The sequence below is a fragment of the Oncorhynchus masou genome, chromosome 30, assembly GCF_036934945.1.
Source record: "Oncorhynchus masou masou isolate Uvic2021 chromosome 30, UVic_Omas_1.1, whole genome shotgun sequence".
NCBI classification, from domain to species: Eukaryota; Metazoa; Chordata; class Actinopteri; order Salmoniformes; family Salmonidae; genus Oncorhynchus; species Oncorhynchus masou.
The window spans coordinates 36,122,251-36,698,966 of NC_088241.1; the positions used below are offsets into that span (position 1 = coordinate 36,122,251).

The following is a 576,716-nucleotide window of genomic DNA, read 5'->3' on the forward strand; positions in this document are numbered from 1 at the left end:
CTTGAAGGTAACAGTGCTCACTTTTGCACCCTAGGGGCAGGTTTCCACGTCATCTCCCGACGTCCTCAGACACGGATGGACGTCGAATACTGACTTGTATCGCAGGTAACCTGGTTGCAGCTATATGTTGAGCAAACTCACAATCCTATTGCAGCTGATTTCCATGGGGTGGGAAAACCTGATGGTTGGTTTACTGGTAAAAACGAAGACTGCGTGGAACATAATGGAAATCAATCAATAATATGCTAGTATAATGTATGAAAAAAAATATTGGAGGAGATGCGCACACACACACACACTCACACATTCACATACACACACACACACACGCACAGATGCGGCATAGTATTCGGTCACCATGCGATTTGTAATAATAACTCCCCCATCCCAACCGCCACCCCAGCCCTCCATTACAGGACTTCTAGGCCATCTGGACCTGACAGACCAATCAACTTAGAGATATGAAATAATCACATCAACACATATGAGTGGAATGGGTTTAGAATGGAAGGAAAGCAGATTGACCTATATAATGTTCAGGTCCCTAAAGCTCATGGCTAAGAACCTCTCGGATTCCCTTTGTGTGCCTTGGTGTGTGTTTCCCAAATAGCACACTATTCCCTAATGAGTGTACTACTTTTGACCAGGGGCCATAGGGAAACCTATAGGGCTATTGTTGAAAAGCAGCTCACTAAATAGGGACTAGGGTGCTGTTTGGGATGCAAGCCTAACCTTCCATATGCAAATGTGAGGAGAAAAACTGACATTTCACTTTGAATAAAGGGGAGTAATCGCAGAAACGTCAGATTATATTGTAGAATTCAAGTGTTATGAAGGAAATGATGTATACAAAAGCAGTATCATGCCTTTGGCTAAGACGTAGTACACAAACTCTGACTCACACTCTGATACACACACCGTACTGTAAATATAGGAACAAACATAAACACAGATTCACTTATATGAGCTGCAGTGAACCAATGCCCAAAGCAGTAATAGTGCATTCAGAAGGTATCCACACCTATTTACTTTTTCCATTTTGGTGTGTTACAGCCTGAATTTAAAATGGATTAAATTAAGATTTTAAGACCTTACAGATAATTATATTTGTGGGGCAGATGCAACTTATTATGTGAGTTGTTAAGCACATTTTTTACTCCTGAACCTATTTAGGCTTGCCATAAAAAAAAGAGGTTGAACGCTTTCATTTTGTATTATTTTGTAAAAATGGCAAAAAACATCATTCCACTCTGACATTATGGGGTATTGTGTGCCCATAGGGAATAGGGTGCCATTTGGGACACTGCCTTGGATACAGAATGGCTATGCAGAATGGGGTCACATTCACAACACTAGAGATGTCAATGTCTCTCACCTTGGCTTGTATACAAGCCCCACCATATGTCTGCCTGTATGTGTGATCAACTGTGGGAGTCATTTCTTGACAGGAACAGGAAAGAAGGCCTACAGGGTTGGAGCAAGGGATATAGGGGATAGAAAGTAGAGAACAAGGGGGGTGGGGGGGGGCTACAGAGGTACGCAAAGGTCCAAATCACTCATGTGAGGAGGGAGTATGAGGTTACTCAGAGGTTTTAGTAAGAGAGGAGGTGGCGGGAGGGAGGGGGGGGGGGGTGTTAAGGAGGGTCTGAGTGCTTCTGTGGTATTTGTGTAATTAAGTAGTAATTCCCTCCCTAGAGTGTTATTAGGAGCAGGACAGGGGCACCTGAATAATAACTGGCTCTATATGGGATGGGCTCAATGCCAGACTGGGCTCTTTTACTGTTATACTCAGAGATGGGCAGGAACATTTCATCAGTTCTAAGTGGAATCCAGTTCTTTGAGGGAGTATTGATACAAAGGCCTACGATTGTATTATTTTAAAGTTCAGAAATATGTGAAAAATCTGAATGTTGAATATTTTAAATATCACTAGGCTATACAGCATACCACAACAAAAATCAGACTACACAACCCTCCCATCACACACATATTGAAGTTGTCTTTAAGCCAGGTGAAATGAACTCATCAAGCAAGTCATTTATTAACTTGGTCTAAGTGGTCAGTGAAGATTATGGCTGCTTTGTGAGGCATTTCCAGTCAGATCCATCATGAAATCTAAATGGGGGATTTCCAAAATACACAAAGGTGTACTTAAACCTTTACATTGCACTTTTAAAATATCATTCCTGACCATTTCCCAAGAGAGGCATAACAGGATGAACCAGAGAAAGACTGGAGGACATTGCCCTTCCAAGCGATCTGGTTTAAGGCACTGGGGGGAGGACAGGGGGTTTGTGTGTGTGTGTGTGTGTGTGTGTGTGTGTGTGTGTGTGTGTGTGTGTGTGTGTGTGTGTGTGTGTGTGTGTGTGTGTGTGTGTGTGTGTGTGTGTGTGTGTGTGTGTGTGTGTGTGTGTGTGTGTGTGTGTGTGTGTGTGTGTGTGTGCATGCGTGCATAAGTATGTGTGTAAGTGTGTGTGTGGGTAAGTGTGTGTGTAAATGTGTGTGTGTGTGTAAATATGTTTGTGTAAGGGGCAGAGAGATAAAGCTCGGCAGGCAGGGTCTTGTGTGTATTCACTTGCCTGACGACTCAAACTGAATTCTTCAGCTGCTCCATGTTCTCTACAAACCTCCGTCTGAGACTGTAATCATTGAAGTGGTTTGTGGTGATGTCAAAAAGAGGGGTGTTATACATAACAAAGTCATCAGTGATTGGATCATCTCTAACCAATCAGAGTATCAAAGCCAATGACGAATTTTCAAAACGCAGCATTACCCACGTGGCTCGGCCCCAACCCATCGGATTCTGGCAACAATCAGAACGGTTAGAATGTGTTTGTGTTCTGAACAAACGTCTGTGGGCGTGGCGTAGCGTTTGGCAGGAGCAAGGAGTTTGGGTAGCCCTAGAGGGTACTTTCTCACACATTCAAGCCCAGACTGACAAAACTTTGAGTCATGATGGATGACAACACAGTTCCTTCAGGCACAAAGAAAACATACGCAGACAAACAAACATGTTTCCTAGGTTTTGACTGGATTATAAAGATTTCTGTCATTTAGAATAGATTCGTTTTTTTCAGTTGCTCAGCTTTCTACAGTTGAAGTCGGAAGTTTACATACACCTTGGCCAAATACATTTAAACTCAGTTTTTCACAATTCCTGACATTTAATCCTAGTAAAGATTCCCTGTCTTAGGTCAGATAGGATCACCACTTTATTTTAAGAATGTGAAATGTCAGAATAATAGTAGAGAGAACTTTTTATTTCTTTCATCACATTCCCAGTGGGTCAGAAGTTTACATACACTCAATTAGAATTTGGAAGCATTGCCTTTAAATTGTTTAACTTGGGTCAAACGTTTCGGGAAGCCTTCCACTAGCTTCCCACAATAAGTTGGGTGAATTCTGGCCCATTCCTCCTGACAGAGCTGGAAAAGCACACGCTTTTTCAGTTCTGCCCACACATTTTCTATAGGATTGAGGTCAGGGCTTTGTGATGGCCACTCAAATACATTGACTTTGTTGACCTTAAGCCATTTTGCCACAACTTTGGAAGTATGCTTGGGGTCATTGTCCATTTGGAAGATGCATTTGCGACCAAGCTTAATCTTCCTTGAGATGTTGCTTTCTATCCTCATGATGCCAGCCTATTTTGTAAAGGGCACCAGTCCCACCTGCAGCAAAGCACTCACACAACATGATTCTGTCACCCACGTGCTTAAAGGTTTGGATGGTGCTCTTCGGCTTGGAAGCCTCCCCTTTTTCCAAACATAACGATGGCCATTATGGTCAAACAGTTATATTTTTGTTTCATCAGACCAGAGTGCATTTCTCCAAAAAGTACAATCTTTTTTTCCCCATGTGCAGTTGCAAACCGTAGTCTGGCTATATTATGGCGGTTTTGGAGCAGTGGCTTCTTCCTTACTGATCGGCTTTTCAGGTTATATCGATATAGGACTCGTTTTACTGTGGAGATAGATACTTTTGTATCTGTTTCCTCCAGCATCTTCACAAAGTCCTTAGCTGCTGAGAGGTATGATGGCTGCGTGGTACCATACTGTTTATACTTGTGTACCATTGTTTGTACAGATGAACGTGGTACCTTCAGGTGTTTGGAAATTACTCCCAAGGATGAAACAGACTTGTGGAGGTCTACAATTTTTTCGGAGGGATTTGCTGATTTATTTTGATTTTCCCATGATGTCAAGCAAAGAGGCACCTCCAATTGACTCAAATTATGTCAATTGGCCTATCAGAAGCTTCTAAAGCCATGACATAATTTTCTGGAATTTTCCAAGTTGTTTGAAGGCACAGTCAAATAAGTGTATGTAAACTTCTGACCCACTAGCATTGTGATACAGTGAATTATAAGTGAAATAATCTGTCTGTAAACAATTGTTGAAAAAACTACTTGTGTCATGCACAAAGTAGATGTCCTAACCGACTTGCCAAAACTATAGTTTGTTAACAAGAAATGTGTGGAGTGGTTGAAAAACAAGTTTGAATGACTTCAACCTAAGTGTATGTAAACTTCCAACTTCAACTGTATGTGGCTGCTGCATGCCCTGGGGCTATAGTACAAGTTTCATCTTCATCGCAACAGTCATACTACCCAGAAAATAATCAATATTTCATTACAGACTTCATAAGAGTACACAATATAAACATTAACATTATGTTGCAAGTAATATTTGCAAATAAAAACAGAATCTACACAACTTGTAGATGGCAAAACCAAAAAAATATGTTTATCCCCTTATGCGAGGGGAAGCTATCCATCGGATTGATAAATATGATTTAAGAAATGTGCTACTGTAGCTAGCTAGATTGAAACCGCTGGGGGAAAGCTAGCTAACATTACCTAATTTACACGACCAGTCTCTGAGTTTACCTTAGCTACCTAGAGTACAGTAGAAGAGCATGGATTGCAGCAAGGTTCCTAGAAAATAACAACTACAGTAAATTGCTACCCTTACAGAAAAACTACATGAATTTCACATGTGAACACACGTGAACACTTGTGTGATCTCATATGATCACACGATCTTATGTGAAATAAATGTGACAACCTGGGGATGCAAACGCTCCATGCCATGACACTCACTACACATGTGACAACATTTGAGCACATCAAATCAAATCAAAATCAAATCAAATTGTATTTGCCACATACATACACATGGTTAGCAGATGTTAATGCGAGTTTAACAACATGTGCTTCTAGTTCCGACAGAGCAGTAATATCTAACAAATAATCTAACAATTCCCCAAAAACTACCTAATACACACAAATCTAAAAGGGTGAATGAGAATATGTACATGTAAGTATATGGATGAGCTATGGCCGAGCGGCATAGGCAAGATGCAATAGATGGTATAAAATACAGTATATACATGTGATATGAGTAATGTAAGATATGTAAACATTATTAAAGGGAATTATCTAGAGTGCATTGTATAAAGTGACTAGTGATCAATTTATTAAAGTGGCCAGTGATTGGGTCTCAATGTAGGCCGCAACGTCTCTGAGTTAGTGATTGCTGTTTAAAAAAATGTATTGATCTCATTTTGCTCTTTATTCATTTGTCAACACTCATCATCAGTTTGCTGTCACGACTGAAGAAGACAGAATGTGAAAGACACAGCAGATGAACTACAGAAGATTTGAACTGAAGCTTGGTCAACAGATTGGAAGAGTGTTATGCTCACAAGTATAACACAAAACACACATGATGTTCAATCGTTCCATGCACCGTGGACACGTCAATCAATATCTTCACTGTCATTGCTGCAGAAAGCAAAAAATATACTTTTGATATAAGGCTCGTTGGTCTAGGGGTATGAATCTCACTTAGGGTGCAAAAGGTCCTGGGTTCAAATCCCAGATGAGCCCTATTGCAGATCCTTTAACAGTCTGATGGCTTTGAGAAAGAAGCTGTTTTTCAGTCTCTTGGTCCCAGCTTTGATGCATCTGTACTGACCTCGCCCCCTGGATGGTAGTGAAGTGAACAGGCAGTGGCTCGGGTGGTTGATGATCTTTTTGGCCTTCCTGTGACATCGGGTGCTGTAGGTGTCAGGGAGGGCAGGTAGTTTGCCCCCAGTGATGCGTTGTGCAGAACGCACCACCCTCTGGAGAGCCTTGTGGTTGAGAGCAGTGCAGTTGCCATACCAGACTGTGAAACAGCCCGACAGGATGCTCTCGATTGTGCATCTGTAAAAGTCTGTCAGGGTTTTGGGTGACAAGCCACATTTCTTCAGCCTCCTGAGGTTGAAGAGGCACTGTTGCACCTTCTTCACCACACTGTCTGTGTGAGTGGACCATTGCAGCTTGTCTGTGATGTGTATGCCGAGGAATGTAAAACCTTCTGTCTTATCCACTGCTGTCCCTTCTATGTGGATAGGGGGGAGCTCCCTCTGCTGCTTTCTGAAGTCCAAGATCATCTCCTTTGTTTTGTTAACGTTGAGTGAGAGATTATCTTCCTGACACCACACTCTGAGTGCCCTCACCTCCTCCATGTAGGCTGTCTCGTCGTTGTTGGTAATCAAGCACTACTGTTGTGTCGTGTTTGATTGACTTGCGCAGAGAATAGCTACACGGTTAATATTCAGACATATTCCCAGATCTCTTTCCATGGTTAAATGCGGTGGATTACGCTTTCAGTTTTGAGTGAATTCCGCCCTCCATCCACAGTTTCTGGTTAGGGTAGGTTTTAATAGTCACTGTGGGTACAACATCTCCAAATCACTTCTTTATAAACGCACTCACCGAGTCAGCGCATAGGTCGATGTTGTTCTCTGAGGCTGACAGGAACATTTTCCAGTTCCCGTGATCAAAACAATCTTGAAGCGTGGCTTACGATTGTTCGGACCAGCGTTAAATGGTTCTCGTCACTGGTACATCCTTTTTGAGTTTCTGCCTATAAGACGGGAGGAACAAGATGGCATCGTGGTCGGAATTGCTGAAGGGAGGGCGGGGGAGGGCTTTGTATGCATCGCGGAAGTTAGAGTAGCAGTGGTCGATGGTACTGCGCATGCGCATAGCGCAATCATTATGCTGGTAGAATTTAGGTAGACTTGTTCTCAAATTTGCTTTGTTAAAATGAGAAAACCCAGGTGCCAAATGTGAAAACCCAGGTGCCAAATGTTATTTAGAATATTTTACTTTGAAAATCATAATTAACTGTATTTCCATCCAAACGTTTTATGTGAATAAGGTACATGACAAACCTGATGGAGACAGAATATTTGTCAGAAACCTTTCCAAATGTTGACCAAACAAAATATGCTAGAAAAGGTGAGATATTTTTATGTCGGTAAAATGTATTAAATCAAATCAAATTGGATTAATTGGTCACATACACATATTTAGTAGATGTTATTGAGGGTGTAGCAACATGCTTGTGTTCCAGTAGTATCTAACAGTGCAGTAGTATCTAAAACAATTCACAACAATACACACAAATCTAAAAATAAAAGAATGGGATTAAGAAATATAGAAATATTAGATTGAGCAATGTCGGAAAGGCATTGACTAAAACACAGTAGAATAGAACACAGTATATACATATTAGATGAGTAAATCAGTATGTAAACATAATTTAAACATGACTAGTGTTTCATTATTAAAGTGGCCAGTGAATCCAAGTCCATGTATATAGGGCATCAGCCTCTAAGGTACTGGGTTGCATAACCGGGTGGCTAGTTAACAGTCTGATGGCCTTGAGATACATTTTTGATAGCAGGGTGAACAGGCCATGGCTAGTGTGGTTGATGTCCTTGATTATCTTTTTGGCCTTGCTGTGACATAATGTAGGTGTCCTGGAGGGCAGGTAGTTTGCCCCCGGTGATGCGTTGGGCAGACCGCACCACCCTCTGGAGAGCACTGCGGTAGCGGCCCGTGCAGTTGCAATACAAGACAGTAATACAGCCCGGCATGATAGTAATCAAGCACACTACCGTTGTGTCGTCTGCAAACTTGATGATTGAGTTGGAGGCGTACATGGCCACACAGTCATGGTTGAACACAGAGTGTTGAGGATCAGCGAAGTGGAGGTGTTGTTTCCTATTTTGACCACCTGGGGGACATCCCGTCAGGAAGTCCTGGACCCAGTTGCACAGGGCAGGGTTCAGACCCAGGTCCCCGATTTTAATGATGAGCTTGGGGGGTTCTATGGTGCTGAATGCTGAGCTATAGTGAATGAACAATATTATTACATAGGTATTCCTCTTGTCCAGATAGGATAAGGCAGTGTGCAGTAAGATGGCGATTGCATCGTCTGTGGATTTAATGGGGCGGGAGGCAAATTGAAGAGGGTATAGGGTGTCAGGTAAGGTAGAGGTGATATGATTCTTAACTAGCTTCTCAAAGCACTTCATGATGACAGAAGTGAGTGCTACAGGGCGATAGTGATTTAGTTCAGTTACCTTTTCTTTTTTTGGGGTACAGGAACAATGGTGGACATCTTGAAACATGTGGGGACAGCAGACTGGGATAGGGAGAGATTGAATATGTCCGTAAACACTCCAGCCAGCTGGTCTGCGCATGCTCTGAAGACGTGGCTAGGGTGCCATCTGGGCTGGCAGCCTTGCGATGGTTAACACGCTTAAATGTCTTACTCACATCGGCCACGGAGAAGGAGAGCCCACTGTCCTTGGTAGTGGGCCGCGTCAGTGGCACTGTTTTATTCTCAAAGCTGACGAAGAAGGTGTTTAGCTTGTCCGGAAACAAGACGTCAGTGTCCGCGACGTGGCTGGTTTTCCCTTTGTAATCAGTGATTGTTTGTAGACCCTGCCACATACGTCTTGTGTCTGAGCCATTGAATTGTGACTCCACTTTGTCTCTGCACTGACATTTTGCCTGTTTGATTACCTACAGTTTCTATTTGCCATATTCCCAGTCACCTTGCCATGGTTAAATTCTGTGATTCGTGCTTTCAGTTATGCGCGAATGCTGCCATCTATCCACGGTTTCTGGTTTACAACACCACAGGGAGGGAAAAAGGAAAATTCGATTCCATCTACGAGGACACTGTGAGTGAGACCAGAGTTCCAAGGGGGCGCAGGACACATATGCAAGAAGACGTTTGCAGTCAGTACCAACAGCTGCACAGTGTGATCACCGTCAACATTGTCACTCAGCTAAGAAACAGGTTCAATGACCATGAAAGGCTCATGTTCCTTGCCCTCCTTGACCCGCAAAGGTTCCCAATGTATAGGGAAATGCAAAACTTTTAAAACGCTGCGTACTCAAGTCTCGAGGAAAGCTATGGCCCTAATTTTGAGTTGCCGCGGCTTAAAATAGAACTCACCGTTATGTACTCAATGTCTGACTTCGAGGGTAAGAGCACGGCTGATCTGCTCCACTTTCCCCAGCAGAAGAGACTAATTGATAGTATGCACAACTTGTGTCTAGTTTTGACCGTTCCAGTGTCCACTGCATCAGTAGAAAGAACATTTTCTGCACTAAAAAGCATCAAGACATATTCCAAGAACACCACTGGACAGGCCCGACTGTCAGCTCTGGCTTTGATCTCAATTGAAAAATAACTTCTTTAGGATTTAAAATCAAAAGACAAGCTATATTGCCCACTTCATAAAGCGGGACAGGAGAATGGACTTTTAAATGATAATCATCATGGTGAGTGAACTTTTTTGTTTTCATCTACAGCTTGCTTTTTGTTGTTATCTCGTTCATATCATTTGAATACAATGTGTAAAATATTATTTCAACTTTAGATCACTGGTTGTGTGGTAAAAAGAAAGGTAATGACGTTGCAATTGGAAGTACTGCGTACATGACATTTTGTGTTGTGGTGCATTTATATTATTCTTGCATGCTGGAGATAGAATACAGCGCAACTTTTTTCTCTCTGACAGCATATACTGTCCGTGGTCTTGAAACAATGTGAGTAGTTGTGTGGTTGAATTTATCCCGCCACTATTTGAGTGACTGTTTTGGCAAATGTTTCTTTGAAACAACGCAACCATATTTTCTTCTAACGTGGTTCCTGCTATCGATATTTGCAACCGTTGTGTACGTGTGCTGCTTCTGTGAGCCACAGCCGTTGTGTACGTGTGCTGCTTCTGTGAGCCACAGCCGTTGTGTACGTGTGCTGCTTCTGTGAGCCACAGCCGTTGTGTACGTGTGCTGCTTCTGTGAGCCACAGCCGAGGCGTGGCTTAAGACCGTTTGACTCTTTCATCAAATAATTGCTTCTCCTACATAGGTTTGCAAAAGTAAGGTCTCAAGTCATGATCTGTATACACAGGCATCCGAGTTCTCCGTCTATATGTATGATGTCAAATCTTTTTTCCGCAACTGAGGGCCTCCAATAGTCACGGTTCGTCACTGACAACAACTATGAGGTGTTATTTCTATATTATTTCTATGACAGTATGCTACTGTATTCTGATTTCAACTGCTGTAAAAAAGAAAATGTACACAAATGGGACTTAAATTGGATTCGAACGTATAACCTCTTAGTCACCAACAACCTGAAATGTCCTGTTATAGTGCAGCTACACCACCAGATCCGTGAGCATGAAAGAGACACGGCCGCATGTGAAATATCATCACATGTGAAGTGTTCCAAAAACACATGGTTTCACATGTGCAAAACATGGAAATGTCACGTGAAATCATGTGAATTTCCACATGTGAAGTCATGTGTTGTTCCCAGAAGGGTAGCTATACTTTAAAGATTAGACTTTTGAACACGTTTTGCCTAACTACTTCTCTCCCCTGCCTATTTAATGATGTGTTTGGTGGCTGAAAAAGTGGTCAAGATAGATTCCCCTCTAGATTTCACGACAGATTTTTGTTCTGGTATAATTTGGCAGAATAGGCCTGTGTACATTTACATGACTGTTTCATTTGTTAGCTAAAATGACTGACTGACTATTTTTCGTGTTTTTCGTCACATTTCAGGTGGTGGGCCCGTATTCACAAAGCATCTCAGAGTAGAAGTACAGATTCAGGATCAGTTTGACCTTTTACATCAAAATGAATGATTACATTGACAAAGGGGAGCTGGTCCTAGATCACTATTCTTACTCTGATTACGCTTTGTGAATATGGGCTCGGGAAGAAAGCTGTTGCCTAATACCTTGCACAGCAGTCGTTTCACCACAGGTCCCTGGATGTATTACAGTCAATGCTTATGAACCGAATATTGTATGTGAATTTCTAAATATCAGTGACACGAACAAAAGGGTTGAATTGTTCAGCAACATGTGCAGTGAACGCTAACGTGGCTTTGGGGATGAAAGGTACATCAGGAATGTATTGTCATCTCCCAGTCAGACCACTACATGCTGTGACATGGGCCTGGGTGGTGACACATCTTCTTCTGCCTGACTGAATACTGGGGTCTTTAGTGTTGCTGACCTGTAATCACTTTGTCCTGTCTCGTCGGGGAGTATACAAAACATTAAGAACACCTGCTCTTTCCATGACATACACTGACCAGGTGAATTCAAGTGAAAGCTATGATCCCTTATTGATGTCACTTGTGTAGATGAAGGGGAGGAGAAAGGTTAAAGAAGGATTTTCAAGCCTTGAGAAAATTGAGACGTGGATTGTGTATGTGTGCCATTCAGAGGGTGAATGGGAAAGACAAAAACTGATGACAAAAACTGATGCAGACATTTGGAATATCTACATTTTAAAAAGTCTTAGAAATCCATTTAATATAGCCTACACCCTCAAAATAAATCCATAAATTATTTTAGACAGGTCAAAAGAGACATACTATACATGAACAAAATGTATATTTCAGAAAAACAGAATAGCATACTCTGAGTCATTATGTTTGTCACGTGACTAAGGGGTTTTTCTAGTTATTGTGTTTCTATGTTGGTGTGTTTGTATGGTTCCCAATTGGAGGCAGCTGATGATCGTTGCCTCTAATTGGGGATCATACTTAGGCTGTCATTTTTCCCACCTGCGAGGTGGGATATTGTTTTGTTTAGTACCCATGTGCTGCACGTTCGTTAATTCTTTGTTGTTTTGAAGTTTCACTGTAATAAATATGTGGAATTCTATTCATGCTGCGCTTTGGTCCACTCATTCTTATGACGAACGTGACAAAATATCCCACCACGACAGGACCAAGCAGTGTGCCATGGAGGAAAAGGAGATCTGGACATGGGAGGAAATAATGGGTGGATGCGAGACCCTTCCTTGGCGGAAGTCGCCAAGGAGTATAGGAGGACAGCGACGACGCCAGGGTCTGCGGCCACAGAAACCCCAAGATTTTTTTTAGGGAGGAGGCACAAGAGGTGGTGGGTCAAGCCGAGGAGAGAGCCAGAGATGGTCTGGGAGTCGATGGAGCAGTGTGAGGAGGGAGATCAGAGAGAGATGTTGGTTAGGTGCAACTCCTGTGCAACTCCCCAGCCCGGTACGTCCTGTGTCGGCTCCCCACACTTGCCGTGAAGAGCATGTCATCAGTCCAGTGAAACCTGTGCCTGCTCCACGCACTAGGCTTCCAGCGCGCCTCCCCAATCCGGTACGTCCTGTGCCGGCTCCCCGCACTTGCCCTGAAGAGCATGTCATCAGTCCGGTGAAACCTGTGCCGGCTCCAAGCACCAGGCCTACAGTGCGCCTTCTCAACCTAGAACGTCCTGTGCCGGCTCCCTGCACTCACCCAGAAGAGTGTGTCACCAGCCCTGAGTCTCCAGCGATGAACTACAGCCCGGAACATCCAGCAACGGTTCACAATCCAGAGATTCCAGCGATGGTCCATGGCCCAGATGTTACAGCAGCGGTCCACGGCCCTTCGCTTCCTGCGCCGGTGTCCAGTCCAGGCACGGCGTCCAGTCCTGCTCCAAGGCCGGAGCCTTCCTCTGCGCCGGTGCCCAGTCCAGGCGTCCAGTCCCGCTCCATGGCCGTAGCCTTCCTCTGCCCCGGTGCTCAGTCCAGGCACAGTGTCCAGTCCCGCTCCATGGCTGGAGCCTTCTTCTGCGCCGGTGACCAGTCCAGACACGGCGTTCAGCCCGGCTCCATGGCCGGATCCGCGTCTGAGCGGGTGCTACGACCCGCACCAAAGCCGCCACCGACGCTAGTTGCCCACCCTAACCCTCCCCATCTAGGTTCAGGTTTTGCAGTCGGAGTGGGGGTACTGTCACGCCCTGACCATAGATAGCCCTCGGTGTTCTCTATGGTGTTGTAGGTCAGGGCATGACTAGGGGGATTTTCTAGTTATTGTGTTTCTATGTTGGTGTGTTTGTATGGTTCCCAATTGGAGGCAGCTGATGATCATTGCCTCTAATTGGGGATTATACTTAGGTTGTCATTTTTCCCACCTGCGGGGTGGGATATTGTTTTGTTTAGTGCCTATGTGCGCTACAGACTGCACATTCGTTAATTATTTGTTGTTTTGAAGTTTCACTGTCATAAATATGTGGAACTCTACTCATGCTGCGCTTTGGTCCACTCATTCTTACAATGAACGTGACAATGTTAGAACCTGATCTGGCTTTGCCAATGGCTGTGGGCTACACTAGTTCATTTAGCAGACAAGATTTGCTTAGAATTATGTGGCATTATTTGATATTATTTTATAGTATGAAGAAAACAATTGAACATAGCAATTTGAGGGAGTCCGGACATGCGGCTATTCTGTGTTGAGCGGATAACAAAGAAACAGGTCCTCCAATAATTATTTATACAATTTTAGTTGTAATACAAACGTTGGGCTATACGTTTTGATTTTGAATACATTCTGTGGCTGCCTGATGCAACTTTAATGATGGTTTGAAAAAAGTTGCATGAAAGGCATGAGCTCTGCTTTGTCTTTTGCACAGGCTGCACACACTTCATCAGTCTCTCATTCACAATTTGACAAGCACTTCATAATGCCTCAAATTTCCTCTCGGTATCCCCTTTGTGTGACCGTAATGCCCCCTAAAAAATCCATGCCTTTTGCGTCCAGTGGCCGCTGTGCCCTTTGGATGAATATAATAATTGTAATTCCCATCTCCTGGCTGTGTGCTCTGAAGCAACTCTCACTCACATGACTCTCTCAGATATCTCAAGTCTTATTAGCCAATGCCCATCACATGATCGCGTCCTACTCACAGGCTAAAAGTGAAGACAGACACATCGGGGACGCAACTGCACACATCCTTATCGAATTCCGAGGTGAAGATGTTGGAAGAACTGGCCACATTTACTTTTCGTCAGCCAACAAGATGAGTAGGCCTAACGAACAGCAAAAGCACTAGCCAATGTCAATCTACTATCCCCATAGTACAAAAGTTGACCTATTCTATTGTCCTCTTGTGCGAGAAAAAAATATTCCAAACATAGTCTGGGTCAGTTGTGGGATGTGATAAATACCAAATTAAAACAACCACTAGCAAAAAGGAAAGTTTAGCTAAAATGTCGATAAACTATTAGGCTATTTCTTCACATTACAACTGCAGCAATATACATGGCAGCTATAAGCACAAATGTTCAAAATCCAATAAATTAGCGGGAAAACACCATTCTCAAAAGTGACCGCAAATGCGATTATGCATGTAATGTTTTATTATAAAGGTGGATTTTTATGATGAAAATTATCTTCCCCAAACCGCCCATGCATGCCAATTAGGCTCTACCCCAGTTGTGAAGAAGATTAATGTGCTTAACTTATTTGGCCACTTTAGTTGTGATACAAACCTCATCAAAACATTAGGCCTATGGGCTAGGCTACATGAGGTTTGTGACTATGATTTGAAAAAGTCCATGCTCTGTTTCTTGCCTTACTGCACAAACTGGGCATCATTCATAAGTGATATATCATTCACAAGTGATAGGCTAATATTGTCACCCATCAGACTATTCTTAATTTAATCTTGTCGTTACATATACTAAATACTATACATGTCAAATGTTTTTTATTTAGAATAGATCATTATCATGCACCTGTCTTGAAACAGGGCAGGGGGAAAAAATACATGTCATTTATGCACTGAAATAGCGAATGGAGGATGCTTTTCCCGTGGTTAATTTCCAAGCCAGCCAGGTAGGCTACACTCCTGTTGTAAATAGAAGCAATGTGCTTAATATTAGGAAAGTTGAGAAATAAATATAGTAGGCCTAGCCTATAAAAAGCTGATGGGATCCTCCTCTTTTTAATAGAGGCCATCAAAACTCTGCTGCAATTGCACAGCCTATAGAAATGTTATGCAACACGAGGTCATGGGCTCTCATGAAGTGTTTGATTAGATTCCCAATTACATTTGCATTGATGTCAAGAGTGATTAAAGGGACAATAGAGTGCTGAGTACCAGGCAGTTTGTCACACCCTGATCTGTTTCGTCTGTATTGTGCTTGTCTCCACCCCCTCCAGGTGTAGCCCATTGTCCCCATTAACCCCTGTGCATTTATACCTGTGTTTTCTGTTTGTCTGTTGCCAGTTCGTCTTGTCTCGTCAAGCATTTTTCCCGTATTCCTGTTTCTCGTTAGTTCCTGTTTTGTAGTTCTCCTGATTTTTGACCATTCTGCCTGCCCTGACCCTGAGCCTGCCTGCCATTCTGTACCTCTTGTCACTGCCCTGGATTGCTGACCCTGCCTGCTCTGAGCCAGAGCCTGCTTGCTGCTCTGTACCTTATGGACTCTGCCCTAGATTACTAACCTCTGCCTGCCCTTGATCTGTCATTTGCCTGCCCCGTTTTGTAATAAACTTTAGTTATTACGAACTGTCTGCATCTGGGTCTTATCCTGAAGTCTGATACAGTTAGAAAGTTTGGTAGGCTACTAATGACCATAAGCAGCATCCGAGCTTGGAAAAACTGAGTTACTGTGACTAAATCATCTCGTAGACTTTGACTGCGGTCATGACTCGTGACCGCCGGTGTGGAAGTAATATGGTCACTGTAACAGCCCTAACAGTGGGAAGCATTGGCGTCGACATGAGCCAGCATCCCTGTGAAATGCTTTTGATGCTTTGTATAGTCCATGCCCCAAGGGATTGAGGCTGTTCTGAGGGTAAAAAAGAAGGTGTTCCTAATGTTCTGAGTACTCAGTGTATATTTTAGCTGACCCATCTGTGTGATGTGTCTGACATGTCCGACACTCGTCTATGGGCATTTCTCTTTGCCTGGATATTGTACATAAACAGAGAACAATGTTAAGCTATTTGGTTATTTATATTGTATGTTCCATAGGCATATTGTCTATATCAAAACATGATGGCAGACACTAGATCCCTATTCCCTATTTAATGCACTACTTTTGAACAGGCTCTGGTCATTTGAGATGCAAAGTTGAGGATGAATCGAGCCTCCAGACGACCCCTAAGACAGTCAGAGGCTATTCATCTTTATAGTCTTTCCATGTCATTTTAGCAAGCCATGACACCCTCCATCTCAGAATGTTCTGAAATTCTTTCTGTCGTTAGAAACAGATACGATTGGCATTCCTGAAACATATACTGTATATTTTTTGCTCCCACTTGTCCTGGGGCCCTTGAATGGTCTAAGATCCGTCCAATGTGTTCTCCAATCTCATAAAACGTTTTAGAAAAAGGCCGGAGTATTGAAAACAGGGGTGTCAATCAACTTTTCTCTTATTTTTGTACTACTTGTTCAACAAAATCTATATCTCTGAGTTTTAGAATAAAGTTTTAGAATTGTTTTAGAATAAAATAACATAATAATACTTTTTTTTTTTAAATGTGCATACAGTATAGCTCAGTATTTGTATTATTTATTTTACACAGTCTTTTTTGCTCATCTTTATCAAGGGATCCAATAATGTTGTACCCCACTGTATATAGAGCCAGAATAGAGCCCTGAGGGACCCCTTGTGTGATTGGATTTGATTCATAATTGCAAAGTGTTACAAATGATCACCTGACCTCATTCCGACGATGCTGACCAGAACTAGACAGATAATGGTCTCCAAATAATCACTCTTACACTTAAAGATTAATTTTAAAACTCTTTTCAAAAATGCATTTCTGTGAATTATAATTGTTTTACTGCAAGGGTTGCCAAACTTTATTGGCCGGCGACCACATTTTGTTATCCCAAAAGTGTGGCAAACCGATCATGTAAAAAAAGAAAGAAAAAAGGATGTAACCAACCAATGTTTACTATTTTAATTGGGGCTATGACAGTCTAACACAAATCAGTCGGACAGTACTTTAGACAGTATTTCAATCTGAAGGAAGTATGGTTTGAAGTGACTGAAATGCATCAGAAAGTTATTTTGAAGTTCAAAATATCAGTCCCCCCCCCAGTCTGATTTAGTGCCTGGTCTTGTCAACTCTGTTTCTAATTAATCCTGTGCTGCTTGTGGGAAACAGACACGTACCTGTTCAGGAGAGTCCTGTCTTTCAGTGATGGGGTCATAATATTTTGTAGCTTAAACCGCTCAAAAGACAGAGACACATTTACAAGAAGAAGCCAATCTGTTTATTACAACCACATCTAGCGGCTAACAGAGGTTACTGACGTAACCTTTTTTCAGTTTCTCTCCAGCCCATTTTCAAAATTTTGGGTCACGACCCCTAGTTTGGATGTGCAGATTAATTGTAATCAGCCTCTTAAATCTAAACTGGAAGATGCGGACACTAAAGGCTGTTGCTAGTTGTAGTGAATGATCAGGTTCATTCAGAGGACAGTAAAATACCACAGCGCTCCAGGAATAAAGTCATAGGCTTAGGTCCCAAATGGCACCCTATTCTCTACATAGTGCACTGAGGGCCCAAAGTCATTTAGGATGCAAGCATAGCCTTGATTTGAGTTCAAGGATGAAATGTTGCTTCTGTCAAGAAGGTTCCGATATAATTTGCAAAAGGGAAAACAATATAAACAGAATGTCTCTCTTCAAATTAACAACGAACAAATCATTCATAACATAGCCCAAATTGAGAAAGTTCCTTCACAATCAAAGCCACTAAACAGTCCAAATGCATCAAGATATTTGTCACATTATAAGCAGAAAGGCAGCCTTGACAGATGGTTGAGCTTACCTGGCTTTATTGACCAAAATAATATTCCGGACCTGGAGGGTGGCACTCCAGACATGCAAAAGAAAACACAAAGTATTTGCAAGATTTCAAATAGTATTTGAACTATGCCAAGTGACAGACTCTGCATAACATTCTGTTTATTGGAGGCAGTCCAGAAGACTCTACCCATGGCCTGTCTCTGAGGCCCCCCAGTGGCCTTATGGCTTACTTCTCCTATGTAGGCTCCTCTAGGCTTAGAGACACGTCTATGGAGATCAAGCACAAACAGGAAAGTGTCGACAATGTTCTACAATACAAGCATTTGGATTGGCCTATTTCCCCTGACGTTTAGTACAAAAGGAGTACATGCGTATATAGCATACCTATCTTTCAAAGAGTCAGTCCCTGTAAATTCAGTGGCAAACCAAATAATTTATTCTCTTCAGTGGCTCAGGATTAAAAGAGAGTCTTGTCTAATACTTTGTCTGCCAGCGGAACAGATTGCCTGCATGTTTTATCGCTGAGTATTTGTCTTGTCCATCTTTAATGGACAACTGCTTATCAGACAGAAGAACATAGCCCTTGGCCCTGTAAACTGTGAGGGGGGAGAGAGAGTGAGAGAGAGAGAGAGAGAGCGAGCGACAGACAGAGAACTATAGAGCGACAGACAGAGAAAGAGAGAACTATAGAGCGACATACAGAGAAAGAGAGAACTATAGAGCGACAGACAGAGAAGGGGAGAGGGGAAGAGAGTGAATCACGTTCTCAGACGATGTAAATAAGAGTCTGTCAGTCTATGGGTTATTGACTTTCCGTTCACTGCCTGGCTGCCTAGAGAGAGAGAGGGAGAGAGAGAGACATAAAGAGAGAAAGAGAAGTGAAGAGAGATATATGGGGGCGAGAGAGATGAGAGAGATGCCTCTTGGCCAAGCCTGAAAGCAACAGCATATTGGTGGGAATAGCAGCCAGAAGACAGCATAACCACAAACTAAGGAAGAGAGGAAGGGCAGGCTCACGCTATTTCCCAGTAGACCACAACTCATGACACACACACACACACACACACTGTGTGACTTCCACTGGGACTAACAAAGCCTGTCCATCAAAACTGTTAGTATTGTAAGTTAACAGTAAGTTTGTCAGTTTAATTACAATGGCATAATAGAACTGCTAACCTGGTCAAGGTGATAATAACTGGCATATTACCTTGTCAAGTGATGATTGTTATTGTCTTGACGCTTTGATCAGATTTGCATGAAATATAGCTTACATGTATAATTATCCCCACTCTCTCTCCTTGACATATAGCTCTGTTGTTCAGGCAGGACAACTAAAGGAGTGAACGGAGTGACCGTCTGAAAAGGAATCAGTCAATCAGGACCTGGAGTGTCCCAAATGGTACCCTCGTCACTATATATACACTCTTCTAAAAAAAAGTAGCTAAGTTGAACCATACTGGGTTCTTTGGTTTTGTCCACCCTTTTTGGTGCTAGGTAGAACCCTTTTCAGAGGGTTATATATAGAACCCTCTATGGAGGTTTCTACCACAAACCATTGTATCATCTAAAGGTTCTTCCTAGAACCATCTATGAAGGGTTCTACCGAGAATCCTTTTTATCTTTGGAGAGTTTTTCCTAGAACCCCTCTACGAAGGGTTCTACCACAAACCATTTTATCATCTAAAGGTTCTTCCTAGAACCGTCCATGAAGGGTTCTACCGAGAATCCTTTTATCTTTGGAGAGTTCTTCCTAGAACCCTCTATGAAAGATTCCACCAGCCTTATAAACCTTTAAAATGATATTATTTATGACAATACACACAGTACCAGTAAAAAGTGTGGACACACCTACTCATTCAAGGGTTTTTCTAAATGTTCTACATTGTAGAACAATAGTGAAGACATCACAACTATGAAAGTAAACATGGGATCATTGAGAGAATGCCAAGAGTGTGAAAAGCTGTCATCAAAGCAAAGGGTGGCTACCCTGAAGAATCTCAAATATAAAATATATTTTGATTTGTTTAACACTTTTTTTGGTTACGACATGATTCTGTATATTTATTTCATAATTTTTTGATGTCTTCACTATTATTCTACAATGTAGAAAATAGTGATAGTAAAGAAAACCCCTTGAATGAGTTGGTGTGTCTAAACTTTTGACTGGTACTGTGTAGCTTAAGGTCTTTCACTGAGGGCCTAGTTATACCCTAACACAGTGGTGTTAGGAATCTCCTGGTTTACAGGACACATCAGGCCTGCAAATCATATTATGCTGGCTGCAAAGTAATGTGTAATTCCTATTGGAATCCATCCAGAGTTACCAGGGTAGTGAATAATTAATACTGAGACTAACTCAATCATCTAAACTGGAACAACCATCTTACTAATGGGTGCAATTAGTCCAACAGATTGGATTAGTTTAGAGAACTGTATGTTATTTATCTTTGTGTAACATCAAATGAATCAACCAATCAAAGTTCTTGTAAAAACACAGATATTATAGTAAAACAAACAATTCTGAAAATCAATAGAGCATGCTGGGAAATATTATATATGGTTCTATGTAGAACCCTTCTTGCCTTCCAAAGAATCCTTCACACAGTCCAAAGAATCATCAGAGGACCCTTTCTACCACAAACAGATCATAGGACGTTGAAGGTTCTAGGTAGAACTCTTTGCGTTACAAAGAACTTTACAAAGGACTCTTGTCTTCTGATCAACATGGTTCTTGGTAGAACCCTATCCCTCCGCAAAGAACCCTTTTGAACCCTTTTTTTTCTAAGTGTGCATACACAGGGCTCTGCTCAAAAGTAGTGCACTATGTAGGGAATATGGTTCCATTTGGTATGCCATTTGGGATGCACTCTAGGATTTAGAAATGGGTTTAGTAGACACAAAGGTATTCAGCTGCTCAGTGAACACTTTTCTATTACTCTGCCACATCAAGGAGATGATGTTTCTGAAGAATCAGCTCTGGTAGGTTTGTGGGTGTACTGTATGTGTATTTGTACAGTGACCTCCTCTTCAGCTTGAGGGAAAACTAAAAGTCAGGAGAAAGAAACAGAACAGCCAGCATGCATTCCAAATGTTTATCGAAGATATTCAGCAAATAACTGTTACGGCTTTCTAGGTGTGAAGGAGAGTCGGACCAAAATGCGTTGTGTATATTGCGATCCATGTTTAATAAACAAACGTGAACACAAATCAATTACAAAACAACAAACACAACGAAAACAGCCTATACTGGTGTAAATAAACACAGAACATGTACATCAGGACATCAGGACACTAAGGACAATCACCCACGAAACACTCAAAGAATATGGCTGCCTAAATATGGTTCCCAATCAGAGACAGCGATAAACACCTGCCTCTGATTGAGAACCACTTCAGACAGCCATAGACTTAACTAGAATACCCCACTAAGCTACAATCCCAATACAAACACACCACATACAAAAACCCATGCCACTCCCTGGCCTGACCAAATAAATGAAGACAAACACAAAATACTTCGACCAGGGCGTGACAATAACTTTTGAAAGTCAACCTTATCTCCTACATATTCAGTAGCTACAAACCTGGCAAGAGGGCTAAAGTGAAATACTTAATTTGTAAAAAAATAAATACAAAAAATAAAGGAGTTTTCCTCAATAGCAGGAAACAAAAATGGACACAAAACGACACCAGAATGGAAATACGACTGAAACACAAGGCTGGATAAGACATGAAGGATACAGTCATTCTGAAAGTGGAGTCCCATCCAACTCCTAGGTTATTTGGACAAGCCTCACCCTGGTGTAAGGAGACAAGGCAGTAACTGTGTTTGGCCATGTAGAGCCAGAGTTCCCTAGAGTTCTTCCTGACCTGATGACCTGAGCAGGGAAAACCCAAAGTCCAGGTAATTTAGGACAAACACTTGAAAAAATTGAGAGGGAACACACACACACAAAATGTCCCCATAATAAAGACTATTATCTACATCTCTAGTGGGTGCCGGGTGTTTCATTAGAGTTAGTCTCCCCCCCAACCATTCCCGGTGCCTGTTGGCTCCATGCTGGGAGAATCATGTAAACAGCTCGAGGGAGCTAAAACACAGTCCTTTTCATCCCACACTCATACATTATGGAGAGAAAATGCTCCTTTTACACTGAGACAGCTGCAGTCTCGAGGCACTTCTGTCAGTACTAGGGTTGCAGAATTCTGGTAATTTTCCTTACACCTCCAGGCCGTGTAAGGGATATTTGACCAGGAAGGAGAGTGATGGTGCCGCATCAGATGACCAGGCCTCCACAATCACCAAACCGCAATGATTTGAGATAAATTGGACCGCAGAGTGAAGGAAAAGCAGCCAACAAGTGCTCAGCATATGTGGGAACTCCTTCAAGACTGTTGGAAAATCAATCTAGGTGAAGCTGGTTGAGAGAATGCCAAAAGTTTGCAAAGCTGTCATCAAGGCAATGGGTGCCTACTTTGAAGAATCTAATATCTAAAATATATTTTGATTTGGTTAACACTTTTTAGGTTACTACATGATTCCATATGAGTTATTTCATAGTTTTGATGTCTTCACTATTATTTTACAATGTAGAAGATAGTAAAATAAAGAAAAACCTTTGAATGAGAAAAGGTGTCCAAACTTTTGACTGATACAGTACGTGAAATGTGAAATCATGTGATATGGAGCTTTTGATGTAGGCTATGAATCCACAGACATGAACTACCATAAAATTACATATGCGCATGAAGTATAGGATCTCTGTGTGAACTACAGGTAACTGCCAAAATAAAGGAAACACGAGGAAATTAGGAATGCAAAGTATATTGAAAGCAGATGCTTCCACACAGGTGTGGACCCTTAGTTAATTAAGCAATTAACATCCCATCATGCTTAGACTTTGAAAGAGGGGTCTCAAAGGAGCATGGGGGGGGTTTAAAGTGCATGTGTGTGTGTGTGTGTGTGTGTGTGTGTGTGTGTGTGTGTGTGTGTGTGTGTGTGTGTGTGTGTGTGTGTGTGTGTGTGTGTGTGTGTGTGTGTGTGTGTGTGTGTGCGCGCGCGCGTGTCAATCAGTCACCAGATCTCAACCCAATTTAGCACTTGTGTGAGAAGAACGGTGTTGCATCCCTCCAATAGAGTTCCAGACAGTTGTAGAATCTATGCCAAGGCGCATTGAAGCTGTTCTGGAAGCTCGTGGTGACCCAATGCCATATTAAGACACTATGTTGGTGTTTCCTTCATTTTGGCAGTTACTGTACATCTTCCATCTTCTCAAACAATGGTACCTGGGATGTAGCGTTTCATAAACCCATTTAGCATCTATAACTTACGGCTCGTGCTTTTACCTGCCATTTTCCACTTATGACCTTTAACATGAGAAAAGGCTGCTAGCTTAACAAGTCTCATGAGAGATGGGAGGAATCTGTGTGTCCAGTATGTGTGTGTGTGTGTGTGTGTGTGTGTGTGTGTGTGTGTGTGTGTGTGTGTGTGTGTGTGTGTGTGTGTGTGTGTGTGTGTGTGTGTGTGTGTGTGTGTGTGTGTGTGTGTGTGTGTGTGTGTGTGTGTGTGTGTGTGTGTGTGTGTGTGTGTGTGTCTGTGCGTGCGCACATTCCCTCTCCTCATCATAACTTCAAAAGTTATAGTAACGTAATCGCTACACCATATAACAGTAATGCTATCTCCCTAAACTGGCATTGCCAAATGGTCTGCATTGAGTGGAATAAGTGTCCTGAACTAGGATCAGGTCCTCCCTGTCATCATCTTATTCATTGCGATCTAAAATACCAAATTGATCTTAGGATTCCTGCTTGATATTCTTTGTGAATACGGGCTTAAAAAAGCACCTTTAATTAATTCTGCTAATGAGTGTAATCTGCATAATTTAAGAGAAGGTCTGTACAGGGAAGACAGATATTCAAACACACACACACACACACACACACACACACACACACACACCATAGATATCCGTTGATCTTCATAATGTGGACCCAGGGAAGCTGCTGTGTGTTCATGCCTAGGTGAACATTTCTGCCCCCTTCTGTTTCATGTTTATTCAACACTTACATGAATGTTAATATGAATACGTGTTTCATGCCAATAGGGGAAACATAAATTGTTCTGATGAGTTGAAAACGTGTGTTTCAGTGTGGTGGCAGAAGTATATAACAAAGCGAGAGATTAGGGAGTCAGGGATAAGAAAGTGAGAGATCACCAAATCATGCAGGAAAAACATTGGACCACTGATACTCAACTTTTCTAAAAGTCTACAAGGCCCTCCCCACCCTTCCTTCAGCAAATCTGATGATGACTCCATTTTGCTCCTGTCTTCCTATAGGCAGAAACTCAAACAGAAAGTACCCGTGCAAAGGTCTATTCAACGCTGGTCTGACCAATCAGAATCCATGCTTCAAGATTGTTTTGATCACATGGACTGGGATATATTCCAGGAATAGAGAGAGAGAGAGAGAGAGAGAGAGAGAGAGAGAGAGAGAGAGAGAGAGAGAGAGAGAGAGAGAGAGAGAGAGAGAGGATAGAGAGACCAACCAGAGTAATAACATTGCTACCTATGTCTTTCTCACTATTTCATTATTGTCCTCTTAATTAATTTCTCCTAGTACATTTTTAAAAATGTTATTACACACAGACGGAAATAACTTTTGGATATCAGAGCGGCGGTAACTCAGCAGTATTACGACCATGAATATGACTTCCTGAATTGGATCCCATGTTTGTACCCCCCGGGGCAATTGTGCGCCGCCCTATTGAACTCCCAATCACGGCTGGCTGTGATACAGCCTAGAACCTAACCAGGGTCTGTAGTGATATCTCTTGCACTGAGAAGCAGTGCCTTAGACCGGTGCGCCACTTGGAAGCCCGTACGTGGCAGGGTCTACAGACGATCACAGACTACAAGCCACCAGCCACGTCGTGGACACCAACGTCTTGCGTTCGGACAAGCTAAAAACCTTCTTCGACCGCTTTGAGGATAACACAGTGCCACAGACATGGTCCGCTACCAAGGACATTGGGCTCTCCTTCTCTGTGGCCGACATTTAAGCGTGTTAACCCTCACAAAGCTGACAACCCAGACGGCATCCCTAGTCACGTCCTCAGAGCATGCGCAGACCAGCTGGCTGGAGTGTTTACGGATATATTCAATCTCTCCCTATTCCAGTCTGCTGTCCACACTTGCTTTAAGATGTCCATCATTGTTCCTGTACCCAAAACGCAACGGTAACTGAACTAAATGAATATCACTTCTGTCATCATGAAGTGCTATGACAGGCTAGCTAAGGAGAAAGATTAATTACATGGGGATGATCTCTGAACATTCTCTGCGTGGACCGTTCAGGGGACCGTTCAGCTGCTCGATGACGCACTTCTCCTGCGCACCTCTCTGATCATCCTCCCGATGTCAGTGTCCTTTTGGCTTAGGAGTCTGTCCCCCCCCCCCCCTTGCTATGGAAGGGGTCTTCTGAGGACAGACAGCTCTGTAGCTCAGAGCTCACAGCATAGGAATGAAACCCTTTAGATACCACGATTCTCTGGGATTGGATGCTAAGGGGGTCCAGCTTGAATTCACCCGCTTAGACACAGCTACTCATCAGTAGCTTGGATAGAAAATGATTTCTTTGTCTTCAAACTTGTGTTGCGTTCTGGGTTCGTTGACTTTTTATACCTTGGCTGTAGCTTGGGTCATGTAGTCATCTCTGTGAATTCTTTACTCACAGGTTTTATACTCTTGGGTCAGAAGTGGGCGTAACCGCCTTTAGGGCAATTCTCTGGGCGTACCAAGTTATTGAGGGCAAGGTCTAGATTTCACTCAAATCCAATTTTAGACAACTAACTTAACATTTCATCTTTACCAAAACATTCCCTTTGATTTGGACATATTCCACACAACGTACAATGTATAAACATCAAACATATACTAGGAAAACTCTTCACGTGACAATGTTTTCGTAATAACGTCATCTATTAACCTTTAATAACAAAACAAAAATGACATACATTTTCATATTCCATCTATCTTCATGACCACCATTGTGGCTGATGGAAACCATTGTTCCAAAGTCCCTTTATTTCATGTTTAATGTTCTGAGACTGGTTCTCCATAGCAACAGTGCAAAGGAATTTGTCTGTGGCCTGAGATTTACCGGGGTCGTGAGGGTTTATAAAACCCCCATATCTTCAGACCCCTAGATCTCTCCTCCTCTGATGGGGTTGAGAGATAATCTGTAGGGTTGTGGTCTCCTGTAACCTGACCTGGTTAGGACAGTCATGACATGTGTCTATGTGTTTGCTTTGGCAATGTATGTGATGCCAATAAAGCCATTTGAATTTGAGAGAGAGAGAGAAGCAACAGAGATAGAGTGATAGAGAGGGTGACAGAGAGATAGAGAGATAGAGGGAGAGAGAGATAAAGGGAGACAGAGAGATAGAGGGAGACAGAGAGATAGAGAGATAGAGGGAGAGAGAGATAAAGGGAGACAGAGAGATAGAGGGAGACAGGGAGAAAGATGGAGGAGAGAGAGATAGAGACAGAGAAAAAGAAAGAAAGAAAGAAAGAAAGAAAGAAAGAAAGAAAGAAAGAAAGAGACCAGTAATGGGTTGTGGCATACATTCCAGCGAGCTGTAATGACAGCAGGGTCGTAGTCAGTGCACACCTTAGCAAAACACTTCACAACATGAAGCAAATGTTTCAGGTAGTCATTCCCTCTTTCAGTTTGTTTGTTTCCATTTGGTGCCAAGTTAGCCGACTAAACTCAACTCCATGATTTACGATGGAGTTAAGCGGTGACTAGTGTGGGTAGACTGGAGCTCCGACGTCATATAAAATTACGTTTTTATTCAAATCTCCACAGAATAGCCTAAATGCGGGCTATTCTTTGGGTGCTGAAATCCAGCATCCTCAATACAGTCAGAATCAGGAAGTTACCTCTCTCTCCCACAAAACATTTCACGGGAAACAGCAGCATAGCCTCCAGTCCTCAACAAGCCTGCAATCAGCATCCCAGATTTCCAGATCTCTAACGCGCACAGAGGAACCAAAGCATGGAGCACGCTGAGTACACACATCCCAGCTAACATATCACACACATGCGAACCCACAAACACAGAAACGTTGGAAAAGCATGCGAACCCACAAACACAGAAACGCTGGAAAAGCACATACACACACATCCACACACACGTGCTGTAGCGTATAGCCTTATAGATTTCTGGGTTAAATGATAGAGAGGAGGATGAGAGGGTGCACTGGAGAAAGAACGAAGGCAGAGGGCAGTAAAGCAAAGATGAAGCTCTCATCTAGAAATAGGTTTGGTGGAAAATCAAATCAGAGCATTAGCCAGAAAGCCATTAAAGCTTTCTGAGTGTGGCACAGTCATTAGCAAAGTAGAGAGAGAGAGGGAGAGAGAGAGAGAGAGAGAGAGGAGATAAAGAGAGCAAATGTACTACAGGCTTGGCTAGACTCAGGCCCAGGCCCAGCAATGGGGAACATATTTGGGTTGAGTTGATACATTCCCTCCTTTAAGTAATGGAACAATAAACTGCAGGTTCTGACAGGGGCAATGAGCTCACATATCTTTGGAGATCTTATTAGGGATGGTCTGTCCAGACTCGTCACAAAGCTCAGAATAAAACCGAGCTGCATTACTGAAAATTACATGAGCATGTCTACGTTTGCTAAGCTGCTAAGCTTCCCAGTAAAGCAATGAAAACAATCAAGCATCCCAGAAAATAGGCCACATTAACATACAGTTGAAGTGGGAAGTTTACATACACTTAGGTTGGAGTCACTCCACACATTTCTTGATTACAAACTATAGTTTTGGCAAGTCAGTTAGGACATCTAACTTGTGCATGGCACAAGTCATTTTTCCAACAATTGTTTACAGACATATTATTTCACATATAATTCACTGTATCACAATTCCAGTGGGTCAGAAGTTTACATACATTAAGTTGACTGTGCCTTTAAACAGCTTGGAAAATTCCAGAAAATGATGTCATGGTTTTAGAAGCTTCTGATAGGCTAATTGACATCATTTGAGTCAATTGGATGTGTACCTGTGGATGTATTTCAAGGCCTACCTTCAAACTCAGTGCCTCTTTCCTTGACATCATGGGAAAATCAATCTGGTTCATCCTTGGGAGCAATTTCCAAACGCTCAGGAAGGTGATGCATTCTGTCTCTTAGAGATGAACGTACTTTGGTGCGAAAAGTGCAAATCAATCCCAGAACAACTGCAAAGGACCTTGTGACGTATGTATAGTAAAATGAGTCCTATATCAACGTAACCTGAAATGCCGCTCAGCAAGGAAGAAGCCACTGCTCCAAAACTGTAATAAAAAAAGCCAGACTACGGTTTCTAACCGCACATGGGGACAAAGATTGTACTTTTTGGAGAAATGTCCTCTGGTTTGATGAAACAAAAATAGAACTGTTCGGCCATAATGAACATCGTTATGTTTGGAGGAAAAAGGGGGAGGCCAAAGAACACCATCCCAACCGTGAAGCACGGGGGTGGCAGCATCATGTTGTGGGGGTGCTTTGCTGCAGGAGGGACTGGTGCATTTCACAAAATAGATAGCATCATGAGGAAGGAAAATTATGTGAATATATTGTAGCAACATCTCATGACATCAGCCACGAAGTTAAAGCTTTGTCTCAAATGGGTCTTCCAAATGGACAATGACCCCAAGCATACTTCCAAAGTTGTGGCAAAATGGCTTAAGGATAATTAAGTAAAGGTATTGGAGTGGCCATGACAAAGCCTATAGAAAATGTGTGGGCAGACCTGTAAAAGTGTGTTCAAGCAAGGAGGCCTACAAACCTGACTCAGTTACACCAGCTCTGTCAAGAGGAATGGGCCAAAATTCACCCAACTTATTGTGGGAAGTTTGTGGAAGGCTACCTAAAATGTTTGACCCAAGTTAAACAATTTAAAGGCAATGCTGCCAAATGCTAATTGAGTGTATGTAGACTTCTGGCCCACTGGGAATGTGATGAAAAAAATCAAAGCTGAAAGAAGTTATTATCTCTACTATTATTCTGACATTTCACATTCTTAAAATAAATTGGTGATCCTAACTGACCTAAGACAGTGAATCTATACTAGGATTAAATGTCAGGAATTGTGAAAAACTTAGTTTAAATGTATGTTGTATGTAAACTTCCGACTTCAAATGTATGTAGCTTAAGCAACAAGGCTCATGAAATCAATAATTTTATAGTAACAGATGACATTCATACTCTGACAATCTCACTTAGATAATGCATTGGATGATACAGTGGTAGCAGTACATGGTTATAATATATACAGAAAAACAGAAGTGTTGTCGTTCATATTCAGAACCACATTCCTGTAAAGCTTAGAGACAATCTCATGTTAAATACTGTTGAAGTAATATGGCTACAGGTTACTCTGCCTCACCTAAAGCCCATTCTTGTGGGAAGCTGCTATAGACCACCATCTGCTAACAGTCAGTATCTGGTTAACATGTGTGAAATGCTTGATAATGTATGTGATATCAACAGAGAGGTATATTTTCTGGGTGATTTAAATATTGACTGGCTTTCATCAAGCTGACCACTCAAGAAAAAGCTAGTGCCTGCAAACGGGTTTAGGTTATCAGTCAACCTACAACGGTAGTTACAAACAGCTAAACAGCTTCTTCGCCCGCTTTGAGGATAACACAGTGCCACAGACGCGGCCCGCTACCAAGGACAGTGGGCTCTCCTTCTCCGTGGCCGACGTGAGTAAGACATTTAAGCGTGTTAACCCTCACAAAGCTGACAACCCAGATGGCATCCCTAGTCACGTCCGCAGAGCATGCGCAGACCAGCTAGCTGGAGTGTTTAAGGACATATTCAATCTCTCCCTATCCCAGTCTGCTGTCAACACTTGCTTCAAGATTTCCACCATTGTTCCTGTACCCAAAAAAGCAAAGGTAACTGAACTAAATGGCTATCGCTCCGTAGGACTCACTTATGTAATCATGAAGTGCTATGACAGGCTAGTTAACCTCTTACATCTGTGGGGGCGCTATTTCATTATTGGATAAAAAAGGTGCCCGTTTTAAGCGCAATATTTTGTCACAAAAAGATGCTCGACTATGCATATAATTGACAGCTTTGGAAAGAAAACACTCGGACGTTTCCAAAACTGCAAAGATATTGTCTGTGAGTGCCCCAGAACAGATGCTACAGGCGAAACCAAGATGAAACTTCAGACAGGAAATGAGCAAGATTTTTGAGGCTCTGTTTTTCATTGTCTCCTTATATGGCTGTGAATGCGCAAGGAATGAGCCTGCCCTATCTATCGTTTCCCCAAGGTGTCTGCAGCATTGTTACGTATTTTTAGGCATTTTATTGGAAGATTGACCATAAGAGACTACATTTGCCAGGTGTCCGCCCGGTGTCCTCCGTCAAAATTGGTGCGTCATCATCGCTGCACGTCTTTTTCCAAGCAATTCAGAGGAGAAAGTAGACATCTACGAATGATATATCAATGAAGAGATATGTGAAAAACACCTTGAGGATTGATTCTAAACAGCGTTTGCCGTGTTTCAGTCGATATTATGGAGTTAATTTGGAAAACAGTTCGCCGTTTTGATGACTGAATTTTCGGGTTTTTTTGGTACCCAAACGTGATGTACAAAACGGAGCGATTTCTTCTACACAAAGAATCTTTCAGGAAAAACTGAACATTTGCTATGTAACTGAGAGTCTCCTCATTGAAAACATCCGAAGTTCTTCAAAGGTAAATGATTTTATTTGAATCCTTTTCTGGTTTTTGTGCAAATGTTGCCCGCTAAATGCTACACTAAATGCTACGCTAGCTATCAATACTCTTACACAAATGCTTGTTTTGCTATGGTTCAAAAGCATATTTTGAAAATCTGAGATGACAGTGTTGTTAAGAAAAGGCTAAGATTGAGAGCTAGCACATTCATTTCATTTCATTTGCGATTTTCATAAATAGTTAACGTTACGTTATGCTAATGAGCTTGAGGCTATAACTGGATACAGGTTTTTTTCATAGCCAAACGTGAACAAAACGGAGCGATTTGTCCTACACAATATTTTTTGAAAAACTGAACATTTGCTATCTAACTGAGAGTCTCCTCATTGAAAACACCTGAAGTTCTTCAAAGGTAAATGATTTTATTTGAATCCTTTTCTGGTTTTTGTGCAAATGTTGCCCGCTAAATGCTACACTAAATGCTACGCTAGCTATCAATACTCTTACACAAATGCTTGTTTTGCTATGGTTCAAAAGCATATTTTGAAAATCTGAGATGACAGTGTTGTTAAGAAAAGGCTAAGATTGAGAGCTAGCACATTCATTTCATTTCATTTGCGATTTTCATAAATAGTTAACGTTACGTTATGCTAATGAGCTTGAGGCTATAACTGGATACAGGTTTTTTTCATAGCCAAACGTGAACAAAACGGAGCGATTTGTCCTACACAATATTTTTTGAAAAACTGAACATTTGCTATCTAACTGAGAGTCTCCTCATTGAAAACACCTGAAGTTCTTCAAAGGTAAATGATTTTATTTGAATGGTTTTCTTGTTTTTGTGAAAATGTTGCTGGCTGAATTCTAGGCTTATAGCTATGCTAGCTGTCAATACTCTTACACAAATGCTTGTTTAGCTATGGTTGAAAAGCATATTTTGAAAATCTGAGATGACAGTGTTGTTAACAAAAGTTTAAAGCTTGAGAGCAAATATATTTATTTCATTTCATTTGCGATTTTTATGAATAGTTAACGTTGCGTTATGCTAATGAGCTTGAGGCTATAAATAGGATCCCGGATCCGGGATTGCTCGACGCAAGAAGTTAAGGATCATATCATTTCTACCTTACCTGACACCCTAGACCCACTTCAATTTGCTTACCGCACCAATAGATCCACAGATGATGCAATCGTCATCGCACTGCACACTCCCTTATCCCATCTGGACAAGAGGAACCCTATGTAAGAATGCTGTTCATTGACTATAGCTAAGCTTTCAACATCATAGGAGACTGAAGAAATTTGGATTGGCACCTAAAACCCTCACAATCTTTTACAGATAACAATTGAGAGCATCCTGTCGGGCTGTTTCATCCCCCTGTATGGCAACGGCACTGCCCGCAACCGCAGGGCTCTCCAGAGGGTGATGTCACAGGAAGGCAAAAAAAGATCACCAAGGACATCAAGCACCCGAGCCATTGCCTGTTCACCCTGTTATTATCCAGAAGGCAGGGTAAATACAGGTGCATCAAAGCTGGGACCGAGAGACTGAGAATCAGATCTTCTATCTGCTAAATAGCCATCACTAGCCGGCTTCCACCCAGTTACACAATCCTGCACCTTAGAGGTTGCTGTCCTATATACCTGTACATAGACTTGGAATTACTGGCCACTTTAATAATGGAACACTAGTCACTTTAATAATGTTTCAATTCTGTTTAGATACTGCTTTACTCATCTGATATGTATCTACTGTATTCTATTCTACTGTACAGTGGCTTGTGAAAGTATTCACCCCCTTGGTATTTTTTCCTATTTTGTTGTCTTATAACCTGGAATTAAAATGGATTTTGGGGAGTTTGTATCATTTGATTTACACAACATGCCTACCACATTGAAGATGCAAAATATTTTATATTGCGAAACAAACAATAAATAAGACAAAAAAAACAGAATACTTGAGCGTGCATAACTATTCACCCCCAAAGTCAATACATTGTAGAGCCACCTTTTGCAGAAATTACAGCTGTAAGTATCTTGGGGTATGTCTCTATAAGCTTGGCATATCTAGCCACTGGGATTTTTGCCCATTTTCCAAGGCAAAACTGCTCCAGCTCCTTCAAGTTGGATGGGTTCTGCTGGTGTAAAGCAATCTTTAAGTCATACCACAGATTCTCAATTGGATTGAGGTCTGGGCTTTGAATAGGCCATTACAAGACATTTAAATGTTTCCCCTTAAACCACTTGAGTGTTGCTTTAGCAGTATGCTTAGCGTTATTGTCCTGCTGGAAGGTGAACCTCTGTCCCAGTATCAAATCTCTGGAAGACTGAAACAGGTTTCCCTCAAGAATTTCCCTGTATTTAGTGCCATCCATCATTCCTTCAATTCTGACCAGTTTCCCAGTCCCTGCCAATGAAAAACATCCCCACAGCATGATGCTGCCACCATCATGCTTCACTGTGGGGATGGTGTTCTTGGGGTGTTGAGAGGTGTTGGGTTTGCGCCAGACATAGCATTTTCCTTGATGGCCCAAAAGATAATATTTTAGTCTCATATTACCAGAGTACCTTCTTCCATATGTTTGGGGAGTTTCCCACATGCCTTTTGGTGAACACCAAACATATTTGCTTATTTTTTTCTTTAAGCAATGGCTTTTTTCAGGCCACTCTTCTGCAAAGCCCAGTTCTGTGGAGTGTACGGCTTAAAGTGGTCCTATGGACAGATACTTCGATTTCCACTGTGGAGCTTTGCAGCACCTTCAGGGTTATCTTTGGTCTCGTTGTTGCCTCTCTGAGCAACACCCTCCTTGCCTGGCTGTGGTGCCATATTCTTTCAATTGTTTAATAATGGATTTATTGGTGCTCCGTGGGATGTTCAAATTTCCAGATATTAAAATAACCCAACCCTGATCTATACTTCTCCACAACTTTTGTCCCTGACCTGTTTGGAGAGCTCCTTGGTCTTTATGGTTCCACTTGATGGTTCCGCTTGCTTAGTGGTGTTGCAGACTCTGAGGCCTTTCAGAACAGGTGTATATATACTGAGATCTTGTGACACTTAGATTGCACATGAGGTGGACTTAATTTAACTAATTATGTGACTTCTGAAGGTAATTGGTTGCACCAGATCTTGAAATTTTTGAAACAAGTCTTCTTTTTTTCACTTCACCAATTTGGACTAATTTGTGTGTATGTCCATTACTTGAAATCCAAATAAAAATCAATTTAAATTACAGGTTGTAATGCAACAAAATAGGAAAAACGCCAAGGGGGATGAATACTTTTGCAAGGCACTCTATTTTAGTCAATGCCACTCCGACATTGCTCGATCTAATATTTATATATTTCTTGTATTATTTTTGTGTTTGTATTTTTTAAGGATCCCCATTAGCTGCTGCTAATGGGGATCCTTAAAAAATACAAATACAAAAATAATACAAATGACCCCCAAAATAACTTGGAAAAATCTTTCTTTTGAGATAAATATGGGAATCTTTGAGTTGGACAGAACTAATAACCTTGTATAGCCTATCCTGCTTGTCCGTTATTGGCTTATGGTGACATTGGGTGCACCCCAAATGGCACCCTATTCCCTATATAGTGCACTACTTCTGACCAAAGCCTTATAGGCCCTGTTTAAAAGTAGTGCACTACAAACATCAGGGTTTCTATCACAACTGGCTCGGACAGGAAGTGATTGTCAGTAACTGAAAGGTTGCTGGATTGAATCCCTAAGCTGACAAGGTAAGAATCTGTCGTTCTGTCCCTGAGCAAGGCATTTAACCCACTGTTCCCTGGGCGCTGAAGACGTGGATGTCGATTATGGCAACCCCCTGCCCCTCTCTGATTCAGAGGGGTTGGGTTAAATGAGGAACACACATTTCAGTTGAAGGCTTTCAGTTGTACAACTGACTAGGTCTGTATCCCCCTTTCCTTTCAACAAAAATACTCTATGATTTTGTAAAAAATGCACGAGGGTTCAGAAATGTTCATTTAGGCCTACCATAGCCACGGCATCACACTTGTTTTTGATTGGCCTTATATTTCAAATGTAGGGTCAGAGTTCAGACTGGCTCGTCCCTCTCCCCGAAGTCCCCAACGTGTGTACACATGTGTTTCTGGGCTCTCCTGGAGCACGCACCCCCGCTCAGTGTGCTTCCTGGGTCATACATCCCTCTCAGTCACCTCCACCACCCCCACACCCCTCTGACTCATCCTATCCCCCTCCACCCCCATTCCCAAAGGTGCTTGTGAAAACTTCGGACTTCAGAGAGAGTCGTCCTTCACAAGGCTAATTCATCTGGGCTAAGTCCTCCTTAATGAACTGATGAACTCACCAGTGAGGAGGAGGGGTGTTGAGGCTACTGTGATTAAAGAGAAGAGTGGGAGAAGAAAGAAAGAGAGGGAGATAGGGTGAGAGAGCAGTAGAGAGGAGGGGAAATAAAAAAATAAAAAAATGATGGTGGCTGATGGGACCCCCTCCCCCTCTGCTGTATCCGAGCCATCCCCGTAGTGGGGTTCGGCCAAACACCCCTGAGTCTGATCCTTATTAAAAGCACACAGGAACATCAAAGAGCAGACAGCCTAGAAAGTTTTATCACGAAGCATCCCCTGGAATCCTCCTGATATTAAAAGTCTGAATCGTTACCATTCACCGTGGAGCTCTGGGGCTAACTCAGTAACTCAGGGAGCGGCGGGATTTAAGGTCCTGAAGGTCGTGGAAGGTTTGACAAAGATTCTCTTCGCTTAGTTATAAGCAGGTGGGCTGGGAAGACAGAAATGTGGAAAAGGGGGTCATCCATGTTTCTGTTCCATTTATTACCAATGAGTGAGTAACAGAGAAAGGCCCAGACCTGCAGCCATCACACCACTCACTCACATAATTACCCTGCATTTGAATGGAACAAGGAAATATGAACCAGGAAGAAACAGAGCACAGGACACCCTCCACGCACACACCATGCATACACACACACACACACACACACACACACACACACACACACACACACACACACACACACACACACACACACACACACACACACACACACACACACACACACACACACACACACACACACACACACACACACACAGCCAACTGTTCAGGGTAGATTACTCAGGTCACCGTAGCAGAGCGAGATAGAGCTTCCTTCATAGAGGGAGCCACTTCTATTACTAGACATCGCAAGCAAGAAGTACACACACACACACACACACACACACACACACACACACACACACACACACACACACACACACACAAGCAAGCATATACGCACACACACACACACACATGCACACATACTGTCAACTCCTTCTCTTGGTATTGTAGAAACTTGACCCAAAAGAGAGCTCCAAGCCTCCTAAAGCAAAACACAGAGACCTCCTTCCATCTGGTTATCATTGTCTCCGTCCTCAGACACTGGCAACACATGTGACTCAAAACAGAATTCCAAATCCATATAAATGTCAATACATAAAGAATACCTAACAAAGGCTCATGAAATGTATCACTCCGAAGGCTTTGACACCACTATCTTCAATGATCAACAGTGTCTAGGATTGCAAAGGGATGGCTGTACAGTAAACTTTCTAAGTTTACCAGTAAACTACCAGAATTTTGGTATATCTCAAGGATTTTATGTAATCTATCACAAGATGTCTAGCGGCCCTTTTTGTGTACTTCAGATTATCACAGGTGTCTGTAATTATCTGTGTGGCCTTATCACATGTAAAATACATGAGATAATGAAATAAGATGATTTTAAACCAAAAAAAATAATGACAAAGCTGTAAAACATGATCCTAAATATAAACCATTAACTTAGTGAAAATCATTGGTGTTTGATATGAGGGTTTCAGCATACTATTTTTTATATTAATTTTGACACAGATATTTATTTTACGATGTCAGTGTCATGACTCTCCAGTGGAGATCTGAAGGATCAGGTTGCAGTGGGTCCGCTCAACAGCGCCCCTCTCTCTCTCTTCCGCAGAGGAATAGAATGGGGGGGGGGGGCTTAATGGCGGTCGTAAAATACACCGCCTCTATGGTCTGTAGTGTTCGAGGTTGGAATGTAAAACTGTGGAACACAGAGAGACACTTGGGCATCAAAAGTTTGAATAATCGAACAGTATTTATGTATTTCAAGCAGTTGAAATGGTCCGTGGACACTTAAGGAACAGTCATGTCGAGTTTGTTTCATTTGGTGAACTCATGAAGGACAGGGGACACACATGACTGTTTCTTTGATTGTATACACTTCCCAGTTTTGGGGTCTGCATCTGAATGTTGTATAAAATAAATTATTGAGTATAGAAGTACTTTTGAAAAGATGAGAGTATGGGTTTTCATATAAAGTCAGTGACCAAATCTTGTGAGTAGATACATCGGCGTCATGGAACGCCCCCTTTATTACTATAGTATAATAGCCACTTCCAACCAAATTTACATTAGACCAGAAAATATAGGGCTGTCGCTACATGTTGAAATGGTTGGCAATTTAAAGACTATAGTCAAGATAATGCCGGGCCGAGGTCCCCCCATTGGAATGGCTATCACTCAAGAGACCAAAACATGCCGGGTGAAGCTGGTTTGTGAAGTGGTACAAACTACAACTCTTCCAAAGGACAAGACCAGAGAACATGGAGATAATTCCCACGCTGAAATGGTGAAGAAATCTACAAACTAAAGACCAATTATTCAGGTTGCAGCTGTTGAAATACTTTAGTCTGGTAAACGCATCCGATCCAAGAATATTTCTGAATGGTACTTTGAAGTATCCATATTAACAACTACGACGGATTTGATCTCTGGTGAACAAACCAGAGGCTTTCTGTTGACTGAATATCCAGCAGACGGACCAGTGATCAGAGAGGGAAAACGAAGGCATACACTCGTAAATATGTAACTTGCGATTGATTTTCGAATGAGCAGGTGTTCATGTTAAAAGTATTAGCATTTCATGAGTGTAGTTATCAACTGTATTACAGTGAATCCTCTCTGAGTTTCTCGCTTTTGAACCCCTTTCCTTTGTCTACAAAGCTGTCATATAGGCTTAGCCCACTAGGGACTTTTCAATCATGTCAGTAACCAATATATGACCTATTGGGTGTGTGTGTTTCTGCAATTATGTGATTGATTTAAGTTAGTTATTAAATAAATAATTAAGCCAATTTGTATATCGCTGATTCATGATTTATGTTAGGGTTCATGCAGATATCCAAGGGTTTGCGATGTTCAGGAATGAGAAGGATGAGGTAATAATACATTAATAGAAGACTGTAGTCCATAAGGAAATAAAATATCTGAAGAGTTATATTCAGTAAATAGAAACTCTATAAACAACATGTTACCATGGTGCCCCGACTTCCTAGTTAATTAAAGTTGCATGATTAGTTTAATTGCGTAATTAGATTACACATAGAGGATTGATTTGATAAAACACAGTCTTCACATTCAATAAATAGTCAATGCTACTTCATCAGTATGCATTTGTTGTAAATATTTTGGTGTCAAAACTGGTAGAAGTTGGGAAGAAAAGTTGGAAGATTTGCAGAGTTAATTGAAAATAACAACATTGTTGATAGGATGCTGTTTTCATTAATTAGGCAATTTTCTATGGAACCATATGGTTATCTACTAGAAACTCATGGACAATATGGACAAATATATAAAAAAGGAATACTATATATGAATACAGTTTGAAATATATATTTTGTATTTTAAAAAACAGAAACACATTTGCAAGTAGCCGGCCCGAACAACAACAACAACTTTCTCAGTAACGATTCGAATAATACTCAGCATGCTTTGCAATTGTCCATTTTTATATGCACATTTATATTTAGTTAATTTAGTAGACTCTCTTATCACACTGTAGTGCCATTAGACTTCTGATACCAATGAAGGTTGACAGGAGGCCACAAAATGGTGAATAGCTATAAAACCAACTGTATAGAAAAGCATTTTCTATTTTGCAAATACAAATTACAGCTCTCGTAAGTATCTTGTTAAAGAATGCATAATAGTTCAGCCCAGTGTAATACAAATGGCAAAAATACTCAGAAGTAATTCAAATACATATTTCAAATACATGCAACAGAAATTTTGCCCATCTCTGATCACAGTGCTATTACTGGGAGTCATTTAGCTCAAGAACAAACACGTGAATTTGAGCTGTACTGAGCCCTTCATAGATGAGAAATAAATCAAATGTTGTTTGTTAGACATCGTTAAATCTGTCTCGCTAGTTCTGAATGACTCTACCACAGCAAACATCAAGGGCGAAGGTTTACACTGAAAAAGGAGGCATTTATGAAATAAACGTGTTACGTTGCATAACGAATAAATTCACACCTCACTTGGCAAAACGGGATGATGACTTTCCGGTGCTGTGTTCAGTGACATTTCACCCAATCCCTTGGCTGTCTGCCCAGCATTTGTCTGTAAATAACGCTGCTGATCTTTTCAATTCCCTCTGTTGTTCAAGTCCATCATGACCTGCAAAATGTTTTTTTATGTAAATATTTACTCATTGTTTATTGATGTGTTGTTCATTGATGTTTTTGACAGATCGTCATTGTAAATAAGAATTTGCTCTTAATTGACTTACCTGTATAAATAAACGGTAAGAAAACTAAAGCCCATTCTCAGAACTCTAGTCATTCATAATAATAACTCAATCACACCAACCAAAGCGCAGACACTGACAATGCACACTGGATCTAGGGCCCCATTCCATTCGACATGAGAACCTTTGCGACAAGCATTCGATCTTGTGACTATCGTAGATCCTTGAGTTACTCCCCGACCTTCTCAAGTGATCTGGACAAACTCAGGACCCTGATCAGGAGGGATTATTTTCATAAAGTGCCACTTGATTAAAGTTCTCTTTGTCTTCAGATCAGGTTCTTGAGTAGGATCAAAGGCTTGGCCGGAAAGCCTCACTTAGCCACTTGGCATGCTGGTACTTTATGGATAGTTGTGGAGTTAACGGGATTAGACAAGTGACAGCTCTGCACTGGAAAGTCACAGAGAGAGCCCAGGGGCACCCAAAACCCAAATACTGAGATTAACAGCACATCCTCTTTTTCCCACAAAGTTTTTGATGATAGCAATGGCTGTACCAAAGACTTTAGTGCCTTGCAAAAATATTCATCCCTCCTGGCATTTTTGGTTTTTTTGTTGCATTACAAGCTGTAATTTTAATGGATTTTTATTTGGATTTCATGTAATGGACATACATAAAATAGTCCAAATTGGTGAAGTGAAATGAGAAAAATAACTTGATTTAAAAAATGTAAAAATAAAAAATAAAAATAAAAGTGGTGCTTGCATATGTATTCACACTCTTTGCTATGAAACCCCTAAATAAGATCTGATGCAACCAATTACCTTCAGAAGTCGGATAATTAGTTAACTAAAGTCCACCTGTGTGCAATCTAAGTGTCACATGATCTGTCACATGATCTCAATATATATACACCTGTTTTGAAAGGCCCCAGAGTCTGTAACACCACTAAGTAAGGGGGAGGGACAAGGCTGTGGAGAAATACAGATCAGGGTTGGTTTATTAAAATAAAAAAGTTTGAACATCCCACAGAGCACCATTAAATCCATTATTAAAAAAATGAAAGAATATGGTTCCAGAACAAACCTGCCATGAGAGCACCGCCCACCAAAACTCATGGACCAGGCAAGGAGGGCATTAATCAGAGAGGCAACAAAGAGACCAAAGATAACCCTGAAGGAGCTGCAAAGCTCCACAGTGAAGATTGGAGTATCTGTCCATAGGACAACTTTAAGTACACTGCACAGAGCTGGGCTTTACAGCAGAGTGGCCTGAAAAAAGCCATTGCTTAAAAAAAAAAATAAGCAAACACGTTTGGTGTTGGCCAAAATGCTTGTGGGAGGCTCCCCAAACATATGGAAGAAGGTACTCTGGTCAGATGAGACTAAAATTTAGCTTTTTGGCCATCAAGGAAAATGCTATGTCTGGCGCAAACTCAACACCTCTCATCACCCCGAAAAAACCATCCTCACAGTGAAGCATGGTGGTGGCAGCATCATGCTGTGGGGATGCTTTTCATCGGCAGGGTGTCAGGACCCGGTTTCGAACCTGGGTCTCCGGAGTGAGAAACAGTCACTTAACCAACTGAGCCACGAATAGACAGCAGAACCCAGAAGATGAGGCAGACACAGCAGTACTTAAGACGGTGTATTTAATAAAGAAAAAATCCTAAAATACAAAAAATGGCAAATCCAAAAGGTGGTAGGAAAAACACAAAAAGACCTCAAAAGAAACTCACCAAAAATAAACAAAAACAAAAAACAGAATACCACAAGAACTTCACCCGGAAACGACAAGAGCACACAGAACACTAGGGCAGGGTGCTAACATACAAACACAGAGCACAGAACTGAGGGAAACAAAGGGTTTAAATACAATCAGGGGAAACGAGACACAGGTGCAAATAATAATGGGGATCAAGGGAAAAACATAGGGACAAAAAGCACAATGGGGACATCTACTGACCAAAACCCGGAACAACCCTGGCCAAATCCTGACACAGGGACTGAGAAATGACCCTAAGCATACTGCTAAAGCAACACTCGAGTTGTTGAAGGGAAAACACTTAAATGTTTTGCAATGGCTTAGTCAAAGCCCAGACTTCAATCCGATTGAGAATCTGTGGTATGACTTAAATATTGCTTTACACCAGCAGAACCCATTCAACTTTAAGGAGCTGGAGCAGTTTTGCCTTGAAGAATGGACAAAAATCCCAGTGGCTAGATGTGCCAAGCTTATAGAGACATACCCCAAGAGACTTGTAGCTGTAATTGCGTATACAACGTATTGAATTTGGGGGGGTGAATAGTTATGCACACTCAAATTTTCTTGTTTTCACAATAAAAAATATTTTGCATCTTCAAAGTGTGTTGTGTAAAGCAAATGATACAAACCTCCCAAAAATCTATTATAATTCCAGGTTGTACGAAAACAAAATAGGAAAAATGCCAAGGGGTATGAATACTTTCGCAAGGCACTGTATTTAATGATAGAAAATAGATGTGTGTTTTTATGCAAAAACCATGAAATTGGAAATAACTTTTGAAGTGTGGGTGTGGGTGACAGGGTGTGTTTTTGTGGGATAAAGTTTGGAACTATACTTTCAAATGTGCTTCTCAGTAGATCCTGAAAATCCTTCCCTCCATCTCTCCCTCAAACTACTGTCATAATGACCCCAACCAATCAGTGGTGTACATTCCTGCAGTGCAAGCCCACTTGTATCCCAGCTCCAAACCTCAAATGAATTACAATGAGATGAACAACTTGTGGTTATTGACTGGGAGTGGATTCCTCTTCATCCATGCTACAATATATATAACAGAACACACCCTAAACATTCCACATCTAGTGCTTCTACAGAGCAAAACTTGCTTTGTCGTTTAGTTAAATGTTTGTTAATGTTTAGTAAAGTCAAGTAATTTCCCCTTGGGGATGAATCAATTTTTACAAATGTAATTTAATTGTTTATCCAGTGATCATAATAGTGTAATTTCATTATTTCATTGTTATAAACATTTTTATTTATTTTCCAACAACCACAACACACACATATTGGAGGATCAAGTCACAGATATTACACTACAGCACAAGCAAAATAAACTTTTATACAAAGAAACAGAACTAATTACATGCTGTTGAGAATCATAATTACAAGTTTATTAACCTCATATCTTACTAAGGGAGGCCACAGGGCTGAAAATGAATGAATGCAACAATCATGTCTCTGTCACTAGCACACACAGTCCTGGGTGGTATTGGTAACTCTAAAATTCACTCAATAGGCACCCTGGGAAACATGCAAATAAGCGTTAAAATCCTACAGCAGGACTATTAATTTCTGGAGGGCCAAAACATTTCAGATTTTTGGATGTTTGTATGGCCTCAAGAACCTTATTTGGCACCAACGTGTACATTTGACTTTAAGAGTGTAGAGTCAAGAGTTGTTAAAGGGACATTTTTTAAATGTTAAACTTCATATTAATCATCTCTGGCACCACCCCAACATCAACATATATGAAAATAGGGCCTTTCTATGTTTTGTAGTAAAAAATATAGAGGAACATAAGTGTTTCCAATGACATCATCAACAAATTAGTAGACAATTTTTAGACAATGCACATCGATAATACACAGCATTGATATCACTGGAAACACTTATCTTCAATGGCTATGTGAAGTTGCTGGATATTGGCAGGAACTGGAACACCCTGTCTTAAATGTCAAACCAGAACATCCCAAAACAGGCTCAATGGGTGACTTGTCTGGTGAGTATGCAGGACATGGAAGAACTGGGACATTGTCAGCTTCCAGGAATTGTGTACAGATCCTTGCGAGATGAGGCGGTGCATTATCATGCTGAAACATGAGATGATGACGGCGGATGTACAGCACGACAATGGGCCTCAGTATGCCATCACGGTATCTCTGTGCATTCAAATTGCAATCGATAAAATACAATTGTGTTTCGCAGACCAAGCGTTCATTTATTTCCAATGTAAATTCATGGCTCTTGCAGTTCACAAGCGACTATCGGCAGGAACTATTTGCAGTGCACACATTTATACCGTACATGTAAACTTAAATGCCCACGCCAGTAAAAATCTACTTTTTTTGAGCTGAAAGACAATAGCCAGAGCTTACCCCATGATGTTGCACAACGATGTAAGTCAATAAGTCATCATTTTGGTCAAAGTATGATATTTTTGGACTCTCGAGGAGCGCGGCGGTCTACGGCACTGCATCACAGTGCAAGAGGTGTCACAACAGCCCTTGGTTCAAATCCGGCTATGATTGGGAGTCCCATAGGGCGGTGCACAATTGGCCCGGCATGGACGGGGTAGGCCGTCATTGTAAATAAGAATTTGTTCTTAACTGACTTGCTTAGTTAAATAAAGGTTTTTAAAATATTATAATAATTTGGACTTGAAGTGACAAATCCCGAAAAGACCGCTTTTGTGCAGATTCATGCCATTGATGTGTCTTTTCCTATGAAATGATATGTAAATATGTTTTTGCCTGTGGTTGGTTCAGGGCTGGGTTTTATTTGAAAGGTACTGTACCACCCACCAGCATTGCATTGTCAAATAATCAAAAACACCTGTAAAGTCTGCAAGTCACGACTGAGATGAACAACATAATAGATTATCTTTGTCTACAGTAAAGATGGTGGATAAATGAAGATAGTTCACTCAGGCTGTTTACCCCCAAAACAATTGTCAGGAGGAGTCTCCCATAGACACCAATGCAATTGCAGCTGGGTTTGGTCTACTTAGTTCATTGACTTTCATTGAACCAGAAAAAAAACTGCTTTTCATTCTAGCCAACACCTGGCTGCCTAAGCCAAACTTTTTTCTATACCAGCAAATGATCATAATCCAAGTTTCAAAAAATGTTGTGCTAGTCTGTCTAACAAAATAGGACCCTTTCCTTACATGCTTATGAGGAATCCAGCTCGAGGACCAGCTATAGCCTAGCTGGCTAATCTTTTGACAAAGCAGTGGTGGAAAAAGTACCCAATTGTCATGCTTAAGTAAAAGTATAGATACTTTAATAGAAAATTACTCAAGTAAAAGTGAAAGTCACCCCATAAATACTACTTGAGTGAAAGACAAAAAATATTTGGTTTTTAATATATTTCGGTATCAAAAGGATGGCTCATTGTCAGGCTCAATAAGACTCAAATTTGCCCAGATGGCCACAAATTTGTATTGGTCAGGCTGTTGCGCACTTATGTGTGTGTGTGTGTTCCCAAACAAGAACCAGTTGCACTCTGAGGCGGCTGATGTTGGTGGGATTTGGAGGATGGTGGAGGCAACAGGAGGATCTCAGATCCACAATGTCCCTTCTACCAGGTGGCTGATGAGATATGTTGGTACGACTGCCATATTGCAACTCCATCCCAAAGCCCTTGCTTGGAAGTGTACTTCGCCAGACTGCCAAGAACCTTGACCTCATCCAGGCCAAGATGGTGAGACATGGTAGTGATGACACCATAGGCCTTGTTGATCTCTGAACAAGACAGGGTGCTCTTGCCAGCATAATTGGGGACCAACATGTACGCTGCGGCATGTATGGGCTTCAGGCAGAAGTCTTCACACTTTTTGATGTATTTCAGAACTGCAGATTACTCTGCTTGGAGCAACAGTGAAGTGGGCAGGGCAGTATGTATTTCTTCTCTTACATCTGCAAGCAGAGTCTGAACATCAGACACGATGGAATTGTCTCCCTCAATCTGTGCAATGGCTACTGCTATAGGTTTCAGGAGTTTCAGGCTGCTTACCACTCTCTCCCAAAATACATCATCCAGGAGGATCCTCTTGATGGGGCTGTCCATATCGTCAAACAGTGATATGGCCATGTCTTGGAGAGACTCCTTCCGTTCCAGGAGACTGCCCAACATGATGACAACACCACCGCAACGGGTGTTGCTGGGCAGCTTCAATGTGGTGCTCTTATTCTTCTCACAGTGCTTGGTGAGGTAGATTGGTGCTATAACTTGATGACCTTTCACATACCTAACCATTTCCTTGGCTCTCTTTTAGAGTGTATCCATTGTTTTCAGTGCCATGATGTCCTTGAGCAGATTCAATGCATGAGCAGCATAGCCAATGGGTGTGATGTGAGGGTAGGACTCCTCCACTGTAGGCCAAGCAGCCTTCATGTTCGCAGCATTGTCTGTCACCAGTGCAAATACCTTCTGTGGTCCAAGGTCATTGATGACTGCCTTCAGCTCATCTGCAATGTACAGACCGGTGTGTCTGTTGTCTCTTGTGTCTGTGCTCTTGTAAAATACTGGTTGGGGGGTGGAGATGATGCAGTTGATTATTCCTTGCCCACAACCATTCAACTACCCATCAGAGATGATTCTAATATAGTCTGCTTTCTCAATGATTTGCTTGACCTTCACTTGAACTGCCTCCAGCAAATGAGTAGATAAAGCATGTCTAGTTGGATGGGTGTATGCTGGGCAAAGAACATTCAGAAATCTCTTCCAACACTGCCTGTGAGCATCAGAGGTGAACCAGTTGCATACACAGCTCAAGCAAGACATTCATCAGCATTTCTCTGACTATGTTCCTCCATTGAGGAACTACTACAGCATGGTCTTCAACCCATCACTGCCTGCACCTGTCCAACATCACTACTCTGGACGGTTCTGACTTAGAATATGTGGACAACTACAAATACCTAGGTTTCTGGTTAGACTGTAAACTCTGCTTCCAAACTCACATCAAACATCTCCAATCCAAAGTTAAATCTAGAATTGGCTTCCTATTTCGCAACAAAGCATCCTTCACTCATGCTGCCAAACATACCCTTGTAAAACTGACTATCCTACCGATCCTCGACTTTCGCGATGTCATTTAGAAAATAGCCTCCAACACTCTACTCAATAAATTGGATGCATCCTATCACAGTGCCATCCGTTTTGTCACCAAAGCCCCAAACACTACCCACCACTGCGATCTGTACGCTCTCTTTGGCTGGCCCTCGCTTCATACTCGTCGCCAACCCCACTGGCTCCAGGTCATCTACAAGACCCTGCTAGGTAAAGTCCCCCCTTATCTCAGCTCGCTGGTCACCATAGCAGCACCCATCTGTAGCACACGCTCCAGCAGGTATATCTCTCTGGCCATCCCCAAAACCAATTCCTTCCAGTTCTCTGCTGCCAATGACTGGAACGAACTACAAAAATCTCTGAAACTGGAAACACTTATCTCCCTCACTAGCTTTAAGCACCAGCTGTCAGAACAGCTCACAGATTACTGCACCTGTACATAGCCCATCTATAATTTAGCCCAAACAACTACCTCTCCCCCTACTGTATTCATTTATTTATTTTTGTTCCTTTGCACCCCATTATTTCTATCTCTACTTTGCACATTCTTCCACTGCAAATCTACCATTCAGTTTTTTACTTGCTATATTGTATTTACTTCGCCACCATGGCCTTTTTTTGCCATTGCCTCCCTTATCTTACCTAATTTGCTCACATTGTATATAGACATTTTCCTACTGTATTATTGACTGTATGTTTGTTTTACTCCATGTTTAACTCTGTGTTGTTGTATGTGTCGAACTGCTTTGCTTTATCTTGGCCAGTTCGCAATTGTAAATGAGAACTTGTTCTCAACTTGCCTACCTGGTTAAATAAAGGTGAAATAAAATAAATAAAATTTAGTCAAAAAAACGTCTGATTCCAGGAGGACCATGAGCTGCTGCTATCAATAAGGTGTCTGATTCATAATTGACACCTTGAATAGAAGTAGAGGGACTTTTGTCAGAGGTTGCTTGTTGTGAGCACTGAGGGAACTTTATGCACATGTCCAGATGATTCTGCATTTTTGCTGCATTCTTCACATATGATTTGGCACAGTATTTGCAAATGTACATAGCTTTTCCTTCTATATTAGCTGCAATGAAATGTCTCCACACATTTTCCCGTAAAGATGAGAAAAATATGAGTAAAAAAAATATACTATTAAAAGTACATATACATAGTTAAGCAGTTAGATTAACTGAGGAGTGAATTAACACTCCTCAGCAGTCTCAATCAAGCTAAAAACCCACATGGTAGCAAAATCAACTATCTGAAATTGTTAGAAATGATTTAAACACACTTTGCTTTAGGCTACTATTTACTAGTTAACAAAAAATAATGTATGTCATAAAATATATTCACCTCACCCAGTATTATAATACAAACTTACCAGAAAGCATGTAGTCCTTGGCTCAGACAGTGTAGTAGTGTGGGCTCAATAGTATCTCATTAGTGTGCAAGATCTTGGGAATCAGCTGTACATGTGACGGAAGAGTCCACTGTGCATGTAGAGGGTTGCAATTTCCATTGAATTGGGGGTAGTTTAACCCCAAAAATGCCACAAGACCTAGAATTGCCTTATGTGTATCCCACAAAAAAGGTTCACTGTTATAAGCTAGCTTTTTTGATGAATTTATGCAAAATTACCAAAATTCCCAGGCTTAACTTCCCATGGATAATTTCTGGAAAAGTGGTGACCGGTTTGCTCCTGATCCCCGGGTTTGTCCCTTTGGTTGGCGTCCTGTGGCTGGAGCCAAAATTTACCAGAAAGTTTCAGACCCTTTGCAACCCTAATTATATCACTGCACTGTAAAGGGTTTGCCATAAATTTGACAGTATCATATAGGCAGCTCGGTGGCGAGGAAAATGTGTATTTCATATTACAGTAAACCTACTGTAATATAAATACTGTACCAAATCATGTACTTTGTAAAGACACACAGTACAATACCATAACATGGATTGTATTATACTGTAAAAAACTCCCTCTTCGGCCTCTAGGTCACCAGGCTGCTCGTTATGGAGCTCACCTGTCACCATCGTTACGTGCACCTGCGCATCGCATGGGCTCCTCACTTTGGTTCCTTCCCCAGGCGTTATTGTTTCTGTTTAATGTCTGTGTGCTGTTAGTGTTTCTTGTTTTGTATTATGTTCCGTTTATTTTATTAAAACACTCACTTCCTGTACTTGCTTCCCAACTCTCAGCGCACTCGTTACATAATGACGCCTAACCAAAGGGAAGCATCAGGGAGTTTTTTTTGTTTTCGTGTTGGAGGTGGTGTCGGATCCGGGTGTCAGAACGAGAGCTACCGGAGAGGCCTCAGCCGGTTTGTCGGATTCCCATGCCTCGGTGGGTTCGACGGGTTCCCCTACCTTAGCTGGCTGGACGGGTTTCCATACCTCAGCGGGATCGACAGGCTCCCTTGCCTCAGCGGGATCGACAGGCTCCCTTGCCTCAGCTGGGTGAACAGGTTCCTGTGCCTTGACCGAGCTAACCGGGGAGGTCTCAGCCGGCTCATCAGGCTCTCACGTCTCAGCCGGTTCGTCAGGTTTCCGGATCCCCGGGTTTGTCCCTATGGTTGGCGTCCTGTGGCTGGAGCCGAATGCGCAGGGGATGGAGTACGTCACGAATGCTCTCTCCGGCGCTCTAGGTCGCCATGCACCGCGTCTCAGCCGGACTTACAGGTTTCCCACCAGGCTGCTCGTTATGGCGCATACCTGTCACCATCAATACGCGTACCTGTGAGTCATTAGACTCACCTGGACTCCATCACTTCGCTGATTACCTTCCCTATATATGTCACTTCCTTGGGTTCCTTCCCCAGGCGTCATTGTTTCTGTTGCAGTTTCATATCTGTGTGTTGTTCGTGTTTCTTGTTTTGTGTTATGTTTTCATTTATTTCTTAAATGATGCACTCCCAGAACTTGCTTCCTGACTCCCAGCACACACATTACAGAATGACGCCTCACCGAAGGGAAGCATCAGGGAGTGTTTATTCCTTTTTGTTTTGGTGGGAATGACGAATGATGAGCCACTACAGGCTCTCATGCCTCAGACAGATTGCCAGGCTCCCCTGCCTCAGCTGGACTGTCAGGTTTCCCTCGCCTCAACAGAGGTCACCGGTACTCTCCTGATCCCCAGGATCGTCATTTTGGTCGGCATCCTGCGGCTGGAGCCACGCGTCGGGAGGGGGTACTGTCACGTGTTCTCCCTCTCCGGTCCTCTAGGTCACCAGACTGCTCGTTATGGCGCACACCTGTCACCATCGTTACCCGCACCTGCGTGTCGTCAGACTCTCCTGGTCTTCATCACTTCCCTGATTACCTGCCCTATATATGTCACTCCCTTTGTTTCCTTCCCCAGGAGTCATTGTTTCTGTTTCTTGTCTGTGTGCTGTTAGTGTTCCTTGTTTTGTATTATGTTCTGTTTATTTTATTAAAACACTCACTCCCTGAACTTGCTTCCCGACTCTCAGGGCACTCATTACAAACGCTACCATAATCAGAATGAATGAATGAATGGATGAATGAATGAAATTCATTGCAGGGAGGGATTTGTATTTTACTGTAATTACAAGGGATTGGTGCGAGCAGGTTGGCTGCTCGGTAAAGTGTTTTACAGATTCCAACATATTAATGAATATTTGGTGTTTTATATTACTTGCGCTTCTAAAGGCACTTCAAAATGCTCAAACATTTTAAACTTGCCCCCACTCAAATCTGTCCCCTACACCTTTTACATTTCATGGAACTGTTACGGCTTCCTCCGTCGAAGGAGAGGCGGACCAAAATGCAGCGTGGTTATTTCGATACATGTTTAATAAAAGATAAACATGAACAATACAAAAACAATAAACGTAATGTGAAAACCTAAACAGCCTTATTTGGGGCAAACAAACACTGAGACAGGAACAATCAACCACAAAACCCAACACAAAACAGGCTACCTAAATATAACTCCCAATCAGAGACAATGACTAACACCTGCCTCTGATTGAGAACCATATCAGCCCCAAACACAGAAACAGACAAACAAGACATCCAACATAGAATGCCCACTCAGATCACACCCTGACCAAACCAAACATAGAACATACAAAGCAAACTATGGTCAGGGTGTGACAGTACCCCCCTCCCCAACCCCCAAGGTGGAGGACTCTGGCCGCAAAACCTGAACCTATTGGGGAGGGTCTGGGTGGGCATCTGTCCGCAGTGGTGGCTCTGGTGCTGGACATGGCCCCCACTTTACCATAATCTTAGTCCGCCCCATTGTCCGCTTCCGTGGCCTCCTAACCACGGCGACCCTTCTAAATGAACCCACTGGACTGAGGGGCAGCTCGGGACAGAGGGGCAGCTCGGGACAGAGGGGCGGAAGCTCTGGCACCTCTGGGCTGAGGGGCACTGGCGCCTCTGGGCTGAGGGGCTCTGGCGCCTCAGACTCCGCCAGCGCCGGACAGGCGGGAGACTCCGGCCGCGCCGGACTGGCAGGAGACCCCGGCAGCGCCGGAGAGGAGGAAGGCTCCGGCAGCGCCGGAGAGGAGGAAGGCTCTGGCAGCGCTGGAGAGGAGGAAGGCTCTGGCAGCACTGGACAGGCGGGAGCACCTGTAGGGATGAGACGGAGAGACAGCCTGGTGCGGGGGGCTGCCACCGGAGGGCTGGTGCGTGGAGGGGGTACCGGATAGACCGGACCATGCAGGCGCACTGGAGCTCTTGAGCACCGAGCCTGCCCAACCTTACCTGGTTGAATGCTCCCGGTCGCCCTGCCAGTGCGGCGAGGTGGAATAGCCCGCACTGGGCTATGCAGGCGAACCGGGGACACCATGCGCAAAGCTGGTGCCATGTAAGCCGGCCCAAGGAGACGCACTGGAGACCAGATGCGTAGAGCCGGCTTCATGGCACTTGGCTCGATGCCCACTCTAGCCACTCTATGTACCGCACTGGGCTATGCACCCGCACTGGGGACACCGTGCGCTCCACAGCATAACACGGTGCCTGCCCGGTCTCTCTCGGCCCCCGGTAAGCACAGGAAGTTGGCGCAGGTCTCCTACCTGGCTTCGCCACACTTCCTGTGTGCCACCCCCCAATAAATATTTGGGGCTGACTCTCGGGCTTCCATCCGCTCTGCCGTACTAGCGCCTCATAATGCCGCCTCTCTGCTTTCGCTGCCTCCAGCTCGGCTGGGTCCTTTCCCATCTAGGATCTCCTCCCAAGTCCATTTCTCCAAATAGTGCAGCCTCTCCCACTACTGCTGCTCCTGCTGCTGCTGCCTCTGTTGCTTCTCCTGCTTCCGCTGCCTGTCACCACGCCGCTTGGTCCTGTTGTGGTGGGTGATTCTGTTACGGCTTTCTTCCGTCGATGGAGAGGCGGAACAAAATGCAGCGTGGTTATTTCGATACATGTTTAATAAAAGATAAACATGAACAATACAAAAACAATAAACGTAACGTGAAAACCTAAACAGCCTTATCTGGGGCAAACAAACACTGAGACAAGAACAATCACCCACAAAACCCAACACAATACAGGCTACCTAAATATGGCTCCCAATCAGAGACAATGACTAACACCTGCCTCTGATTGAGAACCATATCAGGCCCAAACACAGAAACAGACAAACAAGACATCCAACATAGAATGCCCACTCAGATCACACCCTGACCAAACCAAACATAGAACATACAAAGCAAACTATGGTCAGGGTGTGACAGGAACACTATAACCACAGACAAGTTACATTCTCATTCACAGGTACAACAAATATAGGCTCTTACAAGGCATGCCTCAAAATAAGTTAACCTCGTAGCATAACGCAACGTTAACTATTCATGACAATCAGAAATGAAATGAAATAAATATATTGGCTCACAAGCTTAGCCTTTTGTTAACAACACTGTCATCACAGATTTTCAAAATATGCTACACAAGCATTTGTGTAAGAGTATTGATAGCTAGCATAGCATTAAGCCTAGCATTCAACAGGCAACATTTTCACAAAAACAAGAAAAGCATTCAAATAAAATCATTTACCTTTGAAGAACTTCTGAGGTTTTCAATGAGGAGACTCTCAGTTAGATAGCAAATAGCAAGATTTTTTTAATTTAGAAATCTGATAGCAAGTTTTTCCAAAAAGATTATTTGTGTAGGAGAAATCGCTCCGTTTTGTTCATCACGTTTGGCTAAGAAAACCCCCCGAAAATTCAGTCATTACAACGCCAAACTTTTTTTCCAAATTAACTCCATAATATCGACAGAAACATGGCAAACATTGTTTAGAATCAATCCTCAAGGTGTTTTTCACATATCTATTCGATGATAAATCATTCGTGGCAGTTGCCTTTCTCCTCTGAACCTAATGGAAAAGTGGACGCAGCTGGAGATTGCGCAATAATTTCGACGGAGGACACCAAGCTGACACCTGGTAAATGTGGTCTCTTATGGTCAATCTTCCAATGATATGCCTACAAATATGTCACAATGCTGCAGACACCTTGGGGAAACGACAGAAATTGTAGGCTCATTCCTGGCGCATTCACAGCCATATAAGGAGACATTGGAACACAGCGCATTCAAAATCTGGGGCATTTCCTGTATGACATTTCATCTTGGTTTCGCCTGTAGCATTAGTTCTGTGGCACTTACAGATAATATCTTTGCAGTTTTGGAAACGTCAGAGTGTTTTCTTTCCATCGCTGTCAATTATATGCATAGTTGAGCATCTTTTCGTGACAAAATATCTTGTTTGAAACGGGAACGTTTTTTTATCCAAAAAATAAAAGAGCGCCCCCTATATCGAAGAAGTTAAAGAGCAGGAAACAACAATACTATGTGGTCCGATACTAGTGGTCTAAATAATTGTGGCACTCCAAAGATATGGTTCGAGGGCATTATGTCACGATCGTAAAGATGGTCGGAGCAAAGTGCAGCGTGGTATGGTTCCATCATCTTTTATTAGAAGTGAAACACTCAGAAAACAATAAAGCGCAAAACGAAACGTGAAGCCAATGTAGTGCTCGCAGGCAACTATACATAGATAAGATCCCACAACAAACAGGTGGGAAAAGGCTGCCTCAATATGATCCCCAATCAGAGACAATGATAGACAGCAGCCTCTGATTGGGAACCATACCAAGCCAACCTAGAAATAAAGAAACTAGAATGCCCACCCTCGTCACACCCCGACCTAACGAGAATAAAGGATCTCTAAGGTCAAAACCTGACTCTATAGAGGAGGGTCCGGGTGGGCATCTAGCCTCAGTGGTGGCTCCGGTGCGGGACGTAGACCCCGCCCTGCTCGCGGATCCGCCCGCTTCGGTGGCGACTCTGGTGTGGGAATCGTCGCCTGAAGCTTTGGACCATGGATCGTCGCCGGAGGATCCGGACCGTGGATCATCGCCGGGGACTCCGTACAACGGATCATCGCCGGAGGAACCGGGCCGTGGATCATCGCTGGAAGCTCCGGTCCGTGGATCGTTGCTGGAGGAACAGGCCCGTGGATCTCCGCCGGAGGAACCGGACCATGGATTGTCGCTGGAGGCTCCGGACTATGGATAGTCGCCGGAAGCTCCAGACCGTGGCTCATCGCCGGGGAATCCGGACCGTGGATCGTCGCCGGGGACACCGGACTGGGAACCCTCGCTGAAGGCTCTGGACTGGGAATCTTCGCAGGAGGCTCTGGACTGGGAACCCTCGCAGGAGGCTCCGGACTGGGAACCCTCGATGGAGGCTCCGGACTGGGAACCCTCGCAGGAGGCTCCGGACCATGGATCATCAATGGAGGCTCCGGGCCATGGATCATCACTGGAGGCTCCGGGCAATTTAAAAAAAATATATATTTCACCTTTATTTAACCAGGTAGGCAAGTTGAGAACAAGTTCTCATTTACAATTGCAACCTGGCCAAGATAAAGCAAAGCAGTTCGACACATACAACAACACAGAGTTACACATGGAGTAAAACAAAAATACAGTTAATAATACAGTAGAAAAATAAATCTATATACAATGTGAGCAAATGAGGTGAGATAAGGGAGGTAAAGGCCATGGTGGCAAAGTACAGTGCCTTGCGAAAGTATTCGGCCCCCTTGAACTTTGCGACCTTTTGCCACATTTCAGGCTTCAAACATAAAGATATAAAACTGTATTGTTTTGTGAAGAATCAACAACAAGTGGGACATAATCATGAAGTGGAACGACATTTATTGGATATTTCAAACTTTTTTAACAAATCAAAAACTGAAAAATTGGGCGTGCAAAATTATTCAGCCCCCTTAAGTTAATACTTTGTAGCGCCACCTTTTGCTGCGATTACAGCTGTAAGTCACTTGGGGTATGTCTCTATCAGTTTTGCACATCGAGAGACTGAAATTTCTTCCCATTCCTCCTTGCAAAACAGCTCGAGCTCAGTGAGGTTGGATGGAGAACATTTGTGAACAGCAGTTTTCAGTTCTTTCGACAGATTCTCGATTGGATTCAGGTCTGGACTTTGACTTGGCCATTCTAACACCTGGATATGTTTATTTTTGAACCATTCCATTGTAGATTTTGCTTTATGTTTTGGATCATTGTCTTGTTGGAAGACAAATCTCTGTCCCAGTCTCAGGTCTTTTGCAGACTCCATCAGGTTTTCTTCCAGAATGGTCCTGTATTTGGCTCCATCGATCTTCCCGTCAAATTTAACCATCTTCCCTGTCCCTGCTGAAGAAAAGCAGGCCCAAACCATGATGCTGCCACCACCATGTTTGACAGTGGGTATGGTGTGTTCAGGGTGATGAGCTGTGTTGCTTTTACGCCAAACATAACATTTTGCATTGTTGCCAAAAAGTTCAATTTTGGTTTCATCTGACCAGAGCACCTTCTTCCACATGTTTGGTGTGTCTCCCAGGTGGCTTGTGGCAAACTTTAAATGACACTTTTTATGGCTTTCTTCTTGCCACTCTTCCATAAAGGCCAGATTTGTGCAATATACGACTGATTGTTGTCCTATGGACAGAGTCTCCGACCTCAGGTGTAGATCTCTGCAGTTCATCCAGAGTGATCATGGGCCTCTTGGCTGCATCTCTGATCAGTCTTCTCCTTGTATGAGCTGAAAGTTTAGAAGGATGGCCAGGTCTTGGTAGATTTGCAGTGGTCTGATACTCCTTCCATTTCAATATTATCGCTTGCACAGTGCTCCTTGGGATGTTAAAAGCTTGGGAAATCTTTTTGTATCCAAATCCGGCTTTAAACTTCTTCACAACAGTATCTCGGACCTGCCTGGTGTGTTCCTTGTTCTTCATGATGCTCTCTGCGCTTTTAACGGACCTCTGAGACTATCACAGTGCAGGTGCATTTATACGGAGACTTGATTACACACAGGTGGATTGTATGTATCATCATTAGTCATTTAGGTCAACATTGGATCATTCAGAGATCCTCACTGAACCTCTGGAGAGAGTTTGTGCACTGAAAGTAAAGGGGCTGAATAATTTTGCACGCCCAATTTTTCAGTTTTTGATTTGTTAAAAAAGTTTGAAATATCCAATAAATGTCGTTCCACTTCATGATTGTGTCCCACTTGTTGTTGATTCTTTACAAAAAATACAGTTTTATATCTCTATGTTTGAAGCCTGATATGTGGCAAAAGGTCGCAAAGTTCAAGGGGGCCGAATACTTTCGCAAGGCACTGTAAATACAATATAGCAAGTAAAACACTGGAATGGTAGATTTGCAGTGGAAGAATGTACAAAGTAGAGAGAGAAATAATGGGGTGCAAAGGAGCAAAATAAAAATAAAAATACAGTAGGGGAAGAGGTAGTTGTTTGGGCTAAATTATAGATGGGCTATGTACAGGTGCAGGAATCTGTGAGCTGCTCTGACAGCTGGTGCTTAAAGCTAGTGAGGGAGATAAGTGTTTCCAGTTTCAGAGATTTTTGTAGTTCGTTCCAGTCATTGGCAGCAGAGAACTGTTAGGAGAGGTGGCCAAAGGAAGAATTGGTTTTGGGGGTGACCAGAGAGATACACCTGCTGGAGCGTGTGCTACAGGTGGGTGCTGCTATGGTGACCAGCAAGCTGAGATAAGGGGGGACTTTACCTAGCAGGGTCTTGTAGATGACCTTGTGCCAGAGGGCCAGCCAACGAGAGCGTACAGGTCACAGTGGTGGGTAGTATATGGGGCTTTGGTGACAAAACAGATGGCACTGTGATAGACTTGCATCCAATTTATTGAGTAGGGTATTGGAGGCTATTTTGTAAATTACATCGCCGAAGTCGAGGATCGGTAGAATGGTCAGTTTTACGAGGGTATGTTTGGCAGCATGAGTGAAGGATGCTTTGATGCGAAATAGGAAGCCAATTCTAGATTTAACTTTGGATAGGAGATGTTTGATGTGAGTCTGGAAGGAGAGTTTACAGTCTAACCAGACACCTAGGTATTTGTAGTTGTCCACATATTCTAAGTGAGAACCATCCAGAGTAGTGATGTTGGACGGGTAGGCAGGTGCAGGCAGCGATCGTTTGAAAAGCATGCATTTCGTTTTACTTGTATTTAAGAGCAGTTGGAGGCCACGGAAGGAGAGTTGAATGGCATTGAAGCTTGTCTGGGGGGTTGTTAATACAGTGTCCAAAGAAGGGCCAGAAGTATACAGAATGGTGTCATCTGCGTAGAGGTGGATCAGAGACTCACCAGCAGCAAGAGCGACCTCATTGATGTATACAGAGAAGAGAGTTGTCCCAATAATTGAACCCTGTGGCACCCCCATAGAGACTGCCAGAGGCCCAGACAACAGGCCCTCCGATTTGACACACTGCACTCTATCAGAGAAGTAGTTGGTGAACCAGAAGAGGCAATCATTTGAGAAACCAAGGCTATCGAGTCTGCCGATGAGGATGTGGTGATCAAAGTCGAAAGCCTTGGCCGGGTCAATGAATACGGCTGCACAATATTGTTTCTTACCGATGGCCGTTCAGGACCTTGAGCATGGCTGAAATGCACCCATGACCAGCTCTGGACTGTGGACTGCAGACCATCGCTGGACTGCAGACCGTCGCTGGAGGCCTGGTGCGTGGAGCTGGCACAGGGCGTACTAGGCTGGGGAGATGCACTGGAGGCCTGGTGCGTGGAGCCGGCACAGGACGTACTGGGCTGTGGAGGCGCACTGGAGGTCTGGAGCGTAGAGCTGGCATAACGTGTCCTGGACAGATGACAACCTACGCACGGCAAGTGCAGGGGGCTGGCACAGAACACACTGGGCTGTGGAGGCGCGGTGCGTAGAACCGGCACACATTGTACCGGAACACTGACACTCTCCTGAAAGCGAGTGCGGAGAGCTGTCACAGGTGGCATCGAACGACTAACACGCTCCTCAGGGCGACTGTCTTGCCTCTCCAGCCAAAACAACAGCTCTCTCTCATCACTCTCCTCAACTTTCGCATACCACTCCTCGCTCAATCTACCCCAATATTCCTCCTTGGTCTCTGAATCACCCCTAAGCATCGCCGACCACCCCGTGTGCCCCCCTAAAAAAAAAACATTTTTGAGGCTGCTTCTTGGTCCTACGTCGTGGCCGCGAACCCCAGTGTCGGCGCTGTCCCTCCTTCGCTGCTTCCGCCTGCTCCCATGGAAGGTGATCCTTTCCGGACAGGATTTCCTCCCACGTCCAGGATCCCTTCCCGTCCAATATATCCTCCCACGTCCAGGATGTCTGCTCCTCCTTGTTGTAAGAATTGGACCAAAATGCTACGTGGTTTGGGTTCATCATCTTTATTACGTGAACCGGCAAAAAACAATAAAGAACAAAACAAACGTGAAGCTATATAGTGCTCAAGGCAACTATACATAGACAAGATCCCACAACAAACAGGTGGGAAAAGGCTGCCTAAATATGATCCCCAATCAGAGACAACGGTAGACAGCTGCCTCTGATTGGTAACCATACCAAGCCAACCTAGAAATGAAGAAACTAGAATGTCCACCATCGTCACACCCCGAACAAAATAGAGAATAAAGGATCTCTAAGGTCAGGGCGTGACACATTATGACTTTTATACAATGGGTTACCAACATATTCAAATAATGATTGACATATTTTAATTAAGAATGTTATTTTGATGAATTTATTAATACTATTTCATCCTTCCACAAGATATGGTCCCGACACAAATCTAGGGTTGCTACCCAAGCCGGCTGGTCGTTCGTACTATAGGTTCGGTTGCCAGAGACGAGACGTTCAGACTTTTTGTTCTGTATCTACTGGCTGGCAACGTTCTTATCCCTTGCTTGCTAGCTAGCCAACTATGGCTAACTCACATTAAACAGCACAGCCAGAATCACAACAGTAGCTGCACTTGTTTAAGCTGTTTTCTAGTGACAATTATTTGGATGCATCCATTTTTATTTTACCTTTATTTTACTAGGCAAGTCAGTTAAGAACAAATTCTTATTTTCAATGACGGCCTAGGAACAGTGGGTTAACTGCCTGTTCAGGGGCAGAACAACAGATTTTGTACCTTGTCAGCTCGGGGATTTGAATTTGCAACCTTTTGGTTACTAGTCCAATGCTCTAACCACTAGGCTACCCTGCCGCCCCTCCATAACAATGAGCTATTGAGGTGCGATTTATCCTGGCATAGAAATTGCGCTGTCTGGTCAAGAAACTGTTGTTCAGAGGAACTAGCCAACAACACAGCTAACACAATCACTTCAAATTGAAGGTGGAAAGACTGAAAACTAGCTGCACTTTGTTTCGTTTTTTACCTTTTTCAATTGACATTTCTTTGTATATATCCAAAAGAATGATGCCAGGTGATTCATGATTTCAACTGGCGGAGAACAGCTGCCTGCCTGTCTGTCTCGTCCCAACATGCTCATTACTATGGGACAGTTTGAGATCGAATTTGAATAATGAAACAATGTTGCAAATGTTGCAAAAGTTTTAGTCTCAAAGAAATGTGAGATAATTTCTAGATGCATTTTATAGTGGAGATCAAGTTGATAAATTCCCTGGCTGGGCTGATGAGACAGTGGTTTGTGCAGTCAGATTGAACAGAGTAAATCGTCATTTTAACATCATATATTTTGTTGGTGGTAACTTGTTGGTGGTAACTTGTTGAATAGACACCGGCTGGAATGAGGTTTTAACCAATCAGCATTCAGGATTAGACCCACCTCTTGTATAAATAGCCATAGCACAGTGACATAATTGTGTAATAAATCTGTAATATATCAATTTAATACACCATCACAAAGAAAAGAGTGCGTAGGCAGGTCTATGATAGAGGAAATTTCTATTTATTTCAAATCAACAGAATAGCACATTTTGAGTTTACTGTTTCAAAGGCCGAAATGAGGCCCAGCAATCTGGATGCCAGTCAGATCAGATTTATTTACATTAGATTAGGCCTACACGCTCTTACACCAAACAAAGGTTATGTAAATAATAACAGTAGGCTATAATGTAGAGCACAGTAAAGCAGTACAAGCAATAAGTCACCTCGGGGGTTTGTGGTATATAGCCAATATACCACGGGTAAGGGCTGTTCTTGACCAAACAAGGAGTACCTGGACACAGCCCATAGCTGTGGTATACTGGCCATATACCACAAACCCCCAAGGTGACATATTGCTATTATAAACTAGTTACCCAGGTAATTAGAGCAGCAAAAATACATGTCTTGTCATACTCGTGTTATACGGTCTGATATACCACGGCTGACAGCCTAGCAGCATTCAGGGTGTCGGACACCTCAGTTTATAATAGCAGTTATTGTCACACCCTGGCCTTAGTATTTCGTGTTTTCTTTATTATTTTGGTCAGGCCAGGGTGTGACATGGGTATTTAGGTGGTGTGTTTTTGTCTCTGGTTTTTTGTAGGTTATGGGATTGTGGTTTAGTGAAGTAGTCTAGGTAAGTCTATGGTTGCCTAGAGTGGTTCTCAATCAGAGGCAGGTGTTTATCGTTGTCTCTGATTGGGAACCATATTTAGGCAGCCATATTCTTTGAGTGTTTCGTGGGTGATTGTTCCTGTCTCTGTGTTTGTTTGCACCAGATAGGGCTGTTTCGGTTTTTCACGGTTCTTGTGTTTGTTCATTTAAAAAATATATATATTTTATTAAAGATGTATAAAGATAACCACGCTGCGTTTTGGTCTGCCTCTCCTTCGATGGAAGAAAACCGTAACAGTTATACAGTGCAGCTGTTGATAGGCAGAGTGATGATGGCTCGAAGAAGCCTGTTCATGGTCGGAAAAATGTCTTTGGGACAGGTGTCAAGCTCCTTGATGAGTGATGGATAGGACAGACCCTGTTGTACCTTTCGTTTAAACTGCTGTACAAAAACAGTTCTGTGTCCTCCACAGAAATGCCACAATGGGTACTGGGTGGCTATATCATTAGACCAAATGAGTCTGATCAGGCAGACAGCTGCGGCCTTCATTGTCCCATATGAATCGTTCTGAAAAACGACTGTTGAGTTCAGTAATTGTCTGTCCAATATCTCATTCCATAATGCTTTTCCCCACTCTAGATGTAACAAGCGAGTCTCCAAACCTTGTTGGCAGTTCTCTGTTTCGGGAACTGGTAGCTGACATCCCAGTTGTGGATTTCAATTTTGGCCATCATTTGTAAGGTTAATGATTTGATTGAATTCACCTTTAGAATTGTCTCTGAATGTACTGAAATTGTATTTAAGGCCCTCAATTAGATTGATGCAATCAGTGATTGATATAGATTGGGACTGGAGGCCCTTCGCAGCGAAATCACTGATATAAAAATAACTTAGCAAATGCTCCAACATCCTCTTCTATATGAGGTCTCTTGAAAAAAACTTAACAGTAAGCTTTGTTTGGCCATTTACTTGTTTTTGCTAGCTAACGGTGAGTAGCCTACACAGTGTAGCCTAGCTTACACAGCGCTAGCTGTTTACTGCACATGCGTATCAGTGCGAAGTGACGCGTGCCAGAACCCGTCCATTATTTAGAAATTGACAAGCTGGTAGTTCCTTTTTTCTCTCATTTTGTTTTTATTGTTTTTCCTGGTAAATAATCAAGTCTACTTCAATTTCATTAAACAGGCCTACATAAAATAGATTTTATGTACAGCACTAGATTTTATGTGGGCCTACCTTTAATTAATGAAAGAGTTCCTTGAGTGTCCTGAAAGGCATCTGCCAAATATAATGTATTTTTATCATGGTTTTCAATATACTGTATAGCGCTTTTCCCTTCCCACCCCTCTCGACTGTATTCTATTAATTATATCAGCTGGTGTATCTTTAGGCCAGTGCATGACTTTGACCGTTTAGGTGCAGGAACTCCTCAATACCTTTGTGCTAATATTCTATAGGAGGTTCCAGTGAGCTCCTGCCCAAGTCAAGCACTGTCTTCAGGCAAAAATGTAAATATTGCCCCATTTGGAACACTGACAACTTATTGCTCAATCTGATTGGTTGGGCCTGACTCACCAGTGGGTGGCCCACTCGTGCATACACAGCTGCTTCGCAATCATCTGTGTCAGAAAGCAATTTCCATTCCCAGAGCCCCCTTCAAAAACACTGTCATCATCATGACTGGCATATCATGGATATTAGAGCTTTGGGGCGACACACAGAGAATGTTATTACACATAGCACATCCTAGAGAAACTCCCGAATAAGGCAGATCAGCACTAATCACCAAACGAGCAAAGTGAACATTCTCAAAGCACAGCTCAGAGGGTCTAAGGAACACAACACATTTTGTGGTCAATTGAGACCTCCGTGGGAGTTATGGGTGCATACCAAATAGCACATGGGTCCTGGTCGAAAGAAGTGCACTATATAGGGAACTAGGGTTCCATTTGGGACGTAGCCTAGCTCTTTATACTATTTTACAGAGGAGTGGTTTAGATCAAGTTCTCTAATCACTACAATGATTGGGGAGATGTTTGTTTAATCGCCAGTATCCACAGGCTAAACAGGGCTGTGAGATGGTTGTTGTGTCTGTAGGAGCACTGTGTGTTCTTGCCTAGTGAAACAGCCAGTAGGAGTCATTAAGTGCCAAGTGTTGAGTGTTGACAGATACATGTGGCATCTGTTTCTGAGCAGATGGCCAGCATTACTTCCAAGACCTCAATCTGCTTCTTCATTTGTGCATTTGACGCTGATTAAAGTCAAAGCATGTCTAGACCTCATAAACTCTATGTAAACAGGCCAGGGATCACATGTATCAAGAGTCTTAGAGTAGGAGTGCTGATGTAGGATCAGTTTAGCCACTTAGAGCACAATGAAAAAGGTTACATGGACAGGGAAGACCGGGGCCCATATCCACAAAGCATCTCAGAAAAGGTCCTAGGAACCCTGTTAGAAACCTGTTTTAAGACCAAAAGAAAACCTAGCTCAGAGTAGGATTTAGGATGATGTTAAGACATTGTCCATACAAACTCTGAGCCAGGAGTAAAATCGTCTGATAAAAGTTTATCTCAGCTGGTAATCACGACAGTTTGAGGTACCACAATGGAACGATAGCGATGACGCTCATTGCCATTGTTGCAGATGATGGGGAATACCTTGGCCTCCCGAGTGGTGCAGAGGTCTAAGGCGCTGCATCTCAGTGCTTGAGGCGTCACCACAGACACCCTGGTTCTATTCCAGGCTGGATCTCAACGGGCCATGTTTGTAGGCCGTTATTGTAAATATGAATTTGTTAACTGGCATGCCTAGTTAAAAAAAATATATAATAATGAACGATTGTGATGAGGCATTGCCAACTGTGAACTCTACAGCACGCTTCAGACAACCACGGTGAATGAGACTGTACATCAAATGTCGCAATGGTAAAGTGTTTCATATCATTTTCGCCTGACACGATCACTTAGCCTACTACTAATTCTTGCCTATTATGTTGCCATGGCATAACCATTTTTAAGAAATTCTGATATTTGGGATAATGTGATGTGTGCATATTGCAATGTTCTATCATTAATCACAAACACATACGCCATAGATGCTGTCAATTGGCAAATTTATAATTTGCACAAAAAAAATTGAACAATGTGATATTGTGCACCAAACGGATGAACTTCAAATAACCAGTTGGGTTGGAAATAACATGACGTAGGTTAATGAAATAATCAAACAAAAGATATGTGATTATTTTCTTGCCTAGTGGTTATAATTATGAAGGCATATCTTGTGAATTAGGCCTCATGTAAAATCATTGTCAAAAGCGCAAGTAGGCCTAGATTATTTATGGGTTGATCATAGAAATGTCAAAACGTTCTTTCAACTCCAAAGCACTTGCCTGTCTGTGGCGCAGGAACCACTGACTCGCTGCCTTTTTCTGTCATCAAGAATCCTGCTGGTAGCTCTTAACTCGCTAGGACAGCTCACAAGGTCTCCTTAATATCTGTCAAATAGGTGGGACTCTTACGACTAAAGAGGCTTCATTGCATAGCTTTTATCTTTACCCAGAAGAGTAGGAGTAAAATGACTCTATTCTCAGCACTTTGTGGATACGGCCCCTGATCCCAGATCAGCAATCCTAATCTCAGATACTTTCAGAATATCGGCCCTGGTACAGACCTGAGAAACCACCCTTACAGAAAAACCACAGGAATTTCACGTGATAACATGTTTCACATTTGACTCTGATTGAGAACCGCCTCAGGCAGCCAAGCCTATACAACACCGCTACTCAGCCGCAATCCCAAATACTACAAAACCCCACTATGAAATACAACAACATAAACCCATGTCACACCCTGGCCTGACCAACTAATTAACGAAAACACAAAATACTAAGACCAAGGCGTGACACTTTGTTAAAAATCCCAGTAGCTTTGCAACACAACCCAGAACACAGCAGAAGAGAGAATGGAGAACACAAGAGAGAGTGGATGGAGAATTCATCAGACAAGCAAAGCAGTCTGATCCAATAAGAATCACCCAGACATGAGTGGCGTGTCAAAGATCCAATCCGATTCCTTCAGACATGATTGGCTTTTCATAGAGGGAACACCAGTGGTGTAAAGTACAAAATTACTTTAAAGTACTACTTTTGTTTTATTATTATTTATTTTTTAACAAGAACGCTGCCTTCTGGTTTTCTTAAAGTAAGGAATATGATATTTTTATTTTGATACTTAAGTAAATTTTAGCAATTACATTTACTTTTGATACTTAAGTATATTTAAAACCAAATACTTTTAGACTTTTGCGCAAGTATTATTTCACTGGGTGACTTTCACTTTTACTTTTACTCAAGTATGACAATTGGGTACTTTTTCCACCTACTGGAGAACACCCCCAATCCACCAGACATTCCGTCCGGATATACCAGACACACCTCTGTGTGTGTGTGTGTGTGTGTGTGTGTGTGTGTGTGTGTGTGTGTGTGTGTGTGTGTGTGTGTGTGTGTGTGTGTGTGTGTGGGGGGGGGGTGGGTGCTTGAATACTGTCCGTGTGTTTATGTGCATGTGCTTCAACCACTCTCATTCAGGCTTGATTTTGTAAGAATGGCCTGAATGTTTAGTCTCACTTTTAAAAGTTCTTATTCTGGTAACTCATACCCAAATAATGTTGTTGATTCGTCCTATACTCGTATTTGTTGCCAAAGCATAATTTGGAGGGGGAAAAAAACACCTCAAAACCACACCTGAAACTTGATGTCATGTTGGGTCATTGGCTGAGCTGGCCAATCAGCGGTGTACTTTCATGAATATTGTTAATGACCGGTATACGCCCACACCATTCTATTGTTGGGGTACGCCCACACCGTTCAAAGTTGCTTTTTAACATGCGTGTTTCAAAAATTGTAAGGACAACTATTTCACTCATATTGTCTTTAATTACAGGTAATATTTCATAAACATCTGGAAACACTGAACAGTTGGTTTAATGCTTCAAATTGGGTTGAAATGTAATGAGGCAAGAAAAAACACAACATAGTGCATTTGTCAGCGGTCAGTAAAAGGCAAAGCCTGGGAGAATAGATGTCCTTTGTTGAAGGGGTAACTGAAGAGGTTGATCTCAGTAAATCATGACGCAGATATGGAGAGGTCAGCAGAAACATGAGAAATTCAATAGACCAGAAGAGAGTGAACATGGAACCATTGATTTTCTCAGAATTCTCAGGGATAGTTCAAACTAATTACAAAATGACACCTTAGTTTCCTTACGCCGTAAGCAGTCTATGGACAAGGTATGACAGCAATTCATGTTTTGGTTTAGTTTCCCTGGCACTGTTTCCACATGTTAATGTTTTAGCATTTGTGCCACAAATCCCATTCAAGTCATGGGACCGATATTAGCATTTTTCGCTCATCATGTCCAAATCATCCAAAAGTATCTCAAATTAACCGTGAAGCTCAACAGAGTCACTTTTAGATAAGTTGAACATGATGTGCGAAAAATGCTAATATCTGTTTAATAACTTTAATTTGTGCATCAAATGCTAAAAAACTAGCATATGGAAACAGTGCCAGGTAAACTAAACCAAAGCATGGATTGCTGTCATACCTTGTCCATAGACTCTACAGGGTAAGGAAACCAATGTGTCATTTTGTAATTTGGGTAAAGTATCTCTGCAGCAGGTAGTTCAAAAAAAGTGGAAAAGCGGTGTGTCTGTCTACAGCAGTTTGTTCGGAACATCGTGAAGCTGGAATGGGACAAAAGCAGGCAAACAGGTGCTTGCAAGTCCTTGTGCTTCGGCACACTTGACATTAACTCAAGGGTACAGTAGCTTTTATCTGAAAGCCGTGGCCCGAGTTAAAGTTAACAAAACGTGACCCTATGTTAGTGTAGTGTTACTCTCAGGGTGAGGCTATGGGCTGCCCCTTAAATCTTACGGTTTCAGACACAGTAACTGAAGAGCCCTTGAAGGACTGCTTTAAAAACAACTTGAAAACAGCTGTTTAGCATCTCTGGAGAGGCTATTTCTAGCAGGGAGGGAAGTGTGGATCAGCCCAAGTGCCCGACCAATGTAATCAGCCTCCTCCCCAGACAGGAAGACAGACAGACAGACAGACAGACAGACAGACAGACAGACAGACAGACAGACAGACAAACAGGCGGACGGGGGGGGGTTGGCGGAAGGACAGTAAGCAGACATATAGACAAAAGGACAGACAGATGGACAGAGATACAGCTGGACAGATGGAAGGACAGCCAAACAGACGGGCGGACAGCTGGCCAATGAAGTCAGGACATTTGACTCGTCCCTTCGCACCAATAGGAGAGAGGGACCGCAGTGACTAGTGCCCGGTTGTATTTAACGGAATTAAATGTTTAGAGAAGGAAGGACCTGGGAATCTCTGTGAGGTCACTGTGTATTTAAGATGTTCCGCTGTACCTACCGTAACCTTTACGCCCATGAGTTGTATTTTCACAGGTGCATTCCTGTGTGAAGAAGCACAGTGTGATCTTCATGCCAGCACTGCACTTATCAACTCCCTATCATTAAGCTAGCATGCTACAATGTCTAATGTTAACACTGGACATTGTGACAAATGAAAAGTGATAAGTGATTATGTGTAAGAGATTTGACCTGGCAGCCTGTATATTAATAAAAAATATAGAATATGTGTGTGTGCATGTGTGTATTTGTATTGCATTTGACCTCGCCACAAGGAGAATACTATGTGTAAACCAACACCCAAGCTCACGCAATTCCCTGGTGATAGAGCCCTGCTTTGGTCATGCCTCCCCTCGGCCCTAGCTATCGTTCTATAACCGTTTAATACAAACTTGTGGGATTCTGACTAACCCCTATAATCCACAATAACAATCTCCCAATGGCATTGGGAACATAAGGTGATAACTGCACTGAGAAAAACAACGTGTTCCTCACAGCAAATGTCTGGTAGCTTTCTCAAAATTCCCAGGTTTTCCAGGAAACCAGGGGATTTCGTGGAAATTATCTGAATTTTGCAACCATAATCATTTTGGCGCCCTTCTTCAATCCAGCTGCCATTTGTACCTACATAAACAACATGGTCCTCCTGTATGTAACTGGTGAAATTATATGAGATACCACACACAGCCCTGTGGTATCCCATAGAGACAGGCCTGCCTTGGATGCTAAACCCAGCAGCTGTCTTTTAATCCTGGGATATAGAGAGAGAGAGAGAGAGAGCGAGAGAGAGTATGGATGGATGTTTGGGAGGGAAACATGACACTCTCGTCACCTGGCTCTGGACCACAGGATGGGGGATGGGGGTGGTGGAGGGGGACTGCTGCTGAAGAGGCCATTTTGTGTTTCCCTCCCAAGCCATTCTGCATACAATCTGAGTCCTGCCCTACATACAACCTCCTGACGACTTTTCAACCCTGGCGCTGCCCTGATGCAGATCCCTCTCACTCTCCGCACATGACTCACACACACACACACATGCATACAGTCGGAGACACAAATAGACACGCCCGAAAACTGGTGCATGTGCCAAAAGGAGTAGGTATCGTCCTCTACAGCTGACGCACACACACACCGGTTCGATGACCTGACAGGGCTGTGTGTAGAGGGGATTTGCAGAGACTGGCAGTATTCCATTGTGTCTGTGCTCACGTGGCCTGTCAATCACCGTGTCACTGTGGAGATGATGTCCCAGAGTGGGTGCCTGCACTGCACCAGCGAAAGGAGAGACGAGAGGCACAACTGCAACTATCATATATGCCTCACATGCAATAAGCATCATCAGGCGTCATCATCCCATCATTGCATTCACCACATTAAAAACACATTGGCCCGTATTCATAAATGCATTTTCATGAAGCGTCTCAGAGTAGGAGTGCTGACCTAGGATCAGGTCCCCCTGTCTATGTATCCTTATTTCCTTATTCATCCTAGATCAGCACTCCTACACAAAGACACTTGATGAATATTGTGCATTTTACTAGAGAAATAGTGGCTGCTTATAACCATGTGTCTGTCCTCTGTGACTGTGTGATGTTGTGGTGCACGTGAGGCCGAGGTGCCACTGGAGAAATAAGTGGATCAAGGTGAGCATCACCTCGACGCGACAGAGAGCGCACAGTGATCACCAAACCCCTGTATGCACAGACTGCATCTATCTAGCGATGACATCAGGTCAGCACGGGCAAGATGGAGAGCATTGCATCAACACACTGAGCATACAAAACATTAAGAACACCTGCTCTTTCCATGATATAGGCTGACCAGGTGAATCCAGGTGAAAACTGGGATCACTTATTTGTCACTTGTTAAATCCATTTCAATCAGTGTGGATGAAGGGGAGGAGACAGGTTAAAGAAGGATTTTTAAGCCATGAGACAATTGAGATATGGATTGTGTGTGTGTGCAATTCAGAGGGTGAATGGGCAAGGCAGAAAAATGAAGTGCCTTTGATCGGGGCATGGTAGTAGGTGCCAGTGCACGGTTTGCGTCAAGAACTACAACGCTGCTGGGCTCTTCACACTCAACAGTTTCCTGTGGGTATCAGGAATGGTCCACCACCCAAAGAACATCCAGCGAATTTGACACAACTGTGGGAAGCATTGGAGTCAACATTGGCCATCATCCCTGTGGAACGCTTTCGACATCTTGTAGAATCCATGCCCCGGCTAATTGTTCGTAATGTTTGGTATACTGAGTGTATATCGCAAGGGCAACTGTCACCTAAAGTAAGATATATCTGAAGACATTCATTATGTGAGCGTAGAATAGAGTGACCCTTGACATTGACGTCTTTGTTAGGCTGGTGTCCCACTGATGTGCCCTACAGTGTAGATCACAGGTTAGGGGCAATACAAAACGTCTTACTAATCTAGCATCAGACATGTCATGCATATGGATGATGGTGTACAGTACATGTGCCGCTCCGTTGCAGGCATAATAAGTCTCTCTCTTCTGAGTTGAGGCAGATCAGGCCTGGGTTCAAGTATTATGTGAAATCATTTCAAATACTGTGTTTGATTGAGCTTGCCTGGCGAAATGTAACCAGTAGAAAAGTCCAAACAGTCTTAACTCCATCCATCTGGCACTCTAGGCAGGGTAAAGCAAATGCTGAAAGTATTTGAACGATTTCAAATAGTATTTGAACCCAGGTCTGAGGCATTCAGTTGCTTTCACGGGACAAATTCCTCAAAGAGAAGAGTAAAAAAAAAAACACTTACAGTATACAGTGGGGCAAAAAAGTATTTAGTCAGCCACCAATTGTGCAAGTTCTCCCACTTAAAAAGATGAGAGGTCTGTAATTTTCATCATAGGTACACTTCAACTATGACAGACAAAATTATTTTTAAAAATCCAGAAAATCACATTGTAGGATTTTTAATGAATTTATTTGCAAATTATGGTGGAAAATAAGTATTTGGTCAATAACAAAAGTTTATCTCAATACTTTGTTATATACCCTTTGTTGGCAATGACAGAGGTCAAACGTTTTCTGTAAGTCTTCACAAGTTTTTCACACACTGTTGCTGGTATTTTGGCCCATTCCTCCATGCAGATCTCCTCTAGAGCAGTGATGTTTTGGGGTTGTTGCTGGGCAACACGGACTTTCAATGGGGTTGAGATCTGGAGACTGGCTAGGCCACTCCAGGAACTGCACATGGGGACAAAGATCGTACTTTTTGGAGAAATGTCCTCTGCTCTGATGAAACAAAAATAGAACTGTTTGGTCATTATGTTTGGAGGAAAAATGGGGAGGCTTGCAAGCCGAAGAACACCTTCCCAGCGCGGGGTGGCAGCATCATGTTGTGGGGATGCATTGCTGCAGGAGGTACTGGTGTACTTCACAAAATAGATGGCATCATGAGGCTGGAAAATTATGTGGAGATTTTGAAGGAACATCTCAATACATCATTAAGGAACTTAAAGCTTGGTCGCAAATGGGTCTTCCAAATGGACAATGACCCCAAGCATACTTCCAAATTTGTGGCTTAAGGACAACAAAGTCAAGCTATTGGAGTGGCCATCACAAAGCCCTGACCTCAATCCTATAGAAAACTTGTGGTCAGAACTGAAAAGGCGTGTGCGAGCAATGAGGCCAACAATCCTGACTCTGTTACACCAGCTCTGTCAGGAGGAATGGGCCAAAATTCACCCAACTTATTGTGGGAAGCTTGTGGAAGGCTACCCAAAACGTTTGACCCAAGTCAGACCATTTAAAGGCAATGCTACCAAATACTAATTGAGTGTATGTAAACTTCTGACCCACTGGGAACGTGATGAAAGAAATAAAAGCTGAATAAATCATTCTCTCTACTATCACTCTGACATTTTACATTCTTAAATTAAAATAAAATGGTGATTATAACTGACCTAAGAAAGGGAGTTTTTTACTAGGATTAAATGTCAGGAATTGTGAAAAAACTGAGTTTAAAAGTAGTTGGCTAAGGTGTATGTAAACTTCTGCCTACAACTGTAAATAAGGTATTTCTGTTTTTTATTTTTAATACATTTGTTAAAATTTCTAAAAACCTGTTTTAGCTTGCACATTATGGGGTATTGTGTGTAGATTGCTGAATAAATATTTAATCAATTTTAGAATAAGGCTGTAACGTAACAAAAAGGGGTCTGAATACTTTCCGAAGGTAGTGAGCTTGATGTGGTCTACAAACTAAAAACAAATGGTTTTATATAGTACCAAATAGGGTTATTTGGCTTGTAACCGGAACCCTTTTAGTGCTAAATGGAACAATTTTTTAAAGGTTCAATAAAAAACCATGCCCATAAGGTTATAGTTGGAACCTGTCTGGTGCTACAGTATAAAGAACCCTTTCCTAAGGTTCTATAAAAACCATTAAAAAAAGGTTATCTATAGCACCAAAAAAAGGGTTCCGCTATTGTTACAACCCTTTTTGGGGCTCCATAGGATCCTCTTTATCCCTTTTTCTCCCCAATTGGTAGTTACAGTCTTGTCCCATCGCTGCAACTCCTGTACATACTCAGGAGAGGCAAAGGTTGAGAGCATGCATCCTCCAAAACACGACTTCGCCAAGCCGCACTGCTTCTTGACTCGCTGCTCGCTTAACCTGGAAGCCAGCCGCACCAATGTGTTGGAGTAAACACCGTACCGCTGGCGACCGAAGTCGCCCATACACCACAAGGAGTCACTAAAGCGCGGTGGGAAAAGGAAATCCCAGCCGGCGAAACCCTCCCCTAATCCGGACGACACCGGACCAATTGCGTGCCGCCTCATGGGTCTCCCGGGCGCGACACAGCCCGGGATGGAACCCGGATCTGTAGTGACACCTCTAGCACTGCAATGCTGTGCCTTAGACCTCTGTGCCACTCGGAAGGCTACATAGGACCCTTTTAATGGTTATTTATAGAACCTTTATGGAGAATGGTTGAGCAGTGAAATTGTTTTGTGATGTATATATGATCCTCAGATGTTGCAGAGCTAGCACACCAGATTCAACGTATCAATAAAAAAACAAAATTACAACCAATGGAATTGTAGACATATAATAAGGCAATTAAACCAGAATAAAAAACCCTGTATGGTTCTACAAAGAACCTTTGGGGTTGAAAAGGTTCTTTGGGTCAGTATGGTTCTACATAGAACCATCATCACCCTTCCCAACCTCATGTTTTGGTGTGTAGCCAGCCTTGATACCAACCCAGGCACCCTGCCAGGTTAAGTGCCATAAGGCATCAGTGTGGCCCGTGTCACTGTCAGGGGCCCCTGCCAGTGGCCCTATCATTGACTCCAGGTAACAAATGAGCATTATGACAGATGATGCTACTTGCGGTGACACACAGCAACTAAACCACACTCTCATGGGAATCCTGTAAAATCATAAGCAATGAATGGTCCTTGACATGATTTTATGGATTTAATGACTTTGAATCCATGACTGAATGCATGAATATCCTAACTGCTTGTAATGCCTTTATAACACAACATAGCGGTATGTAAAGGAAAATATAATTTTACAATCCCAAAATAGAGGGTTAGATAGGTAGAAATGCTATTGAGGAGGTTTTGGAGCTTGGCCAAATGAATAAGCACATGGGGGAAATATGGGTGCAGGGACTGTGACTACTAAAAAAATATTGTAAATGTATAAATGTAGCTCTAGCCTTATTGTATCATCAAATATGTCTAAACAAGATCATTAAAAGCCAGTCATTTACTAAATATATAGACTGCTATATCAGCATTATTTTCCCAAATATTAATTATCCAAGCCAAGGTCAGTGTGGACACAAGCTCGAAACTTGAAAGCAACAAACCAAGAAGCAATCAAGAGTAGTGCTTACTGTGTAATTTGGGGCTGGCTTCGCGGTCACTGGGATGAAGCTGGTCCGCGAACTGCACCCGATGTCCCGACATGTTCGATAGGCTATCTCTCAAGTCAAGGGGCACGTTGCACCACCACCGTCGCAGCTTGTTTCAAAGTATCCAACAACTTCCACTGATATGGTTATGTCGCATGGGTGACCGTATCTTGCAACTCTTACTCCTTGGACGTGCATACAGCTCAAATATAAAATATCGTTCAGATTGTCATTCAGTTTCACCTTTCGTCTCTCTATGCCATTTGCTGGCAACAGATGCCAATACTGCAGCAGAAGCGGTCGAGGCAGCTTGTGATCCGGATCTGCTTTTACTACCGCGCTCACCTGACTTACTAACTGACAGCTGGTTGTGTGTGTGGAGCACTGGTTCATTATAGCAAATAGAGCGGGAGAGGGAGAGGCAAAGGCTAGTATATAGGCAGAGCAGAAAGGCAATGGCTGGTATATACGCAGAGAGGAAAAGGCACAGGCTGGTATATAGGCAGTGAGGAAAAGGCACAGGCTGGTATATAGGCAGTGAGGAAAAGGTACAGGCTGGTATATAGGCAGAGAGGAAAAGGCACAGGCTGGTATATACGCAGAGAGGAAAAGGCACCGGCTGGTATATAGGCAGAGAGGAAAAGGCACCGGCTGGTATATAGGCAGAGAGGAAAAGGCACAGGCTGGAATATAGGCAGAGAGGAAAAGGCACCGGCTGGTATATAGGCAGTGAGGAAAAGGCACCGGCTGGTATATAGGCAGTGAGGAAAAGGCACCGGCTGGTATATAGGCAGTGAGGAAAAGGCACAGGCTGGTATATAGGCAGTGAGGAAAAGGCACCGGCTGGTATATACGCAGAGAGGAAAAGACACCGGCTGGTATATAGGCAGTGAGGAAAAGGTACAGGCTGGTATATAGGAAGTGAGGAAAAGGCACAGGCTGGTATATAGGCAGAGAGGAAAAGGCACAGGCTGGTATATAGGCAGTGAGGAAAAGGCACCGGCTGGTATATAGGCAGTGAGGAAAAGGTACAGGCTGGTATATAGGCAGTGAGGAAAAGGCACAGGCTGGTATATAGGCAGTGAGGAAAAGGCACAGGCTGGTATATAGGCAGTGAGGAAAAGGCACCGGCTGGTATATAGGCAGTGAGGAAAAGGCACCGGCTGGTATATAGGCAGTGAGGAAAAGGCACCGGCTGGTATATAGGCAGTGAGGAAAAGGTACAGGCTGGTATATAGGCAGTGAGGAAAAGGCACAGGCTGGAATATAGGCAGTGAGGAAAAGGCACAGGCTGGTATATAGGCAGTGAGGAAAAGGCACAGGCTGGTATATAGGCAGTGAGGAAAAGGCACCGGCTGGTATATAGGCGGAGAGGAAAAGGTACAGGCTGGTATATAGGCAGTGAGGAAAAGGCACAGGCTGGTATATAGGCAGTGAGGAAAAGGCACAGGCTGGTATATAGGCAGTGAGGAAAAGGCACCGGCTGGTAAATAGGCAGAGAGGAAAAGGTACAGGCTGGTATATAGGCAGAGCAGAAAGGCAGCGGCTGGTATATAGGCAGTGAGGAAAAGGTACAGGCTGGTATATAGGCAGTGAGGAAAAGGCACAGGCTGGTATATAGGCAGTGAGGAAAAGGCACAGGCTGGTATATAGGCAGTGAGGAAAAGGCACCGGCTGGTATATAGGCAGAGAGGAAAAGGTACAGGCTGGTATATAGGCAGTGAGGAAAAGGCACAGGCTGGTATATAAGCAGTGAGGAAAAGGCACAGGCTGGTATATAGGCAGTGAGGAAAAGGCACCGGCTGGTATATAGGCAGAGAGGAAAAGGTACAGGCTGGTATATAGGCAGAGCAGAAAGGCACCGGCTGGTATATAGGCAGTGAGGAAAAGGTACAGGCTGGTATATAGGCAGTGAGGAAAAGGCACAGGCTGGTATATAGGCAGTGAGGAAAAGGCACAGGCTGGTATATAGGCAGTGAGGAAAAGGCACCGGCTGGTATATAGGCAGAGAGGAAAAGGTACAGGCTGGTATATAGGCAGAGCAGAAAGGCACCGGCTGGTATATATGCAGTGAGGAAAAGGTACAGGCTGGTATATAGGCAGTGAGGAAAAGGCACAGGCTGGTATATAGGCAGTGAGGAAAAGACACAGGCTGGTATATAGGCAGTGAGGAAAAGGCACCGGCTGGTATATAGGCAGAGAGGAAAAGGTACAGGCTGGTATATAGGCAGTGCGGAAAAGGCACCGGCTGGTATATAGGCAGAGAGGAAAAGGTACAGGCTGGTATATAGGCAGTGAGGAAAAGGCACAGGCTGGTATATAGGCAGTGAGGAAAAGGCACCGGCTGGTATATAGGCAGTGAGGAAAAGGCACCGGCTGGTATATAGGCAGTGAGGAAAAGGTACAGGCTGGTATATAGGCAGTGAGGAAAAGGCCCCCGGCTGGTATATAGGCAGAGAGGAAAAGATACCTGCTGGTATATAGGCAGTGAGGAAAAGGCACCGGCTGGTATATACGCAGAGAGGAAAAGGCACCGGCTGGTATATAGGCAGTGAGGAAAAGACACAGGCTGGTATATAGGCATAGCAGAAAGGCACCGGCTGGTATATACGCAGAGAGGAAAAGATACCTGCTGGTATATAGGCAGTGAGGAAAAGGCACCGGCTGGTATATAGGCAGAGAGGAAAAGATACCTGCTGGTATAAACACAGAGAGGAAAAGATACCTGCTGGTATATAGGCAGTGAGGAAAAGATACCTGCTGGTATATAGGCAGTGAGGAAAAGGTACAGGCTGGTATATAGGAAGTGAGGAAAAGGCACAGGCTGGTATATAGGCAGAGAGGAAAAGGCACAGGCTGGTATATAGGCAGTGAGGAAAAGGCACCGGCTGGTATATAGGCAGTGAGGAAAAGGTACAGGCTGGTATATAGGCAGTGAGGAAAAGGCACAGGCTGGTATATAGGCAGTGAGGAAAAGGCACAGGCTGGTATATAGGCAGTGAGGAAAAGGCACCGGCTGGTATATAGGCAGTGAGGAAAAGGCACCGGCTGGTATATAGGCAGTGAGGAAAAGGCACCGGCTGGTATATAGGCAGTGAGGAAAAGGTACAGGCTGGTATATAGGCAGTGAGGAAAAGGCACAGGCTGGAATATAGGCAGTGAGGAAAAGGCACAGGCTGGTATATAGGCAGTGAGGAAAAGGCACAGGCTGGTATATAGGCAGTGAGGAAAAGGCACCGGCTGGTATATAGGCGGAGAGGAAAAGGTACAGGCTGGTATATAGGCAGTGAGGAAAAGGCACAGGCTGGTATATAGGCAGTGAGGAAAAGGCACAGGCTGGTATATAGGCAGTGAGGAAAAGGCACCGGCTGGTAAATAGGCAGAGAGGAAAAGGTACAGGCTGGTATATAGGCAGAGCAGAAAGGCAGCGGCTGGTATATAGGCAGTGAGGAAAAGGTACAGGCTGGTATATAGGCAGTGAGGAAAAGGCACAGGCTGGTATATAGGCAGTGAGGAAAAGGCACAGGCTGGTATATAGGCAGTGAGGAAAAGGCACCGGCTGGTATATAGGCAGAGAGGAAAAGGTACAGGCTGGTATATAGGCAGTGAGGAAAAGGCACAGGCTGGTATATAAGCAGTGAGGAAAAGGCACAGGCTGGTATATAGGCAGTGAGGAAAAGGCACCGGCTGGTATATAGGCAGAGAGGAAAAGGTACAGGCTGGTATATAGGCAGAGCAGAAAGGCACCGGCTGGTATATAGGCAGTGAGGAAAAGGTACAGGCTGGTATATAGGCAGTGAGGAAAAGGCACAGGCTGGTATATAGACAGTGAGGAAAAGGCACAGGCTGGTATATAGGCAGTGAGGAAAAGGCACCGGCTGGTATATAGGCAGAGAGGAAAAGGTACAGGCTGGTATATAGGCAGAGCAGAAAGGCACCGGCTGGTATATAGGCAGTGAGGAAAAGGTACAGGCTGGTATATAGGCAGTGAGGAAAAGGCACAGGCTGGTATATAGGCAGTGAGGAAAAGACACAGGCTGGTATATAGGCAGTGAGGAAAAGGCACCGGCTGGTATATAGGCAGAGAGGAAAAGGTACAGGCTGGTATATAGGCAGTGCGGAAAAGGCACCGGCTGGTATATAGGCAGAGAGGAAAAGGTACAGGCTGGTATATAGGCAGTGAGGAAAAGGCACAGGCTGGTATATAGGCAGTGAGGAAAAGGCACCGGCTGGTATATAGGCAGTGAGGAAAAGGCACCGGCTGGTATATAGGCAGTGAGGAAAAGGTACAGGCTGGTATATAGGCAGTGAGGAAAAGGCACCGGCTGGTATATAGGCAGAGAGGAAAAGATACCTGCTGGTATATAGGCAGTGAGGAAAAGGCACCGGCTGGTATATACGCAGAGAGGAAAAGGCACCGGCTGGTATATAGGCAGTGAGGAAAAGACACAGGCTGGTATATAGGCAGAGCAGAAAGGCACCGGCTGGTATATACGCAGAGAGGAAAAGATACCTGCTGGTATATAGGCAGTGAGGAAAAGGCACCGGCTGGTATATAGGCAGAGAGGAAAAGATACCTGCTGGTATAAACACAGAGAGGAAAAGATACCTGCTGGTATATAGGCAGTGAGGAAAAGATACCTGCTGGTATATAGGCAGTGAGGAAAAGATACCTTCTGGTATATAGGCAGTGAGGAAAAGATACCTTCTGGTATATACGCCGAGAGGAAAAGATACCTGCTGGTATATACGCCGAGAGGAAAAGATACCTGCTGGTATATAGGCAGTGAGGAAAAGATACCTTCTGGTATATACGCCGAGAGGAAAAGATACCTGCTGGTATATACGCAGAGAGGAAAAGATACCTGCTGGTATATAGGCAGTGAGGAAAAGGAACCGGCTGGTATATACGCAGAGAGGAAAAGATACCTGCTGGTATATAGGCAGTGAGGAAAAGGCACCGGCTGGTATATAGGCAGTGAGGAAAAGGCACCGGCTGGTATAAACACAGAGAGGAAAAGATACCTAATGGTATATAGGCAGTGAGGAAAAGATACCTTCTGGTATATAGGCAGTGAGGAAAAGGCACCGGCTGGTATATAGGCAGTGAGGAAAAGATACCTGTTGGTATATAGGCAGTGAGGAAAAGGCACCGGCTGCTATAAACACAGAGAGGAAAAGATACCTGTTGGTATATAGGCAGTGAGGAAAAGACACCTGCTGGTATATACGCAGAGAGGAAAAGATACCTGCTGGTATATACGCAGAGAGGAAAAGATACCTGCTGTTATATAGGCAGTGAGGAAAAGGCCTCGGCTGGTATATACGCAGAGAGGAAAAGATACCTGCTGGTATATAGGCAGAGAGGAAAAGATACCTGCTGGTATATAGGCAGTGAGGAAAAGGCACCGGCTGGTATATACGCAGAGAGGAAAAGATACCTGCTGGTATATAGGCAGTGAGGAAAAGGCACCGGCTGGTATATACGCAGAGAGGAAAAGATACCTGCTGGTATATAGGCAGTGAGGAAAAGGCACCGGCTGGTATATACGCAGAGAGGAAAAGATACCTGCTGGTATATAGGCAGTGAGGAAAAGGCACCGGCTGGTATATAGGTAGTGAGGAAAAGGCACAGGCTGGTATATACGCAGAGAGGAAAAGATACCTGCTGGTATATAGGCAGTGAGGAAAAGGCACCGGCTGGTATATACGCAGAGAGGAAAAGATACCTGCTGGTATATAGGCAGTGAGGAAAAGGCACCGGCTGGTATATACGCAGAGAGGAAAAGATACCTGCTGGTATATAGGCAGTGAGGAAAAGGCACCGGCTGGTATATAGGTAGTGAGGAAAATGCACCGGCTGGTATATAGGTAGTGAGGAAAAGGCACCGGCTGGTATACAGGTAGTGAGGAAAAGGCACCGGGTGGTATATACGCAGAGAAGAAAACATACCTGCCGGTATATTGGTAGACAGGAAAAGGCACCTGCTGGTACATAGGCAGTGAGGAAAATGCACCGGCTGGAAGATAGGAAGAGAGGAAAACATACCTGCTGGTATATATATAGAGAGGAAAAGCTAGTGTTTTTTGTGCATAAAAAAAATTGTATCCACATGACTGCAGAATTACATCATAACAGTTTACAGCCGCTGTTCGTATTATTTTGGAGTCAGGGGAAATAAAACATGCGGCCATAAAATAGCCAAAGATACACAAGTCAAACCAGACTGTACATGTTCAAAATAATACGTATATATATAAATATATATAAATATAAAAAGTATTACAATAGTAAAAGAAGCCAACAAACGATTTGGGAAAAAGTAGACACAAGGTAACTTATCCAAGGCGTGCCTCAAGGGGACGACTGTGACCGTTATGTGTCGGGGTGTCCTGACTTTGGGGTTAAGGCTACCTAAAGCAAACATTCCTTTGGACATAACAGTTAGGCCTACTGTTTGTGCATTGATGCTACGTGAAGGCAAAAGTATCTAAGGATAATTTGATTCTATACTGTGCAACGTTTCAATCAACCCTGTGAAACAAGTCAATTGAGGGGTCTATAACGCCATCTAATGGTTATGCACGGGAATAAAGCAAACTATAAAACCAGAACTTTTATTGTCACTTCTGGAGATAGAAAAAGCCGAGGTCACCCAGATTCCATGTCTAGTGTGTGTGTGAACTTGCACGGGGATTAAAATAACGTCAGCAAAACAGAGTAAAATGTGTAAATAGAACACCAAATGTGTTATTTCAATTGTTCAGTTTGCGCTCCAACACCTTACAAAGGCCCAAAGCTGAACAACACACTAACTTTAACACTTATAACTTAAAACCCAATAAATCATCTCCAGAAGAGTAGACCTAAGTGCACACTGTAAAAAAGGGGGACGGCACTGTTGTTCATCTGAAAGTGCCTTTTCTAATCGTTATGATCCAAAATTAGGCTTTGGTTCGTTCAACCTGTTCTATTAAATTTGTCTGAAATTAAATAACGAATTCAACAGATCAATGTGATTTTTTTTTTTTTTATTGAATGAAAGCTTCTAAATTGCTTTCAACACCTCATGTGAATTCGCCTTGCATGGCAGTGGGTGTAATGTAGTGGTCGCAGAAGAGTTGGAGTCGTGGCGTATTTGGGTGCGTGGCTTTCAGTTGTTGTTTTTTGGGCCACCTGTGAGAGTTAATGTCATTCTAGGTAATGTGTTGATTTTTTATATATCATTATTGTCATTATTGGTTGTGTTTCTTATTTTGTATTATGTTGTTTATATATTGAAACACTCACACTCTGAACTTGCTTCCCGCACGTCTCAGTGCACACCGTTACAATTATATGTTCACTGCCAGCACTGAATCTTAAATGATATTTGCGTAAGTACTATGATATTAAAGGGGCTGGCAAGGTTTCCATTGACGAGATGGTCACCACTTGGTTACAATATTGTAAACAGTACATGTGAAAGTCTTCTGAAAATAAAGTGTTTGGAGTCCAGCTTGGTTAAGAGGACATTTATTTAATTGTTTGTATCCAATTGAAGAAATTTGGATAGCTAATCCCAATGTGAAAATTAAACTTGGTACAACATTAAAAATGGGTTGTATATAAACTCTGAAGAAAAGTGTCCTCTCATTGTCAACTGTGTTTATTTTCAACAAACTTAACATGTGTAAATATTTGTATGACCATAACAAGATTCAACAACTGAGACATACAGTAAACTGAACAAGTTCCACAGACATGTGACTAACAAAAATGGAATAAAGTGTCCCTGAACAAAGGGGGGTCAAAATCAAAAGGAATAGTCAGTATCTGGTGTGGCCACCAGCTGCATTAAGTACTGCAGTGCATCTCCTCCTCATGGACTGCACCAGATTTGCCAGTTCTTGCTGTGAGATGTTAACCCACTCTTCCACCAAAAAAACCTGCAAGTTCCCAGACATTTCTGGGGGGAATGGCCCTAGCCCTCACCCTCCGATCCAACAGGTCCCAGACATGCTCAATTGGATTGAGATCTGGGCTCTTCGATGGCCATGGCAGAACACGGACATTCCTGTCTTGCAGGAACTCATGCACAGAACGAGCAGTATGGCTGGTGGCAGTGTCATGCTGGAGGGTCATGTCAGGATGAGCCTGCAGGAAGGGTACCACATGAGAGAGGAAAATGTCTTCCCTGTAACGCACGTGTTGAGATTGCCTGCAATGACAACAAGCTCAGTCCGATGATGCTGTGACATACCGCCCCAGACCATGACGGACCCTCCACCTCCAAATCGATCCTGCTCCAGAGTACAGGCCTGTGTAACGCTCATTCCTTCAACGATAAATGCAAATCCGAACATCACCCTGGTGAGACAAAAGTGCGACACGTCAGTGAAGAGCGCTTTTTGCCAGACCTGTCTGGTCCAGCAACGGTGGGTTTGTGCCCATAGGTGACATTGTTGACAGAGATGTCTGGTGAGAACCTGCCTTGCAACAGGCCTACAAGCCCTCAGTCCAGCGTTTCTCAGCCTATTGCGGACAGTCTGAGCACTGATGGAGGGATTGTGCATTCCTGGTGTAACTCGGGCAGTTGTTGTTGCCATCCTGTACCTGCCCCGCAGGTGTGATGTTCGGATGTACTGGTCCTGTGCAGGTGTTGTTACACGTAGTCTGCCACTGCGAGGATGATCAGCTGTCCGTCCCGTCTCCCTGTAGCGCTGTCTTAGGCGTCTCACAGTACGGACATTGTAATTTATTGCCCTGGCCACATCTGCAGTCCTCATGCCTCCTTGCAGCATGCCTAAGGCATGTTCATGCAGATGAGCAGGGACCCTGGGCATCTTTCTTTTGGTGTTTTTCAGAGTCAGTGGAAAGGCCTCTTTAGTGTCCTAAGTTTGCTCATTAATTGTTTATGGTTCATTGAACAAGCATGGGAAACAACCCTTTACAATGATCTGTGAAGTTATTTGGATATTTACGAATTATCTTGAAAAGACAGGATCCTGAAGAAGGGACATTTATTTTTTGCTGAGTTTAGTTTGAATTAATGGTATTTATTAGGTTTAACTAAAGGGGAAAGTTAAGTTGAGTGTTGAATGAAATAGGTTACAACTTGAAATATTGGTTTGTTAATAATCAAATAAAACTGTTGGCATTGAATCATAAACTGAACAAAAATATTAACGCAACATGCAACAATTTCAAAGATTTTACTGAGTTTACAGTTCATAGAAGGAAATCAGTCAATTTAAATGAATTAATTAGGCCCTAATCTATGGATCTCATATGACTGGGCAGGCGGGCAGCCATGGGTGGGCCTGGGACGGCATAGGCCCACCCACTTGGGAGCCAGGTCCACCCACTGGGGAGCCAGGCCCAGCCAATCAGAAAGAGTTTGTCCACACGAAAGGGCAGACAGAAATACTCAGCAGCAATGCGTTTGCATTGCAGCATTGCGTTGCAGAGGCAGTTGCAGAGTGTTCTGTGTGGGGGAAACGTTGGATTTATCGAACGTATGCATCAAACTGTATATGTAGACGGCCTGACAGAAACGGTAGCAGAAGGTGAATGTTGAACTTTTGTTGCACACCTATCCAGGTGATGTTGAGTAACATTTTGCGGAATGACGCTGTCGGTGTGATCAAGGCGTTATTGTCCCCAGCACAAAGTGCACCTGTGTAATGATCATGCTGTTTAATCAGCTTCTTGATATGCCATATCTGTCAGGTGGATAGATTATTTTGGCAAAGGAGAAATGCTCACTAACAGGGATGTAAACACATTTTTGCACAAAACTGGAGAGAAATAAGCTTTTTGTCCATATGGAACATTTCTGGGATCTTTTATTTCAGCTCATGAAACATGGGACCAACACTTTATGTGTAGCTTTTATAATTTTGTTCAGTATAGATGTCTATTTAACCAGTTGACACCATTTTTCTTTAGGTTGATACAGAGTAATTCCAACCCATTCACTTCAAACAAAATACATCAATGTATGGGAAATAATACAAGCTCCTTCAAGCATCACTTGGAACTAACATTTTGTTGTTTAGTCTATTTACAACACAACATTTTGAAATATAACATGTGCGTGCACTGCACTTCAATTCGGGTACAATACAAAACTTAGAAAATGTCATTAAGGCAATGTTGAAGTCACAGATACACAGAATCAAAGTGCAATCGGTTTAAAGAGAAAGAGAGAGTGAGAGAGAGAGAGAGAGAGAGAGGCTGATTAACATTTGAATGCAGCAGTTGAATAACTATTGGTTTCAAATGTGACCGTTTTGCTCAATGTACATCTTAGACAGTGATGCTGCCATCGACTTGGCCAGCTCTTCGTCCCGTTTCCTTTGCATCTGAGAGTGATGAAACCACTCATCATACTCTGGGTTGGCCACACACCTGTCCAGCAAGACATCATAGTGTCCGTTGCTGAGCCAACTCAACCAGACAGCGGGTTTGGACGAATCATCTTCCCCCAGGTAGTGCACCATGGTTGAAACCGTGGGACTCTCCAAGCTACCTCCTGTGGTTAGGTAAATGTTCACATTCAACATCTGACTCATCGCCAGAAGCTCCGGATAGCCCGCCCAGGCGCCGTCCTGAGCTGCATTGATCAAGAACTCCCCGACATCTCCCTCAATGATGGGGTTAAACTCATCCAGGTGGTCGGCGATATGGTGCATTGTCTGCTCTCTCAGCTCGCTGTGCATAGACTGCTCTCCATAGGCGGCTTTGCACACCGCCCTGTACAGACAGTTGCCGTCAGGGATGATGTGGAATCTGTACTTGTGTGCACTCTCCTCAAGGTACTTGTTCTGTTTCTCCACCTCCGCTATGTAGCACGTCACCTTGTCGTTGATGTCGCCCCTTTTTGCATCTCTCCGCGGAGACGGCTCCTGTAGGACACGGAGCTCAAAGAGCTGCGCCTCGCCTGATGGAGAGTCCAGGTCTGAGTATTCACTGTCATTTTTACTTTCACGGGAGTTTCCGATATTCTGGCCTAAATGGGTCGACTGCGCCTCTAAGTTCTGATGGCGTTTTGGGTTCACAATGTCACTTGTAACGGGTTTTCCCTTCCCATTTGCCATGTTCATTCTCTCTCCACACTTTCTGTAACTTGGTCCATCGTTCTTGTCAACGTTTATCAGGTTATTTTCACATTCCACGTTTTGACTATCACTGAGTAGATCCCCTCTACCTCTCAAGTGATCAATGAAGTCCACAATCAAGTCTGTGTCCAAATGATCATCTCGGTCACGCGCCTGAATCACAACATCTTGCGAATATGAGTCCGACGGAGGCCGTTTTGTCTGGGTCTCCTTTATGATGTGCACTGGTACGTATCTCTCAACTCCGTCAGGCCGACGAATGATTATCTCTGCGGTAGAAGTGTAGTAGACTGGCTTCATGGAAGCAGCCTCGTAACATGAAAAAGCAGCGGGCATGTTTGCGGTAGATTGAGTCTCTCCTACCGGATTCCCGTTGGTCACTGTTGGAGTAAGCCCACTCGGTTTATTATTTGCAGAGTTCGTTGTTGTCCTGGGCAAATGGTCAGTAATGGTACCACTTGTGATAGTTATCGGAACTTTGCGAGAGGATCCGGGATAGTGTGTCAACGCACTGCTGTACAACTGCATTTTGGAAGACTCGCCTTTATACAAAACGCTAGAGCCCCAAGTGTTACGGAAAGATGACAACAAAGGCCCAAAATACACCCTGTCATCAATAACAGCTAAGTTGTAGGATACGTTTCCATGGATCCAGTGTCTTGTACCCGTTGTCACTCATAGGACCGATTTTAGCCATCTTGCGTCAGCGTAGTCTCCCTAAATTTAGACCTGAAAAGTGTAACCGGACACTCTCCGCTTCGTCTCCCCTCATAGCCAACTGTTGAAGTAGTTGTACATAGAGCAGTAATGACCACAGCGAGGGAATTAAAATGTTTTGATGTGTCACAGTACACTCTCGGAAGTTCTCTAGTTCCAGTCGGCCGAGTCAGGGCGGCGTCGCCAATCTGGAATGCGCAAAGCGTGCCAAAAGCTACATCAATATTAAGCGCACGGATATGCGGAAAAATGACTCACAACCCTCATTACTTCCTGAGAGTGAAGCGAGGTCCCGTCCTTGAAAGGATTGTAATGCCATGTATGTTTTATATCCCGATTGTTGTAATTCTATTCAATACAGCCTAATACATGTTATATTCATTAGCTTTTAAGTGGTTATTTGCCAATGTAGACTACTGTGCTTAAAAACTTCAGTCATTATTTGTTTTTGTCCGTTTACAGTACGGAAAACACAGTATGGGAAAATATATGTTAGACAATCTGTTATGACACTATTATTGGGGGCGGCGGGTAGTTTACTGGTTCGTGGGTTGGGCTAGGAACTGAAAGGTTGCTAGATTGAATCCCTGAGCTGACAAGGTGAAAATATGTCGTTCTGCCCCTGAACAAGGTAGTTATAACCCACTGTTCCTAGGCCGTCACTGTAAATAATAATTTGTTCTTAACTGACTTGCCTAGTTTAAAAAAAAGAAAAACATGTTGTGCACAATCTTTCATCAATATGTTATAGATCCCTATTAGGCCTACCTGACCTGTATTGTATAACCTGAATTAAACCACGTTACGCATGGTCTTGAAATAGACATTACTCATCTCCATTTCAACCAGCTAACATGTGTCATTGCATGTCAACTCAAGGGAAAGCTTGTGAACGAGCTATTTGATATGTATAAATAGGTTAATCAAACTGTTACCCCTAAACTTTCCTGTTAGGTAAATGGCAAATGGCAGGTATAGTTTTGAGGCTACCTGTTTTTATGCTCTTTCCAGCGCCATTGTTGTCGTTGTCAAGTGAACATTTTTTGGGGGGCATAACAAGGAGTTGACATGATAGCGCAAACATACTGCCAGTATTTTTTTAATTACAATGTACAATTGTTTTAAACATCGAAAGCAGAGCTATGCAAACTACACAATATGAATGTATTTTCTGTAGGCCTTTTTGTCTATGGGGCAGAAAAGCTAATTAGCATGCATCAAATTGCATCCAATTTTAGCATTTGGTATGTTGTTCATTTAGAAAAACACTTCATATTATGAATTCACTGAGATGTAATCATATTCGAAATTAACATTATACCAAATGAAATTGTCACTTTTAATATTATCAGATACTGTATATAATGACGATATGGTCTTGTCTCCAAATTAACAATGTGAGTAGTTTTCCCAAAGGAGGGAAGGCCGTAAACATACCGATATTCCAGCGTGGACAGATTTTGACGGGAGTGGACCCTCTCCCTTCGCCTCTTAATTTCTGATAGTATTCTTACGAAAAGTGCAATGTGTAGTTATCGCCAGCAGAGAGCAGCCCTGTACTTTGTCTGTGCTTTTCACGATGACGTCATCGTGTGCACAGTATTCTGGTAAGGTACCGATTTTAATACCATAGGGGGTGGCGGCACGGGCCCTTTAAACATTGTGCCGTCCTCACATGGCCAGTGGACACGATTTAGCACTTTCTGACCCCTAGTTACAGAAAGAAAAGCAACAAAGTAACAGATTGTGTTGAATAGGAATAGGGGTGATCCCTTTTCACTGTGTTGCTTTCCATGGCCCCTCCCCAAGAGCCTAATATGCCTACAGAGTATATTGTTTCCTGGATAATCAATTATTATCAAATGTAGGCTACCTATATGCTATAACATATCCACACTGGAGGTAGAATTGGGTCATATTTGTTGTGAGATGTTGATCAATGACATTTCAACCGTTTTTATCACTGTCACCACTGATAAATCCACCATAATTGAGAATTTCAATAAGCATTTTTCTATGGCTGGCCATGCTTTCCACCTGGCTACTCCTACCCCGGTCAACAGCACTGCACCCCCCACAGCAACTCGCCCAAGCCTTCCCCATTTCTCCTTCTCCCAAATCCGTTCAGCTGATGTTCTGAAAGAGCTGCAAAATCTGGACCCCTACAAATTAGCCGGGCTAGACAATCTGGACCCTTTCTAAAATTATCTGCCGAAATTGTTGCCACCCCTATTACTAGCCTGTTCAACCTCTCTTTCGTGTCGTCTGAGATCCCCAAAGATTGGAAAGCAGCTGCGGTCATCCCCCTCTTCAAAGGGGGGGGGACACTCTTGACCCAAACTGCTACAGACCTATATCTATCCTACCATGCCTTTCTAAGGTCTTCGAAAGCCAAGTCAACAAACAGATTACCGACCATTTCGAATCTCACCATACCTTCTCTGCTATGCAATCTGGTTTCAGAGCTGGTCATGGGTGCACCTCAGCCACGCTCAAGGTCCTAAACGATATCTTAACCGCCATCGATAAGAAACATTACTGTGCAGCCGTGTTCATTGATCTGGCCAAGGATTTCGACTCTGTCAATCACCACATCCTCATTGGCAGACTCGACAGCCTTGGTTTCTCAAATGATTGCCTCGCCTGGTTCACCAACTACTTCTCTGAGTTCAGTGTGTCAAATCGGAGGGTCTGCTGTCCGGACCTCTGGCGGTCTCTATGGGGGTGCCACAGGGTTCAATTCTTGGACCGACTCTCTTCTCTGTATACATCAATGAGGTTGCTCTTGCTGCTGGTGAGTCTCTGATCCACCTCTACGCAGACGACACCATTCTGTATACCTCTGGCCCTTCTTTGAACACTGTGTTAACAACCCTCCAGGCAAGCTTCAATACCATACAACTCTCCTTCCATGGCCTCCAATTGCTCTTAAATACAAGTAAAACTAAATGCATGCTCTTCAACCGATCGCTACCCGCACCTGCCCGCCTGTCCAACATCACTACTCTGGATTGCTCTGATTTGGAATACGTGGACAACTACAAATACTTAGGTGTCTGGTTAGACTGTAAACTCTCCTTCCAGCCCCATATCAAATATCTCCAATCCAAAGTTAAATCTAGAATTGGCTTCCTATTTCGCAACAAAGCATCCTTCATTCATGCTGCCAAACATACCCTTGTAAAACTGACCATCCTACCAATCCTCGACTTTGGCGATGTCATTTACAAAATAGCCTCCAATACCCTACTCAACAAATTGGATGCAGTCTATCACAGTGCAATCCGTTTTGTCACCAAAGCCCCATATACTACCCACCATTGCGACCTGTACGCTCTCGTTGGCTGGCCCTCGTTTCATACTCGTCAACATACCCACTGGCTCCATGTTATCTACAAGACCCTGCTAGGTAAAGTCCCCCCTTATCTCAGCTCGCTGGTCACCATAGCATCTCCCACCTGTAGCACACGCTCCAGCAGGTATATCTCTCTAGTCACCCCCAAAACCAATTCTTTCTTTGGCCGCCTCTCCTTCCAGTTCTCTGCTGCCAATGACTGGAACAAACTACAAAAAGCACTGAAACTGGAAACACTTATCTCCCTCACTAGCTTTAAGCACCAACTGTCAGAGCAGCTCACAGATTACTGCACCTGTACATAGCCCACCTATATTTTAGCCAAAACAACTACCTCTTTCCCTACTGTATTTAATTTATTTATTTATTTATTTAGCTCCTTTGCACCCTATTATTTTTATTTCTACTTTGCACATTCTTCCATTGCAAATCTACCATTCCAGTGTTTTACTTGCTATATTGTATTTACTTTGCCACCATGGCCTTTTTTTGCCTTTACCTCCCTTATCTCACCTCATTTGCTCACATCGTATATAGACTTGTTTATACTGTATTATTGACTGTATGTTTGTTTTACTCCATGTTTAACTCTGTGTTGTTGTATGTGTCGAACTGCTTTGCTTTATCCTGGCCAGGTTGCAATTGTAAATGAGAACTTGTTCTCAACTTGCCTACCTGGTTAAATAAAGGTGAAATAAAAATAAATAAATAAAAATTTACCCATTCAAAAAGAGAGCCTGAAGTTTGCTGAATTCCCAATGTGTTATCACTGACTTCAACCATCTAAAAGCACAAATTCCAATGGAAAACCATGTCTGATTTTTGGTTTAGTTGTCATCTAAATGTGTTATCACTGCACTTTCAATCATTTAAAGCACAGCAAGTTAAAATGGGAATATAATGTCAGATATTTAGTATTTTTTTTATAACAACTTAAAGCGACAATATGTAACTTTTTTGGGCAACCTAACCAAATTTACATAGAAATATGAGTTATAGATCTGTCATTTTTAATTGAAAGAAAGTTTTAGAAGCGGTATATATGTTCTATGTGCAGTAATTCTATGCGTCCCATTCATTTAATGTTGTTTAAGCGTCTTTTACTTTTGGTTTTGTACACAGCTTCAAACAGCTGACAATACAATATGTTGGGAAAATGAAAAGATATTTCACAGCAATATAGAAGGTACAATGATTCTCTACATATTGTTTTTTTTGCCACCAAGCAATGGAGGAGCGATATCTGCACATTGCACATTTATGTGTTATCACTGTGTTTTATCTATTAGCGCAACCAAATGACCAGGATTGCAGTTGAGATTACATTAAAAGTACTTAGTGAATGTGATCAATCCTGTTTGAGAATCTGTGCAGATTATTACAGCATTTGTGAAGATCTCCACAGGCCTGCGACCTTGCATGCTATCTTGAACATGCAGGCTTTCTATGATTACATAAGAAGATATTTATAGTTACAGTAACCTCAAAATGTGGCCATGGATACATTGATACAGCACCTTCAACTATTTATATTTGGTTGCGTTGACAACCAAACATAATTCAATATCCAGTTGGGCTACAAATGAATAATTGAGAAGTTGGATTCACGTCTGCATCTCAACCAAAACTCATAGTTAAAGAATAGGACTAAATCAAATCTAACTTTTAAATGCACTTTAAATACAGTTGATTTAGTCCTATTCTTTAACTTAGATTTTTGGTTGAGATGGAGACGTGAACCCAACATATTAATGATTTAGTTGTAGATTAAATTTGAAATCAACCAAAGCTTGAAACCTTAGTCCTATATGTACTGTCTAGTTTTAGTTGAACCCTGGGTTGAATTGAAACAATGGCTGTTGATGACTTTGCAAATGCTATAATAGGACAAAATAGTATAATTAATAACTGTATGACTTATAAAGAATGGTTACATTTCATTTGCTTTCTTAAACCAACCTTTTGGAATGACTTCAAACGCAACAGTGAATTTATTTCGTTTTTATGTGGAGATCTCTCAATAATCATTCTCGCGATAGCGCATTGGTAGTCGTCAGTGACACATGTCAAAGCTTGGTCAAAACCCTGGATAGGAGACCAAAGGGAGAGCTGTAGATAGATCAACTCTCCAGTAGGAGGTGATGCCCAGCCTATAGTTTTTTTCTGATAGTGGATATAATGTTGAAACGCTGATGTTGTTTAAAAGGTGCAAATTCAACATATTTTAGGTTTGTCTATGTTGAAAATTGGTTACCATGATGACATAATCCTGTGGTTGAACTCTCCCCCTCAAAACAGTTGAAGTTGATGTCTTTTTAAAAATCCAGACTATTTTCCACGTAAATTCCATGTCACACAAAATATGTTGACAAATTACGTTGAAACAACGTTGATTCAACCAGTTTGGAAATGATGCAAAATATGTATTGATTTATTTAGGCAATCACTCTCAAATGGTATTGAATAGATCAATCCTTAAGGCTGACATTGGATATTAGCCTATCCCTGTTGACAAATTGACAACCATCACATTTGTTTCATAATGCATTAGCTAATGAAATAATTAATATGCTAATGAGGCTCGGCTATTTATGAAAACATGGACACAGAAATTGATACAGGAATAGACTAGCCAATTAGAGAAGCCGTGTATGAAATACTGATGAGAAGTAGCCCTGCCATGCTGCGGTTGTGTTCAACATTGTTCCCTAAAACTGCTGCAAGATCTTCAATGCCCTTAGCTTCCATACCTACAGCTACGCATTTCAATTATAGCCCTACATTTGTAACATAAAAGTAGAATATATTCTAGCGGATGTTCGGCGAGATTGTGTTCACGTCAATGCAGAAGTAGATTTATGCAACCACTCCCAAATGCTATTTGAATTGATCAATGCAGGCATAAAATCGCTGACAGTCCTTACGGCTGACATTGGATATTAGCCTATCCCCGTTGACAAATTGACAACCATCCCATTTGTTGCATAATGCATTAGCTAATGAAATAATGCATATGCTAATAGGGTTCTGCTATTTATATAAACATGGGCATAGAAATTGATACAATGAATAGACTAGCCAATCAGTCCGAAATACTGATGAGAAGTAGCCCTGCCATGCTGCGGTTGTTTGTTTTCAACATTGTGCACGAAAACTGCTGCAAGATCTCCAATGCCCTTAGCTTCCACGCCTACAGCTACGCATTTCAAGTATAGCCCTACGTATGTTAACATAAAGAGTAGAATATATTCGAGCGGTTGTTCGGTCAAATTGTGTATATGCCATTGCAAAAGCCATGCTGATGTCAAGAGATATTTTTTTTTTAGCTCTTCCCTTCTAAAGTGGGAGGATCTTTGTGCGTTCGAGTCACGCAGCTGTCAAAGATAGCTGTCACCCAGTTTCATGATCAAACACACATTGAATGAGAACGGCTTCGCCAAGTCGAGCAGCGGACTTCAGGTAGCCTACCCCTGGCATAAGTAGCCCATTGCACCTCAAACAATTGAAGAAGCCGAGGAACGGTTCTATGACTTGATTTATTTTCAATGAACGAAGCCGTTTAACCATTTGGAGTATAGGTGTGGAATATCCCGAGAAAAAGGATCTGCCAATTAAACGAATACAATTCGAGAAGAAGGGAAAAAAATTCTGCGCTCCTCTCGTGACCAACGTGAAAAGGGGATTTCTAACGGATATGAAGACAAAAAAGGGTAGGTCGCCTTTTTCCATTGGCGTGTCGATTTCGATAACACGCGTGTATCCAAAGATATATTGAGGGAGATCGCGCATAAGGCATTTCTCAATGCAAGCAACGCAGCCTATTGTTTGCTCCAGTCAAAACAGGGTCCCCCCTGTGTGCAGGCGGGCTGTCAAAATTGTTTTGCGTATATGCCTTTTGATTTAAACCGTTTCAAATGCAAGGAATTGTTATCTTTCAAGATTGACTAGTTAAAGGCATCGAGTAAATAACCATAACCATTTTGTTATACAATAGTGTTAGATCCTTTAACTTAATAGCTTACTCTGAAAACTTAGTTCATGATGAACAAGTTTCCAATTCCTAGCTAATTCCTTTAGGGTACATCTGGGTGGATTGGCTAAATTAGAGGGCATCTCTAAACCCTTACGTCACCGCGCATTTAGTTCATTAAAATGTATCAAATGTGTAGCCCCGACGATGCAGAGTAAGTTCCCTGTGCTAGTTTAGCTGCAACATGGTTTCATTATCTCGGTATACGTTGTATTATGTGCCACACTGTTGAATGAAATTAGATTGTGCGAAATTTGCAGCAGACTTCCAGAGCCCTGATTAAAAAAAATCGATTGGCACAGCGTTCAAATCCTGACCTCCTTTGTGAAGTTGCTGTTGGCTTTCATTCTGCGACGCTGCTCTCGCATTCTTCGACCTCGTGTTAGACTACACGAACTTCTACACATTGTTTTAAACTTAGAAATTCCTTAGGAGTAGAGCTTATAAAACAATCTCCCCCGGATGAGTAATAGACTACATTTTAAGTAAGAAATGAGTAACTCTTTCAAACATGTTCAAATTGTAGTGAAATAATGGTTCGACGAACAAGATTCTTTTGTTTAGTCTTGAGACGTTGACTTGCAACAAGTACCCCCTCCCCCTTCCTCATACAATCCTACATAATTACCTCATTCCAACTTCAATGTTTTTTAGTTAAAAAAAAAAATCGATTTCCCACCCCTATGCCAAGGACAAATATAGTGATATCCGGTACAGTATTTTGTTGACATGGAATGATGGACAACAGATGATGCCATGTTTTAGTTTTTACAATTTAAAACTTAAATAAGTCCATCTAAATGATTAAAGTTGCAACATTCAAAAATCAAACTTTTTTTTGTGTTATTTTCCAGATAAAATATCTATTTCAGGTTTTTGTCAAGGCTTGTGGTAAATAAACAATTTTGTATTAACTGCTTGATTAGGCTATTTAAAAAAAAAAAAAAAGAAACAAAGAAACAAATGGACTACAGATGTTTTTACAGCCTTGGGAATTGTCCCCCTGGAATAACTATTTCAGCTGTCTTGGGCCCTGCTGTAGCTTCCTGCACTGTGTCAGTGTCAACATGAAGAGGTGTTTGCTCAGTACAGTAGGCCTGCAGTATTTGTCGAGGCAGGTTTTATAACTGACACAGCATTGGAGCAGCCTGCCTTTGTGATGTCCCTCCTCTTCGCCCTCTCCACCCCCCCCTTCCTCCCTCTCTGTTCCACGAATCACATGGCTGAACATGACAGCTTGCTTCTGACACATCAGCTGCCTCAGCTAGAGAGCTAGCTTTTGGCACTGGGCTGTTGGAAGGTGGGTGGCTGACAGACCAGACAGACATACAGACAAGGGTGTGTTTGGGGGGGGGGGGGGGGATTCTGGGGAAATTCTGACTGACATTCTTTCACACATCCGTTCTTCTCTTCACACACAGGCATGATGACGTTGTCGGCCAGTGAGACGGACGAGGAGGACAGCATGGACGCCCCCCTGGACCTGTCATCCAGTACGGGAGGGAGCAGTGGGAAAAGGAAGCGGCGCGGGAACCTACCCAAGGAGTCAGTGCAGATCCTCAGGGACTGGCTATATGAGCATCGCTACAATGCCTACCCCTCTGAACAGGAGAAATCCCTGCTCTCCAAGCAGACACAGCTCTCCACACTACAGGTATGCTAACACCTTTTTTTGTTACATTTAACTAGGCAAGTCAGTTATGAACAAATTCTTATTTACAATGACAGCCTACCGGGGAACAGTGGGTTAACTGCCTTGTTCAAGGGGCAGAATGACAGATTTTTACCTTGTCAGCTCGGAGATTCAATCCAGCAACCTTTCAGTTACTAGGCCAACGCTCTAAACACTAGGCTACCTGCCGGCTACTCTGAACTCTCTAATGATCCTCATCGATTACATAAGGGGCCCTGTTCAAATACTTCAGCAATGCATCCTTCCTTCTTACCTTCCTTGAATTGCTTGCTTTCACTTACAGATCTCAAGGAAATGAGGAAGGAAGGATAGAATCAGAGGGCCAGAGTGACAGGCCTCAGTGTTCATAGGTTTACCACCAGATGACTAGTAGGTCTGTGGCATGCAAAACAAATGATTTGCCGGAAACGCAATGCACAAGGACCTTGTGTTGTAAAGTCCTATCGCGATTTTATGACACGTACGTAAACAAAGAGAGCATGATTGACACGTGGACAATGAACAGCTAGCAACCTTTCAAGGAAGCTTGATATTGCGACATTGTCCTGTGTCCCAAATGGCTCCCTGATTCCCTATGTCGTGCACTACTTTTGACAAGTGCCCACATGGTTTTTCCCTTAGGGTTCTGGTCAAATGTAATGCACATTGTAGGTAATAATAGGGTGCCATTTGGGGGACACACGGTGACTAGGAGGAACTAAGAACTCTGACTCGGCTCACTCACTCTGCTGGGTGGTTGGCGTGGGCTTGGCTGTAACGATCACACAGGAATTTCCCTCCCCCCCCCAGCCCTCTTCAAGCCCAGCTGTCTGAGAACAATACAGAGTCCTTTACATACTGAGAGCTCTAGGCTTTGAGCCATCCGTGGCTGATAATTGGCTGGGACAGAGAGGGAGAAGAGGGGGTGGGGGGAGGAGAGGGCAATAGAATTGGGGAGGGCAACAAGACCTTACAGCATACTTGTGTTACCTGCCATGATGGCTTTTCAAAGGCCTAGTTTGAGCTTCTTGATGAGCACAGAAGTAGAACCTTATATTTTCTTGTCTGTCGTACTGTGCTTTATAAGACATTAACGCAAGTAACAAAATAACATTAGTTGATGTGTAATTAGGTTGTCATAACAAGAGCTTTTAAAAATTGTCTATAGGTATGCCAGAATATATATGATCAAGAGGAAGTTGTGCATATCACATATGCTCGTAGATGTTTCAGATATGAGGCATGTTTTGCATACAACAGAAAAACAGCCATCTCACAATGTCATGCAAATATGTAAACGGTATGTAACCTGTTTTTATGTCATCGTGTGATATAAAGTATACTTTTGTGCTCTCCTTTTTTCCCCCTTGGCTTTTTTAAAAGTTTAAACTTGAAACTATACTATATACTTAAATAAATGTTGCAATTTGCTCTCCTTCAGGTTTGCAACTGGTTCATCAACGCACGTCGGCGGCTCCTCCCGGAGATGCTGCGTAAAGACGGTAAAGACCCTAACCGGTTCACCTTCTCCCGGAAAGGCAGCAAGGGAGGCGACGGGGGCTTCTCTGATTCCAGCTCTCAGTCACCAAAGCACGCCACGGGCCCCGAAGACAGCTACGACCAGCGGGCGCTGCACCCCTCCAGCTTCGAGGCAGGTCTCCCCAGCTCCGGCATCCTGCTGAAGGCCGTATCGTCCCCTAAGATGTCCCCCTCCTCCTCCCTGGGACCCGACACCACCGTGGCTCCCCGGCCCTCTGTCATCTGTCACACCACTGTTACCACCATGGCCATGCAGAAACAGGGCTCGAGCCCCCCCTCCTACCTCTCCTGCTTCCTCTCCAGCATTAACACAGATGGCAGTAGGGCCGCAGAGCTGCTGCATTCCACCACAGAGGCTCTGGGGCTCTTCAGATGCCGGGAGGAAGGGTTGGGCCTGGGCGCCCCGCCAGTGACCACCACCCACACCACCATGGAGTGTAACCTAAGCCCCCAGAGTGGACTCTTCAACACCCCTCCCCCCACCCCCAGACATCACACAGGACTTCAGTGGCTTCCAGCTCCTAGTGGATGTGGCCCTCAAGCGGGCGGCAGAGATGGAGCTGCAGGCTAAACAACTGGTGTCTTAAAGGGGAGGGGAAGAGAGATGACAACCCAGTTGTTGTTGTTGTCTCTAAATGAACTCCTCACATGAGTTCAGTGACTGTGCAACAAAGAACAAACACAACTCAACAAGCCTGATAACTTATATTTTTGGTATACATTGGTGTACAAAACTATATCAAGGTGCCTTGGCTGTTAGTTCTTTTTTTATTTTGTCATATGCGTGTATGTATGTATCTATGTGCATCTTTTTTGCACACAGGACCAAAAAGATTTACGGACAAAAAAAGCGCTGCCTGTCTTAAAACATTTCCTATGTATTTTACTAGAGCAAGGCATGAGGGCATACAAGTGTTCTGCAGGTGAGGGAGGGTGGTTCTCCTCACCTCCATTATGGGGTATGTAGTTTCACAAACCTATCCCCCATGGGATATGTAGTTTCCAGATGTGTTTCACGTTTTACATTTCAGAGATCAGTTTGCGATGGTTTCCACTCGGCCTTTCGCACAATAGGGCCGAGTTAGGGTCCCCATCCCTCATCTCAGTGTCTTAAAACGTACTTTGCTCTTGGGATCTATGAACTTTATCACTACTGTAGAAAGGGTTCTGTGTTTTTTTTTCATAAGAGTATAGTTTTTGTTTTCTTCTGACTTTTTTGTTTTTATACCTTTTGATATTTTATAAGAAAGTAAACCTCTCGTCTTTGTTTTGATTAAGTGTTTTCCTATACGAAGGGATCAGTCAGATGAACAATGTAGCAAGTTCCTAGTCTGAGCCTTCCTCCCCTCCTCACATAGTGTCTGCAGCCAAATTGGCACCCTATTCCCTATATAGTGCTCAAAAGTAGTGTACTATATAGGGAATAGGGTGCCAATTTGGGACACAACCTGTGTAGCGATGGCCAGTTAACTGGAAGAACAACACTAAATAAGATGTTTTTCATTTGTGAAGTCACCAGCAGCGGAAAAAAATAGAGCATTTTCTAAATCACCAAAAAGCATTTTATGTACAAAAAAAGGACCATGTTTGTGTACAGCGATTGTGACATGACGCCCAATGATGTGATTTCCTTTCATACTGTGCAATGTTTGTGGCAAATAAGGGGTCACATATGGGATTTAAATAAATAGTTGTTTTCTACTACGCTTGCCGTTTCACTGTTGTAGTCAATGTGATCGAGTGCTCCATCTAAGGATCAAGAATCTTTTCAGGCGATTGCCCACTAGAATCACGTAACAGCAGTAGCACAGAATGTAGAGCGATATGAGTTTCATCAATCATACATTAGTTCTACATGAAGAAAAAAGGCAGGGAGAGGACAGAAATAGCACTTTGATGTGTGTGCATGTGCCTGTGTTTCTACATGCGCTCTGTCTCGGTCTCATGAGTCATTCTATCCTGAGACATTCCTACGTGTGTGTGTTTGTGTGATAGGTTCACCAGAGCTCCGAGTTATTAGCATAATCCTGTATAAATTAGTACGAGAGAACAGCAGACGTTTAATCTGACAATTTAATCTTGGTTGTACAATCGTCTCAAATCAAACCGTGAAGGACCTCGGCGTTACTCTGGACCCTGATCTCTCTTTTGACGAACATATCAAGACTGTTTCAAGGACAGCTTTTTTTCCCATCTACGTAACATTGCAAAAATCAGAAACTTTCTGTCCAAAAATGATGCAGAAAAATTAATCCATGCTTACTTGTTACTTCTAGGTTAGACTACTGCAATGCTCTACTTTCCGGCTACCCGGATAAAGCACTAAATAAACTTCAGTTAGTGCTAAATGTTGCTGCTAGAATCCTGACTAGAACCCCAAAATGTGATCATATTACTCCATTGCTTGCCTCCCTAAACGTGGTTCCTGTTAAGGCAAGGGCTGATTTCAAGGTTTTACTGCTAACCTACAAAGCATTACATGGGCTTGCTCCTACCTATCTTTCTGATTTGGTCCTGCCGTACATACCTACACGTACGCTAAGGTCACAAGACGCAAGCCTCCTAATTGTCCCTAAAATTTCTTCGCAAACAGCTGGAGGCAGGGCTTTCTCCTATAGCGCTCCATTTTTATGTGAGACGCAGACTCGGTCGGTCTCAACCTTTATGTCTTTACTGAAGACTCCATCTCTTCAGTGGGTCATATGATTGAGTGTAGTCTGGCCCAGGAGTGTGAAGGTGAACGGAAAGGCTCTGGAGCACCCTTGCTGTCTCCGCCTGCCCGGTTCCCCTCTCTCCACTGGGATTCTCTGCCTCTAACCCTATTACAGGGGCTGAGTCACTGGCTTACTGGTGCTCTTTCATGCCATCCCTAGGAGGGTTGAGTCACTGACATGATCTTCCTGTCTGGGTTGCCCCCCCCCCCCCCTTGGGTTGTGCCGTGGCGGAGATCTTTGTGGGCTATACTCTGCCTTGTCTCAGGATGGTAAGTTGGTGGTTGAAGAAAACCCTCTAGTTGTGTGGGGACTGTGCTTTGGCAAAGTGGGTGGGGTTATAGCCTTCCTGTTTGGCCCTGTCCGGGGGTATCATCGGATGGGGCCACAGTCCCTCCTGACCCCTCCTGTCTCAGCCTCCAGTATTTATACTGCAGTAGTTTGTGTCGGGAGGGCTCGGGTCAGTTTGTTATATCTGAAGTACTTCTCCTGTCTTATCCGGTGTCCTGTGTGAATTTAAGTATGCTCTCACTAATTCTCCCTTTCTCTTGGAGGACCTGAGCCCTAGGACCATGCCTCAGGACTACCTGGCATGATGACTCCTTGCTGTCCCCAGTCCACCTGGCCATGCTGTTGCTCCAGTGTCAACTGTCCTGCCTGCGGCTATGGAATCCTGACCTCTTCACCGGACGTGCTACCTGTCCCAGACCCGCTGTTTTCAACTCTCTATTTACAGCAGGAGTGGTAGAGATACTCTTAAAGATCGGCTATGAATATCCAAATTACATTTACTCTTGAGGTGCTGACTTGCTGCACCCTCGACAGCTACTGTGATTATTATTATTTGACCATGCTGGTCATTTTATGAACATTAGAACATCTTGGCCATGTTCTGTTATAATCTCCCCCCGGCACAGCCAGAAGAGGATAGGCCACCCACTCTCTAGGTTTCTTTCTAGGTTTTGGCCTTTTTCGGGAGTTTTTCCTAGCCACCGTGCTTCTACACCTGCATTGCTTGCTGTTTTGGGTTTTAGGCTGGGTTTCTGTACAGCACTTTGAGATACAGTGGGGAGAACCAAGTATTTGGTACACTGCTGATTTTGCAGGTTTTTGGGTATGCACAAAAACACAAGAAAGGGAGAGCTCAACATTACATTTAAACAACCCAATCAGTGTGAGGAGTGAAGTCTGATGGGCATTGACTAGAGCAGTGAAGTCAGGTATAGTTTCTGACGTCGCTATGCTCATGATTGCTGAGAGGTGAGAGTCAGTAAGAGATGATCTGTGCCTTGACTTGTTATATTTCATCACTGAAAATGTCTGTTCACATACATAGGTTGGTGCAAACATCTCCTGAGCATGACTCATATTCTTTGGAAAGTTTTGTTCATCAGATGCATAGAACCTCGTCAGTGACATTGTTTTGAATACTTCTCCAATCACTGCATCAGACTGAAGACTGATAAGCTCAAGTTGCAGGTCAGTGGGAGCGTTATCCACATTGGAGGTGAAAGGAGAAGAAACCAACAGCATGTCATTTTCACACCCTTTTAAGCACCTTCCCCAAACTCAGCCATCTCACGTTCGTGTGGGAGGGGAGATCTGCATGACCCGACTGTCTCTTCCAACAATGAGACAAACTGCCTGTGGTTTAAAGATTTTTCTCTTATGAAGTTAACCACTTTAGTGACTGTATCCACAACGTGGCTCATTTTCAGAACACATTTGCAGAGCACCTCTAGATGAATAATTGTCTGATCTGGTTTCAGCTCAGCTACTTGATCTTGTATCCTTTTCAAAAGGCTTTTTCAAAATGTTTTTTTCCTGCAAGTTTGGGCACCCGTCAGTGATCAGACTGGATAACTTTTCTAAACTCAGTATCAGCTTGGCCACACACTTATGATCTTCCTCCAATAAATCTTTCCCTGTGGTTGTGCTCTTCATTGACTGCACTGAAGCGAGCTCCTCTGTCATTTCAAAGTCTGGGGTTACGCCTCGTAAGAATATCAACAACAGCCCTGTGCCACGTGCATCACTGCTCTCATCCAGGGCCAAGGAGAAATGAAATCCTTTACCTTGTCTTTCAACTGTTGTTCCACATTCTCTGCGATGCCCTCAACACGCCATGTCAACTGTTCATCTTGACAGGGAAACATTTTCAAACAGCTCTTTCTTGTCGAGCCAAAGTATTGCTGCAGAGTCAATTAAACATTATTTAATTAATTAGCCCTCAGCGAATGGCTTACTATGGTTAGCAATTTTTGTGGGACAGTACATTGCTAGCTCTTGCAATTCCGTCGTTTGCTGAATGCAGTTTTGTGAAAAGTCCTAGCTGCTTTTGCAACTGAGAAAGCAACTCTTTCGATGCACTTGCCCTCTGCTCAGAAGACATTCCTATATTTCCTTGCATGCTTCGTCTGGAAGTGTCGGGACAAGTTGTAGTCTTTCAAGACAGCGATGCTCACTTTGCACACTAAGCACACAGCTTTCCCTGAAACCTCAATAAAGAAATATTTCCATGTCCACTCTTACTGGAACACCCTACATTCATTGTCTGCTTTCCTTTTCTTTGAAATCTTTGGATAACTCCATGTCTAGCTAGCTACTATTTGTAACTGTGACGTGTGTGTCAGCCTGTCAGTCACTGTCTGTTCTCGTGCAGCTGTCATTTATACGTGCCTTCAAAATAAATGTCCCACAAGCGGCGGGAGTTAAATTAAATCATTACACAATGGTGAGTAGTCATTGGGCTTATAATTTGAATAACAAATACGTTTTTCAAAACTTTACTATTGCGAATTCTTTATGTGATCTGAGCATGATTCCGTGGGCCGCATTGAATCAGGTCGAGGGCCCCGGGGGGCCGGCCTTTGCCCAGGCCTGGTGTAATGGAATGTTTAGCCTTTTTGACAATCTTATGTAGGTGTCACAACCAGCCATAAAATAACACAATATATGTCACAACATGTCTAAATATCTGTCATGACAGTATTATGACCATATTTTCACATGGTTATGATGCTGGGTGTCAGGGTAAAGCTTTACCAAGGTTTCTTATTGGATAAATTCAGGTAGTCCATTCTCTTTTGTTTTGGTGGCTAGTCAATATGACCCAAAGTAAGACCATGTGGATCCTGGGTATTTGTGTTCTTTCGAGGATACATGCATACGAGAAAAATCTTTAACCACTAGACAGGGAAACCTAGTGGTTAGAGGGTTGGACTAGTAACCGAAAGGTTTCAAGTTCATTTCCCCGAGCTGACAAGGTACAAATCTGGGGTTCTGCCCCTGGACAGGCAGTTCACCCACTGTTCCTAGGCCATCATTGAAAATAAGAATTTGTTCTTAAACTGACTTGCCTAGTTAAATAAAGGTAAAATAAAAAAATGTGTTGCCTGCACAATCCAAAAGGCATGGAATCAAATGACCCTTCCAAGATTGACTTTGTCAAAGTAGTGAACCGATCACCATTGCATGCATACCTTTGTTCTGGTGGTTTTGGAAATGCTGCACCAGCCTTTTATAGTATAGATGGGTTGGTTGTTTAGCAACAACGGACGTTTGCGCAACTATGGGGTGAAACAGACAGGGTTGGCTTAAACTGTTGACCGTATGTAAACTATATTTAGTCTCCAAATGTTTACTGAAAACACAATACACACTGACCACCTGTCTCTGAAATACATCGTTACAGTTGTTGGTTTGCTAGCTACTGAATTTGAGTGATATTAGCATAGAAATGACATCAATCAAGACAAGACATGGTATTTTACCAGGTAAGTTGACTGAGAACACATTCTCATTTACAGCAACAGCCCGGGGAATAGTTACAGGGGCGAGGAGATGAATGAGCCAATTGTAAACTGGGGATGATTAGGTGGCATAAAGGCCAGATTGGGAATTTAGCCAGAACACAGGGCTAAACATCCCTCATCTTATAATAAGTGCCATGGAATCTTTAGTGACCAGAGAGAGACAGCTCACCCGTTTAACATTGCATCCGAAAGACGGCAACCTGCACAGGGCAATGTCCCTAATCACTGCCCTGGGGCATTGGGATATATGTTTTTAGACCAGAGAAAAGGGTGACTCCTACTGGCCCTTCTGATTAAAAAGCATGATCATTACACAGGTGCACCTTGTGCTGGGGACAATAAAAAGCAACTCTAATATGTGCATTTTTGCCACACAACTCAATGACACAGATTTGAGGGAGCGTGCAATTGGCATGCTGACTGCAGGAATGTCCACCAGAGCTGTTGCCAGAGAATGAATGTTATTTCTCTGTCATAAGCCACCTCCAAACGTTGTATTAGAGAATTTTGCAGTACGTCCAACCGGCCTCACAACCACAGACCACCTGTAACCACGCCAGACCAGGACCTCCAAATCCGGCTTCTTCACATGCAGGGGGTGCTGAGAAGTATTTCTGATACTGATTGGCTGGGTCTGGCTACCCAGTGGGTCAGCCTGGCTCCCAAGTGGGTGGGCCTATGCCCTTTCAGGCACACCCATGGCTGCGCCCCTGCCCAGTCATGTGAAATCCATAGATTAGGGCCTTTGACTGATTTCCTTATATGAACTGTAACTCAGCAGAATCTTTGCAATTGTTGCATGTTACATTTATATTTTTGTTCATTATTTGTAAATCTGCCTCATTATATTATAAGTGAAAACATGTGCAGCCTGCATTTCAATAAACACATATAGGATAGCGTATGATGATGGCATTAAGTTTTTTAATGCTGATACATTTCCGTACACGTGACATAACATCAACAGTGCAATAATATTAATTACAAAATGTATATCTGCTTAATATGTTATTTGATTGTTATTACATTTACATAGGGAAACATTCATTTATGTACAGATGTTCATTTGAATTGTTTTATACTTATGTATGGACTATTGCTGCGATCACGTGCTAGTTGGAACTCGGAAACTCTGAATTTTCTGACTTGTTAACTGATTGTAGCTATACACTTGTCGTGTTCAACCAGTTAGCATGTCAGAAATATTATAGTTTTCTAGTTCCGACTAGCACGTGAACACAGCATACATCACAAGCCTCCGCCTCTCAGAATTGCCAGGATTGGTTGAAAGTCTTTAGTTTGGCAATTACCCACAATCCAACATTCTTTACCACTTCCCGTAATCTCCCTGTAATGTCAGGGTTTTGATATGTTAATATAATAATCATAAATAACTTAATCATTTGACCGATATTTGAATGAATTCTAATAAAAAGGTGAAATAAAATATAAAGAGCAACACAACTTATATTAAATTACCTTAAAACATAATGGGCAAAAAAGGTACAGTGGGGCAAAAAAAGTATTTAGTAAGCCACTAATTGTGCAAGGTCTCCCACTTACAAAGATGAGAGAGGCCTGTAATTTTCATCATAGGTACACTTCAACTATGACAGACAAAATTACATTGTAGGATTTTTAATGAATTTATTTGCAAATTATGATGGAAAATAAGTATTTGGTCAATAACAAAAGTTTATCTCAATACTTTATTATATACCCTTTGTTGGCAATGACAGAGGTCAAACATTTTCTGTAAATCTTCACGAGGTTTTCACACACTGTTGCTGGCCCATTCCTCCATGCAGATCTCCTCTAGAGCAGTGATGTTTTGGGGCTGTTGCTGGGCTGTTGCTGGTCAACACGGACTTTCAACTCCCTCTAAAGATTTTCTATGGGGTTGAGATCTGGAGACTGGCTAGGCCACTCCAGGACCTTGAAATGCATCTTACGAAGCCACTCCTTCGTTGCCCGGGCGGTGTGTTCGGGATCATTGTCATGCTGAAAGACCCAGCCACGTTTCATCTTCAATGCCCTTGCTGATGGAAGGAGGTTTTCACTCAAAATCTCACGAAACATGGCCCCATTCATTCTTTCCTTTACATGGATCAGTCGTCCTGGTCCCTTTGCAGAAAAACAGCCCCAAAGCATGATGTTTCCACCCCCATGCTTCACAGTAGGTATGGTGTTCTTTGGATGCAATTCAGCATTCTTTGTCCTCCAAACACGACGAGTTGAGTTTTTACCAAAAAGTTCTATTTTGGTTTCATCTGACCAAATGACATTCTCGCAATCTTCTTCTGGATCATCCAAATGCTCTTTAGCAAACTTTAGGCTTTGTTACTTTGGTCCCTGCTCTCTGCAGGTCATTCACTTGGTCCCCCCGTGTGGTTCTGGGATTTTTGCTCACCGTTCTTGTGATCATTTTGACCCCGCGGGGTGAGATCTTGCGTGGAACCCCAGATCGAGGGAGATTATCAGTGGTCTTGTATGTCTTCCATTTCCTAATAATTGCTCCCACAGTTGATTTCTTCAAACCAAGCTGCTTACCTATTGCAGATTCAGTCTTCCCAGCCTGGTGCAGGTCTACAATTTTGTTTCTGGTGTCCTTTGACAGCTCTTCGGTCTTGGCCATAGTGGAGTTTGGAGTGTGAGTGTTTGAGGTTGTGGACAGGTGTCTTTTATACTGATAACAAGTTCAAACAGGTGCCATTAATACAGGTAACGAGTGGAGGACAGAGGAGCCTCTTAAAGAAGAAGTTACAGGTCTGTGAGAGCCAGAAATCTTGCTTGTTTGTAGGTGACCAAATACTTATTTTCCACCATAATTTGCAAATAAATTCATTAAAAATCCTACAATGTGATTTTCTGGATTTGTTTTCTCATTTTGTCTGTCATAGTTGAAGTGTACCTATGATGAAAATTACAGGCCTCTCTCATCTTTTTAAGTGGGAGAACTTGCACAATTGGTGGCTGACTAAATACTTTTTTGCCCCACTGTATAGACTTATTGTAACCTTTTGAATATTGTCTAATTAATTGAAAATCATACCGAACAGTTAATTCATCACGATTTCCATCACAAACAAATGAGACTTTTCAGTCATGAACATGTTTCTCTTATACATTTACCAGTTTATTAGGTACACCACCCAGTTCACGAAAATGGATCGCTCCTACAGACAGGGAGAAACGTGGCCGTGGCTTGTTATATAATCCAGGCAGACAGCCATTGAGGCATTCCGCTACTGTTGGATTGAACGTTAGAATGGGCAAAACGAGTGACCTCAGCAATTTTGAGTGTGGTGTGATCGTCGGTGCCAGGCGCCGACGATCACACATCTCAGAAATGGCCACTCTCCTGGGCTTTTCACGCATGACAGTGTATATGGTTCACTGAGAATGGTGCAACACACCGAAAACATCCAGTCGGCGGCAGTCCTGTGGGCGAACAGGTGGTTGATGAGAGAGATGGAGGGAGAATGCCAAGAATCGAGCAAGCTTACAGGCGTGCCACAAACAGACAAATAACGACACAATACAACAGTGGTGTGGACAACTCGTCAATCCTTGTCACGGATGAGCTATTGCAGCAGACTACCACACCGGGTTCCACTCCTATCAGCTAAAAACAAGAAGAGGTGGCTCTAGTGAGCACATGATCACCAACACTGGACAATTGAGGAGTGGAAAAACCTTGCCTGGAACAATACAGGGAGTTCAGTTTACATGAGTGGCCTGCGTAGTCCCCAGACCTCAACCCAATAAAGCATCTTTGGGAAGAGATGGAATGGGCTGTTCGCGGCATGAATATATTGCCGTGATGCCATCGAATCAGCAGGGACCAACATCCCGTTTCCGATGCCTTGAAGAATGCAGGCTGGTCTGGAGGCAAAGGGGGGTTCCGACCCACTAGTAGATGGGTGTACCTAATAAACTGTTCCGGTGAGTGTATATGGCTAGCAGGGACTTTCCCTCATGTCAAAGCAGTTTCAATAGAGTTTACAAACACCCACAAACAGTCTTTGAAAGCAAATTTGTTCAAGATTGTCTCACTCATACAAGTAATTGATAAAAAAAATACTTCATATAAAGAAATTGCAAAGTGATTGGGTTTGCAGAGAGTTTGTAATGGTGTATTTTGACAAGTGAAGTTGATCTAAACCATTAAACCACAGAACTCTTGTAATGTTCAAGGGATTGTTTCCCAAAAGGCACCCTATTCCCTATTAAGTGCACTACTTTTGACCAGAGCCTTATGGGCCCTGGTCAAAAGTAGTGCACTTAATGTACTATATTGGGAATCGGGTGCCATTTTGGGACGTATACCTGTTGACTGGGTTTATTTACAGTATGAGACAAAGCCTTTTCATGGATTACACACAATCCCACACACACACACACAATCCCACGCACGCACGCACACGCACACACACACACACACACACACACACACACACACACACACACACACACACACACACACACACACACACACACACACACACACACACACACACACACACACGTGCTTTATTCTTCTTCCCCTGAGGCTGATTTGTGCTTGACTATCACAATATAAATTAAGGCTGATTACTGACACAGAATAAAAGGTGTCTTTCATCCCAAAAAGAAAACCATATAAGAAGGAGAATCAGAAACACAGCATAAGGGCCTTGTCAGTGCATAATAATAATGATAACAAACGTGAATACTTTTTTTCTGGGGATTAATAAATAAACAGTGGACATAAAACACCATTAAACACTTTGTATTATTTTTATATTACTTTCAAGTGGTTGCGTGTCAGTTTGGATGCAGAGAAAATAATTCCCACTGTCGTTTGATAGAATAACAAAATAGCTTGTCATGTAGAACATTGGTAACACTTTACATTTAAAGATACCCGTAAAGTAAAGGAACATCGGCAGTAGGCGACTCTTTTTTAAACTTAAGGACAAATTGTATTATCAGCACAATATGATAAACAGAATGAAATAAGTTCAAAACGAAAAGAATGACATGAAGACATTTCAATTAGCTCATGTCGGCATGCGTATTATGTAGTCAGTCGTATGTTCTTCATACGTGCAGGCATATATCGTTCCGTTGAAAATGATAGGCAGGGCTTGTTTAGGTACGGACTAACAGTATGTCGATTCCGCTACGTTAATCAGAGGCTCCGTCCCAAATGGTACCCCATTCCCTACATAGTGCACTACTTTTGACCAGAGCTCTATAGGCCAAGGGTCAAAAGTATTGCATTATATAGGGAATGGGGTACCATTTAGGACACATCCATAGTGAAAAGAAAGGCCCGTTTGGACCTTGAAAAATAGGAAGCACTTCAGAAACAAGCAGGTAAACCCCATATACTCACATACACATTAGATACACACATACACCTGCACTCAAAGACACAGGCACGCACACTCACACGCACGCACACACTCGCACACTAAATGGGGCAGCAGGTAGCCTAGCGGTTAATAATGCTTGGCCAGTAACTGAATGGTTGCTGGTTTGAATCCCCAAGCTGACTACGTGGAAAATCTGTTTATCTGCCCTTGAGCAAGGCACCTAACCCTACATCCTCCTGTAAGTCGCTCTGGATAAGAGAGTCTGCTAAACTGTCAATCACCATTTTTATTCTGGCAGACCCTGATTTCAATGCACTGACCTCTCTCTGAGAGCTTGCCATGAGCCCATCTAACTCCATACCTGACTACCTGGCAGGATTAGCGTTGTCAACCCTAGAATCCTACCACATCTGAGGGTAGACAGACGGACGTGACCCTGTGACCTATAACCCCTAAAGTTCAGAATCATGCCACTGCTCCTGTAACTGGAAAGGCTGCATTTGGAGAAAAGGAAGAATAGTGTCATTGTCCGACACAGAGTTGATTTATTTATTCGATTTTTTTCCTCTACAAAGACCTGTATTGATTATTGGTAAATACTATGAATCCCAAGCTACAACTCTCATCCAAATCCCATTTTATAAAAGTTTTGGATTTTACAAATGAAAGTCATTTTTGCACATTGATATTATTGTCTACGTTGAACACCTTCGGACTGTGTTGATTCAGCTACTGCGCAAAGTCTCTCAGAGTACTCTGAAAGTACAATAACAAAATAGTGTGTGATAAATGTATGTTGCTCTAATAGAACATCTAGGTGTTCATAGGTGTTGGACTAAAATCATTGTATCAAACCATTAGTGTATACCCTTTTTCTTTGCATTTCATTGTTTTTTAAATATGGTGACTCACTAAAATGCTTATGTGTGTGATTTCATTGCCAAGTCATGTAGAGCCGCTGTTCCCTGGATTTCAATAATAAGGGGCGAAGTGACTAAGTGAAAATATTACTTAAATCGAAGTTAGGATTGAATCCTAATTGAAACATTTAAAACAGTTGTCTCGTATGTCTCCAGAAGGTTTTGGACATGTCTCAGGTGTTCTCCCTAACAATTCAAACAGGTTTAGGCAAGTTACCTCAAATGAGTGTACATCCATGCGTATGTGTGTGTGTGTGTGTGTGTGTGCGTGTGCGTGTGCATGTGTGTGTGTGTGTGTGTGTGTTGTGAACCCCGTGACAGTAGTATCCCACAGGGGGAAAGAGACTGAGTTTCCCTATTGTCTGCTGTTATTGTGCTGTGAGTCACAGTAGCAGCCTCACCCAGGGTCACCAGAGTAGAGAGGCTGGCTATGTCTCAAATAACTCCCTAGGTAGTTATTGTTTTTGTGCACGAGGTAGTGCACAAAAACAGTGCTCTATTTAAGAAGTAGGGTGTCATGTGGGACACAGTTGCTGTCTCAGGCTTTCTGACACCCAACAGGATTAGCTAGTGTGCCCTGACAGCACTCCGTCTAGACCCACTAGTACACTACCCCTCCCTCCGTAACTTTCCTTCTGTTCCAATGAATCAGAAACATTATACATTATGCCTCAATGCTGTGGTACTGGTATACCTGTTGTTTGGGTGACAACAGGTCACTTGGTTGGTGGAATATTGGTAAGAAGAGTTGACATCACAAGAAGAAACATCGCTGGGAGTGAGGAGTGGGGGGGGGCTACGTCAAAGCTGAAAGTTCAACGGAGAGGATCAAATGGAGAGGATAAAAATTCATAAATATACAGTATCCTCACTCAACTATAGAGCTGTGACCGTCCCCCCTCTTTTGTTGAAGTAAATAAAGATGTGATCATATTACAAGCACTCTACCCTCGCCATTCAGTGCTGAGTGTGCCTGTGTGGGTGTTTGCGTGCACCATTGTAGGTGCGTGTGTGTGTGTGTGTGTGTGTGTGTGTGTGTGTGTGTGTGTGTGTGTGTGTGTGTGTGTGTGTGTGTGTGTGTGTGTGTGTGTGTGTGTGTGTGTGTGTGTGTGTGTGTGTGTGGGAGGGTCTCTGTCTCTATCTGTGTGTGTCTCATAGTCTGGTCTGGGCCTCGGGGATGTAGATCTCAATACTGTCTGCTGTGCTCTCGGTGACAGAGCTCTGTCGGACCGCGAGGGCCCGCTTGGCAGCCAGCAGACGTTTGCGAGCCTCCAGCCGCTGTCTAACGGAGCTCTCCAGAGAACGGTCCCTGGCCAGGGGAGGGTGGCCCCTGTGGGGCTTCTTTGGCACTGGAGGGGCGAACCGTCTCTCCTGGATGGACGGGGGAGGACAAACAACTACAGTTAGAGGCCATCTTCTGTGCCTCTGCCAGTAGGGGCACAACGGCGGCCATTTTGTGTGGAGGTTAAAGAATGCATGACTGACATGACATCAGCAGTTTGTTGTAGCTTGCATGGTGTGAGAGCATGCAACAGGGTTCACGAGAGTGAGGTTACGGTTGGTGCCCACACAAAAATACTATAGCATACTATAAATACCATTGTATTTGTTGTAGTGTTTTTGCTGACTTTACTGTAGTATACTGTAGTATTTACTACAGCAGGAAAATAAAAGAGTAATTCATGTAGCATTTTTGCAGATTGTAGTATACTGTAGTATTTACTGTAGTGTTTTTGCAGACATTTCTGTAGTATTTAGTATAGTTTTCTTTAATTTAGAAGTGGAGACTTTCTCCTTCAGGAAATCTCCTTGAGAATTACAAAAAGAGCAAATTCCCATAACTTCTAGGTAGGTAGGACTGGGATCTGAATGGATAATTCAGAACCTCTGCTCTTTTCTATAACTTGTAGGGAATACAATATATGGTCTTTTCTTGGTATGTAGGTTTCTCACTTGTGGGTGGCATAAATTGCAATATTAGGGGAGGCGAATGGGCAGTGTATATGTAAATTAAATACCGTAGTATTTACTATATTTTAAAAAGATTACAGTTTTTGAGGAATGTAGAGTTTTTGCGTATATTATGGTAGTATTTACTACAGTGTTTTTTTTGTGTGGATAATACTGTCGTATTTACTCTAGTATTATACAGTATACTACAGCATTCTATAGTAAGTACTACACATTATCAAGGGATACTACAGTGTGTAATATTGTATTCTACAGTATACTACAGTTTACTACAGATTTCTACAGTAAGTACTGTGGTATTCTATAGTAAACTGTTGTATTTTTTCATGTGGGCGGTGATGGCTGAGGCCATTTTGTGAGAGTACGCAGGCAGAAGGTAGGCGTGGGGTGTGCGTGGGGTAAGAGTGGCCAGCAAGGTCAGCGAGGCCCGACGGTGCATGGCAGGAAGAGTGACTTCTCAACAATCCAGCTCACTGTCAACAACAAAAACAAAAAAATAAAAAAATAAAAACACACAGCAGACATGCAGTCACGTCAGGCAGGTTATCACACAACATTCCAACAATCCTTTTACATGCATTACAACACCTTATGCTACATTGAACTAAAATCTACGTACGTTAATCATATTCAGCAACAATGAAAGTAGAAGCATCCAGGACAAAAACACCATTCCATTGTATTGGATTACGTCCAGACTTAAAGGGATAGGTCACCCAATTACAACATTGCTTACATTATAAACAATATTGCATTTTGTAACTTGAGGGAACTATCCCTTTAAGGTGGATCTGGCCTATAGGGTCTACTACATTGAGTGGTACCTTTATCACAGGGGGGTCCAGGGGTCTCCAGTTGTTGGCTTTGAGTTGGTGCAGCTCATCAAACTTTAGGCTGATGTTTTCGATGGACAGCTGCAGCATGTCCCAGAAACCAGCCAGATCCTGGGAGATGGGCCTGGGGTTGGCATTGGGGTTCTGACAGACACACACACACGCACGCGCACCCACACAGACACAAACACACACACACACACGCATGTACGCACCCACACACACCCACACACACACACACGCATGTACGCACCCACACACACACACACACACACACACGCACCCACACAGACACACGCACACACACACACACACACACACACACACACACACACACACACACACACACACACACACACACACACACACACACACACACACACACACACACACACACACACAAACTCAGTCAGGACAGGGTTGTAACCACTCTCATTTCCCCATCCGTATGTCATCAGCATACTGGTCTGGGACTATTTCACCTTGTATCTCCACACTTCAAGGTCAGTATGCTTTGAGCGGTGCTCGACTAGAATCCTATTTAGAATTTGCAACCATAGCGGTGTTTTGTTTGACACTCAGGGTCAATTATAAGCTTGTATAGATCATCTCATTATGTGACAGTTGGCAATGAAGGGCCTGCTGACGCAGTAGAGTGATTTAAGATTGGTGTGTATGTGTATTACATACCAGGTTCTCCTCACACAGCTCCCGAAACTGCTGGAACTTCTGAGACATGAGCAGCTGGGCGCTGCCTACTGCACTGCGGATCTTCCCCAGGACTGCGGAAAGTCACACACACACACGCACACACACACACACACACACACACACACACACACACACACACACACACACACACACACACACACACACACACACACACACACACACACACACACACACACACACACACACACACACACACACACACACACACACACACACACACACACACACACACACACACACACACACACACACACACACACACACACAGACATCAATCTTAAGTGAAATAACCTTGGAGTCTCACAGACTTTGCCTTTGATGAGTGCAAGGCTATAAATATGTGGAGAGTGGGAACTGGGGACCTAAGCTGTGAGTTTAGATGAAAGGGGGAGTGTTTATCCTACACATCAAATAAACAACGCCCCCTCCATGCTTTGAGAGTGGGGGACTTCTGAACCAGCCGTCTCAATACACAACCTCGACTTACATGTCAGTGGGAGGAAATTCACTGCAGAATCCCTACACAAGGGCTGATCAGCAGACGTGTCAAAGTTCACCACCCTCACATAACGCTGTGTTCTCCCCATCAGAAATAATGCATTAGCCTTTCCTGCAGTCAAATTACCAAAGCGCCCTCTAATGGCCTCATGGGTGGAATGTTATTATTATTTCTCGTAATTTCGTAATTAATCCACATTTTTCATTATTTTCTGTACTTTTTTGTTATATTTCAGTCTTCTGTGGTGCACACTGAACAAAAATATAAACGCAACATACAACAATTTCAAAGATTTTGCTGAGTTACAGATATAAGGAAATCAGTCAATTTAAATACATGTTACGCCCTAATCTATGGATTCCACATGACTGGGAATACAGATATCCATATGTTGGTCACAGATATCTTACAAAAAAAAGGTAGGGGTGTAACGGGTGTGAAACGGCTAGCTTAGTTAGCGGTGGTGCGCACTCAATAGCGTTTCAATCGGTGACGTCACTTGCTCTGAGACCTTGAAGTAGTTGTTCCCCTTGCTCTGCAATGGCCATGGCTTTTGTGGAACGATGGGTAAGGATGCTTCGTGGGTAAGGTTTTTTTATTTTTATTTAAAAAATGTTACCCCCTTTTTCTCCCCAATTTCATGGTGTCCAATTGTTGTAGTAGCTACTATCTTGTCTCATCGCTACAACTCCCATACGGGCTAGGGAGAGACGAAGGTTGAAAGTCATGCGTCCTCCGATACACAACCCAACCTAGCCGCACTGCTTCTTAACCCAGCGCGCATCCAACCCGGAAGCCAGCCGCACCAATGTGTTGGAGGAAACACCGTGCACCTGGCAACCTTGGTTAGCGCGCACTGCGCCCGGCCCGCCACAGGGGTCGCTGGTGCGCGATGAGACAAAGACATACCTACCGACCGACCAAGCCCTCCCTAACACGGACGATGCTAGGACAATTGTGCGTCGCCCCATGGACCTCCCGTTCACGGCCGGTTACGACAGAGCCTGGGCGTGAACCCAGAGTCTCTGATGGCACAGCTGGCGCTGCAGTACAGCGCCCTTAACCACTGCGCCGACTGTTGTTGATGTGTGCAGAGGGTCCCTGTTTCACGCCGGGTATGGAGGGTGTGATCTGGTGTGACCACTATATGCTTCTAGGCGGCACAACACGATCTCCTTCACATAGTTGATCAGGCTGATCAGGCTGTTGATGTTAGCCTGTGGAATGTTGTCCCACTCCTCTTCAATGGATGTGCAAAGTTGCTGGATATTGGTGGGAAGTGGAAGACATTGTCTTACACGTTGATCCAGAGCATCCCAAACATGCTCAATGGGTGACATGTCTGGTGAGTATGCAGGCCAGAACTGGGACATTTTCAGTTTCCAGGAATTGTGTACAGATTCTTGCAAAATGGGGCTGTGGATTATCATGCTGAAACATGAGTTGATGGCGGAAGATGAATGGCACGACAATGGGCCTCAGGATCTCTGTATCTCTGTGCATTCAAATTGCCATTGATAATATGCAATTGTGTTCGTTATGCTTAGCTTATGCCTGTCCATACCCTAACCCCACCGCTACCATGGGGCACTCTGTTCACAACGTTGTGATGAAATACACGCTATCTGCTATCTGCCCGGTAAAGTTGAAACCCGGGATTCATCTGTGGAGATCACAATTCTCCAGTTTGCCAATGGCCATCGAACGTGAACATTTGCCCACTGAAGTCGGTTACGTCAAGGTCAAGACCCTGGTGAGGACGATAAATACAGATGAGCTTTCCTTAGATGGTTTCTGGCAGTTTGTGCAGAAATTCTTTGGTTGTGCAAACCCACAGTTTCATCAGCTGTCTGGTGGCTGGCCTCAGACAATCCCGCAGGTGAAGAAGCCGGATGTGGCTTGTAGAATTGTATTGCAGAGGCAGTTGCAGTGCGTTCTGTGTGATTTATTGCCCCAGCACAATGTGCAATTTTGTAATGATCATGCTGTTTAATCAGCTCTTGACATGCCACACCTGTCAGGTGGATGGACTATATTGTCAAAGGAGAAATGCTCACTCGAGACGGATGTAAAGAAATTTGTGCACAAAACTTTAGAAAACTGCGCATTTCTGGGATCTTTTATTTCAACTAATAAACGCAACATGGTATCAACACCTTACATGTTGCATTTACATTTTTGTTCAGTATATACATATACTATTGGGATGCAAACTCAAAATGTAATGCATTTCAACTGAAATGTCTGAATGTCTGAAATATCTGAAATGGTTCAAAGAGTCTCATTTTTTTTAAAGCCCATAACTATGTGTGTAGTGTGTACTTGCTTTTGTTTCAAAGTAGATTTGTTTAATTAAGACTACCAAGAAACACTGTGTGTGACCCTGATTTAGCCCAATGCAGTACAAGTCTAAATGAAGAAAACATTTATGTCACTAGGGACAAATCTAAGGAGTAGTATTCTAGTTGTACAAAGGCTACCACATTGGGCTATTCTGAGAATGCACCCCAAATGGCACCCTATTCCCTATTAGAGTATTAATTTTAACCAGAACCCTACAGTACCCTATTCCCCCTGGTCAAAAGAAAGTAAACAGGGTGTTCTTTTTTGATGCAGACAGTGTCAGTGTAGGGCTGCCAATCTGGAGCTATGGTGCTGGCAGTAGCCTTGAACGATGTCATTAAGTGAGTTTGAGAATGAAAACCCCTATTGAGCGTGGCTGTGAAAGGCCATTTTACTGTACAGCACAGATGTGTGGCGGGACCCAGCTGGCTCCCTATTGATAACTATGCCTGGTAAGTCGGCAGAGGAGATAGCAGGCAACAAGCAGGTAGTGTGGCCAGCTGCCATGAATACCCAGCGTGTTCCAAATGGCACCCTATTCCCTATGTAGTGCACTACGTTTGAACTGAGCCCTATTGGGCCTCGGTCAAAAGTAGTGCATTATCTTGGGAATAGGGTGCCATTTGGTACTCAGGCAACTTCACTCCGTCTACTAAGTCTGTTGGGTCATTTGGAGGACACAGACATAGAGAGGGAAGGAGGGAAAAAACGTAGGGATACAGAGAGAGGGAAAACAATGGATATAACCAGTGGTGGAAAAAATACTCAATTATCAGACTTGAGTAAAAGTAAAGATAACTTAATAGAAAATGACTCAAGTAAAAGTGAATCACCCAGTAAAATGCTACTTGAGTAAAAGTCTAAAAGTATTTGGTTTTAAATATACTTAAGTATCAAAAGTAAATGGAATTACTAAAATGTACATAAGTATCAAAAGTAAAAGTATAAACCATTTCAAATTCCTTACATCAAGCAAAGGAGACGGCACAATTTTCTTCTTTTTTTGACGGATCGTCAGAGGCACGCTCCAACACTTAAGACATATTTATAAACTAAGCATTTGTGTTTAGTGAGTCCATCAGATCAGAGGCAGAAGAAATGACCAGGGATGTTCTCTTGATAAGTATGTGAATTGGACCATTTTCCTGTCAAAACGTAACAAGTCATTTTGGGTGTCAGGGAAATGTATGGAGTAAAAAGTACATTATTTTCATTAGAAATGTAGTGACATAAAAGTAAAAGTTGGCAAAAATATAAATAGTAAATTAAAGTACAGATACCACAAAAACTACTTAAGTAGTACTTTAAAGTATTTTTACTTAAGTACTTTACACCACTGGATATAACCTTCACACACCATGCACCAACATCACCAAAAAGCACAAATGCAGAGAAGTGTTAGTGATCCTACTGAACCCCAACCTAACTTCTGCACCAGTTTCCACATATTCAGCGGAATGTTCTCGAGTTGAAGTTGTTTTGTATGTACATCTGTACGTGCAGGTGTGTAGCCACCACTCACTCTCGTCCGGCAGCTCGTTCTCCATCTCTTCCTGCTCCATCTGTCTGCACCAGCCCTCCATGCGCTCCATCTCAGCCTGCAGCAGCTTGAGGAACCAGCGCCCATCCCTGGGACACAACGACCCCCTCCCCTCCACCACCTCCATTGGGCCCTCCACTTGGTCCATCCAGGGGTCGGGTGGGGGCAGGATGGATGGGTCGACACCCACCTCGCCGTACTCCTCCACAGTCAGGGCGTGGTAGTGGTTGCCCGAGCCCTGGATGGAGACGGTGGAGGTGGCGGAGTCCCGGGAGTACTGGCGGGGCATGGTGGCCGAGTGGCGCATCGCCATCTCTGGAGCGTCGATGGGATAGTAGTCAGGGTCGTCTAGGTCGGCCTGGACCGCCGTGGTCACACTGTTGGACCTGGTCATCCTGCGGTAACTGGAGAGAGAACCACAGATCTGAGGTCAGATGTTAGAAAATGTGGGGCTAGTAGAAGACATGCAGGTGTAGTATATTAACACAGATCCCAGATCAGATCAGCCAGGTGTGGGGTGTTTGGGAGGAATGTCATGGGAGCGTTTGGTCACTTGGCTGATTCAGAGGCAATGGAGCGTGGTCTCATCAGTCCCCCTGTCCTGCTGCAGGGCTGAGTCTCATAGATAACACACATACTCACCCTCTGGGCCACACTGTACAGCTTGGGGTGAAGCTTTTGAATTGGTTCGGGAGGCTTTGTGCCCCTGTAAAACTCCCATTGCCATGTCTCTCGGAGCAACGTGCCAACACACTAGCACAAAGTCACACACTTGTACGCAAATAACATATTTTCAAAACACGCACACACACACACACACACACACACACACACACACACACACACACACACACACACACACACACACACACACACACACACACACACACACACACACACACACACACACACACACACACACACACTTGGCTGGTTCTATACAGCATCCCACCACCATCAGAGTGATGAATGAGAGGCCAGAGGCATGGTGAGTGATAGAGAGAGAGAGGTGCCAACTGAATGCACAATGAGTGGACAGTCAGCAAGCAGAGACACCAGCGGACTACAGCAGGACACACACACCAACACCCACACCCTCACTCACACACACACACACACACACACACACACACACACACACACACACACACACACACACACACACACACACACACACAGTACAGCACGGACACACCGGAATGACCTGCCCACAGGGTGACACACATACAGACCCAGAAGTCGCTCCATCCATCTGCCTCACATCTCCGGTCAGTCTCTGTTCCTTCACCCATTCATCTATTCCACCTCTGCACCATTCATCACGCTCTTCCGCGAACAGAGAACTAGAGGGGGAGGGGACCCCGGAGAGATCAAAGACACTCACAGTGGAGTTGTACCAGCCCTGGATATGTGTGTGTGTGTGTGTGTGTGTGTGTGTGTGTGTGTGTGTGTGTGTGTGTGTGTGTGTGTGTGTGTGTGTGTGTGTGTGTGTGCTTGCAGCAGTTAAAGAGTAGCTGTCCTCTGAGCAGGTGTGCAGTCATAATGATCTCATCCTGCTTTATAGCAGCTCCCTCCTAACAACTTCCTGTCTGTGTCAGGGCAGTGAGGGGTAAGGCCAAACACAACCCATATTGACTGACTGAGGAGAGGGAGGGAGCGAGAGATGTAGTGTTCACAGTCAGTCTCTCTGAGTGTTCACAGTCAGCCCACTGACACCCCTATCAGATCACAACAATATCACAGTCTACTTGAACAGAGCAATACTCAATCATGAGGCATCAAAGCCAAAGGAACTGAGTAATATTTAGAAATGCTATAGATGGAAGGAATGTAGTGTGGAAACCTACCAAAAAAAGATTTAAGCAACAACAAATTCAATCCCTTTTAGACAACTTCCTGGACAAAACGTTCCACTGTAATAGTGAAGGTCTAAACTTGGCAGTAAAAAATCTGAAAGGTATATTTGACCTCAGCTTCCCTATCAAATCTAAAAATGTCAAACAGAAAACCGCAGAAAATTAACAACAATGTCAATGGTTTGATGAAGAATGCAAAAACCTAAGAAAGAAATTGAGAAACCTGTCTAACCAAAGACATAGAGACCCAGAAAACCTCAGCCTACGACTTCACGATGGTGAATCACTAAAACAATATATAAATACACTATGGAAAAAGAAGGAACAGCACATAAGAAATCAGCTCAATGTAATTGAAGAATCAATAGACTCTAACCAAACATCAAATGAAGAGTTATCTATCCAAAACAGAGATGTATGGGTGTATGGGTAAACCACCTTCTCCAATCTTTTTGGCTCTATATTTTTAATTATTTAACTACGTAAGACAGTTAACTTCTTGGTAACAGGGGGGAGGTGTTGAGTAGCTTAGATGAATAAGGTGCCCAGAGTAAACTTACTGCTACCCTGTCACAGATGCTAATATATGCATATTATTAGTAGTATTGGCTAGAAAACACTCTGACGTTTCTAAAATTGCTTGAATAATGTCTGTGAGTATAACAGAACTCATATGGCAGGCGAAAACCTGAGAAAAATCCAACCAGGAAGTGGGAAATCTAAGGTTTGTAGTTTTTCAACTCTTTGCCATTCCAATATACAGTGTAAATGGGGTCATATTGCACTTTCTAAAGCTTCCACTAAATGTCAACAGTCTTTAGAACTTTGTTTGAGGCTTCTACTATGAAGGGGGGCTGAATGAGAGGGGATTGAGCCAGGTGTCTGGCAGAGTGCCACAGGCTCGTGACGTGCGGGGACGAGAGAGTTAGCTCTCGTTCCATTGCTTTTCTACAGACATAGGAATTCTCCGGTTGGAACATTATTGAAGATTTATGATAAAAACATCCTAAAGATTGATTCTATACTTAGTTTGACAAGTTTCTACGGGCTGTTACGGAACTTTTTGAACTTTTCGTCCGACGTTCGGCTGGACTTGAACGCGCGCTTTTGGCTTTGTTTACCAAACGCCCTAACAAAAGAAGATATTTGGACATAAATGATGAACTGTATCGAATAAAACAAACATTTATTGTGGAACTGGGATTCCTGGGAGTGCATTCTGAGGAAGATCATCAAAGGTAAGTGAATATTTATAATGTTATTTCTGACTAATGTTGACTACACAATATGACAGATATCATTTTGGCTGCTTTGTTGTCTGAATGTGGTACTCAGATTATTGCATGGTTTGCTTTTTCCATAAAGTTGTTTTGAAATCTGACACAGCGGTTGCATTAAGAACAAATTCTTATTTACAATGACGGCCTACCCCGACGCTGGGCCAATTGTGCGCCACCCTATGGGACTCCCAATCCCGGCCGGATGTGATGCAGCCTGGATTTGAACCAGGTACTGCAGTGACGCCTCTTGCACTGAGATGCAGTGTCTTAGACCACAAAGAATAAACTGCAAAAAACATATACATGATCAAATACACATCTTAGAATCAACTATTAAAGACTACCAGAAACCACTGGATTCTCCTATTACCTTGAATGAACTACAGGACAAAATAAAAACCCTCCAACCCAAAAAGGCCTATGGTGTTGATGGTATCCTCAATGAAATTACAAAATATATAGACAACCAATTTCAATTGTAACGGCGTTCTTTTGTTGTTGAAGGAGAGTCGGACCGAAATGCAGCGTGTAAGTTACTCATGTTTATTATGTGAAGACAAAACGAACGAACTATACACGAATAACTATAAATACAAAAAAACAACAAACCGAACGAAACCTAATACAGCCTGACTGGTGCAACCTACACAGAGACAGGAACAATCACCCACGAAATGCAAAGCAAAATCAGGCTACCTAAATACGGTTCCCAATCAGCGACAACGAGAAGCACCTGACTCCGATTGAGAACCGCCTCAGGCAGCCAACCTAATTAACACACACACACACCCCTAATCAACTACAATCCCAACTACTACAAACCCCAATATGAAACTACAATACATAATAAACCCATGTCACACCCTGGTCTGACTAACTAATAAACTAAAACACACAATACTAAGACCAAGGCGTGACATCAATTGGCTATATTTAAACTCGTTAACATCATCCTTAGCTCTGGCATCATTTGGAGACAAATTTGACCCCAATAACTACCGAGGAATATGCGTCAACAGCAACCTTGGGAAAATCCTTTGCATTATCATTAACAGCAGACTTGTACATTTCCTCAATGAAAACAATGTACTGAGAAAACGTCAAATTGGCTTCTTACCAAATTATCGTACCACAGACCACATATTCACCCAGCACACCCTAATTGAGAAACAAACAAACAAAACAAAGGCAAAGTCTTCTCATGCATCGTTGATTTAAAACAAATCAATTTGGCATGAGGGTCTGTTATGCAAATTGATGGAAAGTGGTGTTGGGGGAAAAACATACGACATTATAAAATCCATGTACACAAACAACAAGTCTGCGGTTAAAATTGGGAAAAACCACACACATTTTTTCCACAGGGCCGTTGGGTGAGACAGGGATGCAGCCCACCCTCTTCAACATATATATCAACGAATTGGCGAGGGCACTAGAACAGTCTGCAGCACCCAACTTCACCCTACTTCAATCTGAAGTCAAATGTCTACTGTTTGCTGATGATCTGGTGCTTCTGTCACCAACCAAGGAGGGCCTACAGCAACACCTAGATATTCTGCACAGATTCTGCCAGACCTGGGCCCTGACAGTAAATCTCAGTAAGACCAAAATAATGGTGTTCCAAAAAGGTCCAGTTGCCAGGACCACAAATACAAATTCCATCTAGACACCGTTACCCTAGAGCACACAAAAAACGATACATACCTTGGCCTAAACATCAGCTCCACAGGTAACTTCCACAAAGCTGTGAACGATCTGAGAGACAAGGCAAGAAGGGCATTCTATGCCATCAAAAGGAACAAATAAAATTCAACATACCAATTAGGATCTGGCTAAAAATACTTGAATCAGTCATAGAACCCATTGCCCTTTATGGCTGTGAGCTCTGGGGCCTGCTCACCAACCAAGAATTCACAAAATGGGACAAACACCAAATTGAGACTCTGCATGCAGAATTCTGCAAAAATATCCTATGTTTACAACGTAGAACACCAAATAATGCATGCAGAGCGGAATTAAGCCGATACCCACTAATTATCGAATCCAGAAAAGAGCTGTTAAATTCTACAACCACCTAAAAGGAAGCAAACCTTCCATAACAAAGCCATCACTTGGAGAAGAGTCCCCTAAGCAAGCTGGTCCTGGGGCTCTGTTCACAAACACACCCCACAGAGCCCCAGGACAGCAGCACAATTAGACCCAACCAAATCATGAGAAAACAAAAAGATAATTACTTGACACATTGGAAATAATTAACAAAAAAACAGAGCAAACTAGAATGCTATTTGGCCCTAAACAGAGAGTAAACTTAAGGAAAGCGTTGACTATGTACAGACTCAGTGAGCATAGCCTTGCTATTAAGAAAGGCCGCCGTAGGCAGACATGGCTCTCAAGAGAAGACAGGCTATATGCACACTGCCCACAAAATTAGGTGTAAACTGAGCTGCACTTCCTAACCTCCTGCCCAATGTATGACCATATTAGAGACACATATTTCCCTCAGTTTACATAGATCCACAAATGATTAGAAAACAACCATCATTTTGATGAACTCCCATATCTACTGGGTGAAATACCACAGTGTGCCATCACAGCAGCAAGACTTGTGACCTGTTGCCACAAGAAAAGGGCAACAAGTGAAGAACAAACGGCATTGTAAATACATCCCATATTTATGCTTTTTTATTTTCCCTTGTGTACTTTAACCGTTTGTACATTGTTACAACACTGTATATATACATAATATGACATTTGTAACGTCTTTATTCTTTTGAAACTTCTGTATGTGTAATGTTTACTGTTAATTTGTAATGTTTATTTCACTTTTGTATAATATCTACCACACTTGCTTTGGCAATGTTAACACATGTTTCCCATGCCAATGATGCCCCTTGAATTGAGAGAGGGAGAGAGAGAGAGAGGTGGGGCGGGGTGTGAAGGAGGGAAAGAGAGGGAGGTACTGAGACAGAGAGAGCAATAGAAAGAGAGAGGGAGATGGAGAAGGGGAGAAAGAGATAGGGGGAGAAGATAAAAGACCAAAGCAAAAGAGGGTCTTGTTACAGTGCAGTCTGGTGGAGTCCTTCACGGGGCCCTTGTTACAGTGCAGTCTGGTGGAGGTCTTCACGGGGCCCTTGTTACAGTGCAGTCTGGTGGAGACCTTCACGGGGCTTTGTTACAGTGCAGTCTGGTGGAGTCCTTCACGGGGCCCTTGTTACAGTGCAGTCTGGTGGAGTCCTTCACGGGGCCTTGTTACAGTGCAGTCTGGTGGAGTCCTTCACGGGGCCCTTGTTACAGTGCAGTCTGGTGGAGTCCTTCACGGGGCCTTGTTACAGTACAGTCTGGTGGAGTCCTTCACGGGGCCCTTGTTACAGTGCAGTCTGGTGGAGTCCTTCACGGGGCCTTGTTACAGTGCAGTCTGGTGGAGTCCTTCACGGGGCTTTGTTACAGTGCAGTCTGGTGGAGTCCTTCACAGGGCCTTGTTACAGTGCAGTCTGGTGGAGTCCTTCACGGGGCCCTTGTTACAGTGCAGTCTGGTGGAGTCCTTCACGGGGCTTTGTTACAGTGCAGTCTGGTGGAGTCCTTTACAGGTCCTTGTAAATCACTTCAGTGATTAAGTGAGGCCTGCTCTGCTCTCCAACTGGGAGAAAAGCTGCTCCAAGACCGTATGACTTTGTCAGTCTGGATTGTGGCCACAGTAGAACTCCTTAATTATAAGATATAGTTTTCTTGTTTTAGTCTGTTCAGGCTAAGTCTAGATAAGCTGTATCCCAGTTTGGGTCACAAAGTTGTCCCAGTTTTATTAAACACTTTGGGAGCAGTGTGGGGATTTACTTTTTGTTCTACGTTATCCACTCAGGTCCAGAACCTGGGGAAAGTTTTTATGAATGTGCGCATACCACCCCTCTAAACATGGAAAAGCTGAATTAACACAATTTGGGAAAGCTTCCTCAGAGCCTAAGTCTAGAACGATGCTAATAGCTAAAAACCTATTAGTAAAAGTTATCACTACACTCTTAGTGGGGTTTTTAGGACTCTCAAGTGGAGGAGTGGTCTAAGGCACTACATCTCAGTGCTAGAGGCATCACTACAGACACCCTGGTTCAAGTCCAGGCTGTATCACAACCAGCTGTGATTGGGAGTATCATAGGGCAGAGCACAATTGACCCAGTGTCGTACAGGTTTGGCTGGTGTAGGCTGTCATTGTAACTATGAATTTCTTCTTAACTGAATTGCCTAGTTAAATAAAGGTTCCATTTAAAAAAACAATAATAATTTGCTGTTTCTACCCAGAACCATTTTGTTCAGAAGAACCCTTTCGGAAGACAAGGCAAAAGGTTCTACGAAGAACCTTTAACATCCTAAGAACTGGCTGTTTTATGAGTATTTGGAAGGCAAGAAGGGTTCTTTGGAAGGCAATAAGGGTTCTACATAGAACCATATACTGTATTTACAGTTCTGTGAAAGGGTATTTGCCCCCTTCCTGATTTCTTATTTCTTTGCACATTTGTCACACAAAGATAACCCAAGTAAACACAAAACGCAGTTTTTAAGTGATGATTTTATTTATTAAGGGAAAAAAGCTATCCGAACCTTCACGGCACAATGTGAAAAAGGAATTGGCTCCTAAACCTAATAACTGGTTGTGCCACACTCAGCAGCAACAACTGCAATCAAGCATTTGCGATAACTGGCAATGAGTCTTTCACATCGCTGTGGAGGAATTTTGGCCCACTCTTCATTGCAGAATTGTTTTAATTCAGCCACATTGGAGATGTTTCGAGCATGAACCGCCTTTCTAAGGTCACGCCACAGACTAGGCCACTCCAAAACCATATATTTAAAAAAAAAATCCATTCAGGGGTGGACTTGCTGGTGTATTTTTGATCATTGATCATCATCGTCCAAATGCAGAACCCAAGTGCGCTTTCAGTTTGAGGTCCCCAACTAATGGCCGGACATTCTCCTTTGATTTGATTTGATTTGACATTCTCCTTCATGATTATTTGGTAGAGAGCAGAATTCATGGTTCCGTCAATCACAGCAAGTTGTCCAGGTCCTGAAGCTGCAAGGCAGCCCCAGAGCATCACACTACCACCACCATAAGAAATCAGGAGGGGGCAAAGCAAATGCTTTTTCACAGCATATATAAGGCTGGTGGAACTGCTCATAATAGAGGGTTCTAGGAAGAATCATCCAAAGATTAAAGGGTTATTGGTAGGATCCTTCATAGAGGGTTCTAGGAAGAACCATCCAAAGATAAAAGGGTTGTTGGTAGGATCCTTCATAGACGGTCCTAGGAACCGAAGAACCCAGTATGGTTCTACTTAGCACCTTTTTTTCTAAAAGTGTAGGACTAGGGATACAAGGCATCTTAATGGAGCTTACATGTCATGGTTGTATTCCAATTGGCACCCTAATTCTCTTTACAGGGCACTACTTTTTGGCTCCTGGTAGGGAATAGGGAGCCATTAGGGATTCAGCCTGTGTCTTTGTCCCTTTGTCCTCCTTAACATGAGCATAAAGCAGTAGGTCTGATCGTCTCTGACTGACTTTTCAAGACGGTCAATGTGGATTGAGGACCGGATGGTTTAAGACCACCATAGACCATACACACACCCACATTCCATGTTACCAGTTACTGCAAAGCCAGCTGTGGAAACAAACTCCAACCTTCACCTAACCCATATGCCGCCATCTTGGAATGAGTTCACCATATGGAATGTACGGGCCCCAGGACATAAGTTGGAACACCTTCGCAGAGTATCTGTCATTTAAATGAGGATTATAAATGAGATTGGAATCGGTATACTTGTCGTCCAGGCGGTATGTAAAACAAATCATTCACTTTATCATAAAAGTATGAAACACTTGGTACACTTGTACAGTTAAGGAACCTGAACATTGTCTAAACTTATAATATTATGTTATTACAGAATTATTTTTAAGAACATTTTTCAATTCATACAGGATATGTTAATGATATAATCATAGAGTGAGATTATTGATAATAACTTACATTAGGCAACGTAAACTTGTCTTAGCAGGCGGTTGACAGATGTCTTTAAAAGGCAGCCAGGTTGTTTGTAGTGTTCTTATCTTTTACTGCTCCCCTCCACTCCCTCTCAGTTTGGCAGGCTTAAGCCCAGTTCAAACACTGAGGTAAGGTTATGACCCCACACACACACGCGCGCGCACACACACACACAGATTTATTGTGAGTGGGGCAGGGCCACAGGAGAAATGCACTCTCACCGTCTGGGAATCTAGTGTATAGGGGCAATCAGCCCAGATCCAGACCTCCCAGGACCAACCCAGCCTTGCTGGGACATGCACACACACATACACACACACGCACACACACGCAACACACACACACGCACACACACACACATGCGCACGCACGCACACAAATAGAAAGATGCACTATACCACGCGCACACAGAACACACAAACATAGACATGCACACAATCAAACATGCACAAACAAAAACACACTCAAAAATACACCAAGGGAAGGCACATGTGTGACATTAAACCCCTGTGCCACTGGACTAGTGGAAGTGTCTACCGGAGTTAATATTTGTCTTGGCTGCTTGGAGGTGTGCCTCCTTTTCTATACTTGGCTAGGCAGCTGAGGAAAGCTCTTTAATTAAGGAAAAACCATTCCAGAAACCTGCATCCCAAATGGCACCCTATTCCCTATGTAGTGCACTACATTTGACACAGGGCCCATAGGCCTAGCCATAGGGCTCTGGTCAAAAGTAGCAATATAGGGAATAGGAGGCTATTTGGGATGAAACACAGATTCCTGCCTCTGACTCTGAAACTGCAGTCCTGTGCATGACCTTGGTAGGTTGAGACTGGGCTCTTTGATTCCTGACCATGTTCTGTTTACATTATGAAATCAGATTACTGCATCCAGTGCAGTCTCTAAAATTGGTCATCTCCCCTCAGCTCTGACTAACAGAGGGGTTACTGTGTAGAGTGAATGGGAGTTACGTTACGCAGGCAGAAACACTGACACAACTGCCTGCTGCGTGACATATTTTTACACAAATCCAGGAACCAGGAATGTTCCCATAACTTCGAGCCCATGCAAATGCTCCGTGTAAATTAGTCAGGGCAGTTGCCCAATGAAGTGGCATATTGGCATGCTATAGGCCAGCCCTATAGGAGTACAGAGGTTCCTAAGGTGTCCACCTGCTTCCTCATCCGAAATAGTTCGGAAACAGTTTGTGCATATATTATGACAATCTTTTTATTTGTTTTGGTCTTTGGCAAGGGTTTTTCCGGCTGTTCGTGCACACAACATTTTTTCTCTAGGCAGGCTGAAGTCTACACCTCTTCGTCTGTGATTGGTCAACAGTAGGGATCCTTCAATTGAGTGTTTTGTTTTCTTCATTCAATGAGAGACTAATCGTTTTCATCCTAGTTAGATGTACAATTGTGCTACTGTACAAAAACGACAAAATCAATGACAGATTTCTTGAGATATCTTAGATGAATTCTGAATATTTTGAGGAAGTGTATACTGGCTACGGCATCTGAAGATAGACAAGCAGTACTATTTGCTTTTTTTCTCATTTTCCAAGCAATGTTCTTTTAAGGGAGCATCCGAGCACACTCGTTCGGTTCGCTTAGCATTGTTTGGCTAGTCACCAGACGAACCGAACCATGCGGAAGGCTTTAGGGAGAGCTATAGGGAAGGTAGGGAAGCTATAGGAACTGTTACGTGTCGGGCAGGCAAAGGAGAGAGTTGGGGGAGGGGGGGTTGACCACGTACTGAAAAGAACAGAACATTGACACAAATCTCCCCGCCCCCCCATCCCTCTCCACCCAAAGTGGCCTGGCTACATCACAATGACTGGTGCAACAGATGGCTGTCAACTAACTGCCCACTCTCCCTCTCCCCCTTCTTCATCCCCTGCAACACATCCTCTACTCCCCCAGCTGTCACTGCATCCATGGGCCCCCTAGTTGAGGGGCTCTAATGTCAAAACTCCTCAGAGCTGGGGACAGCTGTTGTGGGGTGATGTGGGGGGGGGGGATGAGGGATCCGGTAGCCTACGGTCAATGGGCCCAACTCCAAGGCACACATTTGTATACATGCTGATCTCAGGCCAGAGAGGGGAGTGTTAGAAAAAGAGGTGCCAACTGAATGCACAATGAGTGGACAGTCAGCAAGCAGAGACACCAGCGGACTACAATATGACACAAGAAAAACACTAACATGAATGACAGAAAATCGTTCACATCCTGATCTCTCTCTCTCTGCTCACCATCTCTCCTCTTCCACCTGGATACCCACTGACTGGAACTTGGAGTGCTCCTCTGTCGCCCTAACCTCCTCGGGTCCATCCACCTGCAACAGAAAACAGATTAGATGTTTATTTAAACGTTATTTACACAGGCACGTCAACTAGTAATCTCTCGTGGACAGACTACGCAAACATAAATGGTTGCATCTGACCAAATGGCACAAGATTCTGGGTCAACCCGAGATGAGTCAATTAAGAGCAGACCACAGGGATAGGTCGACAGGGAACACCAAAAGAGTCACCATCGTTCTCTGATAAGGCTTACAGTTTATGGATGATATTTTGTACTCCAACACTCTGTGATGTATCTGTGTATGATCACATTCCAACATGTGTGGTCAGCATGTGGTCAATGTGTCATGAACACCTTCGGCGTGTCTGCACCTGTATCCCTATGGAGAGGCACTTCCGGAGCGCGTCCCTCTTGCTGTCGCTGGAGGCAGTGGTGGTGGCGGTGGCGGTGACGGTGATGGTGCTGTTGGTGACGTGCTGGCTGGCCGGGCCGTGGACCTGGGCGTTAGCTGCCTCGATAGCTGCAGTCAGGGCCTTCATAATAATAACATTAAAATAGAATATTATTCATATATATATTTTGGGGGTTAATATCTTTAAAACATTATTTTTTTTTTTTTTACAAAAACACTGTTAAAATCATAAGCACAAAATGACACTGACAAATTCAAAACAGATTGTACCTATATAATATTTTCAGAATATACGATAAACGTTATTACATGATGCACCTTCATACTGTCGATGCTCTCGGTGGAGTTGGACAGGTGGGGCTGGGATGTGCTGATCCGGGTCCGGAGGCCTGACCCCTCGTCCATGTATGCGTCCTGGGCCGACTCGGTGCTGCTTTGGGCCGTGATGGAGATGACAGGTTTGGGTGGGGTGGTGCGCGGCGGCACCGGCGGAGGCGTCTTCTTGTACGCGGTAATGCATGACGACACTGCAGAGTGGGGCAGGAAGTGGACAAACGGGTTAGAAAAACGACAAGAAATGAAGGAGAAAACAGCATTAATGTCGTTCACAGGAGGATGAGCTAGGTTTGCTCTGAGAGTTTCGATTCATCTAGGTTAGGAGCATCTTTAACAAAGCTCAGCCAACCTACTAAAAGGATTTGTCTGTTGGTCACTTCACTTGACCTACTAATCTAGTCTAGCGTGGCTGAAAGCTGCTGTCCAGACCTCCTCTGTTGCTTGGCCTCCTTTACGTAATCATAACAGATCAACTGTATGGGAGTGTGGATGAGCAGTGTGTGTGTGTGTGTGTGTGTGTGTGCGTGCGTGCGTGCGTGCATGTGTGTGTGTGTGTGGTTAAGAGAGAGAGTAGATGAACAAGGGTAGTGTACTGTGTAATCAGGTAGGATGTCACAGCAAACAAGCCCTAACGCAAAGATCAATGCTCAAACAAACAAGATCCACAAATTTACTCATGCTAACACACACATCAATTCTGTCTCCACCACTCTCTCTCTCTCTCTCTCTCTCTCTCTCTCTCTCTCTGTCAGTGAATGCCATTTCCGATTACAGCGACAGGTCAGCAGGTAAGAAAGCCCTGGTGTGCAAGGAGTCCACACAGAGCACACCAGATTGCACCCCCGTTCCCTATAAAGTGCAATACTTTCTACCAGGCCCTGGTCCAAATCGTGCAAGTGTTTCAAAAGTATCACATGGGGATAGGGTTCCACGCCATCAGACCCAAAGCAACCTTTTCCGAAGCCCCAAACACAGAACATAACACAACAAAACAGAACGGCGTTATGCCTTTTGATTTCCCTCTTCCCTCCGTGTCATCCCCATCAGAATTGGGTCACGGGCTGACTCCCGTTGACTCCCGTCCCAGAAACTAGGACAGTGAGTTAATTTCCTGAATCCCTTTTAATCCCTGAAAAAGACAAACATCCTAAAGGGGACGGTGGCAGCGGCATACCACGGCCCGTTCTCTTCCACACCCTCAGTACGGAGCATAGTGTGTGTGTGTGTGTGTGTGTGTGTGTGTGTGTGTGTGTGTGTGTGTGTGTGTGTGTGTGTGTGTGTGTGTGTGTGTGTGTGTGTGTGTGTGTGTGTGTGTGTGTGTGTGTGTGTGTGTGTGTGCGTGCGTGCGTGCGTGCGTGTGTGTGTGTGACAGTTACAAAGCCTTACCACAGTGGGGGTGAAAGAGCTGCCTGCCTAGCTGGCTGCCTTGATGCCCCTTGTCATGATCACGATTGAATGACTGAATCCTCCAAGGCAACCCAGAGTCTGTATGGTCAAGTTTTGACAAGTTTGGAGAGGGAGGCTTACATAGAAAAGATTGTATTGAGATTAGATCATTATAGCAAACCAGGTGTTAGCTAATGTGCTACTTGTTCAAAAAAAATAACATTTCAAGAAAAAGACAAGTACATATGTTTTTTGTTAACAATTTCTATGAAGCATGTATAATCCTTTATCATGCCTTATAGTGCACTTATACTATGCTATGCTGCTGACTATAAGCACCCATATATCACTTCTTTAATATCATCATGATAGAAGAAAATAGATTGTGAAGTAACTTCAGGCCACCCTGTGAGAAAGCATCCTAAACATGACCTAAACATGGGCCCCATGTTCTGATGCTTTGCAGATGTCTGCATGGGAAACTATGATTGACACACACTGCTGATCTCGCCAAAGGTCACTGAGTACAGACCATTAGGCAATCTACAGAGCACGGAACCACAAACACACCCTCTCACACACCCACCCACACACTGGCAGCGTCACAAATGGCCTCCTATTCCCTTTACAGTGCACCACTGTTGACCAGGGCCCGTAGGGCCAGCTATTGGGGCTCTGGTCAAATGTAGTGCACTACATAGGGAAATAGGGTGCTATTTGGGACACAGATACGGACCGACACAGATAGATAGAGAGGGAGGCTTAGGTCTTGGTCCTACCAGCCGATCACGGAGCAGAAGTTCAGGGGATTCAAACACACACACACACACACACACACACACACACACACACACACACACACACACACACACACACACACACACACACACACACACACACACACACACACACACACACACACACACACACACACACACACACACAGTGGAGAAAGCTTTGGAGAACAGAGCATTTTCGTGTTTCTCCACAAATAGGGATATGAAACTGGAGATGAGTCCTTCCCCCACATGTCTTTCACTGCTCTGCTCTGCTGTGGTCAGACAGAAAGGAGGAGAAGACTGGGCTGTGTGTGTTGAGACAGGTTAGGTAAACACACTAAAGAAACTGGAACATGCCCACACACACCCACATGCACGCAGGCACGTGCACACACACACACACACACACGCATGCACACGCGCATACGCACACACGCACACCCAGGACTGTTGACACAGTGCAGCCAAAAAGTTAAACTTCTCATGACCACATCAAAGCACACTGCAGACTTCCTGGCCTGGGACTGATATGCTTGTCATCCATCTGAATCTGTTGTCAGCGGTATCCTGCGCAGCAGTGTGTGTGTATGTGTGTGTGTGTGTGTTTCTGTGCACGTGTGCATATGTGAATTGATATGTGCCTAGCAACTTCATGAACACAGTTAACTTCTTCCAGATCTGAGCATCCCGCCACTTGATCCCTTGCATAACACAACAAAACCTCAGAAATATTCCACATCAAAGAGTCCCAGTCCAATTTGGCTGTCCATATGACACAATGCCATTACAGTGATATGGGGGGAGGGGGGGGGGGGATTACAGAACAAACACCATGATAAGACTACTGCCAAGTTTCCAGAGAGATGGAGGAGTTTGAGTAGTTTGATGTTTAAGCCAGCCATGACAGTAAGATAGCTCCTGGACCTCCCGCACACGCGCACACACACACACACACACTCACCAGACCGATTGTCTCAAGGATGCAGTGTTTGTCTGAAGGAACAGCGAGGGAGGAATGAGACATTGGTTGCCAAACCTCCATTAGAAGGGAATGGATGTGGAAAACTTTTTCCTTCTCTTCTTTCTTTCTTTCCCTTTCCTTTTTTCCTTTTTCTTTCTTTCTTTCTTTCTTTCTTTTTTTTATATCACTCGAATTAAATGTCTTACGCTTTTAAACTAGGATTTCATTTCAATTTGATCTTAGATTTGCATGTTATTCAGAATCAAATGAAGCTCTTCTGCTGTGTAAAATAGACCTGCAATAACACGCTTTCTTAATTAAAGTGGTGCTTTGATGGCCATTTTATTCCCACTTCTTTCTTGAGCTGAGACCTGCTGTGTGTATTGTCATTCCAAATAAGAGGGTAGAGGAGTTTGTGAATGACAAAACCCTTCTTGGCACTTGCCCAAATCCCTCTTTGACAAATGCTTCAAAACCCCATGCCGACAGGCTTGTGTGAATAGCTGTTCTCCATGGGGTGAATCCCCTCCCCCCAGAGCTAGATACTACCAGACACCCCACCCCCACCCCCACAACCATCACACACCCCTTCACAAAAAAAGCCTCCATTCACTTCTTCATGCCCTGAGAAAAAAAACAAAAACACAAGACTATCTCTGGTTCCGTTGATCACATTTTCCCTTTCGAGGACTATAACCGATTTCTGAGTGTGTGTATTGTGTGCAATGTGTCCTTGGGAACTTGTGATTTTTCAAACGCCTGCAGTGGATTGCTATGAGCGGTAACAGAAGCAGAGAACTAACTACCTCTCCTTCAAGTGTCTGAGGCTGCATTGAAGCGGGACTATGCTAACGCTGGGCTATTGGGCTAACAGTGTTGAGCTCCCCCACGTGGGGGCCAAGGGCATAGCACCAGCACCACCGCCATGCAAACACAAAGACAGGAGGGCGGGCGGGCAGGGGAACACTGACAGCTGAGTACAGCCGCATGGCGCTTGGGGGAGGGACTACAGAAGAGGTCCAGACAGCCGAAAAAGAGAGGGGTGAGGACAGAGGGGAAGAGACTAGAGGAGTGAAGGGTGGGCCTCCATAGCTTCCTCCCACCCTCCCTCCCCACGTCGCAGTCAGCGCGCTGTTTGCTCGCGCTTACACACCATGCCACCAGCTGGAGTCCTTTGTGATAGTGTCTCCATGGAGACAAGCCGACTGCTGGTGGCTGTTTACCTTCCACTGTGTACACTCTGGCTGCAGCACAGGCACACAGCTAAATGCTAGTTAGCTAGCAGGTTGACAAATTCAAAGCTGAAATCATGCACAGTCACCAAAAAATGAGCACAAACAGTCTCATGTTAGACATGCTAGGCAAACTCACGAAGAGAAAAACAGTGAACTGCTACTGTGTTACTATAACAGGGAGCGTGTTAGCTAGCATTTAGCATTGAGCCTGCAGGCTAAGTCATGGCGTAGCTACTGTTTCTGCCTCAATACTAACAAATACAGCTTTTCTTCAGTTTCTGCTCTATGCTATCTGGGACACTGTAATGTGATGAAAAAGAGGCACAAAATGAAAAGGTCAGACATACGAAATTACACTAGTCTCATAAACAGCACTTTAAAGCACTGCAATATGCCAATTACAGGCTCCAACAAAGCCTAACTTGAGTATGTGATTAAGTAGGGTCTATCTGGTATTGAACCTAGACATCAGGGTCCTCATTTATAACCATTGCTTAAATTTCACCCAAAATGTCTGCATTTCCATTTCTGAAAATTCTGCACACATACAAAAACATATTGAGATGCATCAACTTTGAGCATGCCAGACATATGCATGTTTCCTGGTGTTAATCCTGTACAAATGTAAACTCCACCTGGAAACACCATTTACGTATTGTTTGGAACTATTAGCATTAGGCCACGGCAAGCAAAAGACAAATTGCTGTTCAATATTGTGTTTATCAATAGATTGTTGTGTTTATATGTCCAGCCTTGGTATAGGCTCTGAGACTAAATAGGCAACAATGTCGTGTTCTTATCGCACAGCAATACTGCAGCCTCCCCATACTGTCAAATATTTTTTTTACATAAGCTACTGTGTTGGCAGAATGTTTTTCATCTTTAGCAGTAATTTATTCTGTATCTGGAAAAGGACTGTCCGTTTTTGAACGAGAAAACAATTAGCAAGTTGTCGTGGACCTGCCAGCAGAACATTTGAAATCAAACAATGTTTTAATTGGACCCCCCCCCCCCCCAACCCTTACATTGTAGGGTGGGCTACTAAAAAACAAGCAATTGTGGTAGTTACACTTTTATTTCACATGTGTTTTTGTTCTACTTGACTTTTTTGTTTTGTTTTTTTGATGGTACTACTGATATTCAAATCTGCATTGTTGAGAAGAGCAAGCAGGAAAAGCATTTCACTTTACTGGTGAGCATGACAATAATAACGTGACACTTTCCACCTGATACATAGGCCCACTTCCATGTAAAAAGATCCGCTGTTAAATTTGACTGTATAGCGGTAGTTATAAACCGCACTGCCTATGATATCGCAAACCATGAAAGACATTTAGCCTATCTATTTGCAGGCTACGAGGTCCAATGAAATGAGTGATGCGCATGGTGATTTGTTGTATGGCTCCTACGGGACTATGAACCCAACACGGCCAGAAAAGGGTGAGGAATGTAATTCTGCAATGGTTATGAAAGTAAAACAGGAAAAAGATTGCTGTCTAATTATTTTAGATTCTAAAAAATAAAACCCATACATTTTTGCTCTTCTCACTAATGGCAAATGGTTTCAGTCTTGTTAATATGTTTTCCTGTTTTTACTTTTTTAAGAACAAGCTTTTTATCTTTTGTACAAAATACTTCCTTGCCAGCATGCAAAACAATATTTCAACCACTAGCAGATGTGCACGCGCATGGTCTCTAGAGTTTGTGGGGAGGTAGGCACATTCTCACGTCAAGTTAGATTATTTTTATAAATGCCAACTTTCGCGGTATATTTTGTTCGTACGCATAGTTTAGAAAGGAGGCCCCAGAACTGTAAATCGTAAACGCAACAGGGTTTCAGGTTACTTTGTGCGACTGTGTGTGAACAGTGAAGGCTTTCATAGTGGATGCAGCATGTTACCTTTCTCTTCAAACCTCACTCCACTCCACACACTCCTCTACACAGAGCCATTGTGTCTGTGAGGGGGCTGGGAGGTCAGGTATCTGGGGAGCAGAAATCTCCTCGCGACCCTTGACCTTTGAGGGTGAGTGGTGCAGGCTGACATGAAGGCTTCTGGGATTCCTTCAGGTGACTCACAACAGCACTTTGAGAGCAGCTCTTTGTGTGTCAACCATTGTGTGTCTGTGAGTATGCCATGTGTGAAGCAGTCTAACAAATATCTACACAATGAGTCTAAGTCAGAGATATTGTATTTAGTCTAGTAGCGCCATGTAGCCAAAACAGCAATATCCGCATAACAGCATATTCCCTACTGTGAAAAAATTACAACAACAAAACTTAACTTTGCTTCAGGCTTGTCTTGTGTCTCCTATGCTACCTGATATAGACTGTGTTTACAACTGATAACTGTACATTTATCTGAACGCTGCTTGGTGAGAGGTTTCAACCTACTTAACCCACTTTCCCACCAGGCGGCATGTACCAAGTTCAAATAGAAACCCTCGTTACCTGCATTCCAGTATTATGAGCCAGAGCTGTCATCTGCTCTATCAATCAGTGACAGACTGAGACAGACACATACTGCATGCTGCAATACAAATTAGACGAGAGCGGGAATTGTGCACAGTACAAAAGATACAGGGACAGTACATAGCGACATACTTTTCATTTACCAATGTCTGAAAGCTACTATTTCAGTTAAGTGGTCCTGTAATCGACAACAGAATATGACCATCTGTCAGGTCAGATGTTGTACACACCAAAGTATACAATACAGGCAATACTGTATGTACTATATTATACTATATTAGTTTTACATGTACACTATTAAAAACTGGGTGGTTCGAGCCCTGAATGCTGATTGGTTGACAGCCGTGGTATATCAGACCGTATACCACGGGTATGACAAAACATTTATTTTTACTGCTGTAATTACAGTGGTAACCAGTTTATAATAACAGTAAGGCACCTCGGGAGTGTTTGGTATATGGACAATATACCACAGCTAAGGGCTGTAATCCAGGCACTCCGCATTGTGTCGTGCTTTAGAACAGCTCTTCGCCGTGGTATATTGGCCATATACCACACCCCCTTGTGCCTTATTGCTTAAATATAACATGTACAGATAATAAAGGTACAAATACAATAACATGGTCGACAACTGAAGAGAACTGAGCAGAGTGAGATAATCCTAGGATGAAAGAGTTTAGGTGTGGGTTTTAAAACGGTTTCTCATTAGACCTGCCTAGAGGGCTAGATGGCCCTTATTGTTCCCCAGTGCTCCGCAACGAGGGCCTAAGCCTCACAAGTACTTCACCACATGAAGCAACACATCACTCCATTGTCCCAGCCCTAAAAGAAAGGCATGCCCTGAGGTAGGAGAAAGAGAGAACAGGATATCTTTAGGGAGTGACTCAACAGTAACCTCATGGGTAGGAAGGGAGGAAGAGAGAGCGAGAGAGAGAGAGAGAGAGTGAGCGAGAGGTTCAGTTACAGATACATTTGTCAGTCCGTTTTGTTGGGTTCCTGTATTAACATTCCTGCTGCCACGCCGGGCAGCAACTCCAGCGCTAGCCTCCTAATGCTAAAGCTAACACGCCCACACATCTCACGCATGATTCCACTCCCCTCATTTCACACTCCCAGGCCCATATCTCACGGACTGTGTCCTAAATATCACCCTATTCCCTATTTAGGGCTCTGGTCAAAAGTAGTGCACTGTATAGGGAATAGGATGTCATTTGGGATGCAGGCCATGTCTTTCTGAGTGAGTAGGCTATGTGCTTGAATGACACACTGCATGTGTCTGGGATGTCAGTGGGAGCGAGTTATAGCACTCAGGCGAAAGTGCAAAACTCGTATCCATGTTGTCAGTGGGTGGATACGGAATATTCAACATCAACTATAGTAGGTTGTTGTAATCCAGGGAAGCATTGATACTGGCCTTTAGATAAATGATGTGAGCTATCGATACTATAACCTATGCTCATTTCCTCCGATTAGATACACACTCTCGTATCTCCACAGGTGCAAAGATATGAGTCATTCATCAGAACACGGTCACACACACACACTTTGGCGGGTAAGCTAGTTAATGATTATGAGATCTGGGACAGCTACTGTATGTGTCTTTCAGTGTGTTTCTCTTTGACATGATGCTGCTGCAGCCACTGCTGCTAGGAGACAGTGTACTAAGTGGATAATTCAGGCCACTTAGACCTCTGTGTATGTGCTGACTATAAATACACACACCAGCATGGCTTTGGACACACCACCGCACACACCACCACACACAAACCACCACACACACACACACACACACACAGCCTGTACTAGACCACAGACAAGACACATACAATACCAATGTCATATCATTACATCAAGGATCACTGCTCACTGCAGCTAAACCTATTAGCATAAAAATGCACTGGTATGTGGTCAAACGTTCACACTTCTGGTGCAACCTTTTTCTCCCCACAAAATAAACATAGCTTCACTCCAAAATGTAAACTTTTTTTTATGGAAGTTGGGCTCTGAAGACAATAAAAGACAAACAAAAATGTCTAATGTACTTACAGTGCAACAAAGAAATCGAACGTATTTAATAAAAATGTTGAACAAAAAAGAAAATCCTAATTTTTCCAAATTCTTCAACTGTTGTTTGTTCTTATAGGAAATGAAGAATGTCATGAAATGTCAGTGTGTGTAGAGAGTATTATTTCATGATTTAGAGGCTTACATTCTTTTCTCCCTACTTGACGTTCTTTGTCCTGACTACTCACACATGGAGGAAAAGGAGACTGCTGATCTAATCCTCAGTTAGAGGCTACATCCCAAACGGCACCCTATTCCCTATATAGGTAAAGTATTACATGCAATAGGAAATAGGGTGCCATTTGAGAAGCAAAGAGGGGCATGCTACAGCCATCTGGGCCTCAAACCAAACGTCAGGCCAGGCTTGGCGGGCACGGAGAGGGGGAGGGAGGAACAGAGGGAGGAGGGAGGGCTAGAACAAGAATCCAGGCAGCCACACTGACGCAGAACCCTCTTTGTGGTCTCCAGTTCTGACCCATGACCCTGCACATCCGGTTGGGAAAGGAAAGACGAGAGGGCATGCAGCCCTGTGTGTGTGTGTGTGTGTGTGTGTGTGTGTGTGTGTGTGTGTGTGTGTGTGTGTGTGTGTGTGTGTGTGTGTGTGTGTGTGTGTGTGTGTGTGTGTGTGTGTGTGTGAGAATAGAATTACATCGAAGAGCACGTGTGTGGGAGGACAAGAGTGCCTCACCGAGTGTGACAGAGCTGTTTGTCAGTCCACCAGCACACATGCGTTCCCTTGCAGTGTGTGTGTGTGTGTGTGTGTGTTCCCCTGTTCCCTATTAATGTGTGTTTACATCCCAGGCAGCAGACTCTGAAGGACACAATGGCTCACTCATATTCCCGCTCTCCTGCTGAGAGTGCTCATTTGTCTCCTGCATTCCTTCCCCCATTCAGGTCTCCTTCTCGCCCCTCCTGGCCAGCGTAAACAGCCCGCCAGTCTTTACAGGAGGTGGGGGAAGGACGGGGCTGAGGGGGTAGCAGTGGGGTCTTAAAAACCCAGGAGGGCGATTTAGTTCCCTCAAGCAACAAATCCACCATCCCCCTGTGCTGTATGAGGCTTGGCTAGTGACGCAAACTTGAGAAGAGAAGGAGGGTGAAGACAGTGGAACATTATCTCCACAAGGGAAAGGAATGGTGGCTTATTAATAAAGGTCCAATGCAGCCATTTTTATCTCAATATCAAATATTTTCTGGGTAACAATGAAGTACCTTACTGTGATTGTTTTCGATAAAACATTTCTAGCAAAGAGCAGCTTCTCAAGCAAGAATTTTGCTAGGAATGTCTGGGAATGGTCTGAGTTGGGAAAACTGAAAACTAGCTGTTCTTTCTTATTGGGCTATTAACTCATTTCCTGTCTGGTGTTGTCAAAAGGCAGGCTAAAACTCCACCCCACCACAACAGGGTAACATTTCAGGCGGTCTTTTCAAACAGCTGTTACACTAAAAGGGCATTATCATAATTTTCTAAATTCCATAGCATTATTCCAACCTCATAGTGTGGAAATATTTATAAAACACATTTTTGATTGCACTGGGCCTTTGATGACTGGGTTTTGATGGCTTCTCTCCTCAGCAGCTACACACACACACACACACACACACACACACACACACACACACACACACACACACACACACACACACACACACACACACACACACACACACACACACACACACACACACACACACACACACACACACACACACACACACACACACACACACACACACACACACACACACACACACACACACACACACACACAAAGTTATCCCTGCCCCTTCACGGAGGCTGAGACATTTCACAGAGGACTCTATAATTAAGACTAGGGCCCGCCCTCCCATGGAACAGCCAAACCACCCACTTCCATCTACCACCGGGAAGACACACCACACAACATTCACTTCTAGGCCTAACCCCATGTCTCTACTTGTCATTCCCATCTGCTGGTGACGGGAGGAGGAGATGGAGGAAAAAGGGCCCAGGCCTGCTGTCTCTCTGTTGGAGGAGCCAGAAGGAAGCCAGAGGGATGAACCCTAGCCCCTACTCAACACACAGGAAATCCTGCAGGGGCTTTGCTCTCTGATGACAAAACACTGAGAGGTAGACGAGTGGGAAGACAAAGGGCAGAGCAATAGCACTAGCTAGCCGACATTCAGGACTACCTGACAGGAAATACTGATGCACTGCACGATCGGAGAGGACTGCTCCACAAGCGCTGGGTAGAACGGCGAGTTATGACACAGCATATCTGGAGACTGACTGAGGACTATTTTGGAAATAAGTGTATCAAATAATGCTTTTAAGTGTCATCCTCTGGTATCAAAGCACATCTTGTTTAATGTATGTATTATTTTCTACTGTAAAATGTAATTCAATAAAATGCAAATAGTCTACATGGTGGCAGGGTAGCCTAGTGGTTAGAGCTTTGGACTAGTGACCAGAAGGTTGCAAGTTCAAACCCCTGAGCTGACAAGGTACAAATCTGTCGTTCTGCCCCTGAACAGGCAGTTAACCCACTGTTCCTAGGCCGTCATTGTAAATAAGAATTTGTTCTTAACTGACTTGCCTAGTAAAATAAAGGTAAAAAAAAAATTGTGGGCTAATATGGTAACTTCTTGACATGTCTGTGGAAAAGCAGTCCTCAGGATCAGTAGTTTCATCTAAAATATGAAGAGGATGCTGGAAGGGAACATGTGGTTTGGCTCAGAGTGTGTGTGGAAGAGAGCGGGGGTGGTCTGCACTGCAGTATGCATGCTCTGTGTCAGCACTGACTTTTAACATGTTCCTGTCATCTCCTCCCTGTGTCGCAATTGACCCCCCCTTCCCCACTCTACCTCTCTCCATCTCTGTCTGTTGTTGACTGAGAAAGTAGAGGAGAGGGGTGCATGACGTTCTCTAATCCTCACTTCCTGTGCCAGGAGATGTCCAAAAACCTTGAGTGGGCCAAATCAAAGCATTCTAAACACACACACACACACACACAAAGACGAATCGTTAAGTCGTAAGTAAACAGAAACACCTAACAGCCACTATTTTGGGAAGCACTTGGAACACTGTCAGTTCCTTTAAAATAGATAATAGAACACATGCCATTTAGCAGATGCTTTCATCCGAAGCAACTTGTAGATATGCGTGCATACATGCTATATATGAGTAGCCCCAGGAATCTAAGACTACAATCCTTGTGTTGCAAGCTCCGTTCTCTGCCAAGTGAGCCATGCCTGACCACTTTATCTGACGTTTCTGAACGGAATCAGGAACTACCGTTGGTCAGATGTATTTTCGTATCTGACGCCCCCTACTGACAGAAGTGAGTAACACAATATGCTGTGGTTTCTTGTATGTACAGTACTAGCTGCTGGCTTTGTGATGCCCTCCTTGTATGCGGTGGCGTCTAGTGCCGCCGCCTACAGTACAAATATATGTGTCGGCATGGGATAGAATCCGGACCGCTGCCTTTGTGACTGTCTGTCTATTTGCCCCACTGTCTCTCCACTATCCAATAAAACGTAGAAAATGCTATAAATATACAGTGAAAAAAGTATTTCCCTTCATCATATGAGGTGACTGGTGTACAGGATGCTGTGTGCCGTGTGTGCAGATTGCCTAGTTACGCACAATTGAATGTCTTCCATGTACCACTATACCAAGTCCCAATGGTTAATCCAAGTAAAATGAACACGAGAAACAGTGTCATGACAGAGCTGTCCCGTAGATGGCAAACGAGAAGAACACGGGAAAAATAGCACTATGAATTCTACAAACCTAAAATAGTGGTTTCTAAAAGCCAACTTGTGATGAGTTGAGAGTGATGTTTTTACACAGTTCACTGAGGGTGAATATCCAAGAGACACAGAGCGAAGGTTTCTCATCATGCCAACTGAGAGGGACAGTGCAAGTTCCCACTGGCTCACATTCTCAGACAGTCGTGAGGGTCGAAGTAATTACTGAGTGTTTGACACACAAGCATGAGCAAGATTTATCTCTCCCAGTACAGGAATAGAGATAGATAAATCACAGTTTACCCCCCAAAAAAAGAGTGTGGAGTTACAGCATGATCCAACAGCTGCAATAAGAAAAGTTATACACCACACACACACGCACACGCACGCACGCACGCACACACGCACACACGCACACACGCACACACACACACACACACACACACACACACACACACACACACACACACACACACACACACACACACACACACACACACACACACACACACACACACACACACACACACACAGACCCAGAGTGGTTTTGCGTATACACGTGTGAACACACAGATGAGTCAGAGACACACACGCGTGCTCATAAACAAACATTCTTTTTCAAAAACAAATGAAGAGTAACCAGGTTTTGGCCTAAAATGTCTTGGTACTTCACTATAAAGCCCAACGCATTTGTATCTAAAATACGTCTTGTAAGTTGAACTAAAAGTCAATGAAAAGTCATTACTACTTCGAATGTTTATGTGGTACTGACTCAAAACGAAATGGGAAGTCATATCAACTAAATTCTTTGAAGTTAGGATATCAAATGAACTGTTTCCCCAGCTTATTTTAATACAGGTAGATATTTTTGGAATAGTTTTTATTTTCCATGTTGTTGCATGTACAGTACATTGAACAAAATCTCTTTCTCTGAGCAATTGTATTAGTATAAAATAATATATTACCCCAAAAATGTGAGCATACAATATAGCTCAGTATTTGAATTCTTTATTTTATAGTATTTTTTGCACGTCTTTATCAAGGGATCCAATAATTCCGGACCCCACTGCTAGGTCTTTCTACTCCCCGACAGTAACCACATCAAAGGAGTGTGTGCGCGTGTGTGTGTGTGTGGAGTTAAGCAGTGTGTTTTCACATGCCTGGGACCTGCCCAGTCCTAATTTCCTGTCAGACACGCCCTCCCCCACCATCAAAGCTAAAGGCTCACAGGTGTGTGTGCACAAAAAGAGAGTGAACTTTTTTGAGCAAGTGTTCTTGTCTATGTACGTAGGTGTGCGTGTGTGTGTGTTTAACTATTCTTGTGTGGACCATTTCTAGGGGGTGTGGGTTTAAGGTTAGAATTAGTGTTATATTTATGTTAAGCATTAGGGTTGGGAGCTAGGGTTAGGTTTAGGGTTATGGTAAAAGTATGGGTTAGGGTTAGGGAAAATAGGGTTTTGAATGGGACTGATATTTGTGTGTCCCCACAAGGTTTGTGTGTGTGTGTGTGTGTGTGTGAGAGAGAGAGAGAGAACAAGCGAAAGAGAGACAGCACAGTCTTGAGCAGCAGTGCTGTAAGTTTAATTTATGTCTGTCTCTGAATGATGCCGTGTAGACGGATTCCACTTAGCTTTGATCCAAAGGCACAGGTATATTTCACATTCAGGGAGGGCATACCTACCTACCGCCACCGGTAAAACTCTGCTTTATCTGCCCCTGTAATTAGCCTAGAATCACAGGAAACATCGAGGCGGTAGGTAGGTAGGTAGGTGGATGGAGGCTGTGTGTGGGTTGCTAGCGGTAGCGGTTAGCGCCAAGCCGAGCCACAAGGGATGCGGTTTCAAAATTAGTGCACTATATAGGGAATAAGGTGCCATTTGGGATGCTGATAAGGTGTGAGGCATTAACGGGCATCCCAGAAACAGCTCATTATTGACTTGTTGCTTGATATCTCTCTCTCTCTCTCTCTCTCTCTCTCTCTCTCTCTCTCTCTCTCTCTCTCTCTCTCTCTCACACACACAAGGCAGGTAACCCACTTTTCCCCCTGGTGCCGTGGATGTCGATAAGGCAGCCCCCCGCACCTCTCTAATTCAGAGGGGTTGGGTTAAATGCGAAAGATGCATTCAGTTGTACAACTGACTAGGTTTCCACCTAGTAAGATAACTCTTGTTCCCACCAGTAACAGTTCTGTGCTTCAGAATGAGAAGAGTGAGTCCCATCTAGTGGTGAAACATGCTAACGATAGGGCTGCAGCAAAAGTTAAATTTCGCCATCTGCGTTCACATCTGCATCTGAACTGAATGATCTGTATTCATTTATTTGTGTATTTGTTATGTTAGGTATGGACTGCACACCCCAATTCAGCTCTTAGCTGCCAATGTTGTACACACCATGACAATAAGCAAAATGTTGCTCTGAAATCCCATGTCATCATCCTAATTCCTTCAGATTTCTTTCACAAAAGCATGTCTCTAGAGCGCAAATGCATTCATGAAGTCTCTTTAGACCTGCAATCTCAGTCAGGACTTTGCCTTAAAGCAGAGGTGATATACAATATTTATGTATATGACACAAATCCTTGAGCAATGCAGTCATAACTTATGCCGGATTCCATTTAAGAAGCTCTGCATAACTAAACGCCTCATAAGAGTTGTCTGTGACAAAAAAGGCTGCAGTCATATAAATATTTCCAAAGGCGGGGGAGATATTACATCAAATCCTCAGTATTCAAGACATTTATTTCTCCTAATCATGAATACCGTGCCATTGCATAATTGTACACAATGTTTGACTATGGTTCTGTCCCAAATGGCACCCTATTCCCGATATAGTGCACTACTTTTCACCAGAGCCCTGTGGCCGGTTGGGCCCTGGTCACAAGTAGTGCACTATGTAGGGAATAGGGTGCCATTTGGGATGCAAGCTATTACTCAGTCTCAGGAGGAAGTCACCAATGAGTAATTTTGTCGGCTGCAAATAACAGGTGAGAATACCAATGTTAGGTTAAATACAGGAGGATTCCCCATGGTTTAGATAGAGGGCTAACCCTACTCGGCAACCTGCCGTCAATGTTTGCGCTTAATGTAACTTCAAATCCATTGCAGTTGTTAAAGGCTCCCACCAGAGGGCAATGTTGCGCCTATTTTGAATGTTCCTATGTGATATGTGACAAGACCCTGAGTGCATCGGACACAAAACAATACAAATATAGCAACAGCACAAACAGCAACAGGGCAAAATAGATAAACAAGTTTGTGAAATCTTCTTTCGTGAGTGCCTTTTCATTATAGATTAGAGACTTGGTGATTTCTAGCTGCATCAATCAAAGCAGTGGAGAGTTGTCACGTTCGTGTGGAGAGGTGGACCAAGGAGCAGCGTGTGTAGAGTTCCACATCTTTACTTAACGTGAAACTTCTTCAACCAAAACAATGAACAAGCACCAACTCAAACAAACAATTGTAACGGTATTCGTCATCTGAAGAAGAGGAATCATCGGACCAAAGCGCAGCGTTGTAAGCGTTTATGCTTTCTTTATTAAAACTGAACACTATAACAAAATAACAACGAGAATAACCGAAACATGAAAGGTGCAAAACACTAAACAGAAATTAAGTACCCACAAAAACCCTGTGGGAAAAAGCTACCTTAATATGGTTCCCAATCAGAGACAACGATAGACAGCTGTCCCTGATTGAGAACCATACCTGGCCAAAACAAAGAAATACAAAAACATAGAAAAGGGAACATAGAATGCCCACCCAAATCACACCCTGATCAAACCAAAATAGAGACATGAAAAGCTCTAAGGTCAGGGCGTGACAGCAATGGTGAAAAGCTGATTGGCTAATCCAAAGATGATCTATTGTAGTGCTCAGCTCGGCCGCGACTCGCGTATAGGAAGAACTTTGCTAGGTGTTTCTGATTAATAAACAATGGCATGCTGTTGGGCGTTCACATTTAAATAAGACCCAGCCCTGAAAAAAAAAACGTTGTCGGAAAAGCATTCTCATATTTCACATTTATTTAACTAGGCAAGTCAGTTAATTAAGAACAAATTCGTATTGTCAATGACGTGGGTTATAATTGCCTTGTTCAGGGGCAGAACGACAGATTTTTACCTTATCAGCTCAGGGATTCGATCTTGCAAGCTTCCGGTTACCACTTTTGGATATCCCACTTCAACCCCAAATATATCATAGTTTGACTAAAATGATGACTTATTGACTTAAATAATTAAGCAACATCGTGGGTAAGCTAATTTCCCGCGATTAAATGATCCATGTGATATTCTTAGAGAGGATCTGATGTGTCAGGTTATGGTTCATTGCTCCTATGCATAAACGTGTCTCAGAGCAGTAGTGCTGATCTATAGGATCAGGCCCATTATGATCTAAAAGGCTAAACTGATCTGAGATGAGCAGTCCTACTCCGAGAAGCTTTATGAAAACGGACTTAGCACCTTATATCCCGACCTCTCTCAACCTCTCTCATCTCCTTTCTGCTCAGTGATCAAGGCTGTATGGCAATAGTTTTGGAAAGGCTTCAAAAATCGATGCTGGAAATCAGTCTATCAACATGACTCGACCTTGGAATGCGTCCAGAGTGTTTTATTTCCCCCTTGCAGGTCACATGGTCACAAAGAAGTGTTGAGAATAATTGGAATGTCTGTTTACTTCCTATATTGACTGAAATGAAAAGAAACTGACCCCAACCCTGCTATGTACCTCCAGTCTTTCAAGCTTGCAATGATATTGGTGGTGGCTAGACAGATCTCAGTACACACACTCAGACTTTAGTCCATTAGACCCCAGGGACCACTGGAACTGTGTATACAGAGATACGTTCTGTACACAAGGAAACATGGGAAAGAGGAAATCAATAAGACATGAAGATGATTGATGCGCCATAAAACACTACAGCAAACACAGATGTTCACTACCATTGAATGTGACAATACTTAACACGTATGCTAATTATAATATATATATTTTTTAAATGTTTGTAGGCATGGTCAACGCGAGATAGAGAGAGACAGAAAGACATGTACAATGAGAGAGAGAGAGAGAGAGAGAGAGAGAGAGAGAGAGAGAGAGAGAGAGAGAGATGTGTATTATAGGGAGGTCAAGCCCACTCCACCCAGAGGAAGTCATTCCAGGCTAAACACATTAATCTCCATGGAGACTGATGGACCAGACCAGGCAGTGGCTTCGGCTGAATTTCCTGTATATACTCCACTACAAGACCCTTTATTCACACGGACAGACATATGGCGACTTCCTGTTTACGTAATGTAAGGCCTCAGTACCTAAACAACACAATGAGAGCAGCATAACTTCCTCAGAATATCAACAAACAGCAATCACCCATAGGCCAATCTAATGGCTTTTTAATACCAGGCTACACAATCCTAAAAAATATTTGTCTACCCACACTGCACTAAACTGACTGTAGACAATACTCAATCTACCTGTCATATAAAATGCATCCAGACTTAGTGTCAAGAAAAAGTATGTGAACCCTTTGGAATTAACTGGATTTGTGCATAAAATGGTCATCACATTTGATCTGACCTTCATCTAAGTCGCCACAACAGACAAACATAGTGTGCTTAAACTAATAACACACAAATCATTGTATTTTTCTTGTCTATATTGAATACATAGTTTAAACATTCACAGTGTAGGTTGGAAAAAGTATGTGAACCCCTAGGCTAAGTCAGGAATCAGGAGTCAGCTAACATGGATCCAATCAATGAGACGATATTAGAGATGTTGGTAAGAGCTGCCTTGCCCTAAAGAAAACACTCGCAAAATTTGAGTTTGATATTCACAAGAAGCATTGCCTGATGGAAACCATGCCTCGAACAAAAGAGATCTCGGAATACCTAAGATTAAGAATTGCTGACTTGCATAAAACTGGTAAGGGTTACAAAATGACAAATTGTCTATATGTGGAGAAAGTTCAGCACTTTTGCTACTCTCCCTAGGTGTGGCCGTCCTGAGAAGATGACTGCAAGAGCACAATGCAGAATGATCAACGAGGTTAAGAAGAATCCTAGAGTGTCAGCTGAAGACTTACAGAAATCTCAGGAACGTACTAACATCTCTTTTGACGAGTCTACGATATGTAAAAGACTAAACAAGAATTGTGTTGATGGGAGGACACCACGGAAGAAGCCAATACTGTCCAAAAAAACCCCATTGCTGCACGTCTGAAGTTTGCAAAAGTGCACCTGGATGTTCCACAGCGCTACTGGCTAAATATTCTGTGGACAGATGAAACTACAGTTGAGTTGTTTGGAAGGAACACACAACACTATGTCAGAAGAAAGAAAGGCACATCACACAACATCAAAACCTCATGTATGGTGGAGGGAGCATCATGGTTTGGAGCTGCTTTGCTGCCTCAGGGCCTGGACAGCTTGCTATCATCGGCGGAAAAATGAATTCCCAAGTTTCTCAAGACATTTTGCAGGAGAATGTCAGGCTATTTGTCCGTCAACTGAAGTTCAATAGAGGTTGGGTGATGCAACAGGACAACGACCCAAAACACAGAAATAAATCAACAACAGAATGGCTTCAACAGAAGAAAATACGCCTTCTGAAGTGACCCAGTCAGAACCCTGACCTCAACCCGATTGAGATGCTGTGGCATGACCTCAAGAGAGCAGTTCACACCAGACATCCCAAGAATATTGCTGAACTGAAACGGTTTTGTGAAGAGGAATGGTCCAAAAATCCTCCTGACCGCTGTGCAGGTCTGATCCGCAACTACAGAACATGTTTGGTTGTAACGGCGTTCTTCGTTTGTCGAAAGAGAGTCGGACTGAAATGCAGCGTGTTGGTTACTCATGTTTTTAATAGACAAATGACGATACATGAAAATAACAGAAACAACAAACGGAACGTGAAAAACCTATACAGCCTATCTGGTGAATACTAACACAGAGACAGGAACAATCACCCACGAAATACAAAGCGAAACCCAGGCTACCTAAATACAGTTCCCAATCAGAGACAACGAGAATCACCTGACTCTGAGAACCGCCTCAGGCAGCCAAACCTATGCAACACACACCCCTAATCAGCCACAATCCCAATAACTAAAAAACCCCACTAAGAATTACAACAAACAATAAACCCATGTCACACCCTGGCCTGACCAACTAATTAACTAAAACACAAAATACTAAGACCAAGGCGTGATATTGGTTGAGGTTATTGCTGCCAAAGGAGGGTCAACCAGTTATTAAATCCAGGGGTTCACATACTTTTTCCACCCTGCACTGTGAATGTTTACACGGTGTGTTCAATAAAGACATGAAAACGAATAATTGTTTGTGTGTTATCAGCTTAAGCAGACTGTGTTCGTCTATTGTTGTGACCTAGATGAAGATCAGATCAAATTTTATGACCAATTTATGCAGAAATCCAGGTATTTCCAAAGGGTTCACATACTTTTTCTTGCCACTGTAGCTAACACTTTCTGTGAAGTATACGTTCGTATCATGCTTTATAACATCCTTTATAATGCCTTATATTAAACTCAGCGGCGTTGGGCAGAAAGCGGATGTTGCCGGGCTTTCAAGGGTACAGTATTTTCAAACCTACCTTCCGTTTCCCCTGAAAGTGGGGACTCCGCTCAGGTGCATTTTCCTACGTCTGTTGCATTAGTTTGTTACGACACAGACCTACTGCACGTCGCGTATGCTCGTCATAGAAAAGGTTACACAGTCTTATTCATAGTGGACTTGTGTGACTGGAACATGCTCTGTTGCCTCCTATAGAAGCAGGTTCGATCAGCCTGCATGAGGTATGCGTGTCTATGAGAGGATGACCCAGGCATGTGGAGCTGGGTGTAGTGGGTCTGTCCCGAAATAGAGATAGAGGGAGTGGGTTAGTGGGCTGGCCCTGGCAGCATAGCTGGCATCGCTGCCGTGACTAGGCTGAATGACGTGCATGCTGGCGACCCGAATGCCACCCTATCCTCTAAATAGTGCATTACTTTTGACCAGATCCCCCATTGGCCCTGGTCAAGCCGAGGGCGTTAAATAGGAAATAGAGTGACATTTAGGACACAACCTATGACTCATTCACAGATGGCCCAGGGAGGGGACTGGGGAGGGGCTGCTGGGTGTGGGGTGGCAGACGACATGTCTGTCACATGGATGTGACCCTTGACCCATCCTCTATCTGACGCCGGGCTGGCTGACCTGGTTTCCCATAAGGTCTTGCTCTGTAAGCGCAATGCCGGAAAGTCCCCTCTCCTTTGCTGTCCATGTCACTTTCCATGCATGTCGGAGCCAAAAGGGATCCCATAGGCTACGTGTCCTATGTGTTCATATGCTATGTCAGGGCTTGTCTCTGTGTACATGGTTCTATAGTAAAGACGGGGGAGAAATGTGTGAAATGGTGCCAGGCAGTGTGTTGTACACCGGCTATCCCACGTCAAAGATATAAGTTACTCAAATAAAAAGTCACAGTAGGAGACTGAAGGCTGGAAACAGTTCAACATATCCTGGCCTGACCAGAATCACTATGGAAGGTTCTTACACTGAGCCCATAACATATTTGCATATATTATCAACAATTAATTTGTTGACCAACACACAGCACACCTACAGGCAAACTTACAACTGTATAATAACAGTCCATTGACACATATCAAGGATAATATATGAACATGATTATTATAATTATTATTATTATGTTATAATTGTATAGTCGTGTTGTTGTCATGTGAAAGGTCCACATGGTACACACATATCAACATTACTCATATCAATGTCATATCACAAGTTTGTTAATGCTCTTCCCATCAAGCATGAGTAAGCCACTGTAGGACGGGCGCGAGGCCATCTCCGGCTGGCGAAATCACATAAGCGCAGCAGAAGAAACGCAACTCATTCATAGGCAGAAAGGAAGGAAGAAGAGACGTTCGTCTACTCACAGACTCGTATCCAGTGGTCACACATACGGAACAAGTTACAGAGGCACGGTAAAGGGAAAGGGAAGGGCATCAGGTATAGGGCGTCTCTCGCACACTACAGCTTCTTTGATATGGTGGCGGTGCTTGCTTGCTCTCTCTTCCTCGTGTAGCCTATGATTCGATTTCAGGATGGGCGTGGAGCAGTGAGCAGTGCCGACGCTGCACCCCTCTGCCATCTTCGCACTGACTGACCAGCCTTGACCTCAAATACCTAGTGATGTTTTGGTTGATACCGGAGCTCTATTTTAAATTTAAATGTAGTATAGTCTAAGCTTCTGTCTTAAGCATCCTAAATATTGCCATAGATTCCATTTGGACAAATAGCAAACATGAAGTAAAAAAAAGGGAAGTATTATGTAAACCTGGTATTCCAACTGATTATGGGCTACTAAAGTCAACGACTTACAGATGTTCCAGAGTTTTGATGAAAACAGTGGGGGAAAATGCACGTACAGTTGAAGTCGGAAGTTTACATACACTTAGGCTGGAGTCATTGAAACTCGTTTTTTCAACCACTCCACAGATTTCTTGTTAACAAACTATAGTTTTGGCAAGTCGGTTAGGACATCTACTTTGTGCATGACACAAGTCATTTCTCCAACAATTGTTTACGGACAGATTATTTAATTTATAATTCACTGTATCGCAATTCCAGTGGGTCAGAAGTTTACATGCACGAAGTTGACTGAACCTTTAAACAGCTTGGAAAATTTCAGAAAATGATGTCATGGCTTTAGAAGCTTCTGATAGGCCAATTGACATAATTTGAGTCAATTGGAGGTGTAGCTGTGGATGTATTTCAAGGTCTGCCTTCAATCTCAGTGCCTCTTTGCTTGACATCATGGGAAAATCAAAAGAAATCAGCCAAGACCTCAAAAAAAAACTGTAGACCTCCACAAGTCTGGTTCATCCTTGGGAGCAATTTCCAAACGCCTGAAGGTACCACGTTCATCTGTACAAACAATAGTATGCAAGTATAAACACCATGGGACCACGCATCTGTCATACCGCTCAGGAAGGAGATGCGTTCTGTCTCCTAGAGATGAACGTACTTTGGTGCGAAAAGTGCAAATCAATCCCAGAACAACAGCAAAGGACCTTGTGAAGATGCTGGAGGAAACAGGTACACAAGTATCTATATCCACAGTAAAATGAGTCCTATATGGACATAACCTGAAAGGCTGCTCAAAAAGGCAGAAACCATTGCCCCAAAAAAACGCCATAAAAATGCAAGACTACGGTTTGCAACTGCACATGGGGACAAAAATCGTACTTTTTGGAAAAATGTCCTCTGGTCTGATGAAACAAAAATATAATTGTTTGGCCATAATGACCATTGTTATGTTTGGAGGGAAAAGGGGGAGGCTTGCAAGCCAAAGAACACCATCCCAACCGTGAAGCACGGGGGAGGCAGCATCATGTTGTGGGGGTCCTTTGCTGCAGGATGGACTGGTGCACTTCACAAAATAGATGGCATCATGAGGAAGGAAAATTATGTGGATATATTAAAGCAACATCTCATGACATCAGCCAGGAAGTTAAAGCTTGGTTGCAAATGGGTCTTCCAAATGGACAATGACCCCAAGCATACTTCCAAAGTTGTGGCATAATGGCTTAAGGACAACAAAGTTAAGGTATTGGGGTGGCCATCACAAAGCCCTGACCTTAATCCTATAGACAATTTGTGAGCAGAACTGAAAAAGTGTGTGCGGGCAAGGAGGCCTACAGTCCTGACTCAGTTACACCAGCTCTGTCAGGAGGAATGGGCCAAAATTCACCCAACTTATTGTGGGATGCTTGTGGAAGGCTACCCGGAACGTTTGACCCAAGTTAAACAATTTAAAGGAAATGCTACCAATAAAAATGGAGTGTATGTAAACTTCTGACCCACTGGGAATGTGATGAAAGAAATAAAAGCTGAATAAATCATTCTCTCTGCTACTATTCTGAAATTTCACATTCTTAAAATCAAGTGGTGATCCTAACTGACCTAAAACAGGGAATTTTTACTAGGATTAAATGTCAGGAATTGTGAATAACTGAGTTTAAATGTATTTGGCTAAGGTGTCTGTAAACTTCCGACTTCAACTGCACATATGATAATCACACGCTGCTATTTATTGCTGAACAGCTGATGTCAGTCATTTGCATTGTGAACCAATAATGAATCATTTTTTTTTGTACAACAGCCAATAAGTATTTTTTTTTTTTACCTTTATTTTACTAGGCAAGTCAGTGGGTTAACTACCTGTTCAGGGGCAGAACGACAGATTTGTACCTTGTCAGTACAGGGATTTGAACTTGCAACCTTTCGGTTACTAGTTCAACGCTTGAACCACTAGGCTACCCTGCCGCTGAGTTTGCAGGTCAAGTGGATACTATGTAAATTTGCGTTTTTTTTCTCTCCAGTTTGAAGTGGGCCTGCATGCACAGTGTTAATTATTTCCATGCTTCAGATATAAAGCTCAAAGTAAGTAGTACTTCAGTCTCCATTGTCAAGTTAATTCTACCATGCCATCTAGAGCACGACATGTTGTCAAAAGTGGCAGAAGAGGAAACAAAACAATTGCGGAAAAGATTCCAGTGCTGGCTACATGAGTGAGAAAGTAGGCTACTAAAATGAGTGGCTGGTTAGCAGGCTAATGCTAAGGTGAGTGAAGCAACTGATGATCTAATGCTGAAGGACAAAATGGTGTTCAACGTCACAGATAGTGGACTAAGAGAGAAACTACTCTCCATTTCAGATTTAACCCTAGCTAAGGTCATAGATGTTTACCGTGCATAATAAGTTACATCAGCTCAAGCTAAAGCTTGGGCTCTTGAGGGGCGCAGCGGTCTAAGGCACTGCATCTCAGTGCTAAAGGCTTCACTACAGACCCTGGTTCGATTCCAGGCTGTATCGCAACTGGCTGTGATTGGGTGTCCAATCGGGCGGTGCCCAATTGGCCCAGCGTCGACCAGCTTGGCCGGGGTAGGCTGCCACTGTAAATAAGAATTCTGACTTGCCTATATAAATAAATAAATACAAATAAATAAAGCTATGTCTTGTAGCAATAGCACAGAACAGTTTGTGCATGCTATGGGGAAAAAGGGCATCCATGTTAAGCAATCACAAGCACAGTCAGAACAAAGCAAGCAGCAAATGTGAAAAAACACATTCAATGTTGAGTGTAAAATTGTGGCAAGAGAAATCACTTTGCAGCCGTGTGTAGGCCAGGGACAGATGTTGCTCCTGTTGAAACAGAGGTCAAGAAAGTGGACACACAGTTCATAGGTGCAGTGACAAAATATGCTGGCTGGTACACGAACTCGCGTATAGGGGGACAGACGGTCAACTTTAAGTTAGACACAGGAGCTGAAGCCAATGTGCTACCACAAGCAATAGCAGGCAAATTGCCAAGCCATTCAAAGTGAAAGAGACTGTACTCATAGCCTATGGAGGCACCCGCATTAAACCGAAGGGCATCATGACATTGCATGTTACAGATGCATCATTCTATGTTACAGATGCATCTGACACACCAATGCTAGGCAGAGTGGCCGGTGTGCACCTTGACCTCATCAGAAAAGTAGCGACAGTTGCATGCCATGCTCTGCCATGCTCCAAGGAAGAGCTACTCAACCCGCTATGCATCTGTGTTTAAAGGACTTGGTGAGTTTGCAGGCCAGCACCACAATCAACATTGATCCAAAAGTCCCTCCTGTTGTTCATGGATGTAGGACAATCCCATATGCCGTTCTTGACAGGCTGAAAGCAGCGGTGTAAAGTCTTTAAGTAAAAAATACTTTCAAGTACTACTTATGTAGTCTTTTGTAGATTTCTGTACTTTACTATTTATATTTATAGCAACTTTTACTTTTAATTCACTACATTCCTTAGGAAAATGATGTACTTTTTACTCCATACCCTTTCCCTGATACCCAAAAGTACTCATTACATTTTGCCAGGAAAATGGTCCAATTCACACACTTATCAAGAGGACATCCCTGGTCATTCCTTCATTCCATCTGGCGGACTCACTAAACACAAACGCTTAATTTGTAAATTATATCTGAGTGTTGGAGTGTGCCCCTGGCTATTGGTAAAACATATAAATAAAATAATATATATATATATATGGAAGTTAAAATTATTTATATTTTTACTTTTGATACTTAAGTACATTTAAGCAATTCCATTTACTTTTGACACTGAAATATACATAAAACCAAATACTTTTCGATTTTTACTCAAGTAGTATTTTACTGGGTGACTTTCAATTTTGAGTCATTTTCTATTAAGGAATCTTTACTTTAACTCAAGTAAAGATGGAAAGCCATCTCCACTACGCCTCTGCTGAAACTCTTCAATCCACAGAAAGAGACTGAATTACAAGCTGACGCATCCAAAGATGGACTTGGAGCTGTTCTGAAGCAAGGTAAACAGCCTATAGCCTTTGCATCCAGCGCTTTGTCTGGGGCAGAACAAAATTATGCCCAGAAAGAAAAAGAACTCCTGGCGATCGTGTTCGCACTGAAGAGGTTTCACCAGTATGGCTATGGTGTCCCGGTCAGTGTTCAATCTGACCACAAACCACTTGAGGCTATAATCACCAAGCCTATTGGAAAGGCACCTGCCTGTCTTTCAACGGATGCTGCTTCAAATACAGAAATATGACATTGACATTGTCTACACCCCAGGTAAAAACATGTTAACAGCAGACACGCTATCAAGGGCTGTAACCCCAGACTGCCACACTTGAAGTGTCACCTCAGTGACGAGAAAGTCATTTATGTAGTCTCCACACATCAGCCACTGGAGGGTGCTGTTATGCAACATCTGAGAGCAGTCACAGACGCAGACAGTGAGACAGGCCGTTCTGAGGAACCTACACGGAGATGGAAACCTAGTCAGTTGTCCAACTGAATGTATTCAACTGAAATGTGTCTTCCGCATTTAACCCAACCCCTCTGCCAGAGAGGTGGATCGCTGGATCAAATTCCCGAGCTGACAAGGTAAAAAAAAAACTGTCGTTCTGCCCCTGAACAATGCAGTTAACCCACGGTTCCCTGGTAGGCTGTCATTTTAAATAAGATTTTGTTCTTAACTGACTTGCCTAGTTAAATAACGGTTAAATAAAACATTTAAATAAATAAAGGGGTGGGGGTCTAATCAACATCCACGTCTTCGGCGCCAGGGGAACAGTGGGTTAGCTGCCTTGCTCAGGGGCAGAACGACAGATGTTTTACCTTGTCAGATGGATGGCCAGACACGAAGATAAGCGCACCACAGAAAGAGCAACCCTACTGGCACATCAGAGACTCTCTTTACATTGAAGATGGACTACTCATTGTAAACAAACGTATTATCATTCATCAAAGACTTCCAAGCCGAGGTACTTAAGAGGCTCCACATTGCACATCAGGGCATTCAATGCTCCTTAGCGCATGCCCGAGCTCTCATGTATTCGCCAGGCCTCACTGACGATGCACAAATGATGGCTGAATCGTGCACTTCCTGTCAAGAAAAACTGCCCAGCAACCAAAAGGAACCACACCTACCACACACACTCCATGGCACAAAAAAAACGGCGCTGATATCTATGAGTTCCAAGGACGCTCATTATTTCTGATAGTGGGCCACTACTCCAAATATCCAGAGGTGCTGAGGCTGTCGGACAGGACATCAGGAACCGTCAGAGCAAAGTTTAGAGCTGTGCTTGCTAGACGTGGTTTTGCAGCTGAACTGATGGCAGATCATTTACCCTTGACAAGTGCTGAGACGGCTCAGTTTGCAAAAGAGTGGGGTTTCTAAATCATTCATTCCAGTCCAGGGTTTCCTCAGTCAAACGGAATGGCTGAGAGGACCATTCAGTCAGTGATGAACATGCTCCAAGTCGACAGAACAGACAGGTGTTGACCCTCACGCCGCTCCCCTGAACCTGAGAAGCACACCTGTCAAAGGACGTGTCCTACACTCCAACCTACCTACAATGTAAAGCAGGTGACTCCCAAAAATGTCCAGCATGGCTTGAAACGCAGACAGGTGCAGCGGAAGACAAGCAATGACAAAGAGTTGTCACCTTTTCTTTCATTTCGGGAGGGAAAGAGAAATGGAGAGGATGGCAGCTAGCAACAGTGGTGAGAATCAGAGATGAACCAAGATTGTACGATATCATCACACCCTCAGGAGCTCGCTACCACAGAAACAGAAAGCATCTCAGACCTGACAACTGCCAGGTACAGGGACAATGAAGAGGTCACAATCACTGACTCTGATTCAGACCAGGAGGTCGAAGAGGCGACACAAATGAACACAGACAGAACATGACAAATGACAGAGGACCAAAACCCTCTGTTATAGAGACTCACACCAGTCAGTGCACCAGAGTAGGTAGGTGTACTAAACTACCAGCGAGGCTACAGGACTATGTGCTAGAGTGAGTCAGAGGTGAAGCCTGGTATTGTAAGTGAAACTAGAGCACCAGCAGCTACCTTTGACTCTACAGCAGTATTAAAAATACTATGTTCTTGTTGAAAAAAAATACATGTATTGTTAAAAAGTTATGTCTACTTGTAAGCTCTAGCTAAGAGGGGGGTATGTAATATATGGAGCTAATGATGGTCCATAACTCCCCTGTGTTTAACAGCCAATCACTATCACTCTTGGGCTCTTGAGGAGCGCAGCGGTCTAAGGCACTGCATCTCAGTGCTAAAGGCTTCACTACAGACCCTGGTTCGATTCCAGGCTGTATCACAACTGGCTGTGATTGGGAGTCCAATAGGGCGGTGTCCAATTGGCCCAGCGTCGACCGGTTTGGCCGGGGTAGGCTGCAACTGTAAATAAGAATTCCCCTTGAAGTTCAAGGGGATATGTAAATGAGCGGTCTTGCAGTTTGAAGTGTGCCTGCATGCACAGTGTTAATTCTTACCATGATTCAGATATAAACCTCAAAGTAATAGTACTTCAGTCTCCATTGTCAAGTTAATTCTACCGTGCCATCTAGAGCACGACAGTTATCAATCCAAACAAACAGAAGACAGAATGTCCCTAGCAACATGACCACATTGGCCCAATGTGGCACTAGCCTGCAGCAGCCCAACATGGGCTAGCCCGCAGCAGCCCAACACGGGCTAGCCCACACCAATCCCACATCAGCTTAACATGGGCTAGCCTACACCAGACCAACACAGCCTGGCCCACACCAGACCAACACGGACCAGCCCACACCAGCCCAACATGGGCCAGCCCACACCTTGCCCACGCCAGCCCAACACAGACCAGCCCACACCAAGCCCAACATGGCTGGCCCACACCAAGCCCAACATGAGCTAGCCCACACCAAGCCCTGCATGGGCTAGCCCACACCAAGCCCAACACAGGCTAACCTACACCAAGCCCAGAATGGGCTAGCCCACACCAATCACAGCTACATCACAATGTAGAAGCAAGGGCTTATTCAACATTTTGGGGACGTGGTTTGCAATTTTGCAGTTAATGTTGTTAAGTTAAAAAAGAATACAAGACAGCAATTGCTGAAACGATTCAGGCCAATGAAGGTTCAGAACTATTAAGCAAATTATTTCGGAATAATATTCTTTCAGACAGAACATGCACTCCAAAAGGATATTTTGAAGCTTTAAATGCCTAGCTCCATGTTCATACAGCATATCAGATTAAAAGCGTTTTTTTTCTAAACTCTATTGGCAAAAAAGTCTCAGTTATATCAACTGATCTTACACATGACTCATCATAATGTTCACTCTAAAAGGATATTACAGTTTTTCTCAATTGCTAAAACACAATTTCTGAAACCTTGCTCCATTTCCTGAAAACATTAAACACAAAACCTCATCTTCAAGCACTATTTACATAACCTCTGACTCCTCTTGCAAAATGAAACATTCGCCTCAAAACAGTTTTACCTGTGTTCAAAATCAAACTCTGCTCTCAAATCATAAACAAAGTGATCAAAATGATATACACTCTCAAACAGTCAGTAAATAATACACCGAGAAATAGAAAACACATTGTTCAAAACATACAATTCCGTCATTGTCTTTTGATTAACGAAAACACGTTCTATCATAGTAGCTCAAAATTGATCAGAAATTACTACTCTGCTTTGCTCTTTGCAATTTTGTTTTTTGTTCTTCCTCCTCCTTGTACCCTTATTTTTACAGTACTGTACCCTGCATCTCACAAACTTGTCCTTTGTCGCTGTGATACTGTAATTCTTGTTCTTTGTTGATATGAACCTGCAACCAGTCAAAATCTAATGAGCAGTCAGTACTGTTACAGTTTTTCTCAACTGCTAAAACAATAAAACCCATTGGCTGAACAAAGTTCTCAGTTGCCTGAACTCATTTAGCTAATTATGCAGTCTGTTGTCAATACCTTAAACCATTTCACATGATAAAACACCATTTGCAGATCTCACTTAGATTTTTCAGCAAAACTTTAAACACATTCTCATTCTCAAAACACATTCTGCACTCTAATGCACATCCATACTGGTAAACACAAGTGGCAACAATCAAATACAAATAGAGAACATGTGTCATTGATTGAACACTGATTGAACACAACCACTCAAAATTGATTTAACCTGTTTCAAATGATGCGACACAACAAATATAAGCCAGTTCAGAGAGCAAACAGGTTGTTGAAGGTGGGAAGGAGAAAGTCTGAGAATGGATACTGTAGTCCAGTGTATTGTAGGCTGTATACTGTACAATGTATGAATTGTATGGCCCTGAACATTTTGCTTAAAAATAGTAAATGTATGTCCAAAAAAGTATTTAGTCAGCCACCAATTGTGCAAGTTCTCCCACTTAAAAAGATGAGAGACCTGTAATTTTCATCATAGGTACACTTCAACTATGACAGACAAAATAGATTTTTTTTCTTCTCATTTTGTCTGTCATAGTTGAAGTGTACCTATAATGAAAATTACAGGCCTCTCTCATCTTTTTAAGTGGGAGAACTTGCACAATTGGTGGCAGACTAAATACTTTTTTGCCCCACTGTGTGTGTGTGTATGTATGTATATACTGCTAAAAAAATAAAGGGAACACTTAACCTCTTGAAACTCTGTGGGCGCAATTTCATTTTTGGATGAAAAACGTTCCTGTTTTAAACAAGATATTTTGTCACAAAAAGATGCTCGACTATGCATATAATTGACAGCTTTGGAAAGAAAACACTCTGAATTTTACAGAACTGCAAAGATATTGTCTGTGGGTGCCGTAGAACAGGAGCTACAGGCAAAACCAAGATGAAACAGCAACCAGGAAATGAGCAGGATTTTTGAGGCTCTGTTTTCCATTGTCTCCTTATATGGCTGTGAATGCGAAAGGAATGAGCCTGCCCTATCTATCGTTTCCCCAAGGTGTCTGCAGCATTGTGACGTATTTGTAGGCATATCATTGGAAGATTGACCATAAGAGACTACATTTTCCAGGTGTCCGCCCGGTGTCCTCCGTCGAAATTGGTGCGTCATTTTCAGCTGCTGGTATTTTTCCATGGGATTCTGAGGGGAAAGCAGGCTTCCACGAACGGCATATCAATGAAGAGATATGTGAAAAAACACCTTGAGGATTGATTCTAAACAACGTTTGCCATGTTTCGGTCGATATTATGGAGTTAATTCGGAAAAAGTTTGACGTTTTGGTGACTGAATTTTCGGTTCGTTTCGGTAGCCAAATGTGATGTACAAAACGGAGCGATTTCTCCTACACAAAGATTCTTTCAGGAAAAACTGAACATTTGCTATGTAACTGAGAGTCTCCTTATTGAAAACATCCGAAGCTCTTCAAAGGTAAATAATTTTATTTATTTGGTTATCTGGTTTTTGTGAAAATGTTGCGTGCTAAATGCTACGCAAAATGCTAAGCTAGCTTGCAATACTCTTACACAAATGCTTGATTTGCTATGGTTCAAAAGCATATTTTGAAAATCTGAGATGACAGTGTTGTTAAGAAAAGGTTAAGCTTGAGAGCAGGCATATTATTTTCATTTCATTTGCGATTTTCAGAAATCGTTAATGTTGCGTTATGCTAATGAGCCTGAGGCTTTATTCACGATCCCGGATCCCGGGATGGGTAGTATCAAGAGTTAAACAACACAATGTAACTCCAAGTCAATCACACTACTGGGAACTCAAACTGTCCACTTAGGAAGCAACACTGATTGACAATACATTTCACATGTTGTTGTGCAAATGGAATAGACAACAGGTGGAAATTATAGGTAATTAGCAAGACACCCCCGATAAAGGAGTGGTTCTGCAGGTGGTGACCACTTCTCAGTTCCTATGCTTACTGGTCACTTTTGAATGCTGGCAGTGCTTTCACTCTAGTGGTAGCATGAGATGGAGTCTACAACCCACACAAGTGGCTCAGGTAGTGCAGCTCATCCAGGATGGCACATCAATGCGAGCTGTGGCAAGAAGGTTTGCTGTGTCTCAGCGTAGTGTCCAGAGCATGAAGGCGCTACCAGGAAACAGGCCAGTACATTAGGAGACGTGGAGGAGGCCGTAGGAGGGCAACAACCCAGCAGCAGGACCGCTACCTCCACCTTTGTGCAAGGAGGAGCAGGAGGAGCACTGCCAGAGCCCTACAAAATTACCTCCAGCAGGCCACAAATATGCATGTGTCTGCTCAAACGGTCAGAAACAGACTCAATGAGGGTGGTATGAGGGCCCGACGTCCACAGGTGGGGGTTGTGCTTACAGCCCAACACCGTGCAGGACGTTTGGCATTTGCCAGAGAACACAAATATCGGCAAATTCTTCACTGGCGCCCTGTGCTCTTCACAGATGAAAGCCAGAGGTAGCCTGACTGCCATTAGGTACCGAGATGAGATCCTCAGACCCCCTTGTGAGACCATATGCTGGTGCGGTTGGCCCTGGGTTCCTCCTAATGCAAGACAATACTAGACCTCATGTGGCTGGAGTTTGTCAGCAGTTCCTGCAAGAGAAAGGTATTGATGCTATGGACTGGCCCGCCCGTTCCCCGTTCCCCTCTGGACACGTTCCCCAGACCTGAATCCAATTGAGCACATCTGGGACATCATGTCTCGCTCCATCCACCAACGCCACATTGCACCACAGACTGTCCAGGGGTTGGCGGATGCTTTAGTCCAGGTCTGGGAGGAGATCCCTCAGGAGACCATCCATCACCTCATCAGGAGCATGCCAAGGCGTTGTAGGGAGGTCATACAGGCACGTGGAGGCCACACACACTACTGAGCCTCATTTTGACTTGTTTTAAGGACATTACATCAACGTTGGATCAGCCTGTAGTGTGGTTTTCCACTTTAATTTTGAGTGTGACTCCAAATCCAGACCTTCATAGGTTGATACATTTGATTTCCATTGATAATTTTTGTGTGTCAGCATATTCAACTATGTAAAGAAAAAAGTATTTCGTAAGAATATTTTATTCATTCAGATCTAGGATGTGTTATTTTAGTGTTCCCTTTATTTTTTTGAGCAGTGTATATATATTTATCAGCTGATCCAGAATGGTGGGCTTATTTCAGTTGATGTGAGGCATGCCTTGGGGCCAATGTGGGCAGCCTACATGTCTTCACCTGCATTGGGCCCACATCGTGCCAATGTGGACATGTTAGAACATAAGCAGGCCCACATGCACGGCACACACAGGACACATGCACACAGGACACATGCACACAGGACACATGCACACTGGTACATGCACACTGGTACATGCACACTGGTACATGCACACTGGTACATGCACACCGGTACATGCACACAGGTACATGCACACCGGTACATGCACACCGGTACATGCACACCGGTACATGCAACGCCTGCTTGCTTTTAGACCTACTGGCTGAAATTATACAAAATCTACCTACCATTTATTTAAAAGTTCTGAACATTGTCCGGCTATGAAATGTCACAAACTAGCTCTCTTTCAGTTGTTCACCATTTTCTACAGCATAGAGCCCCTGACTAATTCAAGGCCACAGGAATCCCATAGTAGTTCAATAAAAAGAATCAGCAAGACGTTTCTCTTATTGAACCAGTGGAGGAAAACAGTGTGAATGAGTCACAGGCTGTGTGTCCCAAATAGCACCCTATTTCACATATAGTGCACTGCTTTTGAGCACGGCCCTGTTGAAAAGTAGTGCACATAACAGGGAATAGGGTGCCATTTGAGATGAAACCGAGGCCTACAGCTCGTTCCACACAATCTCACAGTATCAGCCTGGAAAACAGAGGTTGCTGAGAAAACGAGAGGCGATAATTAACGGTGGAAAGCAGAGGATTAGAGGAGAGGATTAAACAGCAGTGAGAGAGAGAGGGGTAGAGGTAAACAGTAGAGAGAGTAGGGAGGGGGACAGTGAGATACAGAAAGAGATACAGACGGATGGATACACCGTGGCACATTTCCTTAACTTTAGACCTGTATGCAAAAGTAGCTTTGATTGAAGGTCACCTCTCAGTAAAAGAATGGGCAATTTTACGCTTCAAATTACTGTTGTGGCTCCGTAACAAAGTAGAAAAACAAAGTAGGAAAACCACCAGATTACACAGAAGAACAGGACTGTGTCCCAAACAACACCCAATACCTTATACAGTGCCCTACTTTTGAAGAAGGTTAATAGGGCTCTGGTCAAAAGTAGTGCACTATGTAGGGTATAGGGTGCCATTTGGGACTCAGAGGATCAGTGGAGATGGATGTAGGATGTACATGGTGTAAGATTTGACTGGAGGCAACCCAGTGTAGAAGGAGACGGGGGTTTAATGCGGTTTAGATCATCCTCACATTACCCGATTGGTATGGATTTTCCGCAGCTTAAGGAGAAGATTCACCACAGCTTTATTAAGGAGCTGATGTCAGGACCAACATTCTTATCCCGGGCCAGGTTTGCATCCCAAATGGCACCCTATTCACATTTTTGACCAGAGCTCTATGGGCCCTGGTCAAAAGCAGTGCACGACATAGGAAATATGCTGGTATTTGTGAGGCAGGAAACTATACCTGCTATTACTGACCGGCCCTGGTCAAAAGTAGTGCACTATAAAAGGAATAGGACGCAATTTGGTATGCATCCTCGGTATGCCTCCCGGCAGCTTATGAAATGTCAAAGCTTTGTGTTCCATATTTCTGTGAGTCTGTGTGTTTCGTGTATGTCATTGTGTCTGTGTGTTTGAGAGGTTTCCATCACGTCTGCTTCTCTTCCTTCTCCTGGATGGTTTTCCTCTGGAATCATTCTCAGAGGAGGAAGAGGGTATTAAAAAGAGTGAATGGTCCATTACTTCTGTTATGATGACAGAGATTTTGTGTGAGCCAACGGTTTTTCAAATGGGGGTCATCGGTTGACAGGCGCATGGATTTTCCGTGTACGAATTGTCCGTCTTTGTACCCAGTTAGTTCGAAAATAGCTGACTTGAGTTTAGTCGACTTGACTATCGACGGACAAAAAGCAAAAAAGTTTGACTGCATATACAATTTGAGTCTCTGTGTGGCTGAGCCTTAGTGTGTGCAAACTATGTGCATGTGTGTTATGGTCATCATGTCACGGTCAAATTAACTGACTGCTCAGGGATGTTGTATTAACTGATATTTACTGAAAATAACATGTGTGGGTGCTCTTTTCCTTCTATAACCTTCCAAAAATAACATTATTCCCACATAAGCATTGGACATGTTTTTTTCTGGTGTGGTCCGGACCCGTCTAGATTTCTACGTCCACAGACGTTGGTTTTTGGTCCAATCCAAATCTGAACCAATCATATACATCTATGTTAACAGCACAGTACAGTACACTGGATCACATCAGAGTACAGTACATTACAGTACACAGTACAGTAAAGAAAAGTAAAGTATAGTGTACTGTATTGTACCTAACTTTCATGTAATGTTCTGTACTCTACTGAACAGTACTGTACTTTATTTTACTGAATTAAACTCTACTGTACTCTACTGCAGTGGTTCTCAACTAGTTTTGAACCAAATTGAACCAGGTCGTCTCTGCATCGTGAAAAATAGTTTGCAAAATAAAATCTGGATACAATTTTTAATGCTATACTGATAGTAAATGTAGCAATTATATGACAAGGGAACAACATTCACACCTCTTTCATTGTCAATAATACATTTTTTCGCCTATTATTTACAAATGTAAGTTCATTATAATTTCTACACACTTTCAACCTGGTTTAAGTTGTTTAAATTCAGACTGGAGTATTTCTTTATAATTATATATATTTTTATTCAGACACCCGAGACACATTCAAAACCTCCCGCTACCCAAATTTGGGTAGCAACCCACCAGTTGAGAATCGCTGTTCTACTGTACTCTCCTCTACTGAAAGAAACTCTACTTCATTGTGGTCTGCTGAATTAAACTATACTGTACTGTACTCTTCTGAATAAAACTATGTCCCGTACCACACCGTATTGTACTGTAGTCTTCTGTGTTCCACAGTACAAACTGTGCCATAATGCACTGTGATGTTCAAACTTGTGAAACATAGCCTGGATGTCTATGATTCGTTCAGATGTGGAGCTGAACCTTTCGCCGGCCACATTTGTACTTGTTTGGGGGCGGAGCTCATTAGAACAATACCCAAATGTTTGTTTTTAACATTTACATTTTGGTCATTCAGCAGACACTCTTATCCAGAGTGACTTACAGTCAATTAATTCAAGGCAGATAAACAACAACATATCACAGTCATAGCAAGAAAACAAAAACCTGTAACTGTTACTCGGAACGTTGCTGTAGTTGAAGTGGTTTGCTGGTTTATTCAGCGTGTTATGCAAGTTTGTACATAATTGCTGCCCGTTTGAAAGGTTCTGACGTAGTTAAATAAGTGCATGTGATAGATAGGAGAATGTATACATATTTTGTTGGCCCCTCTTTCCTATTAAGAGGTGTCAAAAACGACTTAATTGAACATGTATAGCAGTTGAAATTGGGCCATAAAATCAATGACCCAAAAAATGTGTATTTTAAATGTCTGTAAATTACATTTTCAACGTCTGGAAAATACGTATTTTTACCTTTTCGTTCAGCACCTAAAATGCATCTGATTTCAAATTCCAGAAGAAACATTTGACAATAATCCAGCAAATATGTATTTTCAACGTTCGTATAAGATGGATTTTATATGTCCGGAAAATAATTATTCAAACCTGTCATTCAGCACCTGAAAGGCACGTGATGTCAATGTGATGTTTGCTTACTGTCTGCTCACAGCACTCAGGATGAGAGGAAGAGAGCGAGAGAGAGAGAGGGAGCATGAGATAAATAAATTGTATTTTGCCTCTACGTGAGTGTCTGTGTGCTTCTGTCTAAAAGACTGAATGAGGGAGAAAGACTGTCCTGCTACCTAATCCTGTAATTTAACAGAATGACATTGAGAGACACCTCTGCATCCCAAATGGCACCCATAGGGCTCTGAAACAGTGCACTCTATATAGGGAATAGGGTGCCATTTGTGACACAACATGTGATATAACCTAGGCTGCTGCCCTTCTAACTGACATATTTTGTTGGAAATAGAACAGACTCCTTGTGTTGGAATACAGTTTTAATTTTATGTCAAATTTGGCCTCATTCATTAGTTTTACTCAACATACTGTAGGGACTTATTCTAAAATGGATTACATTTAAAAGAAAATCCTCATCAATCTTGACACAATACCTAATGATGACAAAGCGAAAACAGTTTATTTTATTTTGGTCAATGTATTAAAAATGAAAAATAGAAATACATTGAGGTGCATCCTGTTTCCATTGATCATCCTTAAGATGTTTATACAACTTGATTGGAGTCCACCTGCGATAAATTCAGTTGATTGGACATGATTTGGAAAGGCACACACCTGTCTATATAAGGTCCCACAGTTTACCGTGCCAGTCAGAGAAAAAAACCAAGCCATGAGGTCGAAGGCACAGATCTGGGGAAGGGTACAAAAAATGTCTGCAGCATTGATGGTCCCCAAGTACACAGTGGCCTCCATCATTCTTAAATGGAAGATGTTTGGAACCACCAAGACTCTTCCTAGAGCTGGCCGCCCAGCTAAACTGAGCAATCAGGAGAGAATTGCCTTGGTCAGGGAGGTGACCAAGAGCCCGATGGTCACTCTGACAGAGCTCCAGAGTTTCTCTGTGGAGATGGGAGAACCTTCCAGGACAAATATCTCTGCAGCACTCGGAAGCCACAGGAGGAAACCTGGCACTGTCTCTACGGTGAAGCATGATGGTGGCAGCACCATATGTGGGGATGTTTTTCAGCGTCGGGGACAGGGAGACTAGTCAGGATCAAGGGAAAGATGAACAGAGCAAAGTACAGAGATATCCTTGATGAAAACTCGCTAAAGAGTGCTCAGGACCTCAGATTGGGGCGAAGGTTCACCGTCCAACAGGACAACAACCCTAAGCACACAGCCAAAATAATACAGGAGAGGTTTCGGGACAAGTCTCTGAATGTCCTTGAGTGGCCCAGCCAGAGCCTGGACTTGAATCCGATCGAACATCTCTGGAAAGACGTGAAAATAGCTGTGCAGCAACTCTCCCCTTCCAACCTGACAGAGCTTGAGAGGATCTGCAGAGAACAATGGGAGAATCTCCCCAAATATAGGTGTGCCAAGCTTGTAGTGTCATACCCAAAAATACTTGAGGCTGTAATCTCTGCCAAAGGTGCTTCAACATAGTACTGAGTAAAGGGTATGAATACTTATGTAAATGTGATATTTCCGTTTATAATTTTTCATACATTTGCTAAAATAAAATAAAAACTGTATTTGCTTTGCCATTATGTGGCATGGTGTGTTAATTGATGAAAAGCAACATCATTGTAATCAATTTTGGACTAAAGCTGTAATGTGGAAAAAGTCAAGGGGTCTGAAAACGTTCACGAATGCACTATAATTGGTGACCTGTATTTTATACTCTACGGCCTGAAGGTGTTCTGACAACAGCATGGTGTGAACATGGGTCAGCTTATTTTTGAACACCTTTTACTATTCTTCTAATTCAGTAGGGAGTGAAGTCTACACATGCAGTACCGGTGAAAAGTTTGGACACCTACTCATTCAAGGGTTTTTCTTTATTTTGACTATTTTCTACATCGTAGAATGATAGTGAAGACATCAAAACTATGAAATAACACATATGGAATCATGTAGTAACCAAAAAAGTGTTAAACAAATCTAAATATATTTTATATTTGAGATTATTCAAAGTAGCCACCCTTTGCCTTGATGATGACAGCTTTGTACACTCTTGGCATTCTCTCAACCAGCTTCATGAGGTAGTCACCTGGAATGCATTTCAATTAACAGGTGTGCCTTGTTTAAAGTTAATTTGTGGAATTTATTTCCTCCTAAATGCGTTTGAGCAAATCAGTTGTGTTGTGACAAGGTAGGGGTGGTATAGAAGATAGCCCTATTTGTTAAAATACCAAGTCCATGATATGGCAAGAGCAGCTCAAATAAGCAAAGAGAAACAACAGTCCATCATTACTTTAAGACATGAAGTCAGTCAATGAGGAACATTTCAAGAACTTTGAAAGTTTCTTCAAGTGCAGTTGCAAAAACCATCAAGCATTATGATGAAACTGGCTCGCACGAGGACTGTCACAGGAAAGGAAGACCCAGAGTTACTTCTGCTGCAGAGGATAAATTCATTAGAGTTACCAGCCTCAGAAATTGCAGCCCAAATAAATGCTTCACTGAGTTCAAGTAACAGACGCATCTCAACATCAACTGTTCAGAGGAGACTGCGTGAATCAGGCCTTTGTGGTTGAATTGCTGCAAAGAAACCACTACTAAAGGACATCAATAATAAGAAGAGACTTGCTTGGGCCAAGAAACACGAGCAATGGACATCAGACCGGTGGAAAGATTTGTGGTTCCAACAGCAGTGTCTTTGTGAGACAGTGTAGGTGAGCAGATGATCTCTGCATGTGTGGTTCCCACCGTGCAGCATGGGGGAGGAGGTGATTTAGTTTGAATTCAAGACATACTTAACCAGCATGGCTACCACAGCACTCTTTAGCGATACGCCATCCCATCTGGTTTGCGCTTAGTGGGACTATCATTTCTTTTTCATTAGGACAATGACCCAACAAACCTCCAGACTGTGTGAGGGCTATTTGACCAAGGAGAGTGATGGGGTGCTACATCAGATGACCTTGGTTTGGGATGAGTTGGACCACAGAGTGAAGGAAAAGCAGCCACCAAGTGCTCAGCATATGTGGGAACTCTTTCAAGACAGTTGGAGAAGCATTCCAGGTGAAGCTGGTTGAGAGAATGCCAAGAGTGTGCAAAGCTGTCATCAAGGCAAAGTGTGGCTTCTTAGAAGAATCTAAAATATGAAATATATTTTGATTTGTTGAAGACTTTTTTGGTTACTACATCCCTATATGTTATTTCATAGTTTTGATGTCTTCACTATTATTCTACAATGTAGAACATAGTCAAAATAAATCTGTCCAAACTTTTGACTGGTACTATATGTGTCATATCTGAACCTGCAAGGGGCTGCCTCACACCATGGCACCCTCTGCAACCTGTGTGTGTATGTGCACGTGTGTGTGCGTGCGTGCCATTGAATTCATTAGCGTTAGCGAGGACTCAGGAGGAGAGATGTGAGGATGTGATGAATTACAAAGTGCCAGCACCATGACAGTAATCTGGGCCAATCCCGTACTCTGCCTGGCTTTTTAGTGCTTAATAATGTTATGACTGACATCTCTCTCTCTCTCTCGATATAATCATCACCTGAGATCGACCAAGTATTCCCTGCAGTGAATTAAGGTCAGGGGTCACCCAGACTGAGACACGCAGCCAATCAAAGTTGACGATCACAGAACCAATCAAACACACTTCAAAGCACCGAGCACAGCTAAAACCAATGGCTCTTGTCGATAACAAACTACGCCTCTTTTTCATTAAGCTCTGCAGACTCACTCTGCTTCAGATTTCCAGTTATCACATGATCACATGTCTCAATCTGACTCCCCTAAATTGATGTGAATGAAATGGCTAACAGCTGTTGCTGCTGACAATAGCCATCCCTCCGCCCCCAGCTACCAACCATATGTGGACGGCTGTCTAGGGCAGGACCTATTACCTTTAGATCCCCAGCAAATTAATATTGATCGACTCCCAGGCTGCTCCTAAGATATGGGTCAGAGGCGTGTGGGTGTGGGTGCGGTGTGGAGTAGGGTGTGTGTGTGTATGCTCACTCTATCTGTGTGTGTGTGTGTGTGTGTGTGCACGTAAGCGTGCGTCTTAAGAGGACATCTCCGCTTGATCATGTTTTATCTGTCTCCTGCTCCCAGACCAGCCCAGACATCTGGCCCACCAGCAGTAGGGTTCTTGCCAATAGCACTTGATGTGATGAATTCTCTTTTCCCCTCGCTTCCTCTTCCTCTGTGACGAGAGTTGTATGTCCCAAATGGCACATCTAATATTTAGTGCACTACTTTTGGCCATGGCCCATAGGGCTCTGGTCAGAAGTAATGCACTATGTGGGTAACAGGGTGCAATTTGGGATATAACCTAGAGGCTAGGGTGTGCCGACAGAGATCAATATTAGCCAAACAAGAAACACACACATGAAATGCCTCTTCCTCCTCGCCGGCTATATTATTGTCTGTTTGTTTTATACAAACTTGATGGTGGCGAATCTCTGGATGCCCTTACATCGTACTCTTCCCACTGGCTTCAATAGAACGGAGGGTCAAATAAATCCTTATCCTCCGCAGCCTTGGTAGCGTAACTCCGGGAATCAACGGAGCAGAATTGTTAATGGCACTAAATGAATGTTTGTTCTGAACCACGAGGAGCACCTTCAACTTGACTGAACACGCTTTGCCATACAATTTGCACTAAATATTTTAATTAGCTGACTGTAACCTTGTTGGCTGTGTGGAAGAAAGAAAGAACTGCCTTTTAATCGGGATAATTAAACAGGGGGAGAGGGAGTGAGGGGGGGGGGCACTGAGGAACATGAAAAAAGGAATGCCCCCGGGCTCTGACTCACTGCATGGCTACAATGTAAGTCAGAGAAGATGGGGAATTTATAGAGGCGCAAAAATAGAAAGTTAACTCGGAATGCCAACACCACTCAACATCAATACTGCATGCAGTCCATGCACTAATGTTCTAGTTCAATGCTTTACTGGACGAGAGGCAGAGAGCTCAAATAAGGGCCGGCCAGGAGTCCACATACAGACCCTGATCAGCAGGAATGAGCTCTTAAAGGTAGTCCCAGCAGAGATACAGACAGACTCCGTTCTGCACAGAGGGGATCTAATATTTATCACATTGTAACGCCAAAGAAAAATAGGCCATACGTATTATAATACTTATAAAGAGATGTTCTGAGGCTCTGGGTACTGTGTGTGTGTGTGTGTCCTTTGCAATCACAACTCCTCTGCCTGCCGTTGACATGTCTACAGTATTAAACATGTACTGTACTCTACACGCTTAGAAAAAAGGGTTCCAAAAGGGTTCTTTGGCTGTCCCCATAGCAGAACCCAAAAGAGTTCTACCTGGATCCAAAAAGGGTTCCTCCTGGAACCAAAAATGGTTCCACAAAGGGTTCTCCTATGAGGAAATCCAAAGAACCATTTTAGGTTCTGGATAGCACTCTAAAAGTGCGTGGACAAAGCTGTCAGTGTAATAACACATGCAATGCTCATCCAATTACTGTCCCTTTACATTAGTAGTCAGTAGCAGTGCACACTGTACATAATGCATTACATACATATATAATACATCGTAGACATTACATATGCGCATATGGACAATGTGGCGTCTAAACTAGGCCCTAAAAAGAAGGACGTGATCACTTAGGAACTCACTTGGTGAAGGGCATTCGGCTGAAAATGAATAAATGCAACAGCCATATCACTGTTGCTGGCAAATACAGTCATGGGGGGAAAGAACCATCCCATTTGTGGTTCTTGAGAGACCCTAAAATGGTTCCCCTATGGCATCGCACTCATGAACCTTATTTGGTTCCAACTTGCATCTGTATTTTAAGAGTTTAGAGTCAGGGTAAAGTCAAGGTAAAAACAGGGTAGCTGAAGTTGTAGTTTTATTGCGTGTGTGTGCGTGCGTGTGTGTGACTGACCTGTGCTGCTCTGGATGGTCCTGACGGTGGTGGTGGCCCGGGGGGCTGAGATAGCCCTCATGTTTCCCCCCACCATGGTGACCCTGTCCTCCTCATCTTGGGAGCAGCCCTTCTCGATGGCCCGGACATAGCTGTGACTGCGCATGCGGAAGCAGCCTGACATGGGGAGGTCCAGAGCATCCACCGCTTGAGACTCCATCTCACTGAAAACAGACTCACACACTGCCTCGATCTGTCCGTTCACCTCCACCTCGCTCACCTGCAGGGGGCGACATCGCACGCACGGGGAGGGGGCAAAGGTCAAACAGGTTAGAAAAACCTAGGTCAACATCACCGGACTGGAGCCATGTACACAAGGGTTTAAAGTATATCCAGTGGTTTTGAGGAATCAAAAAGGCACAAAGACACTTGAAATCAATCCAAAAGGAAAGTATGCAGTGCAGAGGGGAGGGAAGTTGTGGGGTAAAAGTTCACGGGCCGTCCGAGTGCAGTGCTACAGGGGTGTGTTGGCAATACAGATGTCTACAGGAGGGAAGACTCACGACTAGTTGAAATGAGTACCACAACATTGTAGAACTGAGCTAATGGCAAGGGTGTGTAGTGGTTGTATTGGGACCAGGCCCGTGTCTTCATAGTCCCCAACAGAAACACAAAGTGTCTAAGGTGGACTGCTATTCTAGCCTAATATACTTGCATGGAAAGAGGAGCAAAGAGGGTTATGTGTCGTCAAGCCAAATCTGTTTTCATGGTTTCTGATATGGGCGGCAGGTAGCCTAGTGGTTAGTGTTGGGCCAGTAACTGAAAGGTTGCTAGATCAAATCCCTGAGCTGACAAGGTAAAAATGCTGTCGTTCTGTCCTTGAACAAGGCAGTTAACCCACTGTTTCTAGGCTGTCATAGTAAACACAAATTTGTTATCAACTGACTTTCCTAGTTAAATTTTTAAAAATCATGTTATCAATCACAGCATGTTTTTGGACTGATTCAGCAGTTTTTACCTAATAAAGTAGAATACTATTAGAAATTAATGTTGAAAGTTCCATTTATATTTCTAAAATATAAGTTGACATTTATGCTGTCCCTGCTTCCTAACTTTTAGTAGCCCAATGTCAAAATGCGGTTTGGAGTGTCCAATTCAATAGTCAATATGTAGAAACAGTTTGTGATATACAGTATTAAAAATATAAAATGTGCTACCTACACATACAGTGCCTGCAGAAAGTATTCATACCCCTTGACTGATTCCACATTCTGTTGTGTTACAGCCTAAATTCTAACTGTATTAAATATATATTGTTCTCACCAATCTACACACAATACACCCATAATGACAAAGTGAAACATGTTTTTAGATTCTTTGGCAAATGTATTGAAAATGAAACACAGAAATATCTCCTTCACTTAAGTATTCACTAGTTGGTAGAAGCACCTTTTGGCAGTGATTACAGCTGTAATCCTGGGGAAGTCTCTAAGAGCTTTCCACACCTGGATTGTGCAACATTTCCCCATTTATTATTTTCAAAATTCTTTAAGTTCTGTCAATATGGTTGATCATTCTTAAACAAGCATTTTCAGGTCTTGTCATAGATTTAAGTCAAAGTAGATTTAAGTACAGTCTGTAACTTGACCACTCAGGAACATTCACTGTTTTCTTGGTAAGCAACTCCAGGGTAGATTTGGCCTTGTGTTTTAGGTTATTGTCCTGCTGAAAGGTCAGTGTGTCTTCCAGTGTCTGTTGGAAAGCAGACTGAACCAGGTATTTCTCTAGGACTCTGCCTGTGCTTAACTATATTTCATTTATTTGTATTTAAAAGAAATCCATAGTCCTTGTCTGTGACAAGCATACCCATAACATGATGCAGCCACCACTATGCTTGAAAATATGGAGAGTGGTACTCAGTAATGTGATGTACTGGATTTGCCCCAAACAAAATACTTTTTATTCAGCACAAAAAGTGAATTGCTTTGCCACATTCTTTGCAGTATGACTTTACTGCTTTGATGCAAACAGGTTGATGTTTTGGAATATATTTTTTATTTTATATGCGCTATGAAGGCGCACTGGAGGCATAGTACGTAGAGCCGGCGCAGGATATGCTGGGCCGTGGAGGCGCACTGGAGGTCTGGAGCGCAGAGCTGGCACAACGCGTCCTGGCTGAATCCCCCTGTAGCACGGCAACTGAGGGGAGCTGGAACAGGCTGCACTGGGCTGTGCTGGCGAACTGGAGATACTGTGCATAGAGCTGGCGCAGGATATCCTGGACCGAAGAGACGCACCGGAGGCCAGGAGCGCTGAGCCAGCACAATCGGTCCTGGATGAAAGCCCACTCTAGCACGGCAACTGCGGGGAACTTGTACAGAGCGCACCGGGCTGTGGATGCGCACTGAAGGCATGGTGCACAGAACCGGATGACACGGTGCTTGACCGGTCACCCACGGTAAGCACGGGGAGTTGGCTCAGGTCTGAACCCTGACTCCGCCAATCTTCCAGTGTGCCTCCCCCCAAAAAAGCTTTCGCTGCCTCTATCTCCTCCTTCGGAAGGCGATACTCCCTGGCCCTTTTCCAGGGTCCTGCTCCCTCTAGAATTTCCTCCCAGGTCCAGTCCTCCTGACCACGCTGCTTGGTCCGTGGTGGTGGGATCTTCTGTAACGTTCATCGTTAAGGGTAGACCAAGGCGCAGCGTGATTTGAAGTTCATCATATTTTATTAATATGTGAACCAGCAAAAAAAAAAAAACACTACAAGAAGGAAAAGCTTCATCGTGCAAAAATACATGCAACCAAACAAGACAAGATCCCACAACTGAAGGTGGGATAAAGGGCTGCCTAAGTATGATCCCCAATCAGAGACAACGATAGGCAGCTGCCTCTGATTGGGAACCATACTAGGTCAACAAAGAAAGAAAACATAGCTATACAAAAACTAGAGTACCCACCCTAGTCACACTCTGACCTAACCAAAATATAGAGAATAAACAGGGATCTCTAAGGTCATAGCCTGAAAACAGGGCTATCTTCTGTGTACCAAATTCCACAAATGAACTTTTAACAAGGCAACCTGTTAATTGAAATGCGTTCCAGGATACTACCTCATGAAGCTGGTTGAGAGAATGCCAGTGTGCAAAGCTGTCATCAAGGCAAAGGGTGGCTACTTTGAAGAATCTAAAATCTAAAATCTACTTCGATTTAACAGTTTTTTGGTTACACATATGATCCCATTTCATACTTTTGATGTCTTCACTATTATTCTACAATGTAGAAAGTAGTCAAAAATCTATGTTATTTATATTATTTCAAGGCTATAGCCTACAAAGGAATACATTGTGAAGCATTTGTGAGTGTGACACAATAGGCTGGTAGGGACATAAAGCGCTCAGCATTTAAACACCATTTAGTTGTATTAAATCATTATAGTCTATAAATTGTGCATATAGGCTGTGACTTACTTAGAATTTAATACATATATATTTTTTAATGCCTTATTAAGCTCAGTGGTGAATTCATTTTTGAAAACACAAGTTTGGCCAGTCTGTGGATTCCGGCTCATGCGATGGTGCCTGGAGAGCAGGCCAACAGCAGAGAATATCATCTCCACACTTGCAGAGCCACTGGGGAAGCTAAACACCCCTTTGGCTACTATTGCCAGGCAAATTTTCTACAGGTAGGCCTAAAAGTTTTTAGGCAAAATAACCAATAACCTATCAAAACAGAAAGCTCCTTCAATGTGGGAACACTCCAAGCCTATTGGTGCGAAAGTATTGGACTATTGTATAGATTAACGAAACATAGATTTTTTGTTTCTAAATATTTTTCTACAATGACACACTTATCTATCTGCATGTAATAAGTACACTATCATGCTTTCGTGATATGTGTCTTTTCAGATTCCACAATGATTCTTTATTTTTGTAGACACAACATCACCGCATTCCCTCTCTTGCTCTTGGTCCTCATCTTTGTAAGTCACCTTGATTTTGCACCTTTTGCACCACAGCATTCTGCAGTGATACTCCATCCCATTTGGTTTGCACTTAGTGGGACTGTCATTTGTTTTTCAACAGGGCAATGAACCAAAACACATCTCCAGGCTGTGGTAGGACTATTTGACCAAGAAGGAGAGTGATGGAGTGCTGCATCAGCTGACCTGGCCTCCACAATCCAATAAGATAGTTTGGCAAGAGTTGGAACTCAGAGTGAAGGAAAAGCAGCCAACAAGTGCTCAGCATATGTGGGAACTCCTTCAAGAGCATGTGCAGACCAGCTGGCTGGTGTGTTTACGGACATATTCAATCAATCCCTATCCCAGTCTGTTGTTCCCACATGATTCAAGAGGGCCAGCATTGTTCCTGTTCCCAAGAAAGCTAAGGTAACTGAGCTAAACGACTACCGCCCCGTAGCACTCACTTCCGTCATCTTGAAGTGCTTTGAGAGACTAGTCAAAGACCATATCACCTCCACCCTACCTGACACCCTAGACCCACTCCAATTTGCTTAACGCCCAAATAGGTACACAGACGATGCAATCTCAACCACACTGCACACTGCCCTAACCCATCTGGACAAGAGGAATACCTACGTGAGAATGCTGTTCATCGACTACAGCTCGGCATTTAACACCATAGTACCCTCCAAGCTCGTCATCAAGCTCGAGACCCTGGGTCTCGACCCCGCCCTGTGCAACTGGGTACTGGACTTCCTGACGGGCCGCCCCTAGGTGGTGAGGGTAGGCAACAACATCTCCACCCCGCTGATCCTCAACACTGGGGCCCCACAAGGGTGCGTTCTGAGCCCTCTCCTGTACTCCCTGTTCACCCAAGACTGCGTGGCCACGCACACCTCCAACTCAATCATCAAGTTTGCGGTCGACACAACAGTGGTAGGCTTGATTATCAACAACGAGGAGACGGCCTACAGGGAGGATGTGAGGGCCCTCGGAGTGTGGTGTCAGGAAAATAAACTCACACTCAACGTCAACAAAACTAAGGAGATGATTGTGGACTTCAGGAAACAGCAGAGGGAACACCCCCCTATCCACATCGATGGAACAGTAGTGGAGAGGGTAGTAAGTTTTAAGTTCCTCGGTTTACACATCACAGACCAACTGAATTGGTCCACCCACAAAGACAGCATCGTGAAGAAGGCGCAGCAGCGCCTCTTCAACCTCAGGAGGCTGAAGAAATTCGGCTTGTCACCAAAAGCACTCACAAACTTCTACAGATGCACAATCGAGAGCATCCTGGTACGGCAACTGCTCCGCCCACAACTGTAAGGCTCTCCAGAGGGTAGTGAGGTCTGCATAACGCATCACCGGCGGCAAACTACCTGCCCTCCAGGACACCTACACCACCCGATGTTACAGGAAGGCCATAAAGATCATCAAGGACAACAACCACCCGAGCTACTGCCTGTTCACCCCGCTATCATCCAGAAGGCGAGGTCAGTACATGTGCATCAAAGCTGGGACCGAGAGACTGAAAAACAGCTTCTATCTCAAGGCCATCAGGCTGTTAAACAGCAACCACTAACATTGATTGGCTGCTGCCAACACACTGACTCAACTCCAGCCACTTTAATAATGGGAATTGATGGGAAATGATGGGAAATATATCACTAGCCACTTTAAACAATGCTACCTAATATAATGTTTACATACCCTACATTATTCATCTCATATGTATACGTATATACTGTACTCTATATCATCTACTGCATCTTTATGGAATACATGTATCACTAGCCACTTTAACTATGCCACTTTGTTTACATACTCCTCTCATATGTATATACTGTACTCGATACCATCTACTGTATCTTGCCTATGCCGCTCTGTACCATCACTCATTCATATATCTTTATGTACATATTCTTTATCCCCTTACACTTGTGTGTATAAGACAGTAGTTTTGGAATTGTTAGTTAGATTACTTGTTGGTTATTACTGCATTGTCGGAACTAGAAGCACAAGCATTTCGCTACACTCGCATTAACATCTGCTAACCATGTGTATGTGACAAATAAAATGGATTTGAAGACGGTTGGAAAATTATTCCTCATGAAGCTGGTTGAGAGAATGCCAAATTCCACAAATGAACTTTTAACAAGGCACACCTGTTAATTGAAATGCATTTCTCTCGACCCTGAAGTTGGTTGAGAGAACGCCAAGAGTGTGCAAAGCTGTTATGAAGGCAAAAGGGTGGCTACTTTCAAGAATCTAAAATCTATTTTGATTTGTTTAACACTTTTTTGGTTACTATATGATTCCGTATGTGTTATTTCATAGTGTTGATGTTTTCACTATTATTCTACAATGTAGAAAATAGTAAAAATAAAGCAAAACCTGTGAATGAGAAGGTGTGTCCAAACATTTGACTGGCACTGTATGTAATGTAATTCATTAGTCCAAAGATGGATGTAGAAACTACAGATTGTCCCTTTTGTATCAGCATGAATTGAGCAATAAAAGGCAAACTTTTTATTCCATAGGCTGGGATCTGCACTATGCAGCTGCTGCAAGAGCACATTTTTCACTGACTGTCCACTGGTTTCAAAAACAATGATTGATAGGCAGCTTAAACGTCTTGAATTCGACCGTTATTGGGTTCAAATACACATTTATATTTGTGAACTGCCATCCACAACAACCACAATCCGTAAAGCGCAAATAGCTAAATGAGAGTGCAGTAGTGTGATTCACATCAATGTGCTGTAGATATCAATAATAAGTGATATCCGTATCACTGTAAACTACACCACTGCTGTCGTCCTCACCTCCAAGCGTTTATTCAAGTTGGATAATCTTTGGATGACGACAGCAGTCACACCATTGGAAGACATAGCTTGGACAGTAGCCTACAAAAGCCTATTCCTGCTCTTTACCCGGGATCCATCAAACCCATTTGGTGTGTCAACATATTGGTCTCTGACTTGTGGTCAGACTCGCTCAGGTGGTACAAACTTGTGCCTTTTTTCAATGCTGATTTGAATGTCATTGAGAAAACAGAGAAGTGTCGAATATTTTTTTTTGCAAACATCCTTTCTGTTTTTAAACGACAACCTCAACGTAATCATATAGTTTTTCAAACGTATCTGTAATCTGATTACAATATATTTGCTGGTAACGTAACGGATTACAGTTACCGCTTTTGTAATCCCTTACATGTAACGGATGACATGTAATCCATTACTCCCCAACCCTGCCTGTACATTATTGGCAAATAAAGGTGCGGTTCAGGCATGAATGTCTGTGAAACATTATTTTTCAGTCAAACCCAATACCAGGAGTATCAAACTCCATTCTTTGAATGATGCTGTGTCTGCATGTATGTTTTTATCATGATACACTTTAACAGTGTTGACCAGTCCTGGTCCTGGGACAGCAATGGTTACGCATTATAATTATGCAATAGACTAGAAACATGATTTAAATAGATACAGGCTGATTTGTAATTCATTTATATACAGAAACAGAATTTTAAAAACAGTTCACTACACTTCCTACAGTGCAGCATCATGTAAATAATCTACAACCGGTTCATCTCAATATCTAACTCCCTTCATCTGCATTGATCTGTGGACATAGGATATGTGTAGTATTTTATCAAATGACAGACTTAATTTTAACAAGTGGATCATGTGAAACGCTTTATTGAAAGAAGTTCATAATCCAGGTGTTGTAAATACATAATACATGCATTATAAATATTATAATTGTAATATTATACATTCAAGTTCAATCTGTACTTCAATGCACATATGCCGTGCATTATAAAAACAGAGGAAGAACGAGGAGGTGGGTAGAGAGGCGTGAGAGAGTTTAAAAGACAGAAAGGGAAATAGGTAAGAACAGAGGAGCAGGGAAGACAGCATATAAATAATGAATCACAGTGCTGCCCTAATATTCACTCAGATCATCACAATTACATAGTGTCTCTAGCATGTGTCTCTTAACCAGCCTTGGGCCCCCAGTTGGCTCGAAGGTTATCTTAAGAGCGGGTGAAGTGGCGATGACGGGACTGGCTTCCTCTCTCACATCAAAAAAATATCTGCAGACGAGAGACAGATGGATTGAGAGCATGATTAAGCATTTTTTTCTTATTTTATTCTTACGCTGTCCGTCATTAATCATCAGGAGGTGAAATGCAAAACTGACCTTGGATCATTAACTCTGGTACTACTACATCTCTATCTGTATTTCAACGTGAAGGATCTCCTTAATAATACTTCCTATTGACCCGACCAAGTGACCTCTCACCTCTGATCATGCTGTGCCCTCTATGATCAGATGCGGGAGGAGTTCACCGACAAAGCTGATATAACCGAGAGGATTTAGGTAGAAGGGGGAGAGAGGGATGAAGTGAAGGAGAGAGACTGTTGAGAAAATAAGGTAGTTAAAGAGAAAATGTTCAACAGGAAACTATGTGTGTGGTCTCACCTGGTGTCCACACTAAGTAGTGGCTGCAAATTACTTTATACTGAAAAACATGCACAGACACTTGAGGACATAAGTTTACATACACTTAGGTTCGAGTGATTAAAACTCGTTTTTCAACCACTCCACACATTTCTTGTTAACAAACTATAGCTTTGACACGTCGGTTAGGACATCTACTTAGTAATTTTTCCCAAACTTGTTTACAGACAGATTATTTCACTTATAATTTACTGTATCACAATTCCAGTGGATCAGAAATTTACATACACTAAGTTGACTGTGCCTTTAAACAGCTTGGACAATTTCAGAAAATTATATCATGGCTTTAGAAGCTTCTGATAGGCTAATTGACATAATTTGAGTCAATTGGAAGTGTAGCTGTGGATGTATTTCAAGGCCTACCTTCAAACTTAGTGCCTCTTTGCTTGACATCATGGGAAAATCAAAAGAAATCAGCCAAGACTTCAGAAAAAAATTGTAGACCTCCACAAGTCTGGTTCATCCTTAAGGGAAATTTCCAAACGCCTGAAGGTACCACGTTCATCTGTACAAACAATAGTTCGCAAGTATAAACATCAGGAAGGAGACGCATTCTGTCTCCTAGAGATGTACGTACTTTGGTGCGAAAAGTGCAAATCAAACCCAGAACAACAGCAAAAGGACCTTGTGAAAATGCTGGAGGAAACAGGTACAAGAGTATCTATTACACAATAAAATGAGTCCTATATCGACATAACCTGAAAGGCCACTCAGCAAGGAAGAAGCCACTGCTCCAAAACCGCCATAAAAAAATCCAGACTATGGTTTGCAACTCCACATGGGGACAAAGATTGTACTTTTTGGAGAAATGTCCTCTGGTCTGATGAAACAAAAATAGAACTGTTTGGCCATAATGTCCATCGTTATGTTTGGAGGAAAAAGGGGGAGGCTTGCAAGCCGAAGAACACCATCTTAACCGTGAAGCACAGGGGTGGTAGCATCATGTTGTGGGGGTGCTTTTGCACTTCACAAAATAGATGGCATCATGAGGCAAGAAAATTATGTGGATATAGTGAAGCAATATCTCAAGACATCAGTCAGGCTGTTAAAGCTTGGTTACAAATGGGTCTTCCAAATGGACAATGACCCCAAGCATACTTCCAAAATTGTGTCAAAATGGCTTAAGGACAACAAAGTCAAGGTATTGGAGTGGCCATCACAAAGCCCTGACCTCAATCCCATAGAAAATTTGTGGGCAGAACTGAAAAAGCGTGTGCGAGCAAGGATGCCTTACAAACCTGACTCAGTTACACCAGCTCTGTCAGGAGGAATGGGCCAAAATTCACCTAACTTATTATGGGAAGCTTGTGGAATGATACCTGGAACATTTGACCCAAGTTAAACAATTTAAAGGCAATGCTACAAATACAAATTGAGTGTATGTAAACTTCTGACCCACTGGGAATGTGACGAAATAAATAAAATCGGAATAAATCATTCTTTCTGCTATTATTCTGCCATTTCACATTCTTTAAATAAAGTGATGATCCTAACTGACCGAAGATTGGGAATTTTTAATAGGATTAGGAATGTCAGGAATTGTGAAAAACTGAGTTTAAATATATTTGGCTAAGGTGCCTGTAAACTTCTGACTTCAACTGTAACGTAATTATATAAATAATGGAGTGTCTTACTATTCTCAATGGTTGGTCCTCTTGCCTATTTAATTGAAGGTGGAAGGAGCCACAGTAAAACACCTGAGCCTGCTTACTGCACAACACAATCCAATGGGTCTAACCTGCTGACCAGACCGGACACGTCACGTGCGCGAGAGTCGCAAAATAAATGTAGAAATTCATGTTATTCAATTATTGCACCCACACTGCTCGCGCGCGCCATCGAACGTCTGTGATGCTAAAATAGAACTCATTCCTATTTCTGACGCAGATCGAGCAGAAAGGTCTGCCTCTCCCATCTCCTCATTGGTTTATAGAAGCAGGTACCCACGTGCCATCTCCTCATTGGTTATACCCACATGGGTGACTGAAAGTGGTAATGGTAATACAATGAAAGTTTAGATGCGATCACCATATAAGTTAAACGATGAAAAAGCCTGGAAGGAGGAGAGATGACTAGAAACGATTCGGTTGGCCGTTTAATGTGTGGATTAATTGTCGGAGTATAGGTCCTTGTGCATTTCAGGTAAAATAACAACTCAATGTTTATATCCCAGGACAAATTAACGTTAGCTAGCAAGTGCAAGCTAACTAGCTAAATTGCCATACATGTTTAATGATTTTTGACCTGTCCCCAAATTAATGTCATTGGTTCAGAATTTGTTTTGATATTTTAACCTGCGTGTCGTGATCGCGTTTGATGGGGGGGGGTGAAATAAAATTATGTTGAATAGCGCACGATGGCGCACGCGCGCAGCCGGTTTGAGTTCCGTGTAATTGTTATGAATTTGTTCAATATGAGTGACTTAAAAGAGACGGTTTTATTTTTGTACAGACATCAACCTTACCTGAACAGCACCCTCACCCGAGAAGAAGAAATCAAAAGGAGAGAAACTGGGAATGTTATAACTGCAGTAGACATAGCTTAGTAAATAGAAGAATACTCTTATTACAACAACTTATTACAATGGATCGATCTTATTGTAGCATTTTGTTGTGCATTATGTAGTCTATGGTGTTGCCAGGGAACAGCACCCTTTTTGAAGAAGTAGGAGGGGAAGATCTCCCGCACATGGATTGCCTCCCGTGCTACATTGTTGGCCCCCATCTTTGAAGCATCCTGCAGAGCAGCAGATCTCTCCTCTGGCACATGGTGGCGAGCTGCAGATTCCTTCCTGGACTGTGTGTCCATCCTCATGAAGTTATGAAGGACACAGGTAGCCTTCACACACCAGAATTCTCCCAGGAGTTAGTTCCAGATGGCCCTGGTCACCCAACCTTGCAGTGCTCTACACGGTAACTGTAGGCAATAGGGAATCTCCAGTTACAAGGTATCTGTAGGAATATAGAAGATAATGTCATTATTGATTACTAAAGTATAATATCCCTTATAACAAATCATGCTAACTTTGGATAGATAGATATGTGTGCATGTGTAGCATGTGACAAGAGCAGGATCTAATTAAGGATAGCGTCACAAATGAATGCATAAATACCACTTGAAGCTTGATGATGACTTGATCATTTGAACCAGCTGTGTAGTGCGAAGGCAAAGCCAAAAATGTGAACCCCTTTGAAACCCTAGGACCAGGACTGAGAGGTAAAATATAATTCACTTCGCTAGCTATCTATACAGTATGAAAAGTTGGCTAGACAGCTAGTTAGCTATGTTAGCAACTCATTTGAGTTAGCCTGCACTGTAGCTAGCTAGTAAATAATGCATATCGGGTTTTTTTACATTTTCTAAATGTATTTACTTACTTGAGTAGGTTCTCCCAGCCATGTGGACATTTGGAAACAGGGCAACAAACAAACTGGGCACGCTCCGCTCCAGCTCCGCTCACATACTGGTCCAGGGTGAGTAGGTCGAGGCCAGTAGAAAGTGATAGGAATGACACGTGCTTCATTAAAGTTATTTTTTTTGGCGTTCATGGCCAAGGTTGTCACCACCTGTGGTGGCGGTAGCTGCAGAGAAGTACTTGGGCATGAGAACGTGTTTCCACTGCTCCAGAGTTCAACTGCTCCAACAACACTCCAGCCGACGCTTGGCATTGCGCCTGGTGATCTTAGGCATGTGTGCGGCTAACGGAGGTTATGGTGCTAACGAAGATTATGGTGCTGATGTTGCTTCAGAGGCCGTTTGGAACTCGGTATTGAGTGTTGCAGCCAAGGACAGACGATGTTTACGCGCAACGGGCTTCAGCACTCAGTGATCCAGTTCTGTGAGCTTGTGTAGCCTATCACATGTGGCTGAGCTGCTGTCAGTCCTAGAGTTTCCACTTCACAATAGCAGCATTTACAGTTGATCGGGGCAGCTCTAGCAGGGCAGGAACTTGACGGAGCCACGTTGAAATTCACAGAGCTCTTCAGTAAGGCCATTCTACTGCCAATCTTTGTCAATGGTGATTGCATGGCTGTGTGCTCGATTTTCTAAACCTGTAGGCAACGGGCGTGGCTGAAATAGCCAAATCCATTCATATGAAGTGATGTCGAAATACTTTTATATATATATAGGGTATATATTTATACATTACCAAAGCAAAAGTTTGGACACACCTACTTATTCAAGGGTTTTTCTTTATTTTGACTATGTTCTACATTGTAAAATAATAGTGAAGACATCACAAACAAATATCTAGAAACATATAGATTATATAGAGTATGGGGAACACAATTACTATAAAGAAATATGTAGACCAATAGGCAATAAGACAATCAAAAACATTGTAGAATAATTGGTGATGACATCAAAACTATTAAATAATACATATGGAATCATGTAGTAGCCAAAAAAGTGTTAAACAAATCAAAATATATTTTTTATATGAGATTCTTCAAAGTAGCCACCCTTTGCCTTGATGACAGCTTTGCACACTTTTGGCATTCTCTCAACCAGCTTCATGAGGTATTCACATGGAATGCATTTCAATTAACAGGTGTGCCTTGTTAAAAGGTAATTTGTGGAATTTATTTTCTTCCTAATGCATTTGAGCCAATCAGTTGTGTTGTGACAAGGTAGGGTTAGTATTTTGAAGACAGCCCTATTTGGTAAAAGACCAAGTCCATATTATGGCAAGAAAGCTCAAATAAGCAAAGAGAAATGACAGTCCATCATTACTTAAAGACATGAAGGTCAGTCAATACGCAAAAACTATCAAGTGCTATGATGAAACTGGCTCTCATGAGGACTGCCACAGGAAAACAAGACCCAGAGTTACCTCTGCTGCAGAGGATAAGTTCATTAGAGTTTACTGCACCTCAGATTGCAGCCCAAATAAATGCTTCATGGAGTTCAAGTAACAGATACTGTACATCTCCATATCAACTGTTCAGCGTCAATCAGGCCTTCATGGTTGAATTGCTGCAAAGAGACCACTACTAAAGGACACCAATAATAAGAAGAGACTTGCTTGGGCCAAGAAACACGAGCAATGGACATTAGACCAGTGGAAATCTGTCCTTTGGTGTTGATGAGTCCAAATTGGAGATTTTTGGTTCCAACCGCCATGTCTTTGTGAGACGCAGAGTAGGTGAGTGGATGATCTCCGCATGTGTGGTTCCCACCGTGATGCATGGAGGAGAAGGAGGTGTGATGGTGTTGGGGTGCTTTTCTGGTGACACTGTCAGTGATTTATTTAGAACTAGCATGGCTACCACAGCATTCTGCAGCGATACCACATCCCATCTGGTTTGCGCTTAGTGGGACTATCATTTGTTTTTCAACAGGACAATGACCCAAAACACACCTCCAGACTGTGTAAGGGCTATTTGACCAAGAATTAGAGTGATGGAGTGCTGCATCAATTGACCTGGCCTCCACAATCATCCGACCTCAACCCAGTTGAGATGGTTTGGAATGAGTTGGACTGCAGAGTGAAGGAAAAGCTGCCAACAAGTGCTCAGCATATATTTTTAAAACGTTTTATTTTTATTTAACTAGGCAAGTCAGTTAAGAACAAATTCTTATTTATAATGACGGCTTACACCGGCCAAACCCGGACGAAGCTAGGCCAATTGTGCTCCGCCCCATGTGACTCCCAATCAAGCCCAGTTGAGATACAGCCTGGATATGCATATGTGGGAACTCCTTCAAAACTGTTGGGAAAGCATTCCAGATGAAGCTGGTTGAGAGAATGCAAAAAGTGTGCGAAGCTGTCATCAAGGCAAAGGGTGGCTACTTTGAAGAATCTCATATATAAAATATATTTTGATTTGTTTAACACTTTTGATTCCATATGTGTTATTTCATAGTTTGATGTCTTCACTATTATTCTACAATGTAGAAAATAGTAAAAATAAAGACAAACCCTTCCAAGAGTAGGTCTGTCCAAACTTTTGACTGGTACTGTATATATATTCATCGATGACATAAGTAGTATTGTGCACAATTTAACCAATTTAACCAGAAAGAGGTCCCATAGTGACTGTACAGCATCCCGTTCATTCGACTCCTCTAGTATGGTAGATGATGGTTAGCTAGGAGAATTGTGACTGTAGGTTGGGCAGGATTTGAAGGAGAGGAGGGAGTAAGACATTGAGACTGTGTGCTTGAGACAACATGTTGGATTGGGGGCAGGTGATTGGAGAGAGAGGGCTGCAGAACATGTGTGGTAGATACAGTATGCAATGTGATAGGAAGACAGATTGTGTGGTAGATATATAAATGTATAGATTGGACGGGGCCACAGATCCTCAGTCCCCCCCCCGTGCCTCAGACCCCCCCTTTCTATAGATCCCCCACCCTCCCTGCTTCAGTCTCCAGTATCCATGGTGCAATAGGGGGGCGGGGGCTAGGGTCAGTCTGTCATATCTGGTGTAATTGACCTATTTTATGTGATGTCCTGTGTGATATTAGGTGTGCTCCTAATTCTCCCATCTCTCTCTCACCCGCTTGTATCGACCTCTGAAGTGTGCCAGTGTACATGGCAGTAAATGCTTATAAACAATGGCTGTGAAGCATCACTGGTGGCGTAAGACATACATCACACTCGTTTTCTAAGGTGTGCTGTGAGAATTAAGCATCTGTTGTGCTGTTGTATTGTAAAGTATGCCAGCAGAAGGCTATGTGTGCTATATTACATGATGCAGAGCATTGGGAATTAGCTGATCTGTTAAGGACAGGTGTTAGCTGGTGTGGAGGGTAAGTGAATGGAACTGTATTAAACACATCAAACACATTCCATTGATTCCATTCCAGACATTACAATGAGTTGTCCTCCCTTTACCGGACTTCAGTGATAAATACATGTACATTCCTGCAGTGTAGTCCATGTGTGTTTCCTGGCTGTTGAAAATGAAAACATTGTTTCAGCTCTAATGAGAAAGACCTAACTTGAGTATTTCTCTATACGTCATTGGAGTCTACAGAGGAGGAATTAACAGACAGATAGGATGATGGAGGGATCAGGGAAAAGGAGGGCTGCATTTCTTGTAGTCTAATTAGCACTGTGAATTTGACTCTGATCATTAGAACTGAAGGAAACAACACCTGCATGTTTGGAGATGGTTTGGTTTAAATAGCCGCTGAGATGGGATGGTTGCTGGACGGTTGTTTGATAGTTGATTAGGGGTTGGATAGGGTTTGATTTGGTGTTGGTATGAGGTTGGTTTGGAGTTGTTAGCTTTTTCGATGGATTGATTTGGGGTTTGTTTTTCCTCCCCCTTGCATGGCCTTTGGGTGTAAGAAAAGACAGGAGCCGGTTAGGGGATGGAGCAGGGGGAGGTATGCACCCCCAGGGCCACCAACCTGGCTAATGGTGCGCATGGCTCTCATGTAGCTCTCGTTTCGCGAGCGGAATTTGGGCGAGGCCAGCAGCCCTGCCGGGTCCAAGCTGTCCAGGCTTCTATTGATGGAAACCTCACTCACCGCACGCAGGTAGCTGTGGCTCCGGATCTGCAGCTTGGGAGAGTGCGACTCGGTGGAGATCCTGCAGAGAAAGAGGGAGAGAAGTTGGGGGAGAAAATACGCTCATGAGAGAGAGCCAGAGGAAGAACAACTGAAGACAGACAGACAGACAGACAGACAGACAGACAGACAGACAGACAGACAGACAGACAGACAGACAGACAGACAGACAGACAGACAGACAGACAGACAGACAGAGAGAGAGCCTTCACAACTCATCCCCCAGGAAAGAGTGTATGTTTATTGAAAGTGTGTATGTTTATGTATGCATGAGAGAAAGAATGAGGAGAGAGACAACAGGAGAGGGTGTGTGTGTGTGTGTGTGTGTGTGTGTGTGTGTGTGTGTGTGTGTGTGTGTGTGTGTGTGTGTGTGTGTGTGTGTGTGTGTGTGTGTGTGTGTGTGTGTGTGTGTGTGTGTGTGTGTGTGTGTGTCAGAGAAGGCTGGTGGGATGAGATGTAGATGGGCTGGAATGGAATAAATGGAAGTGAGTCAGACCTATTGTTTCCATGTGTTTGATTCCATTCTAGTCATTATGATGAGCACATCCTCCTATACCCCTTCCTCCAGCCTCCTCTGGTGTGTGTGTGCGTGTGTGTGTATAGAAAGAGTAGAGAGAAGTAGAGCACTCTTTCTGAATATTCAATCGCTTCAGGACCATCCCATATCTAATCAACGAGCACATTGTTTAATACTCACATAAGCTTTGAGTGTCCTTGGAATATCTTTTGATTCGCTTGACAGAGTGGAGAAAAAAAAGGACTTGGGCAAGCTCTGATGCATTTAAGTAGTGGGGAGATGAAAAGCAGTGTGTGCGAAGAAGGTGGAATAGAGGTTCAAACACACACACACACACACACACACACACACACACACACACACACACACACACACACACACACACACACAGCTCTCCCTCAGAGGAATCTGAAGGGTGAGCTCATTAGCCCTAACCTGCAGTCACCAAGCAGGAGAGAAATCACTCAGCACTTTCACACCTGTGTGTGTGTGTGTGTGTGTGTGTGTGTGTGTGTGTTGTTGTGTGTGTGTGTGTGTGTGTTGTTGTGTGTGTGTGTAGCAAATTCCATATACACACTGGAACCAGTGTTAAATTAACACATCGCTTAGTGTAAAACCTTATTCGAATATTTCCCATTGTACCTTACCTTTCAAGTAAATTGTGTAGTTAGCACCCATGAGTGTATTTGTTAGTGACAGAGACATGGTTGTCGCATTCATCCACTTCCTTTATCTTGGCTCAACCAAGTGAGATCCTAAGTGAATATGTTACAAATAAAAACAAGTTTTTTAAATGTCATTAACAGTCAAAACCATGTTTTTCATGAAGTTGGATGATATTTGAAGGAACTCAGATCAAAGTATAAAAAATGACTTTTGCTTGTACATTGACAAAATTTGATCATAAATGTAATTTTCCTCTCCCCATGTCAAACACTTGAATTCATTATTAAGGGGATAAGATGACATCCCCTTAACTCATTATAATACACAAATGGTAACATGTTTACTTCATTTAAAGAAGTACCGCCTTGTAAACAACATGTGTTGTGTGCAGAGTAGTGTGGTTTATATAACTAGATAGCTACCCTACTGGTGCCAAAATTTGACCGTAAGGTGTCAGCAAATAAAATTAAAAGTTAACCCTATCCATCAATGGCGAAGATCAGGGGCGCAACTTTCAATGGGGAGACTGTTAACTGCATTACAAGAGACATGCCATATGGGAGATGTACAGTATATACAGTGCATTTGGAAAGTATTCAGAATCTTTTGAGTTTTTCAACATTTTGTTACATTACAGGCTTATTCTAAAATGTATTAAAATAATGTTTTTCCTCATCCCGCTACACACAAAACCCCAAAAGGACGAAGTGAAAACAGTTTTTTTATCTTTGCAAATGTATATAAAAAAAGAAGAAATACCTTATTTACATAAGTTTTCAGACCCTTTGACATGAGACTCGAAATTGAGCTCATCCTGTTTTCATTGATCTTTCTTGAGATGTTTCTACAACCTGATTGGAGTCCACCCGTGGTAAATTCAATTGATTGGACATGATTTGGAAAGACACACCTGTCTATATAAGGTCCCACAGTTGACTGTGCATGTCAGAACAAAAATCAAGCAATGAGGTTGAAGGAATTGTTCGTAGAGCTCCGAGACAGGGTTGTGTCAAGAAACAGATCTGGGGAATGCCCCCAAAACATTTCTGCATCATTGAATGTCCCCAAGAACACAATGGCCTCCATCATCCGCTACAGGTCTTCAGTCAAACAACCACCCCTCATCTCTGTCAAACGCTCCCTAAAACACTTCTGCGAGCAGGCCTTTCTAATCGACCTGGCCCGGGTATTCTGGAAGGATATTGACCTCATCCCGTCAGTTGAGGATGCCTGGTCATTCTTTAAATAAAAGTAACTTCCTCACCATCTTAGATAAGCATGCTCCGTTCAAAAAATGCAGAACTAAGAACAGATATAGCCCTTGGTTCACTCCAGACCTGACTGCCCTCAACCAGCACAAAAACATCCTGTGGCGGACTGCAATAGCACCGAATAGTCCCTGCGATACGCAAATGTCAGGAACCAATACACGCAGTCAGTCAGGAAATCAAAGGCCAGCTTTTTCAAGCAGGAATTTGCATCCTGTAGCTCTAACTCCAAAAAGTTCTGGGACACTGTGAAGCCCATGGAGAACTAGAGCACCGCCTCCCACCTGCCCACTGCACTGAGGCTAAGTAACACGGTCACCACCGATAAATCCGCAATAATCGAAAACTTCAACAAGCATTTCTCAATGGCTGGCCTTGCCTTCATCCTGGCTACTCCAACCTCGGCCAACAACTCTGCCCCCCGCAGCTACTCGCCCAAGCCTCCCCAGCTTCTCCTTTACCCAAATCCAGATAGCAGATGTTCTGAAAGAGCTACAAAACATGGACCCGTAAAAATCAGCTGGGCTTGACATTCTGGACCCTCTATTTCTGAAACTATCCGCCACCATTGTCGCAACCCCTATTACCAGCCTGTTCAACCTCTCTTTCATATCGTCTGAGATCCCCAAGGACTGGAAAGCTGCCGTGATCATCCCCCTCTTCAAAGGGGGAGACACCCTGGACCCAAACTGTTACATACCTATATCCATCCTGCACTGCCTATCTAAGGTCTTCATCAACCTGGCCAAGGCTTTCGACTCTGTCAATCACCATATTCTTATCGGCAGACTCAGTAGCCTCTGTTTTTCTAATGACTGCCTTGTCTGGTTCACCAACTACTTTGCAGACAAAGTTCAGTGTGTCAAATCGGAGGGCATGTTGTCCGGTCCTCTGGCAGTCTCTATGGTGGTGCCACAGGGTTAATCTACAAAATAGCTTCCAATACTCTACTCAGCAAACTGGATGCAGTTTATCACAGTGCCATCTGTTTTGTTACTTAAGCACCTTATACCATCCACCACTGCGACCTGTATGCTCTAGGCGGCTGGTCCTCACTATATATTCGTCGCCAGACCCACTTGCTCCAGGTCATCTACAAGTCCATGCTAGGTAAAGCTCCGCCTTATCTCAGTTCACTGGTCACGATGGCAACACCCACCCGTAGCACGCGCTCCAGCAGGTGTATCTCACTGATCATCCCTAAAGCCAACACCTAATTTGGCCGCCTTTCCTTCCAGTTCTCTGCTGCCTGTGACTGGAACGAATTGCAAAAATCGCTGAAGTTGGAGACTTATCTCCCTCACCAACTTTAAACATCTGTTATCTGAGCAGCTAATCGATCGCTGCAGCTGTACATAGTCCATCGGTAAATAGCCCACCCGATTTTACCTACCTCATCCCCATACTGTTTTTATTTATTTACTTTTCTGCTCTTTTGCACACCAGAATCTCTACCTGCACATGACCATCTGTTAATTTATCACTCCAGTGTTATTCTGCTAAATTGTAATTATTTGCCTATGCCTTTTGCACACAATGTATATAGACTCTTTTTTTCTTTACTGTGTTATTGACTTGTTTATTGTTTACTTCATGTGTAACTCTGTGTTGTCTGTTCACACTGCTAAGCTTTATCTTGGCCAGGTCGCAGTTGTGAATGAGAACTTGTTCTCAACTAGCCTACCTGGTTAAATAAAGGTGAAATAAAAAATAAAATCATACTTAAATGAAAGAATATCGAATTACCAAGACTCTTCCTAGAGCTGGCTGCCCGGCCAAACTGAGCAAACGTGGGAGAACAACAAGAACCCGATGGTCACTCTGACAGAGCTCCAGAGTTCCTCTATGGAGATGGGAGAACCTTACAGAAGGACAACCATTTCTGCACCAATCTGGCCTTTATGGTGGAGTGGCCAGATGGAAGCTACGCCTCAGTAGAAGGCACATGACAGCCCGCTTGGAGTTTGCCAAAAGGCACCAAAGACTCTCAGACCATGAGAAACAAGATTCTCTGGTCTGATGAAACCAAGATTGAACTCTTTGGCCTGAATGCCAAGCTTCACGTCTGGAAGAAACCTGGCACCATCCCTATGGTGAAGCATGGTGGTGGCAGCATCATGCTGCGGGGATGTTTTTCAGCAGCGGGGACTGGGTGACTAGTCAGGATCAAGGGAAAGATAAATGAAGCAAAGTACAGAGTGATCCTTGATGAAACGCAGGAGTGGCTTTGGGACAAGTCTCTGAATGTCCCTGAGTGGCCCAGCGAGAGCCAGGAATTGAACCCTATCGAACATCTCTGGAGAGACCTGAAAATAGCTATGCAGCGACGCTTCCCATCCAACCGGATCTGCAGAGAAGAATGGGAGAAACTCCCCAAATACAGGTGAGTTGAGGAACAATGGGAAGGTAATCGGCTTTGATAGTTGATTAACTTGTAACCCCACTTTTTGGAAAATGGTTCATGAGAATTTTGGTACACCTACTGGAGAGCTCTTCTTTGTCTGCACCCATTCACATGGTTCACACCCTCTTAAGCCTTAGCCCCACCCATCTCTTTAAGGATTCACATATTAGGCCATGTGCCAAACAGAGTGAATAAGGTAATGTCGTAAACAACCAAAGATTCAAGGCTAAAAGTGGTGAAAGTAGTAGCAAAAATACACTTGATGTAGTCCTTGGCCTATGTCCTAATGATTTTGGTGCAGGTCATGGTGTTCTTCACATTAACGTCTCTGGTAAACACACACTATAATACAAAAAAGTGTATTTGTCAGATGCACAGAATACAAAAGGTGTAAACGGTACAGTGAAATGGGTTCTTGCAGTCGAATGTTTAGATGTTTAGCTAGATATACAATTAACCATAATCCCAACTCATACTACCATGCACCATGCATGAATCTGCAGGAGCTAAAGTTAACCAACTAGTTTCAATGTTAGCTAGCTAGCTAACATTAGGGTATAACTAGCAATGTGAATGTCTTTCTAAGATACAAAAAAATATTACTACACAGATCATACACAACGTTAGCTCGTGAGCCAGCCAGCTAATGTTAGCTAGCTAGCTAGCTAGCTAATAGTATGCTTTAACTTGCAATGAAATCAACTTTGACCCATATACATGGATGAACGCTTCTCCCTCTCTGTCATGGACGCCATGGCTGCCCTTAGTTTGAAGAAGTGTTCCGGAGGCTGTTGTTTTATACCACAGCCTTCTGTGTTCTCTTTTAGACTCTCTCTGCATTTGGCAGTCTGCTTACACCGGGCATTCCACTGATTTAAAAACTCTGTCAACGTCTTCCGCGATCACACTGTTGATCGGCGTTTCTTCCCCATCCCTGTCATCAGAAGACTCTACAATGTCTGATTCAATGAAAACGTTTCTACCAAAATCAGGGATTTCACCATCGTCTGATTTACTTTCAGTCAGAGTGAGTCAGCATGCCATGGTCGTCCTCCAGAAAGTAGTCCATCACATCTTTTCCCCACTGATCTTTGTCGATAGCGCTATTAACTTCAGGGCAGCAATGTTGAGAGCAGTAGCAACACTTTTTCAAAAAATTATGTGGTGAAAATGATTATCCACACATACTGAGCAGCTTATGTTATAGACAGAACCATGCTACATGGCAGACCAATCCAAACTCATCTCTCGGCATTTCCAGTCCATCCAATATCTCAGCCAATCCTGGCTAGCAGGAAGGTTCCTGTATTTTTCCGTGGCTAAACCAACTAGGCTCGTAATTGAACAATTATATTCGTATGTACATATGGTATAGAGCCCCACAGTGGCGGTATCATAGTACTCATAAATAGGAAATGTTAGAAGGACTTCAAATAATGGCTGTGTTTTGTATAGGCTTTTCCTGGTGTGATGTTTTGGTAACCATGTAAATCTATCTCGGACAAGACTTTCATCACTATATTCTGATCTATTAACTCTCAGATTCAAAAATGCTAATTACAGTCAAAGTATACATAGTGCAAAACTACAAATCCCTGCAAGCTCCTGCACATCATCTCTAGCTGACACCTATGCTAACAGGTATTGTGTCAATTTAAAACTTCCACCAGACAGTTCACAGCCATTTTATTCATCACTACTAAATTTACTGGACTTAACTTGCAGGCCTGACGTGGCCTGTACCAAGACTGGCAGGGTACTGTATTAGGGTTACACTTAGCCTCAGAATAAGAGCTTGTGAGGTATGTCATTTATTGTCATAAATATAATTTGAATGATAACATTCATATAGGAACTAACTTGGTGAAGGCAACAGGACAGAAATGAATGAATTCAAGATTCATGTTTCTGTCACTAACAAATACAGTCATTGGTGGTAACTCTACATTTGACTTTAAAAGGCAAGGCACACTGGATAATTATACTAGAGACATGGCTTAGTGGGGGTGTGGCTTTCAGTTAGTTATTTTTGGCCACCTGTGAGTGGAAGCATTGAACCTGTTTATTAAGTGGTCTATGGTAGAGGTATGATATTGCCACATAACTGGGTGTGTCACTGTGATGGTACCTTATGCATTATGGAACAATAACTAAAGGCACAAAGCAACTGTTTCAACCCATTTATGAACAAGTATAAGCCTTTTTTGTAATTGCGTAATAATCTTACAATAATGGCATGAAACCTAGTTTTAAACTAATATGGTAACCTGAATATCATAATTAACAGTCCACAAGTCACATTGTGCTGGCTTGTAAAGTGATGATAAACTCTTATTGTAATCCAGCCACAGTTGGGAAATCTGCCATATCGAATTTAAAGATCCCTGCAATCTGCATTCAGAATGACAGCCAGGATCAGAAAAACTATTATGAGACTACCTGAAGTATGTAAACTGGAACCATTTCAGTAATGGTTGCATTAAATCCAAGTAACATATTGGATTAGTTTAGAAAATGTATGTCATTTTTATTTGCATAGCGTTGATATTGAAACAATTAAAATACATCTACCTGCAATAGAGCAGGCTGGGAAATATGATAATGATGGGTGTGTTTTTGGTTCACAGTGATATGTATGAGTTTCAGGCCCCTGTAGGGTTAAATATGTTGTGTTAAATATATACTGAACAAAAATATCAATGCAACATGCAACAATTTCATTGATTTTTACTGATTTACAGTTCATTACAGTTCATCAATTTCACATGACTGGGAATGCAGATATGTATGTGTTGGCCACAGATACTGAAACTTAAAAACAATGGGCCTCAGGATCTCATCATGGTATGTTTGTGCTTTCCAATTGCAATCGATAAAATGCAATTGTGTTCATTGTCATAGCTTATGCCTGCCCATATACCATAACCTTACTGCCACCATGGGACACTCTGTTCACAACGCTGACATCAGCAAACTGCTCAACCACACAATGGCATACATGTGGTCTGCAGTTATGAGGCCGGTTGGACGTACTGCCAAATTCTCTAAAATGACGATGGAGGCAGCTTATGGTAGAGAAATGAACATTAAATTCTCTGGCAACAGTCCTGGTGGACATTCCTGTAGTCAGCATGCCAATTGAATGCTCCCTCAAAAGTTGAGATATTTGTGGCATTGTGTTGTGTGACAAAACTGCACATTTTAGAGTGGGCTTTTATTGTCCCCAGTACAAGGTGCACCTGTGTAATGATCATGCTGTTTAACCAGCTTCATGATATGCCACACCTGTCGCGTGGATGGATTATCTTGGCAAAGGATAAATGCTCACTAACAGGGATGTAAACAAATTTGTACACAACATTTGAGAGATGTTTTTTTTTGCGCATTGGAAAATGTCAGCTTTTATTTCAGCTCATGGAACATGGGACCAACGCTTTACACTGGTTCTAGTGTGTATATGGTCCCCACTCTTTCAGTGTAGATTTAACACCCGTAGAATTTGGTGTGGTGTGTAGGTCCAGAAATACAACTCCACCATTCATACGTATTGGTGTTATACAACATATGAAAAGTAAATAGCGTACTGTCTTGATATGATACATTATATAAGTTCAACAGCATACAATCATTGCACAAGCAACACACGCACACGCACATGTACACACACATCCTCCTCCTCTCCTGTGACTCTCTCCCTACAGGTCCAGTCTTCCTTAATTATGTATGCCCTCCTTAATAAAACAGAGTGTGGTTACCACAGTGAATCCAACGTGGTTACTGATTCTTGGATGGATGGAACGTGGGGCAAAAGAGTGGCACACAGGGACTGGTGCACTGAGTTCTGGAGACAGAGGAAGGGAGGAACAGGAGAGGAGAGAAGATAAAGGGGGTGAGACAAGGGATGAGAGAGTGGGGCAAGAGGAATAAGCGTTGACATAAAGGCAGTGGGAAAGAAGGAAATAGAGAGGGGACTAAAAAACTCTAAATGGACGTATGGAGGACCTCTATCCCTCTACAGTCTCCGTCCATTCACCGACTGATCACCCCCTGTGAGACTGATTACGATCAGGAACATATGTATTGTGTCCAATCAAATGCCAGAGTCCGCCTGCCTGCAATCAACATGACTTCAAAGGGGATTGCGTTATCCTGGAGAGGCCCATTGGAACAGGTATTTTTTAATGAACACATGCTACACAGTAGGCCTCTGTGTGTGTGTGTGTGTGTGTGTGTGTGTGTGTGTGTGTGTGTGTGTGTGTGTGTGTGTGTGTGTGTGTGTGTGTGTCCGTCTCATCCTCCAGAACAGAGTTACAAGCTGTGTTATGTACGTCACTCTCTCCTCTGTCTGCCTCACTTACTCGCTCGCTCTCTTTTTCTCTTTCTGTCATTTTTTGAATTGAATTTGAATTAATTTTGGGTAACATATGCTACAACAAAATGTACAATGTGGAGCAGAGGATATTACTTAAAAGTATTAATTGAAACGCTTGTTTGCAAAGTGGTCCTCGATGGTAAAAACAATAACACATATAATGATTAAAAGGCAAGACAAACTTACAAACAACCATAAATACATTCATTTATATTGACATCCTAAAAAAGTGGCACTATTCGCTGCACTTTTCCCTAACCTTAAAAATCAACCATATTCATTTCACATTTCAACGTTAAAAAACAATCCCTTCATCTCAATATCCGCATAAAATGACATACCCAGATCTCACTGCCTGTGGCTCAGGCCCTGAAGCAAGGATATGGATATTCTTGATATTATTTGAAATGGAACACTTGGAAGTTTGTGGAGTTGTGAAATGAATGTCGGAGAATATAACAATAGATCTGGTAAAAGGTCAAACAAACAACAACAAAAACATACCTTTTCTATTTTTTATTTTGCATCATCTTTCAAATGTAGATGTGGTCCAGAACAGGGCAACAGTGTGTATGCAAAGTTTCCGAATGATATGTTCAAGAATGAGAGAGCTACATAATATTTAATATGAAGTCTCCCAGGTGTCCCTCACGAGTTCGCCCAAATGTACCCAAGTAGCCTCCAAGTGTCCGAATTGGTCAATTGATACATACTCAAGAACATAACTATAGAGAGAACATACCAACATGCTATGGTAATAAAAAAAATGTTGACAAACTCCCAGGAATGTCATACATGATGGATCATAAGCTTCCCTACATCAAAGGTACTAACAGGAAACGTGGCGAGAACGCTGATCCAATGCCTCCCAACACAGAAATTAACTATTTAAGATAAGGGCCAAATTAGAGGACATGGAGGACTTGAATGTGGTCTCTTTGGAGTTGGCTCCCAGAGGTCATCTGAGTCAGTCTCTACCACTATTGAGAATTTTTCAAATTAAATTAGAACTCAAGTATACTGTTACTTATTTTATTTAACCTTTATTTTAACAGGGGGTGAGACCCGAATCAATACTTTTACAGGTGAGCCCTACATCAACAAATCAAATACACAAAACATATCTAGAAACATATAGATTAATAGAGTATGGGGAACACAATCACTATAATGAAATATGTAGACCAACAGGCAATAAGACAATCAAAAACATTATAGAATAATGGTGAAGACATCAAAACTATCAAATAATACATATGGAATCATGAAGTAACCAAAAAAGTGTTAAACAAATCTAAATATATTTTATATTTGAGATTCTTCAAAGTCGCTACCCTTTGCCTTGATGACAGCTTTGCACACTCTTGGCATTCTCTTAACCAGCTTCATGAAGTAGTCACCTGGAATGCATTTCAATTAACAGGTGTGCCTTGTTAAAAGGTCATTTGTTCAATGTCTTTCCTTCTTTATGCATTTGAGCCAATCAGTTGTGTGGTGACGAGGTAGGGGTCGTATACAGTGACTTGCCTAGTTAAATAAAGTTTCAATTAAAATAATAGCCCTATTTGGTAAATGTCGCAAAAACCATCAAGCGCTATGATGAAACGAGCTCTCATGAGGACCGTCACAGGAAAGGAAGACCCAGAGTTACCTATGCTGCAGAGGATAAGTTCATTAGAGTTAACTGCAGCCCCAAAAAATGCTTCACAGAGTTCAAGTAACAGACGCATCTCAACATCAACTGTTCAGAGGAGACTGTATGAATCCGGCCTTCATGGTCGAATTGCTGCAAAGAGACCACTACTAAAGGACACCAATAATAAGAGACTTGCTTGGGCTAAGAAACACGAGCAATGGACACAAGCAATGGACATTAACGTTATCTGGCTGGCTCTCTAGCCAACGTTACGTGTATGATCTTAGAATTTGTCTCTCTGAGCCATTTGCTTGGCTAGCTATTGCCTAATGTTAGATAGCTAACATTGAACCTGGTTGGTCATGAATTGGGATTACTGTAATGTCATGAGTTTGGATTATGGTTCATTGTTTACCTAGCTAGCTAGCTACCTACAAGTCTTAACAAAAGACTCCACTATGCAAGTAACCATTTCGGGTGTGTTCGTAAATTCAGCCTGGCCATCTTCTCCGATTTCAGAGCACTCTCGTCTGAGAGTACCAGAGCACAGAATAACTGAGGAATTTACGAACGCTCAACACCTGTTGAATATGGCCGGTAAACGTTGGCAAAAAAGCATAATTAAATTGTTGCCAGAAGCACAGTTACAGTCACCAATGCTCTGGATAACATAAAAATAGCCTAACCAGCTCTGGTAGGGCGAGTAAATGGTTAGTGGGTTGTTCTCTCATTATGTATCTGGAAGTAGCTAGCAAGCTAGCCAATGTTAGCCAGTTAGATTGGGTGCTTGACTGCCGTTGTGAGGTCAGAACGTTCGGATCAACCCTACTCCTCGACCAGAGAGTCCAGTGTGCGCTCTGAACGCTCTGAATTTACAATTGGACAATCTGACAGCACATTTGCAGTCAACAACGCTCTGGATAACATAACAGACTAACCAGCTCTGCTAGGGTCAGTAATGTTCAGTGAGCTGTTCTCTCATTTGTGTCTGGAAGTAGCTAGCAAGTTAACTTGGTTGCTTGACTGCTGTTAGTACAGACCGCTCTGCTCAACCCTTAAAGAGTTGTGTGGGGCTAAAGCTTAAGAGGGTGTGAACGATGCTGAATGGGTGTAGACAAAGTAGGGCTCTCCAGTAGTAGTACCAAAACAGGCCATTTTCTCAAAAGTGAGTTTACAAGTTTATTAACTTTCAAAGCAGAATTACTTTCAAAGTACTTCTACAAAACGTTCCTTTGAGTATTCTTTCATAGACCACACCTTCATGTAGTTATTACCTGCCTCTAGTAGTATTTTGGATTTCTTACAGGTACAATAGGTTACCATATGATCCCTAAAACCAACATTTAAGACTCCTGACTGAAAGACGTTCTCTTGGTCTGATACAATAATCAAATCCAAAGTTGATTTACTGTCAATACAGACCCGGGTTGGGTCAACAATCAGTTGCTTCAGTCCAAATAACATATTCGAGTTATACAGGACATTTACTAGTGTACTTTTCTTGGTTGATAACTGCACATTTGTATTAAAATTGCCAAGCAGAATATATTCCTTATCAGCAAATACATTGTGATCTCAGCAATCGATTCAAGTAAATCGTATAAATTATTCTGCTTAGGAGACCAATAGCACACACCAACAAGTATAGGATGACATTTAGGAATTAGTATGTCTACCCATGCAACCTCAAGACCATCCATTATCAGATTTGAACGAGGGTTAAAATACACATCATTCCTAGTAAAAACACACACACTGCCAGTGTTTCGGTTTCGGTCAACTCTATGAATGCCATAATCCGGTAGCTCAACCTCATTGTCCTCAAATGACCCATCGAGCCAAGTCTCACTCCCAGCAACTGCTGCAGCCCGTGTGTTAGAAGCGTGGACTTTTAATTCCTCTAATTTCGGCAGCAGTGCGTTCATATGGATGAAGTGAAGTCCTCTCCGATTGAATCAGTCAAACACGTCATTTTCTGTGCCCACTGCTGATACATCGACTATCTCATCTTGATTGCACTCATCATGCCTGCTTGTGTCCAGCATCCCAAAGTTTTTAAACAGCATACAAACAGCATCATTTTAAACAGCATACGTTGCAAAGAAGCAAAATGATGCTTTGAGACTTTACAGCATCATATGTTTGGATGTCTCCACACTTTGTGTGGAAAAAATAAATCCTTCTCTCTGTGATTAGTTTGTTGTTATTATAACGCATTCATTTAGTCTGTTTCTGTCAAAATAGAATTGATGAAGAAATTTTAAATCTAGGCCAGGAACAAATTAGTTTGACTCAAACAATACAGACAGTGGGAGTTTTTTGTTGTTGTCAAAATGGATGTCATTATTTTTCACTAAACATCTGTTTTCTCTCTTTGGCTATAAAATAATAATCCTCACAATTTAGACTGGCTTTATTTATGGGTTTGAATAAACGGAGACACTGACATTGTGTTCTGGTTGGAAGTAAACATATCAACTGAATAAAGAGGCTGTGTCGCAAATGGCACCATATTCCCTATTTAGTGCACTCCTTTTGACCAGGATCCGTAGGGCTCTGATCAAAAGTAGTGCACTAGATTATGGTTGCATTCCAGGCTGACTACATTGCAGACCTATACCAGATATCAGAGTGCCTGGACAGATGTTTCAAATATCAGCCAACTACATTCTGTGATATATCAATCTGATGACGTGGCACACAACCGTTGAGTGATGCAATGTTGTCGGCTTGCAACACAAACATTATATTAGATATTCTGAAAGGAGCTTTTACCATCACCCAATAGGCTGGAGTGTTACTGAGACAACAGCCAATCCCGGTGTCCCTCTTTACAGCTAATCCCTGTGTCCCTCTATTCTCCACCCAACAGCAATAGCTAGCTACCTTTCTGTTTGTATTGTGATGTCCTATCAGGAGTTGATGGAAGTCCCCAAGACTACTAATGCTAAAATCCATAGTTGCCACATCCATTTTTTGGACTTATATATAAATACCTTGTGAGCTTAGTTTAACTTTCATACCTTATCAGAACCCAAAATATAAGATTGTTTGACTCCAATGTTTGTAAACAAAGTAAATGTAAACATATACTGTATATCCTCAAAACATGATTAAAACTCTATTTTTTATATAATGGATGGTCAGTCTTTGCCTTTCATAGCTCTGTCTATGAATTTAAGTGGTTACATTTCTCCAGCATTTCTACAGGTCCATTCCACAGCTTTTTACCGAAACAGAGGTGGGGTGTCGTTTTGTTATTGTTTCAATTAAGGATTCTAGCTTTAAAGTAATTTGGTGTGTGTGTGTGCATGTGTATGGGCCTATTACAGTCATTAACCTGCCCCTGTGCTGCACCACCATTACATAATTGGCATCGCACAGTGCTCAGCTCTCTCCGTAATGATGACTGAGCATCCAGAGAGAGATTCATTGATATTCACCTCATAGAAACTTGTTTATTACAGACTTCATTATTCACTGACTTCAGTGGGAGAGATAACAAACACTGTTTTTCTTCTATAGGCTATACGTGTGTATCACTGTGGTGGTTTTATAGCGAGTGAACACACACACAAGCATGTATACGTCCGTAGTAGTAGTAAGCTCACCAGACTGTTACATGGGAGATAATGGACAGACACCATTACCTCCCATAGTAATGATTGAAATGGACTGGTACCAAACAAATGGACTGGTACCAAGCATGATACTGTTCCATTCAATATGAGCCCGTCCTCCGATTTAGTGCCACCAGCCACCACTGACAGACGTGTTGCTTCTGTGCCGAGACTACACACTAGGGGATCTTGTGATGTCAGAATATGTGCCCTCATGTAGGCAGTGTTGGGAAAGATACGAGACATGAAATGCATGAAAATGAAGTACATAATCAAGATGACATCATTGTGATATGCAGTAAAATGCTTTCATTGACAATCTCTTGTCTACTTAATAGGATGGGTGGTCCTGTATCTGTGTGAGCAACTTTTCTGTGTTTATCTTGTAAATGCAGCAGCTACATGATTCCTTTCAGATGTTTCTCTATACTGTTGAATTGTTCATGAACACGTACAGTGAAACAGTGGTGTAAAAGTACTTAAGTAAAAATACTTGAAAGTACTACTGAAGTTGTTTTTTGGGGTATCTGTAATTTACTATACTATTTATATTTGACTTATTTTACTTCACTACATTCATGAAGAAAATAATGTACTTTTTACTCCATATATTTTTCTGTGAAATCTAGAAGTACTTGTTACATTTTCAATGCTTAACAGGACAGGAAAATAGTCAAATTCATGCACTTAACAACCGAACATCCCTGGTCATCCGTACTGCCTCTAATCTCTAATCTCTAATCACTAAACTCACATGCTTCAATTGTAAATTATATCTGAGTGTTGGAGTGTGCCCCTGGCTTTCCGTAAATTTAAAAAAACCAAGAAAATGGTGCCATCTGGTTTGCCATCTGCCATCAATTTTAAAATGACATACCCAAATCTAACTGTGTCATGCCCTGACCTTAGAGATCCCTATTATTCTCTATGTTTGGTTTAAGTCAGGGTGTGACTCGGTGGAAAAGTCTATGTTTTCTATTTCTTTGTTTTTGGCCAAGTGTGGTTCCCAATCAGAGGCAGCTGTCTATCGTTGTCTCTGATTGGGGATCATATATAAGTTGTCATTTTCCTTTTGGGTTTTGTTGGGATCTTGTTTCTGTTTAGTGTCAGTACCTGGCAAAACTGTGCGAGTTCACTTTGGTTATTTTTGTTTGAGTGTTTTTGAAAATAAAATCATGAATACTTTCCACGCTCCGCTTTGGTCCACTCTTCCTACCACCAACGAGAGCCGTTACAGAAGATCCTACCAAAAACAAGCAGCGTGGCCAGGATGAATGGACATGGGAGGAAATCCTGAATGGAGAAGGACCCTGGACGCGGGTTGGAGAGTTTCGCCGCTCATGTGAGCAGATGGAGGCAGCAAGAGAGGAATGGCGCGATACGGGGAATTAGAACAACGAAAGCCCGAGAGGCAACTCAAAAAAAAAAAAAAATGTGGGGGGGGGGGGCATGGGGAGATTGGCGGAGTCAGGGTTTAGACCTGAGCCAACTCCCCGTGCTTACGGTGTGACTGGTCAGGCACCGTGTTATGCACTGGAGACAGTGCGCATTCACAGGTCGGTGCGCTCACCGGCTCCTTGCATTTGCGGTGCTAGAGTGGGCATTCAGCCAGGACGGATTGTGCCGGCTCAGCGCTCCTGGTCACGCCCTGACCTTAGAGATCCCTATTATTCTCTGTTTGGTTAGGTCAGGGTGTGACTCTATTTTCTATTTCTTTGCTTTTAGCCGAGGGTGGTTCCCAATCAGAGGCAGCTGTCTATCGTTGTCTCTGATTGGGGATCATATATAAGTTGTAATTTTCCTTTTGGGTTTTGTGGGATCTTGTTTTCTGTTTAGTGTTTTTTTTTTGCCTGACAGAACTGTTCGCTTTCACGTTTGTTATTTTGTTTGAGTGTTTTTGAATATTAAAATCATGAATACTTTCCACGTTGCGTCTTGGTCCACTCTACATTCAACAAACGAGAGCCGTTACAAACTGCCTGTAGCTCAGTACCTCTAAAGTAAGAATGTGCGTATTCGTAATACCATTTGAAAGAACACTTTGAAGTTTGTGGAAATGTGAAATAAACGTAGGAGAATATTGCACATTAGATCTGGTAAAAGATCATAGAAAACACATGTTTTTTTTGTATCATCTTTGAAATGCAAGAGAAAGACTATACCTTGAGATGATTCTGGGTGTAATTTAGATGTTTGCAAAGTTTGACTGATCCAGTGAAGGTTTACTTTTAATAGCTACTGTAAATTGAAGTTGCAGTTAGATTAACAAGAATGTAAGCCTTCTGCCCATAAAACATGTCTATTTCCTGGAATTGGCTGTTGTCATTCTCGTCACATTATCGCATATTGAGCAACAACTTTAAGGATACTGATCCTGTAGAGGCTTAATATAAGGAATTTGAAATGATTTATACTTTTACTTTGATACTTAAGTGTTTTAGCAATTACATTTACTTTTTATACTAAGTATATTTTAAACCAAATGCTAATACTCAAGTAGAATTTTACTGCGTGATTTTTACTTTTAGTCATTTTTCTATTACGGTATTGCTATTTTACTCAATTATGATAGTTGGGTACTTTTTTTCCACCACTGAAAGGGATTTGCTGTTACGCCAGGAATGAGATTCGACACAGGACAACTGTGTGAAAATTATGAAAGTCAACTTTTAAACCTTGGAAGTTAACACATCTCTTGTAGGGAAGGTTAATTAATTGACTTGTAATACACATCACCTGACAGCAGAAACAAACTGGCCATGGGTTGGCCTGTCTAAATAGGAGGGGGTTTGCACATTATCATTATTTGGCAAATAATGGGGGGCTTCACAGAACAAAATGGGCCAGTGTGAGGGTCTTGATGGGAAGAAAAGGCTGACTTCTGGTCCCAGTCGATCCCTGCCTGACAGACTATCAGACATAGGAGGGTCTGAATCTGTAAACCTGTCATTTCAATCATATTGCTTTCCATGAAGAAGAATCCAACCATACACATTAATATGCATACTGAGCATAAACATGAACCATGGAATTAGAGCTCAGGTCAGTGAGGGTCATGGATACTAACAAACATATTCCATATACTGGTTGTGTCCCAAATGACACCCTATTCCATATTTAGTGCCCATGGGGCTCTGGTCAGAGGGAATGTGCCACTTAGGACGTAGGCACCATGCTGTATGAGGCAACCGCTTTGAATCACCTGCTCCAACCACAAAGTATATATACACACACACACACACACACACACACACACACACACACACACACACACACACACACACACACACACACACACACACACACACACACACACACACACACACACACACACACACACACACACAACATGCTGTGTCATTGCAAATAATGTAAACTTAATGTATAATGTTAACAGATACACAACCATGAATGCATTTGCATGGACTGTAAACACGCATACGCATGTTCACACGCAAACAAATGTACACGCGTACACACACACAACGTTATTTCCCTTGTACACTATAAAACATTTGCTGTCAAATTTACAGTAACTTACTGGCAGCATTTGGCCAGTAAGTTACTGTAATTCATTCCACAGTAGCAAATATTTTACTGTGATCGAATTTACAGTATAAATTACAATTACAGCATATTATTGTAATTACCCAGTAACATACCCTATGTTCTTTGCAAGTTTTAATTTTCACATTTACATTTGTCATCTAGTGGGCCCTCTTGTAGTTGGCAACTTACAGTTTATAAACCAAGGTTTATAAAAAAACACAAATCACCGTCATAGCAAGTAAAAAAGATTTGCTAACCATTACTGAAAATGTTGTTCTAGTTAAGGACAAACTGGTCTTCAAAAATTATTGTAATTACAGCAAGATATCTTATGATATGTCTGACCATCCCTGGATAGTGCCAATGCATTACTGAGAAATTCATAGTAACGAAGTGATGAAAGTGTCCTGTAAATTGCTATAATGTCAAAGCAATAAAACACAGTACGATATTGTAAAAGTAACTAACAAACTGTAAGAAAGTTATTTTAACAATATTTTACTGTAATTACAAGGGATTGGCGCAAGCAGGTTGGCTGCTAGGCAATTGTACTGTATATTACAGCATATCAATGAATACTTGGTGTTTTATATGACTTGCACTTATGGAGGCCTAAATAAAAGCTTCCAAACTGGCCATAATCACACAACAAAACAGATCAAATGGACATAGATGTCTGAAGTTTTGTTTTGTCGAACAACCACCTGATTGATTTAACATTGGTTTTGATAGAACACAAAAAGCCTACTCTGTACAAGTGCTATAGCGGGTGGGACGTCATCTATAATAATGTGTCTGTTCTACATTCCTTTGACCAGCAGGTGCCACTAGTGTGCAATGTGTTGATCAAAGCCTTGAGTAATTAAAACATTTATTTGATACAATTGTCTGGAAAGCCTCAATGCTTCAGGAAGCTTAGTTTCCACATCACTACAATACACCATCATTTACAGTATGCTGCATTAATCATTTAAATACACAAAACAGCAATGCAATTGTTAAATTGTATTGAAATATTAATCAATTGCTAATAATGAATATGTAATTATGTATTACAGCATACCAACTGTAATGTGGTGTTTTATATCAGTTGCACTTTAGGTCTTAACAAAGGCTTCTAAACTAACTGGGACTACAGATTTTCCTATTTCGCAACAAAGCCTCCTTCACTCATACTGCCAAATATACCCTCAATAAACTGACTATCCTACCAATCCTTGACTTCGGCAATGTAATTTACGAAATAGCCTCCAACACTCTACAAATTGGATGTAGTCTATCACAGTGCGGTCCGTTTTGTAACCAAAGCCCCATATACTACCCACCACTTCGACCTGTATGCTCTCGTTGGCTGGTCATCACTACATATTCATTGCCAAATTTGTGGCTCCAGGTCATCTATGTCTTTGCTAGGTAAAGGTACGCCTTATCCCTGCTCACTGGTCACCATAGCAACACCAACTCGTAGCACGTGCTCCAGCAGGTTTAATTCACTGGTCATCCAGTGGCCTGCTTTGGCCTCCTTTCCTTCTAGTTCTCTGCTGCCAATGACTGGAACGAATTGCAAAAATCACTGAAGTTGGAGACATATATCACTCACTAACTTTAAGCGTCAGCTTGTCAGAGCACCTCACCGATCGCTGCAGCTGTACACAGCCCATCTGTAAATAGCCCATCCAACCAACTACCTACCTCAAACCCATATTTGTTTTTGTTTTTCTGCTGTTTTGCACACCAGTATTTCCACTTGCACATCCTCATTTGCACATATATCACTCCAATGTAAATTTCTAAATTGTAATTACTTTGCCACTATTGGCCTATTTATTGCCTTACCTCCTTACTTCATTTGCACATACAGTATACAGATTTTTCTATTGTGTTATTGACTGTACGTTTGTTTATCCCATGTGTTGTTGTTTTTGTCGCACTTGGCCAGGTCGCAGTTGTAAATGAAAACTTGTTCTCAACTGGCCTACCTGGTTAAATAAAGGTGAAATAAATCAAATAAAAAGGATATGGCTAGCCACTCGACCATTAAAGGTTTGAGACTTGCTGCCACTCTGATCTGTCACCTATGTGAGAGTGCCTTCGGAAAATATTTAGACCCCTTGACTTTTTCCAAATTTTGTTAGGTTACAGCCTTATTCTAAAATGGATTAAATTGTTGTTTGTCCGCTCATCAATCTACACACAGTACCCCATAATGACAAAGCAAAAACATAATTCGTTTTTTTGCTAATTTATAAAAAATGTAAAACTGAAATATCAGAAGTATTCAGACTCTTTACTCAGTATTTTGTTGAAGCACTTTTGGCAGCGATTACAGCCTCGGTGTTCTTAAGTATGACATACAAGCTTGGCACATCTGTATTCAGGAGTTTCTCCCATTCTTCTCTGCAGATCCTCTCAAGCTGTCAGGTTTGATGGGGAGCGCCTCTGCACAGCTATTTACAGGTCTCTCCAGAGATGTTTGATCGGGTTCATGTCCAGACTCTGGCTGGGCCACTCAAGGACATTCAGAGACTTGTTTTCGTCAAGGTTCTCTCTGTACTTTGCTCAGTTCATCTTTCCCTCAATCCTGACTAGTCTCCCAGTCCCTGCCGTGGAAAAACATCCCCACAGCATGATGCTGTCACCACCATAGGGATGGTGCCAGGTTTCCTTCAGAAGTGACCATTGGCATTCAGTTCAATCTTGGTTTCATCAGACAATAGTATCTTTTTTCTCATGATCTGAGAGGAGAGGTACCGTTTGGCAAACTCCAAGCGGGCTGTCATGTGCCTTTTACTGAGGAGTGTTTTCCGTCTGGCCACACTACCATAAATGCCTGATTGGTGGAGTGCTGCAGAGATGGTTGTCCTTCTGGAAGTTTGTTCCATCTCCACAGAGGAACTCCTGAGCTTTGTCAAAGTGACCATTGGGTTCTTGGTCACCTCCCTGAACAAGGCCCTTCTCCTCTGATTGCTCAGTTTGGCTGGACAGCCAGCTCTAGAAAGAGTCTTGCTGGTTCCAATATTCCAATATTACATTTAAGAATGATTTTTTTATTTTTTATTTTACCTTTATTCTACTAGGCAAGTCAGTTAAGAACAAATTCTTATTTTCAATGACGGCCTAGGAACAGTGGGTTAACTGCCTGTTCAGGGGCAGAACGACAGATTTGTACCTTGTCAGCTCAGGGATTCGAACTTGCAACCTTTCGGTTACTAGTCCAACGCTCTAACCACTAGGTTACCCTGCCGCGACCTTCAATGCTGCAGACATTTTTTGGTAGCCTTCCCTAGATCTGTGCCTCGTCACAATCCTGTCTCGGAGCTCTAAGGACAATTCCTTCGACCTCAGGGCTTGGTTTTTGCTCTGACATGCATTGTCAACTGTGGGACCTTATAGTATCAGGTGTGTGCCTTTTCAAATCATGTTCAATTGAATATACCACAGGTGTACTCCAATCAAGTTGTAGAAACATCTCAATGATGATCAACGGAAACAGGAAGAAGTTCAGCAGGATGAGTTCAATTTCGAGTCTAAGTCGGGGCTCTGACTGGGCCACTCAAGGACATTCAGAAACGTGTCCCGAAGCCACTCCTGCATTGTCTTGGCTGTGTGCTTTGGGTCGTTGTCCTGTTGGAAGGTGAACCTTCACCCCAGTCTGAGGTCCAGAGCTCTCTGGAGCAGGTTTTCATCAAGGATCTTTCTGTACTTTGCCCTCTTCATCTTCCCTCGATCCTGACTAGTCTCCCAGTCCCTGCTACTGAAAAACATCGCCACAGCATGATGCTGCCACCACCATGCTTCACCATAGGGATGGTGCCAGGTTTCCTCTAGAAGTGATGCTTGTCAAAGAGTCAAAGAGTTCAATCTTGGTTTCATCAGACCAGAGAATCTTGTTTCTCATGGTCTGAGAATTTTTAGGTGCCTTTTGGCAAATTGCAAGTGAGCTGTCATGTGCCTTTTACTGAGGATTGGCTTCCGTCTGGCCACAGAGGAATTCTAGAGCTCTTTCAGACTGACCATTGGGTTCTTGGTCACCTCCCTGACCAAGGCCCTTTTCCCCCGATTGCTCATTTTGGCCAGGCGGCCAGCTCTAGAAAAAGTCTTGGTGCTTCCAAACTTCTTCCATTTAAGAATGAAGGAGGCCACTGTGTTCTGGAGGACTTTCAATGCTGCATACATGTTTTGGTACCCTTCCTCACTGTGCCTTTTTACAATCCTGTCTCAGATCTCTACGGACAATTCCTTCGACCTCATGGCTTGGTTTAAGCTCTGACATGCACTGTAAACTGTGGGATCTCCAATCACTTCAATTTACCACATGTGGACTCCAATCAAGTTATAGAAACATCTCAAGGATGATCAATGGAAACAGGATGCACCTGAGCTCAATTTCAAGTTTCATAGCAAAGGGTCTGAATACTTGTGTAAATAAGGCATTTCTATTGTAATTACTTTAATAAATTTGCAAAAATTCTAACAGTTTTTGCTTTGTCATTATAGGGTATTGTTTGTCGATTTCTGAGGATTTTTTTAGTTGTTAATTTTCGAATAAGGCTGTAAGGTATCAAAATGTGGAAAAAGTCAAGGGGTCTGAATACTCTCCGAAGGCACTGTAAATGTAATTATCCGGGAGCCACTACCACATATCAGTGAAATTTGCATAGCATTTTCACTAACAGGTGCAACAAATTTAGCCTCTTATAAGACACATCTTGTCACGACTTCCGCCAAAGTCGGCCCCCCTCCTTGCGTTCGGCGTCACCGGCTTTCTAGCCATCGCCGCTCCATTTTTCTATTATCCATTTGTTTTGTCTTGTTCCATTCACACCTGGTTTGCATTCCCCAATCACACTACATGTATTTATTCCTCTGTTCCCCCTCATGTCTTTGCGTGAAATTATTTGTGTGTTAAGTGTTGTCCACACTAGACTAAGCGTTTGTTATTTTCCATGTATTTTCACTAAGATTATTTGTATTGTTAAACATTTATGTTGTGTGACTATTGTGCGCCCTATACACTTTGCCTTGTTGGCTGGAGGAGGTTTTTGACTCTATATATCTCTCCTGCCGTAATAAAATGTGCTCTTCTGCACCGGAATTATTCTGCACCACACATGCCTGACACACCTAAAAATATGTTAATGATTCCAATGCTCAAACATACACCCAATAATGCTTGTTAAGTGTGCCACAAAATTTATTATGACACTGGAATCAAATGTCCAGTAAATTACTATAGATTTTCAGGACAAGGTTTGTAAAATTCACAAAATTGAGTGTAGTGTTTTCTGTGGGGGTGCAGCATTCTCACTCAGGGGTGCGACAAACGAAGCCTTTTACAAGGCATACCTTAAAAGATGTTAATGAGCCAGAGGCTCTTTCCACATCCACAACATTTCCCCACAATGCACCATAATTAATTCTGTAAAACACATTTAAGGTATTTTATGTGCATTCCACTGTGTTTTATTGTTGAATTTACAGAAGCATCTATCTTTCAGTCTACATATCTACTCACTTGAGGGTGGTCATCTCGGTGAGCGATGGCTGTGTGGCCTTCAGATAGCTCGCCCGGCGCGCCTGCACCTTGGGCGAGGGCTTGGGGCTGCAGTCTGAGTCGCCGCTGTCTTCCTCCGCCATGGCCTTGATGTAGCTGCCACTGCGCATACGCCTGCATGGGATCTCCTCGTCTTTCCCCACGGACAAGAACCCCCTACTCCACTCGTCCTGGGGTACCTGTGGGGCGGAGACCGTGAGAACAGGGCGGTAACTTATGTCAGAGCGATGAAACACCCGACTAGACACTATGATCGCTCTCTGACCCCTGGCTGCCCGCTAGCCCAACCTCAGGTCACCATCCAAACCAGGCTCTATATACACCAAGCTGCTAAAGCCACACCACTAAGTGCTAATGTTCACCTGAATATGGTGCATTAGAACCATACCATCAGGGTGTAGAGACGAGAGGCCCTCCGTTGTGCTGCTCCCTCCAAGTGACGCATATCAAACTGTGGAGTGAATTGTTTGGTCTGAAACTTCTGAATTCTCCAACCCTGTCTGTCTGTGCAGTGGTTGTGTTGAGCTTTTCACACACTAATGAACGTGTAAAAAAAAAAAAAAAAGAGGCAAGCAAAGAAGCCATCTCCCTCCCTCTGCTGCCACAAGAAAGAGAGAGAGGAAAACAAAGGAGGTTTTTGTTCCGCCCCAACACTGCGCTGGTCTCCAATATGAGTGGCTTTTAGGGGAGGTGAAATACGGAGGTGAAAGGGAGAGAGGAGACATACAGAGAGAAATATGCATCCCAAACTCTACCATATTCGCTCTATAGTGCACTACTATCGACCAAGGCCCATAATGCGCTCGTCTCAAAGTAGTGCACTATGGAATAGGGTGCCATTTGGGATGGCGACAAAGAGTCTGAATAATCAAAGGTAGGAGAATCGCTCAACAGGCCGGTAGCTAGGGAGACAACTCATCCTTGACGTCAGGGGCACACAAGCAAAGACTGCGAAGGCAGAGAACATCTAGGGTCTGTTGAGGACTTGAATGACGCCAGTGTTACACCAACGTCTCTCATCATCTGTAACAGAAACTAAAACAGAACCTAAAAGAACACCCTGCCAAATAAAGCCGAGACACATTAGGAGGTGTTTGGCTGGCTGAGAGTCAGTGTGTGTGTGTGTGTGTGTGTGTGTGTGTGTGTGTGTGTGTGTGTGTGTGTGTGTGTGTGTGTGTGTGTGTGTGTGTGTGTGTGTAGCCTGGTCTCATAGACTAGATGTAACATAGTAAACGTCAATCCGGGACACTGAAATTAGTATGATATAAACGTTTCCTATGGTTACATATGACAGAAGATTACTGAAGGCAAAAAATGAAAGTAGAGTGGTTGGTAGGGGTGGATGGGCCACCGTGTATAATGCAAATGTCTAGCAACCCAAAGGTTGCGTATTCAAATCTCTTCACGGATAACTTTAGCTAATTATCTACTTTGCAGCTACTTAGCAGGTTAACTAACCCTTGCCCTAAACCCTAACATTAACCTAACTCCTAACCATAACCTAAACCCCTATAACTAGCCTAGCTAATGTTAGCAATAGCCACCTACCTAACGTTAGTCACAGCAAATTGGAATTCTTCACATATCAGACTTGGGCTCCCAAGTGGCACAGGGGTCTTTGGCACTGCATCTCAAGGTAGGAGGCATCACTGCAGTCCCTGGTTTGAATACAGGCTGCATCACATCCGGCCATGATTGGAGTCCCATATGGCAGTGCACAATTGGCCCAGTGACGGCCAGGTTTGGCTGTGATTGTAAATAAGAATTCGTTCTTAACTGACTTGCCTAGTTAAATAAAAACATTTTTTTTTTGCCAATTTGTAACATATCATATGGATTGTAATTCATAACGTATCCTACAAGATGGACACATACATACCATACGAAACGAATCCTAATAATTGAGTGCCCAGGATTTACATTTACTATGTAACTATGAGTCCAGGTTGGTGCGTGCATGCGTGTGTGTGTTTGTGTGAACGGGAACAACAGGAAGTGTGAGTGAATGGCGAGGGGCAGAAAACAAGATTACATCCCAGCACGGGAATAAAACAACACGTCACTCCTCCAAATTGAAAGAAGTTTGGCTTCTTTTTCGCCGGCTAAAAGTATCATGTCCTCCTCTTTTGACAGTGACCCATTTTTTTGTTCTCTGTAGAAGAAAGAGGAACGCAGCTCTTTTCAGGTTGGGACAGGAGGAATGTTTCTACTTGGCTGCAAAGATCTCTCTCTTAGTCTCTCTTACTTTCTCTCTCCCCCAGTCTCTCTCTCACTTTCACTCTCTTTCCCTCTCAGTCCGTCTCTCTCTCTCCCTTTCAATACAATTTCAATTTAATGGGCTTTATTGGCACGGGAGACATACAGCATGTTTACATTAACATATGTTTACATTTACATTCTTCCTAACTTGCTCTCTCTCGCTCAGTCCCCATTCTCCTGCTATCTCTCAGTCCCTCTCTTTCTTTCTCTCCCCCCGGGCTTCTGTTTGCAGCTCACCAAGTCAGATGAGGTGGTGTAACCAAGTTGAATCACTTCCTCTTCCATCTTCACCCAAACAAACAGAGAGAGAGCACAGTGGAGCCACCAGGTTCGGGGATATGTGGCTTTTCTCCTCTTTTCAATAGTTCTGTTTTTCCCTCTCTCATCTCACGTCAGGAGCCCTTCTAACGCTCCAGCTCTTCCACGCTATGCTCGTGTTCCATATGGCACCTGATTCCAATAGGTATCTAGTCAAGAATAGTGCACTATATAGAGAATAAGGTGACATTTAAGACACACCATTATGTGAATATGGCAGCTACTGTGTAAGAGAGGCTACAGGTACTGTGTATGCATTGGATAATGCTGATTTCCATGTAAATATACTGCATGCAGTAACTGTAAAAGATCACCTTATATGCTAATCTAGTAGGTATACATAAGTAATGATTCCACAAGTAATCATTATACATGGAAATCTACAAGCACAAACACACTCATTCATTTTTTTGATCAACCTTTATTTAACTAGGCAAGTCAGTTATGAACAAATAATTATTTTACAATGACGGCCAAACCATCCCCTAACCCGGACGACGCTGGGCCAATTGTGCGCCGCCTTATGGGATTCCCGATCACGACCGGTTGTGATACAGCCCAAGACCGAATCAGGGTCTGTAGTGACTCCTCTAGCACTGCGATGGAGTGCCTGAGACCACTGCGCCACTCGGGAGCCAGAACCAAATCAGCTGTCACAAGACATTACAAACACACAGACAGGTAACAATTTAAAGGACCTGAGACAAATAGAATGGGGTCCACAACCAGGGACGATATGGAATAGGATGAAGGATGTTAACAGGAGAGGAAGATGACGTCTCACGCTTGACACAAATGAGGACGTCTCACGTTTGACACAAATGAGGACGTCTCACGTTTGACACAACTGAGGACGTCTCACGTTTGACACAAATGTAATAAAATGAACAATGTTTATTGTTTTAAAATAGTTTCTGTAGTTAGGAACAGATAGGATTAGCATTCCTGCAACATTATTCTGATGAAATGCAATTTGATCTCTGAAAAATGTATCTCACTGATTTACTCACTTTATATGTGCATACTGTATTCTCGTCACAGATAATGCATATAAAAAAACTGAAATATCACATTTACATAAGTATTCAGACCCTTTAATCAGTATTTTGTTGAAGCACCTTTGTCAGTGATTATAGCCTCGAGTCTTCATGGGTATGACACAATAAGCTTGGCACACCTGTATTTGGGCAGTTTCTCCCATTCTTCACTGCAGATCCTCTCAAACTCTGTCAAGTTGGATGGGGAGTGCCGCTGCTCAGCTATTTTCAGGTCTCTCCAGAGATGTTCGATAGGGTTCATGTCCAGGCTCTGGCTGGGCCACTCAAGGACATTCAGAGACTTGTCCCAAAGCCACTCCTGCATTGTCTTGGCTGTGTGCTTAGGGTCGTGGTCCTGTTGGAAGGTGAACCTTTCACCCCAGTCTGAGGTCTTGAGCACTCTGGAGCAGGTTTTTATCAAGGATCTCTTTGCTCTGTTCATCTTTCCCTCGATCCTGACTAGTCTCCCAGTACCTGCTGCTGAAAAACATCCCCACTGCATGATACTGCCACCACCATGCTTCACCGTAGGGATGGTGCCAGTTTTCCTCCAGACGTGACGCTTGGCATTCAGGCAGTCAATCATACCAGAGAATCTGGTTTCTCATGGTCTGAGAATCTTTCGGTGCCTTTTGGCAAACTCCAAGTGTGCTGTCATGTGCCTTTTACTGAGCAGTGGCTTCCGTCTGGTCAGTCTACCATAATGGCCTTAATTAGAATTCCCATAATAATTGGTGGAGTGCTGCTGAGATGGTTGTCCTTCGGGAAGGTACACCAAACTCCACAGAGGAACTCTGGAGCTCTGTCAGAGTGACCATTCAGTTCTTGGTCACATTCCTGACCAAGGCCCTTATCCCACAATTTCTCAGTTTTGCCAGGCGGCCAGCCGTGGAAGACTATTTGTGGTTCCAAACGTCTTTTGAATTTATCACAGGTGGAGTTCAATCAAGTTGTAGAAACTTCTCAAGGATGATCAATGGAAACAGGATCATAGCAAAGATTATGAATACTTACGTAAATAAAGTATTACTGTTTTGATTTGGAATCATTTTTGCTTTGTCATTATGGGGTATTGTGTATAGATTGACAAAGATTTCTTTTATTTCATCCAATTTAGAATAAGGCTGCAACGTAACAAAATCTGGAAAAAGTCATGGGGTCTGAATACTTTCCGAATGCACTGTATATCCTGGACTCTGTTTTGATATGCCTTACAGTTTTTGACCATTGCTTACACATGATTTCTGAAACTATGGCTCCTTTTCTCTAGACTCACACACAACGCCAAAACACACACACACACACACACACACACACACACACACACACACACACACACACACACACACACACACACACACACACACACACACACACACACACACACACACACACACACACAACATGAAAAACGTCACACATCTCTTGAAAAACCAAACACTTCATCCAAAACTATTATAACTCTTCTCAAAATGGTGTTTTTGCATCAAAACTCTACACACAATCCATCAAATGATTAGCTCTTATACACGAATGTGTCTTTTGCATGTTCAGTGTGCAGTGGAGTCCACAGCAGTTTGTCATAGCACTCACACGTACATGTATGTGCACAAATATATACAGTATGTATGCATATTCAGTGTACATTTACACTATAAACAAAAATGAAAGGGGGGGAATAAAATGCGTTTCTTTCTCAAGACATTGCATTTTCATCCAGATTTCGGGATGAACAGTAACAGACAAAACAAATACATGTAGAAGATAAACAAATATGCTTGTCCTTGTCCTCCTCCTCATCTTTGTCCTCTTCCTCCTCCACCTCTTACTCTCATTCCTCTTCCTCTATCTCTCTCTCCAAAATTGGCCTCCATTGTTGTCCAAGAAAGCCAACCTGAAGCTTATTTATACTGCTCAAGCTCTGATGTCTAAGTGAAGAAATTAGTTTTCACACGTTAGCACTGGGTATAAGTACTTGGTAAATGCGTGTGGCATTTGGAATGGCAGTGTTTTCCAAGCGAAACACAAGACCTGTTCGTTTTGAAAGATGTGTCTAATGTAGAGAACTGTGTTTAGTGTTTAGCAAAAGTTTCACTATTGCAAACTGAGTGTAAAGCAGATGGGCTTGCAGTTTTGCAGACTTGGTCTGAAGATGAGGTACATGAGTTAATGGTTTCACTGAGTGTGCCTCAAGTACCACTTTTAGTGTGTAAAAGATTGTTAAAAACTGTAATCTCTGTTTATATATTTTTTTTCTTGGGATTGTTTGTGTATTAGTATTGTACTGTTAGACATTTACTGACCTACTGGAGCTAGGAACAAAAGCATTTTGCTGCACCTGCTTTATTAAGATCTGCAATAAATATTTGCCTCACATTTGATTTGTCTCACATTCAACACTTATTAGGACGTCTTACATGTCCCCAAAGAGTGGCCGATAGAGAGAGAAAGTAAGTCTGCTCCTTGTCTCCTCCTCTCTCTCTCTGCCATAAGGGACAGTGGACATTGAGGGGCCTCCAGATATCAGTCTGCGTGGACATCGATAGAGATAGAGAGTACGTCTGCCCCTCCTCTACCCTTCTCTCTCTGCCTCAAGGGACAGTGGACATGCAGTGGGCCAGGTGTCTCCACACAGGCATATGACTCTCTGGTAGGACATGGGATGGAGGTGTGAAGATGGAGGTTTGGAGGTGAAGAAGGGTTGTTGTCATACCTGGAGGAATTGACAGATCTGGCGCCCCCCCCGCTGGCAGGTATCAGCCTTGACCGGGACTTTGTCCAGGTTGACCGATGCTTTCTGGTACACTTCCCTGGCCCTACTGACCGTCAGCGTTGATGACCACGAGCTCTTCTTCAGCAGTTGGCCAGTCCCGTCCATCCCCGTGCCCAGTCCCGGCAACCCGGCGCATGTAGAACACTTGACGTCGTTGTTGCTTCGTGACGTCTTCAGCGAGTGGGCACTGATGGTGTTGTACTGCTCCATGAAGTACTGTGACTGGGACTTGCCTGGGTGGCGGCCCATGGTCATCACCCCCGAGGGCATGCCTCCTGGGATGGGGCTGTGGTGGTGGTACAGGCACACCTCGCGGTCCAGGGTATCGTCCGAGCTCCAGTAGCCTGAGATGGCTGAGCGCATCTTGGGCTCCGACCTGCTGCGGTCTTTGCTCTTGCTGCGCTTGCTGCTGTGCTTCAGGGTGCCCGAGTGGGAGGGCGGGTCGTCAGAGCTGGCCTTGCCCCCGTTCATCCTATCCCCGGATGGGCCTTCCAGGGAGTGGGACTTGGTGAAGAGCTTTTGGACCGAGTGGACAAGATGCCGGATCCTCCCTGGACTGTCACTACGCTGGTGCGCCACCGCTGTGCATTTGTACTGCAGTGTGTGGTAGCCGTCATGGCGTGCCGGCGCCTGCCGTTCAAACTGCTCCAGAAGGTTGGGGGGGATGCGGTTGTTTTTAATTCCTCCCCCCTGGCCTCCGGTGTAAGGCACCACAGCACACTCATCCTTCAATTCATGGTGTGAGCTGTAGTGTCTTCGGGGGAAGGTGCTGCTAGCCGGGTCAGGGTAGGGCCCGCACTCAGACTGGAAGGAGCTTCGCTGGGCATAGTAAGGGTGGTCCGCCGGGTGGGCATTGCCCGGGTTCAGCGGGTAGGGCCGGGCTTGGCGCCCCAGGGTCATGGAGTCATAGGAGGGGTCACAGGTCACCATGTGATGGTGTCTCCGGCTACTCGACAAGCCCTTCATCGTCATCGTCACGGACGAGGGGACAGACGCATCTAACTGCTACTGACGCTAAATAAGCTCTGTGGACACACAAACCCAGAACAGACAAACAGAGAGACAAACAGAGAGACGTAAAGAGAGAGAGGGAGAGAAGAGAGAGGGAGATAATTACTTATGCACTCATAGGCATTGTCTTAAGCTGATTAGAATGACTTTTGGCACCTCTAAGCAGACGAGAACAGACAGTGATGTTGACACAGGTAGGCCTATTCAACTCTTTCTTCTGTCCTTCAAGGTCATCTAAATATAGCAGTCAGTTTATTTGGCATGCATTTCAGTACTTTCCAATCGCTCCACAAGCTTGTCTTCCGACATTTATGTTTGCTCTAGTGAATTTGATTACATGAGAGAAAAAGAGATGGGGGAGAAACCGGGGGTTGAGTTTGAAAGAATTGAATACTGTTTAAGGGTTTATTTCCGCTAAGAAGAAAGAGAGGGAGCAAGCTCCAATAAACAGTCAGGAATAGTCACCTGACCACAGATAGATATATTCCTCACAAAATGTCTTAGAGTAGAAGTGCTGATCTAGGATCAGGTCCTCCCTATCCATATAATCTAATTCATTACCACCTAAAAGGGAAAACTTGTCTTAGAGCAGAACTCCTATTCTGAAACACATTCTGAATAAGAGCCCTGATCCTAGTACTGCCAGTCATTTGAGCTGATCTAAGTGATCTAGGTGGCTGTTGACAAGACTCTGGTGGCTCTACCTCTCCACTCCCTCTAAAACAAGCTGACAGCTCCTGGGCCACTGCAGCCAGCAGCCAATAAAAGCCTTGCCTCACATGGTGACATGAAAACAATGGCATCCAACAGGGCCAATGACCCTTAACACATCAAAGCCTTATACGGGTTGAAAAATGGCAGATTTGAGCACGGATAATCTCCTAAATTGTAATGCAGTGGTTTTCCAGTAACATGCTGTATATGACGTCAGAGCTCTGCCTCTGCTCTTCACAGCACTTTATGGGTTTTGACTGACAGGCGTTGTGCTAATTGGGCAACATTTGATCATTTTTTGGGGGTCTGAGTGAGGGAAATGTAATTGAAATGGACCGCTTTGATATCATACAAGCGAACCAAACACTTGCACTTCACATTTCATAATCTCCTATACAGGGTCAACATTGATGATCACTATGTTTGATGCAGAGTTATAATATGATATGCCTGATTGTTCTGAACAGAATGAGCATATTTTATCTATACAGGCAAGTCAGTTAAGAAACAAATTCTTATTTTAAAGGATGGTCTAGGAACAGTGGGATAACTGCCTTGTTCAGGGGCAGAAGACCAAATTTGTACTTTGTCAGCTCGGGGATTTGAACTTGCAACCTGTCGGTTACTAGTCCTACACCCTAACCACTAGGCCACGCTGCCACCGTTCACCTATTGTGAAGATAAAGAACTGGTGCACAGGCACCTGAATATACTCATTACCGCTGTCTTTCACGGACTGGCAAAATTAGTATCTGTTTCCCTGAATTGCATTGTGAAAGCCTAACACTGTAGTATTTGATTTTATGACGTAGTTCGTCATGCCGGCAATAGAACAATCTTTCAAATGATGCCCACCTGACCCAGATTGTGATGTATAATTGGACCGTCTGTTGCGTGAACAACATCAGTAATTGTGGGACGGCGAGGACGCATGGGCTGTGGTCCCAAACGAAATAACGACACGTGTGCCTGCTGTCGTTACTCAATGGCACAGCTAGGTGAGCTCAACAAAAGCCCCTTATAGTTGAAGACTAAGGAACTGTGCAGACATTGGAGAGGTGTCTGTCCACATGGAGACACCAGTTAGAGCCTCTCACTCAGACCCTTGTCATGTTCTTGTCCTGTGTGGCACCTACCCCACATTTTCCAGGAACGATGGGTTCTGACTTCTAAATGTGAACTTCTAAACGTATTCATGTCACTGAGGGAGAGAGGGGAAGGCAGAACGTTTTTGTTGTTAAGAACATGTTGTTGTTAGATATCTGGAATCCTATGGAAAGGAGAAGGGCCACAGTCTGGTTCAAGTCAACAGGACAACCATGAGTTGGGGAGGAATAAGGAATTTGGGCTGAGGTCAGGTTCAGATGGAGTGAGAAAGAACAGGAATCACTAAAATCCGCTCTTCTTAGTTGTCCGTTAGTTTTTACTTTGTTTGTCAAAACCTAGCAATTATTAACAAATGCAGTGAAAAGTACAGTAAATGTGAAAAGTGCATAAAATCCACAGTTTAATGTTTGGTGAACCGTTGTGTACTTTAGACTGACACACACACACACACACACACACACACACACACACACACACACACACACACACACACACACACACACACACACACACACACACACACACACACACACACACACACACACACACACACACACACACAAACTCCAAATATTCAGCAGAATGCTGAATCTGCACCTGTCACCTAGTCCAATAGGCGGGGAGGTGAGGATAACGAGACAATAACAAGGGTCCAAGCACCCAAAGCAGAGCTCTGAACACTGAGGCTTAGCCAGCAGAGGGAATTCATTGCAGCAATTTATAACACACAACCAAAGGCCACTGTGGTAAATAAAAGCAAGTAAAAGGAGGAAGGTAAAGGAGGAAGGTAAAGGAGGAAGGAAAAGGAGGAAGGAAAAGGAGGAAGGTAAAGGAGGAAGGAAAAGGAGGAAGGAAAAGGAGGAAGGTAAAGGAGGAAGGTAAAGGAGGAAGGAAAAGGAGGAAGGAAAATGAGGAAGGAAAAGGAGGAAGGTAAAGGAGGAAGGAAAAGGAGGAAGGAAAAGGAGGAAGGAAAAGGAGGAAGGTAAAGGAGGAAGGTAAGGGAGGAAGGTAAAGGAGGAAGGAAAAGGAGGAAGGAAAAGGAGGAAGGAAAAGGAGGAAGGAAAAGGAGGAAGGAAAAGGAGGAAGGTAAAGGAGGAAGGTAAAGGAGGAAGGTAAAGGAGGAAGGAAAAGGAGGAAGGTAAATGAGGAAGGAAAAGGAGGAAGGAAAAGGAGGAAGGAAAAGGAGGAAGGAAAAGGAGGAAGGTAAAGGAGGAAGGAAAAGGAGGAAGGTAAAGGGTACTGGACCAAACAAATTAAATGACCCCAGATAAACCTGAAACACAGAGAACTGAGGAATGGAATTCTATCAAATAAATGTATTAGTGTATGTGTACAGTACATACATTATGCACAGGCTTGCGTCCCAAATAGCACCCTGTGCCCTACATAGAAAACTACTTTTGACGAAGACCCACATGGGGGCCCTTTGCACTATGTAGGGAACAGAATGGCATTTGGGACAAAGACAGGGTGTATATTGTTTTGCATGAGGAATGTGTGGAGGCTACAGTAATTGAAGATGGACTGAACTGTTTGTGAAAATGCGGATGACATTTCCATTTCTGCATAAGGCAGAGGGATCAAATATCGCTGGGAGTCACAAAGGCCTACATCACCATATTCTACATTTGTATTGAAAACACAATATGAATATCTCAACCCAACCAATCCCAAACACCACCCCTGTATTTGCAAGGGATTGAACACACAAACGTAAATGAGAACACACACGTGCGCACGCACACAGCAGCCGCCACAGCTCAGAGAGCACTTTATACACTGGACCGTGGCCAACTGAAGGTATTCATTGCAGTCGATTGACAGAGACTCCTTTTTTTCCCGCCTTTGGAGCACAGAATGTGACCTAAATAAGAGCTAGAGAGGGTCTCGCGGCTGTAGCCAGTCAGTTTCTGATACAGTGTCTAACAGTTACAAGCTTGCTCAGGATAGTGTGGATCTGAAGTTGAGTCATGTTTGCCTTCCCTTCCCGCCTGTCATCTGACTGGAGTGGTGGAGCTCCATCCTGATGCACATTTTTTTGCTGCCACTAGCTTGTCTCCAACGGCAAGACTGCCATCGCAGGAGAAGTCTCCGGTGTGTGTGTGTCTGTGTCAAATCAATATCATATTCTATTTGGCACATGCTTTGTTAACAACCGGTGAAGATTAACAGTGAAATGTTTACCTTCCCAACAATGCCAAGAGAAAAATAATAGAACGATAGTAACAAGGAATAAGCACAACACGAATAACGATAACTTAGCCATATAGATGGGGTAACAGTACCGAGTCCATGTGCAAGTGTGCGAAGTAATTGAGGTAGATGTGTACATACAGGTAGAGGTAAAGTGACTCGGTAACAGGATACATTCTTGGAAAAAAAATAATACATTCAGAATGAAGAAGTTCAATTGATGGATTCAATGACTCAATTTGTTTCTTGCAAAATCAATAATATTAAAAACAAATTCAATATCCTAGAACAAACAAAACATGTAAATACAATGTCTGTTGGCACTGAAATCACTCCATAAAGGATAGTCTGGTTAGCCATTTGGTTAACTATTTAGCAGTCTTATGGTTTGGGGGGTCCTGTTGGTTCCAGACTTGATGCATCTGTACCACTTGCCGTGCGATAGCAGAGAGAACAGTCTATGATTTGGGTGGTTGTCCTTGACAATTTTTAGGGACTTCCTCTGATACCGCCTGGTATAGAGGTCCTGGATGGCAGGGAGCTTGGCCCCATTGATGGATATGTATGTGAACCTTTCAGTGTTGGAAAGTTGTGTAGTTACTTGTTGTCACGACTTCCGCCGAAGTCGGTCCCTCTCCTTGTTCGGGCGGCGTTCGGCGGTCGACGTCACCGGCCTTCTAGCCATCGCCGATCCACTTTTCATTTTCCATTTGTTTTGTCTTGTTCCCTTCACACCTGGTTTCAATCCCCCAAGTACTTGTTCATTATTTAACCCTCTGTTCCCCCATGTTTGTTTGTGAGTAATTGTTTGTATGTAATGCGGTCCGTTATGTGGGCTCGCTTTATTGTATTGTATTTTGTCTAATTTTGAGTAAATTATGGGGGCGTGCTCGGTCATCCTTTTCGTGTAGTCCATAATCATCTCCTTTGTCTTGATAATGTTGAGGGAGTTGTCCTTGCACCACACGGTCAGGTCTCTGACCTCCTCAATATAGGCTGTCTCATCGTAGTCGGTGATCAGTTGTTGTGTCATTGTGTCATCAGGAAACTTAATGATGGTGTTGGAGTCATACCTGGCCGTGCAGTCATGAGTGAACAGGGAGGACAGGATGGGACTGAGCATGCACCCCTGAGGGGCCCCTGTGTTGAGCATCAGCGTGGCAGATGTGTTGTTATCTACCCTTACCACCTGGGTGCGGCCTGTCAGGAAGTCCAGGATCCAGTTGCAGAGGGAGGTGTTTAGTCCCAGGGTCCTTAGCTTAGTGTGAGTTTTGAGGGCACTATGGTATTGAACGCTGCGCTGTAGTGAATTAAAAGAATTCTCACATAGGTGTTCCGTTTGTCCAGGTGGGAAAGGGCAGTGAGGAGTGCAATAGAGATTGCATCATCTGTGGATCTGTTGGTTCGGTATGCAAATTGGAGTGGGTCTAGGGTTTCTGGGATAATGGTGTTGATGTGAGCCATGACCAGCCTTTCAAAGCATTTCATGGCTACTGATGTGAGTGCTACGGGTCGGTAGTCATTTAGGCAGGTTACCTTGAAACATGTTGGTATGGTGCACTGAGTAGTACTGATGGACAGTTATGTTGCGTCCAATAAGACATTTGCCTTTTCCAACCGAGGATATGATGAGACACTCTTGGAAATATATATACATTTTTTTACAAAAAAATTCAAATGCACATAATATACTGTCAGAGGTACAGATAATGATCTCACATGGTACTGTTTAATAACTTTTAGGGTATTTGTGTAGTTAAAGACTATAATGGTAAATGTTTGTACCCAATATTTTGAATATAAAAAGGTACAATCACTACACTCTCACTCTCAAAAAAGGGGTACAATGTGAAGGCACATTTCTTTTCCCTACTTTACACATCTATTTTGTGTACCCTCAATACCCACCACTGGGGTGGTAGCTTAAAAAGGCAAATTTGCACCAAAGTTATTATCATTGTCATATTTCCCAGCATGCTAAACATTTAAGAATTGTTTTTCATGTGTGTTTATGTATGCACATTTTTTTAATTTAACAAATATTTTACTTGGCAAGTCAGTTAAGAACAAACTCTTATTTTCAATGATGGCCTAGGAACAGTGGGTTAACTGCCTGTTCAGGGGCAGAACGACAGATTTGTACCTTGTCAGCTCAGGGATTTGAACTTGCAACCTTTCAATTACTAGTCCAACGCTCTAACCACTAGGCTACCCTGCTGCCCTAAATTGAAAGATTGATTAATCTTATGCTACACAAAAATAAATAATATGCAACTAATCTAATCAGTTAGTTCGATTTTTTTGCACACGTTACTGAAATGGCTTAGGTAGTCTACTTAAAATGTCCCTAACCCTGCAAGTCACTCTACATGCAGGTTGGGTGAGTATCTGTTGGATATTTTAATGCTGGATGGATTGCAATAGGAATTACAAATCACTTTGCAAAACAGCATAATATGACTTCTAATAACTTTCCCGGGTTTTTCAGAAATCCTGGTTTGAAGATTCTTGGAAGTGGGAGGAAATTAACAAGGATTCCATATTAAGACATGTTTGGGTAATTTGGGTAAAGTTACTGAACAAGCCTACTTGAAGTCCTGGTGTGACCTAATAAACCATGCGTTACAGGCCACTGTATTAGTGTAAATCTTGTCCTCAAAATAAGGCTTCATGGATAGACACTGAGTGTACAAAACATTAGGAACACCTTCCTACTATCCGGTTGCAACCCGTTTTGCCCTCAATACAGCCTCAATTGACAGGGCAAGGACTCTACAAGGTGTCAAAAGCATTCCACAGGGATGCTGGCCCATGTTGAATCCAATGCTTCCCACAGTTGTGTCAATTTGGGTGGTGGACCATTCTTGATAGACACGGGAAACTGTTGAGCGTGAAAAACCAAGCAGCATTGCAGCAATCAAATTGGTGCTACTGCCATACCCCATTCATAGGAGCTTAAATATTTTGTCTTGCCCATTGACTCTCTGAATGGCAAACATACACAATCCATGTCTCAATTGTCTCTGAAGGCAGAAAAATATTTCTTGTTTTACCTTTATTTAACTAGGTAAGTCAGTTAAGAACAAATTCTTATTTACAATGGCGGCCCACACCGGACGCCCTGTGGGACTCCCAATCATGGCCGGTCATGATACAGCCTGGATTCAAACCAGGGTGTCTGTAGTGATGCCTGAAGCACTGAGATGCAGTACCTTAGACCGCTGCACTGATTGAAGTGGATTTAACAAGTGACATCAATAACAGATCATAGCATTCACCTGATCAGTAGGTAACGGAAAAAGCAGTTGGTCGTAATGTTTTCTCCATTCTGGGTAGAATTTATTATCATAAAGACTATAATTAAATTGATAATACATGCCTAGGAAATCACTTAATGAAGGCCACAAGAGGAATGAATTCAACAACCATGTCTCTAACACTAATAAATACAGTCATGGGTGTACACTCTACAATTCCCTAGAAAAGGCAAGGCACACTGGGAAATTATACTGGTGCGTGGCTTAGTTGGGGCATGGATTTCAGCTAGTTACTTAGCTAAATGGTTGTACCAGTTTAACTGGTGTATGGTAAACGTACATGTGTGCTACTTACTGTACAAGGAACAAATGGATTTGACACTGTGATTTTAATATAAGCAAAGGTACAAAGGATGATTTTGTGTATGTAGAGAAAGGTACTATCTGAGGTATGAACTAGGCTACAGTTATGTACCTATAACTAAAAGCACATAATGGGACCTTACAGGGTATCACCCTAGTGACAAGCAGTTGTACCCCTTTAAGGACAAATCTAAACATTTACTTTTGAGAGGTTACTTTGTCTGCTTCCATCAAAATTGTCTTTGCACCTCCAATACTGCACAAAACAAACATGTATTTGTGTTATAGTACTTTGACCTTGTTTTATTTGAGTCAGAAATCTGTATGAGGGCAAGGCAGGCACATAGGCACAGACATTACCTCGGATTACATGCAAGCCAAATAATCTAAAGTGAGCAAAAAGGCAGGAATTACTGTAAGTGGGTCTAGGCGCTTTGAACTTTGCTGAGCAGTGAACAGACACAAATTCTAATTTTGCACGCCCAATTTTTCAGTTTTTGATTTGTTAAAAAAGTTTGAAATATCCAATAAATGTCGTTCCACTTCATGATTGTGTCCCACTTGTTGATTCTTCACAAAAAATACAGTTTTATATCTTTATGTTTGAAGCCTGAAATGTGGCAAAAGGTCGCAAAGTTCAAGGGGGCCGAACACTTTCGCAAGATACTGTAACTATTGACACAATGAGAATATTTTTTGAACCCGTTAGTGAGAGTGCTGTACTTAAGTGACATGTGGTTGTAGTTCCCTGTCAATTAAATGTATATAGGGGACAGAACAGAGTGGTAGTGGGTCTTTACTAAGCAGGGCTTTACTTTGAAGTCTAAAGAGTAGGAATATAGGTGAAATCTGTTATTTGCTTTTATTTGCTAGCACAGACTGGAATATGTTCTGGGATTCATCCAATAGCATTGAGGAATATACCACCTCAGTCATTGGCAAAATCAAGAAGTGAATCGACGATGTCGTCCCCACAGTGACCGTACGTACATGTCCCAACCAGAAGCCATAGATTACAGGCAACATCCGCATCGAGCTAAAGGCTAGAGCTGCCGCTTTCAAGGAGCGGGACACTAATCCCGGACGTCTATAAGAAATCATGCTATGCCCTCAGACGAACCATCAAACAAGCAAAGCATTAATACAGTAATAAGATTGAATCCTACTACACCAGCTCTGATACTCGTCGGATGTGGCAGGGCTTGAAAACCATTACGGACCACAAAGGGAAACCCACATGCGAGCTGCCCAGTGATGCAAGCCTACCAGACAGGCTGAAGGCCTTTTATGCTCACTTCGAGGCAAGCAACACAGAGCATGCACAAGAGCACCAGCTGTTCCTGATGACTGTATGATCATGCTCTCCGTAGCTGACATGAACAAGACCTTTAAACAGGTCAACATTCACAAAGCCGCGGGGCCAGATGGATTACCAGGACGTGTACTCAAAGCATGCGCGGAGTGTCTTCACTGACATTTTTAATCTCTCCCTGGCTGAGTCTGTAATACCTACTTGTTTCAAGCTGACCCTGTGCCCAAGGAAGCGAAGATAACCTAACTAAATGATTACCGCCCTGTAGCACTCACATTGGTAGACATGAAGTGCTTTGAAAGGCTGGTCATGGCTCACATCAACAGCATCCTCCTGGATACCCTGGACCGACTTCAATTCACATACCGCACCAACAGATCCACAGATGACACAATCTCAATCGCACTCCACACTGCCCTTTCCTTACCTGGATAAAAGGAACACCTATGTGAGAATGCTGTTAATTGACTACAGCTCAGCGTTCAACACCATAGTGCCCACAAAGCTCATCACTAAGCTAAGGACCACGGGACTAAACACTTCCCTCTGCAGGTGTGGAGGGTAGGCAACAATATCTCTGCCACGCTGATCCTCAACACTGGGGCCCCTAGGGGTGTGTATTTAGTCCCCTCCTGTACTCCCTGTTCACCCACGACTGCGTGGCCAAACACGACTCCAACACCATCATTAAGTTTGCTGACGACACAACAGTGGTAGGCTGGATCACAGACAACGATGAGACAACCTATAGGGAGGAGGTCAGAGAACTGACAGTGTGTTGCCAAGACAACAATCTCTCCCTCAATGTTGACAAGACGAAGGAGCTGATCGTTGACTACAGGACAAGGCAGGCTGAACAGGCCCCCATTAACATCCACGGGGCTGTAGTGTTAAGAATTTGTTCTTAACTGACTTGCCTAGTTAAATAAAGGTTAAATAAAATAAATTAATAGTGGATTGGGTTGAGAGTTTCAAGTTCCTTGGTGTCCACATCACCAATGATCTATCACAGTCCAAACACTGTCCACCAAGACAGTCATGAAGAGGGCACGACAAAACCTTTCCCCCTCAGGAAACTGAAAAGATTTGGCATGGGTCCCCAGATCCTCAAGAAAATCCACAGCTGCACCATTGAGAGCATCCTGACCAGTTACATAACCTCCTGGTAGGGCAACTGCTCGGCATCTGACCATAAGGCGCTACAGCGGGTAGTGCATACGGCCCAGTACATCACCGGGGCCAAGCTTCCTGCAATCCAGGACCTATATAATAGGCGGTGTCAGAGGAAAGCCCTTAAAATTGTCAGAGACTCCAGTCACCCAAGCCATAGACTGTTCTCTCTGCTAATGCACGGCAAGCGGTACTGGAGCACCAAGTCTAGAAGCAAAAGACTCCTTAACAGCTTCTACCCCCAATCCATAAGACTGCTGAACAATTAGTCAAATGGACACCAGACTATAACATTGACCCCCCCTCCATTTGTTTTGTACACTGCTGCTACTCGCTGTTTATTATCTATGCATAGTCACTTCACCCCTACCTCCCATGTACAAATTAAATCTAACCTGTACCCTCGCACACTGACTTGGTACCGGTACCCCCTGTATTTAGTCTCGTTATGTTATTGTGTTACTTTTTATAATTTTTTACTTTTTACTTTAGTTCATTTGGTAAATATTTTCTTAACTCTTCTTGAACTGCACTGTTGGTTAAGAGCTTGTAAGTAAGCATTTCACGGTAAGGTCTAAACTTGTTGTATTCGGCGCATGTGAGAAATAAAGTTTGATTTAATTTGACACAGACATGGTGGTGTTGCAGGAAGATCTGAATTCTGTGAATCAAGAGATTGTGAGGTTAAATCCCAGAAGCCTCATAACCATTGTGTGAATTTCACACAAAATGTCTGTGTGCGCCATTTATGAAAAGTCTGTGCACGTACAAAAATATAGATATTTATAAGCTTGGTGCACGCCATACATACAGTTGAAGTTGGAAGTTTCATACACTTAGGTTGGAGTCATTAAAACTTGTTTTTCAACCACCACAAATGTCTTGTTAACTTCTTATGGCTGCAGAGGCAGTATTGAAAAGCTTGAATGAAAGGTGACCAGAGTCAACGGCCTGCTCCTCAGTCCCAGTTGCTAATATGCATATTATTATTCGTATTGGATAGAAAACACTCTGAAGTTTCTAAAACTGTTTGAATGATGTCTATGACTATAACAGAACTCATATGGCAGTTCCAAAATCAAATGTGAAATCATGTGGTTTTTCCATAAGGGTGCCATTTGGGACATGGAATAAAAGTCATTCTTCCATATTGAATTCCATCTTTTCCTAACTCACAAATGACAAGGTCATGTTATACATGACTTACTATGACAGTTCTCTGATTGGGACATGAATGACAAGGACAAATTGTGGACAAATTGTGGCGTCCAATTCTTAGCGTCTTTATAAACATGCCTGCCCCTAATTTTACATTATTAATAATTTATCAGCAAAATCTTGAAACATTGATGTTCCAAATAAAGTAAGCTGAGGAATATGCCCACGACAGCAAGAGAAAGTGCGTGGGAATACAGGCCAAATGGAACCCGATTCATTCCGTAGTGCACTACTTTTGACCAGAGATCTATTGGCCCTGGTCAAAAGTAGTTCATTATGTAGGGAATATGGTACCATTTGGAATGTAACCAGAGTAGAGGTGGCTTTAAAAGAGGCTCACTGAGAATTAGATTACATGACATTTTCAGCCTGACATGGTCAGAGAGTCTGTAGGGCTGGTGGGATTAGTTTGAGTGAGCTGAGGTGGTTGTGGCTGTTGGGGCCCTCCAAAGACAGGCTTTATCTTTATGGGCTAAACGCCATCAAATGTTGATGTCTGCCTGTTAAAACACTCATGAAAGACAGATTACTACAATATATGTCTGACTCCCAAATAGAACCCTATTCCCTAGATTGTGTACCACCTTTGACCAAAGTGCACTTCTTTTGACAGCTCCTGAGTAGTGCAGCGGTACAAGGCACTGCATCTCAGTGCAAGAGGTGTCACTACAGTCCCTGGTTCAAATCCAGGATGAATCACGTCATGCTGTGATTGCGAGTCCCATAGGGCAGCACACAATTGGCCCTGTTTTTTTTTTTTTTTTTTTTTTTTACTAGGCAAGTCAGTTAAGAACAAATTCTTATTTTCAATGACGGCCTAGGAACAGTGGGTTAACTGCCTAACCCCTGTGTTGCCGGGGTAGGCTGTCATTGTAAATAAGAGTTTGTTCATAACTGACTTACCTTATTACAGTTGTTTCTGAATGCTTAAACACTAACAGTGATTCCTGAAGCACTCTCTCTGAAACCATTAACACTTGTAGCCAATGCATTTATCAAGTGCGTGAAACTGAATGTGTGTTCTCAGCTTGTAATTTGAAAACACACTCCTAGCAGAACTTACACTCTTTCTCCAATTGTCTTTCCACATTGACACATGTGAAAACACTTTTAGATAATGAGTTCACTTACAAATCAGAGCTTGAGCATTATAAACAGTCCACAGGTAAACATTTGGTTTGGACAACAATGGAGGCCAATATTGGACAGAGAGTAAGAGGGGCTTGAGCTAGAGGAGGAAGAGGAGGAGGAAGAGGAGGAGGAGGAGGTGAAGAAGTAAGAGGAGGAGGAGAAGGAAGAGGTGAAGTTGGACGGAGAGAAGGAGAGGACGGGGAAGAGGGAGAGGAAGGGGAGTCAGGAACACAATAAATAAGAGTGACTGTGGTTGACCATGTTGTCAACCATGGGATGAGAATGAAGGAGGCTGGGCAAAGGGTTCAGCCAAATCTGAGCCGCTATCATCTGGATATTTTGAAATGAGAACTGGTAAGTAACTGTAAGTGCTGTAGTCTTACTGGTACTGTACTTTCATAATGAGAAAGATCTATCACTAAAACCATTCAAATGTTTTTACAGAACTGCAAGAAAACCAGTATCTGGTGGAAGAGGTCGACTGTTCACCCCAGAACAACTGAGATATGAATATGTGCAGGTAAGCTTTACTCTCCTATCATTGGTATTGGATCTGGAAGTGTATGGTGCTACATAATATCGTTTTTATCAACAAGTAACAAGTCCGTTTGGTGGAAACATACCACTGGTGGAATTATTAGGTCTTTTTTCGTACTGTGCTACATTGTTATGTCTTGTCTCTTTCAGAGAGTCATGGAGCTAGAAGCAGATGCAGTGCATCATGAGCTAATATATGTGGACGAGGCAGGTTTCAACCTTGCAAAAACAAGGGGCCGCGGCAGAAATATCATTGGACACCGTGCCATCATCAACGTCCCTGGACAATGTGGTGGCAACATAACAATGTGTGTGGCTATTAGTCAAAACAGCGTCCTTCACCATCATGCAATCCTAGGCCCATACAACACTGCAAACATTATCACATTTCTGGACACCCTCCACAACAGACTAACCCCTAATGACCAGGGACCAGAGCAGCCCAGGTACGTTATCATCTGGGACAATATTAGTTTCCACTGGACTGCTGTGGTCCGCAATTGGTTCACAGGTCACCCACTTTTCATCGCACTCAATCTCCCCCATACTCTCCGTTCTTGAATCGTATTGAAGAATTCTTCTCTGCATGGCTTTGGAAGGTGTATGATCGCCAGCCCCACCAACACATACCCCTCTGCAGGCTTGTGGAGACATCGATCAGGGGTCATGCCAGGCATGGATACGGCACTCCAGGCAATACTTTCCACACTGCCTCGCTCAAGACAACATCACATGTGATGTGGATGAAGTCTTAGGGGCAGACCCACAAAGAAGGCCGAGATGTAGCCTAATTTTCTTCTGTTTTTTTTTTTAGCACAAATGTTTTTGTTTTCTTCTACTGCACTTTTGTTGTTTGAGGAGTTTTAGAACATTTTGAGGAAAAAACAAAGACTTTTCCCCCTTATTTGTATTGGTAGTGTGTTATGTTTGGCATACACATCCAAACTTTACACATTTTGTATACCTGTTTGAACGAGTGTTTACTACATGTACGACAAAACTTTATTGCAAACTGCTATGCCCTGCACAACAGAAAAAGTGTTTTTAATTTAAAGTATCAGTGCGTAGTTGGCGCTTCGTGTGCTTATTCAAATTCTGTGTACTGTATTGACGCAAAATCACAATTAAAAAAAAAAAGTTTGAAGAGGTTTACAAGAATTGTTTGCTTTTGCAAGAAGTGTATACTGCTTTGCTGGTTTGGTGTGAGGTTTTGTGGTTTGTGTGTAGATTTTTGCAAAAAAATAGCTTATAGTTTCAAAGATAGTGCCTAAGCAATCAGAAAGAAATGTAAATAAAGGTTAAAAAAAGATTTACTAAAATGATAGAGAATAGGATGCCATTTGCCATGAAACTTGTCTCTAATCCCTTCACTGAGTACTCTGGAAACACGTTTTTTTCAAGACCATGCCGATTACTGCTGTTATGAATAACAGTGTTGATGATATTCATAAAATGTAGATCCCTCAAAAGTGATATATGGTATAAAAATGACACATAAAAGGGAACAATTGAAGAAATCTTCCGCCAGCTCCATCCATTTTTATAGAGGTCCCACTTCATCTCTAAGAGATCTGTGGGTTTACAACGGGCTCATTTATGAATCTGAACTCAAACAGATAAGAGACTAAGCAATATATTATTTTCTCCATATTACAAAATGACAGGGTGTCCGGGACAATGCATTGTGCACAGAACTGTATGAAGTTATTCCTGACAAAGCTGATGAATGATATGTAAGCTGGTTTTTATTTGATCAAAGCCAAGTCAAAAATCCTACATGAACAGGCACACATTTCCAACAAAGCTTAAAGGGACAATCTGGCATTTGAAGCTGTGAATCAAGGAGTCACCCCACCAAAACTGCATGTACTCATTCCAGATCGCCCCTTTAATGCATTCATCCTCCCTGTTTGAATACACAGTCAGTTTGTACCTCAACTCAATTTTGCAATTTAAGGTCCCGAACACTGAAAATACTGTTTTTCATAAAATTGGATGATATTTAGATGAACCAAGTTCAAAGTAGGGTGACCCAAGTATGAAAAAGATAAAAAATAAAAGTCAAAAATTAAGACAAAATAAAACATAATAAAAGGTATGCTTGAATGACACTAAGTGGCATAGTTTTTACAACTAATGCCGTGCAGGTGTTTGTGCACATGCGTATACACACACTCCCATTCAAATAAACACATACAAGAACATACACATACATGTAAGAGTGCCCGACATGCACACAAACATATACAGTTGGCATTGCTGTTATTATTTTAGTTGTCCTTGATGTCCTTAATTTATTTTTAATTAATACATTTTTTTTTGCGTTGTTGTTTGCTGTTTTCTTCTGTCTTTTACTTTTTTCTCTTTAGTTCATTCTCTTGGTTGTTGGTGCATTGGGGGGGTTCTTGGGGGTGGGGAAGGGCATTATTGTATTTATTTATTTTTCTTCTTGGGGGGGGTCTTTCGGAAGGGTGTCAAATGGTTGAGGGACCTCTATTGGGGAACTGTAGGGGGGCGATCTTTGAGGGTTTGGGTTCACGTTTTTTGGCCTGGTGGGAGATCTGTCAACGTGCCCTTGAGCAAGGCATTGCCACTGGATGCTTCTGTGTGTCGCTCTGAACGGGAGTCTGTTGGATGACTGCCATGGTGTAGTTGTTGAGCGGCTTCACTGCAAGTATATTGTATGTTTAGGATATTCCCCCCAAAATTGTTATTAACATTTTTTATAAATATATATTTTTTTTAAGTGTGAAAATGACTGTACATTGATAAAGTTTGATCATAAAGTTACTTGTCCCCTCCCCCCGTGTCAAACACTTGGATTCAGGAGGCAGGAATTTATCAAGGATTTTCTTCAGGCTTTATGCAATAAAGCAGTAAAATGAATACATCAACAATAGCATCTTATCATCTTAGCTCATTTAAATATGCACTACCATAAAACTGACAAATCATAGGCGCTTTTGCCTTGTGGTCAGCATGTAAGCTTTAAGGGAGACTAATTCTTGTGAAGAAGTATATCAGTGAACTGTATTCTGTAATTAGCTACAAACAATAGAAATGCAAATGTATATTGCTGCTGTCTGATATCCAACAGTCCATGATCAGCTCTGTTGACTATGAGAACATTTTGCTGAGAAAATGGGTTGAGGCATATGATTTAGGCTCGGAATGACATGTGGCCCATTGTTTACCTTGTCAAATGACCACAAGGGCCTTTCAAAAACCTTTCAGTTAACGCGAGCTCATGAATATCAGCTCCCCGCCCACTAATTTTGTTATTTCAAGCTTCCTGATAGTTAGAAATGAGAGAAAAGGTCATATTTATTCAATTCTGAGCATTTCAATAGTGTAAAAATATCATGAGTGACATTTTGGTCATTCAAACGTTATTTTTACTTGGGAAATAGGATGACTGTGCTTGACCGTTAACAGGCATGTTTCCAATCTGCCTCTAGTTCATTGTGTTATATAAAAACATTGATCTCCCCATTTCCCAGGTAACAGCTCTGTTGTCACCCACCAACCTAATTAGTGCGACTGTCATCGCTTCCCCAGACAAATGGAGTGACTGGGAGTGAGTTATGGTGGGTTGAGACAAATTCCTTCTGTGAAGGAACTATTTGAACAAGGTAAACAAATTAGCAAGTGCATTAAGTCTGGAGAAAGAGGCAGTCGTCTGTCTTGAGCAGGAGAGCTGTCACTGCTCATGCTGTGAAATGTTAAGACTGTCGAACCATGCAGCTGTGAGCTCCAAGCCTGGGTGGATAAGCAAACACTGAATTACTGGATTACTAGCACTGCTGGGTGATTTGAAAAGTCATAGTCAATCATTCAATAATTTAATCATTCTGTAAGCAAAAAACTTTATCCTTAACTTACAATCTGTAGAAACTGTGAGAGTAGAAAGGTTCAGAACGTTTGTGAAACATCACACCAAAGTTAAAAGATATATGGCAAATATGAATAAAACATTTATGGTTTTCAGAGATAGATGGGAGGTGTTGAGGGAAGCAGAAGGGTCGGACAAAAAATATATATATAAAATGTAACTAATGTAAAATATACTGTGTCCGTAAAATGTATATAGTATTTACTGGAAGTAGAAGCCTATGTATGGTTGTTCATGAGTTTACTCCAATTAGGGGAGGGATGGCAGGGTTAGGAAAAAACAATAAACAAGGAAAATACATTAACAAAAATATATTAACCAAAAAATGGGTGATTGGAAATGACGCATATAATTACATTGATAGAAGCCACAATCTATCTGCAATATTAAAGCTGATCTAAGATTTTTGTTAAATTGATTACTGGGAGCTATACAGTGTATTATACACTGAGTGCACAAAACATTAGGAACACCTGCCATCTACATGACATAGGCTGACCAGCTGAATCAAGGTGAAAGCTATGATCCTGTATTAATGTCACTTGTTAAATCTACTTCAGGAGACAGGTTAAAGAATGATTGGTAAGCCTTGAGACATATTACGACACGGGCTGTGTGTGGGTGCCATTCACAGGGTAAATGGGCAAGACAAAATATTTAAGTGGTTTTGAACAAGTCATGGTAGTAGGTGTCAGGCGCACCGGTTTGAGTGTGTCAAGAAGTGCAACACTGCTGGGTTTTTCACACAACAGTTTCCTGTGCGTATCAAGAATGGTCCACCATCCAAAGGACATCCAGCCAACTTAACACAACTGTGGGAGTTTCTAAATTTAAATTTAACCAGGCAAGTCAGTTAAGAACAAATTCTTATTTACAATGACAGCTTACACCAGCCAAATCCAGACAATGATGGGTCAATTGTATGCCACCCTATGGGACTCCCAATCACAGCCTGTTGTGATACAGCCTGGAATCAAACCAGGGAGTTTGTAGTGATACCTCCAGCACTGAGATCAGTGCCTTAGACCGCTGCGCCACTCGAGTGGCATTGGAGTAATCATCGGCCAGCCTGTGGAACGCTTTCTACACCTTGTAGATTTCATGCCCTGACGAACTGAGGCTGTTCTGAGGGCAAAAAGGGATGCAACACCGAATTAGGAAGGATTTCCTAATGTGTTGTACAATCAGTGCATATAGTTGGGATAGCATCACCATGGAAACCATGGATTTGCCTAACAGGAACCATGCGTTTTCAACTCATACTATTGTGCAGCTGTGAAAAGTGATTTGCAGTTTGGGACCACCACCACCAACAGGATAATACGTGTGGTTTAACATGCAAGTTGCCACTCCTGACATTCTCTTCAAGTTGGCCACACATGAGAACCATGTTATATGACAGGCTTTTCCCCTAGCAATCAAATGTTTATCCTTGTTCAGGAACTGAAAGGCATCACAGTCAGTTTCCATCCCAAATGGCACCTATTCCCTACATAGTGCACTACTTTTGATCACAGCCCCATTGACACCCTATTCTCAACATAGTGCACTACTTTTGATCAGTGCCATATGGGCCCTGGTCCAAAGTAGTGCACTATATAGAGAATAGGGTGACGCATACAATTTTGTAGATCCCTACACAAGAAGTGCCAAAGATCAGGAAATACATATGGGTTAATCAACTATGGGCTATGCAGTCTATGGAATATTGTGCACGGGATGGAAGGTGTGTGCTACGATGCATAACAGAGCCATTGAATATTGCTGTGCATTATAAGGAAATAATGCACCCTCTCGAGTGCCCTTCAAACCAATCAGAAATTAGCATTAACAACGCAGTGGAATAAGTTATTATATTTGTATATAGGAAAGTTATTACTATTACTTCACAATGTGTTGTGTAACACCACAACAAAAACAAATCAACAAGCTCATAATATTAACCCAAATGGATTTGAGATGAAAAACTATGTGGTGGGTGTTTGTGTGTATGAGTCCAGTCATTTCATTCTTGTATTCCAAGAATTCTTCCAAAAGTGAGATACACTGAAATTCCAAAAAATCTGTTTGAGCCTTTTAAGTTTAGGATACTGACCTACAAAAAGTAAGGCACTGGATTATTTAAGTATTTACTCGTTTTCAACTTAACACACACATATCTAACTATTCATTTTGAGGTGGGAGTCAGTTGTGTGAATCAGGCTATTGTAACGGCCGTTGGCGGTGGAAGAAGGTGAGGACCAATGCGCAGCGTGGTAAGTGGCCATATTTTTAATAAAGTCATAGAACACTGAACAAAAACAACAAAGTGAATGAACGAAACCAAAACAGTTCAGTCTGGTGCAGATACAAACACTCAACAGAAAACAACCACCCACAGGTGGGAAAAGGCTACCTAAGTATGATTCTCAATCAGAGACAACGAACGACACCTGCCTCTGATTGAGAACCATACCAGGCCAAAACACATAAACGCAACATAGAAAAACGAACATAAACTACCCACCCAACTCACGCCCTGATCATACTAAAACAAAGACATAACAAAATAACTCAGGTCAGAACATGACAGCTATATCTGGGACACCTTTTTCTGCACGTAGAGAAGTGCTGAGATAAGGAAACAGTCGGCCCTTGGGAGTTAGCTAGCGTCGTTAGCTACCAATGGGTGCTTTACCATTACATTAGCGTGTTTTATATAGCACATGGCGGTATCATTCATCATCCTAGGCCATGACCTAGATGTGTGAAAAAACTGCTAACAATCCAGATACATCACAATACCACTATCAGTATAGTACGATAGTGGTAGTAGAGTAGGCAGTACTAGCTGATATTAATGATAATGAATTAATGACAATTAATATGTGGCTTAGTCAATTTATTAACATTATAAACATTGTGTGGATGAAAACATGAAATGTTTTATAGAATCACGAGGTGTTTTATAAATCCCGAAAAACACACAAAATCCAGAAAGCAGGTTTGTTTTTTTACAGGCACCTAAAGGCTATTGTTACTGTTTTTACTAAGGAGTGCTTGTAATTAAATATGTGTAGTTAGACTAAGCATATATGCTCAGTACAGTAACTTGTCCCTGTCTGCTGGTGTTAGCGTCAAACTGGCAAGTGGGGCAAATGCAGACTCTGCAACTACAATGTAAAGGGAAACTGAAGTGTATACGGTCATTTTGGGTATTATCCACAGTAAAAAAGTCTGACATGTTTTACTGCTCATTTGAACATGTAATGAATTTGAGAATAATCAAACAAATTGACTTTAAAAACATCAGATCATCACACGGAGTGAGAAGACCACAAGGGGAATATCACCACGGACTCCTGGGTCTAGGGCTCCCTTGTGTGTCTGTTTGTATGCTCCACGGGTTGCTCTTCCTCCCCTCTACAAACCCAGATCCCAACCCAGCACCTGCAGCAGCCTTGGGTCCCGGTTCCTGTTTTTCCCCAGTCCCAGCACCAACCCCTGGTCTCCAGTCCTGGTCCCGACACTAAAGCAGTTTTCTCCCGGTCCCAAACCCAACAGCAGCAACAATCCTGGACACAGCACAGAGTAACCGCAACTGCCAACTCATCTCAGACCCCACCACTTCCCCTCCCCCAACACAAAGACACAGACACATTGTGAACTGACTGACAGACGAATTGGCTGATGGACACATTCTTCTGAATCCTTTTTTTATTAATTGCTAACTTTTGTTTTTCCTTTTGATTGATTGGATGACCATTTGGTTTGTCAAATTTGAATTGATCGGTTGTTGTTTAATTAGTTTATTATTTGGATTTTTTATTAATATTGGATTGAATTTTGACCTATTGTAAATTTCTACCTCTAATAACAACAAAAAATGGGAAAAAAAGTCCTTCAATAGTTGAGCTTTTTGCCATGTCCTTTTGGTCTGTATTGTAGTCGCTGCCAGTTTGGAAGCCAATAGGACTAGGTCAAAAGTAGTGCACTATATAGGGAATAGGGTGCCATTTGAGACACAGCCAATGTGTAGCAGCTAAATGCGACCTCCTGAAATATGGTACTAATGCCCCCCATCATTTTTTTAAAAGAATAACTCCATACAAGGATTTAAGCTTTGACCTATATGCTGTCACCACGGCCTTATGGTGGATTTCTGTTTGGGTCAATCTCTCATATCGTGGCCTTCTTAGATTTATATTATTTAAAGCCAAAAACGGTGGTTTAGTCACGCTAATGCTGGGAAACAATCATAAAGGGGAGGAAATAAAAACACATGACAAACAAAGCAATAACAAAAGCAATCCCCATTGCAAGAAATAGGCATTAAACATTCTGGGAATCAGCACTCACCCTAATGGTCCACATCCACCAAGCCACCAATTGAATCCTTCAGATGAAGAACCATAAACGTGCGTTTTGAAAAACAATAAGATAGACTTGATGAATAAAAATAAGAATAAAATAAAAAACGATAAAGTATATTTGAAAGAGAGAAGTGTGATGACATGATCTTTCAATAATGACACTCCCAAAAAGTATAAACATTCGACAGTATCAGAATTCTTCAAACAGCACATAATGCTTTTTCGTTGCAAGGGTTCAATTGACTGAGGCTTTGATGCGATTTCCTCTATACTCTGAGACTAACTGAGACGGCTGAGACTAACACTGGGCTATCGGCTTAACCTCTGAGTCTCTTAGGGCAGGGTGGGTTCACACGCCGGCCAGTAAGTGTGTGTGTGTGTGTGTGTGTGTGTGTGTGTGTGTGTGTGTGTGTGTGTGTGTGTGTGTGTGTGTGCGCGCGGAACCAGAGGTTGAACAAGTCGGACTATGGATGCGACCCCACCCTATTCCCTACATTTCGTAAAGTTCTGGTCAAAAGTAGTGCACTATATAGGGTGCCATTTGGGACTCAAATATTGCTTCGTCCTCTTCTCTATCTTGTCCATTCTCCGTGGCCCTGTCGTATTAGAGACAGACATTTGATGGCTGGGGGAGAAGGGATTGAACAACTGGAGAGAAGAGTCCACTCAGGCGGGTCTGGCAGACGCAGTTAAGACGCGACGCACACCGGAAACACACGCGCACACTGAGAGGCATGACTCCCACTCTTCATCACACACGGGAGATTTTGATACCAACCCAACGTGCTGCTAGTGAGCAGGTGTCAGGTCAGACCAGACCAGGTTAGCAGCTCACTCCCAGTTGACCTCAGATTAGAACAGAGTCTGCATCCCAAATATTAACCCTTTCCCTATATAGTGCACTACTTTTGACCAGGGCCATGTCTAAAGTAGTCCCCTATGACAGAGTCTCCCAAACTCTGTCTTGGGCCCCCACTGGGTGCACGTTTTTTGGATTTTGCCCTAGCACTACATAGCTGATTCAAATAATCAACTCGTCATTAAGCTTAGATTTTTTTGAATCAGCTGTGTTGTGTTAGGCAAAAAACAAAACTTGCACCTAGGAACGAGATTGTGAAACCCAGCCCTATGGAATAGTTACAGAAAGTCCTAAAGTACCAAACAACTGGCATCAGCAGGGCTTACGTTATGTAATCAAAAATAGACTCAATTATGCCTCCTGTCAAGTTAGGATTCCTCTACCGTCTGCCACGTCTATGTCTGGGGCATAAAGGCATGCTAACTTGACAGAAATTACAAGCCGCTTTTCCTCAGTGAAAACTGTGGTGTCAGGCTGCATTCTGTCTATTCGGATGTGAGCCTTGGTAAAATTGGTATGTCAAAATGGGGAGTGAGGGAGGCTTCATCCATAATGTAGAACACCACATTACCAAAAACAATGCTGGGTAAAAAAAACAACCCAGCGTTGGGTAAAAAACAACCCAGCGTTGGGTAAAAACAACAGACAGAACACACAGCAGACAGAACACACGTTGAGTTACTTTTTACCCAGGAAGTGGGTCATTTAGTTGGGTTATTGAGCTATGTTCTACCTGGTCAGAACATAAGACTGGAGGTATAGTTATTTTTCAGGTAGATATTTACGGCTACCCATGAGAGTAAATGTCATTCAGATTTATTTGTTCTGTTATATCGTCAAAACATGTTAAAAGGTCCTGAGCAATCATGCAGATACCCATGTAAAATAGCCTTTTGAGTGACTAAAATATCACCCATAATATTTGTTAGGAATGCAATTTTTTGGGGGAAGTATTGTTTCTGTCATGGCTAACTACAATGAAGTTTGAAAAGACAGGCTACATTCATGAGCTCACCTTGACTATCAGCTCTTTGAAAAATGTCAAGAAATCAGACGCAGTGAGAAGTGTTGCAGTAAAATAATCTCAAGATAATTTTGCGACACACAAAGAAACTCAAACAAAATTGAAAATGTACTTCTTGTATACATCTCCAATTTGGTAGGTCTCTTGGGATGCAATTTAAAGCAGCACTGACAGATGTGTTGACATGACAAATGGGTTTTGAAAAACCCATTAATCCATGCTGACTGAAGCCCTAGCTAGCCAGTAACTAGCTAACACCAGACACAGATGAAGACCTAGCCAGCCAGTAACTAGCTAACACCAGACACAGATGAAGACCTAGCTAGCCAGTAACTAGCTAACACCAGACACAGATGAAGACCTAGCTAGCCAGTAACTTGCTAACACCAGACACAGATGAAGCCCTAGCTAGCCAGTAACTAGCTAACACCAGACACAGATGAAGACCTAGCTAGCCAGTAACTTGCTAACACCAGACACAGATGAAAGGGGAAACATAAGTACAGCATATTTGCCATAGATGAATAGTGTAAACTTTTCATTACATTTGCTGACACCTTACAGTACATTTTTTGTACCAGTAGATTAGCTATCTAACTATGTAAACCACGTCCCTCTGCAAACACACCTTCTCCGATGTTGTCGCTGTTAGGTTTTTTAGGTATTGAAAATCAGACCATCGATATTTCAAAATAGCCCGGTATACGGTATAAACTACAGTACCAGTCAAATGTTTGGACACCTACTTGAGCAAAGGTTTTGCTTTATTTGGACTATTTCGACATTGTAGAATAATAGTGAAGACATCGAAACTATGAAATAACACATATGGAATCATGTAGTAACCAAAAAAGTGTTAAACAAATCAAAATATTTTCATATTTTAGATTCTCCAAATGTGTCACCCTTTGCCTTGATGACAGCTTTGCACACTCTTGGCATTCTCTCAAACAGCTTCACCTGGAATGCTTTTCCAACAGTCTTGAAGGAGTTCCCACATATGCTGAGCACTTGTTGGCTGCTTTGACCATGACAGTTTACAATCCAGGGTTACTACAAGCAGTTTAGTTACCTCAACTTACTACATTTCCTCACTATTTATTACAATATTTAGTTGAAGTTTAGGGTTTAGCGAATGATTTGTCCCAAATACAAAGCTTTTTTTTAAATATATATTTAGGACTAACTTATTCCTTGCCACCCATTCTGAAATAACTGCAGTGTTGAGTCATCCACATACATAGACACACTCGCTTTACACAAAGCCAGTGGCATGTGGTTAGTAAAGATTGAAAAAAGTAACGGGCCTAGACAGCTGCCCTATGGAATTTATGATTCTACCTGGAATGATGGAGAGGCTTCCATTAAATAACACCCTCTGTGTTCTCTTAGACTCTTAGACTCTTTATACACAATATAGCAGGGGATGTAAAGCCATAACATACATTTTTACAGCAGCAGACCCCAACAATATTTTTACCCTCAATGTCTCTCAGACAATCATCAGTCATTTGTGTAAGTGCTGTGCTTGTTGAATGTCCTTCCCTATTAACGTGCTGAAAGTCTGATGTCATTTTGTTTTCTGTAAAATAGCACTGAACCTGGTCGAACACCATTTTTTCCAAAACTTTACAAAAGGTTGGTAACAGGCTGATTGGTTGGCTATTTGAGCCAGTAAAGGGGGCTTTACGATTCTTATATAGCGGAATAACTTTTGCTTCCCTCCAGGCATGAGGGCACAGACTTTCTAGTAGGTTTAAATTTAAGATATGGCAAATAGGATTGGCAATATCGTCCGCTATTATCCTCAGTTATTTTCCATCCAAGTTATTAGTTAGTTTGTCATTGTTGATAGACAATAACATTTTTTTTTCACCTCATCCACGCTCACATACTTGGATGTGTAGAGTCAGCGTTTTTTTTGCTGGCATGGCATGCCTAAGTTTGCTAATCTTGCCAATGAAAAAATTATAAATATAGTTAGCCATATTAGGGCCTCCCGGGACATATCTGAGAATACATTTGCACCATATTTGCACCATATTCAGTAGAAGTTTACAACGCACGGAAAGACAAATGTCATCATATTTAATCCAAGTTGCTATTTCCAAAGCATATCTCTTTTATTTCTGTTTAAAAATTGCACAGTTCCAATCACAACATGTTTCTTTGTAAAGATGCAAAGGTAGGCCAATCTTTGCTAAAAATGTATATTTATTTAACAGAAAATAAAAGACACACTCTCAATAGGTCTGCCTTCCCTGGTTGTTATGGATGACAGAAGTGATGGGTGAAGATTGGGTCGTCAGTGGTGGTCCCTTGCAGTCCAGACCCAATGTGGTGGTAGTGTTGGTTCTGTGACCCACTCCAAACAGTCAATGCATAAAACGATTAATCAAATTTGTGTCGATATTGCAAGAAAGTACTGTCATTTCACATAACCAAACCACAAGGTAGCTCTACCTGTGTCATTCATGATGCGAAACCTAACTGGTACAAGCTAGCTAGCTCGCCAAGTTGCTAGTTAGCTAGCTAGCTAAGTTAGGTAGCTATCTTATATTAACCAGCAATACAAAATATGCCTAAACGTTTTAATAGTTTTCCATCACCTTGAGGCTTCATAAAATGTTTTTCCCTGAAGGGAAGGCAATTTCATTATTTGTTAGCTAGCTAGGCTACCAGTTAGTTTTTATCACCCTATCATGCCTTGCTAGTTTGCCCTACTGGCTGCTGGACAAATTAGCTAACGTTCTTGTTTCTAGTTAAACAAGATAATTAAAACATCTCAAATTATCTACTCTGGAATCAATATAGCTTCATATCTGGATTGTGCTGAGAAAACACAGATGTGCAATGTATACACTCAGCATTTGTCAATATGAAAAGAGAAAATAGGATGTCACATACCTCAGGATATCGAATGGGTCCTTTTCCAACCATAGAAAATGACCATGTGTGATTTTTAGCGTAATCCCAATATCATCTGGATTCAGAATTTGTCAGGATATGGTAAATATCCTGAGAGAGAGAGAGAGAGAGAGAGAGAGAGAGAGAGAGAGAGAGAGAGAGAGAGAGAGAGAGGCAAAGAGTAGCAAAGAGCGAGCAGCTGAAGGCTATTCGGGAACGAAGTGCAAGTGTGAATGTGTGAGACACTGGAGGCTCAGAGCACTACAAGCCTCAGGGTAGGCACGGCGGGAGGGACAGCAACCATTGTTATCTCACGCTAGCTCGTTATTTATCATCCCATTGCATAGTACCTGTCTTGCCTGCATCAAACCAAGAGAAGCTAAACTAGGCTAATTGAGGCAAGCTATAATGCTACTGTGCTTCTCACCGTTCTACAATTACTCTATCCAGATTAAAACATCAATAGCAGCCTACTTACTTGTTGGCTTTTGGTCATTGAAGTCTTTCTTTCTCATTTCAATTTTAATTCTGTCATTTTAATTCTATCTTCCATTGATTAGATATCCCCTAACTTTCTTGCTACACAAGCATAGCAGCAATGCATTTGCCTCTCTCTGCTGGAAACGCAAGTGATGGTGATGGTGAAGGCTATATTAAATTGACTTATTCAACTTTTTCAAATGTAGATGTAACAATGGCGGTTAAACATGTTTATGTTAATTAACAGTTAATTACAGTGAGAACGCATGACAACTACCGGCTGACAAAATGTCATGACTGCCACACCCTAGTCTTATCACATCATAGTGTGATACCAGTGCAGGGTTAAAGGTGGCCACAAAATTGTAAACGCTATAAAAAAAACAGTATAGAAATGTATTTTGTATTTTGAACATGTAAATTACAGCTCTCAAAAGTATCTTATTATTAAATACATTGGATTGTAGTTCAGCCCAGTGTAATACAAATTACAGAACAAAATACTCAGAAGTAACAGAAATACTGCCCATCTCTGTATCTAAGTCAATGTGTTCTTTAGGGATGAGAGCATACATGTGGCCTTAGCCCTACAGAAAAGCCCTATGGGCCCTGATCAAAAGTTATGCACTACACAAAAAACATCCTGTAATATTTACAGTAAATTACTGGCAGCACAGTAGCCAGTAGGTTACTGTAACTATCCAGTAAATCACTGGTAGCACAGAAACCAGTAAATTCCTTTGGATTTACAGGACCTTTACGGAAACACAAATTTACAGCATATTACTGTAACACCTGAGTACAGCAACATGCTGCATTTCTAGAATGTACAGTGCATTACCGGAAGCACAGTGGTTACTTAACTGTTGTAGATTTGCAGTGCAGGCAGCTAGTGCCAAGGTTAGGCAGTATTTCAGTTACATGTATTTTATATATTTCAATAGTTTCCATACCTATTATGTCATTTGTATTTCCTGACCTGAACTACAATGTATATATTGTGTTACAGTTTAATTAGAATTAATGTATTTTGTATTTCCTAATACAAAAATAAACTAATTATAACCTTCTCTGTAACAGTAACGTAACAGTAACTAACATACCTACATACCTTTTCCCTTACTTAGTTTAATGCCCTGCCTGTAAGTCACTCCAGATAAGAGCATCTGCTCAATTAACAAAATGTAAATGTAAAAAATGAACACTTGCAAAGCACAGTGCTGGGTATTATTCTAATGAGTGCAGACCCAAACTAGGCCAAATCAGATCAAAATACAAATAGTGTGAGGGCAAAGCTCATTAGATTAGTAATTCACAGTCAGTGCAATAAACAAAGGTTGATTAAAACACATCACAGCCATAGCAAATAAAACATTTCTGCAACTGTAATATAAAGCCTGGGCTCTGCCAAGAAAGTTAAGCACTTTAACTTTTTCCTATTAATTCTATGGAACACAATACGCTCTATATTGGCATGTAGGTTTCTCACTTATGTGTGGCCCAAATTGCGACGTGGGGGAGGGGAATGAGAAGGATACATGCAAATTCAATACTGTAGTATTGACTATGGTAGAAAATGTGTAGTGTTTATGCAGACATTATTGTAGCATTTAGTGCAGAGTTTTCAAACTGATACTGTTTGTATGTATGTAAATAATACTATTCCTTTGTATTCCTAAATGTTGACAGATTTTTGTACAGCGAAAGGTCGCACTTTGAACAACTAGTGTGTTTTTTACAAACTGTAATAAAATGTGTGGGCATCTATTCATTGTCTGATTCACAGAACCAACAATCTAATTCCTTAATTCCGTACGATGCATACTTCTAGCTCTGCCTCGTTTGGCATGCTTCTAGTAGAAAACCATAATAGGAGAACTATGCTGAAACAGGCAGAACTAGTAGTACGTAACTTTTAGCTGAAAGTATTATATTGGTTCCTGGGATTATGACACGGAAATAAATAAGCAAAACCAGGAATTTGTTTCGCCTGATTCGGGCTTGTGGTGCAGAACCACAATAAAATATGGATATTTTCTATCAATCTTCAAAAATGTTCTACCTGTATGGATTCACAGGATATATTTATATAAACTGTACAGGGCTCTTTAGCATCAAACAGATGTCAGATATGACGCTATATCCAAAAAATTAATTGGGCAATGGGAGTGTACACTAATGCTAACTTAAAAATCGAACTGGGTATTCAACTAGAATGTTAAATGGTAACAGTATGAACAGTGTAGTCCGAGTGTGACTTATGTGGAGTAGAGCGCAGGGAACTGGTGATCAGCAGATGATGGGAGAAGTGGTGAACTTGCCATTTAAAACGACACAAATGGTAAGAAAATACAGTATGATCAGTGTAGTAAAGTTCATGGAATACTTGTACAGCTGTTCAACTTAGCAGCAGCTGATGTGTTGTGTGTGAGTGTGTCTTTGGTATAAGGTACAGACATCTATTGTAGAGCAAATGATAAGAGGGGTGTTGTCATGATCAAACTGCCATTCAGCTCCTCTTGAGTCATCTACTGCTTGAAATCAAGCATGATGTCCAAACCATCGTGAGATGGATACAGTTCAAGGGATACAGTTCTGCTCCAATGACACATGCAGGCAAATGAATTCTGTTCTCCTCATCTATAATCCAATTTTTCTCCAGGAAGAAGCCCAGGCACCACACAACATTGTCTGTAAGACAAAACATTTAATAAAAATCATACTGTGCCAGCATAACATCACAATGAGGGTAGGATAGTTGAACATGGCACACATGTGCACAGGAAGAGATTACATGTAATCCCGATAGAAATAAATGTGGCAAAACCCTCAACTTTTGCACAGTGACCAGACAACACAAATGTACCTACGTAGACAGACATTACCTAGCCACAGTCACGTCTATCAGGCACACTTAGGCCAACATTTTTTATAGTATAACCAGATTATCAGCTTCAGAGATTTACAGCAGTAAATGGTTGTATTATTGTTCTCCTCACTGTTAGTAAGCTTGCTGGATAGCCAAAACTTTCCTCTAATTTTGCAAAATTGAAAGGGATCCACTGTCATTATCATAATCAATATGTCGACCCTCATCAATTATGTTGATAACTAACTAGTAAAATTATTTAAGTTTACAGTGGTTGATGTGAGACATGTTTGCGAACAAGTTACAAACGTAAGGCTTGGCACCAAGCAAGTTAGCAGGTGCCAGGCTAACTAGCCATTTCCAGTCATATGGTAATATTTGCTGGTAAACCTAGCTTTAGGTGGCTGGTTGTAACATTAGTAGCTTGTTGTTTTGTAGCCATATCTATGACTAAAAATAGAAGACATTTTATAATCAAGATACAATAGCTAGATCTCCTATTGTAAAAACCTCTTCTACTTTGAGTCATACATATGGCTAACTGTTTAGCTAACTTACCTAGCTAACTGAGTTACCTACTTCATCTAACAATTTGATTTCTCCCCAATGTATGTTAGCCAGCAATACAGAATATGGCTTTCAGTAGATACACTAAAGTAAGCAAGCAAGATGGCTTGTATGAAAAATAACTTACTTAGCTAGCTATTTATCATCTGCCCTCTTGGTGCTGGCATCGGCTGTAGCTGAGCTGGTAGCTAAATCCAAATCTTTGTTTCAAATCCTCTTTGCTATATTCCGGTTGAAGCATATGGTTGAATATCTCCATGTAGAGAACATAGAAAAATGCTCCATCATTGAATTCGTGTTCTTCTTCATCTTTAAGGTTTTATGGCAGATTACGCCTACTGGTGTATTGCTGCCACATACTGTACAGGGTATTGAAACAAAGGAAGAGGAGTATTTTACCCCCTTTTCGTGTTATCCAATTGTTAGTAGTTACTATCTTGTCTCATCGCTACAACTCCCGTACGGTCGAAAGCCATGCGTCCTCCGAAACACAACACAACCAAGCCGCACTGCTTCTTAAAACACCATGCACCCAACCCGGAAGTCAGCCACACAAATGTATTGGAAGAAACACCGTGCAATGAGACAAGGATATCCCAACCGGTCAAACCCTCCCTAACCCAGACATCCCTATCCACCTGGACCTCTCAGTCACAACAGAGCCTGGGCTAGAACCCAGAGTCTCCAGTGGCACAGCTAGCACTGTGATGCAGTGCCCTAGACCACTGCGCCACCCGTGAGTGTGGTAAGGATAACTGTGAAACTAGGTATGACCTGTTGTGGTACATGTGACAAATATAATTTGATACACACAAAAAAATAAAAAATAAGCCCACTTCTCGTCACTCTCATCAACACCATCTCATCCAACACATCCACAATTTTGTAGAGAATTCAATCGGATCTTCCAGGTAACAACATCAATCTAAAAGCCTTACTCCGTCCCAAAAAGAAGCAGAACTAGGCTTGGATGTACTAGATTCAGTAGTGGGCAGTCAGGGCCAGCAAGGCCTTCTCTGCTGGCCTAAACATCATCAGAATATATATATATTTTTAAATATAATTTCCCACAAATATGTATTAAATTATTCCCCAAAGTAAGAGTTACACTCTACATTTCATAGCATTCCTCTTAGTTGCACTGCTTCCAGCCCCAGGTTGAGATTTGGAGGGCTGGTCTTTATGTTAGATATTTTATCCAATCATATTCAGCCATCATGTGTTCCCAGGGATCTAAAATCTGCCCTCAGGCCTTCAGAATCAACATTGCGGGCGCTTGTAGCTTAAAGTGAATGGAAATTAAAATGTAGTGTCAACCAATCAGCTTTAGAGTTTGCTATTGTACGCCTGCTGGCTGGCTCCAGTGTTACACAGGAGCCAGCTAGCAGGCGTAGTGCCTGCATGTCTTTTGATTGGATTACCAATATTGAGAAGCAGGTCCTATATGGGCAGGTCTCAGAACTAGGAAACTGAAATTAATTTGCATACTACTAAGCTGTTTTTTCAACCCACAATGGCGGAAGGAGAAGATATCGATTTGGTTGAGGATATAATTATAACGCCATTCTCAAGACAAACTTTTCAAGAAAAGTTAGACATTGTCAGGAGAGGTAGACGCCGACGCTACAATGCCTGTCACAGGCGGGAAAGGGGTTCGTTCGCCACTTTCAATTATGGGCGCTATCAATGACTCACAGGCTCCGAGAAACACTGCAAACTGTACTGCTGTGAATGCCTATTATTTGCAAGTGATCAATTTGGTGTTTGGAGCCACACTGGCTTTGCAAACCTGAGTTGTTTAACCAAGGCAGCAACGAGACACCAAAGTACGTCTGGGCACTTACAAACAATGGTGCTTTTGAAAACTTTAGGGGACACCCGAGTGGATCTACAGCTCAACGAACAAGCGCACAGGGCAACGAATCTGAACAATGAAAAGATTTCAAGGTGACGCAACGCCTGGTTATACTGCGTTTCTGTCTAAATGTATAGTGTCTAGAGCCATGGCATCATAATGATGGTAATAAGAGGTGGATTAATTCGGGTGGGCCTTTGTAGGACTTCACTGAAGGCCCAAGCCCCAGAACCATGGCACGCTACTGACTAGATTCCACTATCACTTTACTTCTCTTATTTCCTTTCATATTCTCCACCGTAATCAAATTCTTCTCACTCCCATCTCTCAACATGCCTTCTGATTCAAACAGAACATCCTCTTCCACCCTTTTCTCCCTATCTTCTCACCCTGCCCTCTCCAATTTGTGTTGATAAGAGGAATCATTTTATCCCATTGCGGTTTGGTCAGTTCTTTAAGTTTCGTGTTGTGTCCTCCTCCCTTTCAAAATAGCCCACCTTGGGAGATGGACATGGAATTCGCCGATAGGAACATCATTGAAAGAAGTCTAAATGGCTCAAACGAAGAAGGAAAACCAAATGTACAAGCACACATACGTATAGTACGATCAGTATAACATGACGGCTTCCCGAAGTGCCACAATGCAGGACTACATTCATTTTCAGATCATATGAAACATTTGATCTCAAATCCAAAATGCTGGAGTATAGAGCCAAATTAAAAGTCTCCTATTCTCAGAGCTGAAGAGGGCTCTTGTTTTCATCTTCATTCCAACTGAAGGATTGTTTCTCATCCAAGCCCTCTTAAACTCTCTGCATAAGAAAATTAAATGAAAATGGGGAGAAATTTAAGAAGAAAATGTTTAGTGTGGGTGACCTTTGATGTGCCGGGATAAAACACAGAGAACACCGAAACATACATGGTAAAACACAGACAGACAGGGTAAAACAGAGAGACAGACAGGGTAAAACAGAGAGACAGACAGGGCCCAAAAGTAGGGCTCTCCTTAAAATGTAGTGTACTATTTAGGGAATAGGGTGCCGTTTTGGACTGTATCCATTCAAGAACCAACTAGCCAATACCATGCCACAGACTAACGAAAAGGATAATGGGAGAAGGCGTAGGTACAAATTACAAGGCTACAGCAGAGGTGAATTATCATACAGAGCGCAGCGGACTGATGCAGAATTAACACAATATTATCTTTTAGTATATTCCAGGTAAATTAGAACTATAACTAAGTACCATGTTTAGGATGCGAGACCGAGACGTTAACCTCAAAACCTAAACTTTATTACAGCAAGCACCTTTACACATAACATGATAATTTGAAGACCGAAAAAATACTGGAGGAAGGGGGGAAAATGTAGTTAATCAACGTTAGCAAATTAGGTAACTATTTCAGTTTAATGAACAGAGATGCTTTAAGCCAAAATGCCTTTTTACTAGGTGTCTCCTGGTGTTTTTGTAATAAAAAACCTTACTACGACCTCATTAATACTTTAATCATAAAAAAAACGATTAATTCAAACCCGTTGCATTATGCATAGAGTTTCTAATGGTTTGAGTATTATAATAAATGTTCATTATCATACAGTCCCTTAAATTGTCAAATACAGATGGTTTTCTTGCATATTTCAGTTTAACAGTGAGTGCTCAAATAGTGGCTTTTAAACTATACTGAACGTTTTGGTGCCAAATGTTTACATGACATCCAGATTTCATAATGTTCTGTTGTTTTATAATGACCTGCACATTAAATAATGTGTGCATTTGGGATAACCATTTGAAGCGTACTTATATGTTGCATTAAGCTATCCACTGTATTTAAACATATCTCATTAGCATACAATTTCTCACTATTCATCCAACATACAAATGAATACCATAGGCTATAACACAAAATGTCCTATGAGGGTTAATCAAAAACAGACAAATTCAGTTCATATATTTAACTAGGCAAGTCAGTTAAGAAAAATTCTTAATTACAATGACGGCCTACCCAAGGAAAACCCAGACGACACTGGGTCAACTGTGCGCCGCTCTATGGTAACCCCAATCACTGCTGGATGTGATGCATCTGGATTTGAACCAAGTACTACAGTGACGCCTCTTACACTGAGATTCAGTGTCTTTTACCACTATGTCACACAGGAATCCAAATTTCAGCATACATTATATGATATACATATGGAAGCAAGACAGCTGCATGTACACCCCAAGACAATTCCTGGGCTGTGTACCAAATGGCACACTATTCCCTACATATGTAGTGCACCCTAAGGGCTCTGGTCAGAAGTAGAGCATTCGGAAAGTATTCAGACCCCTTCACCCCTTCACTAAACACAATACTACATAATGACAAAGCTAAAACAGGTTGAGAAATCTTTGCTAATTTATAAAGAATTAAAAACAGAAATATCTTGCTATGAGACTCAAATTTGAGCTCAGGTGCACCTTGTTTCCATTAATCATCTTTGAGATGTTTCTACAACTTGATTGGAGTGGTAAATTCTATTGATTGGACATGATTTGTAAAGGCGCACACCTGTAAATGTTAAGGTCCCACAGTTGACAGTGCATGTCAGAGCAAAAACCAAGCCATGAGGTCGAAGGAATTGGTCAGGGAGGTGACCAAGAAGCCGATGGTCACTCTGACAGAGCTCCTGAGTTTCTCTGTGGAGATGGGAGAACATTCCAGAAGGACATCCATCTCTGCAGCACTCCATCAATCAGGCCTTTATGGTAGAGTGGCCAGACGGATGCTACGCCGCTTGGAGTTTGCCAAAAGGCACCTAAAGGACTCTCAGACCATGAGAAGTAAGAGTCTCTGGTCTGATGAAACCAAGACTGAACTCTTTGGCCTGAATGCCAAGTGTCATGTCTGGAGGAAACCTGACACCATCCCTACGGTGAAGCACGGTGGTGGCAGCATCATGCTGTGGGGATGTTTTTCAGCGGCAGGGACTAGGAGACTAGTCGGGATCGAGAGATAGATAAACAGAGCAAAGTACAGAGAAATCTTTGATGAAAACCTGCTCCAGAGTGCTCAGAACCTCAGACTGGGGCGAAGGTTTACCTTCCAACACGACAATGACCCTAAGCACACAGCCAAGACAACGCTGGAGTGGATTTTTTATATAGTTGGGTTAGGTTTGGGTGCCGTCCTCAGATTTTCACTTTATCACATGCAGTGGGGAGAACAAGTATTTGATACACTGCCGATTTTGCCGATTTTCCTACTTACAAAGCATATAGAGGTCTGTAATTTTTATCATAGGTACACTTCAACTGTGAGAGACGGAATCTAAAACAAAAATCCAGAAAATCACATTGTATAATTTATAAGTAATTAATTAGTAATCAGAAAAGCAGAACTTAATATTTGGTACAGAAACCTTTTTTTTGCAATTACAGAGATCATATGTTTCCTGTAGTTCTTGACCAGATTTGCACACACTGCAGCAGGGCCCACTCCTCCAAACAGAGCTTCTCCAGATCTTTCAGGTTTCCGGGCTGTCGCTGGGCAATACGGACTTTCAACTCCCTCCGAAGATTTTCTATTGGGTTCAGGTCTGGAGACTGGCGAGGCCACTACTCCTTAGTTGCCCTGGCTGTGTGTTTCGGGTCGTTGTGATGCTGGTAGACCCAGCCACGACCCATCTTCAATGCTCTTACTGAGGGAAGGAGGATGTTGGCCAAGATCTCGCGATGCATGGCCCCATCCTTCCTCCCCTCAATACGGTGCAGTCGTCCTGTCCCAAAGAATGATGTTTCCACCTCCATTCTTCACGTTTGGGATGGTGTTGCAAGCTCTATTTTTGTCTCATCAGACCACATGACCTTCTCCCATTCCTCCTCTGGATCATCCAGATGGTCATTGGCAAACTTCAGACGAGCCTGGACATGCGCTGGCTTGAGCAGGGAGACCTTGCGTGCTCTGCAGGATTTTAATCCATGACGGCGTAGTGTGTTACTAATGGTTTTCTTTGAGACTGTGGTCCCAGCTCTCTTCAGGTCATTGACCAGGTCCTGCCGTGTAGTTCTGGGCTGATCCCTCGCCGTCCTCATGATCATTGATGCCCTACGAAGTGAGATCTTGCATGGAGCCCCAGACCGAGGGTGATTGACCGTCATCTTGAACTTCTTCCATTTTCTAATAATTGCGCCAACAGTTGTTGCCGTCTCACCAAGCTGCTTGCCTATTGTCCTGTAGCCCATCCCAGCCTTGTGCAGGTCTACAATTTTAACCCTGATGTCCTCACACAGCTCTCTGGTCTTGGCCATTGTGGAGAGGTTGGAGTCTGTTTGATTGAGTGGGTGGACAGGTGTCTTTTATACATGTAACGAGTTCAAACAGGTGCAGTTAATACAGGTAATGAGTGGAGAACAGGAGGGCTTCTTAAAGAAAAACTAACAGTCTGTTTGACTGAGTGTGTGGACAGGTGTCTTTTATACAGGTAATGAGTTCAAAGAGGTGCAGTTAATACAGGTAATGAGTGGAGAACAGGAAGGCTTCTTAAAGAAAAACTGACAGGTCTTCTTACTGGTTGGAGCCGGAATTCTTACTGGTTGGTCGGTGATCAAATACTTATGTCATGCAATAAAATGCAATAAAATGCAAATTAATTACTTTAAAATCATACAATGTGATTTTCTGGATTTTTGTATATAGATTCCGTCTCCCACAGTTGAAGTGTACCTATGATAAAACATTTACAGACATCTACAAGCTTTGTAAGTAGGAAAACCTGCAAAATTGGCAGTGTATCAAATACTTGTTCTCACCACTGTACAGTCGGGCGATTGCAGATGGGTTATTGGCAATTGCGGGCTTGAGCATGTGAACAAACAGCTGACAAACGCACCACTAGTGTTCACATTCTTAATGCAGTGGAACCTATCTATTTTAATAGTATTGACGCCATGTTTGTACTTAAGCCAAATTAATTTGAATTCATATTGTTATTTCCGATTTGTCACACATATTCCAACTTTTAATAAATCACCTTGTGCTGACAGCCATTTGCACATTCATCAATCTAGCAAGAGGGCAATATTTTGAATAATGTTGGAACATCTTCCCAAAACTTTACTTTACCCAAAAGATCATGACATTTGTGAACATTTAATCAACATTTTGGTCCTTTATACAGCATGTTCACCTTACCGACAAGGTGAGGTGTGCTGTGAAAAGGGCACTTTTTCTTGGTTCTATTGATGTGCTTAGCGTCTGTCTCCGACGTAAAAACAAACGTTTTTTACTTCCACACAAAATTACTTCTTTAATTGTTTTAGGTTAAAGGAAGTGGGTAGGTTGCATTCTTAAACGTACAGCTTTGAAAGTTATATATTTAGAACCGCCTGCTCGATAGGAATCTAGTGACATTTGTTGTGAGCGAGTCGACCAGGAGATCAGCTATCTAAGGCCCTCCCCTTTGACGTGGCGTAACAAAGTGTTTATAAAATGGATGGCAACGACGCAGCCGGCCACTGGATGAAGCCTGATTTAAACATATTATCAGTAATTACCCGTAAATCTAGTGCACTGTGGTCTTAAGAGGTTTTAACGTCACTCAAAATAACAGGCTCCGATTGAAAATATATATTTGTCTGACAGTTGAAAAATTGTTCAATACTTTGTTAGTCAAAGTGCATCCAAACAGAATTGTACCTATATCTGACATAGGAACACTAACAACCAACTACACAGTACACGACAGTAACTCTCCCCTCCCCCAGAGTCCAGTTGCTAGCCTAAAATGTTATCTGGGTGTCCCAAATGGCATCCTATTCCCTTCATAGTGCACTACTTCATCTGCACTACCCTGGTCAAAAGTAATGCACTATAAGTGGAATAGTGTGCCATTTGGAATGTTGCCAGAGGCTGTTTTAGGCCTGTTCTGGTGGCAGCTATGTTCTCTACTCTAACTCTCTGAACCCACTGAACTCTCCAGCTAGCTACCTAAAAGCTGTTTTAAGACTCACAGCCAACCCCATTGGATTACAGCATTATGATGCACACCAACTCACACACTCACAGAGTGCTTGAAGTGGACTGAAATAAATGCTCATTTTTGGGTGCCAGTACTCATCAAATTTTTAAGGCTGATTCTAAAGAATGTGCCAGGACTCAAGAGTTAGAACATTTGAGGTGACGGTACTATGTCTGTTAAAAAAGGTGCTGAGTAGAACTATAGAGGGTTCTTTGGTTTGTCCCTATAGTGGAATCCTTTTTTGGTGCTGGGTAGAACCCTTTGCGGAGGATCTATCTAGAACCCTATATGTAGGGTTCTTCAAATAACCTTTTTATCATCTGAAGGTTCTTCATAGAACCATCTACGATGGGTTCTAGCGAGAACCCATTTATCTTTGGAGGGTTCTTCCTAGAACCCTCTATGAGCAGTTCCACCAGCCTCATTAGCCTTCAAAATTACATTTTTATGACAATGCATTGCATATATCATAAGGCCTTTCTTTGAGGGCATAGTTATATCCTAACATAGTGGTGTTAAGTATCTCCTGGTTTACAGGCCAAGTCATTGATTTCTTTCGGAATCCAGACGGAGTAAGGAAAGCCAACAAGTGGAATTCTTAATCAGCCACAAGCTGCATTCAGCCAGGGTTGGGAAGACGGAATACCGAGACTACCGCAATCCTCTAGACTGGAACAAGCAGTTGGTCAAATACATCCAATTACTAATAGATTGGATTCATTTAAAAAACGGGATGTTATCTATCTTTGTGTAGCGTACAATTAATCAACCAATCAATGTTCCATGCAAAAAAACACATATTTCACTAAAACAAGCAATTCTGAACATCTCCCTGCAATAGTGTACACATACAAAATGATGCACTTGATTAAGAATAGATCGAGGATAAACCCAGAAAAGCATACAACTTTTTTCCATTGTGGTCCTCTTTCATGAGAGCAGTTGGCAAGTTTGGCATATGTGACAGTCTACAACACATAGAATTGAGCACTTAAATGTGACTTTAAAAAAATCTCTTCTCAATCTCTCAGAGCATAGCGAGCGTTGGTTTGAATGTGGCTGGCAGAGAGTAAACAAGTTCAGCACTTTTTTATCTCCTAACAAACACTTTTCCATCTTTCTTTGGAGTTTAAACTCTTATAATCTCGGGTCCAACATCTGTTGTGCCACCAAATATCATTAAATGTTCTGAACCGTGTAAAAAAGGTCATGGCTACTGGAGAGCTGCTGAGACGACAGACACAAGGAGCACATGGATGATTCAGCCCCAATCTCACTCTTTCCCCCAGTCTCTCTCCCTCTCTTTTATCCCTCTCTCCATCTCTGCCTCCCACTCCCTGTCTGACTCCGATCCTTTATTCTTCTCTCCCTCCATCTCTCCCTCCATCTCTGCCTGACAGACTCCCACACTCCAGTGAGTTTCTGTCCATGCGTGTCTTGACTAATTGACTCTAACTGGGGGTTATGGCAAGGTTGTGGCCATCACATGCAGTGTTCAGTCAGAAAAGGTCAAAGTTGAATGAAAAAAATAAACCCGTGTGTTGGTGTGAATAATGATGACAGTCGGACGCAGCCTGGACAGACCAGATCATGGCTAACATACCAACGGTGTTAATAGAATCGGTGTGACCCAGTCAAAACGTGTGTGTACAGAATATGTAAGTTGTTTATAGAAAGAGAGTATGCTATAAGGTATCAGTACTGCAGCCCAGCCTTCAAATGAGAATTTGCATCTTTTCTCTCACTTGCAAAAATGTAGCCCTGGGGATTGCAACACAGTTATAAAGCAAGTATAAATTAACTCACCCACTTTATTGTCTCCTCTTCAACATCATGACTTCACCGGTCCTTAAATCCACACCTGTTGTCCTCCATGCAACTGCAAGTCTATACTAAAAACAGAACAGGATAGAGAAAAACAATGTTGAAATTGAACCAAAAACACAAATAATTAAATAAGCTTGTTGTGAGGCAAAGTGCTCAGTTAATAAGAGACTCTCAAACCAGAAATTATTGATTGAAGAGACATTCAATACTGTTATGTGTTCGGCTAAGAAGAGTTTGTTTCTGAGAAAATTCAAAGCTGCACTGTCTCAGTTCTCATCTCAAACGTAGTCCTTTGGGATGCTGTGAGGAAACATGCACCGAATCCATCTTCCCCCCATAAACGGAGATAAGATAAGAGCAAGCATTTCATTTTAAGCCTATTTCTGCTCCTTGAAATATCGTCACATGTGGGGTCCTGGGGTCTCTTTGAGGAATTGCTCTTAGTCTCAGTCTCTATCCCCCACACTAAAAAAATGGTTCCTAAATGGTTCTTCCTCAGCTGTTAAGGTTCATTTTAGAACTCTTGCCGAATAAAGAACCTTTGAGTTAAGTGTAGGGTTCTTGACATGGCATCTACAGTTCTTCAGAATTCTAAAAGTATTTTTTAAATGTATGGAAACCTGTAGATAAGTCCCTTTCATAGCATACAGCAAATTGACCAGTGTTAATTGGTGTTGATTTTTCAGAGTAAAATTTGTAGTGTTGATTCAAAAGTTAAATTAACACTCAGTGGCGTAAAATAACTCTAGTGTTAGTTTTAATAACCAGAGTTGAACCAACACCACGGCCGTCATTATCATATTTCCCAGCATGCTCTAATTAAGGTTGATTTCAATATATATGTTTTTGCATTGATTAATCAATCTTATGCTTCTCAAATATAAATAACATACATTTTTATAAACTATTCCAATCTCTTATTGCACCCTTTAGTGAAATGGTGGTTCCACTTAAGATGTTTAAAGGTCCTGAATAGTCACTTTATAATGTACTTTTTATCGCATAGCTAACTACCAGAAAGTTTGAAAAGACAGGCTGAGTGGGCGGGGAGCTTACACTGAGTGTGCAAAACATTGGGAACACATTCCTAATATTGAGTTGCACCCCGTTTTGCCCTCAGAGCAGCCTCAATTTGTCAGTGCATGGACTCTACAATCTGTTGAAAGCTTTCCAAAGAGCTGTTGGCACATGTTGACTCCAATGCTTCCTAAAGTTGTGTCAAGTTGGCAGGATGTCCTTTGGTTGTTGGACCATTCTTGATACACACAGGAAACTGTTGAGTGTGAAAAACCCAGCAGAGTTGTAGTTCTTGACACAAACCGGTACGCCTGGCACCTACTACCATACTCTGTTCAAAGGCAGTTCAATCTTTTGTCTTGCCAATTGTCATGACTTTCCCTCCTGGGTGAGGATCAAAGAGACGGGCCGGTTTGATGACTTTAATGACCGGTCATAAACTTTCTTTCTCTGGCCCTTTGCAGTTTGGAGAATGTAATGTTTGAGTGTTACAACAGAGAGAGACTTTGCAGTATTTTAACATCGAAAGATTGAGCATTGAAACAATATTTCGAACATAAAAAATGTGGGAAATTGTTGGTGGGGATCCAAACAACAATCATGTCAAATCAGTTGTTGTTTTGTGATATCATTAAGGACGGTATAATGAAATAACATTAACTCTACAAATGTATACGTCCCAGTTTTTCATATTTTCAGCTAAATGTTGTGGAACTTATATGGTTAAATATGAAACTATTTGTGAGAAGATGAAACGTTATTTTAGCCTTCTAAATGAGATAATTGTTTTTCATATAGACTTTTGCCAAGTCAGTAGCCATGCCCATGTGAGCACAGACATTGTGGCAACGTGATGGAACTGCCCTCCAAGGTGAGGGCATAAAAGGACTGCTAACAAAATTTACATTAGACCAAAACATGAGAATGTGAGGATTTGGTCCACACTTTACAAAATGGTTTAAAAACTACAAGACCAGTACATTGCCGGGTTGCTACTGGCGTGTAAAATGCTTTAAAACTACTTGACCGTGCAGCGTGACTGAGTTGAATGTTACAAAATGGTAAGACCCTCTGAAACTCAACAGAGAAGAAGACTAGATATAGACATGCACTGGCTGAAGCTCTGCATGTAACGTGACGAGAAAAGAAGAACATTTCCCTATCAAATGCCTGATGTATCCAGTCTAACAAACACTTACAGAACAAATAAAGCCTACTACTACAACTACTAAGTACATTGATTCAGAGGGGTTGAGTTAAATGTGAAAGACACATTTCAGTTGAAGGCATTCAGTTGTACAACTGACTGGGTAATCCCCTTTCCTTAATATAACCTCTGGTGGACAACCAGAGACTTAGACTTTCTGTCAAACTGTTCATCACAGACGGATCGAGGGGTTTCAACAGAGAGACGACAGACAAATACATCTAAGCGTAAATATTTGTTGCATTTCTAAATCCTAATGATCGGATGTTAGGGCTCTATTATTCAACTGTATGTACAATAGTTGAATTCCCTTATCTCTCCTTTTCCCACTCTTTCTTTCCCCACCCCTTTCATTGTGTATCCAGCCGTCATATCGGGTTAGTCCACTAGGGACTTTTCATTGCATTATGTTAGTAATCAATTCAACCTATATTGTGTGTGTTTACGTAATTCTGTGTGATGATTTAGTTAGGTATTTAGTTAATAAGTAATTAAGCCAGTTTGTGTATCGCTGAATCATCATTTAGACTAGGGTTTGTGCAGATTTGAAGTCAACAACGTTCAGAATGAGACTGATATGATGTAAATATAATTTAAAAAAAATTGACTGTTATTAATGTAAGATATATTTATATCTTTAGGGTATAAGTTGGGAAATAGTAACTCGTAAAATAACTTTTCCCGTGGTGCCCAGAGATTGCATTTTTTAAATGTTACCTTCATTTAACTAGGCAAGTCAGTTAACTTCTTGGATATAGGGGGCGCTATTTTAATTTTTGGATGAAAAATGTTCCCGTTTTAAACAAGATATTTTGTCATGAAAAGATGCTCGACTATGCATATAATTGACAGCTTTGGACACTCTGACGTTTCCAAAACTGCAAAGATATTGTCTGTGAGTGCCACAGAACTGATGTTACAGGCGAAACCCAGATAAAGATCAAATCAGAGGCCTCCCGGGTGGCGCAGTGGTTAAGGGCGCTGTACTGCAGCACTAGCTGGGCCATCAGTGACTCTGGGTTCGTGCCCAGACTCTGTCGTAACCGGCCGCAACCGGGAGGTCCGTGGGGTGATGCACAATTGGCCTAGCGTTGTCCGGGTTAGGGAGGGCTTGGTCGGTAGGGATGTCCTTGTCTCATCGTGCACCAGCGACTCCTGTGGCGGGACGGGCGCAGTGCGCGCTAACCAAGGTTGCCAGGTACACAGTGTTTCCTCCGGCACAATGGTGCAGCTGGCTTCCGGGTTAGATGTGCGCTGTGTTAAGAAGCAGTGCGGCTGGTTGGGTTGTGTATCGGAGGACGCATGACTTTCAACCTTTGTCTCTCCCGAGCCCGTACAGGAGTTGTAGCGACAAGACAGTAGCTACTAATTGGATACCACAAAATTGGGGAGAAAAAGGAGTAAAAAAAAAAAAAGATCCAATCAGGAAGTGCTGTATATTTTGAAACAGCCTCATGCCAATGACTCCTTAAATGGCTGTGAAGAAGCTAGGAGTCAGCTTACGTTTTCCCCAAGGTGTCTGCAGCATTGTGATGTCTTTTTAGGCATTTCCATTGGAGAATAGCTGTAAGAGACCATATAGGGCGAGTGGACGCATGGTTTCTCCCGGAGAAAACATTGCGTAAAATACTGAGGTATCCATTTTTCCAATAGTTTCTTATGAGAAACAAACTCCCTTCGTGGATATATTATTGAATACATATGTTAAAAACACTTTGAGGATGGATCCTAAACAACGTTTGCCGTTTTTCTGTCGATATTATGGAGCAAATTTTGAAAAAAGTTTGGCGTTATAGTTTAAGTATTTTCGGTCGATTTCTCAGCCAAGCAGGATGAACAAACGTGACGTTTTTCGCCTCCAAAAATATTATTTTTGGAAAAAGGAACATTTGCTATCTAACTGGGAGACTGGGAGACTCCTGAGTGAAAGCATTTGAAGTTCTTCAAAGGTAAATTATTTAATTTGGTTGCTTTTCTTATTTTTGTGAAAATGTTGCCAACTGCCAGCACAGCCTAGCATAGCATTATGCCATGCTAAACTTACACAAATGCTTGTCTAGCGTTGGCTGTAACGCATATTTTGAAAATCTGAGATGACAGTGTTGTTAACAAAAGGCTAAGCTTGTATTTATTTCATTTGCGATTTTCATGAATAGGAAACGTTGTGTTATGGTAATGCACTTGAGGCTATGATTACGCTCCCGGATACGGGATTGCTCGACGCTAGAACAAATTATTATTTACAATGACGGCCTACACCGGTCAACCCTGAAAGACACTGGGCCTATTGTGCACCGCCCTTTGGGACTCCCAATCATGGCCGATTGTGATACAGCTTGGATTCGAACCAGGGTGTCTTTAGTGACGCCTCAAGCACTGAGATGCAGTTCCTTAAACCACTGCGCAACTCATGAGTTAATTGTTACGTGATTAATTGAATCACGTAATAACTAAACATAGTTAATTGATTTGATAAAATAACAGTCATCCCATTAATGGTAGTCATGTCAAGACACAATTCACCCTCTGAATGGCACACATACACAATCCATGTCTCACTTGTCTCAAGGCTTAAAAATCTTTCTTTAACCTGTCTTCTACTCATCTACACTGATTGAAGTGGATTTAACAGGTGATATCAATAAAGGATCATAGTTTTCACCTGGTCAGTCTGTCATGGAAAGAGTTCCTAATGTTTTGTACACTCAGTGTACAGTGCACTACTTTTGACCAGAGGTGAACTTTATAAGTTGCTATTTGGGATGCAAACACTTCTATGCAAACTGGTGTTAGAAGGCGAAGGGGATGGTCAGGGGCTAACTTTACGAGACAAAGGCTTAGAATCTGCATCCCTCCACCCCTAATACACACACATTCACACATCTCCTGGGGCCAAATGAATACCTGTCAGTGAGTATGTGGGTTTCACATTACAGCGTGTGATTTCATTAAGTGTGCCCTTCAGGGGTCTGCTATGCCAGGTGGTTGTCCGACAGTGCCAGAACTAAACTTAAAGCCCTGTTTTTACATTGCAAATATACTCTTCTGTTAATGTACATGATGGCTCAGTCCTGCACTCAAGAGTAAGACCCAACTGCTGTTGAACTGTCATGGTGTCCATAATTCAAAGGCTTGAGTACATTTCGGTTGAATTCACACTGTGACAGATGCACTGTCAAACTTTTGTATAGTTTCAGCCAGTAGTTTTGAATGTAGCGCTCACGAATGAAAGTGGTCCCCAGAAATTGTGTACTGTCTGCCACGTGCGGACAGGTGCACCACGTCCTCGCTCTATAGTGCTGAGCAATTAACCAAAATGTCAGTTGTTCAGATATTAAACAAGTAACTGACCGAGGTTGGTTGAATTACTTGAATTCCATTTAGTTCTGTTGTTTTTGTGAGCCCAAAGCGTCGTTTCTCTAGAGAGAAATAAAATAATTCATAAGGGAAATGAAGAGGAGACTTATATGGGACACTGGAATGAAGGGAGTTGTACTTTTCATTATGGAAATATAAAACCTACAGAAACGTGGCAATTAACAACAATGATCATAATCCATTGCACCTGTTCTTTTCCGTCTCGGACAGAGATGGATACACTTTAACGCCTGCTATGTTAGGTTAGATACACACAGATCGCAGACAGCACTGCCTGAGAGAGGAATGTACACAACCCAATGATGAGAGATAGAGACAGTTCATGAAAGTATGCCTTATCTACTATAAAGTCAAATTATTGTCAGACAGCTCTGCAGAATAGGCCTACTTAGGCAGTCTAGCCTAGCTGAATAGGATGACTAAAGACAGTACAGTATCAGGAGAACAGAGATAATGTTAGATGGTTATCTGGATGGCTGACTGCTACTGCCCGGGCAGAGATGAGGTGATGACTTTAAGGAATTAAAAATTATTAAGTCATCAAATAAAACAAAGTAATATACACAACTGAAATATTTGTATTATTTCATAGTAATTTCCTATTTTACTATGTGGACCTGACAGAGACAATGGAATATTTTGTGTGTTTTGGAGCTTTGGAAATGCAATGCAAAATCTCTAATAATAGTTGTATTTTATTATACATGAATGTTAAAAAAATGACAGACTTTTTTCATAATCTCAACGAAGCCAAACCGACCTCAAAATGCACAAATGTGGGGGAAATGGCTCTGCATAGGTTCCAAAAAACAGTAACTTTCAATTTAGGAATTTTGTGGCTAATTTAAAACAGTATTTCTGCGTGTAGATTATGCATATATGAACTACACATTGACACATCCAGCTCAAAGCACGAGGTTTAAAAAATACGTACTAGATGCCAAAGTACCGTTCAATCTCTTTAAAACCTCTTTACTGGCTGCTACTCAGGCCCAGAAGCTAGGATATGCATATTATTAGTGGATTTGGATAGAAATACTCTGAAGTTTCTAAAACTGTTTGAATAATGTCTGTGAGTATAACATAACGGATTTGGCAGGCAAAACCCCGAGCACAATCCATCCAAGGGAAAAAAAATTTGAGCTCAATGTGTTTTCTATTAGATTTCTATGGGAAACTAGATTTATGAGGCACCTGGTTGCAGTTCCTATGGCTTCCACTAGATGTCAACAGCCTTTAGAAATTGGTTGATAAGTTTCCTTTGGGAAATTAAAAAGTAGGGCTGTTCAGTCTGAGTGTCAAGCCAAGTGGAGTCTTGTGTTTGGTGCGCGCTACCTGGAACTCGCTCCACGTTGATTTTATCTTCTATTGAACACAGTATATTCCGTCTTAAATTGTATCGATTATTTATGTTTTGGATTAGGAAAGTTCTTTGAAATGTTTGGACCAAGTTTACAGTTAACTTATTAGATACTTTGTAGGCAAGTTGGGCGAGTTGGAACCGGTGAATTTCTGAATCAAACGCCCCAAATAAATTGACATTTTGGAAATATAATGAAGGAATTTATCGAACAAAAGGACCATTTGTGATGTTTATGGGACTTTTTGGAGTGCCAACAGAAGAAGATCTTCAAAGGTAAGGCATGAATTATATCGTTATTTCAGATTTTTGTGTAGCACCTGCCTGGTTGAAATCTGATTTTCATGTGTTTGTATGCGGGGTGCTGTCCTCAGATAATCGCATGGTCTGCTTTCGCCGTAAAGCCTTTTTGAAATCTGACACTGTGGCTGGATTAACAAGAAGTTAAGCTGTGTTTAATGAATTGTATGTTGTTTAATGTTTAATACATGTTTAATGAATTATTTTAATGAGTATTTCTGTTTTTGAATTTGGCGCACTGCAATTTCACAGGATGTTGTCAAATCAATCCTGTTAACGCGATCCGAGCGGGAATGGGGTGAATGGATCCCTAAGAGGTTTTTAATACTGAAGAATTTGTATAACCTCAATATCTTCAAGTTCTATTAATAAATGATAATGCGCACATTGAATAGTACAGTGCAATTTTTATATGATTAAACCATGGATTTGACCTTGCTGACTTCTCATCTGCAGTTGAAATAGAGTTATAGGACTGCTGCCTTGGATTCTGAATGTCATTCTATTTTAATCACCAAAGATTTATACAAATCTGGAATTATTTTAATCACCAGAGATTTGGATATAGTGTATTTAGAATCAGATTTTTGTTTTGACATTTTCTCCATGTAGAGTTATGCAGTATTAGTCTCATTTTATCCCATGTACTGATAGGATAAGGCTTTATTGAAAATACTCCCCTTGGTGACTCACAGACAGGTAGTTTCCGATAGGCAGTGTAATGTCATTATAATCGATATCCCAAATGACACCCTATTCCCGATTTAGTACACTACTTTTCACCGGGCCCTAAAATGACCTTAATTGGTCATCATAGAAAAGGGCTGCCAGTGGAGAAGCCTGTTAGGGTGGCCAGAGGCTAAATCTAAATTCACCCCCTTTCCTGTCAACAATTCTCTGCTTTTCACAGCCTTGCCAATCCTCTTTCTGACTCGCCTCTTTTCATCACCAAAACAGCTGCCTCCAACAATCAGGCAAGTGTGTGTGTGTGTGTGTGTGTGTGTGTGTGTGTGTGTGTGTGTGTGTGTGTGTGTGTGTGTGTGTGTGTGTGTGTGTGTGTGTGTGTGTGTGTGTGTGTGTGTGTGTGTGTCTGATAACTTTCATATTGTGATTTTGATCTATATGTGGGTAAATATGCAGCAGACAACCAGAGACGGAGACAGTGAAACGCAGAGGAACCAAAGAGATAACGTGCTCAGCACCCCCTAAATTCTTAGTAAATGGACTTTGAGTACCCCAGCATAGACCTTAACATGAACCCTCCAACGTCAATTTATCCCAAGTATAGGAACATAATAAAATGCAGTGCTAACAAATCCTAAAGTTTGAATAATGTGTGTGTGAATAATGAAGCTGAGCCCATGGCTGTACAGTGGGGAGATTAAGCATGGAGCTAGCCAGCTATCAAGGCAGGCAGGGATGCAGGCTCAGGCTTAGTTGTCCTGACTCAGTGTTGGCGTAGCCTAGCTGGGGCTTAGGGGGTTAATGCAGCTGGGGGCAAGGTCTGATCCAGGTCCCATCGGTAGCCGACGCGACTTCAAAGAGTCTAAATGGCCATCTCCTCTCAGCTCAGACACACTGGGCAGCGCAGAAGTCCCAGCTTACAGGTCAAACTTAGTTTAATCTTTTATGGATCGTGCTTGCATTGATTGTGAATAGTTTCATGAATACAGCAAAGGGCCTTGATTCCATATCACATCGAAACATATGGTCATTTTTTCATAGGCTGAGATTTTCCGACTTTTATGTAAAAAGCCTTTTCTCTCTCTCAATTCTCTTTCTCTCCTTCTCTCCCCTATCCTTCCCTACTTGTTCACTTCCCTCACTCTCTCGTTTTGCATAGAAGGTCACAGTAATTTCCCCCTTAGACAGATAAAAAATAAAAAACATTTGCATAGTGATGAATTATTCAAAGTCCTGCCCTTGAAATGGAGCGCTGCAGTTGTAAACTAACACACTCTTAAAAATGCTGGGTTAAAAACAAGCCAATTTGCATAAATATTGGACAGAATACACGTTGCGTTATTTATACCCAGCCAGCAGGGTCACAAACAACCCCTTGTTTTCTTTAAATTGCGCTGTTGATCCTGGGTTACTGAGCTATGATCCACCAGGTCAGATTAGAATACAAGAGGCACATCTTACTAGGGGCGTGGCTGACAGATAGTTATTGTTGGCCACCTGCAAAAGTAAAAGTCCAGTTAATCACCCGCAAAAGTCCAGTTAATCTGTTATGTTGTATTGTCAACACATTTTAAGGTTGAACACTGACACATTGTATCTTTAATAAGGCTTACACAAGAGTATGAGTTCCTATGCATATCCTAATGTTGATAGTTACCTTTTTATAATATTTGTGGCTGCTAGTAAGTTCATGATTAAACATAATCTTGTACATTGTACATAGAGTAAGCTATAGCACCACCATGTTTCTCAAATCATATTCTACAATAGTTGGCGATTAAAGAGCATCCCCCCCACTGAGTCTCTGTGACCTGGCCTTGACCTGTGTCAACGTCCCGCGGCTGGCCACCCTACCTTGTGAACAGGTGTCAGATGGATGGACCAGCATCTGCTAGGCTATTCTGCAGCCCCTCAACACCAAGGATGCGGTATGCTTAGTCTTAATATGGAGACCGGGGAAGGGTCGCAAAGCAAACAGTCACATTGAAGTGCCCATATTGAATGATCAAGAATGATTCCCACGTTTAGGTTTAAGGCTGTGTGAGGCTTGCAGTGGGATCAGTCACCAACACCAACAATCAGCAGACGAGGCAAATAGTCTCCATGCAAATTCAGCCTGCGATGCAGCATGTAGCTAAATGACTAGCAGCTGGTATTATAAAAGGCATGCAAATACTGTTGTTAGAAGAAGGAGAAGGCAGGCTCACTGATTGAGTGGAAACAGTGTGAGTTCCAAATGGAACCCAGTTCCCTATATAGTGCACTACTTTGGACGAGTGCTCAGAGAGCTCTGGTCAAAAGTAGTGCACTTTGTCGGGATGAGGGTGCCATTTGCAAATCAGGACGAATCAATGCTAACAAACACCATGCCTGCCAATTATGAGGCTTAATTCACTTTTTCTCTCAGTCTCCAATCCATTTCCTTCTCATTGAGAATAGAGAGAAGCAACTAACTCAAAGGAAAAATTTAAATTTGAGGATTTCTTTTCACTCACAGAGGCTGCATACCAAACGGCATCCTAATCCCTATATAGTGAACTACTTTTGACCAAAGCCCTATGGTACACTATACAAAACAGGCAATAGGATGCCATTGGTAATGCACACATATTTTTTTAATATTACCTTTATTTAACTGGGCAAGTCAGTTAAGAACAAATTCTTATTTTCAATGACGGCCTAGGAACAGAACGACCTTGTCAGCTGGGGGGGTTTGAACTTTCAACCTTCCGGTTACTTGTCCAACACTCAAACCACTGGGCTACCCTGCCTAGTTAGCTCTTTTATGCTGATTTGATTGGTCAGTCTTTAAGAGTTGCGATAGATCGGACCAATCACAGCGATCATACTGGAGAGCTGGAAACAGGAATCTGATGAGAAAATGTAATTATATTTGTTGAATGTGCCGAATACAACGGGTGTAAACCTTACTGTGAAATGCTTATTTACAAGCTCTTAACCAACAATGCAGAGTTAAAAAATATATATATATGTATTTTTTTATTTTTTATAAAAGATTTTAAAGAGTAACGAGGCTATATACAGGGGGTACCAGTACAGATTAGGCAAGGTAATTAAGGTAATATGTACAGTAGGGGTAAAGTGACTATGCATAGATAGTAAATAGCAAGTAGCAACAGCGTAAATAGTTTGGGTAGCCATTTGATTAATTGTTTAGCAGTTTTACAGTATGGCTTAAGGAGCCTTCTGGACCTAGACTTGGCCCTCCGGTACTGCTTTCCATGCTGTAGTAGAGAGAACAGTCTATGACTTGGGCGACTGGAGTCTGACATTTTTTAGAGCCTTCCTCTGACACCGCCTCGTACAGAGATCTTGGATGGCAGGAAGCTTGGCCTCAGTGATGTACTGGGCGATACGCATTACCCTCTGTAGCGCCTTGCGGTTGGATGCCGAGCAGTTGTCATGCCAAGCGGTGATGGACCAAGTCTGAGATCTGAGTAACCCATGCCAAATCTTTTCATTCTCCTGAAGGGAAATAGGCATTGTCGTGCTCTTTTCACGACAGTCTTGGTGTGTTTGGACCATGATAGTTTGTTAATTATGTGGACATTCTCGATCCTCTCCACTACAGCCCCGTCGAACAGAATGGGTGCTCGGCCTGTAGTCCATGATCAGCTCCTTTGTCTTGCACACGTTGAGTGAGAGGTTGTTGCCCTGGCACCACACTGCCAGGTTTCCTTCCTATGTTAATGATGGTGTTGGAGTCGTGCATGGCCATGCAGTCATGGGTGAACCGGGAGTACAGGAGTGGACTAAGCATACACCCCTGAGGGGCCGTGTTGAGGATAAGCATGGCAGATGTGTTGTTGCCTACCCGTACCACCTGGGGGGGGGTCCGTCAGGAAGTCCACGCTCGAGTTTCAGAGGGAAGTGTTTAGTCCCAGTTTAGCGATGAGCTTTGAGGACACTATGGTTTTGAACACTGAGTGGTAGTCAACGAACAGCATTCTCATGTAGGTGTTCTTTTTGTCCAAGTGGGAAAGAGCAGTGTGGAGTGCAATAGCGATTGCATGATCTGTGGATCTATTGGGGCGGTATGTGAATTGTAGTAGGTCTGTCACGCCTGAACTTAGTATTCTTTGTTTTCTTTAAAATTTTGGTTAGTTCGGGGTGTGACATGGGTGATGTATGTGTTCTTGTGCCTGTCTAGGGGTTTTGTATGTCTATGGGTGTTTACTAGTCTAGGTGTTATGTATGTCTACGGTTGCCTAGATTGGTTCTCAATTAGAGGCAGCTGTTTATCGTTGTCTCTGATTGGGAACCATATTTAGGCAGCCATATTCCTTGGGTATTTCGTGGGTTATTGTCTATGTGTTAGTTGCCTGTGTCTGCACTTATCATATATAGCTTCACGTTCGTTTTGTTGTTTTGTAAGTTTGTTGAAGTGTTCTTCGTTTCATTAAATAAGAAGATGTATTCAAATTACGCTGTGCCTTGGTCTCCTTCATTCAACGAACGTGACAGAATAACCCACCAAACAAGGACCAAGCAGCGTGAAAGGGAGGAACAGCGTTTTGTGGAAGAATGGACCCGGGAGAAGGATGAGTGGGTAACAACCTGGGAGGAGATAGAGAGGTGGTCGATCGATCCAGGGAGAGTACCAGAGCCCGTTTGGGATTCTTTGGAACAGTGCGAGGAGGGATACATGAGAATGGAGGAACGGCGACGATATAAGGGTACATGGCTAGCACGGAAGCCCGAGAGGCAGCCCCAAGAATTGTTTTGTTTTGGGGGGTAGCACATGAGGAGATTGGCTAAGTCAGGTAGGAGACCTGAGCCAACTCTTTGTGCTTACCGTGGGGAGCGTGTTAATGGTCTGGCACCGTGTTATGCGGTGGAACGCACAGTGTCTCCAGTGCGCATTTCTAGCCCGGTGCGCTCTATTACAGCTCCTCGCATTTGCCAGGCTAGAATGGGCATCCAGCCAGGAAGGAGGGTGCTGGCTCAGCGCTCCTGGTCTCCAGTATACCTCCATGGACCAGGATATCCTGCGCCTGTCTGTGTACTGTGAGTCTGCACAGCCCTGTGTGTCCTGTGCCAGCGCCCTGCATTTGCAGTACCCAGTCCAGAGCGTCCGGCGACAGTACCCAGTCCAGAGCGTCTGGCGACGGTCCGCAGACTGGAACCTCCTACGACGGGCCGCAGACCGGAACCTCCTACGACGGGCCGCAGACCGGAACCTCCTACAACGGGCCACAGTCCGGAACCTACCACGACGAGTCGCAGTCCGGAACCTACCACGACGGGTCGCACTCCGGAACCTACCGCGACGGGTCACAGTCCGGAACCTACCACGACGGGTCACAGTCCGGATCGGCCAGAGTCTCCCCCTCCAGTCCGGATCGGCCAGAGTCTCCCCCTCCAGTCCGGATCGGCCAGAGTCTCAACCTCCAGTCTGGATCGGCCAGAGTCTCCCCCTCCAGTCCGGATCGGCCAGAGTCTCCCCTCCAGTCCGGATCTGCCAGAATCTCTCTCCAATCTAGAGGCGCCACTCACTCCAGACTCAACCATCAGTCCAGTGGCGTCCTCTAGACCATGGTCGGCGGTGAGGGTTCCTGCTCCAGAGACATTAAGTAAGTGTGACGAGTCAGAAGTGGAGCGGGGTCCACGTCCCAAGCCAGAACCGCCACCTCAGAGTTATGTCCACCCAGACCCTCCCATATAGGCTTAGGTTTGCGGCCAGGAGTCCGCACCTTTGGGAGAAGGGGTACTGTCACGCCCTGACCTTAGTATTCTTTGTTTTCTTTATTATTTTGGTTAGGTCAGGGTGTGACATGGGTGATGTATGTGTTTTTGCCCCTGTCTAGGGGTTTTGTATGTCTATGGGTGTTTTCTGGTCTAGGTGTTATGTATGTCCATGGTTTTCTAGATTGGTTCTCAATTAGAGGCTGCTGTTTATCGTTGTCTCTGATTGGGAACCATATTTAGGCAGCCATATTCCTTGGGTATTTTGTGGGTTATTGTCTATGTATTAGTTGCCTGTGTCTGCATGTATCATATATAGCTTCACGTTGATTTTGTTGTTTTGTAAGTTTGTTGAAGTGTTCTTCGTTTCATTAAATAAGAAGATGTATTCAAATTACGCTGCGCCCTGGTCTACTCCATTCAAAGAAAGAGGCAACGTCTATGGTTTCTGGGATGATGATTTTGATGTGAGCCATGACCAGCCTGTCAAAGCACCTCATGGCTACATACATGAGTGATACGGGTGGTAGTAATTTAAGCAGATAACCTTGGCGTTCTTGGGCACACTGACAATGGTGGTCTGCTTGAAACATGCAGGTATTACTCAGTCAGGGAGAGGTTGAATATGTTGGTAAATACACTGTTTGTCTTCACATGCTCTGTGTACGCATCTTGGTAATACATCTGGACCTGTGAATGTGACGTGTTTAAGGTCTTACTCATATCGCCCAAGGAGAGTGTGATCACACAGTCGTCCGGAACAGCTGGTGCTCTCATATGTGGCTGAGTTTCCCTTTATAATCCTTAATAGTTTGCAAGCCCTGCCACATCTGACAAGCTTCAGATCCCATGTAGTAGAATTCAATCTAGCCTTTAGGTCAATGTGGATGTTGCCTGTAATCCATGGCTTCTGGTTGGAATATGTATGTACGGTCACTGTGGGGACGATGTCATCTATGCACTTATTGATGAAGTCGGTGACTGATGTGGCATACTCCTCAATGTCATCAAATGAATCCCAGAACATTTTCCAGTCTGTTCTAGCAAAACAGTCCTGTAGCTTAGCAACCACGTCATCTGACCACTTCCGTATTGAGCAAGTCACTGGTACACCCTGCTTGAGTGTTTGCTTGCAAGCAGGAATCAGGAGGATAGAATTATGGTCAGATAAGCCAAATGGAGGGTGAGGGAGAGTTGGTCTCAAGTTTTTTTTCCCTCTGGTTGCACATGACATGCTGGTAGAATTGAGGTAAAACAGATTTAATTAGATACAGACCACCACCCCTTGTCTTACCGGCGGTTGATGTTCTGCCTTGCCGATACATGTAAAACCCAGCCAACTGTATATTATCAACTGTATATACAGTGGGGAGAACAAATATTTGAAACACTGCCAATTTTGCAGATTTTCCTACTTACAAAGCATGTAGAGGTCTGTAATTTTTAATCATAGGTACACTTCAACTGTGAGAGAAGGAATCTTAAACAAAAATCCAGAAAATTACATTGTATGATTTTTAAGTAATTCATTTGAATTTTATTGCATGACATAAGTATTTGATACATCAGAAAAGCAGAACTTAATATTTGGTACAGAAACCTTTCTTGACCAGGTTTGCACACACTGCAGCAGGGATATTGGCCCACTCCTCCATATAGACCTTCTCCAGATCCTTCAGGTTTCGGGGCTGTCGCTGGGCAATGCAGACTTTCAGCTCCCTCCAAAGATTTTCTATTGGGTTCAGGTCTGGAGACTGGCAAGGCCACTCCAGGACCTTGAGATACTTCTTACAGAGCCACTCCTGAGTTGCCCTGGCTGTGTGTTTCGGGTCGTTGTCATGCTGGAAGACCCAGCCACGACCCATCTTCAATGCTCTTACTTGGGGAAGGAGGTTGTTGGCCAAGATCTCGCGATACATGGCCCCATCCATCCTCCCTTCAAGACGGTGCAGTCATCCTATCCCCTTTAAAGAAAAGCATCCCCAAAGGATGATGTTTCCACCTGCTTGGTTGGGATGGTGTTCTTGGGGTTGTACTCACCCTTCTCCTTCCTCCAAACACGGCGAGTGGAGTTTAGACCAAAAAGCTCTATTTTTGTCTCATCAGACCACATGACCTTCTCCCATTCCTCCTCTGGATCATCAAATGGTCATTGGCAAACTTCAGACAGGCCTGGACATGCGCTGGCTTGACCAGGGGGACCTTGCGTGCGCTGCAGGATTTTAATACATGACGGCGTAGTTTGTTACTAATGGTTTTCTTTGAGACTGTGGTTCCAGTTCCCTTCAGGTCATTGACCAGGTCCTGCCATGTAGTTCTTGGCTGATCCCTCACCTTCCTCATGATCATTGATGCCCCACGAGGTGAGATCTTGCATGGAGCCCCAGACCGAGGGTGATTGACCGTCATCTTGAACTTCTTCCATTTTCTAATAATTGCGCCAACAGTTGCTTGCCTATTGTCTTGTAGCCCATCACAGCCTTGTGCAGGTCTACAATTTTACCCTGATGTCCTTACACAGCTCCCTGGTCAATGCCATTGTGGAGAGGTTGGAGTCTGTTTGATTGAGAGTGTGGACAGGTGTCAGGTGCAGTTAATACAGGTAATGAGTGGAGAACAGGAGGGGTTCTTAAAGAAAAACTAACAGGTCTGTGAGAGCTGGAATTCTTACTGGTTGGTAGGTGATCAAATACTTATGTCATGCAATAAAATTCAAATTAATTACCTATACAATGTGATTTTCTGGAATTTTGTTTTAAATTCCGTCTCTCACAGTTGAAGTGTACCTATGATAAAAAATTACAGACCTATATGTACTTTGTAAGTAGGAAAACCTGCAAAATCATCAGTGTATCAAATACTTGTTCTCCCCACTGTATGTCCTGGTTCAGCCTGGACTCTGTGAAATATAATATATTACAGTTTTTAATGTCCCGTTGGAAGGATAGTCTTGAACAGAGCTCATCCAGTTATTCTCCGATGGTTGCACATTTGCCAGCTGTCACGATCGTCGTACTAACTGGAAATATACTCAGACCAACGTGCAGCGTGATTTGGGTTCAACATGTTTATTAAAGGAAACTCACAAAAACAATAAACAGCAAACGAAATGTGACGCTCAAGCAGTGCTCACAGGCAACTACACAGAAACAAGATCCCACAAAACCCAGTGGGGAAATGGCTGCCTAAATATGATCCCCAATCAGAGACAATGATAAACAGCTGCCTCTGATTGGGAACCATACCAGGCCAACATAGAAATAAATGCACTAGATCCCCTACCCTAGTCACAACCTGACCTAACCAAAATAGAGAATAAAAAGGCTCTCTATGGTCAGGGCGTGACACCAGTAGGATGGATGGCAAAGGCGGATTATTAACTTGCCGGCGAATTCTCACCAAACACCCGGATATGCAGCCACTGTATCGGTGTCTCCTCTTCATGCAAATTATTTGGCCCGAGTCCGGAAGGAGCTGTAAATCTTTCTCCTATAATTCATTAAAGACAAAAAAAATCTTTGTCCAGTCTGAGGGGAGTAATCACTGCTCTGATGTCCAGAAGCTCTTTTCGGACATAAGAGACCGTGGCAGAAACATTATGTACAGAGAAAGTTACAAACAATGCAAAAAAACTCATAGAATAGTAGAATTGGTTAGGAGCCCGTAAAACGGCAGCAACCCCATTGGGACACAAAGGTGTATATATGATGGGGCATTCTCTCCGCACTAGCGCTCCTCCCCCTCTGTTCTGCCGTAGCGCGTGATGATGTATCATAGATAGAGAGACAGCGTCATGGCCATGCATTTCAGCACAGGCCTCTGTGTGGGTAGAGGCTCACAGTGTTCATTAGCAATCTGACCGGAGGGAGAGAGAGGGTGGAGGAAGGGATGGAGTGAGGGGGGGAAAATGATTGAGAGAGAGAGAGATATCGATGGAGAGAGAGAGGGGGCTGGGTGGTGGAGAGGATGGAAAATGACAGATGAAGAGAGAGATGGAGAGAGGGGCAGACAGTGAGCAAGTCTAAGCTTGGTCTCTCATTGTCAATTTTTGAAGCAGTACAATCATGAAAGAATTGATATATTCTCCTGAGTTACAGTTATTATGAAATCTCTTATATAACTCATATCCCCCTGAGACACAGACACACAGAATGACAGACAGACAGACAGACAGACAGACAGACAGACAGACAGACAGACAGACAGACAGACAGACAGACAGACAGACAGACAGACAGACAGAGAGGTCGCCATTGATACAAGACAAAAGTACGCCTTCCTTTCCGTTTGGTAGTAATTCTCCAAATTCAATTGAGTCCACTTCGATTTTGAACGGTGTGTGAGCGTTTATTGCCTATGTCCGTGTTTGGATTGATATAACTAAGGTATGGAGAAGAGACAGACAGGGACAGAGACTAATGAGAGAGAAACGTGGAGAGAAAAACAATGATAGACGGGGAGGGAGGGAGGAATGGAGTGAGATATCAAAGGGACACAGATGGGAAGAGGGAAATGTATGGAGGAAAAGAAAAGAGAGACCCCTACCTACTTTGTCTGGAATATATTGAGCTTCCATCTGATCCAACACATTTAACCCACTTTGCATCCCAAATGGCACCCTATTTCCAATAGAGTGCACTACTCTGGTCAAAGGTAGTGCACGATATAGGAAATAGGGTGCCATTTGGGACAAAAACCCAGAGAATGCCTTTACTACTATATCAGCCCAGCAAGTGAGATACTACTGTACAGTGTGATTGAGCTAGTGATCGCATTTGATAAAAACACTTAATTAATCTGCTTTCCCAATTAAATCTACTTTGAGAATTCAAACGTAGACTACCGTTCAAAAGTTTGGGGTAATTTAGAAATGTCCTTGTTTTTGAAAGAAAAGCAAATGTTTTGTCCATTAAAATAAAGAAGATGGCCAGCATCCCAGAGTCGCCTCTTCAATGTTGACGTTGAGACTGGTGTTTTGCGGGTACTATTTACTGAAGCTGCCAGTTGATGAATCTGAGGAATCTGTTTCTCAAACTAGACACTGTAATCTACTTGTCCTCTTGCTCAGTTCTGCACTGGGGCCTTTCTAATCTGGTTCGGGCCAGTTTGCTCTGTTCTGTGAAGAGAGTAGTACATAGTGTTGGACGAGACCTTCAGTTTCTTGGCAATTTCTCGCATGGAATAGCCTTCATATCTCAGAACAAGAATAGGCTGATGAGTTTCAGAAGAATGGTCTTTGTTTCTGGCCATTTTGAGCCTGTAATCAAACCCACAAATGCTGATGCTCCTGATACTCAACTAGTCTAAAGAAGGCCAGTTTTATTGCTTCTTTAATCAGAACAACCCTTTTCAGCTGTGCTAACATAATTGCAAAAGGGTTTTCTAATGATCAATTAGCCTTTTAAAATGATAAACTTGGATTAGCTAACACAACGTGCCATTGGAACACATAAGTGATGGTTGCTGATAATGGGCCTCTGTATGCCTATGTAGATATGCCATTAAAAGAATCTGCCGTTTCCAGCTACAATAGTCATTTACAACATTAACAATGTCTACACTGTATTTCTGATCAATTTGAAGTTATTTTACTGGACAAAACATGTGCTTTTCTTTCAAAAACAAGGACATTTCTATGTGACCCCAAACTTTTGAACAGTAGTGTATATTAGTGTATATCTTTGAAAATAATTGTTCTATGTTTCTGGACGATGCACCATACTGCCTTTTTGACAACATAACAGAGTGGCGCAGATACTATTCGAGTTGAGAAGGGCACTCTTCCCTCACCGCCTTCGCCAGTTTACGTCAGAGGCAATAGACCAGTGTACCACGGCTCAACAAAATCTAATCTGCCCCTTACCTCAAACAAATTTGCTGATAAACAAAGCAACTCAAACAAAAGTGAAATTGCATGCAATATCCAATTCTGTCATATATCACATCATGGCTTGACAAATTATTTGTTTGTCAAACTGTTTGGTTATTGTAACAGTATTAATATGTAGTACCAGTGACAGGTTTGGACACACCTACTCATTCAAGGGTTCATCTTTATTTTTTAAATGTTCTACATTGTAGAATGATAGTGAAAAGTGTTGAACAAATCAAAATATTCTTTATAATTGAGATTCTTCTTAGTTGCCACCCTTTGCCTAGATGACAGCTTTGCACACTCTTGGCATTCTATCAACCAGCTTCATGGGGTAGTCACCTGGAATTAATTTTCAATGTTACAAGTTCATTTGTTGAATTTCTTTCCTTCTTAATGCATTTGAGCCAATCAGTTGTGTTGTGACAAGGTAGGGATGGTATACAGAAGACAGCCCTATTTGGTAAAAGACCAAGTCCATATTATGGCAAGAACAGCTCTAATATGCAAAAAGAAACGACAGTCCATCCTTACTTTAAGACATGAAGGTCAGTCAATGTGGAACATTTCTAGAACTTTGAAAGTTTCTTCAAGTGTAGTCGCAAAAATCATCAAGTGCTATGATAAAACTGGCTCTCATGAGGACCGCCACAGGAAAGGAAGACCCATAGTTTACTAGAGTTAAAAGCCTCAGAAATTGTAGCCCAAATTAATGCTTCAGAGTTCAACAGACACATCTCAACATCAACTGTTCAGAGGAGACTGCGTGAATCAGGCCTTCATAGTCGAATTGCTGCAAAGAAACCACTTCTAAAGAACACCAAAATCTGAGATTTTTGGTTCCAACTGCCATGTCTTTCTGAGACGTTGAGTAGAGGATCTGTATGTTATGCTTATCACTCTCTATTGGCCTCAGCTGACTCACAAGGAAACCTCCCTTGCCCTGGACCCATCTTCTTCTACTACTCTCTTCAATACCGTCTGTCCTGTTCTTATCATGGGAACCTCAAACTGCCTTTATCTCACTGGACACTTCTGATCTCCAGCACCATGGTTGCTTCCCTGCCGACCCAAACTCCTTGCTCCGGCCAAACGCTATGCCACTCCCAATGAGTACCTCCCTGATGATTTCTAGGACCCAAACACATTCTAACCATTTTTTTAACGAGGCAAGTCAGTTAAGAACAAATTCTTATTTTCAATGACAGCCTAGGAACAGTGGGTTAACTGCCTGTTCAGGGGCAGAATAACAGATTTGTACCTTGTCAGCTCGGGGGTTTGAACTTGCAACCTTCCGGTTACTAGTCCAACGCTCTAACCACTAGGCCACCCTGCTGCCCCTTTCTGATTGATCCCAGAAACCGATGGGTTGGACCAGAGCTAGAACACGCATGGGTAAATTGGCGTTTTGAACATTCGCCATTGGCTTTGATACTCTGAATGGTTATATATTATCCAATCATTGAATACTTTGTTTTGTACAACACCCCTCATTTTTATATAGCGAACATAGAGCCCCGCAACAATTCTGTTTGTTGTCATGGGCATCCCTAAAATTAACACACAACTCTGGTTTCTCTTCATTACTCACAACCCTGCGTGGTGTAGATATCTAGGGTTGTGTCCCTCTATTTACTCCCTCTACCCTATCTCTCACTAGAGGAGGCTGTCGAAGATGGAGCCGTCAATCGTTGGGGAGCAGCAACAACAACCGCCAGAGCAGAAATCATGACCCGCCTGGAATTCAGCAGGGCAGTTCTCCAGAGAGGTATGGGCTTTGTGCCGTCTGACCTGGACAGCCTGGTGCAAGCCCCAGGGTCATAAGAATGATTTGAAGTGAGTTTCAAGACCATCCAGTTACTAGAACGGTGTTTGATTAAAATAGAGAAATTGTAAAGATAAGGTCCCATTTTACAAGTTCACAGTAATTTCACTCTTAGACACAGAATCAAAAGTTGTTACAGACCAATTCCACAACAAAAGCATCCAAGAGTATGGCATAGAAGTTTGGTTACACCATTTCACCACCCCCTAGGAGGGTCCTGGACAAAGCAATGGCTGGACTGGGGCACGAAAATTGCGGGTTCAGTTAAGACCAGACCCAACAGGAGTGGACAGAATCAAACATCTCCTCAGTACCATCTCGCTGGAGAACAACAAGGGCTCAGTCCACTACTACAGCATACTCAAAATGATGGCTGTGCAGGTTGAGGCCAGATGGCCTGTTGGCCACAGTTCCTGCACAGCCATCATTTGCAGAATCTGTAAAGGGGACCATCCCACTGCGGTCTGTACTTCCACACTACCCTGCAACCTGTGCAGGAAAGGGGGGCACCGTTTTTAAACCGGCCACAATTCCTGTGCCAGAACGGCAAGGGCCAACGACACTAACCCCACTATCCCAAATCCCAACCCCCACCAGACAACAACAACGAAGACCTAGAACCAGGCCCCGACCTTAACACAGGCACCACCCAACCCACTACCCGAAATGTCCCAGAAACAGCCCCCACCCCTGTCGGCCCCTCCACACCTCTGCCTCCTCCACAAACCCTTTCCAAGCCACCTCCACCCCTCCAAACCCCTGGTCAAAGGGGAGACGGTTTCGAGAGAGACCATACAACCGGAAGAACCCTTCGCCTCCCAACTCCAGTTCTTAGATGATGACCCGAACTGGACAAACATTTCCGGGAAAAGACCAGATAAAGAACAGACCAACAAGAGACCAGACCAAAAGACCACCCCAGCACCAAAACCCTAACGCCAACAAACAAAACCCGCAAAACCCCCTATCCCTTCAGAGAAAACCCCTCCTAGACCCCTCACTATTATCCCCACCCCCCAGTCCTTTACTTCTTCTGATCGCTCCTCCCTGGCCCTGAACCCCCACTCCCACAACAAACTGCCCGTGACACATTTTTTTACACCCTCACTAGCACAGGTAAGAGAATAATCATCTCTGGCCCCCTCCCGTGCTACCGAAGGGTTTCGGAACATTTCAGACGATTCTTTGCCCTAAACGAGTACCTGAAGAAACTTTGCAATGTCAGGAATGTCTCGTTTTGTGACAACTTTGATTTGTTGTGGGAGCAACCAGCACTTCTGAAAAGAGACAGGATTCACCCTAACCGCAGGGCTTCCAGGATTATTTCCAGCAACATTGTCGTTTAGAGACTGACGGACAGGGTCTGTTTGTGCTCCAGTTTTCCCTGTCAGAATAAGCAACAGAGGACTTGGAAAGCATATCAACTCATATCAACTGGCACAATGGTTATTGTGAGTAACCTAGTATTAAGTTCCTTTAACTCCACCTTCTAGTGAGTAAAAACTTTCTTGTGAATGACCTCTTCACTGAGCGCAAAGTTGACTGCACGTTTCTCACTGGAACATGTCTGTCTTCAGACTGTAGTACCACTCTTGTTGAAGCCTCACTCCAAACTACAACTTTTCATATGCTGCCTTCCTCTTGTGATGATTTAGATGATAACTCTAATAGCAAATTAAGGGAAACCATTGATGCCATAGCTCCAGTAAAGTTGAACATGAAAAGGGCCACATCCAAACAGAGAGCCCCTTGGATGAGTCAGGAAACTAATCAATTTAAGAGAAATTGCAGGATGGCAGAGCGGCAACGGAGAAAGAAAGTTGCAGGTCCATTATGATATTCTGAGAGAGCAACTTGGAATATATAACAAGTCAATTAGAAATTGCAGACAGAATCATTTTTCTAACTCATCATCACAGTAATACCAGAGTGCTCTTCTCAACCATTGATGGCCTGATAAATCCTAACCCCGCAAATCTGTGTGAACTTTCCTCCACATCTAAATTTGACGAGTTCGTGGCATGTTTCAGAGATCAGATAACAAACATTAGGTTGGGTATAGGTCAAGAAAGACCCGATGAAAAGTGTGACGATATGAGCCCTAGCCTACCATGCAAAGGCACTACAGATTTATTTTCCATGGTTGATACAGACATGCTCAGGAAAGTTATATCACAATTGAAGCCTTCCCTGCCTTCTCGATTCTATCCCCACCACCATCTTAAAACCAGTTTTAAATTGCATATCTGAAGAAGTGCAAGCTATTGTTAATCACTCCCTGTTTCACAGGAACTTTCCCCGCTGCATTAAAAACTGCTATGGAGAAACCCCTTCCGAAGAAAAGTAATCTAGATTCTTCAGCTCTTATCAATTTTCAGCCCATCTCCAACCTTCCATTCTTAAGTTAAATTCTGGAGAAATTGGTTTTCAAACAGCTAAATTATTATTTAAGTGCCAACTGTATTTTTGAAAAATACCAATCTGTTTTTTGTGCCCACAAAAGCACAGAGACATGCTTAAGCCCTATTCGCATGGGACTAGTATTACTATAGAAACTAGGTTATGTAATTATTACTCCGGCATGTCATTTTTCCACTGGACGATTCAGACGGGATTAGCTTTACCAAACTGCCCAAACTGTAACCGAGGGTGATTGACTGTCATCTTGAACTTATTCCATTTTCAAATAATTGTGCCAACAGTTGTTGCCTTCTCAACAAGCTGCTTGCCTATTGTCCTGTAGCCCATCCGAGCCTTGTGCAGGTCTACAATTTTATCCCTGATGTCCTTACACAGCTCCCTGGTCTTGGCCATTGTGGAGAGGTTGGAGTCTGTTTGATTGAGTGTGTGGACAGGTGTCTTTTATACAGGTAATGAGTTGAAACAGGTGCAGTTAATACAGGTAATGAGTGGAGAACAGGAGGGCTTCTTAAAGAAAAACTAACAGGTCTGTGAGAGCCGGAATTCTTACTGGTTGGTAGGTGATCAAATAGTTATGTCATGCAATAAAATGCAAATGAATTACTTAAAAATCATACAATGTGATTTTCTGGATTTTTGTTTTAGATTCCGTCTCTCACAGTTGAAGTGTACCTATGATAAAAATTACAGACCTCTACATGCTTTGTAAGTAGGAAAACCTTCAAAATTGGCAGTGTATCAAATACTTGTTCTCCCCACTGTATGTATATATATATATATATATATATATATATATATATATATATATATATATATATATATATATATATAACATATATATATGTTACCCCTTGGCAGCATTATCAGAAAGCACAGCATTGATTTTTACTGCTAGGCAGATGATACACAACTTTACATTTCTTTGTCACCAGAGGATTTTAGCTCAATGGATACATTATTAGATTGTATTAGTAATTTAAAGTTAGTGTGGGAGAGGTGGGAAAATTATTGTTATCCATAATGACAAATCAAATAATGACAAACCTCCTGACATTGACAACTTAGATCGAAAGCTACTGAGGATGGTAGCTGACTCTATAACCACTCCTATATGTCATATGTTCAATCTGAGGAAAGTCTTTGTCCTCAGGCCTGGAGGGAAACCAAAGTCATTCTGCTATCCAAGAGTGGGAAAGCGGTCTTTACTGGTTCTAACAACAGACCTATCAACTTGCCAGCTCTTAGCAAACTTTCTATTTTTTTGTTGTTGTTGACTAAATAAAATGCTATTTTTCTATAAACAAATGAACAACATACTTTAAGCATGCTTGTAGAGAAGTGCACTCCACATGTACTGCACTGACACAAATGACTGATGATCTTTTGAAAGTAATTGATAAGATTGTTGGAGCTGTACTGTTAGATTTCAGTGCAGCATTTAATATTATTGACCATAACCTGTTGTTGAAAAAACGTATGTGTTATGGCTTTCCAAACTCTTCCATATCGTGGATTCAGAACTATCTATCTAATAGAACTTAATGGGTTTTCTTTAAAGGAAGCATATCTAATGTCAAATATGTCAAGTGTGGTGTACCGCAGGGCAGCTCTCTAGGCCCTCTACTCTTTTCTATGTTTTACCAATAACCTGCCACTGGCATGAAACAAAGCATGTGTGTCTATGTATGCTAATGATTCAAAGATATCAGCAACCGCAGCTAAAGAAGTCACTGAAACCCGTAAGAAAGAGTTGCAGTCTGTTTTGGAATGGGTGGCCAGTAATAAACTGGTCCTGAACATCTCTTAACAAAGAGCATTGTATTTGGTACAAAACATTCCGTAAGTTCTATAACTCAGCTCAATCTGATTGAACAAGTTGAGGAGACTAATTTACTTGGTGTTACCTTAGATTGTAAACTATCATGGTCAAATATACAGATTAAATGGATGTAAAGATGGAGAGGTCTGCCCTTACTAAAGAGACATTCTGCTTTGGCACCACATGCCACAAAGCAAGTCCTGCAGGCTCTAGTTTTATTTTATCTTGATTATTGTCCAGTCATATGGTCAAGTGCTGCAAAGAAAGACCTGCTAAGAAAGACCAGCTGCAGCTGGCCCAGAACAGTCACACGTTTTATGCTTCATTGTAATAAGAGGGCTAATATTAATACTATGCATGCATGTCTCTCTTGGCTAAGAGTTAAGGAAAGAATGACTGCTTCACTTCTTGATTTTATAAGAAACATTAATGTGTTGGAAATTCCAAATTGTTTGCATAAGCAACTTACACACAGCACTGACACACACACGTACCCCACCAGACATTCCACAAGGGGTCTTTTCCCAGTCCCCAGGTCCAGAACAAATTCCAGGAAATGTACAGTATTATCCAGAGTCTTGAGTGTATGGAACTCCCTTCAATCTTATATAGCGCAAGTGAACAGCAAACCTGGTTTGAAAATAATAATAAAGCAACACCTCGTGCCTCTCCCCCATGTGACCTACTTGTTGTGTGCATCTACTGACATGTACAGTGCATATGGAACATATTCAGATCCCTTGACTTTTTCTACATTTTGTTATATTACAGCCTTATTCCAAAATGCATGAAATAGTTTGGCTCATGGCTTGGTTTTTGCTCTGACATGCACTGTCAACTGTGGGGCCTTACACAGACAGGTGTGTGCCTTTCCAAATCATATCCAATCAATTTAATTTACCACAGGTGGACTCCAATCAAGTTGTAGAAACATCAAGGATGATCAATGGAAACAGGATGCACCTGAGCTCAATTTCGAGTCTCATATCAAAGGGTCTTTAATACTTATGTAAATAAATGTGTAAACATTTCTAAAAATATATATATATACGTTTTTGCTTTGTGATTATGTAGTATTGTGTGTAGATGGATGAGGGAAAGTTGTGTTGTGACAAGCTAGGATTGGTTAAAACCCCACCCAAAATGTTTTACTGTAAAACTAAAGAATAAAATGTATTTTTTTACCTTTATTTAACTAGGCAAGTCAGTTAAGAACAAATTCTTATTTTCAATGATGGCCTAGGAACAGTGGGTTGACTGCCTGTTCAGGGGCAGAATGACAGATTTGTACCTTGTCAGCTTGGGGGTTTGAGCTTGCAACCTTCCCGGTTGCTAGTCCAACGCTCTAACCACTAGGCTACCCTGCCGCCGTTAACACTAAACAAAGTGAGTGCAGTTTACTCTAAATCAAGTGTTATGTTTTACACTGTAGATGTTGCATATTACTTTACAGTAGAGCTATGCAAACACCACCATCAGGTTCCTTTGAACACTTAAAGAGAAAAATGGGAAACACAGAAAAGGGGTTAAATCTTTAACACTTTCAAAAGTGTTATTTTAACAATAGTACACTAGTTATGTTACGCTTGATACGGGAGCTCCAAAGCGTGCATTGAAATCGCTAAGCAGCTAACTTCGAAGCAGTGTGCCGATGCGGCTATCTCCTAGTCAGAAGTATGTCATCAACGATGTCTGAAGCTTTGTTTGATCATGTGCTTTTTCAAACCGTGTGTTTGCGAAATGTAAGAGCCCAATGATTCTGCTGTGGTTTTTGTGTTTTACTCAATTCCAAACTGCTTTCAAACACAAACCTCTACTGGACACCTTATATAGTTTGGATGTTGTACATGTAGTTTCACCTGACTGGTAGCTTAGCAGGTGGAGTAGGGAGTTATGGAACATTCAGGGACCTGAGGGTATGAGGTTGAATCCCATTGAAGGCAGACTATATTATTAAAATCATTTGTTTTATTTAGTATAGTATAAGGCTAGTCTTCAGCATCCTAAATAATGCCATACATACCATTTTTGAAAAATATTCAACCTAAAAGGCAAAAAAGGGAAGCATTACGTAAAAGCAAACCTGGTGTTACAACTGATTATAGGCTATTAAACCCAATGACTTGCAATCACACGCTGCTATTTATTGCTGAGCAGCTGATAAAATGAAAGGGCATTGTGAACCGACAATGAAGCTTTGAGTAATGAACGTTTTTTTTGGCACAATATGGGGGAAGGTCCGAAATCGTTCAGAAAGCCTTGGTTTCCCATCACAAATAGGACTCATATGTTCACTGACAATAGTGTACATTTGACACTTTCAGAGTTAAATGTGCATCATTGATTTTGCTGTGTAGACCTAGGAAAGGAGAATTGCGATTGGCTCTTTTTGTCAAGGAGCCTATCTGGGGGCCATCTCTTTAATGAGACATGGGGAACGATTGATATAGCTGAAAAGAGTATGACACGAACGTCGACAATGTTTGCAACGTTATGCGAAGCGGGGGGAAAAATGCATCAGAGTTTGTGTGAAAAGACATTTACTGTGGTCGTAATTATTCTAAGATAATTCAATGAAGCGGGAGTGTAGTGCAATTTTGTTCAAGCAAAAGGGGTGGGTCACATACTGTAATATTTGTATTTTCACGACTCCCAGTGATTATTGAACGGTCCCTAATAAATGGCAATTTAGAACAAAATCAATCGATGACTCAACCAAAAATAAACCATGTCAGACGGCAAGCAGTTGCGGTTCCACACAAAATCCCAAGATGATGTCCTTATCCAGGCTTGGATCAGAGACACCGGAACACTTTCAGTTCCATCTGGTTGAGACGCTAGCTAAATCACAGAGGGACCTATGGAGGGCAGAATATTAAGTCATTAAAGTCATGTGTACCGTTTACAAATCTATTATCAGCTCATTAGCCTATACTTAATCATTCACAGCGGCACATGGGGGGGATCTGATTAGGATGGCGTTTCAGTATTGTGTGATGCTCCATCGTCCCTCTGTGATTTCCATAGGTATGACATAAACATGGAGTAGGCACTAATCACATCTCGGGATATAGGAGCTGCTTCTAACATGTAAAGCTTCCAGTGTGTCTTTGTGTGTGCTAGTGTATTGGTATCTGATATTTTATTAGGATCTCCATAAGTTGTACACATTAGTACACACACAACAAGAAACATGACATGATACAGAACATTCACAGACAAGCAGCTTGTGAACAGCTTAATGACAGAACGACATGCATTTAAAAATGGAACACATAGCCTACATATCAATACATATCCACAAACTATCTAGGTCAAATAGGGGAGAGGTGTTGTGCCCTGAGGTGTTGCTTTATCTATGGTTTTGAGCAATATGAGATGGAAGGGAGTCCCACACAATAACGGCTCTATATAATACTATATGCTTTCTTGAATTTGTTCTGGATTTGGGGACAGTGAAAAGACCACGGGTGGCATGTCTGGTGGGGTAAGTGTCTGTGTCAGAGCTGTGTGTAAGTTGACTATGCAAACAATTAGAAATGTTCAACACATCCATGTTTCGTGTAAAAAGAAGTGATGTAGTCAGTCTCTTCTCAACTCTTAGCCAAGAGAGACCGCATAGTATTTACATTAGCCCTCTGACTACAATTAACAGCAAGATGTGCCACTCTGTTCTGGGCCAGCTGCAGCTTAACTAGGTCTTTCTTTGCAGCACTCGACCACATGACTGGACAATAATCAATATAAGACAAAACTAGAGCCTGCAGGACTTTCTTTTTGGAGTGTGGTGTCAAAAAAGCAGACCTCTTTGATCTCTTTATTATGTACAGACCTCTCCCCTCTTTTACAACAAAAGGGTGGCTACTTTGAAGAATCTCAAATATAAAATATATTTTGATTTGTTTAACACTTTTTTGGTCTATCAGTTACACATACAGTGGATTTGGAAAGTTTTCAGACCCCTTGACCTTTTTCGAAAAATAACAAATTGACACCTCGTGGCATGTCTGGTGGGGTACGTGTGTGTGTCAGTGCTGTGTGTAAGTTGCTTATGCAAACAATTTGGAATTTCCAACACATTAATGTTTCTTATAAAATCAAGAAGTGAAGCAGTCAGTCTTTCCTCAACTCTTAGCCAAGAGAGACATGCATGCATGGTATTAATATTGGCCCTCTTATTACAATGAAGCGTAAAACGTGTGGCTCTGTTCTGGGACAGCTGCAGCTGGTCTTTCTTAGCAGGTCTTTCTTTACAGCACTTGACCATATGACTGGACAATAATCAAAATAAAATAAAACTAGAGGCTGCAGGACTTGCTTTGTGGTGTGTGGTGCCAAAGCAGAGCATCTCTTTAGTAAGGGCAGAACTCTCTCCATCTTTACAAACATTTAATATATATTTTTTGACCATGACAGTTTACAATCTAAGGTAACACCAAGTAATTTAGTCTCCTCAACTTGTTCAATAGCCACACCATTCATTACCAGATTCAGTTGTGGTCTAGAGCTTAGGGATTGATTTGTAACAAATACAACACAATTATTTTTTAGAATTGTTCAGGACTTGTTTATTACTGGCCACCCATTCCAAAACTGACTGCAACTCCTTATTTGAGGGTTTCAGGGACTTCATTAGCTGTGGTTGCTGGCCCGTATATGGTTGAATCATCCGCATACAAGGCTTTGTTTAATGCCAGTGGCAGGTCATTGGTAAAAATAGAAAAGAGTAGAAGGCCTAGAGAGCTGCTTTGCGGTACGCCACACCCTACAATGTGTGTGTGCGTGCATGCACATATATTGTGTGTGTGCGTGCGTGTAAAGCAGCCAGTATGTGCGTGCATAAGTGTGTGTACACACTTTAAAAGTTCTATACAGCACCAAAAAAGGGTTATGTGTGCATACACACTTACAGTACACACACAGTAATGTAATGCAGATTTTTTTAATCCACATTTTAAATTCCATTTTAAGCACTATCTATGTACACTGACAAAAATAAAGGTTCTAAAATGGTTCTTTCTCATCTCTTAAGGTTCGTTGGAGAACTCTTGCTCAATAAAGAACCTTTGAGTTAAGTGTTGGGATCTTGATGTTGCATCTACGGTGCTTCAGAATTCTAAAAGGTTCTTGAAATGTATGCAAGTCCCTTTCATAGCACACAAATCACTGTAACATTTATGTGTTGAATCAGGAGTTAAATTAACATTCAGTTGTGTAAAATAACCTCAATGTTGGTGTTAATATCCAGAGTTGACCAAAACCAGAGGGGAAAGGTTAAATGCGGAAGACACATTTTGGTTGAAAGCATTCAGTTCTGAAACTGACTAGGTATCTCCTCTGACTAGGTATCTCCTCCCTTTCCTGCTGGTAACTCTAATTCACTCGAAATGCACCCTGGTTAATATGCAAATAAAACCCTATAACATGGCAATTCAATTTCAGTCCTGGAGGGCCAAAACATTTCTGGTTTTAGATTTTTGTATGGTTCTTCAAATAACCATCCCATTTATGGTTCTTCACAGACCCTATGAAGAACCATATTTTTAAGAGTGGATCCTCAAAGGTTGTTTCTATTCCAGCTAACACTAATAAGTTTCCACTCGGTGTTGCACTATCACGTGTCAAACTCATTCCACGGTGGGCAGAGTGTCTGTTTTTTTTTGCTCCTCCCTTGTGGTTGATTGATGAATTAAGGTCACTAATTAGTGCAACTGTGCCACAACTTCCGCCGAAGTCGGTCCCTCTCCTTGTTCGGGCGGCATTCGACGTCACCGGTCTTGTTGCCATCTTGCCACTCCACTTTTCATTTTCCATTTGTCTAGTCTTGGTTTTCCACACACCTGGTTCACATCCCTCATCTGACTATATGTACATTACCCTCTGTTCCCCACCATGTCTGTGTGTGGAATTGTTTGTTTGTTACGTGTGGTTCGCATCAGGCTGGTTTGCGCCAGGTATGTGTTTGACCAGTGTTTTGTTTATTGTACCGTTTGTGTACTTTGGGCGTTATCGCTTTTTTCCTTGAACATGAATAAAGTTATCACCCATCTCTACTCTCCTGCATCTGACTTACCTTCAACCAGTTGCGCACATCGTGACAACCTGATTGTCTAGGTCGTAATTGAAAGGAAAAAACAAAAACCTGCAGACACTAGGCTCTAAGTGCAGCGACAGCATACACACAGCTTTTACAAACTCATCTGGTTCCCTCCCCATCATAGTCTAGCAGACATGTTTCACTGTGTATGGCCATACTGTATGATTTCAAGAGGATTTACATAGAATCTTTGAGATCAAGGGAGCTTCTTTATAGAACCATTCTCCATAAAGGGTCTATAAATAACCATAAAAAGGGTTCTATATAGCCACACAAATGAGTTGCAACCACAGCAGAACCCTTTTTCGGGGCTATATATAATCTTTTATTAACCTCTTGAAACTCCCCATCCCGGATCCGGGATTGTGACTAAGCCTCAGGCTCATTAGCATAACGCAACGTTAACGATTTCTGAAAATCGCAAATAAAATTAAAATAATACGTTTGCTCTCAAGCTTAGCCTTTTCTTAACAACACTGTCATCTCAGATTTTCAAAATATGCTTTTGAACCATAGAAATTGACTAATTTGTGTAAGAGTATGCAAAGCTAGCATAGCATTTTGTGTAGCATGTAGCACGCAACATTTTCACAAAAGCCAGATAACCAAATAAATAAAATCATTTACCTTTGAAGAGCTTCTGATGTTTTCAATGAGGAGACTCCCAGCCACATACCAAATGCGCAGTGTTTCCTGAAAGCGTCTGTGTGTAGGAGAAATCGTTCCGTTTTCTACATTGCGCCTGGCTACCGAAACGAACCGAAAATGCAGTCACCTACAACGTGAAACTTTTTCCGGATTAACTACATAATATTGACCGAAACATGGCAAACGTTGTTTGGAATCAATCCTCAAGGTGTTTTTTCACATATCTCTTCATTGACATGCAGTTCATGGAAGCTTGCTTCTCTCTCTGTGCCCCATGGAAAAATACTGGCAGGTGACTTTTGCGCACCAATTTCGGCGCAGGACACCGGGCGGACACGTGGTAAATGTGGTCTCTTATGGTCAATCTTCCAACAATCTGCCTACAAATACGTCACAATGCTGCAGACACCTTGGGGAAACGACAGAAAGGGCAGACTCATTCCTCTTGCGTTCACAGCCATATAAGGAGATCATGAAAGACAGAGCCTCAAAAATCCTTGTCATTTCCTGGATGCCAAGTCATCTTGGTTTTGCCTGAAGCTCACGTTAAAGGGCACGCACAGAGAAGATATTTGTATTTCTGGACACATCAGAGTGTTTTCTTTCAAACAGTAGCAATTATATGCATAGTCGAGCATCTTTTTGTGACAAAATATCTTGTTTAAAACGGGAACGTTTTTCTTCCAAAAATGAAATAGCGCCACCATAAGTGTAAGAGGTTAATGATTCTTTACAGAACCTTAGGAAAGGGTTCTTTATAGCACCATAACAGTTTCATTTAGAACCTTAGGAGCATGGTTCTTTATAGAACCTTCCAGAAAAGTTTGTGTATAGCACCAAAAAGGATCCACTATGGTCAAGCACTTTAAAAAGCACCTTATAAAGCACTTTAAAGCAGCATTTTGTTTGTGTGTTTTTAGTACCTCTTTTTAATCATGTAAAGTTTGTTTTGACATAACTTGACTACAAGAAACACAAAACCAACAGTTGATTCATTCCGAAGGCAATCAGCATCCTGAGACATACACTTTACGGAACAGGTCAGTACTTTGAGATAAAGACAATGTTAGTGGTGAAAATCAATACAACTTGACTGAAGTGACAGGGTCATCCCCTGTAGTCTCTCCTGTAGTCTCTGTTAGCATCCCAAATGGCACTCTATCTCCTATCCCCTATATATTGCACTACTTTTGACCAGAGCACAGGGCTTTGGTTTAAAAGTACTGCAGTATACAGGGAATAGGGTACCATTTTGGACATAGTACCTGTCTTTGTCTATGTGCATGGGTTGTGAATGTGACCCCGGTCCAGTGGGTGATCGATGATCCCTGTTCACATTAGCCCCTTGTGATGAAGAGGAGACCTCTGGATTATGTCAGCAGCACTGTTACAGTTTAAGGGCTCCATTCAATCTGTAAAGCTGGAGTGTTACAAATTCCACGATAGAAATGTCAAGGTAATTTCCCGATTGAGCCGACATATGCAGCGTTTACCATGAATGCAGCCTCTGCTAAAGCGAGAACGTTGCCTTTAAATTCCAATCACGCCGTAAAGCTGAACATCCGCGATGCAGATTGAACAGAGCCCTAAATCTGGACTTTCTACTTTTCTCTCACTAATCTTTAAGTCACGCCAGAGCCTTTTCTCCTTCGGGCATAGTATAGCATGGTAACCGTGAATGAGTGAACTGTCTTTCACGAAGACAGAAAAAAAGGTCTATTTCTCTATTTGCCATTGACAGCCCAGACTAGATCAGAGACTAAAGTGAATGTATCAATGACATTATCCTGTCCAAAAAAAAGCTGAGAGCTACAGTAAACCCTATAGCACTAGCACTTTAGATTTGGGTGAATGAATATATGAACAGAGTTGGGAATCAATCTTTACCTGATTGATTATGAAGTCCTCACCAGTTAAAAGTGAAGAGATACAGTAAGTGGCAGGTAACATGATACATTGTTGTCCCCACACTGAGGTAAAAACGGTTCCAAAAATGTTCTTTGCAGAGGGGTAGGGTTCTACCAAGAACCATTTTTATCTGAAGAACCCTTTTTGGAAGATAAGGGTTCTTTGTTAGGAAAAGTGTTCTTATAACCTCTATAATCCTAAGAACTGTTTTTGGAAGAAAGGGTTCTATGATGATTCTTTAGATGGCAAGAAGGACACTTTGGAAGACAAGAAGGGTTTCTACATAGAACCTTTCTGAATCTGAATAAGCTTTCTATTGTATTTTTTCCCTTTCATTTAACGAGTGACTTAAGTATTAGTGTTTACCTCAGTGTTTAAACTTGAACCCTGTAGAGTTTAAAACAACAGGTGTGAGAATGTTTTAAACTGTACGTACAGTTATTGGGAATATTTGTACATAGCAAATTGGCCAGTGTTACCTAGTGTTAATTTTTCACTGTGATATTACTAGAGTTGATACAGGAGTTAAATTATCTCTGGAAAGAGGTCAAATAAATCACCGTGGTATAAAATAACCCCAGTGTTCCTCCTCTGTGTAGAGTAAAACATTCAAAACCATGTCCATCATTATAATATTTCCTCACATGCTCTATAGCAGGTTGATTTTTAGAATTACATGTTTCGATATACGTTTTTGCATGTACATTGATTTATCTCATGCTACACATAGATTTTTCTAAACTAATAGTTGGACTTAATGCAGCCATTACTGAGATGGTGGTTATAGTTTAAATGTTGTTTTTTTAGGTAGTTCCATTGATACATCTTTACACTGGCAGTCATGCTGAATGCAGGTTGCAGGTGGTATCCTCACTTTGGCTGGATTCCAGTAATGAGTTACACATCACTATACACAAGCCAGCATCTGATGTGGCCTGTAAATCAGGGGTTTTTCAAACGCCACAAACGCCACGCCCTCAAAAAAATGGCCATATGATATATTTAATGTATTGTTATAAAAAGTAACATTTTAAAGGCATAAGGCTGGTGGAACCGTTTATACAGGGTTCTATGAAGAACCCTACACAGAGGAGTTCTACTAACCACCAAAAAGGGGTGTGCAAAATCTAGCCTGCAGGCCGGATCCGGCCCCGCGAGCCCAAAACAATCTGGCCCGCGGGATGTTTGAGTATAAAACATCCCGGAGGTTAAAAAAAACACTCCAGGCCGCTCTTGAACATCTAGACTAGACAGAAAATGTGCAGAAATTAGAATGGATTTCTTATAGCCTTGCAAATTGCTTTTGACAAACACATCGAGATGTGGCACTTGAGCCAAAATGATTGCCCACCGCTGCCCTATGGGAACAAACCGAACAACCATATCTTTCTTTCTATGTTGCACCTTTTTTCCCTAATCGTGCAGATACAGTGTGATCACAATGCTTGTGGTAGTCTGATTGGTGTAATACAAGAGAACGTTAATCTACACACATGCTTCTTCACAAACATTGTGCAGTGCCTCCACATCACTGTGCCAAATGCCTTGTATGTCAGTTGTGTGCATGGGGCTTGTAGTGACTAAGAGCTGGCATTCTATTCCAGAAGGATATCCTACGAAGCAAGTTTGAGGACTTCGGTCAACTCGCAGTTCAATTCGAGATAACCGGTCATAAGAAAGTGTCATAAGAAAGTGAAGCCTTTAAGCCAGGTACATTTCTATGGCAACAAATCCTTCAGAATTTACCTGCTCCGGGGCAGGCTAAATCACTGCTAACTCCACTTAGCCTGAATTAAATGACTAAGCCACGAGTTGAGGACAAATAAAATAAGATTCTCTCCCTCTTGCAAAGACTGCGTTATCATCCCCTTCATTTGAGGAAGACAACTGATACGATATTTAATTAATTTAAAGAAAATTGTGGGTTAAAAGATATTCATGTTAAAATATGACATTACACATTTAGTAACGACAGAATACATTTTAAACTTCACATACAGTAACACTTTTGCATGACATAAAGGTCATGAACAGTCAAAATCATGTGGTTTTTCCTAAAATGTGATGACATTCGAAGGAAACCAGATCAAAGTATGATGACAAAAGTATGAAAATGACTGTTGCTACGAGATTGATTAAGGTTGATCATAAAGTTACTGGTTCCCTCTCTCATGTCAAAGACTTGGATTCGTTATCACAATCATTGTACCAAATGCCTTGTACATCACTTGTGTGCATGGGGCTTGTAGTGACTCAGAGCTGGCATTCTATTCCAGAAGGATATCCTACGAAGCAGGTTTGAGGAGTTAGCAAGGTAACTTCGGTCAACTCGCAGTTCAATTCGGGATAACCGGTCATAAGAAAGTGGCTCACCTTTAAGCCAGGTACATTTCTATGGCAACAAATCCTTCAGAACTTACCTGCTCCGGGGCAGGCTAAGTCGCGGCTAACTCCACTTAGCCTGAATGAAATGACTGAGCCATGAGTTGAGGACAAATTAAATAAGATTTTCTCCCTCTTGCAAAGATTGTATCATGACCGGTTATCCCACATTGAACTGAAGTTACCTTTCTAACTCCTCAAACCTGCTTCATAGGATACCTGTCATTTGTGAAAGACAACTGATAAAATATTGTATTAATAAAAATACATTGTGAGTTAAAAAAATAATAATGACAGAACGCACTTTAAACTTCACATACAGTAACGCCTTCGTATGACTTAAAGGTCATGAACAGTCAAAATCATGTTTTTCATGAAATGTGAAACATTGGAGAAGGTGTGTTTGCAGAGGGTGTGGTTTATATAGCTAGAAAGCTAGTCTACTGGTGGCCAAAATTTGACTGTATAGTGTCAGCAAATATAATTAAAAGTGTATCTTATTTATCTATGGCAAAGATACTCATATGTTTCCCCTTTCATCAGTGTCAGGTGTTAGCTAGTTACTGGCTAGCTAGATCTTCATCTGTGTCTGGTGTTAGCTAGTTACTGGCTAGCTAGGTCTTCATCTGTATCTGGTGTTAGCTAGTTACTGGCTAGCTAGGTCTTCATCTGTGTCTGGTGTTAGCTAGTTACTGGCTAGCTAGGTCTTCATCTGTGTCTGGTGTTAGCTAGTTACTGGCTAGCTAGGTCTTCATCTGTATCTGGTGTTAGCTAGTTACTGGCTAGGTAGATCTTCATCTGTGTCTGTGTTACAACGTCTAATGATGGTGAGTGGAGGAATCAAGCGCAAGAGAGCAGGTAATTCAGTACATGGATATTTTATTCCACTCATACATAGATAACAGGAAACAAGCCCGCACAAATACCCAGCAGGCCTAGTGCCCTTATTTTATTTATTTCACCTTTATTTAACCAGGTAGGCAAGTTGAGAACAAGTTCTCATTTACAATTGCGACCTGGCCAAGATAAAGCAAAGCAGTTCGACACATACAACGACACAGAGTTACACATGGAGCAAAACAAACATACAGTCAATAATACAGTATAAACAAGTCTATATACGATGTGAGCAAATGAGATGAGATAAGGGAGGTAAAGGCAAAAAAAAGGCCATGGTGGCAAAGTAAATTCAATATAGCAAGTAAAACACTGCAATGGTAGATTTGCAGTGGAAGAATGTGCAAAGTAGAAATAAAAATAATGGGGTGCAAAGGAGCAAAATAAATAAATTAAATACAGTAGGGAAAGAGGTAGTTGTTTGGGCTAAAAAAAAAATGTTTTTTAAATTTTACCTTTATTTGACCAGGCAAGTCAGTTAACTCTTGAAACTCCCCATCCCGGATCCGGGATCATGACTAAAGCCTCAGGCTCATTAGCATAACGCAACGTTAACGATTTCTGAAAATCGCAAATAAAATGAAAATAATGCGTCTGCTCTCAAGCTTAGCCTTTTCTTAACAACACTGTCATCTCAGATTTTCAAAATATGCTTTTGAACCATAGAAATTGACTAATTTGTGTAAGAGTTTGCAAAGCTAGCTTAGCATTTTGAGTAGCATTTAGCATGCAACATTTTCACAAAAACCAGATAACCAAATAAATAAAATCATTTACCTTTGAAGAGCTTCGGATGTTTTCAATGAGGAGGCTCTCAGTTACATACCAAATGCGCAGTTTTTCCTGAAAGCGTCTGTGTGTAGGAGAAATCGTTCCGTTTTGTACATCGCATCTGGCTACCGAAACGAACCGAAAATTCAGTCACCTACAACGTCAAACTTTTTCCCGAATTAACTCCATAATATCGACCGAAACATGGCAAACGTTGTTTAGAATCAATCCTCAAGGTGTTTTTTCACATATCTCTTCATTGATATATCGTTCGTGGAAGCTTGCATTCTTCTCTAAATTCCATGGAAAAATACTTGCAGCTGACTTTTGCGCACCAATTTCGGCGCAGGACACCGGGCGGACACCTGGTAAATGTGGTCTCTTATGGTCAATCTTCCAATGATCTGCCTACAAATACGTCACAATGCTGCAGACACCTTGGGGAAACGACAGAAAGGGCAGACTTACTCCTCTCGCATTCACAGCCATATAAGGAGACAATGGAAAACAGAGCCTCAAAAATCCTGCTCATTTCCTGGATGCCGTCTCATCTTGGTTTTGCCTGAAGCTCACGTTCTAGGGCACGCACAGAAAATATCTTGGTAGTTCTGGACACGTCAGAGTGTTTTCTTTCGAAAGCTATCAATTATATGCATAGTCAAGCATCTTTTTGTGACAAAATATCTTGTTTAAAACGGGAACGTTTTGCATCCAAAAATGAAATAGCGCCCCCAGAGCATCAAGAGGTTAAGAACACATTCTTATTATCAATGACGGCCTGAGAACAGTGGGTTAACTGCCTGTTCAGGGGCAGAACGACAGATTTGTACCTTGTCAGCTCGGGGGTTTGAACTCACAACCTCCCGGTCGCTAGTCCATCGCTCTAACCACTAGGCTACCCTGCCGCCCCAAATATAGGTGGGCTATGTACAGGTGCAGTAATCTGTGAGCTGCTCTGACAGTTGGTGCTTAAAGCGAGTGAGGGAGATAAGTGTTTCCAGTTTCAGTGCTTTTTGTAGTTTGTTCCAGTCATTGGCAGCAGAGAACTGGAAGGAGAGGCGGCCAAAGAAAGAATTGGTTTTGGGAGTGACGAGAGATATACCTGCTGGAACGTGTGCTACAGGTGGGAGATGCTATGGTGACCAGCGAGCTGAGATAAGGGGGGACTTTACCTAGCAGGGTCTTGTAGATGACATCGAGCCAGTGGGTTTGGCGACGAGTGTGAAGCGAGGGCCAGCCAACGAGAGCGTACCTTAAATAGCCTACAAACAAAACCTAACTCAAAACAGGTGTACCCAATTAAACCCAATAAACAGAAACAAACGGAAAGGGAATCGATGGCAGCTTATAGGCCGGCGACGACGACCGGCGAGCGCCGCCCGAACAGGAAGAGGCACCATCTTCGGCGAGATTCGTGACAGTCTGGTGTTAGCTCGTTACTGGCTCGCTAGGTCTTCATCTGTGTCTGGGGTTAGCTAGTTACTGGCTAGCTAGGTCTTCAGCCAGCGTGGAACAAAAAGGGGAGAGGGTCATTCAAAACTCTGATGCAGTTGTCAAGTCAACAAATCCGTCAGTGCTGCTGTGAATTGTATCACAAGAGACATGTCAATTTCAATGTTGTTCGAGTTACTTTGTGTATCACCAAATTTGCTTTGAGATGATCTTACTGAAAAACTGCTCACTGCCTCAACGTTGCTTGACATTTCAAAGAATGTCAGTCAAGGCGAGCTCATGAATATAAGCTCTCCGCCCACTCAGCCTGTCTTTTCAAACTTCCTGGTAGTTAGCCATGAGATATTTTATAAAAGGTACTTTACAGAATGTCTGTTCAGGACCTTTAAGGTTGATCACTGACACTTTTGTAGCTTAATGAGGCTTACACAAGATGAATTCCTCAAGTTCCTATGTGTATCCCAACGTTGGGATAGTTACCACTTTGTTATGATATGCTATTTATTAAAAAATGATGTTGTTTATTGTATATTAAAATACTTTTTGGGGTGTCTGTACTTTACTTTACTATTTATATTTTTTACTTTTACTTCACTAAATTCCTAAAGAAAATATTGTACTTTTAACTCCATACATTTTCCCTGACACCCAAATGTACTTGTTACATTTTGACAGGAAAATGGTCCTGTCAAATTCACACACTTATCAAGAGAACATCCCTGGTCATCCCTACTGCCTCTGATCTGGTGGACTCACTAAACACAAATGCTTAGTTTGTAAATCACATCTGAGTGCTATCCGTCAAAAAACAAATTGTGCCGTCTGGTTTGCTTAAGATACGGATTTGAGATGGTTTATGCTTTTACTTTTGATACTTAAGTACATTTTAGCAGTTCCATTTACTTTTGATACCTAAGTACATTTAAAACCCAAATACTTTTAGACTTTTACTTAAGTAGTATTTTACTGGGTGACTTTCTCTTTTACTTGAGTCATTTTCTATTAAGTATGACAATTTAGTATTTTTTCCACCACTATTAAAATATGTAATGTGCAAAAATATTGAAGCAAAATTTGAATTCCTAGTGTACAAACATAACATGATGAACAGGAATGACATTTACTCTCATGGGTGACCAAAAATACCTTTCTCAATGCCAAACGTAGAGACTCTGATCTTTTTATAGAGTGGCCATAGTAGTTTTGTAGGTAAAACCGTTTGGATGTTAAGTGAGAAGCCTGTTGAATTTGCAAAATAACTTTTCTTTCACTTTGATTTTGGCACAAATTGAAATGTGTCACTGACTCGCCCAGAAGGGAAAAAAATGCTGGGTTGCTTAATTGAACTGACGGGTCACTTATTAGGGTTGTTTTCCTTTCAAATCTGCTCGGTTATTGATGCTGGGTGCTGGGTCATTGGTGCTTGGTTATTGAGAAAGAGGTTGTTTAGAACGGGAGTGGCTTTCAGATAGTTATTTTTAGTCACCCATGAAAGTAAATGTCATGCCTGTTCATCTGTTGAGTTGCATTGTTATCACATATTAAGGTTGAACAATTACTTTTTTTTGTAACTCCTACTACGACTAGACACATACACACACACGTTTCCAGGGGGGGGGCAGGACAGACTAGTCTAGCAGCCCAGCCGACTCCATTAATGCTTTCACTGCACAAAAAAAATGCACAATGCTTTACTGAACAATGCGTGTCAGCAAGGGAATGCATCTGTTGTGCTTCGGGTGACTGGGTTCCACAACAGTCAAAATACATCATACACGCTTACCGTCACATGAAACCGTAATCTTATGCCAGCAGTCAACAATAGAGTTATTTTTCCGATAGCTGCATTTTTCCTCATACAGCTTACCTGGGCAGCATTTCTGGAAGATAGTTCTATCTATCTTAGATAGATATATGACATATCTCCATACATTTCCTTCTATAGAAACATTTATAAAGTAATTATAATGGATTCATTGTGGTTGAGTAAATATGTATAACTGTGGCCTATTGAATATTAACATACTCGGTCGGATAGGTGAATTTGATTATGTTTATCAAGTACACTCATAGAAAAAAAGGTGCTATCTAGAACCTAAAAGGGTTCTTCGGCTGTCCCCATAGGAGAACCCTTTGAAGAATCATTTTTGGTTCCATGTAGAACAATTCCACAGAGGATTCTACATGGAACCCAAAAGGGGTCTACCTGGAATCAGAAATTGTTCTACCTGTGTTCCAAATGACAACCTATTCCGTGGCTCTGGTCAAAGGTAATGCATTAAATAGGGAATAGGGTGCCATTCAGGGTGCAACCTTAAACAAAAAAGCCCTGGCATGTCAGTGCTCCCCCATGGTAATATACTGACGACCCTGACTAAGCCTGTTTCTGTTGCCTGTGCACTCACTCTCCCAGTCTCTGCCAGCACCACTGAAGAGATTTGGGTGTCCGTACCACTGTCAGTATTTCATGCTTTCGACACACAGGCTTTCACAGTCTGCTTTCTCTGCTATAGCGTGGAAAGCATTGGGAAACAGAGCAGAGAACCTTTTCTTCACGCTTAGACAATACAAAGGCGTGCTTCCCATCCATAATACATTGATCTTCTAAATGAGGCAATGGCGTTAGACTTGCTTTCTGATCTGCCGTGCATCCGCTGAAATGTGTCTGTTTGCATTTCGCTGTCTTTTTGTTTTATGTAGCAAAAAAAAAGGATGAGAGATGAGAGGAAATCAATCCTGGAAGCTTTGCAGGTATTCTATTTCCAGCTGATTAAATAACATGTCTCGGAGCAATGCCTGTAGCAGTGTTTTCTGCATGAACACCTTCTGTACATTGCTGTACTATGCAACATGACCAACATGTTTGGGTATGTCTATTTAGGCGGAAATAATTGTTTTGCCCTATCATTCAATCTAAAGATGGCTAATTCCACAACATTCCATCACTCAGATTTAGGACACACGAACACACACACACACACACGCCTGTCCTCCAGCTCTCTCCTCATTTTGTGCTCAATTAGCAACAAACACAGCCAAACCTCACCTCACACGACCTTTCCCTTCCCACTAATGAAATGACTAATACATCCAGATATCAACCTCTGACAAGGGGCGAGGGTCAACAGAGAACACAAGAGTCTTCATCAATGGAACCCTATGCCCTACATAGTGCACTTACAATAGGCCCTGGTCAAAGCAGTGCACTAAATATGGAATAAGGTGCCACTCGGGAAACAGCATTAGAAGGGAAACCAATTCTTTCCCTCTGACCCCACGTCGTTGTTGGGAATGGAGGCAGGCTTCAGGGAGATGCTCGATTCAGCACAGTTGGGCAGGTATGTTTTTGAGTTTGCACTTAAAACAGTTGGTAAACACTTGTGAAAAACCAATCACCACTCAGTAATAGAGTGTGCATGTGGTGTGTGATGCATTGATGGGTTGTTGCACACGAGCCCTACCCTACCACACACACATGCGCGCACAGCACAACAACAACGACGTACAAAAATGTGCCTTTAAGACCACCAGATTAGACACCTGCCACCGGCTGTGACCCTCAGAAAGAGACCTGAACCAGAGTTGTATATATTAGTGAAAAACATAGAAAAGACTTCACAACAGAAAATGAGGTAACACTTTACATTAAGTTGACCCTATCACTACGTAACTAACACAGTAATCAATGTTAATAACATAGTTAGCGTAAAACCTATGTATTTACATGGCAATATAGTTGTGGAATCAGTTACACATTTAGAACAGGGAATAAGTAATTACATATTCACTTGCTGATGGTTATTGCAGCTGTATTACCATGTAATTACATAAAACCGATGTAACTACTATGTTGTTAACACAACATAAACAAAATAAGATTTAAATGAAATGGTTATTACTATGTTAGTTACATAGTAATGGGGCAACTTAATGTAAAGTGTTACTGAAAACAAGCGTTTCTTATTAGAAAAATGTACTGTATGTAGGTCCATCCCTGTTTTGGCCCGTTTGCTTGCATTTGGCTCCTATTGAATACGATCCAGGGATGGCTCCTCCACGTCACTGATATAGGGTCAGTTCAGGCATAGTACTACTAAATCACAGCTGGAGATGGAAACCAGTCCAGCGGTTTGATAGAGGTCCATCAGCAAGGTCTGCATTCTATGTGTAGGGAATATGATGCCATTTGGGACTTCAAATGACTTCAAATGACACTGGGAAAGACTGGAAACACATCAAGGCTCATGGACCAAGGGATCCTTCGTCCACGACATCCCTCCATCCATCCATTGCTCGGACTCCAACCCTCCATCCTCCATTTATCCATCCATCCTGGGCATTAGAAAATGGCATTTTTGGCCCAGCTCCCTGGCTCCTTGCCTCTCTCCTCCTCGCCTGCCCGGTCACCTCGGCACTGGACCCCCACCGCCGCACCTCCTCTAGCCTGTAGCTCGTTCACAAGCACACTGATTAATGGACAGAACTTAAACCTGGCACAAGTAGGAGTATTCATTTTGATCTAGTTAACTTACATTTGACTGACTCTAGGTTTAATAAATGGTCATTTGAAAGGCCAGATAGTCCTTGAATCAACGCAAAGGTGACATTCGGTTGAGTTCCATTTGAGTTCGTGTTGGAACTGAGTTAATTCAGATACAAATGTGATTGAACCACGGCATTTTAAATGATCACACACACAAAGATGAGAGGATGGTGAAAAGGATGATACAAACGTTACCAGGATGAGGAGGAATGGATTGGCATGGATCAAAATATAACAAAACAACAAAAAACACAACGTGAAAGATTTGGCAGGCTCATCATCATATCTCAACCTCTTTCACAAGAGGAAACTGAGTTAAACTACTATACTAAAACATCCACGCTATAAATAATATATAAACCCAGTACAACCTGCTTTCTCTTCACATCAGACATAGCTTTCATCCAGCGATGGACCAATCCAGACACAGAGCCAAATTACCGATCATGAAATTAATTTAATGTGGTGAGCATTAGATCAAAATGTTCTAGTTTCTCAACATCATCATGACTTGAGCTTGAAAGGAGGACGGACGTTTTGCTATTTAATTCATTAGTTCAGTTCATTAGTTAATTTACTTCACTAATCATTATATCTAATTTTTGTCTTTCTATTTTGACACACCAAGCACTTCATACACAACACACAATCGTCCTGCCCACTGGCGTCACACTCACACACGTGCCAGGACCATCTGTCCTCCAACTCCCTCTCTCGCTGCCATGCCGAGACGCACACATACTAGTGACTTCATAACTTGGTTACCACCTCGTTACGGTGCTTGACCAGCTCGGTCACGGCAGCTGTATAAGACACTCTGTTAGCACACTAGGACGTTGCCGCGGCAGAGTAGAGTCATCCGCTTGACAGGTCCACTGAGTCATCATAACACAGCCTCACCCAGACTAGCCAGGCCTGGATCGTACTCATAAACAGTCTCAGATAGGAGTGCTGATGTAGATCACTTTTGAATGAGACGACATGGGCAGGGGGAAACTGATCCTATATCAGCAGTCCTACTCTGAGACGCTTTTATGAATACGATCCCTGGGCTGTAGCAATGCTACTTCTCTCGCTCTTTCTCTCAATCCTCCTTTTTATACCACTACCTATCATTCATCGACCCTTCCCTTCCCTTCCTCTCTCTCTCAATCTCTCCCTTCCCCCATGCAGTGGTTATGATGTTTGCGAAGCCACGAGAATCCATCAACTTCCCAATTGTACGGGACTGTCAACCTGAGCTTTGGAATTTATGTTTTGTTTGTCCAACATGCGTAACACTGGAATTGCCCCTCCCTTTTTCTGTAATGTAAAGGCTATCATACTGTACAAGGCCCTGCTTCCCGGCCCCATCTGTACTCCTTGGCACTTGCTATGTGTAGACACAATTAGTGTAGACAATTCACAGGAATAACGGATGCCGAATAAGCTAAACAAAATAAATCAGCAGGATTTAACTACAGAGAACTCTGGCCAATCTGGCAACGCAGCGGATTATTCTCAGCGAGCTGGATACAGAGAAGAGAGGATGAGGGGGCGGGATTATTTGAATTACTCTGATTATGTATGGCATAAATGCATTGTTTTCACCCAATTTGCAAAGTTCATTGGAGGGCTCGTGAAAGCTATAAAACTAAAACAATCTGAGATAACAAAAATCTTTTTGGCCCGCGCTGGCATGGAATTGCCCGTATGGCACCCTGTTGCCCAAATAGTGCACTGCTTTTGACCAGAGCCCAATGGGTCCTGGTCAAAAGTAGTGCACTATAAAGGGAATAGGATGCCAGTTGGGCAATTCCACGCCAGCGCGGGCCAAAAAGATTTTTGGTATCTCAGATTGTTTTGGTAATTCTCACATTGAAACTTCATCGGATGTTTGACATGCTTTGTACTTTTGTATCAAACCATTTTTGAGATAATCATGATGAAAGTGGCCCTTTTAAGCTTCTTTTAGACCTATACATTCCTCCTGTGAACAGTACAGAAACAGACATCTCGGTGTCATAATACTCCTTACAGTATGCTCTAAAACATTCTAGATTCTGAAATACAATTTTGTTCCACATTCATTTATTCAACATTACAAATACCAATATGTCAAAACACCCTTTTGGACATACTGTTTCCAACAATGTACGCTACAAGTACGTCGAATTTGCAGAGCGGGCTCTTAATCAGATATGGGGAAGGGGTCAGCGGGTTGTCCAACTGCCACAGTGACATCATCAGAGTAGCGAGGCCACTATCTGTCCAGGTCCCAAATGGCACCCTATTCGATTTAGTGAATTACTTTTGACCAGGGCCCATAGGAAATATGACACCATTTGAGATGCCATTTGAGACCAGGTGTCCCTGGAAGGATCCTTGCAGGAATCTCTGGAAAAACTGGCTTTGGAATGACAAACAATCCCCCCTCCCCATGTCCCCCATGATGAGCGACAACATCCTTTCCTGTACACACGTGTAACTACAAGCGAGAAGCTGCCAACGAGTTTACAGCAAATGATTTGCTAAGGGTCTTGGCTGTGGCTCCAATATTGCAGCCCGTATTCGGCCTCGTCTCAGAGCGATGGCACTGGGAGAGTGATGATGAATTATCACTGCATAATTTAGTGGTTTGGCGCATTAGCCTCTGTTATGGGAAACACAAGATGGTGGCAGAATGTGTAAGCAGCAGCTTCAATGATTTGCCAGCAGCTAATGAATCCTGGCATAATGTATATGTAAAACTAGACTGAGGTAGTGGACTGAGAGGGAGGGGACCTGTGGACACTTCCAAAGAAATTCCCTCACAGGAAAGATGATGCTAATATCATATGGGCAATCTTCTACAAAAACAACTCTCTATTTCTCTCTCTCTCTCCTTGTGTTTTTTTTCTCTGTTTCTTACACACCATTTTTATTGCCCTCTCTCCATGTGTTTCTTAGCCGTCCTCTTTCTCCCTTCTTTTCGCTCAACCTTTCTATCTCTCCCGCCTTTTCCCCCTCTCCATTCACTGGCCGTGGTGCTGCCTGATTTAGCCAGTGACGTGGGCTTGTAGCGACTGGCTGTGCAACAGACTGCCATGTAAATGTCACCGTCTCTGAGGCTGTGCTTGGCCAAGCGTGAAATTAAATCTGGCAAAGTTTTAGGGCCCTGTTTAGGGTCGCGTCGCATGGCCATTCGTTGCTCAGTATACAGGCCCTACACACATCTACGGGGCTTATGTTATGACTACATCAGAGGCCCCATTCCCTTTTTACGCCTTTATTTACGAGAGGACGTGATCAATCCAGGCGGGAAACAGAGAGAGACCCCGGACAGAACATGGTCTCTGTCAGCTGCAGGGCTGTGTGCCTTTTTCTGCTGAGCGTGTAAAACTGTTGTTTAACAGACACAGTGTGAAGCTTTTAATACAATGGGGTCCGGAAGATCCACATGTGGTCAAGTTTCAGCCTCCAAGAACCACCTTGTGAAGTTAATCATAACTTACTTCGTCTGTAGCCTAATAAACTGCATTCTTTCCCGAGTCGTAGTGGGAGGACCACGCACCATATCATCGCGCAACTCGAAGTTTACTTCGATATGATGGTTTTTGAATCAATATTTAAATCAATATGAAAGCGTTTCCATCGCCATTTCTCGCATAATACATTTTACAGACACAAAAAGATCCCACCTTGCTTAGCGTATTTAATTTTGTTTTGTCAACATTTGGAAAGTTAACAGACAAAATTTCTGTTTCCATGCCGTGACATTTATTTATCTGACATTTTGTCACGCACTGACCATAGAGAACCGAGGGCTCACTAAGGTGTTTAGGTCCGAGCGTGACTAGGGGGGTGTTCTAGTCATTGATTTTCTATGTGGCTGGATTGTATGGTTCCCAATTAGAGGCAGCTGGTAATCGTTGCCTCTAATTGGGGACCATATTTAGGAGTTTTCACTTAATAAAAGGATGTGGAACTCAAATCACGCTGCGCCTTGGTCCGTCCATTATCACGAGCGTGACAGAATATCCCACCACGAAAGGACCAAGCAGCGTACAACGGAGGAAATAGTGAGTTGGACCTGGGAAGAAATAATTGGAGGTTGCGAGCCCCTTCCTTGGCGGGTGTCGCAGAATAATCGGGAAGGACAGCGACGACGCGGGGGGCCGCGGGCACAGGAACCCCAAGATTTTTTGGGGGGTGCGGCACATGGAGCTGCCGGCTGAGCAGCGGAGAGTGCCAGAGCCGAATGGGAGTTGATGGAGGAGTGCAATGAGGAAAACCGGAGAGAAAAAGAGTATGCTGCAGTGCAGGCGTGCTGAAGAGCAGGCCCCAATCACCAGTCCGGTGCCACCTGTGCTGGCTTCAGGCCTCCAGTGCACCTCCCCAGTCCGGTACGTCCTGTGCCAGCTCCCCGCACCCGCCCTGAAGTGCATGTCACCAGTCCAGTGCCACCTGTGCTGGCTCCACACACCAGGCCTCCAGTGCGCCTCCCCAGTCTCGCTCCATGGCAGGAGCCTTCCTCTGCGCCGGTGCCCAGTCTAAGCACGGCGTCCAGTCCCGCTCCATGGCAGGAGCCTTCCTCTGCGCCGGTGCCCGGTCCAGGCAAGGTGTCCAGTCCCGCTCCATGGCAGGAGCCTTCCTCTGCGCCGGTGCCCAGTCTAAGCACGGCGTCCAGTCCCACTCCATGGCAGGAGCCTTCCTCTGCGCCGGTGCCCGGTCCAGGCAAGGTGTCCAGTCCCGCTCCATGGCAGGAGCCTTCCTCTGCGCCGGTGCCCGGTCCAGGCAAGGTGTCCAGTCCCGCTCCATGGCAGGAGCCTTCCTCTGCGCCGGTGCCCGGTCCAGGCAAGGTGTCCAGTCCCGCTCCATGGCAGGAGCCTTCCTCTGCGCCGGTGCCCGGTCCAGGCAAGGTGTCCAGTCCCGCTCCATGGCAGGAGCCTTCCTCTGCGCCGGTGCCCAGTCTAGGCACGGCGTCCAGTCCCGCTCCAAGGCAGGAGCCTTCCTCTGCGCCGATGCCCGGTCCAGGCAAGGTGTCCAGTCCCGCTCCATGGCAGGAGCCTTCCTCTGCGACGGTGCCCAGTCCAGGCACGGTGTGCAGTCTAGCTCCAAGGCCGGAGCCTTCCTTGGCCGCCGGTGCCCAGTCCGGGCGCAGCGTCCAACCCAGCTCCATGGCCGGATCAAGGTTGATGAAATCCGAGCAAGGGTAGCATTCCAGAGGGACATCAGAGACTGTAACGTTCTTTGCTTCACGGAAACATGGCTTACTGGAGAGATGCTATCGGAGTCGGTGCAGCCAGCTGGTTTTTCCACGCATCGCGCCGACAGAAACAAACATCTTTCTGATAAGAAGAGGGGCGGGGGCGTATGCCTTATGGCTAACGAGACGTGGTGTGATCACAGAAACATACAGGAACTCAAATCCTTCTGTTCACCTGATTTAGAATTCCTCACAATCAAATGTCGACCACATTATCTACCAAGAGAATTCTCTTCGATTATAATCACAGCCATATATATACCCCCCCAAGCAGACACATCGATGGCTCTGAACGAACTTTATTTGACTCTTTGCAAACTGGAATCCATACATCCTGAGGCTGCATTCATTGTAGCTGGGGATTTTAACAAGGCTAATCTGACAACAAGACTCCCTAAATTGTATCAGCATATCGATTGCGCAACCAGGGCTGGCAAAACTTTGGATCACTGTTATTCTAACTTCCGCGACGCATATAAGGCCCTGCCCCGCCCTCCTTTCGGAAAAGCTGACTCTGACTCCATTTTGTTGATCCCTGCCTACAGACAGAAACTAAAACAAGAAGCTCCCACGCTGAGGTCTGTCCAACGCTGGTCCGACCAATCTGATTCCACACTCCAAGACTGCTTCCATCACGTGGACTGGGATATGTTTCGTATTGCGTCAGACAACAACATTGACAAATACGCTGATTCGGTGTGCGAGTTCATTAGAACGTGCGTTGAAGATGTCGTTCCCATAGCAACGATTAAAACATTCCCAAACCAGAAACCGTGGATTGATGGCAGCATTCGCGTGAAACTGAAAGCGCAAACCACTGCTTTTAATCAGGGCAAGGTGACTGGTAACATGAAGGAATACAAACAGTGTAGCTATTCCCTCCGCAAGGCAATCAAACAAGCTAAGCGTCAGTATAGAGACAAAGTAGAATCTCAATTCAACGGCTCAGACACAAGAGGTATGTGGCAGGGTCTACAGTCAATCACGGATTACAAAAAGAAAACCAGCCCAGTCACGGACCAGGATGTCTTGCTCCCAGGCAGACTAAATAACTTTTTTGCCCGCTTTGAGGACAATACAGTGCCACTGACACGGCCTGCAACCAAAACATGCGGACTCTCCTTCACTGCAGCCGAGGTGAGTAAAACATTCAAACGTGTTAACCCTCGCAAGGCTGCAGGCCCAGACGGCATCCCCAGCCGCGCCCTCAGAGCATGCGCAGACCAGCTGGCTGGTGTGTTTACGGACATATTCAATCAATCCCTATCCCAGTCTGCTGTTCCCACATGCTTCAAGAGGGCCACCATTGTTCCTGTTCCCAAGAAAGCTAAGTTAACTGAGCTAAACGACTACCGCCCCGTAGCACTCACTTCCGTCATCATGAAGTGCTTTGAGAGACTAGTCAAGGACCATATCACCTCCACCCTACCTGACACCCTAGACCCACTCCAATTTGCTTACCGCCCAAATAGGTCCACAGACGATGCAATCTCAACCTCACTGCACACGCCCTAACCCATCTGGACAAGAGGAATACCTATGTGAGAATGCTGTTCATCGACTACAGCTCGGCATTTAACACCATAGTACCCTCCAAGCTCATCATCAAGCTCGAGACCCTGGGTCTCAACCCCGCCCTGTGCAACTGGGTCCTGGACTTCCTGACGGGCCGCCCCCAGGTGGTGAGGGTAGGCAACAACATCTCCACCCCACTGATCCTCAACACTGGGGCCCCACAAGGGTACGTTCTGAGCCCTCTCCTGTACTCCCTGTTCACCCACGACTGCGTGGCCATGCACGCTTCCAACTCAATCATCAAGTTTGCGGACGACAAAACAGTGGTAGGCTTGATTACCAACAACGACGAGACGGCCTACAGGGAGGAGGTGAGGGCCCTCGGAGTGTGGTGTCAGGAAAATAACCTCACACTCAACGTCAACAAAACTAAGGAGATGATTGTGGACTTCAGGAAACAGCAGAGGGAACACCCCCCTATCCACATCGATGGAACAGTTAGATTTTTGATTTTGATTTGATTTGATTTTGATTTAGTAAGTTTTAAGTTCCTCGGCATACACATCACAGACAAACTGAATTGGTCCACCCACACAGACAGCATCGTGAAGAAGGCGCAGCAGCGCCTCTTCAACCTCAGGAGGCTGAAGAAATTCGGCTTGTGACCAAAAGCCCTCACAAACTGCTACAGATGCACAATCGAGAGCATCCTGGCGGGCTGTATCACCGCCTGGTACGGCAACTGCTCCGCCAACAACCGTAAGGCTCTCCAGAGGGTAGTGAGGTCTGCACAACGCATCACCGGGGGCAAACTACCTGCCCTCCAGGACACCTACACCACCCGATGTTACAGGAAGGCCATAAAGATCATCAAGGACAACAACCACCCGAGCCACTGCCTATTCACCCCGCTACCATCCAGAAGGCGAGGTCAGTACAGGTGCATCAAAGCTGGGACCGAGAGACTGAAAAACAGCTTCCATCTCAAGGCCATCAGACTGTTAAACAGCAACCACTAACATTGAGTGGCTGCTGCCAACACACTGACTCAACTCCAGCCACTTTAATAATGGGAATTGATGGGAAATGATGTAAAATATATCACTAGCCACTTTAAACAATGCTACCTAATATAATGTTTATATGCCCTACATTATTCATCTCATATGTATACGTATATACTGTACTCTATATCATCTACTGCATCTTTATGTAATACATGTATCACTATCCACTTTAACTATGCCACTTTTTTTACATACTCATCTCATACGTATATACTGTACTCGATACCATCTACTGTATCTTGCCTATGCTGCTGTGTACCATCACTCATTCATATCTCATATGTATATACTGTACTCGATACCATCTACTGTATCTTGCCTATGCTGCTGTGTACCATCACTCATTCATATATCTTTATGTACATATTCTTTATCCCCTTACACTTGTGTGTATAAGACAGTAGTTTTGGAATTGTTAGTTAGATTACTTGTTGGTTATTACTGCATTTTCGGAACTAGAAGCACAAGCATTTTGTTACACTCGCATTAAACATCTGCTAACCATGTGTATGTGACAAATAACATTTGATTTGATCGATTTGATTTGGTTGGGGCGGGGGCTACGACCCACACCGGAGCCGCCACCGACACTAGTCACCCCCCTATCCTCCCCATTTGGTTTCAAGTTTTGCGGCGCCTTGGTCCGTCCATTATCACGAGCGTGACACATTTACTTTACTCACATAAAAAGGAAGTGTTTACGGTGTGTGTTAATATATACAGTAATTATTGTTCAACATGTCCTCACCTGGGATAACTGTAAACGCATTGTATTTGAGTATTCATATTTTGACACACAAATGTATCATATTTGATAAATATTGATACCAGTCCCTGTTTAACTAGGCCTATCTTCACTTATAAATAAATGAAGCAGACATAATGCAAATGAATGTATCATTTTCGAGATGATGCAAGAAGTCTATGCATATTCCAATACAAAATGTATTTACTCTAATTAGGCAACTCAACCGGCTGGTTGAGATGTTTGCGATGCATTATTTATCAAAAGTTAAGGTCATGCAAACCAAAATTATGAATTGTATGGCCTATATTGAGGCTGAATACACATATACTGCAGAACAATAATTGTTCTAAAAAGGATTACAATCTACACACAATTCCCCATAATGACAAAGGAAAAACATTTTTTTTTTTAAATGTTCGCAAATGTATTATAAACAAAAAAATGGAATCATCACATTTACATAAGCATTCAGACACTTTACTCAGTACTTTGTTGAAGCACCTTTGGCAGTGATTAATGTCACGAGTCTTCTTGGGTATGACACTATAAGCTTGGCACACCTGTATTTGGGGAGTTTCTCCCATTCTTCTCTGCAGATCCGCTCAAGCTCTGTCAGGTTGGATTGGGAGAGTTGGAGGACTCTTCAGAGATGTTCGAATAGTTTCAAAACCAGGCTCTGGAAGGGCCTCTCAAGAACATTCAGATACGTGTCCGAAACCACTCCTGGGTTGTTTTGGCTGTGTGCTTAGGGTCATTGTCCTGTTAGAAGGTGAACCTTCGCCCCAGTCTGAGGTCCTGAGTGCTCTGGAGCAGGTTTTCATTAAGGATCTCCCTGTGCTTTGCTCCATTCATCTTTCGCTCGATCCTGCCTAGTCTCCCAGTCCCTGCCACTGAAAAACATCCCCACCACATGATGCTGACAACACCATACTTCACCGTAGGGATGGTGCCAGGATTCCTCTAGACATGCCACTTGGCATTCAGGCAATCTTGGTTTCATCAGACCAGAGAATCTTGTTTCTCATGGTCTTGAGAGTCCTTTAGGAGCCTTTTGGCAAATTCTAAGCAGGCTGCCATGTGCCTTTTACTGAGGAGTGGCTTCCGTCTGGCCACTCTACCGTAAAGGCCTGATTGGTGGAGTGCTACAGAGATGGTTCTCCCATATCCACAAACTCTGGAGCTCTGTCAGATTGACCATTGGGTTCTTGGTCACCTCTTGACCAAGGCCCTTCTACCCCGATTGCTCAGTTTGACCCGGGCAGGCAGCTCTAGGAAGAGTCTTGGTGGTTCCAAACTTACATTTAAGAATGATGGAGGCCACAGTGTTCTTGGGGGCCTTCAATGCTGCAGACATTTTTTGGCACCCTTCCCCCAGGTCTGTGCCTCGACACAATCCTGTCTCGGATCTCTGCGGACAATTCCTTTGACCTCATGACTTGGTTTTTGCTCTGATATGCACTGTCAACTGTGGGACCTTATATAGACAGGTGTGTGAAAAATCATGTCCAATCAATTGAATTTACCACAGGTGGACTCCAGTCAGGTTTTCGAAACATCAAGGATGATCAATGGAAACAGGATGCAGCCAAGCTCAATTTCAAGTCTCATAGCAAAGGGTCTGCATACTTATTTCAGTTAAAAATTAAAAATTAAAAAATAATTTATGAAAACCTGCTTGATTTTTGATTTTGGTGTACTGTGTATAGATTGATGAGGATTTTTAAAAAACTATATTTTAGAATAAGGCTGTAATGTAACAAAATGGGGAAATGGTCTGAATACTTTCCGAATGCACTGTGCAGTATATCACTTCAATTGTCCTTCTCTTAACCATCAAGCTACCAACCGGGGGTAATTTTGACACCAGATGCATATTTTTTTATCCTAGCCCAAAAGGTGGTTAATTTAAATCCTCAAATATTTTACGATTTTGGCAATCAACTTGCTCTTAATAAATCTAAATTGTTGTTTAGTGTTTCTGCATCAATATGGGATTTTAAAAAAGTCCTTTGGGGTCATTTTGACCCTAGCCCAAAACACCTAATTCCACCTAATAGTAATTTGATAAATGGCACAGTTATTTAAAGGTTTCTCTGGAGACATCATTACAAGTTACCCATACCACCGGACGGGGACCAGTATGAGTGATGTTGATAGCTCCCCATGTACTCACCTAAGATTGTACTTGTCTATACCACATATCATGTGACTGTGTGCAAAACCAAAATTACCTTATTTTGGTGCAAACACATTTTTTCCAATAACAGTCTGTTTTGGCCATTTTGTATTTCAGAAAACATGAATTACTTGTCTAATTATGTTTTTATACAAAATAAAGTTGATAATTTGCTATGATTGTTACTCTTTCCAATAGTTTCTTCTTGGGGTCAAAATGACTCCAGTTGATAATCAATGTATATAAAATATGATAGTAGCTTGAGGGTTAATATGCACATAAAGATAAGTTTAAAATGAAAGATGTATAATGTATAACGCAACATAACCTCTAAAAGCAATACATGCAAATGGATACTTTTGGTAAACAGCCCAAAAATGAAAAAAAAAAAATTAAATACAATGTTATTTTTTCTTCAAAAACATTCAAATACAACATGCTGAGGTTACAAACTGTGAAAAACACACACATAGCTGTCCATGGTCACCATCACACACACAAACACCCCATACGTCATGAAGTCAAGATTACATGTTTCCTCTAATGAATAAAATGCTGACTTTCACAGCAATGAGAGAGAGCATTTCTCAATTAAACTCAAGATGAGAGGGTGGAGAACGGTAATGGCTAGAAAGGATCCAGCGTCATGGAAATGTTTAGCTAAGCCTAACTCTAACGCTTATCCTAACAAACTAATTCACCTAACCTGCCATGTTAATTTCCTTTACCTGCTGTGTAAGTTCTCCTAACCTGCTTTGAAAAGTCAAATCTGACAAAAACTGTATACATTCTAGTCAAAACCCTGGAGAATATGAAGAAGCTCTCTGATTGGTGGTGGTCATTTTGTTTTCTCCATCACTGTCCATCCCAATGACTGTATATATGAATGGACAAAGCCATTGGAGACTCAATAGCGCATTGAAGCCAAATGAAGTCGGGTTAAGATGGCGTCTCAAAGGAGACATAACATTCGCAGTTTAAGTTACTCCAGGAAATGAAGACGCAGACTAGCTCAGGGCTGTCCCCTCTCATTAAGTAACTCAAGATGAAAGGCCAATCAGGGTACTGCAGGCTGCCATGAGCAACTATAGTATATAATCCTTATAGCTTCTTCTGTGTGCGATTTTTAAATAATCGGTTCAAGGACATACATCTGGTGTATTAGAATAAATTATTGGTATCATAATTGTCTTGTAATTATTTTGATTTCATTGAAGATTGACCACGAAGATTTCCATTTTTCCATTCACTATAATGGAGGGATCCTGTTTTCTGCTAACAATGCCTGTAGTACCACAGTTGGCCTTGAACTTCTGTGGCTTCAATGAGAGGGGCAGTCGTTCTCCCCTGGTCCATTCATAGTGCTAACCAGTTCCAGTCAAACAATTTCATTGAAGTCTGACCGTCACAGTCCATGATGAATCGAAGGCCAATGCCTAGTGTATGTGACTAGGGTAGCAAAATTCTGCTTACTTTCCCAAAATGTCCAGGTTTTATTAAACAAATCCCAGCTTAAGGATTCCAGATTTCCTGCTTATTCTCTTCTGATCTTCCAATCAGAATTTCTCACATGTTTGACAGTGGTATGGAGAACCTCTCCTCAGCAAAAGGAAAAGATGGAGACTCTGGGAGTGAACTGGCTGTTTAGGGTGAATGTCCTCCAGACAGCTTTCATCCATCTAATACTTTCCCAGAATGGTTTGGGCATCACCAACCATGGGCTCGTTTTGGATTAGCTTGATGAAGGATGTAAGGTACTAGCCATTACATCCACTGTCTACTTTAAATAATGAGATCATTTAAGAATCCTTCTGCCAATTATCAGCCTCTACAGGATCCATTGTAAAAGAAGCCACACTTCTCCCTTTAAGTTCTATTCATCACTTAGCCAGACAGAGCACTTAAAGCAAGGCAGCCTTCGCTCCATTTATAGCCGTAACTCCACGGCTAATCTTGTGTAATGGGCTCTTAAATAAATCTGCTGGCTGAAAAAAAGGCACCCGGGAGCGGCTCGCACGACACATCTCCCTGAGTGAGTGACAGCCAGGCAGACTACACTGTCTGGGAGTGAGTGGGATCCCCTGGAACACAGATGGACGACACCTGACCAGTCACCCACAGCATATGATGTACCAATTACAGTCCACTTTATAAGGGTCAGAGGTCTCCCTATAGTACAGTACATTTGAGACAATAACTGAGGAAAATAAACTAGTTGCAGTCTAGCTGCACATTTAGTTTTTTAATGTTATAGTATGATATATACTCAGTTTATTAGGTACACCCATCTAGTACACGGTCGAACCCCCCCCCTCCCTTTGACTCCAGAACAGCCTGAATTCTTCAGGGCATGTAAATGTTGCTCAATTGGTATCAAGGGACCGGTGCGCCTGGCAGCGACGATCATACAACGCTCAAAGTCTCTTAGGTTACTCGTTTTGCCCATTCTAACATTCAATCGAACTGTAACTGAATGCCTTAATGCCCGTCTGCCTGCTTTATATAGTAAGCCACGACCATGTGACTCACTATCTGTAGGAGCGAAACATTTTCGTGAATGGGGTGGTTTACCTAATAAACTGGCCACTGTGGGTGTAGAGTCCTGAATCGGTCGGGTAACCATGGTTCACGCAGTTGACCTGCAAAAAAAATCAGCTGGCTGGTGAAATGAAAACCTTCCTGAACTTGTGGGTCGGCCCACTGTGCAGCACAATTATACTGCAGTTCATGAATGTTTTAAATCACGCTAATACAATTTTCACAAACCCAACAGCTTGTTGTATTGTGTTGCAAATTCCATTTTGTGAGCATTGAAGCAGATAGACCTAGCCACGCAACGAGAGAGTGTGGAGCATGGAACTGTCTGTTATTGGTGCTGAAGCGTTCTAATTTGTCCAAAAGCAGAAGCTTTCACAATTCAGACTTCCTTTCACATACACTGGCCATATAATTAGCATTTGACCAGTAAGACTGGTAAAGGTTTGAGTATTTTTGCAGGCTATATTCGATGCTGGCAATTCTTTATTTAAATTTGAGTTAAACTATGCGAAAATCAAAATAATGCGAAAATCTTGTTGTTTTATGTAGGTCTAGGCTAAGCCTTTCACTAGGGAGGAAGGCTAAGAAGGCTCTTTTTCAAAGCGATTTGAGTTATGATGTGATGCATTGTTAAAACAAAAATATACCTTTCTTGACATGCTTTCCTTTATCCAACTGTTGAATAGACATGCTGACAAATACATTTCTCGCAGGGAAAAGGATTACTGTAATCAGCTAAATAAATTGATGCAATTTGGCGAGTAATGGATCGGCTCTCGGGGAAAAAATGATATGCGGGTGGGTCGGTTCACAGAGAACAATCAGTCCTGATGTCGGGTGTCGGATGGGTATCGGAATTGATGTGGCAGGTGCGGGACGGCTGTAGCTCCAAAAAAACTGACCCGTGCAACGCTATGAGTGTGTTAATAAAATATGGCCACATTTCTGTCTGTGTATTCACACATTAAAATAGCCATGGGTGGCATTACCTACCATAGGCAGCACATTACCTAGAGCAGAGATCATCAACCAGATTCTGCAACTAGATTTTCCGTGAGTGGATGGTCAGGGGGCCGGAACATAATTACAAATAATTAGTAGACTGCAAATTGACCGCAAGAAGCCCAAACAGAGATAATATTTGACTGAAACATTATATCTTCTGACCTTGTATACATTTGTGTAACTTAACAAACACTCTTATCCAAGAGTGTTTTACAGTAGCAATTAGGGTTAAGTGCCTTGCTCAAGCGTACAGACAGATTTTTCACCAAGGCAGCTCAGGGATCAGTTACGTGCCCAAGGCTCTTAACTACTAGCCTACCAGCCAGAATCAATCATATACAGTATATCTCTCTGTTATGGAAAACTTTTGAACAGATTTCCAAAATGTAACTCTCTTGGAGCGGATTTTCAGGTGTTTTTATAGTGGGTTGCGTTCAACAATTTATAAAATTGTCTTCCCGCCAGTTGGGGAACCCTGACCCACTGTAGGATCTACACTAAACACTATCCCCGAATAGAAACTTCATCCTCCGGTACAAGCTTCAAAACAAACAATGATCTCTCAACTCAAGCGAAATGCTCCATTATTAAAGCCTACTATGTAATTGTGCTCATGAGTTCCTACTTCGTGACAGGGCCTCAGAAAGGAGAGTTGTTCTGCAGGGCATCTATGTTATTCTCCTGACTGATCCTCTTTCACTCGCTCATGTCACAGGCACAGAGAGGAGAGGAGAGGAGAGAAGGGGAAGGCAAGGGAAGGAGAGAGGCCAGCTGCTGATAGGGCACTGACTGCACATGTTGTTGACTAAAGGGACTGGCAGGAGGAAGCGAGACCCATTCTAACCCAACTCCAACGCTGTCCCTGTCTGAAGCATGGGATTTCAGTCTGGCGGCCAAATTAACACAATATATACAAAATTATGTGGACACCCCTTTACATTTGTGGATTTGGCTATTTCAGAAACACCCTTTTCTGACAAGTGTATAACATTGAACACACGGCCATGTTATCTCCATACACCAACATTGGCAGTAGAATGGCCTTACCGAAGAGCTCAGAGACTTTCAACGTGGCACCGTCATAGGATTCCACCTTGCCGACAAGTCAGTCAAATTTCTGCCCTGCTAGAGCTGCCCCGGTCAACTGTGTGATGATATTGTGAAGTGGAAAAGTCTAGGAGCAACAACAATTCAGCCGCTGTCAACAATTCGGTGGTTGTCCACACAAGTTCACAGAACGGGACCGCTGAGTGCTGAAGTGTGTAACGCATAAAGATCGTCTGTCCTCAGGTGCAACACTCACTATCAAGTTCCAAACTACCTCTGGAAGCAACGTCAGCACAAGAACTGTTCGTAGGGAGCTTCATGAAATGGGTTTCCATGGCCGAGCAGCCTAAGATCACCACTCGCAATGCCAAGTGTCGGCTGGAGTGGTGTAAAGCTCGCCACCATTGGACCCTGGAGCAGCCACCATTCTCTGGAGTGATGAATCACACTGGCAATCCAAAGAACAAATCTAGGATTGGCGGAGTCCAGGAGAACACTACCTGCCCCAATGCGCAGTGACAACCAAATTTGTGGCAACAGTTTGGGGAAGGCCCTTTCCTGTTTCAGCATGACAATGCCCCCTTGCACAAAGTGAGGTCCATACAGAAATTGTTTGTCGAGAACGGAGTGGAAGACCTTGACTGGCCTGGATAGAGCCCTGACCTCAACCCTATTGAATACCTTTGGGATGATTTGGAACGCGGACTGCGAACCAGGCCTAACCACCCAACATCAGTGCACAACAACCTCACTAACGCTCGTGGCTGAATGGAAGCAAGTCCCCGACTTGCTTCCATTCAGATGTTCCAACATCTACTGGAAAGCCTTCACAGAAGAGTGAAGGCTTTTATAGTAGCAAAGGGGGAACAACCTCAATATTAATGGCCAAGATTTTGGAATGAGATGTTCAATGAGCAGGGATCCACATACTTTTGGTCGTGGAGTGTATCAAGCATCTCAGAGTGGGATCAACAAGGAACACGTTCCCCCTGTCAATGTTATTCTTATTCATTGTGATCAAAAAGGCAAAACTGATTCTAAATCAGCACTCAAACTCTGAGATGTTTGATGAATACGGGCCCTAGAATGGACTGTAGGGTTTTGCTTCAGTCAAAAGGATGGACAGACATGCTAGGGTGTCATGATGGAACCTTACCCTTTAAAATACAACTGGTATGACTCCAGCCATACAAACACATATATATTCTATCCATTCTAAATAAATGAATAGGCCTTTATTATATACATTGGGATACAATGGAAAGAAGCCTGTCATGTCTGTCATGCATTCCGTTTGGATGACACCCGTCCTCATCGAATCCTGTGGACTGTGAAGATAACATTGTGACATGCGATAGCTGCCCCTTTCCTCTCTCGCTCGTTGACTCACTGTAGCAATAAACGTCTGCGTGTGCGACGCATCAATCACGTCAAACTGGGGTAATTCATCGAGACATCCGAAGAGGAAGATATGAACATATGAGACTTCTACATCTAAAGGAAGATTAAGGACATATCAGTAAGGTGTTCAGGGGCCCAGGAAATGGGTGGTTACTGGTTCATCAGTTGGGCCTATTGAAATCCTTGACGAGTCTGGTCCACCTCTACCACTTATTCTAGTTTTTTCACAAAAAAAATAATAAAATAAAATATATATATATAGTACAAGTACAAGTACAAAGTTTGGACACATCTACTCATTCTAGGGTTTTTCTGTATTTTTACATTGTAGAATAATAGTGAGGACATAGAAAAATGAAATACACATACGGAATCCTGTAGTAACCAAGAAAGTCTAACTATATTTTCAATTTGGGATTCCTCAATGTAGCCACCCATTCCCTTTATGACAGCTTTGCACACTCTTGGCATTCTCTCAACCAGCTTCATGAGGTATTCACCTGGAATGCATTTCAATTAACAGGTTTGCCTTGTTAAAAGGTAACCAGCATAGCTACCACAGCATTCTGCAGCGATACGCCATCCCATCTGGTTTGCGCTTAGTGGGAATATCATTTGTTTTTCAACAGGACAATGACCCAAAACATACCTCCAGGCTGTGTAAGGGCTATTTGACCAAGGAGGGTGATGGAGTGCTGCATCAGATGACCTGGTGTCCACAATCACCCGACCTCAACCCAATTGAGATGGTTTTGGATGAGTTGGATGGCAGAATGAAGGATAAGCAGCCAATAAGTGATCAGCATATGTGGGAACTCCTTCAAGACTGTTGGAAAAGCATTCCTCGTGAAGCTGGTTGAGAGAATCCCAAGAGTGTTTAAAGCTGTCATCAAGGCAAAGGGTGGTTACTTTGAAGAATCTAAAATCTAAAATATATTTAGGTTTATTTAATAAAAAATGAAAATTGGTTACATATGAGTTATTTCATAGTTTTGATGTCTTCACTAATAAAGAAAAACCCTTGAATGAGTAGGTGTGTCCAGAATTTTGACAGGTACTGTCTATTCTTTACATGTTTTATCGGACAGAGGAGAGACCGTGGGAGAGATAGTGTGTCACAAAGGCAGTGGGCCGAATTTGAACCCACACTGACACCAGGCTCGTGTGCTGGCGGCAGCGGCCTTGAATGCGAGATCATCCATGCGACAAGTCGGTCTCTTCTAAATCTTTGTTTGCATGAAATGATCTTCTCTCCCACATTGCCAGCAATGAAGGCATAGGCTTCCTCCCTGACCCTTCTCCTCAGCATGAGTCTGACCTTACCGTGGGCAGTGACATGAGCAGGCTAACACAGATTTAACAGTCCTGCACTGAATGCTGATGTGTGTGTTTCTGCTGACTGACTCATAAGCTGCACTATAGGCCTACATCAACAAAAAGTCTGCCATGGGCCATACAGACATAATATTACACCATGTTTTGTCTTGAGCCTAGACAACATAAAGCCCTGTGGTCACAAATCTTCACAATTTCAACCCATGCGTGTCTATCCTGCACCATATTGTAAAATTGCAGACAAACGTGCGGCCCACTGAATGAAAGGTTTTCGTTGTATATGAAAAAACAACAACAACAATAATAATAATAATAGTTTAAAAAAGTACGCACACAAATACATTGAACCTCAAGCCATACTGCAATGATTGTTCTCAGCGCTCTGGTGGTTTTCTAACATAAAGACAATTGAATCATAAGAGGGAAGAGCGTGCTGTGAATCGTTTATAAACAACAACATTCATGGCATGACCTGGAAAGCTATATTTCGAGTGCCAATGAAATCTGATCGGGCTTTTATAGATGTGAAAGAGAGCCATTGGCAATCAAAATGAAAAAATGACACTTCTTGTCAGATCATTGACTGATCAGGCTGCAACTGACTCTCCATGTGGTCCAGCATGTGTATTGCCTGAGGTTAGGATGTTGCAAGCAATCGAACGTTTGAGAATATGTCTGTGTGTGTGTGCAAACAGTCAGGAGGGGCATTACTTTGACTGATTCACATACCACAGGGTCCCAGACACATCATTCTCTGTTTCAGTGGTCGACCAAAAGACCACGGCAAAAATCTCCAAGGCATTCCTAGTCGATCACGAAACATTTCTATAAAAAAATAATAATGATAAAGCCTTGCATTCTGAATTTTGTTTGTCTCTTGCCGTTGGCAGTAGGCACACTGCTTTCAATTGCCCTACGCACCGGGTATGCGAAGTCATCCCAATTTTTTGACATTTTATGTGTCTGAATGTACAAACCCCGGCCTACTTGGCATGCCCGGAGAGCGCAAAGGAAGTGCACATATAGACCTACCGTTGTCCAATCGGATTGCTCAGATCACTGTGTTAGTCTGCAGCTTCCTTGAGAGCACAGCAACATAAGTTGATACTACAGTGACTTTGAAACGTCTAAAAACATGACTGGAGAGACTGTCAATGAACACAGCAAATGGCGGTTGTTTTTATGAGTGAGTTCATGTTTGAGTGTTTAATTCAGCACCGTCTACACTTTTTAGTCAACACTTTTCCACGCTGTGAAATGGAATTCTACACTCCTGCTGCAACCAGCACCCGCAGCTTCAATGAATGAGTGGATCGATAGGCTTGCGCTGTTACCATTGGCAGATGTGTGTTGTTTAATATCGAGGAGTATTTGACTTTCTCTGGTCATAGGAGTAATAACATGAATTTGTGCAAGAGGCAAAAGTAATGCGATGTGACCCAGGTTTTGCTGTTAGCTTGAAGACAACGGGGGTTCGCTTTTTGGTCAGTCTGAGTAGAGGGGGAGAGCTGAGGGACAGTCCAACGGTGAGAGGCGGTGCCTCTGATGCCCTCCTGCCGCTGAGACTGACCATCAGATGCAGGCACCATCAGTCCAGTAAAATAAAAAAAGATAGTTATTTAAAATGTATGCTCCCTCAGCTGTGCCTCACAAGTAATGCAACAAATGATGACATATTACCAGTGTGATCATATACCTAAAGTTTTGATAATTTGGTCTGATAAGAACAGCATTGGCAGGACATTTCAAGCATAGCAAATTTGCAGCGCTAATGTATTAGGCCTGTAGCCTTCTACACAAATCACATTGCTACAGAACCGCTTTAACTAGGTTCATGTTGTATAGGTTTATGTTTTCCTAAGGAATGTATTTTTTTTATTCTGAGCGATATATATCGGCCTGCATTTTGACTCAGAAAGGGATCTCGGCTAAGAAAAGTTTGGTGACCACTGCTCTACAACTTCACATTCTTCCACAGGGTGAAACTAGGTACTATTACATTTCCAAGATTGGCTGATGCAAGGAAGTACTGTACAGTACCTTCTCTCTGATGTGCTGGGGGTTCTGTGTACATTTCTGCCTTCACTATCCATGTTAGATTTTATAAGGAGTAGGGCAGTTCCTATTTTTCTATGTTTATTGGATAAAATAGAGATAGAGTAAAGGGTGTGCTGAAATAGCAGTGGGCTGGATTTGATCCCATAATGCACCAGTATAAATGCAGCTGAAAGTTCTTTAAAAAAACAAATACAGTAAAAACTAACCACAAATGTGTCTGGGAACATGTGTCATCTGCAGTGGGATCCCAGTTCTCCCACCAACCTTGATATCTAAATGGAAAGCTGCTCTACAGTAGGTCCAACATCCTCGATAACGCTGCACACCAACTCAGTAAGCAGGCTATAGTGTGTAGAGGACATGCCTAAGGCTGTGTCCCAAATGATACCCTATTCTCTTTATAGTGCAGTACTTTTGATTAAAGTATTGCACTATATAGGGAACAGGGTGCCATTTGGGATGTATCTTTAGAAAAAGAATGGGAGTCCAGGAGGTTATTAAGGCAGCCTTCTTCCCCAGCGTCTAGGCACAGCCAAAGGCCTCGCTGACCGATTAGGTTACAAAACAATGGCCATGCCCTTTCACAGTCAGAGCATGTTCCAATGGCTGGAAGGCAAACAAACATCCCTTTATCCTCTCTTTCTCTCCCCACAGAATTGACATTGTCTCTTGGCACTGCAAACTTATGTCTTCATATCAACAAATAAGTGGCCTAATTTGTGGGGGGAAAAAACAACAAAGCCACCTCTCAGAAATGATTGCATTTCCGCCGAACATGCTTTAACATTAATGGTACTGTACGTGGAAGTACACTGAACAAAAATATAAACACAAACAATATGTGTTGGTCCCATGTTTCATGAGCTGAAAATAAAATATCCCATAAATGTTCCACAAGCATAAAGCTTATTTCTCAAAAATGTTGCGCACAAATTTGTTTGCATCCCTGTTAGTTTGCATTTCTCATTTGCCAAGATACCTGACAGGTGTCATATCAAGAAGCTGATTAAAAACAGCATGATCATTACACAGGTGCACCTTGTGCTGGGGACAATAAAAGGCCACTAAAATGTGCAGTTTGGTCACAACACCACAGGTGTCTCAAGTTTTGAGGGAGCATCCAATTGGTATGCAGACTGCAGGAATGTCCACCAGAGCTGTTGCCAAAGATTTTAATGTTCATTTCTCTACCATAAGCTGCCTCCAAACTCATTTTAGAGAACTTGTCAGTACGTCCAACCAGCCTCACAACCGCAGACCACGTGTATGGCGTTGTGTGGGTGAGTGGTTTGCTGATGTTAACATTGTGAACGGAGTGTCCCATGGTGGCGGTGGGGTTATGGTATTGGTAGGCGTAAGCTACGAACAACAAACACAATTGCATTTTATCGATGGCAGGTACCTTGACGAGATACTGAAGCCCATTGGCGTACCATTCATCCACGCCATCAACTCATGTTTCAGTATGATAATGCATGGCCCCAAGGTCGCAAGGATCTGTACACAATTCCTGGAAACTGAAAATGTCCCAGTTTTTCCATTGCCTGCATACTCACCAGACATGTCACCCTCTGGATCGACGTGCACAACAGGTTCTTACACTTCCCACCAATACCCAGCAACTTTGCACAGCCATTGAAGAGGAGTGGGACAACATTCCACAGGCCACAATCAACAGCCTGATCAACTCTATGCGAAGGAGGTGTGTCGTGCTGCATGAGGCAAATGGTAGTCACACCAGATACTGACTGGTTTTCTGATCCACGACCCTATATTTATAAGCTATCTATGACCAACAGATGCATATCTGTATTCCCAGTCATGTGGAATCCATAGAATAGGGCCTAATGAATTTATTTCAATTGAATTATTTTCTTATCTGAACAGTAAATCAGTAAAATCTTAGAAATTGTTCCATGTTGGATTTATATTTTTGTTCAGTATAGAACCAGTGTCAAGATTCATCATAGAACCGTTGTGAGGAGGCCAGCGTTGAAAGAGAACTCAGACGATGTGCAGGTATTAGCATAGCCACGTAATTGAAGACGAGCATTAGAACAAAACACAACACCTCTGTTCCAGTTCACTTGTCATAGTAGCTTTTGAATGTGATTACGCTACGATGTCATAGCATCTCTGTGGCCTCTGTGGGCCTTGTCAGCCTCCGGCGTGTCAGACCTGTAGGCGGAAAACAGCTGCAACTCCCACAGAAGCTCACTGTCTGTCTGGGAACACTAAGGGGAAGCAGAGACTGTAAACAAGCTCTTTACAGTGACATTTAATAACAGTGATTTAAAGCCTGCGGATTCACTACAGCAGCACAGAGAAAGACTAGACTACTACCTACAGTAGCAAGAGCCTATAGACTACTGCCTAGCAAGTCTATAGACTACTGGCTAGAGCCTATATACTAATGCATAGCAAGTGTACTGCCTAGAGAGCATATAGACGACTGTAACGATGTGCTCTGAGAGTCGGAAGCAAGTACAGGAAGTGAGTGTTTTAATAAAATAAACGGATCATAATACAAAACAGAAACACTAACAGCACACAGACATTAAACAGAAACAATAACGCCTGGGGAAGGAACCGAAGGGAGTGACATATATATATATAGGGAAGGTAATCAGGGAGGTGATGGAGTCCAAGTGAGTCTGACGACGTGCAATTGCGCGTAACGATGGTGGAAGGTGAGTGCCATAATGATCAGCCTGGTGACCTAGAGGTCGGAGAGGGACTTCATCCTAGAAATTCTATAGACTACTGCCTAGCAAGTCTACAGACTACTGCGTAGAGAGCTGAAGTGCATTGATCTCCACAAGCTCAGTCTTCACAAACAGACTGACAACCTCAGAGGGCATTGAGTATTAACCTAACAGTGTGTAAATTTTATATAGGATGGATTTGATGGGATCTGCTGGGCTAGGGGGAGTTTCACTCTCACAGGCGATGGTTTACTCCACTATCAAAGCAGTCTGTATGTCTTTTTGTGAACAGGGTTCACAACAAGTTCACAACAAGTTCAACTCAGTTCAACAATTCAAACGTGACGTGTTGATGGAAGATGGGCATCACGACTTAATGACATGGAATTAAAATTAATGGCAAACAAGAAAAGCAGTACAGTTCGAAAAGTTTTCCTCCGTGTTTATAGCCTTGTACAGTTCCTTGAGTGCCAGCTTGTTATTTCTCTTGCCCTGAGTGGGAATGTATACAACAGTCACCTGAAAACTCCCTCGGGAGGTAGAAAGGTCTGCATTTGACCATCAGGTATTCCAAGACGGGTGAACAATAGGTTGAGACTTCCACTGCGCTCAAGTGCACAGAGCAGCTGGCAGGCACATTCACAGTAATTTTCAACCTCCCTCTGTTCCAGCCTTTAATCCCTGCATGTCTTAAGCTGACCAACAACAGTTCCCAAGAACTCTAAGACAATGACTAATGCATCTGTAATCATTAAGTGCTTTGAAAGGCTGGTTATGGCACACATCAACTCCATCATCCCAGATATACCGTAGACCCACTCCAATTGTACCGGCCCAACAGATCCATAGACAACGCAATCTCAATTGCACTCCACACTGCCTTCACCCACCTAGATGAGAGGAATACCTATGTGAGAATGCTGTTCATTGACTAAAGTGCAGCATTCAACACCATTGTCGCCTCCAAGTTTGTCACCAAGCTTAGGACCCAGGGACTGAACACCTCCATCTGCAACTGGATCCTGGACTTCCTGACGGGCTGACCCCAGGTGGTGAGGGTAGGCAACATCCCCTCCGCCACGCTGACCGTCAACACGTGGGCCCCACAGGAGTGTGTGCTTACTCCCCTCCTGTACTCCCTGTTCATCCATGACTGGGTGGTTACGAACAACTCCAACACCATAATCAAGTTTGCTGATGAAACGATTGTGGTAGAATAACAGGGAGGAGGGAAGTGACCTGACAGTGTGGTGCCAGGACTACAACCTCTCCCCCAATGTAAGCAAGACCAAGAAGCTGATTGTGGACTACAGTAAGCACGCTCCTATCCACATCGATGGGGCTGCAGTGGAGCTGGTCAAGAGATTCAAGTTCCTCCGTGTCCAAATCACTAAGGACTTAAAATGGTCCACACGCACACAGTCGTGAACAAGGCGCGACAGAGGTTGAAAAGCTCTACAGCTGCACCATTGAGACAATCTTGGCTGGCTGCATCACTGCTTGGTAAGGCAACAGCACCGACCTCGGTCAAATGGCATTACAGATGGTGGCGTGGACAACTCCCTGCCATCCAGGATCTCTATACCGAGTGGTGTGAAAGGAAGGCCCGGAAAATTCTTAAAGACTGTTCTCGGGTTCCACACGCCAAACTGTACCGATGCATCAAGACTGACACCAACAGGCTCCTGAACAGCTTCTATCCCAAATACATAAGACTGCTAAATAGCTAACAAAATGGCTACACGGACTTTCTGAGTTAACCCTTGTATTTTAAGTTATTATGCACACTCACAGGACTTTACACACTCAACTCTCCTGACACTCCAGCACACACACATAATTTGCTCACACACACACATAACATGCATACACATTTAAACGGACTCTACACACACGCACTCACGTACAATCAGCATGTACAGTATGCTGCTGCTCCTCTGTTTATCATACAGATGAGGTTGGAAGTTTACATACACCTTAGCCAAATACATTTAAACTCAGTTTTTCACAATTCGTGACATTTAAAAATGCCCTGTCTTAAGTCAGTTAGGATCACCACTTAATTTTAAGAATGTGAAATGTCAGAATAACATTTCAGCTTTTATTTATTTTATCACATTCCCATTGGGTCAGAAGTTTACATACACTCAATTAGTATTTGGTAGCATTGCCATTAAATTGTTTAACTTGGGTCAAATGTTTCAGGTAGCATTCCACATGCGTCGCACAATAAGTTGGGTAAATTTTGGCCCATTCCTCCTGACAGAGCTGGTGTAACTGAGTCAGGTTAGTAGGCTTCCTTGCTCACACACACTTTTTCAGTTCTGCCCACAAATTGTCTATAGGATTGAGGTCAGGGCTTTGTGATGGCCACTCCAATACCTGGACTTTGTTGTCCTGAAGCCATTTTGCCACAGCTTTGGAAGTATGCCTGGGGTCATTGTCCATTTGGTAGACCCATGTGCGACCAAGCTTTAACTGATGACTTGAGATTTTCCTCCGAACATAACGATGGTCATTATGGTCAAACAGTTATATATTTGTTTTATCAGACCAGAGGACATTTCTCCAAAAAGTACAATCTTTGTCCCCATGTACAGTTGCACACCGTAGTCTGGCATTTTTTATGGCGGTTTTGGAGCAGTTTCTTCCTTGCTAAGCGGCATTTCAGGTTATTTCGATATAGGATTTGTTTTACTGTGGATATAGATACTTTTGTACCTGTTTCCTCCAGCATCTTCACAGGGTCCTTTGCTGTTGTTCTGGGATTGATTTGCACTTTTTGCACCAAAGTATGTTCATCTCTAGGAGATAGAAAGTGTCTCCTTCCTGAGCGGTATGATGGCTGCGTGGTCCCATGGTGTTTATACTTGCATACTATTGTTTGAACAGATGAACGTGTTACCTTCAGGCATTTGGAAATTTCTCCCAAGGATGAACCAGACTTGTGGAGGTCTACAATTTTTTTCTGAGGTCTTAGCTGATTTCTTTAGATTTCCCCATGATGTCAAGCAAAGAGGCACTGAGTATGAAGGTATGCCTTGAAATACATCCACAAGTACACCTCGAATTGACTCAAATTATGTCAATTAGCGTAACAGAAGCTTCTAAATCATGACATCATTTTCTGGAATTTTCAAGCTGTTTAAAGGCACAGTCAACGTAGTGTATGTATACTTCTGACCCACTGAAATTGTGATACAGTGAATCATAAGTGAAATAATCTGTCTGCAAACAATTGTTGGAAAAATTACTTGTGTCATGCACAAAATAGATGTCCTAACCGACTTGCCAAAACTATAGTTTGTTAACAAGAAATTTGTGGAGTGGTTGGAAAACAAGCTTTAATGAATCCAACCTAAATGTATGTAAACTTCCAACTTCAACTGTATATCGTCGGCCGACTGTCACCCCCTGGGCTTAGTTATCTTTGTTTTCTTTATTATTTTGGTTAGGTCAGGGTGTGACATGGGGGGTTTTATGTGTTAGGCTTGTCTAGGGGTTTTGTATGTTTATGGGGCTGTTTCCTGTCTAGGTAAATTGGATGTCTATGGTTGCCTAGATTGGTTCTCAATTAGAGGCAGCTGTCTATCGTTGTCTCTGATTGGGAACCATATTTAGGCAGCCACATTCTTTGGGTATTGTGTGGGTGATTGTTTCCTGTGTCAGTGCCAGACGGGACTGTTTTGTTTAGTTCACGTTTATTGTTTTTGTGTTCATGTTGAGTTTTTCTTATTAAAAACGATGGACACCTACCATGCTGCGTATTGGTCCGATCCTTGTTTCACCTCTTCAGAGGAAGAGGAGGAAATCTGCCGTGACACCTACAAGTTATTTTTGTTTGCTATAGAAATATAATCACTAAGATTGTGATGATAGCCCGTTTGTTTTACAAGCGTGTCTACAGTTAACATGCATAGGCTAAATGCATTGCACTTCTCGTTGTGGCTGCACTTTGGATATTATTAATTGCATTTCTGATGTTGTAACAACAATTTCAACAGAGACATGATTATCAATGCACAGTTGTCTTATTATGCATATGGAATAAATGCACTTCTTGTCGTTGTCGTATTTTGGATGTATTGTGTTGTTATTGCTGAAAGACTTCAGCACCGGACAGTGTCCATACAGTGCATGAGCGCTGTCCACTGCTGAAGTCTTTCACCTTTGCACGTGAAAGACATTTTTGTCATTGCCTTGTGGTCACTTGTATTAGCCTTATAGCTATTTGTGACCCAATTCAGGAAACTCGTCGTATGTCGCAAGTCACAGGAGAGCTGTTTGAAGGTAAACATTTTTTTAATCAAAATGGGTTTTTGGCCAGAAATGCGTTCTCGAACATGTGAACTTTCATGTTCCTTAATAATCAATTTGTATGCCATCTGTAAATATGAATAAAACTGTTCAATTACGAGCCTAGTTGGTTTAGCCACAGAAAAAGTCAGCAACCTTCCCCCTGGCCATGATTGGCTGAGATAATGAGTGGGCTGGACATGCTGAGAGATGAGTTTAGATTGTTCTGCCATATAGCACGCATCTGGTCAGTATGTCTAAGTAATAGTGTCAAACACAGCTTCTTTTTTTAATGTATCGCGTAGTAAAACTGCATAAACCTAATGTCAAGTTAAAGTGTACTGTTAGCTAGCTAACGTTAGCTGGCTGGCTCGCTAGCTAATGTTATGTGTATGCTCTCCACTTTCTGGAGTTTTGAAATCAGTGGAATTCAAGTATGATAGCTAATGAGATGTAGAAAACACCAGTCTGGATTACCTCATCAAACAAAGGGCAACCATGCATGGCATCACACAGGAGATGCGTCCAATCATGGTGTATACTGGTAAGATAGTCTAGCTAGCAACATTTTCAGATATTACACGTTTCTAATTTTGACAGAAAGTGGTTTCATTTCAAGTGTACTGTTAGCTAGCTAACATTAGCTGGCTGGGTCGCTAGTTAACGTTATGTGTATCTTATTATCTTATCTTATCTTATTCTTCGTATCTCTGACACATTTGCTTGATTAGTTATAGTCATAGAACCTGGTTGGTTAGGTACATGCAAATTCATGCAGGGTAGTAACGTCATGAGTTGTGATAAAAGTCCATTGTTTAGCTAGCTAGCTAGCTACATGTCTTAACAAAATACTCCACTCTAATTTTACCAAGTATTTTCATTTCAAGTTAGTGTACTGTTAGCTGGCTGGCTTGCTAACTAACATTACGTCACGTGTTGGGATTCATTGTTTACATTGCTAGCTATCTAGCTATATTTCTTAACAAAAGACTCTCATGTTAGTGTGCCAGACCGCAGAATAACTGATGAATGTTTGAATGCTCAACACCCATTGAATATGTCCTGTGTCAGTAAACGTCGGCAACAAAGCATAATTCAATTATCGCCAGATGCAAGGTTACAGTCACCAATGTTCTGAATAACATGAAAATTGCCTAACCAGCTCTGCTGGGGTGAGTAAAATGGTCAGAGTGGGGTGTTCTCTCCTTATCTGTCTGGAAGTAGCTAGCCAATGTTATCCAGTTAGCTTGGGTGCTTGACTGTTGTTGTGAGGTCAGAGTTTTCGGAACAACTCTACTTATTGGCCAGAGTGTCCAGTGTGCACTCTGAAGCGAAACGCTCTGAATTTACGAATGGACAATCTGACAACACAGTTGCAGTCACCAACGCTCTGGAAAACACACTGTAACAGCTGGCTCTGTGAGCTGTTCAGTGAGCTGTTCTCTCTCTCTCTCTTAGATGTCTGGAGGTAGCTGGCAAGTTAGTAGAGTACGCTCGGATCAACCCTTAAAGAGATGGGTGGGGCTAAGGCTTAAGAGGGTGTGAACAATGCTTAATGGGTGTTGACAAAGAAGGGCTCTCCAAAAGTAGTACCAAAACATTGAAAGTGAGTTTACAAGTTGATCAACTTTCAAAGCAAAATTACTTTCTCATTGTCAAATGCAGTGTGTGATATACCATTTTGTAGCTCTGAGTCTCTAGTTTTGTCCAATGTAAAAATCAGAAATTCAAATGTTGCGACATAAGACCGAATTCAGGCGGTGAGTCACATTTTGTTGAATATTCTTCGGCCAAATTCAATTAAAATCGACATTTATATTGAATGTGTCCTGTGTCATATCTGCTTTTATTGAAAAAATGATAACTTCCTTATAATTCTGAAGTCATGAAAATCTACTGTTTTCTTAGCACCCCCACGTATTTGTCAAGCCCCCCCTTAGCACCAGGAGAGAAAAAATCCTGGCATTGTGCTGGCTATAGCCTGAATGGCAAGGGCAGCATGCGTTAAGTGGAAGAACTGAACCCAGAGGAAGGAAATATTATTTTGACAATGAGGAGAGAAAACATTAAACAAAATTAAAGGATGGATAAAATCTAGAGCAGGATGTCAGATAAAATCTCAAAAGATAAGCACATAGAAAGGGGGAAACAAAATCAAGCGAAAATTAACAAACAGTCACATGCATATACAGTAGTTATTCAGGGCTTTCGCAGTGTCTGTTATAAAGAAACGGTGAGCACTCACGTAGAGGAAGAAGTGAGTGACACAGCAGCCGTATTGTCACTCACATGGTTGCACACAGTTTGAGTTCATTTGGCCCAGAACAAGTAGCATATTTAATAATATTTTCAATTATTTCCATTCACCCCAGCTCGCCTCTCTACGCAGCTAGCAGAACACAGGCCTTCCTAACTTTCTCTTATATGGAGATTCCCATCTCCCTCACTGTTCATAGCCCATCTGTTTACAGCCCATCTATCTACCTCATCCCCATACTGTATTTTTTTATTTTGCTCTTTTGCACCACAGAATCTCAACTTGTACATCCATCTTTTGCACATCTACCATTCCAGTGTTTAATTGCCATATTGTAATTACTTTGCCACCATGGCCTATTTATTGCCTTAACTCCCTTATTTGACCTAATTTGCACTCACTGTATATAGACTTTGTTTTCTTTTTTTCTACTGTATTATTGACTGTATGTTTTGTTCATTCCATGTGTAACTCTGTGTTGTTGTATGTGTCGAACTGCTATGCTTTATCTTGGCCAGGTCGCAGTTCCAAATGAGAACTTGTTTTCAACTTTAACCAGCTTAACCTGGTTAAATAAAGGTGAAAAAAAAAATTTGAATTAAAAAAATCTCTGAGAGCAGCAAACCAATTCCCCAAACAATCTGTGGAATCCTCCTGCTCTGCCTGCCTGTAAGTCACTCAATTAGGGTTACGTGCCTTGCCCGAGAGCACATCGACACATTTTTCACCTAGTCGTCCTGTGGATTCGATCCAGCGACTTTTTGGTTACTGGCCCACCATTCTTAAGCACTAGGCACAAGCTACTTCCCCCGTTAAGAAACATTTGTCTGTTCATTTATCACTCACTGCATGTTGTTGTCTGCTGTGGCATCATGAGATGTAGCATGTAGCAAATACCCACTTTCCTCACCTCTCGTCTTGCCTGGCTTATCAGTTAATGACGCACTGGGTCGGAAACGTCCTCTCTATGGTCTTCTACATGCTTCCCAATAACTTCCATTCATCCTGCTGTAAATTGCATTGCGTGTGTAGGCCTATGGGCTGTTTTGCTGCAATGGGCGCTAATACCATCACAACTACTGGTGGTGTTAAAAAGACAAAACAGAACTGTCACAGAAGGTCCTCTGGGGGTCAATGCTGTTCTGTTTCTTCATCCTCCATGTTTTGCAGTGTCATCATGACAGAGCACTCCATAACTGGTCTCGGATCAGGCCTGTGAGAAGCAATCAAAGGGGCAGCATTACACAGAGCAGAGAATCTCCCTTTGGGATCGAGATCAGGAAAGGAAGTATAGAGTAGAATCAGAATCCGTCTGTCTCTGGCCAGCTACACTTCTGTGCTAAACACTGATCAGGAATATGAGGATGGTTGTGTGCATCCAGGTCCCTATCCTGATAAGAAAGGGGTTTGTGGTTGATGTCTGTGGACACTGCACCCTCTTATGTCTCCAATGCAACACATTGAATAAATATCAATATTTCGATAGCTAAGCTGCCTGCATTCATCAGAGTGGAATCTAATTTTATGTCTGAAGACACCCTGGATGTGTTTAGGTTAAGAGTGTGTAGTTCAATTCACCAGCCGTTCTATGGTCAACTGGTAACCTGGGTGTCTTCTGTGCTGCCAAAATATCCGACGCAAAAGGATTGCAGAGAACGCTTTGGAGGGGAGATAAGGATTTTGAATATTTAAAAAGAATATATTTCATCTTCCACAGCTGCTGCCCTTTCACGCTCTTTCGTTTCTCTTTGGTCTCGCTGTTTTCACTCCATAATAATGTATTGCGTAATAATGTGTTGGGCATTTTCTTTAAAGGGTTTTGTGCTCGTCTCCGAAGCCAGCGATGACGTAAAATAGAAATGGTTGCTGATTTGTGTAACTGTATGTGGTTAATATTCGTGCTCAGCACTCAGTGATATCATAATAACCTTTACTGTAAGGTTTATACTGTAAAATGTATACTACTTGGTCAGACCCTGAGGGGTCTATATCTCCCATATAAAATGACATACTATTAAAGAAGAACGATGTGTCCGGAGGGAATGGCTGTAACCTTCATGACATGTCACTCCTGGCCTTTATGATGAGGTCAAGTCATCTTGGAAAGAAGGCTTCTCTACTGTACACGCCCTCTTCACATTCTAGTCAATAGTGATATAAATAAGATATGCCGTTTTGCAGACACTTTTATCTCTGAAAACTTACGGTGGTGCCTGCATACATTTAAATATGGGTATTCCTAGCGGGAATCAAACCCGCAACCCTGGCATTGATAGTGCCATGCTGTGCCAATTTAGCCACACTGGACCTCCACAGAGTCTGGATTGTTTTGGTGGCACTGCGACACTTTACTTCTAAGTAGATCTGTGCTGTGTTCTTTTTTTTTGTGACACAGCATTTGATTAATCATGTATGTTTGGTGGGGACCGCTGAGTCCATGTGCGTCTTGTTGCTTCTGAGTGTTGCGTTGTAAAGGGACTTGACACCCTTTGTTTTAGTGTATTCACTCTCTTTCTTTTTTTCTTTCTTTCTTTCTCTTTTTAGCTGCTAAGTCTTTACATTTTGCTGGAGGGGGCACTTCAAGGCTCCCGTAGTCTTCCTGTTATCTAAACCCCACAGCCAATTCTGGTGCACTTAACCCGTTGGATTGGCGGACTGTGTGCGTGGCAATGAATGTAGATTGCCTGAGGGACCTCTTCACTGAATTTCTCCTGGACCCCGTTGTGAACACCTCCATAACACTGAGCAATACAGGCAGTGTGATCAATGTTACATTTACTAAGAGTCTCTTTGATCGGAGCGAAAAGCAACTCGGCATCTAATCCGTCAGTTGGAGTGAAACTAAGAAATTCCCCCACAACTACATCATTTTTTTTAACGTAGTGCACCACCACAGCATCTTGTGTTTCACCACTTATCTGATCCCTGATCATATTTGCCATAATATCTAGTATTTCATTCTGTATATCGTGATGCGTGTACTGAGCATTTCTAGGACAATCTGAGATTTCCTGTGCAACTGTTTTGTCGAATTTGCCCATGACCTGTAAACGTTCAAAGAGGTTTCCCTGGTTGACAGCCATGTCATTTTCTATGTCTCCTCTGTGTGAAAATCCCCGGTATGCAGCGTAACGCAATGACTCCACAACTGCTCTCATATACTCTGTTCTCTCGGACTATTTTCGAATGGTCCACTCGTTCCACGCTGTCATTGCATATTTATGCTCCACACTTGCATGCACAGTCCTTTGAAAGAGAATATTCCAGCCATTTGTAATTCTCATGCCATCTACGATTGTCCAACTTTTGTGGCTGGATAATGCCGAAGAAGAGGGTGCCTTGGTTCCTCAACAGGTGACTGTCTTAAATCAGAGGCTGTTCTAACAGTGGCTGTTCTAACGGTGCAGCTAACGATGGCTGTGGTGCAGCTAACGATGGCTGTGGTGCAGCTAACGATGGCTGTGGTGCAGCTAACAATGGCTGTGGTGCAGCTAACGATGGCTGTGGTGCAGCTAACGATGGCTGTGGTGCAGCTAACGATGGCTGTGGAGCAGCTAACGATGGCTGTGGAGCAGCTAACGATGGCTGTGGAGCAGCTAACGATGGCTGTGGTGCAGCTAACGATGGCTGTGGTGCAGCTATCAGCGACGTACTGCTCTGGTGCTCCCTCACATCGTGGCTCACGAGTTTCTCTCTCCGACTCCTCTTTCTTATCTCCCGCCTCTTCTTTGGCCCCCACGGAGACAGGGTCTGGGTCTGGATTTTCATTTTCTACCAGCACTCTTCTCTTGATCAGAAACCGGTCCATCGCAACGGGGTGAGATGGGCGACTAGCTAGCTAGAAGTTAGCTCACATAACATAGACTAACGTGCACACACACACCAGAGACCTCCACAAATACACACACACACACACACACATCATAGGGTACACGTGTGACACGAGCACTCAGCCAGGGATCGGATTGGGAACAGAATGGCTGGTTATTAACTTCTACATATTTCTTTATTTAAAAATAAAAGAATACTAAAATGCTTGAGGGGGCTTAACTGGGGCTATGCAGATTTGTGACATGGCTAAAGCACCCCCTAGCCCCATAGAGCACCGTGCCTGGGCTATAGAGAGGGGGGTTGAGCCCTTAGGACCCTCGGCCACTGAAAATGTTTTTCCCCATACACTCCGATAGTCTTATTCGATCTTCATCTCTGGTCGTTGGGGGCAGGATTAGTGCAACAAAACTCTGTACGCTGACAAAGAGGCCAAACTGACTGGCTGGATAAAGCAGAATGGGAACAATTGGTTCATATATGTACAGCATATTTATATTTGTTGTACTAATGACTTCATGTTGATATGAAGTAAGCTACTTGTACACTACATGACCAAAAGTATGTGGACACCTGCTAGTCGAACATCTCTTTCCAAACTCATGGACATTAATATGGAGTTGGTCCCCCCTTTGCTGCTATAACATTTTCTACTCTTCTGGGAAGGCTTTCCACTAGATGTTGGAACATTTCTGCAGGGTCTTGCTTCCATTTCGCCACAAGACCATAAGTGATGTCAGACACTGATGTTAGGCGATAAGGCCTGGCTTGCAGTCGGCATTCCAATTCATCCCAAAGGTGTTTGATGGGGTTGAGGTCAGGGTTCTGCACAGGCCAGGCAAGTTCTTCCACACCGATCTCAACAAACCATTTCTGTATGGACCTCTCTTTGTGCACGGGGCAATATCATGCTGAAACAGGAAAGGGCCTTCACCAAAGTTTTGCCACAAAGTTTGAAGCAGAGAACTGTCTAGAATGTCATTGTATGCTGTAAGATTTCACTTCAATGTAACTAAGGGGCCTAGCAAGAACCATGAAAAACAGCCCAAGACCTTTATTCCTCCTCCACCATACTTTACAGTTAGCATTATGCATTAGGGCAGGTAGCGTTCTCCTGGCATCTGCCAAACCCAGATTCATCCGTCGGACTGCCAGATGGTGAAGAATGAAACAGCACTCCAGAGAACGCATTTCCACTGCTCCAGAGTCCAATGGTAGCAAACTTTACGCCACTCCAGCTGACGTTTGGCGTTGCACATAGTGATCTTAGGCTTGTGTGCGGCTGCTCGGCTATGGAAACCATTTCATGAAGCTCCCGACGAAGAGTTCTTGTGCTGACGTTGCTTCTAGAGGCAGTTTGGAATTTGGTACTGAGTGTTGCATCCGAGGACAGACTATATTTACGCTCCGAGACGTTTCCACTTCACAATAAAAGCACTTACAGTTGTCATGACGTGCCCTGGGGAAGGATCATAGCCTCTCTCTATATCTCTTTATCTCTCTCTCTTATCTCTCTCTCTCTCTCTTTATCTCTCTCCCTTTATCTCTCTCTCTCTTTATCCCTCCCTCCCTCCACAGTTTTATGACTTTATGACAGGTCATAAATACCTGCTAGAAACTGCCATGCAGTATTGAGAGAGTCTACCAGAACAAAGAGCTTCTCTTAGTTCAAACTCCTACTTCCCAAAATGGGAGAACTAAACAATATTTCTACTTTTGAAAATGTGTGTGTTTCATTTGGTGATCTCATGAAGGACAGGAAACACAAATAACTGCACAAATAACTAAATATTGTGAAAGGTATGTGATTAAACATGAAACTATTTGTGAAAATATGTAATGTGATGTTAACCTTCTAAAGGAGAGTATGCATTTTCAAATAAAGATGAACTAGTCAGTGGCCACGCCCACGTCTGCATCATGGAACCGCTTTTTTCTACTCCAGAGTACAAAATCATCCGTGAGCGAAACTTACATTTCATGCCAAAGAGACCCACGGTAAGCCGGATGTTTTGAATGGTTAAGAAGTCAGAGGACACCGAGTCAGGAGTCCCCACATTGGAATGGCTACTATTCTATAGGCCACAGAGACCAGACAGCTGTAGTTTGGGCTACATGGCTAGAAATGGTTAAACTCTGAGACTATCGATCACTAAAGTATAAGAGAAAATTCTAGAAGCTAAGAATGAGAATACTGACAACCGCCGAAGCATCTAATCTATGAGATGTTTTTTTAGAATGGTACTCTGAAGTATCCATTCTAACCACTGACAACAACGAAAGACATTGTGACTTCTGGGAAAGTTAACCAGAGACTCTGATGAACTCTACAGGACGATTGAGGATTCCAACATATGGGCGTAAATATATAAATTGCAATTATTCTCGAATGAGCGGCCGATAATGTGAAAAAGGATTATAATTTCAATTAATATAATTATAGACTGTGTGTAGTGAATCTAATTTGTCTTTCCTGCTCTGTCTCAGTCCCCAACCCTTTCCTTTCTCTAGCAAGCTGTCATATCGGCTTACCCCACTAGGGACTTTTCTATCATTGTTAGTAACCAATATCTACGGTTTGTTATGTAATTCTGTGTGATTATTTTGTTAGTTAGTAAATAAATAATTAAGCCAATTTGTATATCGCTGATTTGTGATTTTGGCTAGGGTTCATGCAGATATCCAAGGCTTTGCGATGTTCAGTAATGAGAATTGAGTTAATAATAATAATTAATTCATGGAAGACTAATTGATCAGATATTAAAATATCTGAAGAGTAATATTCAGAAAATTCTAACTTTGTAATATCAACATTTTCCGTGGTGCCCGACTTCCTGTTAATGTTTAAATGATTAGTTTAATCATGTAATAAGTCAACCTAGAGAATTGATTTTGTAAAATAACAGTCTTCACATTTAATGATACAGTCGACCGGGCAGCATTAGCCTGGCAGAAATTTGATGAACTGACTTGTTGGAAAGGTCGTATCCTATGACGTGCCACGTTGAACGTCACTGAGCTCTTCAGTAAGGCCATTCTACTGCCAATGTTTGTCTATGGAGGTTGCATGGCGGTGTGCTCAAGTTTCTACACCTGTCAGCAGTAGGTGTGGTTGAAATAGCCAAATCCACTCATTTGAAGGGGTGTCCACATACTTCTGTAAATTTAGTTTATGTAGGCTTCACATGCTGCAGTAGCTTTAAAGGTGCTATTGGTCCTAAACTCTCATAGTTTGTTTGCTGTTGTTCAGTAAAACAGACTAAAATTATTGATACAGAAGCAACCCTCACACTACCATTGCATACTTCATTATGTTTATTCCAAAACTAAATTGACTTGTTCTTTCTATACAAATTGAATCATTCAATAGAAGTAAAAAACACCTAAACAAATCAACTGCACCAAGACCTCTTGACTTCAAATCAAACTTTATTTGCCACATGCGCCGAATACAACAAGTGTAGACTTGACCGTGAAATGCTTACTTACAAGCTCTTAAAACTTATTCAGGCTAGGGTCTATTTTACCCAATTTCCTCCTGACTGACGTGCCCAAAGTAAACTGCTTGTTGATCAGGCTCTAAAGCCAGGATATGCATATAATTGGTACCGTTGGAAAGAAAACACTCTGAAGTTTGTAGAAATGTTAAAATAATGTAGGAGACTGTAACACAATAGATATGGTAAGAGAGGTCCAAAGAAAAATCAACTAGAATTGTTTTTTTGAGAGCCTATGCTCTTCCAATGGAACGTAAAGGGAAAAATTAAATCTCGCTCTCAGTATGCAATTCCTATGGCTTCCACTGGGTGTCAGTAGTCTTTGTTCAAGGTTTCAGGCTTGTTTCTTCCAAAACGAGGCAGAATAATACGTTTTCGTACAGGGACATAGCCTTGGAAATTCGTGTATGTGTGAGCTACGAAGAGGACAGGCACCTGCTAATATCGTTTTCCTATTGAACATACTACTGTCCGTATGAAATATTATAGTTTAATTACATTTTAGGGTATCTGAGGATTAAGTGGAAATGTATTTTGACTTGTTTTCGTGGTAGCTTTTTGGATATCTTTCTCTGCATGTTGAACGAGTAGATATTTTGCTGTGGAGAGCCGTCCTCAAACAATCGCATGTCATGCTTTCGCTGTAAAACCTACAGTAAATCGGACAGTGCAGTTAGATTAACATGAATTTATGCTTTTAACCGATATAAGACACTTGTATGTACCTAAATGTTTAATATCCATAATTTTTATGATTATTTATTTGAATTGAACACACTCTAGTTTCACTGGAAGTTGTCCCGCTAGCGGGACGCATAGCCTTATTAACCAACAGTGCAGATCAAGAATAAGAAAATATTTACCAAGTAGGCTAAAATAAAAAGTAATAATAAAAAGTAACATAATAAGAACAACAATAACCAGGCTATATACAGGGGGCACCGGTACCAAATCAGTGTGCAGGGGTACAGGCTAGTAACGGTAATCTGTATGTGTAGGTGGGGGTGAAGTGACTATGCATAGGTAACAAACAACAGTGATGAGCAGCAGTGTCCAAAAGGGGGGATCAACGTAAATTGTACGGTGGCAATTTTATGAATTGTTCTGTAGTCTAATGACTTGGGGGTGGAAGCTGTTGAGCAGCCTTTTGGTCCTAGACTTGGTGCTCCGATACCGCTTGCCGTGCAGTAGACGGGAGTCTCTGACAATTTTATGGGCTTTCCTCTGACACTGCCTATTATATAGGTCCTGGATGGCAGGAAGCTTGGCCCCAGTGATGTACTGGGCCGTTCGCACTATCTCTGTAATGCCTTATGGTCAGATGCCCAGCAGTTGCCATACCAGCTGGCGATGCAACCGGTCAGGATGCTCTCAATGGTGCAGCTGTAGAACCTTTTGAGGTTCTGGGGACCCATGCCAAATCTTTTCAGTCTCCTGAGGGGGAAAAGGTTTTGTCATTCCCTCTTCATGACTGTCTTGGTATGTTTGAACCATGATAGTTTGTTGGTGATGTGGACACCAGAACTTGAAACTCTCAACCCGCACCATTACAGCCCCGTCGATGTTAATGGGGGCCTGTTCAGCCCGCCTTTTCCTGTAATCCACGATCAGCTCCTTTGTCTTGCTCACATTGAGAGAGAAGTTGTTGTCCTGGCACCACACTGCCAGACTCCCTCCCTATTGGCTGTCTTGTCGTTGTCGGTGATCAGGCCTACCACTGTTGTGTCGTCAGCAAACTTAATGATTGTGTTGGAGTTGTGTTTGGCCACGCAGTTGTGGGTGAACAGGGAATACAGGAGGGGCCTAAGTACACACCCCTGAGGGGCCCGAGTGTTGAGGATCAGCGTGGCAGACGTGTTGCTGCCTACTCTTACTACCTAGGGGTGGCCTGTCAGGAAGTCCAGGATCCAGTTGCAGAGGGAGGGGTTTAGTCCCAGAGTCCATAACTTAGTGATGAACTTTGTGGGCACTATGGTGTTGAACGCTGAGCTGTAGTCAATGAATAGCATTCTCACATCGGTGTTCCCTTTGTCCAGGTGAGAAAGGGCAGTGTGTAGTGGGTTTGAGATTGCATCATCTGTGAATCTGTTTGGGCGGTATGAAAATTACAGTGGGTCTAGGGTGTTTGCGAGGTTGTTGTTGATGTGAGCCATGACCAGCCTTTCAAAGCACTTCATGGCTAAGGACGTGAGTGCCACGAGGCGGTAATCATTTAGGCAGGTTACCTTCGCTTCCTTGGGCACAGGGACTATGGTGGTCTGCTTGAAACATGTAGGTATTACAGACTCGGTCAGGGAGAGGTTGAAAATGTCAGTGAAGACACTTGACAATTGGTCGGCGCATGCCTTAAGTACACGTGATGGTAATCCGTCTGGCCTAGCGGCTTTGTGAATGTTGACCTGTGTAAAGGTTTTGTTCACATCGGCTACTGAGAGCATTGTCACACAGGCATCCAGAACAGCTGGTGCTGTCGTGCATGCTTTCAGTGTTGCTTGCCTCGAAGCGAGCATAAAAGGCATTTAGCTCGTCTGGTAGGCTCGCATCACTGGGCAGCTTGCGTATGGGTTTCCCTTTGTAGTCCGTTATAGTTTTCAATTCCGACAAGCGTCAGAGCCGGTGTAGTAGGATTCAATCTTAATCCTGTATTGATGCTTTGCTTGTCTGATTGTTCGTCTGAGGGCGTAGTGGGATTTCTTAAAAGCATCCGGATTAGTGTCCCGCTCCTTGAAAACGGCAGCTGTAGTCTTTAGCTCGATGAGGATGTTGCCTGTAATCCATGGCTTCTGGTTGGGATATGCACGTACAGTCACTGTGGAGATGACGTCATCGATGCACTTATTGATGAAGCCGATGACTGAGGTGGTGTATTCCTCAATGCCATTGGATGAATCCGGAAAATATTCCAGTCTGTGCTAGCAAAACAGTCCTGTAGTGTAGCATCTGCGTCATCTGACCACTTCTGTATTGAGCGAGTCACTGGTACTTCTTGCTTTAGTTTTAAGCAGGAATGAGGAAGATAGAATTATGGTCAGATTTACCAAATGGAGGGCGGGGGAGAGCTTTGTATGCATATCTATGAGTGGAGTAAACGTGGTCTAGGATTTTTTTCCCTGGTTGCACATGTGACATGCTGGTAAAAATTTTGGTAAACTGATTTAGGTATGACTGCATTGAAATCCCCGGCCACTAGGAGTGCTGCTTATGGGTGAGCATTTTCCTCTTTGCTTATGGCCTTATAGAGTTGGTTGAGAGAGCCAGCTTCATTTTGTGGTGGTAAATAGACGGCTACGAATAATACAGATGAGAACTCTCTTGGTAGATAATGTGGTCTGCAGCTTATTGTAAGATACTCTACCTCAGGCGAGCAATACCTATATTAGACATGACGCACCAGCTGTTATTGGCAAAAAGACACACACCCCAACCCCTCGTCTTACTAGAGGTAGCATCTCGGTTCTGCCGGTGCATGGAAAATCCAGCTAGCTCTATGTTGTCCTTATCTTCGTTCAGCCACGTCTAGGTGAAACATAAGATGTTACAGTTTTTAATGTCCCGATGTTCTCAGAAGGATCTCCGATCTGCGTCTCCTTTTCCGGCGTCTTTTATTCACGCAAAAGGTGTGGATCTGGGCCTGTTCCAGTGAAAGCAGGATATCCTTCTCATCGGACTCGTTATCTTCTTATGGATCAGTGGGACTCGACAACTTCTGGTGAAATTGCCAAATTCAAATTAAATTACTATAAATATTTAATTTTCATGAAATCACAAGTGCAATACATCAACATAAAGCTTAACCTGTTGTTAATCCAGGCACCATGTCAGATTTCAAAAAGGCTTGACGGCGAAAGCAAACCATGAGATTATCTGAGGACAGCACTCAGCACACAAAACATTACAAACAGTTAGCAGCCAAGTAGATTAGTCACGAAAGTCAGAAATAGCAATAAAATTAACCACTTACCTTGGATGATCTTTGTATGGTTGCACTCACAAGTTTCCCAGTTACATAATAAATGTTTGTTTTGTTCGATAAAGTCCCTTTTGTTGGTGTGTTTTGTTCAGTAATCCAATGGGTCAAATGTGGTCACAAGAGGCAGACGAAAATTCCAAATAGTATCTGTAAAGTGCGTAGAAACATGTCAAACGATGTTTATAATCAATCCTCAGGTTGTTTTTAGCCTAAATAATCGATAATATTTCAACCAGACAATAGTGTCGTCAATATAAAGGAAAAACAACGAAAGGCGCGCTCTCGGGGTTGTGCACCAAACAGTTTGGGGACTTTCTACTGGCCTCTCATTGAAACTGCTCATTCTCCCTCATTTTTCAGAATAAAGCCCTGAAACAATGTCTAAAGACAGTTCACAGCTAGTGGAAGCCATAGGGAACGGAATCTGGGTCCTCTCCCTTTAAATGGTGGATAGGCTTTCAATGGAAAAACACCCATTTCAAAATAATAGCACTTCCTGGATGGATTTTCCTCAGGTTTTTGCCTGCCATTTCAGTTCTGTTATACTCACATACATTATTTTAACAGTTTTGGAAACTTTAGAGTGTATTCTATGCATATCCTAGCTTCTGGTCCTGAGTAGCAGGCAGTTTACTTTGGGCACGCTTTTCATCCAAAATTCTTAAACCTGCCCCCTATCCCAATTAAAGGGAAAACCTTCTTCCAGTCTGCAGTGAGTAATCAAATAAAAAATGTTGAGTCATAAGGGACGGTAGCAGCAACATTATGTATACAATAAGTACAAAAATAAGTTCCAGAAAATGCCCCCAAAAAATGACAAAGTTGCACAATTGGTTGGGAGAATGTAAAATGTCAGTCATGATCTTCGACACCATCTTCACAATCTTGTGAATCCCTGTAGAGTGTTTATCAATTACTTTATCAATGCGGTCTATCTAATATCAGTTTGTCCTTGCATGGCCACTACAATCCATTATTTCAATGTCTATTTGATCACCACTTGCTCAGTGGTGGAAAAAGTTCTCAATTGTCACACTTGAGTAAAAGTAAAGATACATTGAATGTCCAATGCAACAGCTTTTATCTCAATATCAAATCATTTCTGTGTGACAATTAAGTACATTACTGTGATTGTTTTCAATTAAAATGATCAAAAGTAAAATCAAAAAAGCTTCTTAGCAAAGTGCAATTTCTCAAGCAAGAATTTTGCTAGGACTGTCTGTGAGTGGGCAGAGAGGTTTGGAACTCTCTTTCTTATTGGTCTATTAACTAAACTATTTGAGTTTTTTTTAAATGCCTTGGGATTTAGAAGAGAAAGTATTCAAAAATATAAATAGTAGAGATACTGTAACGACTTCAGTAGTACTTCAAAATATTTTTACTTAAGTTACTTTACACATTTACATCTGTCATTTAGCAGACACTTATCCAGAGCGACTTACTGTACAGTTAGTGCATTCATCTTGTGATAGCGAGGTGGGACAACAACATGTCACATTATTAGTAAATTCACTTTTCCTCAATAAAGTAGCTGTCAGCAACGAGGGGGTCAAGTGCAAGTGTTGGTTCAGGAAAGTGTTTTTACACCACTGTACTTGCTGGAAAAAAAAACAAAATAGATAATCGTCAATACAGGGTCCACATTGGAATACTCTGAAGCCATGTGTATCCCACAGGTTTTCACAACCAAGCACGTTGAATGCATAGGCTGCCTCGTAACGCTACCCATAACGCTGCGCTCGGCTCACTCATACATTACATCGTGGGGCGTCAGTGACGCTGCGGACAGACTCTACTATTACTTGATAGGCAAGTAATTTCACTCAATAGACCAAACAAGCAGACTAAACAAGCAGTTCAACGAAATGGTAAACTTGACAGTTACTTGAAAAGGGTTGATGCACTTATAGGTGTGAACAGATGGACTCGACGTCAACAAATCGGTTATATCATGGGTTATAACTGCAAAAAGCAAACCCTCATGTAATGCGTTATTTTGCTTAACCCCTTAGTTTTAATATTTGTAACAGCTAAAATGTATCTTGCATGTGTATCAGCCATAGAAAATGACCCACAAATGTGTTTAATTAACATGCAACATAAAGTAATGTAGCCCAGCCTTATAAATCAAAGAAGCCAGCAGTCAATAGTAACAGTCCATTCATACACACACACCGAGTGTACAAAACATTAGGAACACCTGCTCTTTCCATGAGACTGACTAGGTGAATCCAGGTGAAAGCTATGATCCCACCTGTTAAATCCACTTCAATTGGAGTCGATGAAGGGTAGGAGACCGGTTAAATAATGATTTTAAGCCTTGACACATGGATTGTGTATGTGTGCCATTCAGAGGGTGAATGGTTCAAAACAAAATATGTAAGTGCCTTTTACGGGGTATGGTAGCAGCTGCCAGGCGCACCGGTTTGTGTGTGTCAAGAACAGAAACGCAACTGGGTTTTTCACGCGCAACAGTTTCCCGTGTGTACCAAGAATGGTCCACCACCCAAAGGACATCCAGCCAAATTGACACAACTGTGGGAAGCATTGGAGTCAGCATGGGCCAGCATCATTGTCGAACGCTTTCGACACCTCAGAGTCCATGCTCCGACTAAATTAAGGCTCTTTTGAGGGCAAAAGAGGTGCAACTCAATATGAGGAAGGTGTTCCTAATGTTTTGTACACTCAGTGTATAGTGTAGAGAATTAGGAATATAGCCCACAACTATATAAATATCTCAGAGTTAAACAAACCAAACTCAGATTGATTAATTTGCGCATTTAACGTACCTTATGGTGTGTTGGTAGAAAACAGCAAACACTCCCTGGTATAATCCTATACAATTCACCGTCTTTGATTAATAGCTTTCTCTTCTGCCAATGAAAACTCGACAGGAGGTCCACTGGTTGTCAAGTCCCAGTCTATACTGGCTGCTTGTACCTGACCGTCTGTGAGCTGCTGCAGCATCACAGATCGCATGGAACTGCGCTTGGGTTGAGCACGGCATTGTGGAAAACCCGGAATGGGTTAGGCACCTTGGGACCAGACCATCTGCCTACTACTGTATGTAGCCACTTGGTTTGCACCCCCACTCAAAGTACTGATAAAATAAAAGCGGTTTCCCAGATGTAGAAATGTAGGACTATGATCACAAATAGTGACGATGTGGCTTGGCAGTTTTCATTAGCCTAATTCATGTTCCCACTTAATGCATAAATGTTTGCCTAAACTATACTTTATTAGGATTACCTCCAGTATTTATAACATTATTATCAAAGCCATATGCCAGCATCAATCACTTGCTACTGTGTTTGGTTGATTTCATGTTAGGCCACCAACTGGGCACAACCTGGTCGAATCAACATTTTTTTCAACATAATTTGTGGAAAAGTGGAAAATACATTGGAATTGAAGAAAGTAATTATCTGTTGTTTTGAGGGTAAAAAATTCAGCCACATGATTAAGTCATCATGGTAACCAATTTTCAACAGAGACAAAGCATGTATGAGATATGTTGAATTTGTACCTTTGAAACAATATCCACTGTCAAAAAACAAAACAATAGGCTGGGCAACACCTCCTACTGGAGTGTTGATCAATCTACAGCTATTCATCTGGCCTCACGTCCTGCCTTGCGTAACTTTGATATTTGTCACTTGCTAGGTTTCCATCTAACTGGCAACAGATTTTCAAAACAATATGCACATTTTCCCACCCAAAATGGGATTCCATCAAATTGACATGATCAGTTATATACGTAGCGAATGTGCCCACTCTGGTATTTGCCTGTACGCTCTAGCCAACAGCTCGCAGATACATATAGCCTACATGATGAGATTATTATGGACAAAATAGTGAGATTATGTGTATATGTCAAACGGCAGCCAAGCATCGATGATCATGTGACCAGAATAAGACCCTCGAAATTTATTGGAATGGAGCATCAAGCTCATCACCTTGCACTTTAACCACCCTGTAAAGTTAATCTGACCTAATAACAATAATAAACTGCATGCTTTCCCAACGAGTCGTAGTGGGAGGACCACACAGCATATCATCACTTAACTCCAAAATGTACTTAGATTTGATGGATTATATCAATATTTGCGCATAAAAGTGTTTCCGCCGACATTTCCACCAACGCATCATAATTTTTAATAACACAAAATAATCCCACCTCTTCTGGTGTATTTTGTTTTGTCGACATTTGGAAAGTTTACCGACACATTTTCTGTTTCCATCAGGCCTGTAATTAATGTGTTTTTATTTCCAACATATACATTACCCGCATGAAGATGCTGGATGGAAACCTGGTTACTGACTATTACCAATGTGCTGAGGTGAGAATGGGTGAGTGATCTCTTAAAGGGATAGTTCATATTCGGATAGTTTAAAGGGATAGTTAATAAAAATACATATTGGTTTCTTTACCCTGTAAGCAGTCTATTTTCAGCATTTGTGGCACAAATCCCATTGAAGTCATGGGACCGATATTAGATTGTCCAAATCATCAAAAAGTATCGACAATTGATTGGGAAGCTCCACAATGTTACTTAGAGATTATTTAAAAAATGAAATGTGAAAAATGCTTCTATCTAGCCCATGACTTCATTGGGATTTGTGCCACAAATGCTAAAATATTAGCATGTGGAAACAGTGACAGAGTACTTGCGTACTTGGTATCCCTTTATTAACTACATCAATTCACTGTTGCTTTCAAAGTCATTCCAAAGGGTTTAATAACAGGGTTCAACTAAAAATTGCATTGACATTTTAATAATTTAGCAGACAATCTTAAATTAAAGGTCCTGAACAGTCATTCTGAAAGTACTTTTTCTCTCGTGTCTAACTACCAGGAAGTTTGAAAAGACAGGCTGAGTGGGCGTGGAGCTTATATTCATGAGCTCGCCTTGACTGACAGCTCTTTGATACACACGTGTCAGGCTACTTGGAGGCTGTGAGCCGTGTTACAATCAAATAATCTCAAGCAAATTTGGTGATACACAAAGCAACTCAAACAACATCGATTTTGTGTCAATGGCATCAAAACAAAATGTTTTTATACATCTCGCGTTTGGCATGTCTCTTGTGACGCGGTTCACAGCAGCAGTGACGGATGGGTTGACTTGACAACTGCGTCTGAGTTTTGAACGACCCTTCACCCCCTTTTGTTCCATGCTGGCTGAAGACCTAGCTAGCCAGTAACTAGCTAACACCAGACTAGATGAAATGGGAAACATAAGTATCTTTGCCATAGATAAATAGGGAAACTTTGAATGATATTTTCTGACACACTGAAGTTACATTTTGGCACCAGAGTAGCTATCTAGCTGTGTGAACCACGCCCTCTCTGCAAACACGCCTTTGATGTTGGTTAGAAGGCCATACTTATTTAAACGAGGTAAGAGTATCATGTTACAATTGTTGTATTAAAATGAGAGTTAAGGGGTGGTCACCTTGTCCCCTTAATAATGAAGCATAGTGTTTGACATGGGGGAGGGGACCAGTAACTTTAAGATCAAATTTGATCAATTTAGAAGCAACAGTCCTTTTTCATGCTTTGGTCATGATATTTGGATCTGGTTTCCTTCAAATATCATCAAACTTCATAAAAAACATGATTTGACTATTCATGACGTTATAGCTAGATGGGACAACCATATATCAGCCATAGTAAGTACATTTTTCCTCAATAAAGTAGCTATCAGCAAATTCAGAGCTAGTAAGCTTAATTTTCATTGAAAGCAAGTCTAAGAAGCATTAGTTCTGTTCTATCGGCACTATTTCTATGCTCCACATTCTTCAGTTTAGGTTTTGTATCATTTACTTTCGGTTTTACACACCAGCTGCAAACAGCTAAAAATATAATATTTTAGGTAATGGAAAATATATTTCACAGCGGTTTAGATGGTACAATGATTCTCTACACTATACTTGCTTGTTTTGTCACATACTGAAATTAAGCAAACAATTATAATTTTAGCAACCAGGAAATGGTGGAGCAATTTCTGCATAGTGATTCTATAAGATACTCTTTGAAGAGGTAGGGTTTCAGATGTGTTTGGAAGATGGGTATGGACTCTGCTGTCATAGCTTCACTACCTGTAGGGTAGTGAGGGACAATAGACCAGAGGTGGCAGAACAGAGTACTCTGATTGGGGTGTAAGATTTGAGCATGGCCTGAAAGTAGGGAAAGGGAAAGGCATTCAGTTGTACAGCTGAATGCCTTCAACTGAAATGTGTCCTCCGCATTTAACCCAACCCCTCTAAATAAGATAGGTGCGGGGGGCTGCCTTAATCGACATACACGTCTTCGGCGCTCGGGGAACAGTGGGTTAACAGACTATGCTCAGCGGCAGAACTACAGGCAGTTCCTCTTGCTGCTCCGTATGCAAGTACCATGATCTTGTAATGGATGGGAGAATCGACTGGAAGCCAGTGGAGTGTGCGGAGGAGTTGGGGGACATTGGAAAACTTGGGAAAGTTGAACACCTTCCCAAGAATGCAGAGTTCTGGATAAATTGCAGGAGTTTGATGGCAGAAATAGGGAGCCAAGCCATCAGCGAGTTGCAGTAGCAAGAGAGACACCCCAACACTACATAAAGAGAGACCTAAGACAACAATAAAGCATGGCAGCAACACATGACAACACAGCATGGTAGCAACACTACATGACAACAACATGGTAGCAACACAGCATGGCAGCAGCACAACATAGTAGCAGCGTAAAACATGGTACAAATATTATTGGGCACAGACAACAGCACATAGGGAAGAAGGTAGAGACAACAATACATCACACAAAGCAACCACAACTTTCAGTAAGAGTGTCCATGATTGAGTCTTTGAATGAAGAGATGGAGATAAAACTGTCCAGTTAGTGATTTTTTTTCAGATTGTTACAGTCCCTAAAAAGAGGAGTGATTACGATAGAGGAAACTAAGTCTAGATGTAACCTTAGCCTGCAGCTTTGATATGTGCTGAGATAAGGACAGTGTACCATCTAACCATACTCTGAAGTGCTTGCATGAGGTGACTACCTTAATCTATAAACCTTGAGAGGTAGTAATTACACAGGTGGAGAGAGGAGAATTCTTCTCACCAAACCGCATGACCTTTATTTTGGAGGTGTTCAGAACAAGGTTAAGGGTGGAGAAAGCTTGTTGGACATTAAGAAAGCTTTGTTGTAGAGACACAAAATCTGAGGATGGGCCATCTGAGTATAAGACTGTATCATCTGCATATACATGGATGAGAGAGCTTCCTACTGCCTGAGCTATGTTGTTGATGTAAATTGCGAAGAGCGTGGGGCATAGGATCGAGCCTTGGGATACTCCCTTGGTGACAGGCAGTGGCTGAGACAGAAGATGTTATGACTTTATACAATGCACTCTTTGAGAGATTTAGCTAGCAAACCTTGCCAAAGACCCCTATGGGACACCAATACTCCTTAGCCAGCCCACAAGAATGGATTGGTCTATCGTATCAAAAGCTTTGGCCAGGTTAATAAAAATAGCAGCACAACATTGCTTAGAATCGAGGGCAATGGTGACATAATTTAGGACCTTTAAGGTTGCAGTGGCACATCCATAACCTGAGTGGAAACCAGATTGCATACAAGAGAGAATACTATAGACATCAAGAAAGCCAGTCAGTTGATTATTGACAAGTTGTGATAAACAGCCTATATACAACCTATAACATTTAGGATCAGCTTGATCTCCCCCTTTAATGAAGAACACACCGTGGCTGCCTTCCAAGCAATGGAAAGCTCTCTAGATAGGAGAGACAGGTTAAAAAAGGTTAGAGAAAGGCTTGGCGATTTTAGGGGCTGCAACCTTAAAGAAGGGTCTAAACCATCTGAATCCAGATAGGTAGGATGCAATCCCACAGTGTGGAGAGCCTGAGAAGCAAAGCCAAGAGAGGGTAGAGAGGAACATCTGATGGTTCACTGTGTCAAAGACAGCAGATAGATGTAGGAGGATGAAAACAGAGGAGAGAAAGTCCACTTTGGCAGTGCAGAAAGCCTAAGTGACACAGAGAAGAGCAGTCTCGGTTGAGTGACCCTTCTCGAAGCCTGACTGGTTAGGGTCAAGAGGATCATTCTGAGAGTGATAGTGTGAGAGTGTGAGAGTTGGTCAGAGTGTTTTGGAAAGAAAAGAAAAAGGGATACCGGTCTGTAGTGTTTGATGTCAGAGGAGTCGAGTGTTGGTTTCTTGAGTGGAGCAACTCAACCATTTTGAAGCCTGAGGGGATGCAGCCAGGGATGAGTTGATGAGGGAAGTGAGGAGTGGGAGAAGTTCTCCAGAGATGGCCTGGAGAAGGGAGGAAGAGATGGGGTCGAGCTGCTGGTTGTCGGGCGGCTGGACCTCACGAGAGTGGAGAAAGACTTCAAGAACTGTCGGAGTGGGAACAGTGGAATCAATAGGCTGAGTGAATAAGGAGCGGATGTCGTCAACCTTTTCAAAGTGGTTGACAAAATTGTCTGCAGAGAGGAAGGTGGGAGGGGGAGAGGTGAAAGGATGATAGGTCCTCTGCAAGTTACAGTTTCCTCAATTTTCGTATCAGCTGTCCTGTTGTGTAAGCTTGCAATGTGTCACAGTCACTGAGCAGTAGTGGAGGGCCGAGCCGGCCAGGAGGAAAGGGGATAGTGCAAATCACTGTATGCAGAAAGGGAGGAGAGTAGTTTCGAAGAGGCAGAATCGGGATACAGGAGGGAGAAGGATTTTGCAGAAGGTAGAGAAGATAGGATAGAAGAGGAGAGAGTAGTGGGAGAGACAGTGGCGATTTTAGCATGTAAATCTTCGTGGGGCAAAGAAATAAATGTTGGATGCATGCCAGCAAAGCCAGTACACAACACAACACTAAACAATACAATAATTGCACTATAACGATGACAAACGGTGCCCACAATCTATTAGGGCCTACATAAACCTGTCGCAACAGCAGAGTCCCAACAGCAGAGTCCCAACACCTTACCAATGCTACACCTGGCTTTCAGCGGTGCCTTGTCTCATTCAGCCTCATATACTGCCTTTAAAAAAAACATAGCTGATATGGCAGACTTGTTGAATCAAATTTGGTTTCTACTGACAATTGAGATGTACAAACTATGGCATAAGGGGATGACAAGCTGATAAGAGGCAATCCGTAATTTTGATTATGACATTAATGAGCAAGCGAAGACGGACAAAGTCATTATAACTATTTGTTCAGCACTTTTGAAATATACAGCGACAGAATTCAGAACATGGGCTGTTCTTAAAGTGTACTCCCCGTACAAGTCAGAACCGTGCGATAAATAAAGGGGGCATATAAAACAGACAATGAAAGCTCTTATAATAGTCGATGATTACATTTCTCTAAAACAGGTTATAGGTTATATGTGCACCACCAAGTTAGAAGAGTAGGCAAAATTATAGAGGTGAAAATAGACCATATTGTTAGGGTGAGGCACATTGAACGCCATTTGGGTCTGTGTGTAAAAAAATATACACTTCATATAACACTATTTGACATGTTAAATAAGCTTTCAATTTGACACGTCAAATAACACAATTCTATTATATAATCTTGTGAATGCTGAATTTGCATGTGCAAGCCAAGCGCCACCACTACTATGAGTAGCACTGTCAAAGCTGTATAAAACAATAACCAAACAAGCACACACTGGCCACGAACGATGTGTTTACTGTACCTCATTGTTGAAAATAGACCAAATTATTAGGGTGAGGCACATGGGCTACTAATAGCTTACAACACAACATACACTTAGTATTACTTTCTTAGCTTCAGTATACATTTCCCCCTTGCATAATACGTCATTTATGCAACTAAATAGAAGACAGTTTTGGACTCTGTGGGCAAATTCTGTCATCAAAGTCTGGCATTCTGGCACACAGCCACTCTGGCATTCTGACACACAGCCACTTCATTGAATGGCAGGCTAACTTTAGTGGTTTCTTTGCAACACTTGCAGTTAGCCACTGATTCCTTCCAAACGACTCAATGTTGAATTTGCAAAGTCCAACTTGTTGTGTAAAATTTATGTCCAATTGCCGATGAGCACCTTATACATTCTATCTATAATTTCTCTTCATAATTTCTCTTCATATGACAAGGATTAAAAAGGATTTGCTAGTAGGTTGTTGACTTGATGACAACTGATGACGACTGCTAGCTAAGACTTTGAAAGTAAGATGTTGATATGATCAGTCCAATCAAAGCTACTGTAGATATAATGTGATTTGATGTCGTTTTATCTGTGGCCAATAACCTTGAGCCTTCTTGGAAGGGCACTTCTGATCTAAGTCTATGGCAGGACCCAAAAGGCTCACATTCTTGATGTCTACCCTTACTAAAGGCTGGTGACATAGTGTCCCCGTGAGTGACAGAACACTGAGCCAATCATTGTGCAATGCTGAGCCAATCACGGTGCAATGCTCCTATTTTCTGTTGGCCTGCCCCACCACCACAGAAAGCACTGAGCTCGGCTGAAATACCTGCATTTTGGAGCTGCCTATTTGTACGAGGCTGAATTTACTCAAGCATATATATATATATATATATATATATATATATATATATATATATAAAACTACATTGTTTGCAAAGCTAGATGAGAGAATGCCAAGAGTGTGCAAAGCTGTCGTCAAGTCAAAGTGTGGCTACTTTGAAGAATCTCAAATATAAAATATATTTTGTTTGTTTGACACATTTTTGGTTACTACATGACTCCATGTGTGTTCTTTCATAGTTTTGATGTCTTCACTATTACTCTACAATGTAGAAAATAGTAAAAATAAAGACAAACCCTTGAATGAGTAGGTGTGTCCACACTTTTGACTGGTACTGTAGGAGGAAATGTTGCACGATGCACATGCATAATTTCATGTCATTTTTATCTGACCTGATTCTGCATTTTCCCAGCGATACGGTTGGTTAATTTTGCATGCTTTTGTATTGTCTATGCTCCGTGATAGAGAGGCTACGGTATGTGACCTACCACTGCTTCTACAGTAGTTACATATTTTATAGTATGCAATCATCCAGTGCCTTCCCAGTTTGATGTAACGTGTGGACTTCATGCACAGAGCCAATTGCAGGTGTCTCTGCTGGAATATAAACACACTGAAAGAGGCAACACACAACCTCATTGTCAACCGCCAGGGTTAATAATTCACATCCTTCAAAGCTAAGACACAATTTAAGACAATTTAAGTTTGCTCTCTATGCTGAGTTGGACTTTTTCAAATGTTTGGTTGTACACACAGACTGCGCGGGGGGCACACACACACGCTGATAAAGAGCACACATCATCATCACATTATGAGAGTGTCACATCGTTAGACGTCCACTGTGCTATCCTGCTCTGGTCTAGGAGTGAGGCAGTGTTTTGCAAACACACACACACACACACTACAGGGGGCTGATGAATGACCAGAGTATGGGCTTCTCTTATGAGCCAGTGGAGCAAAATTCTCTGTGCCTTGAAGATGGATTTCATAACAAGACTCTACTGCACACTTTGTTAATGGCAGAGCCCTAGGCAACAGCAACAACAAGAGCAACAGAGGAGGAATACTGTAGTTACCGTACAACTATGTATTCACTCATATCGGCTATGAGGCTGACATAAATGTTACATTAGGGATACATAAACGTATATCCTGGTTTACTGTCACTTTCTCTTTGTCAAAAAAATCTTTGTGAAATAAATGATATACATGTACATCGCATTTAGCACACTTTTATCCAGAGCGACTTCCAGTGCATGTATACACTCTCGAATGGGTGACGCCAGTTGGAATAGAATCCACAACCCTAGAGTTTAAAGAGCCATGCTTTATCATAATGTCGTTTGGCAGGTGTTCAGATCGATAATGGCTCTTGTATTGTCTCGGAATCAAATTGTCTGGGAAATTTCAACTCAGGGACAACCAACAGCTTATCAACTATACCAGCAAGATTATGATGCCCTGCAAAGGACGATGCAACAAAGCACAGCGGCAGATAATCAACATATGATCAATAATGTATTTTGGGCGGTCAATCGAATCGAATGAAACCCCAGGAGCAGTGTGTGTCACTGTGATCAATATCCCTACATATGAGAGAACACGCACACACAGCAAATCTACATAACTGAGAGCTTAACAGAGGCGACCAGATTTGGACTGTGATGGTTTTGTAGTATCATATTCATGATTGATCACCAGTGTTGTCTCTAGCACTGCATAATGCATGAATAGTGAAGGAGAAGGAACAGTTATTTAGAAAAACTATCCACACATTCCCTCTTACCTTCTCTCTCTCTCTCCTCTCCCTCTTTCCTCTCTCTCTCTCTATTTGGCCTTTTAGATTATAATGAATGGACAGGGATAGACCTGATCCTAGATCAGCACTCCTACACTGAAATGTTTGATGAATATGGGCCCTAATGAGGTGTCTGTTGTGTATATGGCTCCCCCTATAGTCAGGGTGGATGTATGTCATATACAGTACCTTATTTTACAAACATAACATCTGTGACATCTGCACTTTGAAATTTCATCCTAATTTGTATGAAAGATATTGGTTAGTTTAAAAATATATATTTTTAACAACGTTTGTTATTTTTGTACCCCTTTTTCATCATATCCAATTGGTAGATACAGTCTTGTCCCATTGCTGCAACTCCCGTACAGCCTCGGGAGAGGCGAAGGTCAAGAGCCGTGCGTCCTCCTAAACACAACCCAGCCAGGGCTCACTGCTTCTTGACACGATGCCCGATTAACCAGGAAGCCAGCCGCACCAACATACACCTGGCGACCATGTCAGCATACATTGCACCCAGCCCGCCACAGGAGTCACTAGAGTACAATCGGACAACAACATCCCTGCAGGTCAAACCATCCCCTAACCCAGACAATGCTGAGCCAATTGTACACTGTAACATGGGTCTCCCAGTTGCGGCCATCTGCGACTGAGCCTGGACTTGAACCATGATCTCTAGAGGCCTTAGACCACTGCGCCACTCGGGATGCCATTGTTTCACTTTCTAATCATGGCATGGGGATGTTCAATGACAGACATGTATTTGATTGAAATCTATCACTTGATGGTTTCATTTCAGAGAGAAATAATCATGTTTTTTTTGTTGCAAAATGCTACAGTATATTTCTGACTCATTCTCAAATAAATAGCTGGTACTGCAGGGTTTAACCCAGGCAAATGTAACAATCCAACTAGTTTTGTTTTGAAAAGAACTACAAATGATACATTTGTGACATAAATATATAAAAAATATATAAATCCATACAGTAATAGGAGATCTGTACAGTATGCAAAACATTTACATTCTACATTTTAGTAGCATTCATCTTAAGATAGCTAGGTGAGACAATCATATATCACAGTCAAATATACAGTATACGAACATTCCATTCCAGCTAAAGAATCGATATATAGCTTTTTTTTAAATGACACGTTTTAATACACACCTACAATCTATGAATTACAAAGCTGAGAGCAGCAATATTTTACACACAGATGAAGGTCCTCAAGCAATCATTTCTGTTGAAAAAATACAAATGTGAAAATGTGTGAATATAGTGTAAAAACATATAGATACTACTACATATACAGTACCAGTCAACACCAGATCAGTCACTGGCTTTATCAATAAGTGCATCGAGGACGTCGTCCCTTCAGTGACTGTACGTACATACCCCAACCAGAAGCCATGGATTACAGGCAATATGTGCACTGAGCTGAAGGGTAGAGCTGCCGCTTTCAAGGTGCGGGATTCTAACCCAGAAGTTTATAAGAAATCCTGCCAAGCCCTGCAACGAACCATCAAACAGACAAAGCGTCAATACAGGTGTTACGAACCCCTTTGGTCCTGCAGTCTAGGGGGGATGGAAATGAGACCCGTAACATATCTCATGCAAATCATATCAGTGAAAAGGAACAGTGAGAAAAAAAAGACAACCTAAACCTGTCACGACTTCCACCGAAGGTGGCTTCTCTCCCTGTTCGGGCGGCGCTCAGCGCTCGTCGTCACCGGTCTACTAGCTGCCACCATTCCTTTTTCCTCGTCAAACACTTTAGCTTTATTGTTCAAACACACGCTGATGGGGAGGGGGCTGAGCTGGACCAGAGGAAATAACAATTATTTTTTTTATATTTGAAATCGAAGCTAGTCTTACCTGCTTCAAGAACAGCTAGATAACTAACCAATACAATACAATGGTTGGTCCGCCCAATTCTAACTAGGGTACTTAGACAAAGTTTTCCTACGAGTAATGTATGCCCAAGGGCGACTTGGCTTGGTATCCCCTTTTCCCACCAACAAACAAACAACCCATACACAGCAATACATACTCACATGATAACGGACAATGTGAGATGTAGGCGCAAAAACAAAAGCGAGATAGCTGCATAAAGGGGGAGAGAGAGACAGAGAGACAGGGAAACCAACTGACTGGGTTGTTAAACCAAGGTAAAGGGGATGTGATTGGATAAGAGAAAAGGAGCAGGTGTGTCTTCAGGGGCGACTGATTGGCAACTGATTGGAGACTGATGGGTGGCACCTGTGACTGGGGAAGAAGGAAAGAAAACAAATACACACACAGGATACTTGTATCCATAACAACAGGGCTAAGATTGAATCGTACTACACTGGCTCCGATGCTTGTCTCATGTGGCAGGGCTTGCAAACTATTACAGACTACAAAGGAAAGCACAGCCGTGAGCTGCCCAGTGACACGAGCCTACCAGACGAGCTAAATCACTTCTATGCTCGCTTTGAGGCAAGCAACACTGAGGCATGCATGAGAGAATCAGCTGTTCCAGATGACTCTGTGATCACACTCTCCGTAGCCAATGTAACATTCAGAACTGTGAGGCCAGGCCGATTTACGACGACGTGTGCTCCGGGCATGTACTGACCAACTGGCAGGTGTCTTCACTGACATTTTCAACATGTTCCTGATTGAGTCTGTAATACCAACATGTTTCAAGCAGACCACCATAGTCCTTATGCCAAAGAACACGAAGGCAACCTCCCTAAATGACTACAGACCCGTAGCACTCACGTTCGTAGCCATGAAGTGCTTTGAAAGGCTGGCAATGGCTCACATCAACTCCATTATCCCAGAAACCCTAGACCCACTCCAATTTGCATACCGCCCAAACAGATCCACAGATGCAATCTCTATTTTACTCCACACTGCCCTTTCCCACCTGGATAACAGGAACACCTACGTGAGAATGCTATTCATTGACTACAGCTCAGCGTTCAACACCATAGTACCATCAAAGCTCATCACTAAGCTAAGGATGCTGGGACTAAACACCTCCCTCTGCAACTGGATCCTTGACTTCCTGACTGGCCGCCCCCAGGTGGTGAGGGTAGGTAGCAACACATCTGCCATGCTGATCCTCAACACTGGAGCCCCCCAGGGGTGCGTGCTGAGTCCCCTACCATACTCCCTGTTCACCCACGACTACATGGCCAGGCACGACTCCAACACCATCATTACGTTTGCAGACAACACAAAAGTGGTAGGCTTGTTCACCGACAACAACGAGACGGCCTATAAGGAGGAGGTCAGAGACCTGGCCGGGTGGTGCCAGAATAACAACCTATCCCTCAACGTAACCAAGACTAAGGAGAGGATTGTGGACTACAGGAAAAGGAGGACCGAGCAGACAACACAAAAGTGATAGGCTTGATCACGACAACAACGAGATGGCCTATAGGGAGGAGGTCAGAGACCTGGCCGGGCGGTGCCAGAATAACAACCTATCCCTCAACGTAACCAAGACTAAGGAGAGGAATGTGGACTACAGGAAAAGGAGGACCGAGCACGCCCCCATTCTCATCGACAGGGCTGTAGTGGTGCAGTTTGAGAGCTTCGAGTTCCTTGGTGTCCACATCACCAATAAACTAGAATGTTCCAAACTAGAGGTCGACCAATTAATCGGAATGGGCAATTAATTAGGGCCATTTTCAAGTTTTCATAACAATCGGTAATCAGCATTTTTGGACACCGATTGTGGCCGATTACATTGGACTCCACGAGGAGACTGCTGACTACCTGTTACACGAGTGCAGCAGGAAGCCAAGGTAAGTTACTAGCTAGCATTAAACTTATCTTATAAAAACAATCAATCTTAACATAATCACTAGTTAACTACACATGGTTGATGATATTACTAGTTTATCTAGCTTGTCCTGCGTTGCATATAATCGATGTGGTTCCTGTTAGTTTATCATCGAATCACAGCCTACTTTGCCAAACGAGTGATGATTTAACAAGCGCATTCACACAAAAAGCACTGTCTTTGCACCAATATGTACCTAACCATGAACATCAATGCATTTCTTTAAAATCAATACACAAGTATATTTAGTTAATATTGCCTGCTAACATGAATTTCTTTTAACTAGGGAAATTGTGTCACTTCTCTTGCGTTCCGTGCAAGTAGAGTCAGGGTATTTGCAGCTGTTTGGGCCGCCTGGCTAGTTGCGAACTATGTGAAGACCATTTCTTCCTAAAAAAAGACTGTAATTAATTTGCCAGAATTGTGCATAATCATGACATAACATTGAAGGTTGTGCAATATAACAGCAATATTTAGACTTAGGGATGCTACCCGTTAGATAAAATACGGAACGGTTCCGTATTTCACTGAAAGAATAAACATTTTGTTTTGGAAAGGTGTGCCTTGTTAGACTGAATTTGTGGAACTTATTCCTTCTTATTGAATTTGAGCCAATCCGTTGTGTTGTGGCAAGGTAGGGGTGGTATACAGAAGATAGCCTTATTTGGTAAAGAACAAAGTCCATATTATGGCATGAACAGCTCAAATAAGCAAAGAGAAACAACAGTCCGTCATTACTTTAATTAAGACATGAAGGTCAGTCAATCCGGAAAATTTCAAGAACTTTAAAAGTTTCTTCAAGTGCAGTTGCAAAACTCACCAAGCTCTATGATCCTCAAAGGGTTTTACAGCTGCACTTTCAAGAGCATTGTGACGGGTTGCATCACTGCCTGGTATGGTAACTGCTCGCAAGGCACTGCAGAGGGTAGTGCGTACGGCCCAGTACATCACCGGGGCTTCCTGCCATCCAGGAACTCTATACCAGGCGGTGTCTTAGGAAGGCCCTGAAAATTGTCAAAGACTCCAGCCACCCTAGTCATAGACTGTTCTCTCTGCTACTGCACGGCAAGCGGAACCGCACCGCCAAGTCTAGGTTCAAGAGGCTCCTAAATAGCTTCTACCCCCAAGCCATAAGACTCCTCGTCTTTGTGAAACGCACAGTAGGTGAATGGATGATCTCCGCATTTGTGATTCCTACCGTGAAGCATGGAGTAGGAGGTGTGATGGTGTGGGGGTGCTTTGCTGGTGACATTGCCAGTGATTTATTTAGAATTCAAGGCACACTTAACCAGCATGTCTATCACAGCATTCTGCAGCGATACGCCACCCTATTTGGCTTGCACTTAGTGGGACTAATATTTGTTTTTCAACAGGACAATGACCCAACACACCTCCAGGCTGTGTAAGGGCTATTTGGCCCATAAGGAGAGTGAGGAAGTGCTGCATCAGATGACCTGGCCTCCACAATCACCCGACCTCAACCCAATTGAGATGGTTTGGGATGAGTTGTACTGCAGAGTGAAGGAAAAGCATCCAACAAGTGCTCAGCAATATGTGGGAACTCCTTCAAGACTGTTGGAAAAGCATTCCACGTGAAGCTGGTTGAGAGAATGCCAAGAGTGTGCAAAGCTGTCATCAAGTCAAAGGGTGGCTACTTTGAAGAATCTCAAATATATTTTGATTTGTTAAACACTTTTTTAGTTACTACATGATTTCATATGCTTTATTTCATAGTTTAAATTTCTTCACTACTATTCTACAATGTAGAAAATAGTAAAGATAAGGAACAACCCTTGAATGGGTAGGTGTGTCTAAACTTTTGACTGCTACTCTTCTTATTATTGGTGCACTTGAAGTGTTTCAATTAGCCTTATAAGTCTGTGTCAGCCTGTGCAGAATAGTAAGGTAGTGATCCTTTATTATTTGTATTATTATTATTGTTATTACTACTGCATGAGGCCACAACCCGAGCACTCCATTCTACCACCTCAGGTATCTTAGCCCAGCTCCCACTCAGCCCAGTAGAAAGCTCTTCTCTGTCCTGGCACCCCAATGGTGGAACCAGCTTCCCCCTGCCCATCTTCCCGAAAACATCTGAAACCCTACCTCTTCAAACCGTGTCTGAAATAAATTCTTTTATTTCTTTAAAAAGCATTTGCACCTGCCAAATCCATCCATTATGCACAGTTCTCCCTCTCAAGCGCTTCTTCTTGAGGATCAATATTTCACTTACCATCAAATTAATTGGTTTGTTGTCATCGGTTCTATTGAAAATCTGATAGCTTCCTCATTTTACAGTAAACCATTAGCCAACACTTCAACGATTAAACAAATGTCTCTTCATTTCAATTAAAGGCCTATCACAAACCTCTTTTTGTAGGCAATTCTGTTAGGCTAATAAAAGCATGTTATTCACAGCACAAACCAGCCTATTATCTCTGAAGTTCATTCACTTATTGGTGATGCTACTTTAAATGTGCGTTTAGGCTAGTGTTAAAGTGCTCACATAGGCCACTTCTCTGCCATAGCTTTGAGATAACTAGTTCTAAAGGTAAGTGTGGTCTAAGCAATTCCCTTATGACATCACGTTACCTCCCTAGTTGAGTCTATTGATGGAAAACTGTTGTTTACCTCATGTCGCACACATTTCATTCTAGCTCACACTGAAGGACAGCTGTGTATTCCCTCCAGCAGTGGTGAAGTGTAGGCCTATGACTATGTAGCCTTGTGACACTGTCCTACAGGACTCTGTGCTGGTCCCTACTTCATCTCAATGCATTTTTTGTATTTTAGGCTTTTCAAATATATTCCGTTCTCCTTTCTCTTGTTTGTTTTCTGGCTATATTCCCGCTAATATTAATTTATGCAATTAAGCTTTTAGATGTGTATTTTTCTGTCTTTATTATACTAATAATGCTATTTTAATTTGTAAAGTGCATTTCCCACACTAAATGCACATAATGAAGATTTCTGGTTCTTGCTTCTGTGCACAAATCAATTAACCACTGCAGTTTTAGATGATTTATTTAGAATCTGATACTGGCCTTAATTATTTATGATTTATTTCTGATATTTTAGCTTAATGAAATTGATTTATATTGTAGTGTTTATATTCCAAGAAAAATTCAAATACATTTTACAGTTGCCTATTTATTGCCTCCCTAAAACACCTGCTAATACATTTGAAGTAGAAATGAATCCTAATGTCAGAAAGTAGAATAAAAAAAACAGATACAACAGCCACACTTGCCCACTTGATTGCTCTGACATTCAAAAGCAGCCCCGATAGATTAGACTATAAAAGAACTGTTAATGAATAATCCTATCAATGGATGGAATCAGGGTGTGACTTCAAATCTGCATCAAAAATGAGGCCTAATTAGACAAAAATAACAATTAAGTTGTTCAAACGATAAGTTGTTCAAATGGCTTTGTATCTCATTCGAATGACTTAATATCTCGTTTGAAGATACTAAGAGATGCTAAATTGTTTAAACAAGGTTCAAAGTTGTTTAAGCAAGATAATCCCAAGAGTCTATTGTTTGTTTTTTTTGTGAGCGGGAGGCCTTGGGCTTCAGGGCTCCCTTCTGCACAGGAGTAACATTAAAACGGAATAATATGTCCCCCCAACATCCGACAACTATACATAAAACCCTCAAAATGCTGAATAAAGTAAATTAAATCAATGATGAGAGAATAGTCAAATTTACTGACAACTAAAATACTACAGATTGTGTGGCGCAGCAGAGAGATCAGGGTACACCCAAACCCAGAGGATTGTGATTTCAAATCCCAGGTTGGGTCACGTTGAAAAGTCAGCACTATGTAATCATGTGAAATTGCATTTTCACACGCGAAATAGCCTGTTTTCACACGTTGAGCTGAAAAGACACGTGAGATCAGTTGTTCACATGTTAAAACCATGTGTTCATATGTATTACATTTAGAGTTAGCACATGTCAACACCACCTTTACACATGTGAGGAGAATAACATGTTTTCATCTCGCATGTGGAATTGCATTTTCAGCTTTCAGCGCTTCCTAGACCAATAAGGGCCCTGGTGTAATCTCCGACATAACCTATGGGTGTAAAATATATTGATTTGATGTTGTTGCATGTGTAATTATAGCATTACTACACAAAGGAAATCTAATTCATGTAAAGTGTTACCTTTCGTTCAAGTGATTTGATTTAAAAAATATTTGCAACTGATATATCATCGACCGTTTGCAAATGAACTTAATATAATGACAGTGCCCTTGTAAAGAAACAAATGAAGCTCATCAGACATGTTTCATCTTGTCAATTAAAGAATGATAGTTGGCATGTGAACTGCTAATGAGTATTAGCAGTCCAATTTGATGACCATATCCTCTTTCCATTCTCAATTCAGCTCATCAGGAGTGGTAAATGACGTTATGACAGGAGAGGACAGGAAGGAGTGGAACCTTGTCTATCTGGATTGTCTTCATTAGCGCACACTATTTCAATGAATGAATGAATGACTGTGAAAAGGTATGCACGCACTATGGCCACTTTAGATTAAAGCACTAAGTCTCTTTGGGTAAAAACATCTGCTCAGGGGCATATCTTATTATTATATGAATGAATGATTGATTGATTGATTGATTGATTTTGTTGTGGCTGTAGTGCCACCACCCACAGGTACAATGAGATGTTCAATCATTTATTTCCTTTCCTTTATTTTCTTCCCCAAGGCAAAAATAAAAATGTGGGCCTGTCATGTATGTGTTAGACATGATGGCGGTGTGTGTGTGTGTGTGCTTGTGTGGGCCATCTACTTTATATCTCATTATGAATTCATGACACTGGTTAATAGAATGTCTCGGTAAACCAGATCAGACTTTAGAGAAAAATTCAGATCTGGACTCATGTAGCAAGTGGTCCAGAGGACATGAAATCAGTTGGACTGGATGGGAAAACATGAGTACATTTTCTCCATGACTTATGGGTCGATAGAACAGCCCAAAGGTACATGCTACATCCTTTTCATGTTTTTGTGAAGACTGGAAGATTTGCTTGAAGCAAAACTGTGACATTGCTAATATTGTCAAGAGCCACTTTATTGGCTGTGTGTCTACTGTCTAGTATATCAGTTCAGATTCAAATGATTCAAATGAGAGATTGAGTGAAATGAAAGGTGCAGTGCCTTATGTGTTTTTCATTTTCCACAAGATTCCACTTAGGAGGTGGATGGCATGATGAAACATTTCAAGAAGTGTATGTACATACGGATTTAGGATCTTAATTTGAGCCAGTTTGCTACAGCATGAAAATAATCCTGCAGCAACATGAAACGTGGATTATAATTAATGGACATTTTTGATGGGGTTGATACATTTTTATCGTAATTAAGTCAGAGTGCTCTATTGTGGCAGGGAGCATTGCTGCGAGACGTTTGACGTTTATTTTGGAATTCTTGTTAGTGTGAGATAAAGACAGAAAGTAGCAAGATCCTTGATGTGTGATTCTCTGACAGGTAGAAGGTGTTGCTGAACACTCTGGCCGAGTGATATTATCCTCGCTTCAGCGCTTTTACATGCACACACACACACACACACACACACACACACGCACGTGCACACACACATGCACACACACGCGCACACACACACACACACACACACACTCTCTCTCAATGATCTCACTCTTTCTCTCTCTGCGGTTACCCTGTCCTACCTGAAGTGACAAGTGCCAGAGCTGGGGCTAATCATAATGACTAAAGACCTTGACCTTTACACAGAGTTCTGCTCCTGCCACATCCATCATACTGCTCCTGCCACATCCATCATACTCGCTCATCTTTCAGACACAAAGGAAGCTGATACGATATGTTTCGTATTGCGTCAGACAACAACATTGACGAATACGCTGATTCGGTGTGCGAGTTCATTAGAACGTGCGTTGAAGATGTCGTTCCCATAGCAACGATTAAAACATTCCCAAACCAGAAACCGTGGATTGATGGCAGCATTCGCGTGAAACTGAAAGCACGAACCACTGCTTTTAATCAGGGCAAGGTGACCGGAAACATGACCGAATACAAACAGTGTAGGTATTCCCTCCGCAAGGCAATCAAACAAGCTAAGCGTCAGTATAGAGACAAAGTAGAATATCAATTCAACGGCTCAGACACAAGAGGTATGTGGCAGGGTCTACAGTCAATCACGGATTACAAAAAGAAAACCAGCCCCATCACGGACCAGGATGTCTTGCTCCCAGGCAGACTAAATAACTTTTTTGCCCGCTTTGAGGACAATACAGTGCCACTGACACGGCCTGCAACCAAAACATGCGGCCTCTCCTTCACTGCTGCCGAGGTGAGTAAAACATTTAAACTTGTTAACCCTCGCAAGGCTGCAGGCCCAGACGGCATCCCCAGCCACGCCCTCAGAGCATGCGCAGACCAGCTGGCTGGTGTGTTTACGGACATATTCAATCAATCCCTATCCCAGTCTGCTGTTCCCACATGCTTCAAGAGGGCCACCATTGTTCCTGTTCCCAAGAAAGCTAAGTTAACTGAGCTAAACGACTACCGCCCCGTAGCACTCACTTCCGTCATCATAAAGTGCTTTGAGAGACTAGTCAAGGACCATATCACCTCCACCCTACCTGACACCCTAGACCCACTCCAATTTGCTTACCGCCCAAATAGGTCCACAGACGATGCAATCTCAACCTCACTGCACACGCCCTAACCCATCTGGACAAGAGGAATACCTATGTGAGAATGCTGTTCATCGACTACAGCTCGGCATTTAACACCATAGTACCCTCCAAGCTCATCATCAAGCTCGAGACCCTGGGTCTCAACCCCGCCCTGTGCAACTGGGTCCTGGACTTCCTGACGGGCCGCCCCCAGGTGGTGAGGGTAGGCAACAACATCTCCACCCCGCTGATCCTCAACACTGGGTCCCCACAAGGGTGCGTTGTCATGCATAGGTGTAATAGGTGGCAGGGAAGTCAGGCGCAGGAGAGTCAAACTGAGTGTAAAATGGAGTCTTTTAATAAAGTTCCAAGAGTATGCTCCATAACAATAAATGTACAAACAAACCAAACATGGGTACGAGGACCCGACGCGCACCTATACAACAATCTCATTATACTGACAATAAAACAATCTCTGACAAAGACATGAGGGGAAACAGAGGGTTAAATACACAACAGGTAATGAATGGGATTGAAAACAGGTGTGTGGGAAGACAAGACAAAACCAATGGAAAATGAAAAAAGGATCAATGATGGCTAGAAGACCGGTGACGTCGAACGCCGAGCACCGCCCGAACAAGGAGAGGCAACAACTTCGGCAGAAGTCGTGACAGTACCCCCCCTGACGCGCGGCTCCAGCTGCGCGTCGACACGGGCCTCGGGGACGACCCAGAGGGCGAGGTGCAGGGCGATCCGGATGGAGACGGTGGAATTCTGATAACATGGAAAGATCTAACATGTCCTCCACCGGAACTCAGCATCTCTCCTCCGGCCCGTACCACTCCCAGTCCATGAGGTACTGAAGGCCCCTCGCCCGACATCTCAAATCCAAAATGGATCAAACAGAGTACACCGGAACCCCCTCGATGTCTAGAGGAGGCGGAGGAACATCACACACTTCAGCCTCCTGGAGCGGGCCAGCCACCATCGGCCTGAGGAGAGACACATGGAATGAGGGGTTAATACGGTAATGAGTGGGTAGTTGTAACCTATAACATACCTCGTTCACTCTCCTCAGGACTTTAAACGGCCCCACAAACCGCGGACCCAGCTTCCGGCAGAGCAGGCGAAGGGGCAGGTTTCGGGTCTAGAGCCAGACCCTATCCCCTGGTGCGAACACTGGGGCCTCACTGCGGCGACGGTCTGCGCCAATTTTCTGGCGCCTTATGGCACGCTGAAGGTGGACGTGGGCTGCCTCCCAGGTTTCCTCAGCGTGCCGAAACCAATTGCCCACCGCAGGGGCCTCGGTCTGGCTCTGATGCCAAGGAGCCAGAACCGGCTGATACCCTAATACACATTGAAAGGGAGTAAGGTTAGTGGAGGAGTGACGTAGCGAGTTCTGAGCCATCTCTGCCCAGGGCATGAACTTCGCCCACTCCCCCGGCCGATCCTGGCAATAAGACCGCAGAAACCTACCGACATCCTGGTTAACTCTCTCCACCTGCCGCATACTCTCGGGGTGAAAACCTGAGGTAAGACTAACCGAGATCCCCAGACGCTCCATGAACGCCTTCCAGATCCTTGATGTGAACTGGGGACCCCGATCAGACACTATATCCTCAGGCACCCCATAGTGCCGGAAAACGTGTGTAAACAGGGCCTCTGCAGTTTGTAAGGCCGTAGGGAGACCGTGCAAAGGGAGGAGACGACAGGACTTTGAAAACCAATCCACAACGACCAGGATCGTGGTGTAACCCTGTGAAGGTGGAAGATCAGTCAAAAAATCCACCGACAGGTGCGACCATGGCCGTTGAGGAACGGGTAGTTGTTGTAGCTTACCTCTGGGCAGGTGTCTAGGAGCCTTGCACTGGGCGCACACCGAACAGGAAGAAACATAAATCCTCACGTCCTTAGCTAAAGTGGGCCACCAGTACCTTCCTTCAAGACAGCGCATCGTCCGACCTATCCCAGGATGACCAGAGGAGGGTGACGTGTGAGCCCAATATATCAATCGGTCGCGAACAGCAGACAGAACGTACAGATGACCAGCTGGACACTCAGGGGGAGAAGGCTCTGCACGTGACGCCCTCTCAATGTCCGCGTCCAGCTCCCACACTACAGGCGCCACCAGACACGAAGCTGGGAGTATGGGAGTGGGATCCATGGACCGCTCCTCTGTGTCATACAGCCGAGACAATGCGTCTGCCTTAACGTTCTGGGAGCCTGGTCTGTAAGAAATAGTAAACACAAAACGAGTGAAAAACATGGCCCACCTTGCCTGGCGAGGATTCAATCTCTTCGCCTGCCGGATGTACTCCAGATTGCGGTGGTCAGTCCAGATGAGAAAAGGGTGTTTATCCCCCTCAAGCCAATGCCTCCACACCTTCAAGTCTTCTACGACAGCTAACAGCTCTCGGTTCCCCACATCATAGTTTCGCTCCGCCGGGCTGAGTTTCTTCGAAAAGAAAGCACAGGGGCGAAGCTTCAGTAGCGTACCCGAACGCTGAGAGAGCACTGCTCCTATCCCAGCTTTGGATGCGTACACCTCCACTATGAATGGCAAAGAGCGATCCGGATGAGCCAGCACAGGCACCGAGGTAAACAGAGTCTTCAGGTGCTCAAAGGCCCTGTTCGCCTCAGCCGACCACTGCAAGCGCACCTGGCCCCCTTTTAGCAGTGAGGTAATGGGAGTTGCCACCTGACCAAAACCCCGGATAAACCTCCGGTAGTAATTGGAGAACCCCAAAAACGCTGCAACTCCTTTACCGTGGTTGGAGTCGGCCAATTACGCACGGCTGTAATGCGGTCGCTCTCCATCTCCACTCCTGAAGTGGAAATCCGATGCCCTAGAAAGGAGATGGATTGTTGGAAAAACAAGCATTTCTCAGCCTTGACATATAGATCATGCCCCAACAGGCAACCAAGCACCCTGCGCACCAGGGACACATGCTCGGCGCGTGTAGCAGAGTATATCAGAATATCATCGATATACACCACTACACCCTGCCCGTGCAGGTCCCTGAAGATCTCATCTACAAATGATTGGAAAACTGATGGAGCATTCATCAACCCATATGGCATGACCAGGTACTCATAATGACCTGAGGTAGTGCTAAATGCCGTCTTCCACTCATCACCCTTCTTAATACGCACCAGATTGTAAGCACTCCTGAGATCCAATTTTGTGAAAAAACGTGCCCCGTGCATTAACTCAATAACCGTATTGATCATGGGTAGCGGGTAACTATATTTCACTGTGATTTTATTAAGACCTCGATAATCAATGCACGGGCGTAAACCGCCATCCTTTTTTTTTCACAAAAAAGAAACTCGAAGAGACGGGTGAAATGGATGGCTGAATGAACCCCTGATGCAGGGATTCAGAGACATATGTCTCCATAGCCTCCGTCTCCGCTTGCGACAGGGGATACACGTGACTCTTGGGATATGCAGCGTCTACCAGGAGATCTATCGCACAATCCCCGCGTCGATGGGGTGGTAATTGAGTCGCCTTCTTTTTACAGAAGGCGAGAGCCAAATCGGCATATTCGGGGGGAATGCGCACGGTGGAGACCTGGTCTGGACTTTCCACCGTAGTAGCACCAACGGAAGCCCCTAAACACCTCCCTGAGCATTCTCGCGACCACCCCGTGAGAGCCCTCTGTGGCCAAGAAACAGTGGGGTTATGACAAACTAACCAGGGTAGGCCTAGCACCACAGAATACGCAGGAGAATCAATAAGGAAAAGACTAATCTTCTCCTTGTGACCCTCCTGCGTTATCATACACAAAGGTGCGGTTACCTCCCTGATAAACCCTGACACTAATGGTCGACTATCTAAGGCATGAATAGGGAAAGGCATATCCACAGGAACAATAGGGATCCCTAAACTATGAGCTAGACTTTTATTAATGAAATTCCCAGCCGCACCTGAATCTACTAGTGCCTTATACTGGGAATGCAGTGAAAAATCAGGAAAAGAGACAGAGACAAACATTAGTGCAGCAGAGGGCTCTGGATGAGAATGGTGCCTACTCACCTGGGGTGATGCCAGAATGCCCTGCCTGCCCTCTCTATTCCCAGAGGAACCAACCCGGCACCGACCAGCAGTGTGCCCTCTGCGACAATGAATGGTGCTCCAGCGGGAACCCCCTCCGGTCTCCCTGCGCACCATCCCTCCCAATTCCATAGGTTCGGGAGAGAGGATGCGGGAGGATGGAACAACCAGACCCGATCTAGACGTCCACGAGTAGCCAGCATGTTGTCCAGCTTGATGGACATGTCCATCAGCTGGTCAAAGGTGAGGGTGGTGTCTCTACAGGCCAGCTCCCGACGGACGTCCTCGCGTAGACTACAACGGTAATGGTTGATCAGGGCCCTGTCGCTCCATCCAGCGCCGGCAGCCAAGGTCCTAAACTCCAAAGCAAAATCCTGGGCACTCCTCGTCTCCTGCCTCAGATGATAGAGGAGCTCACCCGCTGCTTTGCCTTCAGGTGGGTGATCGAATACTATCTGGAATTGGCGGGTGAACTCCTCAAAATGGTCCAATGCCGCATCCTCCCTTCTACACACAGCGCTGGCCCATTCCAGGGCTTTCCCGGTGAGGCATGAGATGAGGGCGTAACTCTTCTCACGTTCAGATGGTACTGGTGAGGCCGTGGCTAGATATAAGTTCAGTTTGAGGAGGAAACCCTGGCAGCCGGCAGTATCTCCGTTGTATCCCGTGGGTAGGGATAAATGGATCCTCGTTTCCGGAGAGGAAAAAACGTTCACAGGAGATTCCGGTTGTGGTGGTGGTGGCGCTGGAGAAACTCCCTGTCTCTCCCAGCGATCCATTTTCTGGACAATGTGCTCCATGACGGAGCTGATACAGTCAAGCTCCCTCGCTTGTTCCTGAACGCGTTCCTCCAGGTCCATGGGCATAGTGTCCTCTCCTGCTGACTTCATATATATTGGTCAGAGATTCTGTCATGCATAGGTGTAATAGGTGGCAGGGAAGTCAGGCGCAGGAGAGTCAAACTGAGTGTAAAATGGAGTCTTTTAATAAAGTTCCAAGAGTATGCTCCATAACAATATATGTACAAACAAACCAAACATGGGTACGAGGACCCGACGCGCACCTATACAACAATCTCTGACAAAGACATGAGGGGAAACAGAGGGTTAAATACACAACAGGTAATGAATGGGATTGAAAACAGGTGTGTGGGAAGACAAGACAAAACCAATGGAAAATGAAAAAAGGATCAATGATGGCTAGAAGACTGGTGACGTCGAACGCCGAGCACTGCCCGAACAAGGAGAGGCAACGACTTCGGCAGAAGTCGTGACATGCGTTCTGAGCCCTCTCCTGTACTCCCTGTTCACCCACGACTGCGTGGCCACGCACGCCTCCAACTCAATCAATTGTTGCGGACGACAAAACAGTGGTAGGCTTGATTACCAACAACGACGAGACGGCCTACAGGGAGGAGGTGATGGCCCTCGGGGGGTGGTGTCAGGAAAATAACCTCACACTCAACGTCAACAAAACTATGGAGATGATTGTGGACTTCAGGAAACAGCAGAGGGAACCCCCTATCCACATCGATGGAACAGTAGTGGAGAGGGTAGTAAGTTTTAAGTTCCTCAGCATACACATCACAGACAAACTGAATTGGTCCACCCACACAGACAGCATCGTGAAGAAGGCGCAGCAGCGCCTCTTCAACCTCAGGAGGCTGAAGAAAGTCGGCTTGTCACCAAAAGCACTCACAAACTTCTACAGATGCACAATCGAGAGCATCCTGTCGGGCTGTATCACCGCCTGGTATGGCAACTGCTCCGCCCTCAACCGTAAGGCTCTCCAGTGGGTAGTGAGGTCTGCACAACGCATCACCGGGGGCAAACTACCTGCCCTCCAGGACACCTACACCACCCGATGTTACAGGAAGGCCATAAAGATCATCAAGGACAACAACCACCCGAGCCACTGCCTGTTCACCCCGCTACCATCCAGAAGGCGAGGTCAGTACAGGTGCATCAAAGCTGGGACCGAGAGACTGAAAAACAGCTTCCATCTCAAGGCCATCAGACTGTTAAACAGCAACCACTAACATTGAGTGGCTGCTGCCAACACACTGACTCAACTCCAGCCACTTTAATAATGGGAATTGATGGGAAATGATGTAAAATATATCACTAGCCACTTTAAACAATGCTACCTAATATAATGTTTACATACCCTACATTATTCATCTCATATGTATACGTATATACTGTACTCTATCATCTAATGCATCTTTATGTAATACACGTATCACTAGCCACTTGAACTATACCACTTTGTTTACATACTCATCTCATATGTATATACTGTACTCGATACCATCTACTGTATCTTGCCTATGCCGCTCTGTACCATCACTCATTCATATATCTTTATGTACATATTTTTTTATCCCCCTACACTTGTGTGTATAAGACAGTAGTTTTGGAATTGTTAGTTAGATTACTTGTTGGTTATTACTGCATTGTCGGAACTAGAAGCACAAGCATTTCGCTACACTCGCATTAACATCTGCTAACCATGTGTATGTGACAAATAAAATTTGATTTGTTTTGATAATGTAGCTGTTGAGTAGGAGGAGCCTTCCATGTTGGAATAGTGTGCAATGCACCACCTAAACAAGTCAGGTTCAATGACAAAAGCACACCTTTTTAATGTGACGCCATTTATAGTCTGTGTTAAGAGATGTTCCCTTTCATAGTGCACCATATGCACTCTTAACAATAAATATGCAAGTTGTAACCAAATAAGGTTCTTGGGAGCAATGCCATAGATGAACCATTTTAGGGTCTCTGAAGAACCGTAAATGGGATAGTTCTTTGAGGAACCATACACAAATCAGAAATGTTTTGGCCCTCCAGGATCGGAATTGTATAGCCCCACTGTAGGGTTCTAAGCCTTAATTGCGTATTTCCCAGTACCATCCATGACTGTGTTCGCTAGTGACAGAAAAATGGTTGTTGCATTCATACATTTTCAGCTTTAGGTAGAGTCTTGGTGGTTCAAACTTCTTCCATTTTAGAATGATGGAGGACACCGTGTTATTGGGGTCCTTCAATGCTGCAGAAATGTTTTGGTACCCTTCCCCAGATCTGTCCCGCGACACAACCCTGTCTCTGAGCTTTACAGACAATTCCTTTGACCTCATGGCTTGGTTTTTGCTCTGATATGCACTGTCAACTGTGGGACCTTATATAGACTGAATTATATAGATTGAATTTACCACAGGTGGACTCCAATCAAGTTGTATAAACATCAAGGATGATCAATGGAAACAGGATGCACCTGAGCTCAATTTCAAGTCTCATAGCAAAGGGATACTTTCTGAATGCAATATATTTCATAAGGCCTGCATTTACACTAATACATTTGCCTGAAACTTGTGCACCCTGCATTCAAAATCACTGCCAGGGTTGGGAAGATGAAGACATGAAACTGGCTTAAACACCTCAACTGGAACAACCATTTCTGTAATGGGTGCGATAAATCCAAGTAACAGATTGGAATGGTTTAGAAAAATGTTATTTATATTTGCGTAGCGTAAGTTTAATTGATCAATGAACATGCAAAAACATAGATATTGATAACAAACAATTGTAAAAAAAAAAACATGTATTCAACGTGTGTGTGTGTGTGTGTGTGTGTGTGAGAGAGAGAGAGAGAGCAGGTAGCCTAGCAATTTAAGGGCATTGGGCCAATAACCTAAAGGTCACTGGTTCAAATCCCCGAGCCAACGAGGTAGAAAAGCTGTCGCTGTGCCCCTGAGCAAGGCACTTAACCCTAATTGAGGCTCCAGTAATAGGAAGTACACTATGATTGAGGTGATGTGCAAAATAGAACACATTGTCTAAAACCACGAGCCATACGGCTCTGTAGCTCATTTACATGGAGCATAGAATCTCACCACAGTTGTCTTTTTCATCGTCATTTGTAATCTCTGTCAAGCCCACACTATTGGTCACGGGTACTTAATTGGCACTGGGTGTTGCATTCATTCCAGAAGGAAAGCGAATGACTGAAACAGATTTAGCGTGAAAGTCACACGCCATCTAAAGTGAGAGATGGAGGGTAAACAAGAATTTGAAAACACACAGCTCGTTAGTCACGGCCCTTCATTATTAAACTGTGCATGTAGGAGTCAAACAGGACACTGGCTAAGGCTTAACTTTAAGAGAGAGAGAGAAAAGAGAGAGAGAGAGAGAGAGAGAGAGAGAGAGAGAGAGAAAGAGAGAGACTGCTTAAATGAACTACAGTATATGTTATGTCAAAATTAACAATAGCCAAGAATACTGAGTATTACTCTAATTAGCTCCATGCATTTTCACATATACATTTAAATATTGGTTATTTAGCAGACACTCTTATTCAAAGTGACAGTGCATTCACCTAAAGTAGATAAACAACAATATACCACAGTCATAGCAAGTAAGTAGTTACAGTAACCGTTACTGAGAATGTTTTTTGCTGTTCAGCCGGCTACTTGCAAATGTATTTTTGTATTTTCAATTACAAAATACACATATTTTAATGAAATATAATACTTTGCAAAATTATTTTGATACATTGGTGTTTAAGGTATTTTGTCATTGTAATTTGTAATTTATGTCCATTGCTGGCTGTAACCATGGAAACAATGCAACGCTATTAGGGCCAGATGAATTTGGCTGGAACCCTGGAAATGATTCATAAATACCTGTGGAATTAATTCCTATAAAATCAAATGCTGCCAGCCATTATTATGAATAGTCATATAGTTGTCATACAGTCAAAAGAATAAAGGGTCTTAAATGGTTCTTCCTCAGCTCTTAAAGGTCATGAACAGTCAAAATTATGTTTTCCACAAAACCGGATGATATTTGGATGAAACAAGATTAAAGAATGATGACCAAAGTATGACAAATTCCTGTTGTTTCTACATTGATCTTAAAGTTACTGGTTCCCTCCCCCAGGTCAAACACTTGAATTCATCATTAAGGGAACATGGTGACATCACCTTAACTCTCATCATAATACACCAATGGTAACATGATATTCTGTTAACTAATTTAAATAAGTAACGCCTCGTAACCAACATAGGAGAAGGCGAGTGGAGCAAAGCGGCATGGAACAAAACGGGGGAGGGAGTGGGGGGGGGTTGTTCAATACTCTGACGCAGTTGTCATGTCAACACATCTGTCAGCGCGGCTGTGAATCACATCACAAGAGACATGCCAAATGGGGAATGAAAACATTTTTTTTTTTACATAATTGATGGAATTTAAATGTTTTTTTTTGAGTTGCTTTGTGTACGACCAAATTAGCTTGGGCTGATTTTACTCCATCCAAGTTTCTTGATATAGTCATTTTAAAGAGCTGTCATTTAAGTCCATTTTATTGTTTATAAACAAAACAAATATTATGTGTGCCATTTTGGTCATTCAAAAGGCTATTTTATATGGGTATCTGTAACGGCCGTTGTTGGTGGAAGAAGGTGAGGACCAAGGTGCAGAGTGGTATGTGTCCGTATTTATTAAAAAGAACACGGAAATAACAGAAATGACCGAAAACAGTTCTGGCTGGTGCAGACACACAACAGAAAACAGAAAAGAATCACCCACGAAACATAATAGAAAACAGGCTCCCTAAATATGGTTCTCAATCGGGGACAATGATTGACAGCTGCCTCTGATTGAGAACCATACCAGGCCAAACACAGAAATAGCAAATCATAGAAAAACTAACATAGACAATCCACCCAAATCACGCCCTGACCATACTAAAACAAAGACATAACAAAAGAACTAAGGTCAGAACGTGACAGTACAACCCCCCCCCCAGCTCTGGCGCAGGTTGTGGACTCCACTTTGTGGACCCCGCACCTTTATTTTTAAGAGTGTAGTTGTATTGATTTAAGATGGTAAGACATAATTGCGGAACCTATTCTTTGTAGATTCTTTCAGCAATGTCTGTTTCAAAACAGAGTAGGGTTTATTCTGGCATTTCATGGTGCAGTTTTAAATGGATTGTGATATTATTTAAAGAACTACACACTGTGTCGATTTTAGGACAGCTTCGGTCTCAACAGTCCTGCTGAAACTGAGGCTTTCTTAATATGGACACTGGAAAAATAAGATTTTACGGTCTCTGTAAATAAAACCTACAGTCTTAGATTGTGCAGATACAGTTTAAATCGGAAGTTTACATACACTTAGGTTGGAGTCATTAAAACTAATTTTTCAACCACTCCACAAATGTCTTGTAAACGAACTATAGTTTAGGCAAGTTGGTTGGGACATCCTCTTTGTGCATGGCACTAGTAATTTTTCTAACAATCGTTTACAGACAGATTATTTAACTTATAATTCACTGTATCACAATTCCAGTGGGTCCGAAGGTTACATACACTAAGTTGACTGTGCCTTTATAAAGCAATTTCCAAATGCCTGAAGGTACCACGTTCATCTGTTCAAACAGTCGTATGCAAGTATAAATACCATGGGACCACGCAGCGGTCATACCGCTCAGGAAGGAGACGCCTTCCATCTCCTAGAGATGAACGTACTTTGGTGTGAAAAGTGCAAATCAATCCCAGAACAACAGCAAATGACCTTGTGAAGATGCTGGAGGAAACAGGTACAAAAGTATCTATATCCACAGTAAAATAAACCCTATATCAAAATAACCTGAAAGGCCGCTCAGCAAGGAAGAAACCACTGCTCCAAAACCGCCATAAAAAATGCCAGACTACGGTTTGCAACTGCACATGGGGACAAAGATTGTACTTTTTGAAGAAATGTCCTCTGGTCTGATGAAATTAAAATAGAACTGTTTGGCCATAATGACCATCGTTATGTTTGGAGGAAAAAGGGGGAGGCTTGCAAGCCAAAGAACACCATCCCAACCGAAAAGCTCGGGGGTGGCAGCATCATGTTGTGGGGGTGCTTTGCTGCAGGAGGGACTGGTGCACTTCACAAAATAGATGGCATCATGAGGGAGGACAATTATGTGGATATATTGAAGCAACATCTCAAGTCACCAGTCAGGAAGTTAAAGCTTGGTCGCACATGGGTCTACCAAATGGACAATGATGCCAGGCATACTTCTAAAGTTGTGGCAAAATGGCTTCAGGACAACAAAGTCAAGGTATTGGAGTGGCCATCACAAAGCCCTGACTTCAATCCTATAGAAAAATTGTGGGCAGAACTGAAAAAAACGTGTGCGGGCAAGGAGGCCTAAAAACATGACTTAGTTACACCAGCTCTGTCAGGAGGAATGGGCCAAAACTCACCCAACTTATTGTGTGAAGCTTGTGGAAGGCTACCTAAAACATTTGGCCCAAGTTAAACAATGTAAAGGCAATGCTATCAAATACTAATTACGTGTATGTAAAATTCTAACCCACTGGGAATGTGATGAAAGAAATAAAAGCTGAAATAAATCAATCTCTCTACTATTATTCTAACATTTCACATTCTTAAAAAAGGTGGTGATCCTAACTGACCTAAGACGGGTGTTTTTTTACTAGGATTAAATGTCAGGAATTGTGAAAAACTGAGTTAAATGGATTTGGCTAATGTTGGTTAATGATTTAGTTGACTTCAGTGGCCTTTGCCTTCGATGAAGTACAGACATAGTTAAAAGTGCTTGAGTCACAGATCAGTCCAAGTGACAGATAGTGGTGCGTAGTGATGGAGTTGACGAGACCTGTATCCATCATCATATGGGTGATGAAAGATGGCGTGTATGCAATAGAGCTGGATTCAACCTTATCGTCAAAGTAGGGCGGAAGGTCCGCCGCGCTAAAGGTCATTTCTGATTGAGACAAAATATGTTTTTCACATGCATTTCACATGTGATCTTATGTGAAGTTAATGTGATAACGTGACATCTAAAAGCAACATGAGATTACAAGTAACAACATTTGAGCACATTTGAAAACATGAACTGGATGTGACAACATGGGGATGCAAAATGTCAACATGTGAGACTGCGGAACTACACGTGACAGCATTTGAACGTTTTTCACATGTCAAACTGCTAATTCAATTCAATTGTTTTTCCACATGTGAAAAGGCTACTCCACCTGTGAGAGTTAGATTTTCACGTGACAGTTTTTCAACCTTCAATTCACACATGGAGGTGAAAACGTGTTATTCTCCTCACGCGTGAAAAGGTGGCGTTAGCATCTGAACTCTAACATGTAACACATGTCAACATGTGGTTACATACGTGAACCGACGGCCTTACGTGTCTCTCTTGTTTTCAAGTGAAAATTCCAGCTCATCATGCAAAAACAGTTGTTTTGTATAAATAGAAGTAATGAAATGGTATGGGGGGTTAAGGTAGGTGGGTACTCTGTTCAGCTAAAACAGTGTACACATCTTCAATCAACATGATTACATTTCACATGATCACCTGACATTTCTATATGACCCCACCTGGAATTAGAACTAATTATCTTTGGACTTGGGGTATGCTGATTTTTCTGCTGTGCCACAAAGTCTGTAGCATTCTCCAAACTCCTGTTATTAAGATTCATTACCTATAATAAGTCTCTGCACTTAGCAAAATAGTTCCTAAGTGGACTTCTATTTTAGTTATCAGTTAATCTGTCTATTCTCTCATCCTTGACTTCATTTCAGCAAGCTGAGGGGTTTTCTGTATAGTTTAATGTTGGTGGGGCATATTATTCTAATTTTCATATTGCTCCTGAAACACTATGATAAATATAATAGTTTTTCTTTAGTGTATTTTTTTTAAAGCAGAGATTTAATTTGAATTCCAAAGTGTAGGAATACAGGTGGAATCAGTTATTGACACAGACATGGTGGCGTAGCAGGAAGATCAGAATGCCGTGAACCAAGAATCCCTGCTGAGGAACATGTTGAATAATCATTTGTTCATGTGTAAATAAACATATACAATGTAATAATATGTGTCAAATATGTAAGTTGATAACACTGTGTGAAGTTCTAGGTTCATCCTAACAACTCATTCTTGTTTGCAGGGCATCACCTGTGAAATCTTGTGTAAAACAATATCCTCATGTGAAACTTCATGTGAAGTGTTCCAAAACCACATATTTTTTCATGAGGTAGATTTAAAAGACAAATATCCTCTCTTCTGCCTGAAAAAGTACACAAGATTGTTAAGAGCAAACTAGGGCCCAGTAGACACTTCAGTGTACTATGACCAATGGAACTTTAAAGAATCCGTATCACTCTGATTGGCATGGCTTCCAATCCTCTACTCCTAGTATCATAGGCCAGTAGCTTAAGTGTGTGTGTGTGTGTGTGTGTGTGTGTGTGTGTGTGTGTGTGTGTGTGTGTGTGTGTGTGTGTGTGTGTGTGTGTGTGTGTGTGTGTGTGTGTGTGTGTGTGTGTGTGTGTGTGTGTGTGTGTGTGTGTGTGTGTGTGTGTGTGTGTGAGCTCATAAGTGCTTAATACCCTGGGGAGTGCTTCATTAATTATTAATTATGCAGAGCATTTGAAACGCCCTACACCACGGGGCAATATCTGGCGCAGTAGGCTCTCTGGGTCGAGGGCTCTGTCGGGAGGTGGAACACCAACCAAGCGGTCCCACGGTGCCCGCTCCCTCATCCCCAGAACAGAAATACAAGGATCAAATGACTAGTCTCAATTACCCTTCAGTACACTGGGAAAAAATAAAGGTTCTTAAATGGTTCTTCCCCAGCTCTTAAGGTTCCTTAGACAACTTGCCTGATAAAGAACCTTTGAGTTAAATGTGTGGTTCTTGACGTGGCATCCATGGTTCTTCATAACTAAAGAACTATCCTATTTATGGATCTTCAGAGACCCCAAAATGGTTCCCTTATTGCATCGCTCTCAAGAACCTTTTTGTCTCCAAATTGCACCTTTATTTTTAAGAGTGTCTTAACCCTACGCCGTCCATATTAGGACATCCTCTGTAGCGGAGAGTCACTCTCATTAGAAAACATGCCTGAGATGTAAGATGAAACCTTGCCCAGTGATTGCCAGTGTTGCCATTGGGTTTGGGAGGATCTTTTCTTAAGAGCTCAGTGGTGTTTTAAAAGCAGTACACATGTCAACAGGAACTGAGCTGCAGGCGATGCTGTCTGGCGGAAGAATTAACGGATCGCAGAAATTCCCATGGTAACACTAAATGCACAGTATGCCTACTGGTGTAATGTAACGCAATGGCGACACTGTGTGGTATATGGCTATATGTCACATGCTGTTATAAAAAAAGAACAGAGCAGATCTGACACCTTGTGGCCCCATGGAATACATCATCCATGTAGATTGTTAAGACATCTTGAGTGAGGGTACAGGCTCCTCTTTTATTCAGGGACATAACATTGAGGTGACCTACGCCGCTATTACAACAGAAGGGAGATTGTTTTGTTCCATAATGTTCCTATGCCGTGGCCTATCCGACGTTAGGTATGGGTTGACATTACTACAACAATGACACGACTTGTTCCCGACCCACAATGGTGCGGATTGTCCTTCGGATATGACTTCATGTGGGCTTGTGAATGGAGATAGAGGAGGAGTCTCTGCTATTTCCACCCATATCTTTCTCCGTCCATGGGCAGAGCTATATATTATCTGTGGAGATAGCACCAGTAGCAGACAGACCATCCTCAAGAGTGTGAACCTAATGTGTCCACCTACTCTCCTGTGTGGGAGCAACTGGGAACCATCTGTTGATGACTTTTTTTCACCACAGAATATTCTAGAAGGTCTATCCTAGAAGGGATTAACAGTATTTCAGGGCCGCCATCCTAAGGTAAGATAGTTTATTTCACATACTGTTCATCAGTCTTATTACAGTGTCATTTAGAAACAATTAACAGAATTGTATTAGGAACAATACATGCATTGTTGTACTGGGATAATGTTGAATAGGGGCCATCTGAGAAACATTGTTGAGCGAAACAAACGGCCTAATGTGGTGCACCGGGGTAGAACACAGAAATCAAATGTTTTTGACATAGTGAAATGAGGGTGTGACTGACTAAAATGGCATGTGACTTCTGACTGAAATTACTACTAAAATGACCGTATTGAATAGTATTGAAATGTCAGTACTGAAATTAGGTTTGTACTTCTGTCCCTAGATCCTGAACATGGGAGAGTGCATTTCAGTCCGTGTTTTGCTGATGTTTCTGGCCCTAATCAGCTATCTAATTGCACTGACATTCAACATATTGGCTCTATTTGGGCCCTGGACAGGTGAATTCTTAAAGTCCACTTCAAGTCAATGACATCTGTTTGAAACATACTTACTTTTTTTGCATCCGATAAAATGTTTTGTAACCTGTGTGTTTGAACATGTAGGTGCGTTTATGCAAACCACACAGTATGTGCTGAGCAAGTCCACAACGCACCTAACCCCGGATAGATGGGTGCTCTTTCTATGGGACGTCCTTAACGTCTGGTTGATCGGCATGTTCATCTATCTGATACACAATCTCCGTAGAAGGTATGATACTGTCCATTAAAGCTAGACTCTCGCTGACACTAAAACAATCATGTAAACATTGTTCCTTCAGACATTGTTGGTTATTTTCCAAGCCAAACCCTGTCTGGAATGAAATCAACTTTGCACTGGACATTAGACTGGTCCCAGATCTGTTCCTGCTATATTGCCGAATCATTGTCTCTCATTGTCTTGTCAAACATGACAATTCCATAAGGAGACATCCAGGCGAACTGGCCTGTGTTTATTGGCAATCTAACTTAGTTGAGACAAAAACAAAATACAAATGATTAAAGTGCAGAAAGAGTGGTTTTTACTGTCCTGGCTAGGGTTGCAGAATTACGGTAACTTTTCCAAAATTCCCAGGCCTAGTTCTGGCCATGATGATGATGATGATGTTTTTGATTATGATGAGGCTGATGGTGATGGTGATTTTGTTGTTGTTAATTATCATGATGATGTTCCTGTCCCTTAGGGAAGCTTATACATGGATGTACACCACTCCTGCTGTCCTGCCCTACGGATTCTACTTGTCCTGGATCGTGAATAGCATTTTGAATATGGCATGGTTATTTCTGTACGACAAAGAGTAAGTGATCATATTATGTGTTGTTTACTGTGCAATGATATGCAACTTTTAACACGTTTTGAGTTGTTTTTGAGTTTCGACATTGAATTGGTGGCAAGGAAATCACTTGTATAGTCTTTCTCAAGACAGATTACGTTTTCTAGATTCTGTGTTTGTCATAGAAAGATGGTGCCAACGCTGCTGATCACAGCATTACAGGCCATCTCCAACTGCGTGATTATCATGTTCTCCTGCTACGGACTGGTCGTCTATGGAGCGTGGCTCCATAAATATCACAACAGTGATCTCTGGCTCATTCGAATACTGGTACAAAAACTTTTTTTTCTACGATTCTCCAAGAACAATGTATTGTGTATACAAACCTTCCACAAGTGTGCCGGACAGTTACGTTTTGGTACAGACATGACTTGTCTGTTTATGGTGTCCATATTATGAAGCCTCGGTTTCAGTAGGACTGGAGCTGTCCTAATATGGGCACCGTATTTGTTAACTCTTTTACAGGTGCAAAACGGAGTGGCTTTGTATGCAACATGGTGGGCTGTGGCTACCTTTTTACACCTGACCGTTGTTTTAGACCATCAAACCCCAATACCCAAGACAGATGCTGCCATAATGGTACTAGTGCTGCTCCAATTGGGACTCATAGGATGGTGAGACTTTGATCCTACATTTGATCTGACCTCTTAATTCAGTGACGTTGATTCAATAAAGCACACATTTGAGCTTTGCCAGGAAATGTTCCATTGCAAATTCATGAACAGCGGATTTAATTCATATACATAAACTATGACAGTGGCCTGACAAGATAATGATACAGTTGCCCTAAGCGGCAAAAGTAGCTTCTAAAATTGCGTGGACAACTCGCGCACACAAAGCAAAGGCCTGCAAATCATTTTGTTTCAAATGTAGTGACAGCGTATGCACACAAAGCAAGTGCCTGCGTTGTGTGCATGCTGTCACTACATTTTAAAAGCTAATTTGCCCCTTTGGGCCACCATACAATCGCCAGAAACCTTTCCTTCTTGCACCTTTTTTTTTAAAGCATGGGAATTGATGTACTGTTGATGTATATTTTCTTCCTCCTTATAACTCTCTCAGGTTTGTCATAGAGAACTGGTACCTGGATAAGCACGTGCGCTACATCCTCACAGTGTACCCTGTGGTGATCCTGGTGTTGGCCGCGAGTGTGGCCAATCCAGCCACGCCCGGTACCCACATAGACATCATGTCTGGTAGGCCCTATGTCCCGACTGACTCCTAAACTGACACCTAGAGGAAGATAACATAACACAGCCTGTCCTAATACAGACACCGTACACATGCATTAGTAGCAGATGGCCGAGTGATAAGATTTGATCGTGTTATAGTTACTGTACGTGAGTATAATGAGAACTGAGTATACGTATGTGCAATTGGCAATGTTCACACTATCTTCACTACTAGACTAGTGTCAATGTTATTCTTGTATCACTGTCTGTAGTCACTGCAGTGACTTTCCCGTGGCGCTTTTAGCTAATATACTTGATTCCTCATCTCTTTTCCAGCTGTCATATTGGCCATAACTAGTGTCATATTCATTGTACGCATTGTCATGGTGTTATGGAAGCACAACAACAAACCGTTTTATGGAGAAGAGGAGCTCATGTCTCCAGTGGACATCGCCAGGACACAGAAGCTCATCTTTATGTAGGAAGAAGAGAGCCGCTGCGGAGATTCACGTGCCCCCTTGTTTGAATGTTGTTTTCCTAAACGTTTAATGGCTGAGACGTGATCAAACTCTCCCTGTGTTGGATTCATAAGGCTTTGCTTCAGCAAGACATGTAGGTGATGATTTAAGCTATTAGTGCCTTTGTACCGTACAGATTGAGCTCATAACCATTGGCCATGCTAATGTCTTTTTCAAAATCATACCAATGACTGTGTGTGATTAAAACTATGGACCGGCATTCTCTCATGACCGCAAAACTAATTCAAGGGCATTAATGTGATTGTGTTCTTTTTGAAATGTATTTAGTTAACCTTTAACTGCCACCATATTGTTTTTATACCAGGATCTGATCTACCTTTGTGTTTTGACCTTTTGTTTTAGGTGCTATACTGTACAACAATTTGGACTGCTTTTATGTATGAATGAAGCTATAGAAATAAAGTGTATTGTTATACTTACCAACGCACTTATCTGTAAATGATATTGTGATTTAACAATAGTATATACAACCGTGTGCCACTGGGCAGTAGTAGGAGCACCCATTGGTTAGACACCATGGGGAAAAATAACCACACACACACACACACACACAAACACAGTAAACCATGATACACTGACTGAAACAGTGCCATCATCCAAAGTCCAATGCACCAGATCCAAGATAGTGTGTGTGTATTAAAGAGTGTTGGTGTGTGAGGCGAGCGTTCTACAGTTGATAGCTCGACAGGGAGGATGTACCGCTCCCGTGTGTCTCCGTATGGCCAGGGCAGTATGGAGAGACATCATCACCATGTGGTCCTACACGGTGTGTGTATCGCTCTGGCCATGTTTAGCCAGGTGGCTTCCGAGACCTTCCATGTTCTAGCATCAGGGACCAACTCTGGCGGTGAGTGAAATCTACCAGACACCTGGTCCATCTCTGTACTACAGTGCACTACTGTGAGGGCATCAGGGACTTTGGTTCAGCAGACAATCTGGATAAACGAGTACAGTGGCTAGTGGATGTATCCTGAGTGCAATGCTATGATTATAATGCCACCGTTTGTAGAGTGAAGATTGTAGAGTCAAACGCTCGATGTGGTCATTGAGTCCTAGGAACATGGGATTAAATACTAAACTTTTGATTACTTTTTTTAACATGAATATTTAGGCGTGACAATCATTTTGACCTCTACCTTTACCTTTTTTTTAGGGGATAAAAATACTACTTATGAAACAATATTTTACACAGTCATTATTGCTCATCTTTATCAAGGCTGCCAGTAATTTCGGACCCCCCTGTATAGATGATAACTTTGTCACTGTCGTAATGAATGACTATTTGACCCAATATGACCTGTAAATGATATCTCCTGCAGGGATGTTCCAGATGCATATACAGTATGTCACCCAAAGGATCCCTTTGAGAAGATAAGTTAGAACAACTTGTCATACATCAATGTATCCACAGTGGAATGACTTTATGTAATGATAGACCTTTGGTCTGGCACATATTTTAAATGTCATCATTTTACAGCCCAGCACTGAAGAGAGGCTAATGATTGTATTTTTAACTCCTAATCTGCATGTCACCAACTACATTACATAAGCAGATGAGTTGATAAACGCACTTTGCAGATACTTCTGAAAGGAAACTTTGTAAGCTGGAGTTAATGTTACCACAGAGTTTTCAAACCCAGAGACACAACATCATGATACTTCCGGGAATGCGTTGCGAAGGAGTCTCAACAGACCAGACCGGGGTTTGGGGTTTGGAAAGTCCATGGGAGAAGGGACAATGTGTCCTTAGTTGTTAATTTTCTCAAATTCTAAAGAATTTTGAATTTTAGAATCTAAAAATTCAACAACAACAAAACTATATTCGAGCCAATGCCTTAACTAGCTGAACAGGTTTTTACAAGAACCTTGTGAAAGCGAAAAACTGACACGTTTTAATTTTTGTCAAAAACAACTTTATATCGAAGGAGTGCCTCTCATTTCACGGCCTGCACATGCGCTGTTCTACGCAACACAATCGTTAGACTCGGGGGAAGTGTTTCTATGCATGGGCTATTCTTGCTAACACCGCCATGACATCACCCAGAAGTGTGATCAGGGATTTCAATCGGAGAAGCAGATTCTGCACATCTTCATACTGTACTGTCTTTGATGTAACTGCTCATACTGATGTATTCTCCATCTCACTGTTATACAGCGTCCATATTAGGACTGTGTCAGCAGGACTTGTTTCAGTCTGAGGCTGTCCTGATATGGACACCATTCTCATGCATGCTGTGAATCTGTTCCCTATGATGGGAGGCAAACACTAAAGTATCTCCATTGCCAATAGGGTAAGCTGGCTTGTTATTCACAATACAGCTTCATCTTCACATAGCTAATACCAGTATTGGTATTACATTGCAACTCTATACTTACTGTTAGACACAGTAACTGTATGGTGTCCATATTAGGACACCCTCAATCTTAGCAGGAGGCTGTCCTAATATGGACACTGTAGTATGTGGATTGTAGAGCTTGCTAGTTTATAGTCCAAAAAAACAGAAATGAGTTACCTCTGGTTCGTTTAGCCATTCCTATGGAGGAAATTAATGGGACAAGTATGGGGTTTTGGGACAAACGCCGAAAATAAGGCCTGAGGTTAACACAGGATTAGGATATCGTGTATGTTTTGTTCTATTATCAGTAAGTTAACATGACTTTTATGAGTTCTGAAGTCTTTAAGTGCTTGTTCTGTTTGCGAAAATGTAAAACAAAATCACCCAAAAAGATGTTAGCTGATGAAGATTATCTCATAGAGCAAAACATATAGGGTCTCCTAAGCCAGTGTTTACCATAGACCTTATTTTCTGCGTTTATCTAAAAACTCAACAACAAAAACATGTTTTCCCTATAGACTTTGGCCAATGAGCCATGGAGTCTACATGGCTACCAAATGCCTACAATGCATACAAAAAAACGCCATTAATATTGCTCTCTACAGAGTCCTTTTACTGAACATGCAATGGCTTTACTCCCTAGGTCTGTTTATGACCACATTGGATAATGTCTCTGAGTCCTTTCCTCTGGAGGTGACCATGGACTGCTGGGCAGACAACACCTGGATCATGCTTCGGCTATGGAGCAGTGCTTGGCTCATACACTCTCTTTTTACTGTGTTCCAGAGGTATCACTCACTCACTCACTCACTCACTCACTCACTCACTCACTACTCTTCCAAAGGTCAACTGAATGCCTAAGTGATGACAATTAAATGATGAGGCTGTACATTTATATCACTCAGTTGTGATTGATGTTCTCTGCCTGAAAGGAATGTGTTTGGTCCAGTCTCCTGCAACCCTGAGATTCACCCTCCGTCATTCTATCTGATCTGGACTATGATCAACGTGGCAAAGATCACCTGGCTGTTTCTTTGGGACAGGCAGTAAGTAGTTTGGCACTTGTTGCATTTAAAGGGGAAGTTTTACAAATATAACGTTAGATGATTTCTCATCCTGAAAGTAGTCTATGGGCCAGGATAAACTCTAACCCATGGTTTACTGTTATTTAAACAGCCACTACAAACTTCAGCTAGACTACTTTCAGGGTGAGGAACCATCTAACAGTTTTAAAGGCCCAATGCAGTCAAAAATGTGATTAATCTCTTTTCCAGTTGAAGTTGGAAGTTTATATACACTTAGGTTGGAGTCATTAAAACTCGTTTTTCAACCACCCCACACATTTCTTGTTAAACAAACTATAGTTTTGGCAAATCGGTTAGGACATCTACTTTATGCATGGCACAAGTAATTTTTCCAACAATTGTTTACAGACAGATTATTTCACTTATGATTCACTGTATCACAATTCCAGTGGGTCAGAAGTTTACATACACTAAGTTGACTGTGCCTTTAAACAGCTTGGAAAATTCCAGAAAATTATGTCATGGCTTTAGAAGCATCTGATAGGCTAATTGACCTCATTTGAGACAATTGGAGGTGTACCTGTGGATGTATTTCAAGGCCTACCTTCAAACTCACTGCCTCTTTGTTTGACATCATGGGAAAATCAGTAGAAATCAGCCAAGACCTCAGGAACAAAATTGTAGACCTCCACAAGTCTGGTTCATCCTTGGGAGCAATTTCCAAACGTCTGAAGGTACCACGTTCATCTGTACAAACAATAGTATGCAAGTATAAACACCATGGGACCACGCAGCCATACTGCTCAGGAAGGAGACGAGTTCTGTCTCCTAGAGATTAATGTACTTTGGTGCGAGAAGTGCAAATCAATCCCAGAACAACAGCAAAGGACCTTGTGAAGATGTGGTAGGACACAGGTACACAAGTATCTATATCCATAGTAAAATGAGTGCTATATCGACATAACCTGAAAGGCCATTCAGCATCAAATCAAATGTATTTATATAGCCCTTCGTACGTTAGCTGATATCTCAAAGTGCTGTACAGAAACCCAGCCTAAAACCCCAAACAGCAAGCAATGCAGGTGTAGAAGCACGGTGGCTAGGAAAAACTCCTAGAAAGGCCAAAACCTAGGAAGAAACCTAGAGAGGAACCAGAAAATAGATGGCATCATGAAGTGGGAAAATTACGTGGATACATTGAAGCAACATCTTACGACATCAGTCAGGAAGTTAAAGCTTGGTTGCAAATGGGTCTTCCAAATGGACAATAACCCCAAGCATACTTCCAAAGTTGTAACAAAATGGTGTTGGAATGGTGTTGGAGTGGCCATCACAAAGCCTTGACTTCAATCTTACAGACAATATGTGGACAGAACTGAAAAAGCGTGTGCGGGCAAGGAGGCCTACAAACCTGACTCAGTTACACCAGCTCTGTTAGGAGGAATGGGTCAAAATTCACCCAACTTATTGTGGGAAGCTTGTGGAAGGCTACCCGAAACATTTGACCCAAGTTAAACAATTTAAAGGCCAATATACCAAATACACTCAATTAGTATGTAAACTTCTGACCCACTGGGAATGTGATGAAAGAATTAAAAGCTGAAATAAATCATTATTTTTACTATTATTCTGACATTTCACTTTCATAAAATAAAGTGGTGATCCTAAGACAGGGAATGGTTACTAGGGTTAAATGTCAGGACATGTGAAAAACTGAGTTTAAATGTGTTTGGCTAAGGTGTATGTAAATTTCCGACTTCCACTGTTTTTCTACACTATGAGGTTTGAATAATACTGTGAAATTGTTTAAATTATGATAATGTTTGAAAAGACCACCTGAAATTTTAGTCTGCTTATCTGGGAAGGAGATTTGGCCTGCCTGGTGACATACACAGGCGGTAAATTAGATAACAGACCAATAAGAAAGCGAGTTCCAAACGTCTCTGCCAATAACAGACATTTTTCAGTTTCCCCTCCCACTCAGACCACTCCCAGACAGTCTTAGCATCATTCTTGCTTGAAAAATAGATATTTTGATGACAATTTTAATTGAAAACAATCACAGTAAGGTACTCTCTTGTCACCCAGAAATGATTTGATATTGAGATAAAAACAGCTGCATTGCACCTTAAAATATAAACTTCCCCTTTTAAGATACACATTTGGGGATTTTAAAATATGACAAAATAAATACAGTGGGACTATGTGCAGAACCAAGAAAGGCAATACTAAATATGGAACATCTTGTGTTTTTACAGTGACCTTCTACCATCCCTGTTTTTTAAATGGGTTATGCCAATTCACAGCTTCCAAATGCTGTACGTGTCCTACCGAAACCTGCACAATCACAGAACCTGGCTGGCCATCAATAACCCTAAAGAACCCTGGTGGACCCGCTATCTGGTGAATTCAAGATCTTTTCTACATAATGATGTCAAGATGGAGCACAGTTGCTTGTTTTCTCATGCTGCTGTCAGCCAATGAGCTTCAGGGCAAAAACAAAATGTATGTAACCAAGTTGAATTGGTTAAACTACCTCCTAAGCTTGAAATACCACCACCCATGCAGCCTAAGTGCTAGCATTTCTTGTTTGCAAAAAATACAAGTTAGTGCTCTCAAGGAAGCCGCAAGCGGCACAGTTACGCTTCCAGGTCGTAATAGATGTGTTCTTGAGATCATTTGCAGCAATGACCTCACTAACCTTTAAGATAAGATAGTACTTTATTAGCCTTGGTACTGTACGTCTTGTTTTAATGTCGGATTCATATGTCTTAGTAGTCATTCGAGATCATTAAGGTTTTCTTGGCATCATTTGCAGCAATGCCCTAAGATAAAATCATGTAGCACTATCCCACTGGGCACAGACGTCATTTCAATGTCTATTCCATGTTGGTTTAACGCAGTTTAATTGAAATTACATTGACGTGAAGTGAAAACAACGTTGATTCAAACAGTGTGTGCCCAGTGGGATATAGAGTGCATTCAGAAAGTATTCAGAGCCCTTGACTTTTTCCACATTTTGTTACGTTACAGCCTTATTCTAAAATGGATTAAAAAAAATATATTCTCATCAATCTACAGACAATACCCCATAATGACAAAGCAAACATTTGCAAAACAAATGTAATATCACAAGTGTTCAGACACTTTTCTAAGTACTTTGTTGAAGCACCTTGGGAATTTTCAGGTCTCTCCAGAGATGTATCCATCAAGTTCAAGTCAGGGCTCTGACTGGGTCACTCAAGGACATTCAGAGACTTGTCCCGAAGCCACTCATGAGTTGTCTTAGCTGTGTGCTTTGGATCATTGTTCTGTTGGAAGATGAACCTTCGCCCCAGTCTGAGGTTCTGTGCGCTTTGGAGCAGGTTTTCATCAAGGATCTCTCTGTACATCTTTCCCTCCCACCGCCACCATGGGGCACTCTGTTCACAACGCTGATATCAGCAAACCCCTCGCCCACACAACGCCATACACATTGTTTGTTTGCCATCTGCCTGGTGAAGTTGAAATGGAAGTTGAAATTGATTTCTTTCAAATTCCATATGTGTTATTTCATAGTTTTGATGTCTTCACTATTATTCTACAATGTAGGAAATAGTGAATAATAAACCTTGAATGAGAAAGTATGTCCAAACTTTTGACAGGTACTGTACATTTTTCAGACACAGTATATTTTACAATAGTTATCTTGTTATTTAGCCAAGAATTTTGTATGTGAATTGAAATTGAAAAACTCAAAGTTTTAAATCCAGCGTTGTTTTGTGTATCAGTCCATAAACCAAAAATCTCCTCCCAACTATTTTGCAATCAATATGGCACAGCTGTCAATTTGTTGGTACTTAAATTGAACTGATACTTTTTTATTCATCCGAATTTTGTTTAACCAATATTGATCTTTAATGCAGGGCTGACAGAGAAGTCTCTTTCTCCCCCTTCCACTTGCCTCTTCAATTTTTGCGGTAATGCTGCAATTAGTTGGTTGTAATTTTGAGTAGAGCAAACATTTCAGAATATGTATGTTCGCTGTGTGTGTGACATAGCTCTACCAGTCCTATGTATGATATAATTTACAAACATTATACATTTAAAAATTATTTTTTCTCCAATTTAAATATTATTTTATCATTTGGATTATCTTGGCAAATGAGAAATGCTCACTAACAGGGATTTAATCAAATATGTGCACCAAATTTGAGAGAAATGTGCTTTTTGTGCATATGGAAAAGGATATAACCATAATAATAATTTGACTTTGAATTTAAAAAAAACACCACCACTCCCATCCTTCCAGTGCACACCAATCAACACAGGGCAAGGGGATTTATACTAGAGGCCACGTAGTTAATGAACAATAAGGAACACCTACTCTAACAGGCTGCATTCAAGAGCTCATGCCTGTTGCATATTTACCCCCCCCCCCCCCTCCCCCTAAATTTTTTAAATGTGTCCCCACATTTCAAGACAAAAAAATGTAATAAAAATAGGACATCAAAAAATAGGCACATCAAAAATGAAGGTAAAGAAAAAATGCAAAAAGACATCTAAATGAAGAATACATGTATTGACCAAATAGGCAAAAATCACACTTTGAAAGGCAAAATACTGCAAACCAATACTTAAATCAAATAAATACTGGAGGACCATGCAGTCATAATGGGACAGAGACATATTTTCTTTGACTTTTCAGAGCGCCTCATCACACCATTGCCAGTATGTTTGCCAAGGGGACCGTCATTATGCACCAAAACACCATTCTGCAACATATGAACTTGGACAAACATACCGCACGAACATCACATTAAATTATATCTGTCACATTAAAAATAAATACATAGGCCTAATTTATATTTTTCTTAAAACCTCTCTAGGGTATGTGGGATGCTAGCGTCCCACCTGGCCAACATCCAGTGAGATTGCAGAGAGCCAAATTCGAATACAGAAATACTCATAAAAATTCAGAAAACAAAACATATTTTAAATAGGTTTAAAGATTAACTTCTTCTGAATCCAACCACGGTGTCAGATTTAAAAAATGCTTTACGGCGAAAGCATACCTTACAATTATTTGAGAACATAGCCCAGCAGACAAATCATTACAAACAGTAACCAGCCAAGTAGAAGAATTACACAAGTCAGAAATAGAGAGAAAATGAATCCCTACCTTTGATGATCTTCATATGTTTGCACTCAGAAGACATTAATTTACTCAATAAATGTTCATTTTGTTCGATAAAGTCTATTTATATCCAAAAACCTCAGTTTGTTTGCACGTTTCCTTCAGTAATCCACAGGCTCAAACACAGTCAAAACAGGCAGACAAAGTCCAAATTGAATTCGTAAATTTCATAGAAACATGTCAAACGATGTTTTATATTCAACCCTCAGGTTGGTTTTATCCTAAATAATCGATCATATTTAAACCGGACAATAACGTCGTCAATAGAAAAGGTAAACAAGAAAGGCACTCTCTCTGTCACGCGCATGAAAAAGCTCTGTGACACGGCAGGGTCCACTCATTCCGACTGGTGTTACTCCCTCAGTTTTCAGAATACAAGCCTGAAACAATTTCTAAAGACAGTTGACATCTAGTGGAAGGCATAGGAACTGCAATTTGAGTCATAAGTCAATGGATACTTTAATGGCATTGAATAGAAAACCAAAAAAACACAACGACTTCCTGAATGGATTTTTCTCAGGTTTTGGCCTGCCAAAACAGTTCTGTTTTACTCACAGACACTATTTTAACAGTTTTGGAAACGTTAGTGTTTTCTATCCAAATCTAACAGTTATATGCATATCATATCTTCCGGGTCCGAGTAGCAGGCAGTTTAATTTGGGCATGCTTTTCATCCAAAATTCCAAATGCTGCATCCTACCCTAGAGAAGTTAACATTTCTGAATACTTTAATATGATTGGTGCAATATAGATGAGATGCAAGTATAGATGAGCTGCAGACTGAACTTGGCCCATCTACGAGCAACAACGTAGGCAGCCATGAAGCTCGGTGCCAGAATGCCCTCTTATGCCGCATTCAAAACAACTCGGAAGAAATAGTTTTGAGCGGTCATTCAACTTGGATTTCCAACTCGAGAGCTCTGACTCACGAGAGCTCAGCCTTTCCAACCTGAAGATCACTAGCGTCATGATTTGACCTCGTATTTTTCAGAGTTCCCAGTTGTCTTGAACACACCAAAAGTATCACCTCCGACTTCCCTTAAGGGAAGTTCACCATTCACAAAACCTCACACACTCTCATCCATCCGCTAAGCCGTGCACCAGGAAGGCAGCGGAGCCAAGCCATTATGGTCATCCAATGCCCCTCCTCAGCGCACCTCTGTCCCCCTAACCCATATTCACAAGGCGTTAGAGCCTCCACTAAAAACAAGGTCAACAAGGGCCACATCACAAATCTAAACGCACCAATACACATTCTAAAAACAGATCCTTTACCAATAAATACTAAGTCTTGTTTTAATATATCTGTTTCATATGTCTTTTATCATGGTCCCTCTGGTGTAACTGTGTGTTAATGTGTTGTGTGGGACAGACCCAAAATGGACTGGCTGTATTTGGCTGGTGGACTCTTCTGGAGGCCCTGGTCAGTCTGGGAGTTGTGCTGAGGTACCAGGCTGGGCTACCCGATCCTCTGGTCAGCTCAATGGTGCTCACTCTACTTCTCCTGGGGATGCTCATCTGGTAATAACTGACAATGAAATAATGATGGACCCATACATATACATCGTAATCATTGATTGAATGGAAAAATTATAATTGTGGCGTCCATATTAGGACAGTCTCTCCTGCTGAGACTGAGGCTGTCCTAATATGGACACCGTACTGACTAAATTGTTACACTATAGTAGGAAGCTGGGGTTTAATTCAGTTTTTAAAACAATGCTATTTCCTAACAGGTTTGTCTTTGAGAGCTTCATATTCTCCAAGTACATCCGCTACACGTTTACGGTCTACCCTGTGTTGATTGTGGGCCTGGGAGCCATGTTCACCAGAAGCTATCGTGTCCATGACCTTGCTCCTAACACAGTCTACTGTGGTAAGAACATAGAGTTGGATAGAGGGCACACTTAGCCCACAGCCTGTTTTATCATGTGCAGTGCCATTGAGAGCTGTCACCATTTTGAAGTAGTCAACTCGGTGGGACTTGCTATGGGTTAAGGAAGATCACAGAATTCCATCCGGGTCAGCAGGAATTATACTCCTGATTAAACATTCCCTAAGTCGCTCTGGATAAGAGCATCTGCTAAATGACTCAAATGTAAATGTATAATCAGGCGGCAGTAAATCACTAACCTTGTCTTTGAACCTGTTCAGACTATGCACAAGATAGAAGATGAGCTCTCTAGTACAGCTCTATGAAATGAACATATACTGGAGTAGTACCAACCACACACCCACATTCTGTAACAGATCAATTTTAGTGTAGGCAGATGCTGGCCAATTATAACATGATTTTATAGGCACATTATAGATACTGTAATTGGAACAGTGATAAGCTAACGCTGTAGGCCAGTCATAATTGAATACCAGAAAAATCCTGTAGACAATTTTGTATAATCTGATGAATAACAGTTACGTAACACTTACAGTACACTTGACTGTGTATTTCTTGTCCCAACCACACAGGCTTCCTCATGCTCGCGGCAACTATCCTGAACTGTATCCGTTTGATCGCTGCATGCTTTTACCCAGATGACACCTCCAGCTATTTGACCAAGGAGCCCAACCGTAAACCTGACTTCTGCAAGACTGTATGCCAACCGATGGGGAAGGATAGCACTATGGCTTCACAAACTGATTTTGTGAATCCTGTCTTCTGTAATAACTTAGACAATTAACAGAGGGTACGGTGTCCATATTAGGACAGAAACGACTCCTGTTGAGGATTTACCCAAAGTAAATTGTTTTGCATGTAAATAATTTTGATACTGATTAATGGTATTTTCTGTAAGAATGGACATTGTTCTCTTGGTGAAGGATAGCTAGAGCTTGAGTTAACTCTAAGCTTAGAGTGTTGACATGCCTTCACATTCATCACGAACAAATAGATTTCAAACAGTCGCTTAACAATTCAGAATGTTGAATAAACTTTATTTGAACTCATTTTACCGGTTTTCACTGAGTTCGTCCTTATGTCGTTGTAAATTTGATGATTCCCAAACAAATTTCCAGAGTTTGAGCAATTTTGACAATCGTTGTTTTTCTACTTCTAATACTCGTATCGATGTGTCAAAATATCCAATCGCACAGGTCGAGTGACGAATGAGGTGAACACCTCTCCTCCATAAAGGGAGCCACTCGCTCACCAGCTGGTCATGCTCACCTCTCTTCCTTGCGGAAGTGACTGCGTTCATGAAAGCATTCCTCAGCATGGCTAGATTCCTGGCATCCTACTGATGTTTAGAGGTTAATGCTGCCGAACATTGGACTTCAGCTCCTGTCGATAGTATTGTGTGCTGACCGATAGGAAAGTTTTGCTCCATTTAACTAGTGCCACATGGCTAGCTATCGAGACTTGGTTAGCCCTAGGCGCAAGGATTTAGCTAACTTGGCTAGCTATCTGCAAGGCTAGCTTACCACACAAAGGACTAGCTATCGCTGCAAGGCTTAACCTGACCTGTGTAACTCACAAGGCTAGCTACACCAAACTAGATTTTCTACCTACACAAGTAGAATTGCTAGCTTTCCTCTCGCATTTAGCACAAACCCCTCATGGGCCGTGTTGACTAGACTGACAGCACTAGCTTCACAGCGTGACGATCAAGAGACACGCACTTTCTCTGGCTAGTAGTGTGCTAACGAGAGGCTATTAGCCTTGAGGCAAAAGCTAGCTAGCTCACACTTTACTCAAGGAATACTACTTCTCAGATCCATGGAGCCTGCTACCCATGCACAGGGAGAACCTAGCAGGCCTCCTGCCCCCGCCCCAGAACGGTCACACCCGTGCCCATGAAGGACGACGATAGCAGGCAAGGATATACCCCAGATATGTATCGCCTGCTTGGGTTTTGAGCATGCTCTGGCATCACTCGCTAACCCCAAGGGCACTGTCTGTAAACCCCCTTCACTGACGAGTACACCAAGCAAACCCCAAACCATACTTGTCACTAGTGATGTTACATTTGATACCGGAGCTCCAAGGCATTCGTGTCGAAATCACTAGTCAGTGTACTTTGACCTCCTCCCTATAGACTGTCTCATCATTGTCGGTGATCAGGCCTACCACTGTTGTGCACTGTTGTGCAAACTTAATAATGTTGTTGGAGTCCTGCCTGGCCATGCAGTTGTGAGTGAACAGGGAGTACAGGAGGAGGCTGAGCACAAACACCTGAGGGGCCCCCGTGTTGAGGATCAGCGTGACGGAGGTGTTACGTATTCCAGGATCCAGTTGCAGAGGTAGGTGTTTAGTCCCAGGGTCCTTAGTGATGAGCTCTGAGGGTACTATGGTGTTGAACTCTGAGCTGTAGTCAAAGAATAGTATTCTCACATAAGTGCTCTTTTTGTCCAGTTTGGACAAGCCTTTCAACGCATTTCATGGCTACAGACATGAGTGCTATGGGTCGGTAGTCATTTAGGCAGGTTACCTTTAGTGTTCCTGGGCACATGGCCTATGGTGGTCTGCTTGAAAGATTTACATTTACATTTAAGTCATTTGACAGACGCTCTTATCCAGAGCGACTTACAAATTGGTGAATTCACCTTATGACATCCAGTGGAACAGCCACTTTACAATAGTGCATCTAAATCATTTAAGGGGGGTGAGAAGGATTACTTTATCCTATCCTAGGTATTCCTTAAAGAGGTGGGGTTTCAGGTGTCTCCGGAAGGTGGTGATTGACTCCGCTGTCCTGGCGTCGTGAGGGAGTTTGTTCCACCATTGGGGGGCCAGAGCAGCGAACAGTTTTGACTGGGCTGAGCGGGAACTGTACTTCCTCAGTGGTAGGGAGGCGAGCAGGCCAGAGTAACACTTAAACACTTAAACAAGATGTTGGTATTACAGACTCCGACAGAGAGAGGTTGAAAATGTCAGTGAAGACACTTGCCAGTTGGTCAGCGCATGCTCGGATTACATGTCCTGGTAATCCGTCTGGTCCAGCGGCCTTGTGAATGTTGACCTGTTTAAAGGTCTTACTCACATCGGCTGTGGAGAGCGGGTTCACACAGTCTTCTGGAACAGCTGATGCTCTCATGCATGTTTAAGTGTTACTTGCCTCGAAGTGAGCATAGTTATTTAGCTCATCTGGGAGGCTCGTGTCACTGGGCAGCTCTCGGCTGTGCTTCCATTTGTTTCTACTCCAGGGAAACGTCCTGGTTCCCAGGGGGGCATTGCATACGCTCCATTCTGGACCTAAGGATCCGCAACAGCTTTCATCATGTTCCGTAAACTTACATACAATGTGCTGTTTTGTTTTATTCCTCAAGGCAACTGGTTCAGTTCAGCTGACCTACAGGGCGCTTATTTTCATATAAGCATTCTGCCAGCACACAGGATATTTTCAGGTTTTCTTTCGAAGCACAGCCTACAAATACCTTGCTGTTCCCTTCGGGCTAGCACTTGTTACCAGTTTGTTCAGCAAGTTTGTGGAAGCGTCTCTATCACCCCTGAGAACCAGGGGGCTAAGAATCTCCGCCTACACAGACAATTACCAGCTTTGATCCCCTACACAGTGTTTTTCAACGGTTGTTTCCCTCGAAAGTGTCATTGAGTTTGAATTTCATCTCCATCGTTTTGAAAGTGCTCTGGGATTTTACAAAGATCATTCCTTGGTCATCCATGTTCATGATCAGACTGGGCTTGATGTGGTTTCCCACCTGTCGGGTCGTGAAGCCAACACCTGCACAATGGAGAACAAACTGTCAAGAGGGATCCTTTGACAGTATTGTGTGGTGCAACCAAAGGCATTGTCCATGTTTAATAACTATACATATAAATTATTATCCTAATGAGATCTTAAGATTGTATCAGAAATATATTCTTTAAAAAAAAATCCTATCATATTTCAGCAATCATTTATTCAATTGGAGAAAAATGTATCATACCAGAACTTTCACATACTCAAAGTCAAAGTTCTCGCTGGAAATCAATTTCCAGGTCCCCACAAACTTGTCAACCATCTTTCAAGTTATCTTTCATATCTGCTAAATTACTCAAAAGTAAATATCGTCAACAGTGCACTCTATTGACTCAAACTTGACTATACAATTCACAATGTTAAAAGGATTGCGTGTTCTAAATGCAGCCCAATCACAGCCATGAACGTCACGGTATGGGTGAAAGGTTCCACATCTACTAGGCTACTGTGCTAAATTACATTTAGTTTACTAGGCTATGTCTACTACCTCAGCAAATAGTTGACTGATCACATGCTCCTAAGCTATGACAGAGCTAAATAATGGCCTACATTTGATAGTTTGGACAAAGATTATCTTCAACAAACTTAGCAGAGAAGAAAATGAATATGTTTCACTTCAAATAATCTTAGGCCATCTAACCTAAACTTCAAAAGTGGATGTTCCCACAATAAATCTGCAAAACCATTCGGTAGAGGCAAAAACCTGGAGGCAGTTGGCATGTTGAAAACATATACTTAATTGTTTGAAACCTGGACGTTTTACTTAATATTATGAGGCATTTCTTACCTTGATTCAATGTAGCCTAGGCAATAATCTGACAGAAACTGATATTTTATGAAGATTTTCTCATATGCCATTGGAGCCAGCATTTCTCTCGTGTTCTATCGCTTTTCATATCATCTTTCTTTCTTTGCCCAGAAGTCAAAGGCACAATAGCCATAACCCATCCTATGTGTTGCATATTAGGATACCCCCTCTTTCTACGTTTCTAAGGAGATGTTAATCTCTGTCACATGAAACCTCCCACATCAGGTGGACCTTTTTAAAACAGTGTTTTCCCGTAAATTTCATTTTGGCAAATGTTTGAAAAGTTTGTTTTACATCAATAATTATTGCATGTTTTCTGAACTCCATTCCTGGTAGGCCTACGCATGCATGGTATTTTCTGTGGGTCATGTCATTTTACTGTTTGGTACTAATTTAATTGTTCGGTAGACAGTAGTTGTGCGATAGTTAGTCTGCAATAAAATTGACTGAAATGTGCAGCCCCTATAGAATTTTGTTGGGAATCATTGATGGACAGCAATATTCAAACCTTGTCTTTGTTGTTCAAGTAGATTTAAGTCAGGACTGAGACTGGACCATTCAGGAACACTCAACACCTCTTGGAAATCCATTCTCGTGTTTCTTTGGCATTAACATTTGTGTAATTGTTCCAAAAATACAACTATATCCAAGGGTCAGGTATTCACTCTAAGATCCTCTGAAAGTTTGAGGAAAACCCGCCTGTTGTCTAAAAATCTAACTCTAAGATACTGTTTATTTTGCAGAAAGAGGCCTACACAAATATAAATTCCAAAGACACACCAGAATTGGCCTGGGTGGCAGTCTGTTTCTGCTCAATTGCCAACTCCTTGTGGAATTGTCATGTAATGTAATGAAGCATGCAGAGTTGGTGTTAATTCCATAAATTCATCCCTAATTTAATTCCATCTCCCTGTAAATTCCATTTAATTCCATTCAGATTCCAGGTCAGTCTTTCAATTTCTCTCAAAACAATGTTAAGTAAATTATATGAAATCATATCCAAATTCAATATAGTCTGCAACAACTCCACAAATTACATTTCTTCAGGCTTTCTGGCTGATCATCAAATCAAATCAAATTTCTATATATTTTTTAACCCTTATTTTACCAGGTAAGTTGACTGAGAACACATTCTCATTTACATCAACAACCTGGGGAATAGTTACAGTCAGTGGAGAGGGGGGATGAATGAGCCAATTGTAAACTGGGGATCATTACGTGACTGTGATGGTATGAGGGCCAGATTGGGAATTTAGCCAGGACACCGGGGTTAACACCACTACTCTTACGATAAGTGCCATGGGATCTTTGTGATCACAGAGTCAGGACACCCGTTTAACATCCCATCCGAAAGAGGGCACCCTACACAGGGCAATGTCCCCAATCACTGCCCTGGGGAATTTGGATATTTTTTTAGACCAGAGGAAAGAGTTCCTCCTACTGGCCCTCCAACACCACCTTGTCTCCCAACCAGGGACCAACCAGGACCAACCCTGCTTAGCTTCAGAAGCAAGCCAGCAGTGGGTAAGCCCTTTTTACATCAACAGAATCATTATACAGAAAACCAGCCTAATGCCCTAAACAGCAAGCAATGCAAATGTAGAAGCACGTGGCTAGGAAAAACTCCCTGGAAAGGCAGGAACATAGGGAGAAACCTAGAGAGGAAACAGGTTCTGAGGTGTGGCCTGTCTGGAGGGAGCATAGTTCAATTCACACAGGACACCAGAGAAGACAGGAGAAATATACCAGATATAACAGACTGACCCTAGCCCCCCGGCACACAGACTATTGCAGCATAGATACTTGAGAATGAGACAGGGGTAGGTCGGGGACTCTGTGGCCCGTCCGACGATGACCCCGGACAGGGCTAACCAGGCAGGATATAACCCCACTCACTTTTTCAAAGCACTGCCCCCACACCACTAGAGGGATGCCAACAGACCACCATCTTACTACCCTGGGACAAGTCTGACTATAGCCCACTAAGATCTCTTCCACCACACGAGCCCAGGCGAAAAACCTTACAGGAAGATCACATTAGTGACTCAACCCACTCAAGTGACGCACCCCCCTAGGGATGGCATGGAAGAGCACTAGTAAGCCAGTGATTTAGCCTCTGTAATATTGTCAGAGGTAGAGAATCCCAGTGGAGAGAGGGGAGCCGGCTAGGCAGAGACAGCAAGGGTGGTTCGTCGCTCCAGTGCCTTGCCATTCACCTTTGCACCCCTGGGACAGACCACACTCAATCATAAGACCTACTGAAGAGATGAGTCTTCAGTAAAGACTTAATGGTCGAGACAGAATCTGCGTCTCTCACATGGATAGGCAGAACAATCCATAAAAATGTAGCTCTATAGGAGAAAGCACTGCTTCCCACTGTTTTCTTAGACGTTCTAGGGACAGTAAGGAGGCCTGCATCTTGTGACCATATCATACGTGTAGGTAGGTATGGCAGGAGCAAATCTGAGAGATAGGTAAGAGCAAGTCCATGTAATGCTTTGTAGGGTTGCATGACACTGTTCAGACAGCCTAGCTGTACTGGAAATATAGAAATACACGTTTAAAAGATTTAAAACAAATCCTGCAGTGAATTTTCTGCATTAATTATATTAACCTGGAAACAAAGAATAATGTATACAAAGTGTAATTGCAATTCAAACCGTTCAAACGGTCTAATTCCTATTCTATTCCATAAATTGGACATTGTTGAAATTCAAATGGAATTCAACAGATATGCTCCACTTCATGAGAGAATTCAAGAACTGATTTGCAATTTCAAATTAAATTGAAATTGACCCCAACCCTAGTAAATGAAGTGGAATGTCAGCTGACCAAGTTCTATCACAGTCTGACGTACAAGCCTACAGCCTGAGGATCATCCATGTTTGATGAACCTCATAGTCCTCACCAGCAGAGAGCAGCATCTCCATGACCTTGTTCAGCTGGGAAATGAAGGGCGACGTAGAAGTCTGCTTTTCCAGAAGGGGGAGTAGTGAACTCATTACCATGCTGAGCATTCAGTTGTTCCACTCTCCTGTAGAGGTCCTCTATGTCCCTCAAACACAACTCTGGACCTCGAAGCCAGTTCCACTGGGTTTTGTCATTGTTCCCCCCTAATCAGGGACAGATTTAGACCTGGGACGTCGGGTAGGTGCAATGAATTGTCAGGTAGAAACCAGCAGGCTCAATAACCCTGCTCTTTGTCATTCTATGCATTCTCCCTTCTGCATTATGATTAAGAAGGGCTGGGCGTAGCCAAAGCATTAATCAATCACGCTTAACTGTTCCAGTGTATAGTTTATGTCCGCAACGACAAGTCTGATCAAACTCCAATGCATCTTCAGGAGCCCAGGGAAATAGAGAGAGGACAAGTGACCTTTTTTTCTGGGGACATATACACAGATGAAAGACGGAAAATAAAACTGTCCTTAAACCTTACTCACCAAAGCAAGACGGGTGACACCTGTAGCAATTCATCTCCATTCAATGTATGTTTGGTACGTTGTCTACTGCTTCGGTCAATGAAATGAACATAAATGAATTCCCTTTGTTTTGTCTTTAGACTTTGATGCTGAAAAATAGATACTTTAATTGTAATATATGTAAAACGTTGCGGTTATTTGTGTGAACATGACCCTATGCCGAATGTGCACTGAATAAATACAATGAGATTTCTGCCTTTCTACCTGGATTTATAGACTACTATTACTGTGTTGAAAATAATCGACTGAAATATTGTGATCTTCATTTATTTCAATACTATATTCTGTCTGACAACAGAGATAACACTTGTCAGCTGGTCTAGATTGCTATCAATGTCATCACGTCATTAGTAGCATATGTACTGTACAATGATATTGCAAGTTTGTGCACTAGTGTGCGTCAACATTACTACATGCAAGGCCACTAGTGCATGTTTTCTCCTGTATTTTCCTTCAAACACTCCTCTGTCTGTCCATCTGCTGCCACAGCTGAGCCGAGGGACAGAGATCGAGGGGAATAATTGAGCCCACCATGAAGCAAATGAGAAGATTTATCTAAATCTTTATGGATCTTTATGCATCGACTCTTAATTTGAATTGATTTGACATTTGACATTGTGACACATCGAAAATGTGTGATTCACGTTTTGCCTTGAGAAGATTATAAAATCAATTTATCAACAACTTTATTGTCAAACAACCACACAACAGTGCTTGGCCAATTTATGAATGTCAGTTGATATGAAGTGTTTTATTGCTGGGAGATAGATTGTCCTAAATGAGTGGGCTCTAAATCTTATTGGAAGTGTGCGCCTCAAGCATTCGGCTGTTCTCTCATCTGTCTCGTTACCACACTGGCCCAGCCAAATCCCAGCTGATGGGAAACACTGGGGAATATGTTGAAATTGAAAGAAGAAACAAAGGCTATTTACTGACAAAAAGACCTTGTAATTGTTTTTATTCTCCCAAGACTGTAGCCTGAGAGAAATAAAGCCAGACGTGAATTTGCATTCTCAATTAAAATAGTTCAAATTAATTATACAGAGAAAAGAGATTTGGAAGAAAAAAGTTGTCCTCCCACTCCTGCACTCGTACTCTTGAGGGTAAAGCTAAATTAGCTTGTCTGATTGACATGGCTGCAGCAAGGCCTGAAGAATCAGTTATTTCATTTTTCATTTGGGTAGTTTTAAGTGTTTTCATATCTATAAAGGCCAGTTTCTCATAGTAACAAATATTTGTTTTCCTCCTACACCCCAACCAGAGTAAGATGTTATCACCACAACAAACTAAAGTGGTTTTGATTCCTAGGAAATCAGACAGACTTTTTTTGTGTCTTTAGAAGTCTATAGATACCAGAAAGACAATGTTAACTGAATTATTTGCTAAATACTGTAATTTATTCCCTTAATCTTGTATTTTCATTCAACTGTTTACCACAAATATAGTACATTCATTCAGCAAGGAAAATAGGATTTAATATCATGGCACAAAACACTGAGACTAATACAAACGTCAAGAAGATGGAGAAAATTAAATGTACAATATCAAACAAGATAATATAAATCATTTGACAGTTGTGTATATTCTTCTGTACATCAAATTATATATACAGGAATACAATGGTGCATTGTGCGATTGGCACAGCAACCGAAGATTCACGAATGAAACATGACAATAGGAATAAATGTGTTTTCCTTGTGGGTAATCCATTTGGCCTCAGTTTGAGAGCAGATTTAGTGAACTGAGATGCCTACTGGCTGCTAAGTGTGTGAGCTCTCAGAATGTTTTGAAGGAAAATATCTACACTATTTGTTTTAGATTTTTTTCACACAAGTTTGTGTATGATGGCCAATAGTTTGTGTGCAAATTGAATCATCATTTTCTTCTGCCAGCATTTCTACGGAATTTGACCAGTGACAAATGTTTTTTATGAGGTGACGGTACAGAATGTCATCTTTTGTTTTGAGGAGATTTTCATACATACAATATCAGTTTTGCCGTTTAGAAATGAAAACACTTGTATCTAGTCCCCCCCATTTGAAGGTGTCATTAGTATTTTGACAAAGTAACTTATAGTGTTTTAAAGTAGTCAAAAGTTGAGTACTTGGTCCCATATTTCTAGCAGGCAATGACTACATCAGTTGGACGCATTAACAGTTTGTTTTGGTTGCATTTCTGATTAATTTGTGCACAATAGAAATGAATGGTAAATCATGTATTGTGTCATTTTGGTGTCACTGATTTAAAACAAGAAAACAATATTTTTATGAACACTTCCACAGTAATGTGGAAGCTGCCGTGATTACGGGTAATCATGAATGAATCGTGAATAACTTTAAGTGAGAAGGTTACAGAAGCATAAATGTCAAACAGCCCCAAAAAATGCTAACCTGGGGGTATGATCATTGTGCATACTAAACGTTTGACTACTTTTATAGACTATAAGTGAATTTGTTGAACTTGCAACCTTCCGGTTACTAGTCCAACGCTCTAACCACTAGGCTACCCTGCCGCCCCTGATGACCTTGAGGCCGGAGAGGAGCACACGTGACAGTACCCCCTACCCGACACGCGTCTCCAGCCGCAGGGCGCCGACCAAGATGACAATACCGGGGATCAGGAGCGGACCGGTCACCTCCGCTAAGCCACGGGAGTCTGTCAAACCCGCTGAAGCATGGGAGCCTGTCGAACCCATAGAGGCATGGTAGCCTGTCAAACCCGCTAAAGCATGGCAGCCTGTCAAACCCATTGAGGCATGGGAGCCTGCCAAACCCGCTGAAGCATGGGAGCCTGTCAAACCCATTGAGGCATGGGAGCCTGCCAAACCCGCTGAAGCATGGGAGCCTGTCAAACCCATTGAGGCATGGGAGCCTGTCGAACCCGCTGAGGCATGGGAGCCAGTCAAACCCGCTGACGCATGGGAGCCTGTCAAACCCATTGAGGCATGGGAGCCTGTCGAACCCGCTAAGGCATGGGAGCCAGTCAAACCCGCTGAAGCATGGGAGCCTGTCGAACCTATTGAGGCATGGGAGCCTGTCAAACCCATAGAGGCATGGTAGCCTGTCAAACCCGCTAAAGCATGGGAGCCTGTCAAACCCATTGAGGCATGGGAGCCTGTCGAACCCGCTGAGGCATGGGAGCCAGTCAAACCCGCTGACGCATGGGAGCCTGTCAAACCCATTGAGGCATGGGAGCCTGTCGAACCCGCTAAGGCATGGGAGCCAGTCAAACCCGCTGAAGCATGGGAGCCTGTCGAACCTATTGAGGCATGGGAGCCTGTCAAACCCGCTGAGGCATGGGAGCCAGTCAAACCCGCGGTGGCATGGGAGCCAGTCAAACCAGCTGAGGCATGGCAGCCTGTCGATCCCGCTGAGGCAGGGGAACCTGTCAAACCCGCTAAAGCATGGCAGCCTGTCAAACCCATTGAGGAATGGGAGCCTTCCAAACCCGCTGAAGCATGGGAGCCTGTCAAACCCATTGAGGCATGGGAGCCTGCCAAACCCGCTGAAGCATGGGAGCCTGTCAAACCCATTGAGGCATGGGAGCCTGTCGAACCCGCTGAGGCATGGGAGCCAGTCAAACCCGCTGAAGCATGGGAGCCTGTCAAACCCATTGAGGCATGGGAGCCTGTCGAACCCGCTGAGGCATGGGAGCCAGTCAAACCCGCTGAAGCATGGGAGCCTGTCGAACCTATTGAGGCATGGGAGCCTGTCAAACCAGCTGAGGCATGGCAGCCTGTCGATCCCGCTGAGGCAGGGGAACCTGTCAAACCCGCTAAAGCATGGCAGCCTGTCAAACCCATTGAGGAATGGGAGCCTTCCAAACCCGCTGAAGCATGGGAGCCTGTCAAACCCATTGAGGCATGGGAGCCTGCCAAACCCGCTGAAGCATGGGAGCCTGTCAAACCCATTGAGGCATGGGAGCCTGTCGAACCCGCTGAGGCATGGGAGCCAGTCAAACCCGCTGAAGCATGGGAGCCTGTCAAACCCATTGAGGCATGGGAGCCTGTCGAACCCGCTGAGGCATGGGAGCCAGTCAAACCCGCTGAAGCATGGGAGCCTGTCGAACCTATTGAGGCATGGGAGCCTGTCAAACCCGCTGAGGCATGGGAGCCAGTCAAACCCGCGGTGGCATGGGAGCCAGTCAAACCAGCTGAGGCATGGCAGCCTTTCGATCCCGCTGAGGCAGGGGAACCTGTCAAACCCACCGAGGCCTGGGAATCCGACAAACCGACAGAGGCCTGGCAGGTAGCTCCGGTTCTGACACCCGGACCCAACACCAAATCAGAAACAAAAAAAACACTCCCTGTTGCTTCCCTTTGGTGAGGCGTCATTCTGTAACGATGTGCACTGAGAGTCGGGAAGAAGGTTCAGGGAGTGAGTGTTTTAATCAATAAACAAAACATAACACAAAACAAGAGACCCAAACAAAGCACAGACATGAAACAGAAACAATGACGCCTGGGGAAGGAAACAAACGGAGTGACATATGTAGGGCAGGAAAGCAAGGAAGTGATGCAGTCCAGGTGAGTGTCATAGTGCGCTGATGCGGGTAAAGATGATGACAGTGGTGCGCCATAATGAGCAGCCTTTTGACCTAGAGGCCAGAGAGGAGCACACGTGACAGTCTTAAACAAATCAAAATATATTTGAGATTTGAGATTCTTCAAAGTAGCCACCCTTTGCCTTGATAACAGCTTTTCACACTCTTGCATTCTCTCAACCAGCTTCATGAGGTAGTCACCTGGAATGCATTTCAAAGAACAGGTGTGCCTTGTTAAAAGTTCATTTGTGGAATTTCTTTCCTTCTTAATGTGTTTGAGCCAATCAGTTGTGCTGTGACAAGGTCGGGGTGTTATAAGGAAGATAGCCTATTAGTTACTACATGATTTCATATGTCTTATTTCATAGATTTGATGTCTTTGATATTATTCTACAATGTAGAAAATTGAAAAACATAAAGAAACACCCTGGAATGAGTAGAGGAGGTGTGTGTCACAAATTCCCCCGGTACTGCTGCTTATTCCGTGCACCAGCTCCGGAGGTCTACATCACTGGCCTTCACTGAACTGTTTCATTACGCACACCTGGTTCCCATTTCCCCTGATTAGTCATTTTACATATGTGCCCTCTGTTCACCATTGTTTGGATGGTTATTGTTCCCGTGGGTGGAGTATTAACACCCCCTACTACTTATTCCTGCACCTATCTCCAATTATTTACACAATGTGACAGTGTCAACTTTTGACTGGTACTCTATGTCTATAAATGACTTAAAACCCTTTATCCCAGTAGGCATTTCTCACAGGACAGAATAATCCACCACCATTATGTATAGACTATAACATTATGAAAACACTACCAATAAAGTACTAAATAAAAACTAGATCTTATCTTGAACATTGTCATCATATGCACTGTATTTTACCAGCCTACAGTTGGTAGAATTGTAGCAGTGGAAGTTTCAACATCACCCCCTTCTGACCTTATCTTCTCCTTTTGTGCATTCTCTCCAGGTGTCCATTGGTTGTACTCTCTTCATCTTCCTCTTCTGCACCTCCTCTATCCTTTTATGTTCTAAGTTAGTGGCTGTTTAGCAAGGCTGCTTTTGTCCTTTCTCCATGTCCTCATCGTTCTTAGTTGAATTGGTGAAACTAACTTCTCGGCTTGAAATACCAGCACCTTCACCATCAAATTGCTAGATTCTCGGTGGTGCAGCTGGCTTAGGTGTTTTCAAGATGGCAATCATTGCGGGATCCAATTTCGCATACCAGTGTGGGGCCGTGAGGAAGGAAACAAAACTGTTACGCAGCACAGAGACACCTGTGACGGCTAGTATTTGGAAACAAGCAGATAGCTCGAATCAGTAAATAGCTGTGTCATGGAATATAAGTCAAGATAAGTTGAGTGGTTCCTGTGGTATTGTTGACTTTGCAAAGGAAATACTGTTGACATTCAAACATCACAGTTCTAGTTTGCTCACTCCCTGCCGATTATCTTAGTGAAACAATTAGCACCCGTGCCAATGTCTGAAGTCTAATCCCACAGCACTCATTAATTAGCCTACGATCTCAGAATCCTGGGATTCCACTGTATTTAATACAAGCATACAGTCCAGACGTGATGTGGGGACATATGCCAACAGAGAGAGAGAGAGAAAACGGCAGGGTAATTAAGAATATAAATTAGTATTTTTTTTTTAGTTATGGTTAATCAGAAGAACTCGTCTTGATACTAGGGCACACTTGGAGTGTTGACACAGCTAATCTACCAGGACCTCATCAAACCAAGAAGGAACTTGTTGAGTTTAATCAAAGGGGGAGATTTCGTATTCTAATTATCACCTCTAATTAGCATAAGGTGCTAATTGATAATTATGACGTGTTATTATGAATGCAAACTCTACTGGTGTACTGTGAGTCTAGGCTACTGAGAGAATAGGGGAAAAAACTAATGAGGCATGTCATGGACAAAACAAACAGTTGTGAATATGAATTGGCTACTGGGTGCTACCTAAACAACAGATGGAAGGTAGATATTGCCTGAAGCAGCTTTGTGGGAATCGTCACAGACTGAACGTTCAAATGCCAAGGCCAGCTTCAGAGCTTGATCAAGCTGTAATCTTGAAATCTTGGCCTTCCTGGGGTTGGCATTTTGACTTTCTTCCGGGGCGGTGCACCTGTATACTGCAAACACAGCATGCTATTACCACACGATCTTCCACATCTTCTATGACACTGAAATTCAAAAGATTTTCACAGCTGTTTTGAAATAGTCAATAGCTAGATCCCTTTCCCCCCACATTTAATTCAATTCCATTTACCTTAGAATTTGAATGACTAAAATATCAATTGTGAATGTTTCAGCTATACAGATTGAGTCGAGGCCCCATGTTTTGAGGCTGCAATATAGTGTTTGGTCTCCTGACGGGCCGCCCCCAGGTGTGACGGTAGGAAACAACACTTCCACTTCGCTAATCCTCAGCACGCCTCCAACTCAATCATCAAGTTTGCAGACGACACAACAGTAGTAGGCCTGATTACCAACTATAACAAGACAGCCTACAGGGAAGAGGTGAGGGCCAGGAAAATAACCCCTCAATCAATGTCGTACAAAACAAACCTGATCTTGGACTTCAGGAAACAGGAGAGGGAGCAGGCCCCTATCAACGGGACCGCAGTGGAGAAGATGAAAAGCTGCAAATTCCTTGGCCTGCACATCACTGATGATCTGAAATGGTCCACCCACACAGACAGTGTGGTGAAGAAAGCGCAACAGAGCCTCTCAACCTCAGGAGGCTGAAGAAATTTGGCTTGGCCCCTAAGACCCTCAGGAATTTTTACAGACGCACAATTGAGAGCACCCTGTTGGGGTGTATCACCGCCTGGTACAGCAACTGCACCGCACACAACTGCAGGGCTCTCCAGAGGGTGGTACGATCTGCCCAACGCATCAGCGGGGGCACACGGCCTGCCCTCAGCACACCTACAGCACCCTATGGGACAGGAAGGCCAAAAAGATCAAAGACATCAACCACCTGAGCCACGGTCTGTTCAACCCACTACCATCCAGAGGCCAAGGTCAGAACAGGTGCATCAAAGCTGGGACCGAGAGATGGCGCCGGAGTGGATGGCGCCGGAGTGGATGGCGCCGGAGAGGATGGCGCCGGAGAGGATGGCTGATGTTTTACATGCTCCTTATCAAGTGTGCAATTTTGTTTTAAAATGTTTTGCGTTGTTTAACTTAGTTTTTTAAAGCTTTTTTTGTACATAATGTTGCTGCTACCGTCTCTTACGACCGAAACTAACTTCTGGACATCAGCGCAGCAATTGCTCACCTCGAACTGGGAGAAGCTTTTTCCTTTAACGAGTCTGACGAAAAGGATATACTACTTTGGCGGGAACAGCTCAGGCTGCCTTCTGAGAATTCATAGGCGACCGAGTAAACCCCCACTGCCGTCCGTTCTATTGGCCAATGTGCAATCATTGTAAAATACAATTGATGACTTACTATCAGGATTATCCTACCAACTGGACATTAAAAACTGTAATATATTATGTTTCACCGAGTTGTGGCTGAAAGACAGATATAGAGCTGGCAGGATGCACCGGCAGAACAAAGAAGCTACACCGAGTAGGACGAGGGGTAGGGGTGTGTCTATTTGTCAATCAAAGCTGGTGCGCGATGTCTAATATTAAAGAAGTCTCGAGGTTTTGCTCGCCTGAGGCAGTGTACCTTATGATAAGCTGTAGACCACACTATATACCAAGAGTTCTTATCTATATTATTCGTAGCCGTCTATCCACAGACCGATGCTGGCACTAAGACCGCACTCAACCAACTCTATAAGGCCATAAGCAAACAAGAAAATGCTCTCCCAGAAGTGGCGCTCCTAGTGGCCGGGGACTTTAATGCAAGCAAACTTAAATCCGTTTTACCTAACTTCTACCAGCATGTCACATGCGCAACCAGAGGGAAAAAAGACCACCTTTACTCCACACACAGAGATGCATACAAAACTCTCCCCTATCCTTCATTTGGCAAATCTGACCATAATTATATTCCTGCTTACATGCAAAAACTAAAGCATTTAAGTACCTGTGACTTGCTCAATAAGGAAGTGGTCAGATGACGCAGACGCTAAGCTACAGAACTGTTTTTCTAGCACAGACTGGAATATGTTCTGGGATTCATCCAATGGCATTGAGGAATATACCACTTCAGTCATCGGCTTCGTCAATAAACGCATCGATGATGTCGTGCCCACAGTGACCCTACGTACAAATCCCAACCAGAAGCCATGGATTGCAGGCAACATCCACATCGAGCTAAAGGCTAGAGCTGCTGCTTTCAATGAGGGAGAGATTAATCTCGACGCTTATAAGAAATCCCGCTCTGCCCTCAGACGAACCATCAAACTAGCAAAGCGTCAATATAGGGTTAAGATTGAATCCTACTACACCTACTCTGATGCTTGTCGGATGTGGCAGGGCTTGAAACTATTACAGACTACAAAGGGAAACCCATACACGAGCAGCCCAGTAACGCGAGCCTATCAGATGTTTTCAGAGGGGTTTCTTGAGGAACCTTTTTGACCTGAAAAGGTTCCAACGGTGTTTACATTTTTAGAAGTTTATTCCAGGCACCTTTACTTCTAAGAGCGTAGACAGAGCTGTGTATTGAGAGTGGGGGGTGACCCACTGCGCACCGCTACTCAAGTACATCAGACACTAGACATGGTTTCAACACGGCCAACAGACGCAGGGAAGCAGTAACCTGGTCTAATGGAATATTTGACGGTTTAAACGCCGAATATTTTCAGTAGATTGGTGTGTGGTCACTATTTTGAGATGTGTGTCTCTCATTAAAAGTATTCAGTGCTACATATTTGTCTAGCATTGGCTGAATTTGGCACTCTACAGAGGGAGACTTGACTTGGAGCGCTTTGTATGGAATTGAACACCTGCCTATATACTCTAATTTCCAAGATTGTGTATCAGCACTTTTGAACACTTGGGAAACGTCACCAATATTACACATTTTTGAAAACTTAGAAAGTTATGCTGTGGCCCGGGTGAATCAGCAAAATGGTGATCTTGAGAATGCTCTTCAACATGTTCCTAAAAATGCTAATGTGATTTGACACAAGATATAAAAGTCACCTGTGTTACCTGGACTTCGTTATGATTGATGGCTCCCTCAACAGATTTCTGGCACATAACCTTGGTGTATTAATTTCCGGATGCTTTCTAGGGCGATACCTCGGGCTATTCACCCAAAAGAGTCAGGGGATCACCACAGGCAGAACAGTTGAAATGAGGCAATTTCCTTAAGTCTAAAAGTCGTTCAACAATTCATTAACAATTTCAATTAAAAATTCTCTGTGAGGAATAATTAAATTCTCGCTATAATATTAGCTATTCCAATTCATGTGTAAGGTAATCTTTTCAATTATTTTTACATATTGGTATGAAAAGGCATAATGATTCACGCAGAAAGATTACATTACATACAATATGTGAGATGAAAATGTATGAGCTGAGATGTAACAGTATCTGATTATTCTAGTTCAAAAGGGATATCTGTCACGACCTGACCTTCGTTATCTTCGTTTTCTTTATTATTTTGATTGGGTCAGGGTGTGACGAGGGTGGTATGTGTGTGTTGGCTTGTCTAGGGTTTTTTGTATATCTATGGGGTTTTGGTTTGTCTCGGTAAATGTAGGTCTATGGTGGCCTGAATTAGAGGCAGCTGTTTATCGTTGTCTCTGATTGGGAATCCTATTTTGGTTGCCTATTTTGGTTGCCATTTCCATTTTGGTTTTGTGGGTTATTGTCTATTTGTAGTTGCCTGTGTCAGCACTCGGTTTAGCATAGCGTCACGTTAGTGTGTTCTTCGCTAATTAAAGAAGAATATATTCCTATCACGCTGTGCCTTGGTCTCCTCCTTATGATGAACATGACAATATCCATTTTCTGTCATGCCCGCTCTCCATCTAAATGTCATAATATTACATTACAAAAAGTATAGTCAACCTCAGATTACCCGACCCTATTACTCTATTGCGGATGTGAGGTAACTAAAAGCATTAAAAGCGTATATGGCATATGCAGACTGAAAAGCTTTAATGCCATTTCTCCACTTATGAAGTCCAATCCATAAACATGAAAGAAAGACTGGAACCTGGTTCACAGTGTTAACATGCAGATTTCCCCCTCAAGGGGGAATTTGAGCTTTGCGCTACAGTACACTGTTCTATCTGCAATACAATCACAAGCCTAAAAGAATACAGGCGTGGCCAATCAGAACACATCTTTGCCATGTCCGTCTAAGTATGGTCTAGGCTAGTCTAGCCAGAAATAATGTCACGCGGGCAAAAAGACAACACTGTTATAAATCTTAAAGGAAATGATTTCATCACATCTTTGCTCAGAGATGACAGTAGTATGTCTGAAGACCATAATACATTTTCCTAAAAACCGAACATGTCTAATTCAGAAGTGTGAGAGAACCTTATGGCTGAACCCAGGTTGACATTTCAGAGACATAAGGTATAATCTGCAATTGCGACCCCCCCACCCCCACAAAAATAAAAAAAATATGGATTTACAAATGTCTCAGGATTTTAATCCTCTGCACTTTAGGTACCTTTTAAGGTAAAGACTTTAATGAGTTAATGAAAGAAAAATTCACTCCAAAAGAATTCTGAGGTCTAGGATGTGAAAACGTTGATACTCAATATCTCCGAATTATGTTTTGTGCAGATAAAACCTTATAGTCCCAAAATGTAGAATTAGTGGTGTCAGAGATGGGCAGAGGAAGTTGAGATACTGTCTCCACTGTACAGATCATTTGTTTTCGTAATTTTAAGTGGCATAATTGAACCTTCAGCCCTTGGACCAGAGTAAATGCAGATGCAGTGAGACTGTGCCAATTGCACACTGACTCCGTGAAGACATTTGAAGCACTTACATGTATAATTTGTCAAAACACTGGGCATTTACTAATGCAAATAACAATTGACCAATTGAAAAAGACATCACTGCGTATTTGGAGTGACATGTTCACACTGCTGAGGGAAATAATAAATAGCTTCCATCAGTGATGAGAGACGTGACATTCCATATTGGTGAGAATGCAGGAGTGGGTGTTTTGATTACTGTGAGGTGTCAGGGTGGAGACAATAAAGCCCATGGTATCAATCTTTATGCCTTGTATTGCTTCCTCATGTGTTTCAGATTAAACATCCAACACTCCAGTTCAGATCACCATATCTAGACCCGGACTGAGTCTGGGAAACCCAGATCTAAACGATCAGATCTGTGGGCAGCAGTGGAGGCTGGTGGGAGGAGCTCTAGTAGGAAGGGCTCAATCTAATGGCTGGAATGGAATTACTGGAACAGAGTCAAAGGTGGTTCCCGTATGTTTAATCTGTTTGATAACATTCCGTGAATTCCATTCCAGCCATTACAATGAGCCTGTCCTCTTATAGCTCCTCCCATCATCCTCCGCGGGTGGGCAGCCACATTAAAAAAGGCCTGGAGGACACATCCTATGACTGAACTAATTGACATAGATGTTCTTCTACCACATTCTATCCTCCCAAATCGTCTTGAGCCTCCCTCATTCATTCCATAGCGGGTTGACGCTGATGTGACGGCAGGGTAGCCTGCTTGAACTAGTAACCGAAAGGTTGCAAGTTCAAATCCCCGAGCTGACAAGGTACAAATCTGTCGTTCTGCCTCTGAACAGGCAGTTAACCCACTATTCCTAGGCTGTCATTGAAAATAAGAATTTGTTCATAACTGACTTGCCTAGTAAAGTAAAAGAGGAGTTCACAGCACCTCTGCGAATCAGGACCATTCATCTCAAGCACAATGACACCTCCATCTCCCTCCGACATACGTGCCGCATCTCAACACTCGCTGACCTACATTCTACAGACAAAGGAGCGGGAACAGATGACAACGCGGCTGACTACAGAAAAAAAGGTTGACAGCCAAATTATACGACTCCATTGCGCTGCAATTCAAGTAACAATTTGTGTCAGCCGTACGTTTCACCTTGACATATTTGAATCGAGCGCAACACCAGGATAATGAACATGTAACCTGGGTTGCTGTCTGCCTACGTAAAACCACAACCTGACCACATGATACCTGAAGAGTAGGATATTCAAATGTTGTGCCTCACCACTGCTGCATTTCAGTAACATATCTATTATATATGCATTAAGTCTGTAGACATTGATATAAAGATATTGATGTTTTAGGTTGAAGTCCCTATTGTTCATATACACTGCACAATTTGATCTGATGTTGTCCACATACAGTATACAGCTACTGTTGGCGTTTCTCCATTTCCTACCAAGAGGAAATCTCATTCTCTCCACCAGACACGGTGGATGGTGCCTACTGCGTACTCAGCACATCACAGCTTACCACCTGGGGTGTGGATCAGGAGGAACCTCCCTAGAGGGGTACCTTCCCCACAGAAAATAGCCTCTTTGTGGGGATTCATTCCCTCTGCTGTCACCCTTTTCTCCATCGATGGCTGATTGTTCTCTGGTTTTCTTCATGTTTCACCTTTTTTTTTTCTTTTTTTTTGCAGACAGGTCAGCAATTGGCCTGATTCATACAGAGGATGTTCATAAACCATTGGGTTAGAAGACTTTGATATTGTGTGATTTTCAAGTATCTGAACACTACATTCACTTTACCATGAGTCAATAACCAACATAACCAACTGACACATGAATAATGGCTCCACACTGTATTAAATTCCTCGTATGACCACTCCACCAGAGGTCTTTCATCATTTCAAACGTTTCTCCATGAGAACGGAGATGAGTGAGTGGCTGAGTCATGTGTCAGCAACACTGTCAAGCTAAAGGCTGAATGAGCTATCATTAGTCGTTCAAAAACGTTTATTCATCCTTCCAAATGGGTTCTGGCCACATTCCTCTCAGTAATTCACTGTGGTTCTGATGCGTTGACAACTGACTGTTGATTTGTTGATTTATTTGTCCTTATACAGATAAGAAAAATCTCTTACGCAAGAGAGATCGGTCCAGATGAGTATAGCACCCACCTGAGAGTAGAAGTAGCCTTGAATGAGCTCCTGTTTCTGTAGAGTGAGGGAGCTTGAATGGACAAGTACACCCCCTAAACGGGACGCTAGTCTATCGGAGGGCCGTACCCCAATACATCTCACTAACGCTGCGTGCCAAGAAGAGAGCTATGACACAACACGGGGTCAAGCCCCCAACCTCCCAATCACAGGACAGACACTCTAACCGCTTAGCCAATGAGTTGGTCAGAGAAACACACCTAATATTCTGGACCAAAAACATCACTGATAGTTCTGATAGTTCTGGTGATAATAGCGAACGTATAGAGTGAGGGGGATGGAGGATAAGGTTCAAGAATAGATTTCATCTATTGTAGAGGGATGTTAGGACCTTGGGCCGGCGAGAGGCAGGGATAGGACTCTTAAGTAGTATGTTTTCTCTATCTGACGCTTGTTAGTGTCAGACAAGGGAGATACAGTGCATTCATAAAGTTTTCAGTACCCTTTTTTTGTGAATGTGTTAAAAAAAGTGTAAATATTACATAACTATTCAGACCTTTACTCAGTACTTTGTTGACACACCTTTAGCAGTGATTGAAGCCTTGAGTCTTCCTGGGTATGACGCTACAAGCTTGGCACACCTGTATTTGTGAAGTTTCTCCCATTCTTCTCTACAAATCCTCTCAAGCTCTGTCAGGTTGGAGGGGGAGCGTCGCTGCACAGCTATTTTCAGGTCTCTCCAGAGAAGTTCGATCGGGTTCAAGTCCGGGCTCTGGCTGGGCCACTCAAGGACATTCAGATACTTGTCCCAAAGCCACACCTCTGTTGTCTTGGCTGTGTGCTTAGGGTTGTTGTCCTGCTCAAAGGTGAACCTGCGCCCCAGTCTGAGGTCTTGAGGCCTCTGGAGCAGGTTTTTATCAAGGATCTCTCTATACTTTTCTCTGTTCATATTTCCCTTGACCCTGACTAGTCTCTCAGGCCCTGGAGCTCTGTCAGAGTGACCATCAGGTTCTTGGTCACCTCACTGAGAAAGGTCCTTCTCCCCTGATTGCTCAGTTTGGCCGGGCCGCCAGCCCTAGGAAGACTCTTGGTGGTCCAAACGTCTTCCATTTCAGATGGATTGAGGCCACTGTGTTCTTGGAGACCTTCAATGCCGCAGACATTTTTTGGTGTCCTTCCCCAGATCTGTGCCTCGACACAATCCTGTCTCTGAGCTCTACAGCCAATTCCTTCGACCCCATGGATTGTTTTTTTGCTTTGAAGTGCACCGTCAACTGTGGGACCTTATATAGACAGGTGTGTGCCTTTCCAAATCATGTCCAATCAATTGAATTGAATCTCAATGATGATCAATGGAAACAGGATTTACTTCAGCTCAATTTCGAGTTTCATAGCAAAGGGTCTGAATACTTATGTAAATAAAGTATTCCTGTTTTTTATTTTTTATAAATTTGTAAACATTTCTTAAAACCTGTTTTCGCTTTGTAATTATGGGGTATTGTGTATAGATTGATGAGGACTTTCTTTTTTTTCATACATTTTAGAGTAAGGCTGTATCTTTACAAAATGTGGAAAAAGTCAAGGGGTCTCAATACATTCCGAATGTACTGTATCTCTGTGCTGGATAATCATGAAACAAAATGAACCTCCTGCCAAGTCCTACACATAGCAGTTTTGATAACTGCTAAGATTCCCCCTTGCGAGAATAGGCCTAACATTGCATTCCCAATTTAGCTTACATTAACATTTAATGGTTACGTAAGATGACAGTTTACTATCGTTAAAGTTTGCTTTTGCAATTTTAGCAAAGATAATCATTGGAATCTAAAAATGAATTACATTGCACCTCAATCCGACTGACTCGCAGCTTTATGGTACACATGATTATTAAGTAACACTTACACAGACATTTTAAGTAGTCTACATTGATTCTCTTATAACTCTGTCATCATAAGCGAGCCAAGATGATCTAACCTGATTGCTACTATGCATAAAATCAGGATGTTGCCAAACATTCTGCTGTGCTGAGGTCTCTTGTGCGTCACCTGCACTCTTAGAAAATATGTGTTATTTTTTTAACACATCCGTGTGTCTAGTTAGGAACAACAAATGTTGTGTTGCTTTTAACACAATCACAATCACATTTTCAACACATTTTGTGTCAATTCCTGCAATTAACGTGTTAAAAGCTGAAAACCATACAACACACCCTAGATGTGTTAGATTATCATCATGCATTTACGCTGTGGCCCCACACCCTGGCCGTCACATGCTGACCAAACCGGACGTGCACGTGCGTCCGCATGTTGATTTTGTTCACCCACACCAGAATCAATCAGGACATGCAGGTTGAAATATCAAAACAAACTCGGAACCAATGATATTACTTTGGGGACAGGTCAAAAAGAATTAAACATGTATGGCAATTTAGCTAGCTAGATTGCTGTTGCTAGCTAATTTATACTGGGATTTAAACATTGGGTTGTTACTTTACCTAACATGCACAAGGTCCACTACACCGACAATTAATCCACAGATAAAACGGTAAACCAAATTTGTTCCTCATCGTCTGTCCTTCTTCTAGGCTTCTTTTTCTTCTTTGGACTTTATATGACGGTTGGCAAACAACTTTATTGTGCATTACTACAAACGACTGGAATGTGGACATCAGTTAGTCTTTCAATCACCCACGTGGGTATATGCTCCTAAAAACCAATGAGGAGATGGGAGAGGCCAAACTTGCAGCGCCTTGAGCATCACAAATAGAACCAATTTCTATTTTAGCGCCTGACCACGCAGATGCTCGCTGACGCGCGTGAGCAGTGTGTGTACAATGATTGGATAACATGTACACTATGTGTACATTTATTTTGCAACATGAACGGTGTGGTCCGCATGTTACACTCTGAAAGTGAAGTGACAACTGACTTCCTGGAGCCTCAGCCAGCAGGAGCAGTACGAAAGAAGAAACAAGGTAAATTAATATCTGAACATCTATCTGAATAAAGTGTCCATTTCAGGCTAATGCGGAATGGACACGGCATTTTAGCCCTGATCTATAAAAATATTATGCGTCTCAGTTTTCATGAAGTTAGGTTAGTTATGGTAATATTTACCGTAATAAAAATGATTATCATATTTCTCAGCATGCTCTACTGCAGGTTGATTTTAAATTGTTTTATATATCTGTATTTTTGTATGTACAATGATTAATTAGTCAATCTTATGCTACACAAAGAAAAATAACATACATTTTTCTAAACCAATCCAATCAGTTAGTCGGATTTTCTGCAACCGTTACTGAAATGGTTGTTCCAGTTTAAATGGCATGGGTAGTCTCCTCACAATGCTCCTAACCCTGGGAATCCTTCTGAAACTGCTGGATTCCCTAACACTGTCTGCAGGCCACAGGGAAGTACCACCAATGACCTCTGGGTGAAGAGCTCCCTCGTGTGTTTTCTTTCTCCTCAGGTTGTCTTTCTTCCCCTCTACAGATCCCAACACAGCACCAGTCCTGGTTCCTGTTCTCTCCCAGGCCCACTGTCCCAAGCCCACTGTCCCAGACCCAGCACCAATCCCTGGTTTACCAACCCTGGTTTACCACCCGGAGCAGACGAGACAGCATCTGTGCCAGAACCAGAGGCGCAGAGGAAAGACCAAAGACACCAACCTACATCTGGAGCGAGCAGACCACAGGAGTCCCCCCATTGAACTATGGGTCACAGGCTTCCAGGTATATCTGACCGCTCTGAGGTTTGTCATTCCTCCACCTGCATGACCGGAGCAGACCTAAAAATCTCACCACCACCTGAACAAGATGACCGTGATGAACCTGGGAGCGATGTTTCGCTATATCACAGTGAGGCTGACACTAATCCCCAAAGAGGAGGCTGCCGAAGACGACGAAGCCGCCAAATGCCGGGTAGCAGCAACAACCACCGCCAGGACAAAGACAACGTCTGGGTTGGTGCACGAAAATGGCTAGTAATGTTAAGACCGGACCCAACCGGAGTGGGCGGTGTCCAACACCTGCCCAGCACCATGATGCTGGGAAACAAAGATACCACCAACCCCACAAACCCAAAACCAACCCCCACCACCTCCACCAGACAACTAAAACAATGAAGTCCCAGACACTTTACCAAGCAATGCACAACCCACCACCCAGATGTCTCAGAAACAGCCCCCACCCCTGTCACCTCCCAAGCCCCTAACCCTGCCGGCCTCTCCAACTTTGCACCCCCAACAAATCCCTTCCTTTCCACCTCCACTCCCTCCAAAGCCCTGGTCATTGGGGAGCAATTTCAAGAGAGGCCATACAACTGGAAAACCCTCCCAACTCACAACTCCAGTTCTTATATGACTCAAACTCTCACCAGATCTGAAAATGTGCTACCTGACAAGCCAGGACGTGCACTTCTCAGACCACAGGAAGCTGACCATGTCCATAGATTGGGAAGGCCTAGTGAGAGTAGGTAGGTGGTCTTGGAGGATAAATACAGTTCATATATCCTTCAGGACCCAGCAGTCAAGATCTCCTTCTCCAGACGCTACCCGGAGTGGAGAACTTTGATAGAGCTCTGTGACCAACAATGAGGACATCATGGGGGTGGCCCATGACATCTACGGTAGGATGTTTGACATCAGGCCTGCTAACAAAACTCTCATGGCCTCCTTCCTAGATGTGCTAGACAGAGTCACAGAGGGTGGAGAGAGTGAGATCCAACAAATATAAAGCACCAGGACAGGACGGGATCCCAGGAGAGTTCTATCAGACCTTCTAGGACCTCCTCAATGATGACATGAAGGTGTTCAGAGCAGTATATAGTGAAAAGAGTACGACAGAGTATGATCTCTCTTATCCCCAAGAAAGGGGACCTCAAGAATCTCCGGAACTGGTGCCCTATTAAACTCCCCTCTGTCGACTATAAAATCATGACCAAGACCATCACCAAATGGTTCCAGACACACCTCCCCTCAGTAATAGCCCCAGACCAGACCTGCAACATCCCCGGTAGGTCCATCAATGACAACCTGATCTCATCAAGCACTCCCAGGAGCAGAGGTCCCCTTTGGGCCTTTTCAGCCTAGACCAGGAAAAAGCTTTAGACCGAGTCAGTCATGGCTTCCTACAGAGGGTGCTAACCAAGATGAACTTCCCTAACACCTTATCCACTGGATGGAACTATACTACCAGAACATTCACAAGCAGAGTTCGGGTAAACAACACCCTCACAGACCCATTCCCCACCAGATCCAGCGTATGCCAAGGCTGCCCCTTAGCCCCTCTGCTGTACATTATTCTGGAGGAAAGACTCTGCGGAGTCAGGTCCACACCAGGAATCCCTGGCTACCAGATGCCAGCGGCCCAGGGAGTGAGGCTTAAAGTGGTGGCGTACATGGACAACAAAAGTGGTGCACGACTACTGTGCAGTCACTGGTTCCCTCGTCAACAGGGGTAAGAGTGAACTGCACCGGTCACAGGACTGGCATGAGACTCTCAACACCTCTTTCCCTGTCAAAACAGAAACCATCAAGCTGCTTGGGGTCACAATCCAGAGGGATGGAGGTGGCTCTGTTCGCTGGGAGGAGACCATCCAGCACATCCAACAGAAGATCTGGAAAAGGAGTGCACGGTCCCTCAAAATAACGAGTAAAATCATGGTCCTGAAGGCAATCATTCTCCACATTCTCCTATACCTAAGCAGGGTATTTCCCCCAGACAGAGCTACCGGCAAGAAGATTGAACGCATGATGTTCACCTTTGTTTATGGGAGCCAGATGGAGCAACTCAAGTGCAGAACCCTGTACAAAGCAGTTGAGAACAGTGGGAAGGGGGTCCCAGACATCCTTAACATCATTAGGGCACAGGGACTATCCAACTTGGTCACCAACATCCACAAGACGGAAAGGAAAGCCAGTACTTGAATGGTATTTTGACACCACTATTCTCAGAACCCTCAGACTCACCACCATCGACCACCACCAACCACCACACTATGCCCTATTGCTGGGACACCAGACATGGAGAGGCAGAGAATCCCGGTGGAGAGAGAGGAACCGACAAGGCAGAGACAGCAAGGCAGTTCGTCGCTCCAGTGTCTTTCCGTTCACCTTCACACGCCTAGGCCAGACTACTCTCAATCATAGGACCTACTGAAGAGATGAGTCTTCAATAAAGACTTAAAGGTCGCATGGATAGGCAGACCATTCCATAAACATTGAGCTCTGTAGGAGAAAGACCTGCTTCCAGCTATTTGCTTAGAAATTATAAGGACAATAAGGAGGCCTGCATCTTGTGACCGTAGCATACGTGTAGGTATGTACGGCAGGACCAAATCAGAAAGATAGGCTTGCTCCTACCTATGTAATGCTTTGTAGGTTAGCTTTAAAACCTTGAAATCAGCCCTAGCCTTAACAGGAAGCCAGTGTAGAGTGGCTAGCACTGGAGTAATATTTTATTTTTTAATGGTTCTAGTCAAGATTCTGGCAGCCGTGTAAACGTCTTGAAACTCCCCATCCCGGATCCGGGTTTGTGACTAAAGCCTCAGGCTCATTAGCATAACGCAACGTTAACGATTTCTGAAAATCGCAAATAAAATGAAAATAATGCGTCTGCTCTCAAGCTTAGCCTTTTCTTAACAACACTGTAATCTCAGATTTTCAAAATATGCTTTTGAACCATAGAAATTGACTAATTTGTGTAAGAGTATGCAAAGCTAGCATAGCATTTTGAGTAGCATTTAGCACGCAACATTTTCACAATAACCAGATAACCAAATAAATAAAATCATTTACCTTTGAAGAGCTTCTGATGTTTTCAATGAGGAGACTCTCAGTTACATACCAAATGCGCAGTTTTTCCTGAAAGCGTCTGTGTGTAGGAGAAATCGTTCCGTTTTCTACATTGCGTCTGGCTACCGAAACGAACCGAAAATTCAGTCACCTACAACGTAAAACTTTTTCCGGATTAACTACATAATATCGACCGAAACATGGCAAACGTTGTTTGGAATCAATCCTCAAGGTGTTTTTTCACATATCTCTTCATTGATATGCAGTTCGTGGAAGCTTGCTTTCCTCTCTGTATCGCATGGAAAAATACTGGCAGGTGACTTTTGCGCACCAATTTCGGCACAGGACACCGGGCGGACACCTGGTAAATGTGGTCTCTTATGGTCAATCTTCCAATGATCTGCCTACAAATACGTCACAATGCTGCAGACACCTTGGGGAAACGACAGAAAGGGCAGGCTCATTCCTCTCGCATTCACAGCCATATAAGGAGACAATGGAAAACAGAGCCTCAAAAATCCTTGTCATTTCCTGGATGCCATCTCATCTTGGTTTTGCCTGAAGCTCACGTTCTAGTGCACGCACAGAGAATATCTTGGTATTTCTGGACACGTCAGAGTGTTTTCTTTCGAATGGTATCAATTATATGCATAGTCGAGCATCTTTTTGTGACAAAATATCTTGTTTAAAACGGGAACGTTTTTCATCCAAAAATGAAATAGCGCCCCATAGATGTAAGAGGTTTAGCACTAACTGAAGATTATTTAGTGTTTTTCCAGATAACTGGAAAGTATAGCACTGCAGTAGTCTAATCTAGAAGTGACAAAAGCATGGATTAATTTTTCTGCATAATTTTTGGACAGGAAGTTTCTGATTGATGCAATGTTACGTAGATGAAAAACACTCTTAATATGTTTGTCAAAAGAGAGATAAGGGTCCAGAGTAACGCAGAGGTCCTTCACAATTGTATTTGAGACAACTGTACAACCATCAAGATTAATTGTCAAATCAAACAGAAGATTTCTTGAGACCTAGAACTAGCATATATTTTTTGACCAAGTTTAAAAGTAAAACATTTGCCACCATCCACTTCCTTATGTCTAAAACACAGGCTTCCAGGGAGGGAAATTTTGGGGCTTCACCATGCGTCATCGAAATGTACAGCTGTGTATCGTCCGAATAGCAGTGAAAGTTATTATGTTTCCAAATGACATCACCAAGAGGTAAAATATATAGTGAAAACAATAGTGGTCCTAAAACGGAACCTTGAGGAACACCGAAATGTACAGTTGATTTGTCACAGGACAAACCATCCACAGAGACAAACTGATATCTTTCCGACAGATAAGATCTAAACCAGGCCAGAACTTGTCCGTGTAGACCAATTTGGGTTTCCAATCTCTCCTAAAGAATGTGGTGATTGATGGTATCAAAAGCAGCACTAAGGTCGAGGAGCATGAGGACAGATGCAGAGCTTTTGGTCTGACGCCATTAAAAGGTCATTCACCACCTTCATGAGTGCAGTCTCAGTGCTTTGATGAGATCTAAAACCAGACTGAAGTGGTTTGTATTCATTGTTTGTCTTCAGGAAGGCAGTGAGTTTCTGCGCAACTGCTTTTTCAAAAAATTGAGAGGAATGGGAGATTCGATATAGGTCAATAATATTTTATATTTTCTGGGTAAATGTTTGGCTTTTTCAAGACAGGCTTTATTACTGCCAATTTGAGTGAGTTTGGTACACATTCGGTGGATAGGTGTCACCTGTGCTCCCTCTTCGGCCTCTAGGTCACCAGGCTGCTTCTTATGGTGCACATCTGTCACCAGTGTTACGTGCTTAATGACACTGACCTGGACTCCATCACCTCCTTGATTACCATCGCTTTATATGTCACTCCCTTTGGTTTCTTCCCCAGTCGTCATTGTTTCTGTCGGCTTTGTTCATTTAGTTATTAAACGTGTTCACTCCCTGAACTTGCTTCCCGACTCTCAGCGTACTCGTTACAATATGGAAGCGTTTATTATGTTTAACAAAATTCCTGGCAGTGTTGTGCAAACTCAGGACAACTGAGCTTTGGAGAAATACACAGATTTACGTAACGAGGAGTCCGTAATTTGCTTTCTAATGATCATGATCTTTTCGTCAAAGACGTTCATTAATTTATCACTGCTAAAGTGAAAGCCATCCTCTCTTGGGGAATGCTGCATTTTAGTTAGCTTTGCGACAGTATACAAAAATACATTTTGGGTTGTTCTTATTGTCCTCAATTGAGTTGGAAAAATAGTATGATCGTGCAGCAGTGAGGGCTCTTCAATACTGTACGGTACTGTCTTTCCAAACTAATCGGAAGACTTCCAGTTTGGTGTAGCGCCATTTCCATTCCAATTTTCTGGAAGCTTGCTTCAGGGCTCGGGTATTTTCTGTATACCAGGGAGCTAGTTTCTTATGAGAAATGTTTTTTTGTTTTTAGGGGTGTGCGACTGCGTCTAGGGTATTACGCAAAGTGAAATTGAGTTCCTCAGGTGGTTAACTGATTTTTGTACTCTGACGTCTTTCGGTAGGTGAGGGAGTCTGGAAGGGAATCGAGGAATCTTTGGGTTGTCCGAGAATTTATAGCACGGATTTAGGTTATCCTTGGTTTGGGTCCGAGCAGAATATTTGTTGCAATTGCAAACGTAATAAAATGGTGTTCCGATAGTCCAGGATTATGAGGAAAAACAGAAGATCCACAATATTTAATCTACGGGACAAAACTAGGTCCAGAGTATGACTGTGGCAGTAAGTAGGTCCGGAGACATGTTGGACAACTCCCACTGAGTCGATGATGTCTCCGAAAGCCTTTTAGAGTGGGTCTGTGTAATATTCACATGGAAAAGTCAAGTCACCAAACATTTGAATATTATCTGCCATGACTACAAGGTCTGATAGGAATTCAGGGCACTCAGTGAGGAACACTGTATACGGCCCAGGAGGCCTGTAAACAGTAGCTATAAAAAGTGATTGAGTAGACTGCATAGATTTCATGACCCAAAATAAGAAAATGCAGTCTTTTTTTGTGAGTTGCTATTGTAAATGTTGTAAATGTTAGCAACACCTCCACCTTTGCAGGATGAGCAGGGATATGGTCACTAGTGTAACCAGGAGGAGAGGCCTCATTTAACACAGTAAATTCATCAGGCTTAAAGCCATGTTTCTGTCAGGCCAATCACATCAACATTATGATCAGTGATTAGTTAATTGACTATAACTGACTTGGAAGTGAGGGATCTAACATTAAGTAGCACTTTTTTGAGATGTGAGATTTCACAATCTCTTTCAGTAATGACAGGAATGGAGGAGGTCTTTATTCCAGTGAGATTGCTAGAGGGAACACCGCCATGTTTAGTTTTGCCCAACCTAGATCGAGGCACAGACACGTCTCAATGGGGATAGCTGAGCTGACTGTGATAGTGGCAGACGCCACTAAGCTGGCAGGCTGGCTAACAGCCTACTGCCTGGCCTGCTCCCTATCTCATTGTGGAGCTAGAGGAGTTAGAGCCCTGTCTATGTTCATAGATAGAGATGAGAGCACCCCTCCAGCTAGGACAGTGTCCGTCACTCCTCAGCAGGCCATGCTTGTTCCTGTTTGTGGGTGAGTCCCAGAAAGAGTGCCAATTATCTACAAATTCTATCTTTTGGGAGGAGCAGAAAACTGTTTTCTACCAGCGATTGAGTTATGAGACTCTGCTGTAGAGCTCATCACTCCCCCTAACTGTGAGGGGGCCAGAGACAGTTACTCGATGCCGATTCATCCTTCTAGCTGATTTACACGCTGAAGCTATGTTGCGCTTGGTGACCTCTGACTGTTTCGTCCTAACATCGTTGGTGCTGAAGTGGATAACAATATCTCTATACTCTCTACACTTGCCAGTTTTAGCTTTAGCCAGCACCATCTTCAGATTAGCCTTAATATCGGTAGCTCTGCCCCATGGTAAACAGTGTATGATCGCTGGAAGATTCGTTTTAAGTCTAATACTGCGGGTAATGGAGTCGCCGATGACTAGGGTTTTCAATTTGTCAGAGCTAATTGTGGAAGGCTTTGGCGTCTCAGACCCCATAACGGGTGGTGGAGAGACCAGAGAAGGCTCGGCCTCTGACTCCGACTCATTGCTTAATGGGGAAAACCGGTTGAATGTTTCTGTCGGCTGAATGAGCGACACCGGATGAGCATTCCTACATCATTTCCTTCCAGAAGAAATTAGAAAATTGTCCGGCTGCAGGGACTGTGCGTGGGGATTTATACTACGTTCTGTACTTATTGGTGGCACAGACTCTGTTTCATCCTTTCCTCCACTTGAATTACCCTTGCCTAAAGATTGCGTCTGAAACTGGGCTTTCAGCACGGCTATCCTCACCATAAGGCGATCGATCTCCTGTATATTATGAGTACAGCGTCTGCAGTTAGAAGGCATAATGTTACTGTTACTACTTAGCTTCGGCTGGTGGAGGTCGTGGAGAACCATGTCCAGATTGTGTCAGGGGTGAAAAAGTTGAATGAAAAAAGTGGAACGGGAAAAAATGTGTATTAAAAAGGAGTAAAGTTGGCAGGTAGCAAAGTAACTTTAGCAACAAACTACATAGCAGCACGTAACATGTCCAGAATTTCACCCTCTGAATTGCACGCTTATACAATCCATGTCTCAAGGCTTAAAAATCCTTCTTTAACCTGTCTTCTCCCCTTCAACTACACTGATTGAAGTCAATTTAACAACTGACATCAATAAAGGATCATAGATTCACCTGGTCAATCTATGTCGTGGAAAGAGCATGTGTTCATAATATTTTGTACACGCAGTGTATAAGCATCTTTGCCAAAGATAAATAAGGTCAACTTTTAATTATATTTGCTGACACCCTACAGTCAAATGTTGAACCCAGTAGAGTAGCTTCGAGCTATATAAACTACGCCCCTCTACAAACAAGCCTTGTCCGATGTTGGTTACAAGGTGGTACTTGTTTAAATTACGTAAGAGAATATCATGGTACCATTGGTGTATTAAAATGAGCGTTAAGATGAAGATTTTCGCTTATAAATCGATAGACCGAAATGGCTTGCATTGAGCGAAAGCCTTGATGCTCACGGACACAGGAGTATGTCTCTTCTGCCTATGTGAAGCAGGGTGTGAAATGTGACACCACTTGAAGCTGGGATGTCCCTCCTACCATTTAATTCACTCTTCCGAATTTACATCTACTGGCTGAATCCTAAGTCACAGCCACTGACAAAGTGGCTGGAATCCTTACATCATAACACAGCAGTAGAGAGTTGTTTTGTTGCTGTCGATTTATAGCCAGTAATCTAAAATAACTCATAGATTAACACATTCTGTTTGTCATAGACAGACAATATTAACAAGGCTAGTTCCTAACTCGTTCAGGAAGCCACGCAAGAGCTCTGTGAGATGTGCACAGTGATGGGGGCAGACCTTTTGATCAAGAGAGACCTTTAGAAAATATGCATATTTTCTCTAACACTAAATATGCAAATATATATTTCACAGAAGGTGAAATCTTATAGTTAGTCATTTTATAAATTGATTATACTATATTTAAAAAATATATAAGCAATTTCAAGCCTTATTCATACAGTTTTGTTGAATAGGAAATACATTATATAAAACACTTAATATTTGTATATTTTTGTCACATTTGTACTGTGTACTTGAGTTTGTGCACTCAAAATTGACTACACCTCAGCAATGTATAACTATTTTTACCAGAAAGGTAAGATATTAATGTCACACCCTGATCAGTTTCACCTGTCCTCGTTATTGTCTCCACCCCTTCCAGGTGTCACTTGTTTTGCCCAGTGTATTTATCCCTGTGTTTCCTGTCTCTGTGCCAGTTGGCCTTGTATGCAAGCGGTTTCCCTTGCTCCTGCGGTCTACTTCTCTTTGCTAGTCCTCCCGGTTTTGACCTTTGCTTGTTTTCTGGACTCTGTTCCCGCCTGCCGGACCACTCTGCCTGCCCCTGAACCTGCCTGCCGACCTGTATCACTGCCTTCCTCTGGATTACCGACCTCTGCCTGCCTTGACCTGTTTTCTACACTTCTTCCCCAGTCATTTACATCATTTTAAAGTGGATTACAACACTATGTGTAAAACAACACCATTTGTTTTACACATCCATGTATATAGTGATGGATGACACATGTCGTATTACTGTAGTCGTTTCCTGCAGTCAAATAACTGGTGGCCTCATGGATTTCATTATTTCATTATTAAAAAACATTATTTGTAATAAATAATGGTTGTGTTAATGGTTGATGTACATCAAGTGTAATTTTTAACTAGACACACAGATGTGTTAAAAAAAATAACACAACATTTTTTTCTAAGCGACTTCGGATTAAAAAACATTATTTTTAATAACCAGCCCAAAATCTGTTTTTTCTCTGTCAAATGGTTGTGTTATATTTCAGTCTGACGTGATGTACATCAAGTGTAATTTTGGGATGCAAACTCAACATTGAATAGATTTCAACTCTATATCTGACATGGTAAAGGTGTCTTCTTTTTCTTAAGCCCATAACCATGTGTGTGAGGTATATGCTTTTGAAATTTGTTTAAGACTACCAAGAAACACTCAGTCTGATTCTGATTTAGCCCACTGCAGTAAAATATTAACATAATCACTGTGTTGAAAAATGTACCCAGATCATGTGTTAATGTGCCAAGATAGTGATTGTGTTAAAAGTAACACAATGTGTCATCCTTAACTAGACACACAGCTGTGTTAAAAAAAAAATAACACAACATTTTTTCTATGCGACTTCGGATCCGCAATGTGATTGGTCAATAATCTAACACAACATCAGGTTGTGTTGTATGGTTGTCAGCTTTTAACACATTTATTGCAGGAATTGACACAAAACGTGTTGATAAATGTACACAAATCATGTTAAATGTAACACAACATGTGTTGTCCCTAACTAGACACATGGATGTGTTAAAAAAAAAAGAAGAACAAAGAGTGTGTAACTAGTCCAAAGTGGAGCCTCAGCACCCGCAGTGAAAGGAGTAGAATAAATGGGCAATTACTTGCTGGAGGCCTTTTACAGCAATACCCTAGGTTCCTTGAAGCTACATGATCCTGGAAGCCACTTACTGTAGGGCGTTTAATGCAGTGCTGTAGGGTAGAACTTAGAGAGTGTGAAAGTGGTAACCGGGAGCATAAACGGCAGAGGTTGGCCTAAGAGTCATCTCGTTCACCAGACAATTCCTCCTCAAGTCTAAGAGTGGCCAAAAATATATATCGTTGTATGTTAGCTTGCATGCTGCCAAGTGGATTGCAGAATTTCCATAAAGTGGGCAGTTGTTGAGAGAGACCGGGTGGTTGCTGTCCATGGTGCTGATTTAACAAAGCCGTCTGCTTGTGGTGCTGAACAGACAGCAACGCTCTGACTGATTGCCTCCCGCGGCACATCCTATTTCGAGCGTTTTTTACTCACAGGGTCGCTCAACCATGTTCAACTCAAAGCTAGGGTGTTTTGACGCCTTGAAACCATGTGGATTGACAAGTACATGGCATTGTCAAACCAAGTAACAATATAAGATACACTTTGAGTGCTTGATCAATAATCAAAACCGGATTATTCAAAACCTGATAACTTGTGATGTTAAGCTTTCAGTCCATATCGTATTTTGAAAGGTGAATGCTGGTAATGAATTATGTGGATTTAATTCAACTAAGCATCCAGAGAGATTTAAACCATTTCCAGGACGGCGGGAGAGGTGTCCCGCTGGAGAAGCCTAATTTCGTTGTTGTAGTAAGAAACGTGATTATAAATGACATTCACCCACGTGTGTTGAGACAAATGAAATTAAAATTGCTTTTGTGCGAAAATAAATAAATGATGTAATATGAGTCCTGGTGAGGGATGGATAAGGTGCCATAGGTGGTCACGTTTCCTTGGCATTTCCAAACTTCTAACCACCGTTCCTCTCAAGCACGATATAGGCTATTAATCTCACAAGATATACAGTTTATTGATCTTTGGATATTGGGAGGGAATAACTGGCAATGAAATGACATTGTGCAAAAATTATGCAATAAAGAAACACTCTTCCAAATGTTAACCACCGTAGGCTTTAACATATAAGTAATACTGATTAAATGTTTAAAAATATATATTTTCTGATTGTGGACAACCGCTGTGATGGACTTATCTCCCCCTTTCTTTGGCTATGGTTCCTTCCGAAGCCGCTGTATCTATTTGTCGCTGCTATCATAAACACTTACTCTAGGTCCACATGAAGAGCAACAAAGTGAACACACGGAAAAGCAAAATATTCAGCGAGAAGTCCGTTCTTTTCCCATGTAGGACTCGTTTCTTCTGAGATGTGGGGTAAGTCATATATTATCTAGCCTACTGAATGCGTCTTTGGATTTCTATTCTAACAAGATAACGCGCTTTTCACCAATCAAAAAATCTGATATTGTTAGTTTATATGATGGGAAACTTATAGCCATTGTCAGAGGAAAATCTGGTTGGGCAGTTTGACTTTCTGTCGAATAAGTCAAGTTATGTTTTATTGGCGGTTACTGGGTGAGGCAAACGTCCGTTCAACAGTCTCTGGTTGGTATTTGCAATTATGTTGTAGGCTACACTGGAAATAATACTGGCAGCACAGAAGCCAGTAAATTACTATAGCTTTACAGGAACTTTACTGAAACACAAACGTGCAGAATATTACAGTAACACCTGACTGACTACAGCAACATGGTGTATTTATAGAATTTGCAGTGCATTACTGGAAGCACAGTGGTTGGTTAGCAAACTGTTGCATATTCACAGTGCAGGCAGCTAGTGCAAACAATGAGCAGTATTTCTGTATTTAATATAGGTATTTCAATATCTTTTGTAATCTGTATTTGACTGGCCTGAAGTACAATTCATGTATTTTGTAACATTTTAATTACAATAAATGGATTTAGTATTTTCTCATACAAATAAAATGTACTTGCATTTATCCCCCCTGCCTAGGGCAGCAGGTAGCCTAGGGGGGCAGGTAGCCTAGCGGGGTTAGAGCATTGGGTTAGTAACCAAAAGGTGGCTAGATCAAATCCTGAGCTGAAAAGGTAAAAATCTGGTGTTCTGCCCCTGAACAAGGCAGTTAACCCACTGTTCCTAGGCCGTCATTGTAAATAAGAAGCTGTTCTGAACTGACTTGCCTGGTTAAATAAAATAGCTACAACGATAATCTTTGTAATGGTCACCACTGTAATATTCTTTGTGATGGTCACCAAATACTGTGGTATTTTCTTGTTTATCTACCTTACTTTAATGCACTGACTGTTAAGTCGCTAAATTACCAAAATGTAAAGGTAAAAAGAAACACTTGCAAAGCACACTGCTGAGTATTATTCTAATGAGCTCCACCCCTAACAAGGCCATGTTGGAGGGCAGAGCTCATTCGAATAATACCCAGCAGAGTGCTTTGCAAGTCCTCATTTTTATATTTACACTTTGGTCAGTTTGCAGACGCTCTTGTCCAGAGCGACTTACAGTCAGTGCATATAACAGTCATAGCGAGTGAAACATTTCTGTAACCGATACTGAGAACATTGTTGAAGTTAATGATCCAATGTTATTCACCAAGTTTTTATTTGAAACAAAATACAAAATACAAAACTCCATATCTGTCTAGTGTCAAGTATGATACTATAACATTTACTGTAACTTGCCACCAGCTTCCTGTAAATTACTGTAATATCAGAGACAAGGCTATTGTACGCATGTTGGTATTTTACAGTAATTCCATGGGTTTACTGCAAGTAGGTTGGTTTCAAGTGTTTGACTATCCCATGACATTTATGAATTTTCTATGTTTTATATCCCCTTGCATTTCTAGAAGCCTAAGCAAAGGCTTCCAAACTGTCTGTGATTATAATGGAAAACAGACCAAAAGGACTTGCAAAACACTCATTCAGTAAAGGTCTGAGACTTGCTGTTGCTCTGATATGTCCCATACAAACATTTAACTATTAGTGAACTAGTACCACATTTTAGTTAAATTGGTACAGCATTCTCACTAACAGATGCAACAAATATAGCCACTACAAGGCACGCCTCTAAATATGCTAATGCTCCAGATGCAACAATACCACACACTCACTAGTGTTCAAAGGGATTTTAGTGCATTTTTAGCATAAAAACAGCCCCACCACACCACACCCCTAACATAATATACCTCTACCATAGGCCAGTTAAACTGGCACAACGCTTATAGCAGGCCAAAAGAACCCACTGAAAGCCAAGCCCCCAATAAGCCACACCTATAATATGATGTACCTCTACCATAGACCAGTTAAAATGGTACAACACTCCCACTTACAGCTGGTCAAAAATAACTAACTGAAAACCATGCACCCACTAAGCCATGCCTTTACAATTTTTTACAATCGCTTGCACAATAAAAGTGGTACTTGAGGCACACTCAGTGAAACCATTAACTCATGTACCTCATCTGCAGACCAAGTCTGCAAAACTGCAAGCACATTATCTGCTTTACTTTCAGGTTGCAATTGTAAAACTCACTTTTTGCTAAACACTAAACACAGTTCTCTACATTAGACACATCTTTCAAAACTAACAGGTCTTGTGTTTCGTTTGGAAAACACTGCCATTCCAAATGCCACACTCATTCACCGATTACGTACACCCAGTGAACACGTGTGAAAACACATATAGCTCATTTCTTCACTTGGAAATCAGAGCTTGAGCAGTATAAATAAGCTTCAGGTTGGATTTCTTTGTTTGGACAACAATTCTGGAGAGCAAGATAGAGGAAGAGGAATGAGAGTGAGAGGGGGACAAGGAGTAGGAGGAGGAAGAGGACAAGGACAAGGAAGAGGACAAGGAGGAGGACAAGGACAGCCTGTTTATCTTCTACTGTATTTGTTTTGTCTGTTATTGTTCATCCTGAAATCTGGATGAAAATGCAATGTTTTGAGAAAAAATACATTTGATTTTTCCCACTTTGCATTTCTTTTTATAGTATAAATATATACTGAATCTGAATACATACTGTATATTTTTATGCACAGTGTCACGCACTGGCCATAGAGAGGCTTTAATTCTCTATTTTGGTTAGGCCAGGGTGTGACTAGGGTGGGCATTCTATGTTCATTTTCTATGTTTTGTTTTTCTTTGTTGTTTGGCCGGTGTGGTTCTCAATCAGAGGCAGCTGTCTATCGTTGTCTCTGATTGAGAACCATACTTAGGTAGCCTTTTCGCACCTGAGTTTTGTGGGTAGTTAATTTCTGTTTAGTGTGGTTTGCGCTTGACGGAGCTGTTTCGCTTGTTGTGTAGTGTTCAGCTTTACCATTAAAATGATGAACACGTACCACTCTGCACCTTGGTGCTCACCTTCTTCCACCAACAGCCGTTACACATGTACATGTGAGTGCTATGACAAACTGCCGTGGACTCCACTGAACATGTGTAGTTGGCGTGTATAAGAACTAATCATTTGATGGATCGTGTGTAGAGTTTTGATGCAAAAAACACAATTTTGAGGAGTTAAAATTGTTTTGAATATAGTGTTTGGTTTTGCAAGAGATGTGACGTTTTGTGTGTAGAGTCTAGAGAAAAGTAGCCATAGTTTCAGAAATAATGTGTAAGCAAAAACTGTAATATAATTTACAAGTGTGCCTTGCCTTTTTGAGTGAATTGTAGTTACCAGCAATGACTGTATTTGTTAGTGACAGAGACATGGTTGTTGAATTGTTATTTTTCAGTCCTGTCGCAATCCCCGTGTGAGCTCTTTAGCAACTCTGACAATGCAGTACATGTTACATTTTGAGTCTTAGTCTTATGCAGTGGCCTGAAACTCATTGTTTGCAGGCCACACCCAGCCTGAAAGTGGGGTTGCAAAATTCCAGTAACTTTCCCAAAATGTCCTGCTTATTTCGTCTATTTTTCAGGAAGTTTCCAACTGGGATTTTTGGAAATCCTGTGAATTTGGGGAAAGTTGTCAGAATTTTGCAACTCTACCTGCAAGTCACAATATGTTGACTTGCAAAGTGAAGCGTAATGCCAATTGGAATCCAGCCAGTGGGATATCCAACATTTGACATTTTTATTCACCTGCAGCCTACATTCAGAATGACTGCCGGGGTTAGGAACATCGTGAGAGACTATAGTGGGTTCAGAAAGTATTTGTACCCCTCAACTTACTTCACATTTTGTTGTGTTACAGCCTGAATAAAAAATGGACACAATTTCCCATAATGACAGTCAATGTTTTTTTTATTTACATTTTTGCATATTTACTGATTGAAATGTAAAATTTGTTGAAGTGTCTTTTTTGGTAAGTCTCTAAGAACTTTGCACACCTGGATTGTGCATTATTGTTTTTAATTCTTGATCATTGCTAGACAGACATTTTCAAATCTTGCCATAGATTTTCAAGCTGAATTAAGTTAAAACTAACTAGGCCACTCAGGAAAATCCCTGGTAAGCAACTTGGTAAGTGTAGATTTGGCCTTGTGTTTTAGGTTATTGTCCTGCTGAAAGGTGAATTTGTCTCCGTGTCTGTTGGAAATCAAACTGAACCAGGTTTTCCTCTACGGTTTTGCCTGTGCTTATAGCTGTATTCCATTTATTTTCTATTCTAAAAAAAAGTCCTAGTCCTTGCCGATGACAATCATACCCATAACATGATACAGCCACCACTATGCTTGAAAATATAGTGGTACTCAGTGATGTGTTGGCTTTGCCCCAAGCATAATTATTTTTATTCTGGATAACTTTAATTTCTTTGCCACATTTTTTGCATTATTAGTGCCTTATTGCAAACAGGATGTATGTTTTGGAATATTTGTATTCTCATTCACAACTTTGTCCTTTTTATGCTGTCATTTAGGTTAGTATTGTGGAGTAACTGTTGATCCATCCTCAGTTCTCATATCACAACCATTAAACTCTAACTGTTCTAAAATCTCCATTGGCCACATGGTGAAATCCCTGAGTGGTTACCTACCTCTCTGGCAACTGAGTTAGAAAGGAAGCCTGTATCTTAGTGACTGGGTGTATTGATACACCATACAAAACCTAATTTATAACTTCACCTGTCCTAAAAGGGATATTCAGCGTCTGCTTTTTTTCTTCGAGGCATTGAAAAACCTCCCTGGTACCTTGTTTGAAATTCATTACTCAATTGAGGGACCCTGGAGATAATTGTATGTATGCTCACCACTTATTGAACACGGAATGAGTCCATCTAACTTATGCGATTTGTTAGATTTCCACACGTTTGCTGAATCTTTGAGCCATTTTCACAAAACTCTAAACAAAATGCAAAACTCTACAAATCTCTAGCAAAAGCAACCACTGCTTAAGCGCTTTCCAAAATGTTGTTATTGCATCAAACCAACACACGCGTCATATGAATAGATCTGTCTACCAACCTATAACACACTGATGTGCTAAACACAAAACACTGAATATCCCAGGAGGTTTATGCCTTTTCAGTGTTCCACTGTAGTCAGTTGTAAAAGATTGTTACAGTAATGTATACCTACTCAAATATACATAAACACAAATGCAATACAGTAACAAAACATTAATTTATTTCCAAAGTGCAGTCTTTTTGAACATTGTTTTGTATGGAACACTTTCCATACCCAACAGGAGAAAACCAAGAAAAACATTCAGTAAGAAAGGGTTTTCTGTACAAGACAAAATCAAAGTGGCTCATTCTTTCAAAACTCTAAATACAAAAAGACAAACACATGCAAAATGTTAAAAAAAACAGGCTGCATCCTGCCTCCTATTTCGGTCTGGCCACAGCACCTCATCTACATCACAATCGATGTTCTCCCCGACTAAACAGTGGGGAAAGAATCTTCTAGAGTGACGGATCCAGCCGCTGAAAGCCCCCACATCAACTTCACCACATTTATCCTCCATTGCCTGGAGAAGAGGCATCCGTGCGAGGGGATGGCGGTCATACACCTTCCATTGCCATGCCGAAGAAAACCTTCAGTTGGGTTTAGGAATGGAGAACGTGGTGGGAGGTATAGAACAATAAATTGTGGGTGGTCGATGAACCAGTTACGGACCAGAGCTCCCCGGTGGAAACTCACATTGTCCCAGATGACAACATACCTGGGCTGCTCTGGTCCACCCCTCTGCTCGGCTGGAATGAGGCATGGTTGCATGGTGATGGAGGACGCCTTGCTGGCTAACGGCTGTGCACATAGTGATATTCCCTCCACGCTGTCCAGGGACATTCACAATGGCACGGTGGCCAATAATGTTCCGTCCCGTTCTTTTGGCTAGGTTGAAGCCAGCCTCATCCATGTAAATATAAACGTGCTGAATTGCAGAGGCATCCAGCTCCAAGACTCTCTGAAACAGACAACAAGTGACATCGACCTAGAGCAGTCAATATGGTGAGGCACATAGTGCTGTTCTTTAACCCTCTCTGGGTCTCGCTCAAATGACACCCTGTAGACCTGTTTCATCCAGGTTCGGTTGCGCTGTAATACACGGTCCAATGTCATTGAATATTGTGTTGTCTGCAATTATGTGGTTCTGGATTTCTCCTAGTCTAATGGTATTGTTTGCCACCACCGTGTTCACAATAGCGGTCTCCTGTTCTGGTGTGAACAGCCGGTGTCTTCCACCATGGCCTGGCCTTCTCAGTTCTGCAGAAGATCCACAAATATGATATGATTGGTTACAGTAAGCTAAAATAATCTATTTTCTATCGATATGAAATGGCATTACTGTAACATTGGCCAACAATCACTGAGTAACATAGGCCTACTGACATGTCAGACTGCAGTATACTACAGTATACATACATAAAGAGCGTAGTGTAGTTGGTAGGTAACTTACCGGTTGTCATTTCTGAATGTACAGATGATAGATGCAAACGTGTAGCTCAGGTTGGGCTGAACTCTCTGCCCAGCCTCCCTCATACTCAATCCATGGTTGAGCACATGGTCAACCAATGTGGCCTTGATCTCATCTGAGACAACTGTTCTTCCTCGTCCTCCTCTTACTCTCACTCCTTTCCCTCTAACGCTTGCTTCACCATTGACCTCCTTTTCCCTCCAAAACAGGAGAGCTCATCTGTGGCCTTTTACAGTGCTAAAGCTCTGATTTCTATGTGAACATTTCAGCAACGAGTGTTTACACCTGTGAGGAGTGGGTGTTGCCAATTGTATAAAGCTTGGCATTGTGATTGGTGTTGCTTTCCAGCGGGACTAAAGAGATTTTAATTGTGAATGTTGTGCCTAATGTAGGGAACTGTGTGTAGGGTTTTGCAAAAAGTGTGATATAGGATTGAAAACTGAGCGTAAAGCAGGAATTGTGCTTGCAATTTTGCAGAGTTGGTTTAGAGATTTGGTATATGAGTTTCAGGTTTCGGCGATTGCAATTTCAAGTTCCAATTTTAGTGTGTAAACAATTGGGGGAAACTGTAAGCACTTTTTTACTCCTAATCTTTTTTAGGTTTTCCATAACAAAGGGGTTGAGTACTTAATGACTCAATACATTTTAGCTTTTAATTTTTTATTAATTAAAAAAAACTTTTCAATTTGACACTATGGGGTAATGTGTGTAGATCAGTGACACAAACACTCAATTTAAACCATTTTAAATTCAGGCTGTAACACAACTAAATAACTGAAATGTATGTAATTTATCTTTGTGTAGCATGAGATTAATCAATCAATGTGCATGCAAAAACACAGATAAAAACGTTTCTAAAAACTCAACCTGTAGTAGAGCATGCTGGGAAATATGATAATGAATATGGTAAAAATTTGCCTAACTAGTCTAATTTCTTGAAAACTTGTCTGAGACACATGATATTTGTATAAATCAGGGCTAAAATGTTGCCATGTCCGCGCCGCATTAGCCTCAAATGATCACCTCCAGTGGAGGCTGCAGAGGGGAGGACGGCTCAAAATAATAGCTGGAACGGAGCGAATGGAATGGCATCAAACACATGGAAACCACGCCATTACCATGAGCCCGTCCTCTCCAATTAAGGTGCCAGCAATCGACTGTGGTCACTTCGTTCTTGTTTCGTATTCATCCTGCTGGCTGGTTGAGGCTCTCTTCAGGCTATCAGTTTTTACTTCACTTTTCAGAGCACGACGGCCAGGGTGTGGGGCCGCGGCATAGACGCAAGACGACTTCGGATCAGCAATGTGATTGATCAATTATCCACATTAAAATATATTAACACAAAACATACTATACTATAATATTGTATAAATACTATAGTCCACAAAAACACTACAGTATTATTTACTGTTGTGTTGTAGACATGACTGTATTATATAGGGGTCGGCAACAGGTGGCCCACAGGTCAAAACCGGCCCGCGAGTGATTTATTTTGCCCCCCCAAAGTTTTTAGCAAAAAATATGTAAATACAAAACTCACTAAAAAGACTAAAATCACCAGCAATTCAGCTAAAAATTTGTTTAATTTAGGAATTCTGTTCAGGAAATATTCCCATTAATTAAAAATGAGACATAGGTGATTGTGTCTCAATGTAATCAAGGTATGAAATGATTGTTATTTTTCCGGTATTTACTGTATTTTTTTTCTCAAACTTTTGTATTTACTGTAGTATGTTTGTGGACATGTAGTATTATTTACTAAAGTGTTTTTGTTTTATTATCTTTGACATAAGTGGGGGCTTTCACCATTAGAAAGTTACAATAGGTAGGCGGGCCGTCTGAACGGATAATTCAGCGCTTCTGCTCTTTTCTATAACCTGTAGCGAGGAACTTTGGGACTGGTAGGGCTTCCTGTCCTCTTCTAACCCTCTTCTTCATGGATCGGTCTGGCGAAGGTCAGGTTTGGCAAGGTACAAGGTAAAAGATGGAGTTCTCCTTTATTTTTATTTTTTTTCTCAACTTGATTTTATTTAAACAAAATGTTATGGATTTAAAGTGCAATAAAACCTGCGTTTAGGTTGTTAAAATGTCAGATTCTATTGCCGTGCCTATCAGCCGGAGTAAGAGTGGATAAAATCACAGTAAAATGCATCAGATATGACCTCTAAAATTGTTTTAAAAGTGGTTTTCTTCTGCAGAGTACCCTCAGGTGGTTCAATGACTTCCTTCCCTCCCTCTCCAGGCACTCCAAGACCACCCTGTGGGGTTGTCTGGAGTGCCTGTCCATACAGTTTAAGGTGCACTTGCTTGTGTCAGGACCCGGTTACAAACCCGGGTCTCCTGAGTGAGAAACAGTCACTTAACCAACTGAGCCACGAATAGTCGGCAGAACCCAGAAGATGAGGCAGACACAGCAGTACTTGAGACGGTGTATTTAATAAAGTAAAAAAGTCCTTCAGGCAAACATATAACTCCACAACCTCAAAAGGAATTCCACGAGAACAAAGGTAATCCTCCAAGACAAAAAGGTAAATCCACAAGGTGGTAGGTATAGCATGAAAAAGCCTCAAAAGATACTCAAAAATAAATAAACAAGAACAAAAACAGAATTCCACAAGAGAGACCAACGGGAGCAACAAAAGTTCACAGCATACTAGGGCTGGGTGCTAACATACAACTACAGAGCAAAGAACTGAGGAAAACTAAGGGTTTAAATAGAATCAGGGGAAACGAGGCACAGGTGCAAATAATAACGGGGAACAAGGGAAAACAAAAGGTCAAAAAGCACAATGGGGGCATCGAGTGACCAAAAACCAGAACCACCCTGGCCAAATCCTGACAGCTTGGTTCTTTTGGTGTTTCTGGAGAAGAGGACGCCCTGGGTTGTCAGGGGGTTGAGCTTGACCCGGTTCTCGATCTCTGTTAAGCTCCTCTGTAGCTTTTTTACAGCATAGGCAAAGTTTTTGAAGGAGGCCCAATAACAGAGATAATCTGACAACTGGGCCACTTGTCTCTCTCTTGGGTAATAAACAGTGGAGGACTTGAGCCTCCCAATTGGCACAGCAGTCTAAGGCATCGGAGTGCTTGAGGCATCACTACAGATTCGGGTTCGATCCCGGGCTGTGTCGCAGGCGCCTAAGACCAGGAGACCCATGAGGCAGCGCACAATTGGCCCTGGGTCATCAGGGTTAGGGGAGGATTTGGCCGGCGGGATGTCCTTGTCCCATCGCGCTCTAGCAACTTCTGTGGCGGGCTGGACGCATGCACGCTGACCCCGGTCGCCAGTTGTACAGTGTTTCCTCTGACACATTGGTGCGGCTGGCTTCCAGGTTAAGCGAGCAGTGTGTCAAGAAGCAGTGTGGCTTGGCAGGGTTGTGTTTCGGAGGATGCATTGCTCTCGACCTTCGCCACTCCCAAGTCCGCACGGGAGTTGCAGCGATGAGACAAGACTGTAACTACCAATTGGATATCATGAAAAAGGGCTAAAAGTACTCTCTCGTTGAATGACTGAGGGAGACTGAGCCTCTTCTGAGTGCAGAGGACCCCATGGACCAGAAGTGGGTATCTATTAGCTCAGTGCTTTATCAGTTCCACTCAATTGGCTTCAGAGGTAGGAAACATCAGGACTGGTTCGATGAGAACTCTGACACCATCACAGCCTTACTGGACAATATGCACAAAGTGCACAGGGCTACTCTCAACAGACCCACATCTGCTACCCTCCGCCAGCAATGACATGCATCACGCAAGGAAGTGCAAACAATCTTGCATGCTCTGCAGAACAAATGGTGGATGAATAAGGCACAGGAAATCCACATTTATGCAGACAAAAATGAAATGCACAAATTTGGCAACTCAACTAAAGCCATCTATGGCCCTAGAAGTCGCTCCATCACCCCCCTTAAAACAGCTGATGGTCTGACTCTCTTGAAGGACCAAAACCAGATCCTGATGAAGTGTGCCACTTTGAAGCACTACTCAATCAGCATTATCCTACAGACCACTGCATCCTGGAAGAACTGCCTGTCCGTCCACCCATTCAAGACCTCGACCAGTTAGGTTACTTCTGCACCAGAACGATTCACCAGTGCATAACTGAGGTTAGGGACTGGTTTCATCCCCCAACAGTGGAGGGATGCAAATATTGTCACCATCTATAAGAACAAGGGTGACAAAGTCTATCTGCAGTAACAGACGGGGGATATCCCTGGCTGTTGCCGGCAAGGTCCTGGCTAAAATGATGCTACATCGGTTGGTTAACAACATCACAGACGAACTGCTGCTTCAGAAATAGCAGGAGTATGGTCAACATGATATTCACAGCACGGCAACTCCAGGAGAAGTGTCGTTAAAAACATCAGGACCTTTTCATGGCCTTTGTTGACCTCTCCAAGGTGTTCAACACTGTGAGCAGGGAACTACTATGGGGCATTCTACTCAAATTTGACTCTCCCTACAAATTTGTCAACATCCTTTGCCAGTTCCATGATGGGATTATGGCTTGGATGGCCATAGGAGGGCAGAAGTCAGTTCCCTTTGGAGTAAGCATCGGTGTGAGGCAGTGTGTGCTGGCACCTGTACTCTTTAACATCTTTCTCTTATGTGTCACCCAGCTTCTCCACAAGGAGCATGAGGAAAGCTGTGGGGTTGCAGTGGACTTCAGGCTGGATGGAAACCTATTCAACATCAGGAGTCTCCAACCAACCACCAAGGCTTTGATGGAGCGGGTTTTCGAGCTGCAGTATGCTGATGACTGTGCTCTTGAGGCCCATACTCTGGAAGACCTTCAGTCCGTCCTTGTAGCGGCTGTGAGGGTCTATAGCAGGTTGGGACTGTCTATCAACACCACCAAGACAGAGGTGGTCTGTCAATGGAGATCCAGCCCTGCACACACCATGCCTGTCTTTACCATTGAACACAAATCATTGGCAATAGTCCCGTCCTTCTATTATCTGGGCACCATCCTCTCAGAGGACTGCAGAATCGACCTCAAAATTCAAAATAGGATCAAGCAAGCATCAGCTGCATTCGGGAAACTCAGACGTAGGGTCTTCCAAAAGATCTCCACCTCCACACCAGAGTCGCTGTCTAAAAAGCTGTCTACATCACCACACTTCTATACAGCTGTGAAGCCTGGTCCACTTACAGTCGCCACAACAAGCAGCTCGAGCGATTCCACATAAGATGCCTGCAGCGCATCCTGGGAATCACCTAGTGTGACTGTGTGCCCATACAGAAATACTTGCTAAGACCAACTGCAAGAGTATGGAGGCCTTGGTCACCCAACACCAACTACACTGGCTTATGCATGTAATTAGGTTTCAGGAGCACTTCCTGCGGAAGATCCTGCATGGCCAGCTACATCTTGGCCGGTGGTCTGCAGGGAGGAAAATGAAGCGCTTCAAGGACCAGCTGAAAACGTGGCTGAAGAAGCACAACATCAAACCCACAGACCTGGAGGATGCTGCTGCTGACCGGTCCATCTGGCGGAAGCTCTGCCACAGAGGTGGGAGGTTGAGAGGAGCACAAAGAAACAACAAAAACAGCTCAGGAGACATACAACCATGACTGCCCCCGCCAACGCAGGCTGCATATGCCCCACCTGCAATAATGTTTGTGGATTCAGATTGGACCCTGCAGTCACTGTTAACTCAGAAGTGGAAGTCATCATCGGATACGATGGACTACCTTAACTTAACATATTGTTTATAAAAGTGATGCCTGTACAAATGTCAAAATAATAATTTCTATATCCCCATATCACACACTCACAAACTGAAAACATATTGTATGTACATTTAATTGTTTAGACATACAGCATGTCTCAAATATCACTTTCATTTGGGATGCCGTTAATATCAGAAGTGAGTTTTCGTAGCAGGTTAGGATAACTTTCACAGCAAGTGAAGATAAATAATGTAGCAGGTTAGGATAATTAGGTTATGGTTAGGAAATGGTTAGCTAAAATTCTCTTCAACTCGAATATGCAAGTTTTGACGTCACTTTGACATTAGCGACATCCCTCCGAGACATGACCCATTTAGAATCGAGGCAAAGTTGCTTCCTTTTTCGGTCACGTCTTTTGCCTTGTTGGTGTGGATCAACCAAAAACACCCTAAATAATACCTCCCAGAATGCAGGTGATAGCTGCATGGTGCAGTTGGTGAGAAGCAACTGCACCGACTTGAAGGCGACCAAACATAGGTTATTCAAATTTGAGAATAAAATTTAGTTCTAGTATTTTTTATTTAAGTGTGATGCGTGAAGGCCTATACTCGTTGAAGCCAATTACAACAATGTTGACTGGCAACACTTGAGCATACACAGGATGTTTTTACAGTCGCTTTCTCTCGTTACTGTAGCCTATGCTATTTATTAAACTGTAGTATCAATCCACCTTGAAGTAGGATGAGAATATTCCATGCAGCCAGCCGAACTGGAGTTGATGACAACAGCAAAGACCGTCAATAACCTACAGAATGTGAGATGGGCACCGTCCGAGCCAATTGAGGCAAGAAAACCTCTCGAGCCAGCTAGGACGTGGAAGCCCGACGTGCTGGCTAGGCACCCCCAGTTCCATCAGCGGCGGCCCAGAGCCGATGTCGGCACCAACCGGAATGCCAGTACTCCCCGATGCTTCGTATGTAGGCTGCTGCATTCTGTCACGCGGATGACGCTGGAGAGACGAAGCCGGTACGGGGAGTAATACATTTCGTATGGAACGAGACAGTAACAGCGTCAGCAAACAAGTAACACAGACACAAACACTGTCAATGCAGCAGTGGGGAACAGAGTAGGGGAACTGACAAATATAGGGGAGGTAATTAACAGGTGATGAGTGAGTCCAGGTGAGTCCAATATCGCTGGTGACAAGGGAAGGCAGGAGTGCGTAATAGATGGCAGGGGTACGTGATGCAAGGCAGCCTTGCATCCTCATGCGCCAGGCATGGAAGGGATAAGAACGTTGCCAGCCATTATGGCAATGGAACATTTAGGACAAACGACTGGATCGCGTTCATAGATACAGACCAAAAAGGCTGAACGACTGGGTCGCGTTTCCAGAAACCCTAGACCAGCAGGCTTGGATAGCAACCCTAGATTTGTGTCGGGCCATCTTGTGGAAGGATGAAATAGAATGAATAAATTTGTCAAAATAACATTTTGAATGAAAATATATCAATCGTTACTTGAATATGTAAGTAAGCTATTAGGTTCAGAGTGTAGAGTGGCTTGCGAAACTATTCACCCCTCTGCATTTTTCCTGTTTTGTTGTCCTGCTGGAAGGTGAACCTCTGTCCCAGTCTCAAATCTCTGGAAGACTGAAACAGGTTTCCCTCAAGAATTTCCCTGTATTTAGATCCATCCATCATTCATTCAATTCTGACCAGTTTCCCAGTCCCTGCCGATGAAAAACATCCCCACAGCATGATGCTGCCACCACCATGCTTCACTGTGGGGATTGTGTTCACAGGTTGACGAAAGGTGTTGGGTTTGCGCCAGTCATAGCGTTTTCCTTGATGGACAAAAAGCTACATTTTAGTCTCATCTGACCAGAGTACCTTCATCCATATGTTTTGGGAGTCACCCACATGCCTTTTGGCACCAAACACCAAATGTGTTCGCTTATTTTTTTCTTTAAGCAAAGGTTTTATTTTCTGGACACTCTTCTATATATCCCAGCTCTGTGGAGTGTACGGCTTAAAGTGATTCTTTGGACAGATTCTTCAATCTCCGCTGTGGAGCTTTGCAGCTCCTTCAGGGTTATCTTTGGTCTCTTTGTTGCCTCTCTGATTAATGCCCTCCTTGCCTGGTCCGTAAGTTTTGGTGGGCGGCCCTCTCTTGGCAGGTTTGTTGTGGTGCCATATTCTTTCCATTTTTTAATAGTGGATTTAATGGTGCTCTGTGGGATGTTCACAGTTTTGGATATGTTTTTATAACCCAACCCTGATCTGTTTGGAGAGCTCATTGGTTTACATGGTGCCGCTTGCATGGTGGTGCCCCTTGCTTAGTGGTGTTGCAGCCTCTGAGTCCTTTCAAACCAAGCTGCTTACCTATTGCAGATTAAGTCTTCCCAGCCTGGTGCAGGTCTACAATTTTGTTTCTGGTGTCCTTTGACAACTCTTTGGTCTTGGCCATAGTGGAGTTTGGAGTGTAACTGTTTGAGGTTGTGGACAGGTGTATTTTATATTGATAACAAGTTCAAACAGGTGCCATTAATACAGGTAACGAGTGGAGGACAGAGGAGCCTCTTAAAGAAGAAGTTACAGGTCTGTCAGAGCCAGAAATCTTGCTTGTCTGTAGGTGACCAAATGCTTATTTTCCACCATAATTTGCAAATAAATTCATAAAAAATCCTACAATGTGATTTTCTGGATTTTCTTTCTCTCATTTTGTCTGTCAAAGTTGAAGTGTACCTATGATGAAAATTACAGTCCTCTCTCATCTTTTTAATTGGGAGAACTTGCACAGTTGGTGGCTGACTAAATACTTTTTTTGCACCACTGTATGCACGCACCACTTTTCATTTTTTTTTTTTTATTTATTTCATTTCACTTCGCCAATTTGGACTATCTTGTGTATTACATTCAATTCAAATCAAAATCAATTTAAATTACAGGTTGTAATGCAACAAAATAGGAAGAACGCCAAGGGGTTGAATACTTTTGCAAGGCGCTGTAGAGGCCAGGTCGCAACAAAAACAATGATGTCTTTATTGGAACGTCTGTTATTTTGTCAAATTAAAAATAGGAAAAGTTACAATTTAAACATCTAACATATTTAATTAGATGTATAAGTAATTCAATCAATCAATAAGTTTCAGATTCATACAATCAACATTTTACATTTTACAGGGAACAATAGAGATCATATTTCACTAAATTAAATGTAAAGCTTTTGAAATTTTGGTTAAAAATCTGTTTTTACTATTTTGTGAATGTTTTATGCAAATAATTTGTGAATGTTGTATACAAATAAAAGTTCTATAACTTATTTTCCTGATATTTAAAAAATGTTCCATCCCGAGAATAAATAACTTTTCTCCCTGAAAACCCGGTATTTCCCATCAAAACCTAAAGTGTCATTCAAAAGCATTATAAAGCATATAAAAGATGTCTGGATTTGATTAAAGCTTTGATCCACATCAAAATTCATACCTGATGCTACCTGAGCCTGATGAGCCACATATTCAATACATTTTAGGGGCCTCCTACATTAAATCAGCCCAAAACCAAAAAAAATAAGAAATGATTGTGCAGTTATCCAATACAAAAATACCAAAACCTGCCTGTTTGCCTGCCTGTTTGTGACCATTGTCTGCTTGTGACCACGATTCCTGCCTTCTGTGAGGGCGATATTAACACCTGCCGTGCCCTGCGCGTGAATCTACACCTTTCTCTCCCTGAGTATTCATTGTACAATTTGCACCACTTCTGTAGAATCACCCATATAGTATTACTCCCAAAGCAACTCTTAAATTATGGAACAGTAGCTAGGTTTCCACCCAATTGGAGACATATTTTTATGTGAATATTCAGTAATCCACATGAAAACAATGAGCACATTTTCCCCACAATAAATAGTACTTATCTTTGTTTTTAGAAGATGCAACATAAAACGCACAGAGGTCACAGACGTAGAAGCAAAATAAAAAATAATCCTATACGATACGATAGCAGGAACATCTGCAAAAAGACAGCGAGAGATACTGGATGAAAAAATTTGAAGGGAGAAGTGAAATCTATCTCTGAGCTTGCAAAGCGAGAACAAAGAAGCAAGGGATGGCAATGGAAATGCAAACAATGGAATGGAAGACTTTAAAGAGAACAGCAATTGCGACCGACCTACCTGATGACTTGCAGCCAGAACATGAGGCCATCATACCTGCGCCTATCTTACCTGCTCCTGATGCATGCCCTGATACCCCTTCCCCATCATCTGCAACAGGAATGAGAAGTTGAATACTTGCTGGAAGGAAAAAGGTTGGAAGAGGTCCCTCAAATACATAGAGATCTCTGCATTACAAATGTCAAACTTGATAATGCTTAACAGAAAACTGAGAAATGCAAAAAAAGGTATGATCAACTGATGAAGAAAATGGAGAGACAATATTCCCCAAAGACAAAGACAAAATTGAAAATGAAGGGAACACCCGAAGAACTTGAGAAGTAGTTTATTGTTTCAAAATGCCATCATTACAGAGTTAAAGCAAAAGTATCAAAAAATGCGCAGTGTCAAGGATTTTCAGCAAAAGCAATGAGGGCAAATGAAAACAGGCCAACATGTATTCAATACTCCAGGAAAAAGCAGTGTAACATAATTAGCACAGCCACAGAAGAGAAAATCACTAGATTCCATGAGCGTGATGTCAACAGTAGAGCAACAACAGGGAAAAAGGACACACAAGAAAAGAAAAAGCAGAAGCGCTTCTTGAATGGCACAATTCAAAACCTTTATCAGAATTTTAAGAGGGAATATTCAGAGATTAAAATGTCCTACTGTGAATTCTGCAAAATATGTCTTTTTTGGGTTGTCAAGCCAACAGTCCAGGATAGGGATACATACCTCTGCGAAACCCACGACAACCTCCAGTTCATGGCAGACAAACTTCAGCATCACAAAGTGATCAGCTGCAGCAAACAATGAGAAGCTAACTAAGTCTTTGTGCTGTGAGAACCTGAAGAAAGAGTGCATGAACACAGAGTGCTCCCTTTTGCTAAGCAAACAAGCTTAAAACATCTGACTTTGATGCTGGTGAGCAGACATGGTGGTTTGAGTGGAAAAACAAAGCTGAAAACAAAGGGGGGAAACATGGATACGTTCCCTGTACATTTAATAGTTAAAGAAAAGGTGTGTGGCACATTGAGAGAATTAAAAGAGAATCTGCAGAAAGAGATCATCGTGCATATTGACCACACCCACATTCTGAAATAGCATTTTTGTAATTTTTGTCACTTTGCTCACTGAAGCTCTTCTATGCGGATGACCCCTCTGCAATCTGGGCTCATCTCTCAAAAACACTGGCCTACTTCCTTGAGCTCTGCCCATCGGCTACTTTTGGAATCTTACTTTGTTAAACATTTAATTAATTTCATACAATGGTTGTTGTTCAAAATGTTTGCAATGAAATATTGTTTTCATCCGTTTTTTTTTTACATAGATGTCAATTCCAGCACACCTTGTCATTTCCACCACACCCATATTTTTTAAGGTAAATTAGTATATTATGTATAATTACTTTTATTGATTTATTTTAGATAGGGAAATCATATGACGGTTATCATAATCTCACAAAAAGGTTGGGTGGTATAATAAATACATGTGTTCAGTTGTCTCAAAGGCAAGTTTATACATTCAGGTGTAGTGTTGAATTAACCTTAAAAAATACATTTTTATTTATTTAACTAGGCAAGTCAGTTATAAACTTCTTATTTACAATGATGGCTTAGGAACAGTAGGTTAACTGCCTTGTTCAGAGGCAGAAAGACAGATTTTTCTATCTTGTCAGCTTGGGGATTTGATCTAGCAACCTTTCTGTTACTGGCCCAACACTCTAACCACTAGGCTACCTGCCACCCCAGAAAATAGTATTCAATGCAAGTTAATGTACAAAGGTATAAGACATTTGATATAAATTCATTGTATGATATTTCATTTTCAACTAAAATTTATGTTTAAATACGTGATGTATATGATATTTGTCTATGGCTATCTGATAAAAATGACAGAAATATATAAATTCCTGAATAGTACGATCGCAGCCATTATCAGATATTATGTCTAGACAAATCAAAAACAATTATAATACTGGTAAAATGTTGTTTTTTTCAATACATTTTAATTTCTCAAAGCTTGCCGGGTCAAAGTGCCCGAAGTCGCAGAATCACCCATACATAAGTATCAAAAATACATGTAATTGCTGAAATGTATCAAAAGTAAAAGTAAATATAGATATAATGTCAAATTCCTTATATTAATCAAAACAGACGGCACAATGTTTTTATTTTATTTATTTTTAAATTTGGGGGCGGGGGTTACACTCTAACACTCAGACACCATTTACAAACATAGCATTTGTGTTTAGTGAGTCTGCAGATCATAGGCAATAGGGATGACCAGGGTTGTTCTGTTGAGGGGGGAATTGGACAATTTTCCTGTCCTGCTAAGCGTTCAAAACAAGTACTTTCGTGTCAGTAAAAGTAAAAGTAAATGTTGTCAAAAATATAAATAGTACAGTACAGATACCCCCCCCCCAAAAAAAAAAACCTTCAGTAGTACTTTAAAGTATGTTTGTTTAAATACTTGACATGATAATTTCTCTCATCTGTAGCCTGATAAACTGTATGCTTTCCCAGTGAGTCAAAGTGGGAGGACCACACAACATGTCATCGCGTGACTCATAGTTTACTTCTATATGATAGTTATTAGATAATTATTTGAGAATAAATAGTTTCCACCAACATTTCTCACACAAATAATTTTACAGACCACCTTGTCTAGCTTATTTTGTTTTGGTGCGATTTGGAAAGTTTATCAAAAAATGAAGTATGACTATGAGTTTCTAAGAGGTTAAGAACCTATGCATATCTCAATATTGGGGGAGCTACCACTTTGTTATAACATGATGAACTAGAATTGCATTTAATCCCATAGGGTGGCCAAAAACAACTGAAAGCCACACCTGAAAATAACCTGATTACCCAAACATGGGTTAATTTAAACATAAATTGGGTTTTAATTCACTTCCCTGCTGTTTTTTTTCTTGTTCGAACAGTCATTCTGATTCCCATAAGATATGGCCTTTTGAGTAAGTAAAATATCACCCATACTATTTTGGGGGGATAGAAATGCTCAGAATTTGAGAAAAAGTACTCTTTCTCTGATGGCTAACTACCAGGAAGTTTGAAAAAACAGGCTGAGTGGGAGGGGAGCTTCAATTTATGAACTCATCTTGAATGAGCGCACCTTGAAACCTGTGTCAAGAAACTGGGATGCAGTGAGCAGTTAGGTGATACATAAAGCAACATTGAAATTGAATCAATGATGTAAAACAAAAAAAAATCATACATTTCCCGTTTGGAAAGTCTTTAAGGACACAATTCACACCAGCATTGACAGGTGTGTTGACATGACAACTGTGTCAGAGTTTTAAACGACGCCTTCCACCCTTTTGTACCATGCTGGCTGAAGCCCTAGCTAGCCAGCCCTAGCTACGGTAACACCAGACACAGATGAAAGGGGAAATATAGAAGTATCTTTTCCATAGATTAATAGTGTATTATTTTACAGTTTTTCTCAATTGCTAAAACACAGTTTCTGAAACCTTGCTCCATTTCCTGAAAACATTAAACACAAAACCTCATCTTCAAGCACTATTTCCATAACCTCTGACTCCTCTCGCAAAATGAAAAATTTGCCTCAAAACAGTTTTACCTGTTTTCAAAACCAAACACTGCTCTCAAATCAGAAACAATGTGATCAAAATGATATACACTCTCAAGCAGTCAGTAAACAATACACCGAAAAATAGAAAACACATTGTTCAAAAATACAATTCTCAGGGAGAAGTCCATTTTTAATATAAAAAAAATATTCATATTTTTCCATCATTGTCTTTTGATGAACGTGTTCTATCATAGTAGCTCAAAATTGATCAGAAATTACTACTCTGCTTTGCTCTTTGCAGTTTTGTTTTTTGTTCTTCCTCCTCCTTGTACCCCTATTTTTACAGTACTGTACCCTGCATCTCACAAACTTGTCCTTTGACTCTGTGATACTGTAATTCTTGTTCTTTGTTGATATAAACCTGCAACCAGTCAAAATCTATTGAGCAGTCAGTACTGTTAATAAATGGAAAGCACAATGTTCAGGGCAATACAATTTGTCCATTATACAGTATTCAGCCTACAATGCACTGTACTACAGTATACAATACTAAAAGGGACAAAAATCAAAGGAGTAAACATGTGAAAAATGTGCTTCTTCTTGTCTTTGGGCTGGGTCAGGCCAGAGCACTTTGTCAACATCACAAGCAATATTGTCCCTCCTGAATCAATGGGGGAAGAAGCCTCTTGTGTGCCGTATCCAGCCCTGACATGATTCCTCACCTATATCACCACAGGCTAAATCCATGGCTTGCAGCAGATTTACTCTGGTGTAGGGTTGTCTATCATACACTTTCCATCTCCAAGAGGAGAAAAACTCCTCCATCGGATTCAGGAAGGCATGGAGGGAGGTACAAGTTCATAAACTGCCCATTGATGTTAAACCATTCCCTTACCTGAGCAGCTCGGTGGAAACTGACATTGTCCCACACTATCACATAGGTGGGAATGGGATTATCATTTAGCTCTTGACCCTGCTGCTCTGGAACCTGCTGCTCAAATAAAATATCTCTTAGATTGGCAATAAATCTTAGAAGGTACTGGGTGTTATATGGCCCGGGTATAACATGGTGATGTAGAACACCATGGTTGCTGATAGCAGCACAGATTGTGACATTGCCACCTCGTTGACCAGGGACTTCAACAATGACCCACTGTCCAATGATGTTTCGGCCTCTCCTTCTCCTCTTTGTTAGATTTAAGCCTGCTTTATCGACAAAGATGAACTCATGGGGTCTGTCCAAGGATTCCAAGTCAAATATTGTCTGTGTAGAAATACAATATACTGTATGTAGGACTTTGTAAGTCGTACAGAGACAGTGCTATACTGTAGAGTACAATTAGGCTTCTGATTCACATACATTGTATGTACTGAGGAGTAATGTCATTCACATAGTATGTGTTAGTATTGTAGACAATCTGGATTACAGTAAATGCTTCTGAATGTACACTTTCTTGCACATACTGAGCTCGCAGTTCTTTCACCCTTGGTGAGTTGCGCTCAAAAGGTACTTTGCATACTTGTTTCATTCGCATCCTGTTACGATGGAGGACACGGTCAATTGTGGAAATGCTCGCACTGTCGATTCTTAGGAAGTGTGTGTTGTCTTGTATCACTCGTTCCTGGATTTCTATGAGTCGTATTGCATTATCTTGAAGGACCATGCCAACTATAACGGCCTCTTGCTCCTGAGTGAATATAGCTGTCCTTCCACCTGCATGTGGCAGCCTTGCAATTCTGCAAAAAGTAGTTGTGCAGTTACAAAACATATTCATGCAGTACAATACACACAGTGTTAACTTTACAAATGTCTATTGAAACAGCTGCATATAGTGTAGTACAGTAAATTTGTAATTACAAAAATACAGTATAGTATCCTGTACCTGTTCTCTTCTCTGAATGTCCTTACTATGGTGGACACAAAAAATCGTCTCAAATTGGGTTGCACTCTAAGTCTTACTTCCCTCATTGGACAAGAACATGGTCTATAACTGTTGCTCGAATTTCATCAGATATTTCCACTCTTTGTCTTCCTCTTCCTCTTTGTCCTCCTCTTCTTCTTTCTTGCCCTCCTCCTCCTTGTCGCCCACCTCGCATACGCACTCGTCCTAGTACATTGTTTCTTCTATCCATTCTCAGACTTTCTCTTTCCCACCTTCAACAACCTCTTGCTCTCTGAACTGGCTTATATTGGTTGTGTCGCGTCATTTGAAACAGGTTAAATCCATTTTGAGTGGTTGTGTTCAAATTACATTTCTTCTCTATTTGTATTTGATTGTTGCCACTTGTGTATACCAGTATGGATGACATGTGCATTAGAGAGCAGAATGTGTTTTGAGAATGAGAATGTGTTTAAAGTTTTGCTGAAAAGTCTAAGTGAGATCTGCAAATTGTGTTTTACCATGTGAAATGGTTTAAGGTATTGACAACAGACTGCATAATTAGCTAAATGGGTCCAGGCAACTGAGAACTTTGTTCAGCCAATGGGGTTTAGTGTTTTAGCAATTGAAAAAAAATGTAATTATATTTGCTGACAGGTAGCTACAGTAAAATCTTGGCACCAGTAAAGGAGCTAAAAAAGTATTTAGTCAGCCACCAATTGTGCAAGTTCTCCCACTTAAAAAGATGAGAGAGGCCTGTAATTTTCATCATAGGTACACTTCAACCATGACAGACAAAATGAGAGAAAAAAATCCAGAAAATCACATTGTAGGATTTTTAATGAATTTATTTGCAAATTATGGTGGCAAATAAGTATTTGGTCACCTACAAACAAAGATTTCTGGCACTCACAGACCTGTAACTTCTTCTTTAAGAGGCTCATCTGTCCTCCACTCGTTACCTGTATTAATGGCACCAGATTTGAGAACTGGGAGGGCACCAGTAACTTTTTGATCAAACTTTATCAATGTAGCAACAGTCATTTTTCATACTTTGGTCATCATGCTATGGTTTCATCCAATTGAAAGAAAAACATGACTGTTCCAACCTTTAAAGTCATCCATAGTGTAACGGTTCTCGTCTGTCGAAGGAGAAGCGGACCAAAATGCAGCGTGGTGGTTATTCATGTTCTTTAATGAAAGGGAACTCGACATGAAATAACTAACAATACAAAACGACAAACGGAACGTGGAAACCTATACAGCCTATCTGGTGAATAACAAACACAGAGACAGGAACAATCACCCACGAAATACTCATAGAATATGGCTGCCTAAATATGGTTCCCAATCAGAGACAACGATAAACACCTGCCTCTGATTGAGAACCACTCCAGAGAACCACTCCAGACTATGCTAGATACCCCCACTAAGCCACACCCAACACCTAACAACACCTCAAGACAAAACACACCACAATAAACCCATGTCACACCCCGGCCTGACCAAATAAATAAAGACAAACACAATATACTACAACCAGGGTCAGGACCCGGTTACGAACCTGGGTCTCCGGAGTGAGAAACAGTCACTTAACCAACTGAGCCACGAATAGTCAGCAGAACCCAGAAGATGAGGCAGACACAGCAGTACTTAAGACGGTGTATTTAATAAAGTAAAAAGGAGAAGTCCTTCAATACAAAAATGGCAAATCCAAAAGGTGGTAGGAATAGCACAAAAAAGCCTCAAGAGATACTCAAAAACAAAAACAGAATTCCACAAGAGCATCCACCGGAATCGACAAGAATACACAGAACACTAGGGCTGGGTGCTAACATACAAACACAGAGCACAGAACTGAGGGAAACAAAGGGTTTAAATACAATCAGGGGAAACGAGGCACAGGTGCAAATAATAATGGGGAACAAGGGAAAAAACATAAGGTCAAAAAGCACAATGGGGGCATCTAGTGACCAAAACCCGGAACAACCCTGGCCAAATCCTGACAGAATCCCCCTAGGAACGGCTCCTGACGTTCCTACCAGCTCTCTCAGGGTGGAGGGCCCTGAACTGACGAATGAGGTCAGGGTCCAGGATGTCTTTGGCAGGAACCCAGGAGCGCTCCTCGGGACCGTAGCCTTCCCAGTCCACCAGATACTGCCAGGACCGCTGCACCCGGCGGGAATCCAGTATCCGATGGACGGTATAAGCCGGCTGGCCTCCAATGACACGAGGCGGAGGGGGAGGTCTGTCTGCCGGGACAAGGGGAGAAAAAACAACAGGTTTTAACAATGAAATGTGAAATGTGGGATTAATCTTAAGGGATCTGGGTAAGTGTAGGCGATAAGAAACTGGGTTAACTCTCCTGGCAACCTTGAAGGGACCGATGTATTTTTGGGACAGCTTGCGAGACTCCACCCGTAGAGGTAAGTCTCTTGTGGAGAGCCAGACTCTCTGGCCGGGGCGCAGGGTAGGCCCGGGACGGCGACGTCTGTTGGCTTGTTGTTGGTACCTCTGTGAGGAACGCATAAGATTAAGACGGATCTTCCTCCACATAAGCCGACAGCGTCTGACGAACTTCAAGGCTGAAGGCACTCTGACTTCTGCCTCCTGGTCCGGGAACAATGGAGGAGCATAGCCAAACTGACACTCGTGCGGGGACATACCAGTGGAGGAGGAGCGCAAGGTGTTGTGCGCGTATTCGGCCCAAACAATAAAGGATGACCATGTGGACGGGTTGTCACGAGTCATACATCGGAGGGTGGTTTCCAGCTCTTGGTTCATCCTCTCTGTTTGGCCGTTGGACTCTGGATGGTACCCTGAAGATAGACTGGCAGAAGCCCCCATGAGTTGGCAGAAGGCCTTCCAAAACCTTGAGGCGAACTGGGGACCTCTGTCAGAAACCATATCTTGAGGAATGCCGAAGACTCGGAACACATGATTAATTACCAACTCAGCCGTTTCCTTGGCAGAAGGTAACTTAGTCAGAGGGACGAACCTGGCCGCCTTTGAAAACCTGTCGATTATGACTAGGATAGTAGTATTGCCATGGGATGGAGGAAGTCCAGTAATAAAGTCCAATGAGATATGGGACCAGGGTCTGTGGGGAACAGGTAAAGGGTGAAGGAGTCCTTGAGGGCGGAGGTGAGAAGATTTGCCCTGGCAGCACACGGGACAGGCATTGACGAAAGTGGCAACGTCTTCTCTTATGGTAGGCCACCAGAACTTACGCTGGATGAACTCCAAGGTGCGACCTACGCCCGGATGACAGGTGAGGCGAGAGGAGTGCCCCCACAGAAGGACCTGAGTCCTCACTGCCTTGGGGACAAACAACCGATTGGCAGGACCTCCTTTCGGGTCCGGTTCGCTAGCTTGAGCACGTCTCACGGTATCCTCAACTTGCCACGAGATCGGAGCCACAATCTTAGCAGCAGGAAGGACAGGCATGTCCGTGTCATCTCGAATGGCAGGAGCGTAGACTCGGGACAGGGCATCCGGTTTGAGATTCTTCGACCCGGGCCGATAGGTGAGGATAAACTGGAATCGATTGAAGAAAAGAGACCATCTAGCTTGTCTAGAGTTCAACCGCTTCGCCTGCTGGATATACTCCAGATTTTTGTGGTCCGTAAGCACTTGAAACGGGTGAGAAGCCCCCTCGAGCCAGTGTCTCCATTCCTTCAATGCCATCTTAACCGCTAGGAGTTCACGATCCCCCACATCATAGTTCCTCTCAGTCGGGGTAAGCCGGTGTGAGAAGAAAGCGCACGGATGAAGCTTCTTGTCTTCACCCCTCTGAGACAGGACAGCTCCAACACCAACCTCTGATGCGTCTACCTCCACCACAAATGGTTCATCCGTAGTCGGTAGTATCAGGATGGGAGCAGAGAGAACGCGCTGCTTGAGTCCTTGGAAGGCCGTCTCAGCTTCTCTTCCCCACAAAAACCTTGCATTGCCACCCTTGGTTAAAGCTGAGAGAGGGGCTGCCACCAAGCTGAAGAACTTGATGAACTTGCGGTAAAAGTTTGTGAAGCCCAGGAAACGCTGAACTTCCTTAACGGATTTGGGGGTGGGCCAATCCGCTACCGCCCCTACCTTCCTGGGGTCCATTTGGACTCGACCGGGTTCCACTACAAATCCCAGGAATTGTACTCGGGATGAATGGAATTCACATTTTTCCGGCTTAACGTACAGATGGCTGTCTAGGAGGCGTTTGAGTACTTGTCTGACATGCTTAGTGTGTTCTTGAAGGGAGCTCAAAAAGATGAGGATGTCATCCAAGTAAACGAACACAAATATGTTAAGCATATCCCTAAGCACATCGTTTATGAGCGCTTGGAACACCGCTGGGGCGTTGGTCAGGCCGAAGGGCATCACCAAGTATTCATAGTGACCAGTAGGCGTGTTGAAAGCGGTCTTCCACTCGTCACCAGGTCTGATCCGCACAAGATGGTATGCGTTCCGCAGGTCAAGCTTAGTGAAAACAACTGCTTCCTGGAGCAGCTCGAAGGCTGTGGCCATAAGGGGTAGCGGGTAACGGTTACGGACGGTTATGGCATTGAGTCCCCGGTAGTCGATGCAAGGACGTAATCCACCATCTTTCTTGGCCACAAAGAAAAACCCTGCTCCCGCCGGGGAGGTGGATGGACGCATGAGGCCTGCTTCCAGAGCGTCCTTGATGTAGGTATCCATAGCAGCTCGTTCGGGTGGAGATAGGGAAAAGATCCGACCCCTGGGGGGCAAGTGCCCGGAAACAGGTCGATGGGCCAATCGTAAGGTCTATGGGGTGGTAGCATGGTGGCCCTCTGTTTGCTAAACACCAGTTTGAGGTCATGGTAACACTCGGGAACTCGGGTCAGGTCGATGGATTCTAAAGACTCGGGAGTAGAACTCGGGGAATTCTGGAAAATACAAGTAGCTTGGCACGTAGGACCCCACTGCTTGATAGTGCCCATAGACCAGTCGATGTGAGGGTTATGGCTGTGAAGCCAGGGGTATCCAAGGACGAGAGGGAACTCGGAACAGGAGATCAAATGAAAGTTCATCAATTCCTGGTGTTGTGAAACTGAAAGTCGCAAGGAGGTAGTGACATGAGTGACAAGTCCAGATCCCAAAGGGCTTCCATCCAATGTAGTGACCCTCATGGGTTCACTTAGAGGTTCAGAGGGAACGCCATTCTCCTTCGCCCAGACACCATCCATGAAGTTACCTGCGGCTCCAGAGTCTACCAAGGCTTGAAGGTGAAGCTTGTGGTTCCCCCCGGTCTGTACGGGACAGAGCGTTTCCCTGGAGCCCGGGACACGTGGAACGGAAATGGCCCGGTTTGCCGCAATATAGACAGCGTCGCTCCCTCATCCGGCGGTCTCTCTCAGCCTGGGAGATGCGTCCAATCTGCATGGGTTCCGATGGAGCCAGCGAGGATAAAGGTGGGGACTCGGAGCTGGGACTGATAGGGGCTAGAGGTCTAAGGTTGAGTTCTCTCTCTCTCAGACGCTGGTCAATGCGTGAGGCCAACTTGATCAGGGACTCGAGATTGTCCGGTGGTTCGCGAGTGGCCAGTTCATCTTGGATAGTGTCGGAAAGGCCTTTCAGAAAGCACACCGTGAGCGCCTCGTTGTTCCAGCCACTTGCTGCTGCCACCGTGCGGAACTGGATGGCATAGTCCGTCACGCTGCGCCAACCTTGGTGGAGAGTCAGGAGCTGTTTGGCTGAGTCAGAACCACTGCTTGGGCCTTGAAACACTCGTTTGAATTCCTCAGCAAAGGCAGAGTAGCTGGCACAGCAGGAACTATGGGCATCCCACACAGCAGTAGCCCAGGCCAGGGCTTTTTCCGACAGGAGGGTGATGATATAAGCGATCTTAGACCGGTCGGTGGGAAACGACGAGGGTTGTAGCTCAAAGGAGAGAGAACATTGGGTGAGAAACCCTTTACAAGCACTTGGATCACCTGAGAACCGTTGGGGAGGTGGAAGACGAGGTTCAGCCAGGGGGTTAACTGCCATGGGTACGTTAATCTGAGGTACTGGGACGGGAACTGTTGCCGGGGTAAGACGATCAGATATTTGCTTAATGGAAGTCAGCATCTCCGACAGAAGATGAGAATGTCTAGCCATTAAGGCCTCTTGCTGAACCAGGGTGGCTTCGTGGCTTTGGACAGTCTCCTGGTGGTGGGACAGCATGGCAAAAAGGTCCTGGGAACTGGCTGCCTCTGGGTTCATTTTTGGCTCTGTGTTTCTGTCAGGACCCGGTTACGAACCTGGGTCTCCGGAGTGAGAAACAGTCACTTAACCAACTGAGCCACGAATAGTCAGCAGAACCCAGAAGATGAGGCAGACACAGCAGTACTTACGACGGTGTATTTAATAAAGTAAAAAGAAGAAGTCCTTCAATACAAAAATGGCAAATCCAAAAGGTGGTAGGAATAGCACAAAAAAGCCTCAAGAGATACTCAAAAACAAAAACAGAATTCCACAAGAGCATCCACCGGAATCGACAAGAATACACAGAACACTAGGGCTGGGTGCTAACATACAAACACAGAGCACAGAACTGAGGGAAACAAAGGGTTTAAATACAAACAGGGGAAACGAGGCACAGGTGCAAATAATAATGGGGAACAAGGGAAAAAACATAAGGTCAAAAGCACAATGGGGGCATCTAGTGACCAAAACCCGGAACAACCCTGGCCAAATCCTGACAACCAGGGCGTGACACATAGGCTATTTTCAGGATTGGGGACATGGCATAGTTAATTTTTGCCCACCCATGAGGATAAATACCATTCATGTTAATCATAAGTAAAAACGTTAGAGAAACTGAGTTTTTGAAATTTGTTGACTAAATTTGTTGCATTATATACCGGGACTGGTCAGGTTCCGCAGAACAGCACTTTTTTAGATTTCTTTTTGCGATTTTTATATGGTTACGGTACTTTTTGATACTGTTTGTATAAATCCATGTTATGTTCAACGTAATGCACTGAATTTGTAATTGTATTTGAATTATTTTTTTTGTTTTTTTAAGATACAGTGCTTTGCGAAAGTATTCGGCCCCCTTGAACTTTGCGACCTTTTGCCACATTTCAGGCTTCAAACTTAAAGATATAAAAATGTATTTTTTTGTGAAGAATCAACAACAAGTGGGACACAATCATGAAGTGGAACGACATTTATTGGATATTTCAAATTTTTTTAACAAATCAAAAACTGAAAAATTGGGCGTGCAAAATTATTCAGCCCCTTAAGTTAATACTTTGTAGCGCCACCTTTTGCTGCGATTACAGCTGTAAGTCGCTTGGGGTATGTCTCTATTTTTTCCCATTCCTCCTTGCAAAACAGCTCGAGCTCAGTGAGGTTGGATGGAGAGCATTTGTGAACAGCAGTTTTCAGTTCTTTCCACAGATTCTCGATTGGATTCAGGTCTGGACTTTGACTTGGCCATTCTAACACCTGGATATGTTTATTTTTGAACCATTCCATTGTAGATTTTGCTTTATGTTTTGGATCATTGTCTTGTTGGAAGACAAATCTCCGTCCCAGTCTCAGGTCTTTTGCAGACTCCATCAGGTTTTCTTCCAGAATGGTCCTGTATTTGGCTCCGTCCATCTTCCCATCAATTTTAACCATCTTCCCTGTCCCTGCTGAAGAAAAGCAGGCCCAAACCATGATGCTGCCACCACCATGTTTGACAGTGGGTATGGTGTGTTCAGGGTGATGAGCTGTGTTGCTTTTACGCCAAACATAACATTTTGCATTGTTGCCAAAAGTTCAATTTTGGTTTCATCTGACCAGAGCACCTTCTTCCACATGTTTGTTGTGTCTCCCAGGTGGCTTGTGGCAAACTTTAAACAACACTTTTTATGGATATCTTTAAGAAATGGCTTTCTTCTTGCCACTCTTCCATTAAGGCCAGATTTGTGCAATATACGACTGATTGTTGTCCTATGGACAGAGTCTCCCACCTCAGCTGTAGATCTCTGCAGTTCATTCAGAGTGATCATGGGCCTCTTGGCTGCATCTCTGATCAGTCTTCTCCTTGTATGAGCTGAAAGGTTAGAGGGACGGCCAGGTCTTGGTAGATTTGCAGTGGTCTGATACTCCTTCCATTTCAATATTATCGCTTGCACAGTGCTCCTTGGGATGTTTAAAGCTTGGGAAATCTTTTTGTATCCAAATCCGGCTTTAAACTTCTTCACAACAGTATCTCGGACCTGCCTGGTGTGTTCCTTGTTCTTCATGATGCTCTCTGCGCTTTTAACGGACCTCTGAGACTCTCACAGTGCAGGTGCATTTATACGGAGACTTGATTACACACAGGTGGATTGTATTTATCATCATTAGTCATTTAGGTCAGCATTGGATCATTCAGAGATCCTCACTGAACTTCTGGAGAGAGTTTGCTGCATTGAAAGTAAAGGGGCTGAATAATTTTGCATGCCCAATTTTTCAGTTTTTGATTTGTTAAAAAAGTTTGAAATATCCAATAAATGTCGTTCCACTTCATGATTGTGTCCCACTGGTTGTTGATTCTTCACAAAAAAATACAGTTTTATATCTTTATGTTTGAAGCCTGAAATGTGGCAAAAGGTCGCAAAGTTCAAGGGGGCCGAATACTTTCGCAAGGCACTGTATATGATAATGTAAATATAATAACATTATTATTGAACTATTATAAAGTGTTAACTGTCCAACCGGTGGGATATGCATAAGCAGTTAAGGCACTCATACTCGTGCGTAAGCCTTGTTAAACCTTCAAAAGTTACAAACACTAAGTTGTGTGTTCCATGTAGATCTTTTCATATGTGATGCATTTTTTGTGAGAAAGAATGTTGGCGTTTGTGCGTTGGAACTGAATACTTATGTTCTTAGTCAGAATCAAGGATGTAGTGGAGTACCTCAGCTGCTTTTTAACTGGATATCACAATCAAGTATGAAAGTTGCAGGCAGATTACTTGTCAGTTTAAATGAGCCTCTCGGCCAGCTTTCTGCTGTTGTGAGCAACTTACCAAACAGCGTCTTTATAACACACCAGAATAAAGTAGTGCTTTCACAGGGAATGTGCAAATCCAGTGAACAAAATCGTAACAATGATCTGATTGAAAGTATTCTCCTTCAATGCCCTTCACAGTTTCCTTTTCTTGTAGCTTCAATTCTCCAACTGATATGGTTGTGACCATTGTCACGTGTCAAGACTACCAAGAACCATGTTTTCTGTTGGCATGACTTAGGGCTCTATTCAATGCATGTCGTAGGAGGTTCAGCACTAAAGCCCAATTGAAATCTGAAGGCAATGTTCCTGCGTTGGCGGAAGGGTTGCACATTTTGGGGAATATTCAGAGGTGGGAACCTTCCATGGGAATTAATGGAAATATATGCAAATTCATATTAATACCATTTAAATGTAGATGTGTTTTGCATTGGATATATTTACCATATCAAATGGAGACAGAAACATAAACATTTTACCTTATCATAAGTAAAAAATAATTGCAAATGATTAAATCCTTCCAACAGAAAAAAAACATTTGTTCCGAATTGAACAGAAAGGGAATATTGAATGATTCCCAATGATACATTGCATCACCCAAAAACATTTTCAACATACAACTGTAAAGTGATAGTCAAGAAACTAAAGCTTTGGTTGTCTTCCTCTCAGGCTTCCTTGTCTTCTCCCTGGACATCCTCAATGTCCACTTTTTGAACATCAGACTCTGGGGCCTCATCTTCACTGTCACTTTCCAACCTTGTTGAGGATGGCTTGTTGTCAGGCTCAAAAAGCCTCAAATTGCCAGGATGGCCTCCAATTTTTCAACCCTTGTATTGGTCAGCCTGTTGTGTGCTTTGGTGTGTGTGTTCTCAATCAAGATCCAGTTGCACTCTGAGGCGGCTGATGTTGGTGGGATTTGGAGGATGATGTATACAACAGGGGAAAGAGCCTCAGATCCACAAGTCCCTTCCACCAGGTGGCTGATGAGATATGTTGGCAAAACTGCCATATTGCAACTCCATCCCAAAGTCCCTGCTTGGAAGACTGCCAAGAACCTTGCCATTATCCAGGCCAAGGTGACAAGACACGGTAGTGATGACAGCATAGGCCTTGTTGATCTATGCACCAGACAGGATTCTCTTGCCAGCATACTTGTGGTCCAGCATGTATGCTGCAGCGTGACAACACCACCCCAACGGGTGTTGGTGGGCAGCTTCAATGTGATGCTCTTATTCTAGATTGCTGCTATAACTTTTTGACCCTTCACATACCTAACCATTTCTTTGGCTCTCTTGTAGAGTGTATCCATTGTTTACAGTGCCATGAGGTCCTTGAGGAGCAGATTCAATGCATGGGCAGCACAGCCAATGGGTGTGATGTGAGGGTAGGTCTCCTCCACTTTAGACCAAGCAGCCTTCATGTTCGTGGCATGGTCTGTCACCAGTGCAAATACCTTCTGTGGTCCACCGTCATCTGCAATGTAGAGACAGGTGTGTCTGTTGTCCCTTGTGTCTGTGCTCTTGTAGAATACTGGTTGAGGGGTGGAGATTATGTAGTTCATTATTCCTTACCCATGAACATTTGACCACCCATCAGAGATTATCTCAATATAGTGTGCTTTCTCTATGATTTGCTTGACCTTCACTTGTAATCTGTTGAACTCTACATCCAGCAAATGAGTAGATAAAGCATGTCTGGTTGGAGGGGTGTATGCTGGGCGAAGAACATTCAGAAATCTCTTCCAAAACACATTGCCTGTGCGCATCAGAGGTGAACCAGTTGCATACACAACTCGAGCAAGACATTCATCAGAATATCTCTGACTACGTTCCTCCATTGAGTTAAAAAAAATGTCTGATTCCAGGAGGACCATGAGCTGCTGCGATCGATAAGTTGTCTGATTCATCATGGTCACCTCGAATAGAAGTAGAGGGACTTTTGTCAGAGGTTGCTTGTTGTGAGCACTTAGGGAACTTTATGCACTTGGCCAGATGATTCTGCATCTTTGTTGCATTCTTCACATATGATTTGGCACAGTATTTCCAAATGTACACAGCTTTTCCTTCTATATAAGCTGCAGTCTCCACACATCATATAGCGCCCGAGGCATTTTCCTGTAGAGTTTCATTTATTTAGTAAAAAAAAACAAATTCAATTCCATGTATAGATAAATAGTTAAACAGTTAAACAACTCCTTTGTAAGATAAATGTTTTAAAATGAAACATGTATGGAAACAGGTGAATTGACACTCCTCAGTTAGCAGGCTCAAGCAAGCTAAAACCCACATGGTAGCAAAAATGAACTAGCAGAAATGGTTAACAAGTTAGAAATTATTTAAACACACTTTGCTGTAGACTACTATTTACTAGTTAACAAAAAGTATGTATGTCGTATAAAATATATTCACACCATCCAGTATTGTAATCAAAACTTACCAGAAAGCATGTAGTCCTTGGCTCAAACAGTGTAGTAGTCTGGGCTCAATAGCATCTCATTAGTGTGCAAGATCTTGAGAATCAGCTGTATATGTGATGGAAGAGTGCACTGTGAATGCAGAGGATTGCAATTCCATTGGATTGGGGATAGTTTAACCAAAATATGCCACAAGACCTAGAATTGCCTTATGTGTATCCCACAAAAAAAGTTCACTGTTACAAGTTTACAACTTTTTCAGATGAATTTAAGCAAAATTCCCCAAATTCCCTGGCTTAACTTCCCATGGAAAATTTCCAGAAAAATTCTGGACATTTACCGGAAAGTTTCCTGACCCTTTGTAACCCTAGTTGGCATAGACTGCATTCATGGTAAACGCTGCATATGTCGGTTCAATCGGAAATTATCTTTACATTTCTATCACGCAATCTGTAACTCTTCAGCGATACAGATGAATAGAGCACCTAATAAGGTTCTTCTTCTATCTCTCTCTACACTGCAGGATATCAGAAGCCTTCCCTGTGACAGACCTGTCTGACCATATTCAGCCAGCTGGGCTGTGTGACCACTGCTGAACACTGTTGAACATGACTGAGCCCAATATGAGCCTAGTGACCACCAACATCAGCGGGGCCGGGAGCGACAACCTGGGGTATGGAGCAGGGAACTTCTACCGTCCGTTTTCGGTGTTCAGCGTGCTAACCCTCACCCTGCTAGCCATGCTGGTGGTGGCCACCTTTGTTTGGAACCTCCTGGTTCTCCTCACCATCCTGAGGGTGCGGACCTTCCACCGTGTGCCCCACAACCTGGTGGCTTCCATGGCCATTTCAGACGTGATGGTGGCTGCATTGGTCATGCCACTGAGCCTGGTACACGAGCTCAATGGGCGGCTGTGGAAGCTGGGCCGCGTGCTCTGCCAAGTGTGGATCTCCTTCGACGTGCTTTGCTGCACGGCCAGCATCTGGAACGTGACCGCCATCGCCCTAGACCGCTATTGGTCCATCACCAGACACTTGGAATACACGCTCAAGACTCGCAAGAGGATCTCCAATGTGATGATCGTACTCACCTGGCTGCTGTCCTCAGTCATCTCCCTGTCGCCACTGTTCGGCTGGGGGGAGACCTACTCAGAGGAGGGCATGGAGTGCCAGGTGAGCCAGGCACCCTCCTACACCATCTTCTCCACCTTCGGAGCGTTCTACCTGCCGCTGTGCGTGGTGCTCTTCGTCTACTGGAAGATCTACAAGGCGGCCAAGTTCCGCATCGGCTCGCGCAAGACCAACACCATCACGCCTATGGCTGAGGTGATTGAGGTACTTTTGTTACCATAGTCTTACCCCGTGCCTGGCGGGTAAAACTGGTTAGAATTACATTTGTAAAAAAAAAATCAAAACAGTTTTTGGTTGTAATTATTTCTTTTTCAACTAGTTTTGCCCGCTGGATGGTTGGTTGTTCCATGTGGGATCCACATGATGAACTACCAGTAGGCTAGCATGGCATTAATAATCAGATGATTTTATTACCTTATTATTACTTTGACACACTCGTAAAGCTCCTCTGGCATTTTTGACAGACCTAATCAACCCTGATCAATGTTCAGATAATGGTTGCCCATTCAAACACGATATGAATCATTATCTGAATATACATCAATTATATCAGTGTCATTATACCTTTCTCATATCTTCTCCTGAGGTGCATATCACATTGTTATCGACTGATGAGGATATGCTGTTGCTCTCATATCGGTTGCTGGGCAATTAGTAGAAAACAATGTCATCTCCACAACACATTCTGTGCTCTGTTCTGATGGTGTTGTGATGGTGCTGCAGGATATGTATTGCTCTCTAATACTTGTGTGTACTGTATCTCATACTCAACAGACCAAATCACATGGAGGCTTGGACACAAGTATGTTTGTACATAGGCCCACACACAAATACACACACACAAATATACACACAGAGGGTGGGAGATAATGTGTTCCCCACCCAGACGGACATTTAATCCATGGCATTTAATCCAAGGAATAATCAAGAAGCAGTGGAAAGTGAAGAATGGCCTGGTATTAATGGCTATAGTGGCCAAGCTTGTTCAAATGAAGCTGCCTCCATGTTGCCTCCACAAGGGTTGGGGTCAATTAAAAAAAATTATATAATTCTAAATTCTGGAATTCAAGCATGAAGTGGGGAATTTACTTGGAATTGAATTGGAATTGTAAAAATACATATAATTGGAATTGAATTGAAATTCAATTGGAATTACATTTAAAACAAAAATTGAATGGAATTTCCATTTAGGCTGTCTGTATTGGAATTGATCAGGAATTGTAAAATAAAAACATCCTTGGATTGGAATTGGAATTTAGAATTGTAAAACTTCAATTGTATTATAATTGTGCAAGTTCCAGTTACTGGAGTTGATGTATTTAGCATTGAAATTGAATGCACATGTTGTTTTAAATCATTTCAACACACTACTGTGAACACAATGTTTGATCAAATATTTATAACTATATATAGTACTGTATATGCAATACATTAAAATGTTTTCTAATGAGGATGTGCAATATGTTTCCAATATAATTATTTTGGTCCCATTAAAGCGATAGTTCACCCAAATTTAATTTTGGTTTCCTTACCCTTAAGCAGTCTATGAACTACAACATTGTAATTTTGTAATTTGGGTGGACTATCCCTTAAGGATGCTTTGTTAATATACACTGAGTGTACACCTTCCTAATATTGAGTTCCGCCCCCTTTTGTCCTCAGAACAGCCTCAATTTGTCAGGGCATGGACTCTACAAAAAAGTGTTCCACGGGGATGCTGGCTCATCTAGACTCCAATGCTTCCCACAGTTGTGTCAAGTTGGCTGGATATCCTTTGGGTGGTTGACCATTCTTGATACACACAGGACACTGTTGAGTGTGAAAAACCCAGCAGAGTTGTAGTTCTTGAAACACTCAAGCTGGTGTGCCTGGCACCTACAGTATTACCATCCCCCGTTCAAAGGCACAAATCTTTTGTTTGCTCATTCACCCTCTGAATGGCACACATACACAATCCATGTCTCAATTGTCTCAATAAGGCATCATAGCTTTCACCTGGATTCATCTGGTCAGTCTATGTCATGGAAAGAGCAGGTGTTCCTAATGTTTGGTAACTCAGTGTATAGGGGCTTAATTCCTGTATTGTTTACTAAATTATTCTTTATTGCTTACATTTTAGCTTTGGAAAAATACGTTTGAAATGGTTTCAGGGGGCTGATTAACACTTCCCAGCATGCATAAATTATTCATTTGCACATTTATTTTTATCTACTCTGATCTGTTAGTAGATTTATTTATTTATAGCTTAGGTTGTCCTACCAATTTTATGCTCACTCTCTTCTATAATCAGTCTGAATGGAAAAGGTGGGTGATGAATTATTCCAAATCTTGTAAATGTGCCATTTGGCTGGATATCAATTAAGCAATAATACATGAGAGGCCATGTGTTATGACATTTTTATCATGGCTGTGATGTGGTCATAGCCATGAGGCGAAACCGGCTCAACTGTATTACAGTTTTTATACAATGGGTTACCAGCATTAAAATCAAGATTATTTCCCAAACCATCCTTTTTTTTAAACAAAAAAAATGATGCTACATTCACCGAGACTGGATGTCGAGTGACATTTTAGGCGCTCTCTGGTCGTTAGTTCTATTCGTATTGACTGCCATGTAAAGCAAAACTACCCGAGCGCTGGTTGATAGTTCCAGAACCTTGGTTTCTAGGGAGGCTGTACATGGTTCTGAAAACAGTGCACTGGTCTATGCATAGGAAAATTGAATAACGGATCAAAACATTGTATAGGGGCGCTGTCCATGGGTCTGAAAACAGCACTGAAACATTGTAGCAAAGACATTACTACAGCAGATAAGAATAGAAACCACAATGACAATTCTTTTCATATAGTCACAGCACTGACAGCTATTCATTTATGATACTCAAATGCACATTTCCACGAGGCAGAGCTCATTCTCCTAGGTTCTCATAAATGCAGCCACAACGATTCTCTCCGTCTCTTTCCATTGGATTCTTGTGGTTCTTGGTTTCTTCATTTTTGTCTTTTATCACGAATGAGTCTGGCTTCAGTTTGTGATTTCCTTCATTGCGTCTTTGGCAAAAGTGCAACTGCAAATCAAACCACACCTTATTCAGTAGGTAGCATATAAACTCCAGAGATTCTCCTGTTATCATTCTCCTGTTTTGAAACAGTTACCAGATCGATGTTTATACCCTTTTCTGACAGCCATTCCAGAAAGCACTTCACTGCCCAGTTGGTTTGTCTTGATGTAGCTAGCTTCTTCACTTTGCTCCTTTTCTATCTTGTCTATACCAGGGCTAACATTACAGATTTTTGCATGTCTAACGTTAAAGCTAAGCTCAGGTTGCTGGTCAACTTGCTCTTCTTATTGTTTAATTTCTAAAATGTCCTCCTCCTCTTCTTGTTGGCACTATTCATTAAACATTAGTGGATAAAACAAATCATGAGTAACTTTAAAATCATCCATGATGAGTTACAGGTGCTAAGACTAGTAGTTGTAAAAGAAGTTGTGGTAGTGCGTTGCTAGGTAACGACATAAAGATTCCACTTTTAATGAACGTGGCCATGTGTATGTTTTCTCATTTATCATGGGCAGGAGAGGCTCTAACAATGGGAATTCTAAACCACCAGTTGTATAATTGGAATTAAACATCAGCCTGAAGGTCATCATCATTTCATAAAATGGCCTGATGTGGTTTGCAAATAAAATGATTTCTTATTGCTGTGATACGGATATAACAGATAATTAAAGATGGATCTGCTGGTATTTCAACACACTTATGAACAAGTAATTTTATGGAACCCTAGATAAAAGCTGAAAAAAGTGAATCCAATGATCTAGTCTTTGTCACTAATAAACACAATCATGGGTGAAAATTCTAACGTCTGTCCAAATTCACACAAATATTTGCATATATCCCAGTGTGCCTTCAGAGTTAACTTCATAATTACCACTGTGTTTGCTTGTGATATACATGGTTGTTTCATTCAATTCCCCTTCACTGAGTGAGTGCCTAAGTTAATATTTTATCCCTGAAATCAAACCCTTCATGACAATACATCACATATCATATAAGGCTGTACCTCAACAGCCTAGTTTTACCATAACACACTGGTCTGAAAGTCGTGGTTTGTAGGCCACATTGGGCAAGTCACATTATGCTGGATTGCAAAGTGATATGTAATTCCTATTGGAATCCAGACAGAGTTAGGATATCCAACAACTGGGGCCAGTTGCACCAGTTGGTCATAAGTGGGTCATAACTCTACATCAGATGTTAAATGCACTCTACATTGGACCTAAAAATTATACCTGTTGCACCACCTGGACGTAAGCCCTTCTTTGCCTAGTAGACACAGGCGTAGGGTTTTAAATTAGGACTATCTTCATTATGATACACACAGAAAATAATAGCAATATTTAACAACATCAACAGGCTTTTCACGTTGCCTATGAGCCAATAGCAAAACAATACACTTGATGTATGCTACATTATAGCATGCTAAATGTGTCTGATCAGTGGTAGACTAGCAAACGAAGCCAGAGTTAAAATAGCCAATTACACAGATTAACATTCAGTGAAGCAAAACACATTCATTGGCCATCAGACAGGTCAAGGGCTTTTGGTTGGTAAATAGGCTAAGGTATTACACATGTAAATTACTAATTACCCACAACCTGCATTAAGAATAACTTCTAAGGTAGAGTTAATTAAACAAAGGAGACCAATTTAACTATCTAAACTGGAACAACTATCTCAGTAACGGGTTCAATAAATCCAACTACTAACGGATTGTATTAGTTTAGAAAAACGTATGTTATTTATCTTTGTATAGCATGAGATCAATTAATCAATGTACATGCAAATACACAGATATTGAAACAAACTATTTAAAAAAAATCTACCTACAATAGAGCACGCTGGGAAATATAATAATAATGGGTGTGGTTTTGAGTTCCTCCGTGTTTAAAGATGAAGTAAGTCATGTCAGAAGCTAGTTGATTCATTACTTACCAACAAGAGCTGCAAATTCCAATAAAACTACATCACGTTTTGAAGTTCACTTTTCCTGCTTTGTCGAACAACACCATCATAACTCTAGCGAAAAAGTTTTGTGGGTCAGAGTGCAGTATTTATTTCGTTTCATAGCACAAACGTTTGTTAGCATGTTTCTCACACTGGTTTTAGCCACGGATGGGTTGCCAAGCAACATCTGCCTCAGAGGGAGTCAGTCTGTATTGCACTACATTCCCATGAATTGTGAATCTGTGTGAACCGGGGGTCCTGTGTGGCTCAGTCGGTAGAGCATGGCGCTTGCAACACCAAGCGTCGTGGGTTCGATTCCCGCTGGGGCCACCCATATGTAAAAGTACTGGCCCCAGCCGACTTGTAAGTCGCTTTGGACAAAAGCGTCTGCTAAATGGGATATATTATTATTATTATTATTAACCGAGCAGCTAGCGTGACAGGTCAAATGGCTTTGAAAAATGTCAGCTAATTGGGAGAAGTACCTAACAAAATGACAACATCAAAGCATCCACTAATCACATATGATAGAGATTTCAGGAACATTTGTGGACACATTTCTTACTTACTCAAACTTTACAATTCCATTCAACTCTGGTTATTAACACCAACATTCAGGTTCTTTTATGGCACCGAGTGTTAATTTAACTCCTGAATTAAAGCTCTCATTTATGGAGAAGGAATTTCACTCTACCTTTAGTATTTATGCTTTATTTGGACATACACATGTTATGAAAGGTGGAGACAGGAACTGAACCCAGTTCTGGGGGAGAACACATGTGCCTGTGGCAGGGAGTGTTGCCAAACATGCCCACAGCTCTACAAGATTCTCTCACTTCTATCATGAATCTTGTTTCAAAATAGCATTTAAGCACTTAACAACATGATGTGTAAATGTTACATTGAATATAAATACAGTGGGGCAAAAAAATTATTTAGTCAGCCACCAATTGTGCAAGTTCTCCCACTTAAAAAGATGAGAGAGGCCTGTAATTTTCATCATAGGTACACTTCAACTATGACAGACAGAATGAGAGAAAAAAATCCAGAAAATCACAATGTAGGATTTTTAATGAGTTTATTTGCAAAATATGGTGGAAAATAAGTATTTGGTCACCTACAAACAAGCAAGATTTCTGGCTCTCACAGACCTGTAACTTCTTCTTCAAGAGGCTCCTCTGTCCTCCACTCGTTACCTGTATTAATGGCAACTGTTTGAACTTGTTATCAGTATAAAAGACACAACCTCAAACAGTCACACTCCAAACTCCACTATGGCCAAGACCAAAGAGTTGTCAAAGGACACCAGAAACAAAATTGTAGACCTGCACCAGGCTGGGAAGACTGAATCTGCAATAGGTAAGCAGCTTGGTTTGAAGAAATCAACTGTGGGAGCAATTATTAGGAAATGGAAGACATTCAAGACCACTGATAATCTCCCTCAATCTGGGGCTCCACGCAAGATCTCACCCCGTGGGGTCAAAATGATCACAAGAATGGTGAGCAAAAATCCCAGAACCACACGGGGGGACCTAGTGAATGACCTGCAGAGAGCTGGGACCAAAGTAACAAAGCCTACCATCAGTAACACACTAAGCCGCCAGGGACTCACATCCTGCAGTGCCAGACGTGTCCCCCTGCTTAAGCCAGTACATGTCCAGGCCCGTCTGAAGTTTGCTGACTCCCCATCCCGCATGCGGGAGCGTAATCATAGCCTGACACTAATTAGCATAACGCGACGGACATAAATATCCCTAGAAAATATTCCTATTCATGAAAATCACAAATTAAATATATTGAGACACAGCTTAGTCTTTTGTTAATCACCCTGTCATCTCAGATTTTCAAAATATACTTTACATCCAAAGCTAGACAAGCATTTGTGTAAGTTTATCGATAGCCTAGCATAGCATTTTGTCCAGCTTGCAGCAGGTAACTTGGTCACGGAAATCAGAAAAGCAATCAAATTAAATCGTTTACCTTTGATGAACTTCGGGTTGTTTTCACTCACGAGACTCCCAGTTAGCTAGCCAATGTTCCTTTTTTCCAAAATATATTCCAAATTAGCTCCATAATATCGACAGAAACATGACAAACGTTGTTTATAATCAATCCTCAAGGTGTTTTCAACTATCTATTCGATAATATATCCGTCGGGACAATTCGTTATTCAATAGGACCGATTGGAGTAATGGCTACCTCTGTATTTTACGCGAGAGTCACCCTGGGAGCCATCAGGTGACCACTTACGCAATGTAGCCGCCTACGGCTATTCTTCAACATAAATGCGTAAAACTACCATAAATGCGTAAAACTACGTCACAATGCTGTAGATACATTGGGGAATATGTAGAAAGCGTAAGCTGGATGATAGCACATTCACAGCTCAATAGGGACTCATTGGAAAGCAGTGCTTTCAAAATATGGGGCACTTCCAGATTGGATTTTTCTCAGGCTTTCGCCTGCAACATCAGTTCTGTTATACTCACAGACAATATCTTTACAGTTTTGGAAATGTTAGAGTATTTTCTATCCTAAGCTGTCAATTATATGCATATTCTAGCATCTTGTCCTGACAAAATATCCCTTTTTAAACGGGAACGTTTTTTTTTCCAAAAATGAAAATACTGCCCTTAGAGTCGCAACAGGCTAGAGAGCATTTGGATGATCCAGAAGAAGATTGGGAGAATGTCATATGGTCAGATGAAACCAAAACATAACTTTTTGGTAAAAACTCAACTCGTCGTGTTTGGAGGACAAAGCATGCTGAGTTGCATCCAAAGAACACCATACCTACTGTGAAACATGGGGGTGGAAACATCACGCTTTGGGGCCGTTTTTCTGCAAAGGGACCAGGACAACTGATCCGTGTAAAGGAAAGAATGAATGGGGCCATGTATTGTGAGATTTTGAGTGAAAACCTCCTTCCATCAGCAAGGGCATTGAAGATGAAACGTGGCTGGGTCTTTCAGGATGACAATGATCCCAAACAAAAGCATTTCAAGGTCCTGGAGCGGCCTAGCCAGTCTCCAGATCTAAACCCCATAGAAAATCTTTGGAGGGAGTTGAAAGTCCGTGTTGCCCAGCAACAGTCCCAAAACATCACTGCCCTAGAGGAGATCTGCATAGAGGAATGGGCCAAAATATCAGCAACAGTGTGTGAAAACCTTGTGAAGACTTACAGAAAACGTTTGACCTCTGTCATTGCCAACAAAGGGTATATAACAAAGTATTGAGATCAACTTTTGTTATTGACCAAATACTTATTTTCCACCATAATCTGCAAATAAATTCATTAAAAATCCTACAATATGATTTTCTGGATTTTTTTTCTCATTTTGTCTGTCATAGTTGAAGTGTACCTATGATGAAAATTACAGGCCTCTCTCATATTTTTAAGTGGGAAAACCTGCACAATTGGTGGCTGACTAAATACTTTTTTTGCCCCACTCTACATACTAACCCCACTGTAAATGTGTTTTAGGTGTGTACCTATCTCTTACAAAAAGGTTTGGTGATTTGTGAAATTGTTTTTACAGCATGGAGCATTGTTTCCCACAATGTGCCAAACCATTCAGAGACATTTTTTAACAGCTTTAGCTTGTCAATGATATTCAATAATTGGGATAATGTTTTACATCTTTCTGATTGTATGTTTTAATATGAAAACCATCATATTGTCTTATTTTATATATTTAACATTTTAAGATAATTCCCTTAATTCCTGAGAGTTTTCAGAATTCAGGAGACATTTTGAGGTTTACCAGGAATCCCTCTTAGTTCGTTATTAGGTAAAGTTGGTCTTTGGAATCTGCCATGAATTGAGGTAGTAGGGTTCAGTTTGGATTGAAAGAAGGGAAGGAATTTAATTATGTGAATTGTTGTGGCAGAATATTGAATTAGGAATTGTATTTTTTTCTTGACTTAGAATTTATGGAATGTATAGGGAGAGGGAATTGAATTGAAATTGAATTTGTGGAAATGACCCAAACCCTGGCCTCTACTCTCTCTGGCTATATTCAATAAGTAAACAGCAGCATGCACTTTTAAGTTCCAAGGTTTGTTAAGAGAATTGGCTGCTACAAAACAGCTCAAATGTATTGCGGCTATTTCACTGATTTGGAGATGGTTGAAAGTAGACTTCTTATAGGGGTGGCAGGGTAGTCTAGTGGTTAGAGCGTTGGACTAGTGACAGGCAGTTAACCCACTGTTCCTAGGCCATCATTGAAAATAAGAATTTGTTCTTAACTGACTTGCCTGGTTAAATAAAGGTAAAAATAAAAATAAAAAATAGACTGGTAAGTCATTGGGAAATATCCTTTAGCTTTCGTATGTTTTATTAAATTATACCGCCTTCAAACAATAGAAACTAATTGGCACCAAGCATGAATATTTATCACCATTATACACCCTCAGTAAACACTCCCTCTAGTTTTCACATAAATTAATTAGACAGTCAACTATCACCCTCTAGAACTGTGGTATTTCAGCTTAGTCAATTCATTTTCTATGGAGAAAAGTTAGGCTGTTTTATCTGTGGTATGATAGTTTGTATACATGGGTGTTTGGATCAAGGTCAGCCCAGTTAACAGCGTGTACAAAAGGAGTCGTGAATATTAGGCGTGATAACATCTAAACACAAGGAAGCACGCAGACCGCGGTAGGAGCCCTACTGGAAAATCCACACAGCATCAACACATCCTAACATGTTCCATGGCATAACTTGATAACCTGTTTCCAATACATTTGAAATGTATTTAGGAACAACAAACGCTAGCTTTTCATGGGTTTGTGAACACAATGACAGGTTGAATACTTTTTTACGTGGTACAATGACATTTGTTAGTGTGTAATTATTGTACTTGCAACACGTTTTTAACATAACTGTGTCCGGTAGGGTATCTCTGAATGCACTTCAAGCGGGTTTACTTTCAAACCATGTTTAAACGCAATCCCCAACCCCCTGGTATGGCTCGGTAGAGTAGAACCACTGTGTTCTAATAGGAAATGATATGGATATTTAGACTACTGCTTCTTGGAATATAAACAGAATCAGCTATGTTTAATCCAGTTGAAACTATCAAGCAACATCAAACAGGGTTGTTATTGCTTATGTCTTGTGTATTACTTTCGATTGCATGTCTTCAAGAGATTCTCCTGTACTTTTGGTTACTTTATAGCCAGTAGTTCTGAAAGTAGCACTCAGGCTAAAAGTGGTCCCGGAAAATTGCGTAATATGTCACATGCAGTGCATGCGGAAAGTATTCAGACACCTTGACTTTTTCAACATTTTGTTACGTTACAGCTTTATTCTAAAAAAAACATAATCTACACATAATACCCCATAATGACAAAGCAAAAACAGGTTTTTAGAAATACTAGCAAATGTATTAAAAATTTCAAACTGAAATATCACATTGACATAAGTATTCAGACCCTTTACTCAGTACTTTGTTGAAGCACATTTGGCAGCAATTACAGTCTTCTTAGGTATGACACTACAAGCTTGGCACACCTGTATTTGGGTGTTTCTCCCATTCTTCTCTACAGATCCCATCTCCACAGAGGAAATCTAGAGCTCTGTCAGATTGACCATTGGGTTCTTGGTCACCTCCCTGACCAAGGCCCTTCTCTCCCAATTGCTCAGTTTGGCTGGACGGCCAGCTCTAGGAAGAGATGGAGGTAACTGTGTTCTTGGGGACCTTCCATGCTGCAGAATTTCTTTGGTACCCTTCCCCAGATCTGTGCCTTGACACTATCCTGTTTTGGCGCTCTGCAGACAATTCCTTCAACCTCATGGCTTAGTTTTTCCTCTGACATGCACTGTCAACTGTGGGACCTTAGGTGTGTGTCTTTCCAAATGATGTCCAAACAATTGAATTTACCACAGGTGGTGTCACGTTCTGACCCTAGTTTTTGTGTTATTTGTTTGTTGTAGTTGGTCAGGACGTGAGTTGGATGGGCATTCTATGTTTTGTGTTTCTAGGTTGGTTTTCTGTGTTCGGCCTAGTATGGTTCTCAATCAGAGGCAGGTGTCGTTAGGTCTCTGATTGAGAATCATACTTGGGTAGCCTGGGTTTCACTGTTGTTTTGTGGGTGATTGTTTACGTGTCCGTGTTTGTTCACCACACGGTACTGTTTCGGTTTTGTTCACGTTTATTGTTTTGTATTCATTGAGTGTTCAGTTTATGTTTTTAAATAAACAACCATGAACACTTACCACGCCGCATCTTGGTCCGATCCTTGCTACACCTCCTCTTTAGACGAAGAGGAGAAAACCCTTACAGGTGGACTCCAACCAAGTTGTAGAAACATCTCAAGGACGATCAATGGAAACAGGATGCACTCTGAGCTCAATTTCGAGTCTCATAATATAGGGTCTGAATACTTTTGTAAATAATGTATTTCTGTTATTTATTTTTAATACATTTGCTAAATATTTAAAAATAAACATTATGGGGTATTGTGTGTAGATTGCTGAGGATTTAAAATATATATATAATCTATTAAGAATAATTCTCTAATGTAACAAAATTTGGGAAGAGTCAAGGGGTCTGAATACTTTCCGAAGGCACTGTATGTGCAGTTATGTGCACCATGTTATTGCTCTCTCTTTCTCTCTCTTCTTTGTCCATTGAATTATTGGGCCCGATATCTGTACTTAAAGTATTACATCCATATACATTGTCAAAGAGGCAATCTTGGATTCAAACAACAACAAAGTGTACACTGAGGGATGGGACTAGAGAAATGTAACCCATATCAAATTCACAGACAGATCTATGGATGCAAGGACTGGCCATGAATGAGATAAAAAGTACACAATGTATCTTGTGTGGTGATGTGGTAAGACAGTTGAACTAAGTTTGTGAGGCATTTATAAATTATATTCTTCAATAATCAATGGCTATATTTCATCAAAGCACACTAATTGGCCCAGATTCCCCTTCAAACTGCAACCCCTTTTTCCACAGTACCTCAGGGTTCAATATACTCTACCCTTCAATTTGGCATCAGCAACTTCCCCGTAGACCCTGTGCTTTTAACCCATATCCTCTCCTGCAAATGGAATGAATCTCTCCATTATTCTCCCTGGCCTCCTGACCCTTATTGATTTCTGTAAGAATTTACTTTTTCACACCGACGTCAACTAATTCTGACGAAGCTCTTTATACTTCTCTACATTTCAGTCTTTCGAGTGTTGTTGTTGCTGCCAATAGGCTGCCGGCCTACCTGCCACTCTAGTTTTAATATACCAGGGACCGTGTCCCTATTTAGTGCACTTCTTTTGACCACGGCCCATAGAGGGCCATTTGGGATGCGCAACCCAGATGTGATCTGCTGGGAGGAAAGTGTAGGTTTGTAAACAGCTCATGCATGATGACCTGCAGCGGTCAGATGTAGAGACAAACACTATTTCATCAGGCTCCTTGTAACAGGGCGGGTGCCTGAAGAGGTGAAATGGGCGGAAAGATTGAAGGATGGTGTTTTCATTCCATTTATTCTGGGTGAGGCTGATGGCTTTTGAGTTAATTTGATTTATTAGGATCCCAATTAGCAGACGCCATTGGCGACAGCAAGTCTTACTGGGCTCCGACATATAACGAAAACGCATTACAGACAAAAGACTTTACATACAGACAACAAGTAGGTCACATGAGGGAGAGGCGTTGTGCCATGAGGTGTTTCTTTATTTGCTTTTGAAACCAGGTTTGCTGCTTGAGTTCTGGCTGGGCTTGTAGTTTATGACCTGTAGCGTGGCTGATTGATTCATCAGACACTATTTTGCTTGTTTTTGATTGATACGTTTATTGTCTTGCCCACAGGGTTCAGCTATCTGTCTAGTTGCTCAATTATCTAATACATTGGCTGGTTCTTTTACTGATGAGTATCAATTTGATGACTGTTTGGTTGACTAAGTGACGAATTGACTGAGAAAAAAATAAGTTTTGGCTTATGTAAAATGAACAAATGTAAAACTGAACGCCTGCAATTAAAAACAGATTGATTGGTCGGTTCTTTAATTTCTTAATTGGTTGACTGATTGGATTGACTAACTGATTGGCTGACTGTTTGATTGACAGGTGAAGGAGGCATCGGGGCAGCCCCAGATGGTGTTTACTGTGCGCCACGCTACGGTGACCTTTCAGATGGACGGCGACACGTGGCGCGAGCAGAAGGAGAAGAAGGCGGCGCTGATGGTGGGCATACTGATCGGCGTCTTCGTCCTCTGCTGGATCCCCTTCTTCCTCACAGAGCTCATCATCCCACTGTGCCACTGCGACATTCCGCCCATCTGGAAGAGCATCTTCCTGTGGCTGGGCTACTCCAACTCCTTCTTCAACCCACTAATATACACAGCTTTCAACAAGAACTACAACAACGCCCTGAAGAACCTGTTCTCCCGCCAACACTAAGCCTGGGGATGAGGGCTGGAGGACGAGGGCTGGAGGACAAAACTGACAGTGTAAAATAACGGTTAAAATCAGCGGGTCCTATCGTCTCTGACCACAGAACATTGGCCATAATTTTTGTTTCATTGAACACTGAGGCTGGGGCAGAGACTAAGGCTGAGATCACAGGAGTTTGGTTGCACCTTAATTGGGGAGGACGAGCTTGTGGTTAATGGCTGGAGCAGAATAAGTGGAATGGTATCAAATACATCAAAGAAATGGTGTCCACGTGTTTGATGCCCTTCCATTCGTGCCATTCAAGCCATAATTATGAGCCATCCTCCCCTCAGCAGGCTCCTGTGGCCGAGACTAAGGTTGGGGATAAGGCAGAGGCAGAGAATGGGGCTGAGGCTCAGGCTCAAGTTGAACCACACGAACAGCCACTTCACCAGGAGGCTAGCTCTATCAGAGCCAGAGAGCAAATCTGACAAACCAGCACAGGCTCTATTAGCATCTCCTTTCCCAACTTTGCATCAACCAAGTTCTTGCGAATCAGCTTGTTGAAAGACTTTCAGAACTTTTACGATGTTTCGATCAAATCAAGTTTTATTTGTCACAAATTTGAAAAAGCTATCAAAAAGTTAATTTACATAACAATAATGAGGCAATATACAGGGGGTACCGGTACCGAGCCAATATGCGGGGGTACAGGTTAGTCGAGGTAATTTGTAAAGTGACTATGCATAGATAATAAACAGCAAGTAGCAGCAATGTAGAAACAAAGGAGGGGGGTCAATGTAAATAGTCCGGGTGGCCATTTGTTTAGTTGTTCAGCAGTCTTATGGCTTTGGTTGTAGAAGCTGTTAAGGAGCCTTTTGGTCCTAGACTCCGCGCCGCAGAACCACTTGCCATGCGGTAGCAGAGAGAACAGTCTAGGACTTGGGTGACTGGAGTCTTTGACAATCTTTCTCTGACACCGCCTAGTATATAGGTTCTGGGTGTCAGGAAGCTTGGCCCCAGTGATGTACTGGGCAGTGCGCACTACCCTAGCGCCTTATGGTTGAATGCCGAGCAGTTGCCATACCAGGCAACAGGTCAGGATGCTCTCGATGGTGCAGCTGTAGAACTTTTTGAGGATATGGGACCCATTCCAAAATTTTCAGTCTCCTGAGGGAAAAAGTTTTTGTGCCCTCTTCACAACTATCTTGTATGTGTTTGGACCATGATGGTTTGTTGGTGATGTGGACACCAAGGAACTTCAAACTCTCAACCCGCTCCACTTCAGTCCCGTTGATGTTAATGTGGCCTGTTTGGCCCTCCAATTCCTATACTCCACGATCAGCTCCTTTATCTTGCTCACATTGAGAGTGAGGTTGCTGTCCTGGAACCACACCGCCAGGTCTCTGACCTCCTTCCTATAGGCTGTCTCATCATTGTCAGTGTCCATGGCTACCACTGTTGTGTCGTCAGCAAACTTAATGATGGTGTTGGAGTCGTGCTTGGCCACACAGTTGTGGGTGAACAGAGAGTACAGCAGGGGACTAAGCATGCACCCCTGAGGATCTGTGTGGCAGTTGAGGATCAGTGTTGATCCCCTGTTGAGGATCAGTGTGGCAGATGTGTTGTTGCCTATCCTTACCACCTGGGGGTGGCCCATAAGGAAGTCCAGGAACGAATTGCAGACGGAGGTGTTTAGTCCCAGGGTTCTTAGCTTAGTGATGAGTTTTGAGGGCACTATGGTGTTGAACGCTGAGCTGTAGTCAAGGAACAGCATTCTCACATAGGTGTTCCTTTTGTTCAGGTGGGAAATGGCAGTGCGGAGTGCTATAGAGGTTGCATCAACTGTGGATCTGTTGGGCCGGTACGCAAATTGTAGTGGGTCTAGGGTTTCTGGGATGATGGTGTTGATGTGAACCATGACCAGCCTTTTTACCTCATTCATGCTGGTAGAAATTTTGTAAAAACGGATTTAAATGTTCCTGCATTAAATTCCCCGGCCACTAGGAGCGCCACTTCTGTGTGAGCATTCTCTTGTTTGCGAATGGCATTACATAGCTCATTGAGTGTGATCTTAGTGCCTACATCGGTTTGTGGTGGTAAATAGACATCTACAAAACCCAGAATTGGTTAGGAGCCCGTTTAACAGCAGCCATCCCCTCCGACGCCATTCTCCAGCCTTCATTCTGTTTTCGCATGCATATAACCAACAAAACGGTGGACTACATTGTAAAAGTAGATAACAATCTAGGGACTACATTACAATCCGTGGATTTAACAACCATCAATTCACTCTGAAGCTTTTTATTAACAACCATGGATTCACCACATGAATAGAAAAGATTGTTGTCCTCAAACTGAAGTTATCAAACATAACTGTGATCATCTTGTAATTGACTACACCATTTTGAGAATGTAAAGATTTAGGTTGCTGTATCCAAATAAGATTATACTGTATCAAATTGAAATAAATGCATGAAAATTAAACGGGGGGTGTTCATAATCTTTACTCTCACTTGTTTGATACTATTCTCGGATTGCTTGTTTCAAAACAATATTGTTTTGAACCTTCGCTTTGGACGGATGCCCGACTAAGCATTCTACTCAATGCATCATCAATGAGCGCTGATGAAGATTTCATAAAAAGTGCATTACAGTTGCTTGGAAATACAATGACATTTGTCTTCATTTTGATGTCGCCAGATTGACTTTAGATGCAGTGCAACGTTAAATTAGTTAACTAAGATTGAAGGGAGGACGCCAGATTTTAGCCAGCTAACGTTAGCATTGCTAGCTATGTTTGACAAACTTTGCTAGCTAATGACAACATTGTCATCTGTCTAAAGTGAATTTGACTATATGATAATGCTGGCAAAGTCGTTTCCTACAAAACATTTGACTACTTTAGCAATGTATTTCTAGGCACCATAGTGTAATTTAAACTAAACAGTATTTAGCCTCCATCCAGAATGACTGGACTTATCACGACTTTCCAGCACCACCACTGCACAGCCGGTAGAAGGTGGCTTGAGAACATTCATAACAATGGTAGGACACGACCAAGTGACAGAGGTGCAACCTATGAAAGGAGGTGAATAAAAAAGGTTTCTTCATGTTATAGAGATATCTATTCCGGATCTTAATGGATTATAACATATGATATTGATTATGACAGTCATTGTACTCTGTTGTCTTTGACCCTATACTCCACCGATGAATTGGTTGAGCTCGTTCCATTTTAATAGGTGTGAGTGAGCCATTGTTGTTGGAGAGAGGGAAGCAAACGTCTCAGGGGCTCCACACATTGCCCCGGGATGGCTGATAATTCACTTACCACGTCTCCTCTCCGGCTCCTATCTGATCCCCAGTTGAAAATGCAAAACACCTCAGTCAGCCGAGTGAGCCATCCCAGCTACAACCGATTCTCATAGTATGGGGCGAGTTAATATTAGCTGCATGGTGGGTGTGTATGTGTGGGTGCATCCGAGCATGCGAGAGTGACAAAGAGAGGAATAAGGGGTTACCCACCACTCCGACAACACTCCCTCACATCACTTCAAATGGGATACGGCACTTCCTCCTTGGGGAAAGTGGAACGACGGACGGGAGAGATGTCTGGGATGTCTAAATCCTGTACTGGGGTATTTGTGTCCTCTACTACTCAGGCATTGCCTAACAGAACAGTAGACTATTAAAGAGAGGTGATCCAGAGAATTACTCTCTGATCTTGGTCAATACAAAATGTTCAGTAAAGGAAGAGAATGTGCCAAACTCTACACAAGTCAAGGATAACGATGGGCATGGTTTTGCAGACCAGCTTGACCACGTGTCAAACTAATTCCACAGAGGGGCAAGTGTCTGCGGGTTTTGCTCCTCCCTTGGACTTAATTGATGAATAAGGCCATTGATTAGTAAGGAACCCCACTCACTTGGCCGCCGAGGTCTTCATTGAAAGGAAAAAACAAAAACCATCAGACACTAAGCCCTCCGTGGAATGAGTTTGACACCTCTGAGCTGGACCATGCTGGACCAGCATACACTCTACAGCAAGGGTATTCAACTCTTACCCTAAGCGGTCCAGAGCCTGCTGGTTTTCTGTTCTACTTGATAACTAATATCATACACCTGGTGTTCCAGGTCTAAATCTGTCCCTGATTAGAGGGGAACAATGAAAAAATGCATTGGAACTGGATTCGAGGTCCAGAGTTGAGTTTGAAGGCTCTATAGTAAAAAAAGGGTTGAGGGTTGAGGTTGATATGTGTAAGCATATATGTGTAAGTATATATGTGTAAGTATATATGTGTAAGTATATATGTGTAAGTATATTTCATTTTTGCATATCAGGAAGAGTTCTTTAATGCTGTGATGTTTTCCTTTTGTGCCATGAAATGCTACACTGTTAAAAAGTTCCTGTAATTGTACTGTACACTTAGAGACTCAAGGTTGCGGTGAAAGTAAGGTAAGCAACTGATGGATGTGGATTTCTAAACTCGAAATATTATGAATCATTAGTTATACTAGAGACATGAGGAGGGCCATAGTCTCAAGGGTCTACACCAGACGTTAATGGTTATCTGTAGGAGGAATGTATATGGTGGATGTAATTAAGCTTGGAAGGTACTGAGTGAAGGAAATATAACCACATGTGGCAGACAGTGATAAGGATGGAGAGATCTGGATTAGTGAGGAAGGGGTTTGAGGTTAGGTCAGGTCACCTTAAGGGAGAAGGAACAGTTTGTGGCCTGCATCACTTAACTTCCTGCCTAGTAATAAAGATTCAATGTTCAGAGAGGAGGAAACTCCACCCAAATTGGGGTATATATACTACCACTGGTGGAACCATGTCTTTGTCTTATGCAGCTGTATTGACCCAATGGGTGAATAAAATTGGTTGGAGCTTTCATAGTGTCAGTCAATTTCTTACTCTGATATTTAGAACCTAACACAACAATAAGTTCCTGAATTTTTACAAATGAATGAAGGTGTTATTGCTGTTAAAGGATAGTATGCCGTTTACTTGAAGCTATACGTCACTTGGGATTGAACTCACAACCTCTTGGTTCCTAATGATTTGAATGTCCTGCTACACCAGCAGGTCTGTGGGGATGACAGAGGTTGGCCACAGATTTAATGGCAAGAATGCAGTTCTGAACTTTTATAAAATTTTCCATAGTCAAGTCAATAATTGTCTGATTATCTGACAACACCAAAGTAAAAATAGCAGCGCTCAGGGACACTTGATGTAAAATGTGCATAAAGTCCTTGTGGATTTGAACTTGCCAGCTTTTGGGCAGAAGAGTGTTAACATTTCAGCAGGGCCACCAGGTGCATATTCATTACCAAGAATAGTTTCAAAAGTAGTGTTGGGTCACTGTTGCTCCCTGGGATTCAAAAAGGTCAAAGGTACACATAAGGCACCTTCAGGAACTGAGATGGTACTGGTCGGTCTCTTTCAGTGTACATGTGCAGACAATATAGTATAATGGTACATTTTTCTACCCAATATTTTGAATATAAGGTACAATCATCACTGTGCTTTGAAATGTAGGTGGGGGCAATGTACCGGTGGTGCTCATTTGCATATTTGGGGGCATTGTCTAATATATGTATTTGTGCCAACCGTCAGTTGAAGTGTAGTACCAATTTAAGTGCTTTCTGGTTATGTTATTAATGGTTGAGTATCTCTTTTAACATTGTTGTTGTTCAATTGGTGTGTCAATAAAGAGCAGCACAGTTAAGACATTACTGTGCATGTCTCACTAACTTAATGGAAGTTGGTTGCCTGAATGTTGCATTACTGAATGGAAACCAGCTGTCGGTAAGTAAAAGTCACAGTAACTTAATAGCCAGTAGTGATGAGAACTTGAGGCTTTAACCAAATTGCACTGAAAAATGGTTCAAAACTCATTATCACTATCTGTTCACAATGCACATTAGTGACATCTGCTGGTCAGCAATAAATAGCAGAATGTGATAATTAGATAGATGTTTTTTTTCTCCACTGTTTCTGTCAAAACTCTGTGGCGCAGTGGTAAGTTGTTGGCTGTAGTGGTCTAGAATCAATAAGAAATACCAGGTTTGCATCTTACATCATGCTTCCCTTTATAGCCTTCAAGTTGACTATTTTTTAAATGGAATCTATGGCATTATTTAGGATGCTATGCTATACTAAATAAAACCAATTATTTAAACAACAGTGCATGAAGTGAAGTTGCACATTAAACAATTTTCAAAATAGTGTGCCTTCAACAGGATTCTCATACCCTCACATCCATGAATATTCTACAGTTCCCTACTCTCCTTGATAAATTACTGGTTTGGATAAACTTTTCTTACAAAATCCTAACTATATATATGTAAGTACGGTGTCCAGTAGAGGTCAGTGTTTGAAATCAGCTTGGAAAGTACTGTAACTACAGAGAAATTAGTGGGATCTCGCATTTTCTCACATCATTGATGACGTACTTCTGATACAGTGATACACACTTTGGCACATTGCTTTGAAGTTAGCTGCTCAGCCAGTAACTGCTAGTAACTCACTGACAACTAACTGCCAATAAGTTTTTGCAAAATGCACAGTAACATACTGGCAACTAGCTGCTAGTAGCTCACTACCTTCAACTATTAAGCATACTTTGTGGTGAGCACACTTGGGACTCAGTCCCACTTGGCCTCAACCTCTAGGTTGGCAGCAAACTGACCTTCCTGCCACACCATCAGGTCAGTGAGCATGACGGAGATCAACCACAGTAAGTTACTGTGAATTCTACAATAACTACTTGCAGCAAGCTGACCGTAAATTACTGAGATGTAAACAAGAACTTCCCCGGTGACCAATCACCATAAAGTTGCGGGAAAATACACAGTAACTCGTTAAAGATCCTGAAATGTCACTCTGATTCCAAGGTAAAATTTACTTTTGAGTGTCTAAAATATCCCCCATAATATTTTGGGGGGGATAGAATTGCTCAACATTTTCAAATAAGTATTATTTCTCTCATGACAAACTACCAGGAAGTTTGAAAAGACAGGGTAGGTGGATGGGGAGGTTGCATTGATAATCTTGACTGACAGCTCTTGGAAACACCTGTCATGAAACTTGGATGCTCTGTGCCGCAGTACAATCCTCTCAATCAAATTTGAGGATACACACAGCAACTCACACAACATCGCAATTGCATCAATGATGTCATTTTTTTCATTCAGCTCCTGTTTGGAACATATGTTGTGATGCTGTTCATAGCAGCACAATATAAACTGCGTCAGAGTTTTGAACGAACCTCCCCCCTTTTGGTGGCTGAAGTTACTGGCGAGCTAGTTCTATCTAACACCAGACACAGATGAAAGGGGAGACATACCGTTGAAGTCGGAAGTTTACATACACTTAGGTTGGTGTCATTACGACTGGTTTTTCAATCACTCCACAAATTTCTTGTTAACAAACTATAGTTTTGGCGAGTTGGTTAAGACATCTACTGTGTGCATGACACAACTAATTTTTCCAACAATTGTTTACAGACATATTATTTCACTTATAATTCACTTTATCACCATTCCAGTGGGTCATAAGTTAACATGACTGTGCCTATAAACAGCTTGGAAAATTCCAGAAAATTATGTCATGGCTTTAGAAGTTCTGATAGACTAATTGACATCGTTTGAGTCAATTGGAGGTGTACCTGTGGAGGGAGTTCAAGGCCTACCTTCAAACTCACAGCCTCTTTGCTTGACATCATGGGAAAATCAAAAGAAATCAGCCAAAACCTCAGAAAAAAAGAAAACCTCGTCAAGTCTGGTTCATCCTTGGGAGCAATTTCCAAATGCCTGAAGGTACCACGTTCATCTGTACAAACAATAGTACGCAAGTATAAACACCATGGGACCACACAGCCGTCAGACCGCTCAGGAAGGTACCACTCCACAAACTGTTGCTTCTCCCATAAGGTGACCTGACCTAACCTCAAACCCCTTCCTCGCTAATCCAGATCTCTCCATCCTTATCAGTGTCTGCTACATGTGATTATCTTTCCTTCACTCAGTACCTTCCAAGCTTAATTGCATCCACCATATACATTCCTCCTACAGATAACCATTAACTTCTGGTGTAGACAATAGTACGCAAGTATAAACACCATGGGACCACGCAGCTGTCATAGGGGAACGGCACCGCAGTACCTCCAGGCTCTGATCAGGCCCTACACCCAAACAAGGGCACTGTGTTCATCCACCTCTGGCCTGCTCGCCTCCCTACCACTGAGGAAGTACAGTTCCCGCTCAGCCCAGTCAAAACTGTTCGCTGCTCTGGCCCCCCAATGGTGGAACAAACTCCCTCACGACGCCAGGACAGCGGAGTCAATCACCACCTTCCGGAGACACCTGAAACCCCACCTCTTCAAGGAATACCTAGGATAGGATAAGTAATCCTTCTCACCCCCCCCCTCCTTAAATGATTTAGATGCACTATTGTAAAGTGGCTGTTCCACTGGATGTCAGAAGGTGAATTCACCAATTTGTAAGTCGCTCTGGATAAGAGCGTCTGCTAAATGACTTAAATGTAAATGTAAATGTAATACCGCTCAGGAAGGAAACGAGGTCTGTCTCCCAGAGATGAACATACTTTGGTGCGAAAAGTGCAAATCAATCTCAGAAAAACAGAAAAGGATATTGTGAAGATGCTGGAGGAAACAGGTACAAAAGTATCTACAGTGGGGAGAACAAGTATTTGATACACTGCCGATTTTGCAGGTTTTCCTACTTACAAAGCATGTAGAGGTCTGTAATTTTTATCATAGGTACACTTCAACTGTGAGAGAAGGAATCTAAAACAAAAATCCAAAAAATCACATTGTATGATTTTTAAGTAATCAATTAGCATTTTATTGCATGACATAAGTATTTGATCACCTATTAACCAGTAAGAATTCCGGCTCTCACAGACCTGTTAGTTTTTCTTTATTCCACTATTTACCTGTATTAACTGCACCTGTTTGAACGCGTTAGCTGTATAAAAGACACCTGTCCACACACTCAATCAAACAGACTCCAACCTCTCCACAATGGCCAAGACCAGAGAGCTGTGTATGGACATCAGGGGTAAAATTGTAGACCTGCACAAAGCTGGGATAGGCTACAGGACAAGAGGCAAGCAGCTTGGTGAGAAGGCAACAACTGTTAGCGCAATAATTAGAAAATGGAAGAAGTTCAAGATGACGGTCAATCACCCTCAGTCTGGGGCTCCATGAAAGGTGAGGGATCAGCCCAGAACTACACGGCAGGACCTGGTCAATGACCTGAAGAGAGCTGGGACCAGGGTCTCAAAGAAAACCATTAGTAAAATCCTGCAGCGCACGCAAGGTCCCCCTGCTCAAACCAGCGCATGTCCAGGCCCATCTGAAGTTTGCCAATGACCATCTGTATGATCCAGAGGAGGAATGGGAGAAGGTCATGTGGTCTGATGAGACAAAAATAGAGCTTTTTGGTCTAAACTCGTGTTTGGAGGAAGAGGAAGAATTACAACCCCAAGAACACCATCCCAACCGTGAAGCATGGAGGTGGAAACATTATTCTTTGGGGATGCTTTTCTGCAAAGGGGACAGGACAACTGCACCGTATTGAGGGGAGAATGGATGGGGCCATGTATCGCGAGATCTTGGCCAACAACTTCCTTCCCTCAGTAAGAGCATTGAAGATGGCTCATGGCTGGGTCTTCCATCATGACAACGACCCGAAACACACAGCCAGGGCAACTAAGGAGTGGCATCTCAAAAGCATCTCAAGGTCCTGGAGTGGCCTAGCCAGTCTCCAGACCTGAACCCAAAAGAAAATCTTTGGAGGGAGCTGAAAGTCCATATTGCCCAGCGACAGCCCCGAAACCTGAAGGATCTGGAGAAGGTCTGTATGGAAGAGTGGGCCAAAATCCCTGCTGCACTGTGTGCAAACCTGAACTACAGGAAACGTATGATCTCTGTAACTGCAAACAAAGGTTTCTGTACCAAATATTAAAGTATCAAATACTTATGTCATGCAATAAAATGCAAATTAATTTCTTAAAAATTATACAATGTGATTTTCTGGATTTTTGTTTTAGATTCTGTCTCTCACAATGAAGTGTACATGTGATAAAACATTTAAGTCATTTAGCAGACGCTCTTATCCAGAGCGACTTACAAATTGGTGAATTCACCTTCTGACATCCAGTGGAACAGCCACTTTACAATAGTGCATCTAAATCATTAAGGGGGGGAGGGGTGGTGAGAAGGATTACTTATCCTATCCTAGGTATTCCTTGAAGAGGTGGGGTTTCAGGTGTCTCCGGAAGGTGGTGATTGACTCCGCTGTCCTGGCGTCGTGAGGGAGTTTGTTCCACCATTGGGGGGCCAGAGCAGCGAACAGTTTTGACTGGGCTGAGCGGGAACTGTACTTCCTCAATTGTAGGGAGGCGAGCAGGCCAGAGGTGGATGAACGCAGTGCCCTTGCTTGGGTGTAGGGCCTGATCAGAGCCTGGAGGTACTGCGGTGCCGTTCCCCTCACAGCTCCGTAGGCAAGCACCAAATTCACACCTCTACATGCTTTGTAATTAGGAAAACCTGAAAAATCAGCAGTGTATCAAATACTTGTTCTCCCCACTGTTTATCCACAGTAAAACGAGTCATATATCGACATAATCTGAAAGGCTGCTCAGCAAGGAAGCAGACACTGCCCCTAAACCGCCAAAGAAAAGCTTGTTTGCAACTGCACGTGGGGACAAAGATCATTATTTTTTGGAGAAATGTCCTCTGGTCTGATGAAACAAAATAGAACCGTTTGGCCATGATGACCATTGCTATGTTTGGAGGAAAAAGGGGGAGGCTTGCAAGCTGAAGAACACCATCCCAACCATGAAGCACGGGGGTGGCAGCATCATGTTTTGGGGTGCTTTGCTGCAGGAGGGACTGGTGCACTTCACAAAATAGATGGCATCATGAGGATGGAAAATTATGTGGATATATTGAATCAAAATCTCAAGACATCAGTCAGGAAGTTAAAGCTTGGTCGCAAATGGGTCTTCCAAATGGACAATGACCCCAAGCATACTTCCAAAGTTGTGGCAAAATGGCTTATGGACAACAAAGTCAAGGTATTGGATTTGCCATCACAAAGCCCTGACCTCAATCCTATAGAAAATGTGTGGGCAGAACTCAAAAAACGTGTGCGAACATGGAGGCCTACAAACCTGACTCCGTTACACCAGCTCTGTCAGGAGGAATGGGCCAAAATGTAAAGGCAATGCTACCAAATACTATTTTAGTGTATGCAAACTTCTGACCAGCTGGGAATGTGATGAAAGAAATAAAAGCTGAAATAAATCATTCTTTCTACTATTATTCTGACATTTCACATTCTTAAAATAAGGTGGTGATCCTAACTGACCTGAGACAGGGAATGTTTACTAGGATTAAATGTCAGGATTTGTTAAACTGAGTTTAAATGTATTTGGCTAAGGTGTATGTAAACTTACGACTTCAACTGTATAGTAAGTATCTTTGCCATAGATGAATAGTGTGCACTTTTAATTAAATTTGCTGACATCCTACAGTCAAATTTTGGCACCAATAGAGTAACTATCTAGGTATTTTAACTACACACCTCAGCAAACAAGCCTTCACTGATTTTGGTTACAAGGTGGTACTTATTTAAAGTTGGGTATTCAATCAATTTAATAATAGGTAACCAATGCCCATGAGCTTGACACCTGTAACAACGTAATGTATCCGTCACAAAATCTTGTATGGAATAACTTACATATCCTAACATAATCAAAACTTAAAAGAACAAACAACAACTCTTCTGTTTCACTACTCACGCCACCCTGTCTGCATCGACCAAATGACAAGCATAAAAAACATCAGGATCCCTTTAGATGGTCAACTCTCACATTTACCGCTACCCCGGTAATCACTCCTTTCAATGGCACCCTTTTCTTGAGAGCAAACAATTCACATCTGTTGTCCCCATTCATTTAACGCGGAGCGCCTGCTCCCTCTGACCAGCAGAAACACAAACAATTATCACAAGACCACGTCTGGTTACCCTCACCGATTCCACAGCACCCAACACCTCATTAATATCCATTTCTCCTCCTGTCTTCAGCTCACTCGGCTTACACTTTCTACCCTTCTTCTTTAACAATCCATCTCCCTCGCTCATTTGCCTCTCTTTTTCCCTCTATTTCTCCTCCGTATTCTAAGTATACGTCTCCTTATGATAATGCTGCACTTCTGGCATACATCTTGTTCTTGCCTTCTCAAGGGATCCATTTAACCAGCTGTCACAATCTCCATTCAATCAGCACAAACCCCTTGGGATGTAGCACTCAACAATGCCTCCCACTTATAAAGCATCTGCTTCGTCTTGATGTTCTTTTTTATCAAAAAGCTACCACAACGCTTTTTTCCATTTCTAACAAGCACACTCTCAAAACCAGCTAAACCTTACCTGAACTATATTACATTTCAGCTTCATTTGGGATAGGGACAAAACAAGCAGCAGTCTCCCAATTGAGCAACTCCCTTGCCTGTTTGGGTTTTAGGGTTTTTGTTTGAGTGGTTGGTCTGGTGGAGTGGTTGATGATCTGTCTGTGTCCTTTTGTTGGTGGAGGGGTTCCGTCTGGCTGGCAGCAGTTTGATGGGGTGGCAGTTGTGGTGGTTGCTGCTTTGCCCAGGGTTGACAGAGGGATTGGTGCTGGCACTGGAAACTGGGAAATGTGTTGGTGCTCGGCCGGGATTGGAAACCATGGGATGGTGCTGGGTCTGGTATTGGGACTGGGGACTGGGGACTGGGGACTGGGAACCAGGAAACTGGGGCTGCTGCAGGTACTGGGTCGGGATCTGGGTCTGTAGAGGGGAGGAAGTAAAACCTGAGGAGCAAGCAGTCACACAAGGAAGCCCTTGACCCAGTGATCTGCACCGAGTAAATCTTTGGTCCTTCCTCCACACCTCGTCTGGTGCTCTGGGGCTGGTCTTGGAACTGGGACTTGTGTTTGATCTACAGGGGAGAGAAAGGACAACCTGAAGAGCCAGCAGACACACTTGGAAAGCTCATGACCCAGAGGTCAGTGATGGTGCTCCCCTGTGGCCTTCTCACACCGGGTGCAGATCTTTGGCCCTTCCTCCACACCTTCTCTGGTGAGGTGATGAATGGTTCCTGGTTTTGTTCTGGTTCTGGTTCTGTGAGAGGGATATGTGTAGAGCGAGGAAGGGGTAGAGGGATGGAGAGGGAGAATGGGGTGGTGGAGGGTATGTCCATCAGCCTGGGCTGGTGCTGGTGGAGGAGTGATGCAGTGGCAAGGCCGGACGCTGGAGAGAACAAACAGGGCCCAGACCCACCTGGCCACGTAGCAGTCACACGGAACACACCTACCAACTGTTTTTGAGTGCTACGTTGCCAGGTGGGTCTGGGCCCTGTTTGCTCCCTCTGTCCTCCAAAGTCCAGCCTTGCTGCCACATCGCTGGGGGCAGTTTTCTGTAAGTACCTTGTGCCGTCTATGAATAGATTCCATAGTGAGGAGGCAACCATGAACAGCCATCTGCAGTGTGTATTTATTTTCTGAGTGTATTGTTAGGGTTATGGTGATGAGTTATTGGGGGGTCCGGGTTTGATCATTTTGTTTCAGATGTGGATGAGGGCCTCTAGCATGTCATTTGTGTTGTTGGGTGGTTCCTGGCTGTTCACAGGTCTTGGCTGACTGCCTGGTGGCCCCCTGAACTTTCTGGGTGGTGGGATGTGGTATGCTAGAAGGGGTGAATGCGCTTTCGAGGGTCCGGCGGATCTGGACTGAGACTGGCTGTGCGGGATCAGGGGCTGTGGGGGGTCAGAGGTAGAGATCAGAGTATGGAGGTGAGCGTGTAGGTGGCCAGGAAGGGGGTGCTGGTGGAGGTGCCGACATGGGTGGGTGTCATTTCTGGGGCGTCTTGGGTGGTGGGTTTGGCGGTGACTGTGGAAAGGTCTGGGTCTGGTTCTGGGATTGGTTCTGGGTTTTCGTTGTTGTTTGGTGGAGTGGTGGGGTGTTGGTGTTGGGCATTCGGTGGCATTGGCGTTGGCTCTTGCCCTGCCAGTGTCGGAACTGGGGCATGTTCTGAACTGGGGCATGTTCTGAAGAGTGTACCCCTTTCCCACACAGGTTACAGGGTCGTATGGAGGTACAGGTGGGATGGCTGTCTTTACAGATCTTACAAATGATGGCTGTGCAGGCTGCGGCCGCAGTTCCTGCACAGTTTGGGCATGCAGTAGTAATGGACTGGGGAGTTGTTGGACTCCGCCCACTCAGGTCGGGTCCGGTCTTAATTAACTGGACCAGCCATTTTCGTACCCCAGTCCAGACATTGTCTTTGTCCAGGACCCTCCTAGCAGCTGACTTGAGCGTGGCAAACCTGCTTAACCAAACTTATATGTCATAGTCCTGGATGCATTCATTGTAAAGCTGTACTGTAACTACCTTGGATTCTGTTTCAGAAAGGGGTATGCCCTGAATCTGTTAATAAAGGACTGAATTGTTGCAATTTCTGAAATTTAACCAAAACTGTTCTAGTAACTTAGAGGTTTTGAAACGGGCTTCAAATGATTCCTGTTCAGGTCAGATGGCACAAAGGCCATACTTCTCTGGAGAACTGGCCTGCTGAACTGCCCTCATGGTTTCTGGTCTGGCGGTTGATGTTGTTGCTGCTGCACCTGCTGATCCCCGGCAATTGGGGGCTCCGTCCTTGGCAGCCTCCTCATTGGGCATAGCGTCAGCTTCACCGCATTGTAGCAGGTCATCGCTCCTGGGTTCATCCCGGTCATCTTGTTCATGTGGGGGTGGGAGGTTGGTGGTTTTGGTTCTTGATGATGTCTAGTCTGGTCATTGGTCTACTCTGATCCTGCAGGGGGAGGAAGGACAACCTCAGAGCGAGCACCTGGTCTCAGAGTAAGATGGCTACTTAAAACTTCTTAGGGCTAGGCATCCTGCTAGCGGGACAACTTCCGGTGAAACTGGAGGGTGCGCAATTCAAATAAATAATCATAAAAATTATAGATATTAAACATGTAGGTACATACAAGTGTCTTATATCAGTTGAAAGGTTACATTCTTGTTAATCTAACTGCACTGTCCGATTTACAGTAGGCTTTACAGGAAAATCATGCTTTTGTGAGGATGGCGCCCCACATCAACATATTTTCCACCGGCACAGGCTTCATAAAATCACAAATAGTGATAAGATATTCACTTACTTTTTGAAAATCTTCCTCTGATTTGTCATTCAAAGGGTCCCAGCTATAACATGTAGTGTCGTTTGGTTAGATAAAATTCTTCTTTATATCCCAAACAGTCCATTTAGTTGGCGCCATCGATTTGAGTAATCCACTCGTTCAACATGGAGAGAAAGGAATATCAAAATCTACACCTAAAATTTGTTTCATCAAGTCAAAATACATTTCGATTTACTCCTCAGGTACCCTAAAAACTATAATATTTCATACAGAAAGAAGTATGTTCAATAGGAAAGCAATATTAACAGGTGCGCGTCCTCTTCATTGCAAGCGTAAACACATATTTCCTAGGTGGTGTCGTTGAACTAAAACTCATATTTCTTACTCGTTATTTAAGTTACAAGCCTGAAACCTTGAACAAAGACTGTTGACATCTAGTGGAAGTCATAGGAATTGCAATCTGGGAGCTAGATCTGGATATGCCCCTATTTTTTGGGGGGATATGCCCCTATACTTTCCATTGTAAGAGCATGGGCTCTCAAAAAAAATATTCTGGTTGGCTTTATCTACCATATCTATTGGGTTATAGTCTCATACATTATTTTAACATTTCTACAAACCTCAACGTGTTTTCTATCCCATGGTATCAATTATATGCATATCCTGGCTTCCTGGCCTGAGTAACAGGCAGATTACTTTGGGCACGTCAGTCAGGCGGAAATTCCGAAAAAAGGACCCTAGCCCTCACAAGTTTAATCCACTGTTCCCCGGGCGCCAAAGACGTGGATGTTGATTAATGCAGCCCCCCACACCTCTCTGATTCAGAGGAGTTGAGTTAAGACACATTTCAGTTGCATACATTCAGTTTGGACACTGACTAAGTACCCCCCTCTTTATTCGTAACTGGCGCCCTGGTTGATGGACATCCACAAATTAATACATACCATATGAAACGTAACATATCATACTTAATGGAGTGTTCAGATTTACATACAGAATAATACGAAATTCTGTGAGATCAGGTTACATGAACCGGAGGTCAATGGAGGCACTCCCCTGTGGTCTGCTCGTTCCAGGAGTAGATTGGTATCTTTAAAAGAGTTCCTTCCTCTGCGCCCTGGTTGTGGTGGTGTTCTCTGTGTCTGGTCTGGTCTTTCCTGGAGGGAACTGCTCTTTATGGTTGGCGGTTGGCTGGTCCTGGTCTGGGTGCTGGTGGCCTGAGGAGGGCAGATGGAGAAAAAAAAAGAAGTAGGAGAGGAGGACAGCAGGCCAGGGTGTAGTGGCTAGCCATAGCAGTGCTTCTACTCGCAGCAAGACCTGCAGTCTGTCGTCTCCTCCTCAGGCAGCTGGTCCGGTGCTGGTTCTGGATGCTAGGGGGTAGGTCTGGGGTTGTCCGCGGTCAAGCCACTGTTACCTTTCCTTCTTCCCCAATCCTTCAGAAGTCGGACTGATCCATGGACTAGGCGAACAACACCAGCCGCGGTCAAGACAGTGTTATTAGCGCTGTCCCCTAGCCTGTCGAAAGAAAATAAAAAACAGAGAGAAGAGGGTAGAGAGAGGGACACAACCCCAGAAAATCTCCACCACCCGGGTTTGTGCGTAATGAAGCAAAACCAGAGTCGTTACAAAGATTGTAGCACTGGGATTGGACAAATTAGGTGCTCAACCTTCATCTTCTTCTTTAAATTTGTTTTGGCGGATCGCAACCAACTAAAAGGTGCATACAAAGCCACCTACTGTACTGGAGTGTGAGGACGGTCATGGCCTCCCCATTCATCCTTTTCTCTTATCTATCCCTGTGTTGCCATACCCTACACAACTAACCCTACACTTACCACCATTCCACTATCTTGTACACCCAAGTACTTCTCTGCAGCTGCCACCACAACATCTATTTTCTGTGATTTTACATTCCATTTCGGCAGTGCAGTTGATAAACATTGCTGTGAACCAGCCTTACTGAAGCACATGTTATTCCTATTACTCTCTATTGGCTTATGACTCCTCACAGGGATCCTCTCGGGATCCCTCGCTCTGTACCCATATTCCTCTCTTACTCTCTTCACTGCTTCAGCATACGACACCTTCCTTACTACTCTGATCCTGGCAACCTCAACTTCTGACCTCCAGAATCATGGGTACGCCTACAGTTAAAACACACAACTGTTTCCACGGATACTACACATTCATTTGTCTCGTGCCTTTTTTCACACTTCTCACTTATCCTGCTATTGCCTACCATAGACTTGTGGGAGATCTGAACATCACCTCATGAGGGAAACCATCACACTTCCGCATTGTTGTGCTGCTGTGCTGTTTGTTGTGACTTGGCTATCTGCCAAGCTTTTCGTTTTTTAAAAACTTTTAATAACCGTCTTCGTTTTATCCTCGCTCAACTTTTTTCATTAAACTTTTTCACATCGGACGCTTTAGTACCTGGATACCAACAACCGAGCTCAACTCATACAACACTCTCTATGGAACAACTAATGGAAAGTCCTTACTTCCAGTGTGACTCCAATTGTTGGCCAGTACATGCTGTAACTGTATGTTTTGTATCCCCCCCCCCGGCTACAGACACTGGGGACACACCCGACACAGCTCTGAGAGGCTACACCAAACGTTAACACGCAGCCCGGCCGGTGCATAGCAAGAAACAGCCGGTGCCCTGCCACTGACAACCAACCCAGCCATCACCCGCCCCCCTGCACTTCAATCTCGCTCTTCACATTTAACGAGAGACAGACAACAACACAGTTGTGCGAGGCGCTAGTGGGGGCATCAGTAGCCATGGAGGGAGCTTCTAATTCCCCAGCGGCGCCGGAAAATGTTTATTCCCTTGGACTGTCGGCATTCAGCAGTGATAACACTGCTGGGGACTCGCATGCTAATAAGTGTATAATCTGTGACATGTTCGTAGTTGTCACAGGGGAAAGCTCAGATGGATACCTTAATTTGTGAAAAACGTATTGAACTTGATGCAGCTAAAGAAAGGATAATTACTCTTCATGAAGAAATTTAAAAAATGACCAAGCGCCTTGACCTGAATAAGGATTCAATGAGACTATTGGCATCTTTTTAATGCTTCCTATCAAATCATCCAAGAGGATCATAATGAGACCTTCCTGGACTATGATCAATTTTTGCCACTGCTCCCCTCTACAGGTCCCCCAGTACCAGTTGAAAACATTTATGGAAGTATACAGTAAAAAAATATATATACAATGTGATTTTCTGGATTTTTGTTTTAGATTCTGTCTCTCACAGTTGAAGTGTACATGTGATAAAACAAATTCACACCTCTACATGCTTTGTAATTAGGAAAACCTGCAAATGCAGCAGTGTATCAAATACTTATTCTCCCCACTGTTTATCCACAGTAAAATGAGTCATATATCGACATAACCTGAAAGGCCGCTCAGCAAGGAAGCAGACACTGCCCCAAAACCGCCAAAGAAAAGCTTGTTTGCAACTGCACGTGGGGACAAAGATCATTATTTTTTGGAGAAATGTCCTCTGGTCTGATGAAACAAAATAGAACCGTCATGATGACCATCGTTATGTTTGGAGGAAAAAGGGGGAGCCTTGCAAGCTGAAGAACACCATCCCAACTGTGAAGCACGGGGGTGGCCGCATCATGTTGTGGGGGTGCTTTGCTGCAGGAAGGACTGGTGCACTTCACAAAATAGATGGCTTCATGAGGATGGAAAATTATGTGGATATATTGAAGCAACATCTCAAGACATCAGTCAGGAAGTTAAAGCTTGGTCGCAAATGGGTCTTCCAAATGGACAATGACCCCAAGCATACTTCCAAAGTTGTGGCAAAATGGCTTAAGGACAGTCAAGGTACTGGAGTGGCCATCACAAAGCCCTGACCTTAATCCCATAGAAAACTTGTGGGCAGAACTGAAAAACCATGTGCGAGCAAGGAGTCCTACAAACCTGACTCAGTTACACCAGCTCTGTCATGAGGAATGGGCCAAAATTAACCCATCTTTATGTGGGAAGCTTGTGGAAGGATACCCGAAAACGTTTGACCCAAGTTAAACCATTTAAAGGCAATGCTACCAAATATTTACTCGGATCAAATGTCAGGAATTGTGAAAATTTGAGTTTAAATGTAGTTTGGTTAAGGTGTATGTAAACTTCCGACTTCAACTGTATATTTGTATTTTCTATATTTTAGGTAATTCAGGTTAAATAAATAATAAATAAATAAAATCCCAATAAATACCAACCTGTGACAGTTCACAGCAGAGAGGAAACTACAAGATATTGAATGCAGGTATTTTTGCAGTGTGAATGACCTTAAATAACCTTTATTTTCCAGTTTTGGGTTCTGATCAGCTCTTGTAGATTTCCTGTTCTGTTCCAGGTCATGTTTTGGAGTCACTGAAATGGTGGAGACACTAGAATATTCTGTAATAAGTGAAAATATATTGTGAGGTGTGATCCGCAGTACAGTACTCCTCCTACACACAGGGTGCATCCCAAATGGCACCCTATTACCTATTTACTGCACTACTTTTGACCAGGGCCTTTAGAGCTCTGGTCAAAAGTAATGCACAAAATAGGAGATATGGTGCCATTTGGAATTCAACCACATTCTGCAGGGAGTCTTAGACATCTCCCCATTTGGAAACTTACAACCCACCGCTGTCATTCAGGAGTGACTACGGGATAATGACTAGCTACCATCCCCCCATGACCTCTCTAGTGTTTTTGTTTTTTTACATTTTACCTCCAGTTTTGTTCGGCATTCTGTATGACTGCCATTCTCCATAATGATACCCACCAAACCATGAATATTAGTAAATGTGTAGTGTACCTCAAAGATCTTCAGCCGATGCCACCACTGTGTTTGCGAATCAGGTAAACCTGGCTTTTTTGACAAGTATTTCCCCTGGAATTTGTGGATAACCACATTGGAAAATAAACATGATACGCAGTGCTGATCCTGAATGGACAGACAATCGGAAAGATGTTCCAACTGTCTGGGTTATTTCAAGAGCAGAGAAAATCAGAATCCGAACCAATCAGTGTACACATTGTTTGAACTGGGCAATTAGGAGCAGTAGGACGAGAGGTCTGACATCTGCCCGACGACCCCAAGAGGACTCTCTCTGCATCTCAAACTTCACCCTAATTCCTATATATCACTAGATCCCCTGACCACTAGATCTGCATGCATGTCATGGTCAGGGAGACAGACAAGACTGTCTGCAGTCAAGGATATATCTGTAATCACTCTGATGCCAGAACATGTACACACCTTGTTCAGATTGTTTTATTTTTTCTAAATCTCTCTCTCTCTCTCTCTCTCTCTCTCTGTGTGCTGTCTATCATGCTACCCTTGTTATGACCCTGAAAGCATGAACCATCCTTCTTTTTAATAACTTTAGTGTACTTTAGTGGAACTCTGGCTTGTCAGTGTTAAATCTTTTTTACTTACCATTGGAGGCATGGGAAGGCATGGCAGGAGTCATGATATATCTAAAGTGTCTTCCAATTTTATTTATACAGCCAAGGTCACCAAGATAATGTAAAAAAAAAAATCTGGTTATCCTGAGATTTAGTGTTTGGTGTCAATGGAGAGATATATGAGGATGACTAGAGTACTTGTGACTGAAATAATTGACCATCCTTTTTCTCTCTCATCCGTGGAGCAAAACATGGAATACGAGAGAGCACACCGACAAAGGCTGTATCTCAATTACTGTTCAGTGACATACAGTATACTGCATTTGCATTTTAATATATTGCATAATTGAAATGAAAATAGTGACTAAATGTCATTGATATGAAGCAGAATTCTTCAAAGGCAATGATAGTTCAAAAGCAATTTAAGATCAAAGGCAATGTGTTACATGCCCTCGCCAGCTAGCCCTAATTATACTATCGAACCCAAGAGTTTCATTACAAAATGTTATATCCATTTTCAGAAATGTTGGTAAATTAGCTTTTATTCTTGAAAACAATTGTGAGAGATTTGTGTTTCACTCTCTAATCATGGCATGGGGTTGTTTAATGACATACATGTGTTTGTTTAAACTCTTTCACCTGATGCTTTCATTTCAGAAGGACAAATATTAATGTATTTCTTTTCAAAATGCTATAATGTATATCCGCCTCACTCTCAAACAAAATAAGAAGTACTGCTAGGATTTACACAGTAACCTTTTTCATTTATTTAACTAGGCATGTCAGTTAAGAACAAAATCTTATTTACAATGACGGCCTAGGAACGGTGGGTTAACTACTTTCTTCAGAGGTAGAACGACAGATTTTTATTTTGTCAGCTCGGAAATTCGATCTAGCAACCTTTCAGTTTCTGGCCAAACGCTCTCACCACAAGGCTAGCTATCGCCCCAAAATGTAGCATTTGTAAGAAAGAAATGTACAAATGATACATTGGTGACATAAATTATAATACAATTATTTAAATAAATGCTTGAATAATAATAATATGAGATCTGTGTGTATAACATTTACATGTTTACATTTTTAGCAGATGCTCTTGACCAGAGCGACTTGCAGTAAGAGCATTCATCTTAAGATACAGTGCATTCAGAAAGTATTCAGACCCCTTGACTTTTTCCACATTTTGTTACGTTACAGCCTTATTCTAAAATTGATTAAATTGTTTTTCTCCTCATCGATCTACACACGATACCCAATGATGACAAAGCAAAACCTGTTTTTTAGACATTTTTGCTCATGTTTTAAAATGAAAAACTGAAATATCACATTTGCATAAAAATTCAGACCCTTTATCAGGACTTTGTTGAAGCATCTTACAGCCTCGAGTCTTCTTGGGTATGATGCAACAAGCTTGGCACACCTGTATTTGGGGAGTTTCTCTCATTCTTCTTTGCAGATTCTCTCAAGCTCTGTCAGGTTGGATGGGGAGTGTCGCTGCACAGCTATTTTCAGGTCTCTCCAGAGATGTTCGATCGGGTTCAAGTCCGGGCTCTGGCTGGAACACTCAAGGACATTCAGAGACTTGTCCTGAAGTCACTCCTGCACTGTCTTGGCTGTGTGCTTCAGGTCTTTGTCCTGTTGGACGGAGAACATTCGCCCCAGTCTGAGGTCTTGAGCACTCTGGAGCAGGTTTTCATCAAGTATTTCTCTACTTTTCTCTGTTAATCTTTTCCTCCCTCCAGACCAGTCTCCAAGTCCCTGTCGCTGAAAACATCCCCACAATATGATGCTGCCACCACCATGCTTCACCAAAGGGATGGTGCTAGGTTTTCTCCAAACGTGATGCTTGGCATTCAGGCCCAAGTGATCAATCTTGGTTTCATCAGACCAAAGAATCTTGTTTTTGGTCTGAGAGTCCTTTAGGTGCCTTTTGGCAAACTCCAACCATGCTGTTATCTGCCTTTTACTGAGGAGTGGCTTCTGTCTGGCCACTACCATAACGGCCTGATTGGTGGATGCTGCAGATATGCTTGTCCTTCTAGAAGGTTCTCCCATATCCACAGAGAAACTCTGGAGCTCTTTCAGAGTGGCCATCGGGCTCATGGTTTCCTCCCTCACCATGGCCCTTCTCGCCCAAATGCTCAGTTTGGTTGGGCGGCCAGCTCCAGGAAGGTTCTTGGTGGTTCCAAATGTCTTCCATTTAAGAATGATGGAGTCCACTGTGTTCTTGGGGACCTTCAATGCTGCAGACAGTTTTTGGTGCCCTTCCTCAGATCTGTTCCTCGACACAACCCTGTCTCGGAGCTCTACAGACAATTCCTTTGACCTCATGGCTTGGTTTTTGAGCTGACATGCACTGTCAACTGTGGGACCTTTTATATACAGATGTGTGCCTTTCCAAATCATGTCCAATCAATTGAATTTACCACAGGTGGACTCCAATCAAGTTGTAGAAACATGATGAGGGTGATCAATGGAAACAGGATGCACCTGAGCTCAATATCGAGTCTCATACCAAAGGGTCTGAATACTTATGTAAATAAGGTATTTCAGTTCATTATTGTGAATACATTTAATACATTTGGCATGATGAGGTGTTGTGTGTAGATTGATGATGGAAAAAAAAGATTTAATCCATTTTAGAATAAGGCTGTAACGTAACAAAATGTGGAAATGGTCAAGGGGTCTGAATACTTTCCAAATGCACTGTAGCTAGAGGAGACAACCACATATTAGAGTAAAATGTACAGGATACAAACGTTCCATTCCAGCTAAACATGTCACGCCCTGACCGTAAATTGCTTTGTATGTTTCTATTTTCAGTTTGGTCAGGGTGTGATGTGGGTGGTTATTCTATGTTTGTATTTCTATGTGTTTGGCCTGGTATGGTTCCCAATGAGAGGCAGCTGTCAATCGTTGTCTCTGATTGAGAACATGTACCACGCTGCATATTGGTCCAATCCTTCATACTCCTCATCAGAAGAGGAAGAAAATCGTTACAAAACAACAGATATATAGCATTTATCATTTTTAAAAATGCACACATTAAGGTGCTCATAAGAAATCATTTCTGATGAAAAAACACAAATGTGAAACATTAGTGGATATAGCATTTTGGAAATAAACTCTTCAAATGTATTCATATCAGTTGAGTGCTGCTGCTAGTATGTAATTTGACTTGAGAATGTGTACATGTGTGACTATATATATATATATATATATATATATATATATATAAGGGCATGGTGATTCTGGCGAAGGTCAAGGTGATTCAAAAAAAGGTGATTGTGAAGTGTTTCCAGCAGGGTAATATCTCAGTAGGGACTAGCATGCTGTGTCTCTTCCTCTTTCTCTCTCTTCCCCTCTTTCTTTTCCTATTTTTTTCTATTCCTGCCTAAACATCGAACATTTGAATAAATCAGTGAGCCCGAAGGCCTATTTATCAAGTAGGCCACTTTGATGTCTGATGATGCGCACCTCTTGATGTTTCACCATCGAATACATTATGGACTGTTGAAGTGAAAGATTTTAGTCTACATTCTCCTGAAGATATGAAAGCATTTGAATACGGCAATGCTGAGCAATTAATCCATTTTTTTTATATATTTTTTTTTACAAATTCACCAGTTCATTTGTGTTCCTTTCTTGTTTGAGTATACACAAACAATATACAGTATAACAACAAAAGTCTTTACACTGAAATTGGTTCTGAATGAGTGTTTTGAATATGTCACATTAGCGTGATCTCAGTTGTCACTAAGTTAGATTCATTTGATGTGTGTGTGTGTGTGTGTCTCATTTGTATGCAGAGATTCATTTTGAGCAGAGAGTACATGATTTTGTTTGCTGTGTTTCATTTTGCAAGATGTCTGTGGGTTTGGGGAAATTGTTTTGTGTTTAGAGTTTTGAGTGCCTGAGATGTTGTTTCAGCAAACGTGTGTTAACAATTGGGAAAAACGGTAGTTGTATTCTGAATTGTTACAGCATTCAACCCACATAGGCTAATGCATAGTTCATTTCATGTTTTTTTATTTATTTTAGAAACCGAAATCAAAAACCGGAATCGTTTTTTTATAGTGAACCGAAACCGAAACAACTTCAAAAAACACTAATCGCTCAGCACTAGATTGTGAATAGGATCCATTGAGTATTATAAAGCCATGTGTTGATTGCATCGCCCGTGGATGATGGAATGCTCAAATGAATGTGGATAGAGAGACACAAAGTGGTCCTGAAGCTGAGGTAGATAATGACGTCACAGATATGATTGGGCAAGCCACTATACAGCCTGGGAACTCGATCCACTGGCTAGACCATAGAAATATAGTGTGATTCTAGTTTTTGTGGCTTGACATATAAAATGCCTAAAGAGTACCTCTGAAACTTGGCAGACATGAAGCAGAAAAAAAGAAACGGTTCAAAAATGTACTCGCTCAACTAATACATAAAGAAAGCAACATTTTGCTATATCGTATTCATATTCATATTCAGCCAATTCTTTGCTGCTGTTGTGGATTGATGAACATCTGTGGTACATAAATTAAATAGGGAGTCACATTTGTACCTAGAGACTACTTGTTTTATTTCCAGCAGGTCTGGACACAAAGATGGTCAAACATGGTCAGTATCATTAAAGAAGTGGAACACCTTCCTAATATTGACTTGCACCCCCTTCTTCCCTCAGAACAGCCTCAAATCATCAGGGAATTGACTCTACAAGGTGTCAAAAAGCGTTCCACAGGGATGCCCTTTGGGTGGTGGATCATTCTTGGTACACACGGGAACTGTTGAGTGTGACAAACCCAACAGCTTTGCAGTTCTTGACACACTCACATTGGTGCGGCTGGCATCTACTACCATATTACCAAGACGCTTAAATCTTGTCTTGCCCATTCCAAATCAACTCCAATCAAATGTTATTGGTCACATACACGTGTTTAGCAGATGTTATTGCGAGTGTAGCAAAATGCTTGTGCTTCTAGTTCTGACAGTGCAGCAATATGTGACTTGAAGCAGGTGGGGACAGCAGAGTGGGATAGGGAGAGATTGAATATGTACGTAAGCACTCCAGCCAGCTGGTCTGCGGATACTCTGAGGATGCAGCTTGGGGAGCGTTAACACGCTTAAATGTCTTACACACGTCGGCCACAGAGAAGGAGAGCCCACAATCTTTGGTAAATGTCGGGGGCACTGTGTTATCCTCAAAGCGGGCAATTTCATAAGCTTCAGGTGATATAGGTTATGATGAACTTCACAGGGTGGTGAAAGTGCAAGGTGACGAGCTTGATGATCCTTTCCAATAAATATCGAGCGCAGGAGGTTGGTGGCACCTTAACTCTGGAGTAATGGTTGGAGCGGAATCAGTGGAATGGTATCGGACACATTAAACACGTGGTTTACACGGGTTTGATGCCATTCCATTGGCTCCATTCCAGCCTTTTTTATGAGCCGTCCTACCATCAGCAGCCTCTACTGATATCGAGGGTCTCGAGTCTGGCGACGCGATGAATAAATGCTTTGCTTCCGTTTGACAATTTTTAAAAAATGATCTCACTCTTTCATCCAAAATAATCTCATCGTGTAAACTATACCCGCACTGTATCTGCAAACTGTTGGCTAGAGCGCACGTGCCAGGGCCAGAGTGGGCAGAGTGCTCTATAGCGCAACATTTTTTTGTGACAAAACCAACAGCAGAGTTGAAAATGCGATGCAAACCCATTTAGCAAGTTTTTTTTTATTCTGTACATAGGAATTGAACCGCAATTTGATGTAAACACATCTCCGGCGGGAAAATGTATCACATTTTATTCATACGTATTTTGGAATATTCTCATGAAAATCTGTCGCCAATTAGATGGAAACATAGCTACGGTCACTAGCTATGCTGAACAATGCTAAGTCACTGTGCTTTAACACTCACACAATACTCAACACTTATAGCATACACTTACAACACTCACCACACTCATAACACTTACAACATTCACAACACTTATAACACACACTGAAAACCCTCACAACACACAACAACTTTGGTGAAATCGTGTAAAACCTTGTGGTTTTGAAACACTTCACGTGTGATGATATTTAAAACATGCTGATCACATCACTGTGGATATTTTTCACGTGAGATTTAACAAGCAAAAGTAAGTTATTAGGATGATCACACAGTTGCATTGTTTTCAGCATACGTATTTGACACACTGATGTACATGACTATGTTATATATGGTTATTTATACAGTAACTATTATTCAAAATGTCCACATCTGGGATTTGAACTCACAACCTCTTGGTTTGCAGAATTTGGATCTTCCTGCTACTCCACCACATCTGAGTCAATTGCAGACTTTACCTGTGTCCCTACACTTTGGACTTCAAAGTAAATATCAGCTTTGTTAAAAAAAAGAACTATTCAGGAGTAACATTAAAACAGAATAATATGCCTCAACAACATTAGACAACTATACAGAAAACCTTAAAATAGCTGAAATAAGTCAATTAAATCAATGTTGAGTGAATAGTGTTGAGAAGACTCTGCAATCCTAATAATAATTAATAATAGTACGACTATAATTCTAATAATAATGAATGTCAGTCATCTAATAAATGTGCTCTGTTATTCTGTAATCTTGGAGACTTTCTGTGGGGGAGCGATAAGAGGAGTATCTAGTGGATTTGGACTTCTGCCAAGAGAAAGGAGATAAGAGAAAACAATAAATATTCCCCTGGAGTATTGAACTCTTACCTGTCAAGGAACTTCAGGCAAAATGGACTGTTGCATGTGAATAGGGATCCTCAAAGACACTCACGCATGCAAGCTAACACCCACGCAGTACATAGACACTCACGCATGCAAGCTAACGCCCACGCAGTACATATACACACACAGAGAATTACACATGCACATTCATACGCACACAAACTCAAGGTCACAGCTGACAACACTCACATAGGCTAATGCCCACACACCCACGCAGTACATATACACACACATAGAATTACACGTGCACATTTACACACACGTACAAATACAAACAATGGTTATATGTGGACTAGTGAAGCGGCATCTCAGGGAAAACCATATAAGGGACTTCCGGAAGCCTAAGTACACACACGTTCAGACACACAAACTCAGACACAAGCATATCACAATAGACACACCAAGAAATAATAAACTTACACAATACTGAAGGGGTTAATGAACAAGTGATTGAGCAATTAAATGCATGAATGACCAGCAGTGACATGTAGATAAAAAAGACATTTGAATCACTGTAACAAATTGCTCTAAATTTACAGTAAAACATTCACAGTTATCTACTGTAATTCTATATTACAATACAGTACTGTAAAGAGCAACACATATGGTGGCTCAATGGCGTTCCTCTACACTGCTGTAAAATAATTGTACAATACAATTTTACAGTATAGTACTGTATTACCTGTTTAGCTGTATATGGTACATTGTGGGAAAATGTTGTGTGTGGTGAAATAATCTCTGGGACTATCATTTGTTTTTTCAACAAGACAATGACCCAACACACCTCCAGGCTGTGTAAGGGCTATTTGACCAAGAAGGAGAGTGATGGAGTGCTGCATAAGATGACATGGCCTCCACAATCACCCAACCTCAACCCAATTGAGATGGTTTTGCATTAGTTGGAGTGAAGGAAAAGCAGCCAACAAGTGCTCAGTATATGTGGGAACTCCTTCAAGACTGTTGGAAAAACATTCCAGGTGAAGCTGGTTTGTTTAACACTTTTTTGGTTACGACATGATTCCATACGTGTCATTTCATAATTTTGATGTCTTCACTATTATTCTACAATGTAAAAATAAAAAAACTTGAATGAATATGTGTGTCCAAACTTTTGACTGGTACTGTTTATATATATATATATATATATTTAAATATAGTTTCCTTTATTATTTTCCCCTAACCTGACCACCCCTTCCCTAATTGAAGTAAACTAATGGACAACAACACTTAGGCTTCTATATCCAGTTTACACATACTATATACATTTTACGGACAGAATGTATTTTACAAAAGTTATCTTTTGTTTGTTTTTAATCCCATCCTTCAGCTACCCTCGATCCCTCCCATCAATCTCTAAAGACCATTCAGTTTGATTTCTATTTGCCATAGATTTCTAACTGTGCTGTTTCACAAAAGTTCTGAGCCTACATACATTTTACGAACACAGTATATTTTACATTAGTTATCTTGTTGATTTTAGTCCCACCCTTCAGCTCCATTCAACCCCTCCCATCTATCTCTTAACCCTATACATTTCACAAAAGTTCTGAACTTTTCCATTCTCATAGTCTCTACAGATTGTGAATTAAAGATAAACAGTTTTTGCTGAAAGTATTGACAGCAGTGTATTTGCAGAGTTAGCTCCAGTTAAATGTTGCAATTCTTCAGCCATTCCTGGACCTGGGATCCAAAAACAAGCTGCAGTACCAAAACGAATGATGTAATGAATCTCTCTTTGCTGCGAAATCAGCAGAGCTGGGATCGTTGTATCCCCCATTTACAGTGCATTCAGAAAGTATTCAGACCCCTTCCCTTTTCCACTTTTTGTTACGTTACAGCCTCATTCTAAAATTAATTAAATTTAAAAAATGTCCTCATCAATCTACACACAATACCCCATAATGACAAGGTGAAAACAGGTGAAAAAAACTAAACAGAAATACCTTATTTACGTAAGTATTCAGACCCTTTGCTATGAGACTCGAAATGGAGCTCAGGTACATCCTGTTTCCATTGATCATCCTTGAGATGTTTCTACAACTTGATTGGACATGACTCGGAAAGGCACACACCTTTCTATATAAGGTCTCGCAATTGACAGTGCATGTCAGAGCACAGGATTGTGTAGAGGCGCAGATCTAGGGAAAAAACATGGCACCATCCCTACAGGCATCTAAAGGACTCTCAGACCATGAGAAACAAGATTCTCTGGTCTGATGGAACCAAGATTGAACCACGATTGAACTCTTTGGCCTGAATGCCAAGCTTCACGTCTGGAGGAAACCTGGCACCAACCCTACAGTGAAGCATGGTGGTGGCAGCATCATGCTATGGTGCTGTTTTCAGCGGCAGATACTGGGAGACTAGTCAGAATTGAGAGAAAGATGAACGGAGCAAAGTGCAGAGAGATCCTTGATGAAAACCTGCTCCAGAGCGCTCAAGACCTCAGAATGGGACAAAGGTTCACCTTCCAACAGGACAACGAACCTAAGCACACTGCCAAGACAACACAAGAGTGGCTTAGAGAAAAGTTTCTGAATGTCCTTGAGTGGCCCAGCCTTGAACCTGATCAAACATCTCTGGAGAGGCCTGAAAATAGCTGTTCAGCGATGCTCCCCATCGAACCTGACAGAGCTTGAGAGGATCTGCAAAGAAGAATGGAAGAAACCCCCCAAATACAGGTGTGCCAAGCTTTTAGCTTCGTACATATGAAGACTTGAGGCTGTAATACTGCCAAAGGTGCTTCAAGTAAGTACTGAGTAAAGTGTCTGTATACTTATGTAAATGTAATACAGTTTTTTTGTTTTATACATTTGCTCAACAAAAACAAAGTTTTGTTTTTTTGCTCTGTCATTATGGGATATTGTGTGTAGATGGATGAGGGGGGAAAACAATTTAATCAATTTTAGAATAAGGCTGTAACATAACAAAATGTGGAAAAGGTCAAGGGGTCTGAATACTTTCCGAATGCACCGTATATAACATTCTATTGACTGCAAGAATTTTGTATAATAATTTAAATAGAACAATTCTAAGTTTTGAATGCGGTGTCGTTCATAAACCATGCACCATGGAATTGGTACATCCAAAATCTCTTCCCAATTATTTTGAAATCTATATGGCACAGCTGTCAAGTTTTTGGGTCCTTAAATTAAACTGGTATACTTTTTAATTCATCACAATTTTCTTTGACCAATTTTGCTCTTTAATGCAGGGCCGGCAGACAAGTTCCTTACTTTTTACCGCTTCCACTGGCCTCTTCCATTTTCAAATCCAATCAAATGTTATGTGTCACATGCACAGAATACAACACGTGTAGACCTTACTGTGAAATGCTTACTTACAAGCCCTTAACAAACAATGCAGTTTTAAGAAAAATAAGAGTTAAGAAAAATATTGGCAAAATAAACCAAAGTAAAAAATAAAATAGCATCAATAAAATAATGAGGCTATATACAGAGGATACCTGTACCGAGTCAATGTGTGGTACAGGTTAGTCAAGGTAATTGAGGTAATATTTACATGTAGGTAAAGGTATAGTGGTTATACATAGATAATTAACAGTGAGTAGCAGATAGATAGGTAGCAGATAGAACAGTCTATAACTATGGTGGCTGGAGTCTTTGGACATTTTTAGGGTCTTCCTCTGACACCGCCAAGTATAGAATTCCTGGATGGCAGGAACCTTGGCCCCAGTGATGTACTGGGCTGTACGCACTACCCTCTGTAGCTCCTTGCGGTCGGAGGCCGAGCAGTTGCCATACCAGGCGGTGATGCAATCAATCAGGATGCTCTCGTTGGTGCAGCTGTAGAACCGTTTGAGGATCTGAGGACCCATGCCAAATCTTTTCAGTCTCCTGAGGGGGAACAGGTGTTGTTGTGCCCTCTTGGTGTGTTTAGACCATGATAGTTTGTTGGTGGTGTGGACAACAAGAAACTTGAAGCTCAAGTTGCAGAGGGAGGTGTTCAAATTGCAGAGGGAGGTGTTTAGTCCCAGAGCCTTAGCTTAGTGAAGCTTTTAGGGCACTATGGTGCACCAAGAGCTTTGAGGGCACTAAGCACTTCATGGCTACAGACATGAGTGCTACGGGCACTCATTTAGGCAGGTTACCTTGGTGTTCTTGGGTACAGGGACTATGGTGGTCTGCTTAAAACATGTAGGTATTACAGACTCAGCCAGGGACAGGTTGAAAATGTCAGTGAAGACACTCACTACGGCGAGCTTGATCACACAGTCATCCGGAACAGCTGGTGCTCTCATGCATTCTTCAGTGTTGCTTGCCTCGAAGCACACGTAGAAATCATTTAGCTCGTCTTGTAGGCTTGTGTCACTGGGCAGCTCGCGCCTGGGCTTCCCTTTGTAGTCCGTAATAGTTTACAAGCCCTGCCACATCCGACGAGCGTCAGAGCCAGTGTAGTAGGATTCAATCTTAGTCCTTTATTTACACTTTGCCTGTTTGATGGTTTGTCTAAGGGCATAGCGGGATTTCTTTTAAGCTTCCGGGTTAGAGTCCCGCTCCTTGAAAGTGGCAGCTCTACCCTTAAGCTCAGAGCAGATGTTGCCTGTAATCCATGTCTTCTGGTTGGGGTATTACGTAGGGTCACTGTCGGGACAACGTCATCGATGCACTTATTAATGAAGCCGGTGACTGATGTGGTATACTTCTCTATGCCATCGAATGAGTCCCGGAACATTTTCCAGTCTGTGGTAGCAAAACAGCTCTGTAGTTTAGCATCTGTGGTAATGCTGCAATTAGTTGGTTGTAATTTTGGGAAGAGCAGACATTTACATATATTTTTGTTAGCTGCATGTGTGACACAACTCCACCAGTCCTATTTATGATATAATTTACAAAGACTATACTTTAAAAAATATATATAATAATTATAGTATTTTTTTATCAATTAGTATGTTTGAGTTTAACCATAATATTCGTCGTATTATTTGTTTTGTATTTTCTGGTAGGTACAACCAATTTTCTATTGCTTTTTTGAAAATAGCGATATCTGTCCTTTCAGCAGGACAATAACCTAAAACACAAGGCCAAATCTTCACTGGAGTTGCTTACCAAGAAGACAGTGAATGTTCCTGAGTGGTCAAGTTACAGATTTGACTTAAATCTAATTGAAAATCTATGGCGCGACCTGAAGATGGTTGTCTAGCAATGATCAACAACCAATTTGACAGAGCTTGAATATTTGGCAAATGTTGCACAATCCAGGTGTGCAAAGCTGTTAGAGACTTTTCCAGAAAGACTCAGTTGTAATCATTGCCAAATTATTGACTCAAGGGTGTGAATACTTCTGTAAATGAAATATTTCTGTATTTAATTTTCAACACATTTGTATAAAAAAAATCCTAAAACTTGTTTTCACTTTGTCATTATGGACTATTGTGTGTCGACGGATGGAAAAAACAAATACTAAATATCACATTTTTATTCAAGCTGAAACACAACAAAATGTGGACTAAGTCAAGGGGTATGACTACTATCTGAAGGCACTGTATGTGATAGTAGTTCCCTAACAATTAAATGTACATAGGGAACAGACTTGCAGGAAGTCTTTAGGTTGAGTGTTCAGTCAGAGATCCTAATGATTCGTTTTTTAAGTGTTATCTTAAAAAAACTTTAAAAGGATTAGAGTAATTAAAGGCTAAGAAACACTCCTAATCAAACTTATTTTATAAAATGTAAATAATAATTGTAATCATATTGATTAAAGATGTGTTGAACAGCGTACCACTTTTATTCTATTACATCCCTTCCAAAAAAAAAAACATGTGAAATGTGTATTTTCACATGTGAAACTGAGTTGATTCTTTCACATATGAAGGTAAAAGAGACATGTCAGGTCAGTTGTTCACATGTGAAAACCACGTGTTCACATGTGTTATTACATTTAGAGTTCACATGTTAACACCACCTTTTCACGTGTGTGGAGAATAACATGTTTTCTCCTAACATGTGAATTGCAGGTGAAAATGTGACATTTGCCGTTTCACATTTGTGAAAATCAAACTCACACATGTGGCACTGCATTATTTCATTTGCGGTTTTACATGGGGAAAACGTTCAAATGTTGCCATGTGCAGTTTCACGATATCACTTATTGAAACGTGTCATCCCCATGTGAAATGTATTTTCAAATGTGCTCAATGTTTTCACATGTGTAGTTTCATGTCATCATATGTTATCTTACATGTTGTCACGTTAGCGTCTCTTACAATCATTATATCATGTGGGTTTTTCCCTGCAGGAATTTTGAATTGATGGAATTTATAGGGAGAGGGAATATAATTGGAATTACATTTGTGGAATTGACCCCAAACCTGTTAGAAAGAGCTTGAGGAGGAAAGGAGGGGGGCCACATTATCTTAGAGACTAGTGGAAATTCAATCAATCAGGAGTCTTGGAGTCTATATTACTGCACAGACGGTTCTAGTGGCATTATTGAAGGAGTAGAGGTGCAGGTATGGCCTGAAAATACCTCCCAAGCCAACAAAGTGATTTATACCCTCTTTGACTCATGAAGGGTACTATAGGTGATTGTTTTTTCATCTTCTCCTTGGACGTGTCGATGTTTCTAAATCAACATGACTGTCCTTCAAACTCGGACTGTGAGATCTGGAGACTGTGGACATAAAAAGTCAGGGCCAACTGACATTATACTGTCAATACTTAGCATGATAAAAGAACCCAGCACGACTGATCATTTATCTCTTTACAATATGTGCTATTTATGTCCGTGTTTACACAGGCAGCCGAATTCGGATCTTTGTCCACCAATTGGTCTCTTGACCAATCAGATCAGCTCTTTTGCCAATAATTGTGAAAAAGATCAGAATTGGGAAGCAGCCGACCTATCTCATGTGGACTATTTAAAGTCAACAGCAATTATCGGTCACAAACTTTTATCTCATACACTAAAGGGTCAGTCTGGGATTGGTACATCCATTTTTGGACTTAATGATATATAGCCATTGATAACTTAAATGCCTTTTAACTTAAACTTAAATTGTCTTCCTCCATCACAGCTTAAAATATACAGCTTATTGACTGTTTGTTTGTTTTACTCCATGTGTAACTCTGTGTCGTTGTATGTGTCGAACTGCTTTGCTTTATCTTGGCCAGGTCGCAATTGTAAATGAGAACTTGTTCTCAACTTGCCTACCTGGTTAAATAAAGGTGAAATAAATGAATAAATAAAAATATTTATGTAATACATGTATCCCTAGCCACATTAAACTATGCCACTTTGTTTACATACCCTACATTACTCATCTCATATGTATATACTGTACTCGATACCATCTACTGCATCTTGCCTATGCCGTTCTGTACCATCACTCATTCATATATCTTTATGTAAATACATTCTTATCCCTTTACACTTGTGTGTATAAGATAGTAGTTTTGGAATTGTTAGGTTAGATTACTCATTGGTTATTACTGCATTGTCGGAACTAGAAGCACAAGCATTTCGCTACACTCGCATTAACATCTGCTAACCATGTGTTTGTGTCAAATAAATTTGATTTGATTTGATTTAGAGCTGCCGCTTTCAAGGAGCAGGATTCTAACCCGGAAGCTTATAAGAAATCCCACTATGACCTACGATGAACCATCAAACAGGCAAAGCGTCAATACAGGACTAAGATCAAATTGTACTACACTGGCTCTGATGCTCGTCGGATGTGGCAGGGCTTGCAAACCATTACAGACTACAAAGCAAAGCACTGCCAAGAGCTTCCCAGTGACACGAGCCTACCAAATGAGCTAAACTACTTCTATGCTCGCTTCGAGGCAAATAACACTGAAACATGCATGAGCGCACCAGCTGTTCCAGAAGACTGTGTGATCACGCTCTCCGCAGTAAGACCTTTAAACAGGTCAACATTCACAAGGCCGCAGTGCCAGACAGATTACCAGGACGTGCACCGCGAGCATGCGCTGACCAACTGGCTTCACTGACATTTTCAACCTCTCCCTGTAATACAAACATGTTTTAAGCAGACCACCATAGTCCCTGTTCCCAAGAATACTAAGGTAACCTACCTAAATGACTACCAACCTGTAGCACTCATGTCTGTAGCCATGAAGTACTTTGAAACGGCTCACATCAATACCATCATCTCAGAAACCCTAGACCCACTCCAATTTTCATACCGCCCCAACAGATCCAGAGACGATGCAATCTCCATTGCACTCCACACTGCCCTTTCACACCTGGACAAAAGGAACACCTATGTGAGCATGCTATTCATTGACTATAGCTCAGCATTCAACACCATAGTGCCCTCAAAGCTCATCAATAAGCTAAGGACCCTGGGACTAAACACCTCCCTCTGCAACTGGATCCTGGACTTCCTTACGGGCCGCCCCCAGGTGGTAAGGGTAGGTAACAACACATAAGCCACGCTGATCCTCAACACAGGGGCCCCTCAGTGGTGTGTGCTCAGTCCCCTCCTGTACTCCCTGTTCACTCATAACTGCACGGCCAGGCACAAATCCAACACCATCATTGGATATGCCAATGACACAACAGTGGTATGCCTGATCACCGACAACGACGAGACATCCTATAGGGAGGAGGTCAGAGAACTGGCAGTGTGGTGCCAGGACAACAACCTCTCCTTCAAAGTGATCAAGACAAAGGAGATGATTGTGGACTACAGGAAAAAGAGGACCAAGCACGCCCCCATTCTAATCGATGGGGCTGCAGTGGAGCAGGTTGAGATTTTCAAGTTCCTTGGTGTCCACATTACCAACAAACTAACATGGTCCAAGCACACCAAGACAGTCGTGAAGTGGGCATGACAAAACCTATTCCCACTCAGGAGACTGAAAATATTTGGCATGTGTCCTCAGGTCCTCAAAAGGTTATATAGCTGCACCATCGAGAGTGGATTCATCACTGCCTGGTATGGCAACTGCTCTGCCTCCGACCACAAGGCACTACAGAGAGTAATGCGTATGGCCCAGTACATCACTGGGGCTAAGCTGCCGGCCATCCAGAGGAAGGAAGGTCCTAAAAATTGTCAGAGACCCCAGCCACCGTAGTCATAGACTGTTCTCTCTGCTTCCGCACGGCAAGCAGTGCCAGAGCACCAAGACTAGGTCCAAGAGGCTTCTAAACAGCTTCTACCCCCAAGCCATAAGACTCCTGAACATCTAATCAAATGGCTACCCAGACTATGTGCATTGCCCCCCCCCGCTGTAATTTGATTTGAGTAGATTTGAAATAGTATTTGTAATCGTATCTGGGCTTGATTAAGCTCTTCTGGCGCAATGGAATCAATAGAATAGTTACAAGTACAAACCCTGCCCATCTGTCAGACTAGAGCAAATGCTAAAAGTATTTGAAATATTTCAAATAGTCTTTGAACCCAGGTGCAAGGCTAGCGCTGCTAGCCTGTGGCTACTTCACATAAGCCTGTCTCTTACAATACCTGAGCAGTACAGTCACGTTGTGAGCTTGTGAGGTTGAACCTGGTTGTTGGACAAAGAATCAGTGGGCTAGAAAAAGTGCAATTTCTGTCATTTTTTCATGTTGATCATGTCCTCTTGCCGAGCTCTCAATCGTTTGCATGATTAATGAGCATGATTGGCCTTTGATTTGTGCAACAGATATGCAATACAATTATGCATATACAGTATCAAATGGGATTATTTTGTTAGTTTGAAATAGCACCCAAGATTGCAGTCCTAACATTTCTTCTGTGTCCTAATGCTCAGTCATATAGTGGATTCTCATGGATTTATCTGGTATGGACGCCTGTTGGCAGTTGTTGAAAATAATCAGTCCTGGGCTTCTGAAAAAGTTGTATCTTCGTCTGCCTGTTCCATCCGTGTAACGAGATGAGTGGGGGTAAAGGATTTCCATAATCCTCAGCAGTATTAGAGACATGCTCTGTGTCCCAACTAGTACCCGATTCCCTATATAGCACATTACTTTTGGCTAGAGCCTTATGGGCCCTGATCCAATGTAGTACACTACACTCTTAGAAAAAAGGGTTCCAAAACGGTTCTTCAGTTGTCCCCACAGGAGAACTCTTTTTGGATTCCAAGGAGAACCCTTTCCATAGAGGGTTCTACACGGAACCCAAAAGGGTTCTCCTTGGAATCCAAAAGGGTTTTACCTGGAACCCAAAATGGTTAATCAAAGGGTTCTGATATGAGGACAGCCGAAGAACCCTTTTAGGTTCTCGATAGCACCTTTTTTTCTAAGAGTGTACAGTACGTAGGGAAAATGGTGTCATTTGGGATACAGATAGACTCAGCAGTGGATTGGATCCATCTAGAGCAGGCTCCTTCTTTCTGCAGCCAGAGAAACCCTTCTTCCTCACTGACTGCAGGTATATTTATGGTCCAAAACACACACAGTCGGTCGCACACACACATCCCACCCCCACCGTGCTCCCCCCTGACTCGCCATCTCACAGCAGCTGTCTGCTGTTGATGGCTCACTATAACCAGTAAAAAGATACCAGAGTTTTTATAGCACAATTTATATTCATGCATCTGGCTGTTCCAGTTCAAATGTCCAGTACTGTATGATGAAAACTGGACCAACCCAACAAACACCTTTTATGATATGCCCGACTGAAAAACATATTTATGTTATTTTGACAGGGAAGAAATCAGATGGGATACATGCAGGTGAGAAAAACCGAGACAAGGGCAGGCTTTGAACCACAGTCACCAGTGTGGAATCACAGATGTTATATGTGCCAGGAGAGGTACGACTCAACCACTCCTCTCCACATGCTTTGCCCTTTTGAGATGTACGATTCATATGATTCACCCCATCATCTAAATTTGACATTTTAGTCATTCAGCAGACACTCTTAGCCAGAGTGCCTTACTGTTCGTGCATTCTTCTTAATATAACTAGGTAAGTCTACCACATATCGTAGCCATAATAAGTCAACTTTTTCTCAATAAAGAAGTTATCAGCAAAGTCAGTAGTAGGAAAAGATAAACCCGGGTTTATGGGGCGGCAGGTAGTTTAGTGGTTAGAAAGTTGGGCCAGTAACTGAAAGGTTACTGGATTGAATCCCTGAGCTCACAAGGTAAAAATCTGTTCTTCTGCCCCTGAACAAGTCAGTTAACCCACTGTTACCCTGGTAGGCTGTCATTGTAAATAAAGATTTATTCTTAACTGACTTGTGTTGTTAAATGGGGGTGGCAGAACAGGGTTTGAGCATAGCCTGAAGGTAGGGATGGGCAGTTTAATTTGCTGCTCTGTAGGCAAGCACCAGGGTAATTGCATGAGTAATGTCTACTGATTACACTATATCCCTAAAGGTCACGGTCATCTGTGGGTGTCCAAGCAGTTAACAGTGTGTGCCTTCCCACTTCTAAAGGTGCTGGCCCAACCTGGCAGTCTGAAAGTCCTTGACATTGCTGAGACAAGTGCTGCAAGTGGATTGGTTGGTAGCTTCCATTTCAAGAGGAAATGTGGGCCCTCCTAAAGTGCACAAAAAAAAAACAACCTAGATCTATGACAACGTAATAACATTATTCATGAATCATTGATTGAATTAGAAGAAAATGCTCATTAAAACTAATGAATAATTAAATGGCCATTAAAAAGTAAGATGTTTGGGCATGGATTTGTTTAATGGCTAATTTAATCTGTGTGATAAGGAAATATAGTGGAAATAACTTTATTCCTTAGGATATATTCCCCATACTGCTTGCTTTGCAAATGATCCTCCCAAGTCACAAGGTAATAAAATCTTTACGGATGGGGGTATATTGGGATTAGGTTAACATGTGCAGTAAAACCTATTCAGCTCAATCGTGACAATATAGCAACAATCAGCCATGCCAAAAATCACATACAAGACATACTCTCTGAATGTGGAGATACCAGACCGAGAGTGTGTACGTGTGTTTTGTTGTTGTTGTTGTGTACCTGATGCTATACCTGGCTGTATTGTCTGGTTTCATACAGCTGTTTTTCACACCTCCAGCCGTGTAGACGTGACAGCCCAACACAAGGTAAATTGGTGTCACTGGTGTCACTGGTCTTCTGGTGTAGGACCAGTCAGTCAAGCTCAATTCCCTCAAGTCCTGGTGGCTGAGTGATGTAATGATGGAGTTGGCTAAAGCCTCTGTTCCTAATGATTAACCTGTCCCATCCACTGAAATGTGATTGAACTACAACCATTATGTGAGTTATACCCTGTGTTATGTAACCAATCTACTGGGCTCAATATTTGGAATGACTAAGAGTAAATAATACTGAGGACTGAGTGTCTGCCCCACTGAACATTGCTTGAACAACATCCGACTACTGGACACAGCAGAATGTTCTAGGATAAAAAAGAAGATTGTGTCATCTTGGCCGGTTATTGCCAATATGGTGAATTTGTATGAGGAAAAGGTTAATGATTCTCCCGGCACAATGTGAGGACACTATCAAATGCATACACTGCCATTGTTCTCCTTGTTCTCTCATCATTCTCATGGCTCACAGAACATACAGTTGAAGTTGGGAATATGCATACACTTCGGTTGGAGTCATTAAGACTTGCTTTTCAACCACTCCACACATTTCTTGTCAACAAACTATAGTTTTGGCAAGTCGGTTAGGACATCGACTTTGTGCATGACACAAGTAATGTTTCCAACAATTGTTTACAGACAGATTATTTAATTTATAATTTCCTGTTATCAGCCCTATTGCCTGATCTCCTGGATGACATTGCTAGCGTTTTCCCTGCCTGTACTGTTGCCTTTTTGGACCTTCTGCCTGCCCCTGGACCCAGCTACCTGCCTCCTCCTGTGGTCCTTTACCAATAAACACCTCCTGCACCCTGCGCTTGAAACCAGCTCTCTGTCTCCCATCGTGTTCATTACACACAAACTATGAGACAGGTATAATTTTAGCCAACCTTGACCAAAAATGTGAACCATCAGATCCTCCTCTCCACCTTCTCCGAGTTGGGCATCTCCGGCGCGGCCCACGCTTGGTTTGCGTCCTACCTGACAGGTCGCTCCTACCAGGTGGCGTGGCGAGAATCTGTCTCCTCACCACGCGCTCTCACCACTGGTGTCCCCCAGGGCTCTGTTCTAGGCCCTCTCCTATTCTCGCTATACACCAAGTCACTTGGCTCTGTCATAACCTCACATGGTCTCTCCTATCATTGCTATGCAGACGACACACAATTAATCTTCTCCTTTCCCCCTTCTGATGACCAGGTGGCGAATCGCATCTCTGCATGTCTGGCAGACATATCAGTGTGGATGACGGATCACCACCTCAAGCTGAACCTCGGCAAGACGGAGCTGCTCTTCCTCCCGGGGAAGGACTGCCCGTTCCATGATCTCGCCATCACGGTTGACAACTCCATTGTGTCCTCCTCCCAGAGCACTAAGAACCTTGGCGTGATCCTGGACAACACCCTGTCGTTCTCAACTAACATCAAGGCGGTGGCATGTTCCTGTAGGTTCATGCTCTACAACATCCGCAGAGTACAACCCTGCCTCACACAGGAAGCGGCGCAGGTCCTAACCCAGGCACTTGTCATCTCCCGTCTGGATTACTGCAACTCGCTGTTGGCTGGGCTCCCTGCCTGTGCCATTAAACCCCTACAACTCATCCAGAACGCCGCAGCCCGTATTGGTGTTCAACCTTCCCAAGTTCTCTCACATCACCCCGCTCCTCCGCTCTCTCCACTGGCTTCCAGTTGAAGCTCGCATCCGCTACAAGACCATGGTGCTTGCCTACGGAGCTGTGAGGGGAACGGCACCGCAGTACCTCCAGGCTCTGATCAGGCCCTACACCCAAACAAGGGCACTGCGTTCATCCACCTCTGGCCTGCTCGCCTCCCTACCACTGAGGAAGTACAGTTCCCGCTCAGCCCAGTCAAAACTGTTCGCTGCTCTGGCCCCCCAATGGTGGAACAAACTCCCTCACGACGCCAGGACAGCGGAGTCAATCACCACCTTCCGGAGACACCTGAAACCCCACCTCTTTAAGGAATACCTAGGATAGGATAAAGTAATCCTTCTCACCCCCCCCCTAAATGATTTAGATGCACTATTGTAAAGTGGCTGTTCCACTGGATGTCATAAGGTGAATTCACCAATTTGTAAGTCGCTCTGGATAAGAGCGTCTGCCAAATGACTTAAATGTAAATGTAAATGTAAATGTTAAAAATATATGATGAAAAGACATTTTGGGGGCTTTAAAAAAAGTATGCCCAGTCCCCCTTAAAAGAGACTTAGCCCCCCTATCCATGAATCTCTAGTGACGTCTCTGCTTTGCAGTAACATGGAAATAGAAATAAACAAGGAAGTTTAATTGTGGGCAACATGGGATTAAGAATTAGCAGACATTGGCCCAGTGGCCTAATGGATAAGGCATCAGCCTCCGGAGCTGGGGATTGTGGGTTCAAGTCCCACCTGGGTCAATTGAAATAATTTTGTTTTCAACCACAATAAGTTGGTGCCAATGGAGATGGAAGCATCACGACTCGCTCTTAGAAAACTCTGTTGTATTTCGTTTTTTTATGTACTATTTTTTACATTATTAGCCGGGAAGAACTATTGGACGTTAGAGCGGCGGTAACTCACCAGAACTACCAGCATTACGACCAGGAATACTACTTCCCTGGAGCAGATCCTTTGGTCACTATCCCCAGAGCAATTGAACTTATTCCAGAGGCCGACCCAAAACATCGCCGGCGGAGGAGAGGCACTCGAGGCGGCCTGCTGGTTCGACTTAGGAGGTGAGCACACCATCCTACGATTCCGTCTTTGGATAACAAAGTTGATGAGCTTAGTGCAAGGATTTCTTTCCAGAGAGACATCGGGGCCTGTAACATACTTTGTTTCATGCAATCGCCACCACTCTGCACACCACCCTATCTGGACAGGAGAAATACCTATGTAAGAATGGTGTTTATTGACTATAGTTCAACATTCAACGCCATAGTACCCACCAAGCTCATCATTAAGCTCGATGCCCTGGGTCTGAACCCCGCCCTGTGCAACTGGGTCCTGGACTTCCTGACAGGCCGCCCCCAGGTGGTGAAGGTAGGAAACATCACCTCCACTCCGCTGATCTTCAACACTGGGGACCCACAAGGGTGCCTCTCAGCCCCCTCCTGTACTCCCTGTTCACCCATGACTGCTTGGCCAAGCACGCCTCCAACTCCATCAAGTTTGCAGACGACACAACAGTAGTAGGCTTGATTACCAACAATGACAAGACAGCCTACAGGGAGGAGGTGAGGGCTCTGGGAGTGTGGTGCCTAGAAAACAACCTCTCACTCAACGTCAACAAAACAAAGGAGATGATCGTGGACTTCAGGAAACAGCAGAGGGTGCACCCACCTATCTACATTGACGGGACCGCAGTGGAGAAGGTGGAAAGCTTCAAGTTCCTTGGCATACACCTCACTGACAAACGGAAATGGACCACCCTCACAGACAGTGTTGTGAATATTTCAATAGGGTAGATATTTCAAGGATATTGAGCAAAGCTATAATCACACTGAACTCCCTGTACACCCATGACTGCATGGCCTAGCACGCCTCCAACTCAATCATCAAGTTTGCAGACGACACAACAGGGAATGAGAGAGCAATTTCTGCATATTGCATCTTTACATAAAACATGGCAATATACAGTAGTAACAACATAGTAGATATTTCAAGGATATTGAGAAAAGCTATAATCACATAGATTCTGACAGTTGCACACGAAGGTGCCATCTGAAACCAGACGGTTGTTTGTGGCTCTGGGGAGAAGCACACACACACCACTACCATCCACACCATCAGAGAGCCATCTTGTACGTAAGATGTTATTTTTGGCTCGGCCAGTATTTAGTCAACATTTGAGTCATTTAGCAGACGCTCTTATCCAGAGTGACTTACAGTTATGTGCGTTCACCTTAAGATAGCTAGGTGGGACGACCAAGTACTGTATCACAGTCATATAGTAAGTACATTTTTCCTTCAATGAAGTAGCTATCAGCAAAGTCAGAGCTAGTAAGGGGGGATAAAAGTCAAGTGTAAGTTTTAGATCACAAAAGGCTTTTCTTTTTTGTATTGATTTGTATTGTGTTGTTTGCTTATTTGGGGGGAAGAGTGAGGAGGGGGTGCGAGGGGGGGTGCTTTGGGGTTAAAGTTGAACTGACAGACATTTTGCACTGTGTCACTATGGTTTTAGTCATCAATCTAGAAAGAGGCCAATATTTTTTATTAATGTAGTAGTGTGTGTCCCCCCACCCACCAGAAAGCTTTGACCTTTGGCTTTCACCTGGAATCCTTTATTTATGAGTAGTACACAATAAAAGTGTAATAAAACGTATATAAATATGATGGTACGATACAAAAATACATCTAAATTGTGAATGAATAAGCATTTTCAAACTTTATAATATGTCCATATATAGTTATAATCTGTTTTTAGGAACATCCACCTAAGATATGTCACCATCTTTACCAATTAATTTACCAAACATATCATGACATTAGTGATAGTAAACATCTGTCAAATTTGTGAATGTCTAAATCAACATTTGGGCCATTTAAACCTGGTGCGACCCTCCTATAGACAAGGGGAGAAAGGCTATGTAAAAGGCTACATTTTGTCATTGTGAGCATATGCAATTGTGTCTGCCTGCGACATAAAACAAATGTTTGACCTCCAAACAAAATAAATTATTTACTTATTTTAGGGTGTGTGTAGATCGCATTCTTTATTGTAGAGCTATGAAAGTAATGTATTTATATCCGGCTGCTCGAGACAAATTCAGGATGCGTTGCCATGTCTGTGCCATGATGCAGTTGAGCTGGTTAAATGTTTTTCAAAGGACCACCCCTTTGACGTAATGTTGCAGTGAAGTTATATAAATGGATGTCATGATGCAGCCAACCACTGGAGGGAGGCAAATATACGTGTATTTGACAGAGGACGTTGACATCGTCCTAGGAAGGTCTAGATGTCTGTCTTCTGACTTATAAAACAGCGAGAAATCAATAAAATAAGTAATATAAACATATTAAAAAATATATATTCTAATTCCAGATTTTGGGGACATTCAGTTTAAGAAAATATTATTAAGACAGTCTTTGAAGAGGTAGGGTTTCAGAAGTTTTCAGAAGATGGACAGGGGCTCTGCTATCCTAGCTGCAGGGGGAAGCTGGTTCCACCAGTGGGGTGCCAGGACAGAGAAGAGCTTGGGCTGGGCTGAGCTGAGCTGAGCAGGAGCTGCACTCCCATAGGGGTGGGAGGGCCAAGAGACCAGAGGTGGCAGAACGAAGTGCTCGGGTTAGGGCGTAGGGTTTGAGCATAGCCTGAAGGTAGGTAGGGGCAGTTCCTCTTGCTGCTCCGTAAGCAAGTACCATGGTCTTGTAGTGGATGAGAGCTTCAACTGGAAGCCAGTAGAGTGTGTGGAGAAGCAGGGTGACATCAGAGAACTTGTGAAGGTGGAACACCAGGCCGGCTGCAGCGTTCTGGATAAGTTGCAGGGTTTTTGATGGCCATCCAACCAAGTATTTGTTTTCTTTCCAAAACAGACAGGTGCTGAAAGAAAGTGGATCAGTGTTTTGTGTATGGGCTGCTTTTGGCACAATGGCCCTTCTTCTCAGCTCTGTTCGGGTCTCAGCTCCCATGTCATGCAAAATTATCACCTCAGTTAACCAACATATAATCTGTACTGTATGTACGGACTTGGCATTGTATGGACTTGACTTCATGGGTAGGTATATAACTGCAGCCTTTGTACAATATTGTGCTTGTCCTTTACTGTTTACCTATGCTTCATGCTTAACCCAGATCCTTTGACGTGTGTCCAGTTATATACGCCTTCTGATCATTCTGATGAACATACTCTGAGCACGTCTGGTCAAGTGTGTGTTTACCCGATAGCCAGTGTAAAACAACATTAAAAGGAGAAAAGATGAAGCTCAAAAATAGCCTGGAGACAAATGAATCAAAGGCTGTTCAGTACACAGTGTCATAGTAGGAAGGTGGGCTGAGAACAGATCAAAAGTACCAAATCACTGCACCTGCCGCCACAGCCACCGTCTCCTTAGACACATGGTGGGGCATGTGCTTGCTGTTCAGTATCAACCACATGCAACACACACACACAGGCAGGAAAGCATCACACCTCCATAATGATATAAGGCCCCACGCCATCCTACAGAGGTCAGGGTCAAATTGATATATCTGTATCATTTACGTAAGTCCTGTTTGTTGAGTTCATTGCAGTGGGATGTGGTATGTTATTGAAGGTAATCAAACTACTGGCTCAGCAAGGGTGTGTGTGTGTGTGTGTGTGTGTGTGTGTGTGTGTGTGTGTGTGTGTGTGTGTGTGTGTGTGTGTGTGTGTGTGTGTGTGTGTGTGTGTGTGTGTGTGTGTGTGTGTGTGTGTGTGTGTGTGTGTGTGTGTGCGCGCGCGCGCATTGGATTTACCAAGCATAGGCTACATCAAATATGATGAGACATCATGAATCCTCAAGTAATAGTTTGTTTGATACAGTCAGAGCATGCAGATCCCCCCAAAAAACACTGATATTACAGCAGACTTTTGTTATGAATTTCGCAATTACCGTTTTTTAACAAGCTCTAACTTGCAGGTTTGTTAATCAGATCTACGTTGATTAAGTAGAATAATCATCTTCATTATACTTTATCAATGATGATTTTAGCATGTAAATCTTGTTGGGGGAAAAAAAGCCACTACACAACACTAAACAATATGTGAATTGCACTATAACCGTGACAAACGGTGCCCACAAACTGTTAGGGCCTACATAAAGCTGTCCCAACATCAGCAGTCCCAACACCTTACCACTGCTACATCAGCGGAGCCTTGTCTGGCAGCGAAACAGTTCATTCAGCCTCATTTACTGCCTTTAAAAAAAACATAGGTGATATGGCTGACTAGCTTAAACAAATGTGTTTTCTACTGGCAATTAAGATGTACAAACTATGGTATAAGGGGGATGATGAGAGGATAAGAGGCAATCCATAATTTCAATTAAAACAGGACGGACGTAGTCAATATAAACTATTTGTTCAGCACTTTGGAAATGTACTGCGACAGAATTCAGAACGTGGGGCGTTCTTACAGTATTCTTCCTTTACATCAGGTCAGAACAGTGGGATAAATAAAGGGAGCATATAAGCAGACAATGAAAGTGCTTACAATATTTGATTATTATGTTTCTCTAAAACAGGCTGTAGCCTGCATGTGCACCACCAAGTCAGAACAGTAGGCAAAATTATGAGTGGAGATGGATTACCCTCAAAACGTATTTTCCCAGTTGGAGCTTGCTTTTTCCTGAGTTCCCAGTTTTTTTGAACTCACTGAAGTCTGAGATTTCCCAGTTCTGAGTTTCCAGTTGTTATGAGCAGGGCAGAAGTCATGCTGGATTGACAGCATGGCCAATGTTGAATGTTTATCCTTTTAACTTGTTATAAGGATAAACATAAACATTTAACATCCGCTGAAAAGGCAGTGCGCGAAATTCAAACATATTTTTTTGAAATATTTAACTTTCATACTTTCACAAGTGCAATACACCAAATTAAAGCTTAACTTCTTGTTAACCTCTTGAAACTCTAGGGGCGCTATATCATTTTTGGATAAAAAGACGTGCCCGTTTTAAGCGCAATATTTTGTCACAAAAAGATGCTCGACTATGCATATAATTGGTAGCTTTGGAAAGAAAACACTCTGACGTGTCCAGAACTGCAAAGATATTCTCTGTGCGTGCACTAGAACGTGAGCTACAGGCAAAACCAAGATGAGACGGCATCCAGGAAATTAGCAGGATTTTTGAGGCTCCGTTTTCCATTGTCTCCTTATATGGCTGTGAATGCGAGAGGAACGAGTCTGCCCTTTCTGTCGTTTCCCCAAGGTGTCTGCAGCATTGTGACGTATTTGTAGGCATATCATTGGAAGATTGACCATAAGAGACCACATTTACCAGGTGTCCGCCCGGTGTTCTGCGCCGAAATTGGTGCGCAAAACTCAGCTGCAAGTATGTTTCCATGGAATTTAGAGAAGAAAGCAGGCTTCCACGAACGATATATCAATGAAGAGATATGTGAAAAAACACCTTGAGGATTGATTCCAAACAACGTTTGCCATGTTTCGGTCGATATTATGGAGTTAATTCGGAAAAAGTTTGACGTTGTAGGTGACTGAATTTTCGGTTCGTTTCGGTAGCCAAATGTGATGTACAAAACGGAGCGATTTCTCCTACACAAAGACGCTTTCAGGAAAAACTGCACATTTGCTATGTAACTGAGAGTCTCCTCATTGAAAACATCCGAAGCTCTTCAAAGGTAAATGATTTTATTTATTTGGTTATCTGGTTTTTGTGAAAATGTTGCGTGCTTAATGCTACTCAAAATGCTAAGCTAGCTTAGCATACTCTTACACAAATTAGTGAATTGCTATGGTTCAAAAGCATATTTTGAAAATCTGAGATGACAGTGTTGTTAAGAAAAGGCTAAGCTTGAGAGTAGGCGCATTATTTTCATTTTATTTCCGATTTTCAGAAATCGTTAACGTTGCGTTATGCTAATGAGCCTGAGGCTTTAGTCACGATCCCGGATCCGGGACGTTTTTCATCCAAAAATGAAATAGCGCCCCCATAGCATCAAGAGGTTAATGCAACCGCTGTGTCAGATTTCAAAAAATCTTTATGGAAAAAGCAAACCATGCAATAATCTGAGTAGGGCGCTCAGACACAAAAACAAGCCATACAGATAGCCGCCATGTTGTGGAGTCAGTAAAAGTCAGAAATAGCGTTATAAATATTCACTTACCTTTGATGGTCTTCATCAGAATGCACTCCCAAGAATCCCAGTTCCACAATAAATGTTTGTTTTGTTCGATAAAGTCCATAATTTATGTCCAAATACCTCCTTTTGTTAGAGCGTTTAGTTCACAAATCCAAACTCACGAGGCGCGGGCAAGTCCAGGCGAAAGTTCAGACGAAAAGTTCAAAAATGTATATTACAGTTCGTAGAAACATGTCAAACGATGTATAGAATCAATCTTTAGGATTTTTTGAACATAAATCTTCAATAATGTTCCAACCGGAGAATTCCTCTGTCTTTAGAAATGCAATGGAACGCAGGTTCGCTCTCACGGGCGTATGCATGATCAGCTCATGGCCTTCTGCCAGACCTCTGGTTGAAACAGCTCTCATTCTCTCCCTCTTCATAGTAGAAGCCTGAAACAACGTTCTAAAGACTGTTGACATCTAGTGGAAGCCTTAGGAAGTGCAATATGACCCCATAGACACTGTATATCCGATAGGCAATTAGTTGCAAAACTACAAACCTCAGATTTCCCACTTCCTGGTTGGATTTGTCTCAGGTTTTCGCCTGTCATATGAGTTCTGTTATACTCACAGACATAACATAACAGTTTTGTAAACTTCAGAATGTTTTCTATCCATATCTACTAATAATATACATATATTAGCTTCTGGGCCTGAGTAGCAGGCAGTTTACTCTGGGCATGCTTTTCATCCGAACGTGAAAATGCTGCCCCCTATCCCAAACAGGTATTAAGCTTGGTAAAGAGACCCTTAAACCCAAACTTGGGAACACACTGAATAGCAGGCTAGTGAGTGCTTTGCAATGCTTGCAGTTAGCCACTGTTTCCTTCCAAACCACTCAATGTTGAATTGCGATTTCCAACTTGTTGTGTAATGTTTATGTCCAATGGCCGATGAGCACAGATACGTTGTATCTATAATTTCTCTTCATTATTTATCTTCATATGACAAGGATTGAAAGGGATTTGCCAGTAGATTGATTTTGAAAGTATGATGTTGACATGATGAGTCCAACCAAAGCTACTATAGATATAACGTGACTTGATGTCATTTTATCTGTGACCTATGACCTTGAGCCTTCTTGGATGGGCACTTCTAATGTAACTCTATGGCAGCACCCAAGGGGCTTGAATATTCGAGCTCTACCCTTAGAGTTTGCGGTGACATGGTGTCCCCATGAATAACAGAACACTGAGCCAATCATGGCGCAACTAGAGAACATTACCAACCCCTACGCTCCGTATTTTCCGCTGGCTGCCCCACCACCACAGAAAGCACTGAGCTAGGCTGAAAAGCCTGTATTTTGCAGCTGCCTTACTCAAGAAAGCAAAAAAGAGGCATGTATTAATGCCAAAATAACATGCAAAACAGGCAACAATGAAAAAAAGCTAAACATGAATGATGGGTCGCCACTGTTCTTTTTTCTATTATAGTAATGTCATTGATTTCATTATGCTCTCTCTTCCTTCTCTCTCATGACAAGGAGATGATCCATTAGAATATAATTACTTTGCTTTTACTAGAAGGAACTTCAGTTGTGGCAAGTTGGATAAAATATGCGTGGATCTCGCTGTATGTTCAGAAGGTATTAATACCTTTTTGGTGTTCTGTCACACATGAGTCTTTAATATTTCTGACTGGTGAATTAATATTTCACCTCACGCTTTTTCACATTCTTGAGAGTACTCCTCCAGCTCCGCACACAAGCACTCTCAGAGCCTTGATGAAATGGCTCAACACCTCTGAGAATCTGTCAAGGCATGGCACTAACTCAAACACATCTTAGGGCTCTACTCAATCTGCTTCGCCGGAGAGTTACAGATTGTGCGATCAAAATGTAAAGGGTCATTTCCGATTGAGCCGACACACGCAGCGTTTACATTGAAAGGAGTCTCCACTGACACTGGGACATTGCCTTTAAACTTCAATAACGCTGAACTTCCATGATACGGATTGAATAGAGACCTTACTTCAAGAGTACGGTCAGTTCTCCATCTGCAAATCTTGAAATCATATTTTTCCTCCACCATGTGATAAGAACATGTAAATGGATTCACAAGGTGCTTCCACCAAATGAACCAGGCCCTCTGTCGTGCAGGTAGAGGAGCAAATGTTTACGAAGACAAGCGACGGATAGACCTGAAGTATCTGGCTCCGAAATGACTCAATAACCATGTCTCCATATTGAGTTTTCTTAGAGAAAAGCTCAAAATACCTATGTTCATAAAGCTTCTCAGGTGTGCTGCTCTAGAATCAGTTTAGCCTTTTACATCACCATGAATAAAATTGCGTGGAGTGGGACCTGATCAGCACTCCTACTCTGAGACGCTTCATGAATAACAAAGAGAGAGAGTCTCTTGCTGATTTTCGGACTAAAAAGACCAACGTTTAAGGGGTATGTTATTCCCATGAGGGCTTTTAGTGAGCAAATGTAGTCTACATGTTACATATAGCCTTCCTTCCTCTGAGAGAACATACATACTGTAGCCCATTCCTGCAGTCAATGACTAAAAGTGCCCTCTTTGGTCTCGTGTGTGGAATGTTATTCATATTTGTCATCATTTCATAATGAATAAAGATTGTATTTTTTGGAACTGACGAAAATCCGGTGTTTCTATGTCAAACAGTTTTGTTATGTTTCAGTCTTCTGTGAGGTATATCAAGTGTAATATATGGTGATGCAACTCTGTATTTATAGTTCTCCTGACAGTCTAGTGTCCTTATTGATATGGATTTCCCCAAATTGCCCTATTTGTTTTTTCAATGTCGTGATTTCATTAGAGGGCTGCAATTACGAGACAAGAGAACTTCTGAAATAATTGCCATGCAATTGTGACATGGCTGTGACAATTAGCAGTTCTGTTGTTCGGGATTTACAAGTGCTCCATTAACTTCCAAATGCAATAGATCTATTTGGAACAATCGCTTTGAAAATGGACATAATAACTAGAAGCAATTCACACGCTCTTAGACACAGAGAACAATCTTGAGTGTCAGCGTTCCTTAAAAATAGCTGGAACACTGAGGCCACAAGTGGAGGAAAAACAGACCTAAGGGGCCACGGTGGAGCGCACCGAAGGACAATGCCTTGAGGGTCTGTGGTTATGGTTTACTTTAGGAGTGAAGAGTGATGACATTGTAAGTGAGGCTACAAAAGGATACATCCTCTTCAATGACGGCAACATTTGATCTCAATCACAGTTGAGTGTTTATCTATTCCCAGTTATGTACACTTTCAGTGCAGTAAAAATATGTGAGAATCCCTTGTCCCCACAGATAAAGACACACAAGCAGACTGGCCTCCTGGGCCAACAGCAGAGCAGGTATAAGCAGGTATAAGATCACTTCATCTATCTCATTCGTAAAAGCCCAGTGCAGTCAAAAATGTGACTTGCCTATGTTTTATATACATTTCCACACTACGAGGTTGAAATAACACTGTAAAATTGTGAAAATGATGATCATGTCCTTTTAGTGTAAGAGCTGTTTGAAAAGACCGCCTGAAATGTCAACCTGTTTAGGTGCAATGGAGTTTAGGCCTGCTTGGTGACATAACCAAATTTGACTTTGCAGTATTTAAGTGGAATATCAGAATGGATTATGTCTTGGAGTCTGTGAGGGGAAACTATATTTTCCTCCAGGGCGCGCCAGGATTAAAGCTGTACCAGGATTTAACCAGGGTGTAAAATAAAAGCCCATAAATAGAATTTGAAATTTTGGAGGTTTTGGCCACGAGCACATTTTTCCCACTGAATGGTAGAACATTTAATACGAGGGTGTTTCATCTTCCAAATGAATTTGGCAAGTGATGAATGTAACCTATCCCAATATCCTGCTGGTGGTGAAAGAGGGATCATGGAACTATGAAAATGGATTCTTGGCAATATATTCATTTCAATTATGGAGACTCAAGCCTGGAAAGAGTTTGGGATTTGCTCCCATCTTTTTAAATCAGACTCTGTGCTTTTAAAGATGGTGTTGAAGTTTACAATTGATTGCAAAGAAGGATAGCTTTATTTCCCCAGGTAGCAGAAATGCTGGACTCTGGGAATGTATAGTGGTGTGGGGGCTGTGCTTTGGCAAAGTGGGTGGGGTTATATCCTTCCTGTTTGGACCTGTCCGGGGGTGTCCTCGGATGGGGCCACAGTGTCTCCTGACCCCTCCTGTCTCAGCCTCCAGTATTTATGCTGCAGTAGTTTATGTGTCGGGGGGCTGGGTCAGTTTGTTATATCTGGAGTACTTCTGTCCAATTCGGTGTCCTGTGTGAATCTAAGTGTACGTTCTCTAATTCTCTCCTTCTCTCTCTCTTTCTCTCTCTCGGAGGACCTGAGCCCAAGGACTATGCCCTAGGACTACCTGACATGATGAATCCTTGCTGTCTCAGTCCACCTGGCCGTGCTGCTGCTCCAGCTTCAACTGTTCTGCCTTATTATTATTCGACCATGCTGGTCATTTATGAACATTTGAACATCTTGGCCATGTTCTGTTATAATCTCCACCCGGCACAGCCAGAAGAGGACTGGCCACCCCACATATGCTCTCTCCAATTCTCTTTCTTCCTCTCTCTCGGAGGACCTGCCAGCAAGGACCAGTAAGGACCTGCCAGCAAGGCCCAGCCAATCAGAATGATTCCCCCCCCCCCCCAAAATGGTTTTAATAAAGACAGAAATACTCCTCAGCTTTATCAGCTGTCCGGGTGGCTGGTCTCAGACAATCCCGGAAGGTAAAGCAGCCGCATGTGGAGGTACTGGGCTGGCTTGGTTACACATGGTCTGCGGTTATGAGGCCGGTTGAACGTACTGCCAAATTCTCTAAAACAACATTGGAGGCGGCTTATGGTAGAGAAATGAACATTCAATTCTCTAGCAAACGTTCTGGTGGACATCCCTGCAGTCAACATGCCAATTCCACACTCCCTCAAAACTTGAGACATCTGTAGCATTGTGTTGTGTGACAAAACTGCACATTTTAGAGTGGACTTTTATTGTCACCAGCACAAGGTGCACCTGTTTAATGATCATGCTTTTTAATCAGCTTCTTGATATTCAACACCTGTCGGGTGGATGAATTATCTTGGCAAAAGATAAATACTCACTAACAGGGAGATAAACAAATGTGTGTTCAAGATTAGCTTTTTATACGTATGGAACGTTTCTGGGATCTTTTATTTCAGCTCATGAAACATGGGACGAACACTTTTACATGTTGTGTTTATATTTTTGTTCTGTATATATCCAGATATAGAGTTGTAATTATTATAAATGATGAACTCTGATATGACCCAAAAGTTTTGTTACTTTGTCCTGCTGCAAGCGGAAATGTTTTGAGGTAATCTCGGGAGGTCTTCAGAAAAAAAGTATTTAGAAAAATACATAAATGCTACTCTCGTGTGAGGTAAGAATAGAGGGGCAAAAGACGGAAAGAAGAAAACACAGAAGATAATGGAGAAATAAAGATTTTCTAAGGACACTTTCAGAATACTGTGTTGAAATGTGGCATTGGCATTTCTATACAATTTCCCTTAATGTCTTCAGAATGCTGGTTACAACTGAGCAACTCAAGAAGTGAACATGTCAACACTAGAGGTACCATTTTGTTGACAGACTTAAATCAAGTACAGGTAATGAGATTACTGTCGAGTTATGTTTATTCATGTCTTGATCATTCAGCAGGGCTTGTGCGATACATTTTGAAGTTTTAGTGCCCTCTGCTGTTCATCCTGTCAACTTTATTATGCATATCCATACGGTTATTAAATACAAACAAATACATTTGAAGTGAAAAGTAGGCATTGGTCTGAAACCAAAAAAATAAAGAAAATTCACATGAGTGCCACAATGGCTACTTCACCCATACTCGACCAAGGTTTTCAAGCACACAGCTTTGACCTACTATATTAGATTCAAAAAAAGATCAGAATTGGGCTGCCTGTGTAAATGCAGCCAGTGTGTGAAGAATCCATTGTTTGTATGCAGTACAAATCACATTATTGTGAGAGCTCCTACTCAAGGGCTGTGTTTACAATTTAGGTATTTTTTCACTAATTGCTATTTTGACCAAATAGATTAGCTCTGGAAAAGATCTGATGTGAAAATATCTGATGTGATTGGTCAAAAGACCAATTAGTGGAAAAAAATATCAGAATTGGGCTGCCTGTGTCAATGCAGCCTAAGACATTAACCCATTCCACTACCATTTCAAGCTTTTTTTTATCATATGAAAGAAAGCTTTGGTTGTATACTGACAAGATCATCAGGCTTGATTGAGTGAGCTGTTTTGTCTTGTAGTAATGTATTTCCCGAAACCTTTATTTTAGCAATACAAGTCATTGAGAATATACATTTCATAACATCTTTTTTTAGTCAGTAGGTGCCTAACATAACAACAGGGGGTGGTGTGTTGTACACAGTCACTCGTATATAGAGGTTTATTGAGCCTGTCTGCATCCCTTTTTGGTAATATTGGCACAACACTTACGGGGGAAAAAACACATGATTTCATATTTATTTCATGTGAAACCATGTTTTTGGAGCACTTCACATGAGTTTCACATGTGATCGCATAACCTTTTACATGTGGATTCAAATTTTCATGTGAATTTTTTTTCACATGAGATGTCACAAGTGATGCCCTGCAAACAAATATGTGTCCTTAGGATGCACACACAAACACTGCTTTTAACAGTGTTTTCAACCTACATAGAGTATGTTTTTTTATACAGTAATTATTATTCAACACATCCACACCTGGGAATTGAACTCCCAAGCTCTTGGGTCATGGCAATCTGATCTACTTGCTATGCCACCATGACAATAACTGATCCTACCTTAAACTTAAGTAAAGTCAATTTCAGCATATATTATTCCAAAACAGCAGCTTGTGTTTGGAACACATATTCTCCTAACTTTAATTAACCAGTCCATTTAGAATTTGTAAAAAAGCTGTCATGATTTGGCAAGGAATGTAGCTTGTCTCGTTTTTGCATCCCATCAATGAGATATGTTTTCATTGCCAGTCATTTCTGTTGGCATAATGGGAGCTTGGGTGCACAGTACATGTGCACCCATATGGGAGCTGTCGGATGGAAAGAGCAACATGTAGGAAAAATACAATGTAGGAAGAAGGACCATCATTGTAGATAGCTAGCTAGCGAAGTAGCTTATCGTGAGCAGCTTGACAGTTTCCCAACTGGGGTGCTTTGAATTTAACGAGCTCCCTACAGTTTGCTAGGTACACTATATACACAAAAGTATATGGACACCCCTTCAAATGAGTGGATTCGACTATTTCAGTTACACCCGTTGCTGACAGCTGCACAAAATCGATCCCACAGCTACGCAAATATTAGCAGTAGAATGGCCTTACTGAAGAGCTCAGTGACTTTCAACATGGCATTGTCATAGGATCCCACCTTTCCATAAATCGGTTCGTCAAATGTCTGCCCTGCTCGAGCTGCCCCGGTCAACTGTAAGTGCTGTTATTTGTGAAGTGGAACGGAGCAACAACGGCTCAGCCGGGAACGGGAACCGAGTCCTGAAGCGCGGGTTGTGCTCCGATTACACGCAAGTGTCGAGGGCAGCAGTTTACACATTACTTTAGCTTTATGTACAAAAACCAAGCTAGTCAACGTTAGCTCCCATCTGACTGGTATAATGTTAGCTAATTTAGCCAGCTAGAGTAATTATTACTCAACATGTCCACACCTGGGATTTGGAATGGAGCGTGTTACCTCGCTAATCTAAACATAACCCCAATCATTGGTTTTTCAAAACGGAAACTGCTCACTACAACCAGCCGACCCATTTTCTATGTCGAATAATTATCTGCATGCATTTATTGATTAACCTCAGCTTGAATACAAACATATCTACAGCAGCCTAGGGTTGTTCTCAAACTGTTCTTATGATATGCTGCCTGTTGCAGGCGGTCAGCTGTGTTGTTAAACTGCTGAGCAATCGAGTTGCTGAACTCGGAGATTTGGCTGAAAAATATACTAGCATCACAGATAGAACAATGACACAGATATTTCACTGGATGTATAAATGTGAAGCATCCGGTTGGTGTTTCAAATCATCACCAAATATGGTAGGGAGAGCCGTGGGAGAAGATGGAATAATATGAATTTTGGCCGATGTTCTGAAAATGTTCTCATCGATGAAACATTTGATTTCAGTACAGTTTTCTCTTCCCAAAGCTACAATCAATTACGAACAGAGTGGACTAAGTGTTGTATACGTTTCCCTTTGTATAAATTTGAGAAAAAAATTGCATTGTTTAGAAGGTGCGCAAAGGCGAATGGAGTTATTGTGCACACGCAATTCACATAGTAGGCGTTCCCTAACGGAAATATGCAGATAATGCCAGTAGAATTTCGCTTGCTCCTGCGTGGCTCTGCCCACCTCCTTGCTTGTTCTGCCCACTATGACTCAGTTGTTCCCGTTGGAAACGACAGGTTGTGGTCTATCTTTGTTTAGTTATAAACATATTTGTTAGCATTGTTAGAAATGCTACATAAAGGTATTGGTTTTTATTGGGCACGTGAGAGCGATACATTATATTTACATTTAATAAAAACTGTTGCAACTACACAATCATTCAGTCCGACAAATGGTAAATCCAATGGTCACCGTATGGACGCTATAGTTTTGTTTTAATCCAACCGTCTAGACTTGAACTAGGTGGTCGCATTATATGCCAACAACCCTGGTGCCAAAATCTGGTATGTGGTTCCTCGGTAACGGCTGAACAGATCGTGACGAGAGGTGGGGAGTGTGTTGTGTACCTCTAATGTAAAGTTGATTTGTGAAGTTTCATCGACATCGGTGTCATATTGGCTTAGATTTTTTGGTTCCAATATCAAAGTAAGAGATGTACAATGTTGGCTAGGAAGAGTATGATGCATATAAATCAACATTAAGAATGTTAACAATTTACCATAGCATACCTTGGGTTCACTGTTGGACCCATCCCACTGTAGTTAAGATTCATAAATATCTCACCATAGACAGACGTTGAATAAACCTAATATGGGACATCCTCTCTAGCCCTGTTTACACCTTGCGCTAACATGTGGGCTTCCTGATCTGATCAATATGATTCAATCACTATCTGATGAAGGTTTGTCACGTCTACACATCTGTCCACATAGTGTATACAGTGTCCACATTTGGATCAGATTTCCTTGTATGCAAGTTATTTCACTGATATTTTTTCAAAAGAATATGTATTTATTTATTTTAGGACACATATTGATGCCATAAGTCAATGGTGCTATCTATCATTGATTTTAAAGGGCGGGATAATTATGACTTAAATGGTTTCACTGTCTAAATCCGTCTGCACTGTGTAAATCCTTCTATTCAGACACAATCAAAATCAGATCTCAATGCATCTTCAATCGTCAACACCTGCCTAAAAATGTGGGTACAATCAGAACGTAGACAAAATTCAGGGCAAAGGACGCATTTAGCACCAAGCATAAACAAGACTTATGTGCTGTTAGTTATTTTGCCTCTTGAGGTTGCCACTTCTACTTTTTTTGAAAGTGACAGACCTACAAAACAACTCTCATACTTTAGTAGAAAGTTATGGGATTACACAACATGCTTTATGAAGAGCTAAGCATAAAATCATCATAGTATGTCTGTATTCTAGATAAACGTTTGTATTGTCTTACCTGGGTTGTATTCATTAGTGCACACCGTAGGGAAACGTTTTGCAATGAAAAATGAAAATTAGCATTTCTTATTTGGCAGTTCAGGTAATGCCCCCCTGTTTTAGTCTGTTTTCTTGTGCCTGTTTGATGCCTAAAAAAAATATGACCCAGTATTTCCTTCCTATCTCAGTATCAGGACAATGAACGCTTCCTACTATCAGTATGCTACTTATCTTGCTTGATAAGTCAGTCATTTATTGTAGCTACACCTACCCACCTTAGTGGTTAAGTAATAGCCCACACCTCATGAAAGCACTAAAATAACAACATTACAGAAGGATCATGCTGCTTTGGCAGGTCTGTGACATGCATTTTGGAATTGCATTTTGGATACCTAATCCAATTATCGCAGGTCAAACTGCTGGGAAAATTCAAAAATGTAAAAATCTTCAATGCCCACTGTGTTATAACAAGCTTATTCAACATAACGCTCTTGACCCCCCCGCCCCCCTCCTTGCTCTGACACTTGCACATATATTTTCTTACTAGCACTGTTTTTGCTGATAGCTGCTTTATTCTGTATAGCTTAATTTACAATGACTGTGGTATGTGGTTGTTTTACATACCTTCATTAAATGCACCGAGTATAAACCATTCTGGATTAGAGCTTCTGCTAACTGACCACACATGTGCTAAATAGTTTGTTGCATGTTTAAAGCATTCTTTACAACAACAAAAAATAGCAGTTTCCTGTATGAAAATCACATGTGAAATAGCTGTTTTCACTTGCTGACTTTAAATTTCCCGTGAAACCAGATTTTCACATGTATTAAAATGTAGAGTTTACATCTTAACAGTACCTTTTCACATGTGAAGAGAATATCATGTTTTCACCTCACATGTGAATTGCAATTTCACATTTGAAAATCCAATTTGCAGGTTCGTTCACGTAAGATATTTCACGTGAAAAAAATGAACATGTGAAAATCTAATTTTGTCGTTTCACGTGTAAAACAACTCTACATTTGGAAATTTCACTTTCACATGTGGAATTGTAGGTTCACGTGAAAAAACATCTAATTTTCAGTTTTATATGTGAATTTCGTAATATAATATGTCATTTTGCAGACACTTTTATACAAAGCGACTTACAGTACTGTGTGCATACATGTTTGTATAGGTGGCCCCAGCCAGAATCCAACCCTCAACAGTAGCCTTGCAAGAGCCATATTGAATTGAGCTACACAGGATAGCATGCATGTCACACTGTTATCGAGACTTCAACGCAGTGACGTGACTTGTAAATGGGCTGAGGCAGTGTACATCGGGGACATGGCTTTCAGTTCCTCTGAAAATGAAAATATGAGAAATGAAACGTTTTTGCGTCTTAATCTCTTATCGGTTAGGACGGGGATGGATGAAGATGTCTCCCTTAATAATTCCATACGGTATTGAAGAATAAATTGCCAAGTGCTAGTTTGATAGATCAATTTACTCTCTGTTCTAATTGTCTCTCTTTCCCCTTTTAATATGGTGCTATTCCATTCCTCCTCTTCAGTCGAACAGCATAATCTGTGGCAGGCTTGATCTGCTATTCATTTGATGTGTTGTAACATCCTGCTTCATCCCCCCCTCATCAGAAGATATCTCCTCGACACCAGCAGCGAGAGGGAGAGAGAGAGACTGGGAGAAAGGGAGCAGAGCCGGTTGCTAGAAGCTATTTGCTGCTGCGCCAAATCATTTTCATGGTTATTATCAGGGCTTTAACATACCCTTTTTGATTTCAGTATCCACGTAGTAAACGTACTTGTTAACGTCAATGTGCTTTAAAAAATACTTTCCTGCAGTCAAATGACCTAGTGGCCTCATGGGTGGAATGTTATTCCTATTTTTCATAATTGATAAACATGTATTCATTTTTCGACGAAAATCTGGTGTTTCTATGTCAAACAATTTTGTTATATTTCAGTCTTCTGTGATATATATAAAGTGTAATATTGGGATGCAGACTCAAAATGTAACTCTCGGGGATTCCATCTTCAACCTTTTGGTTACTTGTCCAACGCTCTAACCACTAAGCTACCTTTCCACCCCAAATATATCTGACATTATACAGATGTCTTCTTTTTTTTAACCATGTTGTGTGAGGTGCAGTAGCAGTGCATGGGTCAAATCACTGAGGAAGCCATGCCAAGTCAGGCTTTTTTTTTACTATGTTGTGATAATTGCGTTGTTCGCTCTATAAGCCATTTGTTCATACGCCACCTGATATACAATAAGGCCGTGACAACAAAAAGACAACAGTCACAGAGTGGCGGAATAAATTCAACTACAGATACGTTTGTTTCATCACAAAACGGGAGAGCAGCATCTGTCCGGAGAAGTCCACAAAGCATATATTCCATGCATCAGTTATATCACCTGCAGCATGGTCAAGCAAATTAATGTTTTTGACAGTTTACTAAACAACTACTGATTTAGAACTGGAGAATAAGCGGAAATGTTTTCGTTTTTGAATACTTTTAGTTTTTGTTTTCATAGGCTACCTAGCTAAAATTCATGTTAGCCTGACTTCCTTGCATGGGAAACAATGAACCAGCTAAGTTAGCTAGCTAGTTAATGTGAGCCAACTAGGCTACATCTAGGCTAACTTCAATTGTCTCAGGCCAGTGACACAACATATTCATTTATGTAATTGCCATCGTAATCATTGGCCTGTACAGAGAATTAAGTCAAAACCACACGTCCAAATCCCCATCTCCTTGCATGGCTTAGGAAAGGGCTGATTTAGCCCTACAGGACATCAACACAAGCAGACCAGAAACAGACACGTTTTCTCTGAAAATTACATTTCGCAAAAGGAAGTGATTTTGGGTGGTCTGAAGCCAAATTCAAACTGGCCTCCCTTGAGGGGTGTTTTGCTGCACCAGGACAACCCACAGTTGAGCTCAGCTCAATGCTAATTGGCTACTTATTTGATATTTTTAGCATTTGGGAGGCCAAATGCTTGCTGACCTCAATCAATCAAATGCTACAGCGGCACCATGTTATACTCTTTTGGTCCAGACAGCATCAGATTCATGGGCTACACATACTGAGACAGAGGGGAGCTGTTTCCCTCGCTCCGATGATTTCTCCAGTGAGATTCAGCCACTTGTGAAGGAAAATTATGAAAACACAGAGAGGTGAGGTGTATACTTTTGTTTCAAAGTCGATTTGTTTAAGACAACCAAGAAACACTCTGTGTGACCCTGATTCAGCCCACTGCAGTAAAAGGTTAAAGCAGGCCTGTAATTCCTCCCCCTCATTTACATACTGTAATGAAATATTATTGTGTTAAAACTGCTAGTGGAAAATAATTAATGTTGGTATTTTTCATCCTTGGTTAGGATGTTTTTCTGTGCACAATGTGATCTCAGGACCAGGCCCGACACTCAGTTTGAGGACCTTATCCACCAACACAATGAACCCCTGAATTACAGGGGGGGGAAAGGGTGGTATTCATTTAGGAGAACAAGCACATACTCCTTCTCAGCTGGGAGCAACAATGGAGGAACAATGTAGTCATGTCCTCCATAAGAAGACAATGGCATTATAGGGGTAGTGTGACACTACTGTAGGTTCACCTTGGGGTCGTTCCTGTTCACGACCTAGCCTTCTCTCTTTGACCTCCTTCCCCTTTGTCAAAAGATTTGATTTGTCAAAACTGTGCAGCCCTGCCCGTTTATCTCTTTCAACCACATTGCATTTTCTATGTTGTGCCATAAAGTAAATCTTAAAGACCTCATTTTCTGCATGCCAACCAACACATTGCGAGGGAATGTGTGTCTTTGTCTGTTCTACGCCACAAACAGCATGTGCAGTACTCTACACCAGAGACGCAATAAGGCTCTGCACTCCAAAACAGCTTTAGTGCCCTCCTAGACATAGCAAATGGGATGTGAGAGAGGGGAAAATAAACATTTCAGTTCACGAAAGATTGGAATCCTCTCTTTTGACCCAGAATTCTTATCCAATAAGACATGCTGTATACATATTTGTGTCCATGGGCTGCAGAACAACCATGACAACTAAAGTATTTAAGAAAGCGAGACGGGGCAAATACTAACTTTCAATCCCCAAAAATACTTTTTTTGCTTGAGTTATAAAGGCGTAATAGACTGATACAGCAGTCCTGAATCCAATTTCCTGAATCCAATTTGAAGCCTTAAATTCCACTTAAGACTTCAACATAGAACTTTCAGATGACCAACCAGGTTTCAGAAGAAGGGTAAGACTTTGACACCACTCAAATACATCAAAATATACATGTTCAATGCTAAAATATTATTTGAGTGAAATTCTCATGGTCAATGGAAATATTTTTATATGTTTCCTTGGTTTGGCGTGTCTATTTATAAAATAGAAGGATTTATTTAAAATTCTGATTAATACAGTCTGTGCTTTTTTTCTGCCTGCCAGACTAGCTCTAGGTGAAGAAGCCACGCTCTTAATTTCAGTAGCTAATTTGCATGAAACTGATGATTCACCCATGGCATTGCCTTCAACAAAGTTTTCAGCAGCTAGTGAATAAACACTATAGCCATGTTATGAAACTTCCTGCCTGATCATTTGGATAAATCCACTGTACGATTTATATTAATCCCCTGGTGAAACAACTTAATTTCAACCAATACACTTTCGCCAGCATTGCAAATTGACTTGCATAAAATTGTCTCTAATTTAGATTTTAAAAGTCTAAATGCAGCCATTCTTATCTCAATAACAAATCATTTCTTTGTAACAATGAAATACCTTACTGTGATTATTTTCAATTTAAAATGGTCAAAAAGAAACAAAAATAGCTTTTTAGCAAATAGCAATTTCTCAAGAAAGAATTTTGCTCAGACTGTCTGGGAGTGGTCTGAGTGGGGAGGGGGAAAGTGAAAATTAACCGTTTTTAACTGAGAGGTTTGGAACTCTCTTTCTTATTAGAGAGGGTCCAGATTGTCTAGCCCAGCTGATTTGAAGGGATCCAGATTTTGCAGCTCTTTCAGAACATAGGCTATCTGAATTTGGGTGAGCTGTTGGCCGGGGTAGGGGTAGTCAGGTGGAAAGTATGGCCAGCCGTAGAATAACGCTTATTGAAATGATGGAATATCGTAGATTTATCGGTGTTGACAGTGTTACTTAGCCTCAGTGCAGTGGGCAGCTGGGAGGAGGTGCTCCTTTTCTCCATGGACTTTACAGTGTCCCAGAACTTTTTGTTATTAGTGCTACAGGATGCACATTTCTGTTTGAAAAAGCTCTTCTTAGCTTTCCTAACTGACTGAGTATATTGGTTCCTGACTTCCCTGAAAAGTTGCATATCGCGGGGGCTATTCGATGCAAATGCAGTACGCCACAGTATGTTTTTGTGCTGGTCAAGGTCAGTCAAGTCTGGGGTGAACCAAGGGCTATATCTGTTCTTAGTTCTACATTTTTTGAATGGGGCATGCTTATTTAAGATGGTGAGGAAAGCACTTTTAAAGTGCAACCAGGCATCCTCTAACACATGTTGCTTATACATGTTTTCACATGTTATCACATTAACTTCACATGTGAAATTCATGTGGTTTCTCAGAGCTCTGTCATTGCCTACTAACTGGTTCATCCCTGAAGTGTATATAAACACATACTGTATGGAAAACAAGCTACATCCACATCCGATAGCCTGTTTGTCTGTAGCGGGGCCTTTTGGGACTCTTATCTCATATCTCATACTTACTCTCATATCACATACTGGCAGACACACACTAGATTTTCCTGCGTTTTGTATATATTCCCACACTATGAGGTTGGAATAATACTGTATAAAGGATGAAAATGCCCATTTAGTGTAAAAGATGTTTGAAAAGACGTTTTGGTGAGATGGGGTTTTTGGCTTTCCATGGTGACATCACCATGCAGTAAATTAGACCAATCTAAAATGATCTGCTTAAATTGTTGCAACCCCTATTACTAGCCTGTTCAACCTCTCTTTCGTATTGTCTGAGATCCCCAAAGATTGGAAAGCTGCTACGGTCATCCACCTCTTCAAAGGGGGAGACACTCTAAACCCAAACTGTTTTGGGTATAGACTATAGACCTATATCCATCTTGCCCTGATTTTCTAAAATCTTGGAAAGCCAAGATAACAGACAGATCACGGACCATTTTGAATCCCACCGTACCTTCTCCACTATGCAATCTGGTTTCCAAGCTGGTCATGGGTCATCACCTTAGCCACGCTCACAGTCCTAAACGATATCATAACCGCCATCGGAAAAGGGCAGTACGTTGCAGCCGTCTTCATCTAACTGGTCAAGGCTTTCAACTCTGTACCTCCCTACTCTTCTATTCTCTTCTGTACAGCCTCAGTGCAACTTCCCTACTCTTCACTGTACATAGATTTTTCTATTGTGTTATTGACTGTATGTTTGTTTGTGTAACTCTGTTGTTTTTGTCTCGCTGCTTTTCTTTATCTTGGCCAGGTCGTAGTTGTAAATGAGGACTTGTTCTCAACTGGCCTACCTAGGTATTTAAGTAAAGATGAAATGAAATAAATAAAATATGTTAACATGAAACTACACATTTGAAAACGTTGAACATGTGAAATAAATGTGACATGGGGATGCAAAATTTCAACAAGTGATACCATGAAACTACTCGTGGCAAAATTTGAAAAACTGCACATTTGATTTTCACGTGAATGTTTTTCACATGTAAAAATGCAACTCCACATATCAGTTAGACCATGTGAAAATGCATTTCCACATGTGAGAGTTAGATTTCCAGATGTTAACGTTTTTCACATGTGAAAGCGCTAATTCCACATTCCAGAGGTTTTTTTGGGGGGGGGAGTAATGGAGTGGTATGGGTGTTTTAAGGAAAGTGGTACGCTGTTCAACTAAAATAGTCTAAACATATTTAATTACATTTGACATGAACACTTAATGCTGACTTTTCAATATGACCACACCTGAAATTTGCTGATCTTTCTGATGGGCCACAAAGCCTTTAGCATTCTCAGAAGTCCGCTACAGATTCATTACCTATAATGGATGTCTTGCTCCCAGGCAGACTAAATAACTTTTTTGCCCGCTTTGAGGACAATACAGTGCCACTGACACGGCCTGCAACGAAAACATGCGGCCTTCACTGCAGCCGAGGTGAGTAAAACATTTAAACGTGTTAACCCTCGCAAGGCTGCAGGCTCAGACGGCATCCCCAGCCGCGCCCTCAGAGCATGCGCAGACCAGCTGGCTGGTGTGTTTACAGACATATTCAATCAATCCCTATCTCAGTCTGCTGTTCCCACATGCTTCAAGAGGGCCACCATTGTTCCTGTTCCCAATAAAGCTAAGGTAACTGAGCTAAACGACTACCGCCCCGTAGCACTCACTTCCGTCATCATGAAGTGCTTTGAGAGACTAGTCAAGGACCATATCACCTCCACCCTACCTGACACCCAAGACCCACTCCAATTTGCTTACCGCCCAAATAGGTCCACAGACGATGCAATCTCAACCACACTGCACACTGCCCTAACCCATCTGGACAAGAGGAATACCTATGTCAGAATGCTGTTCATCGACTACAGCTCGGCATTTAACACCATAGTACCCTCCAAGCTCGTCATCAAGCTCGAGACCCTGGGTCTCGACCCCGCCCTGTGCCACTGGGTACTGGACTTTCTGACGGGCCGCCCCCAGGTGGTGAGGGTAGGCAACAACATCTCCACCCCGCTAATCCTCAACACTGGGGCCCCACAAGGGTGCATTCTGAGCCCTCTCCTGTACTCCCTGTTCACCCACGACTGCGTGGCCACGCACGCCTCCAACTCAATCATCAAGTTTGCGGACGACACAACAGTGGTAGGCTTGATTACCAACAACGACGAGACGGCCTACAGGGAGGAGGTGAGGGCCCTCGGAGTGTGGTGTCAGGAAAATAACCTCACACTCAACGTCAACAAAACTAAGGAGATGATTGTGGACTTCAGGAAACAGCAGAGGGAACACCCCCCTATCCACATTGATGGAACAGTAGTGGAGAGGGTAGTAAGTTTTAAGTTCCTCGGCATACACATCACAGACAAACTGAATTGGATCACCCACACAGACAGCATCGTGAAGAAGGCGCAGCAGCGCCTCTTCAACCTCAGGAGGCTGAAGAATTGAAGAACTTCTACAGATGCACAATCGAGAGCATCCTGGCGGGCTGGTACGGCAACTGCTCCGCCCACAACCGTAAGGCTCTCCAGAGGGTAGTGAGGTCTGCACAACGCATCACCGGGGGCAAACTACCTGCCCTCCAGGACACCTACACCACCCGATGTTACAGGAAGGCCATAAAGATCATCAAGGACAACAACCAACCGAGCCACTGCCTGTTCACCCCGCTACCATCCAGAAGGCGAGGTCAGTACAGGTGCATCAAAGCTGGGACCGAGAGACTGAAAAACAGCTTCTATCTCAAGGCCATCAGACTGTTAAACAGCAACCACTAACATTGAGTGGCTGCTGCCAACACACTGACTCAACTCCAGCCACTTTAATAATGGGAATTGATGGGAAATGATGTAAAATATATCACTAGCCACTTTAAACAATGCTACCTAATATAATGTTTACATACCCTACATTATTCATCTCATATGTATACGTATATACTGTACTCTATATATTCTACTGCATCTTTATGTAATACATGTATCACTAGCCACTTTAACTATGCCACTTTGTTTACATACTCATCTCATATGTATATACTGTACTCGATACCATCTACTGTATCTTGCCTATGCTGCTCTGTACCATCACTCATTCATATATCTTTATGTACATATTCTTTATCCCCTTACACGTGTGTGTATAAGACAGTAGTTTTGGAATTGTTAGTTAGATTACTTGTTGGTTATTACTGCATTGTCGGAACTAGAAGCACAAGCATTTCGCTCCACTCGCATTAACATCTGCTAACCATGTGTATGTGACAAATAAAATTTGATTTGATTTGCACTAAGCACAAGTGTGCCATCGGCACCGCTATTTTAGTTGTCAGTTAATTCTCTCATCATTTATTACCTATATCAGCAATTTGAGAGTTTTCTGTATCGTTGTCTAATGTTGGTGAGACATGTTATTACGTTTTAATGTTTCTCCTGAATCACCATGATAAATATAATAGTTTTTCTTGAGTGTGTTTTTATCAAAGCTGAGACTTTGAAGTCCAAAGTGTGTTAATACAGGTGATATCAGTTGACACTAACCACTTTTCCATCAACAGTTTTTATGCGAGCAGTCATACCAGTATAACAAAAAACGTATCATGACAGCTGTAACCAGGTTTCCATCCAACCTATTTATGTGAGTAAGGTACATGTCTGACCAAAAAACTGTCCTGACAGGCCTGATGGAAACAGACATTTTCCCCCCGTAAACTTTCCAGATGTAGACAAAACTAAATACGCTAGTCAAGATGGAATATTTTTGTGTAGGTAAAATGTATTATGCGAGAAATCAAATTAATTTATATAGCCCTTCGTACATCAGCTGTACAGAAACCCAGCCTAAAACCCCAAACAGCAAGCAATGCAGGTGTTGAAGCACTTTGGCTAGGAAAAACTCCCTAGAAAGGCCAAACCCTAGGAAGAAACCTAGAGAGGAACCAGGCTATGAGGGGTGGCCAGTCCTCTTCTGGCTGTGCCGGGTGGAGATTATAACAGAACATGGCCAAGATGTTCAAATTTTCATAAATGACCAGCATGGTCAAATAATAGGTCTGGGACAGGTAGCACATCCAGTGAACAGGTTAGGATTCCATAGCCGCAGGCAGAACAGTTGAAACTGGAGCAGCAGCACGGCCAGGTGGACTGGGGACAGCAAGGAGTCATCATGGGATGGTAGTCCTGAGGCATGGTCCTAGGGCTCAGGTCCTCCAAGAGAGAGAAAGAAAGAGAGAATTAGAGAGAGCATACATAAATTCACACAGGACACCGGATAAAACAGGAGAAGTACTCCAGATATAACAAACTGACCCTAGCCCCCCGACACATAAACTACTGCAGCATAAATACTGGTGGCTGAGAGAGGAGGGGAGGAGACACTGTGGCCCCATCCGATGATACCCCCGGACAGGGCCAAACAGGAAGGATATAACCCCAACCACTTTGCCAAAGCACAGCACCCACACCACTAGAGGGATATCTTCAACCACCAACTTACCATCCTGAGACAAGGCCGAGTATAGCCCACAAAGATCTCCGCCACGGCACAACCCAAGGGGGGGCGCCAACCCAGACAGGAAGATCACATCAGAGAAACGTAGATAGAAACGCTTTTATGTGCAAATATTGATAGAACAACCATCATATCAAAGTAAACTTGCAGTCAGGCTATGACATATTGTGTGATCCTCCCACTACAACTCTTTGGGAAAGCAAGCAGTTTATTAGGCTACAGATGAAATAAGTTATGAACTTCACTGGGTGGTGAAAGTGCAAAGTGAAGCGTGTGATGCTCCTTTCCAATAAATATCGAGGGTCTTATTCTGGTGACACGACGATCGAAGCTTGACTGCCATAAACCAAGAGGTTGTGAGTTCAAACCCCAGGTGAGGACATGTTGAATAATAATTGAATAAATAAACATACACAATGTAATTGGGTACTATATGTCAAATATTTAAGTTGAAAACACTGCGACCAGGTAATGGTCCGGATATCCTGAGGACTTACTTTTGTTTGCAGGCATAACCTGTGAAATGTCGTGAAACTTCATGTGAAATATCCTCACCTGTGAAGTGTTCCAATACCACATGGTTTCGCATGATTTCACATGTAAAATTTCACCTTGTGAAAAAAAAATGTACAACACATGTGAAATCATGTGATTTTCCAAGTGAAATCATGTGATTTTTCAGTAAGGAACAACTGTGAAGGTTGCAAACATTATGGTTGTCACACTTGAAACATGCAGGTGACTCAGTCATGTTTCCCCTGTTGTTGCCAGTATGCAAATTGACTTGGCATGAAATTGTATGTGTAAATTGAGATTTTAAAACATTGATGTGTGACAAAACATTGACTTGGGTAGAATGATTGCCACCACAGGTGAGCTACAGTATCTCACTCAATCACTACAGGTGAGATATCAGAGAACTTGGGTTACACAAGTAACCTTGAGATGTAATACCAAATGCAGTATGAAAGCAGTTTCAAAGGGGGAAAGGGGGGGATACCTAGTCAGTTGTACAACTGAATGCCTTCAACTGAAATGTGTCTTCCGCATTTAACCCAACCCCTTTGAAGCATAATGAAGTCTGTGCGCGTGCATGCAGGCATGTAGCATGTATGTATCGAAAGATGCCGGTGTGCCATACAGTATTTGTTTATCTACACATCACCTGATGCATGTGGATTGTGTAACCACTCAGAATACTAGGCCACATCACACCTGCAAAACATGTTTCCTTGTTGTTGTTAGTTTCAGTACCTAGAGACCTGGGGGTTATCCAATCATTGACTCCCTCTGGTGATGTTATCAATGTCCTTTAGCTGGGTTGGGCTGGGTCGACAGTCAATGGCTGAAGCTCTCCTGTTGACTCGGTTTTCACCAACCTGCCTGGAAGGTGTCTGCTTGAGTGGCACCCGCCAGAATTAAATAGTTTATGTTATGTTGGGTATGGACTTTAAGAACTATCAAACTAGGCCTGCCTGTTGAAACATATACAATTGCTCAAAAACGAGTAGTCAGTAAGCTATTTAAAATATTTGGGTTGGACAGAGTTAATGTTATGGGCCCAGGATAGCACAGCTGGTCTGGCATTTTTATCGGTAAGATAATAGGCCTACAGTAGACAAATGTATGCCTTGCTGCATCGGAATGACTTTTGAATAAGTTTTAGTTTTCAATTGGAAGTTCGCTCAGTTTATTTTAAATGATCACTGGTTTGCGTATCCCACTCAACCTTCCACGACTGCATGAACGTGCGCCAGACTCGTGTGACGTCGTTTGTCCAGAACGGTGGGGTGGCGTCGCGTCATATCGTTCGCCTAGCTCCCATTGGCCGACGCGACTCACCCGACACAGCTTGTGGCTGTTTTCTGCAGAGGAAGCCTGTCTCTGGTATGAGGTCTGCGCTCAGGAATGAAATAGCAGCTTTTTTTTCTGCCTCTCCCCCCCAAAAACGATGATGTGACCTAACTACGTGATAACTGTCTGAGCAGTAAGAGAGCAGCACAACTCACAGCTTCATCATTGTCGAGGTGCGAATGAACATAGTCGGCTGTCGCTAGATCATACACTTAGAACGTCTGGACATCCAAGGTAAGAAGACATCAATTAATTATTCTTTGCTATTGTCCATTGATAATCATTGTAGTGGTTAAACAGTTTGAGTAAGACATGATCTACAAAGGCCAGACTAGACACCACTTTTATTTGATATCTAGCGCAGTGGTGATATTGAAACATTGTTGTCAGTGTTAATTTAGATGAGATACAATGTATTGATGCATATCTGTGTTAGCTATGATGCATTAACGCATCTTTGTTTTTTTCCAGCACTCTTAAGTGCCAAATGCCAAGACTAGAAGAACACTGTTGGAGTCGCTCCTGTGCATCTAGAGTGGAATCTAAGACTTTTTCTGGGGGAAACTGGGTCGCATCGAGAGCTGAAGAAATGATGTCCATTGTCACAACAGTGCTCAGCAATGCATATGGATCGCTGCACAGTGTGCGAGCAGCACACTTGATCAGGCGGGGTCTCGTACTTTTCACCGTGGGAGTAGTGCTTGCGTTGGTGCTCAACTTGCTGCAGTTACAAAGAAATGTGACTTTGTTTCCCGAGGAGGTGATGGCAACTTTGTTTTCATCAGCGTGGTGGATACCCCCTTGCTGCGGCACGGCAGCTGGTGAGTTGTCACTTTTAAACCTATACCCTGACTTAATGAGGTTGCTATATGTATTTATTTTTAATAAAATTAATGGGAATTGGGCTTTTATGGGGGGTGGAATGGGGATAGTCTGCTTGTATGTTTCATGATACCATTATATGCAGGCAGCTAACTACAGCCTGAGCTACATAATAATTTACCGCGTATTCCATCATTGTTAATGTTCTATATATGAATTGAGTAAGTGTTCTCTCAGCCATAATAAGCGTTTTGTCTGGTGGAAACATACATTATTATTTATATTGCCCTCCAATATTCCAATAGGCTTCACTAGAAACAGCCGGACATGGAGGGTCATTGGGGTTGTGCTTCTTTTTCATTGGCTGCTTTCATAACGGGCGAGCTGTGGAGGTGGTCCATAATTGGCTGCTGCCTCGAACATGCCACTACAGAAAAAGAGAAACAAGGAAGTCGTATGCAGTCAGAATTTAAATAAATAATTTTCACCACCAACCCCTCCCCCATGCTGTTGAGAAGTAGGCTAGTGATTCATGCAACAACAACAACATCACAAACGTTACAATTCAATTGGGAGACAATGATCTAACGTTTTTATTTTAGTGATACAATGTTCGAGACGTGTCTTCTCACGTTAGGTTACGGACATGGTTGTGCAAGGACTGATAGGTGAGAAATTGTGCCAGAAAGTAGAAAGCGATCTTGTCGTTTGTTGTAGTTTCTGTCTATTTTTATCCCAAATTGAAACTCAAAAGAAATGCACCATTTTCAAGACCATCGAAGCACATGAGTCACATGAGTCATTCAGTTTGATTTGTATATATGCTGTTCAGTGAGGTACTAACTCAACTGTATTTTCTGCAGCTGTTGTTGGCCTGCTATACCCCTGCATCGACAGCCATCTAGGAGAGCCCCACAAGTTCAAGAGGGAATGGGCTAGTGTCATGAGATGCATTGCAGTGTTCGTTGGCATCAACCATGCCAGTGCTGTATCCTTTCTAAACATCAACAACTTCACAATGTGCCCACTCTCATGTTGGCTACCTCCAATCTAGAAAAGGATGGATGCATATTTACACCAAAGTAATTTTATCACATCGAGCATAAACAAGGATGATGGTCTACTAAATGTGTAACATATTCATAATTGAGTTGCATTTTATGATTATTTTGATATATTATATTGTCATTGTGCTACTTCTACAGCCCCGAAGGCAATTCATCTAGTGTCAGTGAGATGGTGGGTTGAATTCCCCACTGCATTCCTGCATTCCTAACAATCAAACAAATACTATATATATATATATATATATATATGAGGGATTTTTCTTTTTTTACTGAAGAGATACTTAGAGAGGATGACCTTGGAGAAAGATAGTGAAAGGTTGTGTCAAAGGGTACTAGGCCCGGATTCGAGCCTACGCAAGCAAATACTGTCTTTGTCCTTAACTGCTCCGTTTCACAGAAACTACACTTTGCCAATAATGCCCAGCTGTCCCTGACCCTGGCTGCCCTGTCTCTGGGACTGTGGTGGATGTTTGATCGCTCGAGGAGTGGCTTCGGCCTGGGCATCGGGACGGCATTCCTTGCCACCGTTATCACACAGCTGCTGGTCTACAACGGCGTCTATCAGTAAGTCAAGTCGTGCTTTTGTTTGACCACGTTGCACTGAGAAGTTAAGCCCATGCTGTATACCCCAATGCATTTTGAACTTGAATGCTTAAAGAGTAAGTTGAACTAAAAGTCAATGAAAAGTCATTATTACTTAAAATGTTTGTGGTACTGACTCAACTAAATGACAAGTCACTTAAACATTAATAAAAAATGTAAATGATAAATTTACTTTTTACCCAGCATGCTCTACTGCAGGTTGATTTTGACTTGATTAATCTTCTGCTACACAAAGATAAATATCATACATTTTTCTAAATTAATCCTATAATTTAGTTCGATTTTTATGCACCCGTTGCTGAAATGGTTGTTCCGGTTTAAATGGTTTACACGGAACCCAAACCGGCTGCGCATGTGCGCCATTGTGCATAAATGTATTTTGTCCCCCCACACCAAACGCGATTACGACACGCAGGTTAAAATATCTGAGCAAACTCTGAACCAATTACATTAATTTGGGGACAGGTCGAAAAGCATTAAACCTTTATGGCAATTTAGCTAGTTAGCTTGCACTTGCTAGCTAATTTGTCATATTTAGCTAGCTTGCTGTTGCTAGCTAATTTGTCCTTGGATATTAACATTGAGTTGTTATTTTACCTGAAATGCACAAGGTCCTCTACTCTGACAATTAATCCACACATAAAACGGTCAACCGAGTCGTTTCTATTCATCTCTCCTCCTTCTAGGCTTTTTCTTCTCTTGACTTTATATTGCGATTGGCAACTTTTATAAATTAGGTGCATTACCGCCACCGACATCAGTCATCTATCAATCACCCACGTGGGTATAACCAATGAGGAGATGGCATGTGGGTACCAATGAGGAGATGGGAGAGGCAGGACTTGCAGCGCGATCTGCGTCGGAAATAGAACTGACTTCCATTTTAGCAACGCAGACGCTCGTTGGCCCACGCGAGCAGTGTGGGAGCAATAATTGAATAATATAGATTTCTAAATTTATTTTCCAACGCTCGTGCATGCGAGTGGTGTAGTTGGCCTGTTAGGCAGTGTCCTCACTCCTAACCCTGGCAGTTATTATGTATGAAGGTTATGGGTGAATAACATTGTTAACTGTTGGATATTGTAACTCTTGCTGGATTCCAATATGAATTACACCTCACTTTTTGTAGGGTTTTTTGTAATATACACATTTAAAAATGTTTGGCCCATCCACCCCTCTTCGGAGGACAAAAAAACAAACATTTTACAGCTTTTTCTTTTGTTGTATTTATACACACATTTGACATACATTGCACTTTTATTTTTCTACTACAGTAGTTACATAGCAAGAATAAAGTAATTTGATATACATTACCTCTGGATAGATGACTGAAAACCCTATGTATAAGTACTAACTATTAGAGAACATGAGCTTTTAAACCCATCCCTCAGCTACTCTCAATCCATCCCACCTATCCCTGTAAACTGCCCTCTTATGATTTCCATGGGCCATATATTTTTCAACTGTTTATTTTTCAATTATGCATCACTTCGCAAGCCAACAAAATGTGACTTGCAGGTAGGGTTGCACCAAAAAATCCCGGTTGGAAGATTCATGGAAGTCCTCCAACCAAGAATGTTTTTAAATCTGGGAATTGGGGAAAGTTAATCAAATGTTGCTACCCTACATGAAAGCCTGATGTGGCCTGTAAACCATGAGTTTCAGGCCACTGTATTAGGTTTAAGCGAGGCCTTATGAGAAATCTAATGTCATAAAGAGTTTTAATTATAATAATCACCTAGGAACTCTCTGTCACTAACAAATACAGCCATGTGTGGTAACTCTATAATTCACTCAAATGCAAAGCACACTGAGATTATATTGGAGGCGTAATGACAACTAATTGGGGTTAACCGTGCTGACAAACTGTCAAAAATGCATTCGCAAGATATATGATAATAATAAGATTCATTTAGGATAAAAAATTTTTAAATCCAAAGTGACTTACAGTACTGCAAGACTACTTTTTGTTGTTGTGCCTCAGTGGGAATAGAAGCCATATTGCCGACGTTGCGAGTGCCATGCTCTGCCAACTGAGCTGCACAGGACCATATTATGATATTATGGTATTATTACTTGCCTTAACGTTTTAGTACAGCCAGTGAATAAAATAAGACATAGGTGGGGGTTTTTTAGGAAATATTTCCCTTGTGATTGATGTATTATTAAAGTGTGCTTTCTGGAACTGGTCTCAGTCACCTGATTCCATCAAAGAGGATCTGATAGATAAGGCATGAAAATGAAAGCAATTATTTTTTGGTGATACGGATTCCCCCATGCCTCTACACCCAATTATTGGCCCTCCTACCTGCCTCTGTGGCACCTCCTCAAAAACATCATGGGGAGAGGGACCACTGTTGCTTCAGTGAGGGGCTTACAAAGAGCTGTGTTCAAAAGGCCTTGCAGCTTCTGTTGACTGAAGGGAAGAGAGAGATGAAATTGAGAGGGAGAGGATTTTATATTTCCTCATTAAACTTTAATAATGCTGCCTTCCCCCCTTTTGAGATCTGTCTTTGAAACTGTGTTTAAGTTGCCATTCCTGTTTTATGGCTAGTCTCTATGTGTCTTATTTGGTGCTGGATTTGACTATTGGGGCAGATATTTAATTTAATCGGATGTATTTTTCTCCCTCTCTTGTAGATACACGTATCCAGACTTTCTGTATGTGCGCTCTTGGCTTCCATGCATATTCTTCTCAGGAGGAGTGACTGTGGGGAATATAGGACGCCAGCTAGCCATGGTAAGCCCTGTCCCCTATTTTCTTAGTCAAATTCTGCTGATTTGTTAGCACAGGAACACATTGAGACGGCACCTTGACATGTTCGTGCGGTACAAACTTTTGTGAGAGAAAAAGCCTGACGCAACACAATGTTGGCTATAATGCCTTCATCCAGTGTACGCCCGAAGTCTGAACCTTATTCTGTGTACAGTTCTTCACAGTCACGTCCATTATACAGTTTGATTCAATTAAAGTGTGAAAACAGCATGTTGTTTTGTTTTTCGCAGTAGCGAGCCAGTCTTCTAGCGAGTCCTAGAGCCAAATGTACCAAAGGGTCATTTCCTGCTTGTTGTTTTTCAGTGATGGTGTTTGAAATGTTGGCACAAGCCCTTGCTTGCTCTTTCTTTTATTTTTCTCTCATTCTGTTTCACTCTCTCTCTCTCTCTCTCTCTCTCTCTCTGAGATGGATTAAGTCTGTTTACCTTTCATTCAGTCTTTTAGAGTTGCCTTTTTAAATGCTTTCAAACTTGCATCTTGTGTTTCTCAACAAAGCAGCCAGCTTGTGTGTGGCAGGAACACGTTAGCACTAGAGTTCAGTCAACTGGGTTGCATTCGCTAGAAAGAAAATGGACTGAAACAGTGAGGGACTGCAAATAATTGTTCAATATTAAACGTTTTGATACAGTGTGCACTAATGAATATGACCATTATTATTGTAGCTGATGGCTGATGATCTTTGAAATGCAAGAGAAAGGCCACAATGTATTATTCCGGTTTAGGCACAATTTAGATGTTGGCCACTAGATGGCAGCAGTGTATGTGAAAAGCTTTAGACTGATGCAATGAACCATTGCATTTCTGTTCAATATGTTGTATCAAGTCTGCCCAAATGTGCCTAATTGGTTTTATTGATATATTTTCAAATTCATAACTGTGCATTGTCCTCAAACAATAGCATGTACAATAGACTGTAATAGATTAACAAGAATGTAAGCTTTCTGCCCATATCAGATATGTCTATATCCTGGGAAATGTTCTTGTTACTTCCAACCTTATGCTAATCACATTAGCGCATGTTAGCTCAATCATCCCACGGGGGAGGGGGGACGATGACACCGATCCCGTAGAGGGGCCATTTAAGAAAGAGTTGTGGTTAGGACTTACACAGCGAGACGGCATTTTTAGTGATGTGTTAATTTGAGATTTTGTTCATCATACAGTATCAAATCAGGCCAGCGATTGAACTGTTGAGAAGCTAACTCAAGTTCTTTTTAGTTTTCTGGCTGTTTTTTTTTTTTTTTTTTTGTGCTTCCAGAAGTTTGAAATGACTGAAATATTGCCCTAACAGCATTGAAAGCGCTTTTCCTGTAATCCTTCATCACTAGCCTGTAACTTGTTATGGAGACAGTTATATAACTGGTTATGTAGCTTTATCTCTCTTTGTGGTTGTTGTCATGTACGTCATTTTGTCTGTAAATGTTGGTTTAATGTTGTCTTTAGCGCTCTTGAATGCAATAACAATTCCTATATAAGACCAAATAAATTAACTGAGCCACTGCTCTAAGTTCTGGGATGTACATTTATTTTCTGGTATGTTCTACATATGCTTAACATGTGACTTGGGGCTCTGAAGGAAGGTTCTAAATCAAGAGAAATGGGAAAAGTGAGAGGGAGAACTCTCTAGACACATATACCTTTTAAGGGGGTTAAGGGATGCCTTGAGGAAGGGGTATCACATTTTACTGTAACCCCAACGTCAGATAATCTTCTCACAGTTGTACTTATACATAGGACACCATGATCCACTGTATAATAGCCCTATAGTCTACTGTCAAGAACTGTAGAACTCAGCCTTTGGTTAAAGTCATCAATAATGGTCTTCTCCAATACCCATTGTGGGTGTTACCACTGTAGGAAGATGTCTGTTGTTTGCTGATATTGAGCATGATATATGAACATGGGCTTTCCTCTCTCTCTCTCTCTCCCTTCAGGGTGGTGTCGAGAAACTCCACAACGACTGAACAGAGATCAGCTGAAGAGGGGAAAGAAGGAAGACTGACAATATGGAGAACAGGCGTAACAGAACTGAGTCTGCCATCATGGGGAGAGACAGTTTGAAAGAAAAGAGACTTATTATTTTTTTACTCCTTTTCTGTGTGTTATAACAAAGAGCTAGCAAGAACACCCTTGACCTAACGTGCCATGACTTCTGCACCTCTTGGTGGCCAAAATAACTTACAGTATTAGGCTAGCAGTTGCCGCAATGCTATCTCTATTAGGAGCCATATAGCATTATTCCAGAAGATAGTCGCAAAAGCTATCCCTGTTAGGGTTCATATAGCATTAGGCTAGCAGTTAGACACTAGGCTATACCTGTTTGGTTCCAAATAACATTGTGTTAGCAGTTAGCTGCTAGGCTATCCCTGTTTTGGTCCATATAGCATTAGGCTAGCAGTTAGCCGCTAGGCTATACCTGTTTGGGTCCATATAGCATTAGGCTATATGGCCTAATGATATAGCATTAGGCTATATAGACACTAGCTCCTCCCTCACTATGGCAGGACAGTATTTGCCCTTCCAATTCTTCAAAATGAAAAGTTAACTTGTTTCAGCTTTACAGTGTAAGAGTGAACTATTAGCTTTTTGCAGGTGCGTGTGGATTTGTGCAGGTCTGTTATGGCTGAGTACAAAATGACCATAAAAGGGAAACGTTTAGAGCTGTGCAATAATGTCTGACACTCACAGAGACGGCGACCAACAGTATGTCACCGATGACATGTATTGTGTTCCCAATATTGTAATTAACCAAGAGAAATATTTATCTGAGAAATTAGAATGCCAACACCTATAACCCCAAACCAAATATACATGAGATCACAGATGATGTGAATGTGGAATGTACCATGATACTCCACTAAGTAAGCATATTCATGGTTTCAGTGAAATCAGTAATATTAACAAAAAGGCACCTGAATGTAATCGGGTGTGAAAGCTCACCTCTTGGCTGACTTTGTGGATATGGTGTGCAACCTGGAGGTGACCTATGACCCCTCAAATGAATCGCTGATTTCCAATTTAGAATTTTCTAGACTTGGCATTAAAGTTTATGATCATACATTAAGAGAAGGAGACAGGACATTTTTACTATGGCCTGCGGATTTGCAATCTGTGATTGCCTTTGTATTATAGAATTGAGTGCTTTTGTCACTACTATACCAGTTCAATTTTATTGTACATAATTATATATTGCTTCCATGTATAGTCACTTCCCTATATAATCAGAAAGGTATTACCACACTATACCAATTCAGTTCAATAGTTGGGGGCTAAAGGAATAAAAGTGCAATCACATATACCTGAGCTGACTATTCTTATTTATTATTTATGACAATAGTTAAGAGGTGAGACTCCATGGAATCATATGCAGTGTGGATATTAAAAAGGAGCATCAAATAAGCAATAACAGCAGCTTTTGTAAAAACAAAAATTGTCTAAGATTACTTGCATTCTTCGACTGTATACCAATGACTATTCTCTCCATGAGGAGAAGAAGAAAAAATATTGTGTCAAACTGTTTCTCCTAGTAGTTAAAACATTATTAAATGGGAATACAGATTATAATGTTTTTATATTTTGTTATGTATAGATCACAGCGGCATTGGTTGGTACGCCTGGTTCGGTGTGAATCTTTGCTCAATTTCAGGGGTTTGTCCCAAATGGCACCCTATTCTTTATACAGTGGACTACTTTTGATCAGGGGCCCTGGTCAAAAGTAGTGCACTATATAGGGAATAGGGTTCCATTTAGGATGTAATCCAGGTGTGCTGCTGGGAGAAAAGGAAGCTTTATTATTGGGGTGTTTAAAACACCTATTATTTCAATGTGTAGAGTGTGAGTGTGTTTTCAGCTTGTATCATTTTTATTACCTTGAATCCAAGTGGAAAATAAAAAGGAACTCCTAATGACATGTGTGTATCTACATTGAGTCTACATAGTTCTGCCACACATCTTAGCAGAATGAAACCATACAGATACAAGATTTGTGTACACATTTTCAGCCCAATGCATGAAGTGTTTGTATGAGAGTTTACCCCTCTGGTAAGTTTGCCATCTGAAAATGTAATCGATACAAACATATAAGGTATGCAAATGAGACATAACAAAAACATAGATGCTATTTTATTCTGAATTTTGATAACTAATAAGTTGTTTTATTCTGTCTTGGAAAATACAGAAGGTAGAGTGGAGATAGTCTGTGTCCAAAAGGTTACCATATATTAGGCATGGGCAACTGGTGGCCTGTCCCTCTGGTGGCCTGTGGATCCATTTCCACCCTCTGAAAAAAAAATTCAGGTCATAGTCGTGGTCTTAAATTACTGTTAAGAGTTAGAATAGTAGAATACACAAGGTGCCATTTAGAAATTTGGTTGTGCATCAGCACCTCTGTCAGTGTTTTGTGAAACAAACAAGAAATAAGACAACAAAAAAGAACTTGAGCGTGCATAACTATTCACCCCCCCACCACCCAAAGTCAATACTTTGTAGAGCCACCTTTTGCAGCAATTACAGCTGCAAGTCTCTTGGGGCATGTCTCTATAAACTTTGGCACATCTAGCCACTGGGATTTTTTTGCCCATTCTTCAAGGCAAAACTGCTCCAGCTCCTTCAAGTTGGATGGGTTCCGCTGGTGTACAGCAATCTTTAAGTCATACCACAGATTCTCAATTGGATTGAGGTCTGGGCTTTGACTCTGCCATTCCAAGACATTTAGATGTTTCCCCTTAAACCACTTGTGTTGCTTTAGCAGTATGCTTAGAGTCATTGTCCTCCTGGAAGGTGAACCTCCGTTCCAGTCTAAAATCTCTGGAAGACTGAAACAGGTTTCACTCAAGATTTTTCCTGTATTTAGCTCCATCCATCATTCTTTCAATTCTAACCAGTTTCCCAGTCCCAGCCGATGAAAAACATCCTCACAGCATGATGCTGCCACAACCATGTATGTGTGTATATATATGTGTGTGTATATATGTATGTATGTATGTATAGTGGGGCAAAAAAGTATTTAGTCAGCCACCAATTGTGCAAGTTCTCCCACTTAAAAAGATGAGAGAGACCTGTAATTTTCATCATAGGTACACTTCAACTATGACAGACAAAATGAGGAAAAAAAATCCAGAAAATCACATTGTAGGATTTTTAATGAATTTATTTGCAAATTATGGTGGAAAATAAGTATTTGGTCAATAACAAAAGTTTATCTCAATACTTTGTTATATACCCTTTGTTGGCAATGACAGAGGTCAAACGTTTTCTGTAAGTCTTCACAAGGTTTTCACACACTGTTGCTGGTATTTTGGCCCATTCCTCCATGCAGATCTCCTCTAGAGCAGTGATGTTTTGGGGCTGTTGCTGGGCAACACAGACTTTCAACTCCCTCCAAAGATTTTCTACGGGGTTGAGATCTGGAGACTGGCTAGGCCACTCCAGGACCTTGAAATACTTCTTACAAAGCCACTCCTTCTCTGCCCGTGCGGTGTGTTTGGGATCATTATCATGCTGAAAGACCCAGCCACATTTCATCTTGAATGCCCTTGCTGATGGAAGGAGGTTTTCACTCAAAATCTCATGATACATGGCCCCATTCATTCTTTCCTTTACACAGATCAATCGTCCTGTTCCCTTTGCAGAAAAACAGCCCCAAAGCATGATGTGTCCACCCCCATGCTTCACAGTAGGTATGGTGTTCTTTGGATGCAACTCAGCATTCTTTGTCCACCAAACACGACGAGTTGAGTTTTTACCAAAAAGTTATATTTCGGTTTCATCTGACCATATGACATTCTCCCAATCTTCTTCTGGATCATCCAAATGCTCTCTAGCAAACTTCAGACGGGCATGGACATGTACTGGCTTAAGCAGGGGGACACGTCTGGCACGGCAGGATTTGAGTCCCTGGCGGCGTAGTGTGTTACCGATGGTAGGCTTTGTTACTTTGGTCCCAGCTCTCTGCAGGTCATTCACTAGGTCCCCCCGTGTGGTTCTGGGATTTTTGCTCACCGTTCTTGTGATCATTTTGACCCCACAGGGTGAGATCTTGCGTGGAGCTCCAGATCGAGGGAGATTATCAGTGTTCTTGTATGTCTTCCATTTCCTAATAATTGCTCCCACAGTTGAATTCTTCAAACCAAGCTGCTTACCTATTGCAGATTCAGTCTTCCAGCCTGGTGCAGGTCTACAATTTTGTTTCTGGTGTCCTTTGACAGCTCTTTGGTCTTGGCCATAGTGCAGTTTGGAGTGTGACTGTTTGAGGTTGTGGACAGGTGTCTTTTATACTGATAACAAGTTCAAACAGGTGCCATTAATACAGGTAACGAGTGGAGGACAGAGGAGCCTCTGAGAAATCTTGCTTATTTTCCACCATAATTTGCAAATAAATTCATAAAAAATCCTACAATGTGATTTTCTGGATTTTTTTTCTCATTTTGTCTGTCATAGTTGAAGTGTACCTATGATGAAAATTACAGGCCTCTCTCATCATTTTAAGTGGGAGAACTTGCACAATTGGTGGCTGACTAAATACTTTTTTGCCCCACTGTATGTATGGGGCGGCAGGTAGCTTAGTGGTTAGAGTGTTGGGCCAGTAACCAAAAGGTTGCTGGATCAAATCCCTGAGCTGACAAGGTAAAAAATCTGTCGTTCTGCCCCTGAGCAAGGCACTGTTTCCCGGGTGCCGTGGATGTTGGTTAAGGCAGCCCCAGAAGGCATTCAGTTGTACAACTGACTAGGTATCCCCATTTCCCTATAGCCTAATTGAAGAGATTATTATGGATAATAGAGCGAGATTGTTTTTATTTGTCAAAGGCAGCCAAATATACCCTCTATATTTATTGGAAAGGAGCATCGCCTTGCTCTTTCACCACCCTGTGAAGATCATCGTAATTTATTTAATCTGTAGCCTAATAAACTGTATGCTTTCCCGAGATGTAGTGGGAAGACCATACAACATGTCATCGTGTGATTCCAAGGCGAGGTTGCGGAATACAATGGTGAAGTCAGCCACTGGTCTGGCCCCTTGGCAGATGTTGAACAGTTGGCTGGCCACTTCTCGTCCGTCGACTGGGTGGTCGAAGACTCGTTGCAGCTCGGTAGTGAAGGCTAATACGGAGCTGCAGGTTGGTGGTCCCACATCACCGTTGCCCACGCCAGGGCCTTGACCGAGAGTAGAGAGATGTATGTGATCATGGCCCGATCGGTGTGGAATGATGAGGACTGCAGCTCAAACACCAGAGAGCACTGAGTGAGGAACCCCTTGCATCCTCCCGGGTGGCCATCATAATGCTCAGGGGCTGGGATCTTGGGTTCCCGGTGCAGGTTCCCTGGAGGAACTACGGTGACGTCTGTACCACTTGGCGATGAGATTTGGACATTGGCTCCTCCTGTGTTGAGGTTGGACTGTGGTTGGAGGGAGTCGGTAAGTGCCCGAAGGGTCTCTAATATTTGGGAGAGTTGTTCTTGCTGCCATCGCAGCAGTGCTCCTTGGTGGGTTACAATGTTCTTGATCTGGGTGACATCTGTTGGGTCCATGTTTAGGCAGAAGCTTGCTGGGATGTGGTGAGGTTGGAACCAGGTGCAGAGAAGAGACCAGACAATGAATCAGCGGTTAAGGATAAACATAAATACTTTACTGAGAAATGCTAGCCAAAAGATCACAGTACACTCGAAAAACAACAACCATTAAGTCTAGAAAACTCACTCAGGAAACAAACGCACACAGTAAACAGTTCAAGCTTCTGCAAAGGAAACCAGAAAATGCACCTCTTTTAACAGGGAAATCATAATGTTATTAGTGTCAGTAATGTATATAGGGCGGTCTCTGCCACCCTCTAGTGACAGGTGGAACCTGGAATACAGATGAAAACTCTCTTGGTAAATAGTGTGGTCTACAGTTTATCAAGAGATACTCTACCTCAGGTGAGCAAAATCTCAAGACTTCCTTAATATTAGATTTCGTGAGCCAGCTGTTATTTACAAATAGACACAGACCACTACCCCTTGTCTTACCGGAGGCAGCTGTACTATCTTGCCGATGGACCGAAAACCCAGCCAGATGTATGTTATCCATGTCGTTGTTCAGCCACGACTCGGTGAAACATAAGATATTACAGTTTTTAATGTCCGGTTGGTATGATAGTCTTGATCAGAGCTCATCCATTTTGTTATCCAAAGATTGCACGTTGGCTAATAGGACTGATGGTAGAGGGGGATTGCCATCGGATCCTTACAAGGCACCCCAACCTATGTTCCCGATGTCTCTGTCTCTTCTTCATGTGAATGACAGGGATTTGGGTCTTGTTGGGTGTCTGAAATAAATCCTTTACGTCCGACTCGTTAAAGAGAAAATCTTCGTCCAGTACGAGATGAGTAATCGCTGTTCTGATATCCAGAAGCTGGGTTCGGTCATAAGAGACTGTGATTTTTACCTGATTTATTTGATATTAATGGTTAACAATTGATATTTAACTAATAATAATACATTTCTGTCCTACTAATGCTGTGTTTTTATGGTCTCCACTCTAGTTCCCTGCAGCTAATCTGGGCGTATGGTCACTAGAGATGGCTTGAGCTGACAAATTAGTGAAAGACTACATTACATCAAATCAAATCGAATTTTATTTGTCACATACACATGGTTAGCAGATGTTAATGTGAGTGTAGCGAAATGCTTGTGCTTCTAGTTCCGACAATGCAGTAATAACCAACAAGTAATCTAACTAACAATTCCAAATCTACTGTCTTATACACACAAGTGTAAGGGGATAAAGAATATGTACATAAAGATATATGAATGAGTGATGGTACAGAGCAGCATAGGCAAGATACAGTAGATGGTATCGAGTACAGTATATACATATGAGATGAGTATGTAAACAAAGTGGCATAGTTAAAGTGGCTAGTGATACATGTATTACATAAAGATGCAGTAGATGATATAGAGTACAGTATATACGTATACATATGAGATGAATAATGTAGGGTATGTAAACATTATATTAGGTAGCATTGTTTAAAGTGGCTAGTGATATATTTTACATCATTTGCCATCAATTCCCATTATTAAAGTGGCTGGAGTTGAGTCAGTGTGTTGGCAGAGCCTGGAAGAGTTTAGAACAGTCCCTCATTGTCTCAAAATCATCCTTGCATCTGGGAGACTAAGCCAGGGTGGGGTTAAGATAACCCCCCCCCCCCCTGTGCAGATGACCACAGGATAAACCCAAAGTGGTTTATGGTGCCCCCAATCTGCCATGGGAGGGGTGGAACCAGCCATGACTAAGCATTCTTTGTGTCAGCTCTATAAGAAACCGCATTGTCTGTAAAGGTTAGGGTACTCGGCCCAAGTCAAGAGTGTTGGGTTGACTAGTCTCATTATTGCAATAATTAATCGATATTGAATAAAGATGATTGTTTGAAGAAATGACAGTCTCTCTCACTTGAATAGAATGTTCCACCACAAGACGGTGGCAGAAACATTATGTACAAAGTAAGTTCAAAATAACGCGAAAAACACACACAATAGCACAATTGGTTAGGAGCCCGTAAAAAGGCAGCCATCTCTTTATCTTAATATGGCAGAAGCAATTGGGCCTGGGAAGAGTAGGGATTAAAATATTTTTTTGTGGCCCTCACCCCATCAATGTTGCCCATCCCTGTGTTATGTAGTGCAATATATAGGGAATAGGGTGTAATTTGGGACACATACTACGAATAGCTCCCATGGTGCTGCCCTTCAACCTTTACTTGCTAAGCTGATGCTTAAGTGTAATAACAGCTCCTGAGTAACCCAGTGAGTCATCTCTATCTCTGGATGTGCAAGGGCAAGGAGTATTAAAGGGACAAACTATAGCATAGTTAGAGTATTATAAGGACAAACTGTAGTATTATAGAGGAAGAAGAATACTTTGTCCATCATTCAGAGAATGTATTTCTTCTCTTCCCATTCTAACTCAATCTGGCATTGAACTCCACATTTGTTTACAAGACTGGATGACAATAATTATTCCTGCCACTTAATTACTATGTGTCAAGATGGCTTCCACAAACAATGGTTTCCAAAAGTGCTGGGGCATCAGCGCTCGATTAGCCTGGATTGTTATTGTTGTGTCTGCGGCAGGGGAAGCTGAATAGAGAAGGACAGTCTTTTGTCTGAGGCCCCTGTGACAGGCTCGACTACCATTATAATGTACTCAGCTTTTTTCCCCCTTTTCTCTCACTCCCTGTCAACCCTCCCCCTCGCTGAACTTATATACCCCTGCCTGTCACTAGGATCACTATCATAAGAGGGGGAGCACCCCCTCCCCAATCTGCTCCCCCCTCCTGACACGCCTTTCTAGAGAGCAGTCTTCTATTTATACCTAGCAGGGGACTGACAGTTAACCTTTTGCACTGGGGACATTTCTGGGAGTGAGGCCAATTTTCAGGCCGGATTCAGCCCTCGTTCTGAGAGCGTTGCGTCTCTCCCGACAGGGCAGCGAACCAGCGCCACACGCCACGGCTACGTTTCCCCTCTTAATGTCTCCTCCTCCACTCAGTCAGAATAATTGGCGTGGCGTCAACCCTTTTCATTTCCACCCAGGGCTGACTGAAGGACTCCAATAGACAACCGCTCTCTGCCAACACAAATCTCTCTCTCTCCCTTTCCTCTGCCTCTCTCTCCCCCCTCTGTATCACATCCTTCTCTCATACATTAGCAGTTAGAAAACAACAAAGGTCCTGATACAGTGCCCTGAGGGCCAACTTAACCCAACACTTGACAGTTGGGCTGTACGTAGTATGGTACAATATTATTCTCCATCCACCTCAAGTGAAGTCAAAGCCAACCGCATGTTAACATGTCAGTGTGTGCCAGAGAGCCTTACTGTGCTAGTTCTAATAATTGTGAGTGTGATATCATTTTGTACCTGTTTATATACAGTACACAGGACCATAGCTACATATAAGGAGAGAAAGATCCGGATCTAGTAAAAAAAAATGTTTAGGAACTCACTCGGGGTCTCAACTTGTTACAATACAACTTGGTAGTGCATCAGCAGTTTTCCTCTTGTTATATGTTACTCACTGACAGTCACTCAATTAGCCCATGTCAGTAGAAATGTATTGGAAAATTAGTCCATCTATACTTGTAGCATTCATGACCAAATTATCGACTGGGCACGCAGGGCACATGCACAGGGGCACTGACCTCCAGGGGAACCCCCTTTGATTTTCTTATTTACTCTCACTGAGATATATTAACATGGCATAAATCATGGCAAAATGTCTAGAATTGCAGGAAATTTGTTTTAAAATGAATTCATAATTTATTATTAAACGTTTATGGCACTTTTCATTACATGCAGAATCTCAAAGCACATGTTAAGCAAAATAAACAAGAAGTCATGAAATATAGGCTACAACAGTAGCTAGATCATCTAGAGCAAGTCTGTTTGAGTGCTTCTTGAAACCTCCATCATGAGAGGATCTGGAACCTCATAACTAGATGGTCAGTGGAGGTGTTGGTCAGGTCAGCATGTCCAAGAGCAGGTAGGCAGGCAGCCTGATGTCATCTGGTCGTCTCCGCCGTCTGCCGATTCTCTGTATTGGGACTCTGATTAAGTTTTAGCTCGCCACATACTACACCCCACCCCGTACTTCAGAAGATGCATAGCCTCCTCTTGGGTCACCGTTGGTGAAAGAAAAGAAAAAAAGTCAGTAGGTGTAATTCAAATGAAAACATACACCATCTAGCTAGCATTAGCTAGCTTGTTGAAGACACTGATTTTCATCAATTTACAGGCAGGAATCCAATTCATGATATAAAGACTTGATCTGCACTCATTTAGCTATTGAAAAATAAACCATTTATCAAACTACTTATATAAAAACTATTAAATATGTACAGAATTTACTCTCTGCCTAGGCTGCCACTAGGCGCCATGGGAATTTCTCCCTACCCCATGGCAAAATGTGTCGATTTGCAAGACAATTGCTGTAAAACTGCGACAACAAAAGTTCTGTAAAGCAAACTTATTTGGTTACCTTTTGTTAATAAAATACTTTTTCTGCTAACAGATCGCTCTGTAAGTATTCAATTATAGTTTTTAATCCCAGTGCTGCATTAATGTGAACGAATGTGTAGCTGTTAATTGTATAGCTAATTGGCTATGTGTTTGTAGATTGACTGAGTTGAATCAAGCTTACAGCAACTGATGTGTAACGGCTGTCCTCTTCGTATGAGGAGGAGTAGGATGGATCGGACCAATATGCAGCGTGGTAAGTGTCCATATTTATTAAACTCAGAACACTAAGACCAAAATAACAACACTAGACCACCACAAAACAGTTCTGCCTGGTACAGAGACAGAAAACAACTACCCACACCCATAGTGGGAAAACAGGCTGCCTCAGTATGGTTCTCAATCGACGATTGCCAGCTGCCTCTGATTGGGAACCATACCAGGCCAAACACATAGAAATACAAAACCTAGACTACAAAACCTAGAATGCCCACCCCAACTCACACCCTGACCAAACTAAAACAGAGATATAAAAAAGGAACTAAGGTCAGGACGTGACATGATGTGACAATGGCCAGTGTAATTTTTGCTTGTTTTTGCAATTTTCCAAATAGCATTTAGGGTTTTTTAAATTGTATAGAAATGCAGTAAAAGAGCTTTAACTTTATAGAAATTTCTCAGAACACACTAAAACTCAAAAGTAGTGCTCTATGTAGGGAACAGGGTGCCATTAGGGATGCAGAGACAGTTTTCTCGACAGGACAGATTCTCCACAGGGGTAGATAGTCATCTTCTGAGAGATTTGGCAAACGCTGCCTATTTAATCTGAAATCCAGACAGGATCCCTAGACAGTCCAGCAGGGGTTGGTGAATTCATTCTATGTATCAACCTGAAACTGGGACGTACCCACCCCACAGCCATATCTAATTCAACTGGGTTACTGGATAGATCAACACACTTCCCCCTGTAAAGGACATTTTGTTTATGGTTGTTAGCAGGTCAAACCACCATGAAGACCTTTGGGATGTTATGTTGACATTGGACAAACACATCGAGTTACAACTTTCATGCCAGTAGATGTTATGCAAAGCAGAAAGATTTTATGATTTGAAGGATGGTATAACAGCAAAGCAGAACAAAACATATAGGTTATATTATGAATAGATTCTGAAAAGAGGCATTGCTTCATATTTAGGCTAAAGTATATTTGTGGTGCAGTGGGGAAGCTGATGCTCTTTGAGTGTGTGTGTGTTTTGTGTGTGTGTGCGTGTGTGTGTGTGTTTTGCCCGTGGCACACTAGAGTGGCTGTGCCCCCTCACCTGGAGTTGGCTCAGCAGGTGTGGGGCCCGGCAGTAGGGCCTTAGCTGTCTCTCCCCTACCATCTCTCTGCAGGGGCCTCTGTACAACAGAGCATGGCCCGGGGACTGCTGTCAGCCCGCTCAGCTTGTGATACACATATAACTCTCCCAGGCCCTGTCATATACACTGACAGCCCTCTTTGATATGCTTCTCAGTGCTCCCTCTCTCTCTGTAAGCTGTAAGTGCTTCTAACTGACACTAGTCCCGCTAGATGGGAGTTTTTCTCCAAATTAATTTTTTGATGTTTTCAAATTAAAGGGGTGTATTCGTGGCCTAAGGTTTAAAAAATTGAGATGAAGACATTTCTCCCTCTGCTCTGGGAAAAGCAGACCATTAAATGTGTGTGTGAGAGAGCGCAGTGGCCTATGCTCCCTTAATTTGCAAAAGACAATAACAATTCAGTGGTGATTGCTTTGGTTACCACCAGATGACAGTATTTATCCTGTTTGCCTGGACATCATAGACTTGGAGGCTGTGGATATACTAGTGGTAAGACTGATAATATCAACAAATGTCTTGGCTGGAGAAAGTACAAGGAGTGTTTCTCTATACTGACTCAACAAATAGTTGGTGGGGTTGATTACAACTTGGACAAGAAAGACTGAATTGTTTCTTTGTTGTGTGATAAGACATTAGCCCAAACACACACACACACACACACACACACACACACACACACAGACAGACAGACAGACAGACAGACAGACAGACAGACAGACAGACAGACAGACAGACAGACAGACAGACAGACAGACAGAGACAGACAGACAGACAGACAGACAGACAGACAGACAGACAGACAGACAGACAGACAGACAGACAGACAGACAGACAGACAGACAGACAACATTTATATTGGACATGTTATCCTTTATCACATGCCGGTAGTTTTTTTAATTCAATACAATTAGCTTACATTAGGATGGAGCCTAGGCCTTCAAATATACATAGTTGGATTGCATCATATCACCTTTCAATATTATTTATCAGCAAATATAAAACCATTTATTCTTGAATATCAGTGTCATTTAGTAATATGCACAGGTGTGGTAGTTGTATGAATTATTCACAATGCAAGTCTACTCAGAAAAAAACATCAGCTTTAACGCAATATTAGCTTCACAGTGAAATACCACTACTTGGCTATGAATAATTCTTCAACAGTCAGTAAAATATCTTATTTAGCTATCTCAAAAAAGAGTAGCCTGTATGCATGCAAGCTTACCTGTCATGTCCCCAATGATGGAGCGGCAGGCCAAGCAATATACGAGAGGAAGACCCTATACCGTAGGATAATTATTCTGGTTCGATGCCAACTTAATTCATTAACAGGTACTGATTCTGTTGCTTGTTGTCTTGTTATTTGTGTCACGTATTTCCATTTTGGAATAGTTGTTCACCGAATTACTAACACTAGTTGCTCACGCTGCCACAGTAACTCTGGCCTATATGGCTTTGGTCAGACCACACACTAAGAAAAGAGGGTTCCGTAAGGGTCCTTTGGGAACGGCGATGGTTCTATGTGGAATCATAATGAACCCTTTGAGTCCTTCAATGGTTGCTTGCAGTTCAAAACCAAGTTATTTCCTCTTTTGGTGATCATTGAAATGTAGGGGAGTCGGCTCATTCAAATATTCTGGGACATGGTTTGCTAACAGCTCTGTTTGTGCAACCTTAAGTTAGAATGTCATTCCAGTTTATCTAATCTGTTGAGTTATGCGATTAAAAGTTAAATACAACTATGGCCAGTGACAATGTCTTGTGAAAGACACACGTAAGGCCTTTTGTCAATTGAGAGCTGTCGTCTAACTCAATGGTTCTAAATTCTCTCCTCAGGGACCCCCAGCTGTTCCCGGAGCTAGTACACCTAATTCAACTTGTTAATTAACATAATAACGCCTAAGGAATTTTAACAATATAATATGGATAACCAGAACGGTAACCCTGTATGGTTCTTCAAAACATCTACAAGGAAGATTAAGGAAGGTTCTTAATAGAACCATTCTCCATTAAAGGTTCTATGAAGAACCATAAAAAAGGGTTATACTGTATATAGCCCCAAAAAGGGTTGTAACCATAGCAGAACCCTTTTTTGGTGGATCTTTATATAATCCTTGGAAAGGTTTCTTTATAGCACCATACAGGTTCCATTTAGAACCTTATGAAAAGGTTATAAACAGCACCAAAAAGGGATCCACTACAGTTAGAAGCCAAATAAACCTTATTTGGCACTATATAGAACAATTGTTTTTTTTGTGAGCAGGTCTTGGTCAAAAATAGTGCATTATGTAGGGAATAGGGTGCTATTTGAGAGGCTACCAAGAGCAGAGTCACTCCTGTCCTGCCTCGCTCGCTCAGTCCCCTCTCTCCTTACCTGTTTGTGTCAGCATGGAGTAATGTACTACAGTGGATGCCACAAAGGAGCTCACTGAGCTGGCCGCAAATGGACTCCATCTTAGGTCAAATTACCTCACAGCCCATTCAAATGGTGTCATTAATGTTGTACCCTCTCTAATCTTCCACACATTCTTCTTAATGTGATACACACTTTGCGACAACTGCTGACGTAAAAAGGGCTTCATCAAATAAGTGTGATTGATATCTGATCCACTCTGACAGTTTTCACTATTCATTCATTTAATTTGGTGACTGTCAACAGTGTTGTAGTTGACTTATGGTGGTCAATGACCCTTAGAACTTGAATAGACCAGTGCGGAGGCCAATTCAGTATAATACTACACCTACTGTATAAACGTCTGGTTGCAATATCACAACAGCAGAGCTAATAGAACTAAAAAGAGTAAAACATCTGAAAATATACCATGGTATAAGCAGAAAATTAACATCTAAGCATTTAAAGTATGATGAATACACTGAGTGTCCAAAACATCAGGACCACATTCCTAATATTGAGTTGCACCCCCCTTTGCCTTCAGAACAGCCACAATTCTTCAGGGCCTGGACTCTACGAAGTGTCGAAGCGTTCCACAGGGATGCGGGCTGATGATGACGCCAATGCGTCCCAAAGTTGTGTCAAGTTGGCTGGATGTCCTTTGGGTGGTGGACCATTCTTGATACACATGGGAAACTGTTGAGTGTGAAAAACCCAGCAGCTTTGAAGTTCTTGACACACTCAAAACGGTGTGCCTGGCACTTACTACCATACCCAGTTCAAAGGGACTTAAATTGTTTGTCTTTCCCATTCACCCTCTGAATGGCACACATACACAATCCATGTCTCAATTGTCTCAAGGCTTAAAAATCCTTCTTAAACCTGTCTCCTCCCCTTCGGCTACACTGATTGAAGTTTATTTAATAGATTACATCAATAAGGGATCATAGCTTTCACCTGGATTCACCTGGTCAGTCTATGTCATGGAAAGAGCAAGTGTTCCTAATGTTTTGTACACTCAGTGTATATAACAACTTTATAATTAAGTGGAACCCTCAAGCAAGTGCTGTGAGCATACAAATATGTGAGAATATACCACAAGAAAGGCAGTGATAGAAGTGAATAGAATATAATTGTAAATATCTTCCATGTATTTTAACTCAACATATCCCTTACAATTGGAATATGAAAGAAAACATGCATAAATGGAGATGAGGCGCTTTCTTTGCCTGCTCTGCCGATTATCCCATATACTGTATGCTGCTTCTGACGTTTTCTCTTCCCGCTACTGGACAATCACGCGTTGACGTTATAAAACCTCAGGTGATGCCACATGATGCATCTCATCCAAACAAATCCTTTCCAGTGCAAATGAAACACAAAGCACACACGCACATGTCATATTACAACACAAGCTCACATTCAATTCCTGCATATATGTACAGTGCTGCATATTACTGTGCGGATTAGCGTCTGGTAAACCGGCCCAGCATATTACAACCTAATGACGTTGAAACGTGGCGCTGCATTGGTAAATAGAATTCATCAATATGCGCCTTATCGTTGCGGGGTTTTGAATAATCGATGCTCAGACAATGATATTAATGTAAATATCATCCACAAAAGGCATTAAATATCATTCACCCCCCAAAAAGTGCAAACACAATTATATCATGGCATAGGGCTTCCACGCTCAAAACAAATAAGACATGTACAAAATACATTTACAACAAAAAAGGACAATATATGGATTCATAATTGAGTGATACTTTATTGGTCAGTGATATAACGAACACACGCTCGGCAAGCATGCACCAGTGCAGAAAGTTTGGTACTAATTTATTTGCCATGTGTAATGGATTAGAAATCTCATTCGGGTGAAAAACACCACTAAAAAGTTTCTACAAGTTTCAGAATTACTTCAGCACCGATTGTGTTAGTAACAAAACCTTCACAATGGTTTATTTTTGGCAACTAACCTTCAATCCCATCTCTACCTTTTCATGAATTTCTTAGAAACAATTTAGGTCAACGTGTATTATTTGTAAAACATGTATGTTGTGCTCTTAAGAAGTTAAGCCCTGTAAAGCTTTTTGAGTTATAGTTCGTTTAAAGTGTGACATATGGTATTAACATATGCAACACATGTCAAATTCAAGATTAGTATATGCTACCGAGTTTATCACCTGCAAAATCAGACGGATTAGGCATATATTATTATCACGAAAATCATCTTTAAAGTCACTCAAGAGTTATAAATCAGACAATAATAATAATAATCTCACCTCTGTCTGACACCAGTGTAATGAAACATCGTTGTGAAATGAGGTCATTTACGAATAACACCTGTCGATGTAAAAGTCACCATCACCGCATTTCACCGTTGGGGGTAAAAACACTTCGGGTGGAGAGAGGGGTGAAAGGTGCGTCATCGAGCAATGTGCTTTCATGAGATCCTGCAGCACCATTTCGGTCAGTTAAAACTGGGGACAGTGCAGGGGCATGATGCCACACAAGAAGGGGGTTCGAATAGCCTCTCATAACGACTGACCTCTTTCCTAAGTTCAAGTAAACTGGACTTAAAAGCATATCGCAACTGGCCACTCACATTTGTGACTGGATGAGACATTCGATGAGAGAGTGCTTGTCCAAAACAGACGAGGACGCACTAATAAGGTTAGGACAAAATTGTCCCTTTATGCTATTTTCATTTTCTGATTCCACAGTGCTGTTACATTAACGTATACACATGCTTTAGGCTAATGAATTCATTTGAGTTTAGGCCTATATAAATGTATAAGGCTATACCTAAGCTTGAAGCAAAAATACATCTCTAGTGGAAATATTAAAAAACATTCGTGTTTTATTGTTGATGTGTTGGAGTTACTATGGAAACGTTTTAATACCTATAATGTCGAATGGCCAAGTCGGGTGCAAAACAGCCTATAGCCGAAATCTCGGTGTACATACATATTCGATAGTTGCCAATAACTTTAGCATAACCATTATCGATAACCTATGATAAATGGTTTACGCAAATCCTTTATGCATAGTGTAGGCCTAATTACTTTACAAAATTACAACTTTTTACACCATTTTACCAACTTTAAGCAGTTGCAGTTACCAATACATTGAGTTAATAGTCTTGTGGAAGTGGCTTTTGAGTAACAAGTGCTTCCCCAGCTGTCCACTTGTCGTGGTCCCTTGTAATCAATTGCAGACCCCCCTGGACAGGTGTACGAGGCATTTCGACCATCTAAAACGCGCGAGGCATCTGGGTTACTGCAGTATAACAGGCAATGATTCGAGGGCCATATGCGTGGGCGGTAGCCCGCCATAGAAGTTATAGAAGTTGAAACAGATAACCTAAAATACCTCTACTTTATTGATATTGGACTTGTGTGCAGTCGATCTTTCAGCATGTTTACATTACACGGGTATATTGTTCAGCTCGACGTGGTTTTATTAGTGAGCAACTGTTCAGTGCCAATTGCCATTAAACAAGTTCATAAAGTGTCTAGTCCCCTTGCATGATATTTATTCTATATGACAGAGTCTAAAGCCATTAACCTCGTGGAAATAGCCACCACGTGGCGTTTATTCTTTACTGTCACAAGTAAGACGTCGTGACACGTGAAACGTCTGGCTGTCCGGCTGTATAAACGTAGATGTGTGTAGGAGCGTAGGCGAGCTTTGGTGTTCAGCAACATGGCGAGGAAGCCTATATGTTACCATTGGAGAATGCAAACGTCAACATGGCAAGGCTCCAAGAGTGATGGTGAAATCGGCCTACAATATGAAATCCAATAAATCTTGAATTAAAAAAATATTATAGCAATTTAGTCAAATGTTACTAAAAGTAAACTACATAGCACTCAAGTGAATCCTAAACGTTTCCATTAGGCTACACTGTAGACTGGTTGACTACTTTTTACCACTAAACATTTATGGCCCATACAAAGTTTCCTTAAAGGCTATGAGTGGAACTCAAACTATTAAGTGTCATATAAGTGTTATATATACTTGACTTTCAAAATGCACTGCATCAAAAACGATATTCTGAACCAGGACGAAAAACACAATAGACTAAAGATGTAAAGTGTTATCTGCATTTGACCCTGACATGAAAACTTAAATTAGTCAATGTAATCCCATATTTGTACACATAGGCATATGTGTGATATGATATACCTCGATTGAATACAACACTGTTCATACTGAAATAAGCTCCATTTATTTTAGAAATAATTATTCTAAGTTATTGGTTCAATTGTCATACATATAAACGCATATGACAATGACAGCTCAGCCTTCTGTATTCTTTTGGAACACACTTATTTTGACAACTTTAACGGGATTTCTGACCACATTAGAAAAATATAAAATTAGACCTGAAATCATAGCCTGATGCTTTTTGCAAATATATATATATACACACTACAAGCATGTTGTCTTTGCGTTGAGTATTGATTGACAGCGAAAAACATTCACCATCAATTAAAGAAAAATGCGTGTGATCGCAGGTTTAAATTCATCTTATGGAAGAGGGGCATGTGTAACAGAGTTAAGAATGTACATTAAGCTCACTCCACAAATATTGCGGATGGAACCGTCTAATTGGTACCTTTTGGGTGGCTCAACCCGTTGGAACATTGTCAATGCGATGCAGAGGATCACTGGTTCGAAACCAGTATGTGGCAGTCGGACAGTGAAGGAAGCAAAGCTGTTAGCAACATGTCCCCCTTAACATATAGGCCGAGCACAGCATTTCTTGTTTGGCATTGATTTTAGACCTACATCCATGGCACTTTTTAGGATAGCCTTGTGCCTACTTCAGCTAAGGAAGGAACGAACGTGTGTAAGTTTCAAATATGGGCCATATTACCACCATACTTATTGTGTTTCTTGTGTCTCTAAACTTTAAATAGAGGACACTGACTTTACCAAAGCTAGAAATTGCTTACCCCCAAAATTGTCCGCATTTTAAACAAAAAAAAAACATGTTTAAAATATGTAAAGAAGAATTTAAAAAATGAAATAAAACTTGCGTTGATCGCATCAGTCAATATAGCATTGCGGTTTATAGTTTGATGTATAGGCTATATGCCATTATAACGCTTCATTACACATCATCTTCCCCAAAGAGATAAACGTCTAACGAATACACTGTTGGAAAGGTGCATTCTTTCTAGACGGGACTGGCGTTCAGTTAGCTTTATCTGAGCAAGACCTTAATTGTGTTCGGGGGATGCAGCAGTCAAGGCTGCGGTAAACTCAATTAGGACCACTATGCTGAAATCCGAAAAGATTCCAGAACAATCCCAATTCAAAGGAGTCTTATCTACACCAGGGCGATCAGACGAATTAAGAGTTATTGAACCTATAAATGATCTCCATTCGGTTGACACGACCCCGACGGTGACGCGGTCCGTGTGCTTGAGGAAACATTTATCCTAAAACAAAGGACGGAGACGGGACACCCTTCAACAATTTAGGCTACATAATAGGGTAAAGAATCGAAGCTGGATTTTGGAGCTTTAATGTATGCTATAACCTCTGGTCCCGTCACACAGGCTACACTCCACCTTTGATTAACTTTGAGTTAAAGTAAACTGTCCAATGAAAATCTCACTTTTAAAAGTTACAATTTTGTGAACTCATACCCAAATAATGTTGTTGACTCGTCCTATACTAGTTTTTGTGACCAAACCATAAATTGAAGAAGAAAAAAACACACTTTAAAAACATCACCACAGATAAACATGTATCTCAAGCGCAGGTTGACGTTTATTGGGATGAGTCTTGTCCTTGAGGCAGAACTGAGCGATTCCCGCTAGATGGGCAAGCTGCAAAGTCAAAATTGGCAATATTGTAAAAATGCAAGAAACAGAATTTCACTTTTTGGTCATAATTTCAGGTTATGGTTAGGCATTAGGGTTAGCAGTGTACTTTAGGTTTAAAATGTGATTTTATTACTTTGTGGTTGGGCCTGCTAGTAACCACACTGCAGAGCTGCCTCCAGAACAAGACTCACGACGAAAAACGCTAACCTGTAATATCTCAAACAGACGTTTAAAAAATGCTTCCTCATAGAACATGACGGCTCATGTTGCTCATTGTTTGAGCTGCTCAATCAGCCGTCTACTCGCATTAAATATTTTTCATGACAGGGTAGCCTTATATGCCCAAATCATTCTGTTGTTGTGGTAGGGTATGCCCACGCCATTCAAACACATGAAACCTGCATACTTATTTTTTTTTTAAATGGAAGGAAAACTATTTCACTCATGTTGTAATTAATTATAGGTCATATTTCATAGAAATCTGGAAAAACTCAGTTAGGCTACTAAGAATATGCTAAAACAAAGACGGGGATGTTTTAGGCCAGGATTGATGACGTGTGGATTTGACTGGGATATTACTGTTCTGTTCTTGAGTGACCTAGGATGAAGAAAAAAAAACAGCTCTCACCGAGACAAACCACAGAAATTATACAGATTATTCAAATGGGCGAGGCGTGCTTTCCGGTTTTAAAGGGCACAGGAAGCTGGCGGCTTTGGGCCGACCCCGGTGACAGAGCTGATATCTTAGCGACCTCATGCATAGGGAGGAACGGTGACCGGGGTGGGAGAGGGAGAGGGAGGGTGGCGAATAATGCACATCTGCAACGGTTCAGTGGTGGAAAAAGTATTCAAATATTATACTTCAGTAAAAGTAAAGATACCTTAATAGAAAATGACTCATGTAAAAGTGAGTCACCAAATAAAATCCCACTTGAGTAAAAGTCTAAAAGTATTTGGTTTTAAATGTACTTAAGTATCAAAAGTAAAAGTATAAACCATTTAAAATTCCTTATATTAAGCAAACCAGACAGCACAGTTATTTTGGGGGGGTGGATAGCCAGGGGCACACTCCAACACTCTGACAAAACGTACAAATGAAGCATTTGTGTTTAGTGAATCCACCAGATAAGAGGCAGTAGGGATGACCAGGGATGTTCTCTTGATAAGTGTGTAAATTTGACAATTTTCCTGTCAAAATGTCAGGAGTACTTTTGGGTGTGGGGGAAAATGTTAGGAATAAAAAGTACATTATTTTCTTTAGGAATGTAGTGAAGTAAAAGAAAAAGTTGGCAAAAATATAAATAGTAAAGTAGTGCTTTAAGTAGTACTTTACTTTAAGTACTTTAAAGTAGTTTTACTTAAGTACTTTACACCACTGCAACGGTCTCACAGCCCATGTGATCTATGATCTAGCATAGACCGTGAACAGCTTCCATTCACAAATCTTTCCCTGTGCATCGTCACCTTTTGTAGTTGAGGTTCTCGATCCATGGCAGTAAGTTCTTGTGACGTCTCAGAAGTCTCAGAAAATCCTAGCCAAAAGAAAAACAGGAAAATAGGGTTAGGTACTCAGGATGGTTTGCAGTACATGCATACGCAAACGTAGGCCAAATCTCACCAATGTCAATTTAAAAAGTATCAAAAAAACGCACGAATTTGTATACGCAGACACATTATGTATGCAGAATTGGTAGTTCATATGAAATGTATCAACACCGATTTTTTTTTTTGCCACCGCATCTTCCAAAGTAGACAGTCTTGGACTGAATTCAGTGAATTGTTAATTCTCGGTTCATGTTGGCTATAGGCTAGTCTACAATAAACATTTGCATAACATTTTATTAGTCATTTAGCAGGCACAGAGCAGCTCTGTAGAAAAGTGACAGGTTTGGGTTGTATGCATGCATGGCCTTAAGGGTTATCAATATTTCCACCTTCCCTGAAGGATCACATGAATATATAAATGCAAAACATCCATTTTACATAACCATAAATGAGTTATTAGCTAATATAATTTACATAAGCAACATTTCTTTCCGATTTTAACTAAATTAGTTAGGATACAGCTAAATTTTGATGTTCATAATAACCTGTTATTTTGTGTTAATATACAATAAACACTCAATTGTTGTTATGAGTGACAAACTTTTAAATGGAAGTGTTTAAAGAGGCTCCGCTTACAATAATAGGAAAAAGTGGCCTAGATTTATCAGGTTACGGAACGCATGAAGGCATAAAGCCTACTATACCCATAAGAGGCATAATTGACATGCACTGGCTTTAGCTTTGCCGATTACCATCGTTCTTTTTTTTGCCAACTATTGCAA

At 42.4% G+C, this 576,716-nt stretch overlaps 7 protein-coding genes and 1 non-coding gene across 11 annotated transcripts; 6 read left to right on the plus strand and 2 right to left on the minus strand.

Moving 5' to 3' along the window:
• Window positions 1-82,455: 82,455 nt before the first annotated feature.
• LOC135522590 (OTU domain-containing protein 1-like) lies at window positions 82,456-84,274 on the minus strand. The gene has a single exon (XM_064949008.1). The coding sequence runs from the start codon at window positions 83,909-83,911 to the stop codon at window positions 82,541-82,543; it is 1,371 nt and encodes a 456-aa protein (XP_064805080.1). The 5' UTR covers window positions 83,912-84,274; the 3' UTR covers window positions 82,456-82,540.
• A 6,548-nt stretch (window positions 84,275-90,822) lies between these two features.
• Window positions 90,823-96,402, plus strand: LOC135522591 (homeobox protein AKR-like). Its single transcript, XM_064949010.1, is given in 4 exon segments — window positions 90,823-91,165; window positions 92,907-93,139; window positions 94,599-95,176; window positions 95,178-96,402. Coding segments are annotated over 4 exon segments (933 nt in total). The 5' UTR covers window positions 90,823-91,149; the 3' UTR covers window positions 95,284-96,402.
• A 9,580-nt stretch (window positions 96,403-105,982) lies between these two features.
• On the minus strand, window positions 105,983-344,880 carry LOC135522592 (disks large-associated protein 1-like). Of its 2 annotated transcripts, none has more exons than XM_064949012.1 (13): window positions 344,710-344,880; window positions 256,943-257,028; window positions 216,263-217,347; window positions 209,897-210,114; window positions 186,311-186,371; window positions 170,360-170,618; window positions 127,618-127,826; window positions 127,259-127,420; window positions 126,836-126,918; window positions 115,403-115,824; window positions 110,997-111,088; window positions 110,298-110,450; window positions 105,983-108,873 (listed from the first exon to the last, which is right to left on the minus strand). In XM_064949012.1, exons 3-13 carry the CDS (start codon window positions 217,292-217,294, stop codon window positions 108,655-108,657), a joined length of 2,910 nt encoding a protein of 969 aa, XP_064805084.1. In that variant the 5' UTR covers window positions 217,295-217,347; window positions 256,943-257,028; window positions 344,710-344,880; the 3' UTR covers window positions 105,983-108,654. The 2 variants fall into 2 exon arrangements, with proteins under 2 accessions (XP_064805084.1, XP_064805083.1); XM_064949011.1 differs by having other exon boundaries at window positions 186,191-186,371.
• A 34,467-nt stretch (window positions 344,881-379,347) lies between these two features.
• On the plus strand, window positions 379,348-382,995 carry LOC135523150 (uncharacterized). 2 transcript variants are annotated; one of them, XM_064949875.1, is made up of 8 exons: window positions 379,348-379,539; window positions 379,871-379,985; window positions 380,091-380,235; window positions 380,708-380,821; window positions 380,965-381,127; window positions 381,323-381,471; window positions 381,920-382,053; window positions 382,366-382,995. In XM_064949875.1, the coding sequence occupies exons 2-8, from the start codon at window positions 379,880-379,882 to the stop codon at window positions 382,509-382,511; spliced, it is 957 nt and encodes a 318-aa protein (XP_064805947.1). In that variant the 5' UTR covers window positions 379,348-379,539; window positions 379,871-379,879; the 3' UTR covers window positions 382,512-382,995. The 2 variants fall into 2 exon arrangements, with proteins under 2 accessions (XP_064805947.1, XP_064805948.1); XM_064949876.1 differs by having other exon boundaries at window positions 380,983-381,127.
• A 206-nt stretch (window positions 382,996-383,201) lies between these two features.
• Window positions 383,202-394,048, plus strand: LOC135522593 (uncharacterized). The gene is made up of 7 exons (XM_064949014.1): window positions 383,202-383,415; window positions 385,548-385,692; window positions 385,837-385,950; window positions 388,188-388,332; window positions 392,478-392,626; window positions 392,842-392,981; window positions 393,572-394,048. Exons 1-7 carry the CDS (start codon window positions 383,262-383,264, stop codon window positions 393,781-393,783), a joined length of 1,059 nt encoding a protein of 352 aa, XP_064805086.1. The 5' UTR covers window positions 383,202-383,261; the 3' UTR covers window positions 393,784-394,048.
• Window positions 394,049-463,621: 69,573 nt separating this feature from the next.
• On the plus strand, window positions 463,622-477,652 carry LOC135523151 (5-hydroxytryptamine receptor 5A-like). The gene is made up of 2 exons (XM_064949877.1): window positions 463,622-464,347; window positions 477,237-477,652. Exons 1-2 carry the CDS (start codon window positions 463,622-463,624, stop codon window positions 477,567-477,569), a joined length of 1,059 nt encoding a protein of 352 aa, XP_064805949.1. The 3' UTR covers window positions 477,570-477,652.
• A 41,652-nt stretch (window positions 477,653-519,304) lies between these two features.
• Window positions 519,305-519,377, plus strand: trnar-ccg (transfer RNA arginine (anticodon CCG)). The gene has a single exon. It is a non-coding gene; the product is annotated as a tRNA-Arg (tRNA).
• Window positions 519,378-547,430: 28,053 nt separating this feature from the next.
• LOC135522594 (insulin-induced gene 1 protein-like) lies at window positions 547,431-556,709 on the plus strand. 2 transcript variants are annotated; one of them, XM_064949015.1, is made up of 6 exons: window positions 547,431-547,767; window positions 548,005-548,354; window positions 549,219-549,343; window positions 549,820-549,986; window positions 552,666-552,765; window positions 554,736-556,709. In XM_064949015.1, exons 2-6 carry the CDS (start codon window positions 548,021-548,023, stop codon window positions 554,763-554,765), a joined length of 756 nt encoding a protein of 251 aa, XP_064805087.1. In that variant the 5' UTR covers window positions 547,431-547,767; window positions 548,005-548,020; the 3' UTR covers window positions 554,766-556,709. The 2 variants fall into 2 exon arrangements, with proteins under 2 accessions (XP_064805087.1, XP_064805088.1); XM_064949016.1 differs by lacking the exons at window positions 547,431-547,767; window positions 548,005-548,354 and adding an exon at window positions 548,855-549,023.
• Window positions 556,710-576,716: the final 20,007 nt, after the last annotated feature.

Bases quoted from the DNA above. Each gene is read 5' to 3' on its own strand.
- LOC135522590 (XM_064949008.1), bottom strand. From the start codon at position 83,911: ATGCAGTTGTACAGCAGTGCGTTGACACACTATCCCGGATCCTCTCGC.
- LOC135522592 (XM_064949011.1), bottom strand. From the start codon at position 217,294: ATGACGATGAAGGGCTTGTCGAGTAGCCGGAGACACCATCACATGGTG. The intron at 210,115-216,262 runs GTATGACAACAA...TCCGCCCCACAG, and splicing joins AGATCTGTCAATTCCTCCAG to GTACCCCAGGACGAGTGGAG. The intron at 127,421-127,617 runs GTGCATCATGTA...ATTATTATGAAG, and splicing joins AGAGCATCGACAGTATGAAG to GCCCTGACTGCAGCTATCGA.
- LOC135523150 (XM_064949875.1), top strand. From the start codon at position 379,880: ATGGGAGAGTGCATTTCAGTCCGTGTTTTGCTGATGTTTCTGGCCCTA. The intron at 379,986-380,090 runs GTGAATTCTTAA...TTGAACATGTAG, and splicing joins TCTATTTGGGCCCTGGACAG to GTGCGTTTATGCAAACCACA. The intron at 381,472-381,919 runs GTGAGACTTTGA...TAACTCTCTCAG, and splicing joins CAATTGGGACTCATAGGATG to GTTTGTCATAGAGAACTGGT.
- LOC135522593 (XM_064949014.1), top strand. From the start codon at position 383,262: ATGTACCGCTCCCGTGTGTCTCCGTATGGCCAGGGCAGTATGGAGAGA. The intron at 385,693-385,836 runs GTATCACTCACT...TCTGCCTGAAAG, and splicing joins CTTTTTACTGTGTTCCAGAG to GAATGTGTTTGGTCCAGTCT. The intron at 388,333-392,477 runs GTGAATTCAAGA...TGTGTGGGACAG, and splicing joins CCTGGTGGACCCGCTATCTG to ACCCAAAATGGACTGGCTGT.
- LOC135523151 (XM_064949877.1), top strand. From the start codon at position 463,622: ATGACTGAGCCCAATATGAGCCTAGTGACCACCAACATCAGCGGGGCC. The intron at 464,348-477,236 runs GTACTTTTGTTA...TTTGATTGACAG, and splicing joins CTATGGCTGAGGTGATTGAG to GTGAAGGAGGCATCGGGGCA.
- LOC135522594 (XM_064949015.1), top strand. From the start codon at position 548,021: ATGCCAAGACTAGAAGAACACTGTTGGAGTCGCTCCTGTGCATCTAGA. The intron at 548,355-549,218 runs GTGAGTTGTCAC...TATTTTCTGCAG, and splicing joins TTGCTGCGGCACGGCAGCTG to CTGTTGTTGGCCTGCTATAC. The intron at 549,344-549,819 runs GTATCCTTTCTA...TCCGTTTCACAG, and splicing joins GCATCAACCATGCCAGTGCT to AAACTACACTTTGCCAATAA.